This window comes from Phyllobates terribilis, unplaced genomic scaffold (genome assembly GCF_046119375.1).
Source record: "Phyllobates terribilis strain yellow unplaced genomic scaffold, ASM4611937v1 Scaffold_171__1_contigs__length_4068163, whole genome shotgun sequence".
Taxonomy (NCBI): domain Eukaryota; kingdom Metazoa; phylum Chordata; class Amphibia; order Anura; family Dendrobatidae; genus Phyllobates; species Phyllobates terribilis.
In genome coordinates this window covers 3,531,902-4,068,164 of record NW_027362931.1, presented here as the reverse complement: position 1 = coordinate 4,068,164, position 536,263 = coordinate 3,531,902, and the positions used below count along the sequence as shown (strand labels likewise).

Below are 536,263 nucleotides of genomic sequence, written 5' to 3'. Positions count from 1 at the left end.
AGGAATAGGTGGAGGAGCTGTAGAATGTGTGGGCAACCCTGATTGCCCCAGGGCTCGCAATCCTCAGCGTCGGGAGGACGCATTCCGTCCCAGGGTCCGACTGGGTCCTGGCTTCCACAGTATTAACCTAGAGTGCAGTCAGTGAGATGTACCGTCCCTGGCCCCAAGCACTTGTCTATGTGTCTGTGGTTAGGTGGACCTTCCCAGTAACTGCGTTGGTGAGGGCACGGGTAATATTCTGGGACACGTGCTTGTGTAAGGCCGGGACCACAAACTGGGAGAAATAGTGGCGGGTGGGGACCAAGTACCAAGGGATGGCCACAGCCATGAGGTTGCGGAAAGCTTCCGTCTCCATGAGCCTAAAAGGCAACATTTCCAGTGCAAGCAGTCGAGAAATGTGGCAGTTTAGCATTGTGGCCTGAGGGTGGTTGGCTGCGTATTTGTGCTTGCATTCCAAGGGCTGGGGTAGGGACAACTGAACGCTGCACTGGGACAAGAACGTGGTTGCTGATGGTGGTGGTTGCAAGTGTGCAACGACAGGTGCAGGGCGGGAGACATCTTCGCCTGGTCCATAGACAGGGGATTGTCATGCACGCACAACAGCGGAACAGGTAGTGGTGTCACCCGCAGACACTGTTGCTGGACCCTGGCGCTCTGCCCAACTAGTCGGGTGCTTTGCTGTCATGTGCCTCAGCATGCTGGTGGTAGTCAGGCTGGTAGTTTTGCTGCCCCTGCTGATGCTGGCATTGCAGATGTTGCAAATGGCCTTTTTTGGGTTAACTGGACAGTCTTTATAAAAAGAGCAAGACTCAGGAAGACCTAGCAGTTGGACTGGCAAAATCCACTTCCCCGTCCCTTGCCACACGCCTTGCCAACTTTAAATGGAGTATAATATTTGTCACATTCCAAAAAATGTCTGTATTATTACTGCAGTAATATAGGATCATGTCTAATGACCACAGTTTTAGGTAGTGGCCTAATAGATATGCTATTGGTCAGCGACCAAGTGTGAATAGGTTTGAACACACAACTGGCAGGCTTTAAATGGAGTATAATATCTGTCAAACAGGAGAAAAAAGAAACCAGCTTACCCACACTTCCTGGCGTCCTGAAGCATGGACCTCAAGGGACCACTTGCGTTAGAAGGAAAAATACAAAATGTTCCAGCTTCTGTCATGCGCAAAAAGATTTTAATGGTAAAATGGAAATTCCATGGAGAAAAAAGGCAAAGAAACGCGTTTCAAACGCAAGCCTGCGTTCTTAGTCAAAGCTATACCTGGAATTAACATGCGTGATTACATATAAAAGGCCCTCCAATACAATTCAAGATTGTCTTTTGTATTGGTAGTTTAATCGTGTGATTTCAATCAAGATAACGTCACATAATAAAGTCATCAATAGATAAACCCCAATATAAAACTACACAAATAAGAAAGTACAAAAATATATATATATTATTGTACTTACTTGTGTAGTTTTATATTGGGGTTTTTCTATTGATGACTTTATTATGTGACGTTATCTTGATTGTCTTTTGTATTGGTAGTTTAATCATGTGATGTCAATCTTGAATTGTGTTGGTGGGTCTTTTATATATAATCATGCATGTTCACTCACCTGTGCAATACTAAGGAAATCCTGAAAACATGGCCTGTTGGTGGGCCCTGAGGCCTTGAGTTGGGGAACACTGCCCTAATAGATATGCTATTGGTCAGCGACCAAGTGTGAATAGGTTTGAACACACAACTGGCAGACTTTAAATGGAGTATAATATCTGTCACGTTCCCAAAAATGTCTGGATTATTACCGCAGTAATATCTGACCACCTGAGATGATGGACAAGTTTCTGTTCTTCCACAATACAGCAATGCTATTCAAATCAACCAAATCTGGCTGTATGCTGCTAACAAGCAAATGGAGCAGTAAAAATGGTGTATTATATTGCTTTCACCAAAATTATCAGGATTAAGAGCAATAAGAATATTAGCCCTGATATCTAGGACTATGGATATGAGTAACAGCAGCAGAAAGAACATGCAAAGGATCCTATTGTGTGGTATACGCTCTCCACAAACTCTGCCTGCCTAACTCCTGCTATCACCAGGATTAATATTCAGTAGCATTTGTCTTTAGAAGGACTGTTAGTGTGGATTTGTAATGCTGTGGAATACCTCACTAAAACAACCGTCAATTCTCTCCCTCGCTCAGCAGCACCTCTCCCTACACTGTCTGATTCCACAGTAACTGTGTCGAGCATGGCGGCGCCAGGTCTTATATAGACCCAATGACACTATGCGGCCAGCCAATCACTGTAATGCCACAACCAACATGGCTGAGGCATTACCGTGGCTGGCAGGCAATCTCTGCATGTTAATTGGCTGTCTAACACCAAACATGCAGGGAGAGGACTCAGGCTCCAGCCTGAGCATTCAAAATATGCTCGCCGAGTACCAAGCATCTCGAGCACTGAGATGCTCGGGCTAGTAGCGAATAGTGGCGAGCATGCTCACTCATCACTAATTAACCTTACTTTCAGGTTTTGATTCTACAAAATTTTCTATGAAATTCAGTGTTGGCAAAATTTTAGAAATTGTTCTTGTGTTCAGTGAGATATTAAATAAAATTTATCAAAAGGGGTGTACTCATTTATGCTGAGCAATGTTTATTAAAATTGATGAAACACAGAGAACATAATTACAGTTTCTTTCCTGTTTGACTACTCATGTTTTACAAGATATGATTTATGTGTAAAAGATTTCCCACATTCTGAACATGAATACGGCTTCTCTCCTGTGTGACTTCTCTCGTGGCTCAAAAGACTTGATTTTTTTTTGTAAAGCATTTCTCAAAGTCAACATGAATACGGCTTCTCTCCTGTGTGAATTCTCTGATGTACAAGAAGTATTGATTCATCTCTAAAGCTTCTTCCACATTGTAAACAAGAAAACGGTTTCTCCCCGGTGTGAATTCTTTGATGTCTAACAAGATCTGATTTACTTCTAAAACATTTCCCACATTCTGAACACGAATATGGCTTCTCTCCTGTGTGAATTCTTTGATGTTTAACAAGATCTGATATATTTCTAGAACATTTCCCACATTCTGAACATGAATATGGCTCTCCTCCTGTGTGAATTCTCTCATGTATAACAAATTGTGATTTATATGTAAAGCATTTCCCACATTCTGAACAGGAGTATGGCTTTTCTCCTTTGTGTTTTCTTTGTGTCTGAGCTGAGCTTTTAGTAAGTTGCTTGTCACACTGAAATCTTGTATCCACTTTCTCACCAGGAATTGTGGTAATAATGTGAGATTGCTCAGGAGATGATTCCTCATGATTTGGAGGATTATAAGAAAGTGAAGTGCTGTGAAGTCCAGGAGGTGCAGGAAGGGTGATGAGGTTTCCTCCATTAGAGTGCTTCCTGATATCTTCTTTTTTACAATTTAGTGATAAACCGTTATTCTCACAAGGATTTCCTATAAGGATGAAACATAGATTTGTGTTAAAGAAAAAAATCATATCCAAAGAGATTTCTGAATGTATTTTCTGGAGCTCACAGTGAAGACCCTCGTCAGTGAAAGTACCGGTAATAAGGAGGACAACTACATGCCATAACATTAACACAATGACGGGTAAAGTAAATGACACTTATAATCTGGTGACATTGGCACAAGTCAGTGGTGCCATAGATTAGACAGCAAATAGACAGGTCATAAAGAGAACCTGTCATCAGGAATTAACCACTTAATGTAGCACCAGTGCCATGTCACTCTCGTAGCAAGCTTCCTATCATGCCCTTAGTGTAGAAAAGTGTCCACTCAATGGAGTTTTAATATTTCAGTACCGAATGCAAATGAGATTGACTAGTCACAAAGGCGGCCGTACATCCAGGAGCAGTCGAGCTCCGGCCACCGTAATCATGTCCACAGCATGCATAAGAGCATAATAGGAAACCTCAGAAGACTGCAATAGTGCTGAAGGTACATTAACTCCTAAAGGACCAAGATACTTTGCTCGTTATGTGGGTTAATGACCCGGCCTCATTTTACAATTCTGACCAGCATCACTTTAAATTTTGGTCGTTATTATTTGCCTTTAATTATGAAAATATAAAAAAAAAACTGGCAAATTTTTTTTTAGTATTTTGTAATTTTCAACCTTTGAATTTTTATGCCCTTAAACCAGAGAGTTATATCACACAAAATAGTTAATAAATAACATTTTCCACATGTCTACTTTACATCAGCATCATTGATGAAACTTGTTAGGAAGTTAGAAGGGTTAAACGTTTATCAGCAATTTCTCATTTTTTTCCAACAAAATATACAAAACCATATTTTTTAGGGAAAACATCACATTAAAAGTGACTGAGGGTCCTGTGATAGAAAATACCCAAAAGTGACACTATTTTAAAAACTGCACCCCTCGCAGTCCTCAAAACCACATTCAAGAAGTTTATTAACCCTTTAGGGGCTTAACAGGAATTAAAGCAATGTGGAAGGGAAAAATTTTTCCACAAAAATGTTATTTTAGCTCCAAATTTTTAATGTTCAAAAAGGTAGCAGGAGAAAATGGACCATAACATTTGTTGTACACTTTCCCCTGAGTATGTCAATGCCCCATATGTGAAGGAAAACTACTGTTTGGGTGCACAGCAGGACTCAGAAGGGAGGGAGCACCATTTGAAGTTTGGAGTGGCTGATGTAGATAGCGGACGCCATATCGCATTTAGAGAGTCCTTGATGTGCCTAAACAGAAGGAACCTCACACAACTGACCCCATTTTGGAAACTAGACCCCTCAAGGAATTTATCTAAAATGTATGGGGAGCATTTTGAAACCACAGGTGCTTCACGGAATTTTAAGAAATTGGACCGTGAAAGTTAAAAAAAAATAATAATTTCCCCCAAAAATGTTATTTTGGCCACAAATTAATCATTTTCACAAATAAATTATCTAGGGGTGTAGTGAGCATTTTGACGCCATATGTGTTTCACAAAATGTTATACCATTGAACGGAGAAGACACAAAAAAATATTTTTTACCACTATAATGTTGTTTTAGACCCAGATTTTACATTTTCACAAGGTAAAATGGGTAAAAATGACCACATAATTTGTTACACAATTTCTGCTGAACGTGGCAGTGCACTATATGTGGCTGTACAGTACTGCTTAGCCACATGGCGAGACTCGGGAGGGGAGGAGCGCTATTATTATTATTTATATAGCGCCATTGATTCCATGGTGCTGTACATAAGAAGGGGTTACATACCAAATACAGATATCACTTACAGTAAAACTAACAATGATAGACCGGTACGGAGGGAAGAGGACCCTGCCCTTGTGGGCTTACATTCTACAGGAGAGGGGAAGGAGACAGTAGGTTGGGGGGGTTTCAATAGTTCAGGTGTTGTTGAGGTGGCAGCAGGCAAGGTCATGGCAGGCTGTAAGCTTGTTTGAAGAGATGGGTTTTCAGGTTCTGTCCGAAGGATCCAAGTGTGGTGGATAATCAGACGTGTTGAGGCACAGAATTCCATAGGATGGAGGATAGGGAATGTATCGGGAGATTAGGGGTAAGGGAATGTATTGGGAGATTAGTTCAGAGATGTACGGAGGAGAGAGGTTGTGGATGGCTTTGTAGGTCAGAGTTAGTAGTTTGAACTGGATACGTTGGGCAATTGGGAGCCAGTAAAGGGATTTGCAAAGGGGGGGTAGCAGAAGCGTGATGAGGCGAGAGATGGATCAGTCGCACAGCAGAGTTAAGGATGGACTGGAGGGGTGCGAGAGTGTTAGCAGGTAGGCCACAGAGGAGGATGTTGCAGTAGTCGAGGCGGGAGATGATGAGAGCATGCACAAGAAGTTTAGTGGATTAAGGGTTGAGGAAAGGACGGATTCTGGAAATATTTTTGAGCTGGAGATGACAGGAGGTGGCGAGAGCTTGGATGTGGGGTTTGAAGGACAGGGCAGAGTCAAGGATTACTCCGAGGCAGCGGATTGTCGGTACAGGGGAAAGAGTGATGTCATTTATTGTGATAGAAAGATCAGGTGGGAAAGATATGCGAGATGGGGGAAAGATGATGAGTTCAGTTTTGTCCACATTGAGCTTGAGGAAGCGAGAGGAGAAGAAGGAGGATATGGCTGATAGACAGGCTAGGATTCTGGACAGCAGAGAGGTGACGTCTGGGCCAGAGAGGTAGATATGGGTGTCATCGGCGTACAGATGGGATTTTATGAGCTGTCCCAGGCCAAGGGTATAGATTAAGAAGAGAGGGGGAGGGGTGAGGAGGTAGTTTGTGAGTGGGAGACGCTAAATGTGCTGTTAGAAAGGTATGAGGAGATCCAAGATAGGGCAAGGTCTTTGACGCCAAAGGAAGAGAGGATCTGTAGTAGGAGGCAGTGGTCAACTGTATCGAAAGTAGAGGACAGGTTAAGAAGAAGGCGTACAGAGAATTGTCTGTTAGCTTTGGCTGTAAGTCATTGGTGATTTTGGTAAAAGCAGTTTCGGTGGAATGGGGGGGGCGGAAGCCGGATTGTCGAAGAGAGAATTAGATGAGAAGTGGGAGGAAAGTTTAGCGTGAACATGTTGCTCAAGAAGTTTGGAGGCAAATGGGAGGAGCGATAAGGGGTGATAGCTGGACAAGGCGGTTGGGTGGAGGGATGGCTTTTTGAGGATGGGCGTGATTGTGGCATTTTTGAAGGCAGCGGGGAAGGTACCAGAAGTTAGTGATAGTTTGAAGAGATGGGCTAGGAATGGGGTGAGTGTGGGGGTGAGGTTGGGGAGGAGGTGGGAAGGGATGGGGTTGAGTGCACATGTGGTGAGGTGTGATTTGGAGAGGAGATGAGTAAGGTCTCATTCTGTAATGTTGGGAAGGGAGGTTATGGGGGAAGAGCAATGGTGTGGAAAACAAAAGGATTGTGGTAGTTGGGCAGTAAAGACTTGCCATGTTTGGTCAATATTGTTTTTGAAGTGTGTGGCAAACTCCTCAGCAGAGAAGACGGAGGTCGGAGGGGGAAGTGGAGGGCAGAGGAGAGAGTTAAAAGTGTTGAATAACTATTTGGGGTTGTAGGACAGGGAAAATATGAGGGTTGTGAAGTAGGCCTGTTTAGCAGAGGTGAGTGCTGATTTGAATGCGAGTGTTGCTTCTTTGAATGCAGTGGAGTCATCTTGAGAATGTGTTTTCTTTCAACGCCGCTCTGCTACCCTGGATGCTTGATTGGAGCTGTTTAGTGAGGTTTATATGCTAGGGTTGCCTATTGACTTGTCATGCTCTGCCATGCATAAGAGGGGCAACCGAGTCAATAGCTGATGCGAGAGTGGCATTGTAGAAAGCAGTGGCGCTGTTTGTGTTGTGGAGTGAAGATATGGAAGTCAGTGGTAGAATAGAGTCAGAGAGTGTGTGAGTGTCTAGATGTACAAGGTTTCTGACAGGGTGTGCTAGTTGCTGGACATGGGTGACAGATGACCAGGACAGGGATGAGAAAGTGAGTAGATGGTGGTCAGATAGGGGAAGGGGGGAGGTTGTGAGGTTAGATAGGGTGCAGAGTCGGGTGAAGATCAGGTCTAGTGTGTGTCCGTCTATGTGGGTGGCTGAGGAGGACCACTGAGTAAGTCCAAAGGATGAAGTAAGTGACAGGAATTTGGATGCTGTTGACTGGCAAGTGGGGATGTTGAAATCACCCATGATGATTGTAGGAATGTCAGCAGAGAGAAAGTAAAGAAGACAGGTGGTGAATTGGTCAATAAAGGCAGTGACCGAGCCTGGAGGTCGGTATATGACAGCCACTTGGAGGTTGGAGGGAGAGTAGATGAGGACAGAGTGGACTTCAAAAGAAGGGAGAATAAGGGAGGGTAGAGGGGGAGTTGGGCCAAAGGTGCAGATGTTAGAAAGGAGAAGACCCACTCCTCCACCATGTCTGTCACCAGGGCGAGGAGTGTGGGTGAAGTGGAGGCCACCGTAACACAGCGCAGCAGGGGAGGCAGTGTCGGAAGGTGTCAGCCATGTCTCTGTGATGCCCAGGAAGTAGAGCCTGCGAAAGGTAAAGAGGTCGTGGACAAAATGGAGCTTGTTGCAGACAGAGCGGGCATTCCAGGGTGCTCCAGAGAGAGGGAGCAGGGGGGTGGGCATCATGGGCACGGGTTTTACATAGGAGAGGTTGTGGTAGTTTGCAGTTGGTTTGAAGCGATAGGTGGGGGAATTGGTGGAAGGTGCAAGCTGTGGGGGTCCAGGACTGGGAGATATGTCGCCAGCAGTGAGGAAAAGTAGAGAGAGGGAGAGCAGGTGGGAGAAGGAGAGTGTCCGGCTTGTGTTATGTTTTGGTAGGATAGACCTAAGGTTGAGGAGCAGGTCTGTAGATGAGGTCAGGTGGGGAGGTAAGAGGGAAGGAGAGATGATGATTTGGTTAGAGGGTGCTGGGGTTTGGGGATAGCGAAGCACAGTGAGGATTAGTGGGGCAAAAACAGTAAGGGTGTATGTTAGCATAATGAATGTTAAGTGTGAATGAGAAAGAGAATCTAAGTACAATTAGTAAATAGTTATTCGTACATTCTGGTCACTTCTGGCCTATTTCTGGCATATTTCATTTTTAGACCCTTAAAAAACGACCCTTGGCTCACTTGATTTATGGAGCTCTGAACAGCACATGGGGTGGGTAAGGTGTGCAGGAGCGGCAGGAAGACTGCTCACAAAAGCATGGATGGAGTGGGGGAGTAATTAGGACACAGAGGCTAAATGTATTCAGGAAACAGGCAGCCAGGGACCAGTGTGTATTGGGATCAAAGGATTGAGGTGAACGTGCAGATGGGATCAAAGATACCAAAGACAGATAGAATGAAATTAGCAGGGATCAGTGGATACACAGCAGATATTGGATGCAGGGAACATACTGGGAGACAGATAGATACAGTTTGGAAAAGACGGTCAGATATGCAGCGTGAGGCAGCATATAGCGAGCGCTACTTGACTCTTGGAGAAAAAATTTTTTTAGAATAGTTTGCGGACTCCATATATAGAGCCCCTAAGTGCAGAAGAGCAGAATCCCCCCTCAAGTGATCCCGTCTTGGAAATTACACCTATCTGGGAATTTATCTACAGTTGTAGTGATGAATTTGACTCCATCGGTGTTTTTCAGAAACGAGCAGCAATGGATGTTGCAAAGTGAAAATGCAAATATGCCATTATAGTGCCTGTGAAGACCCAGGGTCTTCCATGGGTGAAATGCTACTCAGACAACACAGGGTGAGGGTAAAACAGCGTGGCAATATTTTACTGAACCACAAAGAGGACAATAAACACACAGAACAGTCCCAGCAAATACCTAAGATGGTACAACATTACACAGTCTCACCATTCCACTCCGCCTGCCTGGGATAGAACAGCTGCGACTTTGGAAACTTCCAGGGCCGACTACCTCAACCAGTGGCTTCCCGCTTCTGGCGGGCCCCCACAGAGAGAAGGTAGCGGTAAGCTTAGGAAGCTAGCAGTCCATCAAGGTACAAGGCCAGGTGACCTGAGGGTCCCACCCTGGCTTTTCTGAGAGTTTCCATTAGGCCAGATGACCGGTGGGTCCCAATCTGGCTTCTTTGTCTCCATGGGTTCCAGGCGACCGGTGGGTTCCTCCTGGCAACCCCAAACAACATATCCAATCCATGGGGCCAAGTGACTTCATCATCCCAACCTGGTCTCCCCAAATGTATCCTTGTTCTCTGATGGTCAATGGAGCAGAGATCCGTATCTTTCCAGTCAGGGCTGATACCCTTATGCCGGAGTCATGTAGAATCCAAATCTGTGTCTCTTTGAATGGAATTGACATGCTACCCATCTACTGTCCTGAAGGATGTCTCTCATTCTCCTTTCTGATTCTCTGCTTCAAGACTAACTACTACAGAAGCACATGTCCCTTAAAAATAGCTACAGTTGTCTGTGCAAGTACACATTCACAGGTAAGGTGTTAGGGAGGGCATTGTTTGAGCTAATCAATTTACATAGTTGGTATCACAGGGGGGTCTTGTAAATAAACATCTAGTTGCCATTTAGTACAACATGTCTTTAGCATAGTAAACATCCTTGTTTCCAAACGAACAGAAGTTAATATTCAGGGTTATACAAATACTGGTCTGTTCTTATTGACCAGGCACATAAATACACAAACATTTACAAGTCAACACCAAGATAATAGTGTATTCATTTATATATTTTACTCACTTATATAGTTCCATTAATTCCACAGCGCTTTACAGACATTATGGGCACTGTCCCCATTGGGGCTCATAATATAAATTCCCTATCAGGATGTCTTTGGAATGTGGGAGGAAACCGGAGATCCTGGAGGAAACCCAAGCAAACATGGGAAGAACATACAAACTCTTTGCAGATGTTGTCCTTGGTGGGAATTGAACCCAGGGCCCCAGCGCTGCAAGGCTGCAGTGCTAACCACTGAGCCACTGTGACTTAACAAATCTAATCGTCTGGCTAATTAAAATTTTAAACTGTATCGTCACAGTGCCCATACGATGTAGTGCCCAGTACACAGTAGCGCCCGGTATATTGCAGTGCCTAGTACATTATGCTCAGCTTGTGCTTCTGGAGACAACCAACCTGTAAATTAAGTGGGCTCTCCTTGCTACAATAATGCAAAACATGTGGACGCTAACTTGTGGTTTAAGCATACTGTGGGGCACAGGAGGAGAGGATATTTAGATGAGCAGATCTTGCTGGATTTCATTAGGTGGGAGCCACGTCACATAATGTGGACACCCTATGTTTTTGTTAATATGATGAACCAGAGTGGGGACTTGTTTTTCGTGGGTTGAGTAGAAGCTTTTATTGGTGGCATTCTGGGGTACAGAACATTTTAGATCACATTTATCCTGCGCTCTACGCTGAGCACTTACATTAGGGTTTCCATCTAAATCTACAAAATATGTGATTCAGATGACACCCCCAAGGGATCCATTCAATATAATGTGGCAGCAGAGTTACTCTGGACACCGTCAGGCCTCTGTTCAGCTGTGTCCTTCTTTTCAGAGATGCACAAAACTATGCTAACGGCTCTTTTACGCACGCTGAAAAAGACGGAGAATGCCAAATCCAGGTCAGACGGGGTCCACAATGCCTCCATCTGCCTCATTACAGGGAATCTTCTGCCAAAGGTTCTGTCTGTATCACAAGCTCAGTCATTTATATGGCAGCACGGGACTTGTGTAATAAAAATATGGAAGTAATATTAGAAGTAATATAATTAGGAAAATTAAGAATTTGATTCCTAAATCATCAAAAGCAGTGTGGAGGCGACCCCGTTAGTCATCGGTGCACAGCCGCACTCTAGAGGAGCAGTTGCGACACCACCGGACTCTTCTGCTGTGATGTGCACAACGGATAAAGCTTCACTGCACCGGAGACTCCACACAATATCACACACCGGTCATCATCATCACCACACGCCAGTCATCATCATCATCATCATCACACGCCGGTCATTATTACATACCTGTGGAAACATCTACGGGAAGCTCCTCCTTCCCATCACTCACACACGGCTGATCCCTCCTCGTCATCGCTTCTTCTTCTGTCTCGTCCTTCACTTTATTCTTAGTCGGATCTTCCTTCTGATTTATCAGATGTAACAATCAGCACAATACAAGAAACCACCAAAATATATGACATCAATGACCTCAGTACCAGAAATGTCCCCCCATATACAGATCCAGTACAGGGCTCAGCACCGTCTACCTGATGACTCTCCGGGACATTGTTATTCTCCTCTGGACAGTCCTGAGGATACAGAGGACGGGGACATCTCTCTGGTGGATTTCTCCTCCTGGATCCATCTGTAGGAAACACATAGTGACGGAATAGATTGGGTCATGTGATGAGATGATTTGAGTAGTAGTAGGTGACCAAAGAACAGATAGGACAGTCTCCCCTCCTCACCCTGCTGATCGGTCCATGAATCCATCATCTCTTCTTCTTCATCGATAGCCTCAATCTTAATGTCATTCAGATCTTCACCATAAAAATGTAAGATGAGCTCAAGTCCCATCACGTCATGGTCAGATGTTGTGGGGACTTCAGTGTCATCTACCTGATGATCCTCCGGGATGTTGTGATTCTCCTCTGGACACTCCTGGGGATACAGAGGACGGGGACATCTCTCTGGTGGATTGCTCCTCCTGGATCCATCTGTGGAGACACAGAGACGGAATACATGACCTGCCGTGTATCTGTCTATATATGAGACTCGTCTCTCAGAACCGGTAATTCTAGTTTTATGTATCAGGGACTAAATTACATTGTTGTGGTCCTCACCCCCGGTACAGAGGTCCCAGCACATTGTGGGCCCCAAGTATGAAGTGGTAATCAGCGAGACCAAAGCCTAATGCTCTCTGCTCTGCACTCGGAGGATGAGGACCCTCAGGAGAGGGACAGAGAAGACCCTCGTCAGTCAGATGGAGGAGCCGTGCTAAGAAACACAACTCCAAGTTCCATCTCCACCAGGGATGGAACCACAGAGGAGCTGGAGAAAGCTCCACATTTACATCAATTGGTTTCTTCTCTCCTAATTTACTGTATGGAGATTGGGGGAAGGACGGTGACCATTTACCAGTGATTGTATTTTGAGAGCCAAAAAAACACGAGTTAATGTGTTTTTATTCCTTTTTAAACAGACATAAATCTCCGCATCCACATCGATATAAACACTAAAATAGGCAGCAAGTGCTCGGAAAGTTCTGAGTTTGTCTCTGAAGGAAGAAAACAGGGCACATGTACGGCTGACGGATGAAGTCACAGAACCCGGAAGGACGGTGTTGTGGGGAGCACCCGGTACGCAGCGGTTAGCGTCTATCAATGTGTAGAAAGGACAACTAGAGAGCAGGCACCGGGGTCATGGGCGCTTACTGATGCACACGGGGAGCCAAGGAGAGATTGTCTGGTCCGATGCCACAGAATCTGTTTAACCCAAAAAATATATTCAAAAAACAAACCCAGAAGTTTGGAATCGCTGTACCTGTTCTGACCTGGAAAATCGCCACAAGGTCGTTCTTACCGCCCAATAAATGCAGAGAAACAAAAAACAAAATATAAATGTGGAATTGGGTTTTGTTTTTTTTTCACTAACTGTCTCACCGCAGCTGGATTTTTTTTTTCCTGATTTCAGCACATTATATGGTAAAATGCACAATTTTTCCTGCGAAAAAAACACAAAACCTCAAACATCTGTGGATAGAAAATAGAAGTGTTCTGGCTGATGGAAGGAGAGGAAAAAAAAAATGAAAAAAATGGAAATTTTTCCCAACAGGATGGGGTTGAAACATTGATATTGACTCCTAGGATTGCTGCCTCCTGTAGGTGGCGCTAGAGACCCCGTTCTCTGCATATCTTATTTCCCATGGGGCATTGCACGGTCTATACCTCTCCGTACTCAGAATCGCCGCTCTCCTCCAGGAGACACATTCCCCCTATAGAGAGGAGTGCGCGGTGATCCGACCTTCTCCTCCAGGAGACACATTCCCCCTATAGAGAGGAGTGCGCAGTGATCCGACCTTCTCCTCCAGGAGACACATTCCCCCTATAGAGAGGAGTGCGCGGTGATCCGACCTTCTCCTCCAGGAGACACATTACCCTTATAGAGAGGAGCGCGCGGTGATCCGACCTTCTCCTCCAGTGCGGAAAGTTCTGTGCTTCTCCGCCTGCAGAGCGAGTGGTGAATAGACGCGGGGGCCGAGAACTGCTGGAGCCTCCATGTCAGGCTCTGGTGGGTGATCGGCTCCACCACGCTCCATCTTTATCTCAGGACTCGTGTTTCGGGGTCTGAGGGACGGTCCGGTGCCGATATTTATCCAGGACTTTGTGCTCAGTAAGAAGAAAGTGATTTGTCACAAAGAAGAAGAATGAACGGAGGAGACCAAGGAAGATCACACAAGTGTCAGGCAAGAGGGAGGAGCCGGACGCCCGACCACGACTGATGACGACATTGAGCCGGCACCGATTCTGAGGGACGGACGAGCGACAGCGGATTAGGGGGAAAATCATCAGTAAATTAACCCCGACTCTGCTGAGTAACAATCCACAACAGACTCAGGTACCGAAAGATCTCACAGGAGAGAAAGGACAGAAGCGCTGGGACATCTGCAGACAAAATGTGACCGATGCTCTAAGGATGGTGAAAGATTCTGAAAGAAGCCGCCGAGGACGAAGACTCAAGACTGATGAAGACGACAGCGGAGAAACCGCGACTCACAGATCAGAAGAGAATAATCAGGGAATGAAAGCTGTGAGAAAATGTAGAGAAAAGCAGAGCAAGTCTGGAGAAAAATCATCTATTATAGGACGAGGCCGAGAGACGTCATCACATCCACCGGAGCCAACAAGAGTCTCCTCTCACCTGGTGATGTCAGAGGCCGGAGCTCCTCCATCATCACCTCCTGGTACCGATCCTGGTGTCCTTCTAGATACTCCCACTCCTCCATGGAGAGATAGACAGCGACGTCCTGACACCTTATAGGAACCTGACAACAACGACACCGTCATCACCCAGAATACTCCAGTGCTGTCCTGTATAATGTCCCAGCAGTCACCTCTCCGGTCATCACCCAGAATCCTCCAGTGCTGTCCTGTATAATGTCCCAGCAGTCACCTCTCCGGTCATCACCCAGAATCCTCCAGTGCTGTCCTGTATAATGTCCCAGCAGTCACCTCTCCGCTCATCACCCAGAATCCTCCAGTGCTGTCCTGTATAATGTCCCAGCAGCCACCTATCCGCTCATCACCCAGAATCCTCCAGTGCTGTCCTGTATAATGTCCCAGCAGTCACCTCTCCGGTCATCCCCCAGAATCCTCCAGTGCTGTCCTGTATAATGTCCCAGCAGTCACCTCTCCGCTCATCACCCAGAATCCTCCAGTGCTGTCCTGTATAATATCCCAGCAGTCACCTCTCCGCTCATCACCCAGAATCCTCCAGTGCCGTCCTGTATAATGTCCCAGAAGACACCTCTCCGGTCATCACCCAGAATCCTCCAGTGCTGTCCTGCAAAATGTCCCAGCAGCCACCTCTCCACTCATCACCCAGAATCCTCCAGTGCGGTCCTGTATAATGTCCCAGCAGTCACCTCTCCGCTCATCACCCAGAATCCTCCAGTGCTGTCCTGTATAATGTCCCAGCAGTCACCTCTCCGCTCATCCCCCAGAATCCTCCAGTGCTGTCCTGTATAATGTCCCAGCAGTCACCTCTCCAGTCATCACCCAGAATCCTCCAGTGCCGTCCTGTATAATGTCCCAGCAGTCACCTCTACACAGGAAGTGGGAGGAGGCCTGACAGGAAGTGGTGGAGGCGGAGCCTGCCGTGTGCTGCAAGAGTTGTGCTGTGTGTGGAGAGAGCTCCTGGGAAGGGAGGAGAGCCAGGCGGAGGTGACCGAGCGGACCGGGAGGATCGGTAGGAGGCGACCGGAGGGACGAGCGCAAGAGAGCGCTGTGGTAGCGTGCAGTGCCGGCCGGCGGAGGGTGCCAGGTGGTGGTGACCAGGAGGTGATCAGGAGGACCGGTAAGAGGCGACCGGAGGGACAAGCGCGCTGTGATAGCGAGCAGCGTCCCTAGAGGAGGTGAGTGAGGGGCAGGAGGCCGCGATAAGCGGCCCTACTGAACCCAAGTGTGTACTGTACTGTATTGTATTTGTATCTGTATTGTAATTGTATTGTATTCCCTAGTCCATATTTAATTGATCACCCCCCCGTCCATATTTAATTGATCACCCCTCGTCCATATTTAAATTGATTCCCCTGAACACCCCGTCCATATTTAACTGATCCCTCTGACCACGTTAAATTGACCCCCCCGTCCTCATTTAATTGATCCCCGACCACCCCCCGTCCATATTAAAGTGATCCCCCTGACCAAATTTAAATGATTGAACCCCCCAGCCCATTATTGATTGATCCCCCTTGTCCTATTTAATAGATTCCCCTTGTCCACTTTTACTCATCCCCAGTCCCTATCTATTTGCCTTATCCCCCACCATATTTAATGAACCCCTGTCCATAATTAATTGATTGATTCCCCAGACCACAATTAATTATTTCCCCAGTCCATATTTATTGATATTATTGATACTTATTGATCCCCAGTCCTTAGTTAATTGACCCACCGTCCATACCTATTTATTTGCTTTACCCCCCATCCTATTTAATTAAACCCCCTGTCCATAATTAATTGATTGATTCCCTAGTCCACAATTAATTATTTCCCCAGTCCATACTTATTGATCCCAGTCCATAGTTAACGGACACACCGTCCATACTTAATTAATCCACCTGACCCACTCAGCTGATCCCCCGTCCATACTTAATTGATCCCCCGTCCATACTTAACTGATCCCGCGCCGATATCTAATCGATACACTTGCACATCCCTAATTGATCCCCGTCCATACACCTATATATAAATAATTGTGTTTTGTACTTGTACATATATACTGACTGTATCCCCATATTTAGAATGACGTCCATGTTGGTCGGAGCCGTGCAGTGTACATCTTGCGCAATGTATGCATTCCCTGAGCTACCGCTCAAGGATCCATACTGCTGTGAGAGATGTGAGCATATCGTGCACTTGGAAGCCCAAATCCTGGATCTAAGTGCTCAGATAGCGGTACTGAGGAGCATCGACAACATGGAACGGAGTTTGCTGCTCACCGAGCAGACACTCAATGGGTCAACACTGGGGGTGGAGCTTAGTGGGGAAGCGCAGGCTGAACAGGCAGAGAGCTGGGTAACAGTTAGAAGGGATAGAGGGAAGAAGTATAGGAAGGCTGGTTCAGAACCGGCATTATTGGAGCACGACAGATCCTCTGACCGCCGGGGGAGTGTATGCTCCAGTAATGAGGGGGAGGGGGGCAGTGTAGGGCAGGCTAGACAGGTCCTGGTAGTGGGTGACTCTATTATTAGGGGGACAGACAGGGCAATCTGTCACAAAGACCGGGATCGCCGAACGGTGTGCTGCCTCCCTGGCGCTCGAGTCCGGCACATCGCGGATCGGGTTGACAGGTTACTGGGTGGGGCTGGCGAAGACCCAGCGGTCATGGTCCACATTGGCACCAGTGACAAAGTGAGTGGTAGATGGAGGGTCCTTAAAAATGATTTCAAGGATCTAGGTAGGAAGCTTAGGGCAAGGACCTCCAAGGTAGTTTTCTCAGAAATACTACCAATCCCGCGAGCCACACAGGAGCGCCAACGGGAGGTTAGGGAGGTGAATAAGTGGCTAAAGAGTTGGTGCAAGGCAGAAGGGTTTGGGTTCATGGAGAACTGGGCCGACTTCGCTGTCGGCAACAGGCTCTACCGTAGGGACGGGCTGCACCTCAATGGGGAGGGTGCAGCGGTGCTGGGGAAGAAGATGGCTAATAGGTTGGAGGAGTTTTTAAACTAGAGACGGGGGGGGGAACCAAGGAAATAGGTGGAATGTGAGGCAAGCAAGGGGGAAGGGGAGAAGTGAATATAATGAGGGTGGAGAGGGGGGTGGGGATAGTACAGTTAGATCGTTAGAGAAGAATAGGATGCTAAATAACCCCAAAGTTTTAACTTGCATGCTGACCAACGCAAGAAGCCTGACCAATAAGGCGGATGAGCTGCGGGCGCTAATATCGGAGGAGAGGTATGACATCGTAGGTATAACAGAGACTTGGCTAGACGATAGCTACGACTGGGCGGTAAATTTAATAGATTATAGTTTATTTAGAAGGGACCGGAAACAGGGGAAGGGCGGAGGAGTCTGCTTATATGTAAAGTCACGTCTAAAGCCCAGACTAAGGGAAGATATAGGAGAGGGAGAAGAGGGGGTCGAGTCCATGTGGGTAGAGATAGAGGGGGCAAAAAATAATAATAAAATATTACTGGGGGTCTGCTATAAGCCACCCAATATAACAGAGGAGAATGAGAAACTGCTATTAGGACAAATAGACAAAGTAGCAAAACATAATGAGGTGATTGTAATGGGGGACTTCAACTACCCGGATATTGACTGGGAAACAGAAACCTGTAGATTGCAGAAAGGAAAAAGGTTCTTGACAAATATTAAGGATAATTATCTCTCCCAACTAGTGCAGGAACCAACGAGAGGGAAGGCCGTGTTGGACCTAATATTGACTAATAGGTCTGATAGAATAACTGAGGTACAGATAGGGGGGCACCTAGGTAATAGCGATCATAATATTATCAATTTCAAAATGCCCTTCAGTAGGGTTATCAATAAGGGAACAACTAAAACATTAAACTTTAGGAGGGCGAAGTTTGATCAGCTGAAAGAAAACCTTCAACTTATAGACTGGGACAAAGTTCTTAATCAAGGAAATACGAATAGTAAATGGGAAACCTTCAAAAGAATTCTGAATACTCAGTGCGAGAGGTATATACCGTATGGGAATAAAAGGGCCAGAAATAAGCGGAAACCAATATGGTTGAATAAGAACGTAAAAGGGGCGTTAAATAGCAAAAAAGAGGCATTCAAGAGATTAAAACAGGAAAACAGTAAGGAGGCACTAATGTGTTACAAGGTAAAAACGAGAACCTGCAAAAAACAAATAAAAATAGCGAAGGAGGAAACAGAGAGACGTATTGCTAGGGAAAGTAGATCAAATCCCAAACTGTTCTTTACGTATATAAATAGTAAAAGGATTAAATCGGATAATATTGGACCGATAAAAAGTGAGGAAGGCAAAATCATAGAGAAAGATGAGGATAAAGCTAATCTATTAAATACATTTTTTTCGTCAACTTTCACAAAGGAAAAAGAACTAACAGGCGAAATGAGAAGTGACAAGCTTAATCCTCCACTAAGTATGACAAATCTAACCCAAGCTGGGGTACAGAAACGCCTCAGTAACATTAAAATAAACCAATCAACAGGACCTGATGGCATACACCCACGGGTACTAAGGGAACTAAGTAATGTGATAGACAGACCCTTATATCTTATATTTAAGGACTCTGTTGAGACTGGGTCTGTACCACTTGATTGGCGACAGACGAATGTAGTGCCAATATTCAAAAAGGGAGCAAAAAGTGACGCCGGAAACTATCGGCCGGTGAGTCTGACGTCCGTTGTGGGCAAAATTTTTGAAGGCTTTATTAATGAGGCAATTATGGAGCATCTTGATGCTAATAATCTATTAACCCCGAACTAACATGGATTCATGAGGAATCGCTCCTGCCAAACAAACCTGATTGACTTCTACGAGGAGGTTAGCTCTCGAGTAGATCAGGGGGAACCAGTGGATGTCGTGTATCTCGACTTCTCAAAAGCGTTCGATAGCGTGCCACATAATAGGTTGGTATACAAAATGAGAATGATGGGGCTGGGGGAAAATGTTTGCAAGTGGGTAGCTAACTGGCTAAAGGATAGAAGGCAGAGGGTGGTTATAAATGGAATATACTCAGATTGGGTAAGCGTCACTAGTGGGGTACCACAGGGGTCTGTACTAGGCCCAATGTTATTTAATATCTTTATTAACGACATAGTCAACGGGATCAATAGTAAAATATCAATATTTGCAGATGACACAAAGTTATGTAAAACAATTAATACAAAAGAGGACAGTGCAGACCTACAGAGGGATTTGGATAAGCTGGGTAGGTGGAGCATTAAATGGCAAATGAGGTTTAATGAGGAGAAATGTAAGGTCATACATATGGGAAGGAAAAATGGAAGTCACCAGTACTCACTGAATGGGAAATCATTGGGGAATTCAGAGATGGAGAAGGACTTGGGCATCTTGATTGATAGCAAACTAAATTGGAGTGCCCAAAGTCAGGCCGCTGCTGTAAGGGCAAACAGGGTAATGGGATGTATCAGAAGAGGTATAGCTGCAAAGGATGAGAACATTGTTCTTCCACTGTACAAAGCACTGGTCAGACCACACTTGGAATACTGTGCTCAGTTATGGGCCCCAATATATAGAAAGGATATAAATGAGCTTGAAAAGGTACAAAGGAGGGCAACAAAATTAATAAGGGGAATGGAGGGACTGCAATACCCAGAGAGGTTGGCAAAACTAGGACTATTCAGACTGGAAAAGAGAAGGTTGAGGGGGGACATAATAAATGTGTACAAATATGTTAGGGGACAGTATAGAGATCTTGCCAGGGATTTGTTCAAAAGGAGGGATATTACGGTAACAAGAGGGCATTCACTAAGACTGGAAGAGAAAAGGTTCCAGCACCAGCATAGGAAGGGGTTCTTTACGGTAAGAGCAGTGAGAATATGGAATTCACTGAGTGAGGAGACGGTAATGTCAGATTCACTAAACCAGTTCAAGCGGGGACTGGATGCATTTCTAGATACCAGGCAGATTTCAGCGTATACTTAAAAATAGAATAAAATAGTAGGTTGATACAGGGATTTATTCTGACTGCTGGTTTCAGAGTCGGGAGGGAATTTTTCCTCAGGTGAAGATTGGCCAAATCATTTGGGGTTTTTGCCCTCCTCTGGATCAACTTTAGCAATTACAGAACTTACAGGTCGAACTTGATGGACGCAAGTCTTTATTCGGCTTTACTAACTATGTAACTATGTTACTATGTTACCTCTCCGGTCATCACCCAGAATCCTCCAGTGCTGCCCTGTATAATGTCCCAGCAGTCACCTCTCCGGTCATCACCCAGAATCCTTCAGTGCTGTCCTGTATAATGTCCCAGCAGTCACCTCTCCGCTCATCACCTAGAATCCTCCAGTGCTGTCCTGTATAATGTCCCAGCAGTCACCTCTCCGGTCATCACCCAGAATCCTCCAGTGCTGTCCTGTATAATGTCCCAGCAGTCACCTCTCCGCTCAGCAGCTCAATCATCTTGTTGCTGAGCTCTAGGATCTTCTTCCTCTTCCTCTCATGTATCGGGGGGTGCGGGGGAGGCTCTGTGATGGGGTCCGGGCTCCGCCCTCCTGACTCCTGGAGATGGATGATGGGAGTCACACCCTCCCCCGGTGTCTTCCTCACTATTGTGTAATCCTGTGTATGGAGAGAGACACTTAGGGAGAAGAATTCCTTCCCGACTCCAGATCTGACAATCAGTAGAAATCCCGGGATCAATAACCATCTCCAGTAATCTGGGGCCATAACCTGGAATATTATTACACTCAGGACAGACATCCAGGCCCCTCTACAGCTCTTATAGGGAATCCCCATGACAACTCCTCCTGGCAGAGAGCTGCACACAATCACTGCTCTTACAGTAAAGAATCCTTCTCTTCCTCCTCTGGATTTCCTCTTCCCGATGTCGGACTTGTTACATAACACAATAAAGCTGATAGAAATGTAGAGGAGTTACCTCTCCGCTCAGCAGGGAGATGATCTCCAGGGTGAATTGTAATAATCTTCTGGTGGTCTCGTCCTCGTCCATCCTCGGGGTCATTCAGGAGAAGGAGAGATGAACACTGGATCAGCTGGAGGGATCTCGTCCTGCCGGCGTCTTCATGATAAAGGAGAAGATGGAGATCACAGGGGACGATATAACGACAATCACTGAATTCTGCCCCAAATATCCGACATTTGTCAGGAAGAATCAGGAGGAAAAGCCACAAACTCCACCGCGGCCTCCTCCACCAATCTGACCACTCATTATCAGCCTCGTAGGAGATCGGTCACCGTAGTAACTACACCGCCAGCAGGGGACGGTCACCGTGGTAACTAAATCTCCAGGGGAGGACGGTCACTGTGGTAACTAAACCTCCAGGGGAGGACGGCCACCGTGGTAACTAAACCTCCAGGGGAGGACAGTCACCGTGGTAACTAAACCTCCAGCAGAGGACGGTCACCGTGGAAACTACACCGCCAGCAGATGACCGTCACCATGGTAACTACACCGCCAACAGGGGACGGTCACAGTGGTAACTACACCTCCAGCGGGGTCGGTCACCGTGGTAACTCCACCTCCAGCAGGGGCGGTCACCGTGGTAACTCCACCTCCAGCGGGGACGGTCACCGTGGTAACTCCACCTCCAGCGGGGGCGGTCACCGTGGTAACTCCACCTTCAGCGGGGGCGGTCACCGTGGTAACTCCACCTCCAGCAGAGGACGGTCACCGTGGTAACTCCACCTCCAGCGGGGGTCGGTCACCGTGGTAACTCCACCTCCAGCGGGGGACGGTCACCGTGGTAACTGCACCTCCAGCGGGGGGCGGTCACCGTGGTAACTCCACCTCCAGCAGAGGACGGTCACCGTGGTAACTCCACCTCCAGCGGGGGTCGGTCACCGTGGTAACTGCACCTCCAGCGGGGGACGGTCACCGTGGTAACTGCACCTCCAGCGGGGGGCGGTCACCGTGGTAACTCCACCTCCAGCGGGGGCGGTCACCGTGGTAACTCCACCTCCAGCGGGGGCGGTGAGGTGAGGAGGAGCCGCTGCACATCCCCCATACAACACTGAGGAGCCGCAGTCACATGGAGCAGGAGCCTCCACAGGAACAGCTCTGATCTCACCCCACACTCTCCTCTCACAGATTCACCACAAACCCTCCCTGTAATCTCACCGGAATGGCGGGAAGCGGAAACCTGCTGCTGGCTGATACCAGAGAGCAAGAGCTGCGCACACCCAGGACGGAGCTGCTGCACTGAGAGCGGGAGGACCTGTGGTGACGTCACCGCCATGTGATCAGGGGGCGGAGCTCAGGAGAGAGGGGGTGAAGGAGCTGTGGTGACGTCACCGCCATGTGATCAGGGGGCGGAGCTCAGGAGAGAGGGGGTGAAGGAGCTGTGGTGACGTCACCGCCATGTGATCAGTGGGCGGAGCTCAGGAGAGAAGTGGTGAAGGACCTGTGGTGACGTCACCGCCATGTGATCAGGGGGCGGAGCTCAGGAGGGGGTGAAGGAGCTGTGGTGACGTCACCGCCATGTGATCAGGGGGCGGAGCTCAGGAGAGGAGTGGTGAAAGACCTGTGGTGACGTCACCGCCATGTCATCAGGGGGCGGAGCTCAGGAGAGAAGTGGTGAAGGACCTGTGGTGACGTCACCGCCATGTGATCAGGGGGCGGAGCTCATGAGAGGTGAAGGACCTGTGGTGACGTCACCGCTATGTGATCAGGGGCGGAGCTCAGGATAGAAGTGGTGAATGACCTGTTGTGACGTCACCGCCATGTGATCAGGGGGCGGAGCTCAGGAGAGAAGTGGTGAAGGACCTGTGATAATGATGACGTCACCACAGCTCCTCCCCCTCAGTGCTGCAGACGCTTCATACTTCTCCTGGATCTCTGTTCTCTCTGTTATCAGCCATTATACAGAGACCTGCGCCCAGGAGACATTATATACAGAGCAGAGAACATTCCCCGCAGATTATATTCCTGGAGACAGAACAGGATCTGTGTGACGTCAGCACTGAGGGGATTCCAGGAGGAGACCAGAGGCCGAGAGACCGGATCCATCAGTGGTCGGTGACGTCTTGTAGATGTGATCGGAGCCTTAGTTACAGGATCCATCGGTCGTGGTCGGTGACGTCTTGTAGATGTGATCGGAGCCTTAGTTACAGGATCCCTCGGTCGTGGTTGGTGACGTCTTGTTGATGTGATCGGAGTCTTAGTTACAGGATCCATCGGTCGTGGTCGGTGACGTCTTGTAGATGTGATCGGAGTCTTAGTTACAGGATCCATCGGTCGTGGTTGGTGACGTCTTGTTGATGTGATCGGAGTCTTAGTTACAGGATCCATCGGTCGTGGTCGGTGACGTCTTGTTGATGTGATCGGAGTCTTAGTTACAGGATCCATCGGTCGTGGTTGGTGACGTCTTGTTGATGTGATCGGAGCCTTAGTTACAGGATCCATCGGTCGTGGTTGGTGACGTCTTGTTGATGTGATCGGAGTCTTAGTTACAGGATCCATCGGTCGTGGTTGGTGACGTCTTGTTGATGTGATCGGAGCCTTAGTTACAGGATCCATCGGTCGTGGTTGGTGACGTCTTGTTGATGTGATCGGAGTCTTAGTTACAGGATCCATCGGTCGTGGTCGGTGACGTCTTGTAGATGTGATCGGAGCCTTAGTTACAGGATCCATCGGTCGTGGTCGGTGACGTCTTGTAGATGTGATCGGAGCCTTAGTTACAGGATCCATCGGTCGTGGTTGGTGACGTCTTGTTGATGTGATCGGAGCCTTAGTTACAGGATCCATCGGTCGTGGTCGGTGACGTCTTGTAGATGTGATCGGAGCCTTAGTTACAGGATCCATCGGTCGTGGTCGGTGACGTCTTGTAGATGTGATCGGAGCCTTAGTTACAGGATCCATCGGTCGTGGTTGGTGACGTCTTGTAGATGTGATCGGAGCCTTAGTTACAGGATCCATCGGTCGTGGTCGGTGACGTCTTGTAGATGTGATCGGAGCCTTAGTTACAGGATCCATCGGTCGTGGTCGGTGACGTCTTGTAGATGTGATCGGAGCCTTAGTTACAGGATCCCTCGGTCGTGGTTGGTGACGTCTTGTTGATGTGATCGGAGCCTTAGTTACAGGATCCATCGGTCGTGGTCGGTGACGTCTTGTAGATGTGATCGGAGCCTTAGTTACAGGATCCATCGGTCGTGGTTGGTGACGTCTTGTTGATGTGATCGGAGCCTTAGTTACAGGATCCATCGGTCGTGGTTGGTGACATCTTGTAGATGTGATCGGAGCCTTAGTTACAGGATCCATCGGTCGTGGTCGGTGACGTCTTGTAGATGTGATCGGAGTCTTAGTTACAGGATCCATCGGTCGTGGTCTGTGTCGTCTTGTAGATGTGATCGGAGCCTTAGTTACAGGATCCATCGGTCGATGTCAGTGACGTCTTGTAGATATGATCGGAGCCTTAGTTACAGGATCCGTCGGTCGTGGTCGGTGACGTCTTGTAGATGTGATCGGAGCCTTAGTTACAGGATCCATTGCTCGTGGTCGGTGACGTCTTGTAGATGTGATCGGAGCCTTAGTTACAGGATCCATCAGTCGTGGTTGGTGTCGTCTTGTAGATGTGATCGGAGCCTTAGTTACAGGATCCATCGGTCGTGGTTGGTGACGTCTTGTTGATGTGATCGGAGCCTTAGTTACAGGATCCATCGGTCGTGGTCGGTGACGTCTTGTAGATGTGATCGGAGCCTTAGTTACAGGATCCCTCGGTCGTGGTTGGTGACGTCTTGTTGATGTGATCGGAGCCTTAGTTACAGGATCCATCGGTCGTGGTCGGTGACGTCTTGTAGATGTGATCGGAGCCTTATTTACAGGATCCATTGCTCATGGTCAGTGACGTCTTGTAGATGTGATCGGAGCCTTAGTTACAGGATCCATCGCTCGTGGTCGGTGTCGTCTTGTAGATGTGATCGGAGCCTTAGTTACAGGATCCATTGGTCGTGGTCAGTGACATCTTGTAGATGTGATCGGAGCCTTAGTTACAAGATCCATTGGTCGTGGTCGGTGACGTCTTGTAGATGTGATCGGAGCCTTAGTTACAGGATCCATCGGTTGTGGTCGGAGTCGTCTTGTAGATGTGATCGGAGCCTTAGTTACAGGATCTATCGGTCGTGGTCAGTGACATCTTGTAGATGTGATCGGAGCCTTAGTTACAAGATCCATCGGTCGTGGTCGGTGACGTCTTGTAGATGTGATCTGAGCCTTAGTTACAGGATCCATCGGTCGTGGTCGGTGACGTCTTGTAGAAGTGATCGGAGTCTTAGTTACAGGATCTATCGGTCGTGGTCGGTGTCGTCTTGTAGATGTGATCGGAGCCTTAGTTACAGGATCCATCGGTCGTGGTCGGTGACGTCTTATAGATGTGATCTGAGCCTTAGTTACAGGATCCATCAGTTGTGGTTGGTGACGTCTTGTAGATGTGATCTGAGCCTTAGTTACAGGATCCATCGGTCGTGGTCGGTGACTTCTTGTAGGAGTGATCGGAGTCTTAGTTACAGGATCTATCGTTTGTGGTTGGTGACGTCTTGTAGATGTGATCGGAGCCTTAGTTACAGGATCCATCGGTCGTGGTCGGTGACGTCTTGTAGATGTGATCGGAGCCATAGTTACAGGACCCATCGGTCGTGGTTGGTGTCGTCTTGTAGATGTGATCGGAGCCTTAGTTACAGGATCCATCGGTCGTGGTTGATGACGTCTTGTAGATGTGATCTGAGGCTTAACCCCTTCTTCCCCGAGCCTATTTTAACCTTTATGACCGGGCCTAATTTTACAATTCTGACCAGTGTCACTTTGAGTTAATAACTCTAGAACACTTAAACGGATCAAACTGATTCTGAGATTGTTTTCTTGCGACATATTGTACTTCTTGATAGTGGTAAAATTTCTTTGATATGACTTGCATTCATTTGTGAAAAAAATGGAAATTTGTCAAAAATTTTGAATATTTTGCAATTTTCAAACTCTCAAATTTTATCCCCTTAAATCAGAGAGATACAGTGGGTACGGAAAGTATTCAGACCCCTTTAAATTATTCACTCTTTGTTTCATTGCAAGCATTTGGTAAATTCTAAAAAGTTCATTTTTTTCTCATTAAAGTACACTCTGCACCCCATCTTGACTCGAAAAAAAAAGAAATATAGAAATTTTTGCAAATTTATTAAAAAAGAAAAACTGAAATATGACATGGCCGTAAGTATTCAGACCCTTTGCTCAGACACTCATATTTAAGTCACATGCTGTCCATTTCCATGTGATCCTTCTTGAGATGGTTCTACTCCTTCATTGGAGTCCAGCTGTGTTTAATTAAACTGATAGGACTTGATTTGGAAAGGCACACACCTGTCTATATAAGACCTCACAGCTCACAGTGCATGTCAGATCAAATGAGAATCATGAGCTCAAAGGAACTGCCCAAGGAGCTCAGAGACAGAATTGTGGCAAGGCACAGATCTGGTCAAGGTTATAAAAGAATTTCTGCATTACTCAAGGTTCCTAAGAGCACAGTGGCCTCCATAATCCTTAAATGGAAGAAGTTTGGGATCACTATAAGTCTTCCTAGACCTGGTCGTCCAGCCAAACTGAGCAATCGAGGGAGAAGAGCCTTGGTGAGAGAGGTAAAGAAGAATCCCAAGATCACTGTGGCTGAGCTCGAGAGATGCAGTAGGGAGATGGGAGAAAGTTCTACAAAGTCAACTATCACTGCAGACCTCGACGAGTCGGGCCTTTAAGGCAGAGTGGCCCGACGGAAGCCTCTCCTCAGTGCAAGACATATGAAAGCCCACATAGAGTTTGCTCAAAAACACCTGAAGGTCTCACAGACTATGAGAAATAAGATTTTCTGGTCTGATGAGATGAAGATAGAACTTTTTGGTGATAATTCTAAGCGGTATGTGTGGAGAAAACCAGGCACTGCTCATCACCTGTCCAATACAATCCCAACAGTGAAACATGGTGGTGGCAGCATCATGCTATGAGGGTGTTTTTCAGTTTCAGGGACAGGACGACTGGTTGTAATTAAAGGAAACATGAATGTGGCCAAGTACAGAGATATCCTGGATGAAAACCTCTTCCAGAGTGCTCTGGACCTCAGACTTGGCCGAAGGTTCACCTTCCAACAAGACATTGACCCTAAGCACACAGCTAAAATAACAAAGGAGTGGCTTCAGAGCAACTCTGTGACCATTCTTGACTGGCCCAGCCAGAGCCCTGACCTAAACCCAATTGAGCATCTCTGGAGAGACCTGAAATTGTCTGTCCACCAATGTTCACAATCCAACCTGATGGAACTGGAGAGGATCTGCAAGGAAGAATGGCAGAGGATCCCCAAATCCAGGTATGAAAAACTTGTTGCATCATTCCCAAGAAGACTCATGGCTGTACTAGCTCAAAATCTGAGCAAAGGGTCTGAATACTTATGAACGTGTGATATTTCAGTTTTTCTTTTTTAATAAATTTGCAAAAATTTCCACATTTCTGTTTTTTTCCAGTCAAGATGGGGTGCAGAGTGTACTTTAATGAGAAAGAAAATGAACTTTTTGAAATTTACCAAATGGCTGCAATGAAACAAAGAGTGAAAAATTTAAAGGGGTCTGAATACTTTCTATACTCACTGTATGTCACACAAAATAGTTAATAAATAACATTTCCCACTTGTCTACTTTACATCAGCACAATTTTGGAAACATATTTTTTTTTTATTAGGGAGCTATAAGGGTTAAAAGTTGACCAGCGATTTCTCATTTTTCAACAAAATTTACAAAACCATTTTTTTAGGGACCACATCACATTTGAAGTCACTTTGAGGGGCCTTTATGACAGAAAATACCCCAAAGTGATGCAATTCTAAAAACTGCACCCCCCAAGGTGCTCAAAACCACATTCAAGAAGTTTATTAACCACTCAAATGCTTCACAGGAATTAATGGAAGGTGGAAGGAAAAAATGAACATTTGACTTTTTTCTCAAAAATTTCACTTTAGACTCAAATTTTTCTCAAGGGTACCAATAGAAAATAGACCCCAAAATTTGTTTTGCAATTTCTCCAGAGTAAGCCGATACTCAAAACCACCTTTTGGGTGCATGGCAGGGCTCGGAAGGGAAGGAGCGTCCCTTGACTTTTTGAATGTGATGGAGAAACCTCTATAGAATAATTTTAGAATAAACTCAAAAGTTTTCACACGTTTTTTCAGTTTTGATCAAATCAGGAAGTTGATTGAGTAAAAACAAGAGCACACAGCTAGTTTCTGTCTGTGTCCCAGGCTTGTCTGCTTTTAGATGCTCAGTCACAGATCTTTCTTACAACCACGGAGATAAGGAAAAGAAGAATGGCTTTACATTACCTAACGTAGAAACTATGTAAGTTGGGAATAACAAGGTCATAAGTCATGGAAACTGTTAAATTAATAATAATCTAATAATCTTTTATTTTTATATATCTTGTAAATTCCTTGAAAGCTGGTTCTACCCAGCTTTCCTATGCCTTCTATAACAAAGAAACTTAATACAAAGACACCTCTATATCAGCCCTATGTTGTCGCTTTTATGAATAACGCTTATAAAGCTAATATTAAGATACAAAATTATCAAAGATATATGAATTGTCTAAATAATAATAAAAGCAAAATATAAATATTTACCATAACAATTCCTCCCTTTTTATTATGTACAGACAATTTATCCATCAGCTACTTCCCCATGCTATGAGAGCCTGGAGGGGACAGATCCCATTCACTGACAGACATCTTGTTTGTAAATCTCGTCATATATGTTTACTGGAGAAGTACTGTGATATTTTGCAGATGTATTAACTGACCGTCTATGATGTTTGATCTTGCACAACCCTTTCCATAGTGTCGTCATAACAAATATACCAGTTCTAGCAGTTACATATAGTAGTAGTACCAACATTTATGTAATGAAAGCATAAATGAAGTAGCACTTGAAATGGCTCACTGTATTTGGGTTCCAGTGGACTCCTCATATATCTCTTGACCACGACCCATTCTCCTGGTACCAATGTGTGTGTGTGTTGCTTGGGGTCTGGGATGGAGGAAAGAACACGGTTATGAGTAACAGTCAAATGTTTGTGCAATTCCAGAACATATTCAGTGAAGAAACTGTAGGAGGCTGCAGCTGCTGCGGGAAATACAACCCTGTCTTACGGACATCACCAAACAGTATTTCATCGGGGACAGCTTCTCTCTACCCCTTGGAGTGGTCCTCACTGAATACAATGCAATGGGCAAACAATCTACACAGGACAAGTGTGTTTCTTCCAGGCAATTCTGGATTTTTAATTTCAGAGTACCATTAAGGGGTTCCACCTTCCCATTACTCTGTGAGTGATAGGGAACATGGAAAGTCTGTTGTGAAGACCCGGGATCTTACGTGGGCGTAATAGCATTCAGACAACACAGGGTGAGGGTAAAACAGCGTGGAAATACTTTATTGAACCACAAAAGAGACAATAAACAGATAGAACAGTCCCAGCAAATACACAAGATGGTACAACATTACACAGTCCTCACCCTTCCGCTGGCCTGCCTGGGATAGAACAGTGACATATATGGACAGGTGACCTGAGGGTTCCAACCTGGATTTCTTCATAATGTCTTTAAGAGTTCAGTGATATTCACTGGAGCAGATCTGTGTTCCTCTTGATGGAGCCATATGTTCTGCTTGCTGTCCTCAAGTCTCTCTTGGCTGTGTTTTTGTAAAAAAAAGACTGATACAGAGAACCCTTTTATAATTCACAACTGTCCTTTTAGACATTATCCACAGGTCAAGGGGGAGGTGTGATGAGTTTAACTTGCATTGTTAGAACATCTAATTGATCGGCAGTTTGTCCTCCTGTTTAGCTAGTCAATAAGGTAGATGTCCTGGAACAATATGTAATCAGCATTTTAGTAAACATCATTGTTTCATGACCCTCAGTCCCTGTCACCAGAGATAACAGACCATTAGTTTCAGTAAATATCAGCTCAACATCCACGCTTACACAAACAATAGTCTGTCCTTCTTGACCAACCAAAGAAAAAACACATAAATTCAAAGTCAACATAAGGATAATAGTGTATTTCTCCTGAATTTAGACGTCTGTGTAATTAAGAAGAAATGCTGTGCTGTCACACCTGTTCTATCCCCAGAGTGGACATGATCTGTTTCATCAGTTCTCCAGTGAAGTGTGTGCCTCTGTCACTCTCTATGGTTTCGGTTACCCCATATCTACAAACCACCTCACTTATCAATTTTTTTTGTGTGTTAACTTTGGTCATGGCCCAAGCTTCAGGCAACCAAGAGAAGAGATCAATGCATACCAGGACGTATCATTAAGTACCAAACTTAGGTAGCTGTATGTAGTCCACCTGCAGTCTCTGAAACGGGTAATCTAGTTTTGGTGTGCATTTTGTGGGACTCGAATAGGTCTACCGGGGTTAGGTTTCACACAAATGAGACATACATTGCAGCCACATTCGGGAACCCTGGGGTGCACCAGTTTTGTAGCACCACTGCACACATAACACCCTTTGAGTTGTGCACCAGGTCAATGTGCACGGGCAGCCATCATTGGGAACAGGCAGCGTGGTAGTCAAATCCTGGTATTTACCTGCCATACCCCTGACTCTAACCTTACAGCACCCGCTTTGACCCATGTGCTCTGTCCGTGTGGGGGAGCATGGGTCTGAAAAAACAGCAGTCGTTCACGATCAACGGCTATTGGGGCCGGTGCGGTGACAGTCTCCTCTGTCAAAAGGGAGCTTCCCGCACTTTCGCTCACTGAGTCCCACAGCAGGGCCGTGTCTGCTATGGCCAGTATTCCAGTCAGAGGTAGTCATGCTGCTTCCTTAGCCGCTTGGTCGGCCAAAGCATTCCCTACTGCAAGGGGAGTTTGTTCCCGTGTGTGCCGATAGCTGCCCTTCGGGGAAGGGTGGGTGCTGTGAGTAGCTGCTCTACCGCCTTATAGATTTGAAAGCAGAGGCCAGAAAATTACAGCTCCGCCAAATGGGCCACCCCAAAAGCATATTGCGAGTCAGAAAATGCATTAAGCTCTTTACCTTTCCCAAGATTGCATGCTGCCGCGAGCGCCTTCAGCTCAGCCTCTGGTGTAGAGCAGCTGGAGGGGAGTGGTTCTTGTGTCACTGCCTTACCATTGTGGACTACTGCATACCCGGTGATGAATCGTCCTTGATCACTGACCAGAGCTCTGGAACCATCTACAAAATGCTTTAGCAGAGGGATTAGTGAGGGGTACATCAGTGAAACCTAACCAGCCCTATGTTTCTGCATCCATCAATATGCCTGACAGTCATGTTCATGTGTCAATGTCAAACTGAGCTTCCTCATCTGCGAGTTTGAAAAACAGGGGCAGGTTTTGGATCACAGTCCCTCGCTGTTCCCCATTCTAATATTCTCCTCCCTTTTTTAAATACACTGGTAATAGTGTAGCTGGATTTAGAACATTACAGCGTTTAATATTTATATGGGGGAGATAGTAAACAGAGATTATAGGGACAATATTTTGTATTTATTTAATATTTATTTTATTTAATTTTTAGAATCTAGTAGCTCGCCCTCTACCCCTTCACAAGTTACATATTCAGGGAGAAGTATGTCTTCTGATTTGTGTTCTTACATTAATACCGTACAAGCTGCTCCAGTGTCTATCATGAATTTAAAAGTTTGTCCCTTGTGACAAAGCTACTGGTAAGGTGATGGAGGGAAGATATGTTTCACGGAGGCTATTAGCTTCCGTGAATTGAAACCATGAAGTTTGCTCCAGCATGTTTTTTGCTGAGAGGTGTTAAACCGCCATTTTAAAAGGGAGTGTTTTTTGTGAATGAACATTGTGAAGGGTGGGAGGTCATTCACCATATCTCCTCCTCAGGGTGTGGTCTGGGGTTTAAATGCACGGCCTGCTGAGGCATTGGGTGTTCAGTGTATCTGGAGAGGCTAAAACCAGAGGAAAGAGCTGCTTGTTTTCCTAACCTGAACCGTGTGTTTTGTTAACTCTGTGCAGACGGATTCCCACAGGCCTCTGGACTGTGCTGTTTTCTTTTGTTTACCCTTTTTGCCAAGAAAGGCCTGTTGTTTGTTTTGATGCAAAAACTTGGCACTCAAGATAAATGTCAAAATTTAATTAGCCAGTAAATTAAGAGTGTTAAACAGCAACGTTTCGGTCGCATGGACCTTCATCAGTACACTTTGTAAGGCTGTGTGTTGGGAGGGATAAGTGTGGGATTCAGTGTCTCACAAGAGAAATGTAATTCATAAATCATGTGTCAGGCTTCACAAGATGTGTGGCGTCCTAATGCGGTATCCACCGCTTGTTAGTGTGCAGGGCTGCACAAAAGTTCAAAGTCACAGGAGGCCACTGAATCATAGCTGGGTAATCAGTCCCTTTCCATCCTCTGTTGGAGGTGTCATGCCCCTGCCATATAGCCACCTGGTGTCCCATGAACTTTGAGCCAATGGACTGCTTTTATTTGGCCTACCCCGCTTGCAGAGCAGTTCCTCAACCTGGCTAGGCCCCTCAGGCATGTTTAGTGTCTGTAAATGGGGTACGAGTGACTGGACTGTTGGACTCAGGAAGTCTGGTGACCCTGATAAGGGCCACACTCCCTCATCTGCTCGTTCCTGGGGATAATAATAATAATAATCTTTATTTTTATATAGCGCTAACATATTCCGCAGCGCTTTACATACATTATCGTCGCTGTCCCCATCGGGGCTCACAATCTAAATTCCCTATCAGTATGTCTTTGGAGTGTGGGAGGAAACCGGAGAACCCGGAGGAAACCCACGCAAACACAGGGAGAACATACAAACTCCTTGCAGATGTTGTCCTTGGTGGGATTTGAACCCAGGACCACAGCGCTGCAAGGCTGCAGTGCTAACCACTGAGCCACCGTGCCGCCCATGGGAAGGTGGTAGGTGTCCGGTGTATCCATGTGGATGCTAAGAACTATTCTGTGGCCCAGGTGGAAGTAAGCACAGACTGTGGGGGTCGTCCAGGACTTATTGCACCCCATAATAATTGGACGAGAATTTGTATTGTTCTGGGACATGTGTGGGAAAGTGGGGACAGCTAGTTGCTCGGACGACAGCCAGAACACCCCTGAAGAAACCTTGCAGCAGGCTGTAACGGATGAGTTTCCCATGTGGGTGTTTGTGGGCGATGAGGATGAAGCAGTATCCCCTGAGGCCAACATCGCTGAGCTGGAGGTGTCCGAGGGAAACTTTTGGAACTGCCTAACTCAGGGATTTAACTTGCTATACCGAGTCACCAGGGTGAGAGGGGAGCTCGTCGAGCAGTTGCTGGTGCCGAGGACATACATGTGGAAGGTGTTAGACATGGACCATGTACATGTGTTAGGTGGTCATCTTGGGGTAGAAAAAACACAGGAAAGAATCCTCCAGAAGTTCTATTGGCCCGGTTGTCACCGAGAAATTGTAAATTATTGTAGGTCCTGTCCCCCTACGAAACTCCTCCAAGTGTATAGCCCGGGAGTTGGTTCATATTTTTTCTAGAATGGGGTTGCCTAAGGAGATCCTAATGGATCAAGGGACCCCATTTATGTCAAAGGTGATGAGAGAGTTGTGCAAAACTCTGCAAGTCACACAACTACGGACCTCAGTCTACCATCCACAGACGGACGGCTTGGTGGAAAGGTTCAACGAAACCTTGAAGGCCATGTTAAAGAAGGATGTAGAGAAGGACGGCCGAGACTGGGACTGCACTACTGCCGTACCTTCTTTTCTCCATCAGAGAGGTACCACAGTCCTCTAATCGATTCTTCCCTTTTGAACTGTTGCATGGCCGACACCCCCATGAACTCCTGGATGTGGCAAAGGAGACCTGGGAGGCAGAGTCTACACCCTACAGGAGTGTAATCAAACACGTGGCCCAGATGTAAGTGAGAATTGCCAGGGTGATGCCCATCATTAAAGAGCATCTCCTCAAAGCACAAGAGGCACATTCTAGGGTGTACAATAGATTGGCAAGAGTGAGACACTTCAACCCTGGGGATCGGGTATTGGTGCTGGTACCTACAAAGGAGAGCAAATTCCTGGCCAAGTGGAAAGGCACCTATGAAATAGTTGAAAAGGTTGGCGAGGTAAACTATAGAGTCCACCAGCCAGGTAGAAGGAAGTCCTACCAGGTGTACCACGTCAACTTGATTAAGCCAAGGGAGCCCGTGGAAGCTCCGTGTTTGGTGGCTGATGCTGACGTCGACGTGAAAGAGGTCAAAGTGGCAGAGTCACTGTCACGTGCCCAAAAGCAACAGCGCAAAGAGTTGCTACATCAGAATAGAGACCTATTCTCAGTACTACCCGGCTGTACTCAGGTCATAGAGCATGAGCTTCTTACGGAGCCTCATGTCTGGGTAAACTTGAAGCCGTATCGGATTCCCGAGGCCCGCCGAGAGGTGATCTTAAAAGAGGTGAATCGGATGCTTAGCCTGGGGGTCATTGAAGAGTCCAAGAGTGGCTGGTTCAGTCCCATAGTCTTAGTGCCGAAACCAGATGGAGAATGGTGGTTTTGCAACGACTATAGGAAGCTGAATGAGGTCTCGAAGTTCGACACCTAAGCAATGCCTAGGGTAGATGAGCTTATTGAAAGGCTAGGACCCGCTCGGTACATTACCGAGCCTTTGTGCTACCAGTAACGTGAAAGCCCCGATATTTGATTAACAGTTTATGGACCTGAGGGGGGGGCTTGCTTTTTTGTGGATTGATTTGAAGCTTTTGTTAGGGACATTTTACATAACATTTTGGATCACATTTATCCTGTGCTCTACGCTGAGGACTTATATTGGGGTATCCATCTAAATCTCCAAGTGATGTAATTCAGATGAAACCCACGTGGGATCCATTCACTATAATGAGGCAGCAGAGTTACTCTGGACTCTGTCTGGCTTCTGATCAGCGTTGTCCTTTTCAGAAGTGCACAAAACTGTGACCGATGGCACTTCTATGCACACCTACAAAGATGTACACTGCCGGATCACAGGTCAGACGGCGTTCACTGTGCCTCCATCTGCCTTATTATAGTGAATCTTCTGCCGGGGGTTCCGCCTGAATCACGTATTTCAGAAATTTACACGGAAACCCCGGTGTAAGTGCTCAGCGCAGAGCGCAGGATAAATGTGAGCTGAGCTTTACTGTGATCTTTGGGAGGCAGAATGAATAAATCAACAGCAGGTCAAGAATTGGTTTTATTTATTTTTTACATCATTCCTCATGTAGTATAAGTGATTAGACGACTTTATTCTTCGGGCCAGTGTGATTACAGTGATATCTGATTTATAGCAGGTTTTTATGTTTGGCTGCTGTCGCACACTAAAAGACTCTTTTTATTACAAAAACTAGTTTTTGCATCATTCAAAGAAGGGGTTAACTAGTGGAACAGTTTTATAAGCCAGGTCGTTCCAGACACGGCAATACCAAATATGTGTACTTTTTTATGTTTCTTTGGTTTTTTTTTCATAAAAATATTTATTTAAGGGAACAATATACTGTATATATATATATATATATATATATATATATATATATATATATATATATATTTTTTTTTTTTAAAAAAATATTTCTACAATTTTATTTTACACTTTTACTTTGTCCCATTATGGCACTTTCACTTTTTTCTACCTGATCGCTTATAAAGCATAGGCATGCAGCAGCAGTCCTATACCTTATAAACTGTCAGTGCTGCACTGACACACAAAGTTGCTAGATCATGTACTGCTCATGGTCTAGCAACTTTGCTAGCTCTGGTGACCCGGATGTCATTCACCACGGCAATGATCGGAGCCCCCTAATGACGTTGCATGGTCTCCGATCCAAGGGCAGAGGGGCTTTCTTCCCTCTGCCTGCATGCTGAATGCTGCGATCGCAGAATTTAGCAGGTTAAAGTGCCGGGAACTATGCGGGCACTGCTCCTGGCACTGAGTCCTGAGTGTTAGCTGTCAGAATCAGATGACACCTGGCGGCGATTGCCTATGCACAGAGGGCTATGCGCGGGTGATCGCCATAACGTATATATACTGCATTGGACGGGAAGTCCTCCCCAACAATGACGTATATATACTGCAAATGTCAGTAGAGGTTAAGTACAGGATCATGGTTGGTCTCAATCTTGTAGATGTGTTTGGAGCCTTAGTTAGAGGATCCATTGGTTGCAGTTGATGTCACCTTGTGGATGTGAGCAGAGCCTTAGTTACAGGACCCACCGGTCGTGGTTGGTGTCGTCTTGTAGATGTGATCAGAGCCTTAGTTACAGGATCCATCGATCTTGGTTGGTGACGTCTTGTAGATGTGATCGGAGCCAAAGTTACAGGATCCATTGGTCGTGGTTGGTGTCGTCTTGTAGATGTGATCAGAGCCTTAGTTACAGGATCCATCGATCTTGGTTGGTGACGTCTTGTAGATGTGATCGGAGCCAAAGTTACAGGATCCATTGGTCGTGGTTGGTATCGTCTTGTAGATGTGATCAGAGCCTTAGTTACAGGATCCATCGATCGTGGTTGGTGTCGTCTTGTAGATGTGATCAGAGCCTTAGTTACAGGATCCATCGATCGTGGTCGGTGACGTCTTGTAGATGTGATTGGAGCCTTAGTTACAGGATCCATCGGTCGTGGTTGGTGACGTCTTGTAGATGTGATCGGAGCCTTAGTTACAGGATCCATCGGTCATGGTTGGTGACGTCTTGTAGATGTGATCGGAGCCTTAGTTACAGGATCCATCGGTCGTGGTTGGTGTTGTCTTGTAGATGTGATCAGAGCCTTAGTTACAGGATACATCTATCGTGGTTGGTATCGTCTTGTAGATGTGATCAGAGCCTTACTTTCAGGGTCTATCAGTCGCCGTTGGTGTCAGGACTCGAACCCAGCAGCTCTGGTGCACTAGACGGCAGCTCTTCTCATTGCGCTATTCAGCTTGTTGGATAGTTCGCGGCTAACTTAGATTCTTGTATCTGTATTGATTATGAGAAGCTCTACCCTATGTTGTTTCTGATTGGCTTCATCCTGATTGAACACCATATTTAAACCTGGCCTGGCACCTCCTTCCCTTGCGAAATTATTGAGCTCCTAGCCTCTAGTCAAACTCTCCCTTACAATAATAATAATCTTTTTATTTATATAGCGCCAACATATTCTGCAGCGCTTTACCTTTCTGCAGCTTCATACAAATTATACTGCTTACCAGTGACTGGCTTCCCTGACAATGCTACTTGCTGAACCCTTCAAGTTATACTGCTTACCTGTGTACCGATTCCTTGCTTCCCTGATATATCACTACTCCAAACCAGGTCAGTTCCTAACAATAATCTCACACACAATATGGAGTCTGTTGCAGCCACCCTGAGACAACAAATTGCTGAACCTCAGAATTTTGGTGCTACATACCAAGAAAAATTTTCTAAGTTGCGAACACATGTGTTTGGTCAGCAAAAAGAAATGATTGAGTTGCAGAGGCAACTTCTGGATTTGCGCTACTTAGGCTCAGAATCAAACGCACGCATGCCACTACCCGCAAAGTTCACTAGGACTCGTCATCATTACTATGGATTTTTTAATCAATGTCGCATCGATTTCCAGATGCAACCCTCTCCGTTTACCAGTGACAGGAAAAAGGTGTTGTTCATCATTAATCTCCTAACTCATTACTCTCTTGCATGAGCCTCACCTTACATGGAAAAGAATTTTGACCTCCTAAATGACTTAGGTTCCTTCATCACAGCTATGGATCAAGTGTTCGATGACCCGAATCGCTGTGCTACAGTGGAAACTAAGTTACATAATTTATGTCAAGGGCGGTGCTCTGTAGCTGAGTATCCCTCAGAACTCCGCCGCTGGGTGGCAGACACCACATGGAATTTAGCTGCCCAAAGGATTATCAGAATTAATAAAGGATGAACTTGCAAGGGTCGAGACCCAGGACAATTTAGAGTACTTTGTTGAATTGTGCTTCCGAATTGATCAGAGACTCACTGAACGAAGAAAGGAAAGACTGTGAGTATTTGGAAATAACCCTAACTATTCCTTTACTCAATCCACATTAAAAAATCAACAGGACATGGAAAGTGTCCCTGGACCTATGCAAATTGATGTAATCCGAAAACCTCTCTCTGCAGTAGAGAAGGAGAGGCGACGTACTGAAAATGTATGCCTTTATTGTGGGAACTAATAAAAGGACTGTAGCCATCACCAATGCCAGAACTGTAAGCAATTCAGACCTTTCAGAACAGCTAGATCCGGTTATGCAGACCATCTCATCCGTAATGCAGAATAAAGGCAAAAGGCAATCACCATCTTCTCACTTTGTCTTTCCCACACAGGTCATAATTGGGAGCCAAAAAATACAATGTTCTGCTATGTTAGATTCTGAAGCAGGAGGGAATTTCATGGCATTACAATTCACACTTGATAATAACATTGCAAGTTGGACTAAATCCATGCCAATCAATATGGAAACTGTGGATGGATCACCTTTATCTTCTGGACCTGTTACTCATGACACAATTTAACTTGAAATCTGTACCAAATCATCATGAAGCCATTAGTTTTCATCTTATTTGCTCTCCAAATTTCCAGTTCTAGGAATTCCCTGGTTCTCAACCCATAACCCTTCTATCTACTGGGCATTGAAGACCATTACCTTTCCCTCTAAGTACTGTAAGAACAATTGCCATGCTAATTTACCTGTTCTCAAACAAATTCTTGTATCTAAGATTTTTCATCAGAATTATGATAAAACTACCACCTCAGTACCAGCAGTTCAGTGAGGTCTGCAGTAAGAAGAAAGCCGATCAACTGCCTCTTCATTGTTCTTACTACTGCCCCATTGAATTGCTTCCTGGAGCATCTATTCCGTTTGGGCAAATTTACAATCTCTCTGAACCAGAATTGAAGGTACTAAAAGAGTACATAGATGAAAACTTAGAGAAAGGCTTCATTCAACCTTCTTTTTTGCCACCTTTGTTTTTTGTAGAAAAAAGGACTCAACCTTCCGGCCCTTTATTGATTACAGAGAATTAAATAAGATTACCATCAAAAATCACTACCCACTCCCCTTAATTTCTGAGTTGCTATAGAGACTACGTTCTGCCAAGATTTTTACCAAACTCGATCTAAGCAGGGCTTATAATCTCATACGAATTGTGAAGACCCGGGGTCTTCCGTGGGCGTAATGCTACTCAGACAACACAGGGTGAGGGTAAAACAGCGTGGCAATACTTTATTGAACCACAAAGTGACAATAAACACACAGAACAGTCCCGGCAAATACCCAAGATGGTGGAACATGACACAGTCTCACCCTTTGATACACTCTGTTTAATTTTTTGAGAAAGTTCTATCAAGTCTCTTTCAATTAAAGACTGAAAAGTAGAAATGCATTCAGCCTTAGAATCTTTTGGATAGAAAGATGGATTCAAAATACGAAAATCCTTAGTATCAACATGTATTAGATCGACTTCACCTGATTCACCTTGTAAATCCTCCAAAGCAAGCCGTGCACATTGTTCATCAAACATCAATTGTGTCAGAGTTTCACAATTATCCTCCACCTTATACAATTCCCCAGGGACATTGAGATCATTGTAAAAATGCTTTTTACTGTCAATAATCTGGTTAGTTTATTTACATCTAGAATCGTTTGGAATAGATCAAAATCCTGATTCGGAACAAAATTAGTTCCTTTACTTAAGATAGTGATCTCATGTTCAGAGAGAATTGTAGGGGTAAGCACAATGACACTAGACCATAGGTTGTCTACTTTCTCTTGCCCCTCGTATTGATCTAATACATGTTGATACTAAGGATTTTCGTATTTTGAATCCATCTTTCTATCCAAAAGATTCTAAGGCTGAATGCATTTCTACTTTTCAGTCTTTAACCCCTTAAGCCCCGCGGGTGGTCTGCACGTTAATGACCGGGCCAATTTTTACAATTCTGACCACTGTCACTTTATGAGGTAATTACTCTGGAACGCTTCAACGGATCCCCCTGATTCTGAGAATGTTTTTTCGTGACATATTGTACTTCATGATTGTGGAAAAATTTCTTCGATATCACTTGCGTTTATTTGTGAAAAAAACGGAAATTTGGCGAAAATTTTGAAAATTTTGCAATTTTCAAAATTTGAATTTTTAAGCCCTGAAATCAGAGCGATATGTCACACAAAAGAGTTAATAAATAACATTTCCCACATGTCTACTTTATATCAGCACAATTTTGGAACCAAAATTTTTTTTTGTTAGGGAGCTATAAGGGTTAAAAGTTGACCAGCGATTTCTCATTTTTCCAACAAAATTTACAAAACCATTTTTTTAGGGACCACATCACATTTGAAGTCACTTTGAGAGGTCTTTATGACAGAAAATACCCAAAAGTGACACCATTCTAAAAACTGCACCCCTCAAGGTGCTCAAAACCACATTCAAGAACTTTATTAACCCTTCAGGTGCTTCATAGGAATTTTTTGAATGTGGAAGAAAAAAATGAACATTTAACTTTTTTCACAAAAATGTTACTTTAGACCCAATTTTTTTTATTTTCACAGGGGTAACAAGAAAAAATGGACCGCAAAATTTGTTGTGCAATTTCCCCTGGGCACGCAGATACCCAATATTTGGGGAAAAAACACTGTTTGGGCGCACTGTAGGGCTCGGAAGGGAAGGAGCACCATTTGACTTTTTGATTGTAAAATTTGCTTGAATAATTAGCGGACACCATGTTGCGTTTAGAGAGCCCCTGTGTGCCCAAACATTGGAGCTCCCCCACAAGTGACCCCATTTTGGAAACTAGACCCCCCAAGGCACCTATCTAGATGCATAGTGAGCAGTTGCAACCCCCAGGTGCTTCACAAATTGATTCGTAAAAATGAAAAAGTGAAAAAAAAAAACACTTTTTCATTGTTACGAATCAATTTGTGAAGCACCTGGGGGTTCCAACTGCTCATTATGCATCTAGATAGGTGCCTTGGGGGGTTTAGTTTCCAAAATGGGGTCACTTGTGGGGGAGCTCCAATGTTTGGGCACACAGGGACTCTCTAAATGCAACATGGTATCCGCTAACAAATTGAATGGAAAATAGGCTCAAATTGTTAGCGGACACCACATTGCGTTTGGAGAGCCCCTCTGTGCCCAAACTTTGGAGCTCCCCCACAAGTGACCCCATTTTGGAAACTAGACCCCCCAAGGCACCTTTCTAGATGTATAGTGAGCACTTGGAACCCCCAGGTGCTTCACAAATTGATTCGTAATAATGAAAAAGTGTTTTTTTTTTTTCACTTTTTCATTATTACGAATCAATTTGTGAAGCACCTGGGGGTTCCAAGTGCTCACTATGCATCTAGAAAGGTGCCTTGGGTGGTCTAGTTTCCAAAATGGGGTCACTTGTGGGGGAGCTCCAAAGTTTGGGCACAGAGGGGCTCTCCAAACGCAATGTGGTGTTCGCTAACAATTTGAGCCGATTTTCCATTCAATTTGTTAGCGGATACCATGTTGCATTTAGAGAGTCCCTGCGTGCCCAAACATTGGAGCTCCCCCACAAGTGACCCCATTTTGGAAACTAGACCCCCCAAGGCACCTATCTAGATTCATAGTGAGCACTTGGAACCCCAGGTGCTTCACAAATTGATTCATAAAAATGAAAAAGTGTTTTTTTTTTCACTTTTTCATTTTTACGAATCAATTTGTGAAGCACCTGGGGATTCCAAGTGCTCACTATGCATCTAGATAGGTGCCTTGGGGGGTCTAGTTTCCAAAATGGGGTCACTTGTGGGGGAGCTCCAATGTTTGGACACACAGGGGCTCTCCAAACGCAACATGGCGTCCGCTAACAATTTGAGCCGATTTTCCATTCAATTTGTTAGCGGACACCATGTCACATTTGGAGAGCCCGTGATGTGCCTAAACAGTGGAGCTCCCCCACAAGTGTCCCCATTTTGGAAACTATACCCCTCAAGGATTTTATTAAGGTGTATAGTGAACATTTTGAACCCAGAGGTACGGCACAGAATTTGTTTACATTAGGTCATCATATTGAATAAGTTGTCATTATTCTTGAGCGCAAGTGCTCGCTACTTGAGTTTGCATCGGGTACTCAGGTATGCACCATGTACAGCGTTTGCTCGAGTGACCTGCTCGAGTCCCTGCTCCGCATGTTTCACGGTTATTAGACATCCAAAAAAAAACATGCGGGGATCGCTCGTGCATGGCAGGCAATCCCCGTAAAGTTTTTTGGGCGCGAAGCATATGGGGCAGAGACTCGAGCATGTCACTCAAATACCCACGATACTCAATGCATACCAGAGCACCCGATGCAAACTCAAGTAGCGAGCACTTGCTCTCAACACTAGTCGCCATATCGTCATCTTTTTTTCTTACTTTTGAAAAAAATCCCAACCCCAGCCCTAGCCCCAGCACAACCCTAGCCCCAGCACAACCCTAGCCCCAGCACAACCCTAGCCCCAGCACAACCCTAGCCCCAGCACAACCCTAGCCCTAGCACAACCCTAGCCCTAGCACAACCCTAGCCCTAGCACAACCCTAGCCCCAGCACAACCCTAGCCCCAGCACAACCCTAGCCCCAGCACAACCCTAGCCCCAGCACAACCCTAGCCCCAAACCCAGCCCTAGCCCCAAACCCAGCCCTAACCCTAGCCCAATCCTAACCCAAGAGTTTATTTTTGACGCCGTTCCTTGTGCGGTATAAGTGATTAGACGACTTTATTCTTCGGGTCGGTGTGATTACAGCAATGCCAGAATCATATGGGGTCTTTATGACTGACAGCTGTCACACACTAAAAGACGCATTTTTTGTAAAATCTAGTTTTTGCATCGCCATATTTTGAGAGCTATAATTTTTCCAGATTTTGGCAGACAGTCATGTGACGGCTCGTTTTTTGCGGGATGACTTGACGTTGTTATTGGTGCCATTTTCAGGCACGTGACATTTTTTGATCGCTTTCTATTCCGATTTTTGGGAGGCAGAATAAACAAAAACCAACAATTCAGGAATTGTTTTTTTTTTTTTTTTTATTCTGTTCCGCGTGTGGTAAAATTGATGAGGCAGCTTTATTCTTCGGGTCAGTACGTTTACAGCGGTACCACATTTGTATCATTTTTCTATGTTTTGGCGCTTATACACAATAAAAGCTATTTTATAGAAAAAAATATTTTTTAGTATCGCTTTATTCTGAGAGCTATAACTTTTTTATTTTTCGGCTGATGGAGGTGTATGGCGGCTTGTTTTTTGCGTGACGAGATGACGTTTTCAGCGGTATCATTTTTATTTATATGCGTCTTTTTGATCGCGTGTTATTCCACTTTTTGTTTGGCGGTATGGTGATAAAGCATTGTTTTTTGCTTCGGTTTTTTTTTTTTTTTTTTACCGTGTTCACTTAAGGGGTTAACTAGTGGGACAGTTTTATAGGTCAGGTTGTTCCAGACGCGGCGATACCAAATATGTGTACTTTTATTGTTTTTTTTTTATTTTTTTTATAATAATATTTATTGATGGGTACATTATATTTTTATTTTTGGTGTATTATTTTTTTTATTTTTTTATAATATTTTTGCACATTTTTTTTTTTTTTTCCACTTTCACACAGTTTATACACTTTATTACTTTGTCCCACTCTGGGACTTTCACTTTTTTTTTTCTGATCGCCTGCATGGCACAGAAATGGAGCACCATCCCTATGCCATGAAGGCTGTCAGAAGTGCACAGTGTGAAGATTGCTTGGAGATGCACTGCGCATGTCCAAGCAATCTTCCTGCTCTCTGGTGACCCGGATGTTGTCATGACGACATCGGGTCGTCATGGCAACACCCGGGAAGCCTTTGCAGACTGCGCTGGAAGCCGGAAGAGGAGTTGAGTATCGCCGATCACCTCCCCTTGCCCCCGCAATGCCGCGATCGACTTCGATCGCGGCATCGCGGGGGTTAATGTGCTGGGAGCGGTGCAGGACCGCTCCCTGCACATAGTACCGGGTGTCAGCTGTGACAATCAGCTGACACCCGGCGGCGATCGCGCCCGCACAGCCTGTGTGCGCGCGCGATCGCGATGACGTACTAATACGGGTCTGGCTCTTAAGTCCCAGGGCACAGACGCGTATTAGTACGTCAGATGTTATTAAGGGGTTAATTGAAAGAGACTTGATAGAACTTTCTCAAAAAATTAAACAGAATGTATCAAATAATAAAAAAAATAATCTAACTATAGAGGAGAAAAAAGCAATCAGCAGCTTATCTAAGAGAGATGACCTGGTGATTAAGAAATCCAACAAAGCAGGCTGTATTGTTGTTATGCATAAAAAACTCTATGAAAAATGTGTTTATGATATCCTGGATGATAACGAGACATATAAAAGGATACAATTTAACCCTACAGAATCATGCAGGAAAATCTTGAGTAAATTGGTTGAAGATGGAAAACAAATGGAGTTTTTTACTGAAAAAATGAGTTATAATATAATACCTGATAGTCCGATGACACCAATTTTTCATGGGCTACCTAAAACCCACAAACTAGAATTTCCTACAGCTTTACGCCCTATTATATCGAGTATTTCTTCTTTGAATGAAAATTTAAGTCGATGGGTAGATTTTTATCTACAGCCATTAATTCCCAGAGCACCGGGTTTTCTAAAAGACACGTCATCCGTGATTATGTGAAAAATGTAAAATGGTCTGAAAAATCTACATTTCTGTCTTGTGATGCGGTAAATCTGTTCTCATCTATTCCACATAATCTGGCATTAACTGCTGTGTTCCACCATTTACAAAAACACAGTGGCTATACGGATGAAACAAAAGAAATGATTATCCGGAGTATATTTATGTATAATTTTTTTTATGTTCAATGAAGAATATTATTTCCAAATCAAAGGTTGCCCAATGGGCTCATGTTTCTCCCCATCCTTAGCCATACTTTTTGTATCATGGTGGGAAGAAAGCATTATTTTTACAGCCAAAAATCCTTTCAAAAATGACATTGAACTATATGTTAGATATTTGGACGAGGTTTTGTTAATATGGGGAGGAGAAGTGGAAAATATCCCATACTTTTTATCTTATATCAACGCCAATGATGTAAATTTAAAATTCACTTATACTGAGCCGCAGGATAAAATTAGTTTTTTGGATTTGTATCTCATGGGGGATGTAAAACAACAAAGGGTTAAATATCGCAACTATAGAAAACCTGCCAGTGGGAACAGTACACTTAGAGCAGACAGCTGCCACCCGCCCATACTGTGAACTCAATCCCCTATGGGGAACTAAATAGAATCTACAGAAACAGCTCTGATATCACACTATTCAATGAGCAAGCAAAGGTACCAACATCTAGACTAATGGAAAGGGGGTATAAGGAAAAACATTGATTCAGCGTTAAAAAAAGTTCTTGTAAGAAATACTCATTTAAATAACAGAGATGATGGTATTAATAACAGCCAGAAATTAATAATAAAAAAATCAAATAATATGGATAAAAAAACCATCTTCAGTACCCCATATAGCTGCCAATTTCAGGAAATAAAAAATATTGTAAACAGATATGTCCCTATATTATTCCAAGACCAAGACTTAAACAAAATCCTGGAAAATGGATTAGTATGTGTGCCGAGAAAAGGGAGATCGATAGGTGCTGCTCTTTCCCCGAGTCTATACAGGCCACAAAAAAGTGATCAAAACATCTGGCTCAGTTGTAAAGGTTTTTTTAAATGTGCAAGTTCCAAATGTACGAAGTGCCAGTATACACTGCAAACTCAGAAACTGATGCAGCCAATGATATAAAAAGATGTATTAATTGCAATACTAATTATGTTGTGTGTTGCATATTTTGCAAAGAATGTAAATTAAAACACATTGGCTGCACGATACGTAAATTAAAGAAAAGGATGGCAGAACATGTCACCAACATCAAAAATAAAAACGCATCCTATCCAGGAGCTTGCAAACATTTTGTAGAGAGACATAAAGGGGAATTAAATAATTTTCCATTTTATGGGCTAGAAAAAGTGGATATTCCTATTAGAGGAGGGGATTGGAGGAGAAAACTCCTCCTAAGAGAGCTATTTTTGATTATCAAACTGGATACAAAATACCCTAATGGCATGAACTATAGGAATGATTCTCTTTATTTATATTAAATCTCAGAGAATTGAATGTCTAGGGGTTTTTTTTTCTCTCTCTGGCTTTCTTGTGATTTAGCCTTGTGATTATGCTGATTATTCTCAAATGTGATCATATGTGTTTATTGATCAGCGGTTGGTCACTATTTGTTTTTATACCATGTATCATAAGGAATCTGTATCTCAGTGAATAAGGGCTTTTGCCAGAAACGCGTTGAGATGTATCCCCAACCTGTATGATCTTTTACTCTTTTTTCAATAAATTCAGGATTTTAATTATTCTTGGGACTCACCATAATTAATTTTCTTAAGGTAGAATAAACTTTTTCCACAAAAACTACTTTTTAGCCCCAATTTTTTTATTTTCATAAGGGTAACAGGAGAAAAAGGACCCCAATAACTGTTGAGCAATTTCTCCTGAGTACGCCAATACCACATATGTGAGAAAAATACACTGGGCGCACAGCAGGGTTCAGAAGGGAAAGAACACTGTGTGACTTTTTGAACGGAAAATTGGCTGGAATCCGGGAATCGCTCGTGCATGGCAGGCAATCCTCGGAAGGCTTTTTTGGCTGTATAACAGCCGCAAAACATATGGGGTGGAGACTCGAGCATGACACTCGAGCACCCGCAATACGCGGTGCATACCCGGAGCACGCGATGCAAACTCAAGAAGCGAGCACTTGCGCTCAACACTAGTCGCCATATCGTCATTATTTTTTTTCTTTACTTTTTAAAATATCCCAACCCCAACACAACCCTAACCCTAGCATAACCCTAACCCTAGCACAACCCTAAACCTAGCACAACCCTAAACCTAGAGTTTATTTTTTACGCTGTTCCTCGTGCAGTATAAGTAATTAGACGACTTTATTCTTCGGGTCGGTGCGATTACAACGATACTGGATTCATTTCGGGTTTTTATGTTTGGCAGCGGTCACACACTAAAAGATGCTATTTTTTGCAAAGACTAGTTTTTCCAATCATTTTTCCATATTTCGGCCATACATTTTCCATATTTTGGCCAACAGTCATGTGACAGCTTGTTTTTTGAGGGACGAGTTGACGTTTTTATCGCTACCATTTTCGGGCACACATTTTTTGATCGCTTTCTGATTTTTGGGAGGCAGAATAAACAAAAAGCAACAATTCAGGATTTTTTAAAATTTTTTTATGCTATTCCGCATGTGGTAAAATTGATAAGGCGGCTTTATCTTTCAGGTCAGTACTTTTACAGCGGTACAACATTTATAGATTTTTTATGTTTTGGCACTTATACAATAAAAACTATTTTATAGAAAAAATAATTTTTTTTGCATCGCTTTATTCTGAGAGCTATAACTTTTTTATTTTTCGGCTGATGGAGCTGTATGGCGGCTTGTTTTTTTGCGGGACAAGATGACGTTTTCAGCGGTACCATTTTTATTTACATTTGTCTTTTTGATCGTGTGTTATTACATTTTCTGTTTGGCGGTATGGTGATAAAGCATCGTTTTTTGCTTCATGTTTTTTTTTTTTTTTACAATGTTCACTAAAGGGGTTAACCAGTGGGACAGTTTTATAGCTCAGGTCGTTCTGGATGAGGCGATACCAAATATGTGTACTTTTATTTATTTTTCATAATATTTATTAGTACAGTATATATAGTTTTTTTTGGGATTATTTTTTCTTTTTTAATATTTTTTTTCACTTTCCGATACTTTCTTTTACACTTTGTCCCACTATAGGACTTTCACTTTTTGCAGGCCCATCGCTTGCGTAGCATACAGATGCAGCAGTAGCATCTCTATGCTTTTCAGGCTGTCAGCCCTGCAGACACAAGGTAAGTAGAACGTGCACTGAGCACAATCTACCTGGGTCACCATGGCATCGATCAGGACCCTGAGCACACATCACGGAGTCCCCATTCAAGGTAAGAGGGGCGTTGCTTGCTCCCAGAATGCTACGCTTGACTTCAAGTGCAGCATTTCGGGGGTTATTGTGTCGGGAGCGGTACGGGATTGCTCCTGGCATATAGCACAGTGTGTCAGCTGTGAGATTCAGCCGACAAGCGGCGGTGATCACCGCGCACAGCTTCTGTGCGGGCACGATGACATTGTGCGTAATAGTACGTACTTGGTCCATAAGGCCAAGGGCACATTGACGTACTATTACTTACAATGTCAATAAGGGTTAAACCCAGTCCTGAGCATTTTCCTGTCATGGAGAAAGACGCTGATCGGGATCCATTTTTGAGAAGGTTTGTGAAATTCTCCAGACAATACGAACTACCTGATTACCAGTGAGCCCGATATGTAACTGCTATGAAGCAAAGCTCTGGATGTGTTCGCCTCTCTCCCTCGAGATCAAGACGGAGACTATGAGGCCACCAAATAGGCCCTGATAGGGAATTAACAGCTGACTCCTGAGGTGCACCGCAAAAAGTTCTGGACCCTCTAACGTGGACCTCAAGACAGCTACAGTGATGTGGTGGACGTTCTCAGAAGCAACTTCAAGAAGTGGGTCCAGGGAATATCTGTTACCCAAAGAAGAGAGGGGAATCCAGCTCAACGGACTGTGAAATGTCTTTATTCACAAAGTGCTCAGTGGAGGATAAAACAAGCCATCAGCGATACAGCTCACATGACAGGCGATATCTACCCTTAATCATGATGATCGACAACGGTGAGCAGCTGCTTATATACAGAGTTCCAGATAACACACAGGTATCTTAATTAAATAGCAAAGTTACTCATTGAAAACAAGTGAGAACAGACATGGAACAGAAAACCCAGCTGTCACAGGTTTACCGCGACAGAGCGGGGTCAGAAGACAGCAGCGTCAGAGTTCAAGTACTCCTGCATCGAAAAGAAGCACTTCTTCATATTAAACAGTTCAGGTTTTCTGTCAGCAGTGCAGGAGTTAAACTGCTCAGCTTTGAGTCTCTGTAGCTTCCTTCTTGGAGGTTCTCAGCTGTGCAGCATCAGCCACTCCCATCTCCTATATAGTCTTTGCTCTGGCTATCTGCATTGCCAGTGTAAGTTTTGTACTGCCTGGTGAGGAGCGCAGGATTCGGTGTTCGGTAGAGGCATATGGAGTGTTGATCTTTGACTGTTGCTTGGTGTTTCAGTTGTGTGCATTGTCCTATCCTCTCCTATTTGGTTTTTCCTTCCTTTCCTCCCCGGTGTTCCTCTCTGTTGTCTGTCAGTACATATCTGTATGATTGGTATTTTTATTATCCCTGTGTATTTATATACATTATTCTCCCCCACTTCCCTGGTTGGGGGAGGGGACAGAAAAGGGTTTATTCAGGAGTACAGCAAGGTCGGTGGCCCCAGCATCTTCACCATCAGAAGTAACATGGGGATCAGGGATGGCTAGGGTGCCCCTAGAGTTAAGACAGGGAAGGAGCCCCTGGCCCAGAGTAACCTGACAGCAGCACTAGACTAGTTGTCATTGTAAGATTACAATAGACCATTTGAGGTTAACCCATTGTGGATCATATGTAAATACTGTGACAACTAGGACGTGACAGGTTCCCTTTAAAGTCAGGGATGTCAAATTCAAATACACAGAGGCCAAAGTTCAAAGCTTGGACAAAGTCGCAGATCAACCTGGATATTTATTAAAAAATATATGTCTACAAATGAGGAAATTTTTCTTTATTAAATAAAACGATTCATTTAAAAATTATAGTGGAATATTATATGTTATGTAAAAGCAATAAAAAGCATATGGCCCAATGGCCTAATTTAAATATGTAATTTAATAGAGGATAAAAATCCTTGAATGAAATAGATAATGTAGGATGCAAACAAAAGTGCCCCCAAACACAGTATGATACCCCCACACTCACAGTATGATGACCCTACTGTACCCCTCTCCCTCAATCCCCCCAACAAAGAATGGTGACCCCATCACAGTATGATTCTCCAACTGTAATCCCCACACAGCCCTCCATACAGTATAACGGGCCCCACAGAGCCCTCCATACAGTATAATGGGCCCCACATAGCCCTCCATACAGTACTGTATACACAGCCCCGCAAGGTGCTCCGTACTGTATACACGGCCCCGCAAGGTGCTCCGCGTATCGTATACACGGCCCCGCATGGTGCTCCGTACCGTATACACGGCCCCGCATGGTGCTCCGTACCGTATACACGGCCCCGCATGGTGCTCCGTACCGTATACACGGCCCCGCATGGTGCTCCGTACTGTATACACGGCCCCGCATGGTGTTTCGTACTGTATACACGGCCCCGCATGGTGCTCCTCCCAGTATAATGGCCCCAGATTTAAAAAAAAAATCACCTCTGCCATTCCAACGCTGATCCCTACCTATCTGTGGGCCCACAGGCCATCTCCCTTTCACTAGCGCCGTGGCCACTCTCCTCTGTGCGTGCCCTCCCGTCAGTCCACGCGATCCGATGGGAGGGCGCGTGCAGAGGACAGTCGCCGCGGCAGTATTAAGACGATGGCTGACGCCCAGGCGGCCCAAAACCTCTGCTGGAGGACGGGCCTGGGGGGCATTTGCCCCTCTGCCACCCGGCCCAGCCCGTCCCTGTCTGCCCTTATCGGGGGATCTAAGGCTGCACGAAGAGCCTACAACAACCAGCAGAGGGCAGCAACACAGAGACATCGTTTGATCTTGACTATGAGACAGAGAAACACAAAGAGACAGCAGGAGAGACAGACGACGGAGGGGGGAGAGAGAGAGACAGACGACGGAGGGGGGAGAGAGAGAGACAGATGACGGAGGGGGAGAAAGAGAGAGAGAGACAGACGACGGAGGGTGGGGGAGAAAGAGAGAGAGAGACAGACGACGGAGGGTGGGGGAGAAAGAGAGACAGACGACGGAGGGTGGGGGAGAGACACAGACGACGGAGGGGGGAGAGAGACACAGACGACGGAGGGGGGAGAGAGACACAGACGACGGAGGGGGGAGAGAGACACAGACGACGGAGGGGGGAGAGAGACACAGACGACGGAGGGGGGAGAGAGACACAGACGACGGAGGGGGTAGAGAGACACAGACGACGGAGGGGGGAGAGAGACACAGACGACGGAAGGGGGGAGAGAGAGACGACGGAAGGGGGGAGAGAGAGACGACGGAAGGGGGGAGAGAGAGACGACGGAAGGGGGGAGAGAGAGACGACGGAAGGGGGGAGAGAGACGACGGAAGGGGGAAAGAGAGACGACGGAAGGGGGAGAGAGAGACGACGGAAGGGGGAGAGAGAGACGACGGAAGGGGGGAGAGAGAGACGACGGAAGGGGGGAGAGAGAGAGACGACGGAGGGGGGAGAGAGAGAGACGACGGAGGGGGGAGGGGGGAGAGAGAGAGAGATGACGGAGGGGGGAGAGAGAGAGACGACGGAGGGGGGAGAGAGAGAGACGACGGAGGGGGGAGAGAGAGAGACGACGGAGGGGGAGAGAGAGACGACGGAGGGGGAGAGAGAGATGACAGAGGGGGTAGAGAGAGAGACGACGGAGGGGGAGAGAGAGACGACGGAGGGGGGGAGAGAGAGAGAGACGACGGAGGGGGGAGAGAGAGACGACGGAGGGGGGAGAGAGAGACGACGGAGGGGGAGAGAGAGAGACGACGGAGGGGGAGAGAGAGAGAGACAACGGAGGGGGGAGAGAGAGACGACGGAAGGGGGAGAGAGAGAGAGATGACGGAAGGGGAGAGAGAGACGACGGAAGGGGGGAGAGAGAGATGACGGAGGGGGAGAGAGACGACGGAAGGGGGAGAGAGAGATGACGGAGGGGGGAGAGAGAGACGACGGAGGGGGGAGAGAGAGACGACGGAAGGGGGGAGAGAGAGACGACGGAAAGGGGGAGAGAGACGACAGAGGGGGGAGAGAGAGACGACGGAGGGGGAGAGAGAGAGACGACGGAGGGGGGAGAGAGAGACGACGGAGGGGGAGAGAGAGAGACGACGGAGGGGGAGAGAGAGACGACGGAGGGGGGAGAGAGAGAGAGACGACGGAGGGGGGAGAGAGAGAGACGATGGAGGGGGAGAGAGAGAGACGCCGGAGGGGGAGAGAGAGAGACGCCGGAGGGGGGAGAGAGAGACGACGGAGGGGGGAGAGAGAGACGACGGAAGGGGGGAGAGAGAGAGATATGACGGAAGGGGGGAGAGAGAGACGACGGAAGGGGGGAGAGAGACAACGGAAGGGGAGAGAGACGATGGAAGGGGGAGAGAGAGACGACGGAGGGGGGAGAGAGAGACGACGGAAGGGGGGGAGAGAGACGACAGAGGGGGAGAGAGAGAGACGACGGAGGGGGGAGAGAGAGAGACGACGGGGGGGAGAGAGAGACGACAGAGGGGGGAGAGAGAGACGACGGAGGGGGGAGAGAGAGAGACGACGGAGGGGGAGAGAGACGACGGAGGGGGAGAGAGAGAGAGACGACGGAGGGGGGAGAGAGAGAGACGACGGAGGGGGAGAGAGAGACGACGGAGGGGGAGAGAGAGAGACGACGGAGGGGGGAGAGAGACGACGGAGGGGGGAGAGAGAGACGACGGAGGGGGGAGAGAGAGACGACGGAGGGGAGGAGAGAGAGACGACGGAGGGGGGGAGAGAGAGACGACGGAGGGGGGAGAGAGAGACGATGGAGGGGGAGAGAGAGACAACGGAGGGGGGAGAGAGAGACGACGGAGGGGGGAGAGAGAGAGACGATGGAGGGGGAGAGAGAGAGACGCCGGAGGGGGAGAGAGAGAGACGCCGGAGGGGGGAGAGAGAGACGACGGAGGGGGGAGAGAGAGACGACGGAAGGGGGGAGAGAGAGAGATATGACGGAAGGGGGGAGAGAGAGACGACGGAAGGGGGGAGAGAGACAACGGAAGGGGAGAGAGACGATGGAAGGGGGAGAGAGAGACGACGGAGGGGGGAGAGAGAGACGACGGAAGGGGGGGAGAGAGACGACAGAGGGGGAGAGAGAGAGACGACGGAGGGGGGAGAGAGAGAGACGACGGGGGGGAGAGAGAGACGACGGAGGGGGGAGAGAGAGACGACGGAGGGGGGAGAGAGAGAGACGACGGAGGGGGAGAGAGACGACGGAGGGGGAGAGAGAGAGAGACGACGGAGGGGGGAGAGAGAGAGACGACGGAGGGGGAGAGAGAGACGACGGAGGGGGAGAGAGAGAGACGACGGAGGGGGGAGAGAGACGACGGAGGGGGGAGAGAGAGACGACGGAGGGGGGAGAGAGAGACGACGGAGGGGAGGAGAGAGAGACGACGGAGGGGGGGAGAGAGAGACGACGGAGGGGGGAGAGAGAGACGATGGAGGGGGAGAGAGAGACAACGGAGGGGGGAGAGAGAGACGACGGAGGGGGGAGAGAGAGACGACGGAGGGGGGAGAGAGAGAGACGACGGAGGGGGGAGAGAGAGAGACGACGGAGGGGGGAGAGAGAGACGACGGAGGGGAGAGAGAGAGACGACGGAGGGGAGAGAGAGAGACGACAGAGGGGGGGGAGACAACGGAGGGGGGGGGGAGAGACGACGGAGGGGGGAGAGAGACGGCGGAGGGGGGGAGAGAGACGACGGAGGGGGGAGAGAGAGAGAGACGACGGAGGGGGAGAGAGAGACGACGGAGGGGGGAGAGAGAGAGACGACGGAGGGGGGAGAGAGAGAGACGATGGAGGGGGAGAGAGAGAGACGCCGGAGGGGGAGAGAGAGAGACGCCGGAGGGGGGAGAGAGAGACGACGGAGGGGGGAGAGAGAGAGACGATGGAGGGGGAGAGAGAGACGACGGAGGGGGGAGAGAGAGAGACGACGGAGGGGGGAGAGAGAGAGACGATGGAGGGGGAGAGAGAGAGACGCCGGAGGGGGAGAGAGAGAGACGCCGGAGGGGGGAGAGAGAGACGACGGAGGGGGGAGAGAGAGACGACGGAAGGGGGGAGAGAGAGAGATATGACGGAAGGGGGGAGAGAGAGACGACGGAAGGGGGGAAAGAGACAACGGAAGGGGAGAGAGACGATGGAAGGGGGAGAGAGAGACGACGGAGGGGGGAGAGAGAGACGACGGAAGGGGGGGAGAGAGACGACAGAGGGGGAGAGAGAGAGACGACGGAGGGGGGAGAGAGAGAGACGACGGGGGGGAGAGAGAGACGACGGAGGGGGGGAGAGAGAGACGACGGAGGGGGAGAGAGAGACGACGGAGGGGGAGAGAGAGACGACGGAGGGGGAGAGAGAGACGACGGAGGGGGAGAGAGACGACGGAGGGGGGAGAGAGAGACGACGGAGGGGGGAGAGAGAGACGACGGAGGGGGGAGAGAGAGACGACGGAGGGGGGAGAGAGAGACGACGGAGGGGGGAGAGAGACGACGGAGGGGGAGAGAGAGAGAGGCGACGGAGGGGGGAGAGAGAGAGACGACGGAGGGGGAGAGAGAGACGACGGAGGGGGAGAGAGAGAGACGACGGAGGGGGAGAGAGAGAGACGACGGAGGGGGAGAGAGAGAGACGACGGAGGGGGGAGAGAGAGACGACGGAGGGGGGAGAGAGAGACGACGGAAGGGGGGAGAGAGAGAGAGAGATGACGGAAGGGGGGAGAGAGAGACGACAGAAGGGGGGAGAGAGACAACGGAAGGGGGGAGAGAGACAACGGAAGGGGAGAGAGACGATGGAAGGGGAGAGAGAGACGACGGAGAGGGGAGAGAGAGACGACGGAAGGGGGGGAGAGAGACGACAGAGGGGGAGAGAGAGAGACGACGGAGGGGGGAGAGAGAGAGACGACGGAGGGGGGGAGAGAGAGACGACGGAGGGGGGAGAGAGACGACGGAGGGGGGAGAGAGAGACGACGGAGGGGGGAGAGAGAGACGACGGAGGGGAGGAGAGAGAGACGACGGAGGGGGGGAGAGAGAGACGACGGAGGGGGGGAGAGAGAGACGATGGAGGGGGAGAGAGAGACAACGGAGGGGGGAGAGAGAGAGAGGCGACGGAGGGGGGAGAGAGAGAGACGACGGAGGGGGAGAGAGAGACGACGGAGGGGGAGAGAGAGAGACGACGGAGGGGGAGAGAGAGAGACGACGGAGGGGGAGAGAGAGAGACGACGGAGGGGGGAGAGAGAGACGACGGAGGGGGGAGAGAGAGACGACGGAAGGGGGGAGAGAGAGAGAGAGATGACGGAAGGGGGGAGAGAGAGACGACAGAAGGGGGGAGAGAGACAACGGAAGGGGGGAGAGAGACAACGGAAGGGGAGAGAGACGATGGAAGGGGAGAGAGAGACGACGGAGAGGGGAGAGAGAGACGACGGAAGGGGGGGAGAGAGACGACAGAGGGGGAGAGAGAGACGACGGAGGGGGGAGAGAGAGAGACGACGGAGGGGGGGAGAGAGAGACGACGGAGGGGGGAGAGAGACGACGGAGGGGGGAGAGAGAGACGACGGAGGGGGGAGAGAGAGACGACGGAGGGGAGGAGAGAGAGACGACGGAGGGGGGGAGAGAGAGACGACGGAGGGGGGGAGAGAGAGACGATGGAGGGGGAGAGAGAGACAACGGAGGGGGGAGAGAGAGACGACGGAGGGGGGAGAGAGAGACGACGGAGGGGGGAGAGAGAGAGACGACGGAGGGGGAGAGAGAGAGACGACGGAGGGGGGAGAGAGAGAGACGACGGAGGGGGGAGAGAGAGAGACGACGGAGGGGGGAGAGAGAGACGACGGAGGGGAGAGAGAGAGACGACGGAGGGGAGAGAGAGAGACGACAGGGGGGGGAGACAACGGAGGGGGAGAGAGACGACAGAGGGGGGAGAGAGACGGCGGAGGGGGGGAGAGAGACGACGGAGAGGGGGGGAGAGAGAGACGACAGAGGGGGGGGAGACGACAGAGGGGGGAGAGAGACGACAGGGGGGGGGAGACGACGGAGGGGGAGAGAGACGACAGAGAGGGGGGGAGACGACGGAGGGGGGAGAGAGACGACAGAGGGGGGAGAGACGACAGAGCATCACAACAACACAGGAAGAGGCTGCTGCACTGAGAGCGGAGGACCTGTGGTGACATCACCGTCATGTGATCAGGGGGCGGAGCTCAGGAAAGGTAGAGACTAAATCCATGTGGGCTAAAGGACCTGACGTCATACCCATGTGACTTGATGATGTCATTGGAAAGGGGCGGGGCCTCGCTCTCCATTGCTCTCTGCTGCTGAGGCTGTGGTGATTACTCTGAGGAGCTGAGGTGATTTGCGGGCGCAGATAAGTGGATGTTCCTGTATGGGGGCTGCACAGGGAGCAGGGGGATTCTGTAGGTGTGGGACTGCGTGGGTGAGGAGGGGGTCCTGTTACTTGCGTGGAGTCACCCCCGTGACCGTCCCCCGCTGGCGCTGTAGTTACCACGGTGACCGTCCCCCGCTGAAGGTGTAGTTACCACGGTGACCATCCTCCACTGGCGGTGTAGTTACCACGGTGACCGACCTCCTACGAGGCTGATAATGAGCGGTCATGTCGGCGGAGGAGGCCGCGGTGGAGTTTGTGGCTTTTCCTCCAGATTCTTCCTGATAAATGTCGGATATTTGGGGCAGAATTCAGTGATTGTCGTTATATCGTCCCTTGTGATCTCCAGCCGCCGGCTTTCAGTCATGCAGGCGCCAACGCAGATACAGTCACCGTACGCAGCACTGAGCGGCGTCTGTAACTGCGCCTGGGACTGAGACTGACAGCCGGCTCAGCAGTGCATCAGTACAGAGCGACCATCACTCAGTGTCGGGGCGCAGTTACAGCTGTCCCTCACAGTGCTGCCAGTGGTGACTGTAGCTACACCTTGATTCCTTGAGATTACAGTCTGGCCTATGCATTTTTTGTGAGGGTGGTAGTAGTGGTGAGGGACTGTTGTGTTCCTACACCCTGGCTCCCTGACAAAGACAAATGTCCCAATTCTCCTGTGCTGTGCGTGTGGTGCAGAACACTCACGTTTTGGTCACAGATCTCTGCTGTCTTCGGTTTTTCCACTTTAGTAACCGCCGCACACACGATAGGGGACTTCCACTCCGTTTTATAAAAAAGAACTTTACTTAACCGTCCAACTTCACCATGAGGGAACACGCAGTATTGGGCGCATCCTTTTCCAGGTTCACAGTTCATTGCACAGCATATGTTAATATTCACCGTCTGTTTGTCCTGAGATGTCCCTTCCATAGTCGACCTCTTTGGCCTCTGAGACGCTCGCAGTTTTAAGAGTCCCGTTCCATTTATTCTTACTCCCATGACATCACCACGAGAGAGAGGATCCACCCATCAAGGACAGGAAACCTACAGGTTAAAAAGGGCGGCACCTCTCTCCCGCTTCAGTTTAGGTTTCCTGTCCTTGATGGGAGACCTATCAGGTACATGCAGGATTAAGATCGGTCTCTTCCCCAGATGGATAGACAGGGTGCCCAGAGCGGTTAAGTTCCTGCCCTAGTCGGTCCTGTTCTTTCTGGAGACGCCATGGCAGGGCTCATTGGGGCGTCTCCGTGTGCGTTGCGGTCAGCGCGATATCCCCTGGGTGAAGCTGGATGGTCTGTGATGTGTGGGACCGCATGCAGGCAACCCACCCCCCGCTACACTATTCAAGAGATCTGCACGTTCCCCGCCGCCGAGGCCCTGTGACGGCTGCTCTGTGACGTATTTCCGGTGCGCTGACCTCCACCGGAAGTGGGCGCAGCTCGCACGCGGCCAGGAAGTATGGGCCGCATGCGAGCAGAGTGTGGACGCCGGAATATTGTTCACCGCAACAGGATGGGCGTCCCACCGGTACTGCTGGGAGTAGTGTTCTGCCCACCCCGGGTGGGGGGGGGAGGCCCCCCCTTTCCACACAGGTACCTGTATGGCCAGTATAGAAATAGACCTGGTTACATACGGAGGTGCTTCCCAGCCCCTTGTTTTTTCGTTGGCAATTGGAGATACACAGGAGCTATCACCTCAGCAAGAACAACTGCAGCAGGAGCAGCCCTCTGGGGAGCCCTCACAACAGGCGGTGCAACGTCGTTCCCGATCCGGGTCCAGTCGTTCAACTACGAAATTCACCACAAAAAGCAGGAAGGAAGGTCCTGTCGTTCAGAGAGATCCTCCGCCGGTTAAGAAGGATTCCTCTGCTTCTACGGTACTGCATATGCCAGGGTGTAAGTGGAATCTTCGTGAAAGTTCTACTAATTTTTTCTTCTACTTCTCTGTCTATAAAATGTTTTCAGAGCCAGAAATGTCCATTTAAATAAAAGCATAAGGAATGTGCCCTATGCAGCAGCCCGCTCCCTGATGCATATATTACGAAGTTGTGCCAGCCTTGTAATGACAAGGTGATGACGGAAGAAACCCTAGGGTTTTCTTTGGGTCTAAAAACTCTAATTAAAAAAGAAGTAGGCAAGGCTTTGCGAGGGAATTCTGAGGCCAGACATTCTCCTCAGGACCCTCGACCAGGCTCAAACTCCTATATCTCAGATATTTCTTCCTCTTCCCTCTATTCCTCAGATAACGAATCTGAGAGACAATGTTTTCCTCTAAATGAGGTGGATGCCTTGGTGAAAGCTGTCCGTTCTACCATGGGCATTGTGGACACTAGACCAGAGAAGTCTTTAGAGGATGTAATGTTTGGAGGATTAGGTCAAAAAAAGAAAAGATGCTTCTCCATCAATACAAAAATTAAGGATCTCATTGATAGAGAGTGGCAAAAGCCAGACAGGAAGGGCAGCATCCCTCCCTCTTTCAAAAGGAGGTATCCATTTGATGATACCGCATGCTCCTCCTGGTCAAAGGCACCAAGGCTTGATTTTGCCATTGCTAAGGCATCAAAAAAGCCTTCTCTCCCCTTCGACGACATGGGAGCTTTAAGAGACCACCTGGACAGACGAGCAGATACCTTTTTTAAAGGTGCTTGGGAGACAGCTACAGGAGCCCTGAAACCAGTAGTACTGCCACCTGCACTTCCAGAGCCCTGATGGTCTGGCTGGAACAGCTAGACAACCAACTAAAGGAGGGTGTCTCCAGGAAGGAGATTATTTCTTCTCTCCCCCTAGTCCAGGGTGCAGCGGCCTTTCTTGCTGATGCATCTGCGGACTCAGTTAGACTAGCAGTGAAATCGTCAGCTCTTTCAAATGCTGCTCGGCGAGCCCTTTGGCTTAAGTGCTGGCCTGGAGATGTACAAACGAAATCTAGACTTTGTACAATTCCTTGTGAGGGTGAATATCTTTTCGGCCAAACCATGGATGATCTGTTGGAGAAAGCTGGAGATCCTAAGAGGGCTTTCCGTCTGTACCTCTACCCTCTTTTAAGAAATCTTTTCGGAAAAAGAAGTTTGTCCGAAGAAGATTCTTTAGAGAACAAGAGAAATTCGAGGAAAGAAGTCGCAAAGGTAGAGGCCTACTCTTTGGTTCTTCCTCCAGAGATGAGCAGAAACCAGGGGAATCACAATCGGCCCAGGTGGGAGTGAGATTGTTGTTCTTTTTTCCGGCTTGGGAACGTATTTCACATAGCAATTGGATTTTGAGCCTGATTAGATTTGGTCTTAAATTCCAATTTCAAGCCATTCCTTACAGAAGATTCGTAATTATTCCCTCTAGTTCCTCCCCAGAGCGGCAAACTGCCCTCATATCGGAAATTCAAGACCTAATCAAGAAAAACGTCCTGATTGAGGTTCCGAAAACAGAAGAGGGACACGGATTCTACTCCACGCTCTTCTTGGTCCCCAAACCAAATGGGTGTTTCAGGACCATTATAAATTCAAAATGCTTAAATAGGTTTCTTAAAATAGACACCTTTAAGATGGAATCATTAAAAACAATAATAAAATTGCTTTTTCCCCACTGCTATATGGTAGTCCTAGACCTTAAAGACGCTTATTACTATGTTCCCATTTATAAGGATTATCAAAAGTATTTAAGATTGGCCATCAAAATAAAAGGGGTAGTAAAACACTTCCAGTATACCGCTCTTCCCTTTGGGTTGGCTATAGCCCCGAGAGTTTTTACCAAACTGGTGGCAGAAGTTATGGCCCATATAAGAGAAAAGGATATTTTAATAATCCCTTACCTCGATGATTTCCTGATAGTGGGGAATTCCTTTGTACAATGCGAGGCCCATCTTCAGGTAACAATTTCTGTCCTACAAGGCCTAGGTTGGTTTCTAAATCTGGAAAAATCTAGGTTGACCCCTCAAAAAGCCCAACAGTTCCTGGGGGTCATTTTAGATTCAGAAAGACAGTTATGCCATTTATCAGATGAGAAGATTGCAAAAATCCAGTGACTAGTGAGACATTGTATGGATAGACCCTCTATGACACTTCGTAAAGCCATGTCATTATTAAGTACCCTGGCCTCAAGTTTTACTATGGTGCTTTGGTCCCAATTTCACTCAAGGGCTCTTCAATGGGATGTATTATATAATGACTCAATTCTAGATGGATATCTAGACCAGGAGTTTACTTTGGCCCCTCATTCCTTACAATCCCTTCGTTGGTGGTTGGTATACACTAATCTTTCTAGGGGAGTCCCTTGGGAAAGTAAACCTACTGCAGTTTTGACTACAGATGCAAGTGCTACAGGTTGGGGAGCTCATTTTGGAAATAACTTAATTCAGGGAACCTGGTCAGAAAATGAGGTACAGTTTTCCTCGAATGTTAAGGAGCTTTTGGCGGTTGATTATGCGCTCAATGGGTTCCTTGTATATTTACAGGGCCAGGATGTCCGTATACTCTCGGACAATCAAGTCTCAGTAGCATATATAAATCATCAAGGGGGAACCCGTTCAAAAGACTTAATGAGAGTAGCAGACAGACTTCTTCAGAAGGCAGAAGATCATTTTCTCTCCCTTTCTGTGGTTCATCTAAAAGGAAAAGAAAACATCAGAGCAGATTTTCTCAGCCGCAATTCCCTAAAAGAAGGAGAATGGTCCTTGAACCCTCAAATATTCTCCAAGATTGTGGCAATGTGGGGTCTTCCAGCAGTGGACTTTTTCGCGACGAAATCCAATCGGAAGTTGGCAACGTTTTGTTCTCTAAACCCCAGAGAAAAGCCCCTGGCAGTGGATGCCTTTATGATTCCCTGGGCGTTTCCTTTGGCGTGTATATTCCATCCTATGGTCCTGCTTCCGTCAGTCCTAAGGAAGATCAGGGCAGACAGAGCCAGAATGATCCTCTTTTGGCCCAAGAAGCCATGGTTCTCTTGTCTCCGCAGAATGTCAGTATCAGACCCTTGGGTCCTTCCGGAATTTCCGGACCTTCTTACTCAGGGTCCGGTTTCCTATCCTCCAGCCTCAAATCTCCATTTAACGGCATGGAATTTGAAAGGGCACTGTTAACCAGCAAAGGGTTTTCCACGAATTTAGTAAACACTCTCCTATCTAGCAGAAAGCCCGCATCTATGCTAGAACTTCTTGAAAGTTCCTGTCCTTTGCAGAATTCAAACTAGAGGATGGGATCCCTATTGGGAAGATAATAGAGTTTCTACAGCGGGGTTTAGAACAGGGCCTAACCACTAGTACTTTGAAGGTACAAGTTTCGGCTTTAGGAGCCTTATTTGCTTTTGATATAGCAGCTAATTATTGGGTAGCACGGTTTATAAAAGCCTCTTTCAGATGTAGACCTATTATTAAATCCAGACCCTCTCCCTGGGATTTAAACCTGGTCTTAAATGCCTTGACTAACCCCCCCTTCAAACCTCTAGATTCAGCCACCCATAAGATTATTCTTCTTAAAACAGCCCTGTTAGTGGCCCTAACTTCGGCCAGAAGAGTAAGTGACATACAGGCCTTTTCTATATCCCCACCATTTACTCAAATTATGGATGATAGAATTGTACTAAAGCCTGACCCAGATTTTCTTCCAAAAGTAGTCTCACGTTTTCATAGAGCTCAAGAGGTAAATCTTCCAACTTTTTGTTTTCCCCCTAAAAGTCAGAAAGAGGAGAAACTACATACATTAGATGTTAGAAGGTACGTGCTTAAATATCTGGAGGTTTCACAGAGTTTTAGGAAAGATAGTTCCCTATTTATATGCCATCAGGGGGCTAGGAAGGGTTGTAAAGCTTCAAAATCTACAATTTTGAGGTGGATTAGAGAGGCCATCACCCTCGCCTACTCCTCGGGGGATAAGGAAGTACCGGAAGGGTTGAGGGCACATTCCACCAGAGCAGTAGCAACTTCCTGGGCCGAGAAGACGGGGGTTTCCATTGAAGACATATGTAAGGCTGCCACCTGGTCTTCTCCCTCCACCTTCTATAGGCATTATAGATTGGATTTAGGTGACTCTTCTGATCTCACCTTCGGGAGAAGGGTGCTTCAAGCTGTGGTCCCTCCCTAATCTCCTTTCGTCTCTGTAATTCTCTCGTGGTGCTGTTATGGAAGTACGAATAAAGCCTTAGTTACTTACCGTTAACAGGATTTTTCGGAGCCCATGACAGCACCCTTATATTCCCTCCCTACACTGGTGTTTTTTTTGCACTCCCATAGAGTTATTTTCCTTTTTTGCACCTTCAGGGGAAGTTAGTTAAAGTAATTGGCTTAAAATGAATTTGTTTTGTTGTAATTAACCTTGGCGGTCCTCTCATGCTCTGTTAACTAAACTGAAGCGGGAGAGAGGTGCTGCCCTTTTTAACCTGTAGGTTTCCTGTCCTTGATGGGCGGATCCTCTCTCTCGTGGTGCTGTCGTGGGCTCCGAAAATTCCCGGTACCGGTAAGTAACTAAGGCTTTCCTCTGTACTATTCCCCGTCCGACTTCCCCTTCTGGGAAGATTTTAAGACAAGCTACTCTGCTGACTCCTGTGGACCGTAGGCCCCGAACATTAAGGGAAAGTCGTTTTAGAGTTCCTGACTAACGCTGCTCTGCTGCTGGTCAGACCGGGTTTCTGTGCCCCCTGGACCTCCAGCTACTGCTCTGTCACATCCCTCCCTCAGAACTAACTGACAGGAAAAACCATTACTCCGCCCTGGCCTAATCTCCTCCCCTTTTGACTAGGCCAATCACCAATCCTCCTTTGGTTGCTGGGCAGACTTCCCCGTTACTCCCCTGCTGCAGTCACTAAACCTCCTGGTAACTACCCCGGCTCCTCCTGCTCTGCAGCTATTGCTAAACACATTAACTGTTTCTATCCTAAACTATTGCGTTCACCACTACACTGTACCCAATTCCTAATAATAATAATTTTTATTTATATAGCGCCAACATATTCCGCAGCACTTTACAATTAAGCGGGGACATGTACAGACAATAAATTCAATACAAGGTAAGACAGTTTAAACAGTTACATTAGGAGCGAGGGTCCGGCCGCTCGCATGCTTACAATCTACAAGGGAATGGGGGGACACAGTAGGTGCAAAGTGCTTGTTATTTCAGGTCTGACAATTATAATAAATAGGGATTTTCATATAAAGCTGCATGATCCGGTCATCAGCCCGTATGTATAAGTGCAATAATCAAGTATCGAGTGCAGTTATCTTGTGCATGGAGGGTGTGGAGACAGATGAAGAGTAGGGAACAGATTCTGAATAATATTTAGGAGGGGACAGGGGAAAGTTGGTTTACTGAGTAGTTAAGGTGGTCGGCTTGTTTAAAGAGATGGGTTTTTAAAACGCGCTTGAAGACATGGGGGCTAGGCATCAGTCAGATCGTCTGGGGTAGAGCATTCCAGAGAACTTGGGCAGCATGAGAGAAGTCTTGGAGACGGAGGTGCGAGGTTCGGATTATGAGGGATGTTAGGCTTAGGTCATTTGTAGAACGGAGGGCACGTGTAGGGCGATGGGCAGAGATGAGAGAGGAGATATAAGGCGGTGCAGAACTGTGGAGAGCTTTGTGGGTGAGAGCAATGAGTTTATATTGGACCCTGTAGCGAATGGGTAACCAGTGTAATGACTGGCACAAGATGGAGGCATCGGTGAAGCGGCTGGACAGAAATACATCCCTGGCTGCCGTATTCAGGATGGATTGGAGAGGAGAAAGTTTGGTAAGAGGGAAACTGATCAGAAGAGAGTTGCAGTAGTCCAGACGAGAGTGAATAAGAGCGACAGTAAGAGTTTTAGCAGTTTCAAAGGTGAGAAAAGGTCGGATTCTGGAGATGGTTTTTAAGATGCAGGTGACAAGAGCGGGTGAGTGATCGGATATAGGGAGTAAAAGAAAGGTTAGTGTCGAATATGACCCCAACGCAGCGGCCATGCTGCTTGAGAGTTATGGTTGAACCCTCCAAGGTAATTTCGATGTTAGGTAGAGTTGAGTTAGTAGAGGGGAGAAACACAAGAAGTTCAGTTTTGGAGAGATTCAGTTTAAGATAGAGGGAGGACATGATGTTAGAGACAGCAGACAGACAATCCTTGGTATTTTCTATTAGGGTAGGGGTGATGTCAGGTGAAGAGGTGTATTATTTGTCGTCAACATAGAGATGATACTGAAACCCAAATCTGCTGATTGTTTGTCCAATAGGGGCAGTGTATAGAGAGAAGAGGAGGGGGCCTAGAACTGAACCCTGCGGGACCCCGATAGTAAGGGAACGAGGAGAGGAAGAGGAGCCGGCAAAAGATACAGTGAAGGAGCAGTCAGAGATGTAGGAGAACCAGGAGAGAACGGTTTCCTTGAGGCCTATAGAGCGGAGCATAGTAAGGATTTGCTGGTGATCCACAGTGTCAAATGCAGCCGAGAGATCCAGGAGAATCAGCAGGGAGCAGTGACCTTTGGATTTAGCTGTTCGTAGATCATTAGAGACTTTAGTGAGGGCAGTTTCAGTGGAGTGTAAGGAGCGGAAACCAGATTGTAGAGGGTTGAGAGATAGCGGATTAGACGGGAGTGGACCAAGCGTTCCAGGAGTTTAGAGATGTAAGGAAGGTTAGAGACAGGTCTGTAGTTAGCAGTGCAGTTCTGGACCAGGGATGGCTTTTTAAGTAAAGGGGTTATGATGGCATGTTTAAATGACGGAAAGATACCCGAAGAAAGAGAGAGGTTAAATATTTTAGTCAGGTGAGTGGTGACCACCGGTGAGAGAGACTGCAGATGTGAAGGAATGGAGTCACTGTTGCAGGTTGTAGGTCGAGAAGAAATGAGAAGCTGGGTAACTTCTTCTGTAACAGGCTCAAAGATGGCTAAAGAGCTTGAAATGCGGCAGGGAAGGGGATCCAGGCACTGAGGAGATTGGGCTGAGATGTCCTGATGGATGTGGTTGATTTTTTCTAGGAAATAAGTGGCCAGATCCTCACCGCTGAGGTTGGTGATGGGGGCCTGTGCGTTAGGTTTCAGGAGGGAGTTTAAGGTTTCAAACAGTCATTTTGGATTGTTGGACAGTGAAGTGATGAGGGTGGTGAAGTAGGATTGTTTGGCCAGATGAAGGGCAGAGTTATATGTTTTGAGCATGAATTCATAGTGGATGAAGTCCTCTGCTAAAAGAGATTTTCTCCACTGACGCTCAGCACATCTTGAGCAACGCTGAAAAAAACGTATTTCCATTGAGTGCCAGGGCTGCCGTTGTCTGTGTCGGGTCTTTCTGCATGTAGAAGGTGCTACTTCATCTAGGGCACTCTTCAGTGTATTATTGTAGTGTGACAATGCGAAGTCTGGACAGGAGAGGGAGGAGATGGGGGCTGAAGACGTGTGGAGATTGTCCATAAGCTGCTGGGTATTAATGGTACATGTATTCCTATAAGTGTGGTCAGGGGGGTGTCCCGGGGGAGGAGACAGTTCTTGACAGAGAAGAAAACAAGGTTGTGGTCCGAGAGAGGGAGAGGGGAGTTAGTAAAGTCATGCAGCGAGCATAGACGGGAGAAAACCAGGTCCAGAGTATTCCCATCTTCATGTGTAGGAGAATTAGTGACCTGTGAGAGGCCGAATGAGGGGGTTAGAGAAAGTAGATGAGAGGCAGATTGGGAGAGGGGATCATTGATGGGGATATTAAAGTCTCCCATGATGAGGGTGGGGATGTCACAGGATAGAAAGTGAGGAAGCCAGGTGGCAAAGTGATCCAGGAACTGGCTGGAGGAGCCTGGAGGGTGGTACACAGTACGGTTTCACTTGTACCCTTACCCGAGGCTCGGTGACAGTGTCATGTCGGATCACAGATGCATGGCCAGAAAGTAGTGAGAATACGTCTGTATTCTGCTGCATCAAATTCCGAGCCTCCCATCGCTGCTGTTTAGTGAGAGCATCACTTATTTTAACCTCACACCCGACCTCATCCCTGGCTGGTGTCAGAGGGTTCCCAGACGGTACGACAGGCGTCTCATCCATAATCAAACATTCCCGGACTTTCCAGGCTTTTAGCAGGTTCACATGATACAGTTGTTCCGGTTTTCTCTTTCCGAGCTGGTACACTCGGTAATTCACCTCCCCCACCTTTTCCCGGACTTCATTTGGCCCTTGCCACTTGATCTCCTTGGGTAGCCCAAGGCGGCAGAACATGGCAAACAGCTCGCAAGGGATACGTATTGCCTCCGGGTAACGGGTGGCATAATCTACTACCACCAAAATATGTTGGTGGCCACGGGCAGATTTTACTATAGGCCCCACCATATTCATTGCAATCCGCTGAAAAGGTACCTCCTATAATGGGTAGAGGTACCAATGGAGTCTGGAAATTTGCAGTGGGTGTGGTAAGTTGACACTTGGGACACGACTCACAATACCTCTGTACCTCGGCATAAATCCCGGGCCAAAAGCATCACTGCAAAATACGTTCTTGTGGGGTTTTTTTCATCCCTAGGTGTCCACCCAGCGTGTGTGTGTGTGTGAGAGCGTGAGCCATCTCTAGCAGCGCCCGGCGGTACGACTGCCAGCTGTTCCACCACTTCATCCCGGATTTTATCAACTCTATATAATAGATCCTGGTTGACAGCCATGTATGGGAAAACCGCCTCTGCACCCGGTTGCTGAGGCACCCCATTTATTTCTACCACCCTTTCTCATGCGCAGGCTAGAGTTGGATCCTGCAGCTGAGTTGTCCCAAAAGTACCAGGGGACACTTCCAGCTCTGGGATCGATGGGGTCTCCTCAACCTCTCCTGCCAATACCTCTAGGTTAACCTATCTGGGTTACACTAGGTCGGCGACCCCTACGGCAGGTATCCATGACTCGGAATCTTTGGGTTCCATGCCGGGACATTTACCCTGGGAGGGTTAATTTTGTTCTCCCATAGGGACCAGTATAGGGGCAAGTATCTTCCCAAAACAGTCCCATCAGGTAGGGTCTTCACCACTCCCACCACATGTTTCATCTACCCACACGGGATGGAAAAAGTAACCTCTGCTGTCGGGTACTCTCGGAGGTCCCCATGTATGCAAACAACCCCGACTTTCCATCCACTGGGGTTCTCCTTGGCAACCAGTGACCCATGGACCAGAGTCACTAGGCTCCCTGAGTCCAAGAGAGCCTCCTTCTGGTTGACGAGTACCTGGCACAATTGGGGTTCGCTGCCCGCACCGTCTGCAGTCACGGTGCAGACTGTCTGGGCATACATCGAGACTCTGCGTGTGAACCCACAGTCCATGGGTTCAACAGTCAGAGGGCAGTTGTCAGCCACATGTCCTGGCCCTTGGCGCTGCCAGCACCTGATAGTGGAGGCACCATTAGTCTTTGAGACCTTTTTAGGGGACACTGGTCTGCCTCCCTCACTCCAGGGTACCCCCTCATTATGGGCTCGGTACTGACCCCAGCAGAGGGACGTGACCCTTTCACCGGCTCCTGGGCTTGCAGGGTCCGGCGTGATAGTCGCAGTGGGGCAGAGTCCCGTATGAAGTCCTGAGTGGCCGTGTACCGCCCGATCAGGCTAACCACCTGGTCTAAAGTGCCTGGGTCCCCTTGCCGCACCCAACTCTGTATAGCTGCTGGCAGAGTTCTCTCTAGCCGATCGACCACCACCCTCTCCACCATCTGGGCCAGAGTCAAAGTCTCAGGCTGGAGCCACCTTTTAACTAGCTGCAGCAAGTCATATGCCTGAGACCTGGCGGTCCCGGCCTCCACAAAGGTCCATGAAAACACCCTTTGGGTTCTCAAATATGTATTAGCTCCCAGTAGGGCAAGGATCTCACCTTTCAGCTTCCCATAGTCCTGGTCATCATCTCAACTGAGGCCAAAGTAGGCCTTCTGCACGTCGCCCATCAGAAACTGAGCCACCACGTCAGCCCACTGGGAAGTTGGCAGGTTCTCCCACTCCGTGGTGTGCATGTAGATGGTGAGGAAGGCTTCTACATCATCCTCCGGACTAGGCTTCCTCAAGACTGAACGGACCTTGTCCCGGGCCTCAGGAGTTTCTGGGGTCGGTGCGGGTGGCTTCTCTCGCAGAGCCGCAATCTGTTCCACAATCAAGTCATTAGTGCTCTGCTGGTGCTGCTCCTGCTGTTGCCTCTGGAGATGTTGGTGCTGCTGGGTGAGTACTAACTGCTTTAGTAGCCCCTCCATATCAGCAGGCTTGAGCTGTAGCTTTGCAGACTTGATCACAGACATGCAGCTTTTGGGGTATGCCTCAGTTCACACTGCCCGCATTCTCCACCATATTGTAATGGGGCAGTGACCCAAGGAAAGTTCAACTTTAAATATCTTTATTTGCACAATGTCCTCCGGATCGCAGCCGGGTGATCCAAACAGTCCGTGTAAACCTGCCGCCTTTTCACTCGGGTGCGCCAGTTACGTTGCCTTCACCAGCCTTTGTTGTACCTTCACCCAGGCTTGCATTGTACAGCGCCTCCTGCTCTGAAGCTTAGCAAACAAACCACTGACACACCCAAACCTTTGCTGAAGGTTTTTTAATGGATTCTGATGTTGTCCTCTCTTTTCATCTTCTCCTTTTATTGTACAGACGCCCTCCAGCTGATCCAGTGTTCATCCCTCCTTCTACTGAATGACCTTCTGAGGATGGACGAGGACGAGACCACCAGAAGATTATTACACTTCACCCTGGAGATCATCTCCCTGCTGAGCGGAGAGGTAACTCCTCTACATTTCTATCAGCTTTATTGTGTTATGTAACAAGTCCGACATCGGGAAGAGGAAATCCAGAAGAGGAAGAGAAGGATTCTTTACTGTAAGAGCAGTGATTGTGTGCAGCTCTCTGCCAGGAGGAGTTGTCATGGGGATTCCCTATAAGAGCTGTAGAGGGGCCTGAATGTCTGTCCTGAGTGTAATAATATTCCAGGTTATGGCCCCAGATTACTGGAGACGGTTATTGATCCCGGGATTTCTACTGATTGTCAGATCTGGAGTCAGGAAGGAATTCTTCTCCCTAACTGTCTCTCTCCATACACAGGATTACACAATAGTGAGGAAGACACCGGGGGAGGGTGTGACTCCCATCATCCATCTCCAGGAGTCAGGAGGGCGGAGCCCTGACCCCATCACAGAGCCTCCCCCGCACCCCCCGATACATGAGAGGAGGAAGAAGAAGATCCTAGAGCTCAGCAACAAGATGATTGAGCTGCTGAGCGGAGAGGTGACTGCTGGGACATTATACAAGACAGCACTGGAGGATTCTGGGTGATGACCGGAGAGGTGACTGCTGTGACATTATACAGGACAGCACTGGAGGATTCTGGGTGATGACCGGAGAGGTGACTGCTGGGACATTATACAGGACGGCACTGGAGGATTCTGGGTGATGACCGGAGAGGTGACTGCTGGGACATTATACAGGACGGCACTGGAGGATTCTGGGTGATGACCGGAGAGGTGACTGCTGGGACATTATACAGGACGGCACTGGAGGATTCTGGGTGATGACCGGAGAGGTGACTGCTGGGACATTATACAGGACAGCACTGGAGGATTCTGGGTGATGACTAGAGAGGTGACTGCTGGGACATTATGCAATACAGCACTGGAGGATTCTGGGTGATGACTGGAGGTGACTGCTGGTACATTATGCAATACAGCACTGGAGGATTCTGGGTGATGACTGGAGAGGTGACTGCTGGGACATTATACAGGACAGCACTGGAGGATTCTGGGTGATGACGGTGTCGTTGTTGTCAGGTTCCTATAAGGTGTCAGGACGTCGCTGTCTATCTCTCCATGGAGGAGTGGGAGTATCTAGAAGGACACCAGGATCGGTACCAGGAGGTGATGATGGAGGAGCTCCGGCCTCTGACATCACCAGGTGAGAGGAGACTCTTGCTGGCTCCGGTGGATGTGATGACGTCTCTCGGCCTCGTCCTATAATAGATGATTTTTCTCCAGACTTGCTCTGGTTTTCTCTACATTTTCTCACAGCTTTCATTCCCTGATTATTCTCTTCTGATCTGTGAGTCGTGGTTTCTCCGCTGTCGTCTTCATCAGTCTTGAGTCTTCGTCCTCGGCGGCTTCTTTCAGAAACTTTCACCTTCCTTAGAGCATCGGTCACATTTTGTCTGCAGATGTCCCAACTCTTCTGTCCGTTCTCTCCTATGATTTCTTTCGGTACCGGAGTCTGATCGTTACTCAGCAGAGTCGGGGTTAATTTACTAATGATTTTCCACCTAATCTGCTGTCGCTTGTCCATACCTCTGAACTCTGTGTGGCATTGACCTGGTCGCTAATCTGAGCTGCTGATAACCTGCGATTTCTGAGGCTGGTGACTCGGATAAACTTATCCTCAGAAGCAGAGGTGACTCTTGGTCTTCCTTTCCTGGGGCGGTCCTCATGTGAGCCAGTTTCTTTGTAGCACTTTCAAAGTTTTCCCAATTTTTCGGACAGACTGACCTTCATTTCTTAAAGTAATGATGGCCACTCATTTTTCTTTACTTAGCTGCTTTTTTCTTGCCATAATACAAATTCTAACAGTCTATTCAGTAGGACTATCAGCTGTGTGTCCACCTGACTTCTGCACAACACAACTGATGGTCCCAACCCCATTTATAAGGCAAGAAATCCCACTTATTAAACCTGATAGGGCACACCTGTGAAGTGAAGACCATTTCCGGTGGCTACCTCTTGAAGCTCATCAAGAGAATGCCAAGAGTGTGCAAAGCAGTCATCAAAGCAAAAGGTGGCTACTTTGAAGAACCTAGAATATAAGACATATTTTCAGTTGTTTCACACTTTTTTGTTAAGTATATAATTCCACATGTGTTAATTCATAGTTTTGATGCCTTCAGTGTGAATGTACAATTTTCATAGTCAAGAAAATACAGAAAAATCTTTAAATGAGAAGGTGTGTCCACTTTTGGTCTGTACTGTGTGTATATATGTGTATATGTATATGTGTATATATATATATATATATATATATATATATATATATACATATACACACAGTTAGGTCCATATGTATTTGGACAGAGACAACATTTTTCTAATTTTGGTTCTAGACATTACCACAATGAATTTTAAACAAAACAATTCAGATGCAGTTGAAGTTCAGACTTTCAGCTTTCATTTGAGGGTATCCACATTAAAATTGGATGAAGGGTTTAGGAGTTTCAGCTCCTTAACATGTGCCACCCTGTTTTTAAAGGGACCAAAAGTAATTGGACAGATGAAATAATTGTAAATAAAATGTTCATTTCTAGTACTTGGTTGAAAACCCTTTGTTGGTAATGACTGCCTGAAGTCTTGAACTCATGGACATCACCAGACGCTGGGTTTCCTCCTTTTTGATGCTCTGCCAGGCCTTCACTGCGGTGGTTTTCAGTTGCTGTTTGTTTGTTGGCCTTTCTGTCTGAAGTTTAGTCTTTAACAAGTGAAATGCATGCTCAATTGGGTTGAGATCAGGTGACTGACTTGGCCATTCAAGAATATTCCACTTCTTTGCTTTAATAAACTCCTGGGTTGCTTTGGCTTTATGTTTTGGGTCATTGTCCATCTGTAGTATGAAACGATGGCCAATCAGTTTGGCTGGATCTGAGCAGACAGTATGGCTCTGAATACATCAGAATTAATTCGTCTGCTTCTGTCCTGTGTCACATCATCAATAAACACTAGTGACCCAGTGCCGCTGGCAGCCATGCATGCCCAAGCCATCACACTGCCTCCGCCGTGTTTTACAGATGATGTGGTATGCTTTGGATCATGAGATGTACCACGCCTTCGCCATACTTTTCTCTTTCCATCATTCTGGTAGAGGTTGATCTTTGTTTCATCTGTCCAAAGAATGTTCTTCCAGAACTGTGCTGGCTTTTTTAGATGTTTTTTTAGCAAAGTCCAGTCTAGCCTTTTTATTCTTGATGCTTATGAGTGGCTTGCACCGTGCAGTGAACCCTCTGTATTTACTTTCATGCAGTCTTCTCTTTATGGTAGATTTGGATATTGATACGCCTACCTCCTGGAGAGTGTTGTTCACTTGGTTGGCTGTTGTGAGGGGGTTTCTCTTCACCATGGAGATTATTCTGCGATCATCTACCACTGTTGTCTTCCGTGGGCGCCCAGGTCTTTTTGCATTGATGAGTTCACCAGTGCTTTCTTTCTTTCTCAGGATGCACTAAACTGTAGATTTTGCCACTCCTAATATTGTAGCAATTTCTCGGATGGGTTTTTTCTGTTTTTGCAGCTTAAGAATGGCTTGTTTCACCTGCATGGAGATCTCCTTTGACCGCATGTTTACTTCACACCAAAACCTTCCAAATGCAAGCAACACAACTCAAATCAACTCCAGGCCTTTTATCTGCTTAATTGAGAATGACATAACGAAGGGATTGCCCACACCTGTCCATGAAATAGCCTTGGAGTCAATTGTCCAATTACTTTTGGTCCCTTTAAAAACAGGGTGGCACATGTTAAGGAGCTGAAACTCCTAAACCCTTCATCCAATTTTAATGTGGATCCCCTCAAATGAAAGCTGAAAGTCTGAACTTCAACTGCATCTGAATTTTTGTTTAAAAGTCATTGTGGTAATGTCTAGAACCAAAATTAGAGAAATGTTGTCTCTGTCCAAATATATATGGACCTAACCATATCTATCTATCTATCTATCTATCTATCTATCTATCTATCTATCTATCTATATATATGTATATATCTATATATATATATATAGATATATATATATATATATATACATACATACATAAAAAAGTCCAAAAGTAGGTTGACAGAAAGTGTAATAAGGTTATGAAGGGGGAGATTTATCAAACACTAAATTGCAGCCGCCTGTCTGGATCATCCTCCAATAACTCATGAATTAGACGTGGACGATAACCTTTCCACCCAATAGATTTCAGGATTCGCATGATAGAAGCTCCTGAAATTCCCAATTCCAAAGAGGCTCTTCTGGTGGACTTTTTTGGACTCTGAACAAATGTTTCAGCAGCAAGTTGTTTATTATCTTATGTACAGACTGTTTTGGGTCGACCAGTTTTTGGAGCATTAAGGATTGAGCCAGTGGCATTGAATGCGGTAAATGGTTTGTCTCTTTGGGTCTTGAGTACCAAATGTTTCAACCCAATTTGCTCTAACGGTTTCAGCATTTTGAGATTTCCAATACTCTGTTAAAATCCATTTTCTTTGATCTGTATTTAAATTATTTGCCATTATGTGTTATGTGAATTTTCTGAATTATCTGAAAAGAAAACAGATTTGGGGGAGATCTATCTGTGAAAACTAGATCTGTGAAACTGGCTCAGTTGCCCTTAGCAACCAATCAGATTCAACCTTTCATTTTCCAAAGAGTGTGTGAGGAATGAAAAGTGGAATCTGATTGGTTGCTAAGGGCAACTGAGCCAGTTTCAATTTACACCATGTCTGATAAATCTCCCCTTCATAACCTTATAACACTTTCTGTCCACCTACTTTTGGACCACCCTGTATATATATATATATTTGTTCTAATTTTGGAAGACAAAGCAAAAATGATGGGGACTTCAATCTGAGATCCTGGTCTGGTGGTAATAATAATTGTAAGTCTCCCTTAAAGGGATGTTTGTTCAGAAGAATATGTATTATGGAGCTTTTCTGTGGAGTCTTACCAGACAATCTCTCCTTGGCTCCCCGTGTGCATCAGTAAGCGCCCATGACCCCGGTGCCTGCTCTCTAGTTGTCCTTTCTACACATTGATGGGTACTAACCGCTGCGTACCGGGTGCTCCCCACAACACCGTCCTTCCGGGTTCTGTGACTTCGTACGTTAGTCGTACATGTGCCCTTTTTTCCTCCTTTAGAGACAAACGCAGAACTTGCTGCTTATTTTAGTGTTTATACCGAGGCAGATGTTGAGATTTATCTCTATTTAAAGAAGAAGAAAAACACGGTAACTCGTCTTTTAATAGAACGGAAGGTTCTCTCCTCTTAGTGATCCCAGAGGATCCTGTCCAGGAGGGAGGCCGTGTCCACATGGTGACATCATGAGCTCTCAAAAAACAATCACTGGTAAATGGCCACCGTCCTTCCCCCAATCTCCATACAGTGAATTAGGAGAGAAGAAACCAATGGATGGAAATGTGGAGCTTTCTCCAGCTCCTCTGTGGTTCCATCCCTGGTGGAGACGAAACTTGGAGAAGTTGTGTTTTTAGTACGGCTCCTTCACTGACTGACGAGGGTCTTCTCTGTCCCTCTCCTCGGGGTCTTCATCCTCCGAGTGCAGAGCATTAGGCTTTGGCCTCGCTGATTATCACTTCATACTTGAGGCCACAATGTGCTGGGTCCTTGGTATCGGGGGTGAGGACCACAACAATGTAATTTATTCCCTGATACATAAACATAGAATTACTGGTTCTGAGAGACGAGTCTCATATATAGACAGATACACGGCAGGTCATGTATTCAGTCTGTGTGTCTCCACAGATGGATCCAGGAGGAGAAATCCACCAGAGAGATGTCCCCGTCCTCTGTATCCCCAGGACTGTCCAGAGGAGAATCGCAACATCCCGGAGGATCATCAGGTAGACGACACTGAAGTCCCCACAATATCTGACCATGAAGTGATTGGACCTGAGCTCATCTTACATTTTTTCTTTTTTAGGGTGAAGATCTGATTGATATTAAGGTTGAGGTTATACATGGAGCACAAGAGGCGACCGCAATATGGGCCGATCAGCAGGGTGAGGAGGGCAGACTGTCATGTCTGTTCTGTGGCCATCTACTACTACTCCCATCATCTCATGATCACATGACACAATCTACAGTGGCATGTAAAAGTTTGGGCACCCCTGGTCAAAATTCCTGTTATTGTGACCAGTTAAGCAAGTTGAAGATGAAATGATCTCTAAAAGACCTAAAGTTAAAGATGACACATTTCCTTTGTATTACGCTTGGACATTTGTGTGCTCAGATAACTTTGACCAATGATTCAGACCTTACTTAGCCTGTTAGGGTAAGGGCTCGTTCACTATCATCGTTAGGAAAGGCCAGTGTTATAAAAACCCAGCCTACTCTAACAATGTGCCAAATAAACAGCAGCCATGGCTTCTTCTAATCCGCTGTCTAGCACTCTGAAAATGATGGAGGCCCACAAAGCAGGAGAAGGCTATGAGCAAAGCGTTTTCAAGTTGCCTTTTGCTCGGTTCAAAATGTAATAAAGAAATGGCAGTTAACAGAAACAGTGGAGGTCAAGATAAGGTTTGGAAGACCAAGCAAATTTTCAGTAGGATTGCTAGAGAGGCAAATCAGAACCCCCGCCTGACTGCAAAAGACCTTCAGAAAGATTTAGCAGACTCTGGAGTTGTGGTACATTGTTGTACTCTTCAGAGACACCTGCAAAAATATGGACTTCATGGAAGAGTCATCAGAAGAAAACCTCTCCTGCGACCTCACCATGAAATTCAGCGTCAGAAGTATGCAAAAGTACATCTAAGAAGGTCTGATGCATTTTGGAAACAAGTCTTGTGGACCGATGAGGTTAAAATAGAGCAATGATCAAAGTTATGTGGAGAAAAAAGGGCACAGAATTTTAGGAAAAGAACATCTCGCCAACCATTAAGCATGGTGGTGGATCAATCCTGTTTTGGGGTTGTGTTGCAGCCAATGGCACAGGGAACGGGTAGAGGGAAGAATGGATTCCATGAAATTTCAGCAAATTCTTGATGCAAACATAACATCATCTGCAAAAAAGCTGAAGGTGAAAAGAGGATGACAAATGATAATGGTACTAAACACACGTCAAAAGGCGCAAGCTGAAGGTTTTACAATGGCCCTCATAGTCCCCTGATTTGAACTTCATTGAAAATCTGTGGCTAGACCTCAAAATAGCAGAGGATGCAAGACGACCCAAGAATCTCACAGAACTGGAAGAATTCTCCAAAGAAGAATGAATGAAAATCCCTCAAAAAAAAATTTAAAGACTATTGTCTGGCTACAAAAAGCATTTACAAGCTGTGATACTTTCAAAAGGGGGCGCTACTAGCTACTAACCTTGCTGGGTGCCAAAACTTTTGCATTTGCCCATTTTCCCTTATTGAATTTTTTTTTAAATGTAAAAGATGAAAATATATATAATTTATTATTTATTGTTTTGCTTAAAATACAAAGGAAATGTCATCTGTAACTTTAGGCCGTTTAGAGATTATTTCATCTTCAACTTAACTGTTCACAATAACAGTAATTTTGACCATTGGTGCCCAAACTTTTACATGTCACTGTATTCTGTCACTGTGTGTCTCCTACAGATGGACTCATGGAAAGAAATCCACCAGAGAGATGTCCCCGTCCTCTGTATCCCCAGGACTGTCCAGAGCAGAATCACAACATCCCGGAGGATCATCAGGTAGACGGTGCTGAGCCCTGTACCGGATCTGTATATGGGGGACATTTCTGATCGAGGTCATAGATGTCACAGATTTTGGTGGCTTCTTGTATTGCGCTGATTGTTACATCTGATATATCAGGAGGAAGATCCGACTAAGAATAAAGTGAAGGACGAGACAGAAGAAGAAGCGATGACGAGGAGGGATCAGCCGTGTGTGAGTGACGGGAAGGAGGAGATTCCTGTAGATGTTTCCACAGGTGTGTAATAATGACCGGCGTGTGATGATGATGATGATGATGACCGGCGTATGATGATGATGATGATTGGCATGTGACTATGATTAGTGGCGTGTGATGATGATGACTGGCTTATGACGATGATGACTGGCATGTGACTATGATTAGCGGCGTGTGATGATGATGACTGGCGTATGACGATGATGATTGGCATGTGACTATGATTAGTGGCGTATGATGATGATGATGATTGGCATGTGACTATGATTAGCGGCGTGTGATGATGATGACCGGCGTATGATGATGATGATGATTGGCATGTGACTATGATTAGCGGCGTGTGATGATGATGACTGGCGTATGACGATGATGATTGGCATGTGACTATGATTAGTGGCGTGTGATGATGATGACTGGCTTATGACGATGATGACTGGCATGTGACTATGATTAGCGGCGTGTGATGATGACTGGCGTATGACGATGATGATTGGCATGTGACTATGATTAGCGGCGTATGACGATGATGACCGGCGTGTGATGATGATGACTGGCGTATGACGATGATGATTGGCATGTGACTATGATTAGTGGCGTGTGATGATGATTACCGGCGTGTGATGATGATGACTGGCGTATGATGATGATGATTGGCATGTGACTATGATTAGCGGCGTGTGATGATGATGATTGGCATGTGACTATGATTAGTGACGTGTGATGATGATGACTGGCGTATGACGATGATGATTGGCATGTGACTATGATTAGTGGCGTGTGATGATGATTACCGGCGTGTGATGGTGATGACTGGCGTATGATGATGATGATTGGCATGTGACTATGATTAGCGGCGTGTGATGATGATGACTGGCGTATGACGATGATGATTGGCATGTGACTATGATTAGTGACGTGTGACGATGATGATGACCGGCGTATGACTATGATGATTGGCATGTGACTATGATTAGTGACGTATGACGATGATGATTGGCGTATGACGATGATGATTGGCATGTGACTATGATTAGTGACGTGTGACGATGATGATGACCGGCGTATGACTATGATGATTGACATGTGACTATGATTAGTGACGTGTGATGATGATGACTGGCGTATGACGATGATGATTGGCATGTGACTATGATTAGTGGCGTGTGATGATGATGACTGGCGTATGATGATGATGATTGGCATGTGACTATGATTAGTGGCGTGTGACGATGATGATGACTGGCGTATGACTATGATGATTGGCATGTGACTATGATTAGTGACGTGTGACGATGATGATTGGCGTATGATGATGATGATTGGCATGTGACTATGATTAGTGCCGTGTGATGATGATGACTGGCGTATGATGATGATGATTAGCATGTGACTATGATTAGCGGCGTGTGATGATGATGACTGGCGTATGACGATGATGATTGGCATGTGACTATGATTAGCGGCGCCTGATAATGACCGGTGTGTGATATTGTATGAAGTCTCCGGTGCAGTGAAGCTTTATCCGCCGTCCACATCACAGCAGAAGCGTCCGGTGATGGCGCGGCTGCTCTTGTACAGAGTCCGGTTGCGCACCGATGAATAACTGGGCCGCATTCACACCTCTTCTTAATGATTTAAGAAGCACATTTTTAATTTTCCTAATTGTGTTTTTTAATATTACTTCCATCTTTTACTTTCATATTATTCTTAAACAAGTCTCATGCTGCCATATAAATGACTGAGCTTGCGATTCGGACAGAACCCCGGGGGAAGATTCCGTATAATGAGGCGCTGTGGACGCCGTCTGGCCTATGATCCAGTGATGTCCATCTTTTTCAGCGTGCATAAAAGCGCAGTCGACCAGAGGCTAGACGGAGTCCGGTGTAACTCTGCTGCCTCATTATTCTGAATGGATCCCTCGGGGGTGTCATCTGAATCATGTATTTTGTAGATTTAGATGGAAACCCCGATGTACAGTGGGTACGGAAAGTATTCAGACCCCTTTACATTTTTCACTATTTGTTTTATTGCAGCTATTCGGTAAGTTCTAAAAAGTTATTTTTTTTTCTCATTAAAGTACACTCTGCACCCCATCTTGACTGAAAAAAAATACTGTAGACATTTTTGAAAATCTATTAAAAAAGAAGAACTGAAATATCACATGGTCATAAGTATTCAGACCCTTTGCTTAGTATTGAGAAGAAGCCTCCTTTGGAGCTAGTACAGCCATGAGTCTTCTTGGGAATGATGCAACAAGTTTTTTACACCTGGATTTGGGGATCCTCTTCCATTCTTCCTTGCAGATCCTCTCCAGTTCCATCAGGTTGGATTGTGAACGTTAGTGGACAGCCATTTTCAGGTCTCTCCAGAGATGCTCAAGTGGGTTTAGGTCAGGGCTCTGGCTGGGCCAGTCAAGAATGGCCACAGAGTTGTTCTGAAGCCACTCCTCTGTCATTTTAGCTGTGTGCTTAGGGTTATTGTCTTGTTGGAAGGTGAACCTTCTTCCAAGTCTGAGGTCCAGAGCACTCTGGAAGAGGTTTTCATCCAGAATATCTCTGTACTTGGCTGCATTCATGTTTCCTTCAGTTGCAATCAGTCATCATGTCCCTGCAGCTGAAAAATACCCCCATAGCATGATGCTGCCTCCACCATGTTTCACTGTTGGGATTGTATTGGGCAGGTGATGAGCAGTGCCAGGTTTTCTCCACACATACCGCTTAGAATTATCACCAAAAAGTTCTATCTTCGTCTCATCAGACCAGAGAATCTTATTTCTCATAGTCTGTGAGTCCTTCATGTGTTTTGAGAAAACTCTATGCGGGCTTTCATATGTCTTGCACTGAGGAGAGGCTTCCATCTAGCCACTCTGCCATAAAGGCCCGACTGGTGGAGGGCTGCAGTGATCGTTGACTTTGTGGAACTTTCTCCCATCTCCCTACTGCATCTCTGGAGCTCAGCCACAGTGATCTTGGGGTTTTTCTTTACCTCTCCTACCAAGGCTCTTCTCCCACGATTGCTCAGTTTGGCTGGACGGCCAGGTCTAGGAAGACTTCTGGTGGTCCCAAACTTCTTCCATTTAAGGATTATGGAGGCCACTGTGCTCTTAGGAACCTTGAATAATGCAGAAATACTTTTGTAACCTTGGCCAGATCTGTGCCTTACCACAATTCTGTCTCTGAGCTCCTTGGGCAGTTCCTTTGAGCTGATGATTCTCATTTGGTCTGACATGCACTGTGAGCTGTAAGGTCTTATATAGACAGGTGTGTGTCTTTCCAAATCAAGTCCTATGAGTTTCATTAAACACAGCTGGACTCCAATGAAGGAGTAGAACCATCTCAAGGAGGATCACAAGGAAATGGACAGCATGTGACTAAAATATAAGTGCCTGAGCGAAGGGTCTGAATACTTATGACCATGTGATATTTCAGTTTTTCTTTTTTAATAAATTTGCAAAATTGTCTGCATTTCTGCTTTTTTTCAGTCAAGATGGGGTGCAGAGTGTACTTTAATGAGAAAAATAAATGAACTTTTTAGAATTTACCAAATGGCTGCAATGAAACAGAGTGAAAAATTTAAAGGGGTCTGAATACTTCCCGTACCCACTGTAAGTGTTCAGCGTACAGCACAGGATAAATATGATCCAAAATGTTCTGTACCCCAAAATGCCACCATTAAGAGCTTCTACTCAACCCACAAAAAACAAGTCCCCACTCAGGTTCATCATCTGTAAACAGTAATATAGGGGGTGTCCATATTACTGGTAGCACAAAGGTTCTGGAAAAGTGACTTGGCTCCCACTTAAAGAAATCCAGTGACATCTGAGCTCCCAAATCCAAATGCCCCCTCCTCCTGGGCCCCACCGTGGGCAGTTAGCATCCACATGTTTGGCATTACTGTAGCAGGGAGAGCCAATTTATTTCTCCAGAAAGCACTAGCTGGGAATCATGTACTGGGCGCTACAACGTAAGGACACCGCAATGTACCAGACACTACAATGTACTGGCCACTATAATGAAATATTTGCATTTTCACTTCGCAACATCCATTACTGCTCGTTTCTGGAAAGCACCCATGGAGTCAAATTCATCACTACACCTGTATATAAATTTCCATAGGGGTGTAATTTCCAAACTGGTGTCACTTGAGGGGGGATTCTGCTCTTTTGCCACTTCGGGGCTCTGTATATGGAGTCTGCAAACTGTTCTACTAAAGTTTGTTCTCCAAGAGTCAAATAGCGCTCCTTCCCTCCCGAGTCTCACCATGTGGCTAAGCAGTACTGTACAGACACATATGGGGTATTGCCCCGTTCAGCAGAAATTGTGTAACAAATTATGTGGTCATCTTTACCCATTTTCCCTTGTGAAAATGTAAAATCTGGGGCTAAAATAACATTATAGCGGTAAAAATGTAATTTTGTTTTTCTTCACCGTTCAATTGTATAACATTTTGTGAATCACAATTACCTTGTATTCATTGGGAAAGTGCGCGGTGGATGCTGGGTGTGACGCTCGGGGAAACCCCACCCACAGCCCGGCGTCCACCGCGGGGATCGCATCACCGAGTCACGCCTCACTTGACGCGACATCAGGGGAAACAAGAGCCGGCTGCAGCCGGGGGTCGCGTGATGCCTATAAGTGGCCAGCGACAGCGCCGCTCACAGGTAATAAAGACAAAGCAAGATAATTAAAAAAAATCTTCTCTCAACGGGTTAATTACATTGGGGGCATTTTTAACCGCTTCGCGACGGCCCACTGTAGATAAACGTCGGCGCTTGCTGGGCTCTGTGCAGCGCCAACGTTTAAAAACGGTGGGTGGTCTCGCAGCGCTCAGGACCCCCAGGGTCCTGCAAGTGCTGCGATTCCGGTGCAGAGCGTTAGCTGTGACAGGGGACATCATCGGGACCTGATTGAATCAGGTCCCAATGATGTTAACCCTTTGCCATGTTCTATATGCCGCTTTCTATAGTGATCGCGGCATATAGAAGATAGACAGAGGAGAGGGAGTCGTCTTACTTACCTCTCCGACAGACCGCTGATACCTTCCAGGACCTGGCGTTGCTATGGCAGCTGGAGGTCACATGACCGCCTCCAGATCTGCCATATATGGTGTCCTGCCAGGCTCAGCCTGCAGCTGAAGCCTGGCAGGACACACTGACTGTGAAACAGTCAGCAAAGATCTCATGTAATGTAATATATGTCTATTACATTGCATGACATCAGTGATCAGAAAAATAAAAATTAATGTCCCAAACAGGGACTAAGTAAAAATGTAAAAAAAAAAATGTTTTTAAACTGTTAAAAAAAAAAAATCACTAAATAAATAAAAATAAATAAATAAAATATTACACCAATAAATCCGTATATTTATGCAAAACCAAAAAAGTACACATATTTGGTATCGCCGCGTCCAAAACAACCCGATCTATAAAACTGTCACACTAATTAACTCCTTCTGTGCACACCGTAATAAAAATAAATAAAAAACGGAGCAAAAAACTATGCTTTTTCATCATATTGCCAAACAAAAAGTGGAAAAAAATGCGATAAAAAAGCAAAATGGAAATAAAAATGGTACCGCTGAAAACGTCATCTTGTTCCGCAAAAAAAAATCCGCCAATACAGCTCCATCAGCCGAAAAATAAAAAAGTTATAGCGCTCAGAATAAAGCGATCCAAAAAAAATATTTTTTCTATAAAATTGTTTTATTGTGTAAAAGCGCCAAAACAAAAAAAAAATACAGTAAGTGTAGTATCGCTGTAAACGTACTGACCCAAAGAATAACACTGCCTGATCACTTTTACCACACGCAGAACGGCATAAAAAAAACCCTCAAAAAACAATTCCTGAATTGTTGGTTTTTGTTAATTTTACCTCCCATAAAACGGAATAGAAAGCGATCAAAAAATGTCATGTACACAAAAATGGTACCAATAAAAATGTCAACTCGTCCTGCAAAAAACAAGCCGTCACATGACTCTGTCGGCCGAAATATGGAAAAACTATAGCTCTCAAAATATGGCGATGCAAAAACTAGATTTTGCAAAAAAAAAGCGTCTCTTAGTGTGTGACAGCTGTCAGTCATAAAAACCCGATATAAATCTGGTATCTCTGTAATCGCACCGACCCGAAGAATAAAGTAATCTAATCAGTTATATCACACGAGGAACGGCGTAAAAAATAAAACCAATTCTTCACCTGCTACTGATTTGTTTATTATGTCTCCCAAAGATCGCAGTAAGGCTCTGCTCACATTTATCCTGCGCTCTGCGCTGAGCGCTCACACCAGAGTTTCCGTGTAAATCTCTGAAATACGTGATTCAGACGGAATCCATGACGGAAGATTCCCTGTAATGAGGCAGATATAGGCCACTGTGGACGCCGTCTGGCCTGTGATCCCACGGTGTCATTTGTTTTAGGCGTGCATAAAAGTGCGGTTGGCCACAGTTTTGTGCACTTCAGAAAAAAAGGACACTGCTAAACAGAGGCCAGACGGAGTCCAGAGTAACTCTGCTGCCTCATTACAGTGAATGGATCCCGCAGGGGTTTCATCTGAATTACATCACTTGGAAATTTAGATGGAAACCCCGATGTAAGTGCTCAGCCTCGAGCGCCGGATAAATGTTACGTAAAATGTTCCCAATAAAAGCTTCAACTCAGTCCTCAAAAAAAGCTAGTCCCCACTCAGGTCCGTCATCTGTTAAAAATATTCCAAGTTACTGGTAGCAGAAAGGCTCTGGAAAAGCGAAATGGCCCTTGCCCCCCAAAAGAAATTCAGAAAATTTTGTGCTCCCAAATCCAAATGCCTATTCTACAATAATTTGTTCTCCAATTGTCAAATAGCACTCCGTCCCCCCGAGATCTCGCCGTATGGCTGAGCGGTACGATACAGCCACATATGGGGTATTGCCACTTTTAGAAGAAATTGTGTGACACATTTCGGCACCATTTTTACCCATTGCCATGTGTGAAAATGTAAAATCTGAGGGTAAAACATTTTTTTTGTGGTAAAAACATAATTATGCTTTTTTCACTGCCCAATGGTATAAATTTAAAAATTAAAAAATACTCACTACTTCCCTAGATGAATTCCTTGAGAGGTGTAGTTTACAAAATGGGGTCACTTGTGGGGGTTTCTGCTGTTTCGGCATGTCAGCGACTCTTCAAATGTGACATGGTGTCTGCAACCTATCCGAGCCAACATAGCGCTCCTTTCTCTTCCGAACCCTGCCGTACACCAAAGCAGTGGTTTTCCCCTACATATGGGGTATCGGCGTACTCAGGAGAAATTGCACAACAAATTTCATAGTGTAATTTCTCCTGTTACCCTTATGATAATGCAAAATTAAGGGATGAAAAACGTTTTTGTGGGAAAAATGTGAAAATTTTATTTTTACAACTCAATATTATAAACTTCTGTGAAGCACCTGGGGGTGCAAGGTGCTCACCACACATCTAGATAAGTTCCCTAAGGGGTCTAGTTTCCAAAATGGTGTCACTTGTGGGGGGTTTCCACTGTTTAGGCACATCAGGGGCTCCCCAAATGCAACATGGCGTCCGCTAATTATTCAAACAAATTTTACATTCAAAAAGTCAAATGACGCTCCTTCCCTTCTGAACCCTGCCGAGCGCCCAAACAGTGGTTTTCCCTCACATATGGGTTATCAGCGCGCTCAAGAGAAATTGCACAAAAAATTTTGGGGTCCATTTTTCCTGTTACCCCTGTGAAAATAAAAAAAATTGGGTCTAAAGTAACATTTTTGTGAAAAAAGTTAAATGTTCATTTTTTTCTTCCACATTCCAAAAATTCCTGTGAAGCACCTGAAGGGTTAATAAAGTTCTTGAATGTGGTTTTGAGCACCTTGAGGGGTGCAGTTTTTAGAATGGTGTCACTTTTGGGCATTTTCTGTCATACAGACCCCTCAAAGTGACTTTAAATATGATGTGGTCCCTAATAAAATGTTTTTGTAAATTTTGTTGGAAAAATGAGAAATCACTGGTCAACTTTTAACCCTTATAGCTCCCTAACAAAAAAAAATTTGGTTCCAAAAGTGTGCTGATGTAAAGTAGACATGTGGGAAATGTTATTTATTAACTATTTTGTGTGACATATCGCTCTGATTTAAGGGCATGAAAATTCAAAGTTTGAAAATTGCTAAATTTTTGCCAAATTTCCAATTTTTTCACAAATAAACGCAAGTGATATCGAAGAAATTTTACCACTATCATGAAGTACAATATGTCACGAAAAAACAATCTCAGAATCAGGGGGATCCGTTGAAGCGTTCCAGAGTAATTACTTCATAAAGTGACAGTGGTCAGAGTTGAAAAAATTGGCCCGGTCACGAAGGCAAAAACAGGCTCTGGTGCGAAGTGGTTAATAATAGTGGACAACTTCTTTAATTACGTGGACACTTTTCTATACTAAGGCCAAGATACGAAGCTTGAGAGAGTGAAATGGCACTGGAGGTACATTAAGGGAACCTGTCATCAGTAATTACCACTTAAAGAACTATTTGCTGTCTAATCTCTGCCACCCCTGACTTGTGCCAATGTCACCAGTTTATAAGTGTCATTCACTTTACCCGTCATTGTGTTAATGTTATGGCATGTAGTTGTCCTCCTTATTACCTGTACTTTCACTGACGAGGGTCTTCATTGTGAGATCCAGAAAATACATTCAGAAATCTCTTTTGTGTTGAAGAAAAAACTCACATCTAATTTATCTTTCATCCTTATAGGAAATCCTTGTGAGAATAACGGTTCATCACTAAACTGTAAAAAGGAAGATATCAGGAAGCACTCTAATGGAGAAAACCTCATCACCCTTCCTGCACCTCCTGGACTTCACAGCGCTTCACTTTCTTATAATCCTCCTAATCATGAGGAATCATCTCCTGAGCAATCTCACATTATTACCAAAAGTCCAGGTGGCAAAGTGGATTCAAGATTTCAGTGTGACAAGCAATTTACAAAAAGCTCAGATTTTTTAACACACAGAAAAAACAAAGGAAAAAAGCCATACTCCTGTTCAGAATGTGGGAAATTCTTTACATATAAATCACAATTTGTTAGACATGAGAGAATTCACACAGGAGAAAAGCCGTATTCATGTTCAAAATGTGGAAAGTCCTTCACCGGTAAAGGAAGTCTTATTATACATCAGAGAATTCACACAGGAGAGAAGCCATATTCATGTTCAGAATGTGGGAAGTCCTTCACAAATAAAGGGAATCTTATTACACATCAGAGAAATCACACAGGAGAAAAACCATTTTCATGTTCACTATGTGGGAAGACCTTCACAGCTAAATGGCATCTTAGTAGACATCAGAGCATTCATACTGGAAAGTCGCCATATTCATGCTCAGAATGTGGGAAATGTTTTAGTTATAAATCAGATCTTGTTAAACATCACAGAATTCACATGGGAGAAAAACCGTATTCATGTTCAGAATGTGGTAAATCTTTTATACATAAATCAATTCTTGCTGCACATAACAGAATTCATACAGGAGAAAAGCCGTATTCATGTTCAGAATGTGGGAAATCTTTTATTCGTAAATCAATTCTTGCTGCACATAACAGAATTCATACAGGAGAAAAGCCGTTTTCTTGTTCAGAATGTGGGAAATGTTTTAGATATAAATCGCATCTTGTTAAACATCAAAGAATTCACACAAGAGAAAAACTTTTTTCATGTTTAGCATGTGGAAGATGCTTTGCAAATAAATCAGAGCTTGTTATACATCAAAGAATTCACACAGCAGAGAAGCCGTATTCATGTTCATTCTGTGAGAAATGCTTTACAAAACAAAATTATCTTGTGCAGCATGAGAGAAGTCACACAGGAGAGAAGCCGTATTCATGTTCAGAATGTGGGAAATCTTTTATACATAAATCATACCTTGTAAAACATGAAAGAAGTCATACAGGAGAAAAGCCGTATTCATGTTCAGAATGCGGGAAATCTTTTATTCATAAATCAATTCTTGCTGCACATAACAGAATTCATACAGGAGAAAAGCCATTTTCTTGTTCAGAATGTGGGAAATGTTTTAGATATAAATCGCATCTTGTTAAACATCAAAGAATTCACACAAGAGAAAAACTTTTTTCATGTTTAGCATGTGGAAAATGCTTTGCAAATAAATCAGAGCTCGTTATACATCAAAGAATTCACACAGGAGAGAAGCCGTATTCATGTTCATTCTGTGGGAAATGCTTTACAAAACAAAATTATCTTGTGCAGCATGAGAGAAGTCACACAGGAGAGAAGCCGTATTCATGTTCAGAATGTGGGAAATCTTTTATACATAAATCATACCTTGTAAAACATGAGAGAAGACATACGGGAAAGAAAGTGTAATTATGTTCACTATGTTTTATAAAGTTTAATAAACATTGTTCAGCATAAATGAGTACACCCCCTTTGATGAGTAAGATTTTATTTAATAGCTCACTGAACACAAGATCAATTTTGCCAACACTAAGTTTCATAGAACATTTTTTTGTAATCAAAACATGAAAGTAATAATATAACTCTCATTACAAAATCTCAAAAGCTACTACATCTATTATTTTGTATGGCCTCCATAATTTTAAAGGACAGCACCAAGTTTTCTAGAATCACTGTCACCCTGTTCTTCAGAAATGCAACAGTGGCCTACCAAGGGAACAGAGTGATGGCAGCATCTTTTCTGTCACTATAGAGCAGAACATCTGTGAATTCACGATACCATCAATGAAATGTAGCTCCTCATGCAGCCCCACATAAGGACACGGCCACCACCAGGTCTCACTGTAGACACCATGCATTCTCATTGTATTCCTCACCTCTTCAATGTCATACAGTTTTGAAGCCATCAGTTCCAAAAAAAAACATTTATCTTGGTCTCATCACTCCAGAGTATAAAGTCCCAGATTGTAGGGCGGCTTTTTTGTGCATGGGATTTAGGAGAGGCTTTCTATGTGGACAACACCGATGTCTGCCATTCCTCTATAGAAGAAATTGTCTGCTTTCAGCTCATCTCTCAATGCTTGGATGAAAAATCACAGTTGGGAAGGAATGGACGGGACAAAGAAAGTTACTGATAATCCGGCACTTGTTTTCCAGTGTGAATATTTTTTTTTATTGAAACATCCAAATTAAAATCATAGAAACATTAAAAAACAGGACATCCTGGAATAGTAGCAAAAAATCTACGCGTTTTGAACCGGCAATTGTGTTCGGTCCTTATTCATGGCATAATAAATAACCAGTAACCGGCTTCTTATACACATCATAGTGTCTAATGCACAGCGGAGACCCCCAGCCCCAAATGGACATGTGCAAGTATGTCTACATTACCCCTATGGACGATCATATGTCCACAACAAAAAGCATCCGTGCAATAGAAGAATGAAGTGTCTGCATCTATAATGTGTATATTATGTATAATTACTATAAAAGAGGAAAAACACAATTCAGTAAATGGATACAAGGTCTGAACGAAGCTTCATATCACTGGGGAATCTGGGGTCCAATTCCAGAATCCACAAGGCTTCTCGGGGGTGTACTTTTTATACCAATCTCTCCTCTTAGCTGGTCTGGTGACATTCAATACCCACAAAGTGATTAATCCCTATTGTGTTGTATGAGATGTTGTGATGCTGCAGATGTATTACGTGTTGTGGGGCCAAGAACGTCCCTAACGTGTCCCCCAATGCGGTGACGTAAGGGTCTGACCGTGCCCCCCACATATTGCAGCAGACAAGCTTCACATTGTATGGTGTCAATGGCGTGTGGAGCTACAACTAATGAGATGTCGGATATTATAGGGTTTATTATGGTTAGTAGATGCAGACATTTTTGCTTTGTGCACAGACTTGCACAAACCACATTTATTTCTCCCACATTCAATGAAACCTTTGGTGTTTGTCCTCCACGTGTCAGTTGGGTTTCTTGTTGCTGGATCCTTGTCGGTGTATAACATAGGTAAATGTTTTCTGGTAATATTCACTATATTATAGGAATCTTCTCTGCAGCCAGTATTGAATGTAACTCTAGACTGATGGATGTTTCCTTCTTTGTGCGTTTTCGGTAATGTATGAAATATTGGACATTGTGGGTGATTTTCCTTTAATCGTTCTATTTGTTTGGCATTAAGTACAGCCGATACCAAACCCTCCTCCAAAAGACAATGTAAGGGGGTATTGTATGAATTAGTAGGATCTCCATCTAGAGTGCGGCATATATTAGTGTCGTCACCCATGTTCATAACCTCCGGCTCATACAACCCACTATCCAGAGCTGTGATCGAGCCCCCTTTATCTGCAGCTCTAATGACTTTATTAGGGCTGTGCTCAGGGCCGTATCTGGCATTCATGATGCCCTAGGCACTTTAAGTGGTCACGCCCCCTACTGGTAATTCATACTAGAAGTGCTCATACCCTTTAGGCCCCCTTCACACGTACCGGAGACACACACGTACACCCATTATAATCTATAGGCTGCGCACATGTTCACACGGACCAGACATGTCCGTTTTTTGCCTGCAGCTCGGACGTCAGTACGTCCTGTACACAGATGACATAAAGTGTGACATCCGCACACACGTCTGTGTGACACGTGCCAGAAGAGAGTGCAGAATAGAAATGACAGATATTTAGGTGTTAGATGTGCAAAGATCGAGATAGATGATAGATATCCGTGAGATATATAATTACTGCCCTGTGTGTGGAATTTACTGTACTTGTGTTTAGCTAATAAATGAAAAAAGAGATGTGGAGTCCTCCCTATTTTTGATAACCAGCAAAAACAAAGAAATGACATCACAATGAAATAAAAAATGAAGAAAACTACAAACATTCATATAATCATATTAGTCTCATTATATAAAATATACACTGCTCAAAAAAATAAAGGGAACACTTAAACAACAGAATATAACTCCAAGTGAATCAAACTTCTGTGAAATCAAACTGTCCACTTAGGAAGCAACACTGATTGACAATCAATTTCACATGCTGTTGTGCAAATGGAATAGACAATAGATGGAGATTATTGGCAATTATCAAGATACCCTCAATAAAGGAGTGGTTCTGCAGGTGGGGACCACAGACCACATCTCAGTACCAATGCTTTCTGGCTATTCAGGTCACTTTTGAATGTTGGTTGTGCTTTCACACTCATGGTAGCATGAGATGGACTCTACAACCCACAGAAGTTGCTCAGGTAGTGCAGCTCATCCAGGATGGCACATCAATGCGAGCTGTGGCAAGAAGGTTTGCTGTGTCTGTCAGCGTAGTGTCCAGAGGCTGGAGGCGCGACCAGGAGACATGCCAGTACACCAGGAGACGTGGAGTGGGCCGTAGGAGGGCAGCAACCCAGCAGCAAGACCGCTACCTCCGCCTTTGTGCAAGGAGGAACAGGAGGAGCACTGCCGGTGGCCTGCAAAATGACCTCCAGCAGGCCACAAATGTGCATGTGTCTGCACAAACGGTTAGAATCCGACTCCCATGAGGGTGGTATGAGGGCCCGACATCCACAGATGGGGGTTGTGCTCACAGCCCAACACCGTGCAGGACGCTTGGCATTTGCCACAGAACACCAGGATTGGCAAAGTCGACACTGGCGCCCTGTGCTCTTCACAGATGAAAGCAGGTTCACACTGAGCACATGTGACAGACGTGACAGAGTCTGGAGACGCTGTGGAGCGATCTGCTGCCTGCAACATCCTTCAGCATGACCAGTTTAGCATTGGGTCAGTAATGGTGTGGGGTGGCATTCCTTTGGAGGGCCACACAGCCCTCCATGTGCTCGCCAGAGGTAGCCTGACTGCCATTAGGTACCGAGATGAGATCCTCAAACCCCTTGAGAGACCATATGCTGGTGTGGTTGGCCCTGGGTTCCTCCTAATGCAGGACAATGCAAGACCTCATGTGGCTGGAGTGTGGCAGCAGTTCCTGCAAGATGAAAGCATTAAAGCTATGGACTGGCCCGCCCGTTCCCCAGACCTGAATCCGATTGAGCACATCTGGGACATCATGTCTCGCTCCATCCACCAACGTCACGTTGCACCACAGACTGTCCACGAGTTGGCGGATGCTTTAGTCCAGGTCTGGGAGGAGATCCCACAGGAGACCATCCCCAACCTCATCAGGAGCATGCCCAGGTGTTGTAGGGAGGTCATACAGGCATGTGGAGGCCACACACAATACTGAGCCTCATCAGGAGCATGCCCAGGCATTGTAGGGAGGTCATACAGGCACGTGGAGGCCACATACAATACTCAGCCTCATCAGGAGCATGCCCAGGTGTTGTAGGGAGGTCATACAGGCATGTGCAGGCCACTCACAATACTGAACCTCATTTTGACTTGTTTTAAGGACATTACATCAAAGTTGGATCAGCCTGTCGTGTGTTTTCCACTTTAATTTTGGAGGTGACTCCAAATCCAGGCCTCCATTGGTTAGTAAATGTGATTTCCATTGATGATTTTTGTGTGATTTTGTTGTCAGCACATTCAACTTTGAACAGAACAAAGTATTCAACGAGAATATTTCATTCATTCAGATCTTGGATGGGTTATTTCAGTGTTCCCTTTATTTTTTTGAGCAGTGTATATACACAAAAATTAAAAAACATCCATAAAAAAATATATTGACTATCAAATAAAATACTTCATTTTACACCAATGCACATTGCCACAAATATATATAGGCGTATATAGGAAATGCAAAAAAACCCCATATTGTTTTATTTATATAGTGCCAACATATTCCGCAGCACTTTACAATTAAGCGGGGACATGTACAGACGATAAATTCAATACAAGGTAAGACAGTTTAAACAGTTACATTAGGAGCGAGGGTCCGGCCTCTCGCACGCTTACATTCTGCAAGGGAATGGGGGGACACAGTAGGTGCAAAGTGCTTGTTATTTCAGGTCTGACAATTATAATAAATAGGGATTTTCATATAAAGCTGTATGATCCGATCATAAGCCCGTATGTATAAGTGCAATAATCAAGTATCGAGTGCAGTCATCGTGTGCATGGAGGGTGTGGAGACAGATGAATAGTAGGGAGCAGATTCTGAATAATATTTAGAATGAAGGGACAGGGGAAAGTTAATTTACTGAGTAGTTGAGGTGGTCGTTTAAAGAGATGGGTTTTCAAAGCGCGCTTGAAGACATGGGGGCTAGGCATCAGTCGGATTGTCTGGGGTAAAGCATTCCAGAGAACTGGTGCCGCACGAGAGAAGTTTTGGAGAAGGAGGTGCGAGGTTCGGATTATGAGGGATGTTAGTCTTAGGTCATTTGTAGAACTGAGGGCACGTGTAGGGCAATAGAGAAGAGAGAGGAGATATAAGGCGGCGCAGAACTGTGGAGAGCTTTGTGGGTGAGTGCGATGAGTTTATAATGGATCCTGAGGCAGACCGGCAACCAGTGTAAAGACTGGCACAAGATGGAGGCATCGGTGAAGAGGTTGGACAGAAATACGACCCTGGCTGCAGCATTCAGGACGGATTGAAGAGGAGAAAGTTTGGTAAGAAGGAGACCGATCAGAAGAGAGTTGCAGTAGTCCAGACGAGAGTGCATAAGAGCGACAGTAAGAGCTTTCGCAGTTTCAAAGGTAAGAAAAGGTCGGATTCTGGAGAAGTTTTTAAGATGCAGGTGACAAGAGAGGGTGAGTGATCGGATATAGGCAGTAAAGGAAAGGTTAGTGTCGAATATGACCCCAAGGCAGCGGCCGTGCTGCTGGGAGTTATGGTTGAACCCTCCAAGGTAATTTCGATGTTAGGTAGAGTTGGGTTAGTAGAGGGGAGAAACACAAGAAGTTCAGTTTTGGAGAGATTCAGTTTAAGATAGAGGGAGGACATGATGTTAGAGACAGTGGACAGACAATCCTTGGTATTTTCTATTAGGTTAGGGGTGATGTCAGGTGAACAGGTGTATAGTTGGGTGTCGTCAGCATAGACATGATACTGAAACCCAAATCTGCTGATTGTCCAATAGGGGCAGTGTATAGAGAGAAGAGGAGGGGGCCTAGGACTGAGCCCTGCGGGACCGCGATAGTAAGGGGAAATGGAGAGGAAGAGGAGCCGGCAAAAGATACAATGAAGGAGCGGTCAGAGAGGTAGGAGAACCAGGAGAGAACGGTTTCCTTGAACCCGAAAGAGCGGAGCATAGTGAGGAGGAGCTGGTGATCCACAGTGTCAAATGCGGCAGAGAGATCCAGGAGAATCAGCAGGGAGTAGTGACCTTTGGATTTAGCTGTTAGAAGATCATTAGAGACTTTAGTGAGGGCAGTTTCAGTGGAGTGTAAGAAGCGGAAACCAGATTGTAGAGGGTCAAGAAGAGAATTATCTGAGAGATAGCGGATTCGACGGGAGTGGACCAGGTGTTCCAGGAGTTTAGAGATGAAAGGAAGGTTAGAGACAGGTCTGTTCTGGTCCAGGGATGGCTTTTTAAGTAAAAGGGTTATGATGGCATGTTTAAATGAGGAAGGAAAGATACCTGAAGAAAGAGAGAGGTTAAATATTAGTCAGGTGAGTGGTGACCACCGGTGAAAGAGACTGCAGGAGATGTGAAGGAATGGGGTCACTGTTGCAGGTTATAGGTCGAGAAGTGAGGAGCTGGGTAACTTCTTCTTCTGTAACAGGCTCAAAGATGGCTAGTGAGCTTGAAGTGCGGCAGGGAAGGGTATCCAGGCACTGAGGAGATTGGGCTGAGATGTCCTGATGGATGTGGTTGATTTTTTTCTAGGAAATAAGTGGCCAAATCCTCACCGCTAAGGTTGGTGGTGGGGGCCTGTGCATTAGGTTTCAGGAGGGAGTTTAAGGTTTCAAAAAGTCATTTTGGATTGTTGGACAGTGAAGTGATGAGGGTGGTGAAGTAGGATTGTTTGGCCAGATGAAGGGCAGAGTTATAGGTTTTGAGCATGAATTCATAGTGGATGAAGTCCTCTGCTAAAACAGATTTTCTCCACTGATGCTCAGCACACCTTGAGCAACGCTGAAGAAAACATATTTGCTTTGTGTGCCAGGGCTGCCGTTGTCTGTGTCGGGTCTTTCTGCGTGTAGACGGTGCTGCTTCATCTAGGGCGCTCTTCAGTGTATTATTGTAGTGTGACAATGCCAAGTCTGGACAAGAGAGGGAGGAGATGAGGGATAAAGATGTGTGGAGATTGTCCATAAGCTGCTGGGTATTAATGGTACGTGTATTCCTAGAAGTGAGGTAATTGGGGGTGTCCCGGGTGAGGAGACAGTTCTTGACAGAGAAGGAAAGAAGGTTGTGGTCTGAGAGCAGGAGAGGGGAGTTAGTAAAGTCATGCAGCGAGCAGAGACGGGAGAAGACCAGGTCCAGAGTATTCCCGTCTTCATGTGTAGGAGAATTAGTAACCTGTGAGAGGCTGAATGAGGAGGTTAGAGAAAGTAGATGAGAGGCAGATTGGAAGAGGGGATCATCGATGGGGATGTTAAAGTCTCCTGTGATGAGCGTGGGGATGTCACAGGATAGAAAGTGAAGAAGCCAGTTGGCAAAGTGATCCAGGAACTGGTGGGAGGAGCCTGGAGGGCGATACACAACCGCCACTCACAGGGAGAAGGGTTTGAAGAGTCTGATGGTGTGGACTTCAAAGGAAGAAAAGATAAGTGAGGGAACTGGGGGGGATGACCTGGAAAGCACATTGTGGTGAAAGGAGAAAACCAACATCTCCACCTTGTCTGTTCTCAGGTCTGGCGGTATGCAAAAATTTGAGCCCACTAAACGAGAGAGCAGCAGCTGCAGTGGTGTCTGAATGCTGTAATAGCCAAAAAGTTAAGGGAATTAGAGAGGAAAAAATCGTGAATGTAAGATAGTTTGTTACACACAGACCGTGCGTTCCAGAGAGCATAGTGGAAAGCAATAGGAGAGGGCATGCACTGAATGTTAATAAGATTAGCAGGGTTTCTATATGCAGCTGGAGGAGAGTGGGGTATGCTAGTGGAGGGAGGCCCAGGGTTGGGGGAGATGTCGCCAGCGACTAGGAGAAGGAGAAAAAAGAGAGAGCAGGTGGTGCAATAATTTGTATGAACATTTTGAGTGCTGTATGGAGGTAGTGGATGGTTTGGAGTGGGTGAGAAATATCAGTAGAGCCTCAGAGTTATACATGAGAGAGGCGTGAAGGGAGGGGTGGATATGGAGAGAGTGCACAGAATGTGCTAAAGGGCAGGCGAGATGTGAGAAAGCAGAAGTTAAAACAAGTAAGATAATAATCATCGTACCATTTAACAGTGATCAGGTCATAGAAGGGTTATGGATTTAGAATTGCTTTCATTTGTCATTGGGTGAATACTTTAATATTTGAATGGATGACCAAATTATGAGCAATAGAAAATTTAAAGAAAAAATTTTAATATTAAAAAAAAGGAGAAAAAAAAAATTAAAAATTCGCCAGACCCTCATCACAAAATGGCGCCGAGAACTCTACACAACAACATGGAGAGGAGGAGATGGCGCAGGAGGATGCTGAGGGTGAGTCGCACCCGGGAGAACCTGAGCCTACGTAAAGACAGGTATCTGTACAACTCTGCTATGCAAGACACAAAAATATCTCTTAGGCCAGGGTCCCACTAGCGTACGGTATGCGATGCGAGAGCACCCGATGCGATATGCTAATGACACTCGGCTGCTGCTCTGCTGTGAGTGGGAGCTGAATATCAGTGCTCCATGCTCTGATCCTGTCGCATGTGACGCGCCCCCTGGGCCGTGGGGTACTCGGCAGTCGGGCCTCTGGTTGCTTGGGGGATATCACGGTAGCTGGCCCGGTCCGTGACCCTGGGCGGTCAGTAAAAAGGGGAATAGATTTATAGGGGATTTGGAAAGTCCGTGATGTCACCTGTGAAATGCGGCTAAGGGGAGCCGTCGCTGCGGAGCAGTCTTCTGAAGCTGGTGATAGAGCAAAAGGGATGGTGTGGCTCTCCACAGGTAGAGCTAGCTCCAGGGCAGCGTGGGGTGTAATGGATGGTGGTGCAGGGGAGAGACGGCAGGGCGGTCCCGGAGCAAAGACGGACACTAACACGGGGATAAGCTTCAGTACCTTTACTGGTGATATTGCAGGCACGATCCAGGGTACTCCGGACGAAAGGCGCACTTTTGGACTCTCTCCAGTGAGCGGGTATAGGGCCTCCTGATCCGTGGCTTCACTCTCTAAGCTTCTGGCCGGCCTGGAACTAGACCTAGCTTGGTTACTGTCTCTTCTTGCACTTGCTGACCTGGTGGTAGGGCATTCTCTTTGGAGATCACTCTCCCTGGACGCTGGGGCCTCCGTGACTCCTAGCCCTGGTACTGCAATCAGCATTTGGTGAACCTGGGACCTGTAGTCCTCCAGGGCTTCCGGTGGTTCCTGCTCGGTATTAAGAGTCCCTGTAGGCGCGGACCAGGTGTACGGTATATATCTCGGGGTGAGCCTGGTATGCTCCTCTGTCCCCTCACTACTTCTTCCTTCTCCTCTTACCTTCGGCCTCACTAGGCCTTCACACGTGCTGTAGACCTTGGCTCGCCTAAGCACAGCAGCCAGCTTGCTGCCTCTTCACTGCTCTCTGAGAGTCAGCACGCTCTCAGTCTGACTGATCTCTAAACAACTCTGAACTAACTGAGCTGCCTGGCTCCATCCTCTCTATATATATGTCCCTAACGGGCTCCCTCTGCTTGTCTAAGGTGGTAAAGTGGAGGTGTGTGAATGTGTGAGGGCCTCTTGTGGAGAAGTCCTTCCATGCACCCTTCTGGGTTCTGTGGCACCAATGCGCAGCAGGGCGCCACATCCCCCCCTAATAAAACTCAGTACTCCTGGACTGAAGCATTTTTGCAAAAACAGGTTAAACAATAACATTTCTTCCCTTTATGGGAGGCACTTTTCTTGAACATTACAGGTAACATTATAATACAATAATAACATTAATACATTTTCTTATATACAACACACTCTTCTTAAAGTCTCAGTGAGATCCATTAACTGGTGTCCATCTCACTGGTGAAGGTGAGCAGCATGAGGGAACCGCCTGAAAACCCTCAACGTAGGCCCTGGGCGTGGCTACAGGGCATAAGTGATCCAGGGTCAGACTACGTCTTCTGCCACGCCAAACGGGTTTTTGTTCAGTGGTCACCTAAGAGGCACTCCAGGGAGTGCAACTATGTACATGTACAGTTTTTGGGCTGCTCACAGTCCTCAGCCACCGAGTCCTTTATATATATATATATATATATATATATATATATATATATATATATATATATATATATATATATATATATATATATATATATATATATATATATATATATATATATATACCCTTACGGGTAACTATTTATACTGCAGGTGTTTTTCTATTTACTCCTTATACCTGACAGGGGTTTGGCCTTTTGTGCTACGCGATGACCTAAGTAGTACGGGGATGCGTGTAGTGTGGATGCTTGTACTATTTTCCGCTCTATGTGTTGGTGGACTACAAGACAGTCTTAACCTCTCTATGGGACTGGCAAGTACACTGTTTACTGGGCCTACTGGCTCTGCTTCTGCCGGTGATCCTTCCTGAGCAGGCTCTTCTGGGGCACTTACAGGTCTTACTTGCAGTGGAGAGTCTTATGGCTGTTGGTAGAAGTGTAGCACAGGTATTATTACCGCTTCATCCAGTTGAGGCCAATCTGCCGGGGAAATCTCCTAAGTCAGTATAGAGTACTTCTTCTTTAGGCTCCTCCGATACGGTGAGAGGCACTTCCTCCTGGGGCTTCAGCGGACTTGGACACAACTTCAGATGGTCTCTTGATACCGTTGCAGTTGTTCTTCCTCCATCTTTGCTAATTAGACAGGTTTGCCTATTGTCAAATCTGGAGTTCAACACAGTGTAAGGTTCCCTTTCCCACTGGTCATCAAGCTTGTGGCTTCTTCTCTTGCGTTTCAGCACAACTTCTCCAGGTGTCAAGGGTTCGGCTGGTGCACTATTGTTGTACGGTGCTTCCTGCTTATCTCTCACTCTACTTAGACTGTCTTCGACACAGGCCTGTACTCTCTTGTACTGCTCCTGTCGGGTCGTATCCCATTCTTCAGTGGACATATCTGCTTCTGGCTCGACCACTCCAAGCTCCAGGTCCATGGGCAACTTTCCGGGTCTTGCTCTCATGAGGTACGCTGGAACTCATAGGTATATGATTGTACAGATCTACCAGGTCAGGTAGTTTTGTCTGGCCACTGGTTTCTTTCTTCTAGAGGTAAGGTCTTCAACAGGTCGATGACTATGTTATTCATCTTTTCACATAACCCATTGGTTTGGGAGTGGTACGGTGTAGTCCGGATCTTCTTACACCCATACAGATGGCAAAACTCTTTGAACAGCTCGGCTTCAAAGGCAGGGCCTTGATCCGTCAGCACCTTTTCCGGGTATCCATGGGGCCTGTAGAAGTATTCTTGAAATGTCCTTGCTGCAGTTTCTGCCGTCAGATCCTTGACGGGGCAACCGCCAGGAACCGGGAGTAGTGATCTACCATGGTCAGGGCATACGAGTAGCCTGACCTGCTAGGTGACAGCTTGACATGGTCCAGAGCGACAATCTCCAGGGGCTGGGTTGTCTTGATGGACTGCAGGGGTGCTTTCTGCCTGCTGTAGTCTTTTCTTCTGAGGCTACAGGGTCCACAATCCCGGCACCACCTCTCTATGGAACTCCGTATTCCAACCCAATAAAACCGACTCTTCAGGAGGGTTTCCAGCTTCTTCCAGCCAAAGTGCCCTGCTTGATCGTGGTAGGCCTCCAATACCATCTGGATGTCTGTCCTGGGTACTACAATCTGCCATACTATCTCATTGGTCCTAGGGTTAACATACCTTCGGCACAGCTTCTCTCTATAGATGAACAGCCGGCTTCTCTCATTCCACAGTTGCTTGGCTTGTGTAGAAGTGTCCTTCTCCAGGGAGGAACCTTCCTGGGTTATCAGTTCTTTGATACGGCTGACAACCGGGTCGCTGTCCTGGGTCTCCTTCCAATTGTGATGAGGTAAAGGGTTTAGTGTCTTACCACCATACCTCCTGGAGGTGCGCTGCTCGTGGACCATCCCATTTCTGTGGAAAGCAGGTAGCTCAATCTCCTCCAGGTCATCCACTTCTTCAGTGTCCGACTGGTGAGGCATTCTGGATAGGGCATCGGCGTTGGCGTTCTTGTGGCCTGCCCGGTACTTGATGGTGAACTGATAGTTTGACAGCCGGGCCATCCAACGTTGCTCCATGGCTCCCAACTTGGCTGTCTCTAGATGTGTCAGGGGGTTGTTGTCAGTGTACTGACTTACTGGAGGCCAGGTAGTGCTTGAATAGTTCAGTGATGGCCCAGACCAAGGCCAGGAGCTCCAACCTGAAGGAGCTATAGTTCTCAGGGTTCCTCTCGGTCGGGCGGAGCTTCCTGCTGGCATAGGCGATCACCTTCTCCCGGCCATTCTGCTTCTGACTCAACACAGCTCCTAATCCCTCGTTGCTGGCATCAGTGTACAAAGGAACGGTTGGCTGTAGTCAGGGTAGGCCAGGATCTCTTCACCAGTCAGGATCTCTTCACCAGTCAGGATCTCTTCACCGGACAGGATCTCTTCACCGGACAGGATCTCTTCACCAGTCAGGATCTCTTCACCGGACAGGATCTCTTCACCGGACAGGATCTCTTTCATCACCTTAAAGGACTCAGCTTGCTCCTTACCCCACTGGAACGGGGGGTTCCTGCCTCTGCGATGGTAGATTATATGGGTGCGTGCGATCCGATCGGAGCTGGAAAACAAAACGCCGCTGAGCAGAGAATCCGAGGATTACTGGGTACGGACGCAGTCTGGTGTTTTATCAGATTGAAGTGAGAGCGAGCCCTGACTGGGGAAACAGGTGAACTTACTATAGATGTGGACCTGATGAGACTACTGGACTTACAGAACCTCCGGGAGCAGAGAAATCCTCATCACTGGAGAAAGCGGCCACTATGTGACGTCAGAGGGAGGAGGAGCCGGAGGAGCGACTGTGCCGGGATCATCTGCAGATCTGGGCGGGGCAATGGCCCCTGAGGGGGAGGAGCTGCGGTGACGTCATCACTGTCACATGACCGCAGCCTCCTCACAGCTCCTTCACCATTATAATAACTTTATAGTTTATAGAATCATTACAGTCTGTGAGGAAACACTGCGGAGCCAATCACCACCCGAAGCCCCGCCCCCTGATCACATGGCGGTGACGTCACCACAGGTCCTTCACCACTTCTCTCCTGAGCTCCGCCCCCTGATCACATGGCGGTGACGTCACCACAGGTCCTTCACTACCTCTCCAGAGCACATGGCCGTGACGTCACCACAGGTCCTTCACCACTTCTCTTCTGAGCCCACGCCCCCTAATCACATGGCGATGACGTCACCACAGGTCCTTCGCCACCTCTCTCCTGAGCTCCGCCCCCTGATCACATGGCGGTGACGTCACCACAGGTCCTTCACACCTCCTGAGCTCCGACCCCTGATCACATGGCGGTGACGTCACCACAGGTCCTTCACCACTTCTCTCCTGAGCTCCGCCCCCTGAGCACATGGCGGTGACGTCACCACAGGTCCTCCCGCTCTCAGTGCAGCAGCTCCGTCCTGGTTGTGCGCAGCTCTTGCTCTCTGGTATCAGCCAGCAGCAGGTTTCCGCTTCCCGCCATTCCGGTGAGATTACAGGGAGGGTTTGTGGTGAATCTGTGAGAGGAGAGTGTGGGGTGAGATCAGAGCTGTTCCTGTGGAGGCTCCTGCTCCATGTGACTGCGGCTCCTCAGTGTTGTATGGGGGATGTGCAGCGGCTCCTCCTCACCTCACCGCCCCCGCTGGAGGTGGAGTTACCACGGTGACCGTCCACCGCTGGAGGTGTAGTTACCACGGTGACCGTCCTCCGCTGGAGGTGGAGTTACCACGGTGACCGCCCCCCCGCTGGAGGTGGAGTTACCACGGTGACCGTCCTCCGCTGGAGGTGGAGTTACCACGGTGACCATCCTCTGCTGGAGGTGGAGTTACCACGGTGACCGTCCCCCGCTGGAGGTGTAGTTACCACGGTGACCGTCCCCGCTGGAGGTGTAGTTACCACGGTGACTGCCCCCCCCCGCTGGAGGTGGAGTTACCACGGTGACCGTCCCCCGCTGGAGGTGGAGTTACCACGGTGACCGTCCTCTGCTGGAGGTGGAGTTACCACGGTGACCGTCCCCCGCTGGAGGTGTAGTTACCACGGTGACCGTCCCCGCTGGAGGTGGAGTTACCACGGTGACCGTCCCCCGCTGGAGGTGGAGTTACCACGGTGACCGACCCCCGCTGGAGGTGGAGTTACCACGGTGACCGTCCCCCGCTGGAGGTGGAGTTACCACGGTGACCGTCCCCCGCTGGAGGTGTAGTTACCACGGTGACCGTCCTCCACTGGAGGTGGAGTTACCACGATGACCGCCCCCGCTGGAGGTGGAGTTACCACAGTGACCGACCCCGCTGGAGGTGGAGTTACCACAGTGACCGTCCCCCGCTGGAGGTGGAGTTACCACGGTGACCGCCCCCGCTGGAGGTGGAGTTACCACGATCACCATCCTTCGCTGGAGGTGTAGTTACCACGGTGACCGTCCCCCGCTGGAGGTGGAGTTACCATGGTGAACGTCCCCCGCTGGAGCTGGAGTTCCCATGGTGACCGACCTCCGCTGGTGGTGTAGTTACCACGGTGACCGTCCTTCGCTGGAGGTGTAGTTGCCACGGTGACCGTCCCCCGCTGGAGGTGTAGTTACCACGGTGACCGTCCTTCCCTGGAGGTGTAGTTACCACGGTGACCATCCTCCACTGGCGGTGTAGTTACCACGGTGACCGTCCTTCGCTGGAGGTGTAGTTACCACGGTGACCGTCCCCCGCTGGAGGTGGAGTTACCATGGTGAAGGTCCCCCGCTGGAGGTGGAGTTCCCATGGTGACCGACCTCCGCTGGCGGTGTAGTTACCACGGTGACCGTCCTTCGCTGGAGGTGTAGTTGCCACGGTGACCGTCCCCCGCTGGAGGTGTAGTTACCACGGTGACCGTCCTTCGCTGGAGGTGTAGTTACCACGGTGACCGTCCTCCGCTGGAGGTGGAGTTACCACTGTGACCGTCCTCCGCTGGAGGTGTAGTTACCACGGTGACCGTCCTCAGCTGGAGGTGTAGTTACCGCGGTGACCGTCCTCTGCTGGAGGTGGAGTTACCACAGTGACCGCCCCCCGCTGGAGGTGTAGTTACCACGGTGACCGCCCCCCCGCTGGAGGTGTAATTACCACGGTGACCGTCCCCCGCTTTAGGTGTCGTTACCATGGTGACCGTCCCCTGCTGGAGGTGGAGTTCCCATGGTGACCGACCTCCACTGGCGGTGTAGTTACCACAGTGACCGTCCTTCGCTGGAGGTGTAGTTGCCATGGTGACCGTCCCCCGCTGGAGGTGTAGTTCCCACGGTGACCGTCCCCCGCTGGAGGTGGAGTTCCCACGGTGACCGTCCCCCGCTGGAGGTGGAGTTCCCACGGTGACCGTCCCCCGCTGGAGGTGGAGTTCCCACGGTGACCGTCCCCCGCTGGAGGTGGAGTTACCACGGTGACCGTCCTTCGCTGGCGGTGTAGTTGCCACGGTGACCGTCCCCCGCTGGCGGTGTAGTTACCACGGTGACCGTCCCTCGCTGGCGGTGTAGTTACCACGGTCACCGTCCCCCGCTGGCGGTGTAGTTACCACGGTGACCGCCCCCTGCTTGCGGTGTAGTTACCACGGTGACCGTCGTCCATTAGAGATGTAGTTACCACGGTGACCGTCGTTCATTATAGATGTTACCACGGTGACCATCCCCCGCTGGCGGTGTAGTTACCACGATGACCATCCCACCCCCGGCAGTGTAGTTACCACGATGACCATCCCACCCCCGGCAGTGTAGTTACCACGGGGACCGTCGTCTACTAGAGATATACTTACCACGGTGACCATCCCCCGCTGGCGGTATAGTTACCACAGTGACCATCCCCTCCCCGGCAGTGTAGTTACTACGGTGACCGTCCCCCGCTAAAGGTGTAGTTACCACGGTGACCGTCTCCCGCTGGAGGTGGAGTTACCACGGTGACCGCCCCCCGCTGGAGGTGGAGTTACCACGGTGACCGTCCCCCGCTGGAGGTGGAGTTACCATGGTGACTGTCCCCCGCTGGAGGTGGAGTTCCCATGGTGACCGACCTCCGCGGGCGGTGTAGTTACCACGGTGACCGTCCTTCGCTGGAGGTGTAGTTGCCACGGTGACCGTCCCCCGCTGGAGGTGCAGTTACCACGGTGACCGTCCTTCGCTGGAGGTGTAGTTACCACGGTGACCGTCCTCCGCTGGAGGTGTAGTTACCACTGTGACCGTCCTCCGCTGGAGGTGTAGTTACCACGGTGACCGTCTTCCGCTGGAGGTGTAGTTACCACGGTGACCGACCTCCGCTGGCGGTGGAGTTACCGCGGTGACCGTCCTCTGCTGGAGGTGTAGTTACCATGGTGACCGCCCCCCGCTGGAGGTGTAGTTACCACGGTGACCGTCCCCCGCTGGAGGTGTAGTTACCACGATGACCGTCCCCCGCTGGAGGTGTAGTTACCATACCACGGTGACCGTCCCCCGCTGGAGGTGTAGTTACCACGGTAACCGTCCTTCGCTGGAGGTGTAGTTACCACGTTGACTGTCCCCCGCTGTAGGTGGAGTTACCATGGTGACCGTCCCCCGCTGGAGGTGGAGTTCCCATGGTGACCGACCTCCGCTGGCGGTGTAGTTACCACGGTGACCGTCCTTCGCTGGAGGTGTAGTTGCCACATTGACCGTCCCCCGCTGGAGGTGTAGTTCCCACGGTGCCCGTCCTTCGCTGGAGGTGGAGTTCCCACGGTGACCGTCCCCCGCTGGAGGTGGAGTTCCCATGGTGACCGTCCCCCGCTGGAGGTGGAGTTACCACGGTGACCGTCCTTCGCTGGAGGTGTAGTTGCCACGGTGACCGTCCCCCGCTGGAGGTGGAGTTACCACGGTGACCGTCCCCCGCTGGCGGTGTAGTTACCACGGTGACCGTCCCCCGCTGGCGGTGTAGTTACCACGGTGACCGTCCCCCTCTGGCGGTGTAGTTACCACGGTGACCGTCGTCCATTAGAGATGTAGTTACCACGTTGATCGTCGTTCATTATAGATGTGGTTACCACGGTGACCATCCCCCGCTGGCGGTGTAGTCACCACAATGACCATCCCACCCCCGGCAGTGTAGTTACCACTGGGACCGTCGTCCACTAGAGATGTAGTTACCACGGTGACCACCCCCCCCCCCCCCGGCAGTATAGTTACCACGGTGACCGTCCTCCGCTGGAGGTGTAGTTACCACGGTGACCGTCGTCCGCTAGAGATATAGTTACCACGGTGACCATCCCCCGCTGGCGGTATAGTTACCACAGTGACCATCCCCTCCCCGGCAGTGTAGTTACTACGGTGACCGTCCTCCTCTGGAGGTGTAGTTACCACGGTGACCGTCGTCCACTAGAGATGTAGTTAACACAGTGACCAACCCTCGCTGGCGGTGTAGTTACCACAGTGACCGTCCTCCGCTGGAGGTTTAGTTACCACGGTGACCGTCGTCCACTAGAGATGTAGTTACCACGGTAACCATCCTCCACTAGAGATGTAGTTACCACGGTGACCATCCCCCCCGGCGCTGTAGTTACCACAGTGACCGCCCCCCGCTGGCGCTGTAGTTACCACGGTGACCGCCCCCCGCTGGCGCTGTAGTTACCACAGTGACCGACCTCCGCTGGCGCTGTAGTTACTACGGTGACCGACCTCCGCTGGCGCTGTAGTTACCACGGTGACCGTCCCCCGCTGGCGGTGTGGTTACCACGGTGACCGTCCCCCGCTGGCGGTGTGGTTACCACGGTCACCGTCCCCCGCTGGTGGTGTAGTTACCACGGTGCCAGTCCCCTGCTGGAGGTGTAGTTACCACGGTGACCGACCTCCTACGAGGCTGATAATGGGTGGTCAGATCGGTGGAGGAGGCCGCGGTGGAGTTTGTGGCTTTTCCTCCAGATTCTTCCTGATAAATGTCGGATATTTGGGGCAGAATTCAGTGATTGTCGTTATATCGTCCCCTGTGATCTCCATCTTCTCCTTTATCATGAAGACGCCGGCAGGACGAGATCCCTCCAGCTGATCCAGTGTTCATCCCTCCTTCTCCTGATTGACCCCGAGGATGGACGAGGACGAGACCACCAGAAGATTATTACACTTCACCCTGGAGATCATCTCCCTGCTGAGCGGAGAGGTAACTCCTCTACATTTCTATCAGCTTTATTGTGTTATGTAACAAGTCCGACATCGGGAAGAAGAAATCCAGAGGAGGAAGAGAAAGATTCTTTACTGTAAGAGCAGTGATTGTGTGCAGCTCTCTGCCAGGAGGAGTTGTCATGGGGATTCCCTATAAGAGCTGTAGAGGGGCCTGGATGTCTGTCCTGAGTGTAATAATATTCCAGGTTATGGCCCCAGATTACTGGAGACGGTTATTGATCCCGGGATTTCTACTGATTGTCAGATCTGGAGTCGGGAAGGAATTCTTCTCCCTAAGTGTCTCTCTCCATACACAGGATTACACAATAGTGAGGAAGACACCGGGGGAGGGTGTGACTCCCATCATCCATCTCCAGGAGTCAGGAGGGCGGAGCCCGGACCCCATCATAGAGCCTCCCCCGCACCCCCCGATACATGAGAGGAGGAAGAAGAAGATCCTAGAGCTCAGCAACAAGATGATTGAGCTGCTGAGCGGAGAGGTGACTGCTGGGACATTATACAGGACAGCACTGGAGGAATCTGGGTGATGACCGGAGAGGTGACTGCTGGGACATTATACAGGACAGCACTGGAGGAATCTGGGTGATGACCGGAGAGGTGACTGCTGGGACATTATACAGGACAGCACTGGAGGATTCTGGGTGATGACCGGAGAGGTGACTGCTGGGACATTATACAGGACGGCACTGGAGGATTCTGGGTGATGACCGGAGAGGTGACTGCTGGGACATTATACAGGACGGCACTGGAGGATTCTGAGTGATGACTGGAGAGGTGACTGCTGGGACATTATACAGGACAGTACTGGAGGATTCTGGGTGATGACCGGAGAGGTGACTGCTGGGACATTATACAGGACAGCACTGGAGGATTCTGGGTGATGAGCGGAGAGGTGACTGCTGGGACATTATAGAGCTCAGCAACAAGATGATTGAGCTGCTGAGCGGAGAGGTGACTGCTGGGACATTATACAGGACAGCACTGGAGGATTCTGGGTGATGAGCGGAGAGGTGACTGCTGGGACATTATACAGGACAGCACTGGAGGATTCTGGGTGATGAGAGGAGAGGTGACTGCTGGGACATTATACAGGACAGTACTGGAGGATTCTGGGTGATGAGCGGAGAGGTGACTGCTGGGACTTTATACAGGACAGCACTGGAGGATTCTGGGTGATGACCGTAGAGGTGACTGCTGGGACATTATACAGGACAGCACTGGAGGATTCTGGGTGATGAGCGGAGAGGTGACTGCTGGGACATTATACAGGACGGCACTGGAGGATTCTGGGTGATGAGCGGAGAGGTGACTGCTGGGACATTATGCAGGACAGCACTTGAGGATTCTGGGTGATGAGCGGAGAGGTGACTGCTGGGACATTATACAGGACAGCACTGGAGGATTCTGGGTGATGACCGGAGAGGTGACTGCTGGGACATTATACAGGACAGCACTAGAGGATTCTGCGTGATGACCGGAGAGGTGACTGCTGGGACATTATACAGGACAGCACTGGAGGATTCTGGGTGATGTCCGGAGAGGTGACTGCTGGGACATTATACAGGACAGCACTGGAGGATTCTGGGTGATGACCGGAGAGGTGACTGCTGGAACATTATACAGGACAGCACTGGAGGATTCTGGGTGATGACCGGAGAGGTGACTGCTGGGACATTATACAGGACAGCACTGGGGGATTCTGGGTGATGACCGGAGAGGTGACTGCTGGGACATTATACAGGACAGCACTGGAGGATTCTGGGTGATGAGCGCAGAGGTGACTGCTGGGATATTATACAGGACAGCACTGGAGGATTCTGGGTGATGACTGGAGAGGTGACTGCTGGGACATTATACAGGACGGCACTGGAGGATTCTGGGTGATGACCGGAGAGTTGACTGCTGGGACATTATACAGGACCGCACTGGAGGATTCTAGGTGATGACCGGAGAGTTGACTGCTGGGACATTATACAGGACAGCACTGGAGGATTCTGGGTGATGTCCGGAGAGGTGACTGCTGTGACATTATACAGGACAGCACTGGAGGGATTCTGGGTGATGACCGGAGAGGTGACTGCTGGGAAATTATACAGGACGGCACTGCAGGATTCTGGGTGATGACCGGAGAGATGACTGCTGGGACATTATACAGGACAGCACTGGAGGATTTTGGGTGATGACCGGAGAGGTTACTGCTGGGACATTATACAGGACGGCACTGGAGGATTCTGGGTGATGACCGGAGAGGTGACTGCTGGGACATTATACAGGACGGCACTGGAGGATTTTGGGTGATGACCGGAGAGGTTACTGCTGGGACATTATACAGGACGGCACTGGAGGATTCTGGGTGATGACCGGAGAGGTGACTGCTGGGACATTATACAGGACGGCACTGGAGGATTTTGGGTGATGACCGGAGAGGTGACTGCTGGGACATTATACAGGACGGCACTGGAGGATTCTGGGTGATGACCGGAGAGGTGACTGCTGGGACATTATACAGGACAGCACTGGAGGATTCTGGGTGATGACCGGAGAGGTGACTGCTGGGACTTTATACAGGACAGCACTGGAGGATTCTGGGTGATGACCGGAGAGGTGACTGCTGGGACATTATACAGGACAGCACTGGAGGATTCTGGGTGATGAGCGGAGAGGTGACTGCTGGGACATTATACAGGACAGCACTGGAGGATTCTGGGTGATGACCGGAGAGGTGACTGATGGGACATTATACAGGACAGCACTGGAGGATTCTGGGTGATGACCGGAGAGGTGACTGCTGGGAGATTATGCAGGACAGCACTGGAGGATTCTGGTGATGACCGGAGAGGTGACTGCTGGGACTTTATACAGGACAGCACTGGAGGATTCTGGGTGATGACCGGAGAGGTGACTGCTGGGACATTATACAGGACAGCACTGGAGGATTCTGGGTGATGAGCGCAGAGGTGACTGCTCGGACATTATACAGGACGGCACTGGAGGATTCTGGGTGATGACCGGAGAGGTGACTGCTGGGACATTATACAGAGCGGCACTGGAGGATTCTGGGTGATGACCGGAGAGTTGACTGCTGGGACATTATACAGGACGGCACTGGAGGATTCTGGGTGATGACCGCAGAGGTGACTGCTGGGACATTATACAGGACAGCACTGGAGGATTCTGGGTGATGACCGGAGAGGTGACTGCTGGGACATTATACAGGACGGCACTGGAGGATTCTGGGTGATGACCGGAGAGATGACTGCTGGGACATTATACAGGACGGCATTGGCAGATTCTGGGTGATGACCGGAGAGGTGACTGCTGGGACATTATACAGGACGGCACTGGAGGATTCTGGGTGATGACCGGAGAGGTGACTGCTGGGACATTATACAGGACGGCACTGGAGGATTCTGGGTGATGACCGGAGAGGTGACTGCTGGGACATTATACAGGACAGCACTGGAGGATTCTGGGTGATGACCGCAGAGGTCACTGTTGGGACATTATACAGGACAGCACTGGAGGATTCTGGGTGATGACCGCAGAGGTGACTGCTGGGACATTATACAGGACAGCACTGGAGGATTCTGGGTGATGACCGCAGAGGTGACTGCTGGGACATTATACAGGACAACACTGAGGGATTCTGGGTGATGACCGGAGAGGTGACTGCTGGGACATTATACAGGACAGCACTGGAGGATTCTGGGTGATGAGCGGAGAGGTGACTGCTGGGACATTATACAGTACCGCACTGGAGGATTCTGGGTGATGACCGGAGAGGTGACTACTGGGACATTATACAGGACAACTCTGGGGGATTCTGGGTGATGACCGGAGAGGTGACTGCTGGGACATTATACAGGACAGCACTGGAGGATTCTGGGTGATGAGCGGAGAGGTGACTGCTGGGACATTATACAGGACAGCACTGGAGGATTCTGGGTGATGACCGGAGAGGTGACTGATGGGACATTATACAGGACAGCACTGGAGGATTCTGGGTGATGACCGGAGAGGTGACTGCTGGGAGATTATACTGGACAGCACTGGAGGATTCTGGTGATGACCGGAGAGGTGACTGCTGGGACATTATACAGGACAGCACTGGAGGATTCTGGGTGATGAGCGCAGAGGTGACTGCTCGGACATTATACAGGACGGCACTGGAGGATTCTGGGTGATGACCGGACAGGTGACTGCTGGGACATTATACAGAACGGCACTGGAGGATTCTGGGTGATGACCGGAGAGTTGACTGCTGGGACATTATACAGGACGGCACTGGAGGATTCTGGGTGATGAGAGGAGAGGTGACTGCTGGGACATTATACAGGACGGCACTGGAGGATTCTGGGTGATGACCGGAGAGGTGACTGCTGGGACATTATACAGGACGGCACTGGAGGATTCTGGGTGATGACCGGAGAGGTGACTGCTGGGACATTATACAGGACGGCATTGGCGGATTCTGGGTGATGACCGGAGAGGTGACTGCTGGGACATTATACAGGACGGCACTGGAGGATTCTGGGTGATGACTGGAGAGGTGACTGCTGGGACATTATACAGGACAGCACTGGAGGATTCTGGGTGATGACCGCAGAGGTCACTGCTGGGACATTATACAGGACAGCACTGGAGGATTCTGGGTGATGACCGCAGAGGTGACTGCTGGGACATTATACAGGACAGCACTGGAGGATTCTGGGTGATGACCGCAGAGGTGACTGCTGGGACATTATACAGGACAACACTGAGGGATTCTGGGTGATGACCGGAGAGGTGACTGCTGGGACTTTATACAGGACAGCACTGGAGGATTCTGGGTGATGACCGGAGAGGTGACTGCTGGGACATTATACAGGACAGCACTGGAGGATTCTGGGTGATGAGCGGAGAGGTGACTGCTGGGACATTATACAGGACAGCACTGGAGGATTCTGGGTGATGACCGGAGAGGTGACTGATGGGACATTATACAGGACAGCACTGGAGGATTCTGGGTGATGACCGGAGAGGTGACTGCTGGGAGATTATGCAGGACAGCACTGGAGGATTCTGGTGATGACCGGAGAGGTGACTGCTGGGACTTTATACAGGACAGCACTGGAGGATTCTGGGTGATGACCGGAGAGGTGACTGCTGGGACATTATACAGGACAGCACTGGAGGATTCTGGGTGATGAGCGCAGAGGTGACTGCTCGGACATTATACAGGACGGCACTGGAGGATTCTGGGTGATGACCGGAGAGGTGACTGCTGGGACATTATACAGAGCGGCACTGGAGGATTCTGGGTGATGACCGGAGAGTTGACTGCTGGGACATTATACAGGACGGCACTGGAGGATTCTGGGTGATGACCGCAGAGGTGACTGCTGGGACATTATACAGGACAGCACTGGAGGATTCTGGGTGATGACCGGAGAGGTGACTGCTGGGACATTATACAGGACGGCACTGGAGGATTCTGGGTGATGACCGGAGAGATGACTGCTGGGACATTATACAGGACGGCATTGGCAGATTCTGGGTGATGACCGGAGAGGTGACTGCTGGGACATTATACAGGACGGCACTGGAGGATTCTGGGTGATGACCGGAGAGGTGACTGCTGGGACATTATACAGGACGGCACTGGAGGATTCTGGGTGATGACCGGAGAGGTGACTGCTGGGACATTATACAGGACAGCACTGGAGGATTCTGGGTGATGACCGCAGAGGTCACTGTTGGGACATTATACAGGACAGCACTGGAGGATTCTGGGTGATGACCGCAGAGGTGACTGCTGGGACATTATACAGGACAGCACTGGAGGATTCTGGGTGATGACCGCAGAGGTGACTGCTGGGACATTATACAGGACAACACTGAGGGATTCTGGGTGATGACCGGAGAGGTGACTGCTGGGACATTATACAGGACAGCACTGGAGGATTCTGGGTGATGAGCGGAGAGGTGACTGCTGGGACATTATACAGTACCGCACTGGAGGATTCTGGGTGATGACCGGAGAGGTGACTACTGGGACATTATACAGGACAACTCTGGGGGATTCTGGGTGATGACCGGAGAGGTGACTGCTGGGACATTATACAGGACAGCACTGGAGGATTCTGGGTGATGAGCGGAGAGGTGACTGCTGGGACATTATACAGGACAGCACTGGAGGATTCTGGGTGATGACCGGAGAGGTGACTGATGGGACATTATACAGGACAGCACTGGAGGATTCTGGGTGATGACCGGAGAGGTGACTGCTGGGAGATTATACTGGACAGCACTGGAGGATTCTGGTGATGACCGGAGAGGTGACTGCTGGGACATTATACAGGACAGCACTGGAGGATTCTGGGTGATGAGCGCAGAGGTGACTGCTCGGACATTATACAGGACGGCACTGGAGGATTCTGGGTGATGACCGGAGAGGTGACTGCTGGGACATTATACAGAACGGCACTGGAGGATTCTGGGTGATGACCGGAGAGTTGACTGCTGGGACATTATACAGGACGGCACTGGAGGATTCTGGGTGATGAGAGGAGAGGTGACTGCTGGGACATTATACAGGACGGCACTGGAGGATTCTGGGTGATGACCGGAGAGGTGACTGCTGGGACATTATACAGGACGGCACTGGAGGATTCTGGGTGATGACCGGAGAGGTGACTGCTGGGACATTATACAGGACGGCATTGGCGGATTCTGGGTGATGACCGGAGAGGTGACTGCTGGGACATTATACAGGACGGCACTGGAGGATTCTGGGTGATGACTGGAGAGGTGACTGCTGGGACATTATACAGGACAGCACTGGAGGATTCTGGGTGATGACCGCAGAGGTCACTGCTGGGACATTATACAGGACAGCACTGGAGGATTCTGGGTGATGACCGCAGAGGTGACTGCTGGGACATTATACAGGACAGCACTGGAGGATTCTGGGTGATGACCGCAGAGGTGACTGCTGGGACATTATACAGGACAACACTGAGGGATTCTGGGTGATGACCGGAGAGGTGACTGCTGGGACATTATACAGGACAGCACTGGAGGATTCTGGGTGATGAGCGGAGAGGTGACTGCTGGGACATTATACAGAACAGCACTGGAGGATTCTGGGTGATGTCCGGAGAGGTGACTGCTGGGACATTATACAGGACAGCACTGGAGGATTCTGGGTGATGACCGGAGAGGTGACTGCTGGGACATTATACAGGACAACACTGGGGGATTCTGGGTGATGACCGGAGAGGTGACTGCTGGGACATTATACAGGACAGCACTGGAGGATTCTGGGTGATGAGCGCAGAGGTGGCTGCTGGGACATTATACAGGACAGCACTGGAGGATTCTGGGTGATGACTGGAGAGGTGACTGCTGGGACATTATAGAGCTCAGCAACAAGATGATTGAGCTGCTGAGCGGAGAGGTGACTGCTGGGACATTATACAGGACAGCACTGGAGGATTCTGGGTGATGAGCGGAGAGGTGACTGCTGGGACATTATACAGGACGGCACTGGAGGATTCTGGGTGATGACCGGAGAGGTGACTGCTGGGACATTATACAGGACGGCACTGGAGGATACTGGGTGATGAGCGGAGAGGTGACTGCTGGGACATTATACAGGACAGCACTGGAGGATTCTGGGTGATGACCGGAGAGGTGACTGCTGGGACATTATACAGGACAGCACTGGAGGATTCTGGGTGATGAGCGGAGAGGTGACTGCTGGGACATTATGCAGGACAGCACTGGAGGATTCTGGGTGATGAGCGGAGAGGTGACTGCTGGGACATTATGCAGGACAGCACTGGAGGATTCTGGGTGATGAGCAGAGAGGTGACTGCTGGGACATTATACAGTACCGCACTGGAGGATTCTGGGTGATGAGCGGAGAGGTGACTGCTGGGACATTATACAGGACAGCACTGGAGGATTCTGGGTGATGACCGGAGAGGTGACTGCTTTGACATTCTACAGGACAGCACTGGAGGATTCTGGGTGATGAGCGGAGAGGTGACTGCTGGGACATTATACAGGACGGCACTGGAGGATTCTGGGTGATGAGCGGAGAGGTGACTGCTGGGACATTATGCAGGACAGCACTGGAGGATTCTGGGTGATGAGCGGAGAGGTGACTGCTGGGACATTATACAGGACAGCACTGGAGGATTCTGGGTGATGACCGGAGAGGTGACTGCTGGGACATTGTACAGGACAGCACTAGAGGATTCTGGGTGATGACCGGAGAGGTGACTGCTGGGACATTATACAGGACAGCACTGGAGGATTCTGGGTGATGTCCGGAGAGGTGACTGCTGGGACATTATACAGGACAGCACTGGAGGATTCTGGGTGATGACCGGAGAGGTGACTGCTGGATCATTATACAGGACAGCACTGGAGGATTCTGGGTGATGACCGGAGAGGTGACTGCTGGGACATTATACAGGACAACACTGGGGGATTCTGGGTGATGACCGGAGAGGTGACTGCTGGGACATTATACAGGACAGCACTGGAGGATTCTGGGTGATGAGCGCAGAGGTGACTGCTGGGACATTATACAGGACAGCACTGGATGATTCTGGGTGATGACTGGAGAGGTGACTGCTGGGACATTATACAGGACGGCACTGGAGGATTCTGGGTGATGACCGGAGAGTTGACTGCTGGGACATTATACAGGACAGCACTGGAGGATTCTGGGTGATGACCGCAGAGATGACTGCTGGGACATTATACAGGACAGCACTGGAGGATTCTGGGTGATGACCGCAGAGATGACTGCTGTGACATTATGCAGGACAGCACTGGAGGATTCTGGGTGATGACCGGAGAGGTGACTGCTGGGACATTATACAGGACGGCACTGGAGGATTCTGGGTGATGACCGGAGAGATGACTGCTGGGACATTATACAGGACGGCGTTGGCGGATTCTGGGTGATGACCGGAGAGGTGACTGCTGGGACATTATACAGGACGGCACTGGAGGATTCTGGGTGATGACCGGAGAGGTGACTGCTGGGACATTATACAGGACAGCACTGGAGGATTTTGGGTGATGACCGGAGAGGTGACTGCTCGGACATTATACAGGACGGCACTGGAGGATTCTGGGTGATGACCGGAGAGATGACTGCTGGGACATTATACAGGACAGCACTGGAGGATTCTGGGTGATGACCGGAGAGGTGACTGCTGGGACTTTATACAGGACTGCACTGGAGGATTCTGGGTGATGACCGGAGAGGTGACTGCTGGGACATTATACAGGACAGCACTGGAGGATTCTGGGTGATGAGCGGAGAGGTGACTGCTGGGACATTATACAGGACAGCACTGGAGGATTCTGGGTGATGACCGGAGAGGTGACTGATGGGACATTATACAGGACAGCACTGGAGGATTCTGGGTGATGACCGGAGAGGTGACTGCTGGGAGATTATACAGGACAGCACTGGAGGATTCCGGTGATGACCGGAGAGGTGACTGCTGGGACATTATACAGGACAGCACTGGAGGATTCTGGGTGATGAGCGCAGAGGTGACTGCTCGGACATTATACAGGACGGCACTGGAGGATTCTGGGTGATGACTGGAGAGGTGACTGCTGGGACATTATACAGACCGGCACTGGAGGATTCTGGGTGATGACCGGAGAGTTGACTGCTGGGACATTATACAGGACGGCACTGGAGGATTCTGGGTGATGACCACAGAGGTGACTGCTGGGACATTATACAGGACAGCACTGGAGGATTCTGGGTGATGACCGGAGAGGTGACTGCTGGGACATTATACAGGACGGCACTGGAGGATTCTGGGTGATGACCGGAGAGATGACTGCTGGGACATTATACAGGACGGCATTGGCGGATTCTGGGTGAAGACCGGAGAGGTGACTGCTGGGACATTATACAGGACGGCACTGGAGGATTCTGGGTGATGACCGGAGAGGTGACTGCTGGGACATTATACAGGACAGCACTGGAGGATTCTGGGTGATGACCGCAGAGGTCACTGCTGGGACATTATACAGGACAGCACTGGAGGATTCTGGGTGATGACCGCAGAGGTGACTGCTGGGACATTATACAGGACAACACTGAGGGATTCTGGGTGATGACCGGAGAGGTGACTGCTGGGACATTATACAGGACAGCACTGGAGGATTCTGGGTGATGAGCGGAGAGGTGACTGCTGAGACATTATACAGGACCGCACTGGAGGATTCTGGGTGATGACCGGAGAGGTGACTGCTGGGAGATTATACAGGACAGCACTGGAGGATTCTGGGTGATGACCGGAGAGGTGACTGCTGGGACATTATACAGGACGGCACTGGAGGATTCTGGGTGATGACCGGAGAGATGACTGCTGGGACATTATACAGGACGGCATTGGCGGATTCTGGGTGATGACCGGAGAGGTGACTGCTGGGACATTATACAGGACGGCACTGGAGGATTCTGGGTGATGACCGGAGAGGTGACTGCTGGGACATTATACAGGACGGCACTGGAGGATTCTGGGTGATGACCGGAGAGATGACTGCTGGGACATTATACAGGACGGCATTGGCGGATTCTGGGTGATGACCGGAGAGGTGACTGCTGGGACATTATACAGGACGGCACTGGAGGATTCTGGGTGATGACCGGAGAGGTGACTGCTGGGACATTATACAGGACAGCACTGGAGGATTCTGGGTGATGACCGCAGAGGTCACTGCTGGGACATTATACAGGACAGCACTGGAGGATTCTGGGTGATGACCGCAGAGGTGACTGCTGGGACATTATACAGGACAACACTGAGGGATTCTGGGTGATGACCGCAGACGTGACTGCTCGGACATTATACAGGACTGCACTGGAGGATTCTGGGTGATGAGCGGAGAGTTGACTGCTGGGACATTATACAGGACAGCACTGGAGGATTCTGGGTGATGAGCGCAGAGGTGACTGCTCGGACATTATACAGGACGGCACTGGAGGATTCTGGGTGATGACCGGAGAGGTGACTGCTGGGACATTATACAAGACGGCACTGCAGGATTCTGGGTGATGACCGGAGAGGTGACTGCTGGGACATTATACAGGACAGCACTGGAGGATTCTGGGTGATGACCGGAGAGTTGACTGCTGGGACATTATACAGGACGCCACTGGAGGATTCTGGGTGATGACCGCAGAGTTGACTGCTGTGACATTATACAGGACGGCACTGGAGGATTCTGGGTGATGAGTGGAGAGGTGACTGCTGGGACATTATACAGGACAGCACTGGAGGATTCTGGGTGATGACCAGAGAGGTGACTGCTGGGACATTATACAGGACGGCACTGGAGGATTCTAGGTGATGACCGGAGAGGTGACTGCTGGGACATTATACAGGACGGCATTGGCGGATTCTGGGTGATGACCGGAGAGGTGACTGCTGGGACATTATACAGGACGGCACTGGAGGATTCTGGGTGATGACCGGAGAGGTGACTGCTGGGACATTATACAGGACAGCACTGGAGGATTCTGGGTGATGACCGCAGAGGTCACTGCTGGGACATTATACAGGACAGCACTGGAGGATTCTGGGTGATGACCGCAGAGGTGACTGCTGGGACATTATACAGGACAACACTGAGGGATTCTGGGTGATGACCGCAGACGTGACTGCTCGGACATTATACAGGACTGCACTGGAGGATTCTGGGTGATGAGCGGAGAGTTGACTGCTCGGACATTATACAGGACGGCACTGGAGGATTCTGGGTGATGACCGGAGAGGTGACTGCTGGGACATTATACAAGACGGCACTGGAGGATTCTGGGTGATGACCGGAGAGGTGACTGCTGGGACATTATACAGGACAGCACTGGAGGATTCTGGGTGATGACCGGAGAGTTGACTGCTGGGACATTATACAGGACGCCACTGGAGGATTCTGGGTGATGACCGCAGAGTTGACTGCTGTGACATTATACAGGACGGCACTGGAGGATTCTGGGTGATGAGTGGAGAGGTGACTGCTGGGACATTATACAGGACAGCACTGGAGGATTCTGGGTGATGACCGGAGAGGTGACTGCTGGGACATTATACAGGACGGCACTGGAGGATTCTAGGTGATGACCGGAGAGGTGACTGCTGGGACATTATACAGGACGGGACTGGAGGATTCTGGGTGATGACCGGAGAGGTGACTGCTGGGACATTATACAGGACGGCACTGGAGGATTCTGGGTGATGACCGCAGAGGTGACTGCTGGGACATTATACAGGAAAGCACTGGAGGATTCTGGGTGATGACCGGAGAGGTGACTGCTGGGACATTATACAGGACGGCACTGGAGGATTCTGGGTGATGACCGGAGAGATGACTGCTGGGACATTATACAGGACGGCATTGGCGGATTCTGGGTGATGAGCGGAGAGGTGACTGCTGGGACATTATACAGGACGGCACTGGAGGATTCTGGGTGATGACCGGAGAGGTGACTGCTGGGACATTATACAGGACAGCACTGGAGGATTCTGGGTGATGACCGCAGAGGTGACAGCTGGGACATTATACAGGACAGCACTGGAGGATTCTGGGTGATGACCGCAGAGGTGACTGCTGGGACATTATACAGGACAGCACTGGAGGATTCTGGGTGATGACCGGAGAGGTGACTGCTGGGACATTATACAGGACAGCACTGGAGGATTCTGGGTGATGACCGGAGAGGTGACTGCTGGGACATTATACAGGACAGCACTGGAGGATTCTGGGTGATGAGTGGAGAGGTGACTGCTGAGACATTATACAGGACGGCACTGGAGGATTCTGGGTGATGACCGGAGAGGTGACTGCTGGGACTTTATACAGGACAGCACTGGAGGATTCTGGGTGATGACCGGAGAGGTGACTGCTGGGACATTATACAGGACAGCACTGGAGGATTCTGAGTGATGACCGGAGAGGTGACTGCTGGGACATTATACAGGACAGCACTGGAGGATTCTGGGTGATGACCGGAGAGGTGACTGCTGGGAGATTATACAGGACAGCACTGGAGGATTCTGGGTGATGACCTGAGAGGTGACTGCTGGGACATTATACAGGACAGCACTGGAGGATTCTGGGTGATGACCCGAGAGGTGACTGCTGGGACATTATACAGGACTGCACTGGAGGATTCTGGGTGATGAGCGCAGAGGTGACTGCTCGGACATTATACAGGACAGCACTGGAGGATTCTGGGTGATGAGCGGAGAGTTGACTGCTGGGACATTATACAGGACAGCACTGGAGGATTCTGGGTGATGACCGGAGAGGTGACTGCTGGGACATTATACAGGACAGCACTGGAGGATTCTGGGTGATGAGCGCAGAGGTGACTGCTCGGACATTATACAGGACGGCAATGGAGGATTCTGGGTGTTGACCGGAGAGGTGACTGCAGGGACATTATACAGGACGGCACTGGAGGATTCTGGGTGATGACCGGAGAGGTGACTGCTGGGACATTATACAGGACTGCACTGGAGGATTCTGGGTGATGACCGGAGAGGTGACTGCTGGGACATTATACAGGACTGCACTGGAGGATTCTGGGTGATGACCGGAGAGGTGACTGCTGGGACATTATACAGGACAGCACTGGAGGATTCTGGGTGATGACCGGAGAGTTGACTGCTGGGACATTATACAGGACGGCACTGGAGGATTCTGGGTGATGACCGGAGAGGTGACTGCTGGGACATTATACAGGACGGCACTGGAGGATTCTGGGTGTTGACCGGAGAGGTGACTGCAGGGACATTATACAGGACTGCACTGGAGGATTCTGGGTGATGACCGGAGAGGTGACTGCTGGGACATTATACAGGACAGCACTGGAGGATTCTGGGTGATGACCGGAGAGTTGACTGCTGGGACATTATACAGGACAGCACTGGAGGATTCTGGGTGATGACCGCAGAGGTGACTGCTGGGACATTATCCAGGACGCCACTGGAGGATTCTGGGTGATGACCGCAGAGATGACTGCTGTGACATTATACAGGACGGCACTGGAGGATTCTGGGTGATGACCGCAGAGATGACTGCTGTGACATTATACAGGACGGCACTGGAGGATTCTGGGTGATGAGTGGAGAGGTGACTGCTGGGACATTATACCGGACAGCACTGGAGGATTCTGGGTGATGACCGGAGAGGTGACTGCTGGGACATTATACAGGACTGCACTGGAGGATTCTGGGTGATGACCGGAGAGGTGACTGCTGGGACATTATACAGGACAGCACTGGAGGATTCTGGGTGATGACCGGAGAGTTGACTGCTGGGACATTATACAGGACGGCACTGGAGGATTCTGGGTGATGACCGGAGAGGTGACTGCTGGGACATTATACAGGACGGCACTGGAGGATTCTGGGTGATGACCGGAGAGGTGACTGCTGGGACATTATACAGGACGGCACTGGAGGATTCTGGGTGTTGACCGGAGAGGTGACTGCTGGGACATTATACAGGACTGCACTGGAGGATTCTGGGTGATGACCGGAGAGGTGACTGCTGGGACATTATACAGGACAGCACTGGAGGATTCTGGGTGATGACCGGAGAGTTGACTGCTGGGACATTATACAGGACAGCACTGGAGGATTCTGGGTGATGACCGCAGAGGTGACTGCTGGGACATTATCCAGGACGCCACTGGAGGATTCTGGGTGATGACCGCAGAGATGACTGCTGTGACATTATACAGGACGGCACTGGAGGATTCTGGGTGATGACCGCAGAGATGACTGCTGTGACATTATACAGGACGGCACTGGAGGATTCTGGGTGATGAGTGGAGAGGTGACTGCTGGGACATTATACCGGACAGCACTGGAGGATTCTGGGTGATGACCGGAGAGGTGACTGCTGGGACATTATGCAGGACGGCACTGGAGGATTCTAGGTGATGACCGGAGAGGTGACTGCTGGGACATTATACAGGACGGCACTGGAGGATTCTGGGTGATGACCGGAGAGGTGACTGCTGGGAGATTATACTGGACAGCACTGGAGGATTCTGGGTGATGAGCGCAGAGGTGACTGCTGGGACATTATACAGGACAGCACTGGAGGATTCTGGGTGATGACCGGAGAGGTGACTGCTGGGACATTATACAGGACGGCACTGGAGGATTCTGGGTGATGAGCGCAGAGGTGACTGCTGGGACATTATACAGGACGGCACTGGAGGATTCTGGGTAATGACCGGAGAGGTGACTGCTGGGACATTATACAGGACGGCACTGGAGGATTCTGGGTGATGAGCGCAGAGGTTACTTCTGGGACATTATACAGGACGGCACTGTTGGATTTTGGGTTATGAGCGCAGAGGTGACTGCTGGGACATTATACAGGACGGCACTGGAGGATTCTGGGTGATGACCAGAGAGGTGACTGCTGGGACATTATATAGGACGGCACTGGAGGATTCTGGGTGATGACCGGAGAGGTGACTGCTGGGACATTATGCAGGGCGGCACTGTTGGATTCTGGGTTATGAGCGCAGAGGTGACTGCTGGGACATTATACAGGACGGCACTGGAGGGTTCTGGGTGATGACCAGAGAGGTGACTGCTGGGACATTATACAGGACGGCACTGGAGGATTCTGGGTGATGACCGGAGAGGTGACTGCTGGGACATTATGCAGGACAGCACTGGAGGATTCTGGGTGATGAGCGCAGAGGTGACTGCTGGGACATTATACAGGACGGCACTGGAGGATTCTGGGTGATGACCGGAGAGGTGACTGCTGGGACATTATACAGGACGGCACTGGAGGATTCTGGGTGATGACCGGATAGGTGACTGCTGGGACATTATACAGGACGGCACTGGAGGATTCTGGGTGATGAGCGCAGAGATGACTGCTGTGACATTATACAGGACGGCACTGGAGGATTCTGGGTGATGAGCGCAGAGGTGACTTCTGGGACATTATACAGAACGGCACTGTTGGATTTTGGGTTATGAGCGCAGAGATGACTGCTGTGACATTATACAGGACGGCACTGGAGGATTCTGGGTGATGAGTGGAGAGGTGACTGCTGGGACATTATACCGGACAGCACTGGAGGATTCTGGGTGATGACCGGAGAGGTGACTGCTGGGACATTATACAGGACGGCACTGGAGGATTCTAGGTGATGACCGGAGAGGTGACTGCTGGGACATTATACAGGACGGCACTGGAGGATTCTGGGTGATGACCGGAGAGGTGACTGCTGGGAGATTATACTGGACAGCACTGGAGGATTCTGGGTGATGAGCGCAGAGGTGACTGCTGGGACATTATACAGGACGGCACTGGAGGATTCTGGGTGATGAGCGCAGAGGTGACTGCTGGGACATTATACAGGACGGCACTGGAGGATTCTGGGTAATGACCGGAGAGGTGACTGCTGGGACATTATACAGGACGGCACTGGAGGATTCTGGGTGATGAGCGCAGAGGTGACTTCTGGGACATTATACAGGACGGCACTGTTGGATTTTGGGTTATGAGCGCAGAGGTGACTGCTGGGACATTATACAGGACGGCACTGGAGGATTCTGGGTGATGACCAGAGAGGTGACTGCTGGGACATTATACAGGACGGCACTGGAGGATTCTGGGTGATGACCGGAGAGGTGACTGCTGGGACATTATGCAGGGCGGCACTGTTGGATTCTGGGTTATGAGCGCAGAGGTGACTGCTGGGACATTATACAGGACGGCACTGGAGGGTTCTGGGTGATGACCAGAGAGGTGACTGCTGGGACATTATACAGGACGGCACTGGAGGATTCTGGGTGATGACCGGAGAGGTGACTGCTGGGACATTATGCAGGACAGCACTGGAGGATTCTGGGTGATGAGCGCAGAGGTGACTGCTGGGACATTATACAGGACGGCACTGGAGGATTCTGGGTGATGACCGGAGAGGTGACTGCTGGGACATTATACAGGACGGCACTGGAGGATTCTGGGTGATGACCGGATAGGTGACTGCTGGGACATTATACAGGACGGCACTGGAGGATTCTGGGTGATGAGCGGAGAGGTGACTGCTGGGACATTATACAGGACGGCACTGGAGGATTCTGGGTGATGACTGGAGAGGTGACTACAGGGACATTATACAGGACGGCACTGGAGGATTCTGGGTGATGACCGGAGAGGTGACTGCTGGGACATTATACAGGACGGCACTGGAGGATTCTGGGTGATGACCGGAGAGGTGACTGCTGGGACATTATACAGGACGGCACTGGAGGATTCTGGGTGATGACCGGAGAGGTGACTGCTAGGACATTATACAGGACAGCACTGGAGGATTCTGGGTGATGACTGGAGAGGTGACTGCTGGGACATTATACAGGACAGCACTGGAGGATTCTGGGTGATGAGCTTAGAGGTGACTGCTGGGACATTATACAGTACCGCACTGGAGGATTCTGGGTGATGACCGGAGAGGTGACTGCTGGGACATTATACAGGACAGCACTGGAGGATTCTGGGTGATGACCGGAGAGGTGACTGCTGGGACATTATACAGGACAGCACTGGAGGATTCTGGGTGATGACCGGAGAGGTGACTGCTGGGACATTATACAGGACAGCACTAGAGGATTCTGGGTGATGAGCGGAGAGGTGACTGCTGAGACATTATACAGGACGGCACTGGAGGATTCTGGGTGATGACCGGAGAGGTGACTGCTGGGACTTTATACAGGACAGCACTGGAGGATTCTGGGTGATGACCGGAGAGGTGACTGCTGGGAGATTATACAGGACAGCACTGGAGGATTCTGGGTGATGACCGGAGAGGTGACTGCTGGGACATTATACAGGACAGCACTGGAGGATTCTGGGTGATGACCGGAGAGGTGACTGCTGGGACATTATACAGGACAGCACTGGAGGATTCTGGGTGATGAGTGGAGAGGTGACTGCTGAGACATTATACAGGACGGCACTGGAGGATTCTGGGTGATGACCGGAGAGGTGACTGCTGGGACTTTATACAGGACAGCACTGGAGGATTCTGGGTGATGACCGGAGAGGTGACTGCTGGGACATTATACAGGACAGCACTGGAGGATTCTGAGTGATGACCGGAGAGGTGACTGCTGGGACATTATACAGGACAGCACTGGAGGATTCTGGGTGATGACCGGAGAGGTGACTGCTGGGAGATTATACAGGACAGCACTGGAGGATTCTGGGTGATGACCTGAGAGGTGACTGCTGGGACATTATACAGGACAGCACTGGAGGATTCTGGGTGATGACCCGAGAGGTGACTGCTGGGACATTATACAGGACAGCACTGGAGGATTCTGGGTGATGAGCGCAGAGGTGACTGCTCGGACATTATACAGGACGGCACTGGAGGATTCTGGGTGATGAGCGGAGAGTTGACTGCTGGGACATTATACAGGACAGCACTGGAGGATTCTGGGTGATGACCGGAGAGGTGACTGCTGGGACATTATACAGGACAGCACTGGAGGATTCTGGGTGATGAGCGCAGAGGTGACTGCTCGGACATTATACAGGACGGCAATGGAGGATTCTGGGTGTTGACCGGAGAGGTGACTGCAGGGACATTATACAGGACGGCACTGGAGGATTCTGGGTGATGACCGGAGAGGTGACTGCTGGGACATTATACAGGAAAGCACTGGAGGATTCTGGGTGATGACCGGAGAGGTGACTGCTGGGACATTATACAGGACGGCACTGGAGGATTCTGGGTGATGACCGGAGAGATGACTGCTGGGACATTATACAGGACGGCATTGGCGGATTCTGGGTGATGAGCGGAGAGGTGACTGCTGGGACATTATACAGGACGGCACTGGAGGATTCTGGGTGATGACCGGAGAGGTGACTGCTGGGACATTATACAGGACAGCACTGGAGGATTCTGGGTGATGACCGCAGAGGTGACAGCTGGGACATTATACAGGACAGCACTGGAGGATTCTGGGTGATGACCGCAGAGGTGACTGCTGGGACATTATACAGGACAGCACTGGAGGATTCTGGGTGATGACCGGAGAGGTGACTGCTGGGACATTATACAGGACAGCACTGGAGGATTCTGGGTGATGACCGGAGAGGTGACTGCTGGGACATTATACAGGACAGCACTGGAGGATTCTGGGTGATGAGTGGAGAGGTGACTGCTGAGACATTATACAGGACGGCACTGGAGGATTCTGGGTGATGACCGGAGAGGTGACTGCTGGGACTTTATACAGGACAGCACTGGAGGATTCTGGGTGATGACCGGAGAGGTGACTGCTGGGACATTATACAGGACAGCACTGGAGGATTCTGAGTGATGACCGGAGAGGTGACTGCTGGGACATTATACAGGACAGCACTGGAGGATTCTGGGTGATGACCGGAGAGGTGACTGCTGGGAGATTATACAGGACAGCACTGGAGGATTCTGGGTGATGACCTGAGAGGTGACTGCTGGGACATTATACAGGACAGCACTGGAGGATTCTGGGTGATGACCCGAGAGGTGACTGCTGGGACATTATACAGGACAGCACTGGAGGATTCTGGGTGATGAGCGCAGAGGTGACTGCTCGGACATTATACAGGACAGCACTGGAGGATTCTGGGTGATGAGCGGAGAGTTGACTGCTGGGACATTATACAGGACAGCACTGGAGGATTCTGGGTGATGACCGGAGAGGTGACTGCTGGGACATTATACAGGACAGCACTGGAGGATTCTGGGTGATGAGCGCAGAGGTGACTGCTCGGACATTATACAGGACGGCAATGGAGGATTCTGGGTGTTGACCGGAGAGGTGACTGCAGGGACATTATACAGGACGGCACTGGAGGATTCTGGGTGATGACCGGAGAGGTGACTGCTGGGACATTATACAGGACTGCACTGGAGGATTCTGGGTGATGACCGGAGAGGTGACTGCTGGGACATTATACAGGACTGCACTGGAGGATTCTGGGTGATGACCGGAGAGGTGACTGCTGGGACATTATACAGGACAGCACTGGAGGATTCTGGGTGATGACCGGAGAGTTGACTGCTGGGACATTATACAGGACGGCACTGGAGGATTCTGGGTGATGACCGGAGAGGTGACTGCTGGGACATTATACAGGACGGCACTGGAGGATTCTGGGTGTTGACCGGAGAGGTGACTGCAGGGACATTATACAGGACTGCACTGGAGGATTCTGGGTGATGACTGGAGAGGTGACTGCTGGGACATTATACAGGACAGCACTGGAGGATTCTGGGTGATGACCGGAGAGTTGACTGCTGGGACATTATACAGGACAGCACTGGAGGATTCTGGGTGATGACCGCAGAGGTGACTGCTGGGACATTATCCAGGACGCCACTGGAGGATTCTGGGTGATGACCGCAGAGATGACTGCTGTGACATTATACAGGACGGCACTGGAGGATTCTGGGTGATGACCGCAGAGATGACTGCTGTGACATTATACAGGACGGCACTGGAGGATTCTGGGTGATGAGTGGAGAGGTGACTGCTGGGACATTATACCGGACAGCACTGGAGGATTCTGGGTGATGACCGGAGAGGTGACTGCTGGGACATTATACAGGACGGCACTGGAGGATTCTAGGTGATGACCGGAGAGGTGACTGCTGGGACATTATACAGGACGGCACTGGAGGATTCTGGGTGATGACCGGAGAGGTGACTGCTGGGAGATTATACTGGACAGCACTGGAGGATTCTGGGTGATGAGCGCAGAGGTGACTGCTGGGACATTATACAGGACGGCACTGGAGGATTCTGGGTGATGAGCGCAGAGGTGACTGCTGGGACATTATACAGGACGGCACTGGAGGATTCTGGGTAATGACCGGAGAGGTGACTGCTGGGACATTATACAGGACGGCACTGGAGGATTCTGGGTGATGAGCGCAGAGGTTACTTCTGGGACATTATACAGGACGGCACTGTTGGATTTTGGGTTATGAGCGCAGAGGTGACTGCTGGGACATTATACAGGACGGCACTGGAGGATTCTGGGTGATGACCAGAGAGGTGACTGCTGGGACATTATACAGGACGGCACTGGAGGATTCTGGGTGATGACCGGAGAGGTGACTGCTGGGACATTATGCAGGGCGGCACTGTTGGATTCTGGGTTATGAGCGCAGAGGTGACTGCTGGGACATTATACAGGACGGCACTGGAGGGTTCTGGGTGATGACCAGAGAGGTGACTGCTGGGACATTATACAGGACGGCACTGGAGGATTCTGGGTGATGACCGGAGAGGTGACTGCTGGGACATTATGCAGGACAGCACTGGAGGATTCTGGGTGATGAGCGCAGAGGTGACTGCTGGGACATTATACAGGACGGCACTGGAGGATTCTGGGTGATGACCGGAGAGGTGACTGCTGGGACATTATACAGGACGGCACTGGAGGATTCTGGGTGATGACCGGATAGGTGACTGCTGGGACATTATACAGGACGGCACTGGAGGATTCTGGGTGATGAGCGCAGAGATGACTGCTGTGACATTATACAGGACGGCACTGGAGGATTCTGGGTGATGAGCGCAGAGGTGACTTCTGGGACATTATACAGAACGGCACTGTTGGATTTTGGGTTATGAGCGCAGAGATGACTGCTGTGACATTATACAGGACGGCACTGGAGGATTCTGGGTGATGAGTGGAGAGGTGACTGCTGGGACATTATACCGGACAGCACTGGAGGATTCTGGGTGATGACCGGAGAGGTGACTGCTGGGACATTATACAGGACGGCACTGGAGGATTCTAGGTGATGACCGGAGAGGTGACTGCTGGGACATTATACAGGACGGCACTGGAGGATTCTGGGTGATGACCGGAGAGGTGACTGCTGGGAGATTATACTGGACAGCACTGGAGGATTCTGGGTGATGAGCGCAGAGGTGACTGCTGGGACATTATACAGGACGGCACTGGAGGATTCTGGGTGATGAGCGCAGAGGTGACTGCTGGGACATTATACAGGACGGCACTGGAGGATTCTGGGTAATGACCGGAGAGGTGACTGCTGGGACATTATACAGGACGGCACTGGAGGATTCTGGGTGATGAGCGCAGAGGTGACTTCTGGGACATTATACAGGACGGCACTGTTGGATTTTGGGTTATGAGCGCAGAGGTGACTGCTGGGACATTATACAGGACGGCACTGGAGGATTCTGGGTGATGACCAGAGAGGTGACTGCTGGGACATTATACAGGACGGCACTGGAGGATTCTGGGTGATGACCGGAGAGGTGACTGCTGGGACATTATGCAGGGCGGCACTGTTGGATTCTGGGTTATGAGCGCAGAGGTGACTGCTGGGACATTATACAGGACGGCACTGGAGGGTTCTGGGTGATGACCAGAGAGGTGACTGCTGGGACATTATACAGGACGGCACTGGAGGATTCTGGGTGATGACCGGAGAGGTGACTGCTGGGACATTATGCAGGACAGCACTGGAGGATTCTGGGTGATGAGCGCAGAGGTGACTGCTGGGACATTATACAGGACGGCACTGGAGGATTCTGGGTGATGACCGGAGAGGTGACTGCTGGGACATTATACAGGACGGCACTGGAGGATTCTGGGTGATGACCGGATAGGTGACTGCTGGGACATTATACAGGACGGCACTGGAGGATTCTGGGTGATGAGCGGAGAGGTGACTGCTGGGACATTATACAGGACGGCACTGGAGGATTCTGGGTGATGACTGGAGAGGTGACTACAGGGACATTATACAGGACGGCACTGGAGGATTCTGGGTGATGACCGGAGAGGTGACTGCTGGGACATTATACAGGACGGCACTGGAGGATTCTGGGTGATGACCGGAGAGGTGACTGCTGGGACATTATACAGGACGGCACTGGAGGATTCTGGGTGATGACCGGAGAGGTGACTGCTAGGACATTATACAGGACAGCACTGGAGGATTCTGGGTGATGACTGGAGAGGTGACTGCTGGGACATTATACAGGACAGCACTGGAGGATTCTGGGTGATGAGCTTAGAGGTGACTGCTGGGACATTATACAGTACCGCACTGGAGGATTCTGGGTGATGACCGGAGAGGTGACTGCTGGGACATTATACAGGACAGCACTGGAGGATTCTGGGTGATGACCGGAGAGGTGACTGCTGGGACATTATACAGGACAGCACTGGAGGATTCTGGGTGATGACCGGAGAGGTGACTGCTGGGACATTATACAGGACAGCACTAGAGGATTCTGGGTGATGAGCGGAGAGGTGACTGCTGAGACATTATACAGGACGGCACTGGAGGATTCTGGGTGATGACCGGAGAGGTGACTGCTGGGACTTTATACAGGACAGCACTGGAGGATTCTGGGTGATGACCGGAGAGGTGACTGCTGGGAGATTATACAGGACAGCACTGGAGGATTCTGGGTGATGACCGGAGAGGTGACTGCTGGGACATTATACAGGACAGCACTGGAGGATTCTGGGTGATGACCGGAGAGGTGACTGCTGGGACATTATACAGGACAGCACTGGAGGATTCTGGGTGATGAGTGGAGAGGTGACTGCTGAGACATTATACAGGACGGCACTGGAGGATTCTGGGTGATGACCGGAGAGGTGACTGCTGGGACTTTATACAGGACAGCACTGGAGGATTCTGGGTGATGACCGGAGAGGTGACTGCTGGGACATTATACAGGACAGCACTGGAGGATTCTGAGTGATGACCGGAGAGGTGACTGCTGGGACATTATACAGGACAGTACTGGAGGATTCTGGGTGATGACCGGAGAGGTGACTGCTGGGAGATTATACAGGACAGCACTGGAGGATTCTGGGTGATGACCTGAGAGGTGACTGCTGGGACATTATACAGGACAGCACTGGAGGATTCTGGGTGATGACCCGAGAGGTGACTGCTGGGACATTATACAGGACAGCACTGGAGGATTCTGGGTGATGAGCGCAGAGGTGACTGCTCGGACATTATACAGGACGGCACTGGAGGATTCTGGGTGATGAGCGGAGAGTTGACTGCTGGGACATTATACAGGACAGCACTGGAGGATTCTGGGTGATGACCGGAGAGGTGACTGCTGGGACATTATACAGGACAGCACTGGAGGATTCTGGGTGATGAGCGCAGAGGTGACTGCTCGGACATTATACAGGACGGCAATGGAGGATTCTGGGTGTTGACCGGAGAGGTGACTGCTGGGACATTATACACGACGGCACTGGAGGATTCTGGGTGATGACCGGAGAGGTGACTGCTGGGACATTATACAGGACAGCACTGGAGGATTCTGGGTGATGACCGGAGAGGTGACTGCTGGGACATTATACACGACGGCACTGGAGGATTCTGGGTGATGACCGGAGAGGTGACTGCTGGGACATTATACAGGACAGCACTGGAGGATTCTAGGTGATGACCGGAGAGTTGACTGCTGGGACATTATACAGGACAGCACTGGAGGATTCTGGGTGATGACCGCAGAGGTGACTGCTGGGACATTATCCAGGACGCCACTGGAGGATTCTGGGTGATGACCGCAGAGATGACTGCTGTGACATTATACAGGACGGCACTGGAGGATTCTGGGTGATGACCGCAGAGGTGACTGCTGTGACATTATACAGGACGGCACTGGAGGATTCTGGGTGATGAGTGGAGAGGTGACTGCTGGGACATTATACCGGACAGCACTGGAGGATTCTGGGTGATGACCGGAGAGGTGACTGCTGGGACATTATACAGGACGGCACTGGAGGATTCTAGGTGATGACCGGAGAGGTGACTGCTGGGACATTATACAGGACGGCACTGGAGGATTCTGGGTGATGACCGGAGAGGTGACTGCTGGGAGATTATACTGGACAGCACTGGAGGATTCTGGGTGATGAGCGCAGAGGTGACTGCTGGGACATTATACAGGACGGCACTGGAGGATTCTGGGTGATGAGCGCAGAGGTGACTGCTGGGACATTATACAGGACGGCACTGGAGGATTCTGGGTAATGACCGGAGAGGTGACTGCTGGGACATTATACAGGACGGCACTGGAGGATTCTGGGTGATGAGCGCAGAGATGACTGCTGGGACATTATACAGAGCAGCACTGGAGAATTCTGGGTGATGAGCGCAGAGGTGACTGCTGGGACATTATACAGGACGGCACTGGAGGATTCTGGGTGATGACTGGAGAGGTGACTTCTGGGACATTATACAGGACGGCACTGTTGGATTCTGGGTTATGAGCGCAGAGGTGACTGCTGGGACATTATACAGGACGGCACTGGAGGATTCTGGGTGATGACCAGAGAGGTGACTGCTGGGACATTATACAGGACGGCACTGGAGGATTCTGGGTGATGACCGGAGAGGTGACTGCTGGGACATTATGCAGGGCGGCACTGTTGGATTCTGGGTTATGAGCGCAGAGGTGACTGCTGGGACATTATACAGGACGGCACTGGAGGGTTCTGGGTGATGACCAGAGAGGTGACTGCTGGGACATTATACAGGACGGCACTGGAGGATTCTGGGTGATGACCGGAGAGGTGACTGCTGGGACATTATGCAGGACAGCACTGGAGGATTCTGGGTGATGAGCGCAGAGGTGACTGCTGGGACATTATACAGGACGGCACTGGAGGATTCTGGGTGATGACCGGAGAGGTGACTGCTGGGACATTATACAGGACGGCACTGGAGGATTCTGGGTGATGACCGGATAGGTGACTGCTGGGACATTATACAGGACGGCACTGGAGGATTCTGGGTGATGAGCGGAGAGGTGACTGCTGGGACATTATACAGGACGGCACTGGAGGATTCTGGGTGATGACTGGAGAGGTGACTACAGGGACATTATACAGGACGGCACTGGAGGATTCTGGGTGATGACCGGAGAGGTGACTGCTGGGACATTATACAGGACGGCACTGGAGGATTCTGGGTGATGACCAGAGAGGTGACTGCTGGGACATTATACAGGACGGCACTGGAGGATTCTGGGTGATGACCGGAGAGGTGACTGCTAGGACATTATACAGGACAGCACTGGAGGATTCTGGGTGATGACCGGAGAGGTGACTGCTGGGACATTATACAGGACAGCACTGGAGGATTCTGGGTGATGAGCGGAGAGGTGACTGCTGGGACATTATACAGTACCGCACTGAAGGATTCTGGGTGATGACCGGAGAGGTGACTGCTGGGACATTATACAGGACAGCACTGGAGGATTCTGGGTGATGACCGGAGAGGTGACTGCTGGGACATTATACAGGACAGCACTGGAGGATTCTGGGTGATGACCGGAGAGGTGACTGCTGGGACATTATACAGGACAGCACTAGAGGATTCTGGGTGATGTACGGAGAGGTGACTGCTGAGACATTATACAGGACGGCACTGGAGGATTCTGGGTGATGACCGGAGAGGTGACTGCTGGGACTTTATACAGGACAGCACTGGAGGATTCTGGGTGATGACCGGAGAGGTGACTGCTGGGACATTATACAGGACAGCACTGGAGGATTCTGGGTGATGACCGGAGAGGTGACTGCTGGGACATTATACAGGACAGCACTGGAGGATTCTGGGTGATGACCGGAGAGGTGACTGCTGGGAGATTATACAGGACAGCACTGGAGGATTCTGGTGATGACCGAAGAGGTGACTGCTGGGACATTATACAGGACAGCACTGGAGGATTCTGGGTGATGAGCGCAGAGGTGACTGCTCGGACATTATACAGGACAGCACTGGAGGATTCTGGGTGATGAGCGGAGAGGTGACTGCTGGGACATTATACAGAACGGCACTGGAGGATTCTGAGTGATGACCGGAGAGGTGACTGCTGGGACATTATACAGAACGGCACTGGAGGATTCTGGGTGATGACCGGAAAGTTTACTGCTGGGACATTATACAGGACAGCACTGGAGGATTCTGGGTGATGACCGCAGAGGTGACTGCTGGGACATTATCCAGGACGCCACTGGAGGATTCTGGGTGATGACCGCAGAGATGACTGCTGTGACATTATACAGGACTGCACTGGAGGATTCTGGGTGATGACCGGAGAGATGACTGCTGGGACATTATACAGGACGGCATTGGCGGATTCTGGGTGATGACCGGAGAGGTGACTGCTGGGACATTATACAGGACGGCATTGGCGGATTCTGGGTGATGACCGGAGAGGTGACTGCTGGGACATTATACAGGACGGCACTGGAGGTTTCTGGGTGATGACCGGAGAGGTGACTGCTGGGACATTATACAGGACGGCATTGGCGGATTCTGGGTGATGACCGGAGAGGTGACTGCTGGGACATTATACAGGACGGCACTGGAGGATTCTGGGTGATGACCGGAGAGGTGACTGCTGGGACATCATACAGGACGGCATTGGCGGATTCTGGGTGATGACCGGAGAGGTGACTGTTGGGACATTATACAGGACGGCACTGGAGGTTTCTGGGTGATGACCGGAGAGGTGACTGCTGGGACATTATACAGGACGGCACTGGAGGATTCTGGGTGATGACCGCAGAGGTGACTACTGGGACATTATACAGGACAGCACTGGAGGATTCTGGGTGATGACCGCAGAGGTGACTGCTGGGACATTATACAGGACTGCACTGGAGGATTCTGGGTGGTGACCGGACAGGTGACTGCTGGGACATTATACAGGACTGCACTGGAGGATTCTGGGTGATGACCGGAGAGGTGACTGCTGGGACATTATACAGGACAGCACTGGAGGATTCTGGGTGATGACCGGAGAGGTGACTGCTGGGACATTATACAGGACAGCACTGGAGTATTCTGGGTGATGACCGGAGAGGTGACTGCTGGGACATTATACAGGACAGCACTGGAGGATTCTGGGTGATGAGCGGAGAGGTGACTGCTGGGACATTATACAGGACAGCACTGGAGGATTCTGGGTGATGAGCGGAAAGGTGACTGCTGAGACATTATACAGGACGGCACTGGAGGATTCTGGGTGATGACCGGAGAGGTGACTGCTGGGACTTTATACAGGACAGCACTGGAGGATTCTGGGTGATGACCGGAGAGGTGACTGCTGGGACATTATACAGGACAGCACTGGAGGATTCTGGGTGATGACCGGAGAGGTGACTGCTGGGACATTATACAGGACAGCACTGGAGGATTCTGGGTGATGACCGGAGAGGTGACTGCTGGGACATTATACAGGACAGCACTGGAGGATTCTGGGTGATGACCGGAGAAGTGACTGCTGGGAGATTATACAGGACAGCACTGGAGGATTCTGGGTGATGACCGGAGAGGTGACTGCTGGGACATTATACAGGACAGCACTGGAGGATTCTGGGTGATGACCGGAGAGGTGACTGCTGGGACATTATACAGGACAGCACTGGAGGATTCTGGGTGATGAGCGGAGAGGTGACTGCTGGGACATTATACAGGACGGCACTGGAGGATTCTGTGTGATGACCGGAGAGGTGACTGCTGGGACATTATACAGAACGGCACTGGAGGATTCTGGGTGATGACCGGAGAGTTGACTGCTGGGACATTATACAGGACAGCACTGGAGGATTCTGGGTGATGACCGCAGAGGTGACTGCTGGGACATTATCCAGGACGCCACTGGAGGATTCTGGGTGATGACCGCAGAGATGACTGCTGTGACATTATACAGGACAGCACTGGAGGATTCTGGGTGATGACCGGAGAGGTGACTGCTGGGACATTATACAGGACGGCACTGGAGGATTCTGGGTGATGACCGGAGAGGTGACTGCTGGGACATTATACAGGACGGCACTGGAGGATTCTGGGTGATGACTGGAGAGGTGACTACAGGGATATTATACAGGACGGCACTGGAGGATTCTGGGTGATGACCGGAGAGGTGACTGCTGGGACATTATACAGGACGGCACTGGAGGATTCTGGGTGATGACCGGAGAGGTGACTGCTAGGACATTATACAGGACAGCACTGGAGGATTCTGGGTGATGACCGGAGAGGTGACTGCTGGGACATTATACAGGACAGCACTGGAGGATTCTGGGTGATGAGCGGAGAGGTGACTGCTGGGACATTATACAGTACCGCACTGGAGGATTCTGGGTGATGACCGGAGAGATTACTGCTGGGACATTATACAGGACAGCACTGGAGGATTCTGGGTGATGACCGGAGAGGTGACTGCTGGGACATTATACAGGACAGCACTGGAGGATTCTGGGTGATGACCGGAGAGGTGACTGCTGGGACATTATACAGGACAGCACTGGAGGATTCTGGGTGATGAGCGGAGAGGTGACTGCTGAGACATTATACAGGACGGCACTGGAGGATTCTGGGTGATGACCGGAGAGGTGACTGCTGGGACTTTATACAGGACGGCACTGGAGGATTCTGGGTGATGACCGGAGAGGTGACTGCTGGGACATTATACAGGACAGCACTGGAGGATTCTGGGTGATGACCCGAGAGGTGACTGCTGGGAGATTATACAGGACAGCACTGGAGGATTCTGGTGATGACCGAAGAGGTGACTGCTGGGACATTATACAGGACAGCACTGGAGGATTCTGGGTGATGAGCGCAGAGGTGACTGCTCGGACATTATACAGGACAGCACTGGAGGATTCTGGGTGATGAGCGGAGAGGTGACTGCTGGGACATTATACAGAACGGCACTGGAGGATTCTGGGTGATGACCGGAGAGGTGACTGCTGGGACATTATACAGAACGGCACTGGAGGATTCTGGGTGATGACCGGAGAGTTGACTGCTGGGACATTATACAGGACAGCACTGGAGGATTCTGGGTGATGACCGCAGAGGTGACTGCTGGGACATTATCCAGGACGCCACTGGAGGATTCTGGGTGATGACCGCAGAGATGACTGCTGTGACATTATACAGGACGGCACTGGAGGATTCTGGGTGATGACCGGAGAGGTGACTGCTGGGACATTATACAGGACGGCACTGGAGGTTTCTGGGTGATGACCGGAGAGGTGACTGCTGGGACATTATACAGGACGGCACTGGAGGATTCTGGGTGATGACCGCAGAGGTGACTACTGGGACATTATACAGGACGGCACTGGAGGATTCTGGGTGATGACCGCAGAGGTGACTGCTGGGACATTATACAGGACAGCACTGGAGGATTCTGGGTGGTGACCGGAGAGGTGACTGCTGGGACATTATACAGGACTGCACTGGAGGATTCTGGGTGATGACCGGAGAGGTGACTGCTGGGACATTATACAGGACAGCACTGGAGGATTCTGGGTGATGACCGGAGAGGTGACTGCTGGGACATTATACAGGACAGCACTGGAGGATTCTGGGTGATGACCGGAGAGGTGACTGCTGGGACATTATACAGGACAGCACTGGAGGATTCTGGGTGATGAGCGGAGAGGTGACTGCTGGGACATTATACAGGACAGCACTGGAGGATTCTGGGTGATGAGCGGATAGGTGACTGCTGAGACATTATACAGGACGGCACTGGAGGATTCTGGTTGATGACCGGAGAGGTGACTGCTGGGACTTTATACAGGACAGCACTGGAGGATTCTGGGTGATGACCGGAGAGGTGACTGCTGGGACATTATACAGGACAGCTTTGGAGGATTCTGGGTGATGACCGGAGAGGTGACTGCTGGGACATTATACAGGACAGCACTGGAGGATTCTGGGTGATGACCGGAGAGGTGACTGCTGGGAGATTATACAGGACAGCACTGGAGGATTCTGGGTGATGACCGGAGAGGTGACTGCTGGGACATTATACAGGACAGCACTGGAGGATTCTGGGTGATGACCGGAGAGGTGACTGCTGGGACATTATACAGGACGGCACTGGAGGATTCTGGGTGATGAGCGGAGAGGTGACTGCTGGGACATTATACAGGACGGCACTGGAGGATTCTGTGTGATGACCGGAGAGGTGACTGCTGGGACATTATACAGAACGGCACTGGAGGATTCTGGATGATGACCGGAGAGTTGACTGCTGGGACATTATACAGGACAGCACTGGAGGATTCTGGGTGATGACCGCAGAGGTGACTGCTGGGACATTATCCAGGACGCCACTGGAGGATTCTGGGTGATGACCGCAGAGATGACTGCTGTGACATTATACAGGACAGCACTGGAGGATTCTGGGTGATGAGTGGAGAGGTGACTGCTGGGACATTATACAGGACAGCACTGGAGGATTCTGGGTGATGACCGGAGAGGTGACTGCTGGGACATTATACAGAACGGCACTGGAGGATTCTAGGTGATGACCGGAGAGGTGACTGCTGGGACATTATACAGGACGGCACTGGAGGATTCTGGGTGATGACCGGAGAGGTGACTGCTGGGACATTATACAGGACAGCACTGGATGATTCTGGGTGATGACCGGAGAGGTGACTGCTGGGACATTATACAGGACGGCACTGGAGGATTCTAGGTGATGACCGGAGAGGTGACTGCTGGGACATTATACAGGACGGCACTGGAGGATTCTGGGTGATGACCGGAGAGGTGACTGCTGGGAGATTATACTGGACAGCACTGGAGGATTCTGGGTGATGAGCGCAGAGTTGACTGCTGGGACATTATACAGGACGGCACTGGAGGATTCTGGGTGATGAGCGCAGAGGTGACTGCTGGGACATTATACAGGACGGCACTGGAGGATTCTGGGTAATGACCGGAGAGGTGACTGCTGGGACATTATACAGGACGGCACTGGAGGATTCTGGGTGATGAGCGCAGAGATGACTGCTGGGACATTATACAGAGCAGCACTGGAGGATTCTGGGTGATGAGCGCAGAGGTGACTGCTGGGACATTATACAGGACGGCACTGGAGGATTCTGGGTGATGACTGGAGAGGTGACTTCTGGGACATTATACAGGACGGCACTGTTGGATTCTGGGTTATGAGCGCAGAGGTGACTGCTGGGACATTATACAGGTCGGCACTGGAGGATTCTGGGTGATGACCGGAGAGGTGACTGCTGGGACATTATACAGAACGGCACTGGAGGATTCTGGGTGATGACCGGAGAGGTGACTGCTGGGACATTATGCAGGACAGCACTGGAGGATTCTGGGTGATGAGCGCAGAGGTGAATGCTGGGACATTATACAGGACGGCACTGGAGGATTCTGGGTGATGAGCGGAGAGGTGACTTCTGGGACATTATACAGGACGGCACTGGAGGATTCTGGGTGATGACTGGAGAGGTGACTGCTGGGACATTATACAGGACAGCACTGGAGGATTTTGGGTGATGACCGGAGAGGTGACTGCTGGGACATTATACAGGACGGCACTGGAGGATTCTGGGTGATGACCGGAGAGGTGACTGCTGGGACATTATACAGTACAGCACTGGAGGATTCTGGGTGATGACTGGAGAGGTGACTACAGGGACATTATACAGGACGGCACTGGAGGATTCTGGGTGATGACCGGAGAGGTGACTGCTGGGACATTATACAGGACGGCACTGGAGGATTCTGGGTGATGACTGGAGAGGTGACTGCTGGTACATTATACAGGACGGCACTGGAGGATTCTGGGTGATGACCGGAGAGGTGACTGCTGGGACATTATACAGGACAGCACTGTAGGATTCTGGTTGATGACGGTGTCGTTGTTGTCAGGTTCCTATAAGGTGTCAGGACGTCGCTGTCTATCTCTCCATGGAGGAGTGGGAGTATCTAGAAGGACACCAGGATCGGTACCAGGAGGTGATGATGGAGGAGCTCCGGCCTCTTACACCAGGTTCGCTGTAGATGACGTGTAATGATGAATCTCCCATTTTCGGCTTTTCTCCTCTTTTTTTGCCTTGTACATGTGACTCTTGTGCTGCTGTTCTCGCTCCCTCCCTGTCTCGTCTTCTCCGCTCCCCTCCCCCATCGCTCACACAGGAAAGTGATTGTCAGCAGCTTTTGATTTTAGATTCTGTGGATAAATCAGCAGATTTCCGATTGTGTTTGGAGGACAATGAAGCCTCATAAGGCGACAGCAGAAGAAATATTAGGAAGATTCATCGCTTCATGACATCAGTAATCAGTAATGAGGGCTATGAAGGGTCGTTCCTCCTGAGCTTTTTGGGGTCTCAGGACTTGTTCTGGTGACTGATGGGGTCCTCTGTCCCCTGATCCGACGTCCCACACTAGGCGATTACTCCGGTGATGTCCCCCCCGGTATCAGTATGGTACAATATAAGGGACGGCCCTGCTCACAGTCTACATGTTAGAGGGGAATAGAAGGAGTTTCGTATCGGACACGACCAGAATAAGATGTTACACGTCTCTGAGGTCTCAGATTTGTAGTGATTTACATTTATTGTGTATTGTTCCTTACAGGGAACCTGTCTGGTTGGATATCGCCAGTAACATGCACATATGGGGTTAATCTGCTGGTTAATAGCATTAGGGAGGTGCCCGGCCGCTGTACTGAGTGTGCGGCACCCGGAAGCCGCCGGCTTTCTGTCATGCAGGCACCAACGCAGCTACTGTCACCGTACGCAGCACTGAGCGGCGTCTGTAACTGCGCCCGGGACTGAGACTGGCAGCCGGCTCAGCAGTGCATCAGTACAGAGCGACCGTCACTCAGTGTCGGGGCGCAGTTACAGCTGTCGCTCACAGTGCTGCCAGTGGTGACTGTAGCTACACCTTCTTGATTCCTTGGGATTACATCAGGCCTATGCATTTTTTGTGAGGGTGGTAGTAGTGGCGAGGGACTGTTGTGTTCCTACACCCTGGCTCCCTGACAAAGACAAATGTCCCCATTCTCCTGTGCTGTGCGTGTGGTGCAGAACACTCACGTTTTGGTCGCAGATCTCTGCCGTCTTCGGGTTTTCCTCTTCAGTAACCGCCGCACACACGATAGGGGACTTCCACTCCGCTTTATAAAAAAGAACTTTACTTAACAGTCCAACTTCACCATGAGGGAACACGCAGTATTGGACACATCCTTTTCCAGGTTCACAGTTCATTGCACAGCATATGTTAATATTCACCGTCTGTTTCTCCTGAGATGTCCCTTCCATAGTCGACCTCTTTGGCCACTGAGACCCTCACAGTTTTTAAAGTCCCCTTCCATTTCCTCTGTACTATTTCCCGTCCGACTTCCCCTTCTGGGAAGATTTTGAGACAAGTTACTCTGCTGACTCCTGTGGACCGTAGGCCCCGAACATTAAGGGAAAGTCGTTTTAGAGTTCCTGACTAACGTCCCTCTGCTGCTGGTCGGACCGGGTTTCTGTGCCCCCTGGACCTCCAGCTACTGCTCTGTCACATCCCTCCCTCAGAACTAACTGACAGGAAAAAATGTTACTCCGCCCTGGCCTAATCTCCTCCCCTTTTGACTGGGCCAATCACCAATCCTCCTTCGGTTGCTGGGCAGACTTCCCCGTTACTCCCCTGCTGCAGTCACTAAACCTCCTGGTAACTACCCCGGCTCCTCCTGCTCTGCAGCTATTGCTAAACACATTAATGGTTTCTATCCTAAACTATTGCGTTCACCACTACACTGTACCCAATTCCTAGTAATAATAATATTTTTTAATTATTTAGCGCCAACATATTCCGCAGCAGTTTACAATTAAGCGGGGACATGTACAGACAATAAATTCAATACAAGGTAAGACAGTTTAAACAGTTACATTAGGAGCGAGGGTCCGGCCGCTTATAATCTACAAGGGAATGGGGGGGACACAGTAGGTGAAAAGTGCTTGTTATTTCAGGTCTGACAATTATAATAAATAGAGATTTTCACATAAAGCTGCATGATCCGGTCATCAGCCCATATGTATAAGTGCAATAATCAAGTATCGAGTGCAGTTATCTTGTACATGGAGGGTGTGGAGACAGATGAAGAGTAGGGAGCAGATTCTGAATAATATTTAGAAGGAGGGAACAGGGGAAAGTTGGTTTACTGAGTAGTTGAGGTGGTCGGCTTGTTTAAAGAGATTGGTTTTTAAAGCGCGCTTGAAGACATGGGGGCTAGGCATCAGTCAGATCGTCTGGGGTAGAGCATTCCAGAGAACTGGCGCAGCACGAGAGAAGTCTTGGAGATGGAGGTGCGAGGTTCAGATTATGAGGGATGTTAGTCTTGGGTCATTTGTAGAACGGAGGGCACGTGTAGGGCGATAGACAGAGATGAGAGAGGAGATATAAGGCGGTACAGAACTGTGGAGAGCTTTGTGGGTGAAAGCAATGAGTTTATATTGGACCCTGTAGCGAATGGGCAACCAGTGTAATGACTGGCACACGATGGAGGCATCGGTGAAGCGGCTGGACAGAAATACGACCCTGGCTGCCGCATTCAGGATGGATTGGAGAGGAGAAAGTTTGGTAAGAGGGAGACCAATCAGAAGAGAGTTGCAGTAGTCCAGACGAGAGTGAATAAAAGCAACAGTAAGAGTTTTAGCAGTTTCAAAGGTGAGAAAAGTGTTTTTAAGATGCAGGTGACAAGAGTGAGCGAGTGATCGGATATAGGGAGTAAAGGATGTCGAATATGACCCCAAGGCAGCGGCCGTGCTGCTGGGAGTTATGGTTGAACCATTCAAGGTAATTTCGATGTTAGGTAGAGTTGGGTTAGTAGAGGGGAGAAACACAAGAAGTTCAGTTTTGGAGAGATTCAGTTTAAGACAGAGGGAGGACATGATGTTAGAGACAGCGGACAGACAGTCCTTGGTATTTTGTATTAGGGTAGGGGTCATGTAAGGGTAAGAACTGTATAATTGGGTGTCTTCAGCATAGAGATGATACTGAAACCCAAATCTGCTGATTGTTTGTCCAATAGGGGCAATGTATAGAGAGAAGAGGAGGGGGCCTAGGACTGAGCCCTGCGGAACCCCGACTATAAGGGGACGAGGAGAGGAAGAGGAGCCGGCAAAAGATACAGTGAAGGAGCGGTCAGAGATGTAGGATAACCAGGAGAGAACAGTGTCCTTGAAGCCGATAGAGCGGAGCATAGTGAGGAGGAGCTGGTGATCCACAGTGTCAAATGCAGCAGAGAGATCCAGGAGAATCAGCAGGGAGCAGTGACCTTTGGATTTAGCTGTTCATAGATCATTAGAGACTTTAGTGAGGGCAGTTTCAGTGGAGTGTAAGGAGCGGAAACCAGATTGTGGAGGGTCAAGAAGAGAGTTATCTGAGAGATAGCAGAGTAGACGAGAGTGGACCAAGCGTTCCAGGAGTTTAGAGATGAAAGGAAGATTAGAGACAGGTCTGTAGTTAGCAGTGCAGTTCTGGACCAGGGATGGCTTTTTAAGTAAAGGGGTTATAATGGCATTTTTAAATGAGGAGGGAAAGATACCTGAAGAAAGAGAGAGGTTAAATATTTTAGTCAGGTGAGTGGTGACCACCGGTGAGAGAGACTGCAGGAGATGTGAAGGAATGGGGTCACTGTTACAGGTTGTAGGTTGAGAAGTAGTGAGGAGCTGGGTAACTTCTTCTTCTGTAACAGGCTCAAAGATGGCTAGTGAGCTTGAAGTGCGGCAGGGAAGGGGATCCAGGCACTGAGGAGATTGGGCTGAGATGTCCTGATGGATGTGGTTGATTTTTTGTAGGAAATATGTGGCCAGATCCTCCCCGCTGAGGTTGGTGGTGGGGGCCTGTGCTTTAGGTTTCAGGAGGGAGTTTAAGGTTTCAAAAAGTCGTTTTGGATTGTTGGACACTGAAGTGATGAGGGGGGTGAAGTAGGATTGTTTGGCCAGATGAAGGGCAGAGTTCTAGGTTTTGAGCATGAATTTATAGTGGATGAAGTCTTCTGCTAAAAGAGATTTTCTCCACTGACGCTCAGCACACCTTGAGCAACGCTGAAGAAAACGTGTTTGCATTGTGTGCCAGGGCTGCCGTTGTTTGCGTCGGGTCTTTCTGCGTGTAGAAGGTGCTGCTTCATCTAGGGCGCTCTTCAGTGTATTATTGTAGTGTGACAATGCCAAGTTTGGACAGGAGAGGGAGGAGATGAGGGCTAAAGATGTGTGGAGATTGTCCATAAGCTGCTGGGTATTAATGGCATGTGTATTCCTAGAAGTGTGGTAAGTGGGGGTGTCCCGGGTGAGGAGACAGTTCTTGACAGAGAAGGAAAGAAGGTTGTGGTCCGAGAGCAGGAGAGGGGAGTTAGTAAAGTCATGCAGCAAGCATAGACGGGAGAAAACCAGGTCCAGAGTATTCCCGTCTTTTTGTGTAGGAGAGTTAGCAACCTGTGAGAGACGGAATGAGGAGGTTAGAGAAAGTAGATGAGAGGCAGATTGGGAGAGGAGATCATTGATGGGGATGTTAAAGTCTCCCATGATGAGGGTGGGGATGTCACAGGATAGAAAGTGAGGAAGCCAGGTGGCAAAGTGATCCAGGAACTGGCGGGAGGGGCCTGGAGGGCGATACACAACCACCACTCACAGGGAGAAGGGTTTGAAGAGTCTGATGGTGTGGACTTCAAAGGAAGGAAACATAAGTGAGAGAACCGGGGTGGGGGGTGACCTGAAAAGCACATTTTGGTGAAAGGAGCAAACCAACACCTTCACCCTGTCTATTCTCAGGTCTGGCCGTATGTGAAAATTTCAGCCCACCAAATAAGAGAGCAGCAGCTGCGGTGGTGTCTGAATGCTGGGTCCAGATTTTTGTAATAGCCAGAAAATGAAAGGAATTGCTGAGGAAAAAATTATGAATGTAAGTTAGTTTGTTACACACAGACCATCCGTTCCAGAGAGCACAATGAAAGCAATAGGAGAGGGCAAGCACTGAATGTTACTAAGATTAGCAGGGTTTCTATATGCAGCTGGAGGAGAGTATATGCTAGTGCAGGGAGGCCCAGGGTTGGGGGAGCTGTCGCCAGCGACTAGGAGAAGGAGAAAAAAGAGAAAGTGCAGGTGGTGCAATGATTTGTATGAATGTTTTGAGTGCTGTATGGAGGTAGTGGATGGTTTGGAGTCGGTGAGAAATGTCAGTAGAGCCTCAGAGTTATACATGAGAGAGGGGAGAAGGGAGTGGTGGATATGGAGAGAGTGCATAGATTGTGTTAAAGGGCGGGCGAGATGTGAGAAAGCAGAAGTTAAAACAAGTAAGAGGCAGATTGCTATTACTAATGCATAATGCAATACAACTGACTAAGAAGCAGGATGTTTGTATGAATATCTTATGCACCTTACCTGTCTCCTGCCCTGTCCAACTGCCATTGTATAACTGCTTATTAAAAGCACTTTAAGCTATTGCACTTAGTCTGTTGCACGCGTGACCCAACATGCGTGCTATCCTGAGCCAGAGCTGAATGTATATGAATTGAAATGTCTGCTAACATGCTGCACCTAATCTAATACTCTATCTATATATACTCACCCTATAACTAACACATCAGACATTAGGTCACATACATACTCATATATAAACACAGGGTACAACAATATGTGCAGAAAGAGGGAAGAGGCGCATGACCGTCCTGGTCACCCTCTTACACATTTCCTCCCCCCCGTGATATTAATATCTCACTCCTGCTACGTGTTATCTCTTCTGAAATCTGCATTGTATCTCCATGTTACTTGCAATGCTCTGCAGCTAATCACTGGTATATACACTGCTCAAAAAAATAAAGGGAACACTTACACAACAGAATATAACTCCAAGTGAATCAAACTTCTGTGAAATCAAACTGTCCACTTAGGAAGCAACACTGATTGACAATCAATTTCACATGCTGTTGTGCAAATGGAATAGACAATAGATGGAAATTATTGTCAATTATCAAGACACCCTCAATAAAGGAGTGGTTCTGCAGGTGGGGACCACAGACCACATCTCAGTACCAATGCTTTCTGGCTGATGTTTTGGTCACTTTTGAACGTGTAAACCTGCCGCCGTTTCACTCGGGAGCGCCAGTTATGTTGCCTTCACAAACCTTTGTTGCGCCTTCACCCAGGCTTGCATTGTACAGAGCCTCCTGCTCTGCAGCTTAGCAAACAAACCACTGACACACCCAAACCTTTGCTGAAGGTTTTCTAATGGATTCTTTGGCCATGAGCCACTTGTAAGACTCGGCAGGAGGGAGTGGACCGCCCCACTGCCACCTGCAGATCACTCCCAAAATAAAAGCCCACGCTGGGTTTTCTTGAATCCAACTTGGTCAAATAGTTTCACCAAGTCCAAACTTTCCTTTTATTTTGCTCTGCAGCCACAGGTGTTTCTGTGACTCCAGTGCACTCCAGCGGGTTCAATGTGTCTCTATGAGCATCCTGGGGGATACATACCGTCCCCCGCATATAATTCCCCTCACTGCCTCACGACTGTAATACAGAGATAAAAACCTGTGATCCCAATGTATCACCTGTGACAATACAGCTTTTCTTCTTAGTTATTCCAGACGATTAGATTTGTTAAATCAAGAGAAATGGCATTTATAGAAGGGCCGGATGATTGTCTCACAGTGAATGTCATTGTAGGTTAAAATAATTGAAAAAGAATGTAGAACTTGTGGAGACCGGTTGGACTTGATGGACCTGAGTCTTATTTAAACCCATATAACTATGTATTCATGGGGTTAATCGTAAAGGTCAGAGTTTAAGCCCCGATCGCTGCAGGTACAGGTAGATGCTGGATATTGGGAAGGGACTAAATACTTTATAGGAAAATGTATATTTTATTAGAACAGATGTTTTTCAGTCATCCCATCTGAAAATAACTATAAAGTGAAGACCCCGATGGGCTCATACTGGGACCCCCTCACATAGACTCCTCGAGTGCTATTATTTTCAACAATAAAGAGGTTAAATAGCCGGAGGTTTACTTATTTCTAGTTCTCAGAAGGAAAAAAACTCCTCAGACGACCCCCCATGGGGAATCGGCATGTGTCCCTTATTCATTATCCTGTGACTATGACATAAATCTGTGTTGGGAGTCCTCCTATAATCCATGTGGTGACGGCTCGGAGGACCTGTTTCTCCCGCTGCTCAGTGACTGGGCTTCTGTGCACTGCTGATCACCATTATTGGCATCCCTTCATTTTTTTCATGGCCTGTACAATATCTTCAGAAATAATGAAAGTTACAGTATATCCTTAGGATTTTTTTAATTGGTGGTCCAAAGTAATACAACAATAGAACATTGTTTAACCTCCTTGTGGCAATTTCAAAGAAGAAACCGAATAAACAGCATGTGCAGCAATAAAGGCTCCCCTAAACCCCTAATTAATACTTGGCAGAAAAACAAGAACCTCCTCCAGCGGTAGCCAAAAATATAAAAAGCAAAGTTTATTGATCACATTAGAAACTGTAGTAGCAAGTCACCAAAAGAGATCCATAGATATTCTATTCTATTTTCTGCTGTTTGTCTCCACGTCTGAGACTGGGACGGCTCCGCACGCTGCCTTACAGATGAAGACTGCTAATCAACGTTGGGTGAGCGGACTATTCCTTTACCCCATTCCCCTCTGTTCTTCAAGTAATTAATACTTGGTTGCCCACCCTTTGGCATTGCTGACGGCCTCCAAACATTTCTTGTAGCCATCTATAAGCTTCTTGCTCTTCTCAGCTGGGATTTTCGCCCGCTCTTCCTTTGCAGTTTGTTCGAGCTCTTGAATGTTTGCAGGTTCTTTTTCCCAACGGCAGATTTCAGCTCACCCCAAAGATTTTCAGTGGGATTGAGGTCTGGACTCATTGCTGGCCATTATAAAACAGTCCATGTTTTTCTTTTTCAACCATTCCTGTGTACTTTTGGATGTGTGCTTTGGGTCATTGTCTTGCTGGAGGACCCATGATCTTGGACTCAAACTACATTTTCTTTCACTGGGTAGGACATTTCGCGTTGTGGATACTCGACCATGCTTAAGTGTTGGTAAGGTTTTCTTTCCTTATATAACCTTCATTGCGTCGTCTGTAAACAAACTGTTGCTTTGCATTGCCAAAAAGCTCTATTTTTGTTTCATCTGTCCACAGAACATTTTCCCAGAAGGATTGAGGCTTGTCAAGGTACTCTTTGGCAAAGATCAGTCGTTCCTTTTTATGTCTTTTATTCAGCAATGGTTTCTTCCTTGGCCTTCGCCAATAAAGCTCTGCTTGGTTTAGTGTGCGGCGTATGGTACTTGTTGAAACCATGATCCCAGACTATTCCAGGTTGGCCTTCAGGTCTTTGGATGTTTGACGTGATGTTTTTTTTCCACTATTTCCACCAATCTTCGAAGACCTCTTTTGCCAATTTTCCTCTTTCCAGGGAGGTTCTTGATGGTTCCATGCTTGGCAAACTTATTAATGACATTGCGCACTGTTGAAACTGGGATACCAAGGTTTTTGGAGATGGCCTTCTACCCTTTGGAAGTCTTGTGTTTGCTAATAGCAGTTCTGATGTCCTCAGGCAGCTCCTTTGTCTAATCCATTGTGACAAAGGAACGGGGCCTACCATGTGGCTTTTTAAAACACTGAAATCATCATTCATTGGCTAATTCTTGTCACATGGGCACTGACAATCACAGGTGAATCTCTTTTGTGATTTACCACAGGCGAGTCAAAATGTGTTTCCATACTAAATTAAGGTAAAGGTGGAAATACCAGTGACACAGAAAGCTTTAGATTTTTCTATTTTTCCCTCCCATTGTTTTTTGTTTTAAATTATCATTTGCTCTTTTGTATTTAACATGAGTCTCTATACAAAAAAACTGTTTCACTTTATTAATTTTTTTCAGGAGATATTCCACATTATGTACTTAAAGCGCACCTGTCAGCAGGATTGTGCTTAGTAAACTACATAGACTTGTCAGGTAGGCGACATTACACTGATTAAAATGATACCTTTTTTGATGAAATCTGTCCTGTAGTTCTTGTGTAATCTTTACTTTCAGTTTGGAGATAATGATATGCCCGTGCTCCAGGGCGACCTGTGGGGGGCGCTCTATCTGGTGCTCTGATTGCATATTCACCTGTATGCTCTTATGGCAGCTCACTGTGCCTTCACTGACCTGCCTCCTATTTTACCTAGCCACGCACTACTAGATGCATTATGTAAAATAGGAGGCAGGTCAGTGAACGATAAGTGAGCTGTCATAAGAGCATACAGATGAATATGTCAGCAGAAACCCAGATAGAGCGCCCCCCATAGGCTGCCCCGGAGCACGAGCATATCATTATCTCCAAACTGAAAGTGAAGATTACACAAGAACCAAAAGACGGATTTCATCAACCAAGGTATCCGCTGTCTAGCACTGTGAAAATGGTGGAGGCCCACAAAGCAGGAGAAGGCTATGAGCAAAGCGTTTTCAAGTTGCCCTTTCCTCGGTTCAAAATGTAATAAAGAAATGGCAGTTAACAGAAACAGAGGAGGTCAAGATAAGGTCTGGAAGACCAAGCAAATTTTCAGTAGGATTGCTAGGGAGGAAAATCAGAACCCCCGCCTGACTGCAAAAGACCTTCAGAAAGATTTAGCAGACTCTGGAGTTGTGGTACATTATTATACTCTTCAGAGACACCTGCACAAATATGGCCTTCATGGAAGAGTCATCAGAAGAAAACCTCTCCTGCGACCTCACCATGAAATTCAGCGTCAGAAGTATGCAAAAGTACATCTAAGAAGGTCTGATGCATTTTGGAAAATATATATAATTTATTATTTATTGTTTTGCCTAAAATACAAAGGAAATGTCATCTTTAACTTTAGGCCGTTTAGAGATTATTTCATCTTCAACTTAACTGTTCACAATAACAGTAATTTTGACCATTGGTGCCCAAACTTTTACATGTCACTGTATTCTGTCACTATGTGTCTCCTACAGATGGACTCATGGAAAGAAATCCACCAGAGAGATGTCCCCGTCCTCTGTATTCCCAGGACTGTCCAGAGGAGAATCCCAACATCCCGGAGGATCATCAGGTAGACGGCGCTGAGCCCTGTACCGGATCTGTGTATGGGGGGACATTTCTGATCGAGGTCATAGATGTCACAGATTTTGGTGGTTTCTTGTATTGTGCTGATTGTTACATCTGATATATCAGGAGGAAGATCCGACTAAGAATAAAGTGAAGGACGAGACAGAAGAAGAAGCGATGACGAGGGGGGATCAGCCGTGTGTGAGTGACGGGAAGGAGGAGATTCCTGTAGATGTTTCCACAGGTGTGTAATAATGACCGGCGTGTGATGGTTATGATGATGACCAGCGTGTGATGATGATGATTGGCATGTTACTATGATGATTGGCATGTGACTATGATTAGCGGCGTGTGATGATGATGACTGGCGTATGATGATGATGATTGGCAATTGGCATGTGACTATGATTAGCGGTGTGTGATGATGATGACCGGCGTATGACGATGATGATTGGCATGTGACTATGATTAGCAGCGCCTGACGATGACCGGCATGTGATATTGTATGAAGTCTCCGGTGCAGTGAAGCTTTATCCGCTGTTCACATCACAGCAGAAGCGTCCGGTGATGGAGCGGCTGCTCTTGTACAGAGTCCGGTTGCGCACCGATGAATAGCTGGGCCGCCTTCACACCTCTTCTTAATGATTTAATAAGCACATTTTTAATTTTCCTAATTGTGTTTTTTAATAAAAAATATGCAAATTTATTAAAAAAGAAAAACTGAAATCTCACATGGTCATAAGTCTTCAGACCCTTTGCTCAGTATTGAGTAGATGCACCTTTTGAGCTAGTAGAGCCATGAGTCTTCTTGGGAATGATGCAACAAGTTTTTCACACCTGGATTTGGGGATCCTCGGCCATTCTTGCAGATCCTCTCCAGTTCCGTCAGGTTGGATGGTGAACGTTGGTGGACAGCCATTTTCAGGTCTCTCCAGAGATGCTCAATTGGGTTTAGGTCAGGGCTCTGGTTGGGCCAGTCAAGAATGGTCACAGAGTTGTTCTGAAGCCACTCCTTTGTCATTTTAGCTGTGTGGTTAGGGTCGTTGTCTTGTTGGAAGATGAACCTTCGGCCAAGTCTGAGGTCCAGAGCACTCTGGAAGAGGTTTTCATCCAGGATATCTCTGTACTTGGCTGTATTCATGTTTCCTTCAATTGCAACTAGACATCCTGTCCCTGCAGCTGAAAAATACCCCCATAGCATGATGCTGCCACCACCATGTTTCACTGTAGGGATTGTATTGGGCAGGTCATGAGCAGTGCCAGGTTTTCTCCACACATACCGCTTAGAATTATCACCAAAAAGTTCTATCTTCGTCTCATCAGACCAGAGAATCTTATTTCTCACAGTCTGTGAGTCCTTCATGTGTTTTTGAGCAAACTCTATGCAGGCTTTCATGTGTCTTGCATTGAGGAGAGGCTTCCATCTGGCCACTCTGCCATAAAGGCCCAACTGTTGGAGAGCTCCAGTGATCGTTGACTTTGTGGAGCTTTCTCCAATCTCCCTACTTCATCTCTGGAGCTGAGCCACAGTGATCTTGGGGCTCTTCTTTACCTCTCTCACCAAGGCTCTTCTCCCACGATTGCTCAGTTTGGCTGGACGGCCAGGTCTAGGAAGACTTCTGGTGGTCCCAAACTTCTTCCATTTAAGGATTATGAAGGCCACTGTGCTCTTAGGAACCTTGAGTAATGCAGAAATTCTTTTGTAATCTTGGCCAGATCTGTGCCTTGCCACAATTCTGTCTCTGAGCTCCTTGGGCAGTTCCTTAGAGCTCATGATTCTCATTTGGTCTGACATGCACTGTGAGCCATGAGGTCTTATATAGACAGGTGTGTGCCTTTCCAAATCAAGTCCTATCAGTTTAATTAAACACAGCTGGACTCCAATGAAGGAGTAGAACCATCTCAAGGAGGATCACAAGGAAATGGACAGCATGTGAATTAAATATCAGTGTCTGAGCGAAGGATTTGAATACTTATGCCCATGTGATATTTCAGTTTTTCTTTTTTAATAAATCTGCAAAATTGTCTGCATTTCTCCTTTTTTTCAGTGAAGATGGGGTGCAGAGTGTACTTTAATGAGAAAAATAAATGAACTTTTTAGAATTTACCAAATGGCTGCAATGAAACAAAGAGTGAAAAATTTAAAGGGGTCTGAATACTTCCCGTACCCACTGTAAGTGTTCAGCGTACAGCACAGGATAAATATGATCCAAAATGTTCTGTACCCCAAAATGCCACCATTAAGAGCTTCTACTCAACCCACAAAAAACAAGTCCCCACTCAGGTTCATCATCTGTAAACAGTAATATAGGGGGTGTCCATATTACTAGTAGCACAAAGGCTCTGGAAAAGTGACTTGGCTCCCACTTAAAGAAATCCAGTGACATCTGCGCTCCTAAATCCAAATGCCCCCTCCTCCTGGGCCCCACCGTATGCAGTTAGCATCCACATGTTTGGCATTACTGTAGCGGGGAGAGCCAATTTATTTCTCCAGAAAGCACTAGCTGGGAATCATGTACTCGGCGCTACAACGTAAGGGCACTACAATGTACCGGACACTACAATGTACTGGCCACTATAAGGGAATATTTGCATTTTCACTTCGCAACATCCATTACTGCTCGTTTCTGGAAAGCACCCATGGGGTCAAATTCATCACTACACCTGTAGATACATTTCCATAGGGGTGTAATTTCCAAACTGGTGTCACTTGAGGGGGGATTCTGCTCTTTTGCCACTTTGGGGCTCTGTATATGGAGTCTGCAAACTGTTCTACTAAAGTTTGTTCTCCAAGAGTCAAATAGCGCTCCTTCCCTCCCGAGTCTCGCCATATGGCTAAGCAGTAAAGTACAGACACATATGGGGTATTGCCCCGTTCAGCAGAAATTGTATAAAATTATGTGGTCATTTTTACCCATTTTCCCTTGTGAAAATGTAAAATCTGGGGCTAAAATAATATTATAGTGGTAAAAATGTAATTTTTTTTTTCTTCACCGTTCAATTGTATAACATTTTGTGAATCACAATTACCTTGCATTCATTGGGAAAGTGCGCGGTGGATGCTGGGTGTGACGCTCGGTGAAACCCCACCCACAGCCCGGTGTCCACCGCGGGGATCGCATCACCGAGTCACGCCTCACTTGACGTGACATCAGGGGAAGCAAGAGCCGGCTGAGGCCGGGGGTCGCGTGATGCCTGTGAGTGGCCAGCGATAGCGCCGCTCACAGGCAATAAAGACAAAGCAAGGTAATTAAAAGAAATCTCTCAATGGGTTAATTACATTGGGGGAATTTTCAATAGTAGTTGACATCTTCTTCAATTGCGTGGACACTTTTCTATACTAAGGGCAAGATACGAAGCTTGAGAGAGTGAAATGGCACTGGAGGTACATTAAGGGAACCTGTCATCAGTAATTACCACTTAAAGAACTATTTGCTGTCTAGTCTCTGCCACCCCTGACTTGTGCCAATGTCACCAGTTTATAAGTGTCATTCACTTTACCCGTCATTGTGTTAATGTTATGGCATGTAGTTGTCCTCCTTATTACCGGTACTTTCACTGACGAGGGTCTTCATTGTGAGATCCAGAAAATACATTCAGAAATCTCTTTTGTGTTGAAGAAAAACCTCACATCTAATTTATCTTTCATCCTAATAGGAAATCCTTGTGAGAATAACGGTTCATCACTAAATTGTAAAAAAGAAGATATCTGGGAGCACTCTAATGGAGAAAACCTCATCACTCTTCCTGCACCTCCTGGACTTCACAGCACTTCACTTTCTTATAATCCTCCTAATCATAAGGAATCATCTCCTGAGCAATCTCACATTATTACCAAAAGTCGAAGTGGCAAAGTGGATTCAAGATTTCAGTGTGACAAGCAATTTACAAAAAGCTCAGATTTTTTAACACACAGAAAACACAAAGGTAAAAAGCCATACTCCTGTTCAGAATGTGAGAAATGTTTTACATATAAATCACAATTTGTTATACATGAGAGAATTCACACAGGAGAAAAAACATTTTCATGTTCGGAATGTGGGAAGTCCTTTAAACATAAAGGGGATCTTATTACACATCAGAGAATTCATACAGGAGAGAAGCCATATTCATGTTCAGAATGTGGGAAATGTTGTAGAAGTAAATCAGACTTTGTTAAACATCAAAGAATTCACACAGGGGAAAAACCTTTTTCATGTTTACAATGTAGAAGGTGCTTTACAGATAAATCACAGCTTGTTATACATCAGAGAACTCACACAGGAGAGAAGCCGTATTCATGTTCAGAATGTGGGAAATCTTTTATGTGTAAATCAATTCTTTCTGCTCATAACAGAATTCACACAGGAGAAAAGCCGTATTCATGTTCAAAATGTGGAAAGTCCTTCACAGGTAAAGGAAGTCTTATTATACATCAGAGAATTCACACAGGAGAGAAGCCATATTCATGTTTAGAATGTGGGAAATGCTTTACATTTAAAAGCAGTCTTATTCCACATCAGCGAATTCACACAGGAGAGAAGCCATATTCATGTTCAGAATGTGGTAAGTGCTTTACAAATAAAGGGAATCTTTTTACACATCAGAGAAATCATACAGGAGAAAAAACATTTTCATGTTCGGAATGTGAGAAGTCCTTCACAAATAAAGGGAGTCTTATAACACATCAGAGAATTCACACAGGAGAAAAACCATTTTTGTGTTCACTATGTGGGAAGACCTTCACAGTTAAAGGGCATCTTAGTAGACATCAAAACATTCATACTGGAAAGTCGCCATATTCATGTTCAGAATGTGGGAAGTGTTTTAGTTATAAATCAGATCTTGTTAAACATCACAGAATTCACACAGGAGAAAAGCCGTATTCATGTCCAGAATGTGGGAAATGCTTTACAGAGAAATCAAAACTTGTGATACACGAGAAAATTCACACAGGAGAGAAGCCGTATTCATGTTCAGAATGTGGGAAATCTTTTATGCGTAAATCTAATCTTTCTGCTCATAAGAGAATTCATACAGGAGAAACACCATTTTCTTGTTCAGAATGTGGGAAATGTTTTAAAAGTAAATCAGGGCTGGTTTTACATCAAAGAATTCACACCGGGGAGAAACCGTTTTCATGTTTACAATGTGGAAAATGCTTTACAGGTAAATCACAGCTTGTTAGACATCAGAGAACTCACACAGGAGAGAAGCCGTATTCATGTTCAGAATGTGGGAAATCTTTTATGTGTAAATCAATTCTTTCTGCTCATAACAGAATTCATACAGGAGAAAAGCCATTTTCTTGTTCAGAATGTGGGAAATGTTTTATATATAAATCAGATCTTGTTAAACATCAAAGAATTCACACAGGAGAAAAACTTTTTTTGTGTTTAGCATGTGGAAGATGCTTTGCAAATAAATCACAGCTTGTTATACATCAAAGAATTCATACAGGAGAGAAGCCGTATTCATGTTCAGAATGTGGGAAATCTTTTATACAAAAATCACACCTTGTAAAACATGAGAGAAGTCATATGGGAAAGAAAGTGTAATTATGTTCACTGTGTTTTATAAAGTTTAATAAACATTGTTCAGCATAAATGAGTACACCCCCTTTGATGAGTAAGATTTTATTTAATAGCTCACTGAACACAAGATCAATTTCTACAATTTTGCCAACACTAAGTTTCATAGAACATTTTTTTGTAATCAAAACATGAAAGTAAGGGTAATAATATAACTATCATTACAAAATCTTCAGTTTTACTCAAAATAGTTGATGCAAAAATGAGTACACCCCACATCAAAAGCTACTACATCTATTATTTTGTATGGCCTCCATAATTTTAAAGGACGGCACTAAATTTTCTAGGCCTGGAATGAACTAATTAGTGACAATACTACATCTATCTGTTTTCTATCTTTCGATAACGAGCTCTTAGAGCCTGGATGCTGGATGTAGCGATGACAACTTGTCTCTTCAGAATTCCCCATAGGTGTTTGGTTGGGTTCAGATCAGGAGACACTTGGCCACTGAATCACTGTCACCCTGTTCTTCAGAAATGTAACAGTGGCCTACCAAGGGAACAGAGTGATGGCAGCATCTTTTCTGTCACTATAGAGCAGAACATCTGTGAATTCAAGATACCATCAATGAAATGTAGCTCCTCATGCAGGACACGGCCACCACCAGGTCTCACTGTAGACACCATGCATTCTCATTGTATTCCTCACCTCTTCAATGTCATACAGTTTTGAAGCCATCAGTTCCAAAAAAAAACATTTATCTTGGTCTCATCACTCCAGAGTATAAAGTCCCAGGAGGCTTCATATGTTTCCGCATGTGTCCTGGCAGATTGTAGGGCGGCTTTTTTGTGTATGGGATTTAGGAGAGGCTTTCTATGTGGACAACACCCATGTCTGCCATTCCTCTATAGAAAACATTGTCTGCTTTCAGCTCATCTCTCAATGCTTGGATGAAAAATCACAGTTGGGAAGGAATGGACGGGACAAAGAAAGTTACTGATAATCCAGCACTTGTTTTCCAGTGTGAATAAAACCAAAAACTTTTATTGAAAAATCCAAATTAAAATCATAGAAACATTAAAAAAACAGATAGGAGCAAAACATCTCTGCGTTTCTACCTGGTATTTGTGTTCAGTTCTTCTTCATGACATAATAAATCACCAGTAACCGGCTTCTTCTACACATCATAGGGTCTAATGCACAGCGGAGACCCCCAGCCCCAAATGGACATGTGCAAGTATGTCTACATTACCCCTATGGACGATCATATGTCCACAACAAAAAGCATCCGTGCAATAGAAGAATGAAGTGTCTGCATCTATAATGTGTATATTATGTATAATTACTATAAAAGAGGAAAAAACACAATTCAGTAAATGGATACAAGGTCTGAAGGAAGCTTCATATCACTGGGGAATCTGGAGTCCAATTCCAGAATCCACAAGGCTTCTCTGGGGTGTACTTTTTATACCAATCTCCCCCCTTAGCTGGTCTGGTGACATATTCAATACCCACAACTGTAAAGTGATTAATCCCTATTGTGTTGTATGAGATGTTGTGATGCTGCAGATGTATTACGTGTTGTGGGGCCAAGAACGTCCCTAACGTGTCCCCCAATGCGGTGACGTAAGGGTCTGACCGTGCCCCCCACATATTGCAGCAGACAAGCTTCACATTGTATGGTGTCAATGACGTGTGGAGCTACAACTAATGAGATGTCGGATATTATAGGGTTTATTATGGTTAGTAGATGCAGACATTTTTGCTTTGTGCACAGACTTGCACAAACCACATTTATTTCTCCCACATTCAATGAAACCTTTGGTGTTTGTCCTCCACGTGTCAGTTGTCTTTCTTGTTGCTGGATCCTTGTCAGTGTATAACATAGGTAAATGTTTTCTGGTAATATTCACTATATTATAGGAATCTTCTCTGCAGCCAGTATTGAATGTATCTCTAGACTGATGGATGTTTCCTTCTTTGTGAGTTTTCGGTAATGTATGAAATATTGGACATTTTGGGTGATTTTCCTTTAATCGTTCTGTTTGGCATTAAGTACAGCCGATACCAAACCCTCCCCCAAAAGACAATGTAAGGGGGTATTGTATGAATTAGTAGGATCTCCATCTAGAGTGCGGCATATATTAGTATCGTCACCCATGTTCATAACCTCCGGCTCATACAACCCACTATCCAGAGCTGTGATCGAGCCCCCTTTATCTGCAGCTCTAATGACTTTATTAGGGCTGTGCTCAGGGCCGTATCTGGCATTCATGCTGCCCTAGGCACTTTAAGTGATCACGCCCCCTACTGGTAATTCATACTAGAAGTGTTCATACCCTTTAGGCCCCTTTCACACGTACCGGAGACACACACGTACACCAATTATAATCTATAGGCTGCGTACATGGTCACACGGACCGGACATGTCCGTTTTTTGCCGGCAGCTCGGACGTCAGTACGTCCTGCACACAGATGATATAAAGTGTGACATCCGCACACACGTCTGTGTGACACGTGCCGGAAGAGAGTGCAGAATAGAAATGACAGATATTTAGGTGTTAGATGTGCAAAGATCGAGATAGATGATAGATATCCGTGAGATATATAATTACTGCCCTGTGTGTGGAGTTTACTGTACTTGTGTTTAGCTAATAAATGAAAAAAGCGATGTGGAATCCTCCCTATTTTTGATAACCAGCAAAGGTAAAGCAGACAGCTGTGAGCGGATATTATCAGGGTGGGAAGGTCCTCGGTTATTGGGCCCTTCCCAGCCTAAAAATACCAGCCCTCAGCCGCCTCAGAAATGGCGCACCAATTCAGGTGCTTTGCACAGCTCTTCACGATTGCCCTGGTGCGGTGGCGATCGGGGTAATGGTGGTTAGGGTTGATGACAGCTGTGATTTGTCAAAAAACACAGCTGTCTTCAAGCCCTCAGGTTAGTAATGGAGAGGGAAAGGAAAGAGATCCCGGCACTCACCTGTAGTCAATCATTTATTCCACATCCACAAATCTGCAAAACGTTTCAGCTCCTCCAGAGCTTTTCTCAATTGTGGCCAATCACATAGAAATACAACATTTATATAGAAAAAAAAACAAGGAAATGACATCACAATGAAATAGAAAATGAAGAAAACCACAAACATTCATATAATCATATTAGTCTCATTATATAAAATACCGTATTTTTCGGACCATAAGACGCACTTTTTTCCTCCAAAATTTTGGAGGAAAATGGGGGGTGCGTCTTATAGTCCGAATGTTGGGGTGTGTGTATATTTATGTGGGGTGTGGGGGAGCGGTATCGGTGGAGGAGTGGGCACAGGAGGCAGCGGCCGCCCGCTGCAGCCTACACTGTCCCCGCTGCTAAAGAAAATGAATATTCACTGCTCCCCACGACCATGAGGCGTGGGGAGCACTGAATATTCATGCTCCTTAATAGCGGTATACAGTGTAGCCGCGCTGCGGCTGCTGCCGGCTATCTCCTGTGCCCGCTGTTAAAGGGCATGAATATTCAACCTCTCTCCATGCCCATGGGCGTGGGGAGGGGGTGAATATTCATGCCCTTTAATGAGCATCACGGCTCCGCTGTGTGCCGGCTATGAAGGAGAGTGAAGTCACTGCTCCTCGCGCACACAAACCCGGCATGGGGAGCAGTGACTTCCGGCAGCTGATCTCTCCTTGTGAGCCGCGCATGGCAGTGACGTCATGCTCGGCTCACATGGAGAGATCAGTGCAGGCAGACAGGACGCAGCGCTGGAAGAGAGAGAAGAGAGGTGAGTAGGAGTGTTTATTTTTTATGTGCAGCCTGATGGGGATTAGGGGGACCATGCATACTAGGACAGAGATTAGGGGTGCCAATCATACCAGAACAGGGATGAGGGGTGCCATGCATACCAGGACAAGAATTAGGGGTGCCATGCATACCAGGACAGGGATGAGGGGTGCCATGCATACCAGGACAGGGATTAGGGGTGCCATGCATACCAGGATAGGGATTAGGGGTGCCATGCATACCAGGACAGGGATGAGGGGTGCCATGCATACCAGGACAGGGATGAGGGGTGCCATGCATACCAGGACAGGGATGAGGGGTGCCATGCGTACCAGGATAGGGATTAGGGGTGCCTGCATACCAGGACAGGGATGAGGGGTGCCATGCATACCAGGACAGGGATGAGGGGTGCGTTGCATACCAGGACAGGGATGAGGGGTGCCTTGCATACCAGGACAGGGATGAGGGGTGCCATGCATACCAGGACAGGGATTAGGGGTGCCATGCATACCAGGATAGGGATTAGGGGTGCCATGCATACCAGGACAGGGATGAGGGGTGCCATGCATACCAGGACAGGGATGAGGGGTGCCATGCATACCAGGACAGGGATGAGGGGTGCCATGTATACCAGGACAGGGATGAGAGGTGCCATGCATACCAGGACAGGGATGAGGGGTGCCATGCATACCAGGATAGGGATGAGGGGTGCCATGCATACCAGGACAGGGACTAGGGGTGCCATGCATACCAGGATAGGGATTAGGGGTGCCATGCATACTATGATTGGGGATGAGTGGTGCCATGCATATCAGGATAAGGATGAGGGAGCCATGCATATCAGGATAGGTATGAAGGGTGCCATGCATACCAGGATGGGGATGGAGACCACATATAAAAGGAAGCGGGATGGCATATATACCAGGATGGGGGATATTGGCAGAATTGGGGGACATTACCCCTATACCAGTGTCAGCAGAAGACCCCCTCCCCCTTTAAAGTGCATCATGACCACATTTTTTGCTTAAATTTTTATTTTTTTTATTTTCCTCCTCTAAAGCCTAGGTGCGTCTTATGGTCTGAAAAATACAGTATACACTGCTCAAAAAAATAAAGAGAGCACTTAAACAACAGAATATAACTCCAAGTCAATCAAACTTCTGTGAAATCAAACTGTCCACTTAGGAAGCAACACTGATTGACAATCAATTTCACATGCTGTTGTGCAAATGGAATAGACAATAGATGGAAATTATTGGCAATTATCAAGACACCCTCAATAAAGGAGTGGTTCTGCAGTTGGGGACCACAAACCATATCTCAGTACCAATGCTTTCTGGCTGATGTTTTGGTCACTTTTGAATGTTGGTTGTGCTTTCACACTCGTGGTAGCATGAGACGGACTCTACAACCCACAGAAGTTGCTCAGGTAATGCAGCTCATCCAGGATGGCACATCAATGCGAGCTGTGGCAAGAAGGTTTGCTGTGTCTGTCAGCTTAGTGTCCAGAGGCTGGAGGCGCTACCAGGAGACAGGCCAGTACACCAGGAGACGTGGAGGGGGCCATAGGAGGGCAACAACCCAGCAGCAGGACCGCTATCTCCTCGTTTGTGCAAGTAGGAACAGGAGGAGCACTGCCAGAGCCCTGCAAAATGACCTCCAGCAGGACACAAATGTGCATGTGTCTGCACAAAAGGTTAGAAACCGACTCCATGAGGGCCCGACGTCCACAGATGGGGGTTGTGCTCACAGCCCAACACCGTGCAGGACGCTTGGCATTTGCCACAGAACACCAGGATTGGCAAAGTCGCCACTGGCGCCCTGTGCTCTTCACAGATGAAAGCAGGTTAACACTGAGCACATGTGACAGAGTCTGGAGACGCCGTGGAGAGCGATCTGCTGCCTGCAACATCCTTCAGCATGACCGGTTTGGCAGTGGGTCAGTAATGGGGTGGGGTGGCATTTCTTTGGAGGGCCGCACAATCCTCCATGTGCTCGCCAGAGGTAGCCTGACTGCCATTAGGTACAGAGATGAGATCCTCAGACCCCGTGTGAGACCATATGCTGGTGTGTTTGGCCCTGGGTTCCTCCTAATGCAGGCCAATGCCAGACCTCATGTGGCTGGAGTGTGTCAGCAGTTCCTGCAAGATGAAGGCATTGAAGCTATGGACTGGCCGCCCGTTCCCCAGACCTGAATCCGATTGAGCACATCTGGGACATCATAACTCGCGCCATCCACCAACGTCACGTTACACAACAGACTGTCCAGGAGTTGGCGGATGCTTTAGTCCAGGTCTGGGAGGAGATCCCACAGGAGACCATCCGCAACCTCATCAGGAGCATGCCCAGGCGTTGTAGGGAGGTCATACAGGCACGTGGAGGCCACACACAATACTCAGCCTCATCAGGAGCATGCCCAGGCGTTGTAGGGAGGTCATACAGGCACGTGAAGGCCACACACAATACTCAGCCTCATCAGGAGCATGCCCAGGCGTTGTAGGGAGGTCATACAGGCACATGGAGGCCACACACAATACTCAGCCTCATCAGGAGCATGCCCAGGCGTTGTAGGGAGGTCATACAGGCACGTGGAGGCCACATACAATACTCAGCCTCATCAGGAGCATGCCCAGGTGTTGTAGGGAGGTCATACAGGCACGTGGAGGCCACGCATAATACTGACCCCCATTGTGACTTGTTTTAAGGACATTACATCAAAGTTGGATCAGCCTGTAGTGTGTTTTTCCACTTTAATTTTGTAGGTGACTCCAAATCCAGGCCTCCATTGGTTAATAAATGTGATTTCCATTGATGATTTTTGTGTGATTTTGTTGTCAGCACATTCAACTTTCTACAGAACAAAGTATTCAATGAGAATATTTCATTCATTCAGATCTAGGATGGGTTATTTCAGTGTTCCCTTTATTTTTTTGAGCAGTGTATATACACAAAGATGAAAAAACGTCCATAACAAAGTATAATAACTATCAAATAAAATATGTAATTTTACACCAATACACATCGCCACAAATATATATATAGGCGTATATAGGAAATGCAAAAAAAACATAATAAGTTTTATTTGCGCTATATAAACATATTCCGCAGCACTTTACAATTAAGCGGGGACATGTACAGACAATAAATTCAATACAAGGTAAGACAGTGTAAACAGTTACATTAGGAGCGAGGGTCCGGCCGCCCGCACGCTTACAATCTATAAGGGAATGGGGGGACACAGTAGGTGCAAAGTGCTTGTTATTTCAGGTCTGACAATTATAATAAATAGGGATTTTCATATAAAGCTGCATGATCCGGTCATCAGCCCGTATGTATAAGTGCAATAATCAAGTATCGAGTGCAGTTATCTTGTGCATGGAGGGTGTGGAGACAGATGAAGAGTAGGGAACAGATTCTGAATAATATTTAGAAGGAGGGAACAGGGGAAAGTTAATTTACTGAGTAGTTGAGGTGGTCGGCTTGTTTAAAGAGATGGGTTTTTAAAGCGCGTTTGAAGACATGGGGGCTAGGCATCAGTCGGATCGTCTGGGGTAGAGCATTCCAGAGAACTGGCGCAGCACTAGAGAAGTCTTGGAGACGGAGGTGCAAGGTTCAGATTATGAGGGATGTTAGTCTTAGGTCATTTGTAGAACGGAGGGCACGTGTAGGGCGATAGAGAAGAGAGAGGAGATATAAGGCGGTGCAGAACTGTGGAGAGCTTTGTGGGTGAGTGCGATGAGTTTATATTGGACCCTGTAGCAAATGGGCAACCAGTGCAATGACTGGCACAAGATGGAGGCATCCGTGAAGCGGCTGGACAGAAATACGACCCTGGCTGCCGCATTCAGGACGGATTGGAGAGGAGAAAGTTTGGTAAGAGGGAGACCGATCAGAAGAGAGTTGCAGTAGTCCGGACGAGAGTGAATAAGAGCGACAGTAAGAGTTTTAGCAGTTTCAAAGGTGAGAAAAGGTCGGATTCTGGAGATGTTTTTAAGATGCAGGTGACAAGAGCGGGTGAGTGATCGGATATAGGGAGTAAAGGAAAGGTTAGTGTCGAATATGACCCCAAGGCTGCGGCCGTGCTGCTTGGGGGTTATGGTTGAACCCTCCAAGGTAATTTCGATGTTAGGTAGAGTTAGGTTAGTAGAGGGGAGAAACACGAGAAGTTCAGTTTTGGAGAGATTCAGTTTAAGATAGAGGGAGGACATGATGTTAGAGACAGCAGACAGACAGTCCTTGGTATTTTGTATTAGGGTAGGGGTGATGTCAGGTGAAGAAGTGTATAGTTGGGTGTCTTCAGCATAGAGATGATGCTGGAACCCAAATCTGCTGATTGTTTGTCCAATAGGGGCCGTGTATAGAGAGAAGAGGAGGGGGCCTAGGACTGAGCCCTGCGGGACCCCGATAGTAGGGGACGAGAAGAGGAAGAGGAGCCGGAAAAAGATACAGTGAAGGAGTGGTCAGAGAGGTAGGAGGAGAACCAGGAGAGAACAGTGTAATTGAAGGCGATAGAGAGGAGCATAGTGAGGAGGAGCTGGTGATCCACAGTGTCAAATGCAGCAGAGAGATCCAGCAGATCAGCAGGGAGCAGTGACCTTTGGATTTAGCTGTTAGTAGATCATTAGAGACTTTAGTGAGGGCAGTTTCAGTGGAGTGTAAGGAGCGGAAACCAGATTGTAGAGGGTCGAGGAGAGAGTTATCTGGGAGATAGCGGATTAGACGGGAGTCGACCAAGCGTTCCAGGAGTTTAGAGATGAAAGGAAGATTAGAGACAGGTCTGTAGTTAGCAGTGCAGTTCTGGTCCAGGGATGGCTTTTTAAGTAAAGGGGTTATGATGGCATGTTTAAATGAGGAGGGAAAGATACCCGAAGAAAGAGAGAGGTTAAATATTTTAGTCAGGTGAGTGGTGACCACCGGTGAGAGAGACTGCCGGAGATGTGAAGGTTGTAGGTCGAGAAGAAGTGAGGAGCTGGGTAACTTCTTCTTCTGTAACAGGCTCAAAGATGGCTAGTGAGCTTGAAGTGCGGCAGGGAAGGGGATCCAGGCACTGAGGAGATTGGGCTGAGATGTCCTGATGGATGTGGTTGATTTTTTCTAGGAAATAAGTGGCCAGATCCTCACCGCTGAGGTTGGTGATGGGGGCCTGTGCATTAGGTTTCAGGAGGGAGTTTAAGGTTTCAAAAAGTCGTTTTGGATTGTTGGGCAGTGAAGTGATGAGGGGGGTGAAGTAGGATTGTTTGGCCAGATGAAGGGCAGAGTTCTAGGTTTTGAGCATGAATTTATAGTGGATGAAATCCTCTGCTAAAAGAGATTTTCTCCACTGACACTCAGCGCACCTAGAGCAACGCTGAAGAAAACGTGTTTGCATCGTGTGCCAGGGCTGCCGTTGTCTGTGTCGGATCTTTCTGCGAGTAGAAGTAGCCGCTTCATCTAGGGCGCTCTTCAGTGTATTATTGTAGTGTGACAATGCCAAGTCTGGACAGGAGAGGGAGGAGATGAGGGCTAAAGATGTGTGGAGATTGTCCATAAGCTGCTGGGTATTAATGGCATGTGTATTCCTAGAAGTGTGGTAAGTGGGGGTGTCCCGGGTGAGGAGACAATTCTTGACAGAGAAGGAAAGAAGGTTGTGGTCCGAGAGCAGGAGAGGGGAGTTAGTAAAGTCATGCAGCGAGCATAGACGGGAGAAAACCAGGTCCAGAGTATTCCCGTCTTCATGTGTAGGAGAATTAGTAACTATAATATAATAATAATCTTTATTTTTATATAGCGCTAACATATTCCGCAGCGCTTTACATACATTATCTAGTGTTGAGCGAATATGTTCTCTTCCGAGTATGCATGATTTGCAACTGTTTGACAGCTTTATTACATGTGAGGAATGTGTTAGAAATAGACATTCCTTACATATAATAAAGCTGTCAAACAGTTGCAAATCATGCACACGGGAGCGATTCAAACATATCACCGAGCAGCTGTAAATACTCGGAGCTCGGCCCGAGCATACTCGCCGAAAGGGTTAACAGAACATACTCGCTCAACACTATTAGTAACCTGTGAGAGGCCGAATGAGGGGGTTAGAGAAAGTAGATGAGAGGCAGATTGGGAGAGGAGATCATTGATGGGGATGTTAAAGTCTGCCATGATGAGGGTGGGGATGTCACAGGATAGAAAGTGAGGAAGCCAGTTGGCAATGTGATCCAGGAACTGGCGGCAGGAGCCTGGAGGGCGATACACAACTGCCACTCACAGGGAGAAGGGTTTGAAGAGTCTGACGATGTGGACTTCAAAGGAAGGAAACATAAGTTAGGGAACCGGGAGGATGACCTGGAAAGCACATTGTGGTGAAAGGAGCAAACCAACACCTCCACCTTGTGTATTCTCAGGTCTGGTTGTATGTGAAAATTTCAGCCCACCAAATGAGAGAGCAGCAGCTGCGGTGGTGTCTGAATGCTGGATCCAGGTTTCTGTAATAGCCAGAAGGTTAAGGGAATTAGAGAGGAAAAAATCGTGAGTGTAAGTTAGTTTGTTACACACAGACCGTGCGTTCCAGAGGGCACAATAGAAAGCAATAAGAGAGGGCATGCAGTGAATGTTAATAAGATTAGCTGGGTTTCTATATGGAGCTGGAGGAGAGTGGTGTATGCTAGTGGAGGGAGGCCCAGGGTTGGGGGAATGTGTTAAAGGGCGGACGAGATGTGAGAAAGCAGAAGTTAAAACAAGTAAGATAATAATCATCGTACCATTTAACTATACGCACCAAAGTCTAAAAAACATATATCATAATTCACCCACAACACATTCTAATTCTCCTCTGTATATCATAAATGGGAAGGAAAAATTATTGACCTAATTTATATATTATTTATTTTACATTTTTCGCAATCTCCACTTTTAAATCTGTATCTGCCGCCTGCAGTCTATCAGCAGTCAACAAGATTAAATCCAGGGAACACTTATTAATCTGCTCGAATTGATCGCAGAAAGTCCCATCCTCTGAAAACAGAGTGGGGCGCAGATGGACTCGCAGTCCTCGCGATAGGCGTTTTTCTCCACAGTATTCCATTACAGTTGCAGCATGAAGTTCATAGGAGACTCACCTTTTGGATTCCTTTCCCAGTCACGTCTCCTGAATTCACTTGTGGATATTTTGAGAAAGTCCGTAGATATCGTTGTCTGAGACAAAATACCAGGTGATGGAACAAGTGAGTGCTCCTAGGAGAGGAGGCGGTATTAAGAGAAGGTTATTAAGGAGGGAAGCCTTCTGGATATTGACTGTAAATCGTCTGTCTCCTAAAGGCCTGAATCTAGAGTATAATGTGAGTCCGTCAGTAGAGCTGGGGGACAAATGTCCCCTTTCTCTTCTTTCTTCTTGCAGACAGTACAGACACGGTGGTCTCGCTGGAGCGCAGATACCGCATTGTGCACATCTATGGTTATAGAAATGATCGGGGTCAGGAATGAAGTTGAGATTGGATGAAGGTTTTTTATGGATATAGCAACATTGGATTCCGGGGAAGAAGCTTTCACATTACTATTTGTGGCCTCGGCTCTTATGTTGTGATAATGTCGGTATACTCATTGTTTTTCAGTATGTAGACAGTGATCAGGTCATAGAAGGGTTATGGATTTAGAATTGCTTTCATTCATCATTGGGTGAATATTTTAATATCTGAACGGACGACTAAATTATCAGCATTAGAACATTTTAATAAAAAAAATAGGAGAAAAAAAGAATAATTAAAATATTAAAAATTCTCCAGACCCTCATCACAAGATGGCGCCGAGAACTCTGCACAACAACATGGAGAGGAGGAGATGGCGCGGGAGGATGCTGAAGCTGAGTCGTCCCCGGGAGAACCTGAGCCTACGTAAAGACAGGTATCTGTACAACTCCGCTCTGCTATACAAGACACAGACGTATCTCTTAGGCCGGGGTCCCACTAGCGTACGGTGTGCGATGCGAGACCCCCCGATGCGATATGCTAATGACACTCGCTGCTGCTCTGCTGTGAGCGGGAGCCGAATGTCAGTGCTCCATGCTCTGATCCTCTCGCACGGCTGCGGAGGGGACGGGGAAAGCACTATCTCCATCTCCTCTGGTGCTGGCATTGGCGGGAATCACACTGCACTCGGGTGGTATCTGAGTGCAGCGCGATGTTTCACACGCACCTGTAGATTATATGGGTGCGTGCGATCCAATCGGAGCTGGAAAACAAAACGCCGCTGAGCAGAGAATCCGAGGATTACTGGGTCCGGACGCAGTCTGGTGTTTTATCGGATTGAAGTGTGAGCGAGCCCTGACTGGGGAAACAGATGAACTTACTATAGATGTGGACCTGATGAGACTACTGGACTTACAAAACCTCTGGGAGCAGAGAAATCCTCATCACCGGAGAAAGCGGCCACTATGTGACGTCAGAGGGAGGAGGAGCCGGAGGAGCGACTGTGCCGGGATCATCTGCAGATCTGGGCGGGGCAATGACCCCTGAGGGGGAGGAGCTGCGGTGACGTCATCACTGTCACATGACCGCAGCCTCATCACAGCTCCTTCACCATTATAATAACTTTATAGTTTATAGAATCATTACAGTCTGTGAGGAAACATCAGACAGAAAAGGAGGAAAGAGAAGAAACAATATTTATTTTATTTTCAATGTTTTATTTCTTGAGAATCTAATATAAAGTAGGGACAAACAGATGATTTCATGAAGAATCTTTGCAGGTGTATAACAAGGAAACATAAGATATAGATATTTATACATTCAAGTGAATTATTCTTGTGACATCACAAGAAGAGGGGAAGTGTCAGATATAAACTTTAAGAATAAAATATATGATTCCAAAAAGAAGAATTTTTTCTTAGATTCATAAACTAGTGTCATAATGTATAAGGAATAAAGTAGAAGTCTACTACTGATTTCCAACATTTAACCACCGTACGAGTGAGGAGGTTGTGAAAAGTGTTTTCATGTATTAAAGTAGAGGGTGAAAAAATAACTGAGCGTGGAGGTATGGGGGACATGTGTTCCTCTACAGAGAGCCAGGGTTTCTCTTTTGGGTTCCTGATCCACTCAATAGTTCTAGAAAGTACGGCCGCTAAGTAGTAGTTATGGATGTTGGGGGCTCCCATGCCACCTAAAGTTTTAGGCATTGAAAGAGTATGCGAGTTAAGTCTCGAACGGTGTTTATTCCAAATGTAGTTAAAGAAGGAAGAGTTAGTTTCAGTTAGAAGTGTTATTGAAAGCGTAATGGGTAGCATTTGGAAAAGGTAGATGAATGTGGGTAAGAGGATGTTTTTTATTACATTTTTTCAGCCCATCCAGGAGAGGTAAGGGGCTTTCCATTTTTTGGTATGTTCTGTTATTAATGAGAGAAGTGGTTTATAATTTAGATCGTAGAGTTTTTTTTGGGATGCACTTATCTTAATGCCCAAATAGGAAATGTATTTGTCTGGCCAGCGGAAGGGGTATCAGGATTTCAGGTGAGTTAGAGAGTATATGGGTATGTTTATTCCTAAGGCCTCAGATTTGGTTACATTTATTTTAAAATTAGACAGGGAGCCATATCTCTCTAGGATCTGCATAAGGGCTGGTATGCCTTTGTGTGGCTGCGTCATGGTGATTAGAAGATCGTCTGTAAAGGCCATGGTTTTGTGATGTAATCCCTGAAGTTTAACACCAATTATGTCATCACAGAGATTAATGGATTTGATCAAGGGTTCCATTACCATAATGAATAACAATGGTGAAAGAGGGCAGCCTTGCCTTGTTTCATTGTGTATAGTAAATGGTTTAGTCAGGGAGTTATTTAGTTTAATTTTGGCCGAGGGGTGAGAATACATTTGGAGAATGGCTGATGTTACTAATGGAGGGAAATTAAAGCAATTAAGAGTTTCTTGTAGGAAGTTCCAATCCACTCTGTCAAAAGCTTTCTCTGCATCAGTACCTAAAAGTACCAAGGGAAGCTTGTGGTAAATAGAGTATTGTGTCAGGTGAAGGATCCGCCAAGCATTGTCCTTACCCTCCCTACCTTTAATGAAGCCTGCCTGATCCGAGATGAGATTAAGTTAGGTAGAAACTCTGCAATGCGTTTTGCAAGCATGCTTGCATAAGTTTTAAGATCTACGTTTAGTAGAGAAATCGGTCTGTAATTGCTAGAGTTCTGGATCCTTGCCTTCCTTATGAAGAAGGGATATATGAGCTTCCAAAGATTGGGGAGGGAAAGGTTCGGCCTGGAGTACCTTGTTACACATTTTCGTGAAATGAGGTTCTAAGATCTTGGAGAAGGTTTTGTAGTACAAGATAGGAAGGCCATCTGGGCCATGAGCTTTTCCCTTAGAGCTATTTGACAGAACGGAGCGGACTTCTTTAATGTCGAATGGTTTGGATAGAAATGCCTGTTGTTCTGGGGATAGTTTAGGCAAATTAATTGTAGCTAAAAAGGATTGAATGTCTGAGCGTTTTTTCTCTATGTTTGGAAGAGGTTCGTCTGGGTGGAGATTGTACAGGTTAGAGTAATATTTTAAGATTTCTGAGGAAATCTTATTGTAGTCTGTTGTACTTTGGCCATTAGGGGTTTTTAAAGAGTGGATATAGGTTTTAGCTTGTCTTGATTTGATTAACGACATCATAAGTTTACAAGTCTTATCGCCATGCACAAACACGCGATTTTTCCAGTTAAGGTATATTTTTGCAGACTGCTTGTTTAGCAGGTCTTTTAATTGTGGGCGTTTGGCTGTTAAAGCCTCCAAACTTTGATGTAGAAGAGTTCTTTTATGCTCTAGTTTGGCTAATTCTTCATAAAGGTCTTGTGAATTTTTTTTTCTCTGTTTATTTAGAAAGGAAGATATGGAAATCAGCTCACCTCTGACCACCGATTTATGGGTTTCCCAAAGGATTGGATAACTTATTTCTGGTGTGGCATTAGTTTCAAAGAAGTTGGTTAGTGTAGTGTGAATACGTTGTTTATTGGAATCTGAAGACAGGATTGATTCATTTAATCTCCATGTGCGATAAATAGAATGGGGTTTGGAGATTGAAAAACAAACTGAGACTATTGAGTGGTCCGAGTGAACCGATGGAAGTATTTCTGCCTTTAAAGCTCTTGGTAGTAAGGGCCTTGGAAGGAAGACATAGTCAATCCTATGGTAGGAATTGTGAGAATGAGAAAAGTATGTATAGTCTAAATCAGAAGGGTGGAGGTATCGCCAAATATCTATAAGTGATGAGGTATGGAGTGATTTTTTTATTCTGGCTAGAGCTCGGTAGGAAACTTGGCATTGTTTTGAGGAAGAATCTAAAGAGGGATCCATGGGTATATTAAGGTCTCCTCCGATGATTGGAATACCCTCCATAAAAGAGCAGAATTTATTCAGTTTGGAAATAATCCATTTGATTTGTTTTTAATTTGGAGCGTATAAGTTACCGATTGTTACCAGGGTGCCTGCCAAAAGGCCTTTCACAAAAATAAATCGCCCCTCTGAATCGATTAGAGAATCGTTCAGAAGAAAGGTGTGTCCTTGGCAAACGCTATTGACATTCCTCGAGATCTCTTTTGAGGTGTAGTGGCGTGATACCATTGGTTATAATAAGCTTTTTCAAAGGTGGGGAGTTTCTCTGATTGAAAATGTGTTTCTTGTATGAAAAGAATATTGAAGTTTTACTTTCTAAATCTGTCTAATGTTTGGGATCTTGGTATAGGTGAATTGAGGCCATGGGAATTAAAGTTTGCTAGTTTGATATTACCTTGTCTGGAATCCATGGGGGGGGGCGGTGTTGGAACGTGGAAGTTTATCCTTAGAAGTATTAGAGGGAAGAGAAGGGATAGGAGAGATGGAAAATTGTAGAGATATAGTGTCATTAGAACCGTAGGAACAGTATCAAGAGAGGTACAAAAAGTATTTGTAAATACAAATAACAGTACTATAAAATATAGCATTGTATTACAAACAGTAGGAAGGGGGGTGTGATGGTGTCAGTGCAATAAGCTCTGGGTATGATCATTTACACGTGATCTTGTAAAGGCGAACCCGTCGCTGCAACTAAAGTTAAGGGTAACATTAAAGATGCAGGGACAGACCTGTTGGAGAGGACTCCAGTTGGAGTTAACACACAGAGCTTAAGGAACAAGTAAGGCGGTTCTTTTAGCCTAAGATGTCAGTTGGCAAAGAAAACCTCACCAATTGCTCCTCACTCAACAGGGAAGCAGAAAAATAGAGAAAATAAAAAAGAATAGTCCTTGGACTTAACAGTTCATTACTGAGAATTAGTATAACAGTCTTTTGACTCGTAATGCCAGGGTGCAGGGAAACATCAACAAATTGCACCCTATTCAGCATTAGATTAATGGCTAAATAAGTAAAAGGTTCATAAGTTTGAACAGTCATCAAATTATAGTAATCAAAAACAGAAGTTATAATGACTTAGGACTAATTAAGTCTGGCAAGAAGAACTTTGGTTCAGCCGGCTTCGCTGTCCTTAGAGATAGAAGAGTGCTTTGTTAGTTTACGTTTGGATCGTTGCGACTTGGTAGGCGAGAAGACACTCCAAGGTGTGGGTAGAAATAGGGGATTCAAGGAAGATGCAGAATTGGATGCTTCCAGATCCGGGTATTTTTCAAGAGTGATTCCGAGTTCTTTACAAGCATCTTGGATCTCAGTCGAGGTCCTAGCTGGGATTCGCTTGTCCTTAATAATAGATCTTTGATGCGAAAGTCCAAGAATCGACAAATGACGTCACGTGGTGGATCTCCTGGCTTGGGTCTGGGCCTCAGGGCTCTATGCGCTCTCACTATTTCAATGTTAGGAGGATTGTCAGAATTCAAAATCTTGAGAAATTTTTCTATGAGTGTTGGATTTATTGCTTCAGTTGCTACCGATTCAGGGAGGACCTTTATGCGAAGATTGTTTCGTCTTTCTCTATTTTCGTGATCTTCTAGGATGGAATATATTTGATTAATTTGGCCTTCTTGATTTTGAATGCAGGTTAATGAAGCATTAGATTGTTGTATTACAGTAGAATGGGTAGTTTCTAGAGAATCTACTCTCTGACCTATTTGTGTGATTTCTTGTTTTATGTCGGTGAGGTCCTTCACAATAGGTTCTAATGATTTACCAAGTATACTTTTAATGAAGGAGCGAGATACTGGATGATCATTTGTAGATCCGCAGTCATCTGCGTCACTTTCCAGTTCAGAATCAGAGTCCTATTGAGAATGCAAATCTGAAGGTTGCTAGGACTTAGGTTTAGATGTAGTAGATTTAGCTTGTTGTTTTTTTGAGGTATTTGTTCATGTCAATTTGAGTGAGAAAAGTAATTGACCCAGAGGTTGCTCCCGAGGCCTTATTACCAATTTTGACCATTATGAAATATTCAACTTAGTTTTGAAAAAAGAAAAATAACAACATGACACCATGTGGCGGTGAGGGTCTGAGCCGGAGCGGGGCCGGCGGCGGCGAGGGTCTGAGCCGGAGCGGGGCTGGCGGCGGCGAGGGTCTGAGCCAGAGCGGGGCCGGCGGCGGTGAGGGTCTGAGCCGGAGCGGGGCCGGCGGCGGTGAGGGTCTGAGCCGGAGCGGGGCCGGCGGCGGTGAGGGTCTGAGCCGGAGCGGGGCCGGCGGCGGTGAGGGTCTGAGCCGGAGCGGGGCCGGTGGCGGTGAGGGTCTGAGCCGGAGCGGGGCTGGTGGCAGTGAGGGTCTGAGGCGGAGCGGGGCTGGCGGCGGTGAGGGTCTGAGGCGGAGCGGGGCTGGCGGCAGTGAGGGTCTGAGGCGGTGCGGGGCTGGCGGCAGTGAGGGTCTGAGGCGGAGCGGGGCTGGCGGCAGTGAGGGTCTGAGCCGGAGCGGGGCTGGCGGCAGTGAGGGTCTGAGGCGGAGCGGGGCTGGCGGCAGTGAGGGTCTGAGGCGGAGCGGGGCTGGCGGCAGTGAGGGTCTGAGGCGGTGCGGGGCTGGCGGCAGTGAGGGTCTGAGGCGGAGCGGGGCTGGCGGCAGTGAGGGTCTGAGCCGGAGCGGGGCTGGCGGCAGTGAGGGTCTGAGGCGGAGCGGGGCTGGCGGCAGTGAGGGTCTGAGGCGGAGCGGGGCTGGCGGCAGTGAGGGTCTGAGCCGGAGCGGGGCTGGCGGCAGTGAGGGTCTGAGGCGTAAACTGTGTGCTGCAAAATCTGAAGAGAAGAAGCAACAGAAGAAGAAAAGGGATCAAACACGTCACACTGCTTTAGCCAATCACCAACCGGAGCTCTCACTGCTAAGCCCCGCCCCCTGATCACATGGCGGTAACGTCACCACAGGTCCTCCCGCTCTCAGTGCAGCAGCTCCGTCCTGGTTGTGCGCAGCTCTTGCTCTCTGGTATCAGCCAGCAGCAGGATTCCGCTTCCCGCCATTCCGGTGAGATTACAGGGAGGGTTTGTGGTGAATCTGTGAGAGGAGAGTGTGGGGTGAGATCAGAGCTGTTCCTGTGGAGGCTCCTGCTCCATGTGACTGCGGCTCCTCAGTGTTGTATGGGGGATGTGCAGCGGCTCCTCCTCACCTCACCGCCCCCGCTGGAGGTGGAGTTACCACGGTGACCGTCCCCCTCTGGAGGTGGAGTTACCACGATGACCGTCCCCCGCTGGAGGTGTAGTTACCACGGTGACCGTCCCCGCTGGAGGTGTAGTTACCACGGTGACCATCCTCCGCTGGAGGTGGAGTTACCACGGTGACCGTCCTCCGCTGGAGGTGTAGTTACCACGGTGACCGTCCTCCGCTGGAGGTGCAGCTACCACGGTGACCGTCCCCCGCTGGAGGTGGAGTTACCATTGTGACCGTCCCCCGCTGGAGATGGAGTTACCACGGTGACCGTCCCCCGCTGGAGGTGGAGTTACCACGGTGACCGCCCCCGCTGGAGGTGGAGTTACCACGGTGACCGTCCCCCGCTGGAGGTGGAGTTACCACGGTGACCGTCCTCCGCTGGAGGTGGAGTTACCACGGTGACCGTCCCTCGCTGGAGGTGGAGTTACCACGGTGACCGCCCCCGCTGGCTGTGTAGTTACCACGGTGACCGTCCCCCACAGTAGGTGTAGTTACCATGATGACCGTCCTCCTCTGGCTGTGTAGTTACCACGGTGACCGTCCTCCGCTGGCGGTGTAGTTACCACGATGACCGTCCTCCGCTGGCGGTGTAGTTACCACGATGACCGTCCTCCGCTGGCTGTATAGTTAACACGGTGACCTTCATCCACTGGCGGTGTGGTTACCACGGTGACCATCCTCCACTGGCGGTGTGGTTACCACGGTGACCATCCTCCTGCGAGGCTGATAATAAGCGGTCAGGTCGGCGGAGGAGGCCGCGGTGGAGTTTGTGGCTTTTCCTCCAGATTCTTCCTGATAAATGTAGGATATTTGGGGAAGAATTCAGTGATTGTCTTTATATCGTCCCCTGTGATCTCCATCTTCTCCTTTTATCATGAAGACGCTGGCAGGACGAGATCCCTCCAGCTGATCCAGTGTTCATCCCTCCTTCTCCTGAATGACCCCGAGGATGGACGAGGACGAGACCACCAGAAGATTATTACACTTCACCCTGGAGATCATCTCCCTGCTGAGCGGAGAGGTAACTCCTCTACATTTCTATCAGCTTTATTGTGTTATGTAACAAGTCCGACATCGGGAAGAGGAAATCCAGAAGAGGAAGAGAAGGATTCTTTACTGTAAGAGCAGTGATTGTGTGCAGCTGTCTGCCAGGAGGAGTTGTCATGGGGATTCCCTATAAGAGCTGTAGAGGGGCCTGGATGTCTGTCCTGAGTGTAATAATATTCCAGGTTATGGCCCCAAATTACTGGAGACGGTTATTGATCCCGGGATTTCTACTGATTGTCAGATCTGGAGTCAGGAAGGAATTCTTCTCCCTAAGTGTCTCTCGCCATACACAGGATTACACAATAGTGAGGAAGACACCGGGGGAGGGTGTGACTCCCATCATCCATCTCCAGGAGTCAGGAGGGCGGAGCCCGGGCCCCATCACAGAGCCTCCCCTGCACCCCCCGATACATGAGAGGAAGAAGAAGAAGATCCTAGAGCTCAGCAACAAGAAGATTGAGCTGCTGAGCGGAGAGGTGACTGCTGGGACATTATACAGGACAGCACTGGAGGATTCTGGGTGATGACCAGAGAGGTGACTGCTGGGACATTATACAGGACAGCACTGGAGGATTCTGGGTGATGACCGGAGAGGTGACTGCTGGGACATTATACAGGACAACACTGGAGGATTCTGGGTGATGACCGGAGAGGTGACTGCTGGGACATTATACAGGACAACACTGGAGGATTCTGGGTGATGACCGGAGAGGTGACTGCTGGGACATTATACAGGACAGCACTGGAGGATTCTGGGTGATGACCGGAGAGGTGACTGCTGGGACATTATACAGGACGGCACTAGAGGATTCTGGGTGATGACCGGAGAGGTGACTGCTGGGACATTATACAGGACGGCACTGGAGGATTCTGGGTGATGACCGGAGAGGTGACTGCTGGGACATTATACAGGACTGCACTGGAGGATTCTGGGTGATGACTGGAGAGGTGACTGCTGGGACATTATACAGAACAGCACTGGAGGATTCTGGGTGATGACTGGAGAGGTGACTGCTGGGACATTATACAGGACAGCACTAGAGGATTCTGGGTGATGAGCAGAGAGGTGACTGCTGGGACATTATACAAGACAACACTGGAGGATTCTGGGTGATGACCGGAGAAGTGACTGCTGGGACATTATACAGGACAGCACTGGAGGATTCTGGGTGATGACCGAAGAGGTGACTGCTGGGACATTATACAGGACAGCACTGGAGGATTCTGGGTGATGACCGGAGAGGTGACTGCTGGGACATTATACAGGGCAGCACTGGAGGATTCTGGGTGATGAGCGGAGAGGTGACTGCAGGGACATTATACAGGACAGCACTGGAGGATTCTGGGTGATGACCAGAGAGGTGACTGCTGGGACATTATACAGGACAGCACTGGAGGATTCTGGGTGATGACCGGAGAGGTGACTGCTGGGACATTATACAGGGCAGCACTGGAGGATTCTGGGTGATGACCGGAGAGGTGACTGCTGGGACATTATACAGGACAGCACTGGAGGATTCTGGGTGATGAGCAGAGAGGTGACTGCTGGGACATTATACAGGACAGCACTGGAGGATTCTGGGTGATGACGGTGTCGTTGTTGTCAGGTTCCTATAAGGTGTCAGGACGTCGCTGTCTATCTCTCCATGGAGGAGTGGGAGTATCTAGAAGGACACCAGGATTGGTACCAGGAGGTGATGATGGAGGAGCTCCGGCCTCTTACACCAGGTTCGCTGTAGATGACGTGTAATGATGAATCTCCCATTTTCGGCTTTTCTCCTCTTTTTTTGCCTTGTACATGTGACTCTTGTGCTGCTGTTCTCGCTCCCTCCCTGTCTCGTCTTCTCCGCTCCCCTCCCCCATCGCTCACACAGGAGAGTGATTGTCCGCAGCATTTGATTTTACATTCTGTGGATAAATCAGCAGATTTCCGATTGTGTTTGGAGGACAATGAAGCCTCATAAGGCGACAGCAGAAGAAATATTAGGAAGATTCATCGCTTCATGACATAATGGCCGATTAGTAATGAGGGTTATGAAGGGTCGTTCCTCCTGAGCTTTTTGGGGTCTCAGGACTTGTTCTGGTGACTGATGGGGTCCTCTATCCCCTGATCCGACGTCCCACACTGGACGGTTACTCCGGTGATGTCCCCCCCGGTATCAGTATGGTACAATATAAGGGAGGGCCCTGCTCACAGTCTACATGTTAGGGCGGAATAGAAGGAGTTTCCTATCGGACACGACCAGAATAAGATGTTACTCGTCTCTGAGGCCTCAGATTTGTAGTGATTTACATTTATTGTGTATTGTTCCTTACAGGGAACCTGTGTGGTTGGATATCGCCAGTAACATGCACATATGGGGTTAATCTGCTGGTTAATAGCATTAGGGAGGTGCCCGGCCGCTGTACTGAGTGTGCGGCACCCGGAAGCCGCCGGCTCTCAGTCATGCAGGCACCAACGCAGCTACTGTCACCGTACGCAGCACTGAGCGGCGTCTGTAACTGCACCCGGGATTGAGACTGACAGCCGGCTCAGCAGTGCATCAGTACAGAGCGACCGTCACTCAGTTTCGGGGCGCAGTTACAGCTGTCGCTCACAGTGCTGCCAGTGGTGACTGTAGCTACACCTTCTTAGGATTACATCAGGCCTATGCATTTTTTGTGAGGGTGGTAGTAGTGGCGAGGGACTGTTGTGTTCCTACACCCTGGCTCCCTGACAAAGACAAATGTCCCCATTCTCCTGTGCTGTGCGTGTGGTGCAGAACACTCACGTTTTGGTCGCAGATCTCTGCCGTCTTCGGTTTTTCCTCTTCAGTAACCGCCGCACACACGATAGGGGACTTCCACTCTGTTTTATAAAAAAGAACTTTACTTAACAGTCCAACTTCACCATGAGGGAACACGCAGTATTGGGCGCATCCTTTTCCAGGTTCACAGTTCATTGCACAGCATATGTTAATATTCACCGTCTGTTTCTCCTGAGATGTCCCTTCCATAGTCGACCTCTTTGGCCTCTGAGACCCTCGCAGTTTTTAGAGTCCCGTTCCATTTCCTCTGTACTATTCCCCATCCGACTTCCCCTTCTGGGAAGATTTTGAGACAAGTTACTCTGCTGACTCCTGTGGACCGTAGGCCCCGAACATTAAGGGAAAGTCGTTTTAGAGTTCCTGACTAACGTCCCTCTGCTGCTGGTCGGACCGGGTTTCTGTGCCCCCTGGACCTCCAGCTACTGCTCTGTCACATCCCTCCCTCAGAACTAACTGACAGGAAAAACCGTTACTCCGCCCTGGCCTAATCTCCTCCCCTTTTGACTGGGCCAATCACCAATCCTCCTTCGGTTGCTGGGCAGACTTCCCCGTTACTCCCCTGCTGCAGTCACTAAACCTCCTGGTAACTACCCCGGCTCCTCCTGCTCTGCAGCTATTGCTGAACACAGTAACTGTTTCTATCCTAAACTATTGCGTTCACCCCTACACTGTACCCAATTCCTAGTAATAATAATAATTTTTATTTATATAGCGCCAACATATTCCGCAGCACTTTACAATTAAGCGGGGACATGTACAGACAATAAATTCAATACAAGGTGAGACAGTTTAACAGTGAAATTAGGAGCGAGGGTCCGGCCGCTTACAATCTACAAGGGAATGGGGGGACACAGTAGGTGCAAAGTGCTTGTTATTTCAGGTCTGACAATTATAATAAATAGGGATTTTCATATAAAGCTGCATGATCCGGTCATCAGCCCGTATATATAAGTGTAATAATCAAGTATCGAGTGTAGTTATCGAGTGCATGGAGGGTGTGAAGACAGATGAACAGTAGGGAACAGATTCTGAATAATATTTAGAAGGAGGGAACAGGGGAAAGTTAATTTACTGAGTAGTTGAGGTGGTCGGCTTGTTTAAAGAGATGGGTTTTTAAAGCGCGCTTGAAGACATGGGGGCTAGGCATCAGTCGGATCGTCTGGGGTAGAGCATTCCAGAGAACTGGCGCAGCACGAGTGAAGTCTTGGAGACGGAGGTGCGAGGTTCAGATTATGAGGGATGTTAGTCTTAGGTCATTTGTAGAACGGAGGGCACGTGTAGGGCGATAGGCAGAGATGAGAGAAGAGATATAAGGCGGTACAGAACTGTGGAGAGCTTTGTTGGTGAGAGCGATGAGTTTATATTGGACCCTGTAGCAAATGGGCAACCAGTGTAATGACTGGCACAAGATGGAGGCATCGGTGAAGCGGCTGGACAGAAATACGACCCTGGCTGCCGCATTCAGGATGGATTGGAGAGGAGAAAGTTTGGTAAGAGTGAGACCGATCAGAAGAGAGTTGCAGTAGTCCAGACGAGAGTGAATAAGAGCGACAGTAAGAGTTTTAGCAGTTTCAAAGGTGAGAAGAGGTCGGATTCTGGAGATGTTTTTAAGATGCAGGTGACAAGAGCGAGTGAGTGATCGGATATAGGGAGTAAAGGAAAGGTTAGTTTCGAATATGACCCCAAGGCAGCGGCCGTGCTGCTGGGAGTTATGGTTGAACCCTCCAAGGTAATTTCAATGTCAGGCAGAGTTGGGTTAGTAGAGGGGAGAAACATAAGAAGTTCAGTTTTAGAGAGATTCAGTTTAAGATAGAGGGAGGACGTGATGTTAGAGACAGCGGACAGACAATCCTTGGTGTTTTGTATTAGGGTAGGGGTGATGTAAGGGGAAGAGGTGTATAATTGGGTGTCCTCAGCATAGAGATGATACTGAAACCCAAATCTGCTGATTGTTTGTCCAATAGGGGCAGTGTATAGAGAGAAGAGGAGGGGACCTAGGACTGAGCCCTGCGAGACCCCGATAGTAAGGGGACGAGGAGAGGAAGAGGAGCCGGCAAAAGATACATTGAAGGAGCTGTCAGAGAGGTAGGAGGAGAACCAGGAGAGAACAGTGTCCTTGAGGCCTATAGAGTGGATCATAGTAAGGAGGAGCTGGTGATCCACAGTGTCAAATGCGGCAGAGAGATCCAGGAGAATCAGCAGGGAGCAGTGACCTTTGTATTTAGCTGTTAGTAGATCATTAGAGACTTTAGTGAGGGCAGTTTCAGTGGAGTGTAAGGAGCGGAAACCAGATTGTAGAGTGTCGAGGAGAGAGTTATCTGAGAGATAGCGGATTAGACAGGAGTGGACCAAGCGTTCCAGGAGTTTAGAGATGTAAGGAAGATTAGAGACAGGTCTGTAGTTAGCAGTGCAGTTCTGGACCAGGGATGGCTTTTTAAGTAAAGGGTTATGATGGCATGTTTAAATGAGGAAGGAAAGATACCTGAAGAAAGAGAGAGGTTAAATATTTTAGTCAGGTGAGTGGTGACCTCCGGTGAGAGGGACTGCCGGAGATGTAAAGGAATGGGGTCACTGTTGCAGGTTGCAGGTTGAGAAGAAGTGAGGAGCTGGGTAACTTCTTCTTATGTAACAGGCTCAAAGATGGCTAGTGAGCTTGAAGTGCGGCAGGGAAGGGGATCCAGGCACTGCTGAGATGTCCTGATGGATGTGGTTGATTTTTTCTAGGAAATATGTGGCCAGATCCTCACCGTTGAGGTTGGTGATGGGGGCCTGTGCATTAGGTTTCAGGAGGGAGTTTAAGGTTTCAAAAAGTCGTTTTGGATTGTTGGGCAGTGAAGTGATGAGGGGGGTGAAGTAGGATTGTTTGGCCAGATGAAGGGCAGAGTTATAGTTTTTGAACATGAATTTATAATGGATGAAGTCCTCTGCTAAAAGAGATTTTCTCCACTGACGCTCAGCGCACCTAGAGCAACGCTGAAGAAAGCGTGTTTGCATTGTGTGCCAGGGCTGCCGTTGTCTGTGTCGGGTCTTTCTGCGTGTAGAAGGTGCTGCTTCATCTAGGGCGCTCTTCAGTGTATTATTGTAGTGTGACAATGCTAAGTCTGGACAGAAGAGGGAGGAGATGGGGGCTGAAGATGTGTGGAGATTGTCCATAAGCTGCTGGGTATTAATGGTACGTGTATTCCTATAAGTGTGTTAAGTGGGGGTGTCCCGGGTGAGTAGACGGTTCTTGACAGAGAAGGAAAGATGGTTGTGGTCCGAGAGCAGGAGAGGGGAGTTAGTAAAGTCATGCTCGAGCATAGACCGGAGAAAACCAGGTCCAGAGTATTCCCGTCTTCATGTGTAGGAGAGTTAGTAACCTATGAGAGGCAGATTGGGAGAGGAGATCATTGATGGGGATGTTAAAGTCTCCCATGATGATGGTGGGGATGTCACAGGATAGAAAGTGAGGAAGCCAGGTGGCAAAGTGATCCAGGAACTGGCGGGAGGAGCCTGGAGGGCGATACACAACCGCCACTCACAGGGAGAAGGGTTTGAAGAGTCTGACGATGTGGACTTCAAAGGAAGGAAATGTTAGTGAGCGAACTGGGGGATGACCTGGAAAGCACATTGTGGTGAAAGGAGCAAACCAACATCTCCACCTTGTCTATTCTCAGGTCTGGCCGTATGTGAAAATTTCAGCCCACCAAATGAGAGAGCAGCAGCTGCGGTGGTGTCTGAATGCTGGATCCAGACTTTTGTAATAGCCAGAAGGTGAAGGGAATTAGAGAGGAAAAAATTGTGAATGTAAGTTAGTTTGTTACACACAGGGAGGCCCAGGGTTGGGGGAGATGTCGCCAGTGAATAGGAGAAGGAGAAAAAAGAGAGAGAGCAGGTGGTGCAATGATTTGTATGAATGTTTTGAGTGCTGTATGGAGGTAGTGGATGGTTTGACCAATGTATAATGTAATACAACTGACCAAGAAGCTGCATGTTTGTATGAATATCTTATGCACCTTACCTGTCTCCTGCCCTGTCCAACTGCTATTGTATAACTGCTTATTAAAAGCACTTTAAGCTATTGCACTTAGTCTGTTGCACGCGTGACCCAGCACGCGTGCTATTCTGAGCCAGAGCTGAATATATATGAATTGAAATGTCTGCTAACATGCAGCACCTATTCTAATACTCTATCTATATATACTCACCCTATAACTAACACATCAGACATTAGGTCACATACATACTCATATATAAACACAGGGTACAGCAATATGTGCAGAAAGAGGGAAGAGACGCATGACCGTCCTGGTCACCCTCTTACACATTTCCTCCCCCCGTGATATTAATATCTCACTCCTCTGCTACGTGTTATCTCTTCTGAAATCTGCATTGTATTTCCATGTTACTTGCAATGCTCTGCAGCTAATCACTGGTATATACACTGCTCAAAAAAATAAATCTCATGCTACCACGAGTGTGAAAGCACAACCAACATTCAAAAGTGACCAAAACATCAGCCAGAAAGCATTGGTACTGAGATGTGGTCTGTGGTCCCCACCTGCAGAACCACTCCTTTATTGAGGGGGTCTTGATAATTGCCAATAATTTCCATCTATTGTCTATTCCATTTGCACAACAGCATGTGAAATTGATTGTCAATCAGTGTTGCTTCCTAAGTGGACAGTTTGATTTCACAGAAGTTTGATTTACTTGGAGTTATATTCTGTTGTGTAAGTGTTCCCTTTATTTTTTTGAGCAGTGTATAAATGCATTTGTTGGTGCATTTTGATGCTCGTTCAGCATTTGGATCAGTTTTTAGAGCTTTCTTCTTACAGAGGTGTGCCAATTGTGGCCTTTCAGTTTTTTTGTTTCTTTTTCCTTCACAGCTTTTACCGTATGGGTTCAATATTTTTATAGATTTAATATTTACAGATGTGGCAACACCAGATGAGGTTTCTTTTGTATAATTGAGGATGGGTGATTATATGTTTTTTTCTTTAGTCCCTTAGGGTATGTGAGTCTATCATCTGATTACTTTATATACTGTGTAGTGCGGCGGTGTTCACACTGTGCGGTAATGAGGCAGTGACCCAAGTAAAGTTCTACTTTAAATGTCTTTATTTGCAAAATGCCCTCCGGATCGCAGCCGGGTGATCCAAACAGTCCGTGTAAACCTGTTGCTGTTGGAGATGGCCGCGCTGTTTCAGTCTGGGGTGCGCCAGTTACGTTGCCTTCACAGGCCTGTGTTGTGCCTTCACCCAGGCTTGCATTGCACAGAGCCTCCTTAGCAAACAAACCAATGACACACCCAATCCTTTGCTGCAGGTTTTTAAATGAATTCTGTGACCATGAGCCACTTGTAAGACTCGGCTGGAGGGAGTGGACCGCCCCACTGCCACCTGTAGTTCACTCCAAGAATAAAAACCAATGCCAGGTTTTCTTAAATCCAACTTGGTCAAATAGTTTGACCAAGTCCAAAACTTTACTTTTATTTTGCTCTGCAACCACAGGTCCCTCGCATATAATTCCCCTCACTGCCTCGCATATCCCCCACCCTCTGTTCAAACTTGTGGGGTTGAACACTTGTCACCATACAGGGTGCCCGTGACAGAGCATCCGCATTCCCTTGCAACTTCACAGCTCGCCCGAGCAAATAATAACATAGGGACTCCAAGGCCCACTTAATGGCCAGGCACTCCTCCACTACGCTATAATTTTTCTCTGCCGGGGTAAGTTTCCTGCTCAAGTAGGTGACTGGATGTTCATCTCCATTCACCTCTTGCGACACTGCCGCTCCTAGGCCTACCTCTGAGGCATCTGTCTGCACAATGAAGCTTTTCTTGAAGTTGGGGCTGATGAGGACCGGCTGTCCGCACAATGCCAACTTCATGGATTGGAATGCTTCCTCCGCATGAGGGTTCCACCGAACCATGGCCGACCTCTTTCCCTTTAAGAGATTGGTCAGGGGTGCCGATCTCCCAGCAAAATTAGGTATAAACCATCGGTAGTACCCAATAATGTCAAGGAACGCTCTTACCTGTTTAGTAGTCTAAGGCTTAGGCCAGTTTTGAATGGCCTCAATCTTGTTTATTTGGGGTTTAATAACCCCACGGCCCATCACGTACCCCAAGTACCGGGCTTCGAGACCTATCGCACATTTTTTTGTGGTTCACTGTTATTCCTGCGACTCTGAGTGAATCCAGCAACGCTTGTACCTGGGACAGGTGGGTCTGCTAGTTAGTATTAAAGATGATGATATTATCTAAATATGCTGATGCGTACTTCTGATGAGGCTACACTATGTCCATCAGCCTCTGGAATGTGGCCGGGGCCCCATGTAATCTAAAAGGCAAGATGACATAGTGATAGACCCTCCGGTGTTATAAAGGTGGTCTTTTCTTTCGCCGATTCTGTCAGAGGCACCTGCCAGTAACCCTTGGTGAGATTAAGCGTGGTGAAGTTCTGGGCCTACCCCAGTCTCTAGATAAGCTCGTCCACCCGGGGCATTGGATAAAGGTCAAATTTTGACACTTCATTCAATTCTTTGAAGTCGTTACAAAACCGTAATGATCCATCAGGCTTCGGAATCGGAACAATGGGGCTAGCCCATTCACTCCTAGATTCCTCAATGACTCCTAACTGGAGCATTTGTTTTACCTCAGCCGCGATGGCTTGCCTCCGGGCTTCTGGTACACAGTACGGTTTCACTCGTACCCTTACTCGGGGCTCGGTGACAGTGTCATGTCGGATCACAGATGCATGCCCAGGCAATACTGAGAATACGTCTGTATTCTGCTGCATCAAATTCCGAGCCTCCCATCGCTGCTGTTTAGTGAGAGCATCACTTATCTTAACCTCACACCCGACCTCGTCCCTGGCCGGTGTCAGAGGGTTCCCAGATGGTACGACTGGCGTCTCATCCATAATCAAACATTCCCGGACTTTCCAGGCTTTTAGCAGGTTCACATGATACAGTTGTTCCGGTTTTCTCTTTCCGGGCTGGTACACTCGGTAATTCACCTCCCCCACCTTTTCCCGGACTTCATTTGGCCCTTGCCACTTGATCTCCTTGGGTAGCCCAAGGCGGCAGAACATGGCAAACAGCTCGCAGGGGATACGTATTGCCTCCGGGTAACGGGTGGCATAATCTACTACCACCAAAATATGTTGGTGGCCACGGGAAGATTTTACTATAGGCCACACCAGATTCATCGCAATCCGCTGAAAAGGTACCTCCTATAATGGGTAGAGGTACCAATGGAGTCTGGAAATTTGCAGTGGGTGTGATAAGTTGACACTTGGGACACGACTCACAATGCCTCTGTACCTCGGCATAAATCCTGGGCCAAAAGAACCGCTGCAAAATATGTTCTTGCGGTTTTTTTTCACCCCTAGGTGTCCACCCAGCGTGTGTTTGTGTGTGTGTGTGTGTTTGTGTGTGAGCCATCTCCAGCACCGCCCAGCGGTACGACTGTAGTACTGCCAGCTATTCCACCACTTCATCCCAGATTTTATCAACTCTATATAATAGATCCTGGTTGACAGCCATGCGCGGGAAAACCACCTCTGCACCTGGTTGTTGAGGCACCCCATTTATTTCTACCACCTTTTCTCGTGCGCTGGCTAGAGTGGGATCCTGCAGCTGAGCTGTCCCAAAAGAACCAGGGGACACTTCCAGCTCTGGGATCGATGGGGTCTCCTCAACCTCTCCTGCTAATACCTCTAGGGGAACCTATCGGGGTTACACTCTGTCCCTAGGTCGGCGACCCCCTACGGCAGGTATCCCAGACTCGGAATCTTTGGGTTCCGTGCCTGGACATTTACCCTGGGAGGGTTAATTTTGTTCTCCCATAGGGATCAGTACAGGGGCAAGTATCTTCCCAAAACAGTCCGATCAGGAAGGGTCTTGACCACTCCCACCACATGTTTCATCTCCCCACACGGGGTGGAAAAAGTAACCTCCGTCCACTGGGGTTCTCCTTGGCATCCAGTGACCCATGGACCAGAGTCACTAGGCTCCCTGAGTCCAAGAGAGCCTCCTTCTGGTACCCTTTGATGAGTACCTGGCACAATTGGGTTTTGCTGCCCGCATCGTCTGCAGTCACGGTGCAGACTGTCTGGGCATACATTGAGACTCTACGCGTGAACCCACAGTCCCCAGCAGAGGGACGCAACCGTTTCACCGGCTCCTGGGCTTGCAGAGTCCGGCGTGATAGTCGCAGTGGGGCAGAGTCCCGTATGAAGTCCTGAGTGGCCGTGTACCACCCGATCAGGCTAACCACCTGGTCTAAAGTGCCCGAGTCCCCTTGCCACACCCAACTCTGTATAGCTGCTGGCAGAGTTCTCTCTAGCCGATCACCCACGATCCTCTCCACCATCTGGGCCAGAGTCAAAGTCTCAGGCTGGAGCCACCTTTTAACTAGCTGCAGCAAGTCCCGGCGGTCCCGGCCACCTGGCGGTCCCGGCCACCACAAAGGTCCATGAAAACACCCGTTGGGTTCTCAAATATGTATTAACTCCCAGTAGGGCAAGGATCTCACATCTCAGCTTCCCATAGTCCTGGCCATCATCGCAACTCAGGCCAAAGTAGGCCTTCTGCGCGTCGTCTATCAGAAACTGAGCCACCACGTCAGCCCACTGGGAAGTTGGCAGGTTCTCCCACTCCGTGGTGTGCATGTAGATGGTGAGGAAGGCTTCTACGTCATCCTCCGGACTCGGCTTCCTCAAGACTGAGCGGACCTTGTCCCGGACCTCACAACTTTCCGGGGTCGGTGCTGGTGGCGTCTCTCGCCGAGCCGCAATCTGCTGCACGATTAAGTCATTAGTGCGCTGCTGTTGCTGATCCTGCTGTTGCCTCTGGAGATGCTGGTGCTGCTGGGTGAGTACTAACTGCTTTAGTAGCTCCTGCTTGTCAGCAGGCTTGAGCTGTAGCTTTGCAGACTTGATCACAGACATGCTGGTTTTGGGGTATGCCTCAGTTCACACTGCCCGCATTCTCCACCATATTGTAATGGGGCGGTGACCCAAGGAAAGTTCAACTTTAAATGTCTTTATTTGCACAATGTCCTCCGGATCGCAGCCGGGTGATCCAAACAGTCCGTGTAAACCTGCCGCCGTTTCACTCGGGTGCGCCAGTTACGTTGCCTTCACAGGCCTTTGTTGCGCCTTCACCCAGGCTTGCATTGTACTGCGCCTCCTGCTCTGCAGCTTAGCAAACAAACCACTGACACACCCAAACCTTTGCTGAAGGTTTTTTAATGGATTCTGTGGCCATGAGCCACTTGTAAGACTCGGCAGGAGGGAGTGGACCGCCCCACTGCCCCCCTGCAGATCACTCCCAAAATAAAAGCCCACGCTGGGTTTTCTTAAATCCAACTTGGTCAAATAGTTTGACCAAGTCCAAACTTTCCTTTTATTTTGCTCTGCAGCCACAGGTGTTTCTGTGACTCCAGTGCACTCCAGCGGGTTCAATGTGCCTCTATGAGCATCCTGGGGGATACATACCGTCCCCCGCATATAATCCCCCTCACTGCCTCACGACTGTAATACAGGGATAAAAACCTGTGATCCCAATGTATTACCTGTGACAATACAGCTTTTCTTCTTAGTTATTCCAGACGATTAGATTTGTTAAATCAAGAGAAATGGCATTTATAGAAGGGCCGGATGATTGTCTCACAGTGAATGTCATTGTAGGTTAAAATAATTGAAAAAGAATGTAGAACTTGTGGAGACCGGTTGGACTTGATGGACCTGAGTCTTATTTAAACCTATATAACTATGTATTCATGGGGTTAATCGCAAAGGTCAGAGTTTAAGCCCCGATCGCTGCAGGTACAGGTAGATGCTGGATATTGGGAAGGGATTAAATACTTTATAGGAAAATGTATATTTTATTAGAACAGATGTTTTTCGATCATCCCATCTGAAAATAACTATAAAGTGAAGACCCCGATGGGCTCATACTGGGACCCCCTCACATAGACTCCTCGGGTGCTATTATTTTCAACAATAAAGAGGTTAAATAGCCGGAGGTTTACTTATTTCTAGTTCTCAGAAGGAAAAAAACTCCTCAGACGACCCCCCATGGGGAATCGGCATCTGTCCCTTATTCATTATCCTGTGACTATGACATAAATCTGTGTTGGGAGTCCTCCTATAATCCATGTGGTGACGGCTCGGAGGACCTGCTTCTCCCGCTGCTCAGTGACTGGGCTTCTGTGCACTGCTGATCACCATTATTGGCATCCCTTCATTTATTTCATGGCCTGTACAATATCTCCAGAAATAATGAAAGTTACAGTATATCCTTAGGATTTTTTAATTGGTGGTCCAAAGTAATACAACAATAGAACATTGTTTAACCTCCTTGTGGCAATTTCAAAGAAGAAACCGAATAAACAGCATGTGCAGCAATAAAGGCCCCCCTAAACCCCTAATTAATACTTGGCAGAAAAACAAGAACCTCCTCCAGCAGTAGCCAAAAATATAAAAAGCAAAGTTTATTGATCACATTAGAAACTGTAGTAGCAAGTCACCAAAAGAGATCCATAGATATTCTATTCTATTTTCTGCTGTTTGTCTCCACGTCCGAGACTGGGATGGCTCCGCGCTCTGCCTTACAGATGAAGACTGCTAATCAACGTTGGGTGAGCGGACTATTCCTTTACCCCATTCCCCTCTGTTCTTCAAGTAATTAATACTTGGTTGCCCACCCTTTGGCATTGCTGACGGCCTCCACACGTTTCTTGTAGCCATCTATAAGCTTCTTGCTCTTCTCAGCTGGGATTTTCTCCCACTTTTCCTTTGCAGTTTGTTCGAGCTCTTGAATGTTTGCAGGTTCTTTTTCCCAACGGCAGATTTCAGCTCACTCCAAAGATTTTCAGTGGGATTGAGGTCTGGACTCGTTGCTGGCCATTATAAAACAGTCCATGTTTTTTCTTTTTCAACCATTCCTGTGTACTTTTGGATATGTGCTTTGGGTCATTGTCTTGCTGGAGGACCCATGATCTTTGACTCAAACTACATTTTCTTTCACTGGGTAGGACATTTCGCTCTAAAACCTCTTGATAATTCTCTGATTTCATGATTCCTGTGATATGGTCAAGGCCTCCAGTACCAGATGCTGCAATGCAACCCCACAGCGTTGTGGATACTCCACCATGCTTAAGTGTTGGTAAGGTTTTCTTTCCTTATATAACCTTCATTGCGCCGTCTGTAAACAAACTGTTGTTTTGTATTGCCAAAAAGCTCTATTTTTGTTTCATCTGTCCACAGAACATTTTCCCAGAAGGATTGAGGCTTGTCAAGGTACTCTTTGGCAAAGATCAGTCGTTCCTTTTTATGTCTTTTATTCAGCAATGGTTTCTTCCTTGGCCTTCGGACATAAAGCTGTGCTTGGTTTAGTGTGCGGCGTATGGTACTTTTTGAAACCATTACCCCAGACTATTCCAGGTTGGCCTTCAGGTCTTTGGATGTTTGACGTGATGTTTTTTTTTCCACTATTTCCACCAATCTTCGAAGACCTCTTTTGCCAATTTTCCTCTTTCCAGGGAGGTTCTTGACGGTTCCATGCTTGGCAAACTTATTAATGACATTGCGCACTGTTGAAACTGGGATACCAAGGTTTTTGGAGATGGCCTTCTACCCTTTGGAAGTCTTGCGTTTGCTAATAGCAGTTCTGATGTCCTCAGGCAGCTCCTTTGTCTAATCCATTGTGACAAAGGAACGGGGCCTACCATGTGGCTTTTTAAAACACTGAAGTCATCATTCATTGGCTAATTCTTGTCACATGGGCACTGACAATCACAGGAGAATCTATTTTGTGATTTACCACAGGCGAGTAAAAATGTGTTTCCATACTAAATTAAGGTAAAGGTGGAAATACCAGTGACACAGAAAGCTTTAGATTTTTCTATTTTTCCCTCCCATTGTTTTTTGTTTTAAATTATCTTTTGCTCTTTTGTATTTAACATGAGTCTATACAAAAAAACCTGTTTCACTTTATTCATTTTTTTCAGGAGATATTCCACATTATGTACTTAAAGCGCACCTGTCAGCAGGATTGTGCTTAGCAAACTACATAGACTGACAGGTGGGCGACATTACACTGATTAAAATGATACCTTTTTTGATGTCCTGTGGTTCTTGTGTAATCTTTACTTTCAGTTTGGAGATAATGATATGCCTGTGCTCCAGGGCGACCTGTGGGGGGCGCTATATCTGGTGCTCTGATTACATATTCACCTGTATGCTCTTATGGCAGCTCACTGTGCCTTCACTGACCTGCCTCCTATTTTACCTAGCCACGCACTACTAGATACATTATGTAAAATAGGAGGCAGGTCAGTGAACGATAAGTGAGCTGTCATAAGAGCATACAGATGAATATGTAAGCAGAAACCCAGATAGAGCGCCCCCCATAGGCTGCACCGGAGCACGAGCATATCATTATCTCCAAACTGAAAGTAAAGATTACACAAGAACCACAAGATGGATTTCATCAACCAAGGTATCCGCTGTCTAGCACTCTGAAAATGGTGGAGGCCCACAAAGCAGGAGAAGGCTATGAACAAAGCGTTTTCAAGTTGCCCTTTCTTCGGTTCAAAATGTAATAAAGAAATGGCAGTTAACAGAAACAGTGGAGGTCAAGATAAGGTCTGGAAGACCAAGCAAATTTTCAGTAGGATTGCTAGAGAGGCAAATCAGAACCCCCGCCTGACTGCAAAAGACGTTCAGAAAGATTTAGCAGACTATGGAGTCGTGGTACATTGTTGTACTCTTCAGAGACACCTGCACAAATATGGCCTTCATGGAAGAGTCATCAGAAGAAAACCTCTCCTGCGACCTCACTATGAAATTCAGCGTCAGAAGTATGCAAAAGTACATCTAAGAAGATCTGATGCATTTTGTAAACAAGTCTTGTGGACCGATGAGGTTAAAATAGAGCAATGATCAAAGTTGTGTGGAGAAAAAAGGGCACAGAATTTTAGGAAAAGAACATCTCGCCAACCATTAAGCATGGTGGTGGATCAATCATGCTTTGGGGTAGTGTTGCAGCCAATGGCACAGGGAACGGGTAGAGGGAAGAATGGATTCCATGACATTTCAGCAAATTCTTGATACAAACATAACACCATCTGCAAAAAAGCTGGAGGTGAAAAGAGGATGGCAAATGATAATGATACTAAACACACGTCAAAAGGCGCAAGCTGATGGTTTTACAATGGCCCTCATAGTCCCCTGATTTGATTGAACATCATTGAAAATCTGTGGCTAGACCTCAAAATAGCAGACGATGCAAGACGACCCAAGAATCTCACAGAACTGGAAGAATGCTCCAAGGAAGAATGAATGCATGAAAATCCCTCAAACAAGAATTGAAAGACTATTGTCTGGCTACAAAAAGCATTTACAAGCTGTGATGCTTTCAAAAGGGGGCGCTACTAGGTACTAACCTTGCCGGGTGCCAAAACTTTTGCATTTGCCCATTTTTCCTTATTGAATTTTTTTTAAAATGTAAAAGATGAAAATATATATAATTTATTATTTATTGTTTTGCCTAAAATACAAAGGAAATGTCATCTTTAACTTTAGGCCGTTTAGAGATTATTTCATCTTCGACTTAACTGTTCACAATAACAGTAATTTTGACCATTGGTGCCCAAACTTTTACATGTCACTGTATTCTGTCACTATGTGTTTCCTACAGATGGACTCATGGAAAGAAATCCACCAGAGAGATGTCCCCGTCCTCTGTATTCCCAGGACTGTCCAGAGGAGAATCACAACATCCCGGAGAGTCATCAGGTAGACGGTGCTGAGCCCTGTACTGGATCTGTATATGGGGGGACATTTCTGATCGAGGTCATAGATGTCACAGATTTTGGTGGTTTCTTGTATTGTGCTGATTGTTACATCTGATATATCAGGAGGAAGATCCGACTAAGAATAAAGTGAAGGATGAGACAGAAGAAGAAGTGATAACGAGGAGGGATCAGCCGTGTGTGAGTGACGTGAAGGAGGAGATTCCTGTAGATGTTTCCACAGGTGTGTAATAATGACTGGCGTATGACGATGATGATTGGCATGTGACTATGATTAGTGGTGCCTGACGATGACCGGTGTGTGATATTGTATGAGGTCTCCGGTGCAGTGAAGCTTTATCCGCCGTCCACATCACAGCAGAAGCGTCCGGTGATGGCGCGGCTGCTCTTGTACAGAGTCCGGTTGCGCACCGATGAATAACTGGGCCGCATTCACACCTCTTCTTAATGATTTAATAAGCACATTTTTAATTTTCCTAATTGTGTTTTTTAATATTACTTCCATCTTTTATTTTCATATTATTCTTACACAAGTCTCATGCTGCCATATAAATGACTGAGCTTGCGATTCGGACAGAACCCCGGGGGAAGATTCCGTATAATGAGGCGCTGTGGACGCCGTCTGGCCTATGATCCAGTGATGTCCATCTTTTTCAGCGTGCATAAAAGCGCAGTCGACCAGAGGCTAGACGGAGTCCGATGTAACTCTGCTGCCTCATTATTCTGAATGGATCCCTCGGGGGTGTCATCTGAATCATGTATTTTGTAGATTTAGATGGAAACCCCGATGTACAGTGGGTACGGAAAGTATTCAGGCCCCTTTACATTTTTCACTCTTTGTTTCATTGCAGCTATTCGGTAAGTTCTAAAAAGTTCATTTTTTTCTCATTATAGTACACTCTGCACCCCATCTTGACTGAAAAAAAAGCAGAAATGTAGAAATTTTTGCAAATTTATTAAAAAAGAAAAACTGAAATATCACATGGTCATAAGTATTCAGCCCCTTTGCTCAGTATTGAGTAGAAGCCCCCTTTTGAGCTAGTACAGCCATGAGTCTTCTTGGGAATGATGCAACAAGTTTTTCACACCTGGATTTGGGGGTCCTCTGCCATTCTTCCTTGCAGATCCTCTCCAGTTCCGTCAGGTTGGATGGTGAACGTTGGTGGACAGACATTTTCAGGACTCTCCAGAAATGCTCAATTGGGTTTAGGTCAGGGCTCTGGCTGGGCCAGTCAAGAATGGTCACAGAGTTGTTCTGAAGCCACTCCTTTGTCATTTTAGCTGTGTGCTTAGGGTTACTGTCTTGTTGGAAGATGAACCTTCGGCCAAGTCTGAGATCCAGAGCACTCTAGAAGAGGTTTTCATCCAGGATATCTCTGTACTTGGCTGCATTCATGTTTCCTTCAATTGCAACCAGTCGTCCTGTCCCTGCAGCTGAAAAATACCCCCATAGTATGATGCTGCCACCACCATGTTTCACTGTAGGGATTGTATTGGGCAGGTCATGAGCAGTGCCAGGTTTTCTCCACACATACCGCTTAGAATTATCACCAAAAAGTTCTATCTTCGTCTCATCAGATCAGAGAATCTTATTTCTCATAGTCTGTGAGTCCTTCATGTGTTGTTGAGCAAACTCTATGCGGGCTTTCATATGTCTTGCACTGAGTAGATCCTTCCATCTGGCCACTCTGCCATAAAGGCCCGACTCGTGGAGGGCAGCAGTGATCGTTGACTTTTGTGAGCTTTCTCCCTTCTCCCTACTACTTCGCTGGAGCTCAGCCACAGTGATCTTGGGGTTTTTCTTTACCTCTCCTACCAAGGCTCTTCTCCCACGATTGCTCAGTTTGGCTGGACGGCCAGGTCTAGGAAGACTTCTGGTGGTCCCAAACTTCTTCCATTTAAGGATTATGAAGGCCACTGTTCTGTTAGGAACCTTGAGTAATGCAGAAATTCTTTTGTAACCTTGGCCAGATCTGTGCCTTTCCACAATTCTGTCTCTAAGCTCCTTGGGCAGTTCCTTTGAGCTCATGATTCTCATTTGGTCTGACATGCACTGTGAGCTGTGAGGTCTTCTATAGACAGGTGTGTGTCTTTCCAAATCAAGTCCTATAAGTTTAATTAAACACAGCTGGACTCCAATGAAGGAGTAGAACCATCTCATGGAGGATCACAAGGAAATGGACAGCATGTGACTTAAATATGAGTGTCTGAGAAAAGGGTCTGAATACTTATGACCATGTGATATTTCAGTTTTTCTTTTTTAATAAATTTGCAAAAATGTCTACAGAGTGGACTTTAATGAGAAAAATAAATGAACTTTTTAGAATTTACCAAATGGCTGCAATGAAACAGAGTGAAAAATTTAAAGAGGTCTAAATACTTTCCGTACCCACTGTAAGTGTTCAGCGTACAGCACAGGATAAATATGATCCAAAATGTTCTGTACCCCAAAATGCCACCATTAAGAGCCTCTACTCAACCCACAGAAAATCAAGTCCCCACTCAGGTTCATCATCTGTAAACGATAATATAGGGGGTGTCCATATTACTGGTAGCACAAAGGCTCTGGAAAGTGACTTGGCTCCCACTTAAAGAAATCCAGTGACATCTGGGCTCCCAAATCCAAATGCCCCCTCCTCCTGGGACCCACAGTGTGCAGTTAGCATCCACATGTTTGGCATTACTGTAGCGGGGAGAGGCAATTTATTTCTCCAGAAAGCACTAGCTGGGAATCATGTACTGGGCGCTACAACGTAAGGGCACTACAATGTACCGGACACTACAATGTACTGGCCACTATAAGGGAATATTTGCATTTTCACTTCGCAACATCCATTACTGCTCGTTTCTGGAAAGCACCCATGGAGTCAAATTCTACACCTGTAGATAAATTTCCATAGGGTGTAATTTGCAAACTGGTGTTACTTGAGGGGGGATTCTGCTCTTCTGCCACTTTGGGGCTCTGTATATGGAGTCTGCAAACTGTTCTACTAAAGTTTGTTCTCCAAGAGTCAAATATTGCTCCGTCCCTCCGGAGTCTCGCCATGTGGCTAAGCAGTACAGTACAGACACATATGGGGTATTGCCCCGTTCAGCAGAAATTGTATAAAATTATGTGGTCATTTTTACCCATTTTCCCTTGTGAAAATGTAAAATCTGGGGCTAAAACAACATTATAGTGGTAAAAATTAAATTTTTTTTTCTTCACTGTTCAATTGTATAACATTTTGTGAATCACAATTACCTTGTATTCATTGGGAAAGTGTGCGGTGGATGCTGGGTGTGACGCACGGGGAAACCCCACCCACAGCCCGGCGTCCACCGCGGGGATTGCATCACCAAGTCACGCCTCACTTGACGTGACATCAGGGGAAGTAAGAGCCGGCTGAGGCCGGGGGTCGCGTGATGCCTGTGAGTGGCCAGCGATAGCGCCGCTCACAGCCAATAAAGACAAAGCAAGGTAATTAAAAAAATCTTCTCTCAACGGGTTAATTACATTGGGGACATTTTTAATAGTAGTGGACATCTTCTTTAATTGCGTGGACACTTTTCTATACTAAGGGCAAGATACGAAGCTTGAGAGTGAAATGGCACTGGAGGTACATTAAGGGAACCGGTCATCAGTAATTACCACTTAAAGAACTATTTGCTGTCTAATCTCTGCCACCCCTGACTTGTGCCAATGTCACCAGTTTATAAGTGTCATTCACTTTACCCGTCATTGTGTTAATGCTATGGCATGCAGTTGTCCTCCTTATTACCGGTACTTTCACTGACGAGGGTCTTCATTGTGAGATCCAGAAAATACATTCAGAAATCTCTTTTGTGTTGAAGAAAAAACTCACATCTAATTTATCTTTCATCCTAATAGGAAATCCTTGTGAGAATAACGGTTCATCACTAAATTGTAAAAAAGAAGATATCATGAAGCACTCTAATGGAGAAAACCTCATCACCCTTCCTGCACCTCCTGGACTTCACAGCACTTCACTTTCTTATAATTCTCCTGATCATGAGGAATCATCTCCTGAGCAATCTCACATTATTACCAAAAGTCCAGGGGGCAGAGTGGATTCAAGATTTCAGTGTGACAAGAAATTTACAAAAAGCTCAGATTTTATAACACTCAGAAAACACAAAGGTAAAAAGCCATACTCCTGTTCAGAATGTGGGAAATGCTTTACATATAAATCACAATTTGTTATACATGAGAGAATTCACACAGGAGAGAAGCCATTTTCATGTTTACAATGTAGAAGGTGCTTTCCAGAAAAATCACATCTTGTTATACATCAGAGAATTCACACAGGAGAAAAGCCGTATTCATGTTCAGAATGTGGAAAGTCGTTCACGAATAACTTGAGTCTTATTACACATCAGAGAATTCATACAGGAGAGAAGCCATTTTCATGTTCGGAATGTGGGAAATGGTTTAGTAGTAAATCAAACCTTGTTAAACATCTAAGAATTCACACCGGGGAAAAACCTTTTTCATGTTTACAATGTAGAAGGTGCTTTACAGATAAATCACAACTTGTTAAACATCAGAGAATTCACACAGGAGAGAAGCCGTATTCATGTCCAGAATGTGGGAAATGTTTTATGCGTAAATCAAATCTTTCTGCTCATAAGAGAATTCATACAGGAGAGAAGCCATTTTCTTGTTCAGAATGTGCGAAATGTTTTATATATAAATCGCATCTTATTAGACATCAAAGAAGTCACACAGGAGAGAAGCCGTATTCATGTTGAGAATGTGGGAAATCTTTTATACATAAATCACACCTTGTAAAACATGAGAGAAGTCATACGGGAAAGAAAGTGTAATTATGTTCACTGTGTTTTATAAAGTTTAATAAACATTGTTCAGCATAAATGAGTACACCCCCTTTGATGAGTAAGATTTTATTTAATAGCTCACTGAACACAAGATCAATTTCTACAATTTTGCCAACACTAAGTTTCATAGAACATTTTTTTTGTAATCAAAACATGAAAGTAAAGGTAATAATATAACTCTCATTACAAAATCTTCAGTTTTACTCAAATTAGTTGATGCAAAAATTAGTACACCCCACATCAAAAGCTACTACATCTATTATTTTGTATGGCCTCCATAATTTTAAAGGACGGCACCAAGTTTTCTAGGCCTGGAATGAACAAGTTAGTGACAATACTATATCTATCTTTTATCTCTTTCGATAACGAGCTCTTAGAGCCTGGATGCTGGATGGAGCGATGACAACTTGTCTCTTCAGAATTCCCCATAGGTGTTTGGTTGGGTTCAGATCAGGAGACACTTGGCCACTGAATCACTGTCACCCTGTTCTTCAGAAATGTAACAGTGGCCTACCAAGGGAACAGAGTGATGGCAGCATCTTTTCTGTCACTACAGAGCAGAACATCTGTGAATTCAAGATACCATCAATGAAATGTAGCCCCTCATGCAGCCGCACATAAGGACACGGCCACCACCAGGTCTCACTGTAGACTCCATGCATTCTCATTGTATTCCTCACCTCTTCAATGTCATACAGTTTTGAAGCCATCAGTTCCAAAAAAAACCTTTATCTTGGTCTGATCACTCCAGAGTATAAAGTCCCAGGAGTCTTCATATGTTTCCGCATGTGTCCTGGCAGATTGTAGGGCGGCTTTTTTGTGTATGGGATTTAGGAGAGGCTTTCTATGTGGACAACACCCATGTCTGCCATTCCTCTATAGAAAACATTGTCTGCTTTCAGCTCATCTCTCAATGCTTGGATGAAAAATCACAGTTGGGAAGGAATGGACGGGACAAAGAAAGTTACTGATAATCCGGCACTTGTTTTCCAGTGTGAATAAAACCAAAAACTTTTATTGAAAAATCCAAATTAAAATCATAGAAACATTAAAAAACAGATAGGAGCAAAACATCTCTGCGTTTCTACCTGGTATTTGTGTTCAGTTCTTCTTCATGACATAATAAATAACCAGTAACCGGCTTCTTATACACATCATAGGGTCTAATGCACAGCGGAGACCCCCAGCCCCAAATGGACATGTGCAAGTATGTCTACATTACCCCTATGGATGATCATATGTCCACAACAAAAAGCATCCGTGCAATAGAAGAATGAAGTGTCTGCATCTATAATGTGTATATTATGTATAATTACTATAAAAGAGGGAAAAACACAATTCAGTAAATGGATACAAGGTCTGAAGGAAGATTCATATCACTGGGGAATCTGGAGTCCAATTCCAGAATCCACAAGGCTTCTCTGGGGTGTACTTTTTATACCAATCTCCCCCCTTAGCTGGTCTGGTGACATATTCAATACCCACAACTGTAAAGTGATTAATCCCTATTGTGTTGTATGAGATGTTGTGATGCTGCAGATGTATTACGTGTTGTGGGGCCAAGAACGTCCCTAACGTGTCCCCCAATGCGGTGACGTAAGGGTCTGACCGTGCCCCCCACATATTGCAGCAGACAAGCTTCACATTGTATGGTGTCAATGACGTGTGGAGCTACAACTAATGAGATGTCGGATATTATAGGGTTTATTATGGTTAGTAGATGCAGACATTTTTGCTTTGTGCACAGACTTGCACAAACCACATTTATTTCTCCCACATTCAATGAAACCTTTGGTGTTTGTCCTCCACGTGTCAGTTGTCTTTCTTGTTGCTGGATCCTTGTCAGTGTATAACATAGGTAAATGTTTTCTGGTAATATTCACTATATTATAGGAATCTTCTCTGCAGCCAGTATTGAATGTATCTCTAGACTGATGGATGTTTCCTTCTTTGTGCGTTTTCGGTAATGTATGAAATATTGGACATTGTGGGTGATTTTCCTTTAATCGTTCTATTTGTTTGGGATTAAGTACAGCCGATACCAAACCCTCCTCCAAAAGACAATGTAAGGGGGTATTGTATGAATTAGTAGGATCTCCATCTAGAGTGCGGCATATATTAGTATCGTCATCCATGTTCATAACCTCCGGCTCATACAACCCACTATCCAGAGCTGTGATCGAGCCCCCTTTATCTGCAGCTCTAATGACTTTATTAGGGCTGTGCTCAGGGCCGTATCTGGCATTCATGCTGCCCTAGGCACTTTAAGTGGTCACGCCCCCTACTGGTAATTCATACTAAAAGTGCTCATACCCTTTAGGCCCCCTTCACACATACCGGAGACACACGTGTACACCCATTATAATCTATAGGCTGCGCACATGGTCACACGGACCGGACATGTCCGTTTTTTGCCGGCAGCTCGGACGTCAGTACGTCCTGCACACAGATGACATAAAGTGTGACATCCGCACACACGTCTGTGTGACACGTGCCGGAAGAGAGTGCAGAATAGAAATGACAGATATTTAGGTGTTAGATGTGCAAAGATCGAGATAGATGATCGATATCCGTGAGATATATAATTACTGCCCTGTGTGTGGAGTTTACTGTACTTGTGTTTAGCTAATAAATTAAAAAAGCGATGTGGAGTCCTCCCTATTTTTGATAACCAGCAAAGGTAAAGCAGACAGCTGTGAGCGGATATTATCAGGGTGGGAAGGTCCTCGGTTACTGGGCCCTTCCCAGCCTAAAAATACCAGCCCTCAGCCGCCTCAGAAATGGCGCACCAATTCAGGTGCTTTGCACGGCTCTTCACGATTGCCCTGGTGCGGTGGCGATCGGGGTAATGGTGGTTAGGGTTGATGACAGCTGTGATTTGTCAAAAAACACAGCTGTCTTCAAGCCCTCAGGTTAATAATGGAGAGGTAAAGAAAAGAGATCCCGGCACTCACCTGTAGTCAATCATTTATTCCACATCCACAGATCTGCAAAACGTTTCAGCTCCTCCAGAGCTTTTCTCAATTGTGGCCAATCACATAGAAATACAACATTTATATAGAAAAAAAACAAGGAAATGACATCACAATGAAATAGAAAATGAAGAAAACTACAAACAGTCATATAATCATATAAGTCTCATTATATAAAATACCGTATTTTTCGGACCATAAGACGCACTTTTTTCCTCCAAAATTTTGGAGGAAAATGGGGGGTGCGTCTTATAGTCCGAATGTTGGGGGGTGTGTATATTTATGTGGGGTGTTTTTTCGGCCTTATAAACTATGTAACTATGTATGTGTGGGGGGAGCGGTATCGGTGGAGGAGTGGGCACAGGAGGCAGCAGCCGCCTGCTGCAGCCTACACTGTCCCCGCTGCTAAAGAAAATGAATATTCACTGCTCCCCACGACCATGAGCGTGGGGAGCACTGAATATTCATGCTCCTTAATAGCGGTATACAGTGTAGCCGCGCTGCGGCTGCTGCCGGCTATCTCCTGTGCCCGCTGTTAAAGGGCATGAATATTCAACCTCTCTCCATGCCCATGGGCGTGGGGAGGGGGTGAATATTCATGCCCTTTAATGAGCATCGCGGCTCCGCTGTGTGCCGGCTATGAAGGAGAGTGAAGTCACTGCTCCTCGCGCACACAGACCCGGCGTGGGGAGCAGTGACTTCCGGCAGCTGATCTCTCCTTGTGAGCCGCGCATGGCAGTGACGTCATGCTCGGCTCACATGGAGAGATCAGTGCAGGCAGACAGGACGCAGCGCTGGAGGAGAGAGAAGAGAGGTGAGTAGGAGTGTTTATTTATTTTTTATGTGCACCTTGATGGGGATTAGGGGGACCATGCATACTAGGACAGGGATTAGGGGTGCCATGCATACCAGGACAGGGATGAGGGGTGCCAATCATACCAGAACAGGGATGAGGGGTGCCAATCATACCAGAACAGGGATGAGGGGTGCCATGCATATCAGGACAGGAATTAGGGGTGCCATGCATACCAAGACAGGACTGAGGGGTGCCATGCGTACCAGGATAGGGATTAGGGGTGCCTGCATACCAGGACAGGGATGAGGGGTGCCATGCATACCAGGACATGGATGAGGGGTGCCTTGCATACCAGGACAGGGATGAGGGGTGCCATGTATACCAGGACAGGGATTAGGGGTGCCATGTATACCAGTACAGGGATGAGAGGTGCCATGCATACCAGGACAGGGATTAGGTGTGCCATGCATACCAGGACAGGGATGAGGGGTGCCATGCATACCAGGACAGGGATTAGGGGTGCCATGCATACCAGGGTAGGGATTAGGGGTGCCATGCATACCAGGACAGGGATGAGAGGTGCCATGCATACCAGGACAGGGATTAGGGGTGCCATGCATACCAGGATAGGGATTAGGGGTGCCATGCATACCAGGACAGGGATGAGGGGTGCCATGCATACCAGGATAGGGATTAGGGGTGCCATGCATACTAGGATTTGGGATGAGTGGTGCCATGCATACCAGGATAAGGATGAGGGAGCCATGCATATCAGGATAGGTATGAAGGGTGCCATGCATACCAGGATGGGGATGGAGACCACATATAAAAGGAAGGGGGACGGCATATATACCAGGATGGGGGATATTGGCAGAATTGGGGGACATTACCCCTATACCAGTGTCAGCAGAAGACCCCCTCCCCCTTAAAAGTGCATCATGACCACATTTTTTGCTTAAATTTTTATTTTTCTATTTTCCTCCTCTAAAACCTAGGTGCGTCTTATGGTCTGAAAAATACGGTATACACTGCTCAAACAAATAAAGAGAGCACTTAAACAACAGAATATAACTCCAAGTCAATCAAACTTCTGTGAAATCAAACTGTCCATTTAGGAAGCAACACTGATTGACAATCAATTTCACATGCTGTTGTGCAAATGGAATAGACAATAGATGGAAATTATTGGCAATTATCAAGACATCCTCAATAAAGGAGTGATTCTGCAGGTGGGGACCACAGACCACATCTCAGTACCAATGCTTTCTGGCTGATGTTTTGGTCACTTTTGAATGTTGGTTGTGCTTTCACACTCGTGGTAGCAGGAGACGGACTCTACAACCCACAGAAGTTTCTCAGGTAATGCAGCTCATCCAGAATGGCACATCAGTGCGAGCTGTGGCAAGAAGGTTTGCTGTGTCTGTCAGCGTAGTGTCCAGAGGCTGGAGGCGCTACCAGGAGACAGGTCAGTACACCAGGAGACGTGGAGGGGGCCATAGGAGGGCAACAACCCAGCAGCAGGACCGCTACCTCCTCGTTTGTGCAAGTAGGAACAGGAGGAGCACTGCCAGAGCCCTGCAAAATGACCTCCAGCAGGCCACAAATGTGCATGTGTCTGCTGCACAAAAGGTTAGAAACCGACTCCATGAGGGTGGTATGAGGGCCCGACTTCCACAGATGGGGGTTGTGCTCACAGCCCAACACCGTGCAGGGCGCTTGGCATTTGTCACAGAACAACAGGATTGGCAAAGTCGCCACTGGCGCCCTGTGCTCTTCACAGATGAAAGCAGGTTAACACTGAGCACATGTGACAGAGTCTGGAGACGCCGTAGAGAGCGATCTGCTGCCTGCAACATCCTTCAGCATGACCGGTTTGGCAGTGGGTCAGTAATGGGGTGGGGTGGCATTTCTTTGGAGGGCCGCACAACCCTCCATGTGCTCGCCAGAGGTAGCCTGACTGCCATTAGGTATCAAGATGAGATCCTCAGACCCCGTGTGAGACCATATGCTGGTGTGTTTGGCCCTGGGTTCCTCCTAATGCAGGACAATGCCAGACCTCATATGGCTGGAGTGTGTCAGCAGTTCCTGCAAGATGAAGGCATTGAAGCTATGGACTGGCTGCCCGTTCCCCAGACCTGAATCCGATTGAGCACATCTGGGACATCATGTCTCGCACCATCCACCAACGTCACGTTGCACCACAGACTGTCCAGGAGTTGGCGGATGCTTTAGTCCAGGTCTGGGAGGAGATCCCACAGGAGACCATCCGCAACCTCATCAGGAGCATGCCCAGGCATTGTAGGGAAGTCATACAGGCACGTGGAGGCCACACACAATACTCAGCCTCATCAGGAGCATGCCCAGGCGTTGTAGGGAGGTCATACAGGCACGTGGAGGCCATACACAATACTCAGCCTCATCAGGAGCATGCCCAGGCGTTGTAGGGAGCTCATACAGGCACCTGGAGGCCACACACAATACTCAGCCTCATCAGGAGTATGCCCAGGCGTTGTAGGGAGGTCATACAGGCACGTGGAGGCCACACACAATACTCAGCCTCATCAGGAGCATGCCCAGGCATTGTAGGGAGGTCATACAGGCACGTGGAGACCACACACAATACTCAGCTTCATCAGGAGCATGCCCAGGCATTGTAGGGAGGTCATATAGGCACGTGGAGGCCACATACAATACTGAGCCTCATCAGGAGCATGCCCAGGCGTTGTAGGGAGGTCATACAGGCACGTGGAGGCCACACACAATACTCAGCCTCATCAGGAGCATGCCCAGGTGTTGTAGGGAGGTCATACAGGCACGTGGAGGCCACACACAATACTCAGCCTCATCAGGAGCATGCCCAGGCGTTGTAGGGAGGTCATACAGGCACGTGGAGGCCACACACAATACTCAGCCTCATCAGGAGCATGTCCAGGCGTTGTAGGGAGGTCATACAGGCACGTGGAGGCCACATACAATACTGAGCCTCATCAGGAGCATGCCCAGGCGTTGTAGGGAGGTCATACAGGCACGTGGAGGCCACACACAATACTCAGCCTCATCAGGAGCATGCCCAGGCATTGTAGGGAGGTCATACAGGCACGTGGAGGCCACGCACAATACTGACCCTCATTGTGACTTGTTTTAAGGACATTACATCAAAGTTGTATCAGCCTGTAGTGTGTTTTTCCACTTTAATTTTGGGGGTGACTCCATTGGGTAATAAATGTGATTTCCATTGATGATTTTTGTGTGATTTTGTTGTCGGCACATTCAGCTTTCTACAGAACAAAGTATTCAATGAGAAGATTTCATTCATTCAGATCTAGGATGGGGGATTTCACTGTTCCCTTTATTTTTTTGAGCAGTGTATATACACAAAAATGAAAAAACGCCCATAACAAAGTATAATAACTATCAAATAAAATATGTAATTTTACACCAATACACATCGCCACAAATATATATATAGGCGTATATAGGAAATGCAAAAAAAACATAATAAGTTTTATTTATATAGCGCCAACATATTCCGCAGCACTTTACAATTAAGCGGGGACATGTACAGACAATAAATTCAATACAAGGTAAGACAGTGTAAACAGTTACATTAGGAGCGAGGGTCCGGCCGCTCGCACGCTTACATTCTACAAGGGAATGGGGGGGGGACACAGTAGGTGAAAAGTGCTTGTTATTTCAGGTCTGACAATTATAATAAATAGGGACTTTCATATAAAGCTGCATGATCCGGTCATCAGCCCGTATGTATAAGTGCAATAATCAAGTATCGAGTGCAGTTATCTTGTGCATGGAGGGTGTGGAGACAGATGAATAGTAGGATGCAGATTCTGAATAATATTTAGAAGGAGGAGACAGGGGAAAGTTGGTTACTGAGTAGTTGAGGTGATCGGCTTGTTTAAAGAGATGGGTTTTTAAAGCGCTCTTGAAGACATGGGGGCTAGGCATCAGTCGGATCGTCTGGGGTAGAGCATTCCAGAGAACTGGCGCACCACGCGAGAAGTCTTGGAGACGGGGGTGCGAGGTTCGGATTATGGGGGATGTTAAGTCCTTTGTAGAACGGAGAGCACGTGTAGGGCGATAGACAGAGATGAGAGAGGAGATATAAGGCGGTACAGAACTGTGGAGAGCTTTGTGGGTGAGAGCGATGAGTTTATATTGGACCCTGTAGCGAATGGGCAACCAGTGTAATGACTGGCACAAGATGGAGGCATCGGTGAAGCGGCTGGACAGAAATACGACCCTGGCTGCCGCATTCAGGATGGATTGGAGAGGAGAAAGTTTGGTAAGAGGGACACCAATCAGAAGAGAGTTGCAGTAGTCCAGACGAGAGTGAATAAGAGCGACAGTAAGAGTTTTAGCAGTTTCAAAGGTGAGAAAAGGTCGGATTCTGGAGATGTTTTTAAGATGCAGGTGACAAGAGCGAGTGAGTGATCGGATATAGAGAGTAAAGGAAAGGTTAGTGTCAAATATGACCCCCAGGCAGCGGCCGTACTGCTGGGAGTTATGGTTGAACCATCCAAGGTAATTTCAATGTCAGGTAGAGTTGGGTTAGTAGAGGGGAGAAACACAAGAAGTTCAGTTTTGGAGAGATTCAGTTTAAGATAGAGGGAGGACATGATGTTAGAGACAGCGAACAGACAGTCCTTGGTATTTTGTATTAGGTTAGCGGTATTGTCAGGTGAAGAAGTGTATAGTTGGGTGTCGTCAGCATAGAGATGATACTGGAACCCAAATCTGCTGATTGTTTGTCCAATAGGGGCCGTGTATAGAGAGAAGAGGAGGGGGCCTAGAACTGAGCCCTGCGGGACCCCGACAGTAAGGGGAAGAGGAGCCGGCAAAAGATACAGTGAAGGAGCGGTAAGGAGGAGAACCAGGAGAGAACGGTTTCCTTGAGGCCTATAGAGCGGAGCATAGTGAGGAGGAGCTGGTGATCCACAGTGTCAAATGCGGCAGAGAGATCCAGGAGAATCAGCAGGGAGCAGTGACCTTTGGATTTAGCTGTTACTAGATTATTAGAGACTTTAGTGAGGGCAGTTTCAGTGGAGTGTAAGGAGCGGAAATCAGATTGTAGAGGGTCAAGAAGAGAGTTATCTGAGAGATAGCGGATTAGACGGGAGTGGACCAAGCGTTCCAGGAGTTTAGAGATGTAAGGAAGGTTAGAGACGGGTCTGTAGTTAGCAGTGCAGTTCTGGTCCAGGGATGGCTTTTTAAGTAAAGGGGTTATGATGGCATGTTTAAATGAGGAGGGAAAGATACCTGAAGAAAGAGAGAGGTTAAATATTTTAGTCAGGTGAGTGGTGACCACCGGTGAGAGAGACTGCAGGAGATGTGAAGGAATGGGGTCACTGTTGCAGGTTGTAGGTCGAGAATAAATGAGAAGCTGGGTAACTTCTTCTTCTGTAACAGGCTCAAAGATGGCTAGTGAGCTTGAAGTGCGGCAGGGAAGGGGATCCAGGCACTGAGGAGATTGGGTTGAGATGTCCTGATGGATGTGGTTGATTTTTTTCTAGGAAATAAGTGGCCAGTTCCTCCCCGCTGAGGTTGGTGGTGGGGACCTGTGCATTAGGTTTCAGGAGGGAGTGTAAGGTTTCAAAAAGTCATTTTGGATTGTTGGACAGTGAAGTGATGATGGTGGTGAAGTAGGATTGTTTGGCCAGATGAAGGGCAGAGTTATAGGTTTTGAGCATGAATTTATAGTGGATGAAGTCCTCTGCTAAAAGAGATTTTCTCCACTGACGCTCAGCACACCTTGAGCAACACTGAAGAAAACGTGTTTGCATTGTGTGCCAGGGCTGCCGTTGTCTGTGTCGGGTCTTTCTGCATGTAGAAGGTGCTGCTTCATCTAGGGCGCTCTTCAGTGTATTATTGTAGTGTGACAATGTCAAGTCTGGACAGTAGAGGCAGGAGATGGGGGCTAAAGATGTGTGGAGATTGTCCATAAGCTGCTGGGTATTAATGGTACATGTATTCCTATAAGTAAGGTAAGTGGGGGTGTCCCGGGTGAGGAGACAGTTCTTGACAGAGAAGAAAAGAAGGTTGTGGTCCGAGAGCGGGAGAGGGGAGTTAGTAAAGTCATGCAGCGAGCAGAGACGGGAGAAAACCAGGTCCAGAGTATTCGCGTCTTCATGTGTAGGAGAGTTAGTAACCTGTGAGAGGCCGAATGAGGAGGTTAGAGAAAGTAGATGAAAGGCAGATTGGGAGAGGAGATCATTGATGGGGATGTTAAAGTCTCCCATGATGAGGGTGGGGATGTCACAGGATAGAAAGTGAGGAAGCCAGGTGGCAAAGTGATCCAGGAACTGGCGGCAGGAGCCTGGAGGGCGATATACAACTGCCACTCACAGGGAGAAGGGTTTGAAGAGTCTGACGGTGTGGACTTCAAAGGAAGGAAACATAAGTGAGGGAACCGGGGTGGGTGGTGACCTGGAAAGCACATTGTGGTGAAAGGAGCAAACCAACACCTCCACCCTGTCTATTCTCAGGTCTGGCCATATGTGAAAATTTCAGGCCATCAAATGAGAGAGCAGCAGCTGCGGTGGTGTCTGAATGCTGGATCCAGGTTTCTGTAATAGCCAGAAGGTGAAGGGAATTAGAGAGGAAAAAATCGTGAGTGTAAGTTAGTTTGTTACACACAGACCGTGCGTTCCAGAGAGCACAATGGAAAGCAATAGGAGAGGGCATGCACTGAATGTTAATAAGATTAGCAGGATTTCTATATGCAGCTGGAGGAGAGTGGTGCATGCTAGTGCAGGGAGGCCCAGGATTGGGGGAGATGTCACCAGCAACTCGGAGAAGGAGAAAAAAAAGAGAAAGAGCAGGTGGTGCAATAATTTGTATGAACGTTTTGAGTGCTGTATGGAGGTAGTGGATGGTTTGGAGGGGGTGAGAAATATCAGTAGAGCCTCAGAGTTATACATGAGGGAGGGGAGAAGGGAGGGGTGGATATGGAGAGAGTGCACAGAATGTGTTAAAGGGCGGACGAGATGTGAGAAAGCAGAAGTTAAAACAAGTAAGATAATAATCATCGTACCATTTAACTATACGCACCAAAGTCTAAAAAACAAATATCATAATTCACCCACAACACATTCTAATTCTCCTCTGTATATCATAAATGAGAAGGAAAAATTATTGACCTAATTTATATATTGTTTATTTTACATTTTTTGCAATCTCCACTTTTAAATCTGTATCTGCTGCCTGCAGTCTATCAGCAGTCAACAAGATTAAATCCAGGGAACACTTATTAATCTGCTCGAATTGATCGCAGAAAGTCCCATCCTCTGAAAACAGAGTGGGGCGCAGATGGACTCGCAGTCCTCGCGATAGGCGTTTTTCTCCACAGTATTCCATTACAGTTGCAGCATGAAGTTCATAGGAGACTCACCTTTTGGTTTCTTTTCCCAGTCACGTCTCCTGAATTCACTTGTGGATATTTTGAGAAAGTCCGTAGATATCGTTGTCTGAGACAAAATACCAAGTGATAGAACAAGTGAGTGCTCCTAGGAGAGGAGGCGGTATTAAGAGAAGGTTATTAAGGAGGGAAGCCTTCTGGATATTGACTGTAAATCGTCTGTCTCCTAAAGGCCTGAATCTAGAGTATAATGTGAGTCCGTCAGTAGAGCTGGGGGACAAATGTTCCCTTTCTCTTCTTTCTTCTTGCAGACAGTACAGACACGGTGGTCTCGCTGGAGCAGATACCGCATTGTGCACTAACACATCTATGGTTATAGAAATGATCGGGGTCAGGAATGAGGTTGAGATTTGATGAAGGTTTTTTATGGATAGAGCAACATTGGATTCCGGGGAAGAAGCTTTCACATTACTATTTGTGGCTTCGGCTCTTATGTTGTGATAATGTCGGTATACTCATTGTTTTTTCAGTATGTAGACAGTGATCAGGTCATAGAAGGGTTATGGGTTTAGAATTGCTTTCATTCGTCATTTGGTGAATATTTTAATATCTGAACGGATGACTAAATTATCAGCATTAGAACATTTTAATAAAAAATTTTAAAATTAAAAAAATAATAAATAAAATATGAAAAATTCTCCAGACCCTCATCACAAGATGGCGCCGAGAACTCTGCACAACAACATGGAGAGGAGGAGATGGCGCGGGAGGATGCTGAGGCTGAGTCGCACCCGGAAGAACCTGAGCCTACGTAAAGACAGGTATCTGTACAACTCCGCTCTGCTATACAAGACACAGATGTATCTCTTAGGCCGGGGTCCCACTAGCGTACGGTATGCGATGCGAGACCCCCCGATGCGATATGCTAATGACACTCGCTGCTGCTCTGCTGCGAGCGGGAGCCGAATGTCAGTGCTCCATGCTCTGATCCTCTCGCACGGCTGCGGAGGGGACGGGGAAATCACTATCTCCATCTCCTCTGTTGCTGGCATTGGCGGGAATCACACTGCACTCGGGTGGTATCTGAGTGCAGTGCGATGTTTCACCCGCACCCGTAGATTATATAGATGCGTGCGATCCTAATCCACCATGCTGCGATTTTTTTCCAGCCCGATCGCAATCCGATCGGAGCTGGAAAAAAAAACAGCACTGAGCACAGAAACATAGGACTAAATGGGTACAATGGAGTCTGATGTTTTATCTGATTGCATTCATCCGATTTAATCACAAGTGAGAGCGAGCCCTGACTGGGGAAACAGATGAACTTACTATAGATGTGGACCTGATGAGACTACTGGACTTACAGAACCTCCGGGAGCGGAGAAATCCTCATCACCGGAGAAAGCGGCCACTATGTGACGTCAGAGAGCGGAGGAGGAGCCGGAGGAGCGACTGCGCCGGGATCATCTGCAGATCTGGGCGGGGCAATGACCCCTGAGGGGGAGGAGCTGCGGTGACGTCATCACTGTCACATGACCGCAGCCTCATCACAGCTCCTTCACCATTATAATAACTTTATAGTTTATGGTTGCGTCTAGTTTGGAGGTGATTTTTTGAGGCCTCATTTTATCAGCTCCTCTCTAGGCGGTCACCCCTGAAGTGACTGGATCGGGGGGATACTTTGTGGTCCTCATTCCAGCATCTCCCCTCTAGACGGTTCACTGCTGAGGTGACTGGATTGGAGTTGAGTTTTTGAGGCCTCACTGTAGTCACATGTTTTTGAGGACCTCATTTTAGCGTCTCCCTCTCGCTGATCGCTGGGGAGGTGACTGGATCGGAGTGGATCTTTTGATGATCTCTCTGCAGCTTCTCCATTCTAGACAGTTCTGTTTCTACAGTGATGTTCCTCAAAAAATCATCTCCAATGTCCAGAATGGAGCAGATTCCCGGATCCTCATAGACTGCAATGTAGTGGAATTGAAATGTGCACACATTGTATATACAGTACAGACCAAAAGTTTGGACACACCTTCTCATTTAAAGATTTTTCTGTATTTTCATGACTATGAAAATTGTACATTCACACTGAAGGCATCAAAACTATGAATTACCACATGTGGAATTATATACTTAACAAAAAAGTGTGAAACAACTGGAAATATGTCTTATATTCTAGGTTCTTCAAAGTAGCCACCTTTTGCTTTGATGACTGCTTTGCACACTCTTGGCATTCTCTTGATGAGCTTCAAGACATGTTAATTCATAGTTGTGATGCCTTCAGTGTGAATGTACAATTTTCATAGTCATGAAAATACAGAATAATCTCTAAATGAGGTGTGTCCAAACTTTTGGTCTGTACTGTACTGGTTCTCTGCACCATCATTCCTTCTACTCATTCTCTATATGTCAACCAGGGCTGCTTCTGTCATGAGGTGAGATGAGCATCTTGCCCCAGGCGCTTGTTGGAGCTGTGTGAGAGGGGTGGCAGAATGCGGCTGCTGCCCCCTCAGAGACACTAGACACAGGCCTGTAGGCTGCTGCTGCCCCCTCAGAGACACTAGACACAGGCCTGTAGGCGGCTGCTGCCCCCTCAGAGACACTAGACACAGGCCTGTAGGCGGCTGCTGCCCCCTCAGAGACTCTAGACACAGGCCTGTAGGCGGCTGCTGCCCCCTCAGAGACACTAGACACAGGCCTGTAGGCGGCTGCTGCCCCCTCAGAGACACTAGACACAGGCCTGTAGGCTGCTGCTGCCCTCTCAGAGACACTAGACACAGGCCTGTAGGCTGCTGCTGCCCCCTCAGAGACACCAGACACAGGCCTGTAGGCGGCTGCTGCCCCCTCAGAGACACTAGACACAGGCCTGTAGGCGGCTGCTGCCCCCTCAGAGACACTAGACACAAGCCTGTAGGCGGCTGCTGCCCCCTCAGAGACACTAGACACAGGCCTGTAGGCAGCTGCTGCCCCCTCAGAGACACCAGACACAGGCCTGTAGGCGGCTGCTGCCCCCTCAGAGACACCAGACACAGGCCTGTAGGCGGCTGCTGCCCCCTCAGAGACACCAGACACAGGCCTGTAGGCAGCTGCTGCCCCCTCAGAGACACTAGACACAGGCCTGTAGGCGGCTGCTGCCCCCTCAGAGACACTAGACACATGCCTGTAGGCGGCTGCTGCCCCCTCAGAGACACTAGACACAGGCCTGTAGGCAGCTGCTGCCCCCTCAGAGACACTAGACACAGGCCTGTAGGCAGCTGCTGCCCCCTCAGAGACACTAGACACAGGCCTGTAGGCGGCTGCTGCCCACTCAGAGACACTAGACACAGGCCTGTTGGCGGCTGCTGCCCCCTCAGAGACACCAGACACAGGCCTGTAGGCGGCTGCTGCCCCCTCAGAGACACTAGACACAGGCCTGTAGGCGGCTGCTGCCCCCTCAGAGACACTAGACACAGGCCTGTAGGCGGCTGCTGCCCCCTCAGAGACACTAGACACAGGCCTGTAGGCAGCTGCTGCCCCCTCAGAGACACTAGACACAGGCCTGTAGGCGGCTGCTGCCCACTCAGAGACACTAGACACAGGCCTGTTGGCGGCTGCTGCCCCCTCAGAGACACTAGACACAGGCCTGTAGGCAGCTGCTGCCCCCTCAGAGACACTAGACACAGGCCTGTAGGCGGCTGCTGCCCCCTCAGAGACACTAGACACAGGCCTGTAGGCGGCTGCTGCCCCCTCAGAGACGCTAGACACAGGCCTGTAGGTGGCTGCTGCCCACTCAGAGACACTAGACACAGGCCTGTTGGCGGCTACTGCCTCCTCAGAGACACTAGACACAGGCCTGTTGGCAGCTGCTGCCCCCTCAGAGACACTAGACACAGGCCTGTTGGCGGCTGCTGCCCCCTCAGAGACACTAGACACAGGCCTGTAGGCAGCTGCTGCCCCCTGAGAGACACTAGACACAGGCCTGTAGGCGGCTGCTGCCCCCTCGGAGACACTAGACACAGGCCTGTAGGCGGCTACTGCCCCCTCAGAGACACTAGACACAGGCCTGTAGACGGCTGCTGCCCACTCAGAGACACTAGACACAGGCCTGTAGGCGGCTGCTGCCCCCTCAGTGACACTAGACACAGGCCTGTTGGCAGCTGCTGCCCCCTCAGAGACACTAGACACAGGCCTGTAGGCAGCTGCTGCCCCCTCAGAGACACTAGACACAGGCCTGTAGGCGGCTGCTGCCCACTCAGAGACACTAGACACAGGCCTGTAGGCAGCTGCTGCCCCCTCAGAGACACTAGACACAGGCCTGTAGGCGGCTGCTGCCCCCTCAGAGACACTAGACACAGGCCTGTAGGCGGCTGCTGCCCCCTCAGAGACACTAGACACAGGCCTGTAGGCGGCTGCTGCCCCCTCAGAGACACTAGACACAGGCCTGTAGGCGGCTGCTGCCCCCTCAGAGACACTAGACACAGGCCTTTAGGCGGCTGCTGCCCCCTCAGAGACACTAGACACAGGCCTGTAGGCGGCTGCTGCTCCCTCAGAGACACTAGACACAGGCCTGTAGGCGGCTGCTGCCCCCTCAGAGACACTAGACACAGGTCTGTAGGCGGCTGCTGACCCCTCAGAGACACTAGACACAGGCCTGTAGGCAGCTGCTGCTGCCCCTCAGAGACACTAGACACAGGCCTGTAGGCAGCTGCTGCCCCCTCAGAGACACTAGACACAGGCCTGTAGGCAGCTGCTGCCCCCTCAGAGACACTAGACACAGGCCTGTAGGCGGCTGCTGCCCCCTCAGAGACACTAGACACAGGCCTGTAGGCGGCTGCTGCCCCCTCAGAGACACTAGACACAGGCCTGTAGGCAGCTGCTGCCCCCTCAGAGACACTAGACACAGGCCTGTAGGCGGCTGCTGCCCCCTCAGAGACACTAGACACAGGCCTGTAGGCGGCTGCTGCCCCCTCAGAGACACTAGACACAGGCCTGTAGGCAGCTGCTGCCCCCTCAGAGACACTAGACACAGGCCTGTAGGCGGCTGCTGCCCCCTCAGAGACACTAGACACAGGCCTGTAGGTGGCTGCTGCCCCCTCAGAGACACTAGACACAGGCCTGTAGGCGGCTGCTGCCCCCTCAGAGACACTAGACACAGGCCTGTAGGTGGCTGCTGCCCCGTCAGAGACACCAGACACAGGCCTGTAGGCGGCTGCCAGTCACAGTGTATCAGACAGAGGGGCAAGATCGCAGAGCAGAGGGGGGCGCTCCAATGCTAGCTCCATACTCAGGTGCAGCGTCGTACTGGTGAGCCTTGGGCCCACCAGAGGAAATTATTCCTGGGGCCCAATATGTAACTACATAGAAATAATACAAGCCCACCAATTGTGAGATAAAATATGCTAGTATTGTGGTGTAACATAAAAACACAATGGTTCACATTTATCAAAAATGGCATAATTTGAGCAAAATCCTTTATACTCACTTCAACTCCATTATTCCATATTTATCACATTTCGTCACTAATGATACATCTGGTGCAAATTATTTAAGCAGAACATTTTAAGCATGGTAGCACACGTCTCAATGTTAAAAAAGAGCTGACATCCAGTGTGTCAAATGTTGCATAGTAATATAATTTTGTACAAATTGCAACTTTTTCTACATGTAAAAATGGTTTTAATATGAATGCATTTGTTCCGTTCCTTTCTTAAGACAGCCGGTGCCAGGGTGCTCCTGTCCCCAGGCACATACATAAAATCAATTAGAAATATATTAATCCCTTGGCACAGATGAACATACAGTACCAGTACGTCCACAGCAGGGTCCACGTGTGTGGAGTTGGCTCAGGAGTGGAGACCACTTCACACGCAACATACAGCGGGCATGTGCCTGTATGGTGACCATTCAGCTGTGCGCACGCAACATACAGCGGGCATGTGCCTGTATGGTGACCATTCAGCTGTGCCCACGCAACATACAGCGGGCATGTGCCTGTATGGTGACCATTCAGCTGTGCGCACGCAACATACAGCGGGCATGTGCCGGTATGGTGACCATTCAGCTGTGCGCACGCAACATACAGCGGGCATGTGCCTGTATGGTGACCATTCAGCTGTGCGCACGCAACATACAGCGGGCATGTGCCGGTATGGTGACCATTCAGCTGTGCGCACCCATCTTGATACTCCTCTGATATCCAGCATTAGGCTGGATTCATATGGGATCATTATTTCCACTATATACTGCAATACTGTTACTGTTATATTAAAACATACAAAACAAGCAGGGGCGTAATGATCGCGGTCATAGAGGGTACAACCGGGACCAGACCCATGCTTGTGCGTGGCACGACGACACCGATTTCACCTGGATGTGCATTCACTGACACACATTCTGCTGAAATGTATTGTGACGCTGAGACCCGCCGGCTCCCTGCACTTCAAGACATGCTGCCAGCCAATCAGAGGCAAGCAACAGGTGCTGGCGGCCCGCAGAAGTCAGCTACCGGCTGGGGAACATTATACCAGGATGGCGGACCTTATACCAGGATGGCGGACCTTATACCCGCATGGCGGACCTTATACCAGGATGGTGGACATTACACTGGGATGGCGGACATTGCATCAGGATGACGGACATTACATCAGGATGTCAGACACTATATCAGGATGGCGGACATTATATCAGGATGGGGAAATTATATCAGAATGAAGGACATTATATCAGGATGGGAGATAAGATACCAGGCTGGGAACATTACAGTATATTAAGATGGGGACAATATACCAGGATGAGTGACATTACACCAGAATGGCGGACATTATACCAGAAGGGGGACATGGTTATAGCATGGAGCCCAGGATGGGGGACATTATACCAAAATGGGGACATTATATCAGTCAGGGGTGGTACAGGGTGGGCATCAGTCAGGGTTGATACAGGGGCACTCAGGGGTAATACAGGGGAGGCTCAGTCAGTCAGGGGTGAAACAAAACATTGAGGGAAATCCTCCCTTATTGACTGAGCCCTCTCACCCTCTATCACCAATGAGTAAAGCCCCTCACTGTTGGTGTTGATGGGGGTCACTTAGTTATGTGATAATCCTGCTCAGCTACATATATCTAACCTTTGGTGAGTGGTGTAGCAGGCAGCCATCCATCTCCCTGTGCTTCTCACTGTCAGCCTGTGACACAGTTAGGGAGGAGCGCTGTTACTCAGCACATCATGGCTCATTACCTCAGCTCTGCTGTTAGCACGGGGAAGAGGCCACAAACAAAACTAACACTGATTGGCTGCGATGCTGCCAATCACTATTAGACTTACCAGCAGCAGCACCGCTCTCCCTGGTTGCTCCAGGTGCGGTATCGCAGAGGCAGAGATTCAGCATTATTGATCAGCGATCAGTCAGTCCCTGAAGTGAGCTGCTGTCTGCACTGCAGCAGAACAGATCCAGTGACTCCCGTACTCTGCCGGGATGTCTAATGCTGGGAGGAGCGGTGAATAGTAATCAGTGACACGTGTGAGCTGCCGTGCTTGCAGCATGTCATGTGCTAGTGCGCTGAGTGCTGCTGACTGCTCCTCCCAGCATTAGACATCCCGGGAGATGTCAAATATTAAAAATGATGGTAAAATCCTAATTGACCTAAAACGGGAAAGGTTTATTCTGATTTCATGTCAGATATTGAGAAAAACCTGCGTCTTTTTATATAGTGTATGTAAACTTCTGGTTTCAGCTGTGTGTGTATGTGTCCCTATAGTTATAGTTTTGGATGATTACTATTGTCCCTTCATTGTCTGCGCTGTTGCATCCAAATAACCTGTTCACAAAATCAAAGTATGTCATTGGGTTGGAAGGGGTTAAACAGGCAGTTCTGATGACATCACAAAGCACATAAACATCATAGACATCCTATGACATCACAATTGGTATAGAATGTACAGAGTGTAACTCCTGAGCCATCTTGTGTCATTCGAGGCTGACTGCTGGAAGGTGACAAGTCCAGGTCGGGAACTCTTCACCTATGACCTCACTCATACATTGTATAGATGGGGGGCTAGTAGTGGGATTCAGAACTGCATCATTAACCTGAAAATCTCAGCAGATGGCGCTGGATCCTGTGTCCCGTGCTGGGATTGTTAGAATGAGTCTATGATTTACAAAAAAATGTTATTGAGCAGATTCCTTGGAAAATCATTTGGGGGCTTTAGTAAAGCAGTGTGAGCCCGGCCTAACAGGGGCTACCAATCTGGACAAACCCTTCCCTAAATGAGGACTTGCTGGCGATCACCTGATCATGTATCACTGGTCTTGAAGACCCTCAGCAATCGGCTGGCTTTGCCCTCTATGACACCCATGTGCTCTAATAAAAGCATATAGAAAGGAGAGGGACGGCTGACACCCCCCCATTTGGCTCCATTTTTGGGTAGCTTTGCCATTAATGTTGTCAGAACCTAGCGTTTTCAGAACATCCATTTAATAGCAGACGGGTCCAGTTCTCCATTATCCGCTCTCATGGTCCTGCTGGATCAGGAGTGACCGGGAGCTGACGGTTTATGGTGATCAGGAGTTGCAGGATGGCGCCGGTGTTTCCCTTTAGGTCATAGAGCAGTAGGTGATGCGGATTAGAATAAAAGAGTGGAAATGTTTAGGTTATTATCTGCGTCATGACTCAATTAATAATGAGGCCGGTGGTTATTTGCATCCAGTGATTTCGTTTTATTAATTCAACTCTTCCTTGATGTTGGAAACTCGATACATAACACAGCAGTGGCAGTTATTATGACATCACAGGGGACATGACATCACAGGGCACATGACATCATAGATATCACATGACATCACAGTTGGTACAGAATGTGTAAAGTTCTAATCCTGAACCATCTTGTGTCCCAGAGGCGGCATCTTGAGGGAGACAAGTCTATGTAGGTAGCTCTTCACTTAGCACTAAGGCCCTGTTCACACATTGTGTAGCTGTGGGGAGTTTGTGGTGAAGTTTAGAACTTCATCATTTACCCCTAAAATAATCTCAGCAAACATCTCTGAGCGACGTGTTCTCTCTTGTGCATCAGGATGATTCCTTAGATAGGACCTATCATGTAATCCTCTTTTTTGTAATGATAGGTGTTATGTCTCATCTAGTTCAGAGGAGCAGCAGTAATGAAGCACGGACAGATGACGGCGGCGCAGCAGGACGGCCGAGCAGAAACAACGGAGAACGCCGTGGCTTGATGGCAGCAGGAAGACCAGAACTGGAACCACAGGAAATCAAGAGCAGAATTGAAGCAGCGGCACCTGGTATAATAGAGGGACAGACTCTGATCAGACTTTGATCAGAGTGGTATCAGGTTTTCTCGGACATGGAGAGGAGAAAGAAAAGGTTTCTCACCTTCTCCCTTCTGCAAGTCGGTGAAAATCGCACCACACTCCGATGTCAAAGCGCCGTCCAATTTTTCCACAAGCGCATAGACTTGCATTGCCATTGCCATATTTTGCAGAGTATAAGACGCACCCCAAATTTTGGGGTGGAAAATAATTTTTTTAAATAAAATGGTGGTGCCTCTTATAGTCCGTTTAACAGTAGGTTACCAGGGGGCGGCGGTGGTGGAGCGGGGTAACAGGAGGCAGGGCCACTGCTTTAGGCAGTCGGCAGCGACAGGAGTGGGGCGATGCTGCGGGCCCTGGGCTCTCATAAGATGTCGGCGCCGGTGAGCAGAGTCCCCTTTCCTATAGATTGCCCTGCAATACGCTTTGGGAAAATGGCTGCTGGAGGTGACGCATGTGCAGATTGAGATCTCGGGAGATGCATGCGCCGCCTCAAGCGTCCATTTTCCCAAAGCCCACTGCAGGGCAATAAATGGGAAAAGCTACTCTGCTCACCGGCGCCGACATCTTATGAGAGCCCAGGGCCCGCCGACACCGGCCTCCTGTGACCGCGCTCCACCACAACCACCCCTCGGTAAGCTACACTCAGATATTGTATATTAGATTGTAAGCTCCTAGGACAGGGTGTGCATTATTCTGCATGCCCTCAGGAGCAGCCTGTATATTGTATATTAGATTGTAAGCTCATAGGACAGGATGTGCATTATTCTGCATGCCCTCAGGAGCAGTCTGTATACTGTATATTAGATTGCAAGCTCCTAGGACAGGATGTGCATTATTCTGCATGCCCTCAGGAGCAGTCTGTATACTGTATATTAGATTGTAAGCTCCTAGGACAGGGTGTACATTATTCTGCATGCCCTCAGGAGCAGCCTGTATATCGTATATTAGATTGTAAGCTCCTAGGACAGGGTGTGCATTATTCTGCATGCCCTCAGGAGCAGTCTGTATATCGTATGTTAGATTGTAAGCTCCTAGGACAGGGTGTACATTATTCTGCATGCCCTCAGGAGCAGCCTGTATATTGTATATTAGATTGTAAGCTCCTAGGACAGGGTGTACATTATTCTGCATGCCCTCAGGAGCAGTCTGTATACTGTATATTAGATTGTAAGCTCCTAGGACAGGGTGTACATTATTCTGCATGCCCTCAGGAGCAGTCTGTATATTGTATATTAGATTGTAAGCTCCTAGGACAGGGTGTGCATTATTCTGCATGCCCTCAGGAGCAGCCTGTATATTGTATATTAGATTGTAAGCTCCTAGGACAGGGTGTGCATTATTCTGCATGCCCTCAGGAGCAGTCTGTATATTGTATATTAGATTGTAAGCTCCTAGGACAGGGTGTGCATTATTCTGCATGCCCTCAGGAGCAGTCTGTATATTGTATATTAGATTGTAAGCTCCTAGGACAGGGTGTACATTATTCTGCATGCCCTCAGGAGCCGCCTGTATATTGTATATTAGATTGTAATCTCCTAGGACAGGGTGTACATTATTCTGCATGCCCTCAGGAGCAGTCTGTATATTGTATATTAGATTGTAAGCTCCTAGGATAGGGTGTGCATTATTCTGCATGCCCTCAGGAGCAGTCTGTATACTGTATATTAGATTGTAAGCTCCTAGGATAGGGTGTGCATTATTCTGCATGCCCTCAGGAGCAGTCTGTATATTGTATATTAGATTGTAAGCTCCTAGGACAGGGTGTGCATTATTCTGCAAGCCCTCAGGAGCAGTCTGTATACTATATATCAGATTGTAAGCTCCTAGGACAGGGTGTGCATTATTCTGCATGCCCTCAGGAGCAGTCTGTATATTGTATATTAGATTGTAAGCTCCTAGGACAGGGTGTGCATTATTCTGCATGCCCTCAGGAGCAGTCTGTATACTGTATATTAGATTGTAAGCTCCTAGGACAGGGTGTGCATTATTCTGCATGCCCTCAGGAGCAGTCTGTATACTATATATCAGATTGTAAGCTCCTAGGACAGGGTGTGCATTATTCTGCATGCCCTCAGGAGCAGCCTGTATACTGTATATTAGATTGTAAACTTCTAGGACAGGATGTGCATTATTCTGCATGCCCCCAGGAGCAGTCTGTATATTGTATATTAGATTGTAAGCTCCTAGGACAGGGTGTACATTATTCTGCATGCCCTCAGGAGCAGTCTGTATACTGTATATTAGATTGTAAGCTCCTAGGACAGGGTGTACATTATTCTGCATGCCCTCAGGAGCAGCCTGTATATTGTATATTAGATTGTAAGCTACTAGGACAGGGTGTGCATTATTCTGCATGCCCTCAGGAGCAGTCTGTATACTATATATCAGATTGTAAGCTCCTAGGACAGGATGTGTATTATTCTGCATGCCCTCAGGAGCAGTCTGTATACTGTATATTAGATTGTAAGCTCCTAGGACAGGATGTGCATTATTCTGCATGCCCTCAGGAGCAGTCTGTATACTGTATATTAGATTGTAAGCTCCTAGGACAGGATGTGCATTATTCTGCATGCCCTCAGGAGCAGCCTGTATATTGTATATTAGATTTGTAAGCTCCTAGGACAGGGTGTACATTATTCTGCATGCCCTCAGGAGCAGTCTGTATATTGTATATTAGATTGTAAGCTCCTAGGACAGGGTGTACATTATTCTGCATGCCCTCAGGAGCAGTCTGTATACTGTATATTAGATTGTAAGCTCCTAGGACAGGGTGTGCATTATTCTGCATACCCTCAGGAGCAGTCTGTATATTGTATATTAGATTGTAAGCTCCTAGGACAGGGTGTACATTATTCTGCATGCCCTCAGGAGCAGCCTATATATTGTATATTAGATTTGTAAGCTCCTAGGACAGGGTGTGCATTATTCTGCATGCCCTCAGGAGCAGTCTGTATACTGTATATTAGATTGTAAGCTCCTAGGACAGGGTGTGTATTATTCTGCATGCCCTCAGGAGCAGTCTGTATACTGTATATTAGATTGTAAGCTCCTAGGACAGGGTGTGCATTATTCTGCATGCCCTCAGGAGTAGTCTGTATACTGTATATTAGATTGTAAGCTCCTAGGACAGGGTGTATATTATTCTGCATGCCCTCAGGAGCAGCCTATATATTGTATATTAGATTGTAAGCTCCTAGGACAGGGTGTGCATTATTCTGCATGCCCTCAGGAGTAGTCTGTATACTGTATATTAGATTGTAAGCTCCTAGGACAGTGTGTACATTATTCTGCATGCCCTCAGGAGCAGCCTGTATATTGTATATTAGATTTGTAAGCTCCTAGGACAGGGTGTGCATTATTCTGCATGCCCTCAGGAGCAGTCTGTATACTGTATATTAGATTGTAAGCTCCTAGGACAGGGTGTATATTATTCTGCATGCCCTCAGGAGCAGTCTGTATACTGTATATTAGATTGTAAGCTCCTAGGACAGGGTGTACATTATTCTGCATGCCCTCAGGAGCAGTCTGTATATTGTATATTAGATTGTAAGCTCCTAGGACAGGGTGTACATTATTCTGCATGCCCTCAGGAGCAGTCTGTATATTGTATATTAGATTGTAAGCTTCTAGGACAGGGTGTGCATTATTCTGCATGCCCTCAGGAGCAGCCTGTATATTGTATATTAGATTGTAAGCTCCTAGGACAGGGTGTACATTATTCTGCATGCCCTCAGGAGCAGTCTGTATATTGTATATTAGATTGTAAGCTCCTAGGACAGGGTGTGCATTATTCTGCATGCCCTCAGGAGCAGTCTGTATATTGTATATTAGATTGTAAGCTCCTAGGACAGGGTGTACATTATTCTGCATGCCCTCAGGAGCAGTCTGTATATTGTATATTAGATTGTAAGCTCCTAGGACAGAGTGTACATTATTCTGCATGCCATCAGGAGCAGTCTGTATATTGTATATTAGATTGTAAGCTCCTAGGACAGGGTGTGCATTATTCTGCATGCCCTCAGGAGCAGCCTATATATTGTATATTAGATTGTAAGCTCCTAGGACAGGGTGTACATTATTCTGCATGCCCTCAGGAGCAGTCTGTATACTGTATATTAGATTGTAAGCTCCTAGGACAGGGTGTACATTATTCTGCATGCCCTCAGGAGCAGTCTGTATATTGTATATTAGATTGTAAGCTCCTAGGACAGGGTGTGCATTATTCTGCATGCCCTCAGGAGCAGCCTGTATATTGTATATTAGATTGTAAGCTCCTAGGACAGGGTGTGCATTATTCTGCATGCCCTCAGGAGCAGCCTGTATATTGTATATTAGATTGTAAGCTCCTAGGACAGGATGTGCATTATTCTGCATGCCCTCAGGAGCAGCCTGTATATTGTATATTAGATTGTAAGCCCCTAGGACAGGGTGTGCATTATTCTGCATGCCCTCAGGAGCAGTCTGTATATTGTATATTAGATTGTAAGCTCCTAGGACAGGGTGTACATTATTCTGCATGCCCTCAGGAGCAGTCTGTATACTGTATATTAGATTGTAAGCTCCTAGGACAGGGTGTGCATTATTCTGCATGCCCTCAGGAGCAGTCTGTATATTGTATATTAGATTGTAAGCTTCTAGGACAGGGTGTGCATTATTCTGCATGCCCTCAGGAGCAGTCTGTATATTGTATATTAGATTGTAAGCTTCTAGGACAGGGTGTGCATTATTCTGCATGTCCTCAGGAGCAGTCTGTATATTGTATATTAGATTGTAAGCTCCTAGGACAGGGTGTGCATTATTCTGCATGCCCTCAGGAGCAGTCTGTATATTGTATATTAGATTGTAAGCTCCTAGGACAGGGTGTGCATTATTCTGCATGCCCTCAGGAGCAGTCTGTATATTGTATATTAGATTGTAAGCTCCTAGGACAGGGTGTACATTATTCTGCATGCCCTCAGGAGCAGTCTGTATATTGTATATTAGATTGTAAGCTCCTAGGACAGGGTGTACATTATTCTGCATGCCCTCAGGAGCAGCCTGTATATTGTATATTAGATTGTAAGCTCCTAGGACAGGGTCTGTATTATTCTGCATGCCCTCAGGAGCAGCCTGTATATTGTATATTAGATTTGTAAGCTCCTAGGACAGGGTGTACATTATTCTGCATGCCCTCAGGATCAGAATGTATATTGTATATTAGATTGTAAGCTCCTAGGACAGGGTGTGCATTATTCTGCATGCCCTCAGGAGCAGCCTGTATATTGTATATTAGATTGTAAGCTCCTAGGACAGGGTCTGCATTATTCTGCATGCCCTCAGGAGCAGTCTGTATATTGTATATTAGATTGTAAGCTCCTAGGACAGGGTGTACATTATTCTGCATGCCCTCAGGAGCAGTCTGTATACTGTATATTAGTTTGTAAGCTCCTAGGACAGGGTGTACATTATTCTGCATGCCCTCAGGAGCAGCCTATATATTGTATATTAGATTGTAAGCTCCTAGGACAGGGTGTGCATTATTCTTCATGCCCTCAGGAGCAGCCTGTATACTGTATATTAGATTGTAAGCTCCTAGGACAGGGTGTGCATTATTCTGCATGCCCTCAGGAGCAGCCTGTATATTGTATATTAGATTTGTAAGCTCCTAGGACAGGGTGTGCATTATTCTGCATGCCCTCAGGAGCAGTCTGTATACTGTATATTAGATTGTAAGCTCCTAGGACAGGGTGTATATTATTCTGCATGCCCTCAGGAGCAGTCTGTATACTGTATATTAGATTGTAAGCTCCTAGGACAGGGTGTACATTATTCTGCATGCCCTCAGGAGCAGTCTGTATATTGTATATTAGATTGTAAGCTCCTAGGACAGGGTGTACATTATTCTGCATGCCCTCAGGAGCAGTCTGTATATTGTATATTAGATTGTAAGCTTCTAGGACAGGGTGTGCATTATTCTGCATGCCCTCAGGAGCAGCCTGTATATTGTATATTAGATTGTAAGCTCCTAGGACAGGGTGTACATTATTCTGCATGCCCTCAGGAGCAGTCTGTATATTGTATATTAGATTGTAAGCTCCTAGGACAGGGTGTGCATTATTCTGCATGCCCTCAGGAGCAGTCTGTATATTGTATATTAGATTGTAAGCTCCTAGGACAGGGTGTACATTATTCTGCATGCCCTCAGGAGCAGTCTGTATATTGTATATTAGATTGTAAGCTCCTAGGACAGAGTGTACATTATTCTGCATGCCATCAGGAGCAGTCTGTATATTGTATATTAGATTGTAAGCTCCTAGGACAGGGTGTGCATTATTCTGCATGCCCTCAGGAGCAGCCTATATATTGTATATTAGATTGTAAGCTCCTAGGACAGGGTGTACATTATTCTGCATGCCCTCAGGAGCAGTCTGTATACTGTATATTAGATTGTAAGCTCCTAGGACAGGGTGTACATTATTCTGCATGCCCTCAGGAGCAGTCTGTATATTGTATATTAGATTGTAAGCTCCTAGGACAGGGTGTGCATTATTCTGCATGCCCTCAGGAGCAGCCTGTATATTGTATATTAGATTGTAAGCTCCTAGGACAGGGTGTGCATTATTCTGCATGCCCTCAGGAGCAGCCTGTATATTGTATATTAGATTGTAAGCTCCTAGGACAGGATGTGCATTATTCTGCATGCCCTCAGGAGCAGCCTGTATATTGTATATTAGATTGTAAGCCCCTAGGACAGGGTGTGCATTATTCTGCATGCCCTCAGGAGCAGTCTGTATATTGTATATTAGATTGTAAGCTCCTAGGACAGGGTGTACATTATTCTGCATGCCCTCAGGAGCAGTCTGTATACTGTATATTAGATTGTAAGCTCCTAGGACAGGGTGTGCATTATTCTGCATGCCCTCAGGAGCAGTCTGCATATTGTATATTAGATTGTAAGCTTCTAGGACAGGGTGTGCATTATTCTGCATGCCCTCAGGAGCAGTCTGTATATTGTATATTAGATTGTAAGCTTCTAGGACAGGGTGTGCATTATTCTGCATGTCCTCAGGAGCAGTCTGTATATTGTATATTAGATTGTAAGCTCCTAGGACAGGGTGTGCATTATTCTGCATGCCCTCAGGAGCAGTCTGTATATTGTATATTAGATTGTAAGCTCCTAGGACAGGGTGTGCATTATTCTGCATGCCCTCAGGAGCAGTCTGTATATTGTATATTAGATTGTAAGCTCCTAGGACAGGGTGTACATTATTCTGCATGCCCTCAGGAGCAGTCTGTATATTGTATATTAGATTGTAAGCTCCTAGGACAGGGTGTACATTATTCTGCATGCCCTCAGGAGCAGCCTGTATATTGTATATTAGATTGTAAGCTCCTAGGACAGGGTCTGTATTATTCTGCATGCCCTCAGGAGCAGCCTGTATATTGTATATTAGATTTGTAAGCTCCTAGGACAGGGTGTACATTATTCTGCATGCCCTCAGGATCAGAATGTATATTGTATATTAGATTGTAAGCTCCTAGGACAGGGTGTGCATTATTCTGCATGCCCTCAGGAGCAGCCTGTATATTGTATATTAGATTGTAAGCTCCTAGGACAGGGTCTGCATTATTCTGCATGCCCTCAGGAGCAGTCTGTATATTGTATATTAGATTGTAAGCTCCTAGGACAGGGTGTACATTATTCTGCATGCCCTCAGGAGCAGTCTGTATACTGTATATTAGATTGTAAGCTCCTAGGACAGGGTGTACATTATTCTGCATGCCCTCAGGAGCAGCCTATATATTGTATATTAGATTGTAAGCTCCTAGGACAGGGTGTGCATTATTCTTCATGCCCTCAGGAGCAGCCTGTATACTGTATATTAGATTGTAAGCTCCTAGGACAGGGTGTGCATTATTCTGCATGCCCTCAAGAGCAGCCTGTATACTGTATATTAGATTGTAAGCTCCTAGGACAGGGTGTGCATTATTCTGCATGCCCTCAGGAGCAGTCTGTATATTGTATATTAGATTGTAAGCTCCTAGGACAGGGTGTGCATTATTCTGCATGCCCTCAGGAGCAGCCTATATATTGTATATTAGATTGTAAGCTCCTAGGACAGGGTGTACATTATTCTGCATGCCCTCAGGAGCAGCCTGTATACTGTATATTAGATTGTAAGCTCCTAGGACAGGGTGTGCATTATTTTGCATGCCGTCAAGAGCAGTCTATATATTGTATATTAGATGGTAAGCTCCTAGGACAGGGTCTACATTATTCTGCATGCCCTCAGGAGCAGTCTGTATACTGTATATTAGATTGTAAGCTCCTAGGACAGGGTGTACATTATTCTGCATGCCCTCAGGAGCAGCCTGTATACTGTATATTAGATTGTAAGCTCCTAGGACAGGGTGTGCATTATTCTGCATGCCCTCAGGAGCAGCCTGTATACTGTATATTAGATTGTAAGCTCCTAGGACAGGGTGTACATTATTCTGCATGCCCTCAGGAGCAGCCTATATATTGTATATTAGATTGTAAGCTCCTAGGACAGGGTGTACATTATTCTGCATGCCCTCAGGAGCAGCCTGTATACTGTATATTAGATTGTAAGCTCCTAGGACAGGGTGTACATTATTCTGCATGCCCTCAGGAGCAGCCTGTATACTGTATATTAGATTGTAAGCTCCTAGGACAGGGTGTACATTATTCTGCATGCCCTCAGGAGCAGCCTGTATACTGTATATTAGATTGTAAGCTCCTAGGACAGGGTGTGCATTATTCTGCATGCCCTCAGGAGCAGTCTGTATGCTGTATGTTAGATTGTAAGCTCCTAGGACAGGGTGTACATTATTCTGCATGCCCTCAGGAGCAGTCTGTGTATTGTATATTAGATTGTAAGCTCCTAGGACAGGGTGTGCATTATTCTGCATGCCCTCAGGAGCAGCCTGTATAATATAATAATAATAATCTTTATTTATATAGCGCCAGCATATTCCGCAGCTCTTAACAATACACAGGTTCATAAACAACAGTCATAAGTAACATAGCTAAAGATAATACAATAATTACAGCAAAAATAATGGCAACCCTGCTCGTAAGAGCTTACAATCTACAATGAGGTGGGGGTGACACAAAGTACAATGGCTTATTTGCAAGGATGGTCCAGCCATCTTGAGGGGATGAGGGATAGATAAAGGCTGCATGAGCTCATCACCAGCCAGTATTTGTGGTGCTTTTTGGTTCGGTGGAGAGTTGTGTGGAGAAATAAGGGATGGGCTATAAGAAGATAAAATGACTTCGATTAGGGAAGGTGATAGGCCGCCCTAAACAAGTGTGTTTTTAGGGAGCGCCTAAAACTGTGTAAATTGTGGTTCATCCTAATTTCTTGGGGTAGAGCATTCCAAAGAATAGGTGCAGCTCAGGAGAAGTTTTGAAGCAGATAGTGGGAGGTACGGATTAGTGTGGATGTTAGTCGAAAGTCGCTTGCGGAGCGTAGAGATCGGGTAGGCCGATAAACAGAAATGAGGGAAGAGATGTAGGGTGGTGCCGCACTGTGGAGAGCTTTGTGGGTGAGAACAAGCAATTTAAATTGGATCCTATAATTCATGGGCAGCCAGTGCAATGACTGGCACAGAGCAGAGGAGTCTGAGTAACGGTTAGCCAAATAGATGACCCTGGCTGCAGCATTAAAGATGGACTGGAGGGGGGAAAGTCGAGTGAGGGGGAGGCCAATTAATAGAGAGTTACAGTAGTCGAGGCGGGAGTGGATCAGGGCAACAGTGAGGGTTTTTGTTGTTTTCAAGGTGAGAAAGTGGCGGATTCTAGAGATGTTCTTCAGGTGCAAGCGACAAGAGTGGGCAAGAGATTGTATGTGGAAGGTGAAGGAAAGATTGGTGTCAAACACAACGCCCAGACAACGCGCCTGCTGGCTCGGCATTATTGTGGTGCCACACACGGAGAGAGAGATGTCAGATTTAGAGAGGTGAGCAGACGGCGGGAGTAGAAGAAGTTCAGTTTTGGAAAGGTTGAGTTTCAGGTAGAGAGCGGACATGATGTTAGAAACTGCGGCCAGACAGTCACTGGTGTTCTGTAGTACAGCGGGGGTAAGGTCAGGGGATGAGGTGTATAGTTGTGTGTCATCAGCATAAAGATGGTACTGAAAACCAAGTTTGCTGATGGTCTGTCCAACTGGGGCTGTGTAGAGAGAGAATAGAAGAGGGTCAAGGACTGAACCCTGAGGAACCCCAATAGTGAGAGGAAGAGGGGAAGAAGTGGAGCCAGCGAACGATACACTGAAAGAGCGGTCAGATAAGTAGGAGGAGAACCAGGAGAGAGCAGTGTCCTTAATGCCGATTGAGTGGAGCGTAGAGAGTAGGAGGTGGTGGTCAACGGTGTCAAAGGCTGCAGAGAGGTCAAGAAGAATGAGGGTCACCATTACATTTTGCTGTCAGAAGGTCATTGGTTACTTTGATGAGTGCAGTTTCTGTAGAATATAGGGGATGGAAGCCAAACTGTGATGGGTCTAGAAGAGAGTGAGTGGAGAGGTAACTGGTAAGGCGGGAGTAGACCAGGCGCTCCAAGAGTTTAGAGATGAAGGGAAGATTGGAGACTGGTCTGTAGTTGTTTGTGCAGGAAAGGTCAAGAGAGGGCTTTTTTAATAATGGAGTAATGATGGAGTGTTTGAAGGAGGAGGGGAAGATACCAGAAGAGAGGGAGAGGTTGAAGATTTTAGTTAGGCGAGTAGTGACTACTGAAGAAAGAGACTGGAGTAGATGTGAGTTGATGGGGTCAGTGGTGCATGTAGTGGGATGGGAAGAAGAGAGGAGCCTGGAGACTTTGTCTTCTGTGACTGGGTCATATGTGGAGAGTGATGCAGAGGGGATGTGGGGAGGGATGGGAGTCACGGCTCTTGGTGGCTGGGAGCTGATTTCCTGATGGATGGTGTCTATTTTCTCTGTGAAGTAGGAGGCCAAGTACTCGGCACAAATGTCCGTGATGGGGGCCTGCGCTTTGAAGGGCAGAGTTATATGTTTTTAACATAAATTTGTAGTGGATAAAGTCTTCTAGTGTGCGAGTTTTCCTCCATAGGCGTTCGGCACTTCTAGAGCAACGCTGGAGAAATCGGCTTTGCGGTGTGAGCCAGTGCTGTTTTGCTCTGTGTTTAGAGGTTCTGAGGGTGATGGGCGCTACTTGGTCCAGCGTGCTTCTGAGTGTGTCATTGTAGTGGTTTACAGCCAGATCAGGACAGGAAAAAGAGGAGATCGGGGACAGTGATGAGTGAAGGGAGTCTGTAAGTGTATGAGGGTTAATGGCTTGTAGAATTCTGAATGTGTGATAGGTAGGAGTGTGCTGGGGCAGGCGAGGATTTGTGAGTGTGACAGAGAGAATGTTATGATCAGAGAGGGGAAGAGGGGAGTTATTTAGGTGGGGGATTGAACTAAGCCGGACAAAGACCAGATCAAGGGTGTTTCCATCTTTGTGTGTCTCAGAGGTTGAAAGCTGTGAGAGGCCAAGAGAAGTGGTTAAAGATAGAAGCTGGGATGCGGATGAGGAGGTGGGGCTGTTTATGGGGATGTTAAAGTCTCCCAGGATAAGGGTTGGTAAATCTGAGGACATGAAGTGCGGCAGCCAGGCAGAAAAATGGTCAAAGAACTGGGTGGGTGAGCCTGGGGAAGGGTATACGACCGCTACTCTGAGGGAGAAGGGATGGAAGAGCCTGATTGTGTGGACCTCAAAAGAAGGGAATGAGAGTGATGGTACTGGGGGGGATGACCTGGAAGGTGCAATGTGGGGACAGGAGTATGCCGACCCCACCACCAAGTCTGTTTGCAGGTCTCGGGGAATGGGAAAAATGCAGGCCGCCATGAGAAATAGCAGCAGGGGAGACAGTGTCAGAATCCTGGATCCAGGTTTCAGTGAGGGCCAGCAGATTGAAAGCGTTGGTCAGAAAGTAATTGTGCAGGAAAGGAAGCTTGTTGCATATAGAGCGTGGATTCCTCAGTGCGCAATTGAAGGAGGTAGATGAAGGAGTACAGCTGATGTTAATAAGGTTAGCAGGGTTGCGATGTGAGGTAAGGGAGAGGTTGAGGTTGGTGGAGAGTGGTCTGGGGCTAGAAGAGATATCCCCTGAAATGAGTAGTAGCAGTTAAAAGAGAAAGAGGAGATAGTTTTTGGATTTGTGACATGATTTCCTGTGCAATACCTTTGGATAAGATAGAGTGAGATTTTTCAGGAAGTTCAAAAGAGTATGGGAGCTGTACATAGGAGAGGGAAGGAGAGAGGGGCAGATATGGATGAGTGGTGATGGAGGGGGGATAGGGCAGTCAATGTGGATGAAAAAAAGGACACAGGAATATGGATGTAGGAGTAAAGTACATAATTAGAAGAGAGTATAAAGTGTCGGTTACCTGACTCCTGCCCTGAATGACTGCCATTGAAATGACTGTCAAACACTTGTTGAACAGGACACTTTGCTGAAGAGGACACGTGCGTGCACCCCTTATGATGCATCTAGATTTATAGGAAGGACTATAGCATCAGGTGAGAGGGATTGTGGGAGCTGCTTGTGACTAAATTGGCAGCTGCTCAGCTCACCAGGGAGTGGATAGCTGATCAAAGACACAGTCCTAACACACTATGCCTGACACAGTATAACACCTTTCACCATCAGATAAAGTCTACAATGATGGAAGGACAGACAGTGACTATTGAATACATTGCATCAAATAACAGAGCACAGATACAGCAAGCAGACACATTATACCATAGAAATGGTTTCAAGATGAGAGGTCAGCAGATGACATAGATCCAGCAAGCAGAGATATTATACCATAGAAATGGTTTCAAGATGAGCGTTCAGCAGATGACATAGATCCAGCAAGCAGAGATGTTATACCATAGAAATGGTTTCAAGATGAGAGTTCAGCAGATGACATAGATCCAACAAGCAGACACATTATACCATAGAAATGGTTTCAAGATGAGAGGTCAGCAGATGACATAGATTCAGGAAGTAGAGATGTTATACCATAGAAATGGTTTCAAGATGAAAGTTCAGCAGATGACATAGATCCAGCAAGCAGAGATGTTATACCTGTGTGAAGATAGAAGAGATGGATGGACGTTAGTCGGTTGCCATTGAAATGACTGTCAGACACTTGTCGAACAGGACACTTTGCTGAAGAGGACACGTGCTTGCAACCCACACTGCGTGCACCCCTTATGATGCATCTAGATTTATAGGAAGGACTGTAGCATCAGGTGAGAGGGATTGTGGGAGCTGCTTGTGACTAAATTGGCAGCTGCTCAGCTCACCAGGGAGTGGATAGCTGATCAAAGGCACAGACCTAACACACTATGCCTGACACAGTATAACACCTTTCACCATCAGATAAAGTCTACAATGATGGAAGGACAGACAGAGACTATTGAATACAATGCATCAAATAACAGAGCACAGATCCAGCAAGCAGGCACATTAAACCGTAGAAATGGTTTCAAGATGAGAGTTCAGCAGATAACATAGATCCAGCAAGCAGAGATGTTATACCATAGAAATGGCTTCAAGATGAGAGTTCAGCAGGTGCCATAGATCCAGCAAGCAGAGTAGTTATACCATAGAAATGGTTTCAAGATGAGAGTTCAGCAGATGACATAGATCCAGCAAGCAGAGATGTTATACCATAGAAATGGTTTCAAGATGAGAGTTCAGCTGATGACATAGATCCAGCAAGCAGAGATGTTAAACCATAGAAATGGTTTCAAGATGAGAGTTCAGCAGATGACATAGATCCAGCAAGCAGAGATGTTATACCATAGAAATGGTTTCAAGATGAGAGTTCACCTGATGACATAGATCCAGCAAGCAGAGATGTTATACCATAGAAATGGTTTCAAGATGAGAGTTCAGCAGATGACATAGATTCAGCAAGCAGAGATGTTATACCATAGAAATGGTTTCAAGATGAGAGTTCAGCAGATGACAAAGATCCAGCAATCAGAGATGTTATACCATAGAAATGGTTTCAAGATGAGAGTTCAGCAGATGACATAGATCCAGCAAGCAGAGATGTTATACCATAGAAATGGTTTAAAGAGGATAGTTCAGCAGATGACATAGATCCAGCAAGCAGAGATGCTGAACCATAGAAATGGTTTCAAGATGAGAGTTCAGCAGATGACATAGATCCAGCAAGCAGAGATGTTATACCATAGAAATGGTTTCAAGATGAGAGTTCAGCAGATGACATAGATCCAGCAAGCAGAGATGTTATACCATAGAAATGGTTTCAAGATGAGAGTTCAGCCGATGACATAGATCCAGCAAGCAGAGATGTTATACCATAGAAATGGTTTCACGATGAGAGTTCAGCAGATGACATAGATACAGCAAGCAGAGATGTAATACCATAGAAATGGTTTCAAGATGAGAGCTCAGCAGATGACATAGATCCAGCAAGCAGAGATGTTATACCATAGAAATGGTTTCAAGATGAGAGTTCAGCAGATGCCATAGATCCAGCAAGCAGAGATGTTATACCATAGAAATGGTTTCAAGATGAGAGTTCAGCAGATGACATAGATCCAGCAAGCAGAGATGCTATACCATAGAAATGGTTTCAAGATGAGAGTTCAGCACGAGACATAGATCCAGCAAGCAGAGATGTTAAACCATAGAAATGGTTTCAAGATGAGAGTTCAGCAGATGACATAGATCCAGCAAGCAGAGATGTTATACCATAGAAATGGTTTCAAGATGAGAGTTCAGCAGATGACATAGATCCAGCAAGCAGAGATGTTATACCATAGAAATGGTTTCAAGATGAGAGTTCAGCACGTGACATAGATCCAGCAAGCAGATATGTTATACCATAGAAATGGTTTCAAGATGAGAGTTCAGCAGATGACACAGATCCAGCAAGCAGAGATGTTATACCACACAAATGGTTTCAAGATGAGAGTTCAGCAGATGACGCAGATCCAGCAAGCAGAGATGTTATACCATAGAATTGGTTTCAAGATTAGAGTTCAGCAGATGACATAGATCCAGCAAGCAGAGATGTTATACCATAGAAATGGTTTCAAGAGGAGAGTTCAGCAGATGACATAGATTCAGCAAGCAGAGATGTTATACCATAGAAATGGTTTCAAGATGAGAGTTCAACAGATGACACAGATCCAGCAATCAGAGATGTTATACCATAGAAATGGTTTCAAGATGAGAGTTCAGCAGATGACATAGATCCAGCAAGCAGAGATGTTATACCATAGAAATGGTTTAAAGAGGAGAGTTCAGCAGATGACATAGATCCAGCAAGCAGAGATGCTGAACCATAGAAATGGTTTCAAGATGAGAGTTCAGCAGATGACATAGATCCAGCAAGCAGAGATGTTAAACCATAGAAATGGTTTCAAGATGACACTTGAGCAGATGACATAGATCCAGCAAGCAGAGATGTTATACCATAGAAATGGTTTCAAGATGAGTGTTCAGCAGATGACATAGATCCAGCAAGCAGAGATGTTATACCATAGAAATGGTTTCAAGATGAGAGTTCAGCACGTGACATAGATCCAGCAAGCAGATATGTTATACCATAGAAATGGTTTCAAGATGAGAGTTCAGCAGATAACACAGATCCAGCAAGCAGAGATGTTATACCATAGAAATGGTTTCAAGATGAGAGTTCAGCAGATGACGCAGATCGAGCAAGCAGAGATGTTATACCATGGAATTGGTTTCAAGAAGAGAGTTCAGCAGATGACATAGATCCAGCAAGCAGAGATGTTATACCATAGAAATGGTTTCAAAAGGAGAGTTCAGCAGATGACATAGATCCAGCAAGCAGAGATGCTATACCATAGAAATGGTTTCAAGATGAGAGTTCAGCAGATGACATAGATCCAGCAAGCAGAGATGTTATACCATAGAAATGGTTTCAAGATGAGAGTTCAGCTGATGACATAGATCCAGCAAGCAGAGATGTTATACCATAGAAATGGTTTCAAGATGAGAGTTCAGCAGATGACATAGATTCAGCAAGCAGAGATGTTATACCATAGAAATGGTTTCAAGATGAGAGTTCAGCAGATGACACAGATCCAGCAATCAGAGATGTTATACCATAGAAATGGTTTCAAGATGAGAGTTCAGCAGATGACATAGATCCAGCAAGCAGAGATGTTATACCATAGAAATGGTTTAAAGAGGAGAGTTCAGCAGGTGACATAGATCCAGCAAGCAGAGATGCTGAACCATAGAAATGGTTTCAAGATGAGAGTCCAGCAGATGACATAGATCCAGCAAGCAGAGATGTTATATCATATAAATGGTTTCAAGATGAGAGTACAGCAGATGACATAGATCCAGCAAGCAGAGATGTTATACCATAGAAATGGTTTCAAGATGAGAGTTCATCAGATGACATAGATCCAGCAAGCAGAGATGTTATACCATAGAAATGGTTTCACGATGAGAGGTCAGCAGATGACATAGATACAGCAAGCAGAGATGTAATACCATAGAAATGGTTTCAAGATGAGAGCTCAGCAGATGACATAGATCCAGCAAGCAGAGATGTTATACCATAGAAATGGTTTCAAGAGGAGAGTTCAGCAGATGAGATAGATCCAGCAAGCAGAGATGCTATACCATAGAAATGGATTCAAGATGAGATTTCAGCAGATGACATAGATCCAGCAAGCAGAGATGTTATACCATAGAAATGGTTTCAAGATGAGAGTTCAGCAGATGACATAGATCCAGCAAGCAGAGATGTTATACCAATGAAATGGTTTCAAGATGAGATTTCAGCTGATGACATAGATCCAGCAAGCAGAGATGTTATACCATAGAACTGGTTTCAAGATGAGCGTTCAGCTGATGACATAGATCCAGCAAGCAGAGATGTTATACCATAGAAATGGTTTCAAGATGAGAGATCAGCAGATGACATAGATCCAGCAAGCAGAGATGTTATACCATAGAAATGGTTTCACGATGAGAGATCAGCAGATGACATAGATCCAGGAAGCAGAGATGTTAAACCATAGAAATGTTTTCAAGAGGAGAGTTCAGCAGATGACATAGATCCACCAAGCAGTGATGTTATACCATAGAAATAGTTTCAAGATGAGCGTTCAGCTGATGACATAGATACAGCAAGCAGAGATGTTATACCATAGAAATGGTTTCAAGATGAGAGTTCAGCAGATTACAAAGATCCAGCAAGCAGAGATGTTATACCATAGAAATGGTTTCAAGATGAGAGTTCAGCAGATGACATAGATCCAGCAAGCAGAGATGTTATACCATAGAAATGGTTTAAAGATGAGAGTTCAGCAGATGACATAGATCCAGCAAGCAGAGATGTTATGCCATAGAAATGGTTTCAAGATGAGAGTTCAGCAGATGACGCAGATCCAGCAAGCAGAGATGTTATACCATAGAATTGGTTTCAAGATGAGAGTTCAGCAGATGACATAGATCCAGCAAGCAGAGATGTTATACCATAGAAATGGTTTCAAGAGGAGAGTTCAGCAGATGACACAGATCCAGAAAGCAGAGATGCTATACCATAGAAATGGTTTCAAGATGAGAGTTCAGCAGATGACATAGATCCAGCAAGCAGAGATGTTATACCATAGAAATGGTTTCAAGATGAGCGTTCAGCTGATGACATAGATCCAGCAAGCCGAGATGTTATACCATAGAAATGGTTTCAAGATGAGATTTCAGCTGATGACATAGATCCAGCAAGCAGAGATGTTATACCATAGAAATGGTTTCCAGAGGAGAGTTCAGCTGATGACATAGATACAGCAAGCAGAGATGTTATACCATAGAAAAGGTTTCAAGATGAGCGTTCAGCTGATGACATAGATTCAGCAAGCAGAGATGTTATACCATAGAAATGGTTTCAAGATGAGAGTTCAGCAGATTACAAAGATCCAGCAAGCAGAGATGTTATACCATAGAAATGGTTTCAAGATGAGAGTTCAGCAGATGACATAGATCCAGCAAGCAGAGATGTTATACCATAGAAATGGTTTCAAGATGAAAGTTCATTAGATGACGCAGATCCAGCAAGCAGAGATGTTATACCATAGAATTGGTTTCAAGATGAGAGTTCAGCAGATGACATAGATCCAGCAAGCAGAGATGTTATACCATAGAAATGGTTTCAAGAGGAGAGTTCAGCAGATGACACAGATCCAGCAAGCAGAGATGCTATACCATAGAAATGGTTTCAAGATGAGCGTTCAGCTGATGACATAGATCCAGCAAGCAGAGATGTTATACCATAGAAATGGTTTCAAGATGAGATTTCCGCTGATGACATAGATCCAGCAAGCAGAGATGTTATACCATAGAAATGGTTTCAAGATGAGAGTTCAGCAGATGACATAGATCCAGCAAGCAGAGATGCTATACCATAGAAATGGATTCAAGATGAGATTTCAGCTTATGACATAGATCCAGCAAGCAGAGATGTTATACCATAGAATTGGTTTCAAGATGAGAGTTCAGCAGATGACATACATCCAGCAAGCAGAGATGTTATACCATAGAAATGGTTTCAACAGGAGAGTTCAGCAGATGACATAGATCCAGCAAGCAGATATGTTATACCATAGAAATGGTTTCAAGATGCGATTTCAGCAGATGACATAGATCCAGCAAGCAGAGATGTTATACCATAGAAATGGTTTCAAGATGAGAGTTCAGCTGATGACATAGATCCAGCAAGCAGAGATGTTATACCATAGAAATGGTTTCAAGAGGAGAGTTCAGCAGATGACATAGATCCAGGAAGCAGAGATGTTATACCATAGAAATGGTTTCAAGGTGAGAGTTCAGCTGATGACATAGATCCAGCAAGCAGAGATGTTATACCATAGAAATGGTTTCAAGAGGAGAGTTCAGCAGATTACAAAGATCCAGCAAGCAGAGATGTTATACCATAGAAATGGTTTCAAGATGAGAGTTCAGCTGATGACATAGATCCAGCAAGCAGAGATGTTATACCATAGAAATGGTTTCAAGAGGAGAGTTCAGCAGATTACAAAGATCCAGCAAGCAGAGATGTTATACCATAGAAATGGTTTCAAGATCAGAGTTCAGCTGATGACATAGATCCAGCAAGCAGAGATGTTATACCATAGAAATGGTTTCACGATGAGAGTTCAGCAGATGACATAGATCCAGCAAGCAGAGATGTTATACCATAGAAATGGTTTCAAGATGAGAGTTCAGCAGATGACATAGATCCAGAAAGCAGAGATATTAAACCATAGAAATGGTTTCAAGAGGAGAGTTCAGCAGATGACATAGATCCACCAAGCAGAGATGTTAAACCATAGAAATGGTTTCAAGAGGAGAGTTCAGCAGATGACATAGATCCAGCATGCAGAGATGTTATACCATAGAAATGGTTTCAAGATGAGAGTTCAGCTGATGACATAGATCCAGCAAGCAGAGATGTTATATCATAGAAATTGTTTCAAGATGAGATTTCAGCTGATGACATAGATCCAGCAAGCAGAGATGTTATACCATAGAAATGGTTTCAAGAGGAGAGTTCAGCAGATGACATAGATCCAGCAAGCTGAGATGCTATATCATAGAAATGGATTCAAGATGAGATTTCAGGTGATGACATAGATCCAGCAAGCAGAGATGTTATACCATAGAATTGGTTTCAAGATGAGAGTTCAGCAGATGACATAGATACAGCAAGCAGAAATGTTATACCATAGAAATGGTTTCAAGAGGAGAGTTCAGCAGATGACATAGATCCAGCAAGCAGAGATGCTATACCATAGAAATGGTTTCAAGATGAGAGTTCAGCAGATGACATAGATCCAGCAGGCAGAGATGTTATACCATAAAAATGGTTTCAAGATGAGAGTTCAGCAGATGACATAGATCCAGCAAGCAGAGATGTTATACCATAGAAATGGTTTAAAGATGAGATTTCAGCTGATGACATAGATCCAGCAAGCAGAGTTGTTATACCATAGAAATGGTTTCAAGATGAGCGTTCAGCTGATGACATAGATATAGCAAGCAGAGATGTTATACCATAGAAATGGTTTCAAGATGAGAGTTCAGCAGATTACAAAGATCCAGCAAGCAGAGATGTTATACCATAGAAATGGTTTCAAGATGAGAGTTCAGCAGATGACATAGATCCAGCAAGCAGAGATGTTATACCATAGAAATGGTTTCAAGATGAGAGTTCAGCAGATGACACAGTTCCAGCAAGCAGAGATGTTATACCATAGAAATGGTTTCAAGATGAGAGTTCAGCAGATGACACAGATCCAGCAAGCAGAGATGTTATACCATAGAAATGGTTTCAAGATGAGAGTTCAGCAGATGACACAGATCCAGCAAGCAGAGATGTTATACCATAGAAATGGTTTCAAGATGAGAGTTCAGCAGATGACGTAGATCCAGCAAGCAGAGATGTTATACCATAGAAATGGTTTCAAGATGAGAGTTCAGCAGATAACATAGATCCAGCAAGCAGAGATGTTAAACCATAGAAATGGTTTCAAGATGAGAGATCAGCAGATGACATAGATCCAGCAAGCAGAGATGTTATACCATAGAAATGGTTTCAATATGAGAGTTCAGCATATGACATAGATCCAGCAAGCAGAGATGTTATACCATAGAAATGGTTTCAAGATGAGAGTTCAGCAGATGACATAGATCCAGCAAGCAGAGATGTTATACCAGAGTGAAGATAGAAGAGATGGATGGACGTTAGTTGGTTGCCATTGAAATGACTGTCAGACACTTGTCGAACAGGACACTTTGTTGAAGAGGACACATGTGTGCACCCCACACTGTATTAGATTGTAAGCTCCTAGGACAGGGTGTACATTATTCTGCATGCCCTCAGGAGCAGTCTGTATACTGTATATTAGATGGTAAGCTCCTAGGACAGGGTGTGCATTATTCTGCATGCCCTCAGGAGCAGTCTGTATATTGTATATTAGGCTGTAAGCTCCTAGGACAGGGTGTGCATTATTCTGCATGCTCTCAGGAGCAGTCTGTATACTGTATATTAGGCTTTAAGCTCCTAGGACAGAGTGTGCATTATTCTGCATGCCCTCAGGAGCAGTCTGTATATTGTATATTAGGCTTTAAGCTCCTAGGACAGGGTGTGCATTATTCTGCATGCCCTCAGGAGCAGTCTGTATACTGTATATTAGATTGTAAGCTCCTAGGACAGGGTGTGCATTATTCTGCATGCCCTCAGGAGCAGTCTGTACACTGTATATTAGATTGTAAGCTCCTTGGACAGGGTGTACATTATTCTGCATGCCCTCAGGAGCAGCCTGTATATTAGATTGTAAGCTCCTCTTGAGCAGGGTGTATTTGTGTTTTCCTTTGCCTGAGCTTATAATACATGTAGATATACAGCAATATGCAGCAGGACAGACGTGATCCAGGGAAATATCCGATTGCCACCACTGGGGTCAGGAAGGAATTTTTTTCCCCCCTGAGGCAGAGCTCTCCGGGGGGTTTCTTCGCCTTCCTCTGGATCTCTGGCTTCAATGGCTCTCAGCCAGTCCTCAATGACCACAGCCAGTTCTGTGGTCTTTATGAAGCCTGATCTGAGAGTCATTGTGATCAGAGTTTAATTTCTTAAGGGGCCAGTAATATTTTTATTACAATGTTGCTTATTGCTATACCAATAAAAAAATAAAAAGAAAGAAAATAAAAGTGTCATGTGAGTTTTTTTGTCTTGACTTTTTTTTTTTTACACAGTTACAATGATGGAAGTGGCCATTACTACCCTCAATATTCCTGAAGTAGAACCAGGAATTATGGGGGCGCCATTTACAGACGGCAGACCACGTCTATCTCCACCCATTGTGGTATCATAATGTCAGCTCCTGACCCAAGTTACATTACAAGTGTTACGGGGGTCAATCTCTGTGATGGGGGCAGGACACTAAAATAGTATATGTCCTACACAACAAACTACCTGATCGAAGACTGAAGACCGGACACAGAGCCCCCGAATACAAGAGACACAAGCAGAGTCTGACTGTGGTGCCAAGTGGCCCCCCACTATCCAACTCCAGGGCCCCACGTTTCAGCTTCATGCAAATATGACGTTATTCTCAATTACTAATATATATAACAATGTACGGGGTAGACTGGTAAATGAATAAGATTCTCCCTTTGTCTGTACATAGTGAGTCAATTATATTGTGCCAAGTGCTGCTCATATAAGAGGGTGGTGGACACTCTTGCAGGGCCGGCTCCAGGTTTTTCTGGGCCCCGGGCGAAAGAGTCTCAGTGGCCCCTTTAACACATGCTACGATTCATGATGCACAGATACCGCAGATATATATATATATATATATATATATATATATATATATATATATATATATAGTACAATGCCAAAGATTTCACTTCTTACATTACATGAGTGATATCTATTGTAAATTCAACAATAGCTCAGAAACCGGCGAAACACTCCACACAGAATACTGGCCCCCATATAAGGCCCCATACAGGATACTGGCCCCATATGTAGCTCCATACAGAATACTGACCCCCATATAACGCTCCATGCAGGCTGTTCCCACCACATAATGCCTCATGCAGGCTGTTCCCCCCACATAGTGCCCCACACAGGCTGTTCCCCCCTTATAATGCCCCATGCAGGCTGTTCCCCCCTTATAATGCCCCATGCAGGATGTCACCCACCCTTGTAATGCCCCATGCAGGATGTCACCCCCCTTGTAATGCCCCATGAAGGATGTTGCCCCCCTTATAATGCCCCATGCAGGATGTCACCCCCTTATAATGCCCCATGAAGGATGTCGCCCCCTTATAATGCCCCATGCATTATGTCACCACCCGCCCCTTATAATGCCCCATGCAGGATGTCACTCCCCCCCATATAATGCCCCATGCAGGATGTCACACCCCCGCCCCTTATAATGCCCCATGCAGGATGTCACTCCCCCCCCATATAATGCCCCATGCAGGATGTCATTCCCCCCCTTTAATGCCCCATGCAGGATGTCACCCCCCTCCCTTATAATGCCCCATGCAGTATTTAATTTCCTCCCTTTTAATGCCCCTTGCAGTATGTCACACCCCCATCCCTTATAATGCCCCATGCCTCCATACATTAAAAAAAAATGAAATACTCACCACACTTCTCACCTGCTGCCGCTGCTCCAGACCCCTCACCCGCCTCTTCCTGCTCTGCGCTGTGACGGCTCAGGATAGAGCGCGGTGGAAAGCGGTCACCACACCCTCTGACCTGAGACATCACAGTCAGAGGACGCAGAAGAGACAGGAGCTGCTGCAGAGGCCTGGGAAGAGGCAAGTATTGTGCCGCCGGCTGCCGGGGCCCTGAGTAAGCGAGGGGGAGTGGGCACTGACACCGCTCTCCTCCGCTCACGGGTCCCATAGTGCAGCGGGGTGCCCGACAGTGAGTGGCCCCCCCGCCTGCTCAGGGCCCCGGCACTTGCCGGGGTGCGCAATGTGCTGACGCCGACCCTGCACTCTTGCACAAGGGCCTACCGGAAGATTCTCCTGTTCTCCTGTGGGCCAGTCCAAGCCTGACTGTGCTATACATAATAAGGCTACATTCCTGCATTGAGCATGTCCTATTCTGATCCTCAAAATCAGATCACAACTGGACATTCTCTGACCCTCACAGATCTTATTCTCAGATCCATGATTTTCATGGATTTGTGAATGGACCTATAAAACTCTACGAGTCTGTGGACCATCCAATAAAAAATCTTACAGCACATGCACATTTCACACAAATGTGAGAATGCAGCCTAAGGGATTTTACAGATAACATTATCACTCCAAGTCACACAGCGCAGATACAGAATAATATTTACATCCAGGCACTTACCGCTGACGTCTCATCTGATCAGAGCCGGTTTCTGCTGTTTCTTCTCCATCTGGTCAGACCTTCATGTCAACATCCCCCAGCCACGACTCGTCTTGTCACGATGATCTCCAGTCTAGAAAATAACAAGGTCACATATATTGTATATATACACGTGTTTCCCCCACACTGCGCCCCTGAATACAGATATGTAGACCCCCCCCCCATTAATATACTATTAGCCACTTAGTAATCAAAATATAAAGTGATAAGCAGCACTGTGCCCCCCATTAACTATAATCTCCACCGGCCAATAGTATAAATTATTCAGTCTCTGTGACTCTCCCCAATTAACTGTAAGGCTATGTGCACACGGAAAATATACCAGGTTTTACAGTACAAGCAAAGTGAAACCCCCATCGCTGCTCTCTCCCAGCACCCCCATCATTGCTCTCCCCCAGCACACCCATCACTGCTCTCTCCCAGTACCCCCGTCATTGCTCTTTCCAGGCACCTCCATCATTGCTCTCTCCCAGCACCCCCATCATTGCTCTCTCCCAGCATCCCAATCACTACTCTCCCCAAGTACCCCCGTCATTGCTCTTTCCGAGCACCTCCATCATTGCTCCCTCCCAGCACCCCCATCATTGCTCTCTCCCAGCACCCCCATCACTGCTCTCCCCAAGTACCCCAGTCATTACTCTTTCCAAGCACCCCCATCATTGCTCTTTCCGAGCACCCCATCATTGCTTTTTCCCAACACCCCCATCATTGCTCTCTCTCAGCACCCCTGTCATTGCTCTCTCCCAGCACCCCCATCATTGCTCTTTCCCAGCACCCCATCATTGTTCTCTCCCAGCACCCCCATCATTGCTCTCCCGGCACCCCCATCATTGCTCTCTCCCAGTACCCCATCATTGCTCTCTCCCAGCACTGCACCCCCATCATTGCTCTCTCCCAGCAACCCCCATCATTGCTCTCCCCAGCACCATCATTGCTCTCCCCATCCCCACCATTCTCACCATCCCCATTATTGCTCTACCCATCCCCACCATCCCCATCATTGCTCTCCCCTTCTCCACCATCCTCATCATTGCTCTCCCATCCCCACCATCCTCATCATTGCTCTCCCCATCCCCACCATCCCCATCATTGCTCTCCCCATCCCCACCATCCTTATCTTTGCTTTCCCCATCCCCATCATTGCTCTGCTCATCCCCACTGTCCCCATCATAGCTCTGCCCATCATTTCTCTCCCCATCATTGCTTTGCCGATCACTGCTATGCCCATCATTGCTCTCCCATCATTGCTCTCCCATCATTGCTCTCCCATCATTGCTGTCCCCATCATTGCTGTCCCCATCATTGCTGTCCCCATCATTGCTCTCCCATCATTGCTCTCCCATCATTGCTGTCCCCATCATTGCTCTGCCCATCATTGCTCTGTCCATCATTGCTCTCCCCCCACCTCCCCTCATTCTCCTGTTCCTCTCCCCAGTGTATCAGTACAAAAGAAAACAAAATAAAAAACACAACTTACCTCTCAGCACGCTCCCGCAGCATCCTCCTTCTTGCCGGTAACTTCCTCCCTTACACAGGCCCGAGCTGCTTGATGACGTCATCAAGCTGTATGAGCCTGTGTCAGGGAGGAAGCGCCGGGCAGGAAGCAGAGAACGGATTCCTCAGCTCCACTGCCATTTTCCCTCTGTCAGCAGCGGAGCTGGAGGGATCGCTCGCTGCTCGCCGCATATGAGAGGGCAATCTGGCCATGGGCCCCCCAGAGCCTGGGACTCCGAGAAGCAGGCCAGATTGCCCTCAATATTAACCGCCCGGTAAGGGCCCCCCTGCACCCTTGCACGACCAGGCTCCGGTGCAGCTGCACCAGCGGTAGGTCCGCCCCTGTCTCTGAACTAATCTGCTGATATCTCCCACCACGTAATCTCTGGTCCTCCCAAGACCTCCTTCTCTCCTCCACAATCGTACGTTCCTCATCCAATCGCCTGCAAGACTTCTCCCGAGTATTCCCCATCCTGTAGAATTCTGTGGCCCAACACATCCGATTATTCCCTCATTTGGAACTTTCAAGCGGAACTTTAAAACCCATGTCTTCAGAACAGCTTACAGCCTGCAATGACCCCACTGCCACCTTACCAACAGCAGAGCTGTTGCACCCCCCAAGACTACTATCCTTCCCCATTATCCTGTAGAATGTAAGGCCGCAATGGTAGGGTCCTCTCCCCTTTGTACTTGTCCGTCACTATTAGTTTGTTCATTGCAATTTCTATTTGTGTTTGTATGTAACTCCTCCTCATGTACAGCACCATAGAATCAATGGTGCTCTAAAAATAAATAATAACAATAATCCCCCACATGATGTTCCCCCCAGTCTTCACCCCTGCCCTCCATGCCGGTGTGCACACTGCAGGAAGCTGCAGCAGCAGTTGGCACAGTGTTTCATCGTCAGCATCATCAGAGATGTGCTGCAGCGGTCTGCTGACCGTTTACACTACCCATCCCACGTACTCATCCTCCAACAAAACAAGTGGTTGGGCATCAGTGCACTCAATCTCTTCCAATTGTTGGCCAGGGCCAGATGGATGGCCCACGGAACCACAGCCAGCAGTCATCAAAAAGCAGAAGATACCGCTGCATGACTTGGGGCTCAGACTGCTTGCCAGGGGGTGAGGTGGAAGACAGATGCCCATGAGCCGCAGGTGCCAAATCTGCGCTTTCAGCAGGGGATTAGGTGGAAGACAAAGCAATGGGACTGAAGGCACTCTCAGCCAACCAACCTAAAACCACTTCTACTTGTTCTGGCCTCACCATTCATCCAACGATACTCGGGCCTACGAAATTACACAGAGCATCCTGTCGCCTACTTGCAGCAAAGGAAGGTGTTTCATTTGGGCACGTAGCCGACACAGATCGACCACGGCCTTTCTCTCCCCGCAGCAGCTACATTCACCACCACCAGCAAAACTGACACATCTATTTGATGCTCTCCGCTTTGTTTTCAACCCAAAAAACTGCAGAGTATTACACGGCCTGTATTCAGAGAGAGAGGGGCTCGCAGATTATTACACTGCCTGTATTCAGAGAGAGAGTGGATCGCAGATTATTACACTGCCTGTATTCAGAGAGAGAGTGGCTCGCAGAGTATTACACGTCCTGTATTCAGAGAGAGAGTGGCTCGCAGATTATTACACTGCCTGTATTCAGAGAGAGAGTGGCTCGCAGATTATTACACTGCCTGTATTCAGAGAGAGAGTGGATCGCAGATTATTACACGGCCTGTATTCAGAGAGAGAGTGGATCGCAGATTATTACACGGCCAGTATTCAGAGAGAGAGTGGATCGCAGATTATTACACTGCCTATATTCAGAGAGAGAGAGTGGATCGCAGATTATTACACGGCCTGTATTCAGAGAGAGAGTGGATCGCAGATTATTACACTGCCTGTATTCAGAGAGAGAGAGTGGATCGCAGATTATTACACTGCCTGTATTCAGAGAGAGAGTGGATCGCAGATTATTACACTGCCTGTATTCAGAGAGAGAGTGGCTCGCAGATTATTACACTGCCTGTATTCAGAGAGAGAGTGGATCGCAGATTATTACACGGCCTGTATTCAGAGAGAGAGTGGATCGCAGATTATTACATGGCCAGTATTCAGAGAGAGAGTGGATCGCAGATTATTACACTGCCTGTATTCAGAGAGAGAGAGTGGATCGCAGATTATTACACTGCCTGTATTCAGAGAGAGAGTGGATCGCAGATTATTACACTGCCTGTATTCAGAGAGAGAGTGGCTCGCAGATTATTACACTGCCTGTATTCAGAGAGAGAGTGGATCGCAGATTATTACACTGCCTGTATTCAGAGAGAGAGTGGCTCGCAGATTATTACACTGCCTGTTTTCAGAGTACCCCCTAAAAAAAACAAAAACAAAAAATACAGTTTTGGCTACCTACTCCTCCTCCACTTTTTCCACCTCCACCTCCTCCTCCTCCTCAACCACCTGCTTCACTTGGACCTCTGCCTCCTGGTTCAAGATTATAAGGGTATGTGCACACGATGCAGAAATGAAGCAGAAAATTTCTGCATCATTTCTGCATCTCCCTGGCAGAAAAAACGCATGCAGATTGTGCATGCGTTTTTCCTGCAGAATACATGCGGATCCACATGCAGATTCACATGCGTTTCCGCATGCAGATTGACAAGCGCTTTCCAGGCGATTTTAGCATCACCTGGAAAGTGCTTGACAACTAGGTCACACTATATAAATCCATGCAAACAGCAAACAGCATGGATTTATATAGTGTGACCCGAGAGAGTGTATATACTTACCTCCGATGGCCCGCGCTGTCCTGCTCACTCCGTTCTCCCGGCAACTTTGAATTGAAAGACCTGCCGACGTCAGCGTCACGTGACCCGTCACATGACTCTGACGTCACCGCAGGTCCTACAACTCACTGCAAGTGCCGGGAAGCAAGCGGGAGCGCTGCGCGGGCCGACAGATGGTAAGAATACATTTATTTTTTATTTTATTCTTGTTTTTACAGCTTTTTTAATGGTACCTGGGTGTGGATGAGACTCTCCTCTCCTCCACACCCGGGTACCATCCGCACATTAGAACGCACCAAATACGCAAGTACAGATGCAGTCTTGTGGAATTGGCGCGTTCTAATGCAAGTCAATGGCGGCGAAAAATCCGCATCATGGGCACAGCACATGCGGATTTCCATTGGGGAACATTGCTTCCCTTCTACCATGCGTTTTTCATGCGTTTCCGCGGCGGTTACGCAACTGCAAAAACGCCGCGGAAACGCATGAAATACGCATCGTGTGAACTCAGCCTAATTGTTTCTTTTTTTTTATTATGTTATTTTAAGTCATTTTCCTATCAACATTTGTTTTCAGGGCAATTGTCCTGCACTTACCCCCATTTGGCTTCCTTTTGCAGCCCCTTAGCCCTTACTATGAACATTTTACAGCCCTTTTTAAGCATCGAAGTTAGGGTCCCTATTGACTTCTATTGGGTTCGGGGTCAAGTTCGGTCCAAAACCAAACTTTTAACTGTAGCTCTGTAGAATCTGCTGAACCTGAACATCCATGGATCCACACATCCCTATCAGTAACACATCATTGTCTGCACATAGACGGTCATTTTTCTTGACATCTCTCGTTTACAGGACGATATAATTCTGAGAATGATTATTTTTAAGCTTAAAGAGGTGGTCCGCTACATTCTATAATGCCCCCTTCCATCCAGTATCGCTCCAAAATCAAGCGCGCGCTTTCCCTCTCTCCTCTGCTTTCATTGGCCGCAAGCGCTCTCTGGATTTTGGGATGTTCACGATTACAAAAATTGTCCTGCCCCCAGCTATAGAGTGAGGTGCGGGTGGAAGGGGGCTGCAGACCCCACAATCACTAGAGGATAGAAACTTCCACCGCACACTCAGGAGATCCAATGCAAAAGTTTTAATGATATTTAGAAAAACCTGCAAGTGGCGACAAAAAACAGTTCTTTAGTTTAGAGGCGACTTTTACGTTTCGGTCCGCTCCTGGGCCTTGCTCACATAGTCGCTCTGAGTAAGGCTGTGATGGTCCAAACCATATGAGAGAGATCCCAGTGGGGATGCATATTCAGTGGAGTCCTTATGGGGAATGGCAGTAAGGGCGCTCCTGCACTTCCTGTGTGAAGGCCTTTTGGGATGTGACGTGCGGTGAAACGCCGTTCACAACCCAGTCAATCATGGCGGGGGGTTTAGTGCGTGCGACTGGGTCATGCCTAGGTGAATCCAAGAAATCCGGAAGTTGACGTGACATCAGCCGAGGTCACGTGATGTGGACTGAGCAAGAAGGGATAGCGCCACCCACAGGCACATCTGGCTACATAAGGTATTTCCAAAAATAGTTAGTTAAAAGGTGTAAATGGATGGGGGCATTTTACAATGTAGCGGACCACCTCTTTACACTTGTTCATTGGGTGATTGGCAGCAGTTTACACTGCACAGTTATTGGGAAACATAAGAGTATGTGATGAATGATTAGTGCAGGTCGTCATGGTGACTGTCTGTGACAATAAACCATAGGGAGCAGCGAGCATGGTGAATGGCATCGAATGGAGGATAGCTGACAATGATGTTACTATGGTAATAAACTGGGGTGGATGGTATGGATGATTACTGCAATTGACGCGCCCCCTGGGCCATATTCTTAAGGGGAATACCTGGAGCCGGATCAGATGGGGGTTGTAGTCTCCGAGTGGCTGTGACCCGGTCCGTGCCCAGGGTGTCAAGCTCAGAGTGTGGCAGTCTTTACAGATGTTATAAATGTTCTTTGTGTCGACTACGCCACCCGTTGATTTGCGGTCAATACGGCCGCCGCTGCAGCAGGGTCCGCTGAGGCTGGTGGTGTGTGTGCAGCTCTGGTAGTATAACCCCCAACGGGAGGGGTATAGCCTCAGGGGGTCAGTTGGAGAGGATGGTGGTTGTGGAGGTGCAGTGAGGATGGTAATGAGACTCAGAGTCGGGCTGTGCAGTTCAGGGTTTTTACTTACTGCTGTTGTGCTGGTCACTCCGGCCTTGAGTGACCGCCCGAGCCGTGCTGCGTCCACCAGGTCCTGGACTCGGCCAACCCCCAAGTAATTCTGGAGCGTGATCCTGAGCTCCCGTTCTGACGTGCCTCCTCTCTGGCCTTCCCCACCAGGGATCCACTTAAGTCCAGCTCCCTCGGGCCTCTTGTTGGGTAAACCTCTGTCTCTGGGTTCCCTGACCCTATACTTGGTATGCCTTCGTAGTGGATTTAGTGGGGTGGTCGTGGCAGATCCTGCCCACGACCTCCGGTCTCTGGCTAAGGATTAGTGCCCTCCACCAGCTTGGGATCCGGTTCCCTTGTGCCAACCCTTCACCCTTCTGATTGTGTTTGGGCTGTTGGGGTTCCTTCTTCTCCCCCTCTGGGTCCTTCTTTCTCCTCTCTCTCTCTCTGGGCCTTGGAGCTGCCTGAGCTTCTCTGCTTTCCTCCACTGCTCTGTACTGACTGACCAGCCCTCTACAAAAGACTGACCCTGTTCTAAGATGGTTCCCACCTTATATACTCCCTCTATGTGTGAGCTCAGGTGACCAGCACCCAATGAGCTCCTAGCTTTACCCAGACTGCTCCCCCTATCTGCCCCTACACTACTGGGATGTTCCACCCCCCTCCCACTCCAGCCAGGGACAGACACTGTCGTACCTGCACATTTACATTAGTGGGAGTACCATTGATCTGTCCCCCGGAAATGGGATGTATGTAGTGCATGCAGCCTACTGAGCTCAGTTCCACACTCCATCCTTACCCGGGAGTGGAATACCACACCTCTGGCCTGAGGTGCAATACCCCTGTAGCAGCCGAGCCCTCAGGGTGCTACATTCCTCCCCGGTAAACCACAGCACGTCCTCGGGCTGTAAGAAAAATAAAACATACCAAACATACAATTTTTGCATAACAACATCAACATATAAAACATATCAAACATTATACATTAGCAGCATCATAAAACTTTTCATATAAAACATTCTTGTAAACATTCTTGTTTCTGGTTCCTCCGGTCACGGTGCAACTTGTGACCGGGAAAAGTGCGACAGTCTCTTTTCTTGGAAAAACATGGTTTCCTATAAAACCAGTAGGGGGCGCTTTAGGAAGCGCAACTATATACAAGGGGGAGGTGGCCGCTCTCAGTCCTCGGCCAGGTAATGGATAGGGGACACACGGGTAACAGTTCACACTTTTGTCCCAACGGGGAACATATTTAAAACAGCAACAGTTTTTGGTACCCCGACGGGTAACTATTTACAGTCTTTCTCTACCGTACTTCAACGACGGCTTCCTCCTGCTCTTTCTTGGTGGAAGGTTTCAGTTTCAGACCCGTCCGGGTCCTCTTGCTCCTCCTCACACCGCAGCTCCTCCTCCGTCAGGCGATGCACATGGAGGGCGTAGGGTCCTTTGGCACACTTGTGCCGGGTGAAGGTGACCTCGTCCCCTACATAAAGGTCACGACCTCTGTGTCCCTCCGGCAGATGGCTTTCTACGTCTCTGCGGGTGACAAAGACGTCGCCGGGGGTATGATGGTCTCTAATAAAGCCCCATCCGTGCTGCATGTTGAACTTTATCACAGTCCCGGTGGTAGGGGGACCATGAGCTGCACGGGGGTTCCTCCTGGTCCGGCTCTTCTGCTCCGTGCTTCTTATCTGCATCTGCTGTTCCCGGACCCGCCTCTCTCTCCGCTCCCTCTCGAAGACCTCGAGCTGCTGCCGGCAGCACTCTGCACGCTCCGCTGCGGCCGCCCGAGTCTCCTGAGTGAACCCCATGAGGTCTTCTCCGGTGGGGTCCCACTCGAACTGGGTCTCTTCCAGCGGGGGCGGGGTCCTCTTTACGGGCTTCGGAGCCGGAATCAGGGGCTCGCACATGGGCCTTTCTCTCTGGAGTTCCAGCTGAATGTACTCCTCGGGCCAGACAAAGGGCTGCCCATCCGGGCACGTATGCTGGGCGAACAGGTCTTCACCCAGGTGCGGCACTCTAGATGTTATGGGCGCAGTGGTGGTAGCGGCGCCCGGGTTGACCAGGCCTTGCGACCAGGCTTGGGGCACCCTAAAGGAAAAGGGCACCGTAAGAACGGCGGCGCCCTGGGTTACTCGGCCCTGCGACCAGGCCGGTGGCTCCGCGGAGGTAGGGGGCGCTGTTGGAATTGCGGCGCCCGGGTGTACTAGGCCTTGCGACCAGGCCGATGGTGTTTCCTGCTTGGTCGCGCTCGGGGTCGAAGCGCGTGACGTCACAGGGGTCGCGGCTGCGGCTTCCGGTTGAGGCCTAGTCTGCGGCGGTGACGTTGCAGCGACGGGCACGGCAGGGGGAACTTCGGGCTCTGCGACGGGGAGCTGGGGCAGGCACGCGGCTTCCCGGCTCGGGGTAGAGACGTCCCCTTTACCTGCCTCCGTCCGTTCAGCTCCCTTCTCGGCGCCGTCTCCGGCCTTGATTCCTCCTGCACCATCCTCAGAGGCGGTCTGTCTCCTCGTCTCGGGTGGCGTGCTCCGCTGACGGGTTTCGGTCTGCTGGGCCATCTCTCGGCTCCACTCCGCCAACGTCTCTCGCTGCACCTGGGCCATCCTCCGTGCGAGGCCCTCCAGCGCGGTCTGTGCACACTCCCGGTCTCGGGGGAGCTGTGCCAGGATCTCCACTAAGCCTAGTGGGGTTGTGGCTTGTAGCAGGCTCCTGACCACTGGGTCGGTGCTGCCTGTTTCTCCCTCCATCTCCGGGTGGGTTCTCTCCATACTCCTTGCTAGACTTCTTGTCTCCGGGTGCGCTCTCTCCAGACTGCTCCAGGCGGCACCCATCTCTGCTCTTTTGTTCTGTCTCCGCCCACTTTTGGGATGGTCCCGGGGCAACTTGGTGATTGTCAGTTCCAAGGGCAGTTCCTTCACGCTGATGGACACTTCCAGCATCACAGTCTCTGTTGGTGGGGGCAGATTCCGCTTTTGGCGCCATTCTTCAACCTGGCCCACGATGGGAGGTGGCCTCTTGCCACCCTCTGGCACGCCCATAATGGCGTCCGCTCTTCCAAGGCGGGAAATCTTCGGAAATGGCGGGAATCGTCTCCCAGTGGCGGGAAACTCCATGGATGGCGGGAAAAAGCTGCAAATGGCGGGCAACCGGCGGGAATCGACCTGTGATGGAGTCCGATGGCGGGGACCCTCCGGAACCGGCGGGAGACTTCTTTTTGAGGTAAACTTGTACTTTTCTTCAGGCACGCAGTACCCGGTTGTTGCGGGCACGAGATCCTGCCGACTACGCCAAAGTTGACGCGCCCCCTGGGCCATATTCTTAAGGGGAATACCCGGAGCCGGATCAGATGGGGGTTGTAGTCTCCGAGTGGCTGTGACCCGGTCCGTGCCCAGGGTGTCAAGCTCAGAGTGTGGCAGTCTTTACAGATGTTATAAATGTTCTTTGTGTCGACTACGCCACCCGTTGATTTGCGGTCAATACGGCCGCCGCTGCAGCAGGGTCCGCTGAGGCTGGTGGTGTGTGTGCAGCTCTGGTAGTATAACCCCCAACGGGAGGGGTATAGCCTCAGGGGGTCAGTTGGAGAGGATGGTGGTTGTGGAGGTGCAGTGAGGATGGTAATGAGACTCAGAGTCGGGCTGTGCAGTTCAGGGTTTTTACTTACTGCTGTTGTGCTGGTCACTCCGGCCTTGAGTGACCGCCCGAGCCGTACTGCGTCCACCAGGTCCTGGACTCGGCCAACCCCCAAGTAATTCTGGAGCGTGATCCTGAGCTCCCGTTCTGACGTGCCTCCTCTCTGGCCTTCCCCACCAGGGATCCACTTAAGTCCAGCTCCCTCGGGCCTCTTGTTGGGTAAACCTCTGTCTCTGGGTTCCCTGACCCTATACTTGGTATGCCTTCGTAGTGGATTTAGTGGGGTGGTCGTGGCAGATCCTGCCCACGACCTCCGGTCTCTGGCTAAGGATTAGTGCCCTCCACCAGCTTGGGATCCGGTTCCCTTGTGCCAACCCTTCACCCTTCTGATTGTGTTTGGGCTCTTGGGGTTCCTTCTTCTCCCCCTCTGGGTCCTTCTTTCTCCTCTCTCTCTCTCTGGGCCTTGGAGCTGCCTGAGCTTCTCTGCTTTCCTCCACTGCTCTGTACTGACTGACCAGCCCTCTACAAAAGACTGACCCTGTTCTAAGATGGTTCGCACCTTATATACTCCCTCTATGTGTGAGCTCAGGTGACCAGCACCCAATGAGCTCCTAGCTTTACCCAGACTGCTCCCCCTATCTGCCCCTACACTACTGGGATGTTCCACCCCCCTTCCACTCCAGCCAGGGACAGACACTGTCGTACCTGCACATTTACACTAGTGGGAGTACCATTGATCTGTCCCCCGGAAATGGGATGTATGTAGTGCATGCAGCCTACTGAGCTCAGTTCCACACTCCATCCTTACCCGGGAGTGGAATACCACACCTCTGGCCTGAGGTGCAATACCCCTGTAGCAGCCGAGCCCTCAGGGTGCTACACAATCATTACACTGCTTATAATCTGGAGGGGAGATGATGAATGATTCCTGCAATATTTACTGTAATGACGTATGTGCTTTATTCACAGCGGCCTGCTGATATATATTTATGTACCGTATATAGTCTTTTAATTGGTAGATGAATGCAGAGGAGAGGGAGAGCGCGCGTCGGATGCTGGGCTGTGACAGGAGGTGGCGCCACTGGGTCACGCCGGCATGAATCTGGAATGTGACATGACCTCAGCGGGGTCAGAGCCGGCTGTAGCCAGGGTCAGAGATGAGCCGTCAGCGATAGCGCCCCTCACAGACCCTTATAACAACCAAAGGGAATCACAAAAAAACTTTTTTCCAAATTGAAATGGATGGGGGCATTATTGATTGCAGAGGACGACCTCTTTAATAAACCGTCCTGTTATTTAGTAACAATTCTTTATAAAGGGACAGTGAACACTTCTGACTAATTGTAACTTATAATTTGTGGGGTCCTGTAAATGAAGAGGTTCCGGCACACGGCCCCCGCTCAGCAGACAGCAGGCGGGTCACTCACCAGCACCTTTAGGAAGGCAGCTTTTCTAAGAAAAATAAAAGTAGCATGCCAAAAATGTATATAGAAATCCATGTAGCAACCTTATGGCAGCTTTACATTCTAGCTGTAATTTCGGCTTATCTCGTCTTTTGGGTTTTATTTTGATTTGATTTTTCTACTTTTCTCTTTTCTACAACTACAAATCTGTCGGCTTTCTAATATTGGCTCGTGGACCTGTTGGTTCAACCACATTCACCGTCTCCTATTACTAAATCAGGATCATCACAGTCCAACGTTGTATTAAAATAATTTAATGTCGTCAAACAATAATGAGAATTGTATAAACAGGATGTGGAGAGGAGAGTTTCAGAATCGGGTGGATTCAGTCCTCTCTTCCTAGACTTAGACCCGGCGATATAACACAAGAAGCAGAATCATTAGAGCTGCGTCACTTACACGGCAGACAGGAAGTGCGATATAACACAATCATTAGAGCTGCGCTCACTTACACGGCAGACAGGAAGTGCGATATAACACAATCATTAGAGCTGCGTCACTTACACGGCAGACAGGACGTGTGATATAACACAATCATTAGAGCTGCGTCACTTACACAGCAGACAGGACGTGCAATATAACACAATCATTAGAGCTGCGTCACTTACACCGCAGACAGGAAGTGCGATATAACACAATCATTAGAGCTGCGCTCACTTACACGGCAGACAGGAAGTGCGATATAACACAATCATTAGAGCTGCGTCACTTACACAGCAGACAGGAAGTGAGATATAACACAATCATTAGAGCTGCGTCACTTACACCGCAGACAGGAAGTGAGATATAACACAATCATTAGAGCTGCGTCACTTACACGGCAGACAGGAAGTGCGATATAACACAATCATTAGAGCTGCGTCACTCACACGGCAGACAGGAAGTGTGATATAACACAATCATTAGAGCTGCGTCACTTACACCGCAGACAGGAAGTGCGATATAACACAATCATTAGAGCTGCGTCACTTACACGGCAGACAGGAAGTGCGATATAACACAATCATTAGAGCTGCGTCACTTACACGGCAGACAGGAAGTGCGAGATTCCAATAAACATTTAAAGCTGCTTAGATTAAAAAGGTTATTCCAAAAATCGTCATTTATTCCCTATGGGACTGTAGGGAATAGTCGGGGCTGTAATCTGACCGTCTTATAGACAATGAATAAAGTTGTGGTCTAGCATGTACACCTCCACTCCATTCAATACAGGGCTATGCAGAGCCTGGTTCCTGGGATCTAGGGACCCATTGTCTGGATTGCTAAGGGGGCCAGTGGTTGGACCCCAAACGATTAGTAAGTTTTATTATTGATATGGGACAACTTAGAATTTTGGGAAAAACCCTTTAGTTTTGTAAGAGTCAAGGCTGTGTGGCACCCCAGAGGGTCTGGCTGCCACAGTGGTAGTAATACCATGTCTGGGAGCAAAACAGGGGGTTCCTGGTCAGGAACACAGTACATGCAACACCTCCTGCCCCAGACCAGAAAGGGGAGGATCCTGCCCTTTATAACTGGGTCTGGAGGCGGGGTTAGAGCAGTCTAGTCTAGGCAGTCTAGTCTAGTGTGAGGAGTCGAGTGGGACGCGCAGGAGCAAGAAGCCAGGGACTGGAGCTGGAGATAGCTCGTCCTGGTGGGTTTACACAGAGGACCGGACACAGGAGTCCGAGGCTGTGGGGATTGCATACCCAGCAGCAGATACCGCAGGGCAGGAGATTGCAGGGCTCCTGGCCCCATCAGAAGCCCGGAGGCTCAGCCACACAAAAGGACCAATACCGCCACAGAGGAGCGAGGAATACACTAGGCCCGAGTCGCCAGCCATACGGGTGAGCAGAGCACGTTACACTCAGGGACATGGGCCACAACACGACTATAAGCGGGATAGCCAAAGAGTACAGTCAGAACGGCAAGCCTACAACTCCACCTGGCCAGGAGGACTCTAGGATTGCTCCCAGACTGATCAGGCCTTTATCACTAGCCGGTACTCCCGTTGGGGCCCATATAATTGCCAATAGTAAAGACCCTAGGACTGCACTGCAAAGACTCCATGTTGTCATTACTGATACCTTGCACTACTACCATCATCATCCACACACACTGCCCTGAAGCAACACTCTTCCTGTGGGGAGTTATACTATCCTGCTGCCAAACCATCAGCTTCAGAGGACTGTTCCGCAGCGGCGGTCTCTATTGACTGCGTTCCACAGGTGGCGTAGTCGGACATTATAAATAACCTATACATAAATACGCCTTGGATTGACCACCTGGGTCACGGACCGGGTCACCGCCACAGTGACTACAACCCCCAGCATCTACAGGCCCGGCTCCGGGTACCCCACAGCCCAGGGGCGCGTCAACTTTGGCGTAGTCGGCAGGATTACGTGCCCGCTACCACCAGGTACTGCGCGCCTTCAAGAACTGTGTCGCATATTGTGGTGAAGTTTTCCCGCCATTGCCGCTGTTTTCCCGCCATAGTCCGCCGTTTTTGGGTCGCCGCTCGGGAAGAAGAGGGGCGGAACCACTGGAAGCGCGCGAAGTCCAAAGCCCCGCCCCACGCACTGACGCAATGCCAGGTCCTGGAAGGAGCCCAGCGAGCGCTGACGTCACACGCGTGCGCCGCCAGGTCCTCGACGGAGATCATCACCTGCGGAACTGCGGCCTACGGAAGAAAAGAGAAGGAAGGTAGGCCACGGTTCACTAGGGGGGAGGAAGACACCTGATATAGAGGGAACTTCAACCACTGGCACGGCGTTGCCACAGTAATGCCATTCACCATGCCTTACATACCGGGGGCAGCGTGGTTGCCCCAGTACTCAGGAGAGTCGCACACCCTGAGTGACTTCAAGGTGAGACTAAGCAGTTTATTTAAAGTATACCCCCTGTCCGAGGAGCAGAAAGTGAGCATCCTCATAGGCCAGTTGATTGGTGCAGCCCAGAGAGAAGTAAAATCCTGGTCAGCCAGGGAAAAAGGGACTGTGAAAGAGATACTGGCCCGTCTAAAGGACACTTTTGACACCCGTACTGCAGCAGAGATAAAGATGAAGTTTTATGGGTGCAAACAACGGGCACAGGACAGTGTACGGGACTATGCTTTAAACCTGCAGGAGGCGCTGAGGGCCATCAAACAGATAGACCCTGACAGTGTGCATGATGAAAACAGACTATTAACTGAGCAATTTATTGAGGGTTTACTGTCCAGCGCCCACCGAACCCAGCTGCGCATAATGGCTCTGCAAAACCCTGACTTGGACTTTGCTCAATTTAAGGAAAGGGCCATCCGGGTGCTACGAGAACCAGCACCAGGTGGCGCTACAGCTCACCGGCGCCCAGCTATCACCTACCACCAGGAGGTGGCACCCTTTTCCCCGGAGCCTGTAGGAGACAATGCCCCGTCTACAGACCTGCACCATCAGGTCCAAGAGCTGACTAAAAGTGTAGCTGCACTAACCAAAACTGTGCAGTCCTTGCAGGTGCATCCTAAAGGAAAGATCCAGTTGGCTTCCAGTCCGGAGGACGTCCCGTCCAGAGGGAGGAACAGCGACCGCTATGACCAGGACTGACAACCCATCTGCTGCCGCTGCAACCAGCCAGGACATTATGCAAGGTACTGTCATTTAAACAAGCAAAACCTGGGGCAGAGGGCCAACCCCCAGGAGTAAGACCACCAGGCCCATCAAGCTGGCGAGACAAATATGTGTGAGGACGACCAGTCCTACCTGTCGTGCTGGACGGCTTTCCAATGAGCGCGTTGCTGGACACTGGATCGCAGGTGACCACCATCCCCTACATTCTTTTCAAACGGTACTGGACTGATTTGGACATTACCCGCTGTCCAGATGAACATTTGACTATTTATGCTAGCAATGGTCAACCTATACCTCAGGTGGGGTACAAGGAAGTGACCATAAAAGGTTGGCAAAGTCGAGCTGCCAGCACAAGGACTGATAATTGTCGACATTGATCGACGAGAAAGTCATCCCATGATAACTTTAGGCACTAATGTCATTGAAAATTGTCTTGCAGAAATAATTGTCTTGTTACAGCAGGTTGCGGAGACCGCCGGTTCCAGCCAGCAGCGGGTTCTACAGAGGGAGATCAGAGCCCTGATGAGAAGACAACAGGTAGAACTGTCTGGTGGTGAGAAGAAGTGAAATGCTGATATGGTGCCGGGCAGCCATCGGTCTAAGGGGTAGAGATTACCAGGCCCTGGTAGAGCCCGTCTACTCTGACAGTAGGCCCACCATTTTGACAGCCAGGGGGGTGGTTGATGTCCGCCATGGGAGAGTGCCAGTCCGCATCCTGAACATTGGTGAAAAAGAAGTCCATTTGCCCCGGTATGCCACCCTAGCCAAGCTATTCACCGTTAACCAAAATTCTATAACGACAGTGGAACCCTTACCTGCATCCCAACAGGCGGAGGATAATGGCTCCAAGGGACAGATGGAGGACTGGTGTCAGAAGCTGCATGTGGGCACTGACTCCACCCCTCAGCACCAAAAACAAGGAGTATACCGGGTGGTCCAGGAGTATGAAAGGGTCTTCAGTAAACACCCACTCGACTTCGGGCAGGTAAAAGGGGTTCAACACCATATCCCCACGGGAGACCATCCACCCATTAAAGAAAAGTACCGGCCTGTACCGCCAGCACACTACCAAAATGCCAAAGGGATGTTACGAGAGATGAAGGAGGCTGGGGTAATAAGAGACAGTTGTAGCCCCTGGGCAGCTCCATTAGTTCTTGTAAAGAAAAAAGATGGCACAATGAGAATGTGTGTAGACTACAGGCAAATTAACCGCATAACACATAAAGACGCATACCCGCTACCCAGGATGGAGGAGTCACTAACTGCATTAAATCTGCTAATTATTTCTCTACTTTGGATCTTGCTAGTCGGTACTGGCAGGTTCCTGTAGCAGAGGCGGATAAGGAAAAGACCGCATTCACCACCCCGATGGGCCTCAGTGAATTCAACTGTATGCCATTCGGGCTCTGCAACGCCCCAGGAACCTTCCAGCGGTTGATGGAGTGCTGTTGTGGCGCCCCTGAGGGTTCGACCGCCAGAGAGATGCTGCACTTCTTTAATGGAGTGTAGTGTTCCTCCTCTGAGGTAAGAACAGTGTGATGGTCAGGACTCCACCTCCACATCCAACACCACACTTTCTCCACCAGAGGGGGCTAGAATGCACTAGGTGCTGCCCTCCTGGTTCCAGGGAGACTGGGGAACCAAGAGCTAGGGGAACCATTTAGTGGGTGAGGGTGGAGGACTCACATTTTAGTGACACTTAAAATTCCATATTTAATAAAAAGCCATCTTTGGTTTTGGTCCTTTTCTGTCTTTTGATTGTGATCTCCCACCCTGAACGTGGATCCTGTGTGGACCTGCAGCGGATGGAGACACAGCCCTCGTACCTTGGCCTTGGGTCGAGGGGAAGGTTGTAGACAAGGAATGTCTCAACCCGGTCAAGGACCACGACCAAGAAGGCCCGGAGCTTAGGAGTGTACACAGCAAATGGATCCCAGGGAGGATGCAGACGGAGCGGTGTACTCCACCTGTCCTCACCACCTGATATATTCAGAGGGAGTCTGGCTGCAAGAGGGGTACCGGCCCCCGACACGCGACCTTGCTACTCCACGTCCTGGTCGGGAAAGCCCGGTAGGCCCTGAGGATCCCACCGGGTATCGGAGGGAGCGGAGCTGCCACCAGTGCCCTTTTTCTGAGAGGAGTTCAGAGGGAGACCCGGCCTATCTACACACACAGACAGGAAAGGATACGGTCTGTAGTTCAGGAACACTCTGGTGCGGGGTCCTGATTGAACGCTGGACTTACTCGGAGGTTGTCGGACCCCCGTTCCTGGTGGCCGCAGAACTCCGCGGGGAGCAGGGAGTCGCCTTCCTTCTGCCATCTCTTACGTGAGTAAAGCCTTGGAGTTTCACTTTTGCATTGAAGAACTGAAATAAATGACCATATTTTTCGGACTATAAGACGCACTTTTTTCCTCCAGAATTTTGGAGGAAAGTGTGGGGGGAAGGCGTCTTATAGTCCGATATACATAAATACTGTGGCTGTGGGTGGTGGGGTATGTAGGGGAAGCGACAGCGGCGGAGTAGCGGGGCACAGGAGGCAGCAGTCTGCAGCAGCCTACACTGTGCCCGCTACTAAATAAAATGAATATTCAGGAGCAGTGAACATTCATTTTCCTTAATAGCCGGCACACTGTGCCTGTAGTGCGACTCCTGGTATGTATGACCCCACTCATCCTGGTATGCTTGGCACCCCCTGATCCTCGTAGCACTTCACAAAAAAAACCCATAAACAATTACACTCACCCCCTCTCTCCTCCAGCACTGTGTCCCACTCTGTGCTGGAATAGTCACTGCTCCCCATGAGAGAATATTTTGTGTGCCTGGAATTTTCTGTTTATCCCTGTCTGTGCTGCCCTGTTTGTCAGGTGGGTGTACTTCGATGCACAGTAGCACCCCTCTTCCCCGAGTGGGGGAGAACAAGCGGAGGGCTAACTCAGGAGTTAGAGCGAGGGTGGAGGCCTCGGCATCCTCACCTTCAGAGGTATCCTGGGGAATAGGGTCAGCTAAGGCGCCCCCTAGTGTTAGGGTCAGGATAGGAACCCCTGATCCGTGGTCACCCGACAGCTGTGTCGTGACATGGATCCTTTAACTAAGGCTCTGATCACATCGACAAAATGACACCAACCACGACCGACGGATCCGTAACTAAGGCTCCGATCACATCTACAAGATGGCACCAATCACGACCGATGGATCCTGTAACTAAGGTTCCGATCACATCTACAAGACTTCACCGACCTCGACCGATGGATCCTGTAACTAAGGCTCCGATCACATCTACAAGACATCAACGACCACGACCGATGGATCCTGTAACTAAGGCTCCGATCACATCTACAAGACATCACCATCCACGAGCGATGGATCCTGTAACGAAGACTCTGATCACATCTACTAGACATCATAAAATCACTAGTTTATAAAGGATTACACCTCGGAAGTGACATCATATGTAAAACAAAAAAATGCCTACCCAATAAAATTCTTTATGCATAAATCTCGTATAACGTTAATTCAAAAAATACATAAAACAAAACTATATACAGTACAGACCAAAGGTTTGGACACACCTGCTCATTTATAGAGTTTTCTGTATTTTCATGACTATGAAAATTGCACATTCACACTGAAAGTATCAAAACTATGAATTAACACATGTGGAATTATATACTTAACAAAAAAGTGTGAAACAACTGAAAATATGTCTTATATTCTAGGTTCTTCAAAGTAGCCACCTTTTGCTTTGTTGACTGCTTTGCACACTCTTGGCATTCTCTTGATGAGCTTCAAGAGGAAGTCACCGGAAATGGTCTTCCAACAATCTTGAAGGAGTTCCCAGAGATGTTTAGCACTTGTTGGCCCTTTTGCCTTCACTCTGCGGTCCAGCTCACCCCAAACCATCTCGATTGGGTTCAGGTCTGGTGACTGTGGAGGCAAGGTCATCTGGCGTAGCACCCCATCACTCTCCTTCTTGGTCAAATAGCCCTTACACAGCCTGGAGGTGTGTTTGGGGTCATTGTCCTGTTGAAAAATAAATGATGGTCCAACTAAACGCAAACCGGATGGAATAGCATGCCGCTGCAAGATGCTGTGGTAGCCATGCTGGTTCAGTATGCCTTCAATTTTGAATAAATCCCCAACAGTGTCACCAGCAAAGCCCCCCCACACCATCACACCTCCTCCTCCATGCTTCACGGTGGGAACCAGGCATGTAGAGTCCATCCGTTCACCTTTTCTGCGTCGCACAAAGACACGGTGGTTGGAACCAAAGATCTCAAATTTGGACTCATCAGACCAAAGAACAGATTTCCACTGGTCTAATGTCCATTACTTGTGTTCTTTAGCCCAAACTAGTCTCTTCTGCTTGTTGCCTGTCATTAGCAGTGGTTTCCTAGCAGCTATTTTACCATGAAGGCCTGCTGCACAAAGTCTCCTCTTAACAGTTGTTGAAGAGATGTGTCTGCTGCTAGAACTCTGTGTGGCATTGACCTGGTCTCTAATCTCAGCTGCTGTTAACCTGCGATTTCTGAGGCTGGTGACTCGGATAAACTTATCCTCAGAAGCAGAGGTGACTCTTGGTCTTCCTTTCCTGGGGCGGTCCTCATGTGAGCCAGTTTCTTTGTAGCGCTTGATAGTTTTTGCAACTGCACTTGGGGACACTTTCAAAGTTTGCCCAATTTTTCGCACTGACTGACCTTCATTTCTTAAAGTACTGATGGCCACTCATTTATCTTTACTTAGCTGCTTTTTCTTGCCATAATACAAATTTTAACAGTCTATTCAGTAGGACTATCAGCTGTGTATCCATCTGACTTCTGCACAACACAACTGATGGTCCCAACCCCATTTATAAGGCAAGAAATCCCACTAATTAAACCTGACAGGGCACACCTGTGAAGTGAAAACCATTTCCGGTGACTACCTCTTGAAGCTCATCAAGAGAATGCCAAGAGTGTGCAAAGCAGTCATCAAAGCAAAAGGTGGCTACTTTGAAGAACCTGGAATATAAGACATATTTTCAGTTGTTTCACAGTTTTTTTGTTAAGTATATAATTCCACATGTGTTAATTCATAGTTTTGATGCCTTCAGTGTGAATGTACAATTTTCATAGTCATGAAAATACAGAAAAATCATTAAATGAGAAGGTGTGTCCAAACTTTTGGTCTGTACTGTATATTTTTTATATTATTCACAGCTACATAGACATTATTGCATTAAATACAATTAATCAAAGCTATATTGATGAATCATATACTACTATACAGAAAGTTTTTTTCCTTAGAATATAATAGTGCATCAAATCTATTCTATTAGTTCTTTTTAAATGAATCCTCCTCTATTAGATAAAATTTCATATAATGCCATAAGTCCCCACAGTCCCTCTTCATATCTACTCAACTCTCCTCCTCCAAAACCAGCTTCTCCGCCATCACAGAAGATCAACTTTTCTCTCCAAGTAACATCTCACCACCTGTGAACTTGACCCAATCCCGTTCCACCTCATCCCAAACCTGCAGTCTTCATCCCAACCCTAACCCACCTCTTCAACCTGTCACTAGCAACTGGTGTCTTCCCCTCATGCTCCAAACATGCCTCGATCACACCCATCCTCAAAAATCCATCCCTTGACCCATCCTCTTTGACTAGCTATTGCCCTATATTGCTTCTCCCCTATGCCTCAAAACTACTGGAACAACACGTCCATCTTGAGCTGTTCTCCCACCTCTCCTCCTGCTCCCTCTTTCACCGCCTCCAATCTGGCATCCGACCGCACCATTCTTCTGAAACTGCCCTGACTAAAGACACCAACGACCTACTGACCGCCAAATCCAAGCGACACTACTCTGCCCTTCTCTTTCTGGACCTGTCATCTGCCTTTGACACAGTAGACCATCATCTCTTGGCATCACAAACTTGGCCCTATCTTGGATCTCTTCATACCTAACAGACCGGACATTCAGCATCTCCCACTCACACACCACCTCCTCACCTCGCCTCGTATCTGTCAGTGTTCCCCAAGGCTCAGTTCCAAGACCCCTGCTCTTCTCCATCTACACCTTCGGCCTGGGACAGCTCATAGAGTCTCACAGCTTTCAGTATCACCTCTATGCCGATGACACACAGATCTACCTCTCTGGACCTGATATCACCTCCTTACTAACCAAAATCCCACAATATCTGTCTGCTATTTCATCTTTCTTCTCTAGATTTCTAAAACTTAATATGGATAAAACTGAATTCATCATCTTTCCACCATCTCGCTCAACCCCCCATCTATCAAAGTCAATGGCTGTCCACTCTCCCCAGTCCCGCAAGCTCGCTGCCTCGGGGTAACCCTTGACTCTGATCTCTCCTTCAAACCTCATATCCAAGCCCTTTCCACTTCCTGCCCACTCCAACTCAAAAATATTTCCCGGATCCGCACATTCCTCAACCACGAATCTGCAAAAACACCCGTGCATGCCCTCATCATCTCCCGCCTCGACTACTGCAACCTCCTGCTCTGTGGCCTCCCTTCTAACACTCTAATCTATCCTAAACTCTGCTGCCCGACTAATCCACCTGTCCCCCCGCTATTCCCCGGCCTCTCCTCTCTGTCAATCCCTTCACTGGCTCCCCATTGCCCAGAGACTCCAGTTCAAAACCCTAACCATGGCATAAAAAGCCACCCACAGTCTGTCTCCTTCATATATCTGTGACCTAGTTTCCCGGTACTTACCTGCACCAACCTCTGATCCTCACAAGATCTCCTTCTCTACTCCTCTCTTATCTCCTCTTCCCACAATCGCATACAAGATTTCTGCCGTGCATCCCCCCTACTCTGGAACTCTCTACCCCAACACATCAGACTCTCGTCGACCGTGGAAACCTTCAAAAGGAGCCTGAAGACCTACCTGTTCCAACAAGACTACAACCTGCAGTAACCCTTGCTCCACCACACTGCTGCACGACCAGCTCTACCCTCACCTACTGTATCCTCACCCATCCCTTATAGATTGTGAGCCCTCGCGTGCAGGGTCCTCTCTCCTCCTGTACCAGTTGCTGACTTGTTTTTGTTCCAATTATTGTACTTGTTGTTTGCTGTGTATATCCCTTTTAAACATGTAAAGCGTAAAGGAATTAATAGTGCTATAATAATAAAAAATAATAATGCGACTTATCTAATCTAATCTAATTTAATATAAACTAGTGATTGTATGATGACTGCATTGTTGAAAAAAGCCTGGGACGGGCTGAAACATCCTTTGGAATTGGCAATGAAATAAAAGAGCAATTATTCACTGAACACGTGAGTGCTGGGAATCACTTCCTTTCTGCATATTCTACTCCGCGTGCAGCACCACCACCGATCCATCATCCCTGTATTCATATTGGGATACGAGCACACATTTTTCACCATCGCTGCAACAAGTCGGATTTTCAATTAGGAAGAAGCCGCTAGAATTATGGCGCAATCCACAATATGAACAGATTTCCTGAAAATCCCAACAAGTGAGTTCAAAAGACAAGACTTTGAGAGGGGAAACTAAGAGGTTGATTTCATACGAGTTGCATGCTGAAACACTTGTAGAATATTATCGAGAAAAGAAAATACAGCAGGACTTAAGGGTTTAACCTACGTTCGATGCTGTTTTCAGAAGATAATATATTCTGCGATGATTTTGAGCAAGTGATTAATAAATGCTCTATGGATTTGATGTTACTAACTATTGACAGATTGCATAGAGCCATCGCTGACCTTAAAGTTCAGAGTGCTAATATTGAAGAGCAATTAACCTCCTGTTTGAAATCTGATAAACTTTCCATTATGAAGGAATCTTTGAATTCTGTTCTGGATATTCATTGAAAGGATTTACAAGAGAGAAAAAGAAGGAAATTTACTCGTGACACTGAAGACTATCTAAATAATAAAGTTTATAGATGGCGAGAGCAAACTTTCAATAGGATTAGAAATCCCAGACAATGTTTTAGGAATGATTTTTATTCATCTGATTCTAGCAGCGAGTTCTCAGGATCCTGGAGGAATCCACGTCCTTTTTCTGCGAGAACAAAGAAGCAGAACATCACAAGAAGAGGAGGAGAGCAGGTCGCCATCACCGACACAGCTACACCTGCGATGCAAACAAGATCTCAGGTAGAGAGGAGTCCCTTGTTACAAACATTTCATCAAAAACTTTTTTGCAATTCAGATGCAAGTATGCAGAAAGGACTTTCATTTGTTGTTATGTCCAAACTTAATACATTTCAACTTGATTTGGACATTAAGTTTCTCCGTAATGTCAGATTAAAACGTTTTTTTCAAATGTGATTACACCTGCGCGCACTTTACCTGTATTACAGTTGAAATGCTTTACTGCATCTGAACTGGGATTAAGACAAAGAAGCTTTTTCTCTCCACCCAAATTCACGTATGCAGATAGACAAAGTGGTCCTTATCCAAGAATGAATTTGGGTTTTAGAGAGAGACAAGCATTGACTTCTTTAAGGCATGACGATTCGATCGAAATTAAACCGGCAGCCAAGGGTGGTTCAGTGGTGGTAATGGATCGTTACAAATATTAAAAAAAGAAATGTTGCGACAATTGTCAGATCAGACGACCTATGAACCACTGAGCCATGATCCCTTGCCCAAAATTCAGAGGAAAATTTCCAACATGATTGATAAATATAAAAACCTGGGTATTATTGATGATAAATTAGCGGAGTTTTTGGTGAAGATGGATCCCCTTACACCTGTATTTTATATACTACCAAAGGTGCATACAACCTTAATTGATCCTCCGGGCAAGGCCAATTGTGGCATCAACTAACTCGGTATTATCCTCGTTATCAATCATGTTGGTAGGATCCTCCTCGATTAATCAAAAAAACAAAACAAAAGCATTTCTTCTGGATACTAAAGATTTTTTTGAAAAAAATTAAAATGATTGATGATAGTGGAGATGATACTATATTAGTTACCATTGATGGAGCTAATTTATACACTTCTAGAGAACATCACAAGGGACTTGAGGCGATCCATTGGAGCCGCCTGCTGCAGCCTACACTGTGCCCGCTGCTAAAGAAAATGAATATTCACTGCTCCGCACGCCCATGGGCGTGGAGAACAATGAATATTAATTTTCCTCAAAAACGCGCACACTGTAGCCGCAGTGCGGCTCCTGCTGCCTCTGTCCGGTTTATGTTCCCGCTATTAAAGACCATGAATATTCACTACAATCCACTCCCATGGGTTGTAGTGAATATTCATGGTCTTTAATAGTGGGCACAAAGACTGCCGTCCGCAGCAGGAGCTGTGCTGCAGGTACTATGTGAGTTAATGGTCACTGCTCCACACACAGTTCTGGCGCAGGGAGCAGTAACTATTCCAGAACAGCATCTCACACTGTGAGGGCGCATGGCAGGGACGCCATGCACGCCTTTCATAGTGAGTGTCGACAGCAGAGTGGGACGTAGCGCTGGAGGAGAGAGGAGGTGATTATAATTGTTTATTTTTGTGTGTGCAGCGTGATGGGGATCAGGGGATGGCCTTGTATACTAGGATGAGGGGTGCCATGCATACCAGGATGAGGGGTGCCATGCATACCAAGAAGAGGGATGAGGGGTGCCATGCATACCAGGATGAGGGGTGTCATGCATACCAAGAAGAGGGATGAGGGGTGCCATGCATACCAAGATGAGGGGAACCATGCATACCAGGATGAGGGGTGCCATGCCTACCAGGATGAGGGGTGCCTAGCATATCAGGATGGGGATTAAGGGGTGCCATGCATACCAGGATAAGAGATTGGGGTGCCATATATACAAAGATGGGGGATTTGGGTGCCATGCAGACCAGGATGGGGATGAGGGGTGCCATGCATATCAGGATGGTGATGAGGGCCACGTATAAGAGGAAGGAGGGGGCCATACAGACCAGGATGGGGAATATTAACAGAATTGGGGGACATTACCCCTATAACAGTGTTAGCAGCAGACCCCCTCCCCCTTAACAGGGAATCATGACCACATTTTTTGCTTACATTTTTTTTCTATTTTCTTCCTCTAAAACCTAGGTGCATCTTATAGTGCGAAAAATACGGTATTTCTTTGTTTTAGACAACATTGTTGCGCTGATTTAATATTGATGAATCCCTACTTGATGTAATTTCAATGATGATACTCGACACAGTCCAAGTAGAGGTTATTTTCATAAGATAATTTACACATGATATAATAATAATAATAATATAATGAGATAATCATGTTTCAACTTCATATTAGTAAATTGAATAGAAATAAATCTAATAGAGGATTAATTTAAAAATAACTAATAGAATAGATTTGATACACTATAATGTTCTAAGGAATAAACTTTCTGTATAGCATATGATTCATCAATATAGCTTTGATTAATTATATTTAATGCAATAATGTCTACGTAGCCGTGAATAATATAATAATTCAAAAAATACATAAAATAAAAAATAAATTATGTTATACGGGATTCATGCATGAAGAATTATATCGGGTAGGCGGATTTTTGTTTTACATCTGATGTCACTTCTGAGGTGTAATCCTTTATAAACTAGTGATTGTATGATGACTGTATTGCTGAAAAAAGCCTGGGACGGGCTGAAATGTCCACTGGAATTGGCAATGAAATAAAAGATGTGACAAAGTCACTGGTAAAGTGCTGGAGGGGAGATATGTTTTCCTGAGGCCATTAGCTTTAGTGAAATAAAGCCGTTAAGTTTCCTTCAGCATATTATTTGCTGAGAAGGGTTAAGTCGCCACTTGTAAAATGTATGTCTTTATAAGAACAACCATAGAGCGGGGGGAGGTTGTTCTCCATATCTCCACCTGAAGGTGCGGTCTGGGGTCTAAATACAAGGTCTGCTGAGGCATTACTTGTTCAGTAAGTCTGGGGAGGCAAACTCCAGACATGTTAGTGTTGAGCTGACCTGAACCTTGTGGAGTAGCTAGACTCTGAGCAGGTGGACCCCTGCTAACACAAGGACTGTGTTTTGCGTGACCATTTTATTTTTTGTTTTCCCGTTTTGCCCAAAGGGCTGTTTTATTTTCATTGACTCAATGTTGGTTTATGCCACATTCTAATAAACCAACAAGAGATATAAAGAAAGCGTACCTGTGTCTACCTCCGTGTGCAGCTGAGTGAGCGATCTAGTGAGCAATTATTCACTGAATACGTGAGTGCCGGGAATTACTTCCTTTCTGCATATTCTACTCCACGTACACCACGCTAACGGAGTGCCGATCCACCATCCCTGTATGCAGGGTTCTAGTGATCTGCCTACCATCAGGAAATAGTCTAAGTATGGAATTATTAGGGTGTTCTGTTCACAAAGATTCGCTGTCATCTCCACTATGATCTTTGTAAATACTCTCGGAGCCATGGATTCCAGCCTCCATAAGGACAAAATCTCAGAAATTTCCACCATTATCTACTTGTCCTAACATCGACATTTTTGTAAAGATGGTTAGTCAAGATTTTGACAATATTTCCCGATATCCGTCTTTTGATAACTTGACTAAGACCGAAAGACAGAGCCTGCTTCGGTTACGTAACCTCAATGATATTGTTTTCAAACCGGCGGATAAGGGTGGGAATGTGGTGGTTTGGCCCAAAATCATGTATGAGGCAGAGGCACTTCGACAATTAAGTGACTCCAATACATATAGGAAGATGACATTCAATCCTCTTACTAAATTCCAAAATGAGCTGTCGAATCTTCTGCTTGAAGCCAAGAATGATGTGATTATCTGCAATGAGTTACATCAGGCATTGAAGGTCTGTGAGCCATCCATTCCCACCCTTTATCTGCTTCCGAAAATCCACAAAAACAGTCAAGTACCACCCGGCCGGCCAATCATATCGGGGTAGGTAACTGCCTCGAAAATGTCAATAAATTTATTGACTCCAAATTACAACCTTTGGTTGAATTACTTCTATCTTTCACCAAAGATACTAGTGAATTTCTAAAAAAAGTAGATGGCCTTCATGTGGATAAGAATACTCTTTTGGTCACATGTGATGTGGAGGCACTGTATACTAACATTCGACACACTGATAGTGTACAGGCAACGCAATATTTTTTACAGACTTCAACTATTCCTTCCACAATGAGCTACTTTATTGTACAACTATTACAGTTTACGTTGTCTCATAACTTTTTCCTGTTTAAGGGGTCGTTCTACCTGCAGCTCCAGGGAACTGCGATGGGTGCTTCTTTTGCCCCATCATATGCCAACTTGTTCCTGGGGCTGTGGGAGAGGGACCTCTTCCTGTCCGATCGATGTGCATCTGTGGACCGCGTTCTTTTTTGGACGCGGTACATAGATGACATATTTTTGATCTGGCAGGGGTCAGAACAGGAACTGCATGAATTCATGAGTACTTTAAATCATAATCCTCATAATATTCACCTCACATATCACTTTGACAAGCAGTCCATTGAATTCTTGGATGTTAAAATAAAAAAAGACGTAAACAATTGTTTGCAGACGGATCTATTCCGTAAGACTACATCGGTAAATTCTCTCTTACTAGCTTCTTCGTCCCACCCACCAGCCATGATTCGATCAATACCAATAGGTCAATTTCTGAGGCTGCGCCGCATATGTTCCAATAATGCTGATTTTGAAACACAGGCAGATGATTTAAAGAACCGATTTTTGGAGAGAGGATATAGCCGCCGCTCTATCAAAAGAGCATACAACACAGCCAAGCATACTTCACGTCATATGGCTCTATATTCAAAAAGGACACCCTCTTTCAATAATCGGGTCAGATTTATCACTCAATATCATGGCCAAACGAATCTAATGCGTCATTTCTTGGAAAAATCATGGCCAATTCTTTTATCTGATCCGGTCCTCGCTAAATACCTTGACCCTAAACCTAACATTACTTTTAGGAGGTCACGTAATTTACGTGACTGTTTGGTGAAGAGTCACTACACCAATGAGGGTAACACGTTTCTGTCCAATCTCGAACCTCCGAAGGGCTGCAAACCATGTGGCAAATGTGTTGCATGTCCTAATATTGGACGTGCCCGTGATTTCCAAAGTTCTGATGGACTATCGACCTACCAGATACAACATCCTATCACTTGCACTACATCTGCAGTGATATATTATGTCATCTGCCCCTGTCCACTAATTTATGTGGGATTGACAACTCGCCAGTTAAAAGTCCGAATACGTGAACACGTATTAGGAATCGAAGCAGCAAAGGATGCCAGTGATGCATCGGTATTGAAAACACTACCACGACATTGTAAACAGCATCACAACTGCAATGCTTCTTTATTGCGAGCTATTGGAATTGATCATATCCTGTTATGATCTGCTACAAGCACTAAGGAAAGACCGGAGATCTGTCCCTACAATAGAACTACGCTAGATCCCTACGATGTAACGGGGAACCTGATCCTGCGATCAGACCCGCTAAAGTCCTCAGCTAGTCTGAACGAAGACCTATAGATGTGAGGGAGGGATCCCTACAAGAACTAGGGACTGGGAGAAAGATGGACACCTCCTAGCAGAAATTGTAGCAGTAAAAAGAAAAACAAACAACATAGAACATAGAGGTCCAAAGACCTAGCTAAACTGACTGAGAAAGGTAACAGAGCACCAAGCTAGCTTAAGAGTAGAAATTACAATGAAGTCCAGCATGGCCAGAAGGGCGGAGCAGGATTAAATAGGCAAAAAAGGTCATGTGACCAGCAAAGGAAAAAACCTAACAGGAGAGTTCTAACATATCCCACATAATATCAGAGGCGGAAAAATTAGCAAATCTCTGGGCAAATTAGAAACTAGGTGGATTTGGACACTAAAAACTGTACACCCCCTGGGCCTCAATGAAAACATAAGCTTTGTTCCATTCCTGTAACTGTCCTTTGGTCTTTTGTACCATTTTTACAGGTTTTATGTTTGTTTTTATTGTATTCTAAACAAATTCTTTTATTCATTATTTATTTAGTGTGCGTCTTGGTGTTGATTTCCGTATACTTCACTGGCTATGAAATATCCCATCTGACTCCTGAACCTGGATGTGGACCTGCAACTGTGGACTATTGAAACATTACAGACGATTGGGGTTTTGCGGCGCTTTTTTATTTCACTATTCTTACATGTCCGAGTATTTACACCAACACATATTACCATTCACTTTCACTCTCACTGATTTGTTTTCACATACACTCTTTTCATCCATTTTTTTCATTTTTTCTTTCTTTTTTATACGTCACTATACATGCACTTTATTTGAACATCCTCTACTTATATATTGTGTATATTGTGTATATTTTCACTTTTACACACTTTTTATACACTATTTTTTGTCTATTATACCATGCCCACAATTGGTACATTTACGATTTGATTATGTGATGTAGGTGTTTGGATTTAAATATATACATCTTTCACTTTTATTTCTATTTTTATTTCTATTTATTATTTTTCTTACTAACATGTTTCTTATGCACATATATATATAATGGTTGTATCATTTATTTCTATTTTATAATATTTATTGCATATGGATATGTGGTACACCAGGTATTAATTAACCTCTGTGATTTACAAGTTGCACTTTATATTATATATATATATATATATATATATATATATATATATATTCATTTTCTTCTATGTTATGTTTAATTTATTTTAATTAGTCTATTATAGATTTACACTTTTTACTCTATATCACTTTATCAATCACTGGTATATATTAGCACTCACACTATGATATACCTATGCATACATACATTAGTTTATGTTTTGCACATTGCACTTTGCGTTGGTAATCGAAATATAAATTTCCCAGCTAGATATTTACCATATATATTATATTTAATATTCACAACATTTTATGTATTTTTAATTATTATTATGCTTCTTTTGATCTGGGTCAGTAATATATTTGGTCACCAACTCTGATCTGTCTGGTGAGCTTGCGTTGTCTGCGCTCCCTGTTCCTGCTGGCCCTGCATCTTTATGTGTCCGGAGGCTCGGGTCAGATACAGCCGGTCACATGATGCGGTTGCCCGCAGGTCCTGGTGCCTCCTGACAGCGCATGCGCAACTACACTAGGCAGACCACAATACAGGACCTTACCGCGCATTGCATGTTGGATATGGCATCTGCCCGCCCCTGTTGATCAACGTTGCTAAGTCACTGCCAGGTCACTTCCGGTTCCGGAATAGACACGCTGCGCACACTGTGACTTCCTTTTCGGCGCCACATTCCTTCTTATACTTGGTTGTCTCCAAAGACCAACACCCCATGACGAAGGACGCTTCTGTCCGAAACGCGCGTCGGGGTATTCCCGTGATCCCTCCATTACATTCCACAATCAGGTATGTCAGTTCTCTGCTTAGTATTGTGTGCATTCATTGTTAAATTATATACCTTACAAAAATAATTTGGTACCTGGTACTTATTTATTTCAGTAGCAGTAACTTCTTTCCTTATATAGCCCCATAGACCATTGTGCGGCAGTGTATACTTCACCCCTAATATAGTTCTACAGAATATTGTGCGGAAGTATATACTATTTTTTCTGGCTCTGACATACTTGTTTATTCCACTTACTCAATTACGTAATTTTTGTGGGTTTGTAATATATCTTGTCTATTGCAACTGTTATATCTATTGTGTCATGTTCTTTTTATTAGGTTGCAATTACATTTTTATATGGTGGGTTCTCATGTGTTTGTAGCACCACTTTGACCATTTTCCAATAAAGGTCTTTTATATATATTTTATATATATTTTGGTTTATGTCTCTTGTATATTGGACTGGACATTCGGTGGTTCTCCTTTTCTCCTGTGTTCTTAACCGAATGGTCTTCCATTTATTTTGGTCCACACAGTATATACAATCTATCAATTACTGCTGGGTTGTTCATATTGACCTATGTGTCTCTATGATATATTCCCTATTTCATGTGGATATTCCTAAGTGTACTCTTGGATTGAAACATGGTAGTATGCATCTTTTCTCATTAAGACATACCACAGAAGAGTCCGCATAATCACGCAGCTAATACACCACCACAACGGGGAGACTAATGGACGATTAACGAGAGGGCATCGCAAAAACAGCTGAGAAAAATGACCAAGGAAAAAATAGCGACATAAAGCCCATAAACATTACTTAGATGTAAAAAAATATATAAATCTTTATTGAATATATCTTAGTTAAAAGTCAATTAGATTACATAAGGAGTAGTAAACACCAATGACCATGTACAGAAAAGAGAACGGACATATCACACAGCCAGCCCTTATGGCCCGACAATATTATCGATGATTAAATAAATATGCTCCAATCCATAACATAATATTCCCATCCATCTAGGGTAGTTTATAAGTCATGATTCCGTATGCAGATAAAATATATAGCTACCTTGGGTACAGGAAGCCAGGAGCGTACCAACGGCTGGGTGGTGTACATCTACCCCAACGCGTGTTTCGGCGAACCTTCGTCAGGGGGTATGTGTCAGTGTCAATGTGATCCCGTTTAAATGTGCCCACGCCAATCACCACGTGTGTAAAAAACCGGATGTCCATAGTCTGATCGATAGGTTTGAGGACCTTTGATGACGCATACCGCGTCATGATAGGTGGGGCGGCCCGCGGCGTCAGCATCACGTGGCACCCGCGTCACAGTCAGCTGACCGCGGCGCAGGTCCTCACGATGTAGCAACCTAGAAACAGAAGTTTTACATCCGATTGTTTTGACTTCATCTTGAAGGGTTGATACACCAGAAATCTGTTCAGACCTCTCAAATTTACTATAGTTCTGAAAGTGCCATCCAGCTTCTTTATCAAGAAAAGGGGGGAATATAATGCCTTTCCTTATTCTTCTATGGGTACCTCCCAAGAGGACCAAAAACTCTTGCCTCCAGGACTAACTATTGCTTGGAAGATCTTCGGAGAGGTGTCACCATGAAGGTTCGCAGGGGTGGAAGGATAGTCTGGAATTCCAATTTTAGGTCTGCTTCCACTATCCCTAGAATCCAGACATGGGATGATTTTTATTCGTATGCATGGAGGAAGAGGGAAAGCATTCCTCCTTCCGGGGGAATGACATCACTGGGAAGACTTCCTTCCCCCTGAAGGCGGCCCCCAAACATGAAACCTTTTTTTTAGTCTTCTGACTTCCTATTTTCCCTGATCCTAGGAGGTCTTTTCCGGCTGTATCTTCTATTCCAAAAGGTACTCCTGTATTCTGGGATAGACAAACTGGGGAATCCTTTCTTTTTATCTCCAGCTTTGTCCAAGATGTCATCCAGAACTTGACCAAAAAGAAAGCCCCCATCACATGGGATTGAACACAGTTTGGTCTTTGACTGGACATCCCCAGGCCAACTTTTTACCCATAGCACCCTACGAGTGGCCATAAAGAGGCCCGCTAACCTGGCTGCCAGCCTCACTGAGTCTGTTGAGGCATCTGCAATAAAAGCTGCTGCTCCCTGCATCAGCCAGGATCTTTTCCTTTGGGACATTATCCTTCGGTTGACCTTCTAGTTGTTGCAACCAGATAATCATAGATCTGGCTGTACAGGTCGTAGAGACCGCTGGCTTCAGGGCACCCACCGAGGACTCCCAGGTGTGTCTTAAGTAACCATCTGCCTTTCTATCCAGATGGTCTTTCAGAATACCCACATCCTCAAAAGGCAAGGTAGATTTTCTGGATGAATTGGCCACTGCTACGTCTATCTTTGGGATATTATTCCATGAGTCTTGTTTTGGCATCTTCTCTTAGAAGATGATGGTAGTGAACCATTTCTCTTCGTTTTTCTCTCTTAATGAGAGCCTGAATCTTTTCATTAATTAGAAATATGCGCCTCTTTTTTTTTTGCTCTAATCCACAAAACATGAACTCTTGTATGGATTTGGGGGTCTTAGCATCCGAGATGCCCATGGTAGCTCTCACAGCCTTAATCAACCTATCTGCGACTTTTATAGGAAAGCATGGCCTACCCCCTGTATCGCCATTAAAGAATGAAAAGGAACAAGAATCCAATCCACATTCACCTTCCGACTTTATAGATTCATCTAAATCAGGTGATAATTTTTTGGACCCCTTCCTTCCTTTTCTATTCCTTTTTTTATGAATAAGGGTCTCAAGGGAATCCTTAACTTGTACCCTGATCACGGATCTCAAATCCATGAAGTTAGTGGATTCTTCACATGCGGTTTTCTGTACACAATCTGCACAGTCTTTTCTGCCACAAGTCAGGTAACTTATCCCTACAAAGGGTTCACTCCTTATTCTTTTGTGCCACATTTCTTAAGCCGTTCCTAGTAATTAGAGACAAGAAAAAGGGACTTAATTACCATGGTGAAATTTCTCAAAGATCAGTCAGCATTCTGGAGTTTAATAAGGGTACCAGATTCATAGGCTGGATCAAATCACACCATTATTCGTGTTTGGTGGTACTGTCACTTCTGCAACTCATGAGACTGCCATTGCTGCGTGAACTCTGATCCTGGCACTGCCGTTCCTCCATATCACGTGGGGAAGGAGAGCCAGAGAAAACCCACTCTTTTGGCAGTCAGGCGTGATTTTGAAAGAGGGACCAGCCACAGCAACTCCCGCACACCCTTGTGCATGCCTTCTCCAGACCCCCTAGAAGTTAAATCCAACACTTCAGGTCAGAAGTCTCCGGCATGCTCTTCATCAGGGCGCACCAATCCCAGGGCGTCCTGCACATGCGCAAGCCTGGGACATTGTTGGAGCCAGCAAGCATCCAAAAGGACTTCGGCGCTTGCATCTACATGAGCCCTCAAGTGACCAGCGGTGGCGCTTCCAGGACCCTAGACCGGCACTATAGACAAGGAGCCTTTCTTCCAGGCAAGGCCTGGGTAAGTTTCTCCTTTAACTTTCCTCTCCTGATTCTTCAGCTTCAGGTTCCCTCATGGACAGGAAACCAAAATGATGCGGGGTAGAGGTGCAGCCCTCTTACTCAGTACGCTTCCTGTCCTTATTGGGTGAATTCCCTCTCTCGTGTGGCGCTGGTCATGGGGAAAGGACAATTTTAGAAATTGTTCTGGTATTCAGTGAGATATTAATGACAATCTTACTTATCAAAGGGGGTGTACTCATTATTCTGAGCAATTTTACTAAAAATTTTAAAACACACAGTGTACATGATTACAGTTTCTTTCCTGTATGACTTCCCTCATGTCTAACAAGATACGATTTATTTACAAAAGATTTCCCACATAGTGAACATGAATACAGCTTCTCCCCAGTGTGACTTCTCTCGTGCATCACAAGACTTAATTTACCTGTGAAGGCCTTCCCACATTCCAAACATGAAAATGGCTTTTCTCCTGTATGAATTTTCTGATGTTTAATAAGATTCATTTTATCTGTAAAGCATTTCCCACATTCTGAACAGGAATATGGCTTCTCTCCTGTTTGAGTTTTCTGATGTCTAATAAGAGTCTTTTTATCAATAAAGTATTTCCCACATACTGAACATGAAAATGACTTTTCTCCTGTGTGAATTCTCTCATGTATAACACATTTTGATTTCTCTGTAAAGCATTTCCCACATTCTGAACAGGAATACAGCTTCTCCCCAGTGTGACTTCTCTTGTGCAACACAAGACTCCCTTTACCTGTGAAGGCCTTCCCACATTCCGAACATGAAAATGTCTTTTCTCCTGTGTGAATTCTCTCATGTTTAACACAATTTGATTTATATGTAAAGCATTTCCCACATTCTGAACAGGAATACGGCTTCTCTCCTGTGTGAGTTTTCTGATGTCTAATAAGAGTCCCTTTATCTGTAAAGCATTTCCCACATACTGAACATGAAAATGGTTTTTCTCCTGTGTGAATTCTCTGATGTGTAATAAATCTTGATTTACATGTAAAGCATTTCCCACATTCTGAACATGAATACAGCTTCTCTCCTGTGTGAATTCTCTGATGTGTAATAAGATTCCCTTTATCTGTAAAGCATTTCCCACATTCTGAACATGAATATGGCTTCTCTCCTGTGTGAATTCTCTGATGGGTAGAAAGACTCCATTTACCTGGGAAGGCCTTCCCACATTCCAAACATGAAAATGGCTTTATTCCTGTGTGAATTCTCTCATGTCTAACACATTTTGATTTCTCTGTAAAGCATTTCCCACATTCTGAACAGGAATATGGCTTCTCTCCTGTGTGAATTCTCTGATGTATAACAAGTTTTGTTTTATATGTAAAGCATTTCCCACATTCTGAACAGGAGTATGGCTTTTCTCCTTTGTGTTTTCTTTGTGTCTGAGCTGAGCTTTTAGTAAGTTGCTTGTCACACTGAAATCTTGAATCCACTTTGCCCCCTGGACTTTTGGTAATAATGTGAGATTGCTCAGGTGATGATTCCTCATGATCAGGAGGATTATAAGAAGGTGAAGTGCTGTGAAGTCCAGGAGGAGCAGGAAGGGTGATGGGGTTTTCTCCATTAGAGTGCTTCCTGATATCTTCTTTTTTACAGTTTAGTGATAAACCGTTATTCCCACAAGGATTTCCTATAAGGATGAAAGATAGAAAAAAAAAATCACATCTAATAATGAAGACCCTCGTCAGTGAAAGTACCGGTAATAAGGAGGACAACTACATGCCATCACATTAACACAATGGCGGGTAAAGTGAATGACACTTATAAACTGGTGACATTGGCACAAGTCAGGGGTGGCAGAGATTAGACAGAAAATAGACAGTTCTTAAAGGGAACCTGTCATCAGGATTTACCCCCTTAATGTACCACCAGTGCCATTTCACTCTCTCAAGCTTCCCATCATGCCCTCAGTGTAGAAAAGTGTCCTCTTATTCTTGTGTAATAAAGACTGATCAGGACGTTGTGTATATTATATGGGAACAATGAGGAATACTGTCACCATGTAACAATACATCGCTTATGGTTTATGGCGCCAGGATTTGGTAACACAAAAATGTCTGAAAAGAAACAAAGTATTTATTGTAGAAAAGTCCTAAAAGAAAATGAAATAAATATATTGTTATTGGCTTGGATTAGTTGTATTACCGCAGTTACAGCGACCCTCCACCCCGGGACTGAACACTACACATTTCCCTGTACAGTCCCCTATGGGGTCCTCTGCCCTCCGCTGCCCCCTCAGATCGGTGGTCTCTTCCCCCGGCTTCCAGGACGGCCAGTGCAGTGGTATGGGGAGTGCAGTAATACGTCTACCCCACCCTCCCCTGCCTTTCCTGTGCTGTGACCTATGGGGCAGCGCCACATCCTATTAATCTCCCAGCAGTCTGCGGGGCGTCACCAGTTACAGATGTATTCTGCACCTGCTTTCATTGCTCCTGTTTGTCTTTGGTAACCTTGTCTGGCTTCCATAATACCCCGGGATGACTTTGGCCTCCATCTACAGGACCATTCTTAGGGTATGTGCACACGATGCAGAAATGAAGCAGAAAATTTCTGCATTATTTCTGCATCTCCCTGGCAGAAAAAACGCATGCAGATTGTGCATGCGTTTTTCCTGCAGAATACATGCGAATTCACATGCGTTTCCACATGCATTTCCGCATGTGGATTGACAAGCGCTTTCCAGGCGATTTTAGCATCACCTGGAAATTGCTTGTGACAACTAGGTCACACTATATAAATCCATACAAACAGCATGGATTTATATAGTGTGACTCGAGAGAGTGGTAAAAATAAAAAATAATGTATACTTTACCCTCCGATGGCCCCCGGTGTCCCGCTCAATCCGTTCTCCCTCGCCGGCAACTTTGAATTGAAAGACCTGCCGACGTCAGCGTCACGTGACCCGTCACATGACTCTGACGTCAGCGCAGGTCCTTCACTGCAAAGTGCCGGGAACCAAGCAAGAGCGGTGCGCGGGCCGACAGAAGGTAAGTATACATTTATTTTTTATTTTATTCTTGTTTTACAGCTTTTTTAATGGCACATTAGAACGCACCAATTACGCAAGTACAGATGCAGTCTTGCGGAATTGGCGCGTTCTAATGCAAGTCAATGGCGGCAAAAACGCCGCGTTGACGCAAAATTAATTGACATGCTGCGGATTTTTGAGCGCAGCATTTACGTTGCGGAAAAATCCGCATCATGGGCACAGCTCATGCGGATTTCAATTGGGGAACATTGCTGCCCTTCTACCATGCGTTTTTAATGCGTTTCCGCGGCGTTTACGCAACTGCAAAAACGCCGCGGAAACGCATTAAAAACGCATCGTGTGAGCTCAGCCTTACTCGGCTTCCTGATTCTGACCTCGTCCCGCTTCTTGATTGTCTAGCACCTGCCATCTTTGGGTCAGATCTGACATGTCGACCTTCTTCTGCCAGCTCGCTCTACCAGCCAGCACTACTATGTGGAGCAGCCCCGGTGTCTGTGCTGTAAGTCCAGATCACTGTACAGTGGTAAAAAGATGGAAGCCGGGAAACCTCTGGGACCGGCTGTATGGAGACTGTGTGTTAGGCTATGTGCCCACGTTGCATTTATGAAGCAGAAAATTTCTGCTTCATTTCTGCAAGTCCTCTCCCGGAAAAACGCATGCGGAATTCCGCACGCGTTTATCGCGCATTTTTCGCGCGTTTATCACGCGTTTTCCACATGCGGAATTGCCTTGCGTTTTTTATGCATTGGACAAAAGCAATTCTGCTTGCGGAAACGCAAAATTAAATGACATGCTGCGGATTTTTGAACGCAGCATAAACGCTGCGGAAAAATCCGCAGCATGTGCATAGAACTTGCGGAATCCCATTGGGGACCATGGGGTGCGGGTTACCAAGCGTTTTACAAGCGTTTCCGCTGCGGAAATTCCGCATCAAAAACGCTTGAAAAACGCTACGTGGGCACACAGCCTAAGAGCCTTATTATTAGGACCTGCCAGGTTTCCTCCATCGGTTCACCGTTACAGGAGGCAAATGGAGGACACAAGGAAGGGAGTCTATATATGATAACCGTATAGTCACTTCTCAGTCTCAGGGTGGACGGTCGTTTTATCACTCAACTTGTGCAGCTCATGAAGAGAGAAAAATTCTAAAAAATAACAGCAGAATAAAGATGATAAAGTAACAAGATGAGAAATACAACTCATCCCCCACAAGAAAGCTCCTCATACAGCGAGGTCAGTAATGAGAAATAAACCATCAAGAATGGAAGAAACAATCCTACAGAGGCCGGACAGACATCTGTCTGAGATGGTGAGTCCTGCATTGAGCAGGGGGCTGGATACGGGGACCCTGGAGGTGGTCCCCTCCAACCAGAACATTCTAGGATTGTAAGTTGTTTGGTCATTTTATCTGTAAATCATTTCCCCCATTATCGGCCTTACAGATACATTATTTTATTGATTTTTTTACTTTCTCGTCCTCTCATTTCCGGAGTCATAATGTTATTGGTCACTAAGCTGCGCAGTTCTTCTGCTATTCACCCTATAAATGTAAGAAAATACTGACAACTGGGCGTTACCATTGTTCCCCTACATTGTCCAATCAGTGCTGAGTGTCAGAAGTGTGGGGACACATGTATGGAGAACGGTGACACCCGGTTATCATGTCATTCATAAATGTCGGAGGAACGGCCGGGAATCTGAGCAGCAGTTTCTTTCTTTGGTAACAATTCTTGTCGGAAAAAGAATTTCATCCAATTTATTGGTAAAAAAAAACAACTTAAAACTTTCGGAACCTGGATGAGGACGTCTTCTTACCTTCTTTTGGTAATTTATGTATTTTACTGTTGGAAAGAGAATTATTTATTCACGTTAGAGGCTCAGATGGTGGGACGATTCCTAGACGACATCTTGTCTGGAGAGACCGAGAGTGAAGATTCTTCTAAAGGGACGTTCCCAAAAATCACAATGTGCTCTTATAATAAAGTACACCCTGGTTATTGTGAATATAACCCCTGTATAACATCTGGCCTGTCCTGCACATATCACCCCCTGAGTATGCCCCCTAGGATCTATATACCCAGCAGTTGAAATTGTAACCAATACATACCGAGGAGCCACATGTTATATACTGGGGGGTGGGACAGGGCTGGATGTTATACACCGGGGGGACAACAGGGCCTGAAGGAGAAGCCAGAATGCAGTGATTAATGCGTGTGGCCCAATACTATTCTCCATATAGTGAATCTCTCCATATTACAATATTCACCATAAATGAGACGCTGACAGGGGATATAATCCGTGCATGGTGAAGGGCGCCCCCTCTGGGCAGTATTTAGTCTCCATGTTTATATGTTGATTGGACCAGGTCTCAAAACCCAACATGACTGTCAGATAATGACAACTCTAGATGCGGCCATCGCAGCTGTTTGTAGATACGAGCTCCTAATCCCTTTATGATGAAGCAATTCTCCACCCGGCACAGAGGACTAAACATCTGTCATGTACTGTCACCTACCTGGTGTCCTTCGCTTGTCTCCGACTAAGACCGGTGTTCTGGTCCTCCTACATCCAAGATGGCCTCCATCGTGGCAGAGGGACGACAGCCGTATGTCTGACCCACACCTCCATAGCATGGCACTTACTGACTTACCATAGGGGTCTTCATGCCACCGGGCGGCCGGCCTGGATGAGGAGGGACCAGAACGCCAGCCTCAGTGTAGGAGGCAGTGGGAAGCAAACAGAGGCGACAGGTAGGACGACTCTACATGTGACATGTGTCGTCACTCGTCAGCACCAGGCAGAGGCTGCTACATCACCGAGATCCATAGGACGGGGAGATTCATAACCTGGAGCACAAGCTCAGTCATTTATATGGCAGCACGGACTTGTGGAAGAAAAATATGGACGTAAAGGATGGAAGGAATATTATAGAAGGTAAAGGAAAACTAATATGTGATTCCTAAATCATTAAGAAGAGGTGTGAAGGCGGCCCCGGTATTCATCAGTGCACAGCCGGACTCTACAGGAGCAGCCGCGCCATCACCGGACGCTTCTGCTGTGATGTGGACAGCGGATAAAGCTTCACTGCACCGGAGACTCCACACGATATCACACACCGGTCATCATCATCATCATCATCATCATCATCACACGTCGGTCATCATCATCATCACACACCGGTCATTATTACATACCTGTGAAAACATCTACCGGAATCTCCTCCTTCCCGTCACTCACACACGGCTGATCCCCCCTCGTCATCGCTTCTTCTTCTGTCTCATCCTTCACTTTATTCTTAGTCGGATCTTCCTCCTGATATATCAGATGTAACAATCAGCACAATACAAGAAACCACCAAAATCTGTGACATCTATGACCTCAATCAGAAATGTCCCCCATATACAGATCCGGTACAGGGCTCAGCACCGTCTACCTGATGATCCTCCGGGATGTTGTGATTCTCTTCTGGACAGTCCTGGGGATACAGAGGACGGAGACATCTCTCTGGTGGATTTCTCCTCCTGAATCCATCTGTAGGAAACACACAGTAACAGAATAGATTGTGTCATGTGTGACAAAGTTACTGGTAAAGTGATAGAGGGAAGATATATTTCACGGAGGCTATTAGCTTCTGTGAATTGAAACCATGAAATTTGCTTCAACATGTTATTTGCTTAAAGAGGTTAAACTTCCATGTTAAAAGGGAGTGTTTTTTGTGAATGATCATTGTGAAGGGTGGGAGGTCATTCACCATATCTCCATCTCAGAGTGTGGTCTTTGGTTTAAATACAAGTCCTACTGAGGAATTCAGTGTTCAGTGTCTGGAGAAGCTAGCTCCAGAGAGGATCTTGTGTTTGTTTTTCCTGAACCAAGTGGAGTTGCTGAACTCTCAGCAGGGGGATCCCTGCTATCACAAAGACTGTGCTTTTGTGTTACCATTTTGCTTTGTTTTCCTCTTTTGGCCAAAGGGCCGTGATTTCTTTTATGGACTCAGTGTTGGTTTATGCTGCATTTTAATAAACCAACCAGAAGTTTTTAAAGAAACAGTGTACCTGTGTCTACCTCCGTGTGAGTGATCTACCACATGTTATGATGAAATCATGGGAGTAGTAGTAGGTGACCACAGAACAGACATGACAGTCTCCCCTCCTCACCCTGCTGATCGGCCCATATTGCGGTCGCCTCTTCTGCTCCATGTATAACCTCAACCTTAATATCAATCAGATCTTCACCCTAAAAAGAACAATGTAAGATGAGCTCAGGTCCCATCACTTCATGGTCAGATGTTGTGGGGACTTCAGTGTCGTCTACCTGATGATCCTCCGGGATGCTGTGATTCTCCTCTGGACAGTCCTGGGGATACAGAGGATGGGGACATCTCTCTGGTGGATTTCTCCTCCTGGATCCATCTGTGGAGACACAGAGACTGAATACATGACCTGCCGTGTATCGGTCTATATATGAGACTCGTCTCTCAGAACCAGTAATTCTATGTTTATTAGTGATTAAAAACACATATTTATTTGATCATTTAAAATATAGATAAAAAATATATATATATATAAATAGTAAGTCATTCGGGGTAGGAGTCACATAAACAGAGCCACAGGGGTACTTAAATCCTCATGCCCTCAAAACAACGGTATATATAAAGTTTAACAGAGTAGTATCAAACAGCAGATGGAAAGTAGTATGATATCAAAAAGTTAGTAATAAATGACACATAACCATCTACAAAAAACTGCCTGTAAACAGTGGGCGTTCAGAGCCGCACGCTAATCCCCATTGCTTACATGGGTAAGCCCCATCTGATTTGAATATGATTGCATTTTCAATATACCAGATCCTTAGATGGAGGGTGGTTTTACCTGTTAACCCACTGTTTACAGGCAGTTTTTTGTAGATATTCCTGAACAGTAGGATGATTGTCTTGCGAGTACGATGTGACTTCTCTCACCTGTCTCGCATCTGTATGACATCCGTATCAAACGCGTTTATAACATCAGCTTTTACAGACGGTCATTCTCTGACATTTCAGGCTAATTTTCTAACTAATAAAACATTTTTTATAGATCTAGAAAGATAGAAATGAGTCAGTGAGATATATCATCAGGGCAGGGCGTGTGGAGCTGCTGTACATGGATTTAGCTAATAATTAAAGAATTGAAAGTAAAAAAAGCAAAGGGGGAAAGCGGACAGCTGATGCTTATAGTCTGGGAAGCGGGTAATAAACATTAATTAACATAGATCTTCCCAGGGGATTAATATTAACATCTGCGTAGCCTTTACTGGTTATTAACAAGGGGTGACCCCCTCCCAAAATAATGATGTGGGGGTCCCTTCTATTTTTAATAACCAGAAAAGGCCGAGAGACGTCATCACATCCACCGGAGCCAACAAGAGTCTCCTCTCACCTGGTGATGTCAGAGGCCGGAGCTCCTCCATCATCACCTCCTGGTACCGATCCTGGTGTCCTTCTAGATACTCCCACTCCTCCATGGAGAGATAGACAGCGACGTCCTGACACCTTATAGGAACCTGACAACAACGACACCGTCATCACCCAGAATCCTCCAGTGCTGTCCTGTATAATGTCCCAGCAGTCACCTCTCCGCTCATCCATCACCCAGAATCCTCCAGTGCTATCCTGTATAATGTCCCAGCAGTCAACTCTCCGGTCATCACCCAGAATCCTCCAGTGCTGTCCTGTATAATGTCCCAGCAGTCGCCTCTCCGCTCATCACCTAGAATCCTCCAGTGCTGTCCTGTATAATGTCCCAGCAGTCACCTCTCCGGTCATCACCCAGAATCCTCCAGTGCTGTCCTGTATAATGTCCCAGCAGTCACCTCTCCGCTCATCACCCAGAATCCTCCAGTGCGGTCCTGTATAATGTCCCAGCAGTCACCTCTCCGCTCATCACCCAGAATCCTCCAGTGCCGTCCTGTATAATGTCCCAGCAGTCACCTCTCCGGTCATCACCCAGAATCCTCCAGTGCTGTCCTGTATAATGTCCCAGCAGTCACCTCTCCACTCATCACCCAGCATCCTCCAGTGCTGTCCCGTATAATGTCCCAGCAGTCACCTCTCCGGTCATCACCCAGAATCCTCCAGTGCTGTCCTGTATAATGTCCCAGCAGTCACCTCTCCGGTCATCACCCAGAATCCTCCAGTGCAGTCCTGTATAATGTCCCAGCAGTCACCTCTCCGCTCATCACCCAGAATCCTCCAGTGCTGTCCTGTATAATGTTCCAGCAGTCACCTCTCCGCTCATCACCCAGAATCCTCCAGTGCTGTCCTGTATAATGTCCCAGCAGTCACCTCTCCGCTCAGCAGCTCAATCATCTTGTTGCTGAGCTCTAGGATCTTCTTTTTCTTCCTCTCATGTATCGGGGGGTGCGGGGGAGGCTCTGTGATGGGGCTCTGGCTCCGCCCTCCTGACTCCTGGAGATGGATGATGGGAGTCACACCCTCCCCCGGTGTCTTCCTCACTATTGTGTAATCCTGTGTATGGAGAAAAGTGGTAAAACACAAAACCCCAGAGAGATAATGAAATAGTTGTGGCTTTCTAACCCAAAACCTAATTACAGGTTCCTATTAACACTTTCACCCACGAGACTGTTTTCACCTTTCTGATTAGGCCAATTTTTTCAATTCTTACTAGTTTGACTTTAATTTTGATCAAAATTACACGGTGACCCTATTTGGGCCATGTGTGAACACGCTCTTACATGCTGCATGTACACTCATTTATATTCCAGTTCATTTCTTTTGTTTTTTTTCAGTTAAAGGGGTCCTCCCATCTCCAAGATCCCATCCCAATATGTAGTAGGTGTAATAATAATAATAATATTAGCAAATACCTTCAATTAGAAATGTAGTATAGTATTTTTGGTTGGCTAGCTCTCTTACCCCATGTGCAGAGCATCGCAGGACCTTAGGTATCCATGGTTACGACCACTAGCAGCTAGCCAACTAACTGTGATTTTATCAGTGGACGTAACCATGGATACCTAAGGTCCTGCGATGCTCTGCACATGAGGTAAGTGGCGAATCAAAAATACTATACTACATTTCTAATTGAAGGTATTTGCTAATATTCCTATTATTACACCTACTACATATTGGGATAGGATCTTGGAGATGGGAGTACCCCTTTAAGTGTGCACAAGTGTGGTAATCTCATGTGGTGTATGGCAGGGGGCTGCACTCCTCGCAGTATACAATGTATCTCGCTGTGGACAGTTTTCTGTCAGAAGAGTCCTCTCTTCTCAAATTAAACTCCACAATATAATATTTTTCCAGTAAATGCCTCCAGGTAGAGGGTGATGATGGTGGTAGTAGTCTGTGCACCCGAGCCCCAGTCATAAAGAAGCCTAAAGAACTTAAACAGAAGTCCCTTTACTGGGGATAATGGGTCAAATTCTTAGGCTGTGTGCCCACGATGCGTTTTTGAAGCGTTTCTGCAGCAGCAAAAACGCTGCAGAAACGCTTGGTAGAAGGCCCGCCATGTCCCCCAATGATAATCCGCGTGTGCTCTGCACATGCTGCTCTAATTTCCACTTCCGTTTTTCATGGGGAAAAAAAACGCAGCACCACCAATTATTTTGCAGAAGCGCTGCGTTTTCGCCGCCATTGACTTGCATTGGAACGCTTCAAATCTGCAAATATGTAAAACTACTTGCAGAATTAAAGTGGATTTGCAACGATTTTGGAACACAAGACTGCAGCAAATGGGAAGTGACCTCATGCGGGGGCGTTCCAGCCATCCCATAAATCCAGGAAGACGAGAATCCCATACCATTCCTGTCTTCCTGGATCATGGCTGAGCACCAGGGGTGGTACAAGATGGACCTGAATGTCCCGGTCATGACTGGTGTCTGCGGGTGTCTGCGCTGGAAACCTGCGCGGTGTCAGCATGGGCTCTGTGCGGTGTCTGCGGTTGTCAGCGGGTGTCTGCGTGCAGGCAGCCATAGGTCTATGTGACACTACTACTCCCTTCGGCCTATGTCTGTCCCCCGTCCACTAGTGGCAGCAGGATCAGCTCGATGGGAGCAGTAGTTCCCATCAGCCTTATCCTGCTGTTAAAATTGCCCTAATGTGTCCGTAAAACTACCCCATATGTTATTTTTGGCCCCCATAGGTTTATATTTTTGCCCCTATACATTTTTTATTTTTTGTATGCCCCCAATTTTTTTTTTTTTTGGCAACCTATTTTGTTTTATTAATTTAAAGTCCCCATTTTTTTTTTGTTTGGTCCCCAATTAATTTTAAAAATACATTTCATTGGTGGCCAGTGGTTGCCTAAAGAAATTTAGTTTATACATTACCTGTTCCCGCCGATCGCCACCTAAAATAAAGTAAAAAATAAAAAAAATACACCTATACTCACCTATACACCTAATTCCCCGAAGCCCTCAATCTCCTGTAATAAAATATAAAATAAAAAAACACAATTTTATCCTTACCCCTCCGTAGTAATCCACGAGTGTCCCATGAAGATCTCCAGTTTAGAGCAGCCACATAAAATGTGACCGCTCTAAACCGCTGCCACCGCTACAATGAAGGGGCCGTAAAGCAGCCCCGTCATTGCATAAGTGAGTTCACCGGATTTCAGGCAGCGCTGCTCTGGTGACCTCCTTTACGGCCCCGCTGACCGTGAGAAATTCCCACGGTACAGCAGGGCCGTAAGGGGGGTCACCGGAGCTGCGCTGACTGAATGCACTCTGGTGACCTCAGTCAGTGCCTCACACTGCCGGGAGCGGACGTGTTCCCAGCAGTGTGAGCTTACAGCAGCCATGACAGCTGTCACATCTCCAGATGTGACAGCTGTGCATTGGAGATCATCGCAGGAACGTGGACAGGTAATTATTTTTTTTTAGTAAATTAATAATTAAATAAAATTGTGTGTTTTATTTCAAATAAATAATTCTTTTCTGGGTGTAGTGTGTGTTTTTTCTTTTTAACTCTTTGTAGGTTAGTAATGGGGGTGTCTTATAGACGCCCCTCATTACTAACCTGGGCTTTATGGCAGCTGGTGCTGACATGAACCCCACTACTATTACCCCCTGCCACCGCACCAGGGCAGCGTGGAAGAGCGAGGCTAAGCGTCAGATTTGGCGCAAAAATATGATGCGCAAAATCTGGGGCGGCTGAGGGCTGTTATTATAGCCTGGGAGGGGGTCTATAACCTTGGCCCCTTTCTAGGCTATTAATATCAGGTCACAGCTGTCCGCAGAGCCTTTGCTGGCTCCAATTTATAGGGGGACACTATGTCATTTTTTTTTTGGGTCCCCCTGTAGAATGGACAGTAAAGGCTAAGCTAACTGCTGCGGCCTGATATTAATAGCAAGGGAAGGGGCCATGATCCTTGGCTACTTCCCAGACTATATCAGCCCTCAGCCGTCTGCTTTCCCTCAGCTGGTTATTAAAAATACACGTGAACCCACCCATTTTTTTTTTTAAATACATTGAAATGTAAGATTATTGTACGGCGTATGCGTGACCAAGCATACATTGAAATGGGTATGTGTGTGTTTCCGGTATGTGTGGAAAAAGTCATCACCATTCGTACCGGAGATTCTGACGTGTGAAAGAGCCGTAATTGGATACTGGGTGAGGAGTGTGTGTGTGTGTGGGAGGGGTGCCCATGTATACACACGCGTACATATCTGCATAGAGTATGTATGTGTATATATATTTTTTATATTAATTACAGGGGCTGCAGTTCTTGTGGCATCCTGAATACTTCCAAAATGGTGAATAGGGGTTTGACTAGGAAATTACATTATTGGCCTTTTTTTTTCCACAAACTTTATTTGGCTTCAAAAATGCTTAAAAAACGTTTACAAAACGCATCAAAAAACGCATCAAAAAAGCGTCAAAAACGCATCAAAAACGCACATAGAATCTGCATGAATTTTTCTGGCAAGGAGATGCAGAAATGGTCAGGAAAATTTCTGCTTCATTTCTGCATCGTGGGCACAATGCCTTATTCACAAACGGTAGGGAGCTGAGGTACAGGGTGACACTCATGGTTGAATATTGTTGTGCACCTGCAGACAGGCAGATCCTGGAAACCTCTGGTTTCATCAAATCTGAATATTTCTTCCTCAGCGCTGTGCTCTGTTTCTGCCCTGAGGTAATTCTTCCTAATATGAAGACTATCAGCTCCCCTTATTGTGTCTGTCCCCTTTTTAAGCGCAGCAGTCAGGGAGAAGGTAGGTAACTCCTTCACCTACAAAATGGCTTCCTCTTCTCAAAATGTCTGACCACCAACTGCCTCTTCAATCCTTAACTACCTCACAGGATTTAACTCCTCCCACTCCCATGTGACTGTTAGAGCTGCAGTCATTGGCTGACTGCCCAGAGGCGTTTTTCCAGAAGCTTCTGCATATTAAACAGAGCTGGGTCACATGATCAAGCCTGTTTGAGGAAGATTAACCCTTTTTGTGCTGCCTGTCAGCAGGTCTCACCATTTATATAAAATGCACAGTTTACACAAAAAAACACAGCATTTATATGAAACACACTATATATCCGGTATCCTATAGGGACAGGATCTTGGAGATGGGAATACCCCTTTAATTCTTCTGAATATTAAGTTATATCATTAATATTAACCCCCTTTACCCCCGAGGGTGGTCTGCACGTTAATGACCGGGCCAATTTTTACAATTCTGACCACTGTCACTTTATGAGGTAATTACTCTGGAGCTTCAACGGATCCCCTTGATTCTGAGACTGTTTTTTCGTGACATATTGTACTTCATGATTGTGGTAAAATTTCTTCGATATCACTTGTGTTTATTTGTGAAAAAAAGGGAAATTTGGCGAAAATTTGGAAAATGTAGCAATTTTCAAAATTTGAATTTTTATGCCCTTAAATCAGAGAGATATGTCACACAAAAGAGTTAATAAATAACATTTCCCACATGTCTACTTTACATCAGCACAATTTTGGAACCAAAATTTTTTTTGTTAGGGAGCTATAAGGGTTAAAAGTTGACCAGCGATTTCTCATTTTTACAACAAAATTTACAAAACCATTTTTTTAGGGACCACATCACATTTGAAGTGACTTTGAGGGGCCTTTATGACAGAAAATACCCAAAAGAGACACCATTCTAAAAACTGCACCCCTCAAGGTGCTCAAAACCACATTCAAGAACTTTATTAACCCTTCAGGTGCTTCACAGGAATTTTTGAAATGTGGAAGAAAAAAATTAACATTTAACTTTTTTCACAAAAATGTTACTTTAGACCCAATTTTTTTTTTTTCGCAGGGGTAACAGGAAAAAATGGACCCCAAAATTTGTTGTGCAATTTCCCCTGAGCACGCAGATACCCCATATGTGAGGAAAAAACACTGTTTGGGCGCACGGCAGGGCTCGGAAGGGAAGGAGCACCATTTGACTTTTTGAATGTAAAATTTGCTTGAATAATTAGCGATGCCATGTTGCGTTTGGAGAGCCCGTGATGTGCCTAAACAGTGGAAACCCCCCACAAGTGACCCCATTTTGGAAACTAGACCCCTCAAGGATTTTATTAAGGGGTATAGTGAACATTTTGAACCCAGAGGTACGACACAGAATTTGATAATATTAGGTCATCATATTGAATAAGTTGTCATTAGTGCTCGCTACATGATTTTGCATCAGGTACTCGGGTATGCACCATGTATCGCGGGTGCTCGAGTCCCCGCTCGCATGTTTCATGGTTATTAGACACCCAAAAAAAAACATGCGGGGATCGCTCGTGCATGGCAGGCAATCCCCGTGAGTTTTTTTTGGCCACAATGCATATGGGGCGGAGACACGAGCACCCGCTATACTCGGTGCATACCGGAGCACCCGATGCAAACTCAGGTAGCGAGCACTTGCGCTCAACACTAGTCGCCATATCCTCATCTTTTTTTTTTTTACTTTTGAAAAAAATCCCAACCCCATCACAACCCTAACCCCAAACCCAGCCCTAACCCCATCACAACCCTAACCCTAGAGTTTATTTTTTACGCCGTCCCTCATGCGGTATAAGTGATTAGACGGCTTTATTCTTCGGGTTGGTGCGATTACAGTGATACCAGAATGATATCAGGTTTTTATGATTGACAGCTGTCACACACTAAAAGACGCATTTTTTTTTTTTTTTAAATCTAGTTTTTGCATCGCCATATTTTGAGAGCTATAATTTTTCCATATTTTGGCCGACAGAGTCATGTGACAGCTTGTTTTTTGCGGGACGAGTTGACGTTTTTATTGGTGCCATTTTCAGGCACGTGACATTTTTTGATCACTTTCTATTTCAATTTTTGGGAGGCAGAATAAACAAAAAACAGAACTTCCAGAATTTTTTTTTATGTTTTTTTTTTTCATTCTGTTCCGCGTGTGGTAAAATTGATAAGGCAGCTTTATTCTTCGGGTCAGTACGTTTACAGCGGTACCACATTAATATCATTTTTCTATGTTTTGCCGCTTTTACACAATAAAAGCTATTTTATAGAAAACAATTTTTTTTTCATCGCTTTATTCTGAGAGCTATAACTTTTTTATTTTTAAGCTGATGGAGCTGTATGGCGGCTTGTTTTTTGCGGGACAAGATGGTGTTTTCAGCGATACCATTTTTATTTACATTCGCCTTTTTGATCACGTGTTATTACATTTTTTGTTTGGCGCTATGGTGATAAAGCATTGTTTTTTGCTTCTTTTTTTTTTTTTTTTACCGTGTTCCCTGAAGGGGTTAACTAGTGGGACAATTTTATAGATCGGGTCGTTCCGGACACAGCGATACCAAAAGTGTACTTTATTTATTTTTATGTAAATATGTGTATTTAATTAATAATTTTTCCTTTCTTTGTTGTTGTTTTTTTTTTTAAATGTTTATACAAATTTTAAAAACTTTTTTTTTTTACACTAATTGACCTTGTCTCTGGACGGGACATCAACTTTTCGCTGATCTAATACTCTGGATTGCTTGCATCAGGTGCTGCATGTACGGTGAATGTCATGAAGAGGTTAAATGGAATCTGTCACTAAGTTATTGCCACTGACTGGCAGCTTTCTGCCTATGCACAGTGTACAGAGAGCGGCCAATCAGGGCTGTGGGTGGAGCTATACAGAGCTCATAGCACTACTAGAGCTACAGCAGAAAAAACAGGGATTTCATCAGAACTGCAGAGAGCAGCCCAGTAAGCGACCGATCACTGGAATCAGGGTCTCTGCCCCCACATCATGCTGCTCTCAGATCAGATAGCAAAACCTGATGTCGGACTTGTTACATAACACAATAAAGCTGATAGAAATGTAGAGGAGTTACCTCTCCGCTCAGCAGGGAGATGATCTCCAGGGTGAAGTGTAATAATCTTCTGGTGGTCTCGTCCTCGTCCATCCTCGGGGGGTCATTCAGGAGAAGGAGGGATGAATACTGGATCAGCTGAAGGGATCTCGTCCTGCCGGCTGATAACAGAGAGCAAGAGCTGCACACAACCAAGACGGAGATCTGCACTGAGAGCTGGAGGACCTGTGGTGACGTCACCACCATGTGATCAGGGGACGGAGCTCAGGAGAGAAGTGGTGAAGGACCTGTGGTGACGTCACCGCCATGTGATCAGGGGGCGGAGCTCAGGAGAGAAGTGGTGAAGGACCTGTGATAATGATGACGTCACCACAGCTCCTCCCCCTCAGTGCAGCAGACGCTTCATACTTCTTCTGGATCTCTGTTCTCTCTGTTATCAGCCATTATACAGAGACCTGCGCCCAGGAGACATTATATACAGAGCAGAGAACATTCCCCGCAGATTATATTCCTGGAGACAGAACAGGATCTGTGTGACGTCAGCACTGAGGGGATTCCAGGGGGAGACCAGAGGCCTAGAGACCGGATCCATCAGTGTTGGGTGATGTCTTGTAGATGTGATCGGAGCCTTAGTTACAGGATCCATCGCTCGTGGTCGGTGACGTCTTGTAGATGTGATCAGAGCCTTAGTTACAGGATCCATCGCTCGTGGTCGGTGACGTCTTGTAGATGTGATCGGAGTCTTAGTTACAGGATCCATCGGTCGTGGTCGGTGACGTCTTGTAGATGTGATCGGAGCCTTAGTTACAGGATCCATCGGTCGTGGTTGGTGACGTCTTGTAGATGTGAGCGGAGCCTTAGTTACAGGATCCATCGGTCGTGGTCGGTGACGTCTTGTAGATGTGATCGGAGCCTTAGTTACAGGATCCATCGCTCGTGGTCGGTGACGTCTTGTAGATGTGATCGGAGCCTTAGTTACAGGATCCATCGGTCGTGGTCGGTGACGTCTTGTAGATGTGATCGGGTCCTTAGTTACAGGATCCATCGCTCGTGGTCGGTGACGTCTTGTAGATGTGATCGGAGCCTTAGTTACGGGATCCATCGGTCGTGGACGTCTTGTAGATGTGATCGGAGCCTTAGTTACAGGATCCATAGTTCGTGGTCGGTGACGTCTTGTAGATGTGATCGGAGCCTTAGTTACAGGATCCATCGCTCGTGGTCGGTGACGTCTTGTAGATGTGATCGGAGCCTTAGTTACAGGATCCATCGCTCGTGGTCGGTGACGTCTTGTAGATGTGATCAGAGCCTTAGTTACAGGATCCATCGCTCGTGGTCGGTGACGTCTTGTAGATGTGATCGGAGTCTTAGTTACAGGATCCATCGGTCGTGGTCGGTGACGTCTTGTAGATGTGATCGGAGCCTTAGTTACAGGATCCTTCGGTCGTGGTCGGTGACGTCTTGTAGATGTGATCGGAGCCTTAGTTACAGGATCCATCGCTCGTGGTCGGTGACGTCTTGTAGATGTGATCGGAGCCTTAGTTACAGGATCCATCGCTCGTGGTCGGTGACGTCTTGTAGATGTGATCAGAGCCTTAGTTACAGGATCCATCGCTCGTGGTCGGTGACGTCTTGTAGATGTGATCGGAGTCTTAGTTACAGGATCCATCGGTCGTGGTCGGTGACGTCTTGTAGATGTGATCGGAGCCATAGTTACAGGATCCATCGCTCGTGGTCGGTGACGTCTTGTAGATGTGATCGGAGCCTTAGTTACAGGATCCATCGGTCGTGGTCGGTGACGTCTTGTAGATGTGATCGGAGCCTTAGTTACAGGATCCATCGGTCGTGGTTGGTGACGTCTTGTAGATGTGAGCGGAGCCTTAGTTACAGGATCCATCGGTCGTGGTCGGTGACGTCTTGTAGATGTGATCGGAGCCTTAGTTACAGGATCCATCGCTCGTGGTCGGTGACGTCTTGTAGATGTGATCGGAGCCTTAGTTACAGGATCCATCGGTCGTGGTCGGTGACGTCTTGTAGATGTGATCGGGTCCTTAGTTACAGGATCCATCGCTCGTGGTCGGTGACGTCTTGTAGATGTGATCGGAGCCTTAGTTACGGGATCCATCGGTCGTGGACGTCTTGTAGATGTGATCGGAGCCTTAGTTACAGGATCCATAGTTCGTGGTCGGTGACGTCTTGTAGATGTGATTGGAGCCTTAGTTACAGGATCCATCGGTCGTGGTCGATGACGTCTTGTAGATGTGATCGGAGCCTTAGATACAGGATACATCGGTCGTGGTTGGTGACGTCTTGTAGATGTGATCGGAGCCTTAGTTACAGGATCCATCGCTCGTGGTTGGTGACGTCTTTCTAGATGTGATCGGAGTCTTAGTTACAGGATCCATCAGTCGTGGTCAGTGACATCTTGTAGATGTGATCGGAGCCTTAGATACAGGATCCATCGGTCATGGTCGGTGACGTCTTGTAGATGTGATCGGAGCTTTAGTTACAGGATCCATCGGTCGTGGTCGGTGACGTCTTGTAGATGAGATCGGAGCCTTAGTTACAGGATCCATCGGTCGTGGTCGGTGACGTCTTGTAGATGTGATCGGAGCCTTAGTTACAGGATCCATCGGTCGTGGTCGGTGACGTCTTGTAGATGTGATCGGAGCCTTAGTTACAGGATCCATCGCTCGTGGTCGGTGACGTCTTGTACATGTGATCGGAGCCTTAGTTACAGGATCCATCGCTCGTGGTCGGTGACGTCTTGTAGATGTGATCGGAGTCTTAGTTACAGGATCCATCGGTCGTGGTCGGTGACATCTTGTAGATGTGATCGGAGCCTTAGTTACAGGATCCATCGCTCGTGGTTGTTGATGTCTTTCTAGATGTGATCGGAGTCTTAGTAACAGGATCCATCGGTCGTGGTCCGTGATGTCTTCTAGATGTGATCGGAGCCTTAGATACAGGATCCATCGGTCATGGTCGGTGACGTCTTGTACATGTGATCGGAGCCTTAGTTACAGGATCCATCGGTAGTGGTCGGTGACGTCTTGTAGATGTGATCGGAGCCTTAGTTACAGGATCCATCGGTCGAGGTCGGTGACGTCTTGTAGATGTGATCGGAGCCTTAGTTACAGGATATATCGGTCGTGGTCGGTGACGTCTTGTAGATGTGATTAGAGACTTAGTTACAGGATCCATCGGTCGTGGTCGGTGACGTCATGTTGATGTGATCGGAGCCTTAGTTACAGGATGCATCGCTCGTGGTTGGTGACGTCTTGTAAATGTGATCGGAGCCTTAGTTACAGGATCTATCGGTCGTGCTCGGTGACGTCTTGTAGATGTGATCGGAGCCTTAGTTACAGGATCCATCGGTCGTGATTGGTGACGTCTTGTAGATGTGATCGGAGTCTTAGTTACAGGATCCATCGGTCGTGGTTGGTGTCATTTTGTCGATGTGATCAGAGCCTTAGTTAAAGGATCCATGTCATGACACAGCTGTTGGGTGGCCACAGATCAGGGGTTCCTATCCTGAACTTAACACTAGGGGGCACCCTAGCTCACCTTATTCCCCAGGATACCTCTGAAGGTGAGGATGCCGAGGCCTCCACTCTCGTTCTAACTCCTGAGTTAGCCCTCCGCTTGTTCTCCCCCACTCGGGGAAGAGGGGGCGCTACTGTGCACCGAAGTACACCCACCTGAAAAACAGGGTAGCACAGACAGGGATAAGCATAAAACTCCAGGCACACAAAATATTCTTTCATGGAGAGCAGTGACTATTCCGGCACAGAGTGGGACACAGCGCTGGAGGAGAGAGGAGGTGAGTGTAATTTTTTTTTTTTGTGAAGTGCTACAAGGATCAGGGGGTGCCAAGCATACCAGGATGAGGGGGGCCATACATACCAGGAGTCGCACTACAGGCACAGTGTGCCGGCTATTAAGGAAAATGAATATTCACTGCTCCCCACGCCTATGGGCGTGGGGAGCAGTGAATATTAATTTTATTTAGTAGCGGGCACAGTGCAGGCTGCTGCCTCCTGTGCCCCGCTACTCCACCGCTGTCGCTTCCCCTACATACCCCACCACCCACAGCCACAGTATTTATGTATATCGGACTATAAGATGCACCCCCCAACTTTTCTCCAAAATTGTGGAGGAACAAAGTGCGTCTTATAGTCCGAAAAATATGGTAATTTATTTCAATTCTTCAATACAAAAGTGAAACTCATATATTATATAGAGTCATTACACACAGAGGGATCTATTATATAGAGTCATTACATACAGAGGGATCTATTATATAGAGTCATTACACACAGAGGGATCTATTATATAGAGTCATTACACACAGAGCGATCTATTATATAGAGTCATTACACGCAGAGGGATCTATTATATAGAGTCATTACACGCAGAGGGATCTATTATATGGAGTCATTACACACAGAGGGATCTATTATATAGAGTCATTACACGCAGAGGGATCTATTATATAGAGTCATTACACACAGAGGGATCTATTATATAGAGTCATTACACACAGAGGGATCTATTATATAGAGTCATTACACACAGAGTGATCTATTATATAGAGTCATTACACGCAGAGTGATCTATTATATAGAGTCATTACACGCAGAGGGATCTATTATATAGAGTCATTACACACAGAGGGATCTATTATATAGAGTCATTACACGCAGAGGGATCTATTATATAGAGTCATTACACGCAGAGGGATCTATTATATAGAGTCATTACACACAGAGGGATCTATTATATAGAGTCATTACACGCAGAGGGATCTATTATATAGAGTCATTACACGCAGAGAAATCTGTTATATAGAGTCATTACACGCAGAGGGATCTATTATATAGAGTCATTACACGCAGAGTGATCTATTTCACGTGTTTATTTCTGTTAATGTTGATGATTATGACTTACAGCCAATGAAAACACAAAAGTCATTATCTCAGTAAATTAGAATACTTTATAACAACAGCTTGAAAAATGATTTTAAAATCCGAAATGTTAGCCTACTCAAATCTATGTACAGTAAATGCCCTCAATACTTGGTCGGCTCCTTTCACTTCAATTACTGCATCAATGCGGCAATGTGGCATGGAGGGATCAGCCTGTGGCCCTGCTGAGGGGTTATGGAAGCCCAGGTGACTTTGATAACAGCCTTCAGCTCGTCTGCATTGTTGGGTCTGGTGTCTCTCATCTTCCTCTTGACAATACCCCATAGATTCTCTATAATAGATTCTTTATGGGGTTAAGGTCAGACGAGTTTGCTGCCAATCAAGCACAGTGATGCTGTTGTGTGTAAACCAGGTATTGGTACTTTTGGTCGTGTGGACAGGGGCCAAGTCCTGCTGGAGAATGACATTTCCATCTCCAAACAGCTTGTCCGCAGAGGGAAGCATGAAGAGCTGTAAAATGTCCTGGTAGACGGCTGCGCTGACTTTGGTCTTGGTAAAACACAGTGGACCTCCACCAGCAGATGACATGGCTCCCCAAACCATCACTGATTGTGGAGACTTCGCACTAGACCTCCTGCAGCTTGGATTGTGGCCTCTCCACACTTCCTCCAGACTCTGGGACCTTGATTTCCAAATAAAATGCAAAATTTACTTTCATCTGAAAACAACACCTTGGACCACTTAGAACAGTCCAGGTCTTTTTCTCCTTGGCCCAGGTAAGACGCTTCTGGCGTTGTCTATTGGTCATGAGTGGCTTGACACAAGGAATGCAACACTTGTAGCCCATGTCCTGGATACGTCTGTGTGTGGCGGCTCTTGAAGCAATGACTCCAGCAGCAGTCCACTCCTTGTGAATCTCCCCCAAATTTTTGAATGACCTTTTCTTAACAGTCATTTCAAGGCTGTTAAGAAAAGGGGAGGAGTCCTGAGGAGATAATTTGCATATTCCCACTGCATTTTGGGGTAAGTGAAGAGTCTCCGCGAGCTCAAAGAACACTGGATTTTGGCTGTTGGAGCTGAAAAGAGGACATCGGTAAACCAGGGGAGGAGTCCTGAGGAGATAATTTGCATATTCCCACTGCATTTTGGGGTAAGTGAAGAGTCTCCGCGAGCTCAAAGAACACTGGATTTTGGCTGTTGGAGCTGAAAAGAGGACATCGGTAAACCAGGGGAGGAGTCCTGAGGAGATAATTTGCATATTCCCACTGCATTTTGGGGTAAGTGAAGAGTCTCCGCGAGCTCAAAGAACACTGGAGTTTGGCTGTTGGAGCTGAAAAGAGGACATCGGTAAACCAGGGGAGGAGTCCTGAGGAGATAATTTGCATATTCCCACTGCATTTTGGGGTAAGTGAAGAGTCTCCGCGAGCTCAAAGAACACTGGAGTTTGGCTGTTGGAGCTGAAAAGAGGACATCGGTAAACCAGGGGAGGAGTCCTGAGGAGATAATTTGCATATTCCCACTGCATTTTGGGGTAAGTGAAGAGTCTCCGCGAGCTCAAAGAACACTGGAGTTTGGCTGTTGGAGCTAAAAAGAGGACATCGGTAAACCAGGGGAGGAGTCCTGAGGAGATAATTTGCATATTCCCACTGCATTTTGGGGTAAGTGAAGAGTCTCCGCGAGCTCAAAGAACACTGGAGTTTGGCTGTTGGAGCTGAAAAGAGGACATCGGTAAACCAGGGGAGGAGTCCTGAGGAGATAATTTGCATATTCCCACTGCATTTTGGGGTAAGTGAAGAGTCTCCGCGAGCTCAAAGAACACTGGAGTTTGGCTGTTGGAGCTGAAAAGAGGACATCGGTAAACCAGGGGAGGAGTCCTGAGGAGATAATTTGCATATTCCCACTGCATTTTGGGGTAAGTGAAGAGTCTCCGCGAGCTCAAAGAACACTGGAGTTTGGCTGTTGGAGCTAAAAAGAGGACATCGGTAAACCAGGGGAGGAGTCCTGAGGAGATAATTTGCATATTCCCACTGCATTTTGGGGTAAGTGAAGAGTCTCCGCGAGCTCAAAGAACACTGGAGTTTGGCTGTTGGAGCTGAAAAGAGGACATCGGTAAACCAGGGGAGGAGTCCTGAGGAGATAATTTGCATATTCCCACTGCATTTTGGGGTAAGTGAAGAGTCTCCGCGAGCTCAACGAACACTGGAGTTTGGCTGTTGGAGCTGAAAAGAGGACATCGGTAAACCAGGGGAGGAGTCCTGAGGAGATAATTTGCATATTCCCACTGCATTTTGGGGTAAGTGAAGAGTCTCCGCGAGCTCAACGAACACTGGAGTTTGGCTGTTGGAGCTGAAAAGAGGACATCGGTAAACCAGGGGAGGAGTCCTGAGGAGATAATTTGCATATTCCCACTGCATTTTGGGGTAAGTGAAGAGTCTCCGCGAGCTCAAAGAACACTGGAGTTTGGCTGTTGGAGCTGAAAAGAGGACATCGGTAAACCAGGGGAGGAGTCCTGAGGAGATAATTTGCATATTCCCACTGCATTTTGGGGTAAGTGAAGAGTCTCCGCGAGCTCAAAGAACACTGGAGTTTGGCTGTTGGAGCTGAAAAGAGGACATCGGTAAACCAGGGGAGGAGTCCTGAGGAGATAATTTGCATATTCCCACTGCATTTTGGGGTAAGTGAAGAGTCTCCGCGAGCTCAAAGAACACTGGAGTTTGGCTGTTGGAGCTGAAAAGAGGACATCGGTAAACCAGGGGAGGAGTCCTGAGGAGATAATTTGCATATTCCCACTGCATTTTGGGGTAAGTGAAGAGTCTCCGCGAGCTCAACGAACACTGGAGTTTGGCTGTTGGAGCTGAAAAGAGGACATCGGTAAACCAGGGGAGGAGTCCTGAGGAGATAATTTGCATATTCCCACTGCATTTTGGGGTAAGTGAAGAGTCTCCGCGAGCTCAAAGAACACTGGAGTTTGGCTGTTGGAGCTGAAAAGAGGACATCGGTAAACCAGGGGAGGAGTCCTGAGGAGATAATTTGCATATTCCCACTGCATTTTGGGGTAAGTGAAGAGTCTCCGCGAGCTCAAAGAACACTGGAGTTTGGCTGTTGGAGCTGAAAAGAGGACATCGGTAAACCAGGGGAGGAGTCCTGAGGAGATAATTTGCATATTCCCACTGCATTTTGGGGTAAGTGAAGAGTCTCCGCGAGCTCAAAGAACACTGGAGTTTGGCTGTTGGAGCTGAAAAGAGGACATCGGTAAACCAGGGGAGGAGTCCTGAGGAGATAATTTGCATATTCCCACTGCATTTTGGGGTAAGTGAAGAGTCTCCGCGAGCTCAAAGAACACTGGAGTTTGGCTGTTGGAGCTGAAAAGAGGACATCGGTAAACCAGGGGAGGAGTCCTGAGGAGATAATTTGCATATTCCCACTGCATTTTGGGGTAAGTGAAGAGTCTCCGCGAGCTCAAAGAACACTGGAGTTTGGCTGTTGGAGCTGAAAAGAGGACATCGGTAAACCAGGGGAGGAGTCCTGAGGAGATAATTTGCATATTCCCACTGCATTTTGGGGTAAGTGAAGAGTCTCCGCGAGCTCAAAGAACACTGGAGTTTGGCTGTTGGAGCTGAAAAGAGGACATCGGTAAACCAGGGGAGGAGTCCTGAGGAGATAATTTGCATATTCCCACTGCATTTTGGGGTAAGTGAAGAGTCTCCGCGAGCTCAAAGAACACTGGAGTTTGGCTGTTGGAGCTGAAAAGAGGACATTGGTAAACCAGGGGAGGAGTCCTGAGGAGATAATTTGCATATTCCCACTGCATTTTGGGGTAAGTGAAGAGTCTCCGCGAGCTCAAAGAACACTGGAGTTTGGCTGTTGGAGCTGAAAAGAGGACATTGGTAAACCAGGGGAGGAGTCCTGAGGAGATAATTTGCATATTCCCACTGCATTTTGGGGTAAGTGAAGAGTCTCCGCGAGCTCAAAGAACACTGGAGTTTGGCTGTTGGAGCTGAAAAGAGGACATTGGTAAACCAGGGGAGGAGTCCTGAGGAGATAATTTGCATATCCCCACTGCATTTTGGGGTAAGTGAAGAGTCTCCGCGAGCTCAAAGAACACTGGAGTTTGGCTGTTGGAGCTGAAAAGAGGACATTGGTAAACCAGGGGAGGAGTCCTGAGGAGATAATTTGCATATTCCCACTGCATTTTGGGGTAAGTGAAGAGTCTCCGCGAGCTCAAAGAACACTGGAGTTTGGCTGTTGGAGCTGAAAAGAGGACATCGGTAAACCAGGGGAGGAGTCCTGAGGAGATAATTTGCATATTCCCACTGCATTTTGGGGTAAGTGAAGAGTCTCCGCGAGCTCAAAGAACACTGGAGTTTGGCTGTTGGAGCTGAAAAGAGGACATCGGTAAACCAGGGGAGGAGTCCTGAGGAGATAATTTGCATATTCCCACTGCATTTTGGGGTAAGTGAAGAGTCTCCGCGAGCTCAAAGAACACTGGAGTTTGGCTGTTGGAGCTGAAAAGAGGACATTGGTAAACCAGGGGAGGAGTCCTGAGGAGATAATTTGCATATTCCCACTGCATTTTGGGGTAAGTGAAGAGTCTCCGCGAGCTCAAAGAACACTGGAGTTTGGCTGTTGGAGCTGAAAAGAGGACATCGGTAAACCAGGGGAGTAGTCCTGAGGAGATAATTTGCATATTCCCACTGCATTTTGGGGTAAGTGAAGAGTCTCCGCGAGCTCAAAGAACACTGGAGTTTGGCTGTTGGAGCTGAAAAGAGGACATCGGTAAACCGCGCGCCTACCGGCGCGCGCATTTTGAAGCTTTTTTTTTAAGCTTTTTTCACTGTTTTCAGAACATTAACAATAAGAACATGGAAGAGTCCAGGAGCCATTTGGTGAGCTGCATATCCTGCTACATGTTCACAGACTTGCCAGTGGAAAAGCCAAACTTCACATGCCAGAAATGCAAGCTTGTGTCCCTGTTGGAGGAAAAGTTGCGAAATCTAGAAGAGAGGTTAACTACCTTGAAAATCATTAAGGAAGGTGAAGAGTTCTTAGACAGAGCAGAATTATCTCTTCATGATTCAGAAAGAGAAGAAATTCGAACTGCACCTGACGAAACAGAGGAATGGAAGCATGTGACCCACAGAAGCAGGAGGATCGAGAGGCAGTCAGCACCCATACTGCTCAGGAACCAGTACCAGGCTCTCACGCAGGAGAATCATGAAGAAATACAGCAAAATAAGACTTTGCCAGCAATGAATAACCTTGTAAGCCCTCAGAATCCTCCTGGATGGAGAAAGAAGAATGTTGTGAAGAAAAAACGGAGAGTGGTGGTCATGGGGGATTCCCTGTTAAGAGGAACAGAGGCCGCTATCTGCAGACCAGACATAACCTCAAGAGAAATGTGCTGTCTTCCAGGAGCAAAAATTAAAGATGTGTCTGACAGGATATCAAGACTCTTCAGACCTACAGATCACTACCCATTCCTGCTAATACATGTGGGGACAAATGACACCGCAAGAAAGGACCTGGAAACCATCTGCAGTGACTTTGAAGACTTAGGCAAGAAAGTGAAAGAATTGGGAGCGCAGGTGGTCTTCTCATCCATCCTCCCAGTGGATGGCCATGGAACAATGAGGTGGAATAAGATTCTACAGGTGAACAACTGGCTACGTCGATGGTGCCGTCAACAAGGATTTGGATTTCTGGATCACGGAATGAATTACCTATACGATGGACTACTTGCTAGAGATGGGGTGCACCTTACGAAGACTGGAAAACGTGTATTTGGAAGTCACCTTGCTACACTCATCAGAAGAGCTTTAAACTAGAACAATGTGGGAAGGGAAGCAAAAGGCCAGAAAAAGCCATACAGCTGACAAATACTATTGAGATCTCTGCTACTGGAAGTGGAAAGGAAGAACAAAGACAAAACAATTTAAATAATAAAACTATGGGAGGAAGAGAAACCAATCACAAACTAAAATGTTTTTATACAAATGCACAAAGCATGGGCAACAAACAAGGAGAATTGGAACTACTAATGCAGGAAAAGGAATATGATGTCATTGGAATCACTGAAACTTGGTGGGACGATACACATGATTGGAATAAAAGGCTAAAAGGATACAACTTATTTGCAAGAAACAGACTTGATAAACGAGGAGGAGGTGTTGCATTGTATGTTAGAAAAGCGTATATCTGCACAGAGATTGAAGCTTCAGAGACTGGGAGTTCTGTGGAAACTGTTTGGGTAAGAATACAAGGAGAGAACAACGGAAAGGACACCATTGTAGGCATTTACTACAGGCCACCTGGGCAAGCTGAAGATATGGATGAACTCTTTATGTATCAAATGACCAAGTTCTCCAAAAAATATGACGTAGTGGTCATGGGAGATTTCAACTATCCAGACATTTGTTGGGAATCTCTCTCAAGTAAAACTAACAGGTCAAGCAAATTCTTATCCTCTCTTGCTGACAACTTTATCTTCCAAAAGGTAGGGGAGAAAACAAGGGGATCTGCTACTTTGGATCTAATCCTTATAAACAGGGAGGAAATGGTTGAGGAGGTAAAGGTGGCTGGGACCCTAGGAGGCAGCGATCATGCTATTATAGAATTTTGGATAACTAGAGGAGGAAGACATGTGAAGACTCAGACTTCAAGGTTAGATTTTAGAAAGGCAGATTTTAAGAGACTCAGAAAGAGAATAGGAGGGATCCAATGGCTGGATGTCCTTAAGGACAAAAATGTCCAGGAAGGATGGGAAATTTTTAAAAATGAGATTCTCAAAGCACAATCGTTAACAATCCCGAAAAGTAGGAAGAATGGGAAGCATTTAAGGAAACCAGGATGGATGAACACAGAACTTAAACACATGCTAAAAAGAAAGAAAGAAATGTTTATTAAATGGAAAGAGGGAGGCATATCTAAAGAAGATTATAATGCAGTCTGCAGATCCTGCAGGGCACGTATCAGGTTAGCTAAAGCTGACAATGAATTAAGGCTTGCAAGAGATGTCAAAAGCAATAAAAAATGATTTTGGGGGTATGTCAAAAGTAAAAGAAAAGTCAAAGATGCTATAGGATTTTTACAGGATGAAAATGGAGAAATGGTAAGAGAGGATGTTGAGAAGGCCGAACTTTTTAATTCCTATTTTGCATCTGTTTTCTCTCAGAAAGAAAATGTAACATCAACTGATCTTCACTGTCCTTTTAAAGGAATAGAGGAATCCAAGTTATCTGTAAACAGAAAGATTGTGAGGGAATATTTAGCTAACATAAATGAGTTCAAGTCTCCAGGTCCAGATGAATTACACCCCAGAGTACTGAAGGAGATCGTAGAAGAAATTTTAGAACCACTCTCCATAATCTTTGAAAATTCTTGGAGAACAGGAGAAGTCCCAGAAGACTGGAGAAGAGCAAATGTTGTTCCTATCTTCAAAAAGGGGAAGAAGGTGGACAGAGGGAACTATAGGCCGGTGAGTCTGACTTCTATACCAGGAAAGATCTTTGAACAAATTATTAAACAACATGTATGTAAGTACATGGATAAGAATGAAGTGATTAACCAGAGTCAGCATGGGTTTGTAACTAGCAAGTCATGTCAGACTAACTTAATTTCCTTCTATGACAGAATCACTGACTGGGTGGATCAGGGAAATGCTGTAGATATAGTATATCTCGACTTCAGCAAAGCATTTGACAAAGTATCTCACACCATCCTTATTGAAAAAATTACCAAGTATGCAATGGACCAGGCAACTGTTAGGTGGATTCATAACTGGCTTAGTGATCGGACTCAAAGGGTGGTTGTAAATGGCTTCACATCCAGCTGGATGAATGTCTCAAGTGGGGTACCACAGGGCTCCGTCCTGGGACCTGTATTGTTCAACATCTTTATCAATGATTTAGATGAAGGAATTGAGGGTAAACTGATTAAATTTGCTGATGACACAAAGCTAGGAGGGATAGCTAATACTAGAGAAGAGAGAGAGAGGATTCAAAAAGACCTAAATAAACTGGAGCAGTGGGCAGCAACCAACAGAATGGTTTTTAACAGGGAAAAATGCAAAGTACTACATCTGGGCAATAAAAATGAAAAAAGCATATACAGAATGGGAGGAATAGAGCTAAGCAACAGTACATGTGAAAAAGACTTAGGTATACTAATAGATCATAGACTGAACATGAGTCAACAGTGTGATGCAGCAGCAAAAAAGGCAAATACAATTCTGGGATGTATTAACAGAAGCATACAGTCTAGATCACGTGAAGTCATTATCGGTCTTTACTCCTCTTTGGTCAGACCTCATCTGGAATACTGTGTACAGTTTTGGGCACCACATTTTAAAAAAGACATAGACAAACTGGAGCAAGTTCAGAGAAGAGCGACCAGAATGGTGACTGGTCTGCAAACCATGTCCTATGAGGAACGGTTGCAGGATTTGGGAATGTTTAGCTTGCAAAAAAGAAGACTGAGAGGAGACTTAATAGCTGTCTACAAATATGTCAAGGGCTGTCACATTGTAGAAGGATCATCTTTATTCTCATTTGCACAAGGAAAGACTAGAAGCAATGGGATGAAACTAAATGGGAGGAGACACAGATTAGATATTAGAAAAAACTTTTTGACAGTTAGGGTGATTAATGAGTGGAACAGGCTGCCACGAGAGGTGGTGAGTTCCCCTTCAATGGATGTCTTCAAACAGAGGCTGGACAGACATCTGTCTGAGATGATCTAGTGAATCCTGCTTTGAGCAGGGGGTTGGACCAGATGACCCAGGAGGTCCCTTCCAACTCTACCATTCTATGATTCTATGATTCTATGAAGGCTGCGGTTATCCCGGTTGCTTGTGCTCCTTTTCCTACCACACTTTTTCCTTCCACTCAACTTTCCATTAATATGCTTGGATACAGCACTCTATGAACATTGAACAGCCAGCTTCTTTAGCAATGACTTTTTGTGGCTTACCCTCCTTGAGTGTGTCAATGACTGCCTTCTGGACATCTGCCAAGTCAGCAGTCTTCCCCATGATTGTGTAGCCTACTGAAACAGACTAAGGGGCATTTTATACGCTTAGGAAACCTTTGCAGGTGTTTTTTGTTAATTATTCTAATTTATTGAGATAATGACTTTTGTATTTTCATTGGCTGTAAGCCATAATAATCAACATTAATAGAAATAAACGCTTGAAATAGATCCCTGTGTGTGTAATGACTATATATAATATATGAGTTGTACTTTTTGTATTGAAGAACTGAAATAAATTTACTTTTTGATGATATTCTAATTTTGTGAGAAGCACCTGTAGATAAAACCACAACCCCTTTTTGAAGTATAGGAACCGGTTCACAATTATCTCCACCTCCAGGAAAACAGCGAGATAAGGCATCCGCCTTAATGCCCTTGTTCCCCAGCCTATACGTGACAGTGACAAAAAAGTTAAACCTGGTAAAGAATAATGCCCATCTTGCTTATCTGGGCGTTAGACGTTTTGAAGACCCTAGATATACCAGATTCTTATGATCCGTGATTACCATAACCGGATGAAATGCCCCCTCCAAAAAATGACGCCACTCCTCAAAAGCCCACTTGATTGCCAACAGTTCTCTGTTACCAATGTCATAATTTCTCTTAGTGGGCGACAGTTTTTTAGAAAAGTATGCACACGGATGTCATTTACCAGGACACGCACCCTGCGACAAAACAGCCCCCACCACCACTTCAGACGCGTCAACTTCTACAATGAATGGCTGAGTGACGTCAGGCCGTATGAGAATCGGCGCAGATGCAAAACACTCCTTTAGGGTATTAAATGCCTCCCTGGCTGGACTGAACCATTTAGAATAGTCCGTCCCTTTCCTGGTCATATCCGTCAGAGGTTTGGCTACCACAGAAAAGTTTTTGATGAACTTGCGGTAGTAGTTGGCGAAACCCAAAAACCTTTGTAACGCCTTTAAATCCTCAGGACGCTCCCAATCCAGTACCTCCTGAATTTTTGCCGGATCCATGCGAAAACCGGTGGACGATAAAATATAACCCAAAAAAGGGATTTCCTCAACCAAAATCATGTATTTCTCTGGCTTGACAAATAATTTATTGCCTCTGAGTATCTGAAGGACCTGCCTGACATTTACCTGATGTGACTCAAGGTCAAGTGAATAAATTAATATGTCATCAAGATAGATCACCACAAATCTACCTGCCAGGTGTCATTAACAAAATGCTGAAAAACGGCGGGAGCATTAGTTTACCCGAATGGCATCACAAGGTTTTCATAATGACCCTCAGGCGTGTTGAAGTCCGTCTTCCACTCGTCCCCCTCTTTAATATGAATGAGGTTATATACCCCCCTGAGATCCAGTTTAGAAAACCATTTTGCACCCACAATCTGATTAAATAGGCCCGGGATGAGAGGGAGCGGATATGAATCCCAGACCATGATCAGACTGAGTTTGTGGAAATATAAGCAGGGGCATAACCCCCCATCTTTCTTCTTAACAAAGAAAAACTTTGCAGCAACAGGGGATGAGGATGGTCTGATATGACCCTTAGCCAAAATTTCCACAATATAGTCCTTCATGGCCTGCCTCTCCGGACCCGAGATATTATATAGTCTGCTCTTTGGCAGCTTGGCTCCAGGAACCAGATTAACAGCGCAGTCATAAGAACGATGGGGAGGGAGTTCTTGACACCCCTGCTCCGAGAACACATCCTCAAAGTCTAACAGGTATTTAGGCACGGACTGGGTATCCACCCTAGCCAGCCGAGTGCCCAAACAGTGACCATGACAATACTCGCTCCATTTAACCACCTCCCACGTCTGCCAATCTACTGCAGGGTTGTGCAGCGTGAGCCCCAGTAGTCCCAGAACCACAGGAGAGGGCAGGCCCTCTAGCACAAAACAGTCAATACATTCTGAGTGTATGGCCCCAACCTGTAAATGTAACCCTCGGATTACTTGAGAAAAATACCCCCGGCTCAAGGGTATGTGTCTGGACAGTGTTTGCGGTTTGAGGCCCTGGGCCTGGACGAACTCAGCGTCAATCAAATTAAACCCCGTCCACTGTCCAGAAAGGCTCAAATGGTCACTTTATTTTTGCCCAGATGGATCTCGGCCGGTAGGAAGAATTGAGAACCACTCACAGAGGCGACACGTACACCTGGGTTGCTAACCTCCCCGCAACCCGAGTTCATTGGTTTCCTGGTGGCTGTTTTACGGCGAGGTAAGGAAGGACAAGCACCTATGTAATGACCCCTCCCTCCACAGTAAAAACACACACAGCCCCTTTATGCCCAAACTCCAGTTTGATCCCTAGAATGAGTTGCCCCACCCAACTGCATGGGCTTCTCAGATGACTCAGACCAGGGTTCCCTTAGCCCTGGATCTCCCGCACATTGGGGTGTCCCTTTTTGTCTGTGGTGAAGACGGCGATCAACCCGGATCGCCAGAGACATGGCCACTTCAAGGGAGACTGGAGTCTCATATAATGCAAGGGTATCCAATAACCATGCCGACAGCCCTTGACAAAATTGGCTATGGAGTGCGGGGTCATTACACTTAGTGTCCGTGGACCAACTACGAAACTCAGAGCAATACTCCTCTGCCGGCCGGTCTCCCTGCTGCAGCTGACGTAGCATGGATTCAGCCAGGGAGACACGGTCGGCGTCTGCGTATATTAGACCCAGGGTAAGAAAAATTTCCTCCACTGTCCGGAGAGACTGGGAGTCCGGCAGGAGAGAAAAAGCCCATGCTTGGGGTCACCCTAAAGGAGCGCGATTACTATCCCCACCTGTTGCTCCTCGGTACTTGCAGAGGTAGGAAGTAACCGGAAGTAAAGCTTACAGGCTTCCCTGAAAACTACAAACCTGTCACGCCCCCCAGAGAACAATCTTGGCCTCTACTAGGGGTTGCCTGGAAGTAACGGTCCCCAAACCTGACGTGTTAGGGTTCTGAAAAACTACAGTGCGTAAGCCTGCTCACCCTATTCCCCGGGATAGATGAGGATGCCGAGGCCGCCACCCTCACCCTAACTCCTGAGTTAGCCCTCCACTTGTTCTTCTCCCCCACCCAGGGAAGAGGGGCGCTACTGTGTACTGAAGTACACCCACCCGACAAACAGGGCAACACATACAGGGATAAACAGAAAACTCCAGGCACACAAAATATTCTTTCACAAATAGCAGAGGGAAGCACCGGGGTGTGAAGGTAGGGGGAATAAACTAAAATGGAGAAGGAGCATTAGTTACAGGATCCATCGGTCGTGGTTGGTGATGTCTAGCAGCTGTGATCAGAGCCTTAGTTACAGGATCCATCATTCTTGGTTGTTATCATCTTGTAGATGTGATCAGAGCCTTAGTTACAGGATCCATCGGTTGTGGTTGGTGTCGTCTTGTAGATGTGATCGGAGCCTTAGTTACAGGATCCATCGGTCGTGGTCGGTGACATCTTGTAGATGTGATCGGAGCCTTAGTTACAGGATCCATTGGTCGTGGTTGGTGACGTCTTGTAGATGTGATCAGAGCCTTAGTTACAGGATCCATCGCTCGTGGTTGGTGACGTCTTGTAGATGTGATCAGAGCCTTAGTTACAGGATGCATGGGTCGTGGTTGGTGATGTCTTGTAGGTTTGATCTGAGTTTTAGTTACAGGATTCATCGGTTGTGATTGGTGCCGTCATGTAGATGTGATCTGAGCCTTAGTTACAGGATCCATCTGTCATGGTCGGTGTCTGTCTTGTAGATGTGATCGGAGCCTTTGTTACAGGATCCATTGGTCCTAGTCACTGTAGTCTTGTAGATGTGATTGGAGCCTTAGTTACAGGATCCATCGGTTGTGGTTGGTGTCGTCTTGTAGATGTGATCGGAGCCTTAGTTACAGGATCCATCTGTCATGGTTGGTGTCTGTCTTGTAGATGTGATCGGAGCCTTTGTTACAGGTTCCATTGGTCCTAGTCACTGTAGTCTTGTAGATGTGATTGGAGCCTTAGTTACAGGATCCAACAGTCGTGGTTGGTGACATCTTGTAGATGTGATCGGAGCCTTAGTGACCGGATCCATCGGTCGTGGTTGGTGACGTCTTGTAGATGTGATCGGAGCCTTAGTTACAGGATCCATCAGTCGTGGTTGTTGATGTCTTGTAGATGTGATCCGAGCCTTAGTTACAGGATCCATCAGTTGTGGTTGGTGACGTCTTGTAGATGTGATTGGAGCCTTAGTTACAGGATCCATAGTTCGTGGTTGGTGTCATCATGTAGATGTGATCGGAGCCTTAGTTACAGGATCCATCGGTCGTGGTTGGTGACGTCTTGTAGATGTGATCGGACACTTAGTTACAGGATCCATCGGTTGTGGATGGTGACATCTTGTAGATGTGATCGGAGCCTTAGTTACAGGATCCATCGGTCGTGGTCGGTGATGTCTTGTAGATGTGATCGGAGCCTTAGTTACAGGATCCATCGGTCGTGGTCGGTGACGTCTTGTAGATGTGATCGGAGCCTTTGTTACAGGATCCCTCGGTCGTGGTTGTTGATGTCTTGTAGATGTGATCGGAGCCTTAGTTACAGGATCCATCGGTTGTGGTTGGTGTGCCATCTGGGCCGGGGGATTTGTCAATGTTTAATTTGCTGAGACGCAGGAGTACTTATTTTTGCGTTAAACTAGTTATATCAGGTGGTGAAGTTTGATTTTTGCCTTGTTGAAAGATCCCTAGATGATTCATTGGTGAACACGGATGAAAAGTGACTGTTTTGTATCTCCGCCTTTTCTTTGTCCTCTATAATTATTTTGTTATTATTGTCTTTTAAGGGGCTGATACCATCCGTTTTTTTTTATTTTTGGCATTGGGATTTTTTGGGATTTATTTTAATGTCTCTGGTAATTTGTTTCTCTGTAGATAACTTTGCTACCCTGATTTTCTTTTTTACATTTCTTATTGAGATCTTTAGGCTATGTTCATACATTGCGTTTTTGCAGCATTTTTTCCCGCAGGCAACACCTGCCCTCTTGGCAGTAGAGAAGCTACCTCAAAAAAGCAGGTTTTGCTGCGTTTTTTGTGCTTTTTTTTACAGCGTTTTTGTCACTGTACATTTGTCTCTTTTGCATGCTGATAAAGTTTAATGCAAAAAAAAAATCTTATTCAACTTCCTCAGGTTTTGGCATCAAAAACACTGCAAAACCTGATACCTGCGTTTTTGCAGTGTTTTTTGCACTACTCATTGCTTTCAATGAGTGAAAAAGGCTGAAACTACGCTGAAAGAAGTGACAGGCTGTATTTTTCAAGAACCAAGGTATTGCACGAAAGATTGAGGACAAAAAAAAAACAAGCTATGTGCATGAGATTTCTGAAATCTCATACACTTTGCTGGTACGGTAAAATGCAGCTGAAAATTTGCATAAAAATGCATTAAAAAAACACTGAAAAATTGCAACGTGTGAACATAGCCTTATACTCCTGAAATGCTATTTTTGTATTCTCAGCCTTCAAGATTTGGAATGCCCTTTGTTTTTGTCTTATTAAACTTTGTACTGTCTTATTTATCTGACGCGCCCCCTGGGCCGTGGGGTACCCGGTGCCGGGCCAGTAGATGCTGGGGGGATGTCACAGTGGCAGTGACCCGGTCCGTGGCCCAGGGCGGTCAATAAAAAGGGGTTATTGATAGGGGATTTATAGTGATTGTATAAAGTTTGTGACGCCACCTGTGGTATGCGGCTAAGGGTGCCGCCGCTCCGGAGCAGTCCTCTGGAGCTGATGTTACTGCAGCAGGGATGGTGTGGCTCTCCACAGGTAGAGCTTAGCTCCAGGGCAGTGTAGATGTTATGGGTTATGCTGGGCATTGTAGTGCAGGGGTTGATGGCTCAGCAATAATCAGTCCACAACCTAATGGCGGTTTCCTCTTAGCTTTACTGGTAGTGATTACACAAGCCGGGACTAGGGTACTGGCTAGAAGTGGAAGTCCGGGCAGCCTGGAAGCAAGTAAAGAATCCTCCTTGCCAGGTGAAGTTGGAGGCCTTCCCTTTCCACTAAACTCTTTGTCCCTGCTGCTTGTAGCTGTGCGGTGGCCCTCGTCCCTGAGTGCAATGTCTTTTTGCTCACCCGTATGGCAGGCAGCTCGGGTCTTGCTGATGCGTCGCTCCCACGTGGCGGTGCTGGGCCCTGCGATGCTGCTGAGCCTCCGGGCGTCTGATGGGGCCAGGAGACCTGCAATCTCCTGCCCTCCGGTTTCTGCTGCTGGGCCTTCGGTGCCCCCACAGCCTCGGACTCCGGTGTCCAGTTCCTCTGTGCTGGTTCTTCTGGGGTGAGCTGCTGAGCAGCTCCAGTCCCCAGCTCCTCTCTCCTCAACGTCCTGACTTCAACTCCTCACACTAAGACTAACTAACCCCGCCTCACCTCCAGATCCTAGTTGCCAAGGGGAGAAACTCCCCTTGCTGGTCTGGAGCCAGGAAAGTGTTGTATGCTTAGTAAAACCTGATTAGGGGACCCCTGCTTGCTTCCAGGCATGGCATCACCTCTTGTGAGGGAGGCAATGCCACTGTGGCAACCGGACCCCTGGAGTGCCACATTCCCCCCTAGTTAACTTCAGTACTCCCGGACTGAGGATACCTTTTAAAATTAACAAATAACAATTCACATTACAAACAGGTTACAAAATCAAAAATTACAAAAACCCAACAAAAATTGAAAGCAGTCACTGCGGCGCTTAGTCCTTACGCCACAATCCTGGTAACTGTAATTTGGCTAGTGGGAACCGCATCAACCCACTTTGTGCATCGTCCCTGGGCGTGGCTTCAGGGCACTCTTTCGTTGGGCCTGGTCTCCAGCCACGCCTGCGGTTTATTTTCTAGGCCTATTAGAAACTATTTTCAATATTGTCCTGACCACACCTAGTCCTGTGGCCCAATTGTCCATAAATTCAACAAATATACTTTTGCAAGACTATTTAATGGGTACAACTATAAACAACATACACTTTAGTTCTCTTATACTTTATACTTTAGTTTCTCCAGCGAGCAGGGAGCTGACCTTTTGGACTCCTGGTCGATCTACATAGTACGTTAGTTGTCACTGCCCTACGCTGGTCCCTAGTGTCTACCCCTGGTGTGGTGGGTTCAGTGTGATCTACACTACGGGTAGTCTGAGGTAACACCGGTAGGCTGGGTAATCTCCTACAAATTCTTTGGCTCACCCTGGGTACTACAGGTTCACTGCTAGCAGAGGGTAGATTCTCCTGATCTGCTGCTGATGAAGTATCTGTCTCTGGGGCCGACTGGTCTTCCAGATGTTCTGGAGCCTCTGCAGCTTCCGGTGAGGCCGCTTGGAGAAAGGTCAGGACCGGTACCACAATCGCTTTGTTCACCTGCGTCCAAGACCGGGGAAATTCTCTGAGAACTGTCTGAACCGTTTCTTCCACCTCTTCTGTGGGCTGAGGGCTGTCTTGATCTTCTTTGTGTTTCAACTGTTCAGGACATATCTTCAAGTGATCTCTTGAGACTGCCGCTGAAGTTTCCCCTCCATCTTTGCTGATGAGGCACACTTTGGTGTTGTCGTAATTTGAGGGTAGGACGGTGTATGGCTCAACCTCCCACTGGTCATCTAACTTGTGGACTCGTCTTTTCCTCTTAAGTACCTGTTCTCCAGGTGATAAGGGAACGGCAGGTGCATGCTGATTATAAGTTTTCTCTTGCTTCTGTCTTGCCTGGGACAAACTTCTCTCAACACATTCTTGCACCTTGCGGTATTGTTGCTGCCGCTCGGTATCCCAATCCGCATCTGGTGAGGTCGTCTCTGGTGTTAAGACTCCCATGTCTAAGTCAATGGGTAGTCTACCAGGTCTTGCTCTCATCAGGTAAGCAGGTGTACAGTTGGTGGAGTTCACCGGGATGTGATTATATAGGTCCACCAAATCTGGTAACTTCTCTGGCCACAGGCTACGTTCTTTAAGGGGCAACGTCTTCAACAGGTCTATCACCACCTGGTTCATCTTTTTACACAACCCATTGGTCTGGGGATGATACGGCGTCGTCCTTATTTTCTTGCAACCGCACAAGTTACAGAATTCCTGGAACACCTCTGCTTTAAAGGCTGGACCTTGTTCGGTAAGCACCCGTTCAGGGTAACCGTGCGGGCCACAAAAGTGCTGTTGGAACGCTTTGGCTGCCGTCTGAGCCGCCTGGTCTTTTACTGGCACTACTACCAGGAATCGGGAGTAGTGGTCTACTATGGTTAGCGCGTAGACATAGCCTGACCTGCTTGGGGCTAGCTTCATGTGGTCCAAGGCTACCAGTTCTAGTGGCTGTTTGGTGATGATGGGCTGCAGGGAAGCCCTCTGGCTGTCACGGTCTTTTCGTCTCAGGTTGCATGGACCACATTCTCGACACCATCTCTCGATTGCTTTCCTCATGCCAGGCCAGTAGAATTGCTCACGTAACAGGACTTCCAACTTCTTCCACCCGAAGTATCCTGCTCCATCGTGGTACGCTTCTAAGACCATTGACGCATCCCGCCTCGGGACTACCACCTGCCAGACCAGTTCATGTGTCCGGGAGTTGATGCTTCTTCGACACAGCTTTCCTTTGTAGATGAACAGTTTGCCCTTCTCCTTTCATAACTGTTGGGTCTCCTGTGGAGCATCTGGATCAGGGTATGAGTCAGCTTGCATCAGCAACTCCTTGACTAGGCGGACAGCCGGGTCGCTATCCTGCGTTTCTCCCCATCCATGGTGGGGCAATGGGTTGAACGTGGCCTCTCTGTTGGTGGAGCTCTTGTCCCTTACATAGTGGGAGCACTGGGTCACCCCATTACGATGGAAAGCGGGTATCTCTATCTCCTCCAGCTCTTCCAGGTCTTCTCCCCTATCTGGCAAGTTGGGCATCCTAGACAGCGCATCAGCATTTGCATTTTTATGCCCCGCCCGATACTTGATGGTAAACTCGTAGTTAGACAGTCGGGCCATCGATCTTTGCTCTAGGGCACCAAGCCTCGCAGTCTCCTGGTGCATCAGCGGGTTATTGTCCATGAAGACTGTAAATTTGGAGGAGGCGAGATAGTGCTTGAAGCGCTCTGTTACAGCCCAGACTATGGCGAGAAACTCCAACTTGAAGTAACTGTAGTTGTCGGGGTTCCTTTCCGAGGGCCGGAGCTTCCTGCTGGCATAGGCAATCACTCTCTCTCTGCCTTGCTGTACCTGGGACTGCACCGCTCCCAATCTCACGTTGCTGGCATCTGAATGGAGTATAAAGGGTTGGCCATAGTCGGGGTAGGCCAGGACTTCGTCTCCGGTCAGAGCCATCTTCAGTAGGGTGAAAGATTCGTCTTCTGGTTTACCCTATTTGAACGGAGGTTTCGGGTTCTTGGCCTTCTTGGACTGGCCTACCAGGAGGTCCTGCATGGGTGCTGCTATCTTGGTGAAACCCTTGATAAATCTCCTGTAGTAGCCTACCAGCCCGAGGAACTGCCGCACTTCCTTGATAGTGGAGGGTCTTAGCCAGTCCTTGATTACGGTGACTTTTTCAGGGTCTGGCGCTACACCTTCGGCGCTTACCACATGATCTAGGTACTGCACCTTGGGCTTTAACAGGTGGCATTTGGACAGCTTTACCTACAGGCCAAAACCAGATAGGGCTTCAAACACCTCGGCCAGGTGCTCCAGGTGGTCTTCATATGTCTTCGAGTAGACAATTACGTCGTCCAGGTACAGCAGGACAGTTTTGAAGTTCTTGTGTCCTAGGCAGCACGCCATTAACTGCTGGAAGGTTCCTGTGGCATTGCAGAGCCCTAATGGCATGCAGTTGAACTCGCTGAGGCCCATTGGTGTTGTAAACGCGGTCTTTTCTTTGTCCGCCTCTGCCACAGGAACCTGCCAGTACCCACTATTGAGATCCAAAGTGGAGAAATAATTAGCAGATCTTAGTGCAGCTATTCAGTACTGTGCATAGGAGGGGAGAGAGGGGCTGATATGGATGGAGTGCAAAGAGTGTGTGCAAGGACTGTGGATGTGAGTGAGTGCAGCTGCCAGAATAGAAATTATACAAGTAAATATGGTGAATACTTGATGCAGTGCAAATGATCTGGAAGTAGGTTTCTTTGAATGTCTTACCTGCTCCTGCCCTTTCTGCTATGTTTAATGGCCAGGCATTTTGAAAAAATGGCACTTGGACAAAATGTACATAAATGCTCCCCGCCCCTGCATAAATCCTTCCCCAAAGCTCTGTCTGAATATTTAGGAGAGTTTGCTCTCTATTACTAAATTAGCTCGTTACTAGTGATGAGCAAGCTCTAAAATGCTGGAAGTGCTCGTTGCTCGGGCCGAGTAAATCGTAATGCTCGGGTGCTCGACCCGAGCAATGAGCCCAATCTAAGTCAATGGGAAACTCGAGCATTCTTCTGGCGGCCACCACCTCGGAGGTCTGCAGGGGGCGTAAGAATTGCCCAAATCGATGGGAACAGTGCTCAAATTACATGGGAAGACCCCTGGAAGCATCTCTGACTCCCAGGTCACTGCTGTGAACAATGTTGTCAGAGTATTACACCACTTTTACGGACTCACAATAAAACATACAAAAACAAAGCCAAAATGGATTTTCCCGGAAAAAAAACGTTAAAAGGACATTCTTTCCAGGGTAATGGCTTGTATACAAGGCAAAAAAAAAACACACAAAAAAGTGCTCCTCCACACATTGGGCTAGGTTCACATGCATTTTTGTAGTTTTGCATCGCTTTCCATGGTGAAAAATACATTCACCGGTAAATATCATTTTAACATTTTACTAACTTACCTACCCATGTGGTATGTGAGACATGATCAGACACATCCTCTTTCATTTATGAAGGAGGGACTCTGAAAGTCACAAAGCCTATTTTTATAGGGCCGTCAGGCAGCCCTTAGTATTGTTAAAGGGCCAGCAGTCAGCCCTCACTATTGTTAAGACGACACCGACCACGACTGATGGATCCTGTAACTAAGGCTCCGATCACATCTACAAGAAGTCACCAACCACGACCGATGGATTCTGTAACTAAGGCTTCGATCACATCTACAAGATGACACCAACCATGACCGATGGATCCTGTAACTAAGGCTCCGATCACATCTACAAGACAACACCGACCATGACCGATGGATCCTGTAACTAAGGCCCCAATCACATCTACAAGACATCACCAACCACGACTGATGGATCCTGTAACTAAGGCTCCAATTACATCTACAAGAAGTCACCGACCACGACCGATGGATCCTGTAACTAAGGCTACGATCACATCTACAAGACGTCACCGACCACGACCGATGGATCCTGTAACTACACTGTGTGCCAAATTATTAGGCAAATGAGTATTTTGATCACATGATACTTTTTATACATGTTGTCCTACTCCAAGCTGCATAGCTTGAGAGACAACTACCAATTAAGTAAATCTGGTGATGTGCATCTCTGTAATGAGGAGGGGTGTTGACTAATGACATCAACACCCTATATAAGGTGTGCTTAATTATTAGGCAACTTCCGTTCCTTTGGAAAAATGGGTCAGAAGAGAGATTTGACGGGCTCTGAAAAGTCCAAAATTGTGAGATGTCTTGCAGAGGGATGCAGCAATCTTGAAATTTCCAAACTTTTGAAGTGTGGTCACCGAACAATCAAGCGTTTCATGGCAAATAGCCAACAGGGTCGCAAGAAGCGTGTTGGCCAAAAAAGGCGCGAAGTAACTGCCCATCAATTGAGGAAAAATCAAGCGTGAAGCTGCCAAGATGCCATTCGCCACCAGTTTTGCCATATTTCATAGCTGCAACGTTACTGGAGTATCAAAAAGCACAAGGTGTGCGATACTCAGGGACATGGCCAAGGTAAGGAAGGCTGAAAAATGACCACCTTTGAACAAGAAACATAAGATAAAACGTCAATAATAGGCCAAGAAATATCTTAAGACTGATTTTTCAAAGGTTTTATGGACTGATGAAATGAGAGTGACTCTTGATGGGCCAGATGGATGGGCCAGAGGCTGGATCAGTAAAGGGCAGAGAGTTCCACTCCGACTCAGATGCCAGCAAGGTGGAGGTGGGGTACTGGTATGGGCTGGTATCATCAAAGATGAACTTGTGGGACCTTTTCGGGTTGAGGATAGAGTTAAGCTCAACTCCCAGACCTACTGCCAGTTTCTAGAAGACAACTTTTTCAAGCAGTGGTAGAGGAAGAAGTCGGTATCGTTCAAGAAAAACATGATTTTCATGCAGGACAATGCTCCATCACATGCATCCAACTACTCCACAGCGTGGCTGGCCAGTAAAGGTCTAAAAGAAGAAAAAATAATGACATGGCCCCCTTATTCACCTGATCTGAACCCCATAGAGAACCTGTAGTCCATCATAAAATGTGAGATCTACAGGGAGGGAAAACAGTACACCTCTCGGAACAGTGTCTGGGAGGCTGTGGTGGCTGCTGCACGCAATGTTGATCGAAAACAGATCAAGCAAGTGACAGAATCTATAGATGGAAGGCTGTTGAGTGTCATCATAAAGAAAGGTGGCTATATTGATCACTGATTTTTTTACATTTTGTTTTTGCATGTCAGAAATGTTTATTTCTAAATTTTGTGCACTGATATTGGTTTACCTGGTGAAAATAAAAAAGTGAGATGAGATTATATTTGATTTTTATTAAGTTGCCTAATAATTCGGCACAGTAAAAGTTACCTGCACAAACAGATATCCTCCTAAGATAGCCAAATTTAAAAAAAAAAAACCTCCAACTTCCAAAAATATTAAGCGTGGATATTTATGAGTCTTTTGGGTTGATTGAGAACATATTTGTTGATCATTAATAAAAATAATACTCTAAAATGCAACTTGCCTAATAATTCTGCACACAGTGTAAGGCTCTGATCACATCTACAAGACGACACCGACCACGACCGATGGATCCTGTAACTAAGACTCCGATCACATCTACAAGACGTCACCGACCACGACCGATGGATCCTGTAACTAAGGCTCCGATCACATCTACAAAACGTCACCGACCACGACCGATGGATCCTGTAACTAAGAATCCGATCACATCTACAAGAAGTCCACGACCGATGGATCCTGTAACTAAGGCTCCGATCACATCTACAAGACATCACGGACCACGACCAATGGATCCTGTAACTAAGGCTCCGATCACATCAACAAGACGTCACCGACCACAACCGATGGATCCTGTAACTAAGGCTCCGATCACATCTACAAGACGTCACCGACCGCGAGCGATGGATCCTGTAACTAATGCTCCGATCACATCTACAAGACGTCACCAACCACGACCGATGGATCCTGTAACTAAGGCTCCGATCACATCTACAAGATGTCACTGACCACGACCGATGGATCCTGTAACTAAGGCTCCGATCACATCTACAAGACGTCACCGACCACGACCGATGGATCCGGTAACTAAGGCTCCGATCACATCTACAAGACGTCACCGACGACGACCGATGGATCCTGTAACTAAGGCTCCAATCACATCTACAAGACGTCACCGACGACGACCGATGGATCCTGTAACTAAGGCTCCGATCACATCTAGAAGACGTCACCGATCACGAGCGATGGATCCTGTAACTAAGGTTCCGATCAAATCTACAAGACGTCACCGACCACTGATGGATCCGGTCTCTCGGCCTCTGGTCTCCTCCTGGAATCCCCTCAGTGCTGACGTCACACAGATCCTGTTCCGTCTCCAGGAATATAATCTGCGGGGAATGTTCTCTGCTCTGTATATAATGTCTCCTGGGCGCAGGTCTCTGTATAATGGCTGATAACAGAGAGAACAGAGATCCAGGAGAAGTATGAAGCGTCTGCTGCACTGAGGGGGAGGAGCTGTGGTGACATCATCATTATCACAGGTCCTTCACCACTTCTCTCCTGAGCTCCGCCCCCTGATCACATGACGGTGATGTCACCACAGGTCCTCTAGCTCTCAGTGCAGATCTCCGTCCTGGTTGTGTGCAGCTCTTGCTCTCTGTTATCAGCCGGCAGGATGATATCCCTCCAGCTGATCCAGTGCTCATCCCTCCTTCTCCTGAATGACCCCGAGGATGGACGAGGACGAGACCACCAGAAGATTATTACACTTCACCCTGGAGATCATCTCCCTGCTGAGCGGAGAGGTAACTCCTCTACATTTCTATCAGCTTTATTGTGTTATGTAACAAGTCCGACATCAGGTTTTGCTATCTGATCAGAGAGCAGCATGATGTGGGGGCAGAGACCCTGATTCCAGTGATCGGTTGCTTACTGGGCTGCTCGCTGCAGTTCTGATGAAATTCCTGTTTTTTTCTGCTGTAGCTCTAGTAGTGCTCTGAGCTCTGTATAGCTCCACCCACAGCCCTGATTGGCCGCTCTCTGTACACTGTGCATAGGCAGAAAGCTGCCAGTCAGTGGCAATAACTTAGTGACAGATTCCATTTAACCTCTTCATGCCATTCACCGTACATGCAGCACCTGATGCAAGCAATCCAGAGTATTAGATCAGCGATCCGGGCAGGAAAAGTTGATGTCCCGTCCAGAGACAAGGTCAATTAGTGTAAAAAAAAAAAGGTTTTAAAATTTGTAAAAACATTTTAAAAAAAACAACAACAAAGAAAGGAAAAATTATTAATTAAATACACATATTTACATAAAAATAAATAAAGTACACTTTTGGTATCGCTGTGTCCGGAACGACCTGACCTATAAAATTGTCCCACTAGTTAACCCCTTTAGTGAACACGGTAAAAAAACAAAGCAAAAAACAATGCTTTATCACCATAGCGCCAAACAAAAAATGTAATAACACGCGATCAAAAAGGCGAATGTAAATAAAAATGGTATCGCTGAAAACACCATCTTGTCCTGCAAAAAAACAAGCCGCCATACAGCTCCATCAGCCAAAAAATAAAAAAGTTATAGCTCTCAGAATAAAGCGATGCAAAAAAAAATTGTTTTCTATAAAATAGTTTTTATTGTGTAAAAGCGCCAAAACACAGAAAAATGATATAAATGTGGTACTGCTGTAAACGTACTGACCCGAAGAATAAAGCTGCCTCATCAATTTTACCACACGCGGAACAGAATAAAAAAAAACATAAAAAAAAATTCTGAAAGTTCTGTTTTTTGTTTATTCTGCCTCCCAAAAATTGGAATAGAAAGTGATCAAAAAATGTCACGTGCCTGAAAATGGCACCAATAAAAACGTCAACTCGTCCCGCAAAAAAACAAGCTGTCACATGACTCTGTCGGCCAAAATATGGAAAAATTATAGCCCTCAAAATATGGCGATGCAAAAACTAGATTTTTTTTTTAAAAAAATGCGTCTTTTAGTGTGTGACAGCTGTCAATCATAAAAACCCGATATCATTCTGGTATCACTGTAATCACACCGACCCGAAGAATAAAGCCGTCTAATCACTTATACCGCATGAGGGACGGCGTAAAAAATAAACTCTATGGTTAGGGCTGGGTTCGGGGTTAGGGTTGTGATGGGGTTGTGATTTTTTTCAAAAGTAAAAAAAAAAAAGATGACGATATGGTGACTAGTGTCGAGCGCAAGTGCTCGCTACTTGAGTTTGCATCGGGTGCTCGGGTATGCACCGAGTATAGCGGGTGCTCGAGTCTCCGCACCATATGCATTGTGGCCAAAAAAACCTCGCGGGGATTGTCTGCCATGCACAAGCGATCCCCACATGTTTTTTTTTGGGTGTCTAATAACCATGAAACATGCGAGCGGCGACTCGAGCACTCGCGATACATGGTGCATACCCGAGTACCTGATGCAAAATCATGTAGCGAGCACTAATGACAACTTATTCAATATGATGACCTAATATTATCAAATTCTGTGTCGTACCTCTGGGTTCAAAATGTTCACTATACCCCTTAATAAAATCCTTGAGGGGTCTAGTTTCCAAAATGGTGTCACTTGTGGGGGGTTTCCACTGTTTAGGCACATCAGGGGCTCTCCAAACGCAACATGGCATCGCTAATTATTCAAGCAAATTTTACATTCAAAAAGTCAAATGGCGCTCCTTCCCTTCCAAGCCCTGCCGTGCGCCCAAACAGTGGTTTTTCCTCACATATGGGGTATCTGCGTGCTCAGGGGAAATTGCACAACAAATTTTGGGGTCCATTTTTTCCTGTTACCCCTGTGAAAAAAAAAAATTGGGTCTAAAGTAACATCTTTGTGAAAAAAGTTAAATGTTAATTTTTTTCTTCCACATTTCAAAATTTCCTGTGAAGCACCTGAAGGGTTAATAAAGTTCTTGAATGTGGTTTTGAGCACCTTGAGGGGTGCAGTTTTTAGAATGGTGTCACTTTTGGGTATTTTCTGTCATATAGACCCCTCAAAGTGACTTCAAATGTGATGTGGTCCCTAAAAAAAAGGTTTTGTAAATTTTGTTGTAAAAATGAGAAATCGCTGGTCAACTTTTAACCCTTATAGCTCCCTAACAAAAAAAATTTTGGTTCCAAAATTGTGCTGATGTAAAGTAGACATGTGGGAAATGTTATTTATTAACTATTTGTGTGACATATCTCTCTGATTTAAGGGCATAAAAATTCAAATTTTGAAAATTGCTAAGGTTTCCAAATTTTCGCCAAATTTCCATTTTTTTCACAAATAAACGCAAGTGATATCGAAGAAATTTTACCACAATCATGAAGAACAATATGTCACGAAAAAACAGTCTCAGAATCAGGGGGATCCGTTGAAGCGTTCCAGAGTTATTACCTCATAAAGTGACAGTGGTCAGAATTGTAAAAATTGGCCGGGTCATTAACGTGCAAACCACCCGCGGGGGTAAAGGGGGTTAATATTAATGATATAACTTAATATTCAGAAGAATTAAAGGGGTATTCCCATCTCCAAGATCCTGTCCCTATGGGATACCGGATATATAGTGTGTTTCATATAAATGCTGTGTTTTTTTGTGTAAACTGTGCATTTTATATAAATGGTGAGACCTGCTGACAGGCAGCACGAAAAGGGTTAATCTTCGTCTAACAGGCTTGATCATGTGACCCAGCTCTGTTTAATATGCAGAAGCTTCTGGAAAAACGCCTCTGGGCAGTCAGCCAATGACTGCAGCTCTAACAGTCACATGGGAGTGGGAGGAGTTAAATCCTGTGAGGTAGTTAAGGATTGAAGAGGCAGTTGGTGGTCAGACATTTTGAGAAGAGGAAGCCATTTTGCAGGTGAAGGAGTTACCTACCTTCTCCCTGACTGCTGCGCTTAAAAAGGGGACAGACACAATAAGGGGAGCTGATAGTCTTCATATTAGGAAGAATTACCTCAGGGCAGAAACAGAGCACAGCGCTGAGGAAGAAATATTCAGATTTGATGAAACCAGAGGTTCCCAGGATCTGCCTGTCTGCAGGTGCACAACAATATTCAACCATGAGTGTCATCCTGTACCTCAGCTCCCTACCGTTTGTGAATAAGGCATTGTGCCCACGATGCAGAAATGAAGCAGAAATTTTCCTGACCGTTTCTGCATCTCCTTGCCAGAAAAATGCATGCGGATTGTGCATGCGTTTTTCCTGCAGAATACATGCGGATTCACATGCGTTCTCCCATGCGTTTCTGCATGTGGATTGAGAAGCGCTTTCCAGGCGATTTTAGCATCACTTGGAAAGTGCTTGACAACTAGGCATGGATTTATATAGTGTGAACCGAGAGAGTGGTAAAAATAAAAAATACATGTATACTTTACCCTCCGATGGCCCCCGGTGTCCCGCTCATTCCGTTCTCCCTCGCGGGCCACTTTGAATTGAAAGACCTGCCGACATCAGCGTCACGTGACCCGTCACATGACTCTGACGTCAGCGCAGGTCCTTCAACTCACTGCAAAGTGCCGGGAACCAAGCAGGAGCGCTGCGCGGGCCGACAGAAGGTAAATATACATTTATTTTTTATTTTATCCTTTTTTTTACAGATTTTTTAATGGTACCTGGGTGCGGATGAGACTCTCCTCTCCTCCACACCCGGGTACCATCCGCACATTAGAACGCGCCAATTACGCAAGTACAGATGCAGTCTTGCGGAATTGGCGCGTTCTAATGCAAGTCAATGGCGGCGAAAACGCAGCGTTTCCGCAAAATTAATGGACATGCTGCGGATTTTTGAGCACAGCGTTTACGCTGCGGAAAAATCCGCATCATGGGCACAGCACATGCGGATTTCAATTGGGGAACATTGCTGCCCTTCTACCATGCGTTTTTAATGCGTTTCCGCAGCTGCAAAAACGCAGCTTAAACGCATTAAAAACGCATCGTGTGAACTCAGCCTGAGTGTCATCCTGTACCTCAGCTCCCTACCGTTTGTGAATAAGGCATTGTACCCACGATGCAGAAATGAAGCAGAAATTTTCCTGACCATTTCTGCATCTCCTTGCCAGAAAAATTCATGCAGATTCTATGTGCGTTTTTGATGCGTTTTTGACGCCTTTTTGATGCGTTTTTTGATGCGTTTTGTAAACGTTTTTGAAGCCAAATAAAGTTAGTGGGAAAAAAAAAGGCCAATAATGTCATTTCCTAGTCAAACCCCTATTCACCATTTTGGAAGTATTCAGGATGCCACAAGAACTGCAGCCCCTGTAATTAATATAAAAAATATATATATACGCATACATACTCTATGCAGATATGTACGCGTGTGTATACATGGGCTCCCCCCCACACACACACACACTCCTCACCCAGTATCCAATTACGGCTCTTTCACACGTCAGAATCTCCGGTACGAATGGTGATGACTTTTTCCACACATACCGGAAACACACACAGACCCATTTCAATGTATGCTTGGTCACGCATACGCTGTACAATAATCTTACATTTTAATGTATTTAAAAAAAAAAAAATGGGTGTGTTCACGTGTATTTTTAACCCTCCGTCAGGGGCAATATGTTTCATAACGAGTTTAGGGGCATTGCACCTGTCAGGCACAGGCTAGAAAATTGGCTATATTTTCCTTTTATTAAAATTTCAATGCTCTAAAAGTGATCAGTTACCTTAATAGGAATGTAATAAATGAGAATACACATAATCACACAGCCTTTAAAGTTAGGAAGGTACTTGGAGGAGGGTGTTTCCCAGACAAACCACTGAAAATAGAGAAATGAAACTAAGTGAGCTGCGCTTGTCAGATCAGTTGCCCCTGACAGAGGGTTAATAACCAGCAGAGGGAAAGCAGACGGCTGAGGGCTGATATAGTCTGGGAAGTAGCCAAGGATCATGGCCCCTTCCCTTGCTATTAATATCAGGCCGCAGCAGTTAGCTTAGCCTTTGCTGTCCATTCTACAGGGGGACCCCAAAAAAAAAAATGACATAGTGTCCTCCTATAAATTGGAGCCAGCAAAGGCTAGGCGGACAGCTGCGACCTGATATTAATAGCCTAGAAAGGGGCCAAGGTTATAGGCCCCCTCCCAGGCTATAATATCAGCCCTCAACCGCCCCAGATTTGGCGCATCATATTTGTGCGCCAAATCTGATGCTTAGCCTCGCTCTTCCACGCTACCCTCGTGCAGTGGCAGGGGGTAATAGTAGTGGGGTTCATGTCAGCGCCAGCTGCCATAAAGCCCAGGTTAGTAATGAGGGGCGTCTATAAGACACCCCCATTACTAACCTACAAAGAGTTAAAAAGAAAAAACACACACTACACCCAGAAAATAATTATTTATTTGAAATAAAACACAATTTTATTTAATTATTAATTTACTAAAAAAAAATAATTACCTGTCCATGTTCCTGCGATGATCTCCCATGCACAGCTGTCACATCTGGAGATGTGACAGCTGTCATGGCTGCTGTAAGCTCACACTGCCGGGAACACGTCCGCTCCCGGCAGTGTGAGGTGACGCGCCCCTGGGCCTGCTGTGTCGCGCGGCATCGCGCGCACGGGGGCTTACCCGGAGCCGGATCAGATGGGGGTAGTAGTCTCGTGGCGGTGACCCGGTCCGTGCCCAGGGAGTCAAGCTGGGCGGCAATATATTTAACAGTAGATGTAGGACGACTACGCCACCCGTTGAATGCAGCTATGGGGCTGCCGCTGCAGGACAGTCCGCTGAGGCCGGTGGTGTAATTGTGCAGCGTAGATGGTATAACCCCCAACGGGAGGGGTATGGCCTCAGGGCAGCAGACGTGAATGATGGAGGTAGTGATGGTGCAGCAAGGAGACTCAGAAACGTATGGTGCAGTTTCAGGGTTTTTACTCACTGATGTTGTTTCAGTCACTTCGGCCGGGAGTGACCACCCGAGCCGTACTGCGTTCACCAGGTGCGGGACTCGGCTAACCCCCAGGCAGTTCCGGAGCGTGGTCCTGAGCTCCCTTCTCTCTCTCTTTCTGCTGGCCGTCCCCACCAGGGATCCACCTTTGTCCGGCTCCCTCGGGCCTCTTGGTAGTAAAACCTTCTCTGGCTTTCCTGACCCTATTCGTGGTCTGCCTTCCTGGTGGATGTGGTGAGGGTCGTGGCAAAACTTGACCACGACCTCCGGTTCCTGGCTAAGGATCATTAGCCTCTGCCAGTTCGGGTTCCGGTACCCGTGTCCGCCAACCCTTCACCCTTCTGGCTTTATTCTGGGATCTCAGGGTTCCCTCTTCTCTTATGTCTCTGGGCCCTTCTTCCTCCTCTTCTCCACTACAGGCCTGGCCCTGGAGCTGGGCCCAGCCGGAGCCACAGCTCCCTGTCAGCCCTCCTGGCTGAGCTCCTCTGCTCTGCTTCTCCTCAGACTGACTGACTGACCCTGTCCTAAGATGGTGCCCACCATATATACTCCCTCTATGTGTGAGCCCAGGTGACTAGCACCCAATGGGCTCCTACCTCTATGCCCATAGTCCCTCCCCTATCTGCCCCTACACTACTGGGATGTTCCACCCCCCCTCCCACTCCAGCCAGGGACAGACGCTGTCGTACCTGCACATCTTACTGGTGGGAGTACCGTAGTTCTGTCCCCCGGAAATGGGATGTATGTAGTGCATGCAGCTATCTGAGCTCAGTACCACACTCCACCCTTACCCGGGAGTGGAATACCACACCTCTGGTTTGAGGTGCAATACCCCTGTAGCAGCCGAGTCCTCGGGGTGCTACATTCCCCCCTGGTAAATCACAGCACGTCCTCGGGCTGTAAAAGAATAAAACATACCAAAAACATACAAACTTTTTCAAAACATACACGAACATATAAAACATTATAAACATTATCAGATTCTAGCAATATAAAACTCTTTCATATAAAACTCTTTCATATTAATGTTCTTAAGCTTCTGGCCACTGTGCACTTGTGACCAGGTAAAGTGCCACAGTCACTGGAAGAAAAACAGTTCTTCTATAAAACCGGTAGGGGGCGCCTTAGGAAGCGCAACTATGTACAAAGATATGGCCGCTCTCAGTCCTCGGCCAGGTAGAGGGAAAGAACGACCGCTCTCAGTCCTCGGTCAGTGGGAATAGGGGAATGGCTGCTCACAGTCCTCAGCCTGTTTAGAGATGGGGGCACACGGGGAACAGTTTACTAGTCCCAACGGGGACCATTCTTAACTTGGCAACAGTTCTTGTACCCCGACGGGTAACTTTATACAGTTCTCTTTTACCGTTTAGTGATAACGATGCCCTCCTGCTCCTTCCTGAGGGTAATCTTCAAACCCGTCCGGGTCCTCTTGATCCTCCTCATACCGCAGCTCTTCCTCCGTCAACCGGTGTACATGAAGGGCATACGGTCCTTTGGCACACTGATGCCGGGTGAAAGTGACCTCGTCACCCAGGTAAAGGTCACGACCGCGGTGTCCCTCCGGCAGATGAGACTCGACATCCCTGCGGGTGACAAAGACGTCGCCGGGGGTTTTGTGATCCCTGATAAAGCCCCAACCGTGCTCCAGTTGGAACTTGATTACAGTCCCGGTGGCGCGGGGACCGTGGGCCGCACGGCGGTCTCGTCTGGTCCGGCTTTTCTGCTCCGCACTCTGGACCTGCAGCCGCTCCTCGCGGATCCGCCTCTCTCGCCGTTCTTTGTCGAAGACCTCTAGCTGTTGTCGGCAGCACTCCGCACGCTGGGCTGCGGCCGCCCGGGTCTCCTGGGTGAACCCCATCAGGTTTTCACCGGTGGGGTCCCACGCAAATTGGGCCTCTTCCAATGGGAGCGGGACAATGTTGGCGGGCGCCGGAGCCGGGATTAGAGGCTCACACAGGGGCCTTTCCTTCCGGAGTTGGGGATTGAGGTACTCCGGTGGCCACTCAAAGGGCTGCCCAGCCGGGCAAGTGTGCTGGGCGAACAGGTCTTCACCCAAGGGGAGCACAGTGGAGGTTGAGGGCGCGATGAGGGCAGCGGCGCCCGGCTTCACCAGGCCTTGCGACCAGGCCGGTGGCACCCTAAAGGTGAAGGGCACTGTGGAGACGGCAGCGCCCGGGGGTACCCGACCTTGCGACCAGGCCGGTGGCTTGGTGGAGGTAGAGGGCGCTGTTGGAACTGCGGCGCCCGGGGGTACGCGGCCCTGCGACCAGGCCGGTGGCGTTTCCTGCTTGGCCGCGCTCTGGATTGAGGCGCGTGACGTCACAGGGGGCGTGGCCGCGGCTCCTGCCGCTTGAGGCCTAGTTTGGAGCGGTGGCGTGCAGCAACGGGATCGATCAGTGGGACTTCGGGCTCTGCGACGGGGAGCTGGGGCAGGCTTACGGCTTCTGGGCTTGGGGTGGTGACGTCCCCTTTACCTGCTTCCTCTTCAGCTCCTTCTGCGGCGTCGTCTCCGGCCTCCGTCCCTTCTGCATCCTCTTCAGGGGCAGGCGTGCTCCTCGTTGCGGGTGGTGTCCTTTGCTGGCGGGTTCCAGCCTGCAGGGCCATTTCTCTGCTCCACTCGGCCAGTACCTCTTGCTGCACTCGGGCCATCTTCCGAGCCAGACCCTCCAGCGCGGTCTGTGCATGCTCCCGATCTTTGGGGAGCTGTGCCAGGATCTCCACCAGGCCTTCTGGGGTGGCGGCCTGCAGCAGGCTCCTGACCACAGGGTCGGTGCTGCCTGACTCTCCCTCCATCTCCGGGTGCGATCTCTCCAGACTCCTCCAGGCTGCACCCATCCTCTCTCTTTTGTTCTTGATCCGCCCACACTCAGGGTGGTCCCGGGGCAACTTGGTGATTGTCAGTTCCAGGGGCAGACCCCCCACTCTGATGGACATTTCTATCATTGCAGTCTCCGCTGGTGGGGGCGGTCTTTTCTTTTGGCGCTCTTCTGGAACCAGGCCCACGATGGGAGGTCGTCTCTTGCCACCCTCTGGCACGCCCATAATGGCGTCCGCTCTGCCAGGGCGGAAAATCGTCTCAGATGGCGGGAATCGTCTCCTAATGGCGGGAAACTCTGCGGATGGCGGGAAAAGGCTGCAGATGGCGGGCAAGCGGCGGGAAACGACCCGAGATGGCGCCCGATGGCGGGGACCCTCTGGAACCGGCGGGAGACTTCTTCTTACGGTACAGATAAATTTTTCTTCAGGCACGCAGTACCCGGTGATGGCGGGCACGTAATCCTGCCGACTACGCCAAAGTTGACGCGCCCCTGGGCCTGCTGTGTCGCGCGGCATCGCGCGCACGGGGGCTTACCCGGAGCCGGATCAGATGGGGGTAGTAGTCTCGTGGCGGTGACCCGGTCCGTGCCCAGGGAGTCAAGCTGGGCGGCAATATATTTAACAGTAGATGTAGGACGACTACGCCACCCGTTGAATGCAGCTATGGGGCTGCCGCTGCAGGACAGTCCGCTGAGGCCGGTGGTGTAATTGTGCAGCGTAGATGGTATAACCCCCAACGGGAGGGGTATGGCCTCAGGGCAGCAGACGTGAATGATGGAGGTAGTGATGGTGCAGCAAGGAGACTCAGAAACGTATGGTGCAGTTTCAGGGTTTTTACTCACTGATGTTGTTTCAGTCACTTCGGCCGGGAGTGACCATCCGAGCCGTACTGCGTTCACCAGGTGTGGGTTTCGGCTAACCCCCAGGCAGTTCCGGAGCGTGGTCCTGAGCTCCCTTCTCTCTCTCTTTCTGCTGGCCGTCCCCACCAGGGATCCACCTTTGTCCGGCTCCCTCGGGCCTCTTGGTAGTAAAACCTTCTCTGGCTTTCCTGACCCTATTCGTGGTCTGCCTTCCTGGTGGATGTGGTGAGGGTCGTGGCAAAACTTGACCACGACCTCCGGTTCCTGGCTAAGGATCATTAGCCTCTGCCAGTTCGGGTTCCGGTACCCGTGTCCGCCAACCCTTCACCCTTCTGGCTTTATTCTGGGATCTCAGGGTTCCCTCTTCTCTTATGTCTCTGGGCCCTTCTTTCTCCTCTTCTCCACTACAGGCCTGGCCCTGGAGCTGGGCCCAGCCGGAGCCACAGCTCCCTGTCAGCCCTCCTGGCTGAGCTCCTCTGCTCTGCTTCTCCTCAGACTGACTGACTGACCCTGTCCTAAGATGGTGCCCACCATATATACTCCCTCTATGTGTGAGCCCAGGTGACTAGCACCCAATGGGCTCCTACCTCTATGCCCAGAGTCCCTCCCCTATCTGCCCCTACACTACTGGGATGTTCCACCCCCCCTCCCACTCCAGCCAGGGACAGACGCTGTCGTACCTGCACATCTTACTGGTGGGAGTACCGTAGTTCTGTCCCCCGGAAATGGGATGTATGTAGTGCATGCAGCTATCTGAGCTCAGTCCCACACTCCATCCTTACCCGGGAGTGGAATACCACACCTCTGGTTTGAGGTGCAATACCCCTGTAGCAGCCGAGTCCTCGGGGTGCTACAGAGGCACTGACTGAGGTCACCGGAGTGCATTCAGTCAGCGCAGCTCTGGTGACCCCCCCTTACGGCCCTGCTGTACCGTGGGAATTTCTCACGGTCAGCGGGGCTGTAAAGGAGGTCACCGGAGCAGCGCTGCCTGAACTCCGGTGAACTCGCTTATGCAATGACGGGGCTGCTTTACGGCCCCGCCATTGTAGCGGCGGCAGCGGTATAGAGCGGTCACATTTTATGTGGCTGCTCTAATCTGGAGATCTTCATGGGACACTCGTGGACTACTACGGAGGGGTAAGGATAAAATTGTGTTATTTTATATTTTATTACAGGAGATTGAGGGCTTTGGGGAATTAGGCATATAGGTGAGTATAGGTGTATTTTTTTTATTTTTTACTTTATTTTAGGTGGTGATCGGTGGGAACAGGTAATGTATAAACTAAATTTCTTTAGGCAACCACTGGTCACCAATGAAATGTATTTTTAAAATTAATTGGGGACCAAGCAAAACAAAAATGGGGACTTTAAATTAATAAAAAAAAAATAGGTTGCCAAAAGAAATATATGGGGGCATACAAAAAATAAAAAATGTATAGGGGCAAAAATATAAACCTATGGGGGCCAAAAATAACATATGGGGCAGTTTTACGGACACATTAGGGCAATTTTAACAGCAGGATCAGGCTGATGGGAACTACTCCTCCCATCGAGCTGATCCTGCTGCCACTAGTGGACGGGGGACAGACATAGGCCGATGGGAGTAGTAGTGTCACATAGACCTATGTCTGCCTGCACGCAGACACCCGCTGACAACCGCAGACACCGCACAGAGTCCATGCTGACACCGCGCAGGTTTCCAGCGCAGACACCCGCAGACACCAATCATGACCGGGACATTCAGGTCCATCTTGTACCACCCCAGGTGCTCAGCCATGATCCAGGAAGACAGGAATGGTATGGGATTCTCGTCTTCCTGGATTTATGGGATGGCTGGAACGCCCCCGCATGAGGTCACTTCCCATTTGCTGCAGTCTTGTGTTCCAAAATCGCAGCAAATGCGCTTTAATTCTGCAAGTAGTTTTACATATTTGCAGATTTGAAGCGTTCCAATGCAAGTCAATGGCGGCGAGAACGCAACGCTTCTGCAAAATAATTGGTGGTGCTGCGTTTTTTTCACCATGAAAAAACGGAAGTGGAAATTTGAGCAGCATGAGCACAGCACACGCGGATTATCATTGGGGGACATGGCGGACCTTCTACCAAGCGTTTTTGAAGCGTTTCTGCAGCGTTTTTGCTGCTGCAGAAACGCTTCAAAAACGCATCGTGGGCACACAGCCTAAGAATTTGACCCATTATCCCCAGTAAAGGGACTTCTGTTTAAGTTCTTTAGGCTTCTTTATGACTGGGGCTCGGGTGCACAGACTACTACCACCATCATCACCCTCTACCTGGAGGCATTTACTGGAAAAATATTATATTGTGGAGTTTAATTTGAGAAGAGAGGACTCTTCTGACAGAAAACTGTCCACAGCGAGATACATTGTATACTGCGAGGAGTGCAGCCCCCTGCCATACACCACATGAGATTACCACACTTGTGCACACTTAAAGGGGTCCTCCCATCTCCAAGATCCTATCCCAATATGTAGTAGGTGTAATAATAGTAATATTAGCAAATGCCTCTAATTAGAAATGTAGTATAGTATTTTTGATTCGCTATCTCTTACCTCATGTGCAGAGCATCGCAGGACCTTAGGTTTCCATGGTTACGTCCACTGATAAAATCACAGTTAGTTGGCTAGCTGCTAGTGGTCGTAACCATGGATACCTAAGGTCCTGCGATGCCTGCACATGGGGTAAGAGAGCTAGCGAACCAAAAATACTATACTACATTTCTAATTGAAGGTATTTGCTAATATTATTATTATTATTACACCTACTACATATTGGGATGGGATCTTGGAGATGGGAGGACCCCTTTAACTGACAAAAAACAAAAGAAATGAACTGGAATATAAATGAGTGTACATGCAGCATGTAAGAGCGTGTTCACACATGGCCCAAATAGGGTCACCGTGTAATTTTGATCAAAATTAAAGTCAAACTAATAAGAATTGAAAAAATTGGCCTAATCAGAAAGGTGAAAACAGTCTCGTGGGTGAAAGTGTTAATAGGAACCTGTAATTAGGTTTTGGGTTAGAAAGCCACAACTATTTCATTATGTCTCTGGGGTTTTGTGTTTTACCACTTTTCTCCATACACAGGATTACACAATAGTGAGGAAGACACCGGGGGAGGGGGTGACTCCCATCATCCATCTCCAGGAGTCAGGAGGGCGGAGCCCGGACCCCATCACAGAGCCTCCCCCGCACCCCCCGATACATGAGAGGAAGAAGAAGAAGATCCTAGAGCTCAGCAACAAGATGATTGAGCTGCTGAGCGGAGAGGTGACTGCTGGGACATTATACAGGACAGCACTGGAGGATTCTGGGTGATGACCGGAGAGGTGACTGCTGGGACATTATACAGGACAGCACTGGAGGATTCTGGGTGATGACCGGAGAGGTGACTGCTGGGACATTATACAGGACAGCACTGGAGGATTCTGGGTGATGAGCGGAGAGGTGACTGCTGGGACATTATACAGGACAGCACTGGAGGATTCTGGGGGATGACCGGAGAGGTTACTGCTGGGACATTATACAGGACGGCACTGGAGGATTCTGGGTGATGACCGGAGAGGTGACTGCTGGGACATTATACAGGATGGCACTGGAGGATTCTGGAGGATGACCGGAGAGGTGACTGCTGGGACATTATACAGGACAGCACTGGAGGATTCTGGGTGATGACCGGAGAGGTGACTGCTGGGACATTATACAGGACAGCACTGGAGGATTCTAGGTGATGACAGGAGAGGTGACTGCTGGGACATTATACAGGACAGCACTGGAGGATTCTGGGTGATTACCGGAGAGGTGACTGCTGGGGCATTATACAGGACAGTACTGGGGGATGAGCGGAGAGGTGACTGCTGGGACATTATACAGGGCAGCACTGGAGGATTCTGGGTGATGACCGGAGAGGTGACTGCTGGGACATTATACAGGACAGCACTGGAGGATTCTGGGGGATGACCGGAGAGGTGACTGCTGGGACATTATACAGGACAGCACTGGAGGATTCTGGGGGATGACCGGAGAGGTGACTGCTGGGACATTATACAGGACAGCACTGGAGGATTCTGGGGGATGACCGGAGAGGTGAATGCTGGGACATTATACAGGACGGCACTGGAGGATTCTGGGTGATGAGCGGAGAGGTGACTGCTGGGACATTATATAGGACTGCACTGGAGGATTCTGGGTGATGGCCGGAGAGGTGACTGCTGGGACATTATACAGGACGGCACTGGAGGATTCTGGGTGATGAGCGGAGAGGTGACTGCTGGGACATTATACAGGACGGCACTGGAGGATTCTGGGTGATGAGCGGAGAGGTGACTGCTGGGACATTATACAGGACGGCACTGGAGGATTCTGGGTGATGACCGGAGTGGTGACTGCTGGGACATTATACAGGACAGCACTGGAGGATTCTGGGTGAAGAGCGGAGAGGTGACTGCTGGGACATTATACAGGACGGCACTGGAGGATTCTGGGTGATGAGCGGAGAGGTGACTGCTGGGACATTACACAGGACAGCACTGGAGGATTCTGGGTGATGACCGGAGAGGTGACTGCTGGGAAATTATACAGGACGGCACTGGAGGATTCTGGGTGATGATCGGAGAGGTGACTGCTGGGAAATTATACAGGACGGCACTGGAGGATTCTGGGTGATGAGCGGAGAGGTGACTGCTGGGACATTATACAGGACGGCACTGGAGGATTCTGGGTGATGAGCGGAGAGGTGACTGCTGGGACATTATACAGGACAGCACTGGAGGATTCTGGGTGATGACTGGAGAGGTGACTGCTGGGACATTATACAGGACAGCACTGGAGGATTCTGGGTGATGATCGGAGAGGTGACTGCTGGGAAATTATACAGGACGGCACTGGAGGATTCTGGGTGATGATCGGAGAGGTGACTGCTGGGAAATTATACAGGACGGCACTGGAGGATTCTGGGTGATGAGCGGAGAGGTGACTGCTGGGACATTATACAGGACAGCACTGGAGGATTCTGGGTGATGAGCGGAGAGGTGACTGCTGGGACATTATACAGGGCAGCACTGGAGGATTCTGGGTGATGGCGGTGTCGTTGTTGTCAGGTTCCTATAAGGTGTCAGGACGTCGCTGTCTATCTCTCCATGGAGGAGTGGGAGTATCTAGAAGGACACCAGGATCGGTACCAGGAGGTGATGATGGAGGAGCTCCGGCCTCTGACATCACCAGGTGAGAGGAGACTCTTGTTGGCTCCGGTGGATGTGATGACGTCTCTCGGCCTCGTCCTATAATAGATGATTTTTCTCCAGACTTGCTCTGGTTTTCTCTACATTTTCTCACAGCTTTCATTCCCTGATTCTTCTCTTCTGATCTGTGAGTCGCGGTTTCTCCGCTGTCGTCTTCATCAGTCTTGAGTCTTCGTCCTCGGCGGCTTCTTTCAGAATCTTTCTCCTTCCTTAGAGCATCGGTCACATTTTGTCTGCAGATTTACCAATGGAATTTTTCATAAAGTCCCACATTCAATATAACAGTGGATCGTCCTTTGCTTTCCTTATGAGGAGGTCAGAGTTCTCGTTAAGTTCTTTCAGAGCTCGTTGCTCTGATATCATTAGATTATGATATTTCTGTCCTTGAAATTTTGTGTTCCTTTTTAATGTAAGTAGTTCATCTTCAATCATTTCCTAGAAAACATCCAAGACTGGTGGACGAGACTTGACCGGATAGTAATGGAGATTTTTTTTACAACAAACGATTGAAAGTAACTGTCCGTTGTGTTGAATCGCTGGAGTTTTATGATCAAGAAGTGAACCCTGTTCATCAAAAGTTCCAGTTCTATTGGGAACATCATCATGAGAAACTTCTTGTAACGAGTTCTCCATGTTCTCATTCTGTTCATTGACCATGAAATGACAACGCAAAGTGAAAGTTCTCACAAATTTATTCACATCTAATAAAGTTCTATAAACGTCAAACTCAATTGTCGGGGAGAAGGTTAAGCCTTTGGATAGAACTGTAACTTCAGCCTCTGATAATTACTGTCACTAAAGAGATGAAGCGTTTTCTTCAAAGGCCTAAAAATATATCTTTATTATTAACAAATAAAAAAAAACCATATAGAGGAATACCATATGTATTCATATACAAATACAATATATACAAAAAGTGAGGTACAAGTTCAGGAAGAACAATGGTGGTATACCTGGATATAACACTTGGTGTACTGCACTGCTACATCTAAGGCCCAGACCAAAGGTGAAATTATCCTATTAAGTAAATACGAAATATGGGTCCAATTATATGTTAGAGAGTATACTCATGCGTAAAGGTCCATAGCATACATCACATAAGTAATATATAATATCAGTTATTTATATCATTAAAATGAAAAAGTTACTGACTAGAGAAACACTATCACAAGTAAGCATTATACCTCATAGACATAAAGGATATAGTAATAAACATATAAAGTGATAGGTTCAGTCAGTATGCTGGGCAAAGGTGATACAAATAAGCATCAACAGACCAAGTGCAATAGGACACAATAGATAGACATAATGGTAATGTTACCAGCAGTGCAGGAAACCAGGGACCCAACCAGCAAAGGCTAAACAGACAGCTGCCGGCTGATATTAATAGCCTGGGAATTGGATATTGTCCCCCTCCCAGTGCAAGAACACCAGCACTCAGCTGCCCAAGAATTGGCGCATCCATAAGATGCACCATTTCTGGCGCCTAGCCTCGGCTCTTTCCACTTGCCCTGGTGCGGTGGCGTGTGGGGTAATACTATTGGGGTTGATGTTAGCTTTGTAATGTTTGCTGGCATTGAGCCCAGGGGTTAGTAATGGAGAGGCGTCTATAAGGCACCCCTATTACTAACCCCGTAAGTTTAGTTAAAAAAACACACACAAAGCAAAGTCCTTTAATTGAAATGAACACTTCCAGACCCTCTTTTACCCTTTATAAAGATCAAATTAAAATACAAAATAATCCTCACCTGTCCGCAGATAATCCTTATGTGATGCTGTCCCAGCAAAAATCCCCAGCCGTGCTACATCTTGATTGTTTGATGTGACCGCTCAGCAAGCCAGTAGCGTGAGAATGCTCCTGCAGTGTCTAGCGCTGCTCTGACTAAGGTCACCGGAGTTCATAGCCGATGAGCTCTGGTCACCTTACTGACGTCACTGCTCGCTGCACTGACCAGTGTGTCCTGGCTGGCATGCTGAGCCATCGCTCAACACACCATACAGATGTAGCAGAGCTGGACTTCGTCACGGGACATCATCAGTATGGATTATCTGCCGACAGTTCAGGATGACTTTCTTTTTTTTTTATTTTTCTTTGGATATTATTAAATGGGTAAAAGGGTCGGGAAGTGTTTTGTTCAAATAAAGGACTTTGCTCTGTGTGTGTGTTTTTTACTTAAACTGATGGAGGTTAGTAATGTGGGTGTCTTGTAGACGCCTCTCCATTACTAACCTTGGGCTTGAGATCAGCTGACATTACAAAGCTGACATCAACCCCAATATTATTACCCCATTTGCCACTGCACCAGGGAAAGTGGGAAGAGCCGAGGCTAATGGATGCGCCATTTTTTGGGCGGCTGCAGGCTGATGTTATTAGTTTGGGAGGGGGTACAATATGCATGGCCCCTTCCTAGGCTATTAATACCAGCCTGCAGCTGTCTGCCTAGCCTTTTCTGGTTATTAAAAATAGAAGGGGCCCCCACATCATTTTTTTGGGAGGGGGTCACCCCTTGTTAATAACCAGTAAAGGCTACGCAGATGTTAATATTAATCCCCTGGGAAGATCTATGTTAATTAATGTTTATTACCCGCTTCCCAGACTATAAGCATCAGCTGTCCGCTTTCCCCCTTTGCTTTTTTTACTTTAAATTCTTTAATTATTAGCTAAATCCATGTACAGCAGCTCCACACGCCCTGCACTGATGATATATCTCACTGACTCATTTCTATCTTTCTAGATCTATAAAAAATGTTTTATTAGTTAGAAAATTAGCCTGAAATGTCAGAGAATGACCGTCTGTAAAAGCTGCTGTTATAAACGCGTTTGATACGGATGTCATACAGATGCGAGACAGGTGAGAGAAGTCGCATCGTACTCGCAAGACAATCATCCTACTGTTCAGGAAGATCCGACCAATTTTATTTCAGCCGATGAGTGCGATCCCTTAAATGCGACATGTTAGTAACGGCTGATTGACGTCAAACTGGCCATAGATATAAGTATTGGGGAGCAGGACTGCAGACTTAAAATGCAAAAGGGGGAGAAAGGAGGAAACTTAAAATTGGTTTTGTAAATTTTGTTTGAAAAATAAGAAATTGCTGATTAAACTTTTACCAAAAATAATAAATATGATGTGAAGTAGACATGTGGTAAATGTTAGTTATACCATACACAATAGTTAATACATATCTGGTTAAAAGGCATAAAAATTAAAAGTCCAACATTTTTTTTGAAAAATTTTCGATATTTTCATAAATAAACGCAAAAAAAAGCCAAATCCTAAATTTACCACTAACATGAAGCACAATGTGTCACGAAAAAACAGTTTCAGAATCAGCGGGATCCGTTGAAGCTCCAGAGTTATTACCTCCATAAAGTGACAGAGGTCAGAACTGTAAAACATTGGCCCGGTCAGGAAGGTGAAAACAGACTGGGGAGTGACGGGGTTAAAGGGATGTTTGTCCTGAAGAATATGTATTATGGAGCTTTTCTGTGGAGTCTGACCAGACAATCTCTCCTTGGCTCCCCGTGTGCATCAGTAAGCGCCCATGACCCCGGTGCCTGCTCTCTAGTTGTCCTTTCTACACATTGATAGGCACTAACCGCTGCGTACCGGGTGCTCCCCACAACACCGTCCTTCCCGGCGCTGTGACTTCATCCGTCAGCCGTACATGTGCCCTTTTTTCCTCCTTCAGAGACAAACGCAGAACTTTCCGCGCACTTGCTGCCTATTTTAGTGTTTATATCGAGGCGGATGTTGAGAGTTATCTCTATTTAAAGAAGAATAAGAAAGCGGTAACTCGTCTTTTAATAGAACGGAAGGTTCTCTCCTCTTAGTGATCCCAGAGGATCCTGTCCAGGAGGGAGGCCGTGTCCTCATGATGACATCATGAGATCTCAAAATACAATCACTGGTAAATGGTCACCGTCCTTCCCCCAATCTACATAACGGTAAATTAGGACAGAAGAAACCGATGGATAGAAATGTGGAGCTTTCTCCAGCTCCTCTGTGGTTCCATCCCTGGAAACGAAACTTGGAGAAGTTGTGTTTCTTAGTACGGCTCCTTCATCTGACTGACGAGGGTCTTCTCTGTCCCTCTCCTCAGGGTCCTCATCCTCCGGGTGCAGAGCAGAGAGCATTAGGCTTTGGCCTCGCTGATTATCACTTCATACTTGAGGCCACAATGTGCTGGGTCCTTGGTACCGGTGGTGAGGACCACAACAATGTAATTTATTCCCTGATACATAAACATAGAATTACTGGTACTGAGAGACGAGTCTCATATATAGACAGATACACGGCAGGTCATGTATTCAGTCTCTATGTCTCCACAGATGGATCCAGGAGGAGAAATCCACCAGAGAGATGTCCCCGTCCTCTGTATTCACAGGACTGTCCAGAGGAGAATCACAACATCCCGGAGGATCATCAGGTAGATGACACTGAAGTCCCCACAACATCGGACCATGAAGTGATGGGACCTGAGCTCATCTTACATTTTTATTTTTAGGGTGAAGATCTGGTTGATATTAAGGTTGAGGTTATACATGGAGCACAAGAGGCGATCGCAATATGGGCCGATCAGCAGGGTGAGGAGGGAGACTGTCATGTCTGTTCTGTGGTCACCTTCTACTACTGCCATAATTTCATCATAACATGTGTGGTAGATCGCTCACACGGAGGTAGACACAGGTACACTGTTTCTTTAAAAACTTCTCGTTGGTTTATTAAAATGCAGCATAAACCAACACTGAGTCCATAAAAGAAATCACGGCCCTTTGGCCAAAAAGTTCTCGTTGGTTTATTAAAATGCAGCATAAACCAACACTGAGTCCATAAAAGAAATCACGGCCCTTTGGCCAAAACAGGAAACAAAGCAAAATGGTAACACAAAAGCACAGTCTTTGTGATAGCAGGGATCCACCTGCTGAGAGTTCAGCAACTCCACTTGGTTCAGGAAAAACAAACACAAGATCCTCTCTGGAGCTAGCTTCTCCAGACACTGAACACTGAATGCCTCAGTAGGACTTGTATTTAAATCAAAGACCACACTCTGAGATGGAGATATGGTGAATGACCTCCCACCCTTCACAATGATCATTCACAAAAAACACTCCCTTTTAACATGGAAGTTTAACCTCTTTAAGCAAATAACATGTTGGAGCAAATTTCATGGTTTCAATTCACAGAAGCTAATAGCCTCCATGAAATATATCTTCCCTCTATCACTTTACCAGTGACTTTGCCACACATGACACAATCTATTCCGTCACTGTGTGTTTCCTACAGATGGATTCAGGAGGAGAATTCCACCAGAGAGATGTCCCTGTACTCTGTATCCCCAGGACTGTCCAGAGGAGAATCACAACATCCCGGAGGATCATCAGGTAGACTGTGCTGAGCCCTGTACTGAATCTGTATATAGGGGACATTTCTGATTGAGGTCATAGATGTCACAGATTTTGGTGGTTTCTTGTATTGTGCTGATTGTTACATCTGATATATCAGGAGGAAGATCCAACTAAGAATAAAGTGAATGACGAGACAGAAGAAGAAGCGATGACGGGGGGGGATCAGCCGTCTGTGAGTGACGGGAAGGAGGAGATTCCGGTAGATGTTTCCACAGGTATGTAATAATGACCGGTGTGTGATGGTGATGATGATGACCGGCGTGTGATGATGATGATGACCGGTGTGTGATATTGTATGAAGTCTCCGGTGCAGTGAAGCTTTATCCGTTGTCGACATCACAGCAGAAGCGTCCGGTGATGGCGCGGCTGCTCCTGTAGAGTCCGGCTGTGCAGTGATGAATACCGGGGCCGCCTTCACACCTCTTCTTAATGATTTAGGAAGCACATATTAGTTTTCCTTTACCTTCTATAATATTCTTTCCATCCTTTACGTCCATATTTTCCTTACACAAGTCCGTGCTGCCATATAAATGACTGAGCTTGTGCTCCAGGTTATGAATCTCCCTGTCCTATGGATCTCGGTGATGTAGCAGCCACTGCCTGGTGCTGACGAGTGACGACACATGTCACATGTAGAGTCGTCCTACCTGTCGCCTCTGTTTGCCTCCCACTGCCTCCTACATTGAGGCCGGCGTTCTGGTCCCTCCTCATCCAGGCCGACCGCCCGGTGGCATGAAGACCCCTATGGTAAGTCAGTAAGTGCCATGCTATGGAGGTGTGGGTCAGACATACTGCTGTCGTCCCTCTGCCACTATGGAGGCCATCTTGGATGTAGGAGGACCAGAACACAGGTCTTAGTCAGAGACAAGCGGAGGACACCAGGTAGGTGACAGTACATGACAGATGTTTAGTCCTCTGTGCCGGGTGGAGAATTGCTTCATCATAAAAGGGATTAGGAGCTCGTATCTACAAACAGCTGCGATGGCCGCATCTAGAGTTGTCGTTATCTTACATCATGTCGGTTTTTGAGATCTAGTTCAACCAACGTATAAACATGGAGACTAAATACTACCCAGAGGGGGCGCCCTTCACCATGCACTGATTATATCTCCTGTCAGCGTGTCATTTATGGTGAATCTTGTAATATGGAGAGATTCACTATATGGAGAATAGTATTGGGCCACCTGCATTAATGACTGCATTCTGGCTTCTCCTTCAGGCCCTGTTGTCCCCCCCGGTGTATAACATCCAGCCCTGTCCCACCCCCCAGTATATAACATGTGGCTCCTCGGTATGTATTGGTTACAATTTCAACTGCTGGGTATATAGATCCTGGGGGGCATACTCAGGGGGTGATATGTGCAGGACAGGCTAGATGTTATACAGGGGTTATATTCACAATAACCAGGGTGTACTTTATTATAAGAGCACATTGTGATTTTGGGAACGTCCCTTTAGAAGAATCTTCACTCTCGGTCTCTCCAGACAAACAAGATGTCGTCTAGGAATCGTCCCCCCATCTGAGCCTCTAACGTGAATAAATAATTCTCTTTCCAACAGTAAAATACATAAATTACCAAAAGAAGGTGAGAAGACGTCCTCATCCAGGTTCCGAAAGTTTTAAGTTTTTTTTTACCAATAAATTGGATGAAATTCTTTTTCCGACAAGAATTGTTACCAAAGAAAGAAACTGCTGCTCAGATTCCCGAACGTTCCTCCGACATTTATGAATGACATGATAACCGGGTGTCACCGTTCTCCATACATGTGTCCCCACACTTCTCACACTCAGCGCTGATTGGACAATGTAGGGGAACAATGGTAACGCCCAGTTGTCAGTATTTCCTTACATTTATAGGGTGAATAGCAGAAGAACTGCACAGCTTAGTGACCAATAACATTATGACTCCGGAAATGAGAGGACGAGAAAGTAAAAAAATTTATAAAATAATGTATCTGTAAGGCCGATAATGGGGGAAATGATTTACAGATAAAATGACCAAACAACTTACAATCCTAGAATGTTCTGGTTGGAGGGGACCATCTCCAGGGTCCCCGTATCCAGCCCCCTGCTCAATGCAGGACTCACCATCTCAGACAGATGTCTGTCCGGCCTCTGTTGGATTGTTTCTTCCATTCTTGATGGTTTATTTCTCATTACTGACCTCGCTGTATGAGGAGCTTTTTTGTGGGGGATGAGTTGTATTTCTCATCTTGTTACTTTATCATCTTTATTCTGCTGTTATTTTTTAGAATTTTTCTCTCTTCATGAGCTGCACAAGTTGAGTGATAAAACGACCGTCCACTCTGAGACTGAGAAGTGACTATACGGTTATCATATATAGACTCCCTTCCTTGTGTCCTCCATCTGCCTCCTGTAACGGTGAACCGATGGAGAAAACCTGGCAGTTCCTAATAATAAGGCGCTTACACACAGTCTCCATAAAGCCGGTCCCAGAGGTTTCCCGGCTTCTATCTTTTCACCACTGTACAGTGATCTGGAGTTACAGCACAGACACCGGGGCTGCTCCACATAGTAGTGCTGGCTGGTAGAGCGAGCTGGCAGAAGAAGGTCGACATGTCAGATCTGACCCAAAGATGGCAGGTGCTAGACAATCAAGAAGCGGGACGAGGTCAGAATCAGGAAGACGAGTAAGAATGGTCCTGTAGATGGAGGCCTAAGTCATCCCGGGGTATTATGGAAGCCAGACAAGGTTACCAGAGACAAACAGGAGCAATGAACCCAGGTGCAGAATACATCTGTAACTGGTGACGCCTCGCAGACTGCTGGGAGATTACTAGGATGTGGTGCTGCCCCATAGGTCACAGCACAGGAAAGGCAATGGAGGGTGGGGTAGACGTATTACTGCACTCCCCATACCACTGCACTGGCCGTCCTGGAAGCCGGGGGAAGAGACCACCGATCTGAGGGGGCAGCGGAGGGCAGAGGACCCCATAGGGGACTGTACAGGGAAATGTGTAGTGTTCAGTCCCGGGGTGGAGGGTCTCTGTAACTGCAGTAATACAACTAATCCAAGCCAATAACAATATATTTATTTCATTTTCTTTTAGGACTTTTCTACAATAAATACTTTGTTTCTTTTCAGACATTTTTGTGTTGCCAAATCCTGGCGGCCATAAACCATAAGCGATGTATTGTTACATGGTGACAGTATTCCTCATTGTCCCCATATAATATACACAACGTCCTGATCAGTCTTTATTACACAAGAATAAGAGGAATAAACTTCATGAATTGTAAGAATAGACGAGATGGAAATGGGAAACTTTCTCCCCGGAGTCTCCACAGAAATCTGCGTATTTCTTCTTCCGTCTCAGGATTCTCGGTTCCGGGGTAAAATCTCTATTCAGTTAGGAAACATTGTTCCATCACTGAGATCGGAGGTGACGGCCGCTCCTGATAAGAATCTGTGTAGGGGGAGGGGAGAGGAGGGCGGGGCTAGAGGCCGAGCTCCTCCCATCTACATGGACTCTGACCAGTAGTGACTGTCCTCTCCTATCTCAGTAATGGGACGCGTACACCCGGCGTCAGAGGCTCAATGCAGTGAGGAGGAGAAGCCGCGCGCATGCGGTAGGTTTGTCATGTTCTCAAGCCCCCAAAGCCGTGATGACATGCTAAGTGGGGCGACTATTCTGGGGTCACGAACGCCTCATCGACAAGTCAAAGGCCTCATTTACATATCATAAACTTTAGAAATACAATACTTTTTCTAAAGATCTGTTTGTGTGTTTAATGTAATAGAGATGTTAGGCGGAGAGTTTATATCTGCAGACACAGCTGCTGCGGGTTCTGGGGGCACAGGGAACGGACAGTTTCCCTTTAAACATAATTTTTAAGGACATATATTTAGTGTTTTGGGCAGGGGCGGATGTATCACATGTGCAGTAGGTTCAGCTGCATATAGACCAAGTAATGTAGGGAGGCTCCAGGGGGTAAGGATGATCCATGGTGTAGGGAGGCTCCAGGTGATAAGGAGGATCCGTGGTGTAGGGAGGCTCCAGGGGATAAGGAGGATCCATGGTGTAGGGAGGCTCCAGGGGATAAGGAGGATCCGTGGTGTAGGCAGGCTCCAGGGGATAAGGAGGCTCTGTGGTGTAGGGGGGCTCCAGGGGATAAGGAGGCTCTGTGGTGTAGGGAGGCTCCAGGGGATGAGGAGGATCCATGGTGTAGGGAGGCTCCAGGGGATAAGGAGGATCCGTGGTGTAGGGAGGCTCCAGGGGATAAGGAGGATCCGTGGTGTAGGGAGGCTCCAGGGGATAAGCAGGCTCTGTGGTGTAAGGAGGCTCCAGGGGATAAGCAGGCTCTGTGGTGTAGGGAGGCTCCAGGGGATAAGCAGGCTCTGTGGTGTAGGGAGGCTCCAGGGGATAAGGAGGATCCGTGGTGTAGGGAGGCTCCAGGGGATAAGGAGGATCCGTGGTGTAGGGAGGCTCCAGGGGATGATGAGGATCCGTGGTGTAGGGAGGCTCCAGGGGATAAGGAGGATCCGTGGTGTAGGGAGGCTCCAGGGGATAAGGAGGATCCGTGGTGTAGGGAGACTCCAGGGGATAAGGAGCATCCGTGGTGTAGGGAGGCTCCAGGGGATAAGTATGCTCTGTGGTGTAGGGAGGCTCCAGGGGATAAGCAGGCTCTGTGGTGTAGGGAGGCTCCGGGGGATGAGGAGGATCCGTGGTGTATGGAGGCTCCAGGGGGTAAGGAGGATCCATGGTGTAGGGAGTCTCCAGGGGATAAGGAGGATCCGTGGTGTAGGGAGGCTCCAGGGGATAAGGAGGATCCGTGGTGTAGGGAGGCTCCAGGGGATAAGGAGGATCCGTGGTGTAGGGAGGCTCCAGGGGATGATGAGGATCCGTGGTGTAGGGGCTCCAGGTGGTAAGGAGGATCCGTGGTGTAGGGAGGCTCCAGGGGATAAGAGGCTCCGTGGTGTAGGGTGGTTAATGGAATAAGGAGGCTCCAGAGGAGACATGGAGGCACATTTGCACTACAGGTTGCTCACATACTGGAATCGTTCCGCTTTCTACCACTGTAGATTTTTCTTCTCAGACATTGGAAGAAGGACTCCCCTGGGTCCGGTAATTAGGATTTAACCCTGTAATATGACTTCGGTGCTATTTCATTCTTATAAGGGTTCGTATCATGTCCTTAGTAGGGTTGAGCGAGTATGTTCTGTCCAAGTATGCTCGGGCCGAGCTCCGAGTATTTACAGCTGCTCGGTGATAAGGTTAGATCGCTCCCGGGTGCATGATTTGCAACTGTTTGACAGTTTTATTACATGTGAGGAATGTGTAAGAAATAGACATTTCTCCCATGTAATAAAGCTGTCAAACAGTCGCAAATCATGCACACGGGAGGGATTCAACCATATCACCGAGCAGCTATAAATACTCGGTGCTCGGCCCGAGCATACTCGGCGAAAGGGTTGATAGAACATACTCGCTCAACACTAGTCCTTAGGCATAGTGTGGACATGATTACGGCGGCCACCTTTATGAGGCCCACCTTTATGATTAGTCGATCTCATTTGCATGCGGTAATGTAAGATTAAAATCAATTTTTAATTGTGTGGACACTTTTCTACACTAAGAGCATGATGGGAAGCTTGAGAGAGTGAAATGGCACTGGTGGTACATTAAGGGGGTAAATCCTGATGACAGGTTCCCTTTAAGAACTGTCTATTTGCCGTCTAATCTCTGCCACCCCTGACTTGTGCCAATATCACCAGATTATAAGTGTTATTCACTTTATCTGTCATTGTGTTAATGTTATGACATGTAGTTGTCCTCCTTATTACCGGTATTTTCACTGACGAGGGTCTTCATTGTGAGATCCAGAAAATAAATGTGTAAATCTCTTTGGATATGATTTTTTTAACAACACAAATCTATCTTTCATTCTTATAGGAAATCCTTGTGAGAATAAAGGTTTATCACTAAATTGTAAAAAAGAAGATATCAGGAAGCACTCTAATGGAGAAAACCTCATCACCCTTCCTGCACCTCCTGGACTTCACAGCACTTCACTTTCTTATAATCCTCCTGATCATGAGGAATCATCTCCTGAGCAATCTCACATTATTACCAAAAGTCCAGGTGACACAGTGGATACAAGATTTCAGTGTGACAAGCAACTTACTAAAAGCTCAGCTCAGACACAAAGAAAACACAAAGGAGAAAAGCCATACTCCTGTTCAGAATGTGGGAAATGCTTTACATATAAAACAAAACTTGTTATACATCAGAGAAGTCACACAGGAGAGAAGCCATTTTCATGTTCAGAATGTGGGAAGGCCTTCACAAGTAAATTAAGTCTTGTGTTGCACAAGAGAAGTCACACTGGGAAGAAGCCGTATTCATGTTCAGAATGTGGGAAATGCTTTACAGATAAATCAAGATTCATTATACATCAGAGAATTCACACAGGAGAGAAGCCATTTTCATGTTCAGTATGTGGGAAATGCTTTAATGATAAAAGGACTCTTAATAAACATCAGAAAACTCACACAGGAGAGAAGCCATATTTATGTTCAGAATGTGGGAAATGCTTTGGATATAAAGGGAGTCTTATTAGACATCAGACATTTCACACAGGAGAGAAGCCGTATTTATGTTCAGAATGTGGGAAATGCTTTCCAGCTAAATCAAGATTTATTATACATCAGAGAATTCACACAGGAGAGAAGCCATTTTCATGTTCAGAATGTGGGAAATGCTTTACAGATAAATCAAAATGTGTTACACATGAGAGAATTCACATGGTAGAAAAGCCATTTTCATGTTCGGAATGTGGGAAGTCCTTCACAGATAAAGGGAGTCTTATTACACATCAGAGAATTCACACAGGTGAGAAGCCATATTCATGTTCAGAATGTGGGAAGTCCTTCACAGATAAAGGGAGTCTTAGAAAACATCAGAGAATTCACACAGGAGAGAAGCCGTATTCATGTTCAGAATGTGGAAAATGCTTTACAGAGAAATCAAAATGTGTTAGACATGAGAGAATTCATACAGGAATAAAGCCATTTTCATGTTTGGAATGTGGGAAGGCCTTCACAAGTAAATTAAGTCTTGTGATGCACGAGAGAAGTCACACTGGGGAGAAGCCGTATTCATGTTCACTATGTGGGAAATCTTTTGCAAATAAATCGTATCTTGTTAGACATGAGGGAAGTCATACAGGAAAGAAACTGTAATCATGTACACTGTGTGTTTTAAAATTTTTAATAAAATTGCTCAGAATAATGAGTACACTTCCTTTGATAAATAAGATTGTCATTAATATCTCACTGAATACCAGAACAATTTCTAAAATTTTCCTTTCCCCCATGACCAGTGCCACACGAGAGAGGGAATTCACCCAATAAGGACAGGAAGCGTACTGAATAAGAGGGCTGCACCTCTACCCCGCATCATTTTTGTGTCCTGTCCATGAGGGAACCTGAAGCTGAAGAATCAGGAGAGGAAAGTTAAAGGAGAAACTTACCCAGGCCTTGCCTGGAAGAAAGGCTCCTTGTATATAGTGCCGGTGTCGGGTCCTGGAAGCGCCACCGCTGGTCACTTGAGGGCTCATGTAGATGCGAGCACCGAAGTCCTTTTGGATGCCTGCTGGCCCCAACAATGTCCCAGGCTTGCGCATGTGCAGGACGCCCTGGGATTGGTGCGCCCTGATGAAGAGCATGCCAGAGACTTCTGACCTGAAGTGTTGGATTTCACTTCCAGGGGGTCTGGAGAAGGCATGCACAAGGGGGTGGGGGAGTTGCTGTGGCTGGTCCCTCTTTTAAAATCACGCCTGACTGCCTAAAGAGTGGGTTTGCTCTGGATCTCCTTCCCCACGTGATATGGAGGAACGTCAGTGCCAGGATCAGAGTTCACGCAGCAATGGCAGTCTCATGAGTTGCAGAAGTGACAGTACGACCAACCACGAATAATGGTGTGATTTGATCCAGCCTCTGAATCTGGTACGCTTATTAAACTCCAGAATGCTGACTGATCTTTGTGAAATTTCACCATGGTAATTAAGACCCTTTTTCTTGTCTCTAATTACTAGGAACGGCTTAAGAAATGTGGCACAAAAGAATAAGGAGTGAACCCTTTGTAGGGATAAGTTACCTGACTTGTGGCAGAAAAGACTCTGTGCAGATTGTATACAGAAAACCACATGTGAAGAATCCACTAACTTCATGGATTTGAGATCCGTGATCAGGACACAAGTTAAGAATTCCCTTGAGACCCTTATTCATAAAAAAAGGAATAGAAAGGGAAGGAAGGGGTCCAAAAAATTATCACCTGATTTAGATGAATCTATAAAGTCGGAAGGTGAATGTGGATTGGATTCTTGTTCCTTTTCATTCTTTAATGGCGATACAGGGGGTAGGCCATGCTTTCCTATAAAAGTCGCAGATAGGTTGATTAAGGCTGTGAGAGCTACCATGGGCATCTCAGATCCTAAGACCCCCAAATCCATACAAGAGTTCATGTTTTGTGGATTAGAGCAAAAAAAAGAGGCGCATATTTCTAATTAATGAAAAGATTCAGGCTCTCATTAAGAGAAAAAAATGAAGAGAAAGGGTTCACTACCATCATCTTCTTGTAATGGGTCTGGGAGGCGGAACCTCTGGGCTACTATACAAGGGGGCGGTCCTTGTAAGGGAGCGGGTGGCGACCAGGCAGGCAGTCACAGCAGGTGACCGGGACAGTCTCTAGAAGAACGGGCAGGAGGTCACGGCAAGTGACCGGGGCAGTCTCTGGATGAACGGGCAGATGGTCACGGCAAGTGACCGGGGCAGTCTCTGGGTGAACGGTTGGTACGACCTGTGGCGGCTGATGGTAGACGTGAGCTCCCAGGTGAGCAGGCGAGAGTCTCTGGATAAACGGGTGGTCACAGCATGTGACGGCGGAGCCTCCAGGAAGACCAACAGACAGGCGGCAGATGAGCGCTCCCAGGTGAGCGGGCAGGAGTCACTGGACAGGCAGGTGGTCACAGCACGTGACGGCAGAGCCTCCAGGTAGGCTAGCAGACAGGTAGCAGATGTGCGCTCCCAGGTGAGCGGGCAAGCTGGTCCATAGACAGACTGACAAGAGTTGGAAGGCAGACCGTCGGACCTCAGGCAAGCAGGCAGGTAGTTGATGTGCGCTCCCAGGTGAGCGGGCAAGCTGGTCCTTAGACAGACTGACAGGAGTAGTAAGGCAGACCGTCGGACCTCAGGCTAGCAGGCAGGTAGCAGGATATCAGGCAGGAATTAGACAGCAGACTGGCAGGAATCTGGCAGGTATCTGGCAGGTAACTGGCAACGGGACCTGAGGGCTGAAGCAGAGTAGTGAACAGTGCTACAACATTGCTCGGGCACCTCCATTTTGGAGGAGGTGCCTTTTATATGGGAGGTCCTCCGGCAATTGGCCGGGGACTCCTTAGGACGGCGCGCGCGGTCCCTTTAAGAGAGGGGGAGCGCGCGCGCCCTAAGCACACTGCCGGGGAAGGAGCGCGTGCCGGAAGCAGCGGGGAGAGCAGCGCTGGAGGACGCCGCGCCAGGAGCGGGGAGGTGAGAGGGACGGCGTCTCTGCCTAGAACGGGGCAGAGACGCCGATGCTACAGTACCCCCCCCTTTAGGCCCCCTCTTTTTTTGGCCAGAAAGAAATTTCTCAAGGAGAAGCGGGGCGTTGATGTTCTCCCTGGGTTCCCAAGTTCTCTCCTCAGGACCAAACCCCTTCCAATCTACCAGAAAAAAGGTTTTTCCTCTTACCCTCTTGGAGGCCAGAATACTCTCTACCTCAAAGATGTCATCAGTGGAAACCGGAGCAGGAGGGGCACCTGGATTTTTGGAAAAAAAGTTAAAGACAACGGGTTTGAGGAGAGATACGTGGAAGGAGTTGGGGATCCGTAGGGTGGCCGGGAGTTTTAATTTGTAGGCCACAGGGTTAATTTGCCTGAGGACTTCGAAGGGGCCGATGAATCGAGGACCCAACTTGTAGGAGGGTACTTTGAGCCGCACATGTTTGGATGAGAGCCAAACCTTGTCTCCCGGACGGAATTGGGGCGGATCCAGACGTCTCTTATCAGCATATCTCTTCATCCGCTCAGAGGAGAGAAGAAGAGCGGACCTGGTGCTCTCCCAAATAGTAGAAAATTCGCTGACAAGAGACTCCGCAGCAGGGTTGTCCACAGAAACGGAGACAGGAAGTAGAATCCGGGGATGTTGGCCACCGACTATAAAGAACGGGGATTTGGAAGAGGACTCGCTCTCATGGTTGTTATAAGAGAACTCGGCCCATGGTAGGAGATCCACCCAGTCCGAGTGGTGAGCATCAACGAAGTGCCGGAGGTAGCTGGACAAGATCTGATTGATCCGCTCCACTTGACCATTGGACTGAGGGTGGTAAGCGGAGGAGAAATCCAGGGTAATGTCCAGCAGCTTACATGTGGCTCTCCAGAAGCGAGAGGTGAACTGAACACCACGATCCGACACGATGTGGAGGGGCAGACCATGGAGACGGAAGATGTGGCGGATAAAGTCTTTAGCCAGCTCGGGTGCAGACGGAAGACCAGGCAGGGGAATGAAGTGGGCCATCTTAGAAAAACGGTCAGCGACAACCCAAATGACAGTGCAACCGGCAGAAACTGGAAGGTCGGTGATAAAGTCCATAGCGATGTGTTGCCAAGGAGCAGCAGGTACGGGAAGGGGCAGGAGATGGCCGGCAGGTAGATGTCGGGGAACTTTGTTACGGGCACAGGATGAACAGGCCGCGACGAAGTCTACCACGTCCTTACGCAGGGTAGGCCACCAGTAATGCCGGGTAATAAGTTGGAAGGTCTTCTTTTGGCCAGCATGGCCAGCTAGTTTAGAAGAATGTCCCCAGCGAAGAACCCTCTCCCGATCTGGCACAGCTACGAACGTCTTACCGGGTGGAAGACGAGTCAGATCCAAGGGGGCCACATTCATCACCTTGGAGGAGTCGATGATGTGCGTAGGTTCCTCCTCTTGATCGGAGGACAGGAAGGACCGGGACAAGGCATCAGCTTTGACGTTCTTGTCCGCCGGACGGAAATGAAGAATGAAGTCGAAGCGGGCAAAAAACAACGACCACCGGGCCTGGCGAGAATTGAGTCTCTGGGCATTTTGGAGATATGCCAGGTTTTTGTGATCCGTGTAGATAATTACCGGGTAGAGAGCCCCTTCAAGCAGATAGCGCCACTCTCCCAGTGCCAATTTGATGGCTAGCAATTCCCGGTCTCCAATGGAGTAGTTGCGCTCCGACGAGGAGAAGATTTTGGAGAAGAAGCCGCACGTTACCATTCTCCCAGTAGAAGACTTCTGGGTGAGCACCGCTCCGGCTCCGGAAGAGGAGGCATCAACCTCCAGGTAGAATTGTTTATTACAGTCCGGACGGTGCAGGACGGGAGCAGAGGCGAAGGCTTTCTTTAGGGAAAGGAAGGCCTCCTCGGCTTCAGGCGACCATGTTCTGGGGTCAGCCCCCTTACGGGTAAGTGCAGATATGGGAGCAGTCCGAGACGAGAAGTGTGGGATGAAAAGACGATAATAATTAGCGAAGCCCAGGAATCGCTGTATCGCCTTCAAACCTTCAGGACGAGGCCATTTTAGAACGGAAGAGAGCTTCTCGGGATCCATTTGCAGACCTGTTTGGGAGATGACATAGCCCAAGAACGGAAGGGAGGTCTGATCGAAGAGGCACTTCTCGTATTTGGCGTAAAGGTGGTTCTGCCGAAGCCTAAGCAGGACCTGACGAACATCCCTCCGGTGTGTGGGGAGATCCGGAGAGAAGACCAAGATATCGTCCAGGTATACCACTACGCAGGAGTACAGGAGGTCACGGAAGATGTCGTTGACTAGTTCCTGAAAGACCGCGGGAGCATTACAGAGACCGAAGGGCATCACAAGGTACTCATAGTGACCGTCCCGGGTATTGAATGCCGTCTTCCACTCGTCTCCTTGACGGATACGGACCAGATTATACGCTCCTCGTAGATCCAGTTGGAGAAGATCCTGGCGCCCTTGAGACGGTCAAACAATTCGGAGATGAGTGGCAGGGGATATTTGTTTTTTACCGTGATGAGATTGAGTCCTCTGTAGTCAATACAGGGACGTAGCGAGCCGTCTTTCTTTTTGACAAAGAAGAATCCGGCTCCAGCCGGGGAGGTAGATTTTCGGATAAATCCCCTAGCCAGATTCTCTTCAATGTACTCAGACATGGCTCGGGTCTCGGCTGCAGACAACGGGTAGATACGCCCACGGGGAGGAGTGGTGCCAGGTACCAGGTCGATCGGGCAATCGTATTACCTATGGGGTGGCAACGTCTCAGCTTCCTTCTTACCGAAGACGTCCGCATAGGGCCAGTAGGGAGCCGGGAGACCAGGTAAGTTAGCTGGAGTAGGCTGAGGGCGAAGTGGACGGACCGGGACCAGGCAGGTCCTATGGCAATCAGGACCCCATCGGAGTACTTCACCGGACCGCCAGTTCAATATGGGTTCATGTGTCTGGAGCCAAGGTAGACCTAGCAACAGGGAGTGAGAAAGTCCGGACAGCACATGGAATGAGATCTCCTCAGAGTGCAGCATTCCCACCTGCAGGGTTATGGGTTCGGTGACGAGCAGGATGGTCTCCGAGAGAAGTCTTCCATCCACGGAGGCGACTGACAATGGTTCAGCCAGGGACTTGGTGGGAATATGGTATCTCTCTACCAGAGACTGGGAGATGAGGTTTCCAGCAGCTCCAGAATCCAGATGGGCGAGTTCAAAGAGACGGTTTTCTCCCCAAGCAATAGAGACCGGTAAGGTCAGAGACGGAGAGGGCTTACTTTTGTCTAGGACGACCTCTCCGAGTGGTCCTAGACACTGGCGTTTCCCGGCTTTTCCGGGCAGGAACGGATGAAGTGCTTCATACTGCCACAATAGAAACAGCTTCCCTCGGCTCGGCGAGATTCTTGGCGAGAACCGACCATCTTGGTCTGGTCAACCTGCATAGGCTCAGGAGAGTGTAGCTGAGGAGAGACGGAGGGAGTGACGGGTTTCTGAAAAGTAGGAGCTAGACTTGGAAACCTCCTCTCACGGGTGACCTCTTTGGCACGCTCCTGGAACCGCAGGTCAATCCGGGTGGCAAGAGTTATTAGGTCATCGAGAGTGGTAGGAATATCCCGACCGGCAAGTTCATCTTTTATATGGCCGGACAGACCCTCCCAGAAGACGGAAACCAGAGCGTCATTATCCCAGGCCAGCTCCGAGGCAAGGGTACGGAACCGTATGGCATATTGGCCCACGGTGAGACTTCCCTGACGGAGGCGTAGCAGAGATGATGCGGATGAGGTCTTCCGTCCGGGTTCGTCGAAGACTTTCCGGAAAGCCGTGAGAAAGGCAGGCAAGTCGGACACCAGGGGGTCTCCTCTCTCCCATAGAGGATTTAGCCAGGCCAGGGCCTCTCCAGTGAGATGGGACATGATGAAGGCAATTTTGGCCCTGTCGGAGTTAAACTGGTGAGACAGGAGTTCAAAGTGCAGGGTGCACTGATTTATGAAGCCCCGAGCCTGGGCGGAGTCGCCTCCGAAACGAGGAGGTGCAGAAAGCCGGGGTCCGGGGTAGGATACCATGTTATTAGTGGGCAGTGGAGCTGCCGGATTGCGAGTCATGGCACTGGCGGTGGTTGCAGGCAGAGCAGTCAGAGTGTCCAGGCGAGAATTGACATTCCGCAGGTGACCCAGGATGGACTCCTGTTGGGACCTCTGACGGGACAGTTCATGACACAGGTCCGAGAGCAAGGGAGCTTGGGGGCCACCGGGTTCCATGGCCCGAGCAAACTGTAACGGGTCTGGGAGGCGGAACCTCTGGGCTACTATACAAGGGGGCGGTCCTTGTAAGGGAGCGGGTGGCGACCAGGCAGGCAGTCACAGCAGGTGACCGGGACAGTCTCTAGAAGAACGGGCAGGAGGTCACGGCAAGTGACCGGGGCAGTCTCTGGATGAACGGGCAGATGGTCACGGCAAGTGACCGGGGCAGTCTCTGGGTGAACGGTTGGTACGACCTGTGGCGGCTGATGGTAGACGTGAGCTCCCAGGTGAGCAGGCGAGAGTCTCTGGATAAACGGGTGGTCACAGCATGTGACGGCGGAGCCTCCAGGAAGACCAACAGACAGGCGGCAGATGAGCGCTCCCAGGTGAGCGGGCAGGAGTCACTGGACAGGCAGGTGGTCACAGCACGTGACGGCAGAGCCTCCAGGTAGGCTAGCAGACAGGTAGCAGATGTGCGCTCCCAGGTGAGCGGGCAAGCTGGTCCATAGACAGACTGACAAGAGTTGGAAGGCAGACCGTCGGACCTCAGGCTAGCAGGCAGGTAGCAGGATATCAGGCAGGAATTAGACAGCAGACTGGCAGGAATCTGGCAGGTATCTGGCAGGTAACTGGCAACGGGACCTGAGGGCTGAAGCAGAGTAGTGAACAGTGCTACAACATTGCTCGGGCACCTCCATTTTGGAGGAGGTGCCTTTTATATGGGAGGTCCTCCGGCAATTGGCCGGGGACTCCTTAGGACGGCGCGCGCGGTCCCTTTAAGAGAGGGGGAGCGCACGCGCCCTAAGCACACTGCCAGGGAAGGAGCGCGTGCCGGAAGCAGCGGGGAGAGCAGCGCTGGAGGACGCCGCGCCAGGAGCGGGGAGGTGAGAGGGACGGCGTCTCTGCCTAGAACGGGGCAGAGACGCCGATGCTACACTTCTAAGAGAAGATGCCAAAACAAGACTCGTGGAATAAGATCCCAAAGATAGACGTAGCAGTGGCCAATTCATCCAGAAAATCTACCTTGCCTTTTGAGGATGTGGGTATTCTGAAAGACCATCTGGATAGAAAAGCAGATGGTTACTTAAGACACACCTGGGAGTCCTCGGTGGGTGCCCTGAAGCCAGCGGTCTCTACGACCTGTACAGCCAGATCTATGATTATCTGGTTGCAACAACTAGAAGGTCAACCGAAGGATAATGTCCCAAGGGAAAAGATCCTGGCTGATGCAGGGAGCAGCAGCTTTTATTGCAGATGCCTCAACAGACTCAGTGAGGCTGGCAGCCAGGTTAGCGGGCCTCTTTATTGCCACTCGTAGGGCGCTATGGGTAAAAAGTTGGCCTGGGGATGTCCAGTCAAAGACCAAACTGTGTTCAATCCCATGTGATGGGGGCTTTCTTTTTGGTCAAGTTCTGGATGACATCTTGGACAAAGCTGGAGATAAAAAGAAAGGATTCCCAAGTTTGTCTATCCCAGAATACATGAGTTCCTTTTGGAATAGAAGATACAGCCAGAAAATACCTCCTAGGGAATCAGGGAAAATAGGAAGTCAGAAGACTAAAAAAAAGGTTTCATGTTTGGGGGGTCGCCTTCAGGGGGAAGGAAGTCTTCCCAGTGATGTTATTCCCCCGGAAGGAGGAATGCTTTCCCTCTTCCTCCATGCGTACGAATAAAATTCATCCCATGTCTGGATTCTAGGGATAGTGGAAGCAGACCTAAAATTGGAATTCCAGACTATCCTTCCACCCCTGCGAACCTTCATGGTGACACGATCTCTGAAGGTCTTCCAAGCAATAGTTAGTCCTGGAGGCAGAGTTTTTGGTCCTCTTGGAGGTACCCATAGAAGAATAAGGAAAGGGATTATATTCCCCCCCTTTCTTGATAAAGAATCTGGATGGCACTTTCAGAACTATAGCTGACTGTAACGCGGGTGCCACGTGATGCCGACGCTGCGGGCCGCCCCGCCTATCATGACGCGGTATGCATCATCAAAGGTCCTCAAACCTATCGATCAGACTATGGACATCTGGTTTTTTACACACGTGGTGATTGGCGTGGGCACATTTAAAAGGGATCACATTGACACTGACACATACTCCCTGACGAAGGTTCGCCGAAACGCGCGTTGGGGTGGATGTACACCACCCGGCCGTTGGTACGCTCCTGGCTTCCTGTATCCAAAGTAGCTATATATTTTATCTTCATACGGAATCATGACTTATAAACTACCCTAGATGGATGGGAATATTAGAGCAGTGTTATGGATTGGAGCATATTTATTTAATCATCGATAATATTGTCGGGCCATAAGGGCTGGCTGTGTGATATGTCTGTTCTCTTTTCTGTACATGGTCATTGGTGTTTACTACTCCTTATGTAATCTAATTGACTTTTAACTAAGATATATTCAATAGAGATTTATATATTTTTTACATCTAAGTAATGTTTATGGGCTTTATGTCGCTATTTTTTCCTTGGTCATTTTTCTCAGTTGTTTTTGCGATGCCCTCTCGTTAATCGTCCATGAGTCTCCCCGTTGTGGTGGTGTATTAGCTGCGTGATTATGCGGACTCTTCTGTGGTATGTCTTAATGAGAAAAGATGCATACTACCATGTTTCAATCCATGCAGAAGCTGAAAAATTCCTGAGAGTGGCCCTATCCATAAACTAGAGAATCAGACATTTTCAGTTCAGGGCCCCGGCCTTTTGGTCTGTCCATGGCTCCGAGAGTATTTACAAAGATCATAGTGGAGATGACAGCGAATCTTTGTGAACAGAACACCCTAATAATTCCATACTTAGACTATTTCCTGACGGTAGGCAGCTCACTAGAACCCTGCATACAGGGATGGTGGATCGGCACTCCGTTAGCGTGGTGCACGTGGAGTAGAATATGCAGAAAGGAAGTAATTCCCGGCACTCACGTATTCAGTGAATAATTGCTCACTAGATCGCTCACTCAGCTGCACACGGAGGTAGACACAGGTACGCTTTCTTTAAGTCTCTTGTTGGTTTATTAGAATGTGGCATAAACCAACATTGAGTCAATGAAAATAAAACAGCCCTTTGGGCAAAACGGGAAAACAAAAAAATAAAATGGTCATGCAAAACACAGTCCTTGTGTTAGCAGGGGTCCACCTGCTCAGAGTCTAGCTACTCCACAAGGTTCAGGTCAGCTCAACACAAACATGTCTGGAGTTTGCCTCCCCAGACTTACTGAACAAGTAATGCCTCAGCAGACCTTGTATTTAGACCCCAGACCGCACCTTCAGGTGGAGATATGGAGAACAACCTCCCCCCGCTCTATGGTTGTTCTTATAAAAACATACATTTTACAAGTGGTGACTTAACCCTTCTCAGCAAATAATATGCTGAAGGAAACTTAACGGCTTTATTTCACTAAAGCTAATGGCCTCAGGAAAACATATCTCCCCTCCAGCACTTTACCAGTGACTTTGTCACATCTTTTATTTCATTGCCAATTCCAGTGGACATTTCAGCCCGTCCCAGGCTTTTTTCAGCAATGCAGTCATCATACAATCACTAGTTTATAAAGGATTACACCTCAGAAGTGACATCAGATGTAAAACAAAAAACTGCCTACCCGATATAATTATTCATGCATGATTCCCGTATAACATAATCTATTTTTTATTTTATGTATTTTTTGAATTATTATATTATTCACGGCTACGTAGATGTTATTACATTAAATATAATTAATCAAAGCTATATTGATGAATCATATGCTCTACAGAAAGTTTATTCCTTAGAATATTATAGTGTATCAAATCTATTCTATTAGTTATTTTTAAATTAATCCTCTATTAGATTTATTTCTATTCAATTTACTAATATGAAGTTGAAACATGATTATCTCATTATATTATTATTATTATTATTATTATTATTATTATTATTATATCATACGTAAATTATCTTATGAAAATGTTTTACTGAAATGAAAATAACTTCCACTTGGACTGTGTCGAGTATCATCATTGAAATTACATCAGGTAGGGATTCATCAATATTTAATCAGCGCAACAATGTTGTCTAAAACAAAGAAATACCGTATTTTTCGGACTATAAGACGCACCTAGGTTTTAGAGGAAGAAAATAGAAAAAAAAATGTAAGCAAAAAATGTGGTCATGATGCCCTGTTAAGGGGGAGGGGGTCGGCTGCTGACACTGTTATAGGGGTAATGTCCCCCAATTCTGTTAATATTCCCCATCCTGGTCTGTATGGCCCCCTCCTTCCTGTTATACGTGGCCCTCATCACCATCCGGATATGCATGGCACCCCTCAACCCCATCCTGATATGCGTGGCACCCCTCATCCCCATCCTGGTCTGCATGGCACCCCAATCCCCCATCTTTGTATGCATGGCACCCCAATCTCCTATCCTGGTATGCATGGCACCCCTTGATCCCCATCCTGATATGCTAGGCATCCCTCATCCTGGTAGGCATGGCACCCCTCATCCTGTTATGCATGGTCCCCCTCATCTTGGTATGCATGGCACCCCTCATCCCTCTTCCTGGTATGCATGACACCCCTCATCCTGGTATGTGTAGCATCGGCGTCTCTGCTCCCTGCCAGGCAGAGACGCCGTCCCTCTCACCGCCGCGCTCCCTGCCCGGCGTCCTCCAGCGCTCCTCTTCCTGCTTCTGCCGGCGTGCGCAGCTTCCCGGGCACTGTGCTTAGGGCGCGCGCGCTCCCCCCCTCTTAAAGGGGCCGCGAGCGCCGCCCTAAGGAGTCCCCGGCCAATTGCCGGAGGTCCTCCCATATATAAAGCACCTCCTCCAAAATGGAGGTGCCCGAGCAATAATTGATGCACAGTGTACTTACCTCTGCTTCAGCCCTCAGGTCCCGCTGCTAGCCTGACTACTAGTCCTGCCCGCCAGCCCGACTATCAGTCCAGTCCGCCAGCCTGACTACTCTCCAGCCCGACAGTCTGTCTTCCGTCCAGTCCGCCAGTCTGTCTATGGGCTTTGCCCACCTGCTTACCTGGAAGCACCTGCCTGTTACCTGTCAGCCTACCTGGAGGCTCCTGCCCGTCACTTGCCGTGACCACCTGTCTGCCTACCTGGAGGCTCCTGCCCGTCACTTGCCATGACCACCTGACAGCCTACCTAGAGGCTTCCGCCTGTCACTTGCCGTGACCACCTGACAGCCTACCTAGAGGCTCCTGCCTGTCACTTGCCGTGACCACCTGACAGCCTACCTGGAGGCTCCCGCCTGTCGCCTGCTGTCTCTGCCACTTCATCTACCCGGATCTCTCATCAGCCTGCCTGCTGTGCCCATCTGCAGTATCGGTCAGTCTCAGCCATCTGACGCGTGGGAGTCACCTGCTCTCTTACAAGGTCGTCCCCAGAGTAGCACCTGGTCCCTCTGCTCGGTCCCTCCCTGGTCACGGAGTCGTTAGCCGCCGTACGACCTTGGTCGGTCCGAGTTGATACTTAGTTACGCCCCTCTGGGTCCCTCCTTGTTCCGCAGCACAGAGGTTCCACCATCCGGATCCGTAACAGTATGCATGGCACCCCTCATCCTGGTATGCATGGCACCCCTCATCCTAGTATACAAGGCCACCCCCTGATCCCCATCACGCTGCACACACAAAAATAAACAATTATAATCACCTCCTCTCTCCTCCAGCGCTACGTCCCACTCTGCTGTCGACACTCACTATGAAAGGCGTGCATGGCGTCCCTGCCATGTGCCCTCACAGTGTGAGATGCTGTTCTGGAATAGTTACTGCTCCCTGCGACAGAACTGTGTGTGTGTGGAGCAGTGACCATTAACTCACACGGTACCTGCAGTACAGCTCCTGCTGCGGACGGCGGTCTTTGTGCCCACTATTAAAGACCATGAATATTCACTACAACCCATGGGAGTGGATTTTGGTGAATATTCATGGTCTTTAATAGCGGGAACACAAACCGGACAGCGGCAGCAGGAGCCGCACTGCGGCTACAGTGTGCGCGCTTTTGAGGAAAATTAATATTCATTGTTCTCCACGCCCATGGGCGTGTGGAGCAGTGAATATTCATTTTCTTTAGCATCGGGCATAGTGTAGGCTGCAGCAGGCGGCTCCTGCCTCTTGTGCCCCGCCGCCGCTCCCCCCACACCCCTCACCACCCACAGCCATAGATATATAGTACGGGGCACAGTTCGGACTATAAGACACCCCCACTTTCCTCCAAAATTTTGGAGGAAAAAAGTGCGTCTTATAGTCCGAAAAAATACGGTATATTTTTTAATCACAAACAAATTTAAGGTAAAAATAAAAGATAAAATTTCATATATTGCGACTCATTTCATAACCTTTATTAATACATTCGGGGATAACGTTTTTACATTATGTATCCAATACGCCTCACTTCGGAGGAGCATTGTCTTTATATTACCACCCCTCCTAGGAATTCTAGGAATTATCATCTGTTCCAGCTCTTGGTATTTTAATTGTGCGATAGTATGTGTGTTTTTTTTTCCTGAAAATGTGCTGGAAGAGGTAATGGCAATACCAATAAAGGTAATATCTCCGCACCTTATTGTGGATTTGTGCTTATTAATCTTTGTACCAACTGATTGCGTCGTTTCTCCACTATAAGCTAAACCACAGGGACATTTTACCATATAAATCACGTTATTGGAGAGGTAAGTAAAAAAAACCTTTTCTTTTTCGTGGTTGTCCAGTTTGAGAGTCATAAAAAAAAAAAATTCTCCTTTAGCAACATTATTACATTGGAAACATCCCAAACATGGATATGTACCGTTTTTTCCTACTAGAAATAAAGGTTTGTTTAGATTCTCTCTTTTCACTACCTAGGTCCGCACGCACTAATTTATCTTTAATATTAGTCAACTTTTTGTTACAAATCAATGGGAGATTCTCAAACTGTGATATCTGAGGATACGCTAATTTATCATCAATAATACCCAGGTTTTTATATTTATCAATCATGTTGGAAATTTTCCTCTGAATTTTGGGCAAGGGATCATGGCTCAGTGGTACATAGGTCGTCTGATCTGACAATTGTCGCAGGATTTCTTTTTTTTATATTTGTAACGATCCATTACCACCACTGAACCACCCTTGGCTGCCGGTTTAATTTCGATCGAATCGTCATGCGTTAAAGAAGTCAATGCTTGTCTCTCTCTAAAACCCAAATTCATTCTTGGATAAGGACCACTTTGTCTATCTGCATACGTGAATTTTGGGTGGAGAGAAAAAGCTTCTTTGTCTTAATCCCAGTTCAGATGCAGTAAAGCATTTCACCTGTAATACAGATAAAGTGCGTGCAGGTGTAATCACATTTGAAAAATACGTATTAATCTGACATTACGGAGAAACTTAATGTCCAAATCAAGTTGAAATGTATTAAGTTTGGACATAACAACAAATGAAAGTCCTTTCTGCAATACTTGCATCTGAATTGCAAAAAAGTTTTTGATGAAATGTTTAAAACAAGGGACTCCTCTCTACCCGAGATCTTGCTTGCATCGCAGGTGTAGCTGTGTCGGTGATGGCGACCTGCTCTCCTCCTCTTCTTGTGATGTTCTGCTTCTTTGTTCTCGTGGAAAAAGGACGTGGATTCCTCCAGGATCCTGAGAACTCACTGCTAGAATCAGATGAATAAAAATCATTCCTAAAACATTGTCTGGGATTTCTAATCCTATTGAAAGTTTGCTCTCGCCATCTATAAACTTTATTATTTAGATAGTCTTCAGTGTCACGAGTAAATTTCCTTCTTTCTCTCTCTTGTAAATCCTTTCAATGAATATCCAGAACAGAATTACAAAGATTCCTTCATAATGGAAAGTTTATCAGATTTCAAACAGGAGGTTAATTGCTCTTCAATATTAGCACTCTGAACTTTAAGGTCAGCGATGGCTTTATGCAATCTGTCAATAGTTAGTAACATCAAATCCATAGAGCATTTATTAAGCACTTGCTCAAAATCATCGCAGAATATATTATCTTCTGAAAACAGCGTCGAACGTAGGTTAAACCCTTAAGTCCTGCTGTATTTTCTTTTCTCGATAATATTCTACAAGTGTTTCAGCATGCAACTCGTATGAAATCAACCTCTTAGTTTCCCCTCTCAAAGTCCCGTCTTTTGAACTCACTTGTTGGGATTGTCAGGAAATCTGTTGATATTGTGGATTGCGCCATAATTCTAGCGGCTTCTTCCTAATTGAAAATCCGACTTGTTGCAGCGATGGTGAAAAATGTGTGCTCGTATCCCAATATGAATACAGGGATGATGGATCGGTGGTGGTGCTGCACGCGGAGTAGAATATGCAGAAAGGAAGTGATTCCCAGCACTCACGTGTTCAGTGAATAATTGCTCTTTTATTTCATTGCCAATTCCAAAGGATGTTTCAGCCTGTCCCAGGCTTTTTTCAACAATGCAGTCATCATACAATCACTAGTTTATATTAAATTAGATTAGATTAGAGAAGTCGCATTATTATTATTTACTATTATAGCACCATTAATTTCATGGCACTTTACATGTTTAAAAGGGATATACACAGCAAACAACAAGTACAATAATTGGAACAAAAACAAGTCAGCGACTGGTACACGAGGAGAGAGGACCCTGCCCGCGAGGGCTCACAATCTACAAGGGATGGGTGAGGATACAGTAGGTGAGGGTAGAGCTGATCGTGCAGCGGTATGGTGGAGCAAGGGTTACTGCAGGTTGTAGTCTTGTCGGAACAGGTAGGTCTTCAGGCTCCTTTTGAAGGTTTCCACGGTCGACGAGAGTCTGATGTGTTGGGGTAGAGAGTTCCAGAGTAGGGGGGATACACGGGAGAAATCTTGTATGCGATTGTGGGAAGAGGAGATGAGAGGGGAGTAGAGAAGGAGATCTTGTGAGGATCAGAGGTTGCGTGCAGGTAAGTACCGGGAGACTAGGTCAGAGATATATGGAGGAGACAGGTTGTGGATGGCTTTGTATGCCATGGTTAGGGTTTTGAACTGGAGTCGCTGGGCAATGGGGAGCCAGTGAAGGGATTGACAGAGAGGAGAGGCCGGGGAATAGCTGGGGGACAGGTGGATTAGTCGGGCAGCAGAGTTTAGGATAGATTAGAGTGTTAGAAGGGAGGCCACAGAGCAGGAGGTTGCAGTAGTCGAGGCGGGAGATGATGAGTGTATGCACTAGTGTTTTTGCAGATTCGTGGTTCAGGAATATGCGGATCCGGGAAATATTTTTGAGTTGGAGTCGGCAGGAAGTGGAAAGGGCTTGGATATGAGGTTTGAAGGAGAGATCAGAGTCAAGGGTTACCCCGAGGCAGCGAGCTTGCGGGACTGGGGAGAGTGGACAGCCATTGACTTTGATAGATGGGGGGTTGAGCGAGATGGTGGAAAGATGATGAATTCAGTTTTATCCATATTAAGTTTTAGAAATCTAGAGAAGAAAGATGAAATAGCAGACAGACATTGTGGGATTTTGGTTAGTAAGGAGGTGATATCAGGTCCAGAGAGGTAGATCTGTGTGTCATCGGCATAGAGCTGATACTGAAAGCTGTGAGACTCTATGAGCTGTCCCAGGCCGAAGGTGTAGATGGAGAAGAGCAGGGGTCTTTGAACTGAGCCTTGGGGAACACTGACAGATATGGGGCGAGGTGAGGAGGTGGTGTGTGAGTGGGAGACGCTGAATGTCCAGTCTGTTAGGTATGAAGAGATCCAAGATAGGGCCAAGTTTGTGATGCCAAGAGATGATGGTCTACTGTGTCAAAGGCAGATGACAGGTCCAGAAAGAGAAGAGCAGAGTAGTGTCGCTTGGATTTGGCGGTCAGTAGGTCGTTGGTGTCTTTAGTCAGGGCAGTTTCAGAAGAATGGTGCGGTCGGACGCCAGATTGGAGGCGGTGAAAGAGGGAGCAGGAGGAGAGGTGGGAGAACAGCTCAAGATGGACGTGTTGTTCCAGTAGTTTTGAGGCATAGGGGAGAAGCAATATAGGGCGATAGCTAGTCAAAGAGGATGGGTCAAGGGATGGATTTTTGAGGATGGGTGTGATCGAGGCATGTTTGGAGCATGAGGGGAAGACACCAGTTGCTAGTGACAGGTTGCAGAGGTGGATTAGGGTTGGGATTAAGACTGCAGGTTTGGGATGAGGTGGAACGGGATTGGGTCAAGTTCACAGGTGGTGTGATGTTACTTGGAGAGAAAAGTTGATCTTCTGTGATGGTGGAGAAGCTGGTTTTGGAGGAGGAGAGTTGAGTAGATATGAAGAGGGACTGTGGGGACTTATGGCATTATATGAAATTTTATCTAATAGAGGAGGATTAATTTAAAAAGAACTAATAGAATAGATTTGATGCACTATTATATTCTAAGGAAAAAAACTTTCTGTATAGTAGTATATGATTCATCAATATAGCTTTGATTAATTGTATTTAATGCAATAATGTCTATGTAGCTGTGAATAATATAAAAAATATACAGTACAGACCAAAAGTTTGGACACACCTTCTCATTTAAAGATTTTTCTGTATTTTCATGACTATGAAAATTGTACCTTCACACTGAAGGCATCAAAACTATGAATTAACACATGTGGAATTATATACTTAACAAAAAAACTGTGAAACAACTGAAAATATGTCTTATATTCTAGGTTCTTCAAAGTAGCCACCTTTTGCTTTGATGACTGCTTTGCACACTCTTGGCATTCTCTTGATGAGCTTCAAGAGGTAGTCACCGGAAATGGTTTTCACTTCACAGGTGTGCCCTGTCAGGTTTAATAAGTGGGATTTCTTGCCTTATAAACGGGGTTGGGACCATCAGTTGTGTTGTGCAGAAGTCAGATGGATACACAGCTGATAGTCCTACTGAATAGACTATTAAAATTTGTATTATGGCAAGAAAAAAGCAGCTAAGTAAAGAAAAATGAGTGGCCATCAGTACTTTAAGAAATGAAGGTCAGTCAGTGCGAAAAATTGGGCAAACTTTGAAAGTGTCCCCAAGTGCAGTTGCAAAAACCATCAAGCGCTACAAAGAAACTGGCTCACATGAGGACCGCCCCAGGAAAGGAAGACCAAGAGTCACCTCTGCTTCTGAGGATAAGTTTATCCGAGTCACCAGCCTCAGAAATCGCAGGTTAACAGCAGCTCAGATTAGAGACCAGGTCAATGCCACACAGAGTTCTAGCAGCAGACACATCTCTTCAACAACTGTTAAGAGGAGACTTTGTGCAGCAGGCCTTCATGGTAAACTAGCTGCTAGGAAACCACTGCTAAGGACAGGCAACAAGCAGAAGAGACTTGTTTGGGCTAAAGAACACAAGCAATGGACATTAGACCAGTGGAAATCTGTTCTTTGGTCTGATGAGTCCAAATTTGAGATCTTTGGTTCCAACCACCGTGTCTTTGTGCGACCCAGAAAAGGTGAACGGATGGACTCTACATGCCTGGTTCCCACCGTGAAGCATGGAGGAGGAGGTGTGATGGTGCTTTGCCGGTGACACTGTTGGGGATTTATTCAAAATTGAAGGCATACTGAACCAGCATGGCTACCACAGCATCTTGCAGCGGCATGTTATTCCATCCGGTTTGCCTTTAGTTGGACCATCATTTATTTTTCAAAAGGACAATGACCCCAAACACACCTCCAGGCTGTGTAAGGGCTATTTGACCAAGAAGGAGAGTGATGGGGTGCTACGCCAGATGACCTGGCCTCCACAGTCACCAGACCTGAACCCAATCGAGATGGTTAGGGGTGAGCTGGACCGCAGAGTGAAGGCAAAAGGGCCAACAAGTGCTGAGCATCTCTGGGAACTCCTTCAAGATTGTTGGAAGACAATTTCCGGTGACTACCTCTTGAAGCTCATCAAGAGAATGCCAAGAGTGTGCAAAGCAGTCATCAAAGCAAAAGGTGACTACTTTGAAGAACCTAGAATATAAGACATATTTTCAGTTGTTTCACAGTTTTTTTGTTAAGTATATAATTCCACATGTGTTAATTCATAGTTTTGATGCCTTCAGTGTGAATGTACAATTTTCATAGTTATGAAAATACATAAAAATCTATAAATGAGAAGGTGTGTCCAAACCTTTGGTCTGTACTATATATAGTTTTGTTTTATGTATTTTTTGAATTATGTTATACGAGATTTATGCATAAAGAATTTTATTGGGAATCCATTTTTTTGTTTTACATATGATGTCACTTCCGAGGTGTAATCCTTTATAAACTAGTGATTTTATGATGTCTAGTAGATGTGATCAGAGTCTTCGTTACAGGATCCATCGGTCGTGATTGGTGCCATCTTGTAGATGTGATCGGAGCCTTAGTTACAGGATCCATCGGTCGTGGTTGGTGACGTCTTGTAGATGTGATCGGAGCCTTAGTTACAGGATCCATTGGTCGTGGTTGGTGACATCTTGTAGATGTGATCGGAGCCTTAGTTACAGGATCCATCGGTCGTGGTTGGTGACATCTTGTAGATGTGATTGGAGCCTTAGTTACAGGATCCATCGGTCGTGATTGGTGCCATCTTGTAGATGTGATCGGAGCCTTAGTTACAGGATCCATCGGTCGTGGTTGGTGCCATTTTGTCGATATGATCAGAGCCTTAGTTAAAGGATCCATGTCACGACACAGCTGTCGGGTGACCACGGATCAGGGGTTCCTATCCTGACCCTAACACTAGGGGGCGCCCTAGCTGACCCTATTCCCCAGGATACCTCTGAAGGTGAGGATGCCGAGGCCTCCACCCACGCTCTAACTCCTGAGTTAGCCCTCCGCTTGTTCTCCCCCACTCGGGGAAGAGGGGTGCTACTGTGCACCGAAGTACACCCACCTCACAAACAGGGCAGCACAGACAGGGATAAACAGAAAATTCCAGGCACACAAAATATTCTCTCATGGGGAGCAGTGACTATTCCAGCACAGAGTGGGACACAGCGCTGGCGGAGAGAGGAGGTGAGTGTAATTGTTTATGTTTTTTTTTGTGAAGTGCTACGAGGATCAGGGGGTGCCAAGCATACCAGGATGAGTGGGGTCATACATACCAGGAGTCGCACTACACGCACAGTGTGCCGGCTATTAAGGAAAATGAATATTCACTGCTCCCCACGCCTATGGGCGTGGGGAGCAGTGAATATTCATTTTATTTAGTAGCGGGCACAGTGTAGGCTGCTGCAGGCTGCTGCCTCCTGTGCCCCGGTACTCCGCCGCTATCGCTTCTCCTACATACCCCACCACCCACAGCCACAGTATTTATGTATATCGGACTATAAGACGCACCCCCCACACACTTTCCTCCAAAATTCTGGAGGAAAAAAGTGCGTCTTATAGTCCGAAAAATATGGTCATTTATTTCAGTTCTTCAATACAAAAGCGAAACTCCAAGGCTTTACTCACGTAAGAGATGGCAGAAGGAAGGCGACTCCCTGCTCCCCGCGGAGTTCTGCGGCCACCAGGAACGGGGGTCCGACAACCTCCGAGTAAGTCCAGCGTTCAATCAGGACCCCGCACCAGAGTGTTACTGAACTACAGACCGTATCCTTTCCTGTCTGTGTGTGTAGATAGGCCGGGTCTCCCTCTGAACTCCTCTCAGAAAAAGGGCACTGGTGGCAGCTCCGCTCCCTCCGATACCCGGTGGGATCCTCAGGGTCTACCGGGCTTTCCCGACCAGGACGTGGAGTAGCAAGGTCGGGGGCCGGTACCCCTCTTGCAGCCGGACTCCCTCTGAATATATCAGGTGGTGAGGACAGGTGGCGTACACCGCTCCGTCTGCATCCTCCCTGGGATCCATTTGCTGTGGAGCTACACTCCTAAGCTCCGGGCCTTCTTGGTCGTGGTCCTTGACCGGGTTGAGACATTCCTTGTCTACAACCTGCCCCTCGACCCAAGGCCAAGGTACGAGGGCTGTGTCTCCATCCGCTGCAGGTCCACACAGGATCCACGTTCAGGGTGGGAGATCACAATCAAAAGACAGAAAAGGACCAAAACCAAAGATGGCTTTTTATTAAATATGAAATTTAAAGTGTCACTAAAATGTGAGTCCTCCACCCTCACCCACTAAATGGTTCCCCTAGCTCTTGGTTCCCCAGTCTCCCTGTAACCAGGAGGGAAGCACCTAGTGCATTCTAGCCCCCTCTGGTGGAGAAAGTGTGGTGTTGGATGTGGAGGTGGAGTCCTGACCATCACACTGTTCTTACCTCAGAGGAGGAACACTACACTCCATTAAGGAAGTGCAGCATCTCTGTGGCGGTCGAACCCTCAGTGGCACCACAACAGCACTCTATCAACCGCTGGAAGGTTCCTGGGGCGTTGCAGAGCCCGAATGGCATACAGTTGAATTCACTGAGGCCCATTGGGGTGGTGAATGCGGTCTTTTCCTTATCCACCTCTGCTACAGGAACCTGCCAGTACCCACTAGCAAGATCCAAAGTAGAGAAATAATTAGCAGATTTTAATGCAGTTAGTGACTCCTCCATCCTGGGTAGCGGGTATGCGTCTTTATCTGTTATGCGGTTAATTTGCCTGTAGTCTACACACATTCTCATTGTGCCATGTTTTTTCTTTACAAGAACTAATGGAGCTGCCCAGGGGCTACATCTGTCTCTTATTACCCCAGCCTCCTTCATCTCTCGTAACATCCCTTTGGCATTTTGGTAGTGTGCTGGCGGTACAGGCCGGTACGTTTCTTTAATGGGTGGATGGTCTCCCATGGGGATATGGTGTTGAACCCCTTTTACCTGCCCGAAGTCGAGTGGGTGTTTACTGAAGACCCTATCATACTCCTGGACCACCCGGTATACTCCTTGTTTTTGGTGCTGAGGGGTGGAGTCAGTGCCCACATGCAGCTTCTGACACCAGTCCTCCATCTGTCCCTTGGAGCCATTATCCTCCGCCTGTTGGGATGGAGGTAAGGGTTCTACTGTCGTTATAGAATTTTGGTTAACGGTGAATAGCTTGGCTAGGGTGGCATACCGGGGCAAATGGACTTCTTTTTCCCCAATGTTCAGGATGCGGACTGGCACTCTCCCATGGAGGACATCAACCACCCCTCTGGCTGTCAAAATGGTGGGCCTACTGTCAGAGTAGACGGGCTCTACCAGGGCCTGGTAATCTCTACCCCTTAGACCGATGGCTGCCCGGCACCATATCAGCATTTCACTTCTTCTCACCACCAGACAGTTCTACCTGTTGTCTTCTCATCAGGGCTCTGATCTCCCTCTGCAGAACCCGCTGCTGGCTGGAACTGGCGGTCTCCGCAACCTGCTGTAACAAGACAATTATTTCTGCAAGACAATTTTCAATGACATTACTGCCTAAAGTTATCATGGGATGACTTTCTTGGCGATCAATGTCGACAATTATCAGTCCTTGTGCTGGCAGCTCGACTTTGCCAACCTTTATGGTCACTTCCTTGTACCCCACCTGAGGTACGGGCTGACCATTGCTAGCATACATAGTCAAATGTTCATCTGGACAGCGGGTAATGTCCGAATCAGTCCAGTACCGTTTGAAAAGAATGTAGAGGATGGTGGTCACCTGCGATCCAGTGTCCAGCAACGCGCTCATTGGAAAGCCGTCCAGCACGACAGGTAGGACTGGTCGTCCTCACACATATTTGTCTCGCCAGCTTGATGGGCCTGGTGGTCTTATTCCTGGGGGTTGCCCTCTGCCCCAGGTTTTGCTTGTTAAAATGACAGTACCTTGCATAATGTCCTGGCTGGTTGCAGCGGCGGCAGATGGGTTGTCCGTCCTGGTCATAGCAGTCGCTGTTCCTCCCTCTGGATGGTGGAATCCTCTTCTGTCGGCGCCACGGGACGTCCTCCGGACTGAAAGCCAACTGGATCTTTCCTTTAGGATGCACCTGCAAGGACTGCACAGTTTTGGTTAGTGCAACTAAACTTTTAGTCAGCTCTTGGACCTGATGGTGCAGGTCTGTAGACGGGGCATTGTCTCCTACAGGCTCCAGGGAAAAGGGTGCCACCTCCTGGTGGTAGGTGATAGCTGGGTGCCGGTGAGCTGTAGCGTCACCTGGTGCTGGTTCTCGTAGCACCCGGATGGCCCTGTCCTTAAATTGAGCAAAGTCTAAGTCAGGGTTTTGCAGAGCCATTATGCGCAGCTGGGTTCGGTGGGCGCTGGACAGTAAACCCTCAATAAATTGCTCAGTTAATAGTCTGTTTTCATCACGCACACTGTCAGGGTCTACCTGTTTGATGGCCCTCAGCGCCTCCTGCAGGTTTAAAGCATAGTCCCGTACACTGTCCTGTGCCCGTTGTTTGCACCCATAAAACTTCATCTTTATCTCTGCTGCAGTACGGGTGTCAAAAGTGTCCTTTAGACGGGCCAGTATCTCTTTCACAGTCCCTTTTTCCCTGGCTGACCAGGATTTTACTTCTCTCTGGGCTGCACCAATCAACTGGCCTATGAGGATGCTCACTTTCTGCTCCTCGGACAGGGGGTATACTTTAAATAAACTGCTTAGTCTCTCCTTGAAGTCACTCAGGGTGTGCGACTCTCCTGAGTACTGGGGCAACCACGCTGCCCCCGGTATGTAAGGCATGGTGAATGGCATTACTGTGTCAGCGGCCGTGCCGGTGGTTGAAGTTCCCTCCATATCGGGCGTCTTCCTCCCCCCTAGTGAACCGTGGCCTACCTTCCTTCTCTTTTCTTCCGTAGGCCGCAGTTCCGCAGGTGATGATCTCCGTCGAGGACCTGGCGGCGCACGCGTCTGACGTCAGCGTTCGCTGGGCTCCTTCCAGGACCTGGCGTTGCGTCAGTGCGTGGGGCGTGGCTTTGGACTTCACGTGCTTCCAGCGGTTCCGCCCCTCTTCTTTTCGAGCGGCGACCCAAAAATGGTGGACTATGGCGGGAAAACAGCGGCAATGGCGGGAAAACTTCACCACAGTATGCAACACAGTTCTTGAAGGCGCGCAGTACCCGGTGGTAGCGGGCACGTAATCCTGCCGACTACGCCAAAGTTGACGCGCCCCTGGGCTGTGGGGTACCCGGAGCCGGGCCTGTAGATGCTGGGGGTTGTAGTCACCGTGGCGGTGACCCGGTCCATGACCCAGGTGGTCATTCCAAGGCGTATTTATGTATAGGTTATTTATAATGTCCGACTACCCCACCTGTGGATTGCAGTCAATAGAGACCGCCGGTGCGGAACAGTCCTCTGAAGCTGATGGTTTGGCAGCAGGGTAGTATAACTCCCCACAGGAAGAGTGTTGCTTCAGGGCAGTGTGTGTGGATGATGATGGTAGTAGTGCAAGGTATCAGTAATGACAACACGGAGTCTTTGCAGTGCAGTCCCAGGGTCTTTACTATTGGCAATTATATGGGCCCCAACGGGAGTACCGGCTAGTGATAAAGGCCTGATCAGTCTGGGAGCAATCCTACAGTCCTCCTGGCCACGTGGAGTTGTAGGCCTGCCGTTCTGACTGTACTCTTTGTCTATCCCGCTTATAGTCGTGTTGTGGCCCACGTCCCTGAGTGTAACGTGCTGCTCACCCGTATGGCTGGCGACTCGGGCCTTGTGTATTCCTCGCTCCTCTGTGGCGGTATTGGTCCTTTCGTGTGGCTGAGCCTCCGGGCTTCTGATGGGGCCAGGAGACCTGCAATCTCCTGCCCTGCGGTATCTGCTGCTGGGTATGCAATCCCCACAGCCTCGGACTCCTGTGTCCGGTCCTCTGTGTAAACCGTCCAGGACGAGCTATCTCCAGCTCCGGTCCCTGGCTTCTTGCTCCTGCGTGTCCCACTCGACTCCTCACACTAGACTAGACTGCCTAGACTAGACTGCTCTAACCCCGCCTCCAGACCTAGTTATAAAGGGCAGGATCCTCCCTTTTCTGGTCTGGGGCAGGAGATGTTGCATGTACTGTGTTCCTGACCAGGAAACCCCTGTTTTGCTCCCAGACATGGTATTGCTACCACTGTGGCAACCAGACCCTCTGGGGTGCCACACAGCCTTGACTCTTACAAAACTAAAGGGTTTTTCCCAAAGTTCTAAATTGTCCCATATCAATAATAAAACTTACTAATCGTTTGGGGTCCAACCACTGGCCCCCTTAGCAATCCAGACAATGGGTCCCTAGATCCCAGGAACCAGGCTCTGCATAGCCCTGTATTGAATGGAGTGGAGGTGTACATGCTAGACCACAACTTTATTCATTGTCTATAAGACTGTCAGATTACAGCCCCGACTATTCCCTACAGTCCCATAGGGAATAAATGACGATTTTTGGAATAACCTTTTTAATCTAAGCAGCTTTAAATGTTTATTGGAATCTCGCACGTCCTGTCTGCCGTGTAAGTGACGCAGCTCTAATGATTGTGTTATATCACACTTCCTGTCTGCGGTGTAAGTGACGCAGCTCTAATGATTGTGTTATATCGCACTTCCTGTCTGCCGTGTAAGTGACGCAGCTCTAATGATTGTGTTATATCGCACTTCCTGTCTGCCGTGTAAGTGACGCAGCTCTAATGATTGTGTTATATCGCACTTCCTGTCTGCCGTGTAAGTGACGCAGCTCTAATGATTGTGTTATATCGCACTTCCTGTCTGCCGTGTAAGTGACGCAGCTCTAATGATTCTGCTTCTTGTGTTATATCGCCGGGTCTAAGTCTAGGAAGAGAGGACTGAATCCACCCGATTCTGAAACTCTCCTCTCCACATCCTGTTTATACAATTCTCATTATTGTTTGACGACATTAAATTATTTTAATACAACGTTGGACTGTGATGATCCTGATTTAGTAATAGGAGACGGTGAATGTGGTTGAACCAACAGGTCCACGAGCCAATATTAGAAAGCCAACAGATTTGTAGTTGTAGAAAAGAGAAAAGTAGAAAAATCAAAATAAAACCCAAAAGACGAGATAAGCAGGAATTACAGCTAGAATGTAAAGCTGCCATAAGGCTGCTACATGGATTTCTATATACATTTTTGGCATGCTACTTTTATTTTTCTTAGAAAAGCTGCCTTCCTAAAGGTGCTGGTGAGTGACCCGTCTGCTGTCTGCTGAGCGGGGGCCGTGTGCCGGAACCTCTTCATTTACAGGACCCCACAAATTATAAGTTACAATTAGTCAGAAGTGTTCACTGTCCCTTTATAAAGAATTGTTACTAAATATCAGGACGGTTTATTAAAGAGGTCGTCCTCTGCAATCAATAATGCCCCCATCCATTTCAATTTGGAAAAAAGTTTTTTTGTGATTCCCTTTGGTTGTTATAAGGGTCTGTGAGGGGCGCTATCGCTGACGGCTCATTGGGCGTCTCTGACCCCGGCTACAGCCGGCTCTGACCCCGCTGAGGTCATGTCACATTCCAGATTCATGCCGGCGTGACCCAGTGGCGCCACCTCCTGGCACAGCCCAGCATCCACCGCGCGCTCTCCCTCTCCTCTGCATTCATCTAGCAATTAAAAGACTATATACGGTACATAAATATATATCAGCAGGCCGCTGTGAATAAAGCACATACGTCATTACAGTAAATATTGCAGGAATCCTTCATCATCTCCCCTCCAGATTATAAGCAGTGTAATGATTGCAGTAATCATCCATACCATCCACCCCAGTTTATTACCATAGTAACATCATTGTCAGCTATCATCCATTCTATGCCATTCACCATGCTCGCTGCTCCCTATGGTTTATTGTCACAGACAGTCACCATGACGACCGGCACTAATCATTCATCACATACTCTTATGTTCCCCAATAACTGTGCAGTGTAAACTGCTGCCAATCACCCAATGAACAAGTGTAAAGAGGTGGTCCGCTACATTGTAAAATGCCCCCATCCATTTACACCTTTTAACTAACTATTTTTGGAAATACCTTATGTAGCCAGATGTGCCTGTGGGTGGCGCTATCCCTTCTTGCTCAGTCCACATCACGTGACCTCGGCTGATGTCACCTCAACTTCCGGATTTCTTGGATTCACCTAGGCATGACCCAGTCGCACGCACTGAACCCCCCGCCACGATTGACTGGGTTGTGAACGGCGTTTCACCGCACGTCACATCCCAAAAGGCCTTCACACAGGAAGTGCAGGAGCGCCCTTACTGCCATTCCCCATAAGGACTCAGCTGAATATGCATCCCCACTGGGATCTCTCTCATATGGTTTGGACCATCACAGCCTTACTCAGAGCGACTATGTGAGCGAGGCCCAGGAGCGGACCGAAACGTAAAAGTCCCCTCTAAACAAAAGAACTGTTTTTTGTCCACCACTTGCAGGTTTTTCTAAATATCATTAAAACTTTTGCATTGGATCTCCTGAGTGTGCGGTGAAAGTTTCTATCCTCTAGTGATTGTGGGGTCTGCAGCCCCCTTCCACCGGCCCCTCACTCTATAGCTGGGGGCAGGACAATTTTGTAATCGTGAACATCCCAAAATCCAGAGAGCGCTTGCGGCCGATAAAAGCAGAGGAGAGAGGGAAAGCGCGCGCTTGATTTTGGACCGATACTGGATGGAAGGGGGCATTATAGGATGTAGCGGACCACCTCTTTAAGCTTAAAAATAATCATTCTCAGAATTATATCGTCCTGTAAACAAGAGATGTCAAGAAAAATGACCGTCTATGTGCACACAATGATGTGTTACTGATAGGGATGAGTGGATCCATGGATGTTCAGGTTCAGCAGATTCTACCAAGCTACAGTTAAAAGTTTGGTTTTGGACCGAACTTTACCCCGAACCCAATAGAAGTCAATAGGGACCCTAACTTCAGTGCTTAAAAAGGGCTGTAAACTGTTCATAGTAAGGGCTAAGGGGCTGCAAAAGGAAGCCAAATGGGGGTAAGTGCAGGACAATTGCCCTGAAAACAAATGTTGATAGGAAAATGACTTAAAATAACATAATAAAAAAAAGAAACAATTATAATCTTGAACCAGGAGGCAGAGGTCCAAGTGAAGCAGGAGGTTGAGGAGGAGGAGGAGGTGGAGGTGGCGGTGTAGGTGGAAAAAGTGGAGGAGGAGTAGGTAGCCAAAACTGTATTTTTTGTTTTGTTTTTTTTAGGGGGTACTCTGAAAACAGGCAGTGTAATAATCTGCGAGCCACTCTCTCTCTGAATACAGGCAGTGTAATAATCTGCGAGCCACTCTCTCTCTGAATACAGGCAGTGTAATAATCTGCGAGCCACTCTCTCTCTGAATACAGGCCGTGTAATAATCTGCGATCCACTCTCTCTCTCTGAATACAGGCAGTGTAATAATCTGCGAGCCACTCTCTCTCTGAATACAGGCAGTGTAATAATCTGCGAGCCACTCTCTCTCTGAAAACAGGCAGTGTAATAATCTGCGATCCACTCTCTCTCTGAATACAGGCAGTGTAATAATCTGCGAGCCACTCTCTCTCTGAATACAGGCAGTGTAATAATCTGCGAGCCACTCTCTCTCTGAATACAGGCAGTGTAATAATCTGCGATCCACTCTCTCTCTGAAAACAGGCAGTGTAATAATCTGCGAGCCACTCTCTCTCTCTGAATACAGGCAGTGTAATAATCTGCGATCCACTCTCTCTCTGAAAACAGGCAGTGTAATAATCTGCGAGCCACTCTCTCTCTGAATACAGGCAGTGTAATAATCTGCGATCCACTCTCTCTCTGAATACAGGCAGTGTAATAATCTGCGAGCCACTCTCTCTCTGAAAACAGGCAGTGTAATAATCTGCGAGCCACTCTCTCTCTGAATACAGGCCGTGTAATAATCTGCAATTTTTTGGGTTGAAAACAAAGCGGAGAGCATCAAATAGATGAGTCAGTTTTGCTGGTGGTGGTGAATGTAGCTGCTGCAGGGAGAGAAAGGCCGTGGTCGATCTGTGTCGGCTACGTGCCCAAATGAAACACCTTCCTTTGCTGCAAGTAGGCGACAGGATGCTCTGTGTAATTTCGTAGGCCCGAGTATCGTTGGATGAATGGTGAGGCCAGAACAAGTAGAAGTGGTTTTAGGTTGGTTGGCTGAGAGTGCCTTCAGTCCCATTGCTTTGTCTTCCACCTAATCCCCTGCTGAAAGCGCAGATTTGGCACCTGCGGCTCATGGGCATCTGTCTTCCACCTCACCCCCTGGCAAGCAGTCTGAGCCCCAAGTCATGCAGCGGTATCTTCCGCTTTTTGATGACTGCTGGCTGTGGTTCCGTGGGCCATCCATCTGCCCCGGCCAACAATTGGAAGAGATTGAGTGCACTGATGTCCAACCACTTGTTTTGTTGGAGGATGAGTACATGGGATGGGTAGTGTAAACGGTCGGCAGACCACTGCAGCCCATCTCTGATGATGCTGACGATGAAACACTGTGCCAACTACTGCTGCAGCTTCCTGCAGTGTGCACACCGGCATGGAGGGCAGGGGTGAAGACTGGGTGGAACATCTTGTGGGGGATTATTGTTATTATTTATTTTTAGAGCACCATTGATTCTATGGTGCTGTACATGAGGAGGAGTTACATACAAACACAAATAGAAATTGCAATGAACAAACTAATAGTGACGGACAAGTACAAAGGGGAGAGGACCCTACCATTGCGGCCTTACATTCTACAGGATAATGGGGAAGGATAGTAGTTTTGGGGGGTGCAACAGCTCTGCTGTTGGTAAGGTGGCAGTGGGGTCATTGCAGGCTGTAAGCTGTTCTGAAGACATGGGTTTTAAAGTTCCGCTTGAAAGTTCCAAATGAGGGGATAATCGGATGTGTTGGGCCACAGAATTCTACAGGATGGGGAATACTCGGGAGAAGTCTTGCAGGCGATTGGATGAGGAACGTACGATTGTGGAGGAGAGAAGGAGGTCTTGGGAGGACCAGAGATTACGTGGTGGGAGATATCAGCAGATTAGTTCAGAGACAGGGGTGGACCTACCGCTGGTGCAGCTGTACCGGAGCCTGGCCGTGCAAGGGTGCAGGGGGGCCCTTACCGGGCGGTTAATATTGAGGGCAATCTGGCCTGCTTCTCGGAGCCCCAGGCTCTGGGGGGCCCATGGCCAGATTGCCCTCTAATGTGAGGCGAGCAGTGAGCGATCCCTCCAGCTCCGCTGCTGACAGAAGATAATGGCAGTGGAGCTGAGGGATCCGTCCTCTGCTTCCTGCCCGGCGCTTCCTCCCTGACACAGGCTCGTACAGCTTGATGACATCATCAAGCAGCTCGGGCCTGTGTAAGGGAGGAAGTTACCAGCAACAAGGAGGATGCTGCGGGAGCGTACTGAGAGGTAAGTTGTGTTTTGTTTTGTTTTTTGTACTGATACACTGGGGAGAAGAACAGGAGAATGAGGGGAGGTGGGGGGAGAGCAATGATGGGCAGAGCAGTGATGGGCAGAGCAATGATGGGCAGATCAGTGATGGGAAGAGCAGTGATCGGCAAAGCATTGATGGGCAGAGCAGTAATGGGCAGAGCAATGATGGGCAGAGCAATGATGGGCAGAACAGTGATGGACAGAGCAATGATGGGCTGATCAGTGATGGGAAGAGCAGTGATGAGCAGAGCAGTGATGGACAGAGCAATGATGGGGAGAGCAATGATGGGAGAGCAATGATGGGCAGAGCAGTGATCGGCAAAGCAATGATGGGGAGAGAAATGATGGGCTGAGCTATGATGGGGACAGTGAGGATGAGCAGAGCAATGATGGGGACGGGAAAAGCAATGATGAGGATGGTGGGGATGGGGAGAGCAATGATGGGGATGGTGGGGATGGGGAGAGCAATGATGAGGATGGTGGGGATGGGAGAGCAATGATGAGGATGATGGAGAAGGGGAGAGCAATGATGGGGATGGTGGGGATGGGTAGAGCAATAATGGGGATGGTGAGAATGGTGGGGATTGGGAGAGCAATGATGGTACTGGGGAGAGCAATGATGGGGGTTGCTGGGAGAGAGCAATGATGGGGGTGCAGTGCTGGGAGAGAGCAATGATGGGGTACTGGGAGAGAGCAATGATGGGGGTGCTGGGAGAGCAATGATGGAGGTGCTCGGAAAGAGCAATGATGGGGGTACTTGGGGAGAGTAGTGATGGGGGTGTTGGGAGAGAGCAATGATGGGGGTGCTGGGAGAGAGCAGCGATGGGGGTTTCACTTTGCTTGTACTGTAAAACCTGGTATATTTTCCGTGTGCACATAGCCTTACAGTTAATTGGGGAGAGTCACAGAGACTGAATAATTTATACTATTGGCCGGTGGAGATTATAGTTAATGGGGGGCACAGTGCTGCTTATCACTTTATATTTTGATTACTAAGTGGCTAATAGTATATTAATGGGGGGGGGTCTACATATCTGTATTCAGGGGCACAGTGTGGGGGAAACACGTGTATATATACAATATATGTGACCTTGTTATTTTCTAGACTGGAGATCATCGTGACAAGACGAGTCGTGGCTGTTAGATGTCGACATGAAGGTCTGACCAGATGGAGAAGAAACAGCAGAAACCGGCTCTGATCAGATGAGACGTCAGCGGTAAGTGCCTGGATGTAAATATTATTCTGTATCTGCACTGTGTGACTTGGAGTGATAATGTTATCTGTAAAATCCCTTAGGCTGCATTCTCACATTTGTGTGAAATGTCCATGTGCTGAAAGATTTTTTTATTGGATGGTCCACGGACTCGTAGAGTTTTATAGGTCCATTCACAAATCCATGAAAATCATGGATCTGAGAATAAGATCTGTGAGGGTCAGAGAATGTCCAGGTGTGATCTGATTTTGAGGCTCAGAATAGGACATGCTCAATGCAGGAATGTAGCCTTATTATATATAGCACAGTCAGGCTTGGACTGGCCCACAGGAGAACAGGAGAATCCTCCGGTAGGCCCTTGTGCAAGAGTGCAGGGTCGGCGTCAGCACCTGGCGCACCCCGGCAAGTGCCTGGGCCCTGAGCAGGCGGGGGGGGCCATTCGATGTTGGGCACCCCGCTGCGCTATGGGACCCGTGAGCGGAGGAGAGCGGTGTCAGTGCCCGCTCCCCTTCGCTTGCTCAGGGCCTCGGCAGCCGGCGGCACAATACTTACCTCTTCCCAGGCCTCTGCAGCAGCTCCTGTCTCTTCTGTGTCCTCTGACTGTGATGTCTCAGGTCAGAGGGCGTGGTGACCGCTTTTCTCTCCTGAGCCGTCACAGTGCAGAGAAGGAAGACGCCGGCGACGTGGGTGAGGGGTCTGGAGCAGCGGCAGCAGGTGAGAAGTGTGGTGAGTATTTCATTTTTTTTTCAATGTACGGAGGCATGGGGCATTATAAGGGATGGGGGTGTGACATACTGCAAGGGGCATTAAAAGGGAGGAAATGAAATACTGCATGGGGCATTATAAGGGAGGGTGTGTGTGACATCCTGCATGGGGCATTATAAGGGATGGGGGAGTGATATCCTGCATGGGGCATTATAAGGGGCGTGGGTGTGACATCATGCATGGGGCATTATAAGGGGGCGACATCCTTCATGGGGCATTATAAGGGGGGTGACATCCTGCATGGGGCATTATAAGGGGGGCGACATCCTTCATGAGGCATTATAAGGGGGGTGACATCCTGCATGGGGCATTATAAGGGTGGGTGACATCCTGCATGGGGCATTATAAGGGGGAACAGCCTGCATGGGGCATTATAAGGGGGGAACAGCCTGTGTGGGGCATTATGTGGGGGGAACAGCCTGCATGAGGCATTATGTGGTGGGAACAGCCTGCATGGAGCGTTATATGGGGGTCAGTATTCTGTATGGAGCGTTATATGGGGCCAGTATCCTGTATGGGGCCTTATATGGGGGCCAGTATTCTGTGTGGGGCGATTCGCCGGTTTCTGAGCTATTGTTGAATTTACAATAGATATCACTCATGTAATGTAAGAAGTGAAATCTTTGGCATTGTACTATATATATATATATATATATATATATATATATATATATATATATATATATATATATATATATATATTTCTCTGCGGTATCTGTGTATCATGAATCGTAGTATGTGTTAAAGGGGCCACTGAAACTCTTTCGCCCGGGGCCCAGAAAAACCTGGAGCCGGCCCTGCAAGAGTGTCCACCACCCTCTTATATGAGCAGCACTTGGCACAATATAATTGACTCACTATGTACAGACAAAGGCAGAATCTTATTCATTTACCAATCTACCCCGTTCATTGTTATATATATTTGTAATTGAGAATAACGTCATATTTGCATGAAGCTGAAACGTGGGGCCCTGGAGTTGGATAGTGGGGGGCCACTTGGCACCACAGTCAGACTCTGCTTGTGTCTCTTGTATTCGGGGGCTCTGTGTCTGGTCTTCAGTCTTCGATCAGGTAGTTTGTTGTGTAGGACATATACTATTTTAGTGCCCTGCCCCCATCACAGAGATCGACCCCCATAACACTTGTAATGTAACTTGGGACAGGAGCTGACATTATGATACCACAATGGGTGGAGATAGACGTGGTCTGCCGTCTGTAAATGGCGCCCCCACAATTCCTGGTTCTACTTCAGGAATATTGAGGGTAGTAATGGCCACTTCCATCATTGTAACTGTGTAACCACAAAAAGTCAAGACAAAAAAACTCACATGACACTTTTATTTTCTTTCTTTTTATTTTTTTATTGGAATAGCAATAAGCAACATTGTAATAAAAATATTACTGGCCCCTTAAGAAATTAAACTCTGATCACAATGACTCTCAGATCAGGCTCCATAAAGACCACAGAACTGGCTGTGGTCATTGAGGACTGGCTGAGAGCCATTGAAGCCAGAGATCCAGAGGAAGGCGAAGAAACCCCCCGGAGAGCTCTGCCTCAGGGGGGAAAAAAATTCCTTCCTGACCCCAGTGGTGGCGATCGGATATTTCCCTGGATCACGTCTGTCCTGCTGCATATTGCTGTATATCTACATGTATTATAAGCTCAGGCAAAGGAAAAGACAAATACACCCTGCTCAAGAGGAGCTTACAATCTAATATACAGGCTGCTCCTGAGGACATGCAGAATAATGCACACCCTGTCCTAGGAGCTTACAATCTAATATACAGTATACAGACTGCTCCTGAGGGCATGCAGAATAATGCACACCCTGTCCTAGGAGCTTAAAGCCTAATATACAGTATACAGACTGCTCCTGAGGGCATGCAGAATAATGCACACCCTGTCCTAGGAGCTTAAAGCCTAATATACAGTATACAGACTGCTCCTGAGGGCATGCAGAATAATGCACACCCTGTCCTAGGAGCTTAAAGCCTAATATACAGTATACAGACTGCTCCTGAGGGCATGCAGAATAATGCACACCCTGTCCTAGGAGCTTACCATCTAATATACAGTATACAGACTGCTCCTGAGGGCATGCACAATAATGTACACCCTGTCCTAGGAGCTTACAATCTAACACAGTGTGGGGTGCACACACGTGTCCTCTTCAGCAAAGTGTCCTGTTCGACAAGTGTCTGACAGTCATTTCAATGGCAACCGACTAACGGCCATCCATCTCTTCTATCTTCACACAGGTATAACATCTGTTGGCTGTATCTATGTCACCTGCTGAACTTTCATCTTGAAACAATTTCTATGGTATAACATCTCTGCTTGCTGGATCTATGTCATCTGCTGAACTCTCATCTTGAAACCATTTCTATGGTATAACATCTCTGCTTGCTGGATCTATGTCATCTGCTGAACTCTCATCTTGGAACCATTTCTATGGTATAACATCTCTGCTTGCTGGATCTATGTCATCTGCTGAACTCTCACCTTGAAACCATTTCTATGGTATAATATCTCTGCTTGCTGGATCTATGTCATCTGCTGAACTCTCATCTTGAAACCATTTCTATTGTATAACATCTCTGCTTACTGGATCTATGTCATCTGCTGAACTCTCATCTTGAAACCATTTCTATGGTATAACATCTCTGCTTGCTGGATCTATGTCATCTGCTGAACTCTCATCTTGAAACCATTTCTATGGTATAACATCTCTGCTTGCTGGATATAAGTCATCTGCTGAACTCTCATCTTGAAACCATTTCTATGGTATAACATCTCTGCTTGCTGGATCTATGTCATCAGCTGAACTCTAATCTTGAAACCATTTCTATGGTATAACATCTCTGCTTGCTGGATCTATGTCATCTGCTGAACTCTCATCTTGAAACAATTTCTATGGTATAACATCTCTGCTTGCTGGATCTATGTCATCTGCTCAACTCTCATCTTGAAACCATTTCTATGGTATAACATCTCTGCTTGCTCGATCTATGTCATCTGCTGACCTCTCATCTTGAAACCATTTCTATGGTATAACATCTCTGCTTGCTGCATCTATGTCATCTGCTGAACTCTCATCTTGAAACCATTTCTATGGTATAATATCTCTGCTTGCTGGATCTATGGCATCGGCTGAACTCTCATCTTGAAACCATATCTATGGTATAACATCTCTGCTTGCTGGATCTATGTCATCAGCTGAAATCTCATCTTGAAACCATTTCTATGGTATAACATCTCTGCTTGCTGGATCTATGTCACCTGCTGAACTCTCATCTTGAAACCATTTCTATGGTATAACATCTCTGCTTGCTGGATCTATTTCATCTGCTGAACTCTCATCTTGAAACCATTTCTATGGTATAACATCTCTGCTTGCTGGATCTATGTCATCTGCTGAACTCTCAACTTGAAACCATTTCTATGGTTTAACATCTCTGCCTGCTGTTTCTATGTCATCTGCTGAACTCTCATCTTGAAACCATTTCTATGGTATAACATCTCTGCTTGCAGGATCAATGTCATCTGCTGAACTCTCACCTTGAAACCATTTCTATGGTATAATATCTCTGCTTGCTGGATCTATGTCATCTGCTGAACTCTCATCTTGAAACCATTTCTATTGTATAACATCTCTGCTTACTGGATCTATGTCATCTGCTGAACTCTCATCTTGAAACCATTTCTATGGTATAACATCTCTGCTTGCTGGATCTATGTCATCTGCTGAACTCTCATCTTGAAACCATTTCTATGGTATAACATCTCTGCTTGCTGGATCTATGTCATCTGCTGAACTCTCATCTTGAAACCATTTCTATGGTATAACATCTCTGCTTGCTGGATATAAGTCATCTGCTGAACTCTCATCTTGAAACCATTTCTATGGTATAACATCTCTGCTTGCTGGATCTATGTCATCAGCTGAACTCTAATCTTGAAACCATTTCTATGGTATAACATCTCTGCTTGCTGGATCTATGTCATCTGCTGAACTCTCATCTTGAAACAATTTCTATGGTATAACATCTCTGCTTGCTGGATCTATGTCATCTGCTCAACTCTCATCTTGAAACCATTTCTATGGTATAACATCTCTGCTTGCTCGATCTATGTCATCTGCTGACCTCTCATCTTGAAACCATTTCTATGGTATAACATCTCTGCTTGCTGCATCTATGTCATCTGCTGAACTCTCATCTTGAAACCATTTCTATGGTATAATATCTCTGCTTGCTGGATCTATGACATCGGCTGAACTCTCATCTTGAAACCATATCTATGGTATAACATCTCTGCTTGCTGGATCTATGTCATCAGCTGAAATCTCATCTTGAAACCATTTCTATGGTATAACATCTCTGCTTGCTGGATCTATGTCACCTGCTGAACTCTCATCTTGAAACCATTTCTATGGTATAACATCTCTGCTTGCTGGATCTATTTCATCTGCTGAACTCTCATCTTGAAACCATTTCTATGGTATAACATCTCTGCTTGCTGGATCTATGTCATCTGCTGAACTCTCAACTTGAAACCATTTCTATGGTTTAACATCTCTGCCTGCTGTTTCTATGTCATCTGCTGAACTCTCATCTTGAAACCATTTCTATGGTATAACATCTCTGCTTGCAGGATCAATGTCATCTGCTGAACTCTCATCTTGAAACCATTTCTATGGTATAACATCTCTGCTTGCTGGATCTGTGTCATCTGCTGAACTCTCATCTTGAAACCATTTCTATGGTATAACATCTCTGCTTGCTGGATCTATGTCATCAGCTGAACTCTCATCTTGAAACCATTTCTATGGCATAGCATCTCTGCTTGCTGGATCTATGTCATCTCCTGAACTCTCCTCTTGAAACCATTTCTATGGTATACCATCTCTGCTTGCTGGATCTATGTCATCTGCTGAACTCTCCTCTTGAAACCATTTCTATGGTATAACATTTCTGCTTGCTGGATCTATGTCATCTGCTGAACTCTCATCTTGAAACCATTTCTATGGTTTAACATCTCTGCTTACTGGATCTATGTCATCTGCTGAACTCTCCTCTTGAAACCATTTCTATGGTATAACATTTCTTCTTGCTGGATCTATGTCATCTGCTGAACTCTCATCTTGAAGCCAATTCTATGGTATAACATCTCTGCTTGCTGGATCTGTGTCATCTGCTGGACTCTCATCTTGAAACCATTTCTATGGTATAACATCTCTGCTTGCTGGATCTATGTCATCTGCTGAACTCTCATCTTGAAACCATTTCTATGGTATAACATCTCTGCTTGTTGGATCTATGTCATCTGTTGAACTCTCATCTTGAAACCATTTCTATGGTATAACATCTCTGCTTGCTTGATCTATGTCATCTGCTGAACTCTCATCTTGAAACCATTTCTATTGTATAACATCTCTGCTTGCTGGATCTATGTCATCTGCTGAACTCTCATCTTGAAACCATTTCTATGGTATAGCATCTCTGCTTGCTGGATCTATGTCATCTGCTGAACTCTCCTCTTGAAAGCATTTCTATGGTATAACATTTCTGCTTGCTGGATCTATGTCATCTGCTGAACTCTCATCTTAAAACCATTTCTATGGTATAACATCTCTGCTTGCTCGATCTATGTCATCTGCTGAACTCTCATCTTGAAACCATTTCTATGGTATAACATCTCTGCTTGCTGGATCTATGTCATCTGCTGAAGTCTCATCTTGCAACCATTTCTATGGTATAGCATCTCTGCTTGCTGGATCTATGTCATCTGCTGAACTCTCCTCTTGAAACCATTTCTATGGTATAACATTTCTGCTTGCTGGATCTATGTCATCTGCTGAACTCTCATCTTGAAACCAATTCTATGGTATAACATCTCTGCTTGCTGGATCTGTGTCATCTGCTGAACTCGCATCCTGAAACCATTTCTATGGTATAACATCTCTGCTTCCTGGATCTATGTCATCTGCTTAACTCTCATCTTGAAACCATTTCTATGGTATAACATCTCTGCTTGCTCGATCTATGTCATCTCCTGAACTCTCATCTTGAAACCATTTCTATGGTATAACATCTCTGCTTGCTGGATCTATGTCATCTGCTGAAGTCTCATCTTGCAACCATTTCTATGGTATAGCATCTCTGCTTGCTGGATCTATGTCATCTGCTGAACTCTCCTCTTGAAACCATTTCTATGGTATAACATTTCTGCTTGCTGGATCTATGTCATCTGCTGAACTCTCATCTTGAAACCAATTCTATGGTATAACATCTCTGCTTGCTGGATCTGTGTCATCTGCTGAACTCGCATCCTGAAACCATTTCTATGGTATAATATCTCTGCTTCCTGGATCTATGTCATCTGCTTAACTCTCATCTTGAAACCATTTCTATGGTATAACATCTCTGCTTGCTTGATCTATGTCATCTCCTGAACTCTCATCTTGAAACCATTTCTATGGTATAACATCTCTGCTTGCTCGATCTATGTCATCAGCTGAACTCTCATCATGAAACCATTTCTATGGTATAACATCTCTGCTTTCTGGATCTATGTCATCTGCTGAACTCTCATCTTGAAACCATTTCTATGGTATAACATCTCTGCTTTCTGGATCTATGTCATCTGCTGAACTCTCATCTTGAAACCATTTCTATGGTATAACATCTCTGCTTGCTGGATCTATGTCATCTGCTGGACTCTCATCTTGAAACCATTTCTATGGTATAATGTGTCTGCTTGCTGGATCTGTGCTCTGTTATTTGATGCATTGCATTCAATAGTCACTGTCTGTCCTTCCATCATTGTAGACTTTATCTCATGGTGAAAGGTGTTATTCTGTGTCAGGCATAGTGTGTTAGGTCTGTGTCTTTGATCAGCTATCTACTCCCTGGTGAGCTGAGCAGCTGCCAATTTAGTCACAAGCAACTCCCACAATTCCTCTCACCTGATGCTATAGTCCTTCCTATGAATCTAGATGCATCATAAGGGGTGAACGCAGTGTGGGGTGCACGCACTTGTCCTCTTCAGCAAAGTGTCCTGTTCGACAAGTGTCTGACAGTCATTTCAATTGCAACCGACTAACGTCCATCCATCTCTTCTATCTTCACACAGGTATAACATCTCTGCTTGCTGGATCTATGTCATTTGCTGAACTCTCATCTTGAAACCATTTCTATGGTATAACATCTCTACTTCCTGAATCTATGTCATCTGCTGACCTCTCATCTTGAAACCATTTCTATGGTTTAATGTTTCTGCTTGCTGGATCTATGTCATCTGCTGAACTCTCAACTTGAAACCATTTCTATGGTATAACATCTCTGCTTGCTGGATCTATGTCATCTGCTGAACTCTCATCTTGAAACCATTTCTATGGTATAACATCTCTGCTTGCTGGATCTATGTCATCTGCTGACCTCTCATCTTGAAACCATTTCTATGGTATAACATCTCTGCTTGCTGGATCTATGTCATCTGTTGACCTCTCATCTTGAAACCATTTCTATGGTATAATGTGTCTGCTTGCTGTATCTGTGCTCTGTTATTTGATGCAATGTATTCAATAGTCACTGTCTGTCCTTCCATCATTGTAGACTTTATCTGATGGTGAAAGGTGTTATACTGTGTTAGGCATAGTGCGTTAGGTCTGTGTCTTTGATCAGCTATCCACTCCCTGGTGAGCTGAGCAGCTGCCAATTTAGTCACAAGCAGCTCCCACAATCCCTCTCACCTGATGCTATGGTCCTTCCTATAAATCTAGATGCATCATTAGGGGTGCACGCACGTGTCCTCTTCAGCAAAGTGTCCTGTTCAACAAGTGTTTGACAGTCATTTCAATGGCAGTCATTCAGGGCAGGAGTCAGGTAACCGACACTTTATACTGTCTTCTAACGATGTACTTTACTCCTGCATCCATATTCCTGTGTCCTTTTTTTCATCCACATTGACCGCCCTATCCCCCCTCCATCATCACTCATCCATATCTGCCCCTCTCTCCTTCCCTCTCCTATGTACAGCTCCCATGCTCTTTTGAACTTCCTGAAAAATCTCACTCTATCTTATCCAAAGGTATTGCCCAGGAAATCATATCACAAATCCAAAAACTATCTGCTCTTTCTCTTTTAACTGCTACTACTCATTTCAGGGGATATCTCTTCTAGCCCCGGACCACCCTCCACCAACCTCAACCTCTCCCTTACCTCACATCAAAACCCTGCTAACCTTATTAACATCAGCTGTACTCCTTCATCTACCTCCTTCAATTGCGCACTGAGGAATCCACGGTCTATATGCAACAAGCTTCCTTTCCTGCACAATTACTTTCTGACCAACGCTTTCAATCTGCAGGCCCTCACTGAAACCTGGATCCAGGATTCTGACACTGTCTCCCCTGCTGCTATTTCTCATGGCGGCCTGCATTTTTCCCATTCCCCGAGACCTGCAAACAGACTTGGTGGTGGGACCGGCATACTCCTGTCCCCACATTGCACCTTCCAGGTCATCCCCCCAGCACCATCACTCTCATTCCCTTCTTTTGAGGTCCACACAATCAGGCTCTTCCATCCCCTCTCCCTCAGAGTAGCGGTCGTATACCGTTCCCCAGGCTCACCCACCCAGTTCCTTGACCATTTTTCTGCCTGGCTGCCGCACTTCATGTCCTCAGATTTACCAACCCTTATCCTGGGAGACTTCAACATCCCCATAAACAGCCCCACCTCCTCATCCGCATCCCAGCTTCTATCTTTAACCACTTCTCTTGGCCTCTCACAGCTATCAACCTCTGAGACACACAAAGATGGAAACACCCTTGATCTGGTCTTTGTCCGGCTTAGTTCAATCCCCCACCTAAATAACTCCCCTCTTCCCCTCTCTGATGATAACATTCTCTCTGTCACACTCACAAATCCTCGCCTGCCCCAGCACACTCCTACCTATCACACATTCAGAATTCTACAAGCCATTAACCCTCATACACTTACAGACTCCCTTCACTCATCACTATCCCCAATCTCCTCTTTTTCCTGTCCTGATCTGGCTGTAAACCACTACAATGACACCCTCAGAAGCACGCTGGACCAAGTAGCGCCCGTCACCCTCAGAACCTCTAAACATAGAGCAAAACAGCCCTGGCTCACACCGCAAAGCCGATTTCTCCAGCATTGCTCTAGAAGTGCCGAACGCCAATGGAGGAAAACTCGCACACTAGAAGACTTTATCCACTACAAATTTATGTTAAAAACATATAACGCTGCCCTTCAAAGCGCAGGCCCCCATCACAGACATTTGTACCAAGTACTTGGCCTCCTACTTCACAGAGAAAATACCATCCATCAGGAAATTAGCTCCCAGCCACCAAGAGCCGTGACTCCCATCCCTCCCCACATCCCCTCTGGATCACTCTCCACATATGACCCATTCACAGAAGACAAAGTCTCCAGGCTCCTCTCTTCTTCCCATCCCACTACATGCACCACTGACCCCATCCCCTCACATCTACTCCAGTCTCTTTCTTCAGTCGTCACTACTCGCCTAACTAAAATCTTCAACCTCTCCCTCTCTTCTGGTATCTTCCCCTCCTCCTTCAAACACTCCATTATTACTCCATTATTAAAAAAAGCCCTCTCTTGACCTTTCCTGCACAAACAACTACAGACCAGTCTCCAATCTTCCCTTCATCTCTAAACTCTTGGAGCGCCTGGTCTACTCCCGCCTTACCAGTTACCTCTCCACTCACTCTCTTCTAGACCAATCACAGTTCGGCTTCCATCCCCTATATTCTACAGAAACTGCACTCATCAAAGTAACCAATGACCTTCTGACAGCAAAATGTAATGGTGACCCTCATTCTTCTTGACCTCTCTGCAGCCTTTGACACCGTTGACCACCACCTCCTACTCTCTACGCTCCACTCAATCGGCATTAAGGACACTGCTCTCTCCTGGTTCTCCTTCTACCTATCTGACCGCTCTTTCAGTGTATCGTTCGCTGGCTCCACTTCTTCCCCTCTTCCTCTCACTATTGGGGTTCCTCAGGGTTCAGTCCTTGGCCCTCTTTTATTCTCTCTCTACACAGCCCCAGTTGAACAGACCATCAGCAAACTTGGTTTTCAGTACCATCTTTATGCTGATGACACACAACTATACACCTCATCCCCTGACCTTACCCCCGCTGTACTACAGAACACCAGTGACTGTCTGGCCGCAGTTTCTAACATAATGTCCGCTCTCTACCTGAAACTCAACCTTTCCAAAACTGAACTTCTTCTACTCCCGCCGTCTGCTCACCTCTCTAAATCTGACATCTCTCTCTCCGTGTGTGGCACCACAATAATGCCGAGCCAGCAGGCGTGCTGTCTGGGCGTTGTGTTTGACACCAATCTTTCCTTCACCTTCCACATACAATCTCTTGCCCACTCTTGTCGCTTGCACCTAAAGAACATCTCTAGAATCCGCCACTTTCTCACCTTGAAAACAACAAAAACCCTCAGTGTTACCTTGATCCACTCTTGCCTCGACTACTGTAACTCTCTATTAATTGGCCTCCCCCTCACTCGACTTTCCCCCCTCCAGTCCATCTTTAATGCTGCTGCCAGGGTCATCTATTTGGCTAACCGTTACTCAGACTCCTCATGCTCTGTGCCAGTCATTGCACTGGCTACCCATGAATTATAGGATCCAATTGAAATTGCTTGTTCTCACCCACAAAGCTCTCCACAGTGCGGCACCACCCTACATCTCTTCCCTCATTTCTGTTTATCGGCCTACCCGTTCTCTACGCTCCGCAAGCGACTTTCGACTAACATCCACACTAATCCGTACCTCCCACTATCTGCTTCAAAACTTCTCCTGAGCTGCACCTATTCTTTGGAATGCTCTACCCCAAGAAATTAGGATGAACCACAATTTACACAGTTTTAGGCGCTCCCTAAAAACACACCTGTTTAGGGCAGCCTATCACCTTCCCTAATCGAAGTCCTTTTATCTTCTATAGCCCATCCCTTATTTCTCCACACAACTCTCCACGGAACCAAAAAGCACCACAAATACTGGCTGGTGATGAGCTCATGCAGCCTTTATCTATCCATCATCCCCTCAAGATGGCTGGACCATCCTTGTAGATAAGCCATTGTACTTTGTGTCACCCCACGTCATTGTAGATTGTAAGCTCTTACGAGCAGGGTTGCCATTATTTTTGCTGTAATTATTGTATTATCTTTAGCTATGTTACTTATGACTGTTGTATATGAACCTGTGAATTGTTAAGCGCTGCGGAATATGTCGGCACTATATAAATAAAGATTATTATTATTATATTATACAGGCTGCTCCTGAGGGCATGCAGAATAATGTACACCCTGTCTTAGGAGCTTACAATCTAATATACAATATACAGACTGCTCCTGAGGGCATGCAGAATAATGCACACCCTGTCCTAGGAGCTTACAATCTAATATACAATATACAGACTGCTCCTGAGGGCATGCAGAATAATGTACACCCTGTCCTAGGAGCTTACAATCTAATATACAATACGCAGACTGCTCCTGAGGGCATGCAGAATAATGTACACCCTGTCCTAGGAGCTTACAATCTAATATACAATATACAGGCTGCTCCTGAGATCATGCAGAATAATGTACACCCTGTCCTAGGAGCTTACAATCTAATATACAATATACAGACTGCTACTGAGGGCATGCAGAATAATGTACACCCTGTCCTAGGAGCTTACAATCTAATATACAATATATAGACTGCTCCTGAGGGCATGCAGAATAATGCACACCCTGTCCTAGGAGCTTACAATCTAATATACAATATACAGACTGCTCCTGAGGGCATGCAGAATAATGTACACCCTGTCCTAGGAGCTTACAATCTAATATACAATATATAGACTGCTCCTGAGGGCATGCAGAATAATGTACACCCTGTCCTAGGAGCTTACAATCTAATATACAATATATAGGTTGCCCTTGACGGCATGCAGAATAATGTACACTCTGTCCTAGGAGCTTACAATCTAATATACAATATACAGACTGCTCCTGAGGGCATGCAGAATAATGCACACCCTGTCCTAGGAGCTTACAATCTAATATACAATATACAGGCTGCTCCTGAGGGCATGCAGAATAATGTACACCCTGTCCTAGGAGCTTACAATCTAATATACAGTATACAGACTGCTCCTGAGGGCATGCAGAATAATGCACACCCTGTCCTAGGAGCTTACAATCTAATATACAATATACAGACTGCTCCTGAGGGCATGCAGAATAATGTACACCCTGTCCTAGGAGCTTACAATCTAATATACAATATATAGGTTGCCCTTGACGGCATGCAGAATAATGTACACTCTGTCCTAGGAGCTTACAATCTAATATACAATATACAGACTGCTCCTGAGGGCATGCAGAATAATGTACACCCTGTCCTAGGAGCTTACAATCTAATATACAATATATAGACTGCTCCTGAGGGCATGCAGAATAATGTACACCCTGTCCTAGGAGCTTACAATCTAATATACAATATATAGGTTGCCCTTGACGGCATGCAGAATAATGTACACTCTGTCCTAGGAGCTTACAATCTAATATACAATATACAGACTGCTCCTGAGGGCATGCAGAATAATGCACACCCTGTCCTAGGAGCTTACAATCTAATATACAATATACAGGCTGCTCCTGAGGGCATGCAGAATAATGTACACCCTGTTCTAGGAGCTTACAATCTAATATACAGTATACAGACTGCTCCTGAGGGCATGCAGAATAATGCACACCCTGTCCTAGGAGCTTACAATCTAATATACAATATACAGACTGCTCCTGAGGGCATGCAGAATAATGTACACCCTGTCCTAGGAGCTTACAATCTAATATACAATATATAGGTTGCCCTTGACGGCATGCAGAATAATGTACACTCTGTCCTAGGAGCTTACAATCTAATATACAATATACAGACTGCTCCTGAGGGCATGCAGAATAATGTACACCCTGTCCTAGGAGCTTACAATCTAATATACAATATACAGACTGGTCCTGAGGGCATGCAGAATAATGTACACCCTGTCCTAGGAGCTTACAATCTAATATACAATATACAGGCTGCTCCTGAGATCATGCAGAATAATGTACACCCTGTCCTAGGAGCTTACAATCTAATATACAATATACAGACTGCTCCTGAGGGCATGCAGAATAATGTACACCCTGTCCTAGGAGCTTACAATCTAATATACAATATATAGGTTGCCCTTGACGGCATGCAGAATAATGTACACTCTGTCCTAGGAGCTTACAATCTAATATACAATATACAGACTGCTCCTGAGGGCATGCAGAATAATGTACACCCTGTCCTAGGAGCTTACAATCTAATATACAGTATACAGACTGCTCCTGAGGGCATGCAGAATAATGCACACCCTGTCCTAGGAGCTTACAATCTAATATACAATATACAGACTGCTCCTGAGGGCATGCAGAATAATGTACACCCTGTCCTAGGAGCTTACAATCTAATATACAATATACAGGCTGCTCCTGAGGGCATGCAGAATAATGTACACCCTGTCCTAGGAGCTTACAATATAATATACAATATATAGGCTGCTCCTGAGGGCATGCAGAATAATGTACACCCTGTCCTAGGAGCTTACAATCTAATATACAATATACAGACTGCTCCTGAGGGCATGCAGAATAATGCACACCCTGTCCTAGGAGCTTACAATCTAATATACAATATATAGGCTGCTCCTGAGGGCATGCAGAATAATGTACACCCTGTCCTAGGAGCTTACAATCTAATATACAATATACAGACTGCTCCTGAGGGCATGCAGAATAATGTACACCCTGTCCTAGGAGCTTACAATCTAATGTACAATATACAGACTGCTCCTGAGGGCATGCAGAATATTACACACCCTGTCCTAGGAGCTTACAATCTAATATACAGTATACAGACTGCTCCTGAGGTCATGCAGAAAAATGCACACCCTGTCCTAGGAGCTTACAATCTAATATACAATATACAGGCTGCTCCTGAGGGCATGCAGAATAATGCACACCCTGTCCTAGGAGCTTACAATCTAATATACAATATATAGGCTGCTCCTGAGGGCATGCAGAATAATGTACACCCTGTCCTAGGAGCTTACAATCTAATATACAATATACAGGCTGCTCCTGAGGGCATGCAGAATAATGTACACCCTGTACTAGGAGCTTACAATCTAATATACAGTATACAGACTGCTCCTGAGGGCATGCAGAATAATGTACACCCTGTACTAGGAGCTTACAATCTAATATACAGTATACAGACTGCTCCTGAGGGCATGCAGAATAATGCACACCCTGTCCTAGGAGCTTACAATCTAATATACAATATACAGGCTGCTCCTGAGGGCATGCAGAATAATGTACACCTGTCCTAGGAGCTTACAATCTAATATACAGTATACAGACTGCTCCTGAGGGCATGCAGAATAATGTACACCCTGTCCTAGGAGCTTACAATCTAATATACAGTATACAGACTGCTCCTGAGGGCATGCAGAATAATGTACACCCTGTCCTAGGAGCTTACAATCTAATATACAGTATACAGACTGCTCCTGAGGGCATGCAGAATAATGCACACCCTGTCCTAGGAGCTTACAATCTAATATACAATATACAGACTGCTCCTGAGGGCATGCAGAATAATGTACACCCTGTCCTAGGAGCTTACAATCTAATATACAATATACAGGCTGCTCCTGAGGGCATGCAGAATAATGTACACCCTGTCCTAGGAGCTTACAATATAATATACAATATATAGGCTGCTCCTGAGGGCATGCAGAATAATGTACACCCTGTCCTAGGAGCTTACAATCTAATATACAATATACAGACTGCTCCTGAGGGCATGCAGAATAATGCACACCCTGTCCTAGGAGCTTACAATCTAATATACAATATATAGGCTGCTCCTGAGGGCATGCAGAATAATGTACACCCTGTCCTAGGAGCTTACAATCTAATATACAATATACAGACTGCTCCTGAGGGCATGCAGAATAATGTACACCCTGTCCTAGGAGCTTACAATCTAATGTACAATATACAGACTGCTCCTGAGGGCATGCAGAATATTACACACCCTGTCCTAGGAGCTTACAATCTAATATACAGTATACAGACTGCTCCTGAGGTCATGCAGAAAAATGCACACCCTGTCCTAGGAGCTTACAATCTAATATACAATATACAGGCTGCTCCTGAGGGCATGCAGAATAATGCACACCCTGTCCTAGGAGCTTACAATCTAATATACAATATATAGGCTGCTCCTGAGGGCATGCAGAATAATGTACACCCTGTCCTAGGAGCTTACAATCTAATATACAATATACAGGCTGCTCCTGAGGGCATGCAGAATAATGTACACCCTGTACTAGGAGCTTACAATCTAATATACAGTATACAGACTGCTCCTGAGGGCATGCAGAATAATGTACACCCTGTACTAGGAGCTTACAATCTAATATACAGTATACAGACTGCTCCTGAGGGCATGCAGAATAATGCACACCCTGTCCTAGGAGCTTACAATCTAATATACAATATACAGGCTGCTCCTGAGGGCATGCAGAATAATGTACACCTGTCCTAGGAGCTTACAATCTAATATACAGTATACAGACTGCTCCTGAGGGCATGCAGAATAATGTACACCCTGTCCTAGGAGCTTACAATCTAATATACAGTATACAGACTGCTCCTGAGGGCATGCAGAATAATGTACACCCTGTCCTAGGAGCTTACAATCTAATATACAGTATACAGACTGCTCCTGAGGGCATGCAGAATAATGCACACCCTGTCCTAGGAGCTTACAATCTAATATACAGTATACAGACTGCTCCTGAGGGCATGTGGAATAATGTACACCCTGTCCTAGGAGCTTACAATCTAATATACAATATACAGGCTGCTCCTGAGGGCATGCAGAATAATGTACACCCTATCCTAGGAGCTTACAATCTAATATACAGTATACAGGCTGCTCCTGAGGGCATGCAGAATAATGTACACCCTGTCCTAGGAGCTTACAATCTAATATACAGTATACAGACTGCTCCTGAGGGCATGCAGAATAATGTACACCCTGTCCTAGGAGCTTACAATCTAATATACAGTAAACAGACTGCTCCTGAGGGCATGCAGAATAATGTACACCCTGTCCTAGGAGCTTACAATCTAATATACAGTATACAGACTGCTCCTGAGGGCATGGGGAATAATGTACACCCTGTCCTAGGAGCTTACAATCTAATATATAGTATACAGACTGATCCTGACGGCATGCAGAATAATGTACACCCTTTCCTAGGAGCTTACAATCTAATATACAGTATACAGACTGCTCCTGAGGGCATGTGGAATAATGTACACCCTGTCCTAGGAGCTTACAATCTAATATACAGTATACAGGCTGCTCATGAGGGCATGCAGAATAATGTACACCCTGTCCTAGGAGCTTACAATCTAATATACAGTATACAGACTGATCCTGACGGCATGCAGAATAATGTACACCCTGTCCCAGGACCTTACAATCTAATATACAATATACAGACTGCTCCTGAGGGCATGCAGAATAATGTACACCCTGTCCCAGGAGCTTACAATCTAATATACAGTATACAGACTGCTCCTGAGGGCATGCAGAATAATGCACACCCTGTCCTAGGAGCTTACAATCTAATATACAGTATACAGACTGCTCCTGAGGGCATGCAGAATAATGTACACCCTGTCCCAGGAGCTTACAATCTAATATACAATATACAGGCTGCTCCTGAGGGCATGCAGAATAATGTACACCCTTTCCTAGGAGCTTACAATCTAATATACAATATACAGGCTGCTCCTGAGGGCATGCAGAATAATGCACACCCTGTCCTAGGAGCTTACAATCTAATATACAGTATACAGGCTACTCCTGAGGGCATGCAGAATAATGCACACCCTGTCCTAGGAGCTTACAATCTAATATACAATATATAGGCTGCTCCTGAGGGCATGCAGAATAATGCACACCCTGTCCTAGGAGCTTACACCCAAAATATACAATATACAGACTGCTCCTGAGGGCATGCAGAATAATGCACACCCTGTCCTAGGAGCTTACAATCTAATATACAATATACGGACTGCTCCTGAGGGCATGCAGAATAATGTACACCCTGTCCTAGGAGCTTACAATCTAATGTACAATATACAGACTGCTCCTGAGGGCATGCAGAATAATGTACACACTTTTCCTAGGAGCTTACAATCTAATATACAATATACAGGCTGCTCCTGAGGGCATGCAGAATAATGCACACCCTGTCCTAGGAGCTTACAATCTAATATACAGTATACAGGCTACTCCTGAGGGCATGCAGAAAAATGCACACCCTGTCCTAGGAGCTTACAATCTAATATACAATATATAGGCTGCTCCTGAGGGCATGCAGAATAATGTACACCCTGTCCTAGGAGCTTACAATCTAATATACAATATACAGACTGCTCCTGAGGGCATGCAGAATAATGTACACCCTGTCCTAGAAGCTTACAATCTAATATACAATATACAGACTGCTCCTGAGGGCATGCAGAATAATGCACACCCTGTCCTAGGAGCTTACAATCTAATATACAATATACAGACTGCTCCTGAGGGCATGCAGAATAATGCACACCCTGTCCTAGGAGCTTACAATCTAATATACAATATACAGACTGCTCCTGAGGGCATGCAGAATAATGTACACCCTGTCATAGGAGCTTACAATCTAATATACAATATACAGACTGCTCCTGAGGGCATGCAGAATAATGCACACCCTGTCCTAGGAGCTTACAATCTAATATACAATATACAGACTGCTCCTGAGGGCATGCAGAATAATGTACACCCTGTCCTAGGAGCTTACAATCTAATGTACAATATACAGACTGCTCCTGAGGGCATGCAGAATAATGCACACCCTGTCCTAGGAGCTTACAATCTAATATACAATATACAGGGTGCTCCTGAGGGCATGCAGAATAATGCACACCCTGTCCTAGGAGCTTACAATCTAATATACAATATACAGACTGCTCCTGAGGGCATGCAGAATAATGTACACCCTGTCATAGGAGCTTACAATCTAATATACAATATACAGACTGCTCCTGAGGGCATGCAGAATAATGTACACCCTGTCCTAGGAGCTTACAATCTAATGTACAATATACAGACTGCTCCTGAGGGCATGCAGAATAATGCACACCCTGTCCTAGGAGCTTACAATCTAATATACAATATACAGGGTGCTCCTGAGGGCATGCAGAATAATGTACACCCTGTCCTAGGAGCTTACAATCTAATATACAATATACAGGCTGCTCCTGAGGGCATGCAGAATAATGCACACCCTGTCCTAGGAGCTTAACATCTAATATACAGTATACAGGCTACTCCTGAGGGCATGCAGAATAATGCACACCCTGTCCTAGGAGCTTACAATCTAATATACAATTTTATAGGCTGCTCCTGAGGGCATGCAGAATAATGCACACCCTGTCCTAGGAGCTTACAGCCAAATATACAAAATACAGACTGCTCCTGAGGGCATGCAGAATAATGCACACCCTGTCCTAGGAGCTTACAATCTAATATACAGTATACAGACTGCTCCTGAGGGCATGCAGAATAATGCACACCCTGTCCTAGGAGCTTACAATCTAATATACAATATATAGGCTGCTCCTGAGGGCATGCAGAATAATGCACACCCTGTCCTAGGAGCTTACAATCTAATATACAATATACAGACTGCTCCTGAGGGCATGCAGAATAATGTACACCCTGTCCTAGGAGCTTACAATCTAATATACAGTACACAGACTGCTCCTGAGGGCATGCAGAATAATGCACACCCTGTCCTAGGAGCTTACAATCTAATATACAGTATACAGACTGCTCCAGAGGGCGTGCAGAATAATGTACACCCTGTCATAGGAGCTTACAATCTAATATACAATATACAGACTGCTCCTGAGGGCATGCAGAATAATGTACACCCTGTCCTAGGAGCTTACAATCTAATGTACAATATACAGACTGCTCCTGAGGGCATGCAGAATAATGCACACCCTGTCCTAGGAGCTTACAATCTAATATACAATATACAGGGTGCTGCTGAGGGCATGCAGAATAATGTACACCCTGTCCTAGGAGCTTACAATCTAATATACAATATACAGGCTGCTCCTGAGGGTATGCAGAATAATGTACACCCTGTCCTAGGAGCTTACAATCTAATATACAGTATACAGACTGCTCCTGAGGGCATGCAGAATAATGCACCCCCTGTCCTAGGAGCTTACAATCTAATATACAATATACAGACTGCTCCTGAGGGCATGCAGAATAATGCACACCCTGTCCTAGGAGCTTACAATCTAATATACAATATACAGACTGCTCCTGAGGGCATGCAGAATAATGCACACCCTGTCCTAGGAGCTTACAATCTAATATACAATATACAGACTGCTCCTGAGGGCATGCAGAATAATGTACACCCTGTCCTAGAAGGTTACAATCTAATATACAATATACAGACTGCTCCTGAGGGCATGCAGAATAATGCACACCCTGTCCTAGGAGCTTACAATCTAATATACAATATACAGACTGCTCCTGAGGGCATACAGAATAATGCACACCCTGTCCTAGGAGCTTACAATCTAATATACAATATACAGGCTGCTCCTGAGGGCATGCAGAATAATGCACACCCTGTCCTAGGAGCTTACAATCTAATATACAATATACAGACTGCTCCTGAGGGCATACAGAATAATGCACACCCTGTCCTAGGAGCTTACAATCTAATATACAATATACAGACTGCTCCTGAGGGCATGCAGAATAATGCACACCCTGTCCTAGGAGCTTACAATCTAATATACAATATACAGACTGCTCCTGAGGGCATGCAGAATAATGTACACCCTGTCCTAGGAGCTTACAGCCAAATATACAATATACAGACTGCTGCTGAGGGCATGCAGAATAATGCACACCCTGTCCTAGGAGCTTACAATCTAATATACAATATATAGGCTGCTCCTGAGGGCATGCAGAATAATGTACACCCTGTCCTAGGAGCTTACAGCCAAATATACAATATACAGACTGCTCCTGAGGGCATGCAGAATAATGCACACCCTGTCCTAGGAGCTTACAATCTAATATACAATATACAGACTGCTCCTGAGGGCATGCAGAATAATGTACACCCTGTCCTAGGAGCTTACAATCTAACATACAGCATACAGACTGCTCCTGAGGGCATGTGTAGCACCCTGAGGATTCGGCTGCTACAGGAGTATTGCACTTCAGCCAGAGGTGTGATATTCCACTCCCGGGTAAGGATGGAGTGTGGGTCTGAGCTCGGAGCGCTGCATGCACTACACACATCCCATTTCCGGAGGGCAGGCCGACGGTACTCCCACTTAGAAATGTGCAGGTACGACCGTGTCTGTCCCTGGCTGGAGTGGGAGGGGGTTGGAACATCCCTGTAGTGTAGGGGCAGATAGGGGGAGCAGTCTGGGTAGTGCTAGGAGCTCATTGGGTGCTGGTCACCTGAGCTCACACATAGAGGGTTATATAAGGTGGGAACCATCTAAGATCAGGGTCAGTCAGTCAGAGTCTGTCAGTCTTTAGCAGAGCAGTGGAGCAAAGCAGAAGAGCAGAGCAGCCCCAAGGCCCAGAGTGAGAGAGGAGAGAGAAGGACCCAGAGGGGGAGAAAGAAGGAACTCTAAGAGCCCAAATCAAATCAAAGGGTGAAGAGTTGGCACAAGGGTACCGGATCCCAAACTGGTGGAGGGCACTTATCCTTAGCCAGAGACCGGAGGCCGTGGGCAGAATCTGCCACGGCCACCCACCATATCCACCCGGAAGGCAGACCACGCATAGGGTCAGGGAACCCAGAGACAAGGGTTTACCAACAAGAGGCCCGAGGGAGCCGGACTTAGGTGGATCCCTGGTGGGGAAGGCCAGAGACGAGGACAAGTCAGAAAGGGAGCTCAGAACCACGCTCCAGAACTACTTGGGGGTTGGCCGAGTCCAGGACCTGGTGGACGCAGCACGGCTCGGGTGGTCACTCAAGGCCGGAGTGACCGGTACAAGAACAGCAGTAAGTAAAAACCCTGAACTGCAGAACCCGACTCTGTCTCTCATTACCATCCTCCCTGCACCTCTACAACCACCATCCTCTGCACCTGACCCCCTGAGGCTATACCCCTCCCGTTGGGGGTTATACTACCCAAGCTGCACAAACACCATCAGCCTCAGCGGACCCTGCTGCAGCGGCGGCCGTAGTGACCGCACATCAACGGGTGGCGTAGTCGACATAAAGAACTCTAGTAACATCAGTAAGGACTGCCACACACTGAGCTTGACACCCTGGGCACGGACCGGGTCACAGCCACTCGGAGACTACAACCCCCATCTGATCCGGCTCCGGGTATTCCCCTAAAGAATATGGCCCAGGGGGCGCGTCACATGCAGAATAATGTACACCCTGTCCTCGGAGCTTTCAATCTAATATACAATATACAGGCTGCTCCTGAGGGCATGCAGAATAATGTACACCCTGTCCTAGGAGCTTACAATCTAATATACAATATACAGGCTGCTCCTGAGGGCATGCAGAATAATGCACATCCTGTCCTAGGAGCTTACAATCTAATATACAATATACAGACTGCTCCTGAGGGCATGCAGAATAATGTACACGCTGTCCTAGGAGCTTACAATCTAATATACAGTATACAGACTGCTCCTGAGGGCATGCAGAATAATGTACACGCTGTCCTAGGAGCTTACAATCTAATATACAGTATACAGACTGCTCCTGAGGGCATGCAGAATAATGTACACCCTGTCCTAGGAGCTTACAATCTAATATACAATATACAGACTGCTCCTGAGAGCATGCAGAATAATGTACACCCTGTACTAGGAGCTTACAATCTAATATACAATATACAGACTGCTCCTGAGGGCATGCAGAATAATGTACACCCTGTCCTAGGAGCTTACAATCTAATATACAATATACAGGCTGCTCCTGAGGGCATGCAGAATAATGCACACCCTGTCCTAGGAGCTTACAATCTAATATACAATATACAGACTGCTCCTGAGGGCATGCAGAATAATGTACACCCTGTCCTAGGAGCTTACAATCTAATATACAATATACAGGCTGCTCCTGAGGGCATGCAGAATAATGTACACCCTGTCCTAGGAGCTTACAATCTAATATACAGTATACAGACTGTTCCTGAGGGCATGCAGAATAATGCACACCCTGTCCCAGGAGCTTACAATCTAATATACAGTATACAGACTGTTCCTGAGGGCATGCAGAATAATGTACACCCTGTCCTAGGAGCTTACAATCTAATATACAGTATACAGACTGCTCCTGAGGGCATGCAGAATAATGTACACCCTGTCCTAGGAGCTTACAATCTAATATACAATATACAGGCTGCTCCTGAGGGCATGCAGAATAATGTGCACCCTGTCCTAGGAGCTTACAATCTAATATACAGTATACAGACTGCTCCTGAGGGCATGCAGAAAAATGTACACCCTGTCCTAGGAGCTTACAATCTAATATACAATATATAGGCTGCTCCTGAGGGCATGCAGAATAATGTACACCCTGTCCTAGGAGCTTACAATCTAATATACAGTATACAGACTGTTCCTGAGGGCATGCAGAATAATGTACACCCTGTCCTAGGAGCTTACCATCTAATATACAGTATACAGACTGCTCCTGAGGACATGCAGAATAATGCACACCCTGTCCTAGGAGCTTACAATCTAATATACAGTATACAGACTGCTCCTGAGAGCATGCAGAATAATGTACACCCTGTCCTAGGAGCTTACAATCTAATATACAATATACAGACTGCTCCTGAGAGCATGCAGAATAATGTACACCCTGTCCTAGGAGCTTACCATCTAATATACAGTATACAGACTGCTCCTGAGGGCATGCAGAATAATGTACACCCTGTCCTAGAATCTTACAATCTAATATACAATATACATACTGCTCCTGAGGGCATGCAGAATAATGTACACCCTGTCCTAGGAGCTTACAATCTAATATACAATATACAAACTGCTTCTGAGGGCATGCAGAATAATGTACACCCTGTCCTAGGAGCTTACAATCTAATATACAATATACAGGCTGCTCCTGAGGGCATGCAGAATAATGTACACCCTGTCCTAGGAGCTTACAATCTAATATACAATATACAGACTGCTCCTGAGGGCATGCAGAATAATGTACACCCTGTCCTAGGAGCTTACAATCTAATATACAATATACAGACTGCTCCTGAGGGCATGCAGAATAATGTACACCCTGTCCTAGGAGCTTACAATCTAACATACAATATACAGACTGCTCCTGAGGGCATGCAGAATAATGTACACCCTGTCCTAGGAGCTTACAATCTAATATACAATATACAGGCTGCTCCTGAGGGCATGCAGAATAATGCACACCCTGTCCTAGGAGCTTACAATCTAATATACAATATACAGGCTGCTCCTGAGGTCATGCAGAATAATGCACACACTGTCCTAGGAGCTTACAATCTAATATACAGTATACAGACTGCTCCTGAGAGCATGCAGAATAATGAACACCCTGTCCTAGGAGCTTACAATCTAATATACAATATACAGGCTGCTCCTGAGGACATGCAGAATAATGCACACACTGTCCTAGGAGCTTACAATCTAATATACAGTATACAGACTGCTCCTGAGAGCATGCAGAATAATGTACACCCTGTCCTAGGAGCTTACAATCTAATATACAATATACAGACTGCTCCTGAGAGCATGCAGAATAATGCACACCCTGTCCTAGGAGCTTACCATCTAATATACAGTATACAGACTGCTCCTGAGGGCATGCAGAATAATGTACACCCTGTCCTAGGAGCTTACAATCTAATATACAGTATACAGACTGCTCCTGAGGGCATGCAGAATAATGCACACCCTGTCCTAGGAGCTTACAATCTAATATACAGTATACAACTGCTCCTGAGAGCATGCAGAATAATGTACACCCTGTCCTAGGAGCTTACAATCTAATATACAATATACAGGCTGCTCCTGAGGGCATGCAGAATAATGAACACCCTGTCCTAGGAGCTTACAATCTAATATACAGTATACAGACTGCTCCTGAGGGCATGCAGAATAATGTACACCCTGTCCTAGGAGCTTACAATCTAATATACAATATACAGACTGCTCCTGAGGGCATGCAGAATAATGCACACCCTGTCCTAGAAGCTTACAATCTAATATACAATATACAGACTGCTCCTGAGGGCATGCAGAATAATGTACACCCTGTCCTAGGAGCTTACAGTCTAATATACAGTATACAGACTGCTCCTGAGGGCATGCAGAATAATGTACACCCTGTCCTAGGAGCTTACAATCTAATATACAGTATACAGACTGCTCCTGAGGGCATGTAGAATAATGTACACCCTGTCCTAGGAGCTTACAATCTAATATACAATATACAGACTGCTCCTGAGGGCATGCAGAATAATGTACACCCTGTCCTAGAAGCTTACAATCTAATATACAATATACAGACTGCTCCTGAGGGCATGCAGAATAATGCACACCCTGTCCTAGGAGCTTACAATCTAATATACAATATACAGACTGCTCCTGAGGGCATGTAGAACAATGTACACCCTGTCGTAGGAGCTTACAATCTAATATACAATATACAGGCTGCTCCTGAGGGCATGCAGAATAATGCACACCCTGTCCTAGGAGCTTACAATCTAATATACAATATACAGACTGCTCCTGAGGGCATGCAGAATAATGTACACCCTTTCCTGGGAGATTACAATCTAATAAACAGGCTGCTCCTGAGGGCATGCAGAATAATGTACACCCTGTCCTAGGAGCTTACAATCTAATATACAGTATACAGACTGCTCCTGAGGGCATGCAGAATAATGTACACCCTGTCCTAGGAGCTTACAATCTAATATACAGTATACAGGCTGCTCCTGAGGGCATGCAGAATAATGCACACCCTGTCCTAGGAGCTTACAATCTAATATACAGTATACAGACTGCTCCTGAGGGCATGCAGAATAATGTACACCCTGTCCTAGGAGCTAGCAGCCTAATATACAGTATACAGACTGCTCCTGAGGGCATGCAGAATAATGTACACCCTGTCCTAGGAGCTTACAATCTAATATACAATATACAGACTGCTCCTGAGGGCATGCAGAATAATGTACACCCTGCCCTAGGAGCTTACAATCTAATATACAATATACAGACTGCTCCTGAGGGCATGCAGAATAATGTACACCCTGCCCTAGGAGCTTACAATCTAATATACAATATACAGGCTGCTCCTGAGGGCATGCAGAATAATGTACACCCTGCCCTAGGAGCTTACAATCTAATATACAATATACAGACTGCTCCTGAGGGCATGCAGAATAATGCACACCCTGTCCTAGGAGCTTACAATCTAATATACAATATACAGACTGCTCCTGAGGGCATGCAGAATAATGCACACCCTGTCCTAGGAGCTTACAATCTAATATACAGACTGCTCCTGAGGGCATGCAGAATAATGTATACCCTGTCCTAGGAGCTTACAATCTAATATACAGTATACAGACTGCTCCTGAGGGCATGCAGAATAATGTACACCCTGTCCTAGGAGCTTACCATCTAATATACAGTATACAGACTGCTCCTGAGGGCATGCAGAATAATGTACACCCTGTTCTAGGAGCTTACAATCCAATATACAATATACAGGCTGCTCTTGAGGGCATGCAGAATAATGCACACTCTGTCCTAGGAGCTTACAATCTAATATACAATATACAGACTGCTCCTGAGGGCATGCAGAATAATGTACACCCTGTCCTAGGAGCTTACAATCTAATATACAATATATAGGCTGCTCCTGAGGGCATGCAGAATAATGTACACCCTGTACTAGGAGCTTACAATCTAATATACAATATACAGACTGCTCCTGAGGGCATGCAGAATAATGCACACCCTGTCCTACGAGCTTATAATCTAATATACAATATATAGGCTGCTCCTGAGGGCATGCAGAATAATGGACACCCTGTCCTAGGAGCTTACAATCTAATATACAATATATAGGCTGCTCCTGAGGGCATGCAGAATAATGTACACCTTGTCCTAGGAGCTTACAATCTAATATACAATATACAGACTGCTCCTGAGGGCATGCAGAATAATGTACTCCCTGTCCTAGGAGCTTACAATCTAATATACAATATACAGACTGCTCCTGAGGGCATGCAGAATAATGTACACCCTGTCCTAGGAGCTTACAATCTAATATACAGTATACAGACTGCTCCTGAGGGCATGCAGAATAATGTACACCCTGTCCTAGGAGCTTACAATCTAATATACAATATACAGACTGCTACTGAGGGCATGCAGAATAATGCACACCCTGTCCTAGGAGCTTACAATCTAATATACAGTATACAGACTGCTCCTGAGGGCATGCAGAATAATGTACACCCTGTCCTAGGAGCTTACAATCTAATATACAATATACAGACTGCTCCTGAGGGCATGCAGAATAATGTACACCCTGTCCTAGGAGCTTACAATCTAATATACAATATACAGGCTGCTCCTGAGGGCATGCAGAATAATGTACACCCTGTCCTAGGAGCTTACAATCTAATATACAATATACAGACTGCTCCTGAGGGCATGCAGAATAATGTACACCCTGTCCTAGGAGCTTACAATCTAATATACAATATACAGGCTGCTCCTGAGGGCATGCAGAATAATGCACACCCTGTCCTAGGAGCTTACAATCTAATATACAGTATACAGACTGCTCCTGAGGGCATGCAGAATAATGCACACACTGTGCTAGGAGCTTACAATCTAATATACAATATACAGACTGCTCCTGAGGGCATGCAGAGTAATGTACACCCTGTCCTAGGAGTTTACAATCTAATATACAATATACAGACTGCTCCTGAGGGCATGCAGAATAATGCGCACTCTGTCCTAGGAGCTTACAATCTAATATACAGTATACAGACTGCTCCTGAGGGCATGCAGAATAATGCACACCCTGTCCTAGGAGCTTACATCTAATATACAATATACAGGCTGCTCCTGAGGGCATGCTGAATAATGTACACTCTGTCCTAGGAGCTTACAATCTAATATACAATATACAGGCTGCTCCTGAGGACATGCAGAATAATGCACACTCTGTCCTAGGAGCTTACAATCTAATATACAATATACAGACTGCTCCTGAGGGCATGCAGAATAATGCACACCCTGTCCTAGGAGATTACAATATAATATACAATATACAGACTGCTCTTGAGGGCATGCAGAATAATGCACAGCCTGTCCTAGGAGCTTACAATCTAATATACAATATACAGACTGCTCCTGAGGGCATGCAGAATAATGTACACCCTGTCCTAGAAGCTTACAATCTAATATACAATATACAGGCTGCTCCTGAGGGCATGCAGAATAATGTACACTCTGTCCTAGGAGCTTACAATCTAATATACAATATACAGGCTGCTCCTGAGGACATGCAGAATAATGCACACCCTGTCCTAGGAGCTTACAATCTAATATACAATATACAGACTGCTCCTGGGGGCATGCAGAATAATGCACACCCTGTCCTAGGAGCTTACAATCTAATATACAATATACAGACAGCTCCTGGGGGCATGCAGAATAATGCACACCCTGTCCTAGTAGCTTACAATCTAATATACAATATACAGACTGCTCCTGGGGGCATGCAGAATAATGCACACCCTGTCCTAGGAGCTTACAATCTAATATACAATATACAGACTGCTCCTGGGGGCATGCAGAATAATGCACACCCTGTCCTAGGAGCTTACAATCTAATATACAATATACAGACTGCTCCTGGGGGCATGCAGAATAATGCACACCCTGTCCTAGGAGCTTACAATCTAATATACAATATACAGACAGCTCCTGGGGGCATGCAGAATAATGCACACCCTGTCCTAGGAGCTTACAATCTAATATACAGTATACAGACTGCTCCTGAGGGCATGCAGAATAATGCACACCCTGTCCTAGGAGCTTACATCTAATATACAATATACAGGCTGCTCCTGAGGGCATGCAGAATAATGTACACTCTGTCCTAGGAGCTTACAATCTAATATACAATATACAGGCTGCTCCTGAGGGCATGCAGAATAATGCACACCCTGTCCTAGGAGCTTACAATCTAATATACAATATACAGACTGCTCCTGGGGGCATGCAGAATAATGCACACCCTGTCCTAGGAGCTTACAATCTAATATACAATATACAGACTGCTCCTGGGGGCATGCAGAATAATGCACACCCTGTCCTAGGAGCTTACAATCTAATATACAATATACAGACAGCTCCTGGGGGCATGCAGAATAATGCACACCCTGTCCTAGGAGCTTACAATCTAATATACAGTATACAGACTGCTCCTGAGGGCATGCAGAATAATGCACACCCTGTCCTAGGAGCTTACATCTAATATACAATATACAGGCTGCTCCTGAGGGCATGCAGAATAATGTACACCCTGCCCCAGGAGCTTACAATCTAATATACAATATACAGACTGCTCCTGAGGGCATGCAGAATAATGCACACCCTGTCCTAGGAGCTTACATCTAATATACAATATACAGACTGCTCCTGAGGGCATGCAGAATAATGCGCACCCTGTCCTAGGAGCTTACAATCTAATATACAGTATACAGACTGCTCCTGAGGGCATGCAGAATAATGCACACCCTGTCCTAGGAGCTTACATCTAATATACAATATACAGACTGCTCCTGAGGGCATGCAGAATAATGCACACCCTGTCCTAGGAGCTTACAATCTAATATACAATATACAGGCTGCTCCTGAGGGCATGCAGAATAATGTACACCCTGTCCTAGGAGCTTACAATCTAATATACAATATACAGGCTGCTCCTGAGGGCATGCAGAATAATGCGCACCCTGTCCTAGGAGCTTACAATCTAATATACAATATACAGGCTGCTCCTGAGGGCATGCAGAATAATGCACACCCTGTCCTAGGAGCTTACATCTAATATACAATATACAGACTGCTCCTGAGGGCATGCAGAATAATGCACACCCTGTCCTAGGAGCTTACAATCTAATATACAATATACAGGCTGCTCCTGAGGGCATGCAGAATAATGTACACCCTGTCCTAGGAGCTTACAATCTAATATACAATATACAGGCTGCTCCTGAGGGCATGCAGAATAATGTACACCCTGTCCTAGGAGCTTACAATCTAATATACAATATACAGACTGCTCCTGAGGGCATGCAGAATAATGTACACCCTGTCCTAGGAGCTTACAATCTAATATACAATATACAGGCTGCTCCTGAGGGCATGCAGAATAATGCGCACCCTGTCCTAGGAGCTTACAATCGAATATACAATATACAGACTGCTCCTGGGGGCATGCAGAATAATGCACACCCTGTCCTAGGAGCTTACAATCTAATATACAGTATACAGACTGCTCCTGAGGGCATGCAGAATAATGTACACCCTGTCCTAGGAGCTTACAATCTAATATACAATATACAGGCTGCTCCTGAGGGCATGCAGAATAATGCGCACCCTGTCCTAGGAGCTTACAATCTAATATACAGTATACAGACTGCTCCTGAGGGCATGCAGAATAATGTACACCCTGTCCTAGGAGCTTACAATCTAATATACAATATACAGGCTGCTCCTGAGGGCATGCAGAATAATGTACACTCTGTCCTAGGAGCTTACAATCTAATATACAGTATACAGACTGCTCCTGAGGGCATGCAGAATAATGTACACTCTGTCCTAGGAGCTTACAATCTAATATACAATATACATGCTGCTCCTGAGGGCATGCAGAATAATGCACACCCTGTCCTAGGAGCTTACAATCGAATATACAATATACAGACTGCTCCTGGGGGCATGCAGAATAATGTACACCCTGTCCTAGGAGCTTACAATCTAATATACAATATACAGGCTGCTCCTGAGGGCATGCAGAATAATGCACACCCTGTCCTAGGAGCTTACAATCGAATATACAATATACAGACTGCTCCTGGGGGCATGCAGAATAATGCACACCCTGTCCTAGGAGCTTACAATCTAATATACAATATACAGACTGCTCCTGAGGGCATGCAGAATAATGTACACCCTGTCCTAGGAGCTTACAATCTAATATACAATATACAGACTGCTCCTGAGGGCATGCAGAATAATGCACACCCTGTCCTAGGAGCTTACAATCTAATATACAGTATACAGACTGCTCCTGAGGGCATGCAGAATAATGCACACCCTGTCCTAGGAGCTTACAATCTAATATACAATATACATACTGCTCCTGAGGGCATGCAGAATAATGTACACCCTGTCCTAGGAGCTTACATCTAATATACAATATACAGGCTGCTCCTGAGGGCATGCAGAATAATGCACACCCTGTCCTAGGAGCTTACAATCGAATATACAATATACAGGCTGCTCCTGAGGGCATGCAGAATAATGTACACCCTGTACTAGGGGCTTACAATCTAATATACAATATACAGGCTGCTCCTGAGGGCATGCAGAATAATGTACACCCTGTCCTAGCAGCTTACAATCTAATATACAATATACAGGCTGCTCCTGAGGGCATGCAGAATAATGCGCACCCTGTCCTAGGAGCTTACAATCTAATATACAGTATACAGACTGCTCCTGAGGGCATGCAGAATAATGTACACCCTGTCCTAGGAGCTTACAATCTAATATACAATATACAGGCTGCTCCTGAGGGCATGCAGAATAATGTACACTCTGTCCTAGGAGCTTACAATCTAATATACAGTATACAGACTGCTCCTGAGGGCATGCAGAATAATGCACACCCTGTCCTAGGAGCTTACATCTAATATACAATATACAGGCTGCTCCTGAGGGCATGCAGAATAATGTACACTCTGTCCTAGGAGCTTACAATCTAATATACAATATACAGGCTGCTCCTGAGGGCATGCAGAATAATGTACACCCTGTCCTAGGAGCTTACAATCTAATATACAGTATACAGACTGCTCCTGAGGGCATGCAGAATAATGCACACCCTGTCCTAGGAGCTTACAATCGAATATACAATATACAGACTGCTCCTGGGGGCATGCAGAATTATGCACACCCTGTCCTAGGAGCTTACAATCTAATATACAATATACATACTGCTCCTGAGGGCATGCAGAATAATGTAAACCCTGTCCTAGGAGCTTACAATCTAATATACAGTATACAGACTGCTCCTGAGGGCATGCAGAATAATGCACACCCTGTCCTAGGAGCTTACAATCGAATATACAATATACAGACTGCTCCTGGGGGCATGCAGAATTATGCACACCCTGTCCTAGGAGCTTACAATCTAATATACAATATACAGACTGCTCCTGAGGGCATGCAGAATAATGCACACCCTGTCCTAGGAGCTTACAATCTAATATACAATATACAGGCTGCTCCTGAGGTCATGCAGAATAATGTACACTCTGTCCTAGGAGCTTACAATCTAATATACAATATACAGGCTGCTCCTGAGGGCATGCAGAATAATGTACACCCTGTCCTAGGAGCTTACAATCTAATATACAATATACAGACTGCTCCTGAGGGCATGCAGAATAATGTACACCCTGTCCTAGGAGCTTACAATCTAATATACAGTATACAGACTGCTCCTGAGGGCATGCAGAATAATGTACACCCTGTCCTAGGAGCTTACAATCTAATATACAATATACAGACTGCTCCTGAGGGCATGCAGAATAATGTACACCCTGTCCTAGGAGCTTACAATCTAATATACAATATACAGGCTGCTCCTGAGGGCATGCAGAATAATGTACACCCTGTCCTAGGAGCTTACAATCTAATATACAATATACAGACTGCTCCTGAGGGCATGCAGAATAATGTACACCCTGTCCTAGGAGCTTACAATCTAATATACAATATACAGACTGCTCCTGAGGGCATGCAGAATAATGTACACCCTGTCCTAGGAGCTTACAATCTAATATACAGTATACAGACTGCTCCTGAGGGCATGCAGAATAATGCGCACCCTGTCCTAGGAGCTTACAATCTAATATACAGTATACAGACTGCTCCTGAGGGCATGCAGAATAATGCACACCCTGTCCTAGGAGTTTACAATCTAATATACAATATACAGACTGCTCCTGAGGGCATGCAGAATAATGTACACTCTGTCCTAGGAGCTTACAATCTAATATACAGTATACAGACTGCTCCTGAGGGCATGCAGAATAATGCACACCCTGTCCTAGGAGCTTACATCTAATATACAATATACAGGCTGCTCCTGAGGGCATGCAGAATAATGTACACTCTGTCCTAGGAGCTTACATCTAATATACAGTATACAGACTGCTCCTGAGGGCATGCAGAATAATGCACACCCTGTCCTAGGAGCTTACATCTAATATACAATATACAGACTGCTCCTGAGGGCATGCAGAATAATGTACACTCTGTCCTAGGAGCTTACATCTAATATACAATATACAGGCTGCTCCTGAGGGCATGCAGAATAATGCACACCATGTCCTAGGAGCTTACAATCTAATATACAATATACAGACTGCTCCTGGGGGCATGCAGAATAATGCACACCCTGTCCTAGGAGCTTACAATCTAATATACAATATACAGACAGCTCCTGGGGGCATGCAGAATAATGCACACCCTGTCCTAGGAGCTTACAATCTAATATACAGTATACAGACTGCTCCTGAGGGCATGCAGAATAATACACACCCTGTCCTAGGAGCTTACATCTAATATACAATATACAGACTGCTCCTGAGGGCATGCAGAATAATGCACACCCTGTCCTAGGAGCTTACAATCTAATATACAATATAGAGGCTGCTCCTGAGGGCATGCAGAATAATGTACACCCTGTCCTAGGAGCTTACAATCTAATATACAATATACAGGCTGCTCCTGAGGGCATGCAGAATAATGCGCACCCTGTCCTAGGAGCTTACAATCTAATATACAGTATACAGACTGCTCCTGAGGGCATGCAGAATAATGTACACCCTGTCCTAGGAGCTTACAATCTAATATACAGTATACAGGCTGCTCCTGAGGGCATGCAGAATAATGTACACCCTGTCCTAGGAGCTTACAATCTAATATACAATATACAGGCTGCTCCTGAGGGCATGCAGAATAATGCGCACCCTGTCCTAGGAGCTTACAATCGAATATACAATATACAGACTGCTCCTGGGGGCATGCAGAATAATGCACACCCTGTCCTAGGAGCTTACAATCTAATATACAGTATACAGACTGCTCCTGAGGGCATGCAGAATAATGTACACCCTGTCCTAGGAGCTTACAATCTAATATACAATATACAGGCTGCTCCTGAGGGCATGCAGAATAATGCGCACCCTGTCCTAGGAGCTTACAATCTAATATACAGTATACAGACTGCTCCTGAGGGCATGCAGAATAATGTACACCCTGTCCTAGGAGCTTACAATCTAATATACAATATACAGGCTGCTCCTGAGGGCATGCAGAATAATGTACACTCTGTCCTAGGAGCTTACAATCTAATATACAGTATACAGACTGCTCCTGAGGGCATGCAGAATAATGTACACTCTGTCCTAGGAGCTTACAATCTAATATACAATATACAGGCTGCTCCTGAGGGCATGCAGAATAATGCACACCCTGTCCTAGGAGCTTACAATCGAATATACAATATACAGACTGCTCCTGGGGGCATGCAGAATAATGCACACCCTGTCCTAGGAGCTTACAATCTAATATACAATATACAGACTGCTCCTGGGGGCATGCAGAATAATGTACACCCTGTCCTAGGAGCTTACAATCTAATATACAATATACAGACTGCTCCTGAGGGCATGCAGAATAATGCACACCCTGTCCTAGGAGCTTACAATCTAATATACAGTATACAGACTGCTCCTGAGGGCATGCAGAATAATGCACACCCTGTCCTAGGAGCTTACAATCTAATATACAATATACAGGCTGCTCCTGAGGGCATGCAGAATAATGCACACCCAGTCCTAGGAGCTTACATCTAATATACAATATACAGGCTGCTCCTGAGGGCATGCAGAATAATGCACACCCTGTCCTAGGAGCTTACAATCGAATATACAATATACAGACTGCTCCTGAGGACAAGCAGAATAATGCACATCCTGTCCTAGGAGCTTACAATCTAATATACAGTATACAGACTGCTCCAGGGGGCATGCAGAATAATGTACACCCTGTACTAGGGGCTTACAATCTAATATACAATATACAGGCTGCTCCTGAGGGCATGCAGAATAATGTACACTCTGTCCTAGGAGCTTACAATCTAATATACAGTATACAGACTGCTCCTGAGAGCATGCAGAATAATGTACACTCTGTCCTAGGAGCTTACAATCTAATATACAATATACAGGCTGCTCCTGAGGGCATGCAGAATAATGTACACCCTGTCCTAGGAGCTTACAATCTAATATACAGTATACAGACTGCTCCTGAGGGCATGCAGAATAATGCACACCCTGTCCTAGGAGCTTACAATCGAATATACAATATACAGACTGCTCCTGGGGGCATGCAGAATTATGCACACCCTGTCCTAGGAGCTTACAATCTAATATACAATATACAGACTGCTCCTGAGGGCATGCAGAATAATGTACACCCTGTCCTAGGAGCTTACAATCTAATATACAATATACAGACTGCTCCTGAGGGCATGCAGAATAATGCACACCTTGTCCTAGGAGCTTACAATCTAATATACAATATACAGACTGCTCCTGAGGGCATGCAGAATAATGCACACCCTGTCCTAGGAGCTTACAATCTAATATACAGTATACAGACTGCTCCTGAGGGCATGCAGAATAATGCACACCCTGTCCTAGGAGCTTACATTCTAATATACAGTATACAGACTGCTCCTGAGGGCATGCAGAATAATGCACACCCTGTCCTAGGATCTTACAATCTAATATACAATATACAGACTGCTCCTGAGGGCATGCAGAATAATGCACACCCTGTCCTAGGAGCTTACAATCTAATATACAGTATACAGACTGCTCCTGAGGGCATGCAGAATAATGCACACCCTGTCCTAGGAGCTTACAATCTAATATACAATATACAGACTGCTCCTGAGGGCATGCAGAATAATGCACACCCTGTCCTAGGAGCTTACAATCTAATGTACAGTATACAGACTGCTCCTGAGGCCATGCAGAATAATGCACATCCTGTCCTAGGAGCTTACAATCTAATATACAGTATACAGACTGCTCCTGAGGGCATGCAGAATAATGCACACCCTGTCCTAGGAGCTTACATTCTAATATACAGTATACAGACTGCTCCTGAGGGCATGCAGAATAATGCACACCCTGTCACAGGAGCTTACAATCTAATATACAGTATATAGTCTGTTCCTGATGACATGCAGAATAATGTACACCCTGTCCTAGGAGCTTACAATCTAATATACAGTATACAGACTGCTCCTGAGGGCATGCAGAATAATGCACACCCTGTCCTAGGAGCTTACAATCTAATATACAATATACAGACTGCTCCTGAGGGCATGCAGAATAATGCACACCCTGTCCTAGGAGCTTACAATCTAATATACAGGATATAGGCTGCTCCTGAGGGCATGCAGAATAATGCACACCCTGTCCTAGGAGCTTACAATCTAATATACAATATACAGACTGCTCCTGAGGGCATGCAGAATAATGTACACCCTGTCCTAGGTTCTTACAATCTAATATACAATATACAGACTGCTCCTGAGGGCATGCAGAATAATGTACACCCTGTCCTAGGAGCTTACAATCTAATATACAGTATATAGGCTGCTCCTGAGGGCATGCAGAATAATGTACACCCTGTCCTAGGAGCTTACAATCTAATATACAGTATACAGACTGCTCCTGAGGGCATGCAGAATAATGCACACCCTGTCCTAGGAGCTTACAATCTAATATACAGTATACAGACTGCTCCTGAGGGCATGCAGAATAATGCACACCCTGTCCTAGGAGCTTACAATCTAATATACAATATCTGAATGTAGCTTACCGAGGGGTGGTTGCGGTGGAGCACGGTCACAGGAGGCCGGTGTTGGCGGGCTCTGGGATCTCATAAGATGTCGGTGCCGGTGAGCAGAGTAGCTTTTCCCATTTATTGCCCTGCAGTGGGCTTTGGGAAAATGGACGCTTGAGGCGGCGCATGCATCTCCCGAGATCTCAATCTGCGCATGCGTCACCTCCAGCAGCCATTTTCCCAAAGCCTACTGCAGGGCAATCTATAGGAAAAGGGACTCTGCTCACCGGCGCCGACATCTTATGAGAGCCCATGGCCTGCAGCATCGCCCCACTCCTGTCGCCGCCGACTGCCTAAAGCAGTGGCCCTGCCTCCTGTTACCCCGCTCCACCACCGCCGCCCCCTGGTAACCTACTGTTAAACGGACTATAAGAGGCACCACCATTTTATTTAAAAAAATGATTTTCCACCCCAAAATTTGGGGTGCGTCTTATAGTCTGCAAAATATGGCAATGGCAATGCAAGTCTATGCGCTTGTGGAAAAATTGGACGGCGCTTTGACATCGGAGTGTGGTGCGATTTTCACCGACTTGCAGAAGGGAGAAGGTGAGAAACCTTTTCTTTCTCCTCTCCATGTCCGAGAAAACCTGATACCACTCTGATGAAAGTCTGATCAGAGTCTGTCCCTCTATTATACCAGGTGCCGCTGCTTCAATTCTGCTCTTGATTTCCTGTGGTTCCAGTTCTGCTCTTCCTGCTGCCATCAAGCCACGGCGTTCTCCGTTGTTTCTGCTCGGCCATCCTGCTGCGCCGCCGTCATCTGTCCGTGCTTCATTACTGCTGCTCATCTGAACTAGATGAGACATAACACCTATCATTACAAAAAAGAGGATTACATGATAGGTCCTATCTAAGGAATCATCCTGATGCACAAGAGAGAACACGTCGCTCAGAGATGTTTGCTGAGATTTTTTTAGGGGTAAATGATGAAGTTCTAAACTTCACCACAAACTCCGCACAGCTACACAATGTGTGAACAGGGCCTTAGTGCTAAGTGAAGAGCTACCTACATAGACTTGTCTTCCTCAAGATGCCGCCTCTGGGACACAAGATGGTTCAGGATTAGAACTTTACACATTCTGTACCAACTGTGATGTCATGTGATATCTATGATGTCTTGTGCCCTGTGATGTCATGTCCCCTGTGATGTCATAATAACTGCCACTGCTGTGTTATGTGTCGAGTTTCCAACATCAACGAAGAGTTGAATTAATAAAACGAAATCACCGGCTGCAAATAACCACCGGCCTCATTTATAATTGAGTCATGACGCAGATAATAACCGAAACATTTCCACTCTTTTATTCTAATCCGCATCATCTACTGCTCTATGACCTAAAGGGAAACACCGGCGCCATCCTGCAACTCCTGATCACCATAAACCGTCAGCTCCCGGTCACTCCTGATCCAGCAGGACCATGAGAGCGGATAATGGAGAACTGGACCCGTCTGCTATTAAATGGATGTTCTGAAAACGCTAGGTTCTGACAACATTAATGGCAAAGCTGCCCAAAAATGGAGCCAAATGGGGGGGTGTCAGCCGGCGCTCCCTTTTCTATATGCTTTTATTACAGCACATGGGGGTCATAGAGGGCAAAGCCAGCCGATTGCTGAGGGTCTTCAAGACCAGTGATACATGATCAGGTGATCGCCAGCAAGTCCTCATTCAGGGAAGGGTCTGTCCGGATTGGTAGCCCCCGTTAGGCCGGGCTCACACTGCTTTACTAAAGCCCCCAAATGATTTTCCATGGAATCTGCTCAATAACATTTTTTTGTAAATCATAGACTCATTCTAACAATCACAGCACGGGACACATGATCCAGCGCCATCTGCTGAGATTTTCAGGTTAATGATGCAGTTCTGAATCCCACTACTGACCCCCCATCTATACAATGTATGAGTGAGGTCATAGGTGAAGAGTTCCCGACCTGGACTTGTCACCTTCCAGCAGTCAGCCTCGAATGACACAAGATGGCTCAGGAGTTACACTCTGTACATTCTATACCAATTGTGATGTCATAGGATGTCTATGATGTCTATGTGCTTTGTGATGTCATCAGAACTGCCTGTTTAACCCCTTCCAACCCAATGACATACTTTGATTTTGTGAACAGGTTATTTGGATGCAACAGCGCAGATAATGAAGGGACAATAGTAATCATCCAAAACTATAACTATAGGGACACATACACACACAGCTGACACCAGAAGTTTCCATACACTATATAAAAAGACGCAGGTTTTTCTCAATATCTGACATGAAATCAGAATAAACCTTTCCCGTTTTAGGTCAATTAGGATTTTACCATCATTTTTAATATTTGCCAAATGCCAGAATAATGAGAGAGAGGGAATGTTTTAAGGCATTTTTATTACTTACTGATTCCAGTGATTCAGCTCCAGGTGCGATATCACAGTGTTCAGGATCCAGCAGGAGGGATCAGTGTTCTGGTCAGTATGAGGAGTGAGCCGCTGTCTGCAGCTGGAGAGATTCTGACGCGCCCCTGGGCCTGTGTTGCGTAGCGTTGCGCACGCGGGGGCCTACCCGGAGCCGGATCTGATAGGGGTAGTAGTTCTCGTGGCGGTGACCCGGTCCGTGCCCAGGGAGTCAACTAAGTGGCGGAATTTAGCAGTAGATGTTAGAGTGTTCGACTACGCCACCCGTTGATTGCGGCTATGAAGCCGCCACTGCAGGGCACACCGCTGAGGCCGGTGGTCCGGTTGTGCAGCGTGGATGGTATAACCCCCAACGGGAGGGGTATGACCTCAGGGCAGCCGACGTGGATGATGGGGATCGCAGAATTGCACGCAGGCTCCAGGAACCACTCAGAGACGGTGCGGTGTAGTTCAGGGTCTTTACTGGTGACAAAGATAGACCCTCCCGGGAGTACTGGCTAGCGAACGGGGCCTGGTCAGTCCGTGAGCAGATGGGATCTCCCCTGGCCAGGCGGAGTTGTAGGCCTCCCCAGCTTATTGTACTCTCCCTGGCTACCTTGCTAGAAGCGGGTAAAAGTAGCCCACGTCCCTGAGTGTACCGTGTGGTGCTCACCCGTATGGCCGGTGACTCGGGGCCTTCTGGTAGCCTCCGCTCCACGACGGCGGTGCTGGTCCCTTGCGTGTGACCGTGCCTTCGAGTTTCTTGGCCAGAGAACCTGAAATCCCCTGCCGGTCGGTTTCTGCTGCTGGGTATGGCTCAGTCCCTACAGCCTCGGACTCCGTGTCCGGTGAGATCTCTTCAGTCAGGACGAGCTCTACAGCTTCCAGTCTCTGACCTCTTTTATCACTGCTCCCACAGAGCTCCTGATCTTGCTTTCCCTGTTTTAACTCCACTCCAGACCAGACTGTGTCTCTGTCTGGGACTCCTCTTCTTCTCCTCTAACCCCGCCTCAGCCCCAGTTTATATAGGGGAAGTTCTTCCCCTCCCAGGACTGGGCAGGAAGTGTTGGATGCTTAGGTTTCCTGACCAAGAGACCTCCCACCTGCTCTCAGACGTAATATTGCTATTACTGTGGGAACCAGACCCCTGGGGTGCCACATTCCCCCCTAGTAAAATTTAGTACTCCGGGACTAAACATATTTTTGAAAACATAACAGGGTATAAACAGGAACAATACAATAAGGAAAAACATGTTAGGGTGGTTACAGCGTGCCTGCAACCGGGAGCAGTTTTTGAAGCAAAAAGGGTGTCCATTTCACCAACGAACAAGGAGACGTAACCAGGTGGGGGTCTGTCCTACCCCAAGTCCTTAGCAGTCTTAGTCCATTCCTGGGTTACGCTCCAAACATATATACAAAGGATTCCGGTTAATCCACAAAAGACTCCTACAAATAACTAGAAAAACATAATTATTTACAAGCAACAGTAAACAGGTAAATACTAATAAAACAGTCTGAGCACTTTAGATCCTCCAACGTACTGGCAACTGGCCTCTAGTGGCCCTAGTAGACCTACGGAGCTTACTAACCTGTCCTGAGCTACAGGGTGTAGGAGCTGTCAAAGGTAAGCTGGGCAGCTGTCTACGGGCTCTTTGGCTCACTAGGGGCATGGCAGGCTCACTATAAGCAGAGGGTTGATTCTCCTGGTCTGCTTGTGTGGGGTCTTCTGCCTCCTGGACCGGCTGCTCTTCCAGCTCTACCCGTTTTTCCGTAGGCACTTGGGATGCTGGCTGGAGGAAGGTGAGGACGGGTACCACAACAGCGCCATTTACTTGTGTCCAAGACCGAGGGAAGTCTCCGAGTACAGTACTGACCATCTCCTCCTCTTCCTTTTCGGGTCGAGGGCTTTCTTGATCTTCTTCAGGGTTTCGTAGCTGCTCGGGACACTTCTTCAGGTGATCTCGGGAGACAATGGCTGTGGTTTCTCCTCCATCCTTACTGATTGTGCAGATTTTTGGGTTCTCATGCCTTGATGGCAGTACGGTGTACGGGTCCTTCTCCCACTGGTCGTCCAACTTGTGGAGCCGTCTCTTCCTCTTCAAGACCTGCTCTCCAGGTACCAGGGGAACAGCGGGAGCATACTGGTTGTAAGTCTTCTCCTGTCTTTCTCTTGCTTGACAGAGACTTCGCTCTACGCTCTCCTGTACTTTCCGGTACTGCTGCTGCCTCTCTGTGTCCCAGTCTGCTTCTGGTGAAGTGTCCTCGGGTGTCAGGACTCCCATATCCAGATCAACAGGCAGCTTACCAGGTCTTGCTCTCATTAGGTAAGCCGGGGTACAGTTGGTAGAACCTACAGGGATGTGGTTGTATAGGTCCACCAGATCAGGCAGTTTCTCAGGCCACAGACTGCGTTCTTCCAGGGGCAATGTTTTCAGAAGGTCTATCACCACCTGGTTCATCTTCTCGCAGAGTCCATTGGTTTGCGGATGATAGGGTGTTGTTCTTATCTTTCGGCAGCCATACAGGGTGCAGAACTCCTGGAAGACTTCCGCTTCAAAGGCAGGTCCCTGGTCCGTCAGCACCTGCTCTGGGTATCCGTGTGGACGGCAGAAGTGCTGCTGGAAGGCTCTAGCTGCTGTTTGAGCTGTTAAGTCCTTGACGGGGACTACAACCAAGAACCGGGAGTAGTGATCCACGATGGTTAACGCATAGACGTAGCCACTTCTGCTGGGGGTCAGTTTTACATGATCCAAGGCTACCAGTTCCAACGGCTGCCTGGTGACGATGGACTGCAGGGGAGTCTTCTGGCTGGCACGGTCCTTCCTTCTTAGGTTGCATGGGCCACAATCTCTGCACCACCTCTCGATGGTTCCTCTCATGCCTACCCAGTGGAACCGCCCGCGCAGCAGGAACTCCAGCTTCTTCCATCCGAAGTGCCCAGCTCCGTCGTGGTATGCCTCCAGTACCATAGCCGCGTCTCTTCTTGGCACCACTACTTGCCAGATCAGTTCATGCGTCCGGGAGTTAACCATTCTACGGCACAACTTCCCCTTGTAAAGGAACAGTCGACTCTTCTCAGCCCACAGTTGCTTGGTTTCCTCCGGAGCGTCTGGGTCAAGGCGGGCATCTGGCCGAGTCAGCATCTCCTTCACCAGTCGGACGGCAGGGTCACTATCTTGCGTTTCCGCCCAGTTGTAATGAGGTAAGGGGTTGAACGTAGCGGATTGCTTACCCCTTACACGGTGGGAATACTGGGTAGTCCCATGACGGTGGAACGCAGGGAGTTCAACTTCTTCCAGTTCCTCTGGATCTTCCCCTACGTCCGGTAGGTTTGGCATTCTGGACAAGGCATCCGCGTTGGTATTGGAGCGTCCTGCCCGGTATTTGATCGTGAACTCATAGTTGGACAGGCGGGCCATCCATCTCTGCTCCAGGGCACCGTGTCTTGCAGTGTCCAGGTGTGTCAACGGGTTGTTATCCGTGTACACGGTGAACCGGGAAGAGGCGAGGTAGTGCTTAAAGCGTTCGGTGACTGCCCACACCACTGCCAGGAACTCTAGCTTGAATGAGCTGTAATTCTCAGGGTTTCTTTCGGTGGGTCGCAGTTTTCGGCTGGCGTAAGCAATTACCCGTTCTCTCCCCTGCTGGATCTGGGACAGTACGGCTCCTAGCCCGATGTTACTTGCGTCGGTGTAGAGGATAAAGGGCTGGCTGTAATCAGGGTACGCCAGGATTTCATCCCCCGTGAGGGCCATCTTCAGCTGGCGGAAGGACTCTTCTTCCAGCTTCTCCCATCTGAAGGGCGGCTTCTGGTTCTTGGCCTTCCTGGACTGGCCTATCAGGAGGTCCTGCATAGGAGCTGCCTTTTTGGTGAAACCGGGAATGAATCTTCGGTAGTAGCCTACCAACCCGAGGAACTGCCGCACTTCCCTTACGCTGGAGGGTCTTGGCCATTCCTTAATCGCGGTGATCTTATCAGGGTCGGGAGCCACTCCGTCAGCACTCACCACGTGTCCCAGGTACTGCACTTTTGGTTTTAGCAGGTGACACTTCGACGGTTTCACCTTCAGACCGTAGTTTGCCAGGGCTTCAAACACTTCCGCCAGGTGTTTCAGGTGGTCCTCGTAGGTTTTGGAATAAACTATAACATCGTCCAGGTACAGCAGGACCGTCTCAAAGTTCCGGTGTACCAGACAGCATTCCATCAGTCGTTGGAAGGTTCCTGGTGCGTTGCAGAGTCCGAACGGCATGCAGGTAAACTCGCTAAGTCCCATCGGGGTGGTGAATGCGGTCTTCTCCCGGTCCGCCTCTGCTACAGGAACCTGCCAGTACCCGCTAGTGAGATCCAAAGTGGAGAAGAAGTTAGCAGATTTTAAAGCAGCCAAAGACTCCTCTATCCTTGGTAAGGGGTACGCGTCTTTGTGTGTGGTACGGTTGATTTTCCGGTAATCTACACACATTCTCATGGTGTTGTCTTTCTTTTTAACCAAGACTAGTGGAGCTGCCCAGGGGCTACAGCTATCCCTGATTACCCCAGCCTCCTTCATGTCTCTAAGCATCCCCTTGGCGTGTTGGTAGTGTGCAGGGGGTACGGGACGATACCTCTCCATTATGGGAGGATGGTCTCCCGTGGGGATGTGATGTTCCACTCCCTTTACCCGCCCGAAGTCTAACGGGTGTTTACTGAACACTCTCTCGTATTCCTGGATCACCCGGTAGACTCCCTGCTTGTGGTGAGCGGGTGTGGAGTCAGTACCCAAATGCAGTTGCTGACACCAGTCCTCCATTTGTTGCTTAGAGCCGTTACCTTCCTCTGGATGAGATGGAGGCAAGGGTTCCACGGACTGTACAGAATTTTGGTTGATGGTATACAATTTGGCTAGCGTAGCATACCGGGGCAGGTACACTTCCCTCTTCCCGATATTTATTATGCGAACGGGCACCCTCCCATGGCGTACATCAACCACCCCCCGTGCCGTCAAAATGGTGGGCCTACTGTCTGAGTAGACTGGTTCTACCATTGCCTGGTAATCTCTACCTCTCAGACCAATAGCTGCCCGGCACCAAATCATCATTTCACTTTTCGGGGGCATGGCAATAGGGAAAGGGTCACACATTCTCACGCTACCAATCTCACCACCGGAGAGTTCCACCTGTTGCCGTCGCATCAGTGCCCGGATCTCTTTTTGGAGCACCCGCTGCTGGCCGGAGCTGGCGTTCTTGGCAACCTGCTGTAAAATGAGAATCACCTCTGCAAGACAATTTTCAATCACATTAGTTCCTAGAGTTATCTTTGGGTGACTCTCGCGCTTGTCAATGTCCACAATGATCAGTCCCTGTGCTGCCAGTTCGACTTTACCGATCTTAATGGTCACTTCTTTAAATCCGATCTGTGGCACAGGCTGACCATTGCTGGCGATGATACTCAAGTCGTCGTCAGGGTAGCGGGTTATATCCGAGTCATTCCAGTACTGCTTGAAGAGCACGTACCGGATGGTGGTGACCTGTGACCCGGTGTCCAGTAGGGCACTCATAGGAATGCCATCCAGTACCACAGGCAAGACTGGACGTCCTCCCACGTATTTGTCACGCCAGTTCGATGGGCCTGGTGATCTTATTCCTAGGGGTTGGCCCTCTACCCCAGGTTGTGCCAGTTTAAAGCACAGTACCTTGCCATATGTCCGGGTTGATTGCAGCAGCGGCAGATGGGTTGTCCGTCCTCGTTGTATCGGTCGCTGGGTCTTCCTCTGGCCGGTGGGGTCCTCCTTGGTCGGCGCCACGGGATGTCCTCCGGTCCGGATGCCAGCTGGATCTTCCCTGGAGTAGAAACCTGTAAAGACTGCACAGTTCGGGTTAGCGCAGCAACGCTTTTAGTTAGCTCTTGGACCTGATGGTGCAGGTCTGTAGCCGGGTCATTGTTTAAAGCCTGCGCATCAGCTCCCACAGGCCCTGCCGACAAGGGCGCCGTCTCCTGGTGGTAAGTGGTAGTAGGGCGTCTGTGGGTCACAGCGCCACCTGGTGCCGGTTCTCGGAGCACCCGGATGGCTCTGTCCTTGAACTGTGCAAAGTCCAGATGAGGGTCCTGTAAGGCCATTGCCCGCAACTGGGTTCGGTGGGCATTGCAATGTAGACCCTCTATAAATTGTTCAGTCAATAGCTTGTCTTCGTTCCCCACGCCGTCAGGGTCGGCCTGCTTAATGGCTCTCAGGGCCTCTTGTAGGTTTAGTGCATAGTCCCTTATATTCTCATGTGCTCGCTGCTTGCACCCGTAGAATCTAAGCTTGATCTCGGCTGAGGTACGGGTATCAAAGGTGTCCTTCTGCCGGGCTAGTATCTCTGCGACAGTCCTCCTCCTCCCAAGTGGCCAGGACTTTACCTCCCTTTGGGCTGCCCCTGTTAATTGAGCCACCAGGATGCTCACTTTTTGCTCCTCTGTGAGGGGGTACACTTGGAAGAGGCTATCCAACCTTTCTCTGAAGTCGTTTAGGGTATGTGACTCCCCTGAGTACTGGGGTAGCCAGGCTGCCCCCGGGATATAGGGCATGGTGAAAGGCATGACCGTAGCAGCGGTGGCGCTGGCGGTGGCTGTGGCAGTGAAGCTCTCCTCCGTATCCGACATCCTCCTCCCCCCTAGTGGACCGTGGCCTACCTTGCGATGATCCTCTTCCGTAGGCCGCGGCTCCGCAGTGGATCGTCAGGGTTGAGGACCTTCCGTCGCGCTCCTGTGACGTCAGCGTCTGCTGGGCTCCTTCCAGGACCTTACGCAACGTCCGGACGTGAGGCGGAGCTTCAGTTCTCGCGCGCTTTCGGAGTCCACGCCCCTCTTCTTCCCGCGCGGCGTCCTCAAGATGGCGTCCAATGGCGGGAAAACTCCACGGATGGCGGGAAGAAGGCAAAAGATGGCGTCGGATGGCGGGAAAACTCCACGGATGGCGGGAAGAAGGCAAAAGATGGCGTCGGATGGCGGGAATCTTCACCACAGGTAAGTTTAACAGTCTTTTTCAGGCACGCAGTACCCGGTGGTTGCGGGCACGGAATCCTGCCGACTACGCCAAAAGCTGACGCGCCCCTGGACCTGTGTTGCGTAGCGTTGCGCACGCGGGGGCCTACCCGGAGCCGGATCTGATAGGGGTAGTAGTTCTCGTGGCGGTGACCCGGTCCGTGCCCAGGGAGTCAACTAAGTGGCGGAATTTAGCAGTAGATGTTAGAGTGTTCGACTACGCCACCCGTTGATTGCGGCTATGAAGCCGCCGCTGCAGGGCAGACCGCTGAGGCCGGTGGTCCGGTTGTGCAGCGTGGATGGTATAACCCCCAACGGGAGGGGTATGGCCTCAGGGCAGCCGACGTGGATGATGGGGATCGCAGAATTGCACGCAGGCTCCAGGAACCACTCAGAGACGGTGCGGTGTAGTTCAGGGTCTTTACTGGTGACAAAGATAGACCCTCCCGGGAGTACTGGCTAGCGAACGGGACCTGGTCAGTCCGTGAGCAGATGGGATCTCCCCTGGCCAGGCGGAGTTGTAGGCCTCCCCAGCTTATTGTACTCTCCCTGGCTACCTTGCTAGAAGCGGGTAAAAGTAGCCCACGTCCCTGAGTGTACCGTGTGGTGCTCACCCGTATGGCCGGTGACTCGGGGCCTTCTGGTAGCCTCCGCTCCACGACGGCGGTGCTGGTCCCTTGCGTGTGACCGTGCCTTCGGGTTTCTTGGCCAGAGGACCTGAAATCCCCTGCCGGTCGGTTTCTGCTGCTGGGTATGGCTCAGTCCCTACAGCCTCGGACTCCGTGTCCGGTGAGATCTCTTCAGTCAGGACGAGCTCTACAGCTTCCAGTCTCTGACCTCTTTTATCACTGCTCCCACAGAGCTCCTGATCTTGCTTTCCCTGTTTTAACTCCACTCCAGACCAGACTGTGTCTCTGTCTGGGACTCCTCTTCTTCTCCTCTAACCCCGCCTCAGCCCCAGTTTATATAGGGGAAGTTCTTCCCCTCCGAGGACTGGGCAGGAAGTGTTGGATGCTTAGGTTTCCTGACCAAGAGACCTCCCACCTGCTCTCAGACGTAATATTGCTATTACTGTGGGAACCAGACCCCTGGGGTGCCACAATTCAGTGACCCGTGCACTGCTCCCCCGGGATGTCTAATGCTGGAAGGAGCAGTCAGCAGCACTCAGTGCACTAGCACATGACATGCTGCAAGCACGGCAGCTCACACGTGTTACTGATTACTATTCACCGCTCCTCCCAGCATTAGACATCCCGGCAGAGTACGGGAGTCACTGGATCTGTTCTGCTGCAGTGCAGACAGCAGCTCACTTCAGGGACTGACTGATCGCTGATCAATAATGCTGAATAGTGTTGAGCGATACCTTCCGATATCAGGAAATATCGTATCGGATTGGATCGGACCGATACTCAAAAAGTATCGGATATCGCCGATTCCGATACCGGAAACCAATGCAAGTCAATGGAACACTAATATCGGAATGAAAATAAACCCTTTCTTTCCTTGTAGGTTAATTCTACATGAAGTAAAACAACTAAGAATAATGTAGAATGTATTATGCGAAAAGCCGGCAATTCATCAGTGGCATACACCGGTACCCGACAATTTACAACAGAAAGAATAGAGCTTCACACATAGATTAGATAGATAGAAACATGTCAGTCACATATATAATAAGTACAGTGATAGTGTTGGTTACTGTACTTGTCATTTAGTGTAAAGGATTTATATAAAAAAATAATAGTGTTTTCATGCACCGTCTCTTTAAGAAAGCCGGCCGGCAATTCAGCAGCGGTACCCGACAATTTAGAATAGAAGGAATAGAGAATCATACATAGATTAGATAGATAGAAACATGTCAGTCACACATATAAGAAGCACAGTGACAGTGTTGATTACTGTACTTGTCATTTAGTGTAAAGGATTTATTTTTAAAAAAATTGGCGTGGGGTTCCCCTTAATTTTAGTCTCTAGCGGAGGTTAAGCAGACAGCTGGGGAAGATGTTTGAAGCCTGGGAAGGGGGTAATACCCACGGAGCTTCCCAGGCTACTAATATCAGCCCCCAGCTGAATACCTAGCCTTTACTAGCTATTAAAATGGGGGACCCCCCCAAAAAAATGACGTGGGGTCCCCCCTATTTTAATAGCTAGCAAAGGCTAGGCAGACAGCTGGGGGCTGATATTAATAGCCCAGGAAGGGTACCATGAATATTGGCCCCCTCCCAGGCTAGAAACACCAGCCGTCAGCCGCCCCAGAAATGGCGCATCCATAGGATGCGCCAATTCTGGCACTTAGCCTCGCTCTTCCCACTGCCCTGTAGCGGTGGCAGTGGAGTAATAGGGCTGGGGTTGATGTCAGCTTATAATGTCAGCTGACATCAAGCCCATGTTAGTAATGGAGAGGCGTCTATACGACACCCCCATTACTAACCCCATAGTGAAAGTTAAAAAAAAAACACAAACACCCAGAATAAAGTCCTTTAATTGAAATAAACACACAATTCTTTATTGTTCTAAATTAAACCATACTTACCATCACGCCCATTCCAGCTGAAGCCAACGATCTCCTGCAATAAAAGAAAAATAATAAAGCAACCTCATCCTTACCTTTCCATGGTTCCCACGACGGCTCCAGCTCTGCTACATCGAGATGACAGGCTGGACCGCAGCAGAACGCTGCCATCCAGCCTGTCATCCCGCAGACACTGAGAAGCTCAGGCATGCTTGCACTCCTCAGTGTCTCTCTGTGACGGCATCCAGATGAGCCGACAATGAACTCGGCTCACCTCATGCACGTCACTGACAGCGTGGGAGAATTCTCACTCTGAAGCGCTGAGTGCAGGAGAATTTTCCCACGCTGTCAGTGACGTGCATGAGGTGAGCCGAGTTCATTGACATGACCTCACCTCATGCACGTCACTGACAGCATGGGAAAATTCTCCTGCACTCAGCGCTTCAGCGTGAGAATTTCCCCACGCTGTCAGTGACGTGCATGAGGTGAGCTCATGTCCAATGAACTTAGCTCACTTCATGTACGTCACTGACAGCGTGGGAGAATTCTCACGCTGAAGCGCTGAGTGCAGGAGAATTTTCCCACGCTGTCAGTGACGTGCATGAGGTGAGCTGAGTTCATTGGACATGAACTCGGCTCATCTTTAGGCCGTCACAGAGAGACACTGAGGAGCACAAGCAAGCCTGCGCTTCTCAGTCTCTGCGGGATGACAGGATGGATGGCAGCGTTCTGCTGCGGTCCAGCCTGTCATCTCGATGTAGCAGAGCTGAAGCTGTCCTGGGAACCATGGAAAGGTAAGGATGAGGTTGCTTTATTATTTTTCTTTTATTGCAGGAGATCGTTGGCTTCAGCTGGAATGGGTGTGATGGTAAGTATGGTTTAATTTAGAACAATAAAGAATTGTGTCTTTATTTCAATTAAAGGACTTTATTCTGGGTGTTGTGTTTTTTTTAAATACTTTACTAGAAATTCATGGTGGTCATGTCTAATATTGGCGTAACCCCATGAATTTCGGGCTTAGGGCCAGCTGATAATACCAAGCTGGCCTTAACCCCTTTATTACCCAGTGAGCCACCGCACCAGGGCCCTGGATGAGTTGGGTACAGCGCCAGAAGATGGCGCTTCTATGAACGCGCCATTTTCCGGGGCGGCTGCGGACTGCAATTTGCAGCGGGGGGGGGGGGGCAGAAAGCTTGGGTCTCCCTGCGCTGCGGATTCCAGCTCCCAGCTGCCTAGTTGTACCTGGCTGGACACAAAAATAGGGCGAAGCCCCACGTATTTTTTTTTTTAATTATTTCATGAAATTCATGAAATAATTAAGAAAAAAAGGGCTTCCCTATATTGTTGTGTCCGGCCAGGTACAAATAGGCAGCTGGTGGTTGGGGACAGCCCGTTCCTGCCTGCTGTACCTGACTGGACACAAATATAGGACGCAGCCCCACATCAATTTTTTTTTAATTATTTCATGAAATAATTAAAAAAAAAAATACGTGGGGCTTCGCCCTATTTTTGTGTCCAGCCAGGTACAACTAGGCAGCTGGGGGCTGGAATCTGCAGCGCAGGGAGGCCCAAGCTTTCTGGGCCCCCCCCGCTGCAAATTGCAGTCCGCAGCCACCCCGGAAAATGGCGCGTTCATAGAAGCTGGATGCTGTACCTGGCTGGCTTACAAAAATATAGCAAAGCCCACGTCAAAATTTTTGGGAAAAATTAATTAAAAAATAAATAATAATTTAGGGACTGCATCTTTATTAACTCCTCAAATGTCATTTAGTGTTAAAATAAGGGATTTATTTAAAAAAAAAATTGGCGTGGGATCCCCCATAATTTTAGTCTCTAGCGGAGGTTAAGCAGACGGCTGGGGAAGATGTTTGAAGCCTGGGAAGGGGGTAATACCCACGGAGCTTCCCAGACTACTAATATCAGCCCCCAGCTGAATACCTAGCCTTTACTAGCTATTAAAATGGGGAACCCCCCCAAAAAAATGACGTGGGGTCCCCCCTATTTTAATAGCTAGCAAAGGCTAGGCAGACAGCTGGGGGCTGATATTAATAGCCCAGGAAGGGTGCCATGAATATTGGCCCCCTCCCAGGCTAGAAACACCAGCCGTCAGCCGCCCCAGAAATGGCGCATCCATAGGATGCGCCAATTCTGGCACTTAGCCTCGCTCTTCCACGCTGCCCTGGTGCGGTGGCAGTGGGGTAATAGGGCTGGGGTTCATGTCAGCGCCAGCTGCCATGAAGCCCAGGTTAGTAATGATGGGCGTCTATAAGACACCCCCATTACTAACCTACAAAGTGTTAAAAAGAAAAAACACACTACACCCAGAAAAAAATAATTTATTTGAAATAAAACACACAATTTTATTAAATTCTTAGTTTACTGAAAAAAAAATAGTTACCTGTCCACGTTCCTGCGCTGATCTCCCATGCACAGCTGTCACATCTGGAGATGGTGACAGCTGTGCATGGCTGCTGTAAGCTCACGCTGCCGGGAACACGTCCGCTCCCGGCAGCAGGAGCCACTGACTGAGGTCACCGGAGTGCATTCAGTCAGCGTTGCTCCGGAGACCTCCTTTACGGCAGTGCTGTACCGTGGGAATTTCTCACGATACAGCAGGGCCGTAAAGGAGCTAACCGGAGCAGCACTGCCTGAACTCCGGCGAACCCGCTTATGCAATGACGGGGCTGCTTTACGGCCCCATCATTCTAGCGGCGGCAGCGGTTCAGAGCGGTCACATTCTATGTGGCTGCTCTGAACTGGAGATCATCGTGGGACACTCGTGGACTACTACGGAGGGGTAAGGATAAGGTTGTGGTTTATTATTTTATATTTTATTACAGGAGATCGAGGGCTTCGGGGAATTAGGTGTCTAGGTGAGTATAGGTGTAGTTTTTTATTTTTTACTTTATTTTAGGTGGCGATCGGCGGGGACAGGTAATGTATGAACTAATTTATTGTAGGCAACCACTGGCCACCAATGACATGTATTTAACATTTATTGGGGCACAGTAGGGCAATTTAAATAGCAGGATCAGGCTGATGGGAACTACTGCTCACATCAAGCTGATCCTGCTGGCACGAGTGGACGGGGGACAGACATAGGCCGATGGGAGTAGTAGTGTCACATCGGCCTATGTCTGCCTGCACGCACACACCCGCACACATCGCACAGACACCGCGCACACCCGCACACACACCGCACACACACCCCCGCACACATCACACAGACACCGTGCACACCCGCGCACATCGCACAGGCACCGCGCACACCCGCACACTTCGCACAGACACCGCACACACCGGCAGACATCGCACAGACACCGCACACACCCGCAGACATCGCACAGACACCGCACACACCCGCAGACATCGCACAGACACCGCACACACCCGCAGACATCACACAGACACCGCACACACCCGCAGACACCGCACAGACACCGCACACACCCGCAGACATCGCACAGACACCACACACACCAATCATGACGGGTCTGGGAGGTGAGGCTGACCTGTGCGACCGTGGGAAAGTTCATGTGAGTTCATGCAATGCAGTCAAGCATGAACTCACATGAACCCTCTGAGGGCACCGCGGCGACTTCAAATGAACAGCTGATCGGCATCACCTGATACCTCAGCTGTTCATTTGAAATAACCGGCGGGAACGCGCAGCACAGAACGGGAAAGCCGGCGGTGAAGTCTTTTCACTGCCGGCTTCCCCGCCCGGGTTCTTCGCTCCCCGCTCCTTGGTGCTGCGCTCCCCGCCCGGTCCTAACTTACGATCGGGATGGGAGGTGGTAAGGGGAGCGGAGGATCGGGGTGGGAGGCTGCGGGGAAGCAGTATGGGGTTGTGTGATTGTTTAAAAGCCGGCGGCTTTTTACCGCGCGCCGGCTTTTAAACAATCAGGAGAATTCTCCCACGCTGGGATGGCATTCTGATGACAGGCTGGATCTCAGCTGAGCGCTGCCATCCAGCTTGTCATCCTTCAGAGAAACGGCAGAGCGCAGGCATTATGGGAACTTCCGATTCCGGTATTCGATATTGTAAAAGTATTGGAATTAAGTATCGGAATTCCGATACCGCGAATATCGGCCGATACCCGATATTTCAGTATCGGAATGCTCAACACTAATGCTGAATCTCTGCCTCTGCGATACCGCACCTGGAACAACCAGAGAGAGCGGTGCTGCTGTTGGTAAGTCTAATAGTGATTGGCAGCATCGCAGCCAATCAGTGTTAGTTTTGTTTGTGGCCTCTTCCCCGTGCTAACAGCAGAGCTGAGGTAATGAGCCATGATGTGCTGAGTAACAGCGCTCCCCCCTAACTGTGTCACAGGCTGACAGTGAGAAGCACAGGGAGATGGATGGCTGCCTGCTACATCACTCACCAAAGGTTAGATATATGTAGCTGAGCAGGATTATCACATAACTAAGTGACCCCCATCAACACCAACAGTGAGGGGCTTTACTCATTGGTGATAGAGGGTGAGAGGGCTCAGTCACTAAGGGAGGATTTCCCTCAATGTTTTGTTTCACCCCTGACTGACTGAGCCTCCCCTGTATTACCCCTGAGTGCCGCTGTATCAACCCTGACTGATGCCCACCCTGTACCACCCCTGACTGATATAATGTCCCCATTTTGGTATAATGTCCCCCATCCTGGGCTCCATGCTATAACCATGTCCCCCTTCTGGTATAATGTCCGCCATTCTGGTGTAATGTCACTCATCCTGGTATATTCTCCCCATCTTAATATACTGTAATGTTCCCAGCGTGGTATCTTATCTCCCATCCTGATATAATGTCCTTCATTCTGATATAATTTCCCCATCCTGATATAATGTCTGCCATCCTGATATAGTGTCCGCCATCCTTATGTAATGTCCGTCACCCGGATGTAATGTCCGCCATCCCAGTGTAATGTCCGCCATCCTGGTATAAGGTCTGCCATCCTGATATAATTTCCCCATCCTGATATAATGTCCGCCATCCTGATATAGTGTCCGACATCCTGATATAATGTCCGCCATCCTGATGCAATGTCCGCCATCTTTATGTAATGTCCGTCACCCCGATGTAATGTCCGCCATCCCAGTGTAATGTCCGCCATCCTGATATAGTGTCCGACATCCTGATATAATGTCCGCCATCCTGATATAGTGTCCGCCATCTTTATGTAATGTCTGTCACCCCGATGTAATGTCCGCCATCCCAGTATAATGTCCGCCATCCTGGTATAATGTCCGCCATCCTGGTATAAGGTCCGCCATCCTGGTATAAGGTCCGCCATCCTGGTATAATGTTCCCCCAGATGGTAGCTGACTTGAAGTGCAGGGAGCCGGCGGGTCTCTGCGTCACAATACATTTCAGCAGAATGTGTGTCAGAGAATGCACATCCAGGTGAAATTGGTGTCGTCGGGCCACGCACAAGCACGGGTCTGGTCCCGGTTGTACCCTCTATGACCGCGATCATTACGCCCCTGCTTGTTTTGTATGTTTTAATATAACAGTAACAGTATTGCAGTATATAGTGGAAATAATGATCCCATATGAATCCAGCCTAATGCTGGATATCACAGGAGTATCAAGATGGGTGCGCACAGCTGAATGGTCACCATACAGGCACATGCCCGCTGTATGTTGCGTGTGCACAGCTGAATGGTCACCATACAGGCACATGCCCGCTGTATGTTGCGTGTGCACAGCTGAATGGTCACCATACAGGCACATGCCCGCTGTATGTTGCGTGTGCACAGCTGAATGGTCACCATACAGGCACATGCCCTCTGTATGTTGTGTGCGCACAGCTGAATGGTCACCATACAGGCACATGCCCGCTATATGTTGCGTGTGCACAGCTGAGTGGTCACCACACAGGCACATGCCCGCTGTATGTTGCGTGTGCACAGCTGAATGGTCACCATACAGGCACATGCCCGCTGTATGTTGCGTGCGCACAGCTGAATGGTCACCATACAGGCACATGCCCGCTGTATGTTGTGTGCGCACAGCTGAATGGTCACCATACAGGCACATGCCCGCTGTATGTTGCGTGCGCACAGCTGAATGGTCACCATACAGGCACATGCCCGCTGTATGTTGCGTGCGCACAGCTGAATGGTCACCATACAGGCACATGCCCGCTGTATGTTGCATGTGCACAGCTGAATGGTCACCATACAGGCACATGCCCGCTGTATGTTGCGTGTGCACAGCTGAATGGTCACCATACAGGCACATGCCCGCTGTATGTTGCGTGTGCACAGCTGAATGGTCACCATACAGGCACATGCCCGCTGTATGTTGCGTGTGCACAGCTGAATGGTCACCATACAGGCACATGCCCGCTGTATGTTGCGTGCGCACAGCTGAATGGTCACCATACAGGCACATGCCCGCTGTATGTTGCGTGCGCACAGCTGAATGGTCACCATACAGGCACATGCCCGCTGTATGTTGCGTGTGCACAGCTGAATGGTCACCATACAGGCACATGCCCGCTGTATGTTGCGTGTGCACAGCTGAATGGTCACCATACAGGCACATGCCCGCTGTATGTTGTGTGTGAAGTGGTCTCCACTCCTGAGCCAACTCCACACACGTGGACCCTGCTGTGGACGTACTGGTACTGTATGTTCATCTGTGCCAAGGGATTAATATATTTCTAATTGATTTTATGTATGTGCCTGGGGACAGGAGCACCCTGGCACCGGCTGTCTTAAAAAAGGCGCGGAACAAATGCATTCATATTAAAACCATTTTTAGTTGCAGAAAAAGTTGCAATTTGTACAAAATTATATTACTATGCAACATTTGACGCACTGGATGTCAGCTCTTTTTTAACATTGAGACGTGTGCTACCATGCTTAAAATGTTCTGCTTAAATAATTTGCACCAAATGTATCATTAGTGACGAAATGTGATAAATATGGAATAATGGAGTTGAAGTGAGTACAAAAGATTTTGCTCAAATTCTGTCATTTTTGATAAATGTGAACCATTGTGTTTTTATGTTACACCACAATACTAGCATATTTTATCTCACAATTGGGGGGCTTGTATTATTTCTATGTAGTTACATATTGGGCCCCAGGAATAATTTCCTCTGGTGGGCCCAAGGCTCAGCAGTACGAGGCTGCACCTGAGTATGGAGCTAGCATTGGAGCGCCCCCATCTGCTCTGCGATCTTGCCCCTCTGTCTGATACACTGTGACTGGCAGCCGCCTACAGGCCTGTGTCTAGTGTCTCTGAGGGGGCAGCAGCTGCCTACAGGCCTGTGTCTAGTGTCTCTGAGGGGGCAGCAGCCGTCTACAGGCCTGTGTCTAGTGTCTCTGAGGGGGCAGCAGCTGCCTACAGGCCTGTGTCTGGTGTCTCTGAGGGGGCAGCAGCCGCTTACAGGCCTGAGTCTAGTGTCTCTGAGGGGGCAGCAGCTGCCTACAGGCCTGTGTCTAGTGTCTCTGAGGGGGCAGCAGCCGCCTACAGGCATGTGTCTAGTGTCTCTGAGGGGGCAGCAGCAGCCTACAGGCCTGTGTCTAGTGTCTCTGAGGGGGCAGCAGCAGCCTACAGGCCTGTGTCTAGTGTCTCTGAGGGGGCAGCAGCCGCCTACAGGCCTGTGTCTAGTGTCTCTGAGGGGGCAGCAGCCGCGTACAGGCCTGTGTCTAGAGTCTCTGAGGGGGCAGCAGCCGCCTACAGGCCTGTGTCTGGTGTCTCTGAGGGGGCAGCACCCGCCTACAGGCCTGTGTCTAGTGTCTCTGAGGGGGCAGCAGCCGCCTACAGGCCTGTGTCTAGTGTCTCTGAGGGGGCAGCAGCTGCCTACAGGCCTGTGTCTAGTGTCTCTGAGGGGGCAGCAGCAGCCTACAGGCCTGTGTCTAGTGTCTCTGAGGGGGCAGCAGCCGCCTACAGGCCTGTGTCTAGTGTCTCTGAGGGGGCAGCAGCCGCCTACAGGCCTGTGTCTAGTGTCTCTGAGGGGGCAGCAGCTGCCTACAGGCCTGTGTCTAGTGTCTCTGAGGGGGCAGCAGCCGCCTACAGGCCTGTGTCTAGAGTCTCTGAGGGGGCAGCAGCCGCCTACAGGCCTGTGTCTAGTGTCTCTGAGGGGGCAGCAGCTGCCTACAGGCCTGTGTCTAGTGTCTCTGAGGGGGCAGCACCCGCCTACAGGCCTGTGTCTAGTGTCTTTGAGGGGGCAGCAGCCGCCTACAGGCCTGTGTCTAGTGTCTGTGAGGGGGCAGCAGCAGCCTACAGGCCTGTGTCTAGTGTCTCTGAGGGGGCAGCAGCCGCCTACAGGCCTGTGTCTAGTGTCTCTGGGTGGGCAGCAGCCGCCTACAGGCCTGTGTCTAGTGTCTCTGAGGGGGCAGCAGCCGCCTACAGGCCTGTGTCTGGTGTCTCTTAGGGGGCAGCAGCTGCCTACAGGCCTGTGTCTAGTGTCTCTGAGGGGGCAGCAGCAGCCTACAGGCCTGTGTCTAGTGTCTCTGAGGGGGCAGCAGCCGCCTACAGGCCTGTGTCTAGTGTCTCTGAGGGGGCCGCAGCCGCCTACAGGCCTGTGTCTAGTGTCTCTGAGGGGGCAGCAGCCGCCTACAGGCCTGTGTCTAGTGTCTCTGAGGGGGCAGCACCCGCCTACAGGCCTGTGTCTAGTGTCTCTGAGGGGGCAGCAGCCGCTTACAGGCCTGTGTCTAGTGTCTCTGAGGGAGCAGCAGCCGCCTACAGGCCTGTGTCTAGTGTCTCTGGGTGGGCAGCAGCTGCCTACAGGCCTGTGTCTAGTGTTTCTGAGAGGGCAGCAGCTGCCTACAGGCCTGTGTCTGGTGTCTCTGAGGGGGCAGCTGCTGCCTACAGGCCTGTGTCTAGTGTTTTTGAGGGGGCAGCAGCCGCCTACAGGCCTGTGTCTAGTGTCTCTGAGGGGGCAGCAGCTGCCTACAGGCCTGTGTCTAGTGTCTCTGAGGGGGCAGCAGCCGCCTACAGGCCTGTGTCTAGTGTCTCTGAGGGGGCAGCAGCCGCCTACATGCCTGTGTCTAGTGTCTCTGAGGGGGCAGCAGCTGCCTACAGGCCTGTGTCTAGTGTCTCTGAGGGGGCAGCAGCCGCCTACAGGCCTGTGTCTAGTGTCTCTGAGGGGGCAGCAGCCGCCTACAGGCCTGTGTCTAGTGTCTCTGAAGGGGCAGCAGCCGCCTACAGGCCTGTGTCTAGTGTCTCTGAGGGGGCAGCAGCCGCCTACAGGCCTGTGTCTAGTGTCACTGAGGGGGCAGCAGCCGCCTACAGGGCTGTGTCTAGTGTCTCTGAAGGGGCAGCAGCTGCCTACAGGCCTGTGTCTAGTGTCTCTGAGGGGGCAGCAGCCGCCTACAGGCCTGTGTCTAGTGTCTCTGAGGGGGCAGCAGCCGCATACTGCCACCCCTTTCACACAGCTCCAACAAGCGCCTGGGGCAAGATGTTCATCTCACCTCATGACAGAAGCAGCCCTGGTTGACATATAGAGAATGATTAGAAGGAATGATGGTGCAGAGAACCGGTACAGTACAGACCAAAAGTTTGGACACACCTTCTTATTTAAAGATTTTTCTGTATTTTCTTGACTATGAAAATTGTACATTCACACTGAAGGCATCAAAACTATGAATTACCACATGTGAAATTATATACTTAACAAAAAAGTGTGAAACAACTGAAAATATGTCTTATATTCTAGGTTCTTCAAAGTAGCCACCTTTTGCTCTGATGACTGCTTTGCACACTCTTGGCATTCTCTTGATGAGCTTCAAGAGGTAGTCACCGGAAATGGTCTTCCAACAATCTTGAAGGAGTTCCCAGAGATGCTTAGCACTTGTTGGCCCTTTTGCCTTCACTCTGCGGTCCAGCTCACCGCAAACCATCTCGATTGGGTTCAGGTCTGGTGACTGTGGAGGCCAGGTCATCTGGCGTAGCACCCCATCACTCTCCTTCTTGGTTAAATAGCCCTTACACAGCCTGGAGGTGTGTGTGGGGTCATTGTCCTGTTGAAAAATAAATGATGGTCCAACTAAACGCAAACCAGATGGAATAGCATGCCGCTGCAAGATGCTGTGGTAGCCATGCTGGTTCAGTATGCCTTCAATTTTGAATAAATCCCCAACAGTATCACCAGCAAAGCACCATCACACCATCACACCTCCTCCTCCATGCTTCACGGTGGGAACCAGGCATGTAGAGTCCATCCGTTCACCTTTTCTGAGTCGCACAAAGACACGGTGGTTGGAACCAAAGATCTCAGATTTGGACTCATCAGACCAAAGCACAGATTTCCACTGGTCTAATGTCCATTCCTTGTGTTCTTTAGCACAAACAAGTCTCTTCTGCTTGTTGCCTGTCCTTAGCTGTGATTTCCTAGCAGCTATTTTACCATGAAGGCCTGCTGCACAAAGTCTCCTCTTAACAGTTGTTGAAGAGATGTGTCTGCTGCTAGAACTCTGTGTGGCATTGACCTGGTCTCTAATCTGAGCTGCTGTTCACCTGAGATTTCTGAGGCTGGTGACTCAGATAAACTTATCCTCAGAAGCAGAGGTGACTCTTGGTCTTCCTTTCCTGGGACGGTCCTCATGTGAGCCAGTTTCTTTGTAGCGCTTGATTGTTTTTGCAACTGCACTTGGGGACACTTTCAAAGTTTTCCCAATTTTTCGGACTGACTGACCTTCATTTCTTAAAGTAATGATGGCCACTCGTTTTTCTTTACTTAGCTGCTTTTTTCTTGCCATAATACAAATTCTAACAGTCTATTCAGTAGGACTATCAGCTGTGTATCCACCAGACTTCTGCACAACACAACTGATGGTCCCAACCTCATTTATAAAGCAAGAAATCACACTTATTAAACCTGACTGGGCACACCCGTGAAGGGAAAACCATTTCCGGTGACTACCTCTTGAAGCTCATCAGGAGAATGCCAAGAGTGTGCAAAGCAGTCATCAAAGCAAAAGGTGGCTACTTTGAAGAACCTAGAATATAAGACATATTTTCAGTTGTTTCACACTTTTTTGTTAAGTCATAGAATCATAGAATCATAGAATCATAGAATGGTAGAGTTGGAAGGGACCTCCTGGGTCATCTGGTCCAACCCCCTGCTCAAAGCAGGATTCACTAAATCATCTCAGACAGATGTCTGTCCAGCCTCTGTTTGAAGACGTCCATTGAAGGGGAACTCACCACCTCTCGTGGCAGCCTGTTCCACTCATTAATCACCCTAACTGTCAAAAAGTTTTTTCTAATATCTAATCTGTGTCTCCTCCCATTTAGTTTCATCCCATTGCTTCTAGTCTTTCCTTGTGCAAATGAGAATAAAGATGATCTTTCTACAATGTGACAGCCCTTGACATATTTGTAGACAGCTATTAAGTCTCCTCTCAGTCTTCTTTTTTGCAAGCTAAACATTCCCAAATCCTGCAACCGTTCCTCATAGGACATGGTTTGCAGACCAGTCACCATTCTGGTCGCTCTTCTCTGAACTTGCTCCAGTTTGTCTATGTCTTTTTTAAAATGTGGTGCCCAAAACTGTACACAGTATTCCAGATGAGGTCTGACCAAAGAGGAGTAAAGACCGATAATGACTTCACGTGATCTAGACTGTATGCTTCTGTTAATACATCCCAGAATTGTATTTGCCTTTTTTGCTGCTGCATCACACTGTTGACTCATGTTCAGTCTATGATCTATTAGTATACCTAAGTCTTTTTCACATGTACTGTTGCTTAGCTCTATTCCTCCCATTCTGTATAAGCTTTTTTCATTTTTATTGCCCAGATGTAGTACTTTGCATTTTTCCCTGTTAAAAACCATTCTGTTGGTTGCTGCTCACTGCTCCAGTTTATTTAGGTCTTTTTGAATCCTCTCTCTCTCTTCTCTAGTATTAGCTATCCCTCCTAGCTTTGTGTCATCAGCAAATTTAATCAGTTTACCCTCAATTCCTTCATCTAAATCATTGATAAATATGTTGAACAATACAGGTCCCAGGACGAAGCCCTGTGGTACCCCACTTGAGACATTCATCCAGCTGGATGTGAAGCCATTTACAACCACCCTTTGAGTCCGATCACTAAGCCAGTTATGAATCCACCTAACAGTTGCCTGGTCCATTGCATACTTGGTCATTTTTTCAATAAGGATGGTGTGAGATACTTTGTCAAATGCTTTGCTGAAGTCAAGATATACTATATCTACAGCATTTCCCTGATCCACCCAGTCAGTGATTCTGTCATAGAAGGAAATTAAGTTAGTCTGACATGACTTGTTAGTTACAAACCCATGCTGACTCTGGTTAATTACTTCATTCTTATCCAGGTACTTACATACATGTTGTTTAATAATTTGTTCAAAGATCTTTCCTGGTATAGAAGTCAGACTCACCGGCCTATAGTTCCCTGGGTCCACCTTCTTCCCCTTTTTGAAGATAGGAACAACATTTGCTCTTCTCCAGTCTTCTGGGACTTCTCCTGTTCTCCAAGAATTTTCAAAGATTATGGAGAGTGGTTCTAAAATTTCTTCTACGATCTCCTTCAGTACTCTGGGGTGTAATTCATCTGGACCTGGAGACTTGAACTCATTTATGTTAGCTAAATATTGCCTCACAATCTTTCTGTTTACATATAACTTGGATTCCTCTATTCCTTTAAAAGGACAGTGAAGATCAGTTGATGTTACATTTTCTTTCTGAGAGAAAACAGATGCAAAATAGGAGTTAAAAAGTTCGGCCTTCTCAACATCCTCTCTTACCATTTCTCCATTTTCATCCTGTAAAAATCCTATAGCATCTTTGACTTTTTTTTTACTTTTGACATACCCCCAAAATCCTTTTTTATTGCTTTTGACATCTCTTGCAAGCCTTAATTCATTGTCAGCTTTAGCTAACCTGATACGTGCCCTGCAGGATCTGCAGACTGCATTATAATCTTCTTTAGATATGCCTCCCTCTTTCCATTTAATAAACATTTCTTTCTTTCTTTTTAGCATGTGTTTAAGTTCTGTGTTCATCCATCCTTGTTTCCTTAAATGCTTCCCATTCTTCCTACTTTTCGGGATTGTTAACGATTGTGCTTTGAGAATCTCATTTTTAAAAATTTCCCATCCTTCCTGGACATTTTTGTCCTTAAGGACATCCAGCCATTGGATCCCTCCTATTCTCTTTCTGAGTCTCTTAAAATCTGCCTTTCTAAAATCTAACCTTGAGGTTTGAGTCTTCACAAGTCTTCCTCCTCTAGTTATCCAAAATTCTATAATAGCATGATCGCTGCCTCCTAGGGTCCCAGCCACCTTTACCTCCTCAACCATTTCCTCCCTGTTTATAAGGATTAGATCCAAAGTAGCAGATCCCCTTGTTTTCTCCCCTACCTTTTGGAAGATAAAGTTGTCAGCAAGAGAGGATAAGAATTTGCTTGACCTGTTAAGTTTTACTTGAGAGAGATTCCCAACAAATGTCTGGATAGTTGAAATCTCCCATGACCACTACGTCATATTTTTTGGAGAACTTGGTCATTTGATACATAAAGAGTTCATCCATATCTTCAGCTTGCCCAGGTGGCCTGTAGTAAATGCCTACAATGGTGTCCTTTCCGTTGTTCTCTCCTTGTATTCTTACCCAAACAGTTTCCACAGAACTCCCAGTCTCTGAAGCTTCAATCTCTGTGCAGATATACGCTTTTCTAACATACAATGCGACACCTCCTCCTCGTTTATCAAGTCTGTTTCTTGCAAATAAGTTGTATCCTTTCAGCCTTTTATTCCAATCATGTGTATCGTCCCACCAAGTTTCAGTGATTCCAATGACATCATATTCCTTTTCCTGTGTTAGTAGTTCCAATTCTCCTTGTTTGTTGCCCATGCTTTGTGCATTTGTATAAAAACATTTTAGTTTGTGATTGGTTTCTCTTCCTCCCATATTTTTATTATTTAAATTGTTTTGTCTTTGTTCTTCCTTTCCACTTCCAGTAGCAGAGATCTCAATAGTATTTGTCAGCTGTATGGCTTTTTCTGGCCTTTTGCTTCCCTTCCCACATTGTTCTAGTTTAAAGCTCTTCTGATGAGTGTAGTAAGGCGACTTCCAAATACATGTTTTCCAGTCTTCGTAAGGTGCACCCCATCTCTAGCAAGTAGTCCATCGTATAGGTAATTCATTCCGTGATCCAGAAATCCAAATCCTTGTTGACGGCACCATCGACGTAGCCAGTTGTTCACCTGTAGAATCTTATTCCACCTCATTGTTCCATGGCCATCCACTGGGAGGATGGATGAGAAGACCACCTGCACTCCCAATTCTTTCACTTTCTTGCCTAAGTCTTCAAAGTCACTGCAGATGGTTTCCAGGTCCTTTCTTGCGGTGTCATTTGTCCCCACATGTATTAGCAGGAATGGGTAGTGATCTGTAGGTCTGAAGAGTCTTGATATCCTGTCAGACACATCTTTAATTTTTGCTCCTGGAAGACAGCACATTTCTCTTGAGGTTATGTCTGGTCTGCAGATAGCGGCCTCTGTTCCTCTTAACAGGGAATCCCCCATGACCACCACTCTCCGTTTTTTCTTCATAACATTCTTCTTTCTCCATCCAGGAGGATTCTGAGGGCTTACAAGGTTATTCATTGCTGGCAAAGTCTTATCTTGCTGTATTTCTTCATGGTTCTCCTGCGTGAGAGTCTGCTACTGGTTCCTGAGCAGTATGGGTGCTGACTGCCTCTCGATCCTCCTGCTTCTGTGGGTCACAGGCTTCCATTCCTCTGTTTCGTCAGGTGCAGTTCGAATTTCTTCTCTTTCTGAATCATGAAGAGATAATTCTGCTCTGTCTAAGAACTCTTCACCTTCCTTAATGATTTTCAAGGTAGTTAACCTCTCTTCTAGATTTCGCAACTTTTCCTCCAACAGGGACACAAGCTGCATTTCTGGCATGTGAAGTTTGGCTTTTCCACTGGCAAGTCTGTGAACATGTAGCAGGATATGCAGCTCACCAAATGGCTCCTGGACTCTTCCATGTTCTTACTCTTAATGTTCTGAAAACAGTGAAAAAAGCTTAAAAATGCGCACGCATGTGTTAATTCATAGTTTTGATGCCTTCAGTGTGAATGTACAATTTTCATAGTCATGAAAATACAGAAAAATCTTTACATGAGAAGGTGTGTCCAAACTTTTGGTCTGTACTGTATATACCGTATTTTTCAAACTATAAGACGCACAGGACCATAAGACGCACCTATGTTTTAGAAGAGGAAAATAAAAAAATAAAAATTTAAGCAGAAAAAGGGGTCATGATGCACTTTTAAGGGGGGAGGGGGTCTTCTGCTGACACTGGTATAGGGGTAATGTCCCCCAATTCTGACAATATCCCCCATCCTGGTATATATGCCCCCCCTTCCTTTTATACATGGTCCCCATCCCCATCCTGATATGCCTGGCATCCCCCCATCCTGGTATGCCTGGCATCCCTCCATCCTGGTATGCATGGCACCCCTCATCCTTATCCTGGTATGCATGGCTCCCCTCATCCCTATCCTGGTATGCATGGCACCCCTCATCCCTGTCCTGGTATGCATGGCACCCCTCATCCCTATCCTAGTATGCATGGCACCCCTCATCCCCATCCTAGTATGCATGGCACAGCAATCCCCATCCTGGTATGCATGGCACACCTTATCCCCATCCTGGTATGCATGGCACCCCTCATCCCTATCCTGGTATGCATGGCACCCCTCATCCCTGTCCTGGTATGCATGGCACCCCTAATCCCTATCCTGGTATGCATAGCACCCCTCATCCCCATCCTGGTATGCATGGCACAGCAATCCCCATCCTGGTATGCATGGCACCCCTCATCCCCGTCCTGGTATGCATGGCACCCCTCATCCCTGTCCTGGTATGCATGGCACCCCTCATCCCTGTCCTGGTATGCATGGCACCCCTAATCCCTATCCTGGTATGCATGGCACCCCTGATCCCTATCCTGGTATGCATAGCACCCCTCATCCTTATCCTGGTATGTATGGCCCCTCATCCTTATCCTGGTATGTATGGCCCCCTCATCTTTATCCTGTTATGTATGCCCCCATCAAAGTTATCCTGGTATGCATGGCACCCCTCATCCTTACCCTTGTATGTATGGCCCCCTCATCCTTATCCTAGTATGCATGGTCCCCCTAATCCCCACCAGGCTACACGTAAAAAAAAAAAACACTCCTACTCACCTTTCTTCTCTTCTCCAGCGCTGCATCCTGTCTGCCCACACTGATCTCTCCAGGTGGGCCGCGCATGACGTCACTGCCATGCGTGGTTCACATGGAGAGATCAGCTGCTGGAAGTCACTGCTCCCCACGCCAGAACTGTGGGCGCAGGGAGCAGTGACTTCATGCTCCTTAATAGCCGGCACGCAGCGTAGCCGCAGCACGGCTCCTGCTGCTGCCGGGCTATTGCGTGTGTCCGCTTATTAAAGTGCATGAATATTCACCCCTCTCCACTCCCATGGGCGTGGAGAGAGGTTGAATATTCATGCCCTTTAACAGTGAGCACAGGTGATTCCGGCAACAGCAGGAGCCGCGCTGCGGCTACACTGTGTGCCGCTATTAAGGAGCATGAAGTCACTGCTCCCTGTGCCCACAGTCCTGGCATGGGGAGCAGTGACTTCCGGCAGCTGATCTCTCCATGTGAACCACGCATGGCAGTGACGTCATGCGCAGCCCACATGGAGAGATCAGTGTGGGCAGACAGGATGCAGCGCTGGAGAAGAGAAGAAAGGTGAGTAGGAGTGTTTATTTTTTTACGTGTAGCCTGGTGGGGATTAGGCTTGAATATTCATGCCCTTTAACAGCGGGCACAGGTGATTCCGGCAACAGCAGGAGCCGCGCTGCGGCTACACTGTGTGCCGCTATTAAGGAGCATGAATATTCACTGCTCCCCACACCCCATGGGCGTGAGGAGCAGTGAATATTCATTTTCTTTAGCAGCGGGGACAATGTAGGCTGCAGCGGGCGGCTGCTGCCTCCTGTGCCCCGCTCCTCCGCCGTTACCGCTCCCCCCACACACCACACAGTGTATATATATATACCCCCCCCCAACATTCTGACTATAATATGCACCCCCCATTTTCCTCCAAAATTTTGGAGGAAAAAAGTGCGTCTTATAGTCCGAAAAATATGGTAACTGTATGTGGGAGATTTACTGTAATCAGTGTGAAAGAAATAAGGAGTTGATGCTCATGGCAACAGATCAGATTAAATATCTAATTTTTCAATTTTACAGAGAATCATTTGCAAAAAAAGTAATTGATAGCTTTGGCCACCATGACAGATTTCCTCTGCACTTCTTTTAAATAATCTCCTCCTATCTTTCCAGTTGTTTGACATAGTTGAAATAGAGCTTTAATGTAATTGGATGGACTATTGTTACTATCTTCAGATGTCTCTTCATCTAATTCTGCTGGTTTTGCGGAGCCGATGTCGGTGCATCTTACATTCCATTGATAATGACAAACCGGTGCTGATGTATCAGACGGTTAGGCGCGTCCACAGACGTCATCACCGAGAAGAAACCCGCATGGATTCCGGAACAGTGTGTCAGCGCAGCCTGAATGCTCTCAACAAACTGCAGACTGGCATCTAAACATTTAGATTGTGAGCCCCAATGGGGACAGCGACGATAATGTCTGGAAAGCGCTGTCGAATTAGTGGTGCTATATAAGTGAGTAAAATAAATAAAAAATGTGAACTAATTATTTCACCAGTCTGCAGTTGTTGTTAGATCCTTCAGGATGCGCTGACACACTGTTCCGGAATCCATGCTGATTTCTTCTCAGTGATGAGGTCTGTGGACATGGCGAACCGTCTGATTAAATCACACACTGTTCCAGAAGCTGTGACAAAGAACGCCAGATCGTTAAAAAGGCGTAGCACTGTCCACCTACCCCCCATACCCTTTCCTCATGGGTGTAATTTATAACATGGAGTAATTAAAAGCATCTTTTTCCTTGGATCTGGATACCACATCTTCTGTGACGTCATTACTGAGGCCGGAGCTCCACTGCTCCTGGATGTGCGGCCGCCTTTGTGATTAGTCAATCTCATTTATATATGATACTGAAATATTAAAAAGTAATTGTTAATTGTGTGGACACTTTTCTACACTGAGGGCATGATAGGAAGCTTGAGACAGTGAAATGGCACTGGTGGTACATTAAGGGGGTAAATCCTGATGACAGGTTCCCTTTAAGAACCGTCTATTTCCCGTCTAATCTCTGCCACCCCTGACTTGTGCCAATGTCGCCAGATTATAAGTGTCATTCACTTTACCCGTCATTGTGTAAATGTTATGGCATGTAGTTGTCTTCCTTATTACCGGTACTTTCACTGACAAGGGTCTTTATTGTGAGATCCAGAAAATACATTGAGAAATCTCTTTTGTGTTGAAGAAAATGTCACATCTAATCTATCTTTCCTCCTTATAGGAAATCCTTCTGAGAATAACGGTTTATCACTAAATTGTAAAAAAGAAGCTATCACGAAGCACTCTAATGGAGAAAACCTCTTCACCCTTCCTGCACCTCCTGGACTCCACAGCACTTCACCTTCTTATAATCCTCCTGATCATGAGGAGCCCTCTCCTGAACAATCTCACATTCTTACCACAATTCCAGGTAACACAGATACAAGATTTCAGTGTGACAAGCAACTTACTAAAAGCTCAGATTCTTTAACACAAAGAAAGCACAAAGGAGAAAAGCCATACTCCTGTTCAGAATGTGGGAAATGTTTTACATGTAAATCAAAATATGTTATATATGAGAGAATTCACACAGGAGAGAAGCCGTTTTCATGTTCAGAATGTGATAAATCCTACACAGATAAAGGGGATCTTATTACACATCAGAGAATTCATACAGGTGAGAAGTCGTATTCATGTTCAGAATGTGGGAAAGTATTGGCACCCCTGCAATTCTATCAGATAATACTCAGTTTCTTCCTGAAAATGATTGCAATCACAAATTCTTTGGTATTATTATCTTCATTTAATTTGTCTTCAATGAAAAAAACAGAAAAAGAATTGTCCTAAAGCTAAATTGGATATAATTCCACACCAAACCTAAAAAAGGGGGTGGACAAAAATATTGGCACCCTTTGAAAAATCATGTGATGCTTCTCTAATTCGTGTAATTAACAGCACCTGTAACTTACCTGTGGGACCTAACAGGTGTTGGCAATAACTAAATCACACTTGCAGCCAGTTAACATGGATTAAAGTTGACTCAACCTCTGTCCTGTGTCCTTGTGTGTACCACATTGAGCATGGAAAAAAGAAAGAAGACCAAAGAACTGTCTGAGGACTTGAGAAACCAAATTGTGAGGAAGCATGAGCAATCTCAAGGCTACAAGTCCATCTCCAAAGACCTGAATGTTCCTGTGTCTTCTGTGCGCAGTGTCATCAAGAAGTGTAAAGCCCATGGCACTGTGGCTAACCTTCCTAGATGTGGACGGAAAAGAAAAATTGATGAGAGATTTCAACGCAAGATTGTGCGGATGGTGGATAAAGAACCTCGACTAACATCCAAACAAGTTCAAGCTGCCCTGCAGTCCGAGGGTACAACAGTGTCAACCCGTACTATCCGTCGGCGTCTGAATGAAAAGGAACTGTATGGTAGGATACCCAGGAAGACCCCACTTCTTACCCCGAGACATAAAAAAGCCAGGCTGGAGTTTGCCAAAACTTACCTGAGAAAGCCTAAAACGTTTTGGAAGAATGTTCTCTGGTCAGATGAGACAAAAGTAGAGCTTTTTGGGAAAAAGCATCAACATAGAGTGTACAGGAAAAAAAAAAAGAGACAAAGAAAAGAACACGGTCCCTACAGTCAAACATGGCGGAGGTTCCCTGATGTTTTGGGGTTGCTTTGCTGCCTCTGGCACTGGACTGCTTGACCGTGTGCATGGCATTATGAAGTCTGAAGACTACCAACAAATTTTGCAGCATAATGTAGGGCCCAGTGTGAGAAAGCTGGGTCTCCCTCAGAGGTCATGGGTCTACCAGCAGGACAATGACCCAAAACACACTTCCAAAAGCACTCTAAAATGGTTTTAGAGAAAGCACTGGAGACTTCTAAGGTGGCCAGCAATGAGTCCAGACCTAAATCCCATAGAACACCTGTGGAGAGATCTCAAAATGGCAGTTTGGAGAAGGCACCCTTCAAATATCAGGGACCTGGAGCAGTTTGCCAAAGTAGAATGGTCTACAATTCCAGCAGAGCATTGTAAGAAACTCATTGATGGTTACCGGAAGCGGTTGTTCGCAGTTATTTTGGCTAAAGGTTGTGCAACCAAGTATTAGGCTGAGGGTGCCAATACTTTTGTCCGGCCCTTTTTTGGAGTTTTGTGTGAAATGATCAATGATTTGATTTTTGCTTCATTCTCTTTTGTGTTTTTTCCTTGCAAGCAAATTAAAGGAAGGTAATAAGACCAAAGAATTTGTGATTGCAATCATTTTCAGGAAGAAACTGAGTATGATCTGACAGAATTGCAGGGGTGCCAATACTTTTGGCCAGCACTGTAAATCACACCTTGTTGCACATGAGAAAATTCATACAGGAGAAAAATCATTTTCCTGTTCAGAATGTGGGAAATGTTTTATATATAAATCAAATCTTGTAAAACATGAGAGAAGTCATACAGGAAAGAAAGTGTAATTATGTTCACTGTGTTTCATAAATGTAATAAACATTGCTCAGCATAAATAAGTACACCCCCTTTGATGAGTAAGATTTTATTTAATATCTCACTGAATACATTTCTAAAATTTTGCCAGCATTGAATTTCATTGAACATTTTTTTGTAATCAAAACATGAAAGTAATAATATAACTCTCATTACAAAATCTTCAGTTTTACTCAAATTAGTTAATGCAAAAATGAGTACACCCCACATCAAAAGCTACTACATCTATTATTTTGTATGGCCTCCATAATTTTAAAGGACGGCACTAAGTTTTCTAGGCCTGGAATGAACAAGTTAGTGACAATACTATATCTATCTTTTATCTCTTTCGATAACGAGCTCTTAGAGCCTGGATGCTGGATGGAGCGATGACAACTTGTCTCTTCAGAATTCCCCATAGGTGTTTGGTTGGGTTCAGATCAGGAGACACTTGGCCACTGAATCACTGTCACCCTGTTCTTCAGAAATGTAACAGTGGCCTTAGATGTGTGTTTTGGATCATTGTCATGTTGGAGAAGTTCAGGTCTACCAATGGCATGGAGTGATGGCAGCATCTTTTCTTCCACTATAGAGTAACGCTGCTGCCGGCGCCCTAGCATGGTGTCCCCTTCTCCCTCCATGCAAAGACGCTTTCTCACCGCTCCGGCCGTGGGCTTGGTTCCTGGCGCTCTCCTTGTCCTCTGTTCCTGTGACTGCATTGCAGCTCCCGGCGGCGTCTAGTACGTGCGTGTTTCCCTGTTCTTAAAGGGGCAGTGCGCGCCTTATGCTAAATGCCTCAGCTGCTTGCTGAGAGGCATTTAGCATACGTAGTACACCTGCAAGATGGCTCCCAACCAATAGCTGGGAGGCATCTTGTATAAAAGACTCTCTCTCCCCTTACTAAGGTGTACTGCTTGTGACTTGTGAGGTCCCCTGGTCTTGGTGTGGCCAGGGTCCTGAGTCCATAAACCCTTGGTCCCACTGTGGCCAGAGTCCTGTTCCTGAATCCCTGGTCTTAGAGTAGCCCGTGCCGAAAACCTTGTCCCCTGGTCCAGGAGCAGCCAGTGCCTGAACCCTTGCCCCCTGGTCCTGGAGCGGCCAGTGCCTGAACCCTCATCCCCTGGTCCTGGAGCAGCCAGTGCCTGAACCCTTGCCCCCTGGTCCTGGAGCGGCCAGTGCCTGAACCCTCATCCCCTGGTCCTGGAGCAGCCAGTGCCTGAACCCTTGCCCCCTGGTCCTGGAGCGGCCAGTGCCTGAACCCTCATCCCCTGGTTCTGGAGTGGCCAGTGCCTGTACCATCGTCCCTTGGTCCTGGAGAGATCAATGCCTGTACTGTACCCTTGTCCCCTGGTTCTGGAGAGACCAGTGCTGGTACCCTCATCCCCTGGACCTGGAGAGGCCAGTGTCTCTACCCTCATCCCGTGGTCCTGTAGCGGCCAGTGCCTGAACCCTCATCCCCTGGTTCCAGAGCGGTCAGTGCCTGTACCCTCGTCCCTTGGTCCCGGAGCAGTCAGTGCCTGAACCCTTGTCAAATGGTCCTGGTTCGGCCAGAGCCCTGAACATTGTCCCCTGGTCCTAGTGTGGCCATTCCTGTTCCTGAAGTCCCCTGGTCACAGTGCATCGAGTGTCTGAACATTCCCCTAAGTCTCCGTGTCAGTGTTCCTGGACTGTATTTACTGAGTCTGAATGGAGCCGTAATCAGTGTCAGCTAAGCTGACCCCTGGGGTCAGCAGCTACTGCCGGACACCACCCTGGAGTTGTACTTGGCAGCTACCTGCCGCACAAGCCTGACCTCACCACTAGAGGCTCCAGTGAACACCAAAGTAGCTGCTTAGTTACGCCCCTCCAGGGTCGGCCCGGTGGGTCCAGAAATCCACTTGCACCACCAGTGGGCGTAACAAAGCAGAACATCTGTGTATTCATGACGTCATCAATGACCTGTAGCTCCCCGACACCAGCAGCGCTCATGCAGCCGCACATAAGGACACGGCCACCACCAGGTCTCACTGTAGACCCCATGCATTCTCATTGTATTCCTCACCTCTTCAATGTTATACAGTTTTGAAGCCATCAGTTCCAAAAAACCCTTTATCTTGGTCTCATCACTCCAGAGTATAAAGTCCCAGGAGTCTTCATATGTTTCCGCATGTGTCCTGGCAGATTGTAGGGCGGCTTTTTTGTGCATGGGATTTAGGAGAGGCTTTCTATGTGGACAACACCCATGTCTGCCATTCCTCTATAGAAAACATTGTCTGCTTTCAGCTCATCTCTCAGTGCTTGGTGAGATCCATGGGAAGTGCTCGGAGGGAAAATCACAGTTGGGAAGGAATGGACGGGATTTATTAAGTTACTGATAATCCCGCACCTGTTTTCCAGTGTGAATAAAAACAAAACCTTATATGGAAACATACAAATTAAAATCGTAGAAACATTAAAAAGCAATGTGCACACTGTGCGTTTTTGATGTGTTTTCACTGCGTTTTTTCCGCTCGGAAATGCACCAAAAACGCTAGGTAATCCGTGTGCCAGCTAATGCAATGACAATCCTGAAGTGCTGTGCACATGATCAGGAATTATCTTGACCGGATTGTCATTGCGTTTAAATCTGCAGCATGTCAATTCTTTGTGCGTTTCTGCAGCGTTTTTCACCCATAGACTTGAATTGAGTCAGTCAAATCCGCAACAAAAAATTCATCTACACTGTGTTCCAAATTATTATGCAAATAATATTTTCTTAGATTTTCCCAAATTACCTATATGAATTGCAGTCATTGTAATTTTCCAGTCATATAACTATTAGAGTACAATTGAAAGGTTTTTGTATAAACTGCCTATGATAACAGGATATTTTAAAAAAAATAAAAAACTGAAACTGCACTCAAAATGCATGTTCCAAATTATTATGCACAGCAGAGTTTTCAACCTTTTCATTTTAATAAAGAACAAAAAAATGGTCATTTGTGAAATTATAAGCATTAGCAGGTTATTACACACTGAAATCAAACAGTTTTCAACTCAAAACTTTATTCTAGGTGATGTTACATTTGCACATAGGACCCCTTGTTCGAAATGAGCTTCTGAACTCTCTCGTCCATTGAATTTGTCAGGTTTTGGATGGTTTCTGCTTCAATTGTTTTGCATGAGGACAGAATACCCTCCCAGAGCTGTTGCTTAGATGTGAACTGCCTCCCGCCATCATAGACACTCCTTTTGATGATGCTCCAGAGGTTCTCAATGGGGTTGAGGTCAGGGTAGCATGGGTGCCACACCATAAGTTTGTCCCCTTTTATGCCCATAGCAGCCAGAGATGCAGATGTGTTATGTGCAGCATGAGACGGGGCATTATCATGCATGAAAATGATCTTGCTGCGGAATGCACGGTTCTTCTTCTTGAACCATGGAAGGAAGTGCTGTTTGAGAAACTCAACATACATTATGGAGTTCATCTTTACCCCTTCAGGAATCCTAAAAGGGCCGACAATCTCTCTCCCCATGATTCCAGCCTAAAACATTACTCCACCTCCTCCTTGTTGGCGCTGTAGCCGTGTTTGCATGGGGTGTCCATCAACCAGCCATCCTCCACTCCATCCATCTGGACCATCGAGATCATTTTCATGCATGATAATGCCCCGTCTCATGCTGCACATAACACATCTGCATCTCTGGCTGCTATGGGCATAAAAGCGGACAAACTTATGGTGTGGCACCCATGCTCCCCTGACCTCAACCCCATTGAGAACCTCTGGAGCATCATCAAAAGGAGTGTCTATGATGGCGGGAGGCAGTTCACATCTAAGCAACAGCTCTGGGAGGGTATTCTGTCCTCATGCAAAACAATTAAAGCAGAAACCATCCAAAACCTGACAAATTCAATGGACGAGAGAGTTCAGAAGCTCCTTTCCAACAAGCGGTCCTATGTGCAAATGTAACATCACCTAGAATAAAGTTTTGAGTTGAAAACTGTTTGATTTCAGTTTGTAATAACCTGCTAATGCTTATAATTGCAAAAATGACAATTTTTTTGTTCATTATTAAAATGAAAAGGTTGAAAACTCTGCTGTGCATAATAATTTGGAACATGCATTTTGAGTGCAGTTTGAGTTTTTTATTTTTTTAAAAATCTACTGTTATCATAGGCAGTTTATACAAAAACCTTTCAATTGTCCTCTAATAGTTATTTGACTGGAAAATTACAATGACTGGAATTCATATAGGTAATTTGGGAAAATCTGAGAAAATATTATTTGCATAATAATTTGGAACACAGTGTATAAATATATTTGCGGATTTACTGCGAATGTTTGCTGCATATTTGACTGACTCAATTTAAGTCAATGAGTCAAAAACGCCGCAAAACCGCACAAAGAATGGACCGCGGAAGACTACTCCTCCCATCATCCGATGGCTGATCCCGCTGATAACAGCGGGAGCAGGCGCAGCTGAGGGGAGAAGTAGTCTCCTCAGCCAGCGTCTGTGCGCAGTGTAAAAAAAAAAAGTAAAAATTCAATATTAAAATAAAAACACTGTATTCTCACCTGTCCGCCATCCTCCCGATGTCTCACGGCAACCCGACCACCCGACAATCGCTCCCGGCAGTGTACATCGCTGTGCTTCTGGGAATGAGTTCACCAGAGTTCATCAGCTGAGATCATCTGACGAGCTTCGGTGACCTCACATACGGCATCAGTGCTGCTTGGGAATTTTCCCACGCAACACTGATGCAGTGTATGAGGGCACCAGGGCTTATCAGCTGATCTTCAGCTGATGAACTCCGGTGAACTCAGTCCCAGTAGCGCAGCGATGTACACTGACAGGAGTGATTACACTCCTGTCGGTGTATACAGAGCTGTCTTCTACAACAGTCACATCAGTGATTGATGTGGATGCTGTAGAAGTTAACCAGATTGCCATGGGACACTGGGATTAAATCATGAAGGCAGGTAAGGGATATGGTTGTTTTTTATTTTTGATTACTTACAGGAGACGAGGGCTTCAGGGACTGGGCGTTAGGTGAGTATACACTGTTTTTTTATTTTCAAATAAAAGATTAAAACCGTGTATAATTTTATTTCAATAAAACACTTTATTCTAGCTGTGTCTTTATTGTAAAATGACAAAAACATTACTACGGGGATAGTAATGGGGGCGTCTATAACCTGGGCTTCATGTCAGCTGTCAATACAAGACTGACATGAACCCCGCGCCAGTTCTGGGGCAGCTGAGAGCTGATATTATTAACCGCAGAGGGGGCCAGGATCCATGGTCCCTTCCCTGGCTTTTAGTATTAACCCGCAGATGTCTGTATAGCCTTTGCTGGTTAGATTTTATAGGGAACCCTACATCAATTTTTTTCTGGGGTCCCCCTGTAATCTAGCCAGTAAAGGCTAAGCAAACAGCTGTGTGCTGTTAATAGCCAGGAAACATTTTTGGCTAATGGCCCCTTCCCCGGCTACTAATATCACCTCACAGTAGTTGGCTTTCCCTTTGCTGATAATGAAAATAATGGAGCCCACGCCATTTTTTTTTTTAATATAAGGCTATGTGCCCACGATCCGGACGTGGCAACGCTTTGGACGTAGCATATGTTTGCTGCGTCCAAAACACTGTTTCTATTTAACGCAGGTAAGTCTGCATGTGTTCACTGAATACAATACATTCTAGTGGTCAAATTTATGTTGCGGAGACAAGTGACTCCACAGGATAATTTGACATGCTGCGGTCCTCAAAAACGCACCGCATGTCAGTGTCCGCGGGTGATCCGCAGCCTCAGATGCACACATAGTGGAAATAGGATTTCTAGAAATCCCATCCACTATGCTGTAACATCTGAACACTGCGGGTTTGACACTGCATAAATACACAGCTCCAAACCCACAGCGGCTCTTGATCATGGGCATACCCAAATTCACCTGCAGAAAATCAATTTCTGGGTCTCCGCTGCAGATTTTGACTGATTGAAATGTCATTATATGCGGTGGATCCGCCTGTATTAACAACAAAAGTGCGGCATTAGAACACAGCGTTTTGGGGGACGTAGTGGCTAAACAAACAACTGTGATCTGTTATTAATAGCCAGGGAACATGGTTGCCTAATGGCACCTTCCTAGGCTAAAAAGAGCAGCTCTCAGCTGCCCCAGAAATGACATGAATGGGAATACTAATGGGATTAACCCCTATGGGATTAGCTGACACCTAGCCCTTTTGTTTCGTGATGAAAAGGTGTCAATCAGGCCATCTCATTACTAAACCTAAGTAAATAGCTAAATAAACCCACACACTGAGAGTAAAACACTTTATTTGAACTACAACTGACACATTCTTTAATCATTTAAATTAACCAATATACAGGTCTGACAGTAATCCAAGGGTTAAAGCGATGTCCCACGTTTCTTTTTTCAAATATATTTATTTGGCTCCAAAAAGGATTCATTGCTGTACAAAACGCATCAAAATTGCTGTAAAACGCATGTTTTTTCTGCAGTGTTTTTCCTGCCAAGAGATGCAGAAACCTGAAGGAATTTTCTGCATTCAAATCCTGAACGTGCGCACATAGCCAAGAACAGGATCTCCTGGGGAAAGTCGCAAAAGCTATGCGTTTCAAACTGTTATACGTGTTTGATTCATAGTCATGGAAAAAATAACCAGTTGTAGCATCGGGGTCTCTGCCTTCTTCCAGGCAGAGACGCCGTCCCTCTCACCTCCTCGCTCCACGCTCTCCTTCCTAGCCTGCTGTCGGCGCGCGTAGCCCTGTAGCTTCGGCATCTCTGCCTCCTGCCGGGCAGAGACGCCGTCCCTCTCACCACGCTCCCCGCTCTGCTTCTCAGCCTGCTGTCTGCGCGCGCAGTCCCCCGGGCACTGTACTTAGGGCGCGGGCGCTCCCCCCCTCTTAAAGGAGTCCCTGGCCAATAGCCGAGGGTCCTCCCATATATAGGGCACCTCCTCCAAAATGGTGGTGCCCGAGCAAAGTTGTAGCACAGTTTCTGATCTCTGCTTCAGCCCTCAGGTCCCGCTGCTTGCCGGACTCCTCGTCCTGCCTGCCAGCCTGTTATTTGCCCGTTACCTGCCGAGCCTGCTCACCTGGAGCGCTCACCTGTTACCTGCCTGTTACCTGCCCTGTCTGCCAGTCCGCTCACCTGGGAGCATCTGCCTGTTTCCTGCCCTGTCTGCCAGTCCGCTCACCTGGGAGCATCCGCCTGTTACCTGCCCTGTCTGCCAGTCCGCTCACCTGGGAGCATCCGCCTGTTACCTGCCCTGTCTGTCAGTCCACTCACCTGGGAGCATCCGTCTGTTACCTGCAGAGTCCATCAGCCCGCTCACCTGGGAGCGCTCACCTGTTACCTGCCTGTTTCCTGCCTTGTCGGTCTGCCCGCTCACCTGGGAGCGCCCGCCTGTTTCCTGCCAGCCTGCCTGGAGGCTCTGCCGTCACTTGCTGTGGCCACCTGCCTGGTAAAACTAGAGACTACCACCTGTCAGCCACCAGAGACTTCTGCCTGCTTGCCGTGTCCATCCGTCATACCGGTCAGTCCCAGCCATCTGACCCGTTGGAGCCACCTGCTCTCTTACAAGGTCGTCCCCAGAGTAGCACCTGGTCCCTCAGCCCGAATCCTCCCTGGTCACGGTGTCGTTAGCCGCCGTGCGACCAGGGTCGGATCGGGTTGATACTTAGTCACGCCCCTCTGGGTCCCTCCTTGCACCTCGGCACAGAGGTTCCACCACCCGGATCCGTAACACCAGTAACCGGCTTCTTATACACATCATAGTGTCTAATGCACAGCGGAGACCCCCAGCCCCAAATGGACATGTGCAAGTATGTCTACATTACCCCTATGGATGATCATATGTTCACAACAAAAAGCATCCGTGCAATACAAGAATGAAGTGTCTGCATCTATAATGTGTATATTATGTATAATTACTATAAAAGAGGAAAAAACACAATTCAGTAAATGGATACAAGGTCTGAAGGAAGCTTCATATCACTGGGGAATCTGGAGTCCAATTCCAGAATCCACAAGGCTTCTCGGGGGTGTACTTTTTATACCAATCTCCCCCTTAGCTGGTCTGGTGACATATTCAATACCCACAACTGTAAAGTGATTAATTCCTATTGTGTTGTATGAGATGTTGTGATGCTGGAGATGTATTACATGTTGTGGGGCCAAGAACGTCCCTAACGTGTCCCCCAATGCGGTGACGTAAGGGTCTGACCGTGCCCCCCACATATTGCAGCAGACAAGCTTCACATTGTATGGTGTCAATGACGTGTGGAGCTACAACTAATGAGATGTCGGATATTATAGGGTTTATTATGGTTAGTAGATGCAGACATTTTTGCTTTGTGCACAGACTTGCACAAACCACATTTATTTCTCCCACATTCAATGAAACCTTTGGTGTTTGTCCTCCACGTGTCAGTTGTCTTTCTTGTTGCTGGATCCTTGTCAGTGTATAACATAGGTAAATGTTTTCTGGTAATATTCACTATATTATAGGAATCTTCTCTGCAGCCAGTATTGAATGTATCTCTAGACTGATGGATGTTTCCTTCTTTGTGAGTTTTCGGTAATGTATGAAATATTGGACATTGTGGGTGATTTTCCTTTAATCGTTCTATTTGTTTGGCATTAAGTACAGCCGATACCAAACCCTCCTCCAAAAGACAATGTAAGGGGGTATTGTATGAATCAGTAGGATCTCCATCTAGAGTGCGGCATATATTAGTATCGTCGTCCATGTTCATAACCTCCGGCTCATATAACCCACTATTAGAGATGAGCGAATGTTTCAATATTCGGTTTGGATTGCATTTGCCGAATCAACAATATTCACAGATTTATTCGTTGAATATTCTCTGAAAATTACCGAACGCCATAGGATTCAATGGGGGGCAAAAACAAACGCATATACAACACCTCCAAACGGGCCCAAAAGCTGCCAAAACACAACAAATTAGGGGTAGACACCAAGAAAGTGCCATCAATTGACCCAGAGTACAAGTACTATAATTATTATTATTACAGCAACATTTATTCCGTGGCGCTTTACATGTGAAAAGGGGTCACCGACTGGTACAAGAGGATAGAGGACCCTGCCCGCGAGGGCGCACAAACAATCTAAAAGGGATTGGTGAGGATACAGTAGGACGGGGGTACAGCTAGTCGTGCAGTGGTATGGTGGAGCGAGGGGTACTGCAGATTGTACGCTTGTCAGAAGAAGTGGGTCTTCAGCTTGCTTTTCAAGGTTTCCACGGTAGGCGACAGTCTGATGTGTTGGGGTACAGAGTTACACAGTGAGATGCACGGCACAAATCTGCTGAGAGCCTAAATCACGGTAAGCTTCCAAGAGCTCACAACTGAGCAGATTAACCCCTGCACCGATTAATATGAAGGTGAAAGGTTTCTAATGAGTGCAGGAGTGGGAGGAACCAGACGCTGCGGTCTTCTGGCTCCTCTCTGTCACGGTAAACCCGTGACACCTTGAAAGCTTCAACACAATGTTCACAAGGTAGACAGCCACTACAGCCAAACCAGTAAATGGAGACCCAACCAATAATGTTCACATTTCAAAAAATTAGGGCCTGACACCACCATTTCCATGGCCAACAGATTGGAGATGGTGGAGTTCAATCTCTTAGCTTTGTCATGTGTAGGAGGAAACAATCTTTTACGTGACCACAACTAAGGGACCGAGGGTTGGCTGCCGTGCTGAGAGAGGGTGGAGTACGGTGAACCGGACAAACTGCAGGACCGTGAGTGAGGTACAGGCGGAGATGCTACGATGGATTGATAAAGTTGTGGTCTGCTCATTCTGTTAGATCGGTCAAAACCAGCAGGCATGTCTACTTCCGTTACAGCTGACGGGCTCTCACTCAGCCTGACTGGGGCGGGTAAAGAACCAGAGATTCTGCGGTGGGAGACCTGCGTGACAATACTTTGCACGGTAACAGAAGAGGAGGAGGAAGCAGCAGATGTGGTTAATGGGGTGGATGATGGTTGTTGAGGCCGGCATTTTATCGCAGTGAGATTGCCAGAGTAACGCATGTTGATTGGGCATGTGAAGGTTCATGCATGTACTAGTAAAATTATTGCACTTTTTCACTCTACTGAGTTTTTTCTTGCAAAGTTGCCAGATAATGGGAGTTGGCTCATCTCTTGCAGTGTCAAAAAAGGCCCAGGCAAGGCTACCCTTGCCACCCCTGCGAGCTGCAGACCCGCGAATGGTTCTGGTCACTGCCACAGTTGTGGGAAAGGATGCAGTGCTCTTCACAGTTGCATCACTCCGTGTCTGCGCCGGAGGAAGCAACGTAACCTCCTCTTCTTCCTCCTCCACCTCCTCAGATGAGCTACTCAGCTGCATGCCTCTGGGTTCACACCAAGTGGGATACACAACCTCATCATCATCCAATGTGTTATCCCTCCTCCTCTTTTTGCCCTGACAGAACAGTACAGTCCGCGTGACCCTAGGGTATCTGAGTCTCATCAGGATCACCTCCACCCTTCCCCCCCGGGAGTAAACGTCTGGTGATGAGGGTCAGGAAGCTGCTCGGACCCAAGTTGTTTTTTTTCCCTGTATGGAGAACAATATTTGCCCCAAAGAATTTTAAGCTGAGATGTAGCCTGCTTTATATACCAATTTTGATTTTATCTTGTCTGAGTACCCCTGTGTGGAGTACAACATCTGCAACCAAAAATTTATTTCACTAGGATATAACTATTGTAATGGAGACCAAAATCTCTTGCACTACAGCCAACCCAGCAGATGGAGACCCAATCAGGATTCTCCACATTTCCAAAAATTATTGGCAGATACCAGCGAAGTGGCATCAATTTCACTAGAGTAAAAATTGTATAATGGAGACCGAAACCTATTCCATTACAGCCAACCCAATAGATGGAGACCCAATCAGGAGTGTTCACATTTCTATAAATTAGGGTCTAACACCAAGGAAATGGCATCAATTTCACGAGAGTAGAAGTAGCATAATGGGGACCGACAACTCTCCCACTACAACCAACCGATGGAGAGACCCAATCAGGATTCTCCAGATTTCCAAAAATGTGAACATGCCGTGTTATCGCTTTTATGAATAACACTTATAAGGCTAATAATAAAATATTACATTATCAAAGATATATAGGTAGTGTGAGGCAGTGACCGGGATCATATACGAGGGACATTATATATCCCCCAGAATGTGTACAGAGACCTATTAAATCCATTGGAGTGCATTGCAGTCACAGACACAGCTGCGGCTGCAATGCAGGAATGAAGGTGAGCAATCACCTGGTCAGACTACCTGGCTAAGGCAGATTAAGTAAAACCCAGCAGGGCCTTCTTTTCTTGGAGGAGGTCACAGGAGGCAGTGGGGCGGCCTCCTCCCTCCAACCCGGGTTTTCCAGTGGCTCTTGCCACAGGTCATTTAAAATCCCTGCACTAAGGATTAGTGTTGTTCTATGTTGGAACATGCTAGGAGCATAGCAGGAAAGCTCAGCAGGACTGAGGGTGGCTGAACCACTGCCTGGGAAAGCTCTGCACCTGTCAGGCTCTGAGCGGCCCGGCCCGGCCGTTGTCCCCAGTAACCGTTGTTTATGGACTCATGTTAACCCGGCTGCGAACCGGAGGACTTTCTGTTTACCCGTGAGTTGCTGAATAAAAGCTATTATGTTGGACTTGCTTGGGTCACTGCCTCAGTTACTGCACGGTGTGAACACCGCCGCCTTACAGTAGATTCAATTGTCTAAAATAATAATCAAAGCAAAGTATAAATATTTACCATAACAATTCCTCCCTTTTAATTATTTACAGACAGTTTATTCATCAGCTACTTCCCCGTGCTATGGGAGCCTGGAGGGGATGAGTCCCGTTCACCGTCAGATATCTTGTTTGTAAATCTCGTCATATATGTTTTCTGGAGGAGCGCTATGATATTTTGCAGATGTGATAACTGACGGTCTATGATGTCTGATCTTGTGCATCTCTCTGCATAGCATCGTCATAACAAATGTACCAGTTCTAGCAGTTACATACACTAGTAATACCAACATTTATGTAATGAAAAGGGTAAATGAATATACTCTTATTCCCTATCCCCATTTCCCCTATATGAGGTCTACCATTCGGTCTGGGGCGATTGTCTGCAGCTTGTTTATATAGGGAATGTTTGAGGACAGAATTTATATCTAGGTCACCATGCAGAAGTATGAAGGTGGCAGGTGTAAGGCGTGCTAGGGTGCAGGTTCCCTCTGCACCCGGGAGAAGCCATTTATAGGCCTGATGACCACATACTAGATATAAATCATTGGCAATATGCAGGGTATGATGTCAGTGAGTCTCCCAAGACAACGTATAAGTCAAAAGTCCTTGCATCGGAGGTTTGCCATCATGAAGTTCGGTTGTTTTGGAAACCAACCTCATTTCTTTGGCAAGTATTCAAATGGGTCAAGTTGTTGACAAGTCTGTGCAGAATCTATAAACCACATTTCGCTATTGTATCGCTATACTGGTATGTATGGCCCCCCTCATCCCTCTTCCCGGTATGCTTGGAACCATCTGATCCCCAACACGCTGCACACAAAAAAATAAACAATTATACTCACCTCCTCTCTCCTCCAGCGCTGCGTCCTGCTCTGTTGCTGACAGGTATCTCACTGTCTGAGGCGCGCATGGCGTAACTGCCAAGCGCCCGCACACTGAGATGCTGTGCCGGAATAGTCACTGCTCCCCACGCCGGGACTGTGCGTGGGGAGCAGTGACCATTCACTATCAACAGCGCACACACTGTACCCGCAGCACGGCTCCTGCTGCCGATTTGCGGTCTGTGTGCTCGCTATTAAAGACCATTCAAATTCATATTCACTACAACCCATGGGAATATTTTTTTTACTGTGGATACAGCTGAATTTCACCCACCAAAAAAATGACAAAGTGGGCTACTATATCTTGCACTGTCACATTAGCAAATGAAAAAAAAAGTTTTGTTGTGCTCTGCACTGAGAATCTCTGCAGAGTCTGCATACGGCTGAATTTCAACCCCACAAAATCAAAAGGTGGGCTGCAATGGCTTGCTAGCTTTATCACATTAGCAAGTGAAAAAAATAGATTGAAGGGATACTGGTGCATACAGCACAATACAAGCCGTGCACAACGCTGTTCTGTGGCACGGGCCCTGCTGATTCTGTCTGAATCTCAGTAATTGCACAATAAAAATAAAAATGTGCTGCAAGGTCGATTTCACAGGTACACAGCAGAGGACTTATCTACACTATCTGACTTCCAAACAAGCGCCCATCTATCTAGCTAATATCTCTCATTTGGAGCAGCGTCTATCACCGGCAGTGTGACATGCATAAAATGGCGCTGAGGGAACATGACCGCTCTTTATATAGAGAGGATATGTGATTTCAGCAGCCAATGGCAGAAGCCCTTGTGTCTAGACAGTGCGGATGCTTCCTGCGCTCTGATTGGTTAGCCGCGCTTTCCTCACTTAAAGTTACAGGAAAAAAAAAATTACAAGCGCGCCGCTGATCTGACCTGTTCTGAGCTCTCCCCAGCCCCTCCACTCATCTAACACGTCCCCCTGCTCATCATACACAGGCACTATGCTAGACAAACTGTTAAAAACGCTGTAGTTGCCCCGCAATCACGTTCCCGAACTTTGCCGATTTTCCCGAATTTAAGTAAAAATGCTCGCCTTTCCGATCATGAATCCGAATGTGCCACATTTGTGCCAAATTTAACTTTTGAGATCGGATTTCGAACATATTCACTCATCACTTTAAGTGGTCACGCCCCCTTCTGGTAAGTCAGACTAAAAGTGCCCATACCCTTTAGGTCCCCTCCACCAGATACACTTAAACACGTACACCCATTAAAATCTATGGGGTTGAGCACATGTCCATGTGACCCACCTGTGGACATGTCTGTTTTTTTCCGGCAGCACAGACGTCAATACGTGCTGCACACAGATGACAAAGTGTGACATCCATGTGCCGTCCGTGTGACACATACCGGAATAGAGTGCAGAATAGAAATGACAAATGTTTAGGTGTTAGATGTACAAAGATCGAGATAGATGAAAGATATCGGTGAAATATATAATTAGTGCCCTGTGTGTAGTTTACTGTACTTATATTTAGCTAAAAAATAAATGAAAAAAGCAACGTAGGGTCCCCCTTATTTTTGATAACCAGCCTAGGTAAAGCAGACAGCTGCTGGCTGATATTATCAGGCTGGGAAGGTCCTCAGTTGTTGAGCCCTTTCCAGCCTAAAAATACCAGCCCGCAGCCACCCCAGAATTTGTGCATCTAATGTGATTAATAAAGACTTCCCCACACAATAGTTCACCAATTTATTGAACAAAAAAAATCCCATGCAGGTCCGCAGGAATCCATCGAATCCGATATAGTCCAGAAATGGAAACCTGAAAAACATAAAACTAGAGAAATAAAAATAAGAGACAGTCCCTCGTTCACCAATTTATTACCAAACATTTCCCCACAGAGCTCGGATGTCGTCCACGCTCCCTGAAACTGGCTCTGGCGTCTGTGAATAGACAAAGTGACCGCTATCCACATGCGCCAGGTGCAGACTACAACTCTCATCAGAGCCGGTGGGTCTCACTGAGCGCAGTGTGAGCCAGTGACTCTTTAAGGTGCTTCTACACTGGCCAATAATCGGATACTGATCGGCAGATCTAAACAGGCTGACAGTCACCCGATGTACAAGCAAAACATTAGTTTGTCAGGGGAATTCATTAAGCTTAAATATCACTCTTCTGGGCAGCAGGTCATCCTGTGTAAACGTGCTGCCGAGAACGGCTCACCAGGATAAAGATCCACTTACCCAGTCCTGTCCCGGCGCTGAAAGAGCAGGGCTGGTGTTCCGTGGCGCTGGCCTTCAGGTCCTGGTAGTGCCATCCACAGGTTCCCTGGGGATCTGCTGCACGTGGGGGCAGAGGTCCTGGGCTTCTGTGCACCACGGCGCCACCCTCCCCCTGCCGCGCACGTGACCAGGAGTGAATGGTCACGTGCCTCTGACGTCGTGGGACACGCTGGGTAGGGAGTACCCTGGTGACGTTGGCGCCAGCAGTAAAGCCCAATGGCTGAAATTGGCAGCGGCATGGGGGGGGATTAACCAGAGGAGATTGCAGGGATTTGGTGGCTGACTCCGCCCACCTCTCTATATAAAAGTGCACCTATGCTCAGAACACTGCTCAAGGAGTCTGCCATAATGTCAGACATGGAGCAGCAGCAGCTGTCGCCACAGCCACAGTCGCTACCAACCTCATCACCACCTCCATCTGCTCGCCGGGTCCAGCGGTAAAAGCGGCAGCTGTCCCAGTCAGAGAAGTAAAGCTTCTCAGGACTCCACGGTCTCCAGGAAGGATGCGTTGCGTATCCTGAAACAGTCTTCAATTCCGGTATCCGCAATGGCGGGGTGAGTGATCTTCGTGAATGTCACTATATATATTTGCTAATGGGCCTCCTGTTGTGTGTTTAATCACCAGGAGCATCCCAGGAAAGTTACCGACGAGAAGCGGAACAAGGAATGTGCAATATGCAAATGACTGGCAGAAGGAGCTCTGCTCGGACTGCATTCAGAGAACCATTTGTGAGGGTACACCGGATTTTGCTGCTAGTCTCAGGTCTGTCATCAGATCAGAGGTAGATGGTTCCCTTAAAACAATTTTAAGGAAAAGATGGAAGGTCATATCCGATTCTTCTTCTGGTTCTGATTCTTCGGTGTTGTCAGGGGGACAGTATTGTAGTGAAGCTTCATCCTCATCCTCCTCAGACAGTGACGGGGGAGACCATGCTTTCCTATAGAAGACACCGATAAATTTATAAAAGTCATCAGAAGCACTGTGGGGTTAAAGGAGGATAAATCTGTAAAATCCATAGAAGACATTATGTTTCGAGTGTTAGAAGAGAAGAAAAACGCACCTTTCCGGTAAATGCCAAGGTCCAGGCACTTATTAATAGAGAATGGAGGAAGCCGGAGAAAGTAGGGGCCTTGCCTTCATCCTCAAAAAGGAAATATCCCTTTGAGTTTAAGGACTCTGAAAATTGCGACAAGGTTCCAAAAATTGACGGTGTTGTATCTAGGTCATCTAAGAGATCAGCACTCCCCTTTGAGGACTCAGTGGTGCTTAGAGATCCCTTGGATAAGTAGGCATATACTTTCCTAAAACATACTTGGGAATCAGCAGCAGGTGGCCTAAAACCAGCTATTGCAGGAACATGTACTACCTGTTCCCTAATAGTCTGGTTGCAGCAGTTGGAAAATCAACTAAAAGACAAAAAAACCCTCAAGAGACAAAATTCTAGCCAACCAGCCCATTACATGGTGCGACAGCCTTCCTGGCAGATATTTCTGTAGATTCTGTTAAATCTCGCAGCTAGGTCAGCCGGTCTGTCAAACGCGGCGAGACGAGCTCTGTTGCCCAAGGGATGTCCTGGAGACTTACAATCAAAGTCTAGGCTGTCTTTCATACCTTGTGGTGGTCAATTTCTCTTTGGGAAGAAGTTGGAAGACGTCCTTGAGAAGGCGAGCGACAAAAAAGGAAGATTCCCTGGGTTTTCAGCAGACACCAGGAGAACCTATTTCCAGAGGGGGAAATTTAATAGAGGTTGCCCCTCGGGGGAGAAAAGGAAATGGGATTTCAAGAACAGAAAAGAGTCCGAATATATGTTCGGTGGTACCTCCTCCACCTCCAAAAAGCCTCCACAATGACGCCAGGCCACATTTTGTTCAGGCCTGGAAAAACATCTCCTCCAGTTCCTGGGTCCTCAACATATTAAGGGATGGACTGGACAATCAATTCCTTCAACAACCACGGCAAATATTTGCGGTGACCCCGGTAAGGAAGTTCCCGGACGAACAGCTGGCTCTGGAATCAGAGATCCTTACCCTTTTGGAGAAGCAAGTGGTATGCGAAGCTCCGGTCAGTCAGAAAGGAAGGGGATTTTATTCCCCTCTCTAATAAAAAAAACGGACGGTTCTTTCAGGACTATTATAAATTTAAAAGGCCTCAACCGTTTCATAAACAACCATACATTCAAGATGGAATCGGTAAATTCAGCAATAAAGCTTCAGTTTCAAAATTGTTTTATGGCAGTGATAGATCTGAAAGACGCGTATAATCACGTCCCCATTCACCCAAATGACCAACAGTATCTAAGCGTTGCGCTTTACATCCAAGGAAGGTGCAGGCACTTCCAGTTCCGAGTTCTCCTCTTCGGGTTGTCGATTGCCCCAAGGGTGTTCACCAAACTAATAGCCGAAGTAACGGCCTTTCTTCGCATTCAAAACGCGGTCATAATACCATATCTGGACGACTTCCTTAGGGAATTCAGAGAGCCATTGTGTTTCTCAGCTGAAAGAAGTCATGATGACCTTGCAGAACCTGGTCTGGATGGTGAACACCCAAAAATCAAGACTAGAACCCACTGGACCCCTAAAGTTAAATTTGACCTGTCCGTCCACCACAAGAGGGAGTTTCTGGTATGTAAGGAGAGATGTAACTTTCCTTCTAAATACCCTTTTAAAATTTTTATGCTGACAAGATTTCCCACTGAAGTGCTCGTGTGTGAAATTGAGCCCACTTGACTGCTGGAATGCACAACGTTAGAGTACCTAGCAGGGACAGTGCTTTCCTCAAGGACATATCTGGGGTCGGTATAGCTGCCGAGACCAACTTTGTGACTTTGTCTATCTTGCTGTCGGGTAGAAGACAAGTCTGACACTTGGAGTCTAGAGAAAACCCTAGAAAGGTCTGGACCCTTGTTGGACACAACAGTGCAAAACATCACGACCGAGGCAAGCAACTAAGGGTGGGGGGGCACACCTGGGAAACCACATAACTCAGGGCTCTTGGTCAGTCCTAGAGGAAAAAGGGTCATCAAACTTAAAAGAGCTATGGGCAGTGAGGAACGCTTTGAGGGCTTCCTGCCTTTACTCCAGGCCAGTCATGTTCGGGAAAAGTCGGACAACAGAACCACCGTGGCTTACATAAACCACCAGGGGAGAACAAGATCTCATTCCCTTCTGGAAGCAGCAAGCAGACCTTTTCAAGTAGCGGAGCAAAATCTCCTATCTCTTTCAGCACTACACATACAGTGCTGGCCAAAAGTATTGGCACCCCTACAATTCTGTCAGATAATACTCAGTTTCTTCCTGAAAATGATTGCAATCACAAATTCTTTGGTATTATTCTCTTCATTTAATTTGTCTTCAATGAGAAAAACACAAAAAGAATTGTCCTAAAGCCAAATTGGATATAATTCCACACCAAACCTAAAAAAGGGGGTGGACAAAAGTATTGGCACCCTTTGAAAAATCATGTGGTGCTTCTCTAATTCGTGTAATTAACAGCACCTGTAACTTACCTGTGGGACCTAACAGGTGTTGGCAATAACTAAATCACACTTGCAGCCAGTTAACATGGATTAAAGTTGACTCAACCTCTGTCCTGTGTCCTTGTGTGTACCACATTGAGCATGGAGAAAGGAAAAAAGACCAAAGAACTGTCTGAGGACTTGAGAAACCAAATTGTGAGGAAGCATGAGCAATCTCAAGGCTACAAGTCCATCTCCAAAGACCTGAATGTTCCTGCGTCTTCCGTGCGCAGTGTCATCAAGAAGTGTAAAGCCCATGGCACTGTGGCTAACCTCCCTAGATGTGGACAGAAAAGAAAAATTGACGAGAGATTTCAACGCAAGATTGTGCGGATGGTGGATAAAGAACCTCGACTAACATCCAAACAAGTTCAAGCTGCCCTGCAGTCCGAGGGTACAACAGTGTCAGCCCGTACTATCCGTCGACGTCTGAATGAAAAGGGACTGTATGGTAGGATACCCAGGAAGACCCCACTTCTTACCCCGAGACATAAAAAAGCCAGGCTGGAGTTTGCCAAAACTTACCTGAGAAAGCCTAAAACGTTTTGGAAGAATGTTCTCTGGTCAGATGAGACAAAAGTAGAGCTTTTTGGGAAAAATCATCAACATAGAGTGTACAGGAAAAAAAAAAAGAGGCATTCAAAGAAAAGAACACGGTCCCTACAGTCAAACATGGCGGAGGTTCCCTGATGTTTTGGGGTTGCTTTGCTGCCTCTGGCACTGGACTGCTTGACCGTGTGCATGGTATTATGAAGTCTGAAGACTACCAACAAATTTTGCAGCATAATGTAGGGCCCAGTGTGAGAAAGCTGGGTCTCCCTCAGAGGTCATGGGTCTTCCAGCAGGACAATGACCCAAAACACTTCCAAAAGCAATATTGAGGGAGGAGTCCTGAGGAGATAATTTGCATATTCCCACTGCATTTTGGGGTAAGTGAAGAGTCTCCGCGAGCTCAAAGAACACTGGATTTTGGCTGTTGGAGCTGAAAAGAGGACATCGGTAAACCAGGGGAGGAGTCCTGAGGAGATAATTTGCATATTCCCACTGCATTTTGGGGTAAGTGAAGAGTCTCCGCGAGCTCAAAGAACACTGGATTTTGGCTGTTGGAGCTGAAAAGAGGACATCGGTAAACCAGGGGAGGAGTCCTGAGGAGATAATTTGCATATTCCCACTGCATTTTGGGTAAGTGAAGAGTCTCCGCGAGCTCAAAGAACACTGGATTTTGGCTGTTGGAGCTGAAAAGAGGACATCGGTAAACCAGGGGAGGAGTCCTGAGGAGATAATTTGCATATTCCCACTGCATTTTGGGGTAAGTGAAGAGTCTCCGCGAGCTCAAAGAACACTGGATTTTGGCTGTTGGAGCTGAAAAGAGGACATCGGTAAACCAGGGGAGGAGTCCTGAGGAGATAATTTGCATATTCCCACTGCATTTTGGGGTAAGTGAAGAGTCTCCGCGAGCTCAAAGAACACTGGATTTTGGCTGTTGGAGCTGAAAAGAGGACATCGGTAAACCAGGGGAGGAGTCCTGAGGAGATAATTTGCATATTCCCACTGCATTTTGGGGTAAGTGAAGAGTCTCCGCGAGCTCAAAGAACACTGGATTTTGGCTGTTGGAGCTGAAAAGAGGACATCGGTAAACCAGGGGAGGAGTCCTGAGGAGATAATTTGCATATTCCCACTGCATTTTGGGGTAAGTGAAGAGTCTCCGCGAGCTCAAAGAACACTGGAGTTTGGCTGTTGGAGCTGAAAAGAGGACATCGGTAAACCAGGGGAGGAGTCCTGAGGAGATAATTTGCATATTCCCACTGCATTTTGGGGTAAGTGAAGAGTCTCCGCGAGCTCAAAGAACACTGGAGTTTGGCTGTTGGAGCTGAAAAGAGGACATCGGTAAACCAGGGGAGGAGTCCTGAGGAGATAATTTGCATATTCCCACTGCATTTTGGGGTAAGTGAAGAGTCTCCGCGAGCTCAAAGAACACTGGATTTTGGCTGTTGGAGCTGAAAAGAGGACATAGGTAAACCAGGGGAGGAGTCCTGAGGAGATAATTTGCATATTCCCACTGCATTTTGGGGTAAGTGAAGAGTCTCCGCGAGCTCAAAGAACACTGGATTTTGGCTGTTGGAGCTGAAAAGAGGACATCGGTAAACCAGGGGAGGAGTCCTGAGGAGATAATTTGCATATTCCCACTGCATTTTGGGGTAAGTGAAGAGTCTCCGCGAGCTCAAAGAACACTGGATTTTGGCTGTTGGAGCTGAAAAGAGGACATCGGTAAACCAGGGGAGGAGTCCTGAGGAGATAATTTGCATATTCCCACTGCATTTTGGGGTAAGTGAAGAGTCTCCGCGAGCTCAAAGAACACTGGATTTTGGCTGTTGGAGCTGAAAAGAGGACATAGGTAAACCAGGGGAGGAGTCCTGAGGAGATAATTTGCATATTCCCACTGCATTTTGGGTAAGTGAAGAGTCTCCGCGAGCTCAAAGAACACTGGAGTTTGGCTGTTGGAGCTGAAAAGAGGACATCGGTAAACCAGGGGAGGAGTCCTGAGGAGATAATTTGCATATTCCCACTGCATTTTGGGGTAAGTGAAGAGTCTCCGCGAGCTCAAAGAACACTGGAGTTTGGCTGTTGGAGCTGAAAAGAGGACATCGGTAAACCAGGGGAGGAGTCCTGAGGAGATAATTTGCATATTCCCACTGCATTTTGGGGTAAGTGAAGAGTCTCCGCGAGCTCAAAGAACACTGCATTTTGGCTGTTGGAGCTGAAAAGAGGACATCGGTAAACCAGGGGAGGAGTCCTGAGGAGATAATTTGCATATTCCCACTGCATTTTGGGGTAAGTGAAGAGTCTCCGCGAGCTCAAAGAACACTGGATTTTGGCTGTTGGAGCTGAAAAGAGGACATCGGTAAACCGCGCGCCGCATTTTGAACCTTTTTTTTTTAAGCTTTTTTCACTGTTTTCAGAACATTAACAATAAGAACATGGAAGAGTCCAGGAGCCATTTGGTGAACTGCATATCCTGCTACATGTTCACAGACTTGCCAGTGGAAAAGCCAAACTTCACATGCCAGAAATGCAAGCTTGTGTCCCTGTTGGAGGAAAAGTTGCGAAATCTAGAAGAGAGGTTAACTACCTTGAAAATCATTAAGGAAGGTGAAGAGTTCTTAGACAGAGCAGAATTATCTCTTCATGATTCAGAAAGAGAAGAAATTCGAACTGCACCTGACGAAACAGAGGAATGGAAGCATGTGACCCACAGAAGCAGGAGGATCGAGAGGCAGTCAGCACCCATACTGCTCAGGAACCAGTACCAGGCTCTCACGCAGGAGAACCATGAAGAAATACAGCAAAATAAGACTTTGCCAGCAATGAATAACCTTGTAAGCCCTCAGAATCCTCCTGGATGGAGAAAGAAGAATGTTGTGAAGAAAAAACGGAGAGTGGTGGTCATGGGGGATTCCCTGTTAAGAGGAACAGAGGCCGCTATCTGCAGACCAGACATAACCTCAAGAGAAATGTGCTGTCTTCCAGGAGCAAAAATTAAAGATGTGTCTGACAGGATATCAAGACTCTTCAGACCTACAGATCACTACCCATTCCGGCTAATACATGTGGGGACAAATGACACCGCAAGAAAGGACCTGGAAACCATCTGCAGTGACTTTGAAGACTTAGGCAAGAAAGTGAAAGAATTGGGAGCGCAGGTGGTCTTCTCATCCATCCTCCCAGTGGATGGCCATGGAACAATGAGGTGGAATAAGATTCTACAGGTGAACAACTGGCTACGTCGATGGTGCCGTCAACAAGGATTTGGATTTCTGGATCACGGAATGAATTACCTATACGATGGACTACTTGCTAGAGATGGGGTGCACCTTACGAAGACTGGAAAACATGTATTTGGAAGTCGCCTTGCTACACTCATCAGGAGAGCTTTAAACTAGAACAATGTGGGAAGGGAAGCAAAAGGCCAGAAAAAGCCATACAGCTGACAAATACTATTGAGATCTCTGCTACTGGAAGTGGAAAGGAAGAACAAAGACAAAACAATTTAAATAATAAAAATATGGGAGGAAGAGAAACCAATCACAAACTAAAATGTTTTTATACAAATGCACAAAGCATGGGCAACAAACAAGGAGAATTGGAACTACTAATGCAGGAAAAGGAATATGATGTCATTGGAATCACTGAAACTTGGTGGGACGATACACATGATTGGAATAAAAGGCTAAAAGGATACAACTTATTTGCAAGAAACAGACTTGATAAACGAGGAGGAGGTGTTGCATTGTATGTTAGAAAAGCGTATATCTGCACAGAGATTGAAGCTTCAGAGACTGGGAGTTCTGTGGAAACTGTTTGAGTAAGAATACAAGGAGAGAACAACGGAAAGGACACCATTGTAGGCATTTACTACAGGCCACCTGGGCAAGCTGAAGATATGGATGAACTCTTTATGTATCAAATGACCAAGTTCTCCAAAAAATATGACGTAGTGGTCATGGGAGATTTCAACTATCCAGACATTTGTTGGGAATCTCTCTCAAGTAAAACTAACAGGTCAAGCAAATTCTTATCCTCTCTTGCTGACAACTTTATATTCCAAAAGGTAGGGGAGAAAACAAGGGGATCTGCTACTTTGGATCTAATCCTTATAAACAGGGAAGAAATGGTTGAGGAGGTAAAGGTGGCTGGGACCCTAGGAGGCAGCGATCATGCTATTATAGAATTTTGGATAACTAGAGGAGGAAGACTTGTGAAGACTCAAACCTCAAGGTTAGATTTTAGAAAGGCAGATTTTAAGAGACTCAGAAAGAGAATAGGAGGGATCCAATGGCTGGATGTCCTTAAGGACAAAAATGTCCAGGAAGGATGGGAAATTTTTAAAAATGAGATTCTCAAAGCACAATCGTTAACAATCCCGAAAAGTAGGAAGAATGGGAAGCATTTAAGGAAACCAGGATGGATGAACACAGAACTTAAACACATGCTAAAAAGAAAGAAAGAAATGTTTATTAAATGGAAAGAGGGAGGCATATCTAAAGAAGATTATAATGCAGTCTGCAGATCCTGTAGGGCACGTATCAGGTTAGCTAAAGCTGACAATGAATTAAGGCTTGCAAGAGATGTCAAAAGCAATAAAAAAGGATTTTGGGGGTATGTCAAAAGTAAAAGAAAAGTCAAAGATGCTATAGGATTTTTACAGGATGAAAATGGAGAAATGGTAAGAGAGGATGTTGAGAAGGCCGAACTTTTTAATTCCTATTTTGCATCTGTTTTCTCTCAGAAACAAAATGTAACATCAACTGATCTTCACTGTCCTTTTAAAGGAATAGAGGAATCCAAGTTATCTGTAAACAGAAAGATTGTGAGGGAATATATAGCTAACATAAATGAGTTCAAGTCTCCAGGTCCAGATAAATTACACCCCAGAGTACTGAAGGAGATCGTAGAAGAAATTTTAGAACCACTCTCCATAATCTTTGAAAATTCTTGGAGAACAGGAGAAGTCCCAGAAGACTGGAGAAGAGCAAATGTTGTTCCTATCTTCAAAAAGGGGAAGAAGGTGGACCCAGGGAACTATAGGCCGGTGAGTCTGACTTCTATACCAGGAAAGATCTTTGAACAAATTATTAAACAACATGTATGTAAGTACCTGGATAAGAATGAAGTGATTAACCAGAGTCAGCATGGGTTTGTAACTAACAAGTCATGTCAGACTAACTTAATTTCCTTCTATGACAGAATCACTGACTGGGTGGATCAGGGAAATGCTGTAGATATAGTATATCTTGACTTCAGCAAAGCATTTGACAAAGTATCTCACACCATCCTTATTGAAAAAATGACCAAGTATGCAATGGACCAGGCAACTGTTAGGTGGATTCATAACTGGCTTAGTGATCGGACTCAAAGGGTGGTTGTAAATGGCTTCACATCCAGCTGGATGAATGTCTCAAGTGGGGTACCACAGGGCTCCGTCCTGGGACCTGTATTGTTCAACATCTTTATCAATGATTTAGATGAAGGAATTGAGGGTAAACTGATTAAATTTGCTGATGACACAAAGCTAGGAGGGATAGCTAATACTAGAGAGGAGAGAGAGAGGATTCAAAAAGACCTAAATAAACTGGAGCAGTGGGCAGCAACCAACAGAATGGTTTTTAACAGGGAAAAATGCAAAGTACTACATCTGGGCAATAAAAATGAAAAAAGCATATACAGAATGGGAGGAATAGAGCTAAGCAACAGTACATGTGAAAAAGACTTAGGTATACTAATAGATCATAGACTGAACATGAGTCAACAGTGTGATGCAGCAGCAAAAAAGGCAAATACAATTCTGGGATGTATTAACAGAAGCATACAGTCTAGATCACGTGAAGTCATTATCGGTCTTTACTCCTCTTTGGTCAGACCTCATCTGGAATACTGTGTACAGTTTTGGGCACCACATTTTAAAAAAGACATAGACAAACTGGAGCAAGTTCAGAGAAGAGCGACCAGAATGGTGACTGGTCTGCAAACTATGTCCTATGAGGAACGGTTGCAGGATTTGGGAATGTTTAGCTTGCAAAAAAGAAGACTGAGAGGAGACTTAATAGCTGTCTACAAATATGTCAAGGGCTGTCACATTGTAGAAAGATCATCTTTATTCTCATTTGCACAAGGAAAGACTAGAAGCAATGGGATGAAACTAAATGGGAGGAGACACAGATTAGATATTAGAAAAAACTTTTTGACAGTTAGGGTTATTAATGAGTGGAACAGGCTGCCACGAGAGGTGGTGAGTTCCCCTTCAATGGACGTCTTCAAACAGAGGCTGGACAGACATCTGTCTGAGATGATCTAGTGAATCCTGCTTTGAGCAGGGGGTTGGACCAGATGACCCAGGAGGTCCCTTCCAACTCTACCATTCTATGATTCTATGATAAAATGGTTTTAGAGAAAGCACTGGAGACTTCTAAGGTGGCCAGCAATGAGTCCAGACCTAAATCCCATAGAACACCTGTGGAGAGATCTCAAAATGGCAGATTGGAGAAGGCACCCTTCAAATTTCAGGGACCTGGAGCAGTTTGCCAAAGAAGAATGGTCTACAATTCCAGCAGAGCATTGTAAGAAACTCATTGGTTACGGGAAGCGGTTGTTCACAGTTATTTTGACTAAAGGTTGTGCAACCAAGTATTAGGCTGAGGGTGCCAATACTTTTGTCTGGCTCATTTTTGTAGTTTTGTGTGAAATGATCAATGATTTGATTTTTGCTTCATTCTCTTTTGTGTTTTTTCCTTGCAAGCAAATTAAATGAAGAGAATAATACCAAAGAATTTGTGATTGCAATCATTTTCAGGAAGAAACTGAGTATTATCTGACAGAATTGCAGGGGTGCCAATACTTTTGGCCAGCACTGTACGTGGCATAGAAAATACAAGAGCAGACTTCCTAAGCCACAACATTTTAAGACAGGGGGAATGGGCCCTGAACCCCAGAGTATTCCGGCAGATAGTACAGCTATGGGGTCTGCCAGAAATAGATTTGTTCGCCGACAAAAACAACAGAAAGGTAGAGAAATTTTGCTCACTAGATCCAAGGGGAAACCCATTGGTGATAGACGCCCTCCAAATCCCCTGGGGTTTCAAGTTGGCCTACGCCTTCCATCCAATTGCTAAGATACCTCTTGTAGTGAGGAAGATCAGGAAGGATCGAGCAAGAGTGATTCTCATTGCCCCCTTTTGGCCAAAGAGACCATGGTTCTCCCTCCTGAGAATGATGTCCCTATCAGACCCACGGATCCTTACGGAAATCCCGGACCTTCTGGCACAGGGACCAATATCCCACTTTCAAGTAAAGGGTTTCCACCTTGCAGCGTGGAATTTGAGAGGGCAATATTGAGGGGTAGAGGTTTTTCGTCAGTATTAGTTTCTACTCTGTTGAGGAGTAGGAAGCCCATAACCACCAAAATCTATGGTAGAACATGGAGGAAATTTTTAGATTTCCTAGGGAAGCCGTTAAGCAAAAAACCTCCAATTAATTCCATCCTGGAGTTCTTACAAAAGGGGTTTGAGTTGGGTCTAGCTGCCAGTACGCTCAAAGTCCAGGTTTCAGCCCTAGGAGCGTTGTATAACTGCAAACTCGCAGCCCATAAATGGGTTGCAAGGTTCATTAAATCTTGTGATAGATCTAGGCCGGTCTCAATACCCAAAGTTCCCCCATGGAACCTGAATTTGGTGCTTGAAGCTCTAACTGAGGAACCTTTTGAACCAATCCAGGAGATGTCTGCAAAATACATTACTCTCAAAACAATTCTTTTGGTGGCTTTAACATCTGCCCGTACAGTAAGCGATTTACAAGCCCGATCCATAAATTCTCCATATACACAAATATTTGACGATAGAGTAGTATTGAGGCCTGACCCAGCTTACCTCTCTAAGGTAGTGCTCAAATTTCATAGATCTCAGGAAATTGATCTGCCCTCCTTTTGTGATAACCCAAAGACCCTAGGGGAACAAAAGTTTCATAACCTTGATGTTAGAAGGGCCCTATTACAATATATACATGTAACTAGCCAGTGGAAGTGAGGCCAATCCCTGTTTGTAGATTTCCAGAGGAGTAGGAAGGGTTACGGGGTGACCAAAGGGACTATAGCCAGATGGATTAGGGAGGCCACTTCATTAGCCTATTCGGCTAGTGACACCCCGATCCCTGACGGCATCAAGGCTCACTCCACCAGAGCCATCGCTACCTCTTGGGCGGAGAAGGCAGAGGTATCGATAGATCAAATCTGAAAGGCCGCTACCTGATCGTCACCATCTACCTTCTTCAAACACTATCGGTTGGATCTATTCTACCTTACTGACAACCTTTGGTAGAAGGGTGCTGCAAGCGGTGGTCCCTCCCTAATAATAAAATAATTTTTATAGCGCCAACATATTCCGCAGCAGTTTACAATTTTAGGGGGGGGGGTTGAACAGACAAAAAGACATTACCAAATAAGCGTAACTCAGATATTAAAAGTAGTGCGGGACCTGCTTGCAAGCTTACAGTCTATGAGGAAATAGAGGGGGGGGGGGGGACACAAAATGTAAAATGTATAATACAGCCATAATATGCTAAATAGGGTAAGTACAAAGCACTACATGAACTGGTCGCCAGCCAGTGTGTGTACAGTACAGACAGAGGCTATTCAGTGCATGGATGGTATGAACATGAGTTTGAAGAGAATTTTGATATGGGCCAAACTGGGACAGTTAGACAAGTGTGTTAAGGCGATACGCCAGCCTAACGAAATGGGTTTTTAGGGCACGCTTAAAGCTGTGGGTATTGGGAATTAATTGAATTGTCCTGGGTAGTGCATTCCAAAGAATTGGCGCAGCACGTGAGAAATCTTGGAGATGGGAGTGGGAGGTTCGGATTAAGGAGGATTTTAGTTTGAAGTCATTAGCAGAACGGAGGGCACGTGTAGGGTGGTAGACTGAGATGAGGGAGGAGATGTAGAGTGATGCTGAATCGTGGAGAGCTTTGTGGGTAAGAGTGATAAGTTTATATTGAACTCTGAATTGGAGGGGCAACCAGTGCAATGACTGGCACAGGGAAGAGGCATCGGTGTAGCGGTTGGCGAGGAATATGATCCTGGCTGCTGCATTCAGGATGGATTGGAAAGAGGGAGACTGATTAGTAAAGAGTTGCAATAGTTCAGACGAGAATGAATAAGAGCTACAGTAAGAGATTTTTCTAAGTCAAAGGGAAGAAAAGTTCTGATTCTAGAGATGTCTTTGAGGTGTAGATGACACGAGAGAGCAAGTGATTTGATGTGAGGAGTGAAGGAAAGATCTGAATAGAGTATGACCCCAAGACAGCGGGCTTGTTGCAGGGGAGTAATGGTGGAGCCACAAACGGGAATGGGTTTCTTTCACCAAAAGTTTCTCAGGTGTGCCATCATGGGTGAAGGGAAAACACCAAGGTTACTTACCGGTAGCCGTTTTTTCCAGAACCCATGACGGCACCTGTATATTCCCCTCCTTCTTTCTTTCTCACCATATGGGTGTGCACGTTTGTTGGGTGTTATATAATGTGGTGTTGGATTTTGTGTATAACTCTTTCTATGAAGGTCCTCTCAATGCTCTGTAACCAACTGATTCGGGGGAGAGGAACCGCCCCTTTTATTTCAGATGGTTTCCTGTCCTTGCTGGGCGGATCCTCTCTCTCAGGTGTGCCGTCATGGGTTCTGGTAAAACTGACTACCGGTAAGTAACCTTGGTGTTTCTTCTTCAGCTGCCCCTGATTCCAGGGTAAGTTTTCACATCCGCAGCTCGTCTCCACACACATCCCTTTTCTTCGGTCTTCTGCAGCACATGCTGACACTGCCCGTAAAAATAAGGGTCATTATAATGCCGCCTGAATAAAAATAGCTGCCCCTGCTGTGCCCTAAATAATCCTGTGCTGTGCCCCTGAATAAATAATGAATCCATACACAAAAGATAATATCCACTGTCCCTCTTATGATACATGACCTCCTCTTCTATAAAATATTGCCTCCACACCGTCCTCCCTTATATACTATATCCACCACACCGTCCCTCCCCCATAAACTATGGCCGCCACACTGTCCTTGCTCATGAATAATAACTGTCAAATCATCACCCTTTAACAACTATGACCTATACACTGTCCATCCTACACACTACACCTACATTATGTCCTATAGCCTCCACACTGTCCCCATCTGCAGTGTCCCTCCCCACAATGCCCCCTCTCCATACTGTGCCCCCTCTTCACACTATACTCCCTCCATACTGTGCCTACACAATGTCCCTCCGTATACACTGCCTCCCATACTGTGCCCCATCTCCACACTGTACTCCCTCCATACTGTGCCTACACAATGTCCCTCCATATACACTGCCTCCCATACTGTGCCTACACAATGTCCCTCCGTATACACTGCCTCCCATACTGTGCCCCATCTCCACACTGTACCCCCTCCATACTGTGCCTACACAATGTCCCTCCGTATACACTGCCTCCCATACTGTGCCCCCTCTCCACACTGTGCCTACACAATGTCCCTCCATATACACTGCCTCCCATACTGTGCCCCATCTCCACACTGTACTTCCTCCATACTGTGCCTACACAATGTCCCTCCGTATACACTGCCTCCCATACTGTGCCCCCTCTCCACACTGTGCTCCCTCCATACTGTGCCTACACAATGTCCCTCCGTATACACTGCCTCCCATACTGTGCCCCATCTCCACACTGTACTCCCTCCATACTGTGCCTACACAATGTCCCTCCGTATACACCGCCTCCCATACTGTGCCCCATCTCCACACTGAACTCCCTCCATACTGTGCCTACACAATGTCCCTCCGTATACACTGACTCCCATACTGTGCCCCATCTCCACACTGTACTCCCTCCATACCGTGCCTACACAATGTCCCTCCATATACACTGCCTCCCATACTGTGCCCCATCTCCACACTGTACCCCCTCCATACTGTGCCTACACAATGTCCCTCCGTATACACCGCCTCCCATACTGTGCCCCATCTCCACACTGAACTCCCTCCATACTGTGCCTACACAATGTCCCTCCGTATACACTGACTCCCATACTGTGCCCCATCTCCACACTGTACTCCCTCCATACTGTGCCTACACAATGTCCCTCCATATACACTGCCTCCCATACTGTGCCCCATCTCCACACTGTACCCCCTCCATACTGTGCCTACACAATGTCCCTCCGAATACACTGCCTCCCATACTGTGCCCCCTCTCCACACTGTGCCTACACAATGTCCATCCATATACACTGCCTTCGATACTGTGCCCCATCTCCACACTGTACTCCCTCCATACTGTGCCTACACAATGTCCCTCCGTATACACTGCCTCCCATACTGTGCCCCATCTCCACACTGTGCTCCCTCCATACTGTGCCTACACAATGTCCCTCCGTATACACTGCCTCCCATACTGTGCCCCCTCTCCACACTGTGCCTACACAATGTCCCTCCATATACACTGCCTCCCATACTGTGCCCCATCTCCACACTGTACTCCCTCCATACTGTGCCTACACAATGTCCCTCCGTATACACTGCCTCCCATACTGTGCCCCATCTCCACACTGTGCTCCCTCCATACTGTGCCTACACAATGTCCCTCCGTATACACCGCCTCCCATACTGTGCCCCATCTCCACACTGTACTCCCTCCATACTGTGCCTACACAATGTCCCTCCGTATACACCGCCTCCCATACTGTGCCCCATCTCCACACTGTACTCCCTCCATACTGTGCCTACACAATGTCCCTCCGTATACACCGCCTCCCATACTGTGCCCCATCTCCACACTGTACTCCCTCCATACTGTGCCTACACAATGTCCCTCCGTATACACTGCCTCCCATACTGTGCCCCATCTCCAAACTGTACTCCCTCCATACTGTGCCTACACAATGTCCCTCCGTATACACTGCCTCTCATTCTGTGCCCCATCTCCACACTGTACTCCCTCCATACTGTGCCTACACAATGTCCCTCCGTATACACTGCCTCCCATACTGTGCCCCATCTCCACACTGTACTCCCTCCATACTGTGCCTACACAATGTCCCTCCGTATACACTGCCTCCCATACTGTGCCCCATCTCCACACTGTACTCCCTCCATACTGTGCCTACACAATGTCCCTCCGTATACACTGCCTCCCATACTGTGTCCTATCTCCACACTGTACTCCCTCCATACTGTGCCTACACAATGTCCCTCCGTATACACTGCCTCCCATACTGTGCCCCATCTCCACACTGTACTCCCTCCATAGAGCCTACACAATGTCCCTCCGTATACACTGCCTCCCATACTGTGCCCCATCTCCACACTGTACTCCCTCCATACTGTGCCTACACAATGTCCCTCCGTATACACTGCCTCCCATACTGTGTCCTATCTCCACACTGTACTCCCTCCATACTGTGCCTACACAATGTCCCTCCGTATACACTGCCTCCCATACTGTGCCCCCTCTCCACACTGTACTCCCTCCATACTGTGCCTACACAATGTCCCTCCGTATACACTGCCTCCCATACTGTGCCCCATCTCCACACTGTACTCCCTCCATACTGTGCCTACACAATGTCCCTCCGTATACACTGCCTCCCATACTGTGCCCCATCTCCACACTGTACCCCCTCCATACTGTGCCTACACAATGTCCCTCCGTATACACTGCCTCCCATACTGTGCCCCATCTCCACACTGTACTCCCTCCATACTGTGCCTACACAATGTCCCTCCGTATACACTGCCTCTCATACTGTGCCCCATGTCCACACTGTACTCCCTCCATACTGTGTCTAAACAATGTCCCTCCGTATACACTGCCTCCCATACTGTGCCCCCTCTGCACACTGTGCCCCCTCCATACTGTGCCTACACAATGTCCCTCCATATACACTGCCTCCCATACTGTGCCCCATCTCCACACTGTACTCCCTCCATACTGTGCCTACACAATGTCCCTCTGTATACACTGCCTCCCATACTGTGCCCTTACTGAACCTTCAGCTCCACTAAGGAGCACATACTTACCCCTACTTTTGTGGTGCTCTATCACACAGCCAGCACCCCGTGTACCTCCCAAATACAGCCAGCAGCCCATGTACCTCCCAAATACAGCCAGCACTCCATGTACCTCCCAAATACAGCCAGCACCCCATATACCTCCCAAATACAGCCAGCACCCCATGTACCTCCCAAATACAGCCAGCACCCCATGTACCTCCCAAATACAGCCAACACCCCATGTACCTCCCAAATACAGCCAGCACCCCATGTACCTCCCAAATACAGCCAGCACCCCATGTATAGCCAGCACCCCATGTACCTCCCAAATACAGCCAGCACCCCATGTACCCCCCATATACAGCCAGCATCCCATGTACCTCCCATATACAGCCAGCACCCCATGTACCTCCCAAATACAGCCAGCACCTCATGTACCTCCCAAATACAGCCAGCACCCCATGTAACTCCCAAATACAGCCAGCACCCCATGTACCCCCCAAATACAGCCAGCACCCCATGTACCTCCCAAATACAGCCAGCACCCCATGTACCCCCCAAATACAGCCAGCACCCCATGTACCTCCAAAATACAGCCAGCACCCCATGTACCTCCCAAATACAGCCTGCACCCCGTGTACCTCCCAAATACAGCCAGCACCCCATGTACCCCCCATATACAGCCAGCACCCCATGTACCTCCCAAATACAGCCAGCACCCCATGTACCCCCCAAATACAGCCAGCACCCCGTGTACCTCCCAAATACAGCCAGCACCCCGTGTACCTCCCAAATACAGCCAGCACCCCGTGTACCTCCCAAATACAGCCTGCACCCCATGTACCTCCCAAATACAGCCAACACCCCATGTACCTCCCATATACAGCCAGCACCCCATGTACCCCCCAAATACAGCCAGCACCCCATGTACCCCCCATATACAGCCAGCACCCCATGTACCTCCCATATACAGCCAGCACCCCATGTACCCCCAAATACAGCCAGCACCCCATGTACACCCCAAATACAGCCAGCACCCCATGTACCTCCCAAATACAGCCAGCACCCCATGTACCTCCCAAATACAGCCAGCACCCCATGTACCTCCCAAATACAGCCTGCACCCCATGTACCTCCCAAATACAGCCTGCACCCCATGTACCCCGCATACAGCCAACACCCCATGTACCTCCCATATACAGCCAGCACCCCATGTACCTCCCAAATACAGCCAGCACCCCATGTACCTCCCAAATACAGCCAGCACCCCATGTACCCCCCATATACAGCCAGCACCCCATGTACCCCGCATACAGCCAACACCCCATGTACCTCCCATATACAGCCAGCACCCCATGTACCTCCCATATACAGCCAGCACCCCATGTACCCCCCAAATACAGCCAGCACCCCATGTACCCATATACAGCCAGCACCCCATGTACCTCCCATATACAGCCAGCACCCCATGTACCCCCAAATACAGCCAGCACCCCATGTACACCCCAAATACAGCCAGCACCCCATGTACCTCCCAAATACAGCCAGCACCCCATGTACCTCCCAAATACAGCCAACACCCCATGTACCTCCCATATACAGCCAGCACCCCATGTACCCCCCAAATACAGCCAGCACCCCATGTACCCATATACAGCCAGCACCCCATGTACCTCCCATATACAGCTAGCACCCCATGTACCCCCAAATACAGCCAGCACCCCATGTACACCCCAAATACAGCCAGCACCCCATGTACCTCCCAAATACAGCCAGCACCCCATGTACCTCCCAAATACAGCCAGCACCCCGTGTACCTCCCAAATACAGCCAGCAACCCATGCACTTCCCAAATACAGCCAGCACCCCATGTACCTCCCAAATACAGCCTGCACCCCATGTACCTCCCAAATACAGCCTGCACCCCATGTACCCCGCATACAGCCAACACCCCATGTACCTCCCATATACAGCCAGCACCCCATGTACCTCCCAAATACAGCCAGCACCCCATGTACCCCCCATATACAGCCAGCACCCCATGTACCCCGCATACAGCCAACACCCCATGTACCTCCCATATACAGCCAGCACCCCATGTACCCCCCATATACAGCCAGCACCCCATGTACCCCGCATACAGCCAACACCCCATGTACCTCCCATATACAGCCAGCACCTCATGTACCTCCCATATACAGCCAACACCCCATGTACCTCCCAAATACAGCCAGCACCCCATGTACCTCCCAAATACAGCCAGCACCCCATGTACCCCCCAAATACAGCCAGCACCCCATGTACCTCCCAAATACAGCCAGCACCCCATGTACCTCCCATATACAGCCAGCACCCCATGTACCTCCCATATACAGCCAGCACCTCATGTACCTCCCATATACAGCCAACACCCCATGTACCTCCCAAATACAGCCAGCATCCCATGTACCTCCCAAATACAGCCAGCACCCCATGTACCTCCCATATACAGCCAGCACCCCATGTACCTCCCATATACATCCAGCACCTCATGTACCTCCCATATACAGCCAACACCCCATGTACCTCCCAAATACAGCCAGCACCCCATGTACCTCCCATATACAGCCAGCACCCTATGTACCTCCCATATACAGCCAACACCCCATGTACCTCCCAAATACAGCCAGCACCCCATGTACCTCCCATATACAGCCAGCACCCCATGTACCTCTCATATACAGCCAGCACCTCATGTACCTCCCATATACAGCCAACACCCCATGTACCCCGCATACAGCCAGCACCCCATGTACCTCCCAAATACAGCCAGCACCCCATGTACCTCCCAAATACAGCCAGCACCCCATGTACCTCCCAAATACAGCCAGCACCCCATGTACCTCCCATATACAGCCAGCACCCCATGTACCCCGCATACAGCCAGCACCCCATGTACCTCCCATATACAGCCAGCACCCCATGTACCTCCCATATACAGCCAGCACCCCATGTACCCCGCATACAGCCAGCACCCCATGTACCTCCCATATACAGCCAGCACCCCATGTACCCCGCATACAGCCAGCACCCCATGTACCTCCCAAATACAGCCAGCACCCCATGTACCTCCCATATACAGCCAGCACCCCATGTACCTCCCATATACAGCCAACACCCCATGTACCTCCCAAATACAGCCAGCACCCCGTGTACCTCCCATATACAGCCAGCACCCCATGTACCTCCCATATACAGCCAGCACCTCATGTACCTCCCATATACAGCCAACACCCCATGTACCCCGCATACAGCCAGCACCCCATGTACCTCCCAAATACAGCCAGCACCCCATGTACCTCCCAAATACAGCCAGCACCCCATGTACCTCCCATATACAGCCAGCACCTCATGTACCTCCCATATACAGCCAACACCCCATGTACCCCGCATACAGCCAGCACCCCATGTACCTCCCAAATACAGCCAGCACCCCATGTACCTCCCAAATACAGCCAGCACCCCATGTACCCCCCAAATACAGCCAGCACCCCATGTACCTCCCAAATACAGCCAGCACCCCATGTACCTCCCAAATACAGCCAGCACCCCATGTACCTCCCATATACAGCCAGCACCCCATGTACCTCCCATATACAGCCAGCACCCCATGTACCCCCCAAATACAGCCAGCACCCCATGTACCCCCCAAATACAGCCAGCACCCCGTGTACCTCCCAAATACAGCCAGCACCCCATGTACCTCCAAATACAGCCAGCACCCCATGCACCTCCCAAATACAGCCAGCACCCCATGTACCCCCAAATACAGCCAGCACCCCATGTACCCCCAAATACAGCCAGCACCCCATGTACCTCCCAAATACAGCCAACACCCCATGTACCTCCCAAATACAGCCAGCACCCCATGTACCTCCAAATACAGCCAGCACCCCGTGTACCTCCAAATACAGCCAGCACCCCATGCACCTCCCAAATACAGCCAGCACCCCATGTACCCCCAAATACAGCCAGCACCCCATGTACCCCCAAATACAGCCAGCACCCCATGTACCTCCCAAATACAGCCAGCACCCCATGTACCTCCCAAATACAGCCAGCACCCCATGTACCTCCCAAATACAGCCAGCACCCCATGTACCTCCAAATACAGCCAGCACCCCATGCACCTCCCAAATACAGCCAGCACCCCATGTACCCCCAAATACAGCCAGCACCCCATGTACCCCCAAATACAGCCAGCACCCCATGTACCTCCCAAATACAGCCAGCACCCCATGTACCCCCAAATACAGCCAGCACCCCATGTACCTCCCAAATACAGCCAGCACCCCATGTACCTCCCAAATACAGCCAGCACCCCATGTACCCCCAAATACAGCCAGCACCCCGTGTACCCCCCAAATACAGCCAGCACCCCATGTACCTCCCAAATACAGCCAGCACCCCATGTACCTCCCAAATACAGCCAGCACCCCATGTACCTCCAAATACAGCCAGCACCCCGTGTACCCCGCATATACAGCCTGCACCCCATATCCCTCCCACATGCCGCCATTACTGCCCGTGTGCACAGCCCCTTATACAGCCGCACAGTATGTCCTCCAGAGAGATAGATAGAGTGAGGAATCGCCTTAGAAGCCCCCTGATTAGTGCTGCCCCCCTGTGTGACGCCCCCTCAGTATAACCAGTATGGAGCGGCTGTAGGACTCGTCCTTATAGACCGCGCTGTGTGCACAGGAGCCTCAGAGCAGGAACTCCATCTCCTCACCTCTGCAGTGACACCAAAGAGGGGGCGGAGCTCTGAGGAGGGGCGGGGCTCTGAGGAGTGGGCGGAGCTCTGAGGAGGGGCGGGGCTCTGAGGAGAGGGCGGAGCTCTGAGGAGGGGCGTGGGCGGAGCTCTGATGAGGGGGCGTGGGCGGAGCTATGAGGAGGGGGCGGAGCTCTGAGGAGGAGCGGAGCTCTGAGGAGGGGGCGTGGGCTGAGCTCTGAGGAGGGGGCGTGGGCGGAGCTCTGAGGAGGGGATGTGGGCGGAGCTCTGAGGAGGGTCGTGGGCGGAGCTCTGAGGAGGGGGCGTGGGCGGAGCTCTGAGGAGGGGGCGTGGGCGGAGCTCTGAAGAGGGGCGTCTTGTTCGTGTCCCGGGGCCCCACATGCTGAGGGCTCAGTGCTGGAGTCCCCGCCCTGTACACAGACAGCAGCCTCCGCTGTGACTCCATCCATCACCACTGGGGCTGACACCAGAGAGCAACAGAGCGCAACACAGACCTATACCGAGCGGGAGGAGCTGCGGTGACGTCATCACATCACATGGCCTTCACTTCTCTCCGGAGCCCTGCCCCCTGATCACATGGCGGTGACGTCACCACAGGTCCTTCACCGCCTCTCTCCTGAGCTCCGCCCCCTGATCACATGGCGGTGACGTCACCACAGCTCCTCCCGCTCTCAGTGCAGCAGCCCCGTCCTGGTTGTGCGCAGCTCTTGCTCTCTGGTATCAGCCAGCAGCAGGTTTCCGCTTCCCGCCATTCCGGTGAGATTACAGGGAGGGTTTGTGGTGAATCTGTGAGAGGAGAGTGTGGGGTGAGATCAGAGCTGTTCCTGTGGAGGCTCCTGCTCCATGTGACTGCGGCTCCTCAGTGTTGTATGGGGGATCTGCAGCGGCTCCTCCTCACCTCACCGACCCCGCTGGAGGTGGAGTTACCACGGTGACCGCCCCCGCTGGAGGTGGAGTTACCACGGTGACCGTCCCCCGCTGGAGGTGGAGTTACCACGGTGACCGTCCCCCGCTGGAGGTGGAGTTACCACGGTGACCGACCCCCACTGGAAGTGGAGTTACCACGGTGACCGCCCCCCGCTGGAGGTGGAGTTACCACGGTGACCGTCCCCGCTGGAGGTGGAGTTACCACGGTGACCGTCCCCCGCTGGAGGTGGAGTTACCACGGTGACCGACCCCGCTGGAGGTGGAGTTACCACGGTGACCGTCCTCCGCTGGAGGTGGAGTTACCACGGTGACCGTCCTCCGCTGGAGGTGGAGTTACCACAGTGACCGCCCCCGCTGGAGGTGGAGTTACCACGGTGACCGTCCCCCGCTGGAGGTGGAGTTACCACGGTGACCGTCCCCCGCTGAAGGTGGAGTTACCACGGTGACCATCCCCCGCTGGAGGTGGAGTTACCACGGTGACCGTCCCCCGCTGAAGGTGGAGTTACCACGGTGACCATCCCCCGCTGGAGGTGGAGTTACCACGGTGACCGCCCCCGCTGGAGGTGGAGTTACCACAGTGACCGCCCCCGCTGGAGGTGGAGTTACCACGGTGACCATCCCCCGCTGGAGGTGGAGTTACCACGGTGACCATCCCCCGCTGGAGGTGGAGTTACCACAGTGACCATCCCCCGCTGGAGGTGGAGTTACCACGGTGACCATCCCCCGCTGGAGGTGGAGTTACCACGCTGACCGCCCCCGCTGGAGGTGGAGTTACCACGGTTACCGTCCTCCGCTGGCTGTGTAGTTACCACGGTGACCGACCTCCTACGAGGCTGATAATGAGCGGTCAGGTCGGCGGAGGAGGCCGCGGTGGAGTTTGTGGCTTTTCCTCCTGATTCTTCCTGATAAATGTCGGATATTTGGGGCAGAATTCAGTGATTGTCGTTATATCGTCCCCTGTGATCTCCATCTTCTCCTTTATCATGAAGACGCCGGCAGGGCGAGATCCCTCCAGCTGATCCAGTGTTCATCCCTCCTTCTCCTGAATGACCCCGAGGATGGACAAGGACGAGACCACCAGAAGATTATTACACTTCACCCTGGAGATCATCTCCCTGCTGAGCGGAGAGGTAACTCCTCTACATTTCTATCAGCTTTATTGTGTTATGTAACAAGTCCGACATCGGGAAGAGGAAATCCAGAAGAGGAAGAGAAGGATTCTTTACTGTAAGAGCAGTGATTGTGTGCAGCTCTCTGCCAGGAGGAGTTGTCATGGGGATTCCCTATAAGAGCTGTAGAGGGGCCTGGATGTCTGTCCTGAGTGTAATAATATTCCAGGTTATGGCCCCAGATTACTGGAGACGGTTATTGATCCCGGGATTTCTACTGATTGTCAGATCTGGAGTCGGGAAGGAATTCTTCTCCCTAAGTGTCTCTCTCCATACACAGGATTACACAATAGTGAGGAAGACACCGGGGGAGGGTGTGACTCCCATCATCCATCTCCAGGAGTCAGGAGGGCGGAGCCCGGACCCCATCACAGAGCCTCCCCTGCACCCCCCGATACATGAGAGGAAGAAGAAGATCCTAGAGCTCAGCAACAAGATGATTGAGCTGCTGACCGGAGAGGTGACTGCTGGGACATTATACAGGACAGCACTGGAGGATTCTGGGTGATGAGCGGAGAGGTGACTGCTGGGACATTATACAGGACAGCACTGGAGGATTCTGGGTGATGACCGGAGAGGTGACTGCTGGGACATTATACAGGACAGCACTGGAGGATTCTGGGTGATAACCGGAGAGGTGACTGCTGGGACATTATACAGGGCAGCACTGGAGGATTCTGGGTGATGAGCGGAGAGGTGACTGCTGGGACATTATACAGGACAGCACTGGAGGATTCTGGGTGATGAGCGGAGAAGTGACTGCAGGGACATTATTCAGGACAGCACTGGAGGATTCTGGGTGATGAGCGGAGAGGTGACTGCTGGGACATTATGCAGGACAGCACTGGAGGATTCTGGGTGATGAGCGGAGAGGTGACTGCTGGTACATTATATAGGAGAGCACTGGAGGATTCTGGGTGATGAGCGGAGAGGTCCCCGGAGAGGTGACTGCTGGGACATTATACAGGAAAGCACTGGAGGATTCTGGGTGATGAGTGGAGAGGTGACTGCTGGGACATTATACAGGATGGCACTGGAGGATTCTGGGTGATGAGCGGAGAGTTGACTGCTGGGACATTATACAGGACGGCACTGGAGGATTCTGGGTGATGAGCGGAGAGGTGACTGCTGGGACATTATACAGGACAGCACTGGAGGATTCTGGGTGATGAGCGGAGAGGTGGCTGCTGGGACATTATACAGGACAGCACTGGAGGATTCTGGGTGATAACCGAAGAGGTGACTGCTGGGACATTATACAGGACAGCACTGGAGGATTCTGGATGATGAGCGGAGAGGTGACTGCTGGGACATTATACAGGACGGCACTGGAGGATTCTGGGTGATGAGCGGAGAGGTGACTGCTGGGACATTATACAGGACAGCACCGGAGGATTCTGGGTGATGACCAGAGAGGTGACTGCTGGGACATTATACAGGACAGCACTGGAGGATTCTGGGTGATGAGCGAAGAGGTGACTGCTGGGACATTATACAGGACAGCACTGGAGGATTCTGGGTGATGACCGGAGAGGTGACTGCTGGGACATTATACAGGACAGCACTGGATGATTCTGGGTGATGACCGGAGTGGTGACTGCTGGGACATTATACAGGACAGCACTGGAGGATTCTGGGTGATGAGCGGCGAGGTGACTGCTGGGATATTATACAGGACAGCACTGGAGGATTCTGGGTGATGACCAGAGAGGTGACTGCTGGGACATTATACAGGACAGCACTGGAGTATTCTGGGTGATGACCCGAGAGGTGACTGCTGGGACATTATACAGGACAGCACTGGAGGATTCTGGGTGATGACCCGAGAGGTGACTGCTGGGACATTATACAGGACAGCACTGGAAGATTCTGGGTGATGAGCGGAGAGGTGACTGCTGGGACGTTATACAGGACAGCACTGGAGGATTCTGGGTGATGAGCAGAGAGGTGACTGCTGGGACATTATACAGGACAGCACTGGAGGATTCTGGGTGATGACCGGAGAGGTGACTGCTGGGACATTATACAGGACAGCACTGGAGGATTCTGGGTGATGAGCGAAGAGGTGACTGCTGGGACATTATACAGGACAGCACTGGAGGATTCTGGGTGATGACCGGAGAGGTGACTGCTGGGACATTATACAGGACAGCACTGGATGATTCTGGGTGATGACCGGAGTGGTGACTGCTGGGACATTATACAGGACAGCACTGGAGGATTCTGGGTGATGAGCGGCGAGGTGACTGCTGGGATATTATACAGGACAGCACTGGAGGATTCTGGGTGATGACCGGAGAGGTGACTGCTGGGACATTATACAGGACAGCACTGGAGTATTCTGGGTGATGACCCGAGAGGTGACTGCTGGGACATTATACAGGACAGCACTGGAGGATTCTGGGTGATGACCCGAGAGGTGACTGCTGGGACATTATACAGGACAGCACTGGAAGATTCTGGGTGATGAGCGGAGAGGTGACTGCTGGGACGTTATACAGGACAGCACTGGAGGATTCTGGGTGATGAGCAGAGAGGTGACTGCTGGGACATTATACAGGACAGCACTGGAGGATTCTGGGTGATGACCGGAGAGGTGACTGCTGGGACATTATACAGGACAGCACTGGAGGATTCTGGGTGATGAGCGGCGAGGTGACTGCTGGGATATTATACAGGACAGCACTGGAGGATTCTGGGTGATGACCGGAGAGGTGACTGCTGGGACATTATACAGGACAGCACTGGAGTATTCTGGGTGATGACCCGAGAGGTGACTGCTGGGACATTATACAGGACAGCACTGGAGGATTCTGGGTGATGAGCGGAGAGGTGACTGCTGGGACATTATACAGGACAGCACTGGAGGATTCTGGGTGATGACTGGAGAGGTGACTGCTGGGACATTATACAGGACAGCACTGGAAGATTCTGGGTGATGAGCGGAGAGGTGACTGCTGGGACATTATACAGGACAGCACTGGAGGATTCTGGGTGATGAGCGGAGAGGTGACTGCTGGGACATTATACTGGACGGCACTGGAGGATTCTGGGTGATTAGCGGAGAGGTGACTGCTGGGACATTATACAGGACAGCACTGGAAGATTCTGGGTGATGAGCGGAGAGGTGACTGCTGGGACATTATACAGGACAGCACTGGAGGATTCTGGGTGATGAGCGGAGAGGTGACTGCTGGGACATTATACAGGACAGCACTGGAGGATTCTGGGTGATGACCGGAGTGGTGACTGCTGGGACATTATACAGGACAGCACTGGAGGATTCTGGGTGATGAGCGGCGAGGTGACTGCTGAGATATTATACAGGACAGCACTGGAGGATTCTGGGTGATGACCGGAGAGGTGACTGCTGGGACATTATACAGGACAGCACTGGAGTATTCTGGGTGATGACCCGAGAGGTGACTGCTGGGACATTATACAGGACAGCACTGGAGGATTCTGGGTGATGACCCGAGAGGTGACTGCTGGGACATTATACAGGACAGCACTGGAAGATTCTGGGTGATGAGCGGAGAGGTGACTGCTGGGACGTTATACAGGACAGCACTGGAGGATTCTGGGTGATGACCGGAGAGGTGACTGCTGGTACATTATACAGGACAGCACTGGAGGATTCTGGGTGATGACCGGAGAGGTGACTGCTGGGACATTATACAGGACAGCACTGGAGGATTCTGGGTGATGAGCGGCGAGGTGACTGCTGGGATATTATACAGGACAGCACTGGAGGATTCTGGGTGATGACCGGAGAGGTGACTGCTGGGACATTATACAGGACAGCACTGGAGTATTCTGGGTGATGACCCGAGAGGTGACTGCTGGGACATTATACAGGACAGCACTGGAGGATTCTGGGTGATGAGCGGAGAGGTGACTGCTGGGACATTATACAGGACAGCACTGGAGGATTCTGGGTGATGACTGGAGAGGTGACTGCTGGGACATTATACAGGACAGCACTGGAAGATTCTGGGTGATGAGCGGAGAGGTGACTGCTGGGACATTATACAGGACAGCACTGGAGGATTCTGGGTGATGAGCGGAAAGGTGACTGCTGGGACATTATACTGGACGCCACTGGAGGATTCTGGGTGATGAGCGGAGAGGTGACTGCTGGGACATTATACAGGACAGCACTGGAAGATTCTGGGTGATGAGCGGAGAGGTGACTGCTGGGACATTATACAGGACAGCACTGGAGGATTCTGGGTGATGAGCGGAGAGGTGACTGCTGGGACATTATACAGGACAGCACTGGAGGATTCTGGGTGATGAGTGGAGAGGTGACTGCTGGGACATTATACAGGACAGCACTGGAGGATTCTGGGTGATGACCGTAGAGGTGACTGCTGGGACATTATACAGGACAGCACTGGAGGATTCTGGGTGATGAGCGGAGAGGTGACTGCTGGGACATTATACAGGACAGCACTGGAGGATTCTGGGTGATGAGCGGAGAGGTGACTGCTGGGACATTATACAGGACAGCACTGGAGGATTCTGGGTGATGACTGGAGAGGTGACTGCTGGGACATTATACAGGACAGCACTGGAAGATTCTGGGTGATGAGCGGAGAGGTGACTGCTGGGACATTATACAGGACAGCACTGGAGGATTCTGGGTGATGACTGGAGAGGTGACTGCTGGGACATTATACAGGACAGCACTGGAGGATTCTGGGTGATGAGCGGAGAGGTGACTGCTGGGACATTATACAGGACAGCACTGGAGGATTCTGGGTGATGAGTGGAGAGGTGACTGCTGGGACATTATACAGGACAGCACTGGAGGATTCTGGGTGATGACCGGAGAGGTGACTGCTGGGACATTATACAGGACAGCACTGGAGGATTCTGGGTGATGAGCGGAGAGGTGACTGCTGGGACATTATACAGGACAGCACTGGAGGATTCTGGGTGATGGCGGTGTCGTTGTTGTCAGGTTCCTATAAGGTGTCAGGACGTCGCTGTCTATCTCTCCATGGAGGAGTGGGAGTATCTAGAAGGACACCAGGATCGGTACCAGGAGGTGATGATGGAGGAGCTCCGGCCTCTGACATCACCAGGTGAGAGGAGACTCTTGTTGGCTCCGGTGGATGTGATGACGTCTCTCGGCCTCGTCCTATAATAGATGATTTTTCTCCAGACTTCCTCTGGTTTTCTCTACATTTTCTCACAGCTTTCATTCCCTGATTCTTCTCTTCTGATCTGTGAGTCGCGGTTTCTCCGCTGTCGTCTTCATCAGTCTTGAGTCTTCGTCCTCAGCGGCTTCTTTCAGAATCTTTCACCTTCCTTAGAGCATCGGTCACATTTTGTCTGCAGATGTCCCAGCGCTTCTGTCCGTTCTCTCCTGTGAGATCTTTCGGTTCCTGAGTCTGTCGTGGATCGTTACTCAGCTGAGTCGGGGTTAATTTACTGATGATTTTCCCCCTAATCCGCTGTCCCTCATAATCGGTACCGGCTCAATGTCGTCATCAGTCGTGGTCGGGCGTCCGGCTCCTCCCTCTTGGCTGACACTTGTGTGACCTTCCTTGGTCTCCTCCGTTCATTCTTCTTCTTTGTGACAAATCACTTTCTCTGTACTGAACACAAAGTCCTGGATAAATATCGGCACCGGACCGTCCCTCAGACCCCGAAACACGAGTCCTGACATGAAGATGGAGCGTGGTGGAGCCGATCACCCCCCAGAGCCGGACATGGGGGCTCCAGCAGTTCTCGGCCCCCGCGTCTATTCACCACTCGCTCTGCAGGCGGAGAAGCACAGAACTTTCCGCACTGGAGGAGAAGATCGGATCACCGCGCACTCCTCTCTATAGGGGGAATGTGTCTCCTGGAGGAGAAGGTCGGATCACCGCGCACTCCTCTCTATAGGGGGAATGTGTCTCCTGGAGGAGAAGGTCGGATCACCGCGCGCTCCTCTCTATAGGGGGAATGTGTCTCCTGGAGGAGAAGGTCGGATCACCGCGCGCTCCTCTCTATAGGGGGAAATGTGTCTCCTGGAGGAGAAGGTCGGATCACCGCACACTCCTCTCTATAGGGGAGAATGTTTCTTCTGGAGGAGAAGGTCGGATCACCGCGCACTCCTCTCTATAGGGGGAATGTGTCTCCTGGAGGAGAAGGTCGGATCACCGCGCGCTCCTCTCTATAAGGGGAATGTGTCTCCTGGAGGAGAGCGGCGATTCTGAGTACGGAGAGTTATAGACCATGCAATTCCCCATGGGAAATAAGATATGCAGAGAACGGGGTCTCTAGCGCCACCTACAGGAGGCTGCAATCATAGGAGTCAATAGCAATGTTTCAACCCCATCCTGTTGGGGAAAATTTCCATTTTTTTCATTTTTTTTTTCCTCTCCTTCCATAAGCCAGAACATTTCTATTTTCTATCCACAGATGTTTGAGGTTTTGTGTTTTTTTCGCAGGACACATTGTGCATTTTACCATATAATGTGCTGAAAACGGGAAAAAAAAATCCAGCTGCGGTGAGACAGTTAGTGAAAAAAAAAAATGCAATTCCACATTTATATTTTGTTTTTTGTTTCTCTGCATTTATTGGGCGGTAAGAACGACCTTGTGGCGATTTTCCAGGTCAGAACAGGTACAGCGATTCCAAACTTCTGGGTTTGTTTTTTGAATATATTTTTTGGGTTAAAAAGATTCTGTGGCATCGGACCAGACAATCTGTCCTTGGCTCCCCGTGTGCATCAGTAAGCGCCCATGACCCCGGTGCCGGCTCTCTAGTTGTCCTTTCTACACATTGATAGACGCTAACCGCTGCGTACCGGGTGCTCCTCACAACACCGTCCTTCCGGGTTCTGTGACTTCATCCGTCAGCCGTACATGTGCCCTTTTTTCCTCCTTCAGAGACAAACACAGAACTTTTCAGCACTTGTTGCCTATTTTAGTGTTTATATCGAGGTGGATGTGGAGATTTAGGTCTATTTAAAGAATAATAAAAACACATTAACTCGTGGGTTTTTTTGGCTCTCAAAATACAATCCCTGGTAAATGGTCACCGTCCTTCCCCCAATCTCCATACAGTGAATTAGGAGAGAAGAAACCGATGGATGGAAATGTGGAGCTTTCTCCAGCTCCTCTGTGGTTCCATCCCTGGTGGAGATGAAACTTGGAGAAGTTGTGTTTCTTAGTACGGCTCCTCCATCTGACTGACGAGGGTCTTCTCTGTCCCTCTCCTCATGGTCTTCATCCTCCGAGTGCAGAGCATAGAGCATTAGGCTTTGGTCTCGCTCATTATCACTTCATACTTGAGGCCCACAATGTGCTGTGTCCTTGGTACCGGTGGTGAGGACCACAGCAATGTAATTTATTCCCTGATACATAAACATAGAATTACCGGTTCTGAGAGACGAGTCTCATATATAGACAGATACACGGCAGGTCATGTATTCAGTCTCTGTGTCTCCACAGGTGGATCCAGGAGGAGAAATCCACCAGAGAGATGTCCCCATCCTCTGTATCCCCAGGACTGTCCAGAGGAGAATCACAACATCCCGGAGGATCATCAGGTAGACGGTGCTGAGCCCTGTACCGGATCTGTATATGGGGGGACATTTCTGATCGAGGTCATTGATGTCACAGATTTTGATGGTTTCTTGTATTGTGCTGATTGTTACATCTGATATATCAGGAGGAAGATCCGACTAAGAATAAAGTGAAGGACGAGACAGAAGAAGAAGCGATGACGAGGGGGGATCAGCCGTGTGTGAGTGACGGGAAGGAGGAGATTCCTGTAGATGTTTCCACAGGTGTGTAATAATGACCGGCGTGTGATGATGATGATGACCGGTGTGTGAGTCCCTGTTGCAGTGAAGCTTTATCCTCTGTCCACATCACAGCAGAAGAGTCCGGTGATGACGCGGCTGCTCCTGTAGAGTCCGGCTGTGCACAGATGACTAACGGGGCCGCCTCCACACCTGTTTTTGATGATTTAGGAATCAAATTCTTAATTTTCCTAATTATATGACTTCTAATATTACTTCCATATTTTTATTACACAAGTCCCGTGCTGCCATATAAATGACTGAGCTTGTGATCCAGACAGAACCTTTGGCAGAAGATTCCCTGTAATGAGGCAGATGAAGGCATTGTGGACCCCGTCTGACCTGGATTTGGCATTCTCCGCCTTTTTCAGCGTGCGTAAAAGAGCCGTTAGCACAGTTTTGTGCATCTCTGAAAAGAAGGACACAGCTGAACAGAGGTCTGACGGAGTCCGGTGTAACTCTGCTGCCACATTATAGTGAATGGATCCCTTGGGGGTGTCATCTGAATCACGTATTTTGTAGATTTAGATGGAAACCCTGATGTAAGTGCTCAGCGTAGAGCGCAGGATAAATGTGATCTAAAATGTTCTGTACCCCAGAATGCCACCAATAAAAGCTTCTACTCAACCCACGAAAAACAAGTCCCCACTCTGGTTCATCATATTAACAAAAGCATAGGGTGTCCACATTATGTGACGTGGCTCCCACCTAATGAAATCCAGCAAAATCTGCTCATTTAAATATCCTCTCCTCCTGTGCCCCACAGTATGCTTAAACCACAAGTTAGCGTCCACATGTTTGGCATTATTGTAGCAAGGAGAGCCCACTTAATTTACAGGGTGCGTGTCTCCAGAAGCACAAGCTGAGCATAATGTACTAGGCACTGCAATATACCGGGCGCTACTGTGTACTGGGCACTACATCGTATGGGCGCTGTGACGATACATCTTAAAATTTCAATTAGCCAGATGATTAGATTTGTTAAGTCACAGTGGCTCAGTGGTTAGCACTGCAGCCTTGCAGCTCTGGGGCCCTGGGGTCAAATCCCACCAAGGACAACATCTGCAAATAGTTTGTATGTTCTCCCCGTGTTTGCTTGGGTTTACTCCAGGTTCTCTGGTTTCCTCCCACATTTCAAAGACATCCTGATAGGGAATTTATATTATGAGCCCCAATGGGGACAGTGCCCATAATGTCTGTAAAGCGCTGTGGAATCAATGGCGCGATATAAGTGAGTAAAATATATAAATGAATACACTATTATCTTGGTGTTGACTTGTAAATGTTTGTGTATTTATGTGCCTGGTCAATAAGAACAGACCAGTATTTGTATAACCCTGAATATTAACTTCTATTTGTTTGGAAACAAGGATGTTTACTATGCTAAAGACATGTTGCACTAAAAGGCAACTAGATGTTTATTTACAAGACCCCCCTGTGATACCAATTATGTAAATTGATTAGCTCAAACAATGCCCTCCCTAACACCTTACCTGTGAATGTGTACTTGCACAGACAACTGTAGCTATTTTTAAGGGACATGTGCTTCTGTAGTAGTTAGTCTTGAAGCAGAGAATCAGAAAGGAGAATGAGAGACATCCTTCAGGACAGTAGATGGGTAGCATGTCAATTCCATTCAAAGAGACACAGATTTGGATTCTACATGACTCCGGCATAAGGGTATCATCCCTAAATGGAAAGATACGGATCTCTGCTCCATTGACAATCCGAGAACAAGGATACATTTGGGGAGACCAGGTTGGGATGATGAAGTCACTTGGCCCCATGGATATGTTGTTTGGAGTTGCCGGGAGGGACCCACTGGTCGCCTGGAACCCATGGAGACATTCAAAGAAGCCAGATTGGGACCCACTGGTCATCTGGCCCCATAGAAACTCTTGGAAAAGCCAGGGTGGGACCCTCAGGTCAACTGGCCTTGTACCTTGATGGACTACTAGCTTCCTAAGCTTACCGCTACCTTCTCTCTGTGGGGACCCGCCATAAGCGAGAAGCCACTGGTTGAGGTAGTTGGTCCTGGAAGTTTCCAAAGTCGCAGCTGTTCTATCCCAGGCGGGCGGAGTGGAATGGTGAGACTGTGTAATGTTGCACCATCTTAGGTATTTGCTGGGATTGTTCTGTGTGTTTATTGTCCTCTTTGTGGGTCAGTAAAGTATTGCCACGCTGTTTTACCCTCACCCTGTGTTGTCTGAGTATCATTTCGCCCATGGAAGACCCCGGGTCTTCACATACACTATAATGGAATATTTGCATTTTCACTTTGCAACATCCACTGCTGCTCGTTTCTGAAAAACATTGATGGAGTCAAATCAATCACTATACCTGTAGATAAATTCCCAGATAGGTGTAATTTCCAAAACTGGATCACTTGAGGGGGGATTCTGCTCTTCTGCACTTAGGGGCTCCTTATATGGAGTCCGCAAACTATTCTAAAAAAATTTGTTCTCCAAGAGTCAAGTAGCGCTCGCTATATGCTGCCCCACGCTGCATATCTGACCGTCTTTTCCAAACTGTATCTATTTGTCTCCCGGTATGTTCCCTGTGTCCCTTCGTGACAATCTGTCACGAAAAAAACAGTCTCAGAATCAGTGGGATGCGTTGAATTACCACATAAAGTGATGCTGGTCAGAATTGTAAAATGAGGCCGTGTCATTAACCCACATAACGAGCAAAGTATCTTGGTCCTTTAGGGGTTAATGTACCTTCAGCACTATTTCAGTCTTCTGAGGTTTCCTATTATGCTCTTATGCATGCTGTGGACATGATTACGGTGGCCGGAGCTCGACTGCTCCTGGATGTAGGGCCGCCTTTGTGACTAGTCAATCTCATTTTCATTTGGTACTGAAATATTAAAACTCCATTGAGTGGACACTTTTCTACACTAAGGGCATGATAGGAAGCTTGCTACGAGAGTTAAATGCCACTGGTGCTACATTAAGGGGTTAATTCCTGATGACAGGTTCCCTTTAAGAACTGTCTATTTGCTGTCTGGTCTCTGCCACCCCTGACTTGTGCCAATGTCACCAGTTTATAAGTGTTATTCACTTTACCCGTCATTGTGTTAATGTTATGGCATGTAGTTGTCTTCCTTATTACCAGTACTTTCACTGACGAGGGTCTTCATTGTGAGATCCATAAAATACATTCAGAAATCTCTTTGGATATGATTTTTTTCTTTAACACAAATCTATGTTTCATCCTTATAGGAAATCTTTGTGAGAATAACGGTTTATCACTAAATTGTAAAAAAGAAGATATCAGGAAGCACTCTAATGGAGGAAACCTCATCACCCTTCCTGCACCTCCTGGACTTCACAGCACTTCACTTTCTTATAATCCTCCTGATCATGAGGAATCATCTCCTGAGCAATCTCACATTATTACCACTATTCCAGGTGACACAGTGGATACAAGACTTCAGTGTGACAAGCAATTTACTAAAAGCTCAGCTCAGACACAAAGAAAACATAAAGGAGAAAAGCCATACTCATGTTCAGAATGTGGGAAATGCTTTACAAGTAAATCAAAATATGTTATACATGAGAGAATTCACACAGGAGAAAAGCCGTTTTCATGTTCAGAATGTGGGAAGTCCTTCACAGATAAAGGGAGTCTTATAAAACATCAGAGAATTCACACAGGTGAGAAGCCATATTCATGTTCAGAATGTGGGAAGTCCTTCACAGATAAAGGGAGTCTTATAAAACATCAGCGAATTCACACAGGAGAGAAGCCGTATTCATGTTCAGAATGTGGAAAATGCTTTACAGATAAAAGGAATCTTATTGCACATCAGAGAATTCACACAGGAGAGAAGACATATTCATGTTCAGAATGTGGAAAATGCTTTAAAGATAAAGGGAATCTTATTAGACATCAGAGAATTCACACAGGAGAGAAGCCCTATTCATGTTCAGAATGTGGGAGATGTTTTATAGATAATTCAGTGCTGGGTAAACATCAAAGAAGTCACACAGGAGAAAATACTTTTTCATGTTTACAATGTGGAAAGTCCTTTACATATAAATCAGATCTTGTTAAACATCAGAGAAGTCACACAGGAGAGAAGCCATATTCATGTTCGGAATGTGAGAAGTCCTTCAGAGGTAAAGCGAGTCTTATTATACATCAGAGAATTCACACAGGAGAGAAGCCATATTCATGTTCAGAATGTGAGAAATGTTTTATAGATAATGCAGTGCTTGTTAAACATCAAAGAATTCACACAGAAGAAAAGCCGTATTCATGTTCAGAATGTGGGAAATGCTTTACAGTCAAATGGAGTCTTATTATACACCAGAGAATTCACACAGGAGAGAAGCCATATTTGTGTTTAGAATGTGGGAAATGTTCTAGAAGTAAATCAGATCTTGTTAGACATCAAAAAATTCACACCAGGGAGAAACCGTTTTCTTGTTTACGATGTGGAAAAAGCTTTAGAGATGAATCAAAACTTCTTGTACATCAGAGAATTCACACAGGAGAGAAGCCGTATTCATGTTGACTTTGAGAAATGCTTTACAAAAAAAATCAAGTCTTTTGAGCCACGAGAGAAGTCACACAGGAGAGAAGCCGTATTCATGTTCAGAATGTGGGAAATTTTTTACACATAAATCATATCTTGTAAAACATGAGTAGTGAAACAGGAAAGAAACTGTAATTATGTTCTCTGTGTTTCATCAATTTTAATAAACATTGCTCAGCATAAATGAGTACACCCCTTTTGATAAATTTTATTTAATATCTCACTGAACACAAGAACAATTTCTAAAATTTTGCCAACACTGAATTCCATAGAAATTTTTTTAGAATCAAAACATGAAAGTAAGGTTGATTAGTGATTTGGTACTCGCCCGAGCATCTCAGTGCACGAGATGCTTGGTACTCGGTGAGCATATTCTGAATGCTCGGGCGGGAGCCTGAGTCCTCGCCCTGCATGTTTGGTGCTGTTCAGACATTTAGATGCCTTAACATGCAGAGATTGCCTGCCAGTCACGGTAATGCCTCAGCCTTGTTGGTTGTGGCATTACAGTGATTGGCTGGCCGCATAGCGTCATTGGGTCTATATAAGATCTGGCGCCGCCATGCTCGACACAGTCACTCCGGAATCAGACATTGTAGGGAGAGGTGCTGCTGAGCGAGGGAGAGAATTGGCGGTTGTTTTAGTGAGGTATTCCACAGCATTACAAATCTACATTAACAGTCCTTCTAAGGACTAATGCTACTGAATATTAATCCTGGTGATAGCAGGAGTTAGGCAGGCAGAGTTTGTGGAGAGCGTATACAACACAATAGGATCCTTTGCATATTCTTTCTGCTGCTGTTACTCATATCCATAGTCCTAGATATCAGGGCTAATATTCTTATTGCTCTTAATCCTGATAATTTTGGTGAAAGCAATATAATACACCATTTTTACTGCTCCATTTGCTTGTTAGCAGCATACAGTCAGATTTGGTTGATTTTAACCCCTTCGCAACCCTGGGATTTTCCGTTTTTGCATTTTCGTTGTTTGCTCCCTTTGTTCCCAGATCCATAGCGTTTTTATTTTTTGGTCAATATGGCCATGTGAGGGCGTATTTTTTTGCGGGACGAGTTGTACTTTTGAACGACATTACTGGTTTTACCATATCGTGTCCGGGAAAACGGGAAAAAAATTCCAAGTGCGGTCAAATTGCATAAAAAGTGCAATACCACAGATTGTTTTAAAAAAAATTTTTTACCACGTTCACTGAATCCTAAAACTGACCCACCGTTATTATTCTCCAGGTCATTACGAGTTTGTAGACACCAAACATGTAGAGGTTCTCTTTTATTTAAGTAGTGAAAAAAAATTCCAAAGTTTGCTAAAAAAAAAAAAAATGGCGCCATTTTCCAAGACCCGTAGCGTCTCCATTTTTCGGGATCTAGGGCCGGGTGAGGGCTTATTTTTTGCGCGCCGAGCTGAAGTTTTTATTGATACCATTTTGGGGTAGATCCGATGTTTTGATCGCCCGTTATTGCATTTTATTGCAATGCTGTGGCGACCAAACAGCGTAATTCTGGTGTTTAGAATTTTTTTCTCGTTATGCCGCTTACCGATCGGATTAATTCTTTTTTTTATATTGATAGATCGGGCGATTCTGAACGTGGCGATACCAAATATGTGTATGTGTTTCTTTATTATTATTTTATTTTGAATGGGGCGAAAGGGGGGTGATTTAAACTTTTTATATTTTTTAAATTTTTTAATATTTTTAAAAACATTTTTTTTTTCACTTTTTGCATGCTTCTATAGTCTCCATAGGAGACTAGAAGCAGCACTTGTCTGATCACCTCTGCTACATACAGGGGATCAGCAGATCACCTCTATGCAGCAGAAATGCTCCTGTGCTATGAGCACCAACCACTAGGTGGCGCTCATAGCGATCAGCTCTTGACAACCACTGGAGTCTGCTGCAGACCCAGGGTTGTCATGCTCACGCATCTTTGACCTGCGATCAAGTGACGGGGTCACGGCTGGGCGGGGTAAGTGATGTGCTTCTGGCGCGGCAATGTTAAATGCCGCTGTCAGAGATTGACAGCGGCATTTAACATGTTAACAGCCGCGGGTGGATCGCAATTTTCACCCGCGGCTGTTGCGGACACATGTCAGCTGTAATAATCAGCAGACATGTGCCCGGTTGAAAAGGGGGTTACAGCCTGGTGCGTACTAATAGGCCACAGGCTGTAAAGGGGTTAATAGCATTGCTGTATTGTGGAAGCAGAGAAACTTGTCCATCATCTCAGGTGGTCAGATATTACTGCGGTAATAATCCAGACATTTTTGGGAACGTGACAGATATTATACTCCATTTAAAGTCTGCCAGTTGTGTGTTCAAACCTATTCACACTTGGTCGCTGACCAATAGCATATCTATTAGGGCAGTGTTCCCCAACTCAAGGCCCACCAACAGACCATGTTTTCAGGATTTCCTTAGTATTGCACAGGTGATATTTACATCACCTACACAGGCAATAATTCCATCACCTGTGCAATACTAAATCCTGAAAACATGATCAAAGCTATACATGGAGTGAACATGCATGATTATATATAAAAGACCCACCAATACAATTCAAGATTGACATCACATGATTAAACTACCAATACAAAAGACAATCAAAATAACGTCACATTGGGGGCATGGCCTAGCCAAGGATGTAGGCAGACGTGTTCTGGTGCTCTCTCGCCGACCGTCGCTGTGTGCGCCGACCCGGTATACCGCTGAGCCCTTCAGACACCGCCGGATCCTGTGAGAAGCTCTCCTGCCGCCCTGGGGAGCGTTTCTGACGAGCAGGAAAGAAGTAATGACCCGCACCAGGCAGCGAGATACTGGCCCTGGTAGAGGAGGCAGGGGCCAAGATGGCGCTGAGACTCAGGAGGAGGCGGCCAGAGAGAATGCGGCGTGCTCCAGGAGGACGTCGGCTGCTGCACGCCTTGAGAGGTTTGCAAGAGTGGAAGTGGGTGAACACAGTGCTGGACTTTCAGAAAGGGAGGCTGGGGCAGAAGATGGTATGGAGGATCAGGAGAATACTGTGGGTGCAGGAGACTGTGCGGCTGATGGCTCTGGAGATGAGGTGCAGGACAAAAATATGGAGTCTTCTGCTGACCCTGCTGTGGATGAACTCACCCTGAAAGATGTGTTCACTGTGGTGTCATACTGCAAACAGGCGCTTACAAAGTTGTCAAAGCAGGTTACGGGTGTGCAAGCAGGAATTACTAACATTAAAGCTGCCATTCAGAAAGCCGATGTCCGCACAGGAGAGATAGAGGAAAGAGTGAGCACGGCGGAGAACACCATAATATCTCTACAAGCTGCTCAGAAAAAGCCGGACAAGCAACTAACAGATGTCACTGCTAAAAATGATGACTCGGAAAACAGGTCACGACGTAACAATGTCAGGATAGTGGGGGTTCCGGAAAAATCAGAGGGATCAAACCCTACAGAGTTTATTGAGAAATGGCTGCTGGAAAAATTTGGAACTGATAAACTGTCAAAGGTCTTTGTTGTAGAAGGAGCTCACAGAGTCCCACTGAGACCCCAGCCTCCTGGAGCAGCCCCCCGGGCCATGCTGGCTAGGCTCTTAAATTACAGGGACAGAGACACTATCTTACGTACGGCGAGGAAGATCAAGGATTTAACAATTGATGGACAAGATATCTCGTTCTACTCAGACTATTCACCCACGGTGCAAAGAATGCGCATGAATTATAGAGATGTAAAGAAAAAATTGAGAGACATGGGACCGGCGTATTCTGTGATGTATCCGGCCAGGCTGAGAGACATGGGACCGGCGTATTCTGTGATGTATCCGGCCAGGCTGAGAGACATGGGACCGGCGTATTCTGTGATGTATCCGGCCAGGCTGAGAGACATGGGACCGGCGTATTCTGTGATGTATCCGGCCAGGCTGAGACTGGCTGCACTGGGTAGAGGACACTTTCTGCAATTTCCGGAAGAAGCTCTGGACTGGATTGAAAAGAATTCTAGACGAGTGCGAGAGCACAAGGACGGCTGAAGAGAGGGAGATTGTGGTTTTGTGAATGTGATTTATAATTATCCTTTTTCGGTTGCATTTAACTATTTGTTGCAGGATACAAGTCTGATCATGGACTGGAGCGGCGTACTGGTGGTGCATACAGTTTATATACCTTTTATATAATATGTTTTTCATAAGGCGGGAGAGGCCTTTGGGAAGATAGTTGGTGGAATAGGCCGGTTTCATTCACCAACTCTCGGATAGAGAGAACGGAACGACAAATTGGGAGGTGGTTTGGGGGAGATAGGGGCGGTCAGAGGAGTTTTGGTTTGGGGCATGGGGGACGGGGGGTTGGATGCGGGGGGGGCAGGGACGGACGGCATGGGGGACATCTTATGATGTGGTTATATACACAGAAGTTGAATCTGATAAACAATGGCGGGTATGGTTAAGCTGGAACATACGTGGTTTGGCAGACCGTAAGAGACGGGCTATTGTTCTCCAAAATATTATGGCCCACGGGCCTTCCATTATCTGCCTCATGGAAACACACCTGATGAGGGACAAAATTATGCTCCTGGCGAGGAAATGGGTTCAAAAAGTATACCACTCTACTTATTCTGCATATGCGAGAGGGGTTTCCATCTTGGTGCATGTGGGGACTCCATTTGAGGAGGTTGAGGTTAAAATAGATAAAGATGGACAGTACGTTTTTCTAGTCTGCTGACTTTATGGCAAATTATATTGTGTGGTGGCAGTGTATTTCCCACCTCCATTTACTGGGACAAAACTGCAAGAGATTATAGAGCTCACGAGGCATTGGACAGGGATTCCTGTGTTGCTGATTGGAGATGTTAACAATATAATGACTAAAATTTGGGACAAAACTAGTAGGCAACCGGGAAGAACTGACGGAGAGCGGGAGACACCCTTTGCTAAGTATGTGTCAGAGGTGGGCCAGATAGATTTGTGGAGAGTGAGACATATGGGAGTGAAGACATATTCATGTTACTCCTTGACGCACGGTTCTATGTCTAGAATAGACTTAGCCTTGGGAAATGGGTTGGTTAACCAAAACATCACTCATATTGATTATTTGCCTAGGATACTCTCTGATCATAGTCCCTTGCTGGTGGAACTGAGGTTCGGTATGTGTGGGAATGGTGGACGGAAAGAGTGGAAGGTTCACCCGGTATGGCTGGAAACGGTAGATATTCAGAAAATAGCAGGAGAGGTGGAGGAATTCTTCCAGAACAATATGGGAAGTACAGCCATAGGAACTGTGTGGGACACAATGAAGGCTTATGCTAGGGGTTTATTGATTCAAGATATATCCAGATGTAAAAGTCAGAACAGATTGGAGGAAAGAGAGGCATTGGCTGCGCTGAGGGGGGCAGAGGAGGAATTGGTGCTTAATCCCACCGTAGAGGCGCAACAGAACATGAAGGAAGCTCAAAAAAAGGTGGATAAAATATTTCTGGCCAATGGGGAAAAGAAGAGGGAATTCCAAAAAATTGCCTTTTATGAAGAGGGTGAAAAAGTTGGTCACCTGTTGTCTACTATAGCGGCAGCGCAGAGGGAACCGGGATTTGTGTATGGTCTCTTGGATCCAACTGGCACCCTAGTCACTGAAACGCGAGATATCTTGAGGGTGTTTAGAGACTTCTATAGTGACCTATATAACTCTAAATTAAGGAACACGGGAGATGATATAGACCAATTTTTGAGGGGTACTCAGATATCTAGGCTTAGTGAGGAGGCTAGGGATAGCTTGGAGGGCCCCCTGACGGTAGAGGAAATGGAAGAAGCTTTGGCTTCAATGGCAAATAATAAAGCCCCAGGTGCAGATGGTTTACCAACAGAATTCTATAAACATCTTAGAGATGTACTATTGCCAAAATTAAAAGATGTGTTTTTGGCTCTGGAGGTGGGAGAATTACCGGAGTCAATGCGGGAGGCTACGATGGTGGTTCTGCCCAAGGCAGATAAGGACCGGACACAGCCAGATTCATATAGACCCATATCCTTACTACCGGCTGATATTAAAATTTTAGCTAAAGTAATGTCTAACCGATTGAGCCGGGTGGTTTCTGGTGTTGTACACCCGGATCAGTCAGGATTTATGCTGGATAGATCGACGGCCATTAACTTGAGGCGACTATTCCTTAATATGCAATTGGCCGCTGATAATGCTGGGCATGGAGTGGTGGTCTCATTAGACACACGGAAAGCCTTTGATAGTGTGGAGTGGAGTTATCTTTTTCGTGTTTTCCAGTTGATGGGAATTGGTCCGTTTTTTTTGGCATGGATAAAATTGTTATATACACGTCCGGTGGCCAGATTGAGAGTAAATGGGGAGTGGTCAGATAAATTTGATTTGACTAGAGGAACCAGACAGGGCTGCCCCCTCTCTCCGCTGTTATTTGCTCCGGCCATAGAGCTGTTGGCTGCTGTACTGAGACAGTCAGACGTGGTGAGGGGATTCCGGTATGGTGTGGCGGAGGAGACGATAGCGTTGTACGCAGATGATATTTTATTATTCTTACAGGACCCTCAGATATCATTACATGGAGCAATAGCTATTATCAATAGATTTGGTTTATTATATGGGTTACAAATTAACTGGGATAAATCTCATATTATGGAAATAGACTCCCTGAATAGTTTAGATTTTGAACAGGTGGAGCGTACACAACTCAAGTTGCTACAAGAATTTAAGTATCTTGGAATTACAATAACATTACCAGTAAAGGAGTACCTTCAGCTGAATGTATACCCGATACTGGGGAAATTAAAGGATAAAGCATCTACATGGAGCAAAATGCGCCTCTCGGTGGTGGGACGCACCAATCTTCTTAAAATGGTGCTGATGCCCAAATTGTTGTACGTTTTACATAACTCCCCTGTGTGGATTCCTCGGTCGGTGTTCCAGCACATTAATGCAATATTTAGAGATCTCGTCTGGGGTGGAGGGCAGCCTAGGATTAAGATGGAGACTCTCCAGAGGCCGAAGGAGGAGGGGGGTCTCGCTCTACCAAACCCGTGGGTATATTTTTTGGCAGCTCAGTCCCAGCATATTAGAGGGTGGGAGCAGAGGGCAGGGAATGGGACTATTTGGGCGGTTCTGGAACTTTATCTTAAAAAGAGTCCATTGGTAGTGGGTCTAGAAACGGGACTTTTTGGGAAGATGGGCAAGTCATACCTGACCTGTGGCCTAATCCATAAATTGTGGACGAGGGTGAAGAAGATTAGAGGCATAGTGGGGCTGACAACGTATACTCCTATTTGGGATAATGAAAACCTATGTGAATTTTACAAAATAAGAGATCTCAGAGGCTGGGTGGTAAAGGGTGTACAATACATCTACCAACTGATGGATAATCAAAGCATCAAAACCCTAGAGACGCTGAAAGAGGAATTTCACTGATCGGACGGACACAGTTATCAGTATACACAGGTTAAACATGCGTTTATTAAGCCAGGGAAAATCAGGAACCGATCTGTTCAAAGGGACATCGTCATTGATTATATTTGTATGGGGGGATGTAAACAGGTGTCATATCTACGGTGTATGCGGATCTGCTCCACACCTTTCTACTGAATTATCCTGTTTTGGCGAAGGGAAAGTGGGAAGCAGATGTTGGTACCATTGAGGATGACAGGTGGGAATCCATATTAGAATATATCCCCAAGCTGACTCTAAGTGAACCCGCCAGAATGTCCCAACTACTTCTTATTCACAGAGCGTATAGGTCGCCCGATTTTATGTTCAGAATAGGGGTACGGGAGACCTCGGATTGCCTGAGATGTGGGTCAGAAGCTGACGGTATACTACATGTTATGTGGAGTTGCCCAAAACTTGGAAACTATTGGTCTGAAGTAGCTGGCCTAATTGAAGGGCGTTATCACTGTATAATTCCTAGAAATCCAGTGGTTTGCTTGCTGGGATATGTGGAGGAACTTGTGGGGAATGATATCGCAAAACTGGCAATTGCCAGACTCTTATATGCAGCTAGAAAGGTAATAGCGAGGTATTGGGTGCGACCGGAGCCTCCCTCTAGACAGGAGTATATAAGGCAGGTGGATTATGTGGTGCGGATGGAGGAGAAAATCTATTTCAAAAGGAAAAATGCCAAACTCAGTGACAACCTATGGGCACCATGGAAGGTGTGATTAATGCTATTGGAGGGAAGATTCCGGTGAATACACTGCGAAATGCAGTGAAATGGTTATAGGATGTTTTGTGGGATATTGGATCATATCTTATATAATGATGAGGGATTATTATTGCTGTCTGTAAAAGGGGAGGGGGGTTGAGGGTTCTTTTTGCTAATAAGAAAATGGAAAATTGTTATACTGAAGTTGTATTTCATTATTTTTTTCTAAATGAATAAAAAATTATCTGATTTAAAAAAGATAACGTCACATAATAAAGTCATCAATAGAAAAACCCCAATATAAAACTTCACAAGTAAGTACAATAATATATATATTTTAAATAATTATACATGCGAGCATATAAGATGTGATGTTAATAGTGGAGCGTAAGTTCGCGTCGCATATTCAGGCCGGTAGGATAACATGTATCCAGATTCATCATCCAATTATGCCTCTGGGTTTTGGAGACGTTTTCTGATGTCTCCTCCTCTGGGATTGGGTATAATTTTTTCGATACTGAAAACCTGCAGTGAAATCTTCTTGTTGTGGCATTGTATGAAGTGCCTGGAAGCATAGGATGTGTTGCGGCTGTATCTGACATATTATATACATCTGTGATCTGCTCAGAGAGTCGTTTTTTTAATCTTCGTATGGTGCACCCCACATACATTTTGTCACATGAATTACATTTAATAACATACACCACATGATCACTGTTACAATTAATGTATTGTTTGATATGATTGTGATTTGTCTGAATTATGAAAGTCCTTTGTTATTTCTACATTTTGGCATAAATTACATCGACTGTGTCCACACTTATAAAATCCCTGGCAATTAAGCCCGGTGTGGCGTTTTTGTATTGGATTACATACATTTGGGGATAAAGTATTTCCCAAGGTTTGTGCTCTTTTGGATACTACCCGGATACCTGGGGTTAGAATTATAGAGAGTCTGTTGCATCATCCTGAAGAATAGGTAAAAAAATGTTAAGATTATCTTTTTTAATACTATAAAATTGTGGACTGAATTGTAAAGAAAGTACTAAAGTATTAGAAAGATAATCTGAACATTTTTACCTATTCTTCAGGACGATGCAACACTCTCTATAATTCTAACCCCAGGTATCCGGGTAGTATTAGTTATTTAAAAAAATATATATATTTTTGTACTTTCTTATTTGTGTAGTTTTATATTGGGGTTTATCTATTGATGACTTTATTATGTGATGTTATCTTGATTGAAATCACACGATTAAACTACCAATACAAAAGACAATCTTGAATTGTATTGGAGGGCCTTTTATATGTAATTACGCATGTTAATTCCAGGTATAGCTTTGACTAAGAACGCAGGCTTGCGTCTGAAACGCGTTGCTTTGCCTTTTTTCTCCATGGAATTTCCATTTTACCATTAAAATCTTTTTGCTCATGACAGAAGCTGGAACATTTTGTATTTTTCCTTCTAACGCAAGTGGTCCCTTGAGGTCCATGCTTCAGGACGCCAGGAAGTGTGGCTAAGCTGGTTTCTTTTTTCTCTTGTTTGACAGATATTATACTCCATTTAAAGCCTGCCAGCTGTGTGTTCAAACCTATTCACACTTGGTCGCTGACCAATAGCTTATCTATTAGGCCACTACCTAAAACTGTGGTCATTAGACTTGATCCTATATTACTGCAGTAATAATACAGACATTTTTGGGAATGTGACAAATATTATACTCGATTTAAAGTTGGCAAGGTTTAGGGAAGTGGACATTGCCAGTCCAACTGCTATGTCTTCCCCGATTCTTGCTCTTTTTTAAAGACTGTCCAGTTAACCCAAAAAAGGCCATTTGCAACATCTACAATGCCAGCATCAGCAGGGACAGAAAAACTACCAGCCTGACTACAACTAGCATGCTCAGGCACATGACAGCAAAGCACCCGACTAGTTGGTCAGAGCTCCAGGGTAGAGCAACAGTGTCTGCGGGTGACACCACTACCTGTTCCGCTGTTGTGCGTGCACGACAATCCCCTGTCTATGGCGCAGGCGAAGATGCCTCCCGCCACACACCTGTCATTGCACACTTGCAACCACCACCATCAGCAACCACGTTCTTGTCCCAGTGCTGCGTTCAGTTGTCCCTACCCCAGCCCTTGGAACGCAAGCACACATACGCAGCCAACCATCCTCAGGCCACAATACTAAACTGCCACATTTCTGGACTGCTTGCACTGGAAATGTTGCCTTTTAGGATTTCCGCAATCTCATGGCGGCGGCCATCCCTCGGTACTTGGTCCCCACCCACCACTATTTCTCCCAGTTTGTAGTCCCAGCATTACACAAGCACATGTCCCAGAATATTACCCGTGCCCTCACCAGCGCAGTTACTAGGAAGGTCCACCTAACCACAGACACATGGACAAGTGCTTGTGGTCAGGGACGGTACATCTCACTGACGGCACTCTACGTTAAAACTGTGGAAGCCAGGACCCAGTCGGACCCTGGGACGGAACACATCCTCCCGACGCTGAGGATTGTGGGCCCTGGGTCAATCCCACACATTCTACAGCTCCTAAACCTATTCCTCCTCTTCAGCCTGCATATCCGAAATGACCACATCAGTCGGAAGCTGGAAGCACTGCCCCAGCAAAGCGGCAACAGGCTCTGCTGAAGCTAATATGCTTAGGTGACAAACCGCACACTGCTGTTGAAAGCTGTAACAGCAGGCAGATCTGAAGGTCTCACCACTGAACCTACAGCCAGGCATGGTCATTTGTGACAATGGCCAGAACCTGGTGGAGGCTCTGAGGCTTGGCAATCTCGCGCACGTACCAGGCCTGGCCCATGTGCTCATATTAGTGGTTCAGCGGTTTCTCAAAACCTACCCAGATCTGCCCGAGCTCCTTGTGAAAGTACACTGCATGTGTGCCCATTTTAGAAAGTCAGCTACAGGTTCCACTGCCCACGTATTGGAACTCAACGTTGCAGATGTTGGGAAGGATTTGTGAGCAACAGAGGGCAGTTGTTGAGTACCAGCTTCAACACGCCCGTCGGTAGTCAGGTCAGCCTCCGCACATAAAAGCTGATGAGTGGGCATGGATGTCTGACATCTGTGCCGTCCTCCAAAACTGAGGACTCAACCAAGATGGGGAGCAGTGATGACGCCATAATTAGCATCACCATCCCGCTTCTCTGCTTACTGAAACACTCGCTGCTCACAATTAAAGAGGAGGCTTTGCAGGCAGAGCACAATGAGATGGAGCAAGGAACTAGACAGGGTGATGCTACACAGCCCAGCCTTATCTCATCTCAATGTGGATTGGGTGATAATAAGGAGAAAGAAGATCAGGAGCTGGGTTCCAGCGCTACAGACGGTACTACCCACACCAGATTATTACCGTCTATTCAGCTTGGATGGCCCAAGAAGAGGGAGAGCGAGGAGGAGGAGGAGGAGAGCATGGACAGTCGTCCTCTTGGTGAGGACAGGGAAGTCTTGACTGTTGGCAGTCTGGCACACATGGCTGACTTTATGTTCTGCTGCCTTTCCCGTGACCCTCGTGTTATATGCATTTTGAGCAGCAGTAATTACTGGTTGGTCACACTTCTAGACCCGCGCTACAAGGAGAACGTTCTAGTCTGGCAGAGAAGTCTATTAAAATGTTGCAGTACCAGAAGGCCCTTGATGAAGAATTATCTGACAACGCTGGTGGCAGAGGTCACATTTTGTTGGATAACCAAGGAGTACAGGTGAGGGATACACAAACCAGAGACAAGGAAACACTGTCAAAGGTCTGGAACAGTTTTCTCAGACCCTCCCAGCGCCTAGGCCCTGATTCGTGAGGTACTCTGACAAGAAGGGAAAAGTTTTGGAAGATGCTGAAGGAGTACCTTGCTGACTGTACCAACGTCCTCCGTGATTCCTCTGTGCCTTACAGCTATTGGGTATTGAAGCTACACAAGTGGCATGAACTGTCTCTCTACGCCTTGGAGGTCCTGGCCGCTGGCGTTTTGTCAGAGATGGTTTTTAGTGTCACCGGGGGTATTATAACATATACACAATAAATGTGTAGGAGACCCACTCCTTAATAATGGGAATGATATATGCAGCGAGGAGGAGAATGGAAGATCAGCTCAGCAGTAAGTAGTATCCAGGACACAGCTGCAGGGATCCGCTCAGAAGTCCCGGGACCGGCCTGAACAGCAAATGTAACAATACAAGTTCCAGCAGAGATCCAAAAGTAACAGAAGATGAAGTTTATTCACAAAGTAGTTATAATACACGGCAGCAACACGACCAGCTAGTGTGAACACCAAAGTGTTCCCACCCCCTGAGGGGTCTTACTCAGGGCTCTCTGCTGAAAACACAATGGTGCTATTTACAAGGAACAAATACACAAGTCCCATGTTAATGGCGACCAATGAATGTAACAGGTTAATTATGATAATTACATCACACCTGTACTTAGCTGAGGAGCCAGGAAACTGTTACCATCAGGGTCTGCATACAAATCTCATGAGTCCTATAGGGAAAAAAGAGTCCTGCATGGAAAGAGTTAAATGGAGCCGGAGTATAGTATCTGCGGGAAGGAAGCATACAACATATAATATCCCATATTCACACATAATATAATGCACGACAGCCGCTGCCAATAATGTCATTACATTATCCACGGAGTATAGTCCCAGTTATTATAATGGGGTTAGAATAATGAAGAAATATTTACCGGTACGAGAACAAGATGAAACATTGTCACGTGTCCTAAAAGAGAATCCCATCAGATAGACCCCCAGGAGACCCCACTACTGACTCTGTATTGGCTCCTAGCACGGATCCATCAATTCAGCTGCAGATCTCAGACACATGGCTGTGCTTAAAAGGATATTTCCAGTGCGGCCGGACTAGATGTATTAAAAGGTAACGAATCCGCTTCCTTTTCCACTAATAAAACGAACCATATTCAGCAGTTTATGAATTACACCGGATGTGGTTTCCTTAGGCTGTGTGCTCACGATGCGGTTTTTAAGCGTTTCCGCAGGGGCAAAAACGCTGCAGAAATGCTTAAAAAACGCTTGGTAGAAGGCCCGCCATGTTCCCCAATGATAATCCGCGTGTGCTCTGCACATGATGCGGAAATTTCCACTGCGCATTATCATTGCGGAAAAATACGCAGCACTAACAATTATTTTGCCGAAGTGTTGCGTTTTCGCCGCCATTGATTTGCATTAGAACGCATGTATCCCGCTTCACTAGATAAGGACATGCGGAATACACGCGTTCAATGTGCAGATGGTACCCGGGTATAGAGGACAGGAGACTCTCCTCCGGACCCGGGTACCATAGAACCTGTAAAAAAAGAATAAAATAAATGTTATATTTACCTTCTGACGGCCCCCGCTGCGCTCCTCCTCTCATGCCTGCACATCGCGGTGGACTGAAGGACCTGCGCTGACGTCATAGTCATGTGACGGGTCACGCGACGCTGATGTCGGCAGGTCCTTCAGTGTACCGCGAGCTGCCGGCAAGGGAGAACGGAGCGAAGCAAGACTGCGGGGGCCATCAGAAGGTAAGTATAGATTTATTTTTTATTTTTTACCATTCTTTTATGGTCACATTATATAAATCTATGCTGTTTGCTGTTTGCATGGATTTATATAGTGTGACCAAGTTAACAAGCACTTTCCAAGTGATGCTAAAATCGCCTGTCAACCCGCATGCGGAAATGCATGTGAAGAACGCATGCACAATCCGCACGTACAATCCGCATGCACAATCCGCATGTACAATCCGCATGCACAATCCGCATGTACAATCCTCATGCGTTTTTTCTGCCAGGGAGAAACAAACGCTCAGGAAAAATCCGGAGCATTTCTGCATGGTGGGCACATAGTCTTAGTCGATTGTGTTCAGGGCCGCGATCAGTATGTCGGATGCAACCAGCACAACAGCTATTAACATCTCTCTGATCTCTGCAGTATCTCGTCATTTTGTTAATATACTGTACATAAGGGTGATTTGTCAGGACTCAAATTTAGAGCTATTGATAAAGTCCATAAATCTAGCAGAGGTGGCAATTACAGAAGAATGGTACTAAACCGTGAATCCTATTGGATCTTCCAACTCGGCACCAGGGTGCTGCTAGGTCTGAACGTGAGGCAGGATTTAATCTAAAATATTGATCACTGCAGTCAGGTATTATTCCCCATACTATTATTTATTGCATGCACATGACGATAAATACATCATTCCCCTTAGGTGGTGGAAACGCGTTGGTATTCACGCTAGCTGGTCGTGTTGCTGCCGTTTAACTACTTTGTGAATAAACTTAATCTTCTTTTACTGTTGGATCTCCACTGGAACTTCTATTTTTACAATTAATAATGGGAAGACCAATTCAAATTGATTTCATATTCTCCAAAATTACCTCTCTTATCTGAAATTTGTTTATGGGTGAGCTATCGCAGTATGGATAGCATATTACACAGATACAGCCAGGTGTTATTACCTTATACAGCGTGCTGCAAAAAATTTGTAAAAATCTATCTTATTCCCTATTGATACCGCTGTTAGCTCCATTTGCAATATGGACAGGTGCAAGGTATCATCATCTGGAGATGAGTGTTCATTGTTGTTGAATACATCAGTTTGTTGTTGCCACGTCCGAAAAAAACTCTCCGAGGCCGGTTAAAATGTATTTTTTACTGTACAATATTACCTCTCTTTTCTGCGATTTGTGTACGGGTAGCATCCGCATTGCATTTTCCTGGCCTGTACTTGATGCTGAAATTGAAGTCACCTAGTTCAGCGACCCATCTCTGACCCGTTGCATTCAGTTTGGCTGTAGTAAGGACATAGGTCAAAGGGTTGTTGTCAGTGTATACCTCATACTCTTTGCTATAGTAGAGATAATCTCCAAATTGTTTACAGATAGCCCATTTCAATGCCAGGAACTCCAATTTTCTGGAATGTAGATGGTAATTCTTCTCGGCGTCTGTCAACGTTTTAGAACCGTAACCAATCACTCTCATTTTTCCATCTTGATGCTGATACAGGGCAGCTCCCAGTCCAACTTGAGAAGCATCACAATGAAGAACAAATGGTAAATTGAAATCAGGATATCCCAAGATGGGTGGTTTTACCAGGTAGTCTACTAGTTCTTCCAATACCTGTAGTTCAGTCTGCGGACAGAGATTCCCGGTTTTCGTAATTGGTGCTGCCCCTCCATCCTCCAACTTCAACCTGGTTAGAAACTGTGTTAGCTCCTGGAGGACCGTCCCCATGACGTCTTCAGCTTCTTTCTCTCCCAGCTCATCCATTTTTTAATTAATGGCAGCTAACAGTTGTCTGCGGTTGTGTGCTTTAGAAATCTGTTCTTCTGACATCTTTATATGATCTGCTACTGTTCTCAATTTTTCACAGGTTAACTGAAGAAGCAGCTCACTAATTCTGTCCATTTGTATTTCCACATCCATTGCTGCTAGTGAGTTTTCTTTAGGGCTGGTCCCCTTTAACTGGTGTAGCAGAGTAGAGTTGAGCTGCTGTTTTTTTCTAGACAGTTTTCCTCTTCTCCCTCTACACGCTAATTCCTGCTCAGGACTCCCCGTACGGGCCACCAATGTTACACGCACGCCGCTAGGTTCAGATAGGGGCGAGGCTGGTTACATGAATTCTTTGGAATCTTGGGGGAACACAGGGCGACTCTTTAAGGTGCATCTACACCGGCCAATAATCGGATACTGATCGGCCGATCTAAACCGGCTGACAGTCACCCGATGTACGAGCAAAACATTAGTTCATCAGGTGAAATCATTAAGCTTAAATATTCCTGTTCTGGGCAGCAGATCATCCTGTGTAAACGTGCTGCCGAGGACAGTGTTATTCTCTGCCCACAGAACCATCATAATAAGGTTCACAGGCGATTAAACGACTGCTGATCGGCTCCATATAACCAGTCAGGGGGCATTTAGGTGCCGCGTTTGTCCATTGTAAATGCAGCCTTAGATCCCGGTACCTTATAGGAGACGTCTTCTCTGGTTGCTCACATCCTTTTCTTCTTCATCTGCCCCTGATTCCAGGGTAAGTTTTTACATCCGCAGCTCAACAGATGTTCTTTTCTTCGGTCTTCTGCAGCACATGTCGACACACTGCCCTTAATAATAAAAGTGTCATTATAATGCCGCCTGAATAAAAATAGCTGCCCCTGCTGTGCCCTAAATAAGCCTGTGCTGTACTCCGGAATAAATAATAGCGCCTCCTTGTGCTCCATACACAAAAAATGACATCAACACTGTCCCTCTTATGATACATGGCCTCCTCTCCTATAAAATATTGCCTCCACACCGTCCTCCCTTATATACTACCAGCTATTGAACCCGTTCTACGCCCGGGTGGCGAGCATTTTTATTGGTATATGGTCTCCCATGCTGGTATGTGCTGCCCCCCTCCTGGTATTTGTGCTGCCCCCATCCTGTCCCCACCATCCTATCCTGGTATGCATGGCACCCCCCATCCTGTCCTGGTATGCATGACAGCCCTCATTCCTATCCTGGTATGTATGGCACCCCTCATCCCTGTCCTGGTATGCATGGCACCCCTCATCCCTGTCCTGGTATGCATGGCACCCCTCATCCCTATCCTGGTATGCATGGCACCCCTCATCCCTGTCCTGGTATGCATGGCTCCCCTCATCCCTATCCTGGTATGCATGGCACCCCTCATCCCTATCCTGGTATGCATGGCACCCCTCATCCCTGTCCTGGTATGCATGGCACCCCTCATCCCTGTCCTGGTATGCATGGCACCCCTCACCCCCAATCCTAGTATTCATCATGGCACTTTACTTGGTTTGTTTTGTTGTTTCGTGGTGTTCTGTTTTGGTTTGTTACTTGTCTTTCTTTTTTGCACATTATCACTTTCTTTCACATCACTTTTCATCAGCATATGTCATCTCTGCACATTCTTACACATTATACATATGGTATTCAATTACACATTTAATTTATTTTATTTTTATTTATATTTTTTTCACTTTATCATAATTTACGTTCACTTTATTATATTTATCTTTATATTTATATATCTATTTATATATTTTTCATCACCACCTCATTATACATTGTCATTTTATTTTTGTTATTTTTTCACCTTATTATTTTTATATTCATTATAATCTTATTTATGTTTTTCTTCACACATTATTATTACTCATTTTTAATATGTATTTTGTATTTATTATTTGGTTTATTATTTGATTGATTAATTAATCACCATTTATTTTATTTTTTCAACTTTTATTTATAATTAATTATCTATTATTACTTATTATATTATTTTATCTATTTTTGATCGTTCATTATTTTCGCTTCATAAAATTATTATGTCTCCTATGACAGAACTATCCTATTAATTGGGAGTATTCTTTGCTGGACACATTTTGGCATATCATTTCTTAGGGTTTAGAGATCTGCCCTATTTCTTTCTTTTATATATCTTGATATTACTATCAGAAGGGAGACGGTACGCATGTCTGCCCTGCTGCCCTTGGGCACCTGTGTCCGCTGCGTCTTTATGTGGCCCTCTGCGCTGGATCACGTGGTTCATGCGATCATGTGGTCTTGGCACTGGGTCGCATGACGCGGTGGTCGCGGCTGCCCTCGCGGCACTACATGTGTCACACCACGCCTCCTTTTCTGTCCTGGAGATGGCGGCACACAGGCGCGCTCAAGCGCTTGTTCGCCTCCATGCCGGCCGCGTCCACAGCGGTCCTGCAGTTCCGGGTCACGTGGACACCACGTGTTCTCGGAGCTGCCGGTCACCTGACGTGGCTGTCATTGGGGCGGGCTCGCACCGTAGCCCGCATCGCGTCACATCACACCCCCTCCATGTCGATTGGTCCACCGCAACACACCTTCCTTCTCTGATTGGCACTTGGCCCCTTTTTATAGTGTCAGCTTTACTGATGTCTCCACCCCCTGACGAAGGCGCTTGCCGAAACGCGCGTCGGTGTGTACGCATGCCCGGGTTCGGGAACGTGGCTATTCATTGTAAGTACCCATTAGCTTGATATTTGCCAATTATGTGGTCCAACTGATGCATGCCAATTATATGGCTTAACATTTAGGGATTACCTCATATGCACATTTTTGTGGTTCATTCCATGTTAAGGATTTCCTTATTACTTATTCTTTTTGCCATATTTAATTTATTTGTAAATTTTGCATACCTGTGGTAACATGGGATAATGTTTACATAATTTCACACACCTTGTGAACATATATGTATATATAATTGCAACTTTGCACATTCTTGGAGAAATAGTGATACATATATTGTGGTATATATACAGTACAGACCAAAAGTTTGGACACACCTTCTCATTTAAAGATTTTTCTGTATTTTCATGACTATGAAAATTGTACATTCACACTGAAGGCATCAAAACTATGAATTAACACATGTGGAATTATATACTTAACAAAAAAGTGTGAAACAACTGAAAATATGTCTTATATTCTAGGTTCTTCAAAGTAGCCACCTTTTGCTTTGATGACTGCTTTGCACACTCTTGGCATTCTCTTGATGAGCTTCAAGAGGTAGTCACCGAAAATGGTTTTCACTTCAAAGGTGTGCCCTGTCAGGTTTAATAAGTGGGATTTCTTGCCTTATAAATGAGGTTGGGACTATCAGTTGTGTTGTGCAGAAGTCTGGTGGATACACAGCTGATAGTCCTACTGAATAGACTGTTAGAATTTGTATTATGGCAAGAAAAAAGCAGCTAAGTAAAGAAAAACGAGTGCCCATTATTACTTTAAGAAATGAAGGTCAGTCAGTCCGAAAAATTGGGAAAACTTTGAAAGTGTCCCCAAGTGCAGTTGCAAAAACCATCAAGCGCTACAAAGAAACTGTCTCACATGAAGACCGCCCCAGGAAAGGAAGACCAAGAGTCACCTCTGCTTCTGAGGATAAGTTTATCCAAGTCATCAGCCTCAGAAATCGCAGGTTAACAGCAGCTCAGATTAGAGACCAGGTCAATGCCACACAGAGTTCTAGCAGCAGACACATCTCTTCAACAACTGTTAAGAGGAGACTTTGTGCAGCAGGCCTTCATGGTAAAATAGCTGCTAGGAAACCACTGCTAAGGACAGGCAACAAGCAGAAGAGACTTGTTTGGGCTAAAGAACACAAGGAATGGACATTAGACCAGTGGAAATCTGTGCTTTGGTCTGATGAGTCCAAATTTGAGATCTTTGTTTCCAACCACCGTGTCTTTGTGCGACGCAGAAAAGGTGAACGGATGGACCCTACATGCATGGTTCCCACCGTGAAGCATGGAGGAGGAGGTGTGATGGTGTGGGGGTGCTTTGCTGGTGATGTGGCGCCCCTGGGGGTTCGACCACCACAGGGATGCTGCACTTCTTTAATGGAGTGGAGTGTTCCTCCTCTGAGGTAAGAACAGTGCGATGCTCAGGACCCTTCCTTTACATCCAACACCACACTTCTCCACCAGAGGGGGCTAGAATGCACTAGGTGCTGCCCTCCTGGTTACAGGGAGACTGGGGAACCAAGAGTTAGGGGAACCATTTAGTGGGTGAGGGTGGAGGACTCACATTTTAGTGACACTGTAAAATTCATATTTAATAATAAGCCATCTTCGTTCTTGGTCCTTGTTAGTCAAGTTTACTGGCTGTCATGTACTGTGATCTCCTACCCTGAAAGTGGATCCTGTGTGGACCTGCAGGGGATGGAGGCACAGCCCTCATACCCCGACCTTGGGACGAGGGGCAGGTTGCAGACAAGGAAGGTCTCAACCCAGTCAAGGACCACGACCAAGAAGGCCCGGAGCTTAAGAGTGTAGCTCCACCGCAAATGGGTCCCAGGGAGGATGCAGACGGAGCGGTGTACGCCACCTGTCCTCGCCCACCTGATGTATTCAGAGGGAGCCCGGCTGCAAGAGGGGTACCGGCCCCCGACACCCGACCTTGCTACTCCACGTCCTGGTCGGGAAAGCCCGGTAGGCCCTGAGGATCCCACCGAGTAACGGAAAGAGCAGAGCTGCCACCCGTGCCCTTTTTCTGAGAGGAGTTCAGGGGGAGACCCGGCCTATCTACACACACAGACAGGAAAGGACCCGGTCTGAAGTTTAGGAACACTCTGGTGCAGGGTCCTGATTTAACGCTGGACTTACTCGGAGGTTGTCGGACCCTTGTCTCTGGTGGCCGCAGAACTCCGCGAGGAGCAGGGAGTCGCCTTCCTTTTGCCATCTCTGATGTGAGTAAAGCCTTGGAAGTTCACCCCTATGGCCTCCGGACTCTTTATTCTGCGCTACACCGCACGACACAGACTTTCTAGACTACTACCCCCGTCATCCTGTCTCTCTGCCCTGAGGCCTTGTTCCGCCTGTGGGGAGTAGTAACAACGTCGGCCACTATACGACCATGCCTCAGCGGACTGCAGCGGCGCTGGTGGCCTTCACCAGGTGCCACAGGTGGCGTAGTCGTAATCAGCCACTCAACCCAGATAAGCCCGTACCATCTTTTTTTAATGTGATGGCCCTGGGCACGGAGCGGGTCCGGGCCACGACTGCATCCCATCTCTCCAACTTAGGACCCGACTTCGAGTCCCCATCTCTCAGGGTAAGAAAAGGGCTTACAGGAGGCTTTGAGGCATCACAGTGACACTGTTGAGGATTTATTCAAAATTGAAGGCATACTGAACCAGCATGGCTACTACACCATCTTGCAGCGGCATGCTATTCCATCCGGTTTGCGTTTAGTTGGACTATCATTTATTTTTCAACAGGACAATGACCCCAAACAACCTCCAGGCTGTGTAAGTGCTATTTGACCAAGAAGGAGAGTGATGGGGTGCTACGCCAGATGACCTGGCCTCCACAGTCACCAGACCTGAACCCAATCGAGATGGTTTGGGGTGAGCTGGACCGCAGAGTGAAGGCAAAAGGGCCAACAAGTGCTAAGCATCTCTGGGAACTCCTTCAACATTGTTGGAAGACCATTTCCGGTGACTACCTCTTGAAGCTCATCAAGAGAATGCCAAGAGTGTGCAAAGCAGTCATCAAAGCAAAAGGTGGCTACTTTGAAGAACCTAGAATATAAGACATATTTTCAGTTGTTTCACACTTTTTTGTTAAGTATATAATTCCACATGTGTTAATTCATAGTTTTGATGCCTTCAGTGTGAATGTACAATTTTCATAGTCATGAAAATACAGAAAAATCTTTAAATGAGAAGGTGTGTCCAAACTTTTGGTCTGTACTGTACATATTGATGGAAGAGGGTTTAACATAGCATATGCATTTGCACTTCATATATTTTGGTCAATTTATTATATAGTTTTTATGTGACAATCATATGTATACATTTATAATCCAATGTGTATGGACTGGTAATCCTATTTATTAATTGGCTGCTCCCATTATGAATTTTCTCATACACCACCCGGATATGCGCCTCTGTTTTTAAATGTTTTTAATTATATGTTTTATCATTATCATTGTTTGCTATCCACTTGTCTGTCACCTGTAATTAATAAATAAAATAATATTTTTTTCACTATATTTGATGTTTGGGACTTTATGGTCGGGTCTTCCCTTCGGTTTTTGTTTGTGCCGTAAATAAGCCTGTGCTGTACTCCGGAATAAATAATAGCGCCTCCCTGTGCTCCGTACACAAAAAATGACATCCACACTGACCCTCTTATGATACATGGCCTCCTCTCCTATAAAATATTGCCTCCACACCGTCCTCCCTTATATACTACTAGCTATTGAACCCGTTCTACGTCCGGGTGGCGAGCATTTTTATTGGTATATCGTCTCCCATGCTGGTATGTGCTGCCCCCCTCCTGGTATTTGTGCTGCCCCCATCCTGTCCCCACCATCCTATCCTGGTATGCATGGCACCCCTCATTCCTATCCTGGTATGCATGGCACCCCTCATTCCTATCCTGGTATGCATGGCACCCCTCATCCCTATCCTGGTATGCATGGCACACCTCATCCCTATCCTGGTATGCATGGCACCCCTCATCCCTATCCTGGTATGCATGGCACCCCTCATCCCTGTCCTGGTATGCATGGCTCCCTCATCCCTATCCTGGTATGCATGGCACCCCTCACCCCCAATCCTAGTATTCATCATGGCACCCCTCACCCCCAATCCTAGTATGCATGGCTCCCTCATTCCTATCCTGGTATGCATGGCACCCCTCATCCCTATCCTGGTATGCATGACACCCCTCATTCCTATCCTGGTATGCATGGCACCCCTCATCCCTATCCTGGTATGCATGGCACCCCTCATCCCTATCCTGTAATGCATGGCACCCTTCATCCCCAATCCTGTAATGCATGGCACCCCTCACCCCCAAACCTGGTATGCATGGCACCCCTCACCCCCAATCCTAGTATGCATGGCACCCCTCACCCCCAATCCTGGTATGCATGGCACCCCTCACCCCCAATCCTGGTATGCATGGCACCCCTCACCCCCAATCCTAGTATGCATGGCACCCCTCACCCCCAATCCTGGTATGTGTGGCACCCCTCATCCCCAATTCTGGTATGCGTGGCACCCCTCATCCCCAATCCTGGTATGCGTGGCACCCCTCATCCCCAATCCTGGTATGTATGCACCCCTCATCCCCAATCCTGGTATGCGTGGCACCCCTCATCCCCAATTCTGGTATGCGTGGCACCCCTCATCCCCAATCCTGGTATGCGTGGCACCCCTCATACCCAATCCTGGTATGTGTGGTACTCCTCATCTCTATCCTGGTATGCATGGTGCCCCATCCCTCTTCCCTATCCTGGTATGTATGGTATCCCTCATCCTGGTATGCATGGGCCCCTCACCCACATCCTGGTATGCATGGTACCCCTCATTCCTATCCTGGTATGCATGGCCCCTCATCCTAATCCTGGTATGCATGGCCCCCCCACATCCCTATCCTGGTATGCATGGCACCCCTCATCCCCAATCCTGGTATGCATGGCACCCCTCATCCCCAATCCTGGTATGCATGGCACCCCTCATCCTTAATCCTGGTATGTTTGGCACCCTTCATTCCAAATCAGGTATACATTGCACCCCTCATCCCAAATTTGGTATACATGGCACCCCTCATCCCAATCCTGGTATGTATGGCACCCCTCATCCCCCAATCCTGGTATGTATGGTACCCAATCCCTCATCCTGGTATGCATGGCACCACTCATCCTCCAATCCTGGTATGCATGGCACCCCATCCCTCATCCTGGTATGTATGGTACCCCTCATCCCCCAATCCTGGTATGTATGGTACCCCTTATCCTGGTATGTATGGTACCCCTCATCACTATCCTGGTATGCATGGCACCCCATCCCTCATCCTGGTATGTATGGTACCCCTCATCCCCCAATCCTGGTATGTATGGTACCCCTCATCCTGGTATGTATGGTACCCCTCATCACTATCCTGGTATGCATGGTACCCCTCATCCCTATTCTGGTATGTATGGTACCCCTCATCCTGGTATGCATGGCACCTCTCATCCCAATTCTGGTATGTATAGCCTCCTCATACCAGAAACCTGGTATGCATAGCACCCAATCCCTCATCCTAGTATGCATGGCACCCCTTATCCCTATCCTGGTATGCATGGCACCCCATCCCTTATCCTGGTATGCATGGCACCCCTCATCCCTTATCCTGGTATGCATGGCACCCCTCATCCCAATTCTGGTATGTATGGCACCTCTCATCCCCCAATCCTGGTATGTATGGTACCCAATCCCTCATCCTGGTATGCATGGCACCACTCATCCACCAATCCTGGTATGTATGGTACCCCTCATCCTGGTATGCATAGCACCCCATTTCTCATCCTGATATGCATGGCACCCCTCATCCCAATTCTGGTATATATGGCCTCCTCATCCCAGAAACCTGTTATGCATGGCACCTTATCCCTCATCCTAGTATGCATGGCACCCCTCACCCCTATCCTGGTATGCATGGTACCCCGCATTCCTATCCTGGTATGTATGGTACCCCTCATCCCTATTCTGGTATGCATGGCACCCCTCACCCCCCAATCCCAGTATGCATGGTCCCCTCACCCCCCGATCCTGGTATGCATGGTCCCCTCACCCCCAATCCTGGTATTTGTGGTACCCCTCATCCTGGTAGGTATGGTCCCCTCACCCCCCAGTCCTGGTATGTGTGGTACCCCTGACCCCCCAATCCTGGTATGTGTGGTCCCCTCAGCCCCCCAATCCTGGTATGCATGGAACCCCTCATCCCCCAATCCTGGTATGCATGGAACCCCTCATCCCCCAATCCTGGTATGCATGGTCCCCTCACCCCCCAATCCTGATATGCATGGTCCCCTCACCCCCCAATCCTGGTATGCATGGTCCACTCACCCCCCCAATAATGGTATGTGTGGTACCCCTCATCCTGGTATGCATTGTCCCCTCACCCCCCAATCCTGGTATGTGTGGTACCCCTCACCCCCCAATCCTGGTATGTATAGTGGAAAAACCTGGGCACTCAGATTAGATCATGTAAAAGAAATTTTAATGCAGTCCAAAAGTTAAATAAATGACAAACGTTTCGGTCAAATCGACCTTCATCAGTACAACAGACTGCCTGATACGAGGGGGTTAAGGCATGAGAATCAGGAATCAGGACAAAATGTCTCAATATAGCGGAAACTACCTTAACCATGGAGTATATGGGGAGCCTGGTGTAGAACGCGGTTCCACCGCTAGTTCATGGCACCATGATTCTCATGCCTTAACCCCCTCGTATCAGGCAGTCTGTTGTACTGATGAAGGTCGGTTTGACCGAAACGTTTGTCATTTATTTAATTTTTGGACTGCATTAAAATTTCTTTTACTTGATCTAATCTGAGTGCCGAGGTTTTTCCACTATATTGCATGGGTTCGGCCCCTACTCGAGCACCGACTAAACAGCTGTGCAGCAATTTTTTTCTTTATCCTGGTATGTATGGCACCCCTCATTCCTTTCACGTTGCACACATACAAAAAATAAACACTTGTACTCACCTTTCTTCCCTGTGCTCCAGCGCTGTGGTGTCCTGTTCTGCCGGAGGAGGAGTGTGGCACCGCAGTACGCGCGTGCCCATACCCCGCTGTCTGGCGCCATTTTGTTGAAGACACACTGTAAATGTGTCTTCAGTAAAATGGCGCTGGATAGCGCTATACGCATGCGCCGATTCCGACGCCCCGGTCTCCGGCAAAGAGAGACGCCACGGCAACACTCCTACCGGTCAGGTAAGTATGTAAGTATGGCGCTGGAGATCGCGGTATGCATTCAGTGTCTACGCATACCGTGATCTCCGGCGCCATACACTCTTCTTACCTGTAACGGCTCCATGCGGTCTTCTGTCTGGAGCCAGACTGCGCAGGCGTGTCGCGCTTGCGCTGTCTATAAAGGCTTCAGACAGAGACACGCATCCCCGGTTATATTAAAGATATACACCACACCATCGCCCCTTAACAACTATGACCTATACACTGTCCATCCTACACACTATACCTACGTTATGACCTATAGCCACCACACTGTCCCCATCTTCAGTGCCCCTCCCCACAATGCCCCCTCTCCATACTGTGCCCCATCTTCACACGGTACTCCCTCCATATTGTGCCTACACAATGTCCCTCCGTATACACTGCCTCCCATACTGTGCCCCATCTCCACACTGTACTCCCTCCATATTGTGCCTACACAATGTCCCTCCGTATACACTGCCTCCCATACTGTGCCCCATCTCCACACTGTACTCCCTCCATATTGTGCCTACACAATGTCCCTCCGTATACACTGCCTCCCATACTGTGCCCCATCTCCACACTGTACTCCCTCCATATTGTGCCTACACAATGTCCCTCCGTATACACTGCCTCCCATACTGTGCCCCATCTCCACACTGTACTCCCTCCATACTGTGCCTACACAATGTCCCTCCATATACACTGCCTCCCATACTGTGCTCCCTCTCCACACTGTACTCCCTCCATACCGTGCCTACACAATGTCCCTCTGTATACACTGCCTCCCATACTGTGCCCCCTCTCCACACTGTACTCCCACCATACTGTGCCTACACAATGTCCCTCCGTATACACTGCCTCCCATACTGTGCCCCATCTCCACACTGTACTCCCTCCATACTGTGCCTACACAATGTCCCTCCGTATACACTGCCTCCCATACTGTGCCCCCTCTCCACACTGTACTCCCTCCATACTGTGCCTACACAATGTCCCTCCGTATACATTGCCTCCCATACTGTGCCCCATCTCCACACTGTACTCCCTCCATACTGTGCCTACACAATGTCCCTCCATAAACACTGCCTCCCATACTGTGCCCCATCTCCACACTGTACTCCCTCCATACTGTGCCTACACAATGTCCCTCCGTATACATTGCCTCCCATACTGTGCCCCATCTCCACACTGTACTCCCTCCATACTGTGCCTACACAATGTCCCTCCGTATACATTGCCTCCCATACTGTGCCCCATCTCCACACTGTACTCCCTCCATACTGTGCCTACACAATGTCCCTCCATAAACACTGCCTCCCATACTGTGCCCCCTCTCCACACTGTACTCCCTCCATACTGTGCCTACACAATGTCCCTCCGTATACATTGCCTCCCATACTGTGCCCCATCTCCACACTGTACTCCCTCCATACTGTGCCTACACAATGTCCCTCCGTATACACTGCCTCCCATACTGTGCCCCATCTCCACACTGTACTCCTTCCATACTGTGCCTACACAATGTCCCTCCGTATACACTGCCTCCCATACTGTGCCCCATCTCCACACTGTACTCCCTCCATACTGTGCCTACACAATGTCCCTCCGTATACACTGCCTCCCATACTGTGCCCTTACTGAATATTCAGCTCCACTTAGGAGCACTTAGCTTCCCCTCATTTATGTCGCTATATCACATAGCTAGTACCACATGTACCTCCCAAATACAGCCAGCACCCTATGTACCCCCCATGCAGCCAGCACCCCATGTACCAACCACACAGCAAACACCCTATGTAGTCCCCACCCAGTTAACACCCTATGCATCTAGCACCCCATGAGAAGCCAACGTGCCATGTACTCACAACACAGCCAGCGCACCATATACCCCCCACACAGCCAACATGCCATGTATTCACCACACAGCCAAAATCCTCATTTACTCACCACCCCAATGTACTCCCCATACAGGCAGCACCCCATATACAGCCTGCACTCCATGTATCCCCCACATGCAGCGTATAGCCCAACATGCCCTGCCCATATACAGCCTGCACCCCATGTACCCCCAGTGTTTGTTTTCCACCACACAGCATTTTGCAGTTAGCCCAAAAAATTATACAGTTGTGTGAAAAGTGTTTGCCCCTTCCTGATTTCTTTTTTTCGGCATGTTTGTCACACTTAACCACTTCGCACCAGAGCCTGTTTTTGCCTTCGTGACCGGGCCAATTTTTACAATTCTGACCACTGTCACTTTATGAGGTAATTACTCTGGAACGCTTCAACGGATCCCCCTGATTCTGAGATTGTTTTTTCGTGACATATTGTACTTCATGATTGTGGTAAAATTTCTTCGATATCACTTGCGTTTATTTGTGAAAAATCGAAAATTTGGCAAAATTTTTTAAAATTTTGCAATTTTCAAACTTTGAATTTTCATGCCCTTAAATCAGAGAGATATGTCACACAAAAGAGTTAATAAATAACATTTCCCACATGTCTACTTTACATCAGCACAATTTTGAAACCAAATTTTTTTTTTTGTTAGGAAACTATAAAGGTTAAAAGTTGACCAGCGATTTCTCATTTTTCCAACAAAATTTACAAAAACATTTTTTTTAGGGACCACATCTTATTTGAAGTGACTTTGAGGGGCCTTTATGACAGAAAATACCCAAAAGTGTCACCATTCTAAAAACTGCACCCCTCAAGGTGCTCAAAACCACATTCAAGAAGTTTATTAACCCTTCAGGTGTTTCACGGGAATTTTTGGAATGTGGAAGAAAACAATTAACATTTAACTTTTTTTCACAAAAATGTTACTTTAGACCCATTTTTTTTATTTTCACAGGGGTAACAGGAAAAAATGGAATACACAATTTGTAGTACAATTTCTCATGAGCGCGCTGATACCCCATATGTGAGGGAAAACCACTGTTTGGGCGCACTGCAGGGTTCGGAAGGGAAGGAGCGCCATTTGACTTTTTGAATGTAAAATTTGTTTGAATAATTAGCGGACGCCATATTGCATTTGGGGAGCCCCTGATGTGCCTAAACAGTGGAAACCCCCCACAAGTGACACCATTTTGGAAACTAGACCCCTTAGGGAACTTATATAGATGTGTGGTGAGCACCTTGCACCCCAAGGTGCTTCACAGAAGTTTATAATATTGAGCCGTAAAAATAAAATTTTCACATTTTTCCCACAAAAAATGTTTTTCATCCCCTAATTTTGTATTATCATAAGGGTAACAGGATAAATTACACCATGAAATTTGTTGTGCAATTTCTCCTGAGTACGCCGATATCCCATATGTGGGGGAAAACCACTGCTTTGGTGTACGGCAGGGTTCGGAAGAGAAAGGAGCGCTATGTTGGCTGGGATAGGCAGCAGACACCATGTCACATTTGAAGAGTCGCTGACATGCCGAAACAGCAGAAACCCCCACAAGTGACCCCATTTTGTAAACTACACCTCTCAAGGAATTCATCTAGGGAAGTAGTGAGTATTTTTTAATTTTTAAATTTATACCATTGGGCAGTGAAAAAAACATAATTATATTTTTACCACAAAAAAATGTTTTACCCTCAGATTTTACATTTTCACACAGGGCAATGGGTAAAAATGGTGCCGAAATGCGTCACACAATTTCTTCTAAAAGTGGCAATACCCCATATGTGGCTGTATCGTACCGCTCAGCCATACGGCGAGATCTGGGGGGGACGGAGCGCTATTTGACAATTGGAGAACAAATTATTGCAGAATAGGCATTTGGATTTGGGAGCACAAAATTTTCTGAATTTCTTTTGGGGGGCAAGGGCCATTTCGCTTTTCCAAAGCCTTTCTGCTACCAGTAACTTGGAAGTCCCTTATATTTTTAACAGATGATGGACCTGAGTGGGGACTAGCTTTTTTTGAGGACTGAGTTGAAGCTTTTATTGGGAACATTTTACGTAACATTTATCCGGCGCTCTAGGCTGAGCACTTACATCGGGGTTTCCATCTAAATTTCCAAGTGATGTAATTCAGATGAAACCCCTGCGGGATCCATTCACTGTAATAAGGCAGCAGAGTTACTCTGGACTCCGTCTGGCCTCTGTTTAGCGGTGTCCTTTTTCTCAGAAGTGCACAAAACTGTGGCCAACCGCACTTTTATGCACGCCTAAAACAAATGACACCGTGGGATCACAGGCCAGACGGCATCCACAGTGGCCTATATCTGCCTCATTACAGGGAATCTTCCGTCATGGATTCCGGCTGAATCACGTATTTCAGAGATTTACACGGAAACTCTGGTGTAAGTGCTCAGCGCAGAGCGCAGGATAAATGTGAGCAGAGCCTTACTGCGATCTTTGGGAGACATAATAAACAAATCAGTAGCAGGTGAAGAATTGGTTTTATTTATTTTTCACGCCGTTCCTCGTGCGGTATAAGTGATGAGATTACTTTATTCTTCGGGTCGGTGCGATTACAGAGATACCAGATTTATATCGGGTTTTTATGATTGACAGCTGTCACACACTAAGAGATGCTTTTTTTGCAAAATCTAGTTTTTGCATCGCCATATTTTGAGAGATATAATTTTTCCATATTTCGGCCAACAGAGTCATGTGACAGCTTGTTTTTTGCGGGACGAGTTGACATTTTTATTGGTACCATTTTTGGGTACGTGACATCTTTTGATCGCTTTCTATTCCGTTTTTTGGGAGGTAAAATTAACAAAAACCAACAATTCAGGAATTGTTTTTTGAGGTTTTCTTTTTATGCCGTTCTGCGTGTGGTAAAAGTGATCAGGCAGCGTTATTCTTCGGGTCAGTACGTTTACAGCGATGCTACACTTACTGTATTTTTTTTATGTTTTGGCGCTTTTACACAATAAAACAATTTTATAGAAAAAATATTTTTTTTGCATCGCTTTATTCTGAGAGCTATAACTTTTTTATTTTTCGGCTGATGGAGCTGTATGGCGGCTTTTTTTTTTGCAGAACAAGATGACGTTTTCAGCGGTACCATTTTTATTTCCATTTTGCTTTTTGATCGCATTTTTTTCCACTTTTTGTTTGGAGATATGATGAAAAAGCATAGTTTTTTGCTCCGTTTTTTATTTATTTTTATTACGGTGTGCACAGAAGGAGTTAATTAGTGTGACAGTTTTAGATCGGGTTGTTTCGGACGCGGCGATACCACATATGTGTACTCTTTTTGGTTTTGCATAAATATACGGATTTATTGGTTTAATATTTTATTTATTTATTTTTATTTATTTTGTGATTTTTTTTAACAGTTTGAAAACATTTTTTTGACTTTTTTTTACATTTTTACTTTTCTAATCACTGATGTCATGCAATGCAATAGACATATATTACATTGCATGACATATTTTCTGACTGTTTCACAGTCAGTGTCTCCTGTTGGACTCAGCTGCAGGGCTGAGCATAGCAGGACACCATATATGGCAGATCTGGAGGCGGTCATGTGACCTCCAGCTGCCATAACAACGGAAGGTCCTGGAAGCTATCAGGGGGCCGTCGGAGAGGTAAGTTGACGACCCCCTCTCCTCTCACTATCTTCTATGTGCCGTGATCACTATAGATCGTGGCATATAGAAGATAGCAAAGGGTTAATTAACATCATTGGGACCTGATCCAATCAGGTCCCGATGATGTCCCCTGTCAGAGCTATCGCTCTGCACCGGAATCGCAGCACTTGCAGGACCCTGGGGGTCCTGAGCGCTGCGGGACCACCCACCGTTTTTAAACGTTGGCGCTGCACAGAGCCCAGGCAGCGCGGACGTTTATGTACAGTGGGCGGTCGGGAACCGGTTAAAGAAGATAATCAGATCCCCGTACGCAGACTGGGTAGATAATGACATTGTTCATAGGATTGACTGGTAAGACAAACAAAATCAGGACTAAAGAACTTATAACTTTATAACTTTCATCAACTAAGCTGACATAAAATCTAACTGATAATATAACTTATAAAAGCCGTCATGGAAAAGTGATCAGTCTATAATGAGACTACTTGCCTAGTGATTTCTCTACTCTTTCTTCCCCTTCTTTAATTTACGCATTGTGCTCCCAGGCTATTTCTAAGATCCCCCGATTCGTACCCAAGCTGTAGAAGTGAAGGGTTCCACCATTTTCTTTTTTTCATTTAGTGAGTAACAGTTCACAATAAACTGTTTCCATTTTGGAAGACATTTGCTAGCTTGCGTTTCCTTATTAGAAAGGGCTTCTTGTTGGTCCACCTCCATAAAATGTTTAATTTGAGATGCCATTTCTGCAATGGGGGGTGTTGGGGTCTAGCCAATATTTAAGTATCTGTTTTATTGCCAGGATAAGCAGGGTGTGGAGCAATTTGGGTGGGCCTCCTATCTTTCCACTAGGGTTCTCTGTGTTACTCCAGAAGTGCAACAAGGCGAGATAAGGAGAGAGGGTATATCCTGGACCCCAAAATGGTGTTAATCATATCTGATACCTGTCCCCAATATGAAACTGACGCAGGGCATGACCAAAGGCCGTGTATAAGGTCGGAATAAGGAAGGTGGCTTTTAGGACATGCAGTTAGCCTATTTGCTAGTGGATTTTTCTTAGGTATGTTAAGGGCATAAATGGCCCCATGCATAATTTTATACTGAGTTTCTTTCCATGCTTCATTTATAATGTGTTTTCTTAAGATTAGGACAGGTTGGAATTTATTATCGGGAATCTCCACATCCTCCAACTGTTGCTTCCAATATTTTAAAAAGTTGTCCCGGTGCACCTGACGCGCCCCCTGGGCCTGTGCTGTGCAGGGGAACCCTGAACCGGGCCTGTTGTAGAATGCTGGGGGTTGTAGTCTCCGTGTGGCGGTGACCCGGTCCATGCCCAGGGTGGTCAAACCAGTGGCAGTCTATTTGTATTGGAATAAGTGTCCGACTACGCCACCCGTGGATTGCGGTCAGTGGGGACCGCCGCTGCGCTGCAGACCGCTAAGGCTGATGTTGTTTGCGCAGCCTAGTATGGGATGACTCCCCACGGGAGAAGTATTGCCTCAGGGCAGCTAAGGTGGAAGATGATGGGAGTGATGGTGTGAGCGTCCCAGTACTAATGGTGCTGGTGCGGCAAGGAATCACAGAGACGTGTGGTGCAGTTCAGGGTCTTTACTGATGGTACAAGGCAGACCCTCCCGGGAGTACTGGCTAGTATAAGGGGCCTGGTCAGTCTGCGAGCAAGCAGGAGTTCCCCTGGCCAGGTGGAGTTGTAGGCCTCCCCGTTAATCTGCACTCTTCCTGGCTACCTTGCTGTCAGCGGTTACAAGTAGCCCACGTCCCTGAGTATACCGTGTGGTGCTCACCCGTATGGCTGGTGACTTGGGGCCTTCTGTTAGCCTCCGCTCCTGGATGGCGGCGCTGGTCCCTTCTCTGTGACTGAGCCTCCGGGCTTCTATGGCCAGAGGACCTGGAATCCCCTGCCGGCTGGTTTCTGCTGCTGGGTGTATATCAGTCCCCACAGCCTCGGACTCCTGTGTCCGGCTTTAGTATCTTCGTCCAGGGCGAACTCTGCTCAGCTCCAGCCCCTGGACTTCTGCTACTGCTCCTACAGAGCTCCTGTTCTTGCTTTCCCTGTGTCTGGAACTGTCTGCAGCTCCACTCTGACTACTCTAATCCCGCCCCAGACCCAGTTTATAAGGGCAGATTCCTCCCCTCCCAGGTCTGGGTGGGCCGTGTTGCATGTTTAGGGCTCCTGACCAGAGAAACCTCCCACTTGCTCTCAGACATAATATCTTTATTACTGTGGCAACCAGACCCCTGGGGTGTCACATTCCCCCCTAGTAAATTTTAGTACTCCGGGACTAAACACATTTTTTTAAAGAAACATAAATACAAGGTATAACAATAATACAATAACATATTCACAAGAAACTTTAGTCTGTAGAGGTCACGGCGTTTCCGTGACCGGGTGTCCATATCACCCAAGGTGAAGTTTATGAAACAAAGGGGGTGTCCATGTCACCCAACAAGGCGAAGTCTTGGCACAGAATAGGGGACCTGTCCAAAGCAAACCCCTTGCGTTGTCCTTGGGCGTGGCTGCAAGGGTAGACTAACTACTTTGGGCCGCAAGGAGGCCACGCCAGACAGGTTTTCTCTTCTGCGACCGTCTTCGCAAGAGGCACCAAGGTGCAACTATCTACAAGAATTGTTCCGGTTATCCAGTGTCCATAACCTGTTAGTCCAAATAAATCTGCAGGGTAACTGAGAAACATAATTAGTAACAGGCAACAAACATAAACCATAAACATTTTTCAATAAACAGTCAACTTTACAGTGCACTGGTTTAGATTCTCCAGCGAGCGGGCATCTGACCTCTAGTGACTCTCGTGGACCTACGGAGCTCACTAACTGGTTCTGCACTACAGGGTGTAGGAGGTGTTATGGGCAAGCTGGGCAGCTTTCTGCGCACTCTTTGGCTCACTAGGGGCACGGCAGGCTCACTACTAGCAGAGGGTTGATCCTCCTGTACTGCTGGTGTGGACTCTTCTGCCTCTTGGGCCGGCTGCTCTTCCAGCTCTACCGGTTCCTCTGTAGGCACTTGCGGGGCTGGCTGGACAAAGGTGAGGACGGGTACTACGACAGCGCCGTTTACTTGTGTCCAAGACCGGGGGAAGTCTCCGAGTACGGTACTGATCATTTCTTCCCTTTCCTCTGCGGGTTGAGGGTTTTTTTGATCTTCTTCAGGGCTTTGCAGCTGCTCGGGACACTTCTTCAGGTGGTCTCTGGAGACAATGGCTGTGGTTTCTCCTCCATCCTTACTGATTACGCAGATTTTTGGGTTCTCATGGCTTGATGGCAGTACGGTGTACGGGTCCTTCTCCCACTGGTCGTCCAACTTGTGGAGCCGCCTCTTCCTCTTCAAGACCTGCTCTCCAGGTACCAGAGGAACAGCGGGAGCATACTGGTTATAAGCCTTCTCTTGCCTTTCTCTAGCTTGAGACAGACTTCGCTCGACGCTCTCCTGCACTTTCCGATACTGCTGCTGCCGTTCTGTATCCCAGTCTGCCCCTGGCGAGGTGTCCTCAGGCGTCCTCCCATATCCAGGTCAATAGGCAGCTTACCAGGTCTTGCTCTCATTAGGTAAGCCGGGGTACAGTTGGTGGAACCTACAGGGATGTGGTTATACAGGTCCACCAGATCGGGCAGTTTCTCAGGCCACAGACTGCGTTCTTCCAGGGGCAATGTTTTTAGCAGATCTATCACCACCTGGTTCATCTTCTCGCAGAGTCCATTGGTTTGAGGGTGATAGGGCGTTGTTCTTATCTTCTTGCAGCCATACAGGTTGCAGAACTCCTGGAAGACCTCCGCTTCAAAGGCTGGTCCTTGGTCTGTCAGCACTTGGTCCGGGTACCCGTGTGGACGGCAGAAGTGCTGCTGGAAGGCTCTAGCTGCTGTTTGAGCCGTTAAGTCCTTGACCGGGACCACCACCAGGAACCGGGAGTAATGATCCACGATTGTGAGGGCGTAAACATACCCAGATCTGCTTGGAGCCAGTTTCACATGGTCCAGGGCTACCAGTTCCAGTGGCTGTCTGGTGATGATGGGCTGCAGGGGAGTCTTCTGGCTGGCTCTGTCTTTTCTTCTCAGGTGGCACGGGCCACAGTCTCTGCACCACCTCTCGATGGCTCCTCTCATGCCTACCCAGTAGAACCGTTCACGCAACAAGAACTCCAGCTTCTTCCATCCGAAATGCCCTGCTCCGTTGTGGTATGCCTCTAGAACCATAGCCGCGTCTCGTCTTGGGACCACTACCTGCCAGGTCAACTCATGTGTTCGAGAGTTAACCATTCTCCGGCACAGCTTCTCCCTGTAGAGGAACAGCTTACTTTTCTCCTTCCACAGTTGCTTGGTCTCCTCCGGAGCATCTGGGTCAAGACGGGCATCGGCCTGGGTCAGCATTTCCTTCACCAAATGGACTGCGGGATCACTGTCTTGCGTCTCCGCCCAGTTGTAGTGGGGCAAGGGATTGAACGTCACGGAGCGCCTGTCCTTCACACGGTGGGAATACAGGGTAATCCCATGACGGTGGAACGCAGGGAGCTCAACTTCTTCCAGATCTTCTGGATCTTCCCCCACGTCCGGTAAGTTCGGAATTCTAGACAGGGCATCCGCGTTGGCATTTGATCGTCCTGCCCGGTATTTGATGGTGAATTCAAAGTTGGACAGGCGGGCCATCCATCTCTGTTCCAGGGCACCGAGCCTTGCAGTGTCCAGGTGTGTCAACGGGTTGTTATCCGTGTACACAGTGAATTTGGAGGAGGCAAGGTAATGCTTGAAACGTTCGGTCACTGCCCACACTACTGCCAGGAACTCCAGCTTGAATGAGCTATAATTCTCAGGGTTCCTCTCCGTGGGCCGTAGCTTTCGGCTGGCGTAAGCGATTACCCGTTCTTTCCCTTGCTGGATCTGGGACAGTACGGCTCCTAGCCCGATGTTGCTTGCGTCTGTGTGGAGGATAAAGGGCTGGCTGTAGTCTGGATATGCCAGGATTTCATCCCCCGTGAGGGCCATCTTCAGCTGGCAGAAGGACTCCTCTTCCAGCTTTTCCCACCTAAAGGGCGGCTTCTGGTTTTTGGCTTTCCGAGATTGACCTATCAGGAGGTCCTGCATAGGGGCTGCCACTTTGGTGAAACCGGGAATGAATCTTCGGTAGTAGCCTACCAACCCGAGGAACTGCCGCACTTCCTTTATGCTGGAGGGTCTTGGCCAGTCCTTAATCACGGTGATCTTATCAGGGTCGGGAGCCACTCCGTCAGCACTCACCACGTGTACCAGGTACTGCACCTTTGGTTTCAGGAGGTGACACTTGGAGGGTTTCACCTTTAGGCCGTAGTTTGCCAGAGCTTCGAACACTTCTGCCAGGTGTTTCAGGTGGTCCTCGTAGGTCTTGGAATAGACGATGACATCGTCCAGGTATAACAGGACCGTCTCGAAGTTCCGGTGTCCCAGACAGCATTCCATCAACCGTTGGAAGGTTCCTGGTGCGTTGCAGAGCCCGAACGGCATGCAGTTAAATTCACTGAGACCCATCGGGGTGGTGAATGCGGTCTTTTCCCGGTCCGCCTCTGCTACAGGAACCTGCCATTACCCGCTAGTGAGATCCAAAGTAGAGAAGAAGTTAGCAGATTTTAAGGCAGCTAAAGACTCTTCTATCCTTGGTAACGGGTACGCATCTTTGTGTGTGATACGGTTGACCTTCCTGTAATCTACACACATTCTCATGGTGTTGTCTTTCTTTTTCACTAAGACTAGTGGAGCTGCCCAGGGGCTACAGCTGTCCCTGATTACCCCAGCCTCCTTCATGTCTCTAAGCATCCCCTTGGCGTGTTGATAGTGTGCAGGGGGTACGGGTCGGTATCTCTCCTTTATGGGAGGATGGTCTCCCGTGGGGATGTGGTGTTCTACCCCCTTTACTCGCCCGAAGTCTAGCGGGTGTTTACTAAACACTCTCTCGTACTCTCGAACCACCCGATAGACTCCCTGTTTCTGGTGTGAGGGAGTGGAGTCAGTACCCAAATGCAGTTGCTGACACCAGTCCTCCATTGGTTTCTTAGAGCCGTTACCTTCCTCTGGTTGAGATGGAGGCAAGGGTTCCACGGCCTGTACAGAATTCTGGTTTATGGTGAACAATTTGGCTAGCGTGGCATACCGGGGCAGGTGTACTTCTCTCTCCCCGATATTTATGATGCGAATGGGCACCCTCCCATGGCGTACATCGACCACCCCCCGTGCTGTCAAAATGGTGGGCCTACTGTCTGAGTAGACGGGTTCTACCATTGCTTGGTAGTCTCTACCTCTTAGACCAATAGCTGCCCGGCACCAAATCATCATCTCACTTTTTGGGGGCATGGCAATAGGGAACGGGTCACACATTCTCACGCTACCTATCTCACCACCAGATAGTTCCACCTGTTGCCGCTTCATCAGTGCCCGGATCTCTTTTTGGAGCACACGCTGCTGGCCGGAACTGGCGTTCTTGGCAACCTGCTGTAAAATGAGAATCACCTCTGCAAGACAATTTTCAATCACATTAGTTCCCAAGGTTATTCTAGGGTGACTCTCATGACGGTCTATGTCCACTATTATCAGTCCTTGTGCCGCCAGTTCGACTTTACCGATCTTAATGGTCACCTCTTTGAATCCCACCTGCGGCACGGGCTGACCATTGCTGGCGATGATACTCAGGTCGTCATCTGGGTAGAAGGTTATGTCCGAGTCATTCCAGTACTGTTTAAAGAGCACGTACGGGATGGTGGTCACCTGTGACCCAGTGTCTAGTAGGGCACTCATAGGAATGCCATTCAGTACCACAGGCAAGATTGGACGTCCCCCTACGTATTTATCACGCCAGTTTGATGGGCCTGATGGTCTTATGCCTGGGGGTTGGCCCTCTACCCCAGGTTGTGCCCGTTTAAATGACAGTACCTTGCCACATGTCCGGGTTGATTGCAGCGGCGGCAGATGGGTCGTCCGTCCTCGTTGTATCTGTCGCTGGGTCTTCCTCTGGCCGGTGGGGTCCTCCTCAGTCGGCGCCACGGGACGTCCTCCGGTCCGGATGCCAGCTGGATCTTTCCTGGAGAAGAGACCTGTAAAGACTGCACAGTTCTGGTTAGCGCGGCAACGCTCTTAGTCAGCTCTTGGACCTGATGGTGCAGGTCTGTAGCCGGGTCACTGTTTAAAGCCTGCGCATCAGCTCCCACAGGCCCTGCAGACAAGGGCGCCGTCTCCTGGTGGTAAGTGATAGCAGGGCGCCTGTGGGTCACAGCGCCACCTGGTGCCGGTTCTCGGAGCACCCGGATGGCTCTGTCCTTGAACTGTGCAAAGTCCAGGTCAGGGTCCTGTAAGGCCATTGCCCGCAACTGGGTTCGGTGGGCATTGCACAGTAGACCCTCAATAAATTGTTCAGTCAACAGCTTATCTTCATTTCCCACGCTGTCAGGGTCTGCCTGCTTAATGGCTCTCAGGGCCTCTTGTAGGTTTAGCGCATAGTCTCTTATACTCTCATGTGCCCGTTGTTTACACCCGTAAAATCTGAGCTTTATTTCGGCTGAGGTGCGGGTATCAAATGTGTCTTTCAGCCGGGCTAGTATTTCTCTGACAGTCCTCTTCCTCCCAGGTGGCCAGGACTTTACCTCCCTTTGGGCTGCCCCGATTAATTGGGCCACCAGGATGCTCACTTTTTGCTCTTCTGTGAGGGGGTACACCTGGAAGAGGCTATCCAGTCTTTCTCTAAAGTCATTTAGAGTATGTGACTCCCCTGAGTACTGGGGTAGCCAGGTTGCCCCCGGGATATAGGGCATGGTGAATGGCATGACTGCTGCAGCGGTTGCGCTGGCGGTGGCTGTGGCAGTGGAGCTCCCCTCGGTATCCGGCATCCTCCTCCCCCCTAGTGGACCGTGGCCTACCTTGCGA

General features: G+C 47.3%; 2 protein-coding genes and 2 pseudogenes across 4 annotated transcripts; 2 read left to right on the top strand and 2 right to left on the bottom strand.

Annotated features, from left to right (window-relative positions):
- Positions 1 to 2,639: 2,639 nt before the first annotated feature.
- On the bottom strand, positions 2,640 to 22,639 carry LOC141212344 (uncharacterized). 3 transcript variants are annotated; one of them, XM_073664898.1, is made up of 7 exons: positions 21,307 to 21,434; positions 20,805 to 20,987; positions 14,385 to 14,508; positions 11,933 to 12,181; positions 11,732 to 11,829; positions 11,490 to 11,607; positions 2,640 to 3,477 (listed from the first exon to the last, which is right to left on the bottom strand). In XM_073664898.1, the coding sequence occupies exons 1-7, from the start codon at positions 21,388 to 21,390 to the stop codon at positions 2,852 to 2,854; spliced, it is 1,482 nt and encodes a 493-aa protein (XP_073520999.1). In that variant the 5' UTR covers positions 21,391 to 21,434; the 3' UTR covers positions 2,640 to 2,851. The 3 variants fall into 3 exon arrangements, with proteins under 3 accessions (XP_073520999.1, XP_073521000.1, XP_073521001.1); XM_073664899.1 differs by lacking the exons at positions 14,385 to 14,508; positions 20,805 to 20,987 and adding an exon at positions 22,507 to 22,639 and having other exon boundaries at positions 21,307 to 21,447; XM_073664900.1 differs by lacking the exons at positions 14,385 to 14,508; positions 20,805 to 20,987; positions 21,307 to 21,434 and adding an exon at positions 22,507 to 22,639.
- A 33,898-nt stretch (positions 22,640 to 56,537) lies between these two features.
- Positions 56,538 to 345,363, top strand: LOC141212366 (uncharacterized; annotated as a pseudogene).
- Positions 273,631 to 281,191, bottom strand: LOC141212347 (uncharacterized). Its single transcript, XM_073664904.1, has 3 exons — positions 281,156 to 281,191; positions 279,557 to 279,674; positions 273,631 to 275,003 (listed from the first exon to the last, which is right to left on the bottom strand). The coding sequence occupies exons 1-3, from the start codon at positions 281,189 to 281,191 to the stop codon at positions 273,631 to 273,633; spliced, it is 1,527 nt and encodes a 508-aa protein (XP_073521005.1).
- Positions 345,364 to 491,176: 145,813 nt separating the features above from the next.
- Positions 491,177 to 497,527, top strand: LOC141212365 (uncharacterized; annotated as a pseudogene).
- The last annotated feature ends 38,736 nt before the right edge of the window (positions 497,528 to 536,263 follow it).

Bases quoted from the DNA above. Each gene is read 5' to 3' on its own strand.
- LOC141212344 (XM_073664898.1), bottom strand. From the start codon at position 21,390: ATGACCCCGAGGATGGACGAGGACGAGACCACCAGAAGATTATTACAA. The intron at 14,509-20,804 runs GTGACTGCTGGG...CGTTGTTGTCAG, and splicing joins TTGAGCTGCTGAGCGGAGAG to GTTCCTATAAGGTGTCAGGA. The intron at 3,478-11,489 runs GTATGTAATAAT...TCATCCTTATAG, and splicing joins TCCCGTAGATGTTTCCACAG to GAAATCCTTGTGAGAATAAC.
- LOC141212347 (XM_073664904.1), bottom strand. From the start codon at position 281,191: ATGCAATCATATTCAAATCAGATGGGGCTTACCCAT. The intron at 279,675-281,155 runs GTAAGCAATGGG...CTGATATATCAG, and splicing joins ATCAGATGGGGCTTACCCAT to GAGGAAGATCCGACTAAGAA. The intron at 275,004-279,556 runs GTATGTAATAAT...TCATCCTTATAG, and splicing joins TCCGGTAGATGTTTTCACAG to GAAATCCTTGTGGGAATAAC.